The sequence below is a fragment of the Ciconia boyciana genome, chromosome 2 (assembly GCF_034638445.1).
Source record: "Ciconia boyciana chromosome 2, ASM3463844v1, whole genome shotgun sequence".
Classification (NCBI taxonomy): domain Eukaryota; kingdom Metazoa; phylum Chordata; class Aves; order Ciconiiformes; family Ciconiidae; genus Ciconia; species Ciconia boyciana.
Genome location: NC_132935.1, coordinates 162,254,735 through 162,807,163, shown reverse-complemented (window position 1 = coordinate 162,807,163; position 552,429 = coordinate 162,254,735). Strand labels below are relative to the sequence as shown.

The following is a 552,429-nucleotide window of genomic DNA, read 5'->3' as shown; positions in this document are numbered from 1 at the left end:
TTAAGGCTACAGGATCAAGGACCTTTTCAGTTCAGAGGGGATAACAAGTAAAAGGGAAAGGGATAAACAAAACATAGAGACACAAACCTGACAGACAAGGGATAACTAAGGTGACGATGAAGACCAAAAGTCTCCAGATGGTAGTTGATGGGCCGCTAAGGAACTACAGGCACAGCTTTGGAGACAGCTAACCTGGATGGTGCAACTGATAAGGAGGGAAAAAGATGAACTTGAGGACTTGGGGTATTCAAGGGGGCTGTGCAGGACAAGCAAGCTGGACTAGCTGACAAGTAGGAGATCGTATAGGAGGTAAGAGGGCCCAGCGTTCCCACTGAGGGTGCACCAGACTGGGGTCCAGCAGCTGGGCAGGAGAAAACCCGGGTCCCGGAGGCTGCTGGAGATGGCAGGTCTTATAATGTCCTTAACACATATATAATACTGTATATGACGGCCTTACTGGTTTTATTTAAAACCTTTCTGCACCATCTGGGCAGGTAAAGGATGTTTAAAATTGGTAAATCCGATTTACTGCCACTTTAGGGTTCTTTCAGTCTGAGCAAATAATATAATTGGCTGCAAGAGAGAGGGTCTGATATTCACTGTCTTTTAAATTGAATCATCTTTATGATATGATATGATATGTGTCATCTTTATGGCACAGCTATAATAAATGCAGTGTCCCCTGTTGGTGAACCAAAAGCTCTCCCTTGCTGAACACACACAGACTTCATTGTTCATGTCTGAATCATCTTATTCTTTTCTTAAACAGTTGTCTTTCCATGTGTTTCTTCTAAAAAATGAAAATTTTAATTTTGTGTTAGTTAGAAAGTCTAAAATACATATTTACTCAACATTTTTTTTATTTCTAGTGTTTACTGACATCTCTAATAGCTAAACATTCTGTATTAAGATCTTATTTTTAGGGTTTGATTGCTGCTTGTGCCTTCACTAAAATTTTTGTGAGACTTTGGATAATTTGGAGGGAGCGTCAAAACCTAGTTAAAAAAAAAAAGACAGTTAATAATAAATTAAAAACTCTTTTTCTCATGGTGTAATTCAAAGTTTTGTGAATGAGTTACATCGTGACAAACTTCTATTGCCTCCACATATCTTCGTTTGAAACCTTCAAGAGATACAGAAAAAATAGTGGTTTTGCATCTGTATAGCTTCTTGAGATTAACCTGAGATTAAAACAGCACTTTGGACCAAATATCACACCAGATTTAGAGTTAAAATAATTTTAGAGTTAAAATAATCGTTAAGATAATGAACATGTGACCTGTGGTGCAATTTTTTTCTATCTGGACATTTGACTTGGATTAATGCATATGTTGTGTTAGGAAACTCCCCAGAAAAGAGCTTCAGGGAAAGGTTTTATGCACCTTGGATGCTTATCCACTTTGCAAGTAAGGTGTGGAACACTTGGTGGGCTCACACGACCCAGGGCTGGGAAATGAGGGCTAACAGGCTCGCAGCCATTGCAGTCCCGAGAAAGGCGCCTGTCACGTCCCCACGCTTTTCAGAGCCCAGATGCTGACGTGGCTCCCGGGGACTGCAGGGTACTGCTTCGAGAGCCACTATTTCGAGAGTAAACCAGTACATAAAGATCAATGAACTGAGAGATGAGTAACAACAACTAACACCCCATTTTTTCTGACTCTTCAGCATGCGACAACATCCCGTTTACTTTTGCTAAGTGTTTTAGTTGAATTCTGGCCTTGGCAGTCTGTGTTAAGTATCATAAGGGGCTGGGACATTGCCAAAATAATCTGAATGCTTTCCTTCTAATAAAATATAAATCACATGAATTACAGCAACGTCCCCTCACATGTTAGTGATCGTATCGTGTCTTGCACTGTTGTATTACAAAAGGCTAATGCAAAACCAAACAGGTTGTTAACAGATTGTGAAATAAACCTCAGTACTTCCATTTATCGTAAACACCCAATATAGCATAAAAAACCACTGAACATATACCTGCATTTTTATCTTTTTCCTTGCAGCTGAATTCCTATAGGCAGGTTTTTAGGATCTCATAATACAGAGGAATTTATATGTGAAATCTTTAAATTAGAGCAACATATTATTGAAAAACTAGATGGAATATATGGATCAAAAGTTCTTATAATTTAAACACCTGTAAAAGCTTTTCAGCTTGTCTGAACATTGAGCACAGAAGATCCAAAAGGAAAACCATCTCCTCTGTTACAGGCAAAGATACAATTTCCAGGAATAACCTTTTACAACTGGGTGCTGTCAATGTGAGATGTTTCCTCAGTGCAGTATGAAGAATTTGGGTGATTCAACTCTTAATTATTCAAAATGCTGTTAATCACATCAAGGTCAAAGGGGTCCTTCAAGTAGCAAAACATGTTACCCACTTTAATATGTTTGATGATTGATGATTAGTTTTGAGCATTCATATAGCTCTATTAAAATCATTAAGTATTCACATTCATGAAGGGGAAGCACGTGATTAAATACTTTGCTGGATCAGGACCAGAGTGTCCAGCTAGTTGTAGTTTCACACTGCTACTTCCCACTATTGATTTGACTATACTGAAAATCTTGGGAAAGGAGCAAAATGTCAACAATTCAAATTACTCATACACATCATAGAATTCAAAGAGCAAGTCTTGAAACATAATGTCCTTTTTATTTACTTTTAACAGCAGAGTCGCTTGATCTTGCCTCCAGATTCTGCAGAACATTCAGTACATAATTCAATCTCTTGTTTCAGTTTTTTAAGTAACTGTTGTGCTAGCAAGCAGTTTACTGAAATCCACAGTTTTCATAACTCTTAAGAGTTATGGGTGTGATTTTCTACATGCAAATAAACCGTATGCTTTAGAAAAATTAGTCTATGCATCTTTATAAATACTGGTATTCCTAACTCCACTGAAATCAATGGAAATGTTTTGTATTAATGACATCAGAATCTCACCCAGTGTGTTTACTGGAGAAGCTCGCTTTGACCTTAAGTAAAGATGAAAAAGTACAAAATAAATAGCACACATACTGTCTTTTTTAGTCCTTACTCAACATGGAAAAAAGTAGTAAACACATTCATATATAAGTATTTTAGTATACTTTTTAATTTAAATTTGAAGCTTTTAGTTTAAAGTTAAGAAGAAAATGCTATTCATTGTGAAGAAAAAGCAGGTAAAAAAGCAAAGCAGGAGTCTATTAGCAATTTATAGCAGGAAGGAATGTGAATGAAAAGATCTTAAGAAGTCTTACCTCATTTTTTGCCATTTCTACAAATACACTGAGAGCATTTTCTACATAGTGTATGCCTGTAGTAGCCATTAAACAGTAGTTCTGTAATGTCTTTAGCTGATTTTGGCCCTCCTGCGAACAAGGACAAAACTCCTTTAATAATTTTTCTGCTGTTCTTATACCCTGTTGCACAGCTTCCTTCTTCTCATCTAAACTACTGTAACATCAAATTCTATGTGGCATTTCCTAGTTTATCAAATAGTCACTAATATAAAGCAATATGCCTCTTTGTCTGTAAATTCTAACTACTCCATATGTAAACAGAGTGGTTATGTATTTGTTTTTCTAAGTATCTCATAAATCACACTCTTTCCCAGACCAGAAATGCATCACCTTAAACTGCTACTATTTGTATATCTATTCTATAGCTAATGTCATCCTACTCCAGGTCTCACACGCATGGCAGTTTTCAGAAGTGCTACATTTTCCCTTAGTTTTAAAATGAAAAGACATTTAAAAAGAATGGTTATATATTAATATTCTATTTCTAGGTATGTTATCAAAAGGTACATTTGTGCTTTTGCTGTACATAAATTCACGCACTCAAGATTGATAAATTTTTATCTCAGTAGTATGCACAGGGGATACATATATGTTACTCTCCTCTATTTTCTCTCATTTCTTCTTTCTCATGTCATTCATGCTGGTGTAATAAGAAAGGCACACACCCTACAATGTCTGTTTCTCTCAACATCAGAATTTCTGGAAAAATACTTACGGTCCCAAAGCAAGACATGTAGGAAAATACATACAAAAACATATCTCAAAGAATAGAATTTCAGCCAATTTCAGGAAACTCAACATAAAGAGCAGGAAAAGGCTGAGCGCCTCCACCTGTGGATGCTGAGATGGCGGCTAACTATTCATAACTGATTGGTGGAGATGCCCATCTAGTTTAGCTTCAGTTAACCGTGTTTGCAGTGGCTAGCATTTCAGGCAAACCGATAAAAGCATCTGAGATGACAGAAGTTGACAGACGTTGTGTACTCGGATGCACAGCAGAGCAATTTTTGACTGAGGATCAGAATTTCTCTTGCTGAGAAGTTGCAGGTGTGCTCTCATCCAGAAGGACAACCAACATAAGCACTGTTGAACAGGGACAGCAGAGCCTGGGATGGCAATTCTGGCCTGAAACAACCACAAGAAGATGTGGAAGGAAGGGGAGGGCTCTTGGACTTACTGGATACCCTCAAAACAGAAGAATGTTCTTGGCCAAGAGTAGGATCAGCTGAAACTCTACTGGCAAACCCCACTTGGCAAGGGTCCTGAGTGCACCAGCAGGTGCTGCAACCCCGTCCTCACATCCCCTGCGTGTCCAGCTGCCTGTGTTCAGGGTCAGCTCTGATATAGTGGAGCTGCAACCTTGGATCAGACTTCTGTGGAAACTGCTACGTTGTGAGAAAATGCTGAATGAGAAAAAAAACCCTGAGAAGCCTCACCTGGGGCCATACCCATTGGGCCTGCTGCTCTTGGTCCTTGCTTGAGCTACGTTGCTTAGGACACAATTCCCCATCCCTTCTTCCCCTCCCCATTTCACAGTCATCAGCTTTAAACAGATTAGCACTGTCACTAATATGTCTGAAGCTCTTGGCAAGTCACTCATTGATAAACTTGACACTAAATGCTGCTTGTTGGTAAAGAAGATAGGAACCTTCCAGTACCTTATTAATTGATAGTATAGCAGTGATATTACCTGTTACTATGTGTGGTTGGTGGATCTTCTTCATGTAGAGCTTTGGGATATTCCCAAGCATGACAAACTTCGAGCTTTCAGATCACTGGGGTGAACCTTCCAACCAAGCAAGGAGGCATAACTATTAACTAGGGTAGCAAAGATAATTTGAAAGGCATTCTGATATATCCTTTCTCCATGTTTGCCATTGATAAAGAAAATCCCAGACTTTCTACAGAAGAGGCATATTAATGCTGATCAAGTGATGAAGTGATCAGGAGAGTCGGTACACTGACCAACTTCATGCTCTGCATCTTCAATATCACCCAGTCCAAGTCAAAGCCAGAACTCCAGATGTTTAGTTGGTTCAAAAGGAACTTTTCTACATTTACCTTGAGATCCAGATCTCCTTCTACGCCAAGAACTAAACAGCACCAGAGCAAAGGGCTTGGCATTTCCTTCTGTTGTCTATATTGTGAAACTGTTTGCACAGTTCCTGGTGTGGTTTTGCCCCATGTCAGCCACCACAGTCTCAGACAATTCCTGGTCACATTTTAGTGTATAATATGGACCAGGAACAATTCCAATCAGCAATTGGGATGCACACGCTCTGGTTTAGAGATGAAAGATTTTAATCCCATGGACGTGAGCTGTGTCTTGCCAGTTGGCCTCAGGAACAAAGAATGGGTGCCACCCATTTGATACACCAATAGACTCAGAATGAATTTTTTTGTCATCTGGAACTCTGTCCAGATGCCTCCTTTTAAAGCCTGCCACTGATGCAAAGTGAAGCAATTACTCTTCTCACCCTCAAGTTTCTGACAAGCAGTATCACCTTTTTGAAAAGTCTGAATGCAGAGGCAATGGTGATACGTTGTTCTCTCCCTGGAGAATAACGGGATAACTCATGGAAAGCGGTGAATCAAAATAGTCTTTTGCAGAGTGCAAGAACGTGGTTTAGGCATTGAAAAGGACTCTACAAAAGGTGCTGTACTTGACAATTAAATGAAAATGCACAGGAAAACCTCAAGACAGCAGCAAACCTAAGTTACAGACATCCCTACAGGTAGAAGTCTTGGATTTGATAGAGGCAAAGCATTGCTCAGGAGTGTAGTCTTAACCCAAACAATGGAAGGAATGGCTAAGTTCACCAGAGCAGAAAAATCACTTCCATAAGTTATAAGAAGTCTGTCAGAAAAGTTGTGGTCATGTGGCACATGAAGAGCCAAATCCAAGAGGATTCAGACAAATCTGAATCATAGCGTTGATAGCTCTCTGGCCCCAGCCACTGCTCTTTCTACCTTTGTTAAAGTATTTCAGAGCTTGATCAGATTGTCCCATGTGCCTACCTGAAAAGAACAGAGGGTGATCAATCTTCTCAATATGAAATTTCCATATTTACCTATAGAAAGCACTACAAAAAAGAGAAGTTTTTTTAGAAAAAGATAATTTCAAAATATTTGTGGTAAGCATACATCTGTATACAAACCTATAAACAAGTGTATGCATTTCTTCAGATAGATGTTTAATTTATTTTATAATATATTGATGGATATACAGATTTTCCCATACATATGCAATCCTTTCGTTTATAGCTTCACAGTTCTTACAGTTTTATACATCATGTGCTTGCCAGTTCTGATGCACAGATTAATGCAAAATCAACCATTTAAAAAAGAGACAAATCTGGCACCAACCATGTAAACTCTGCTAATGAAGGAGGAAGTTAGCCCGGGAAGAGAATGAGTTTGTTTGCTTTTCCCCAAGTACCACAACCCTTGCATTGAATCATGACTGCTTGAGTACCTAGTTTCTGCTTATATGCTTAGACAAAGAGTGCTTCTGCAATTAATGAAGTACCTTTGTTTAGGAGCTGAATGAATTTAAACTCTGTCAATGGTATGTGTTGCTGGAAACCTGCCAATTCAAATCTCTCTCTGGGGACACAGATGCTTACCTTTCTCCAAACTTCTACCTTAATGTCAAAGTTGATGCTCTCACTCTCACCCTGAAATCCAAGCAAAACCACGAGCTTTACTAAATGCACAATGTTCCCTTCATGAAACAGTGAGCAAGAGAACAGATGGGTCGTGCAAGATGTTAACTATGTTTAACACGTTTAACGCTATTCACATTCAAACTATGTTTAACACAATTCACAAAGATACACCTGTGCTACGGTGATGGTGACAAATAAAATAGTGAAGAGCAGTTTTGATAAAGAACAGCATTTCCTTTAACAACTGAGGTCTAGAAAGAAACTGGCAAGGATAATTTATAATTAGAGTAGCATACAGCATTAGGGTATCGGCTCATGTGCTCTCCAGTTACGGGTACTTATATAGCTCAAAACTCATTACTGGGCAAGCTCCATCAGCTGTGCCAAGGCTAATGTTACATACCCAGTTTAGCTGCTCTAATAGCTTGTTGCTACAAAAAAAGTGACTTGTTATCACTCTGTTCCTGGCAACAAGGTCCTTACTTGCCTTGAGCTCTGGAACTTTTCCCGTCACATGGTAAAATGATTTGATTCTCTAATGCAGGGAAAATATATTCATATTTTTGCTGGTTATTTCTCTGTCATTTTAGAAAGCTGAATCAGGCAGGTACAGAATTGGATGATTTTCAGAGCCTGTGCAAAGAAGCAGGTGAGACTATGTGGCAAGAAGCAAGGCAGGAGGAAGAGCAGGACCTTACCATTTCAGCACAGCAAGTGCCCGAATCTGTATCATAAAGTTAGACATCAATGTTCAGAAGTAAAAAAATTGCACATCTACATAATTAACATTTTATTAAGTTTTTCATTCAGTGCTGCAAAGACAGGCCAGTGTAGGCTGAAAGATCTGTCCAATATACTCTCTGTTGTGTCTTCACATATTTAATACATTCCAGTTGCTTATGCCTGTAGAGACCTACTCTGAGCAATCAAGTCATAAAGAAATCACTAAAGACCTAAGTTAAACAGATTCGAGTTACAATTTGGGTTTGTGTATTCTGCATTATAAAGTAAAAAGGAAAAAAAACCCCCGTTCTTGCTATCAGATTGATTATATAGTCCAAATTAGTTTTGTTCAATTGTATTTTGATATATCATTTACAGACAAACATTAGATGTGAAACCCTATAATTATAATCTCTCATTTTAAAGTCAAATGCCAAGAAGATCGAAAGCCAAAAAGTAGTCTAAGAACTACCTGGACTTACATATACAACTGGAAAATGGGTAAAAATGCAAATTTGTAGAATACAGAGGTCATGTATAAATGCGTAGAAAATGTTTTGAGATCCCCAAAATAAACAGATGCCTTTTACAGTATGTTACAGGACTTATTTGAATTCTCTTACTGACTACATTATAGAAAAACATCTTGGTCAGAATCCTGGCTTACTGAAATAATTTAAGCCAGGATTTGTCTTCTAATGTTTGCAGATGGAGGACTATGTACAATCAAAGCTCTTGTGTTAAGTATCTGCAGTTTATATATTCAAATCAACATACTTCTCTTCTATTTGGAGTACACTATTTCACTATACATATAGCTTTCCTCACCTTCATGCTCCAGTACTTTCCAAAAGAAGTCTTGACCTATTAAGAAGTTTGTATTTTCACCAGCTCTAACTTAAAAGCAAATCTGAAAACACTAGTTTCATTTCTGTGCACATGAAGAAATAACATTTAACAAACTGAGCCTTAAAGCAGTCACATAAACTGCACAGAGGTTCTGCAGCACTGCTCTGAAAATCCTAAATCCACAAATATTCCCTTGCATGCCTTGCCAGCAGTAGAATTCTTTGCAGTAGTTATATCCAGGTTCCAAAAATAATCATGTTTCTTCACCATTTCAAAGAGAAATGTAGTTTTATCAAGGTTACCACTTCTTCTCAGCACATCAACTAATCTTTCCAGGGCTGAAAAGTTAACTAAAAATTAGAAAGCAATAAAGTAGATTTTATCTCTACCTTACAACAATTCAGATGCTTTCAAATCTGGCAAAATTTAAATATTGACTTAAATAATGAAGAATCTTTTTGTTTTGGGGCACGTGATTAATAAGATACAGCAATACTGCTTATCTCTTGGGAAGAGGGTAAGGTCTTTAAAAGAAAAAATGGCAGAGCCACAGAGCGAAAAAGAATTGCTGAAAAAGAATAGGTGTTGCTAACATTTCCAGCTTCTTGAAGTAGAAAGCTCTTCCAGAAAACTTCAGATCTATTCATATTCTACATATGACACTACAGAAAGTCCTGAAAAATCCTGGATTTTACTCAGAAGGGGAAAATTTTGTAGGTGAAATTAAGAAAACAGAGTTTTCACATTTTCATGAGTTCGGTTTTTAAAACTTGGAGCGGAAATCTGAACACACAGTCTTCAAGCTTATTTAATGTTATATACCTGGTGATTTTTCCACAACATTCTCATAAAGGTTTATTGCTTGTTCATACTTCTGTTTCCTGAACATGAGATCTGCCATCATCTAGAGGATGAAAACTTGTAAAAATAAAAGGAGATGCACAAAGAAAAAGTCCTACATATGAACTGGCATTAAACAATATTCCAAATTTCGTTCTTTTAAATATTATCAGAATACATAATAAAAGAACTAATAACTACCATACCAAAAAGCATGTGGGACGTTTCCACTTTTTAGGAACAGAGAGGTCCAAACCCATTGTTAGGTGTCACGCTATAACCAATGGATCAATGTCACTACTTTGGCATACAACTGCCCACAAAAAGCAAACATTTCTTCTGTTTTCATACGTGTGTCTAGAGTGAACATTTTTTCTGTCCTACAAAGACTATATTTGGGGGATACAGATCTCTGATTTTCATCATTCCATTACTTCACTCCTTTTCTATGACTTTTTCTGGAAAAAAATTAGTGATGCCCACCTATCAGGCCAGCAATTTCATTATTAGTACTTTCAGGTAAAAATAGTGTGCTGGTGTGTAGACTGGGAAAACAGTTATTGGATCTTGACAATCAATCATCCAAATTAAAATAAGCCAACTTCAGTATTATCTGAGAACATAAGAAGTAATTAAAAATGAAGTATTTAGATAACAATTCTAATAAGTATCAAGAGCCTCTTATTTTCTCTCTACTGAGTTCTATCATAGAAGACAGAAACAGAGTAGATCGATTTTTTCCAATGCAATTTCAATCTACTTTTATAATTACACCAAAGATAGATTTCCCCATTAGCACAACTATTGCAGTATCCAAGTAATTATGAATAATCAGCAAAGGATATTCTTTACTGATTTTTCTTGTGCATCATTAATTATCTGAAGTAACGGGGCTAACATTACTTCTATTATGAACAAACAACTAGAAGAAACATGGAGGAAGTCAAATACAAATAAGAAGAAGATGGCTGCTCTTCAAAAATCAGTGTAATCCTGGAAAATGTTAATAGCAGTTTTATTTAAATGAAGCTGCATGGGCTTGCTAGACATTAAAGCTTGTAATATGTTGCGTATCATTAGTTCTCAGTGAAAGCGTAGATGGAATTCATACCTAATTCAATGCTATTTTCTGCCAGTTAATGACCCTGAGAATCAAGCATTCACAAATGTAAATGGGAGTTTTTCCAAACCAATACTTTATGGGCTTTAAGAACTAGCTTTTACTGCGAGTAGAAAACCATACCTGCACAATTTTCTTTGTTGTAAGTGTGACCCAATTTTTACATTTGCAATATGATGCTCTCTGATGATGATTTACTATATTACACATGAATTTTTAAATATTTTTCAATTTGATACATTTTATTTAATGGATAAATAAGTACAAAAATGGCTAACATGGCTGTATTTCCTTTTTGTGTTCGTGTTCCTTTTTGGCTCTTACTCCATTCCAATGTCAGAAACATGATTTAAGAATTCACCCATGGTAATTCAATGGTTTTGAAAAATCAATAAATATTTCCTTTTCTATATTTTTGAGGACACGACACTAACAGAAAAATTTCTCTCACTTACCTTGTATATAGATACTACGAACGAGATGTTGCTTGAGATTTTAAAAAATACTTTCTTTACTATCTGTTGAAGTATACGTTAATGTATTTTTATAGCTTTCAGTAGCTTGTACATAGTCCTTCTGACTCAGATAGTGCTGGACATTAATCAGTGCTGCCAGCTTCTTCTGAGAAGAAATTGATCCTGGCTGCTCCAGAGGGACACATTTCAGTGTTCTCTGTTGTCTTTCAAAAGCCTGTAGCAATGATGAACAGTGTAAGAGAGATTCATGAAAATGAAGTAACAATTGCAACAATTCCTGACAGTTTTTCAGAGCAGTTTCCTTTGTGGCTGTGTGTTTGGGCATCCACCTGAGGAGTGGACGTCTGCCTTTAAATCACCTTTTCCTGGTCCAAAACAGAGAACTCAATTCAACTCCTACCACTGGATTTGTGTCCTAAAAGCCAGACTGGTATTAAAAGATAGATCTCTTTCAGTCACTGCCCACTGAAGCTCTTCCATTTTGCATAAATAACATATTAACTAGACTTGTGCAAGCTGACCTGTGCCTGTGGGGAAGGCATGGCCATTGGACTATAATGTCAATATTTTTTTCTTCCAAGCATGTTTCATACATAAGTGTGGATAACTGAGAATACAGTTAAATAACCAACCATCCATTGAAATATCATGCCTCTTCCTAGTGGACAGACGGTTCTCCCCATCTCCTGGCTTGACCCTTTCCTCTCTTAAGTTCACTTCAATGAAATCCTTTCTTAAAATGCTTAACTCTTCCAGTGCAGTATATGGGGAGACTGATGGGGGCAGATGCAGCTATGAATTCCACCACTGCAGTGACTACATCCTGATTTTAGCACTGCTTTTTATCAATGGGTAATTCTCAATGTATAAAATTTACCCTTTTTCAGTATGTCACCCCAGGGATTATGGACTTTAAATGGTGTCTGGGATGGTGCTGTCTCTGCAGGCAGGTGAACTGTATTAAAAGAACTATGTTTACATTAAAATTCCTGCTCTATCTGATGGATTCACAAATGTATTTCTAATATGAAATCAGTTTCCCACTCACCGAAACACACACATATACCTGGCGCTCACACCACCTTAGAGCTCACACCGCTCTACTCACTGAGTCATCTGGCTTAATATTTGCCACACGCTGACATACATACCCTCACCCACTCCAGCTGCTGGAACTATGGACACACAAGCCCCTATGACCCATGGTCCCACCCCAGTTGCTGGCACTTAGACCTTCATATAGACGTTGCAGAGAGCCCCTCATCCAGGAGAATGGATGAGGGGCTCTCTGCCCCTCACGGAATGGAGAATGGAATCACAGACAATCAGAATGGAATCACAACCAGGAGAGATAAAAAGGCACAATATCACAACCATCTTCAACATTGAAGATCAAAGGAAGTCCAGGCTGGTCAACCTAACCTCAGTTGTTGGGAAGGTTATGGCACAAATACTCCTTGAAGTCGTTTCCAGCCACCTGAAGGATAAGAAGGTGATTGAGATCAGCCAGTATGGATTTACCAAGGGAAAATTGCACCTGACCAACCTAACTGCCTTCCATGATGAGATGGCTGGCTGTGTGGACAGGAGGACAGCGGTGGATGTTGTGCATCTTGACATTAACACAGAATCTTTATAGCCAAATTGGTGACATATGGACTGGAAGACTAAGTAATAAGGTGGACGGGTGGATTGTCAGTTCAATTGTGGCCAATTACTAGTGGTATGCCTCAGGTCAATACTGTTCAATACCTTTATTAACAATCTGGATGATGGGACAGAGTGCTCTCCCACTAAATTTGCAGATATTACCCAACCAGGGGAGTGGCTGATATGCTGGAGGACAAGATTGCTCTTCACAGAGAGGAAGACAGGCTGGAAATGGGCTGGCAGAAACCTCCTGAAGTTCAACAAAGGCAAATGCAAAGTCCTGCCTCTGGGATGGAATAACCAGGTGCAACTGTGCAGGCTGGGGAATGGCTGGCTGGAAAGCAGCTCTGCAGAAAAGGACCTGGGAGTCCTGGTGAACAACAAATTGAACATGAGTCAGCAGTGAGCCCTTGCAGCAAATAAAGCCTATCACGTGTTGGGCTGAATTAGCTAGAGAGTAGCCAGCAGGTCCAGGGAAATAATTCTCCCCCCCTATTCAGCAGCTGTTAGACTGCATCCCTGAAGTAGTGTGTCCAGTTTTGTGCTTCCCAGTGCAAGAAAGACACTCACATACTGGAACAAGTCCAGTAAAGGGCTACCAAGAAGATAAGGGGGCTGGAGCCTAGAGAGTTAATCAGCTTGCCCTAAGTATAAACCCATATTTTGTCAGCAGAATAAGTCCTTAGACTCCCTTGGGAGTGATTCAGTCACACATAGGCTTATACAGCCATTTTAAGTGCCCCAGAATATCTGACACATCCTCACTGGGCTGGCAGTCTGACATAGGACCTATGTCTAGACATGGTCCTGCGCAACTGGCTCTAGGCAGCCCTGCTTGAGCACTGGGGTTGGACAAGGTGACCCCCAGAGGTCCCTTCCAGCCTCAACCATTCCTTGATTCCATGGGAGACCCATTCACTTCTGAAGCTTTGAGGTAACTTAATCCAAACACTATTCAACTTATTTCAATTTGCTGATGTCTGCATTACTGCTTGACTGCTATCAACGCAGTTAGCCTGCTCCTTCATCAAGCAGCGCAGCTTAAACGGTGGAACATTTCCAAGAGCTCTGTTTGTACAGGAAATACCTTTGCCTACCAACCCGAGCAGTTGTGATAGCACTGGCACGCTGCTACAGTAACGGAGACAAAAGAACAAATTGCTTAGTTTCTGCAAGCCTCAGTGATAAGAAAAATAAGACTATTAAAGACGTGTTATGCTATACTGCTATACTAAATTCAGTTGCACCCTAGAGCTTTGGAAACACCACAACTTTCTTTACCAGTGAACATCAATATGTTATTTACATTACATGGGAATTCTCTCTCGTGAATACAAGAAGGAGCTTGAAATGCACTTATGACTGTTCACCAAAATCAACAAAACTGGATACAACTCACCCCCTGCCTCTGCCTGGCAACTTTTATGTGTAGAAATACCTTTATTTATGCTTCTCCAGGGTTGCAAGATTCAATTCTTCACAAGCTCTGTAGAGGTGATACTGCTAACAAGGTGATGATCATTGAAATTTTTCATGTATGATGTACATATGAAAATGCTGTTTTATCATTGTTACGGAGACAATTGCTTTCAGAATTCCTGTTCACGAGCATCCTGTGCATGTCTTCAAAGAGGTATAAACAAATATGACTGAAGATCTTAACAGATTTATTAATATTTGCCAGTGAAATAGATAATCTTGTCAGATACAAAATGATTCAGGACTAAATTCAGCTGCTCACAGGTTGGCATCTAGCATCCCTGGAGATCCCCCAAAGTACGTGAAGTGAGGGCTTACCTCCTCCTTCCCCTGCAAGCTGCTTTTAAGCTGAGGCTTTACCACCAGCTCCAGCCTGGGCTAGACTGCAGCAGCGCAGCAGCTATGTCTGTGCCCAGTCTCGAACTGTGGCCCTGATCTGGATTCGTTGGCTTAGCCAGCTGGAAGAGGAAAGTGCTCAGGCCCTAACACCCTGCCGACGTCCAACACACTAGGCTGCCACAAGTTCCAGTAGCTGTCCAGTGCAGACAGGTGAACCAAGCCCTGGCCAGTACGGTCAGTGGAGTCTACAATGCTGTTGATCTGACTTAACGTAGGCGTCTACTTTAGGTGAGCTGAACAATTCTCCACTTTCTAGACCTCCATCGACTATAATGGGAGCTTTGACACCTAAGGCTCGAGTCATTTACCTGCACGTAGCTGTCTTGTACCATCTGAGATGCCACACAGTATCTCACCTCGCTTTCAGGCACTGTTGCAGAAAGGCACTAGCATCCTGTCATTCGCGTGTAACAGCTAACAGTCTTGTTCAGATGTCTCAAGTACCCTAAGGCTTCTCAGCTGGCACTGAAAACCTGTGGTTAAGCAAATGAATTAGGACCACAGGCATTATATAGATTACAGGCATTATACAGACATCTTAACATTGACCTGAACACCACCCTAATAAGCACTGTTCCACCCAGGACAATAATACTGCCAGCAAGTAGTTTCCAACTCAATGTCAAGTTCACTTTTTTTTTTTTCTTTTTTTTTTTCAAAACAGCTCAAGCCATAAAATGTATCTTTTGAAGTAAGTTTAGCATCTTTAAGAGATGGACAAAACCACTTTTTCAGAACAATAAAGGTCCTGTAAATCATCTGCACAAGATTGAGAGGAAATTAATCTCCTCAGGAAAATGCAGTTTAAACAAGTTCGATCTACTAGATGCTCTTCCTCTTATTTTTGCATAATGAATTTCTGTAATCTGTCCTCAGTAATGCTTAGTTTCTATTCCCCATCATTTTCACCAAAATGTTACTGCTTCTTTAGGGTCAACTTCTTTGATCATCTTAAAATTTATTATAGGAATATTAATATACAAATATTTTGGATTGATAATGACCAAAGAATTAATCTTCCATGAACATTTTTCATCCTTCTTGATTTTTCTAACTAAACTCATTCACAGAATTTCCTCTGGATTGCAAGCTTGCTTCAGAAGCTTACTGAGTTTAGACAGTATAACATTTGAAAATCTTTACTCCTTTGAAATTTTGAATTTGAACGTTTACTCCTTTATAATTTCTGATGAGTTCTACAGAAAACACTTCCGAAAGAGGCCAAAGATCTTTATTCACACTACACAATTCTTCTGCCATACTTGTACAATGTATGCCATACTTGTACATTGTACAATTACTTGTACAATGGGGATGAGAAATCCTTAATTATAAGAGCTACAGCCGAGAAGTGCCTGTTTTTCTCCACTGATTGAAAAAAAGGAACCTACGACTAACTCAGCTGCAGCTTTGTATACTATATCTACATATCTAAATGTATTCTAGAACGGTCAGCACACATTTCCTGTATCAACTTTCATTTCCATAGGAACCTTTAGACAGGACTGATATTGCAAGAAGGCTGTAATTGCTAAGCATACAAAGAGCTTTGAAAAATAAGCATTTCAAGTTTACAGTACTCTGCAGAATCTGTCAGTCCTGTATTGGTTTAGTTTCATTACCATGAATGATAAATGACATTTCTTTCAAAATTCAGTATCTGCAAAAGCAAAGATATCATTATGTGAAAATGCCGTAACACTACATTATTTCTAGTGGCTTAAAGCCCTGTAACAATCAGAATATATTTCTAATGACCGGCCAATTCTTATGTTTTTAATCTTGCATTACCGATTAGCTGTTTTTTATCATGCACTGACTTTATTATAAAAGGAAAATCCTCTGTTGACAAAGTATTTTGGAGAATGCCTAAAATATAACTCTTAGTCATTTACTAACAATCCTATTTTCACTGTCTAATACACAATTAACAGAATAAAATTTAAAAAGTAAGGTTTCAAAAATTATTTACTAAGAAACTTGACAACCAGTTTCATCCACCAGTTATGGAGTAGCCAGTTTTGACGACATCAGTATGCAGGTAGGTAACCTTTGTAAAGTGTCACAGATGTGACCCGACAGTCCTCTTCGTATATTTTCAGAAACTCTTTCAAATGCAGACTGTTTCCTGTACAACAGAATTCATGAGGAAAGAAGAATCACAGAATGAAACACAGGAAGAAGAGGCTTGAAATTTTTCTTAAACTCCTTGCACCTTTTTCTCAGTAGGTCAGGATTTGCCTCTTAGTGGAGTAGTCTGTAAGACCTGTTCAGAAAGCCTTTTAATTCCAGACTCCTTGCCTCTGGCATATAATTACATCAAAGTAACTCCAGAGTTACAACCAAATGTAAGTAGAAGTGATGAAACAGTTTTACCCCCAACTATTAGTTTATTTTCCCACTGTAGAAAAAAATAATAAACATTCTTCCTCATCAGAAAAAGAGTTTTGGATTAATGCAGAAATATCCACTAAAAAAAAAAAATCAGTTAATTTCCCCAGATTTTATAGTAAACAAGAAATGTAATCTAGATAATTATAATTTTAGGTACAGTATACATTAGTTTTTGCATATTTATATTTTCTGATGTTTGGCTAAAAGTCTGATGATCTCATTTGACTTGTTAAATAGTGAGAACTTCTGTCTTGTTCTGGATGAAATACCATTCATACACTACCTCTCTAGATCCAGGAGACATTTTCAGCATTCTGTCAAGTCCTTCATAATTTTTATCCATTCGCCATAAAAACATTCCTGCATAATATAATTCATTAGTCCCTGCATTTTTCCTGTTTCTTTTGTTTTGCAGCTCTAAAGCAGCTTCACAATCTAAAAACAAATATTCAAATAAAAATGTGGTAAATGTGTTAAATTTTGAAAAGTCATGTAATGACAAAACCACTCAAATGAAACAAGCCTCCTAATCCTTGAAACACGTGTAGGTAGCTTCTCAGATTGTGTTACTGAAATCAAAATTGTTCAGCATTTGCCAGATTGGCAAGTAAATTAATAAGCTTTTCTCCTTTAGAAATTATATCTTTAAAAAATGAATTATTTTTGCACAAAGGCACACTGAAAAATAATATACAATTCTCCACTGATATAGAATGTAAATCTCCCATCACCTTGTATGGGACTTCAGCTCAGTCCTGACTGCTGTTGAACCTCGGGTCACTCCCATGTGAGCTGCAAGTGTTTTGTGTCTTTTAGGATCCTTGTGTTCCTAAAATTTATTACTTCTAATAGAAGAAATAGCTACTAGTTCGTGTTCTCCTCTAGTGCGTGAAATACTCTTGTGCTGATGTTCTAGAAACACCCATGCAACCCTTCAAAATAAATCTTTAGTGTAGTGCAGAATCATCTTCAAGGTAGTTACATGAAAATAAAACTGGACTTCTTTTCATGAAAATACCATAATGAGATGATTATGAATTCTCCTATGCAATGCTGTTGTTTAATAATTTATGGAAGTCTCGGAGCTTTGTGCAAGTTGATGAATTGAATATGCAAGCACTGCTTAAGTGTTGAACAAACATGAGCTAAATTATTTTTCTAAATAAACAAAAATGTGTTGTAAAAGAGTGGTCCAGCGCAGATTAGATTTTTTCAGTAATTCTAGTGACAGCAGCACTACTTTTGGTACTATTTTTTTTAGCTAATTAGAAAAAATATTACTTAAAACATACCTACATTTATCCTGGTTTTTTTTTTCATTCTACAACTCCTAATTTAACCTGGATAAGTGGATGAAACACTGGACTAATGTATCACCAAGTTTCTGACTGTTGAAACTTGTGACAAGTCATACGTAAAAAAAAAAAACAACAACCCCTTATCTATATTTTTACACCTTTTGTCTGCATAAATAAGTTCCAAAAGACAACACAATGACACACCAGAATGGTTCTTTCCGGCTTTTCCTCACTGTAAGACAGGAGGAGACGTTGCAGATGGATGGTTGATTCAGATGTTATTAGCAAACACTGAAAAAGTTATTTGTATAAATGAATTCCGAGCCACAGTCTAACTAGGTAGTTTGTTTCATTTGCATACTCTAGCACAATAAGCTATTCTCAGTGCACGCGTGTTTCTAGATACCTTTGCAAACGACGTGGAATAGCAAGGAGTAATGAGCTATGAGCATTAGCATTAAGAACAGCTGTGTTGGGCCAAACCAAAGCTACATCTAGCCCACTCTCAACCTGCAACAGCAGCTCTAAAGCACCTAGCAAGGACTAAGACTGGGACACATGTAAATGATACTTCCTTCGGGGAGTCTTCCAGCCTTCAGATGGCTTCAGCTCAGAAAATATCTTTTCTTGTATTGGTGTACTTATTGGTGCTCCCCAGATTTGGGGCATTTTAGGGACATGGTACAGTGGTGGTCTTGGTAGTGTTAGGTTTACGGTTGGACTCGATGATCTTAAAGGTCTTTTCCAACCTATATGATTCTGTGATTCTGTGATTTTTCTTCAGTGAAATTGTCCACTGCCTCCTTGGGTCCAAATAAACTCTTGGCATCACAATCTCCTGTGGCAGAGAGCTGCAGAACTCAATTAACTGTTACCTGAAAAATCACGTCCTTTTGCTTACTTTGAAGGTGTGCCCTCATAGTTTCAACAGTTCCTTTGTTATTCAATTGAAAGAGAGCAAACGCTCAGTTCCTGACTACCCTCTCCATACCACAAATGATTTTATAGCACATTCTCTCTTCAGTTGTCTCTCTTCAAATGAAAAAGCCTTAGTTTACTTATCATTCCCTATGCGGTAACTAGCGATACCTTTAATCATTGCTGCTGCCCTTTTTCAAGCTTTCCTATTGCTGCTATTTTTTTTTTTTTAAATGGAAGGACAAGATGTTGGAAAACTATGAGTTTATACAGTAATTCAACAATGTCCTCTTTCTTAGTCTCCATTGTTTTCCTGATCGTTCTTAATAATGCATTTGCTTTTTGGCCATTTCTGATTTCTGAAATGACACTTTGTACACTCTAGATCTCACTTCAGACTGTTGCTGAAGAGCTCAAACCCCACTATTTCACATGTGGATTTAGTCAGGATTTTTCCCCATGTGTATCATTTTATGTTTATCTACACTTCATTATACCTGTGGTTTTATTGCCCACCTAATCTTCTAAGATCCTTCTGCAGTTCTGCAATTGCTCTTTAGTTTTGCTATTCTGAATAATTCCATGCCATCAGTACATGTTGTCATCTCACTGCTTATCTCTTTTTCCAGGACTTCTGGAATATGAAGAAGAGCAGGGTCTAACCATTTTTTTTGATAACTCTTTGGATGATCTTTCCAAGCACCAGGAGTGATCATTCACTCCTATCATCTACTTCTTATCTTTTAACCATTCATCTAAATAAAGATATCTTACGGTATTGCTGCTTAGCTTCCTTGATAAGCCCTTGACAAAGCTTTGATAAGGGACTTTTTGAAATCTAAACGGCCAGATCCCTCCTTTCTGTATGTTTGTTAACGCCTTTAGGAACTCCAATACACGTGTGAGACAGGACATCCCTTTATCAGAGCCACATTGACTCTTCCCAAGAATATAATACTCGAGTACCCACTAGAACTGTTATTTATTATAGCTTCTATTACTTTGTTGACAGAGGCTTACAGACCTCTCCTTCAGATCTCAACTAGAATCCTTTTTAAAAAATAGGGTATTTGCTACTTCCTAGTCCCCCGCAGCCAATGTGCTTTTAAGCAAGAAGTTCAATAGAACTGTTTGTAGGTGTGCTGTCTCATTCCTGAGTCCCTTTGAAGAGATTGGTACCACCTATACCTGAAGAGATAAGTACCACCTATTCCTGCAAACTGTTATTGTTCATTTTCTCTGTTCCACAGTCTCTTTGACCTTCACCTTAATTTAAGACAGATGTTCTGATGAGTTCCCTACAAAGAAAGGTTTGGGGATGGGAACCTCCTCACTATCTTCCATGCTAAACACAGATGCAAATAATTCCTGCAGACTTTGTTTGCTATGGTCTTATATTTATTTCCTAGGTACTCATACTGGGATAGACTCTTCGGCATCTACTTTTTTCGGCATCTACTTTTGGTATATCTGAAGAAAGATTTCTTATTTCTATTATTTGTAGAAATATAATTACATGGGCAACATTGCAGTTCTTCATTGGCACACCTGTTATAAATGACGCTCTGAAGAAAAGGAATTTAAGAAAAAATATAATTATGTGATAAGGTTCCCAAATATGTAGCAGAAAACACAGAAAAATGACACAATTTTATTTTTTTCTGAATGCCTACGTGCACTTCTACCATGAGCTCAATGAATGCGATGCACAGATATGCAATCACAGCTTAGAGATAACACCGGAAAAAGGTTACTTAAAAAGGCTCCCGAGAATATCCTGGCCTTTCTTTGGAGAAAAAATGAGCCAGTATGTATGGCTTTTGAGCATAAATAGTTATTCAAGTGACAGGGAATTTAAGAGTCTCACTTGGAAGCAAAGGCAGAGGATGGAGAAGGCAGCTTTTTTTCTCTTCTCTCTTTATGCATCGCACTTGAATCACAGAAATTATGTGGACGGATCCTTTGGAAAAATGACATCTCAGAGGTGAGAGCAGTAACTACCAAGGAGTTTTATTAAAATGGATGCTTTTATACTGGAATGAAAGTACTCATGCAGGAAATATAACTACATTATAACACTTTAACTACATTAATATAATAATGCTTCAAATTGTTACTATTACTTTGAAAACTTTCAGAACTTTTCCATTAGTGAGTTAAAGGCAGAATCAGAATTCATCCTAAGTAAACCAGAGTGGAACAGAGATGAAATTTCAGGGGAATGGAAATATCACCACTTCTTAATAATTACTTAAACACAAGGCTCCCTGTGTCTTGAAAAACAGCAACACTGGACCATTGATTTGCTTCTTCAAAGTCTGAAAATTTCTCAGCTAGTGGAAATACTTTTCTTGAGTGTAATACATAATCTATGCCTACGGGGAAGAACAGAACAGAAACACTTGCTCTTTTGAAATGTGCAAATTAGGTATTGGTAGAAAATAATAATCTCTTTCTGGATTATACTAACAGGAGTATAATTTTTAAAAAGCTGTTAGAATGAGAACAGTAGTCAACTGGGTTTTTTACAGAGATTTGTAAGAATATACGCGGAAAAAAAAAAAGACTTTATAACTGAAAGTCTGTTTCTGCCAAAAAAAAGGCTCCGAGACCCAAACCGCCATCCGGCTGCACGCCGGCTGCTAGAGGGGCTGCCCCGGCTCGGCAGGGAGCATCCCGATCCTCATTCCACACGGAAGCAGCTCGGGGCACTCCGAGCACCGGGGGAGGCCGAGGGGAGAGCGAGGGCCCACCGCCTGCCTGCCTTCCCTCCCCGCGAGCGGCGCCTGGGTCTCTGCCTCCCTCCGAGGGGCCGGGGTGGGGAGCCGCAGCCCGGCTCGGGGCTGTGACAGACCCTCTGCGGGCCAGCCAAGCCCTGACCAGGCTCAGCGACCCCCGCACCCCCCCGCTTCTCCTCAGCGCTGCCCCCGGCCGCCGCTCGGCCCTTTCCCGCCCAGAGACCGGTAGCAGCCCCCGCCGCTCGCGCCCCGCCCTCCCGCAGCAACGCCTCGCTTCCCCCGCCCCCTCCCCGGTCGCTAAGGGCGTCAGGCGTCACGCGCTCCGCCAGCCCGGCAGGGAGTGGAGTAGAGCGCAACGCCTGCTCCCCTCCGCCGTGTGCGGGCGCTGCGCTCGGCGCTCGCTTGCTCAGGCCTGCGACGCCCTCAGCTGGGGGAGCGGCGGGAGGGCGATGCTCGTTGCTGTTGCCGCAGCCGCCGCCGCCTGAGTGTCCCGTCCCGTCCCGTCCCGTCCCGCGGCGGTGGGCATGGGGCTGGGCTCCAGCTCCGAGGTTCCTGACGGCGGCGCCGAGGGCTTCCACGTACACGGGGTGAGGCGACCGCCGCGGGGGCGGTTTCGCGGGAGGGCCGTGAGGGGCGCTGGGGGGGGCGAGGGGGTGTGTGGCGGGGCGCGGGGTCCCGCTTCCTCCCTCTGCTGTGGTGGCTCAGGCAGGCCGAGCCCGCCACGGGAGAGGGCGCTGGGCTCGGGGCGGCAGGCCTGTTGGCCTCGGGCTCGCTGGCACCCACTTTTTGGCCCCTTCCAGGGAACTGCCACGGCGGCAGGGGAGGAGCGGCCGCACCGCTCCCGGTAGGCAGCGGGTACCCGCCCGGCGCGGCCTCATAGCCGTTCCGGCAGCTTCACCGGGCTCGGAGCCTTGACCTGCGATGTCTTGGCTGCCGGAGAGCCGAGGGGAGCTTTTTGTGCTTCCTTCGAGGAATTTGAAAGAGTTGAAGAGTAGCATAGCCCTCACTCCCTCCTCGCCTGCAAATTCCCTTGACTTGAATATTTGACTGATTTCTCTGCGGATCTTTATAGCATCTTGGCTGGGGGTTAATTACTGCTCTAGCCAGTGTTTTCCTGAGGGGCTATGTCTCACGGTGCTCTATCTAGATGCAAATTTGTTGTAACTTCTCTGTCTGGCAAATTGTCTGCACGCACATTGGTTTAAATGCATGTCTTGGAGTTTAAAGCTAGGTAGAGGTATTGCTGGTAACAGTTGTTGCATAAGTTATTTCATTTCGTTGGTGGTCTTACTCCCAGAAATAAGAGTGGAAATGTTGTTGCCCCAAGCTGCTTTCCACTTCATCAGCAGTTTGTGTTTCTCAGCATCACAAGATGTGTTTAGGGTACCAGTGTTGTTATTTAATCTGCTTTTGTCAGTCTCCTTAACTGAGTTAATTCCATCAGAAATGACTGTTGGTCACGAAACGCCACCTCCTTTTATGCTAAGTGCAGGATACCACTCAGTTGTCTGTACTGGAGGATGATTTTGGTGACCTCCAGTATGCAGGAGACAGTTATTTTTATTTTTTTTTTTCTCCAGGGAATTCATGTGACTTCTGATACAGTGTCATTTTGAAAACCAAATACTGCAGGATTTTTTGCAACTTGCAGCTTCGTGTGGGAAACTGTATGGCTTTTAGACATCTGAACAACAATGTCATGAGCTCCTTAATAACTTCCATGTACTTCTTTTTGTGTGCATTTTCATCCTTGAAGTTGTGTTACGTGATAGTTTTGTTGTAAGCCTTCTTGCACGTTATTTAAAATTGGGATGTAGGGTAAACTTTTTAACCTTCAGCTTGGTTCAGTATATGCTGGCTGTTTGCTTTTGATGCAGTTTAGGGTTGTGATGAAATTCAGTGAAAGTTCAACTTCCTACTCCGGTTGTGGTTACAGTGGTCAGTCTTGACTGTTTAATAATAAAACAGGATTTTTTTTTTGCTTTAAAAGCTTTTGCTGAAGTAACTATGCTATTACTTATGTATATTTTATAATTTGCATAGACATAAAAAATAACTTGCCAGCAAAAGCCCCAATATTGATACAACTTTAAAAAAAAAAAAAAGTAGCAGTTTGGTAACACAGGCCAAATTAAGATGTAGCCATTTTAACTTTGCAAGCAACGAACTTCTTAGTTTGGATGATGCATGGGTTGTAACTTAGCACTTAAATTGTGGGGTGGCTTTCAGGGGCCAAATATATTGGGGGTTAAGGGCTGTATTGCTGAGTTCACAAACAGTAAAGTTACAAGCAGTGTGAACTGTTAGGATGCTTGCAATGGTTCCCTTAATACCATGTTGCTTTGTTAGTATACTTTGAAGTGGGTATACTCTCATATGCTCTGCATATATCGAGTTCTGTGTAATTTTTGATGGGTTTCATCCTGGTGTGAATGCATTCTAATAGCTATTCTCTATATTTCTTTATTACAACTGTTTACGATAACTTGGTTATAATGAAATTGAGATGTTGTAACTCTTATTTTTTTATGAATCTTTTGTAAGTGACGGCAGTCTTCTTGACCAGTACTTGTGGTTAGCCAACCATGCGTTTGTAGCATACTCTCTTAAGTGTTCCTGTTCTAATGTACTGTAAATTGTGGGAACCTAACTGTAAGTTGTGTTTATGTATAAAATGGCTGTGATGTAACTGGGGACTCTCAATGTGCTCAGGCTATTAGTAGCATGGAAGAAAATCCTGAAGCAGCACTTTGAAAACTAAGCCCTTCTCCAAAGTCCTCCATATTTAATAATGCCATGCTGTGCACTTTGCATCACAATACTTGTGTCTTGTATGGGGTTTGAAACCTGTTTTTTTACAGCTTAATTAGGACACCAGTTGTTCATAGTTCTGTAAAAATAAGTTCACAATTGTGGACTGCTTCCCGAGCTCTGTCATTTGGCCCCTCAGCTCTGATTCAACTCAAAAGTAAATATTGAATCAAGTGTAAAGATTAACACTGTTCCTTAGTGTAACTAGAGATCAATGTATAGTAAAAATAAAATGTATGTTTTGCAGGTTCAGGAAAATTCCCCAGCTCAACAGGGAGGACTGGAACCTTTCTTTGACTTCATCATTGCGATAGGACACACTAGGCTTGTAAGCCTCAAATTGATTTTATTTTTTCCCCCTGTATGAAATATGGGTATTGTAATCATGAAAGGTACAAGCCAAAGCTGTCACAGTAAAGAAAGCTTTTCGTATTGGACATTGTATATGGCATTAACAAGGTAAAGTAAAACTTGGTGTTCAAAGTCTCCTCTCTGGCTGGATCCAAATTTGAGGAAAGTCTTATTTATGCCTTTAGTTGCCTTAACTTCTTAACAGATTAACACAATGTTTATTATATTACTCATTCATGCATATTTTCTGCCACAAGGTGAATATTGAACTGTTGAGTGATTAGTAAGAGCTCAACATTTGTTTAAACAAACTTGTTTCAACATTTCATAAAACATGAAAAAGAATCATGGCCTGTCTGCTTATACTTAAGACTGGGAACAAAGTTCCTGTATGGTGAGTTATGAAAGAAGAGTTGAGTTTTGGTTTGGTGGTTTTTTTGGTTTAAAAGGCTCACAGCTTTGGCTGTATGCTTCATCCTAGCTACCAACAAGCTGAATTCGTGAAGTTTGTCTTGCTTTCATTAGTGGAGGTGTCTTTCTGGAAATGATTGTTCTAATGGTAGATTTTGGTGGAAGATCAATCTTTTAACATGACAGAAATAATGATAGTTCTCTAAGCTGCTCCCAAATAGTCTGTCCTTTCACAGTCAATTTGCAATGACTTTGCACGGTTATTGAGTAAGGACTGGGATCAGAGGTATGAAGTAAAATGGTGCTGCTTATTGTTACAACTATATAGTTGAGATGTAGTATTGCTGCTGTTATTTAATAGCACTTATGAAGAACAGGAAAGTAGGTGATGAAACTGAATAATAGTAATTACTTATATAAAGGGACGTGAGCTGACAGTACTGACTTCTTTCTAATAAAAGAGAATTGAACTGCTGGGACGGATCATGAGACACAAAGCCTAAACTTTGACAGTTTTGGTTCTTTGTATTCAAATTCTGCCACAGGCATGATGTCTATGTTACAGGTGCAACTAAATATAATGTTAATCATATATCTCTTTCTGTGCTCTGCAGAATAGAGAAAACAATATGTTGAAAGATCTGCTGAAGGCAAATGCTGAAAAAGCGGTGAAGCTGGAGGTGTATAATATCAAAACAATGAAAATAAGAGAGGTGGAGGTGGTCCCCAGTAACATGTGGGGAGGACAAGGTCTTCTTGGAGCCAGCGTGAGGTTCTGCAGTTTCCAGGGAGCCAATGAACACGTGTGGCACGTTTTGGTGAGACAGAATTCTTTGGTGGCTCACTAGCATTCATATAACCTTGTTTTAAAGTGTAATGTTTAGATAGTAACTTGTATGTAGTAGAAGTACAATGCTGAAATTGCACAGAAGAAGGGAACACAGTCTTGTAAGTTTGTCTGAGCTATTTGAATATGGACAACTAGCGGGTGGCTGTTGGTGTTGCCTGTCACTGTGAAGAAAAATAACTCCATCCCAACCAGGCCAAATAGTTTGTGATGGGGAGAAGGTCTTTTTGTCTTATGTTAAAGAATCAATGGCAAAAGCAAAAAAGATTCTGGCTCAATAGGTGTCTCTGTGTTGGCTGAACTTCATCACAGTAATATTAATGTTACAGAAAGCACCAAAAAAATATTTTAAAATTAAGAGGGAGAGCTGAAAGAGTAGAACAGAATAGGAAAGACTGTTATGTTTCTGGGTGTTTAAATACATGCAACTTGTCAACATCTTCAGAGTATCTCACTTTGAAATTGGTAGTATCTTGGTCTTTCTTATTCAGTATGTTTTACAAGATGTCACACCTAGATGTAGACTGTTTAAGGACTTCTTTTTTGTCCCATAAATAAAATGTTCTTTCCTTCTGTTGCTTTTGGAGTTAGATTTCCTTTCTGATCTTGGGGTAGTTTATCCTGCTGCAAGTGCAGATGACGCCTGTCATTCTTTCACAGGATGTTGAACCTGCATCTCCTGCAGCTCTAGCTGGTCTCCAGCCGTACACCGACTACATTGTTGGATCCGATCAGATCCTTCAGGAGGTAGGGCGCATGTTCCTTCAAGTAGTGATTGTCTTCATGCCTGCCAAGCATATGTTGTATGGTTTGTTTTTTCTATAAATGTAATTGCATGTACATCAAATGCATGGGGATAGTTTTTTGGGATTTTGGGAGGTTGATGTTTGACAGATGCCTTATGGTTGAGGTAAACATTGTCTTTTTTTTAATCTGACAATATAAAAAGTAGCCCCTAACGATCAAACTACACTAGTGAGTTTTAGTCTGTCTTTGGGTTTTTAATATCTCATGTTGAAGTAGATAACTGTGTAAAATGCTAACTTGCTTCCAGCTCCTTGTCTTACACATTTGAGTTTAATAACTACTACTTTTTTTTTTCTTAGTCGGAGGATTTCTTTTCACTGATTGAATCCCATGAGGGGAAGCCACTGAAGCTGATGGTTTATAACACTGAAGCAGATTCCATTCGAGAGGTAGTTGTGACTCCCAATGGAGCTTGGGGTGGAGAAGGAAGGTACTGATCTCCAGACAGTCACTGGCTGATGACAGGTTATATACTCACTGTAAATGAGCTTCTGTTAAGAGTATTATTATTATTGATTACAGCTTGTTGTTTTCAAGTTAAGCCTTGTTTTCTTACACTTGTCACAAAAAACTGTTAATCTTTCCATAAAAAAAATAGGTTAGAACTAGGGATTAGGCATGTTCTGGATCTAATCCTGTTTGAGTTGAAACCAATGGCAAAACCTGTGTTGACTTCCCCTCAGCAGATTCACTAGCTATGTTCTCACAGTCAAACATTCAGTTAAAGCAAGAACAAAATCCAAATCGGGTCAGACTATATATTTTGTAAAGGTATAAAAATAATGAGCTGAAAGCTAACCTATGTATATGTGAATGTCAGTTGCAGAGTGCTGCTTGAGTACTATAAGTGAAATGATTTTTGCAGGTAGGTGTTTCATGCTATAGATTGAAGACTCAAGCTCTTCTTGTTTTAAAGAGTCAGAATTTAAAACACTGACTAGCTTTGTTAAGAACACCTTTTTTCAAGTCTTGTTTTACTTTTCTTGTACAGTTTAGGATGTGGTATTGGATATGGCTATTTGCACAGAATTCCAACACAGTCTGTGGTATTGAAGAAAAAGCCAGAAAGCAAACCACCTTCACCCCTACCAGAAGCTGGAACTCCTGTACCATCTACTAATGGTTACACAGAGGTATGTAAGAAATCGGTTATGTTCTCTGGAGTTTCAAAATTTTCTACTTGTTGGGACATTCATAATACAGTATATTTGAGTAAAGCATACAATTTTGCGTGAACAAAATGGAGTTAGGTGAAGGGAAGGTGAGAGCTGATGATGCTGAACAGATGACAGGAAGGGTAGCATGAGCGAGAAACTCTGTTTGCTGAGCTGTACTCATTATTTTCTCAAACTTTCAGCTGGTATTCTTCCATATTCTTCATTGTATTTGGATGTAATTACATATATTACAATTACTCTTTCACCAGTGCTGGCTGATACAAATTTTTGCCAGATACTTTCTTCCTGTTTTGAAGACTTGCATACTACAGCTGTAGCAGTCAATGAAAACAACATTAGAAGAATACCTTTCTCACTAGGAAAAAAAATACACCTACCAGAATTAAGCACGGACTGTTCTTCTAAGAGCGTACTGGCTTTAAAAGGCTCCATTAGAACATGTCCTAATCAGTGGCTTGACTATCAGTTGTGGCATCATAGGTTCTCTCTGAATTGGTGTACTTGGAGACCGAGGCAGAATGCTTTCATAGGAAGGTCATCTTCAGGTGAAGCTTTCGATATAAAAAGATGCTTTTCCTTTTTACTGTGTTATTCCAGACTCCATTATTGGCACCTACTTCTCAGAATGACAACTCTGAAATAGTTATGAACTTGGATCATTCCACAGATGAAGAAACGAGTGGTTATTCTCCAGAAAGCTCACTTTCTCCTCCTCCCCCTCTCCAGAGAGTTATGGATCCAGGTATATTTTCTTAGGTGCTTTTTTCAGCAATTCTTTAGAGGACATCTAAGGTAACTAGTAAGGTCTTAAACAAGTTTGAGACTTAAATGCAGAATTATGAGCACTGGTAGTTGTTTTACCTTAAAGTTTTTGACTTCACTGGATTTCAGAGCTGTAGAATTTGGGTACTGTGAGCCTGACTGAGGTTAACATTCTGTAGAAGTCTTTCCACTGATGTCAGCTAACTTTTAGGTTACATTTATCTGCATTTAATGGGGAGGGGAATTCACTGACTTCAGTCTGGATATAAACATGTCTTTTTGAATCTAAAATTTTGTGGTTTATCTAAAACAGTACTGTAATATTTGCTTTTTCCTTCAGGATTTCTAGATATGTCTGGTATTTCGTTTCCTGAACTCACTAACTTAACAAAAGTGTCCAACATGTCTTCATCTGCCTCCTTCAACGTGCCAGCAGCAGATGCTTTAGTAGGCACTGAAAAGTTAATGTCGAACAATGACGCTTCTGCTTATTTTGGTAAGTGTATTCACAATTTCCTTTAGGCCTCTGACCTAATTTCTGGAATGGCACCAGCTCATGCCTGCTCAACAGTATCATGCTTTTTGGAAATAAGCCAATTTTAAGAAGAATCAGAACAGGAATTGGCTAAGATGAGATGGAAAAAGTGGCAGAAATCAGGTGTAGAGGTGGATAAACACAAATAGGCTTTTTTATAAGATCATAGAATGTGTGTCTTTTTCTTTAAATGAAAACCTTGATGATCCAAATTAAACTGACCTTAAAAGTAGGTATTTCTAAAATCAGTGTAAATGAATTTTTGTACTACAGGCTTGTCTTCACAGTTGTACAGGGAAAACAAAATTGCAGTCATCTTAATAGTGACTTTTCTATTTAAAAAAAATAGATCTTCATATTATGGATGCCTTTCCCTTTTAAAAAGTGGGGTGACTTAATAATTGTAACACAAAATAAAACATCTCTAGCATAAGAATACAGCAGACCAAATGGTTCGTGGTCTCTTAAACCTGCTTACACTATCATATTTTCTGGATTTGGGGAGAACTGAGTAAGCGCAGCCCACGTATTTAACAGTTGTGAATCTGGTTATGTGCCTGTATGAGGGGTCTCATTCAAGCTGACTTTCTAGACATATGGTAACCAGAGGCACTGTCTGTTAGCCTGACAGTTTTTGTTTTTTTACAAACTATTTCCATTTCTCAGAAAATGCCACAGCTTTGGACCCTGAAGATGTAACCATGTATTCTGAAGGCTCAGTCAATCAGCCTGAGTTGGACAACCTACAGCCTTCAATTCCATCTTTACCTTCTTTTGCTCTTCCTAATGAAATTTCTTCAAAAACAACACTAGGAACTGATCCTGATAACCAGGAAACAAAGCTGCTCTTAAACAGTATTGAGAGCTCATTAACCACTACTCCGGTGAAACCAGATGCTGAAGCAGCATGTGAACAGAAAGAAGAAGCAGCTGCACAAGATCATGAGTGAAGGGGATGCTGCTTTTGTTTACAGACTGCCATATGCTGTAATACTACAGCTTGGAATATTTTTCTGATCTCAAAAGAATTACAGTTGTTCTATTTTGTTAGTGTAGACAATATTCTAAAAGAAATCATATGAAATACATATTGTCTTCTCCAATCATTGTTTAATGGATCGATCTGTGTTCAAACTTTGAATGCTGTCCAAAATCACCAAATTAATGCAGAAACAGGTTCGAGGCTTGCAAAATGTCCAGTTCCTGAGCTCACATTTGCCTGCAAATGCTCCTGAATGTATTTATGAAGGTACTTTGCCTGAACAGTGACACTTGATGATTTTCTTGGTATGATTGATAGCATTAAAAAAACACAAACAAACAACTATTTATGGAAAGCTTTTCTAATGGTACACCTCAATTTGAGAGTTCTTGTGACTTTCAAGGCATTTCCTACTTGTTCTAGAGTTTCCCTTCTCTGTAGCAGTTATTCACGTTCCTTCTCTACAACTACTTTTACAGGAAAGGAGGTACCATATGGTTTGAAGTTGCAGCATATAGATAGGACAAAATCGTGTGGGTGAGTCCTGTCATTCACTTCAGCTCTTCAATGAATCATGTGGTCATCTCCCAGTTAAAAAAAAAAAGGGGGGGAATGATGATGGTTATTTGAAACAAACTGAAGTCAAAGACTATTTTAAGTCAAGCCCATGTGTTTTCAGGGGAGTTGAATATGTCTTCATTTCTGTAGTGACAGAGAAATAGCTTTTCTTTAGTTGTGTTTTTCTATTTACCCATTTCTATTTTTATACAAGTCATTAAGTTTAAGACACGGGGATGGAACACATTAGTGCAGCAGCATCTATTGCTTTTTGTAGCTTCTTTGTTTTGGTTGCACTTATCTTCAAATAGCTTCTGAATGTAATAGTAAACACAAAAGAAACATGGGTGTGTTTATACCCCTCAGGGCAGTGGTTTATCATGGAATTTTAAAGCTGCTGATTGGGAATAACTTCTCTATAGCTGGTACAGTTAGTGTGGTGAAAATCCTTCATAAATTAAGAGAAGGGGGTACAAGATTAGGTGTGTGTTTAAGCTATAAACTAGAGTGTACTTATTTAGCACAGTATTGTCTAATTTCCTTTTCTCTGCCCTGTCTCCTGATGTTTCTATGTTGTGCCCTATGGAGGTCAGTAAGCGAAATGACTGACTGGGCTGAAATCTAGTAACAATACAGGATGGGGACTCGGGGTCACATGGATTTGCCTGTGACAGCTCAGCTTCAGCAGAAGTGTGCAGATGAAGTTGCAACACCAAGAGAGGTATTCAGATGAGTACACCCTTACATAAAATCTGTCCATTATATTCCTTCATCTGTTAAATACCGTTTTCACATAAAATACAATAGCTCTGAACAGGATGGTCAAAATACCGTCTGCTTTAAAAATAAATGCATTAGGCCCTCACTGCAGGTAGTAGAATTAACAGATTTGAAATTTAGTCTGCTAAATGGTCTGTTAATAATGAACAGATTTTTTTTTTCCTATATTGCTAAAATAAATTTACTCTTTTCTTTCCCCGACTGACTGTTACAAGGGTGAACAGCCAAACACTAAAAATAAATGTGATTTAAGATACTGGTGAGTTTGTTTGGTCTCAGAGCCTGATGACTGAAGACATCTCTGATCTATTTGGTTTTTTGTTGTTTATTTAGGACTGTTTCTAGTCTTACACCTTTGTCAAAACTGTAGTAGCTCATTTAAGTGATGCTGTACCATAAGCACCCTTTAGAAATTTAAGAGCAGGGAATGTCAAAACTCCTACTAAATTTCAAGTGTCACAGTAATAAATGGCTTAACACAGAGGGCAGTCTGTGTCCAGCCTACTTGATGTTAACTGGCTCTTGGAAGGGGAGGTGGTTTGTATTTATGAAGACTCGATTCTTTTTTCACAACATCCAAATGAACAGTGGTCTAACATACCCAATTAGAAAACCAAATAGAGAGTTAAACCTCTAGCAGTAGTATGTTGTAGTCTCCTAACCTATAACTCTTCACCTCATTTAGCACTTAAATGATAAGAGTTTAACCTCATCAAATTTGTTTTCTCTTGACAATTTGGAGACTGCCTTTTGAGATGCCTGAAGCTACCTCCCTGCTGAAAGAAAGAGAAGTAGAAAGTACTCTTTCACTTGTGGGTGCAGAAGAAAACAAGCTATTAGAATTTCTTAGTTTCAAAATAAAACCTAAAAAGAGTGGTAGAAGCTCCTGAGAGTGGCTGGATTCAGAGAGAATCCAATTCTCTTGGAAACACAGGTCTCCTGCCTTGCCTTTGTGCAAGTGTAGACAGTGGGAGAGCCATCCCCTCCAATACAGACTATGTGCTGTAGACCAAGCTGGAGCATTTGTGATTACCTCATTGCTGCAGCCACCTTAATTTGAGGAAAATTCAGGAAGGGAATGACCAGGTACGTACTACTGTTGAAATAAATGTACCTCAAAAGGCCTGTGAGGATAGGCCAGTTCTGAAATAAAAAAAGGTAACAGTTCATGTTGGTCTGAAACAAGTAGAATGGCTGGGGAAGATTTGCTGTCTTTGAGTGAAATGGCTTGAAGTGCCTGCTTTGGTATTTGGGACTTGAAACAAAAGCTTAAAAACACCCCAACAATGAATCACATGCTGTCCCAAACAGCTACTGTTTCCAGGTAAGTAGGAGAGCTGTATATTACCTTGTTTGCTTCTGTAAGTGTTGAGGGCATCTATAAACCTGACAGTGATATTTCTTTTTCAGACAGAGGAGGGATTATCTCAGTAGTATCACAAGGAGGGCAAAAGAAAGGGAGGAGGATGTCACCTTAGAGTGCTTTGTACTAACTTTAGAGCTTGGATGCAGTGCGATGTGTAGCTTGACACTGCGCAGTGGTTTGGTATGGCCAGATGCAATAGGATAAGCTTCCACACCTGAGATACTCTCTAATATTAATAGTCAAGCCTGAGGCCATGAGTCTGGCAGACATTAAATCCAAGTATTTAAATCCATTAAATCCAGCTCAAGTCTTTCACCAAGGATTAGGCAAAGCTCATCTCCACTGAGCCATGCCTCTGCTAACCCTAATGAGCCAGAGCACCTGGGTGCTGGTGGTTAAACACAGGATGGGTGCTCAGAGCAGCTGTGGGACCTCCATCCACCCAGGTACTCACACCTCTACTCAACAAAGGCCAGAGCAACTTGATCAAGCCTTGCCCCAAGCAAGGCTAACATCAGCAGGCTGGGCCAAGCCCTCCCTTCTGAAGTAAATTACTTGATTCAGGGGAACTTCAGATACCATAACTCCATACTAGGAATGATCCTAACCCCCAAAACTCATAAGGAAATAACCATCCTAGAGATAAACATGCAAATCTCATTGTTAACAACAATATGGGTGCTAAACTAATTCCAGCTGAACCTGAATTTGTGAATGAATGCGTTTAGGGTCTGAGGTGAACAACTAGCGGCAAGAACTGTTGAAATACTAAATTCAGGCAGAGCTGACTTTGTTTTCTCTCTTGAACTTTTCACAGCAGGCTTGCCAATTTACTGAATCTGCACAAATCTGCTGCTGTACTACTCTAGGCTACGTTTAGAAGCTGCTCATCCAAATTGCCATACTTGCCTGAATTCCTTATAGCTGTAACAGAGAAACACTGCAGGAAGACAGGCTGCAACACTGAGTAGAGATCACACCACTCACATGTGTACTGAGGGGCTTGAATTATGCATTTCCAGCTGCCTGGGGGTTCAGAATTTAATCTCACCTAGCACTAAGGCTTACAGCAGTAAGGAGACTACTCCAGCACCCCTGTGCTCCTGCACCATGAATTTAGCAGAAATGGAAAGCAGCAGAGAGAAGCCTCCCAGGGAGAAGCCTTTAATTCAGAGTTCTCCTCAGCATCCTTACTCTTCTCCAACTTCCCCCACAACTGGGCAAATATTTTCACCTCCAAGCAATTATGAAAGAATTAGGCACCACTGCCTCTGGCTGTTAAGTGAAAGCAGCTATAGGTTACTCACTGCATTTGACTGTGCTAATCTGTTATTTCCTGGGCACTGCCACTACTGTCTGCACATCCTCCCTCTTTGCTTTTCCCTTAAGCAAACACTAATTTGCATTGGTTCTCCTGTAACAGCAATTTCAAAGCAATTGTTTGGTTTAAGTTACATTTCTAAGCTACAAAAAAAAAATTAAGCATTCACAGTCCCATGAAAAAGATGGCTACAGCACTGTCACAATATCCTCAGAAACAGATGGGGTGTGCCCCTGTCCAGTCTCTAATCAGCACCTCCAGTCTGCATGATGTTTGTACAAAGTGGCTTTTTCTGTTTGTGTCTAAAAGGATTCAAGTGCTTACAGAGAAACGTCCACCACATAGTACAGGAAACTATTTCAGTCAATCCCTTTCCTGATATTTAAGTGTGCATGGGCTTTTAACAGTTTTTATTTAGCTGGGTGGTAACTCCACCTGGCTCCATTCAGGAGCCATCAGCACATCTACAAGTGTAAGATCATGTGCTTAAAGATGGATGCTAAATGTCAAGTTCAAGAAATTTCTAGGGATAAAGTCTGAAGCAAATGGGACCTCTGTGAAAGAAAAAGTAATACCTCGGTATAACATACTGGCCAAAATTTGGAGTACTGTAACCGGATTCATACCATTAACAGTCACTCTATGCCTTCACCTTTAGCAAACGCATTCTCTCCCCCTCTCTGGCACCTCCACACTAATTCACCTCAGCAAACTGACCTCTGCAACTTCCCTCTCTCCCCTGAGTCAGCAACTCTCAGATCTACATGTTGAATAGATGCCCACACTTCAGCTTGCATGATCTGAGCCATGGGACAGCTGTTCTCTGAGCAGCTCTCCACGCTGCTCTGCTCAAGACTGACCGAGAGGTACACTGTCAGTCCCCTGGTTGCCCCTCTCCCATGGAATATGGGCAATCGAACTAATAAATCCCAAGTCACTCTTTTTCCCCACTACTTCTGGCAATGAGGTAGAACTACATTATTATCTTCTGCCTATGGCTTATTTTGAGCATTTTTTTTTTTTTCTTTTAGTGTTTCTAAAAGTTTATGCTAAATCCTTCAAGTAGTTCTCTTCCTAAAATGTTACTTGTACTTCAGTTGCAACTACTGAGCCTAGCTCTCCTGTTCTCGGCACTACCCCACCTGAAGAGAAAAAAAACAAACAAACCTACCCATCATAGATAAATTAAATGTTGTTCCAGGAGACAGGTTACACTACTAAATAATAAATTTACAATTCCTTTCCAATATGAACTTGGAAATTAAAGAAACTTCTACACATCAATGGCCTTTCCTATGGTTCTGGCAAACTGGAACTCTATCTCTGTTCATAATGCCCCAATGAGCCGCGACTCCCATGTTAACTCCTTAACACTGTGCAGGAGCCTCTCCTGTTCTCGCCTTCAGGACTCTTACAGACAGCACAGTTCCAGAAAAGGTGACAGAAATCAAAAGGGAGCAGCAAAAAAACTCCTCTCACTTGGCACTCCATCTAAGACGGATGCTGGGAGTCTCTGGGAACACATTCGGTCACTGAATTACTGTGTCCTCTCCGAGAGCAGCCCAGTTGACAGTCCCCACAGTAAAGGCTTTGAGTATTCTGTACTGGCATTTTCATCATCAGCAAGCCCTGGCTTCCCATGTGTCCCTCACAGGGCTATAACCTTTCCACATCCAGAAAACTTGGTGTCAACTGGCACGAGTCACTTGTAGCAGGGCTCTATTTTCTTATGTACTACATTGGTGTTAGCACAAAAGATTCTCATAGTACAAAAGCGCGCGCTGCCCATGCGAACAGCATTACTCGAGCACATTCTCCACCTCAACAGTATGTCAGAGCTTGTATTTGAAGGCTTGCACGCCTGCTAAATTCTTATATCCAACCATATTATAAGATCAACTTTAAGGGGTTTTGTTAAGGCACTGCCATTTCTTCAGCCATTCCATTACTTGAGGCTTCACAGGACTTTGAAGTCCGTTGTAGTACAACCATTAAGTGGCAATGGTCCAAGCTCTAAAATTGCATAATTGATCCAATACACAAAACAACTGGAAAATATTTTAACTAAAGCCTTTTATTCTATACAACTGTGAAACATCATTTACCCTTCTGGCATTGCAGACTCTTCTGTCAATCTTTCCTGAAACTGTGTTTCGAGATGGTTAGAAAGAAAAAAAGAAGAAAAATTACAACCTTGGCTGATTTCAAACAAAATTACTGGGAGCAATTCCAATGTACACAACAGGACAGCAAGACAAGCAGAAAAAAAAACCCAAAACAACCAAACCAAACAGTGCCTATTGGAAGAAGCATAGACCCTTGCTATTAATAAATACAAGTCAGGACAATTTATCAATAAAATTTACAGTTCCGTTTAACCATTTAATTCACAAATATCACTAAAAATGTGCAGTTATAGCACAACTGTGTCAAACCAAGCATACACAGAAATGGGGATTAAAAACTGAAACTGACTCTCAAAAGACAGGGAAAAAGACATGCTAGCTTAGTTCTGAACCATATTTTTTGTTTAAGCAATGAGTTTGTTTAGCTAGGTTAAGAGTGCAGAAGGTAATGATTTGACTATTTTTTCAAATAAAATACGATGAAAAATATTTTACTTTTTGTTTGACCAATACAATCCCAGTAATATAATTTATTGGGACTTTCTTTAGGCCTCAACCTAAATCTTGATAGCAAGATACAGGAAGGGCAAGAGCATATGTCTCCTGAAGAAACTCGAATAATATACTGCCCTTTGAAGGCACTTGTGCTTCTGCTTCAGACAAGAGTCATTTTTACACAATTTCTTTACGAGGAGTTGTAATTTGTTCTGGCTACAAATGGTTTTCTGGGACAGCCCCACATTTTCTCACGAAAAGCTGAAATGCCTTTACCCCCTCCCCCCCAATAAGTTAAACTCTATAAAAGACTACTATGAGTCTATGACAGTCACAGATTTTTAGAAATAACAGTGAAAAGAAGATCCGCATACAACTATAACAAAAGAACAACTGCATATAAAACTTTGGAAAAGAAGAGTAAGTACTTTTATATCATGAATATGAAATCTGATGAGAAGTTTCTAAAGTTTAACACTAAACATATGAAGTTATTTTCAGAATGGTCTGAAGTTTTAACAAAATGTCACATAGTTTTGGAGCACAGTTACCAAAAATTAGGCTAGTGTGTCTTTAAAACACTTAGGACACAGTGCAGGAAGTAGTTATACATATTTAAAAAAAAAAATCTCTTAAGTTGCTGCAAAGCATGTTCACTCTTATGATGCACAGCATCATTGGACTGACCCTGCTACAATATTGATCTAGTGTTCTCATTCTGCATGTCAACAGCTCTCTAAAGCAACAATTGCGTTGCAGTACTAAAACAATTCTAATGTTAGCCTTTCATTTCCAATTAAGTGGGCCAATTCTTTCAAGTATGCAATACCTATTTTCTGTTGTTTTTCTTTTCCAAATTTCTTTAAGTGGCAGAAATGTTGGAGTAACCTGTGAGAAATCATTGTAGGAACTTTATGAATGGAATGTACTAAAAATACCTTGTGTGCAGTTCTGAATTATACTGTGAACACAGCGACTAATATGGCCAAAACGGTTTCATATCAAGCATGAGCAGATGAGGATATTATGTTCTGGAAAAACAAAAGCAAAAAGGAGGAAGCAAAAGTCTGCACTGGATTACCATCCATTCTCTGTACACCTCACACAACACGAACCACTCAGGGACTTCCCATCTCATTGGCTGAGACTAGGACAGACTTTAGTTTAAATCATATAGATTTTTTTCCTCTATATTACAGATCTATTAGTCACTTCAATTAAATGTATACTTTCCGTCCATACTGAGTCATTAGAAGTCTCATCTACCTTAGGGGTTCAGTGGGCTTCTATAGTACTACTCTTGGAACCAGTACAGTATGGTCAAGTAAATAAGTAACCATTTGGCTCCACCACTCCCTTCACGTTGATTTCTGGCGATAATGAAGTGTCAGATCACCACCACTCTTCCAAATGAAGTGCTTTACGGTTCGAAGGTCCATATTCGGATCCAAAACCTAAACAGTAAAAATTCATCTTTTATTCCACAAATCTGCTAGATTGTCAGAAATTCAAAGATAAAACACACTGGTTGGGCAAAACAATCCTATGGGTGAACTGGCATCAAAGATGAACCATGCAAACGCTCAGATTTTTCAACTAGCAAGTAACTCTAACGCATTACTGAAAGATTTTAGCAGTGTAACATATAACTTCATATTACAACCACCTCCTCAATATTTAATCTTCATGCACTTATTACACTTACTAGACAATTCATGACGTTGGATACATTTTAAACTCTGCTAGAAATGTAGAATTTAAAACATTCCAAAATTTCTAGAAATGGAACTCTATGGAATTGTATTAAGTCCATTTGTTGAGTATGAGTAAGTAATCCTAGAAAGGCTACTAGTCAGACCAAATTGAACAGGCATACTATATCAATTCTTTGATCCGGCTATCTGCAGCTGGCTGAACTCGTGTCAGCAGTAAGTTAACGTGATGTCAAAACATTTACTTAGTTTTAAAGGTAACAGATAATCTATAGCATATTTCAAGCTCAGTATTCAGAAATTCACAACTGATTCATTGCTAGACCTTGGTTTTGTTCACAGGCTAGAACATCCAAGTAACTTACCTGGTCCTGGCACAGAAGTTCAATCTTCTCCTCTGCTAGCACAGCAATGTCCTCCTCTTTTTCTTGTTCTCCTGCTTTTTCATTATTGGAAGAGCTAGTTGTCTGAGACTCATTATCCAAGTTTATGATTTTCTCGTACACATGTTCCATCACTTTTCTCACCTGAAGCATATCACTTGCTGACAGTCGGTCTCTATACAAGGTAAGCAAAGTTTGGCAGGAAAAAACTTGAGAAACTATATTTCTTATCTTCACAATACCTCAATCTGTAGCAAACTATGCAAGTATACAGATAAGCTCTTTATAATATAAGTGGTATGTTTAATAGTCAATTATCAGGATCATCCAGAATACCATGATCACAACAGCTATTTATCCGAAGATTCACACAGCAAAAGGGACTCAGAAAAGTGGCAAGATATTCAAAAGACTGAATTCAAATCAAACTTAGAGATATTCAAAAGACCGAATTAAAAATCAAACCTTAGATGAAGAGTATTGTACACAACCCTCATTCTTTCAGTAGCAAAGGGATTAGTAAGAGAAGGACAGAGGATATGGAATAATAAAAGAGGTAAGCCAGAATATGCTGTTCACCCTACTACATTAACAGAAGGGCATTCTAAAGTAATAAGCAGCAGCAGTTTTTCCACAAAGTACACAAAAAGCCTATGAAGCTCCTCTTTCACAAATTGTCTCTGATGTGAAGAATTCAATAAGATTTAAAGAGGAACTAGGCATTTGTGGAAAATACCCAAAATTGTTGCATATAAGTGGTAGGCATACTGTCTATGACATTGACTTTGTATCTGAGGACCTGCATTGATTTCTAACCTATATAGCTCCCAGTTACAGCTAATGTGACAGGCAGACTCTCTTGCATTCCCTACTGTCAGGTTTTGTACCTTTTCTTTTTAAAAAGCTATTATTCATCACTGTTAGCAACAGGAAACATAATATAAAACTGTGGTTCTGAACAGTGTAACAATATATTAAGTTCCTCTGTTTTCTGATTAAATACCACAAAAGACAGAAGGTCTAATTTCAGTAGTTAGTTCTTGGACATTTCTTAGCATAAACTTCAGCAACTGCCCATTGAACCCAAAAAACCTACAGTTCTTTCAAATACTCTGATACAATTCAATACTTCAGAGCGATGCTGCTTAAATGACTAGAAACTTCTACAAATTAATCAAGCAGAACACAATTCTCTGGCAAACAGGGCTGGGTTTTTTGTCGGGGGGTTTTTTTTTTTTTTAGCTTACAATTCTCTTTCTGCAGTTTTGAGAGTCAAATACGCATTACTTACTTTTTTAGAGTTTTTGCCCCTGATGATGAATGAGGTTGGAGGTAGAAGGGAATCTTATTGAATTTGGGCATATTTTTCTAGAAGGAAACAAATTTGAAAGTGTTAATTTAGGATGAGCTGTTATCAGCTCCTATTTCCACCAGCTGGTATGTGAAATATATTCAGCTCCTAATTATCAAAAACCAAGAGAGATTCTTAATCAACATAACCACCACAGCTAACTTCCAAATTACTCATACTCCTGCGATGCTTCAATTTAGATGATGCATATATCATCTAGCTTTTGAATATAAATTATCATTTATTTCAAAAGAAATTAGATGGTATCAAAAGACTGCAGCAATATGAAGAGTATTATCTGTTCCTGAGCTCCACACTTGAAAAGCATACCAATTATGCACAGTACTCTGAATTCTTTTTTCTAAGACGTCCTGTCAAAAGAAAGCGAGCAAAAATACCTTAACTGGACACATCAAAAAATAATTAATCTCAGAGGGTGTTGAATACAGACCTTGAGACCACTTATTTTAAATACAAACAGGGCAAAAATTTAAAATGTCATTTCAGATCCTGTACAGTTAAAAAAAGTGCAATTCACCTTAAAGCAGACAATAAAAAAGCAAAATCTATACACGTGATACTTACATCCACAGTGATGTCAATTACCCATTGTGGCACAGTTTCGTTAAGAAGCATAGATTCAGTTTCACCACCCGAATCCCGACATAACAATCTAAGACATACAGAAATAACCTCTGTGAATGAAAACAATTATTGTAATGTGCATTAAAAAGCTTTCGGGAGAGGATCTGCCCTTTTAATGGGCAGGGAGCTTGAACTTGGTTAGCTGGCCCTTCACATCATCAAACTTACTGGGGAAGTGATCATATATTTTCTGTAAAGACCAGAAAAACTAGCTGCAGGAAGAAGACAGATGCCTAGAGCAGAAACAGGGAGAAGTATCTCAGGAGACTACAGGCTATGGCACAGAGAAATTTAAAAAACTACTTTGCTCGTGGATTGCGTATGTTTGTGTGTTGAAGTACAAAACTGTCAGGAAAGAGGAAAGGCGCCTGGCATAAAGCAGTTCTTTTCTGCTTGGGAAAAATGAGCTTTGCATGTAAAGCATCTGCTAAGCCCTCACCAAATGGAAAGAATAAGACCAATTTTAAGAAATGCACACATACAATGGTAAAACAAAGCCACATGTACTTTTATAAATTCCAATTAAGTATTTTGTCAGAGAGTCCTGTAAGCCACCTTTTAGGTCCAATAAGCATGGCTTGCTCCTTCCAATGGTGTATTTTCAGTGTTCTCTTGAGAACAAGCTGTATAAGATGTAAGATTCACCAGTACAGAATGGATGCAAATATTAAGCCCCAGCTACAATGTAAATACATTGATACTGCAGGAAAAAAAAAAAAAAATCAGTTTTCAAAGCTGAAAAAGGTTACCCTGTTTTACTGACCAATTCATGGACTGAAGGTTACATAGTTTTTGGGCCTATTCAGCCTGGGAAACAAAAACAACAAAATCAAACATCCCCCACACCTCAAATTTAAAATCCACTATGTCAGTAAATATTAAATGCTTCACGGTATTTGAAAGCTTGGCATTTGTTTTGCAGCACTATTAAACTCTCTCTGACGTATCATATATCACAGTTAGGCTTTTCAATGTAGAATTAAAAGAAATAGAAGGGTAATCAGTATATACACATTCCAACACAGAACCTGTGCTCCTACCTGTCAGGGCTTAGGACCTTCTAATGGGTCATCAACTATAATTTTGGGAGCAGAAACCAACTCTCTAGTGAGTAAGATCTCCTGAGTCATTAATGCTCAAAGACCAGCACAACAGACTGGTAAGAGAAGTTCTACAAGAATCTAAAGTAGCACAATTTCAGTGTAAAACAAAGTTCAGTGAATCAGTTTGCAGGAAGACGGCACCCAAAAAGATATCAAAGCTATGGCATACAGCTAAGAACAATATACAACTCTTACCGTTGTAAAACTCCACACCTTGTTGGTGTTCAAACTCACCTACTCAGTTGGACAATGCAAAATTATCATTAACAGCTGCTTATTTTGCCTGTCAAGGGCATGCCTTGAATGTACAGTACAGAACGGATGCAAGTATTACATTTTGATAACATCTCTGCTTGCACAAAGGAAGTGATTGTTCAGCCACTGAATTTACACTCTTGAGTTTTTATACCTGAACAAAGTGCGTCCTCCAGCCTCACCAAAAATAACTGGTGTATGTGGTGGCACTTGAAAGTATCCATTTCCTTTCTGGACTCTGTTCTCCTGCTCACCATTCACTGCTGGAAAAAAAAAAATATACACAACAGTAAGGCCTTAAAACTGGGTATACATAAACCAAAAAGTGTCTTTTCCACCTACAGCTAATTTCATAAATTAACAAAATCATAAGCTTCATAAAAAACAAGAAAATCCCCATTTCCAACACATAGCAAGTATATAAAAAGGAACACTAGAGAGTAACTACATCAATGCAGGTTTGTGGAAGGCCTATTTCAAAACCCTTTGAGAGAAGGGAAATAGAGCTCATGAGCCAAAACCTGATTATTAGTTTTCTCCAGTTCCTTAACAGAATTCTGAGGCTTTGTCAAACTGAACAAGACTAATATTAGAAATCAGCTAAAGAGATTCCACTAAGACAAGACTATCTTTCCCCTCTACACTGACAGTACAGAACTCTGAAGGATGTTAGCTTTGCTCTTCTACCTGGATTTGCCAGATGTCAAAATAGTGTGCTAGTAAAGCTCGGACTCATATTTCCTTGAAGTTACTGCATTCTAAATTCAATTTATTTTTAGCTAGTTATAGCAGCATGCTCTTCAAACACTGAAGAACCTGATTCCGCATCAGATGGGTAGGATAAGATTAAAGAAAAATCAGCATTATTTATGCACCTCTTGAACAGCGCAGCTTCTAGTCAGTCAGATAATCTTGAAACACAATATAGAAGTATTTAGATGCCTTCCTTTCACTTGAGAAAGACGATCTCGATTACACTGCAGCATCTAATTACTATATTTGAACATGATGTTGAATTCAAGCAACATAAGAAATTTAAATGGCATAGTCTCATGAGATGAAGAATTCCTTAGCTTCCTGACCAGCAACACATGTAGTGAAAGAAAGGTCAAAAATCATATCAAGCAAAGAAATGAAAAAAGAAAATCCATTCTCTATTAGAAGGGATGAATATTCTACTGAAGTTAGAGCAAGTGAAAAATCCTACAGTTTGGAAGATTTCCTCATAACACTTCTGTTAACAAATTGAGAGGAACAATACTGCACCTATATACATACATATATATATATGTATTTAAGTTCTTGTCTCTTTACACAAATTTCAGTGTCCAACAGGCACACTTTATCTTGTTAAGTCACTGTTCAGTGTCAGTTTCTTAATTGCTACTTTTGAAAGGGAAAATGAAGACTGATTCTGTAGTGAATATTCTAAACATTCCATTAATCCACAACTGTTCACAGAAATAAGTAGTGCAGCATCAGTGTTGCAATAATACAAAAGCCTGAGTTGTACTTCTCATATATTGTCTGGCTCTTAAGCTGTAGACTGCCAATACACAAAAGTAGGAGAACCAGCAACTTTATCCAGAAAAGCCTGCCAAGTGCTGTAACCCTCCACGGAGGTCATTTTTGAAAGCAGAAAGTAGCTAACTCTTGGCACAACCTTTGTCTAAGATATTGCTGAACTTACAGTTTTCTTAATTGTATTATCTGTAGAAAGTAATTCTTTAATTGCCAAATACAAGACTTTTCAGTCAACTCTGATCTGGGTTGAATTCATGTCAAAATAATCCACAAACTTAGGAGTTATACAGTCTCTTTTATTCTGCCAAATTCAGCCTCTATCTTACATTTTACATAGCTGTGCTTTTTATCTCATGCCTGATTAGACTTAGCATTATTACCTTAAAACATCACTCCAAGATGGTTTTGTATAGACCATGTATTATTCTAATGGCCATTGAATATATTTTTTTCCAATAAATCTTTCTTTCATTTTATATTGTTCATAATACCTAGAAACAAATTGGAATTATGTCAAGACAATACTAGCTAATGTTGAATGACTGAACTATTGCTCTTTACTGTCATTATCTAGGCTGTTTCTTTTCCAAGTCAAGCCTTAGTTTTGCCAGTAATTGTTTTTTTGTCAAGGCATTATGTTTCTGTAATTTCAGAATCATCTATTCACCTACTTTCTTACAGACTAGAGTCCTTAAGATTTTCGCTGATACTTTCAGAAGAAAGCTACTCAGCAAGTTTTGGTGTAAAGCAAATTTAAAAGCATTAAAAAGTATTAGTCTATAATGCATACAGAGACAGGTATAAGACAGCAAATCCAGTTGTATCTGTTAAAGAAACAGAAATATAAATGAACAGAATGTATGAACAAATCCTAAAAAAGGAAGATATTAAAACACTAACCATGATTTATTTCATTTTCTTCTTCATCCATTGGATTGATATGTGTTCTAGGCCAATATTCCAGAAGTGCTTGTAGCAGAAGCCCTCCAAGGTTTACTGTCAAGACACAGCAAGGTAGAACTTCAGTAACATAAAAACCATTGGCATCATAATATTCTACATTGGATCCACAGCTGAAAACTTTCCCAAAAGTTTGAGTAGTTCTGTTCCCCAAACAAACTATTTATGGGCACAGAAAGCTGCTTATCACAATCTCAGAGCTATATGTTACAATCTTTCAGAAAAAACTGATTTTAGAATCACTAGCGTTGGATCACTCACATGCTGTAACATTCTCTAGATTAGGTAATGGTTCCAAGTTTGGGAATATTACCTTTTCCCTTTTGCTTCTTGAAGATTTAAAACCAAGTTAAATAGAAAACTTGAACATGACTGCAATGTTTCAGAAAAGATAAAACATTCTCATTGGAGAACTCTGCAGAGTTGAGTCTCAAGAAAATAAGCCCTAAAATCCAACCAGCTACTGACATATGTGGCACTGGAATGCTTTGAAACACAAATACTGGAATTTATTCTGCTTTTTTGTCTCAATAAAACACTAATATTAGTTAAAACTTACATTTTGGATCAGAACCATCTGGACTGCTAAATCCAGCATCCTTTGCTGAAACCCAGGCTGCAAAGCAGTCACTTTCATCCAAAGTAATTGTCAACATCTGTTGGAAAAAGACCACCAGGAAGAGGAATGCAATAGTTGTTTTGTATTAAACAACTCTATAAATTTATTTTGTTCATACTTAGCTGGGAATACAAACCAAAGAATTGCTAAATGTATGACAGCACACTTTGTTTACCAAACTGTATTAATTCATAATTGGTATTGGTGGATTTAAACTAACCATACCATGAGGGGTGAGGGGGGAAATCTGTTATTCAGATTATTAAGAACTGAGGGAAAATTTGCTGGTTTGCTTCAAAATAAATCTAACCCATCAGATAAATGATGATCGTTCTTCAAAACTTATAACACACTAAAACCTTTGTGAACAAACAGTATATGAAAATATATGAAATACATGTGACATTAGAACAACAATACATGAAAATATGACATTAGAACAACAGGTTTAGGAGTTGTATCTCACCCCAGTTTTCAAGTCTACTGAGAACCAGTTTGGCACATACACCATTTTAAATCTCTTCTTAATTTCCTCCTCAAAATCTACTTTCCCAAGGTCTTCAACTTTACATGCCTGTACACCAAAAGAAATACACAAGTTTTTAAATTCTGAGTATTGAGTCATATCAACACCTCAGATCTTTTACTTGACTTTCATATACACTTGGAATGATTATGACTTATGATTTCTCCATGCGTACTGTAGTCCAGAAACACACAAGTTAAAGGTTCAAATTTTTGTCAAAAAATTGAACAATAGTTAATGTGGTAAGTAACTTTTATTTTTCATTTATCATTTATTTCTGAGGTAGTGGCATCAAGCCTGTGGAAAGGTATGGAAGTATTACTTCACATTAATAAAGAACATTTTTCCCCTATCACTGAGCAGATAGCTGTCTTCTAGCATCCTCTGTCATTCTTCTCCCCATCAGTATCAGTATTTCAGTACAACTCTCCATCAAACACCAACATTTGTTGCAAATCTAGAAACAAATTCAGCTCAACTACTGCAATGGTAATGGCAGTGAGTGAATTTGCGTGCAGATTCTTTTTTCCTGTTTTAGTTTATCTATCTGTTTTATTTTATACTTTTATTTTTAAGGTTCCTCAAGTAAGTCTGTTAACATCCGAATTCTTGTAATCCACTTGCAGACTCATTGTGAAACCTGAAACACATGCTTTAAGCAAACTCTAAGGATTGTAACCTTGCAAGACTTATTTCCTCAAAATCCAGGAAAAGTTACAGGATGCAAAGATTGAAGGGTGTAGCTACAGGTGAGAAAACCTCCCTCTTTTCTTCCAGCATCCTCAACAGTCTCATCTTTAGAGCACAGTGATCCTACACATAAGATGACACTTTGACCTGGTGAGTAACCCCATCTCTAAAGTGAGTATGTATTTAAACATATCTAAGAGATGCTTCTGAAACCCTTACTAACAAAACAGAAAAAAGAATTGCATGAAAGTACAAATTAACATTAGCATTTGACTTTGGTCCTGAGATCTAACACTGTACTTAAATATATACCAACTGTAAACGGAAAGAAAGAAAGAAAAGCTATTCACTTTTCCACAAAAGTAATCTAGATCATTTTTAGTACAAATCTACATTCTCCAACTTAATTCCCTTCTTTCTCACTTCAGTCAGCAACTCAGTAAGTTAGCTGGGGGTGCTTTACTTCACTACTGAATCTTGGCTGGAGTGCTGCATAGTTCAAGATGAAAAAAAGATTTAGAATTTCAAACAGGATTTTGCGAGAGAACAAATTGCTGACCACCTCACTGATCTGGGATTCCAGTCCTTTCTGCACTCTTTTCCCTCTCCTCTGACCAATCACTGGGTAAAGCAAGATAAAGAAATGCCATGCCAAGTCTCTCTCTTCTCACAGGAGCAAGTAGCGCTAGGCGGAAGCCATGCTTCCTTCTGCTAACTTTCCTTCCAGTCCTGCCTTCCTGCCTGCTATCTTGCCAACTAACAAGGGAAGTGGTGAGTTCACACTCTTGGACTACTCCACAGACTGCTAGTCAGCACACTCGCTTGGGATCTGTGGGTTTGTAGCAAGACCTGAAGCACAGGTTTCCCTTTTGCAAGCTAAGCTTTCTTATGCTATCCCATACTGCATTGGGCAGACATGGCCACGGGCCTCTACGAGCCCTCTTTGAAACAAAACCCAATCAAAACAAACATTACTATTTTCAGGACATAATTCAAGGGTCTGAATTTCAGATGAATGAAGATGTCAATACCTAGCATCACGTCAGGCAAAGATGCAGAAAAGCTCAGAAACGCCCCCTCCCCTTTCAAAAAGCAATCTTTGCATTATGTCTTGGGACAGAAAGATGACTTACTTTCTACCACAGGAATCTCACACACTAAAAAAATATATTAAAAAAGGTACAAACTAATTAATCATCCAACAGTAGATGTTTAATCCAAAATTATAATATACTTACCTTCAAGACATCCCAGTATGCCACATTATTATTTGTGTCTTTGGTTAATATGTGTCTCTTGTCGTTAAGAATGTGGCACTGAATAATACTAGCACCTCCTAGCAAACAAACAAGAATTAAGGTCACTACAGTGATTTTTTTTTTTCCCCCTCATATTACCTTAAACTGTATAACACGACACGTGTGATTGTTCTTTGGTTTCACTATTTTGTGTAAGACTTGGATATCACCAAAGTTTAAACACTATTTTAACTGTAACTAACACTAGATAGATGATAACCACATTGTCTTGATTTCGTTTGAAATCATAGTATCAAGTACCTAAAAACTTGAGCCAGTCTTAAAGATCTAGCATTTCTGCTAATGATAACAGATTTTAAGGTACCCAAGAAAACAGCTGTTTACCTTTTATAACTTGGTCAGGCTGTGTACACAGGGGTGGTATAGGATTGGTACAATCATTATCATAATCTCCAGATGCTCTAAAATTATGAATTCCCTTCAAAGTCTAGGGAAAGAAACAAAACAATGACACATTCATAATAATCTATAAACTTTGCATTTACCTGTGGGTAATACCTGCCAGTTCATGCTGCTATTTAGATGTTAACCATCCAGTTCCGAGTAAGATAATTTATTTCTAAAAGCAGCATAGATAGATAGCAAGGAAGTAATTCAAAGCTTAATGTCTTTTGATCAATTTCAATATTAACATTTTATGATTATTTTAAAGAAAGCTTACAGACCACAAGTCACAGTCAGATTGCAAGCAACAGTCCAACAGTTCCCAAACCAAGACTGCAAGTCCCATGACTACTTAACTGAATTCACAGAGTGTAAAATATATCACTTACCCACTTATTGACAGAGGATTTAGTTGTTGCAACCCAAAGTGCTGGAGGAGGATCAGCTGATCTATCAAGTTCCATCTAAATAATGAAACCACAGATAATTTCAGGCACGCTTAACTGAATTTTCCTTTGTTCAATTAACATTTTCTCTGTGTAGACCTGTTCCCATACTTGGATGTATCTCAGAAACAGCACTACTTTCAGCTTACTAAAGAAATACAAAGTTTAAATGAAAAATAACTAAGCTGTAATTTTTTAAACTCCAGAGAAATTGTCTCAAATATTCAACAAATAAATTCTGGACATGGACAATAGTAGATGCAATGTGTCTAAAGACCCAGTATTTAAAAGTTGCTTCTAGCATGGTGCAATCTTGTCTAATGGACAGTTTGATAAGTGCAATATTTTCTGCATTACTTTGCATTCAAATACTTCACATGGTTAAAAAGAGAATGTAAGAAGTTCTGTACTAATTAAAAAGCAGAACTTTATATGTTTGGCTCTGCTATTACATTTCTTGGACAACAACGAATCACTGTAGCTAAGATCTTAGAAGATCCCTTCTGATCTTTGTACAGCTGACCATAGCTTTCATTTTCTATTTTGAACTGAAATTTCTCAGATTCTGACTTTTTCAAAACTACATTAATACATCCAGGATTTTATCTGAACATACTAAGCCAGAGCTCACTCACAAGGAAAGCCAGATTGCTTACATACTGGTATCCGTTTCAATCGCACATTCCTTATACACCTACGTGTTCCAAAGTCATGTCATCTAGAGTTACAGACAGAAAAAAAAAAAAAAAAAAAAAAAAATCCAAAAAGCAGTCTCTTCAAAAGACTCAGACTGGTGCATGCAGTTTTCTCCAGTTAAGAAAACATCATGTATAGGTGTTCAAAAAACCCACAATAAATTTTATTCCTGGTTCCCATGAGTATGCAATATATTCTAACACAGTCCTGTGCATATATATTGCTGCTAAGAAACATCCATTTTTGTCTAAAGCCTTGGCAATGCGGGCTTAGTTTCTTAAAACCATACTAGAGTCTGGTAAAAACAACTTTTCACATTTGAAGCAAATTCAATTTCAGTAATATTTGAATTTGCCTATTTTAGGTAGCTACCAGGCATTTATCTTCTTCAGACAATTAAGTTTCAGACGTAATTTAGGAGACAAAGCCCATGTACTAAAGATGTGGTGTAGTACCAATACGTATTCTTTTATCAACTTATACCTCAAGCCGCTATTTCATTAGACAACATGCGATACAATTACACTTTTCTACCGTGAGGGTGACTGAGCACTGGCACAGGTTGCCCACGGAGGTTGCGAAGTCTCCGTCCTTGGAGATACTCAAAAGCTGTCTGGACATGGTCCTGGGCAATCAGCTCTAGGTGGCCCTGCTTGAGCACAGGGGCTGGACCAGATGACCTCCAGAGGTCATTTCCAACCTCAACCATTCTGTGATTCTCCAAATTAAACTCAATTACCTTAAGAACTGGTGCTTTTTCTTCACAGATAAGCACACGGATATCAGGATTTCGTAAATCTGTACAATAAATCTTCCTGTCTCTTCCTCCTGAATAAACATGAGTGAAGGCTTCATTGACCTGCAGAGCCCAAACACCTTCATCATGGACTCGATATGTGGCTATACATCTCTGCTGCCCAAGGGACCACAGACGGATAGTCCCATCAGAACTACCTGAAAGACACTGAGCAACAACCATCATACTTAAATCAAGCAGGTATTTAAGTCTTTTAAAATAATTTTTTCCATAAAGAGCTTTCATAATTCTTATGGTTATGTTTTTCCATTAAGACGGTGCTAAACAAAGACTGGCAGTTAAAACGTCTGGAAACTGTGACTAGAGTTGTTATGTAAGCCACCCCCTCCATACCTAGATGGACCTGTAATAAAACAGAGCTTTCGCCCACCAGCCTCCCTCCCTTAATCACTAAATATCTGTAAAATACTTGTTAAGCTACCTTCTGTAATCTATGACATAATTGAAAAAATATTCATAAAATATTGAAAAAGACTAATGACATTTCTGCATTCTGTAAAATGCCTTTGTCTCAAGTTAAAGCACATACCTGGGTGCCATCTCTGTTCAACAACAAAGCTTTTACATTGTCCGTGTGCCCTTTGAGTTTCATTAGTTTTGCACAAGTTCTCGGATCCCACACCCTTAGAACCTACGTAAACAGACATTGGATAACTATAATTAACATCATTCTTCCCACCAATGCATTTTCTCTACAGAAAATTAAGCCTTTCCGAATAAACTGACCCTTATTCTGAACACACAGACATCCATCATCAAAAACATACTTTGTTACAACAAGATAGAGATAACTAGATCTTATGCACCTCTAATAATCAGATGTGATTTTCTTCGCTTGATTTTAATTTCATTTGCTCTGGCTTTTTCTGTCTTCTTAAGAAATTAAAGAATGGAAGCAACTGGAAACAGGATAGTGTGATGTGGGTGAAAAAAAAGATTCTGAGAATCCTCTCAGGTGCTTCGCTGGTGTATTCTATTTTCATTTTTATATTGACTTGGAAATAAAATTCTCTCAAGGTTAGATTAGGTAAAAAAACAACTCGCAGGGGACTTTAGGGTGTTTTACCTTCCTTTACAACAAAGAGCATGGGCTATCTCTTGGGAACATTTGAACTTCATTAGCTCACTTCATTTCCCACCTCCTGCAGGGGTCTTACAAATTGATGGCACCATTTCTTTCTTACCTGGGGCAACTGCTTCAATTTTTATAATCATCTGAGTAACGTGCCCCCAAAATCAGAGCTCTTGTGGTGAAATGTAATGATGTCTGGTAGAGAGAGGGTTACACAAGATGATCTGATTGTGTCTTCTGTGTATATCTATATGGATATATACACATCTTCAAACTGAGGCAGGTATTTGTATCTACACTTACACTCCCGCTTACAGAAAAAAGTGTCTACCCTCACTATTAAAAACACAAAAGCTGCTACAGACATGACATTGAAAATGAATAAAATTGTCTCTTTATACTAAATTTTGAAGTGAAGTGGAATGAGCCTTACCAGATTTTTGCTTACCTTTTCAGTGGACCCCGATACAATAACTGTTCCCATTTGATTCATTGCAAGGCTGTAGATAGAGTCTTTGTTCCCACTCAGGGAAGAAGCTATTTCAAAATAAAATTTACATTTTCAATTTTAATGCTGTCATTTGAAAAACATACTTATTCACTCAAAAATTTTAATAGGTATTTTAAAAGGATGTTTAAAAGGATATTTTAATACCCTTTGACCCATGACAACAGTGCCACTCTACCCCATACAGTTGCTTTAAAAAGAATGACTGTAGACAGCATATTGCTAGGAAAACCCCATCCTGATTCTTAATCTACTGCTAGCATAAAAACTAAGTAACTCCTCAGACTTATGGTCATTACAGCCCTGGTGCTCTTTTGGCACCACAATTCAGTGCCAGGACCATCAAGGTACTCTTGCTCTTCTCAACTACTTCACCAGAGAATGATACTTCTATGTGATCTTAGAATACATAGCATTTGGATTTAAGTGCAGAGATTTTTTCCCAAGCCAAGCAGCAGTAAAACTCTACATTATATATTAAAGGCGCTTCTCTTAGTTCAGCAGAGATGCATTACTGAAGTTACACTGCAGTGTTGAAATATGTTACTTGAGCATGGATGCTGCTGGAAAAAACTGTATGGATGCATCTGGGAAAACTGTATGGCAACTCCTTAGCGTCACAACTGTCGTCAGAGTTGAAGAATTCTGCACCTTCTAGCCTAATCTACTTTTGGACAGATTAAAGTACCAGTCTCTCAACTGGGAAAAGCACAGACACAGCAAATGAAAATCTTCTATTTGGAGAGCACCATTAGGCATTTCATCAAGCCTCCAAACCATATGATCAGTATGCCAAAAAGGCTAAGAATAGCAACAAACTGTATTGCCAGCAAAAATGTGAAACTTTATATAATGATTTATGTATATTATGGAAATAAGTTTCTAACACAGTATTTGTGACCCAATATCATAAACATTTTGTCACCGTGAAAGAATTATGCAGCTTTATGTCAGGGTCCTCTTAACCACTAGCTATGGCTATCCAAATGTAAACTTTCAAATGAAATCTATTATTTGTAGCAAAAATAAAGTCATAGTCTTCCACTGTCCCCAGAGAATAGTTGAAGGCAAAAAGCAGAACTGAAAACTCTTGAAGGTTAGCACACTGCTCAACAACCATAATAATTTATGAAAGGATAATGTCCAGAGTTATCATAAGCAGGACTTCAGGTATGGAAGAGAGAATCTTAAGTGTGCAGAAGCAAAATTTATGCCAGAACAAAAGCAAAGCTCGACTCCACCCTCTTCTGGAAGGGACTACCTCTCAAAAGCAAAATCTCTCCACTTAATTTATATTATGGCTATGCTGACTGAGAGACTCATTAAAACTAGGCTTCCTTTTACTGTTGGCTTGTGTACGTTGCTTCCCTGTAATCAGACAGGAAACTAATGCATAAGAACAATCTTCATTTGGACTCTGAAAAAATCAATATTGTTTGAAAGGACTGAGGAAAACCAGATTCTTTAAGGACATATACTGTGTTCTTCCCAACAGAAACACTGTTAGTTGGGAGCACTAGAAAGAAAGAAAAACAACTCCCCTGCTTCCCCTTTCTCCCCCTTATGAAACATTACTGTTCTAACTCTAGAAATGCAAATTTATTTCTGTCATCTTAGCAGTAATGCCTCCACTTCCATTTGATCTCGGGCTCAAAACAAGCATCAGCTCCTCAGTACTCCCCGTCTCCCAATTATGATTCACTTGAATCATTTAGGTTCTGTATCAGTGTTGCAGTGCTCAAGAAATCCTTTTTTTTTTTTCCCCTCACAACCGAGTCTTCCTGTAAGCCAGCAAATAAATTCTTCCTGCAAAAACTCCCTGTTCAATCAGAAGACAGCATAACTTACAGTTATCAGCAAAGTTTGGTGATAAAATAATTCTACCTTCAGTGAAAGAAAACTTCTGGGAAATATAAGGTAAATCTACTTAGTTATGTACAGTCATGTGCCATCCCAATACCATTCTGCAGTCCAACAACACAGCTCACTAGAAGCCATCTCTCTTCTGAAGGCTACACAGACATGACAGCATAAGAGAAACATAAGAGAAACATTCCAGAAGAGAAACTTAACCAGTTCTATCTTGACTATTCTAAGAAAGCGGTGCTGGAATTGCTCTATGGGGAAAGATCTCATAATTTATTCTAATGTCTTTATTGCGATGGAGAAGCAGGACAGACCACTTCTTAAAAGATGATGATGATGAGGATTAACCCTGATAAGTAGAATCTACGGACAGTTTCCCCTTGTGTTCTAATATCTAACTAGTGAGTTCGCTCTCACTAGTATGCTATCCTTACATGTAATTAGTGCTTAGTATTACTTCGCATGCTTTTAAATCTAAATTTATCCAGTAACTTTATTCTTCCGACAGATAGATTTGATAAATGTATCAAGTTCTGCTTTAGGAGCTGTACTGCACTTTTTGCATCATCTATATAAACAAAACAAAACAACCCTCAAAACCCAACCAGATTATAATACACAGAAAATGCTCTGACAAATAACCTAAGGGAAAATTTCTATAATGGGTCAGTTGAGGAGCAAAAACCTTCTCAAGCTAAAGCTCTATCAAGTTTCAGAGAATACCAGCACATTACATTTCAGGAGAAAATGTTCAAAGAGACCTGTCCTCTATTCTAAATGCCATGACTGTGGGCTGCTCTGGATTTTCAGCTATTACAACACGAAACGGATGGACTGATTACATACTAAAACCACCTTAAACTTTCTGGCACATTTTTTATGTACACACAGAAACAGGTATCTATAGTTTTAAATTGATCTCACAGATTATGCTACTCAATAAAATGCACTGCATTTGCCTCCCCTCCCCAGGTACCTACTTGTTACGGTGTTATTTGAGGCAGTCAGTGCTGTTAGAGTATTTACATCCCAGAGGAATATCTGTCTGTCCAGCCCGGCAGATGCTACCAGTTCTTTATCTTTTGCATATGCTAAGGCTTTCACATAATCCTACAATAAAGTAAATATAACAACATGAATCAACAGCATTATCCATTTGAAGTCTACATCTTAATATTTATAAGATTGTCAGTGATAACATACAGTATTTACAGATAATGTTTTTCACCTTATGCGTCCTTAGTGTTGACATGCAAAATCCCTTATGTGCATTCCACACTTTAACAGTAGTATCTGAAGAAGCAGATATCACTAAATTGGAAAGAATAAACAGTAAACTTTAATGGCTTATATATTACTTTAGAGCATATTCATACTACTCTAATTTGCTTTTCAAAAGGATTAAAAGAATCATATACACATTAAGATTTTCATTAAAACATCTGCTTACACTATTTATCAAATTTACAATACACATCACAAATTAATTTTACATGCTAAGAAAAGATGGAAAAAAATTAAAGCAGCAGATAATATACTTTTATACACAATTTCTGAATATTGTAGGTTTCAAATATTTAAGTACTTACATGTTTTACCATTGCAGCAGAGCACAATATCATTTACCCAATCTGTGTGATGTTCCATAGATGCTATATAAGGGTCTTGCTGCAAATTAAGAAAAAAAAGTTTATAAGATCTCATCACAAACGGAAAAGACTGTGACTCTTAGATCCTGTTGCGATATTTTCTTCAACCTTCAAATGGATCAAAAGTTGCCTAATGCAGAGTTGCTTGAAGTCACTATTCCAGAATCTTTTTGTGAAAGAACTACACAGCTATATAAGATATCACAGTATGAGCAATATCAAAATGATTTTCCTATCATAATAAGTGGCAGCTGTTAAAAAACAGTATCAGATGTACACCTGTAGACGGCTTACCAGCATGATAACTTGGAAAAAAGTAGGTTTAGACATAGGAATCCTCTCATGACTTACCTTGTGCTGATTGACACTCCATATCCTTATAATAGAGTCTCGGCCTGCTGTGAAGAGTCTATTTAATGCTGGATCCAGCTGAAGTGCATTTACCCCGTTTCGGTTATACTTCTCCACTTCATCTCTAATCACATAGGAGACCTAAAATACATTTACACAAATCCAATTATGGTATTAAGATATTGACTTGGCCATAAAATCCTAACATCTAATTTCATCTTTGTGAGGCTCTCGGGTAGAAAATATTAAGAGCTTTACAAGCGTTAAATAAGTCTGTCAGTTTGAGAGTTACCAACACCACCTCAGTCATTTCCCCCATCCCAAAAATGGGGAAGAATCACAGAGAAGATATCAGCAGTGCTAGAACTGGAGCCTAAAGGATTATTTAATCATTACAACTCAAGCTTAGACCCAGAGAATCCTTCATTCAACTCCCTGCTCTACACAGATATTCTGTGTGATCTTAGACAACACACAGAGTTTGTGTCTCACTTCCTAAGTAGGTTTCATAGTGTCTGTAGCTGGGATGACAGTATTTCCCAGACTCACAAGGGAGAGGATACGGTCACTAAGGATTATGAAGCACTGAAAGACTGCAGATACAAATTCTAGCTATTTCAGGTATTGCTATTATTTTGAAACTAATTTTTTCAAAACTACCTACTTTCTAATATAATAAGAAGCACAAATATTTACTGCTCTTTCAGATAAATTATTCCTTTAGTTTCATTCCTTCTGTATTTGACAGTACTGCGCGTATAGGTTATTTCATTGTTTTGTTCAGAAACACTAAAAGGAGATTTAAGGAGACATACTGCAAAGGCTACAGCACTCTCCATTATTACAGTTCAGTAAACACAATTATAAGGCAGTGCAGTTTCTTCAGAGCTACCCCATTCACACTGTGCTGCATCTCTCCTTATCACAGGGTTTATGCATTACTATGAGGAAAGCCCTCACACTTAAAGAAAAGGAGGGGAAGCTGCCAGCTATGACTCTTCCCAGATTTTGTAAAATATAATCAGAACAACAAGGTAAAATTTTAGGCTTGGTATGATCCAGTCTGCCCACAGCAGGAATCATTTGTATACATAAGTACCAGTGTTTTGAAAATGCTTTCAAGGAGTAGTCTTGGGCTAGACATCTGAAAGCAATTTTTCACTCCAATAACTGCATTATAGCAGTATAAAGAAAATGTTTTGCAGACCAGATCTCAGTTACACAAAATAAACCCAACAAATTAAACAAAATGTTTAGTGGTCCTTATCATTGAAGAAACATTTTACAGCATCTGAGATTCTATACCACAAGAACTGACAGGTCCATTTGGTGAATGTGGGCAACACCTCAACTGAATTATCCCGTCCCAGTGCAGCACAGTAAGAGAACAGACGCTTCTAGAAAGCACACATCCAGTCCTATCCTCTGTTTCAGAAACAGCTGCAACAGCTCTATAGACCAACACTGAAGGATGAAAATTAAGAGCCTCCTGAATCTTTCCGCCCTAATACCCTCCATTACCACTCCACAAGTCCATTTACTACATATATTATGTTATGTCCCAGTGCTCTTAAAGCACTTCTTGCTCACGGTCTTTGTTAGCCACTCACAGTCCTTGTAGAGTCACAGCTCTTCCTCCAAATTTCAGACTGTGTCCTAATTTCCAACACTCTCAGCTTCTCTCACCTATTCCAGACTCATCCATAATTTTCTTGCTATCCATGCTCAAGTCTCTGCCTACACACAGCTCCAGAGATGTTACTGAGAGAAGACTGAGAGGTTACTGCGTCAACCACACATAATATTGTTATAACACTTCAAATACTTGAAGTTTGGTTTGGTTTTGGGGGTTTTTTGGTTTGTTTGTTTTGGTTTGGTTTTTGTGATGCAGGGAGCAAGATGTATGTGCAACTCCTCACCCGGGCTTGATCATATCATGTCTACATCGCTAGAAGACCCGCACAGACTACTTCAGTAAAAGAATGTTACAAAGTCAAGATTTAATGTGATACAAAACACAAGGCAAAGGAATGGCCATCGAATTCACACTGCTTTCAAACTCTTTGAATAAAGCCAATGAAAATACTCTGTTAAAAATACTAAGTGTGAGCAGGTAAGACACAAATTAAAGGAATTCAAAACCTATAGGTCAGTAGATTAAATCTGATGTTAGTGACTAGGAAGAACAATCTCTTCCTGAAATATAGTGTCAGACTCAAGATCAGCAGGGGCCTTTCAGCTCTTGCTTCTCCAAACTGCTAGGATATTTTTTTACAAATCCTCAATTTTTCCATTTGTTCCTCTTCTGTCCGTCACCTCCCATATTTGTTAATATTTTCAGGTATAATATAGAGCTCTTCATTCCACTCATAAATAAGACTCTCAAACTATGTTAGTCACCCAAGCATTTTAAGGAGCTTTTTGCTCATAATAATGTTACTTTTTTTAATTTGCAGGAGTTCAAGTAAAGAACAGCCATAAATAACTATTTTAAAAATGCAAAAAAGCAAATGGTGGCTTACTCTAGTAAATAAGGTACTTTTCATATATGACTGATACTTTCACGGGACTGTGGAAATTGAGAGTCATACTTCTACATTAATCTTGACAGAATTAAGGTAGTTGCATAATTTCTTAAAATGCAGTGGATAAAATATTTTCTTGCTAAAATAAAGAACTAAATATTGTTCTTAACAGAGAAACCAGCAGTGAAAAAAGCTCATAGAGATTAGATGTAGTAAAATAATTTTAACTTCTTTCTATAATGGAATTTGCATAACTATTAAATTTCCATCTAGAAGACCCTGAAACTGTGGCTGACGGCTCAACTGGGTCCTGTTTTTCCATTGTTCAAAGATACGACAGGGGAAGACTGACAACCGTTTCCCACTACCACCAGTGCCGAAATATTCAAACGAAAGTGAAATTTAATTTGCTCTTTATTCCTTTTAATAACTTCCACACGTGAATTTAGTCAAACATCTCTCGGCAAGTATTGTTTATATTTTACGAGAACTGAGACAAAGAGAGGAACTATATTGTTTCAGAGTTAATGAGTCTGTGGTAGATCTAAGAGCGAATGCTAGATCTCGGTACCAGTTCAGCATTAAATATAGCATCATCCTTCTTTCTTCCTGTGAGAAACTTGACAAAGTAACTCTGCTGTAACAACTGAATTTAAAAAAGATTAGAAACTTATTTCCTACTGTTCCTTTTTTTAATGTAAATACATGATAGCTTTGATGGAAGAAAAGATGGCAAAACAAAAAAAGCCTGACAAAATGTGACTGCTACTGTTCATAGAATTCAACCAGCTACTCTTGTTTCTCCTCAGACTTACAATTCTAGAAAGTTTTATTTTCCATCCACAGAAGGAACAGTATACCTTTCAGTATACCTTTCCTGATAAACTGTCTTAATTTTTTAAGATATAAGAGTAAGAAGGAAAAGAAATCCCTGTTGTGTAAGGAAAAGGTAATGATCATTTTCTGCATGTCACGGGAAGAAACTGTGACAGCCATTTTTCAATTATAAAGGTGATTCTAATCCAAATTAAGCATGTGCTCCTTAAAATTATTTTTTAATTTCTTATACTAAAAGCACACGGGGGAAAAATTAAGATGAAATAAAACGATTTTGTGGTCAGCAAGTTTATTGGATACCACACCAACATTTCAAATGAATACTGCTATTTGAGCAGTTAGGTAAGGACAAGACAAACCACTTTTCATGAAGAGAATATGAATTGAAAGCGATGACTATGGCACAACAATGCACTCTCCAGCTCTTATTGGAGGCCGAATGACATCCTAGTAACTGTCAGTTGCTTACGTTGGAAATACTTAAATTTTTTTCTCATCCAAAACAAAAAATGTTAAATGGTCCACTCTTGTAAACCAGTCACTGAGACTGAAATAAACATCTTCTATATTAAAAAAACTAGAAGAAGACACACAGAATATGTGGCTGAACTAAAAATAACCTCACAAGACATTTGCTGTACACCACATGGAACCTTTTAGAAAGAGGCACATAACACCAGAAGCATCCAGGCTTGTATTCAAATACATTAATTATATATTAACACAGAGGGCCAAGTTACAGATTCCACAAAATATGTTGAAAGGGTGTTGAAATGCCTCTCTTAACACAGGGAACTTAAAATGGATCAATAAAAGCAACAACAACTTGATTTAAAAGACCTGACACTTGTGTAAGAGTGGTGAACAGCAGGCAAGTTCACTAAACCGAAAAGTTCGCCAAGATGAACAGAGGAAGATTGCTGATAATCCACGTGTCGTTCTCCATTATATTCTTATTTTTGCGAAAAAAGGTCAGAAAGTGTTTTTTAATTTATTTTTTTAAATTTGAGCATCACTGAATAAAGAAATATAAGAACTATTAGTAAATAGAGTAACTATACAAACAAATACAAAAATATAAAGTATACGTTCAAGTACGTGTGTACACACACATATCTAAACAATGTAAAAGCAACAGGCTTTTGGCTGAGAAGAAATTGCCGTGGTAAAATTCAACTCTGACCCACAGCATACACATTTTTATCGCTCCAGATAAGGCACTGTATTCTGCCTGGAAAGGACTGCGAAGGTCACCAGGAAGTTACGACTCTGAGCACCAAATGGCATTCACTTCAAACAGAGCAGACTGAGAGCACGTTTCTGCTTTGTTCATTGCGTTGATTCACAAAGTCAGTTGCAAACCACAAAGATAATAATGACTATGATATAGACCATAGTCGTTTTATTGCCGTGATGGTCTGGGAGGGGCAAGATTTGTGGGATATGAAATATTTTAATAATGACCAAGGCCTTTTACATTTATACTGCTGTAGCTTTTATAAACTCCCATAACAAATAAGAATCTTTCACTGCAGCAGTGCACAGACATTAAGGGGTGATGGACCCTCATTATAAAGAATTTATGGGATTCAGTAGCCTAAATGGATCAGGACTAATCATTTTAATGACTATCTAAGAGCTCCAGAGATAAAGATACTGTCAACTGATACGTTTCGGCACACAAAGCCAAGTGAATTTCGTACAGGACCTACAATGTGTTTCCTTCATGGATGAGTCTATCAGCTGATCTGAAATCTTGTTACCCTTGTTACCTTACATGTCTTATAACAGATTTTGTCTTAATAGATGGGTAGAATCTGCTTTTAAAAATATCGCAACACCATCATGGTGGAGGAAATGGTGAACAGCCGAGCTCTGACAGCACCCATTCTGTTTCTAAGTAGAGAAAAATTTCAGACATAAATGCTATTGCGAGCAATTAAAAAACTGATATTTCTCAAAATCACTGGTAGGATTGCATGAGATCTGACATAAATTGAATCAAAAAATGAGAGAAGCAGCAGTCAACCACCAAAAAAACCCCCCAAACCTATTGCCTTAGTATCTTGGTAGGGCAGATGTATATCTTAAACTAAGTTTTTAAATTAAAAACATATTGATATTTGAATTTTTATCAGGCACTCCAGGCCCTAGAATAAAAGTAATGGAAGGCATTAAGTAGTTCATTTTATCCTTTTACAATGGAATCAACTTACTGGCTATTCGTTTGCTTAAGTATTATGTATAAAATAAATATAATTTATAAATATGATTTATATATTTATTATATAGAAAATATAAAAATAATTTATAGATAAAATCTAATAAGTTACAGCGTACAAAATCTAGTGCGCTTTTAATAAATGGTACTATTAAAAAAATCATGTTCTAAATGTAAAGGGTTTTTTGTTTCACCACTTTCTACTTGCTGTCATAATGCGGTATTAGTGCATAAATATGACAAAGTCAGTGCAAAAAGATCTTATTCTGTACAAGACTTAAAGACAAAAAGGACTTAAAATTAATTCAGTAATTTCATAATAAAGATGCTGATCCAGATCACTTATGGCAAAATTCCCATGTTCTGTCAATGGGTTTTGAGTGTGGGGGCGAATTCATTTTGGCCAAGCAGCAATTTGGGAGGGCAGTTACAATGCAGCCCCTCAAGGGCAGCTACTTTAAGCCACCTGCTGAGAAGTGGCTTCATCTTGACTTAATTCACAGTAACATATCTGAAAGCTACAGCATATAGCCAACTGTTTCTCATCACACAGCAGTGTCTGACACAGCTCTGCATCCCCATTCCCTTCCCAAATCAGACAACCTTACTACTGCAGCCTTCAGACATGCATAGCTAAGCTTAAGGAACACCAATAGCCTGCCGCTGGACATTTCAAATGCCTGACTTAAAATAAATTCCATGCATATAAAAAGGTAAGAAGTTTAACGATTTAAATGTGAGGCCTAAAACATCTATTCTGATTAAGCCCTTATAAACATACAATTATATGCAGAAGCACCCTAAACTGACTATTTTGGATGGTTCTGCTTACCAGTAAAACAGGTGCATCCAAGATAATAATAGTTCCCATTTCCATAAACTTCAACCAGCTCTCCTGCCATGTAAAGAATCAAGTTCCTTCATGCCCAAGAGGCATTTTTTTAAAAGGCTTCTTCCCCTAGTCTCATAGGTTTGGGAGAAATTTCTCCTCCTCTCACTCTCAAAAGCTTGATGTAGCAGTACCCTAAATGTTCAACCATTGGGAAGCAAGTAAATCATTAGTGGTTTTAACTTTCCATCAGTGGCTGGATACAACAGCCACTTAGAATTCCATTACACAAACAAAATCCTGTCTCTAACCAAGTAGGTGAAATAGTAAGAGTGCAAGAAAATACCCAGCTTCTGCTCAAGGTTTTAGATATGCTGATAATATAACCAAAGTTATTCTCTGCAGATCTAGACTTACAATGTACTGGCTGAGACACAGATCAGTGTAACAGTACATGAAGTGAAAAAAAAATCACATAACACAATAAAAGAGGAAAAGAAGAAATCATAAACCAGGACAAACCCACCTGTAAATACAAGCTTTTGAGCTAAGTAATGTTTGGAAAAGGAATGTAGTAAGAAAAAAGGAAACAACGTACTCTTTGATGCACATTGCTGTCAGGGAAATAATACTTCATAAAGAAATAGGACTACATCAAAGACATATCTAGTTATCATAAAATCCCCTTCCTTAGGAGAGCAACCTGCAAAAACTTGTTTATGGCACAGGCAACGAAGTCAATAAAGGGATATTATATTTTGGATTCTTTGTATTTTAAAGAACATCAGAGGGTTTTTTTGGAAGGGCAAGGGAATTCTTTATACACTATTGATCAAGTGCTTACCTTAACCATGAAAAACACTAAAGGCTATAAAGAAGTGCGCATTTCCTCTGTGTGATAAAACGCAAAAGATGCGTTCAAAACCAAACCCACCTCTGTTTGGAAGGATCCTAATGCTATTTCAGGCTTAATCAATATTTCTTTTGATCACAGCGGATAGATACAGCTGAAACTTGCACTTGCCACTAGAGGCAGGCAGCCTTGCACATTGATAAAGCATTAAATCTTTTCCATAGTGAAAGCTGTAAAAACGTTTGAAGTGCTGGTAGTATCACAAACACGAACAAAAAAGTTGAGGACCATAATAAACCTATTTTCATGACTTTTACTGTTAAAGAGTCTTGACTTTTTACACACATTTCAGTAATTCCAGTCTCCACCAAGGCTATAACTGTACTCATAGCTACATATGAGCCCACACCACGAAGCAGGATCGTCTCGCAGGTGAGCTGAGAAAGCTTACACCCACCAGACTGCCTAGGCCACGGTCCTCCTTGAAGAAAGGCTGACCGGAGCTGGAAAGGGCAGACGGGCGGGGTGGTTCAGCTCTGCCTCCTCCGGGCTGGGGAACCTGACCCCGCTGGGCAGCGACCGACACCCCTTCCCCCTCGGCGGCCAGGCCGCGCTGCCAAGGGCAGCCACTCGCCCCTCCACGGACGTCAGTGGAGGTGGGGGAGCGCCACTGGGGCGGGGGGAGGGGGGTGCCTCCCCTTCACCTCAGTGTTGCTGGGAAAGGGAAGGAGGGGACTGCGTTGCCATAGAAACCCCCCAGCCCTGCCCCCCAGCTGAGAGCAGCCGCTGCCACAGCCCCTCAGGCCCGCTCTCCCCGGCCCGGCGCCCTCCCGCCGCTCCCCGCCACCTGCCCGCCGCCCGCGCCCGCAGACCCCACCCCCGCCACCGCCCCTCTCCCGGGCCGCGCTCCGCCTCGCCGCCGCAAGCTGTCCTCCTCCTCCTCCTCCTGCCGGGCCGAGCCGTGCCAGACTCCCGCCACGCCGCGCCCCCCCGCAGCCTCCGCCGGGCCCTGCCTCGCCCCCACCTGCACTTTCCGCCGCCCCGCCGTGTTCTGCCGATGATGCGCCGCCATCTTGCATGTTGACACTCTGATGTCATTTCCGAGGAGGGCAAGCCGGCCCGGAAGTTCCGCCCCCTCACCTCTCCGAGCCCGCGCAGCGAGGTGGGGCGGGGGCGGTCACCGCCCGAGGCGTTGCTAGGGGAACGGCAGGAGGGGGCGGGGCTAGCGTTGCCGCCCTGCCCCCGGCTCCCGCCATGTTCTCCACAGAGTAGGATTCCCGCAGTCCTTTCCCGCAAAGGTTTGGGGCCATGTCCTCGCCCGTGCTGCTGCTCACGGGTTGTCTTCTTCTCTCCTTGCGGTGTCCCAGGGGCCATGTTTTTCCCCGGCAGGCCAGACCTGCGGGGTGAGGTCACTTGTCTCCGTCTGGAGGGCTCGGCTCAGGGCTGAGGCGTTCAGACGAGGCTGATGCTGCCCTGAGGCGCTCCAGGTCAAAGCCTGAGGCAGGGTGTGGTAAGCAGTGCTTCTGAGATGCTGGAGGCTTTACACATGCGCTTTTAGTGCCCAGGTCCACCCTCTTTTTTTTTTTTTAGGGGTCTGTGGTGGGGGACAAAAGCTTAAAAGTGAGATCCTGCCTTGCCCCTTGTTTGAGCGGATAGCACAGCTTAACTACCTTCCCCAGAAGACCAGGGAAGATTGTATTATTTTGCCTAATGAAGAAGGATTTCTGAAACTGATTGTATGATGGTATGAAATTTCATACCGTTCTCTAGACGTGCTCCCACCCAACTCCCAAATATCTCTTTGGCACTTTAACTATTAATGCAAAAAGTGTTCAGCTGCAGCAGTGAGGATCTGTATGAAGTTATGTACAGAACTGTCTTCTTGGGACACCTTTTTGTTACACTCCGTACTTCGTTATGGTAGAACAGTAAAGATGCTAACAGTTAATTAGTGAAAAAAAAATTAGTGTGAGAAAAAAATGTGTAAAGGGATAAGGAAAAAAGATACATTCAGGTATTCATATTCTTGTTCAATGCTGTTTGCAACCATAAGTAGAAGACATAATGGCCATTTACTTCTAATTTAAACTTGCTTATTTTGATACAGATTACATTTTTCTAGCATTGCCGAGTGCACAGCGTCCTCATCACAATTGCAAGTGGAGGGTATGATTCTTAAATGAGATCTGCCTTGACCAAAGTCCTTCCTTAACTGCAGTAATTCTACTATTATATCTTGTTACAGCAGTGGGAAGCATATGATTTAAGGCATCTCCTAAGACAAATGTGAAACCTGTTCATTGTTTAATAAATTTCATTTTTTTTCAAAGATAAAATTAAGGATTTTTTTGTTCAGAGTGAAGTTGTGTACTGGCTTCAGGCTATTGGTAATTGTCACAGTGTTTCAGATGCTGTCATGCATAAAGTATGTAATTTTATTGGATTCTGGACTGGAGAACAATGAGGCAGCGTGAAGTTTTCTCTGTAAGTGAATACTGAGCAAAGTGCCTTACTAGATTTCAGTACGCGTTAGTCCATTAAGAGGTTGACGAATTCATTTTATAACAATAATTTTCATGCATACTTTAATTTCTTGTTTTCTCTTAAAGATATTGAAATTCTGATATTTTTGTGTTATTCTTTGATAAAATGAAATAATAATTTCATTCATAAACCCTAATCATCCTTTTATTACCCATAATCACCAATGGATTATTCATTTAATAAAGTTAATGTGTCTTCAAGGGCAGTCATCATCTTTAGTACATTCGATTTAAAATGGATTTTTTTTTTGGACAGAGAACCTTTGTTTTTTATGTTATTATGCAATTTAGAAATTGTTTTTCCTTTTTGTGCATCAAAGAAGTTTTTGTGGATAGTCACTGCTATTAATATATATAATACAGTGTTTCTTCAACCTTTCATATCAACAATTCATTACTTGAAGGAGAAAAAAAGTACACTGATCCCTTTGTATCACAGAATCATTGCTGTTGAGAGGGACCTCTGGAGATCGCCTAGTCCAAGGAAGATCATGTTTACTGAGGGCTGCTAAAAATATGAACATTATAATAGTGATAATTTTCTGTTTTCTGTGTGTATGTTTATGAAGCCTGAACTAAAGACAATATTCTGCAAAAAATATTGTAGGTAAGATTTTCTTTGTTATGCAGTAAATATTTCAGCCTTTTATTATGTTTGTGTTGTGTTAGGAAAGCGATAAGATGATCTAGTTTATAATGTTAGTTGTTTGCTATTGGTTTTGGAAGAGAAGGAACATGATGTATCTATGAGTCCAGGGGTTATTTTTCAATTTTCTTTAAACTCTGATCATCTTTGGCTAAATTGCGAATTTCTGAGAACACTAGCATGAGCAAACAGCTGTTGAGCCAAAAAGGAAGTGGTGGAGAACCGAACGGGTCTCAGGAGTGAAGCCAGGATGTTGAGATAAGGGGAGAAGTAAGGATGGAAATGCCCGGAATGTGAGTGTTTGTTGGGTGAATAATCCTTGTAATAAGTAAGAGTATAAAGACAATATTTCCTTGATAGTGGTAGTTTCAAGAATGCTGTAGAATTTCCCAGCTTCTTCTGTCTGCTGCTCCATTCTCTCTTGGTGAGGTTTGACAGTCACAGCATTCAAAGTAAATGTTAAAAGGATTTGGAAATATGCTGTAAGAATGATTTGGAGCCTGAGAAGTATGAATTACGATGTAATGTTCAGGTAGATTTTGTCTACAGAAGAGAAGATGAAAGGAAACATGATAGCAGTTTTCAAACAATTAGGAAGAAATGTGGAATAAACTCATCTTCATGTCCGTGATGAGTGAAACAAGAAGTAACAGGCTGAGATTGCAGTTCAGGAAATTCAGATGAAGCACAAGAAAAACCTTTTTGGCAGTGAGAATAGTGAAGCACTAGAATACATTGCATGTAAAGGTTTTGGAATCACCATCTGTTGTAACGAGACTAAACAAATATCTCCAATTACATCAGTAGAGTTGATGCTGTTTTGGGCTAAAGCATGAACTAGTTGGCTTTAGGACATCACTTCCAACCCTATTTTTTTAAATATAATTATACAACTACAAGTAGAAAATGTTTTTCATAAACAAAGGCCTCTTTAATCCTCCAGGAAAAGCTGTAATAGGTTCTATAGTCGGGATAAGAGCTACATAAATTCAAGGTATGAAGATGACATGTATTTTAAGACCAGCTAATCACTGAAAAATATCCCCAAAGGACATGGTAGATTCTACATAGCTTGAAACCAAAAGTATTGTAGCCTATATATAATTTATGGGCATGACTCAGATGCAACTGTTTGAAATTACTGTATTTAGTCTGTATTTTATGGGATGTGAAACTTGGTGATCTTAAATCCTATTTAATTTTATTGTGTGACTAAATTTTCCTGGGATATTATATTCTACATGTCTGCATAAGCAAGATATTCAAGTAATACAACCCAATCGCTCTATTTTTGACTGCTGGATGAGGAGTTAGTTTCTCCACAGGCACAGAGGAGTGAGAGAGAGTTCCTTGAGTCACTAAAGCAGTTGGCATGTCTGAGCGTTTATCACAACTGGGCCACATATGAGCAAAGGGCTCTGCAGATGCCGTAGCAAAACAGTGACCACCTACACATTTTTAACGACTGCCAGTTATTGTAAGTAGGAGATATGGAACCAGTGTGATGGCAACTGGAAGCAAAGGAAGAAACTAAATTTTCAAGCCATTTTGATAAATCAGATACCCCAGCTAGGTAGAGAGGAGGAACAGACACAGCTGAAATCCAGGAGGCTTTGGAGAAAGGAGATAAATTATTATTTCAGCATTAACTTTGTTTTAAATTTGCTTTCTTGCATTAATCTAACTACTAAATGCTGTATTCTAGTTCACCAGCATGTATGGTTTGTTTGTTGGTTTTTAATTTGTAAAGCTGTTTGGTATTACATAATTTTAATGAGCTGCATTCTTGACATGTTGAAGTTTAGGCTTTAATCTTACAGGGAGCTACAGTAAGAAATAGGTTTGAAACCAAATGGCTCAATCTTTTTTAGTGCTCTTGCATTCGTCATTTCATGGTTGTGTTTGGAGCCATGCAATGAAAGGTGGGACGTCAAGAATAAACTGTGTTAGCAAGATTGCATCAGAAGTGCTGGAAATCTTTCAGGCATTGTAGTAACAATATTTTGCATGCTCTTAGCATCTTACTTTTGAGAAATATAAAATGCTTCAAAAATACTAATACTGTTTTTCAGAATACTAAGAAGAAACAGATGGAATAACTTGAACTGCAGGCACTGAGCTAATTTTCAGACTTATTCAGTGTACATTAGGTCATTAGGCGGAAAGCTACTTTGTGTAACAATGCATTTAATGTGTACTTACCATAAAAGCTATTTCCTGTTATTCTGTAAAGCCAATTAGCTATTTACCAAATACCAAATTTCATGTCCATGTGATTTCTTATTTCATAGTGCAGCATGAAAAAAGGGAAATGGCAATCATATAAATGATTATCTTGATAAATACATCATGTACATTACACTATTAGATTTTTTCTAAGAGGGATTGGGGCACACCTTTAGTTTGTCTCAGAGATACTTATTAGCCAGAGCCCCTCATGTTTTCTGTGACAGACTCATGCCTTTAGATATTTTGTATAATATAATAGTTTCTCTCTGTGTGTTGGTTTTGGTTTTATTGTATATGTAATATTTAGTTATTCTGCATTCCAAGTAAAGCGAAGAAGATGTATTTCCTCACTATTCTTTTTGCCTGCTGTCCCATATTACTCTTGTTCCGGGGATATGATATTTAGTAAGAGACATTCCTGGAATCTCATCTAGGTCTTGAAATGAAGGAGAATCCTGAAGCTTCTGGCCAGCAGCTGAATTAATTCAGCCTATGATGGATGCATTTGTGTTTGCATTGTAATAAATGTGTGTGCATTATTTAGAGATAGCTCTTAATGTGATATGTCAGAGGTTATAGTGTTTCCCAAATTGTGGGCATGCCTCTCCCTGTCTGCCACTTTAGGTTACTGACAGGAAGGAGGATTGCAAATTCTCTGAAGTTGCAGCTGTAGTAAACAGAAATCTCTGCAAATAATTTTCATTGCAAGTTTATCCAATACAAATGCTTGAATTACCAAGGAGTATAAAATTTTATTGCAGAGCAATGAACTGCCTCCATTACATGAACTTGTAAGAAATATCATTTATGAGCTGCAAGCATCAGGGTTAATAACAGTTACACTGCTCCAAATATGTGTTGCAAAGAAATATTGTCCTCTGAAAATCTGCTATCGATTCTCAAGCTGTGTATATAGAGCTAGGTAGGGATTAGAAAATGAAGGTCTAATGTAATCAAACACTGATGATTCTGAGTATTTGAGAAGGCCACAAGTGTTCACAAGTTGTTTCTATACTTATTGTCCATCCTGTTAAATATATATGCCCTTTTTTTGGTCCACATTTGATTAGTTTCAACTTCAGCTTTTGTTTGTTAGATTGAAGAGCCATCCACTATCGATGCTCTCATTCATTTGTAAATCCTTATGATGTGATCAAGTCACGTCTCCGCTTCTTATTTGAATGATTGAGTACGATGGAAGCCATCGCTGAATTGCCGTTTTATCCTGTACCACATTTTTCAAAGATATTTACCTGAAAGACATAACCAAGATGGTTTTGATAAGCTTGTCTTCCTTTTAAACACACAGGTTTGTTTCCCCAAAAGTCTCTAAAGATCTATACACAAAATAGTAAGCTTACATAGTTTTTTGTTCTATTTGGCATCAGTGTCTTGACAAATGCAGTCATCAGGGGGACCATATTTGTGCAATTACCTGTGTGTGTTCCATGTTGCTGTCATGTGGCTGTCCCGCAGAAGGTCACCTGAAGAGTCATTGCACCAAAAGCAGAACAACTTTCCCAGGCACTGAGCACCAATAATTGGGTTTCGAGCAGAGGCAAGGAACCATGTGGTTTGCACACTGAAAATTTGTATAGAGTGCTGTTGCTCCAAGGCAGTGTGCAGATTTGAGGGCTTAAGAGAAAATCAGATTCTTAACATAGAAAAGCTAGGATTTTCTGTTGAGAAATTCTATCTGTTATGATATCACTTAGGTAGGTTTACCAACTTTCACAGAGTTGCAGTAATGAGGAGGAACTGTTTATTTTTAACTCTAAAGTTACTTGGAAAACTTTTTTCATTGCATGTGGTAGGGAGGCAAAAATAAGAGCAGATTTCTGTTAATATCAGCTTTTTGCTATGATTATAATTTGTGTTTATGTTTAATGTTTTTGTGTTTATGTTTTTTGTGTTATGCCCAAAAGAGACATCCTCTATTCCTGTAGTGTTGCTATCTTTAAAGAAACTGAAAGTATACCATACTTGTGCTCCGTCTGATATGATTTCCATTCCCTGCTCTCCAGAGACTGAGATTTTGCCTTCAGGAGAGCATTTTGATGTCTGTGTTCATACCTATTTGCTGTCATGTGCACAGTTGAATTTTCTGTGTCTTGTGGGGTTTTCTGTGTGAAACAGTGGTTTGCGTTTGCTGATGCTAATGGAGGATCATCAGCATCACTGTTTGTCACAGAATCACTTGTGGTCACTGTCAACTCATGGGCAGTGAACCATAACCAGAATGTGCAATAAGGTTCTTAATTAGCAGTTGTGATTTGTCTCTGTGAGAATCTTAACCTAAATTAAGCAATCAAAAGATACTTTATATCAAATTCCATAGAGTTCTTCATCAGTGGATTCCACAATCTAGTTATGTATTGTATGACTTTGTTTTGCGCGATCCATTTCTTGAAAATATAAAGTGTCTTTCTCAGGCTCAAGTAATTTTCCTTCCAGCTATTATGGTTGAAGTTACTAGATGTTTTTAGCATGTAAGTAAAGTAATGTTGATTTTTCTGTTGAATTTTTTATGAACATGTTTGTTTTCTCTCTGTAAAACACTTTTTAACTTGAACTTTCTGTGCATGAGTGTTGTGTGAATAACAGAGAGGCTGTTGAATAGGTCAGTATACAAATTTCAGAATTAGATTTACAGATGTGTCAGTTGACAATAGTGACTTATTTGTTTGAAATTTAAGTTCCATTCCCTCTTGTATCCGTTTGGTATCTTGTGTCCATTTTGTAATTTTAGCCAATTATAGACACAGTATCTTTAAGACACAGATACATCTACAGATGTATCTTAAAGGGGGAGGTAGTGAGAAGGATTAGGTTTTCAAAGCTCTGAGTTTCAAACTTCTAACATATATTGGAGGGTCCCTGGTCAGTGAGCTGTTGAGGGAAGGTTGCAATCAGATAGGAGAAGGAGGGAAATGGTGCTGAATTTGTTAGGAACTTAAATAGCAGTCTTGTTCCTATAAATGGGAAAAATAGGAAGAGGAACCTTGTATGAACCCTCCTCCCTCTAAGACAGAGGCACGCATTGTGTGTCTATTATCCCACTGAATATAGGAGACGCAGATTTCTAGGATTATACCACAGAGTATTTCTCAGTAAGTGGAAGCTAGCAGACGAGGCAGCTGGATAGAATTTGAGGATAAGAGGGTCATGCAGTGTGCATAAACTGTCAAATGCCTTGGTATCCTTAATGACCGTATTTCTCTGATCAGTAATTTAAAGCAGCATCTAGTGTTTCGAGTTATGGCATAGTCACAAGATACATTTAATTATGCAAAAATCTGTTTTTTCAGCTCTTTACATCTGCACACTCCCAGTCGTTAGACTAATGGTGGTGTACTAATGCTACCAAGGAAAAATATTTTTCTTGTGCTCTGGCAATAAAAACAAAAAATAAGAGTGCTGTACTTTGCAGTTAATGGAAGAGACAGATCCATGTCAAGAACATGGTGACTAAATTAACAGCGTTAGTAATTTCTATAATGAACGTTATATTTTTGTTGTTAAACTTCAGCTTTTTTTTTTCTTTTTTTTCTTTGTACTGAGGAATAATAAATGAAACTGGGAAGAAAACAATGTTCTTACTATGAAGCTAGTTTTCTGTCCCCTCCCCCCTCCTTTAAGAAACTGGCTTCCTCATAGGAGAAAGTAAATTTCACATAGTAACACAAGAAAAGTTACTTGTCTATACGTTTTGCTCTTAGCTGCAAGTCCTAAGGCTTTCTTTTAACAGCTACAGATAAAAATCTAGTTGTTTTCCACGCCTTCCTTTTTTCCGATTGTAGATATTACAGTGTGCAAAAAGGGCAGAAGGAGTGCAACTCTTTTTGCTCCTTTGAGTTCTGTCTCTACTCCCTGTGCCCCGTTTTTCACAGGAACGGATTGATGAAGAAGATGCAGCAGAAAAAATACTTCCAGGTAAGAATCTTTTTTGTATTTAGTCATTCTAGCTGGAACAGCATTGTAAATGTGGCTGCTTTTGACCGTAGCAGATATAGTGTCATTATAGAATGATGCTTTACTCATCTTTAAGATTCTGCTGTCTTAATTGAACTTGCCTTGAGAACATACTATTGCTTTCTGGAAAAATAACTTACGCTGGAACTTAAAATGGCTTATTGTTATTTGCTTCACAGAACACTTAGCGTCTTTATTTCTTTAAAACCGTCTGTAGTTGTTTCCTTTGCTGATGATACCTATCAAGCAAAGTGTTTGATCACAATTGTTTTTCTGTTTGGATGCATTAGGGCTGCCTGGCTTTTAATGGCAGTGTAGGTCCTTCAGTAGAATTCTTCCAGCAAAACCGATAGTAATTCTTATCATCAGGAAAGATGATAGGAAAGATTTAAAATCTACCCAATAAAGAGTAAAAAAAAATTTTGGACAGTAATGGGTTCTGTTGATGTAACTGTAAGAGATATAACTGTGCTTAGCAATAGGGCTTACCATTAATTTATACCTGCTAGTATCCAATACCTGTTGCTAGGAGGCTTTATACATAACACTTATTTAAATAAATATAAGCGATTTCAGATATGAGGGTAAATGTGGTTTTTATTTTGCTCAAACAAGGTTTGTATATTTTAACAGAAGTTATGGCATAATGTGATACTGAATGTGTTTTAGGCTCTGATCTTGTATATATGAGATAGTATATTTGACTTTGAGATTTTGTCGTTATAAGGTACAATGAACATACATCATAGCCTGGGAACAATAAAAAATAGAAATTAAGAATGAAAACCAGTAATATGTAACTCAGATTTCTAACCAAAAGCTTTTAATGAAGGGCAAAATTTGTGCCATTATTTAATATATGCTAGAAAGTTCATCTGGTTAAAACCTCAGAATGAAAAGTGAAGCAGGACAACTTTTGCTTTCATATATATTTTATAGATATATTTCTGATTGAACACAAAAACCTCTTTGCTTTTAATAAATGTAACTGTGATTTCAGCAGAAAGAAAATAATTGATTAATATTTAGGTGGTTATTCTTCAAAAGTATCACCCATGCACTTTTTCCTTTTTTACAGTGTTTCCAGTGAGATCACAAAATTTCCTTTATTGCTGTCAGAAGAGCAACCAAGCTCCTCCCTCCATCCCTCCCCCAGGCATCCCAATACAAAAGAAAACTTTCTGCATGGGAGCTAACTAGGCAGATAGGATGTTCCTTTGAACGGCGTGGTGAAGGTGAGAAAATGAAGACTTTCTGTGTCTTTGAAAATACAAGCTGGCTGAAATTAGCTTAAGAAATCAGTGTGAGGGGTTTTTATTTTGAAAGGGATGTTGTAAGTATTTTGGTTTTGCTAAATACTTGTATACTATAAGAAATTTAAATTTCTAATTTTCTTAATTTAAATCTATGTTTCATAAAAATACTCAGGGATATATGTATACATGTATGTATATATATGCAAAAAATATGTGCACACATGCTTTTAAGTCTTAGATGTGGTTTTATTTTAGGTACAGGTAGCATGTACATGAGAAAATGTGCCTTTAATGTAGAACTACTATATTGCTGTAAACATGCAGCTCTTTCTTTAGTTCACATGTGGCAGTATAACATTTTACTAAACATTAATATATTTCTCATATTCATTACTGACTACTTTTTGTCTTGTGGTTTGTTATATTGGCTTATGCACAGTAGTCCTCAAATTGGCTTTAGTACTATCTAATCTGAGCTGTACTTATCTCGAGATAATGGAATTTCTTTACCTACACAAATCTGGAATGTTTTTCTCACAAAAATGCTGGTGAGTGATTCTTTTTTCAGGCTATTTAAGTAATGCACAACCTAGCCTGTTGCATACATTTCTGATTTTGGAGGCAGTGAGTGAATAGATTTTATTATATTATATTGATATGGTGAATAGCTTTTTATATTGCATCTGATTTAAAAAAACCCCACCGGTAGATATTTATCCAAACACAGTTGTTGGTGGCGGGGGTGGCAGGGAGTGGGGGACAAAGTGCTAGGTGGAAGAAATGGCCATGTATTTTAGAAACAGGAGTAGCCCAATAAAATTTCCAAGTTTGATTTTAGAAAGGACTAAGATAAATCTGTTAAATCTGTTGATTAATATGGGTAGTTAAATAGAATAAAATGGTGATCAGAGAGCAGAATTATCTTCTCTTTATTGAAACTGAGTAGGTGATAGCAGTAGCTTTTTATAAGGTATTGTACAACACAGAAAAGAGAGAATTCTTAGCCTATTTCATAAGGTGTTGCTGTGAGCTGCTTTCTCATTTTTTCTTTTTCCACATGAACATCTTTTTCCAGATGAACAGCGGTTCATCTGTTTCAGAAATATTTGAGCTACATATTAAAAATCGTGTTTTAATTCCTTTTTTAATCATGTTTCTGTGGAATGTAAGTTATTATTTTTAATAATGGGCATTCATTGCAGTATACATGTCTAGTGCATCCATGGTAATGATGAACTTGGAGATGCTTATAATATTCAGAGTTTTCAGATCGGTGTTTCCTGTTATATATAGTGAACTGACTGAATGTAAAGTTTGAAATGTGAAATAGCTAATACAGACTATTGGCTTTGCTAGCATCTGGTTCTGCTTTTGTGGATCTTATAGGAAGGTGACTCCAGAGTGTTAGAGGTCTCTGCTTAACAGCAAGGAAAGTTTTGGCAGCTATGGAATGATTCAGTGCAAGATTGATACCTAAATGCAGCTCTCTGTGTGTGATCTAGGTGTTTAAACTCCCATTAGTCAGTGGAGATTTAGTTAATGTTGTCACTGGAGTTTTAGATGATTTTAAAGTAGCTGTCTCCCTTTGGTCATTTGGATATCTCTAGCCTTGATTGACTATACATACCACTAGATATCTACTGACTGTCATGGGAGTTAGGATGCCTTGTTCACGTCAACGAAGATGTCTTTGTCTGCAGGCTGTATCCATCCGTAACATCTTTGTGTTTCTGTATGTCTGACCTATGTGTTAATATAAATTTGTATATTTTTAAGGTACTAGAAAGGCTACTGATTTTGTTGATATAGTTGAAAAGACCATCTTGTTCCATGACCCAAAACTGAATGTGATGTGTGCACTGAAGTGTGGTTAAGTACTCCTTCATGAACTGCTTGGAAATAACTGGTTCTGGATGTTTTGTTATTATCATTGTCTGAACTATGTATAAGATTTATTAAAATTTTATTTTGCAAATGCTCACTTAAAATGAGTTTTGACAAATACACTGATTGGTCAAAACGAGCTTTTTGGAAATACTGTGGATAAGTACTGAAAAAGGAACAGGGCTCTGACTAGAGCATAGATTTTAATAATTCCAGTCCTGTGGTGGTGAATCTCATGGTAAGTATTGCTCATGTTTTATTCTTTTATTTATTCATTTTAAGATACTTCTTGACCTATGTTAAGCAGACAGTTATTTGATTTTGTGCTTTCAAACAAAAACCTACCACAGGGACATATTTTTATTCTTTATTCCCATGTGAAAGAATCTACTAAATGCATACTAAAACCAAACTAAACAGACAGTTTACCCTTTATTTTTTCAGATCCAGGTGCTCACAGGAAATATTCAGTGGGTGGCTATTGACAAGGGAGTGAATAGAAATAATTTGAGACTCAGAATTGATTACTATACATGTAGAACTAGATTGAAACACAAATAAGGACATTTTTCTATTTATGTTCCTACTAGTTTTCCCATCTTATACTTGGGAAACTCCTCTTCAAAAAACACCCCTTACTGACTTTGATAGTGTTTTACTGAGCAGTTCTGTTAGTTTAAATTCCTCCCTTACGGACCATTGAATATCTTATGGTCAGTAGTTTGGTTGCTGTTACCTTGTTGCATATGAAAGGAACTCTAAGTGCTTTAAGGGAGCTAAAAGGAGTTCTGAAATTCACATAAATGGAACCAAATTAAGGAGTTGCATATAGGGCTTGAATTTGTATTTTGTTTTCCATTCTAAAAGTCTAAATCTGTTAATTATATCTCTAGTGATTAGTCATTACTCCAGTGAGCACTTTGTAATTTGTGTCTGTGAAACATTATATTAATAGACTCATTTTTTGGCAGTACTTTGCTATTCTAGAGAAAATTGTCCTAAAGGAGAGCTTTTCTCGTAAGAAATTTTTATAGATAATTGTACTATAGTAGTGCCCATGTGTCCGTTTCATTTAATGACTTGTTTTTCATCTCTTTTTAATACTTTGCAGATCATTTGTTCAGTAAATTTCATCAGTATACCTGGAATTCCTTGGGTTTTGACATAACAAAATTCCGTGTCATTTCCACAGTATCCAAAGTCAGCCTTAAGACAGTTAGACTAACCTAAAACTGTGGCTAGCTATATACACTGAATTCAGTTAATCTCAAGATGAGAAAAATAAGTAATTTCCATTTTAATTAGAAAACAAAAAGGTGAATTTGAAGACATATTTTTGTATCCCTGATCCTGTAGAGAGTGGTCCTTTAGTAACTGAAGGTCCCACCAGTGCATTTGTATCAGTTACTGATGGACCGTGCTCTACTATAGGACCAGAGATATCAAAACCTGTCGTAGGATTTGCAATTCTTAATTTAATTAAAATGGAAATTTCTAACATATCCTATATATAAAATTAACAGATCTGGACTCTAGCCTTGTATTTGCCTTCAGCAGCATACTTTGGGTAGTGTATTGTTAGGATTTCCGCAGGCTAACTTGTATTTACACACCCAAGTTTCTTCTCCCAGGTTCTAGAAGAAATCCCATTCAGTAGTGCTTTAGCTTACTTCTGAGAACACTTGTTCTGTAGCTTCCCTCCCAGAATCGTTTACTAGGGAGACTTTTCTATCCAGTGCAAAGACTGAAATTATTTCTAAGGGTAATACTTTACCTCAGTGTCTTGACTTAATTCAGCTAGTTCAGCAGCATATGATGAGGTGGCCTGTGTTCAGCTGAGCTTCAGGAATTTCGAGTAGTCACTCTGTCTTTTCAAATTTTTTTAGTCACCTGTATCACAAGGATTTTTTCAGTCACATCATCTTAGCTTCCTTTTCCCTAACCTACGTCACAATCTGTAAATGCTTGGCAGTTAATGAAAGGCCAAAAAGTCTGTTGTTCCACGTGAGTACAAGTACATTGCTGGTACAGGTCTTTTGAAGAAATCTCATGTTGTCCATGAATGCTTATCAATTATGACTTCTCGTCACTGCTGCTGAAGGGGATGTGCAGGGTTTTTTTGCTCTTGATCACTGCTTTTGACAGATTCAGCCTTCATTTTTTAAAAAAAATTCATCTCAGAAATCCTTAATACTAAAACAATGTTTGTATTAACTAAAGCCATTTTCTTTGTTTCATTTATTACAGTCAATGTAGTTACCTAAAAGCTCAGTGTCTCTGTTGTCCTTAAAACTGCTTTGAAGATAAAATTAATCTTCTTAGAATTATTAAAAATTGGAAAAGAAAAAAAAGAGCATGTTGATTTTCACTTTGTCTTTTGAGCTTTCCATTAGAAATGGGTCTGTGTGGTTTTGCAAAGTAACAGTTCTTTGATTATATACTTTCAATTTGTTACCATGGTAAATTTTGATCTCTGAGTCGTGGCCCTGATCAGATCTGAACTTGCTTGTAAAGTCCCAAGAGGAAAAAAAACCTCAAAATCCCCTAAACCAAAACAAAATCGTTGCACAATCATTCTGGCTCCAGACAGCTGCATATTCTTTTTAAAGAAATACATCTATGCATTTAAAGAAGAGAGCTATAATTACAAGAGAGTATTGATTCTCTGTCATGGTCCACACGTGAGCTCACAAAACTGAAGTAGCATAGCTGGACTTTGGGCAATCAAAAATGCAGAGTGTTTTAAAGACTTGTTGCTGACCAAAAGTGTTTATTAGATGGGAGCAATTGGCTTTGACATAAGTCACAAAGGGCAAGTCGTCCTGTAATGGGTCAAAATTTTCTTCATCTTTTGTGGATGAGAACTGCAGGCGTGTAAATTGCTGTCACCTACAAGTAATGTGGTAAATTCGGGCCAGAAGTCATTAGTAACTGAATACTTACGGTGATTTGCCTTAAGTCACTTCAGTGCTTCTCATTACCTTGCCACCCTTCCCCTTTGTCAGTAATTTAAACTCAAGCAGAATAATTGAAAATAAATTCTTAAGGTACTCTGCTTATCCTGAGAAGGATTGCAGTATTTGTGAATATGTCAGAACGTGAAGATGCTTCATCATATTTACCTTTTCCCAGGCTGGTATGGGAGGCAAAATTGACCCATAGCTGTCAGCATGAAGAAACAAGTCAATGACTTGGATCAAAATCCGAGTAGTTAGTAGTGATTAAATTTGTTTCTTCTGATGTGTGGAAAAGAGTAATTATTAAACAAATAGACGTAACCAAGATCTCCAGAAACAGCAGACACTCTACTGCAGAGCCACAAAGCATTAAGGCACTGTGGAATTCTAGGACAGACTAATCTTCCTATTGACCTGCAGTTGTGAGGAGGGCAATACCAGATTTACTTCATTATTTGTTTTGTAGTAGTCCTTTATGGTGTCTTTAGATTGTTTAAATTCTGCATAACAGTCAGTGGGTATGGAGCTTCATGAAGGTTGATCAGTGGTGAAATCACCTCCTAGTGAAGTTTGTTTTGAGGAAGTGCAGGTCCCTGGCTTTTCTAAGCATATAGAAGAGGGGTGGTCACAAGCAGAATTACGCACAGCAGCTATCCCAGTTCTATCACTGGTGTTACTGTAATTTTTTGAGAACTGTGTACTAAATGGTTCTTCATTATCAAGTCTTGGTGTGAAAGTATGCAGGACTCGTCAGCAAAGTTAGTGAAATAATATGAAGCAGCACGCTATGCTTTGTAGTGTGATACATCATACCGTTTGTACACTTGTGATATGTCGTGTCAAGGCAAATTAATTTCAACAGATGTCTTATAAAAACTTCAGGAAATCTGGAGGTATATTTGAAACTCAGATGTTTCCCAGACACTGCATCTTGGTTGTGGCCTCAGTTTATAAAAGTTTGTAATACAATTTGTTATTTAATGTCAATGCAAATATTATTTCATCAAACCACATATGGTAGAGCCTTAGTTGTGACCACATTCTCAGTTTGCTACTCAACAAAATTAGAAAAAAGCCTCATGAGCAGAGCTTTTCAGCCGTAACTAAATGGCACGAGGGAAAGAGTTCAGAGTCGGAACAACAGGAAGAGCAAAGCACAAACATGACTAACAAATCAGCAGAATCAGAGGAGAGCAAAGCTCAAGACTGGTAAGGTAAAACCTGCCATTTCTTGTGTTGTTTTTACTACAAGACATAAATATCTCCTTGGATGTACTCAAAACTCAACTGGACAAAGCCTTGAGCCAAATTCAATGTTGGCCTTGCTTTGAGCAGAGGATGGATCTGATGAGCTTCAGGGTCCTTTCCAATTAGACTGTTTTGTGATCCCATGTAAGCAGCAGGGGTGGTAGATATGGAACTAACTTCTGTTTGCAAGAAGTAAAGAGGTACAGTAACTGAAGTGCAAGGCTGCTGATACTATAAGCTGCTACAGAGAGAAACAATTAGGTGATTGTCAGAGTTCTGACAGAGATGTGATTTTGTCGCTTCCTAGGTAGAAAGGCAAAGGAAAAAAGTATCTATCTCTTCTGCAACCTGAATTATACAGGGGGGATCCAGAATCAGTTGTTGATCTTTGTCGGTTTTGTTTTACATTACCCTTTCTTCTAAATGAATGTGCTTCTAGTTGGTTTTGCTTTATATCCTGGGGTGCATCAAACACAGCATAACCGGCTGGTCAAAAGAGGTGATTATCCCGCTGTATTCAGCGTTGGTGCGGCCTCGCCTGGAGCACTGTGTGCAGGTCTGGGCCCCACGATTTAAGAAGGAGGTGAAGGTCCTTGAATGCGTCCAGAGGAGGGCGACAAAGCTGGTGAAAGGGCTGGAAGGAATGTCCTGTGAGGAGCGGCTAAGGACTTGGGGCTTGTGTGGTTTGGAGAAGAGGAGGCTGAGGGGCGACCTCATTGCTCTCCACAGCTTCCTGAGGAGACGTGGAGAGGGAGGCGGTGATCTCTTCTCCCTGGTATCCAGTGATAGGACGCGTGGGAATGGTTCAAAGCTGCACCAGGGGAGGGTTAGACTGGGCATGAGGAAGCATTTCTTTACCGAGAGGGTGGTCAAACACTGGAGCAGGCTTCCTAGAGAGGCGGTCGATGCCCCAAGCCTGTCAGTGTTTAAGAGGCATTTGGACAGTGCCCTTAACAACATGCTTTAACTTTCGGTCAGCCCTGAAGTGGTCAGGCAGTTGGACTAGGTGATTGTTGTAGGTCCCTTCCAACTGAAATATTCTGTTCTATTCTATTTTCAGATGGGGTTTCACAGAAGGAAGAAATAATTTATCTAATGGGTATTAGTTTTAAGTTGTGTATTATTTCTGTTATTTCTAATTGTCAATAGCTTTCTCTTTTAAGTTACTTCTAGCACTGAAAACAAACATATGGAAGGAAAAATGGATCCCATGTTTTGGCCATCAGGAGCTAACAGTTTTCGACGTTTCACCCCTGAGTCTTTGGCAGCAATCGAGGAAAGAATTGCTAAGAAAAAAAAGCAGCAAGCCAAAGTTAAGCGGGAGAATAAGGACCAAGGAGTTGCAGAAAAACTTACTCCTCAGCTTGATCTGAAAACCTGCAAAAAACTACCGTCTCTGTATGGGGATCTTCCTGTGGAGCTCATTGGGGAACCCCTGGAAGATTTGGATCCATACTACAGTGATCACAAGGTTAAAACTTTCAAAAGCATTTTTTAATTTAATTTTGTCTGCTGAACTCTTAAGAGATAGTAAAAGCTCTATTCAGGAGATGCTGGTTTTTGATTGTTCTGTAGACAGATCTTCGAACATTATTAGCGGTTTTTTGGGGCAGGAGTGCTAAGGTATGTTCCACGTTATGTAATGAAAAGGTGTTTTAAGTTCCAGTCAGCAATCAGAATTAATTATGAAAATATGATACACTTGATAGATACACTTTGATAGGAACCATATTGTGGGATAACTGATGCTTTGTTTTCCAGAGCAGTTTCTATTATGTCTGTGGGGCTGAACTCACTGTTGTATAAACAGTGCCTGTCAAACAGTAGATCACGCTGGAATTGCTGACTTACTGCAGATGTTTTTTGCTGAATTACAAGTATTAAACAAATTAGGGGAGACATGTTTGAGATATTTCCAGTACTCTGTGTCGCAAAGACATATCTTGTCATTATAATGAATTAATTTTCTGTCATTTTATGTCTCATCAGCTTTGTTTATTGTACCATATTTATATTGCATATACTCCATGCTATTGCAAAGCGTTTTGTTGCCTTTGGGAGTGTGTAAAGTAGATGCTCTAGGAATCCCTTCTAAATGAAATGTCTATTGTATGATTACTTACTATTGAGGTGGACTTGAGCTGAAGAGCAGAAGGTTCCATCCGGTCCTATGTTGCTGTCTTTTATGTATACCAGCAAGTCACTGGAATATAATAATTTAATCAGAGAACATACAGAAAGCTTTGTTCTTCCAGAGGTTTTTTTCTCAAAGTAATCAAAGTGATATTCTTGATGAAGAGAAACTAAGGCTGATTCAGTTGAAGAAATTTAGGTAAAAGTTAGTGAACTGTGTTTTTGATTTAAGAGATTTCATTTTTACTTCATGTGCCAAAAGTACTGAGCTGCGTGGACCTTAAGGTAGCTTAGAGGGAATTTACAGTGTTACTTGATAATTCAGAGATATTGAAAAATTAAAATTTTTGCTTTCACCGGACTGAATTCTGGCAGTCCTACACAATATGTATTTTGTAAATAATCTTGTAGGCTATAAAACTATCCAAGAGTAAGGTACTTTTGAGTGTGATTAACACCATTGTTGCAGTCCCACAATAGTATCCTTTAATTACTCTGACCAAGTGAATATCGTCATTTGCTCTTCAAATTCATTCCCATTACTACTTCTTCCTCACAGGCAATAATGAACTTTTATATAGGTGATGTCTTTCTTTCAAAATGTATCATCAAGTCACAGCTCCAAGTAAGAATATAGGAAAGCTTTACTCATAATTGCAGTTAGATATAGTTCTAGATGCAGATTTGAAAACCTAAACATTTAATTTTTAGGGGAAAATTTCGTTTTGTTAAAATATTTCATATGCTATGAATCTTTTTTTTTTTTTTTAATAGACTTTTATGGTGATAAATAAAAGGAGGACTATTTTCCGGTTTACTGCCATGCCTGCCTTGTGTATAGTTGGTCCTTTTAACCCAGTCAGAAAAGCAGCAATTAAAATTCTGATCCATTCATATCCTTTTATTGGTTTCCCTTATTTCAGTTTTAAAATACACTGTACCATTTTCTGTCATTCTGTTCCTCTGTTCATATTAATGTAAATGTAAGCTCATGTGGCTGTGATAGAAATTTTGAAAAAGTTATATTGAATCTTGTTTTACAACAGCTAAGATATTTACATGGTGTTGGTACAAGTAAAAATGTCAAAAAGCTCATATTTAAAGTCAGATTTGCAGATACCGTTATGAAACAACATTTAGAGGCTACTGTATGATATTTTAGCCCTTTTCCAGAACTTTTTCTAGATCTCTACTATGGTGACAAGCTTAAATTTAAAAAAAAAAAAACAAACAACCGAAACCCCAAAGAAAACAAACAGTAACTCCCTGGTTATTAAAACATGAAGGATGTGATTTATGCCAATGCTTTGCAGAAAGAGTCTGATGTTATCATAAGAAATGTATTTCGTACTCAAGTTTAGAAAGTTCTGAAGAGTGCCCATTTTATATATTTTTGCAAAAATATAAACATCGTTTGAAGAACGTAAAAATGTGAAGGATCACAGGTGCAAAACCACAAGCTGAATAGTTTCTGCTCTTTCTGCCAAACATCTGTTTTCATTTGGAATCATTAATTTGTAGAAATAGGTCCTTTTATGGGAACTTATGGCTGACTTAGAATGCGTATTCATGCTATTAGAAATTACTAAATTTGCTGTTCAGTTGCAAAGAAACCCTAAATTTAAAGCCAATGTTTGTTTTTAAAAAAAAACCACTTTTATTAGGTGACAAGTGAACTTTCATGAAAGGATATTTTTTCTTATGTATGTTTTCATCGCCTGCCACATAATATGAGAAGGTTTTCTGAACTCATGGCAGAGCATAGGTGTCTGTTGTAGGAATGCGTATATGGACTCCCAGTTTCAAAGAACACTGGTTATTGATAATTAAGCTTTTTAATCTGGTTTTCCTAGGCTTAAGAACCCTAGTTATTATGGGGTTGTGGCCCCTTTCACTTTATTCCATGCTCCTGCTGGGAAGAAATGGAGGTTTCTAAAGTTTCAAATAACAGTAGACATCAGAGGACTCAGATTTTTTTCACTTATTTATGTTCCTCATCTCTTCTGTAAAACATACTATGTCCCACTAATGTCCTAACTTCCAAAACTATCTCCACATGCAGATAATTCATTGTTATTTTTAAACCATTAAGTTTACCCAGCTGAGCAGAAGTTTGATCTGACATCAGTTTCTTTGAAAAGCACATGAAAAGTCCTGAGCATATTCAAACCCAAAGTAATTATTTGAATATATGCATGGGTTTTTTGTGTGTATCAGCAACTTTTCTGAACTTCATTGTTTTATAATATAGCACTCTTTCCTTAACTTACTATTCACATTATTTGTTGGCTTTATTACATGTACTGTGGTACTCAATTGTGCTTCCATGGCTGTAACTAAGCTTCCAGAAGCACTCAGCTGGACTGAGTAAGTATCTCAGTTGCCATTTGTTCACTCTTTTTCTAAGGCTACTAACATGCTGGACTGAAAAATTTAAATAATGTGGTGATCATTGAAAATTGAAAATTAAAAATTTTCAATTTGAAAATTCTCAGACAGACCTCTGAGGAAGATTTAGGATTATTATTATTATTATTGTATCACACAGTCTTCTGTGGAGCTTCAGTGCCTTTTCTTAGAGGCTTACACCATATGCCCTTTTCTCTACATTGGCTAATTTTGCCATCTGGTATAACACAGAAGGTTGCCCCATTTTTCCTTTTAAGGATTAAGCCTTTTAGAGAGACTGTGCAGCAGGATTCTAACTTAATATCTCTCATTCTAAGGCAGTAATCTGAATGTCTGTTATGACCGGCTCCTGCAAAAAGTATAAAGGGATAAATATTCATTCCATTCTTTCTTGCTGTTTCCTGCGGACACCCCTAGTTCAGTTGTTCACATTAGGAAGCCATCTATTTGTAATGTCTTGCTACCTTTTGTAATTGTGCACTGTATCCAGTGTAACTTGAGTTAATGTTTACAATTAAATCTTGAAAATGTGCCTGGAGCCTCAGAGGTTCTATAATTTTAATTCCTCTTATTTTGGTGATAATGATAGCTTAATTTTATGTAGGATTTCTTTCAGTTATAGAGTATTTGTCAGAATACATGTATAAAATGTGCAAACTTTACAGGCTAAAATAAGTCTTTGCTGTTATTATTCTGCCGAAAGGTTGAAGCTTTGAAATTTTCCAGCCTGCTTTAGAACACAAACACAGTCTTAAATTTTTTTAGCAAGGAAATGTAAGCTATCCTTCATCCAGAAATAGTATGGTATACTTATGTGAACATTTGTGATTATAGATTTACATGGAAACCTTACTAAAATTCAGGAAGGCATTTTCTTATACCCGTGATGTTTCTGAAAGTAATGTAACCTGTGCTTTTTTACTTCACATTTTCTACCTTCATCTCCATCCAGTAACTAAATCATAGAAAAGGTAGAAATGTGCCTGAATGCATCTCAATCTCATTAATACTTTTATTTCTATAACTTTAATATACACTTTCCTTCTCAGGTATCTTTTTACTGGCATATATACTGGTGAAATATTGATAAAAATATTAGCAAGAGGATTTGTTTGGAATGAATTTACCTTTCTTCGAGATCCGTGGAACTGTTTGGATCTTGTCGTTACTGTCGTAATGTAAGTAAAACTCAGTTGTTCTTTTACACTCGAGGGACAAACACGCAGTTAAAATGCTATTTGATATTGCTGAAGTTCTTTAGAGTGGTTGGCATCCTACCTGCTTAAGAGTTACTGTGGTTGAATCACCCTTTGCATATGTGCAAAGAGAAAAATAGTCATAGACCTTACAACAAGACCTAAATGCAAAGCTCATCTTAGAACTGTTTGATTGTTCTCAATTTAGTATGTATTTAAATTTTGTTAAGAGGCAACTGCATAGACAGCCGAAATCAAGCATGCCTCTTCATATTGTATTAGTTGTACTCTGGATCAGATGAAACTCATTTGAGAAGGATCCAAAGTGGGTCACAAGGTGTTGAAAGACATGGTGATAAACAGCAGATGAAATCCCAAGAACGTAAAGTGATGCTCAGGGTAAAACAGACCTAGTTTTACATGCACAGGTATGGGCTCTGAAATAGGTTTCACTTGTTGGGAAGACAATGTTGGAGTTAAAATAGACCATCGTGTGAAAACACCACTCCAGCATGCAATCATGGTCAGAGAAGGAAATACAAAATGAGGACATTATGGGTAAGAAATAAAGAAAGAAGCAGAACACATAGTTATTTCACTGTGTGGCCTGTATTGTCCTTCAGGACTATATGTAGTTTTGCTCCTGACATCTCAAAAGATGACAGAATTAAAAAAGATACAGAGAAGTTGTATATCTTGTATTTTCCATAATAAGAAACTAAACAGAGTAGAACTCTTTATGAAAAAAATACAGAACAGGAACATGGTTGAAGTCTGTGGCACAGAGCCAAAAAGAGAATAATTTTTTTTTTCCTCCTACAATGAGAGCTAAAGGCACCAAATGAAGTTGTAAGATGGTAGAACAAAAAAGAAGGGAGTAGTTTTTCACACTACGTGTAGGCATATTCCCGTAGGAGGTTGTGGATGCAAAAAGTTAGTTGCATTCAGAAGGCTTCTGGACAAAATCCTGGATGAAAACACATTAAGGGTTATTTTTAACACAAAGATACTATGTCTTGTTCAAGAAGTCCCTGAGCTATAAATTTGCTGGAAGAATTAAATCTGGGAAGCGTCACTGCCTTGATTCTAAACTCCCCTGTAAGCATCTGTTGTGGGTCATTCTTGAAGACAGGGTAATAGACCACATGGATCACTGCTGTGGTCAATTTTAAATTCGTATCAAACCCAACTGTCTAGGTGGACAAGAAATGAGGAAGAAACCAAGTCAGAATTTGCATCTCAAATACAGAATGTTAATCTCAAAAGCAAAATAGTCTTACTTGCAGCAGTGAACAGATTCACTCATGCCCAGTCTCAGAGCTTTCAAAGCAAATCTCTGTCATTTAGCATTTCTGAATAGTTTCCAGTTGTCTTGCTCTAATTCATTAGAGGTGTAGAGTAATTTAGATTGGAAGGGACCTCTGGAGATCATGTGGTCCAGCTCCATGCTAAAAGCAGGACTAATTTAGATTAGGTTGCTCAGGACTTCATCCAGTCAAGTTCTGAATTTCTCTAAGCGTGTAGATTCAACAACCTCTCTGAGTAACCCATCCCAACCACACTGTGGTATTTTTTTTTCCCAAGGTTCTAATTGAAATATCTCATGTAACAACTTATGTCTGCTGCCTCTCAGCCTTTCATGGTGACCTTCCAAGAACAGCTTGGCTCCATCTTCTCTAAGCCCTTACACTGGGCAGCTGAAGACAGAAATAAGATTGCTGCTCCATCACCCCATTAGACTAATCTTCTTCAGACTCAACAAATCCAATCCAGCCTAACAATTTAACCATTTAATTGTCTTATTGCCCCCCTTTGAGCCCTGGTTGGACCTGCTCCAGTATGTAAAATGTCTTTCTTGTCCTGGAGAGCCCAGAGCTGGACACAGTACTACAGATTCAGTCTCAGAAATCACTTCCTTCAATGTATGAGCTAGACTCCTCAACATATGAGCTAGACTCATGCTAATCTAGCCCAATATGTGATAGACATGCTGTGTCACGAGGGTGCCCTGCTCATTCATGTTCAATTTGTCTGCCCTGACCGCAGGTCCATTTTCTGCAAAGCTGTGCGTTATCCAATCTGCCCTCAGTTCCTACTTGTGGTCATGACGACTCAGGTGCAAGACTTTGCCTTTGCTTTTGCTGAACTTATGAGGTTTCTACAGCCCATAACTCCAGTCTGTCAAGCTCACTCTGCAGAGCAGCCTTGCTACCCAGTGTATTGACTGCTCCCCCCTCCCGCCCCCGATTTAGTATTTGTGAACTTGCTGAAGGCAAACTCTATTCCATTCTTCAGGATGTTAATGAAATTGTTAAACAATATTGGCCCCAGGACTGACCCATGAGGGATGCCACTAGTAACCAGCTGCCAGCTGAACTTTGTCCCTTTGATCACAGCACATAGATGCATGGTTGATATTTCACTTCCACAGATTTTGACACTAGACTCAGGGACCTACTCTTACCTCACTGGTAAAGACTAAATCAAGGTAGCATTGAGTAGTTTCAGCTTTTGCACGTCCCTTGTCACTAGGTTCCCTGCTTCCTTGAACAACTGGCCCACAGTTTCCTTAGTCAACTTTTCACCGCTGATGTACTTAAAGTAACCCTTCTTGTTGCCCTTCACATCCCTTGCTAGCTTCAACTTCAGCTGAACTTTGTCTTTCCTTGCTTCATCCCTGTGTGCTTGGCAATGTCTTAGTGTCCCTTCCCAGAGCTGTCTCTGCTTCAACCTTCTGCACACTTCCTTTTTGAATATGAGATTAGTCAGGAGCTCCCTGTTCAGACAAGCTGGTTTTCTGCCACATCCGCTTGACTTTCTACAGAGTAGAGTGCATCGTTCCTGTGCTTTGAAGAAAATACCCTTGAAGATCAACAAGTTGTTCTGGGGGCCACTTTTCCCTTTGGGGCAGTTTCAGATCCCTGAACACACTGAAATCTGCTGTTCTAAAGTCCAAGATTTTTATTCTGGTGTTCATCTTGCTTACTTCTCTCCAGGTCTTAAACTCCGCCATCTCATAGGCTTTGTAGCAAAGGCTGCCATCAGCTGTCATATCCCTGAATGATTTTTCCTTACTTGTAAATAATAGGTTATGTACTCAGATGTCATCACACACATCTATATGTATATGAACAAAGGTTTCTTATGGGTAATCTATAAACCAGTAAGGAGCTTACACATTGTTAATAATCAGTAACTATCAAGTAGTCCAACAGCTGTATGAACAATTTCCTTTTATGGTTCTACTTCCCTACCTGTACTCCTAATTCATTTGTGTTCAAGCAGATATAAGCACTTTGCAGTATAGTATCTCCTGGGTTTTTGGGTCCTATCATGCAACAAATAAAAGTATTTGGAAATTAACAGTTATCTCAAATGCAGTTATTACTTAAGGTACTTGAGAATTATTTAGTCTTACAGGCTAGGCAAAGCCATAGTGTTCTGATCTACTGCTGACGGAAGTCATGCTTTGAGTGGGAGGTTGCCTAGGTCACCTCCAGAGTTCCTTTCCAACCAACGTTTCTCAGATTCTGCTATTGAGACTTTTTATTTTAAGGAGTTCTGTTACCAGTTTTGACCTTGTCATAAGACGAGTCACAATTCATGTCCATTCTGACATGAAAGAAGTCTTATAAAATATGGAGTAACCTGTTGAAGTGCTGTATAGAATATGCAACTCTGAAAATCCTCATTTTCTGAAATTTTCAAATTGTTGAAATGATTAAATTGAAACTAGTTTCAATATTCAAGTTCTTAGCTGACTGTTAAATAAAAGTTAGAAAGACAGCCATGTGATACAGAATTAACATATTGTAAACCTAGTGTTGCTCAACTCCCTTCTCCTAAAGTATATGTTATGTAGTTTTGAGATAGTTGCAACATATACTTTTTTGTCATCTAAATCAGATTAGCCTCAGTAGGAGAGGGTTTTATATTTATTTGACATTTTCATGAATAAACACTTCAAAAGTTAAGCATCTAAATCCACACTAAGTAAGAACTTGCTGTGTTTCTTTTCAGAGACACTATTCAAAAGTCTCATTATTTTATATCAATACCTAGAAGCGGACTTAGATTCCTAAGTTTAGACATCTACCTTAGGACATATCTGACCTGTTTATTTTCTGTAACTTATTCATTACTGTGTGTTCCATATGCATATGCTCTGAAAAGCTAGCTCTTTGTCATTCTGTAATATGGCGGTTTAATTTTACAGGTATGTTACTATGTGTAAAAGTACGGCCAAGGTTTCAGCTCTTCGAACTTTCAGAGTACTGAGGACTTTGAAAGCTATTTCAGTAATACCAGGTAAGGAACAACATGTCTTACTAATTTTCTCTCTGCTTCAGCAGTATGCTATTTCTAATGCCTCTCCTGTTCTTGTCTTCAGTTTTCTGGTCACTTTTTGTGATGGTTAATGGGATCTCAAGGTGTGACTGTTTTGCAGTCTGTGGTAACTCTCAGCAGCATCCTGACAGAATATTTTTTATCATCTTTCCTCAAAATGATTTTGACGCAGGCAAATTTTTGTATTTTCTGCTTTTTCTATCCCATCACTAGTGTTTAATTTTACTTAGCCCAGTGCCTTTGACTTTTTACTTTTGTCTTTCCTGAGCAGCACACCCTATTCAATACGTTGCCTTAAAATAATGATGGCTATACCACCATATTTCTGGATTCATGTTATACTTCATTAGCTTAATCTTCTATGGTTTATTTCCCAGAATGCTGACTTCACAATATTTCAGAGTTTTACATGTTTGTTTACTGACCACAGCCACTATCTGGATTGAGCATAATACTTTCATCAACAGAATTTTGCATATGCTGTCCAGATATTCAATATTTTTGTAAGTCGTGCCACTAATTAGGATATCAAAGTATGGATTTCAGAATCTAATGGCAAAAACTCATTTGAAGATCTATAAATGGCTATATATCCCATTGTCATATTATATATTAACTTTACCATTTCTATGCAATTACAAATGTATTTTTGATTTTGCTATGGAATTATAACAGGAATTAAACATAGAACGTGTTTAATTTTTAATGTCAAAACCACTTGTCAATACTTTTCCTTTCCTATTCACCATGGAGAACAGAGATGAAATTTAATTTTACTTTTTTCTTATGAAAGAGTTCTAGAAGAATCCTGTATGTCACTCTCTGCCTATGCCATGTTTCAAATTCAGTTATTCTGCCAGAATATTGGTCTTCAGTTTATATATAGCCCATTTTCACAGAATCACAGAATGGTTGAGGTTGGAAGGGACCTCTGGAGGTCATCTGGTCCAGCCTCCCTGCTCAAGCAGGGCTACCTAGAGCTGGTTGCCCAGGACCATGTCCAGACAGCTTTTGAGTATCTCCAAGGAGGGAGACTCCACAACCTCCCTGGGCAACCTGTGCCAGTGCTCAGTCACCCTCACAGTAGAAAAGTGTTTCCTGATGTTCAGAGGGAACCTCCCGTGTTTCCGTTTGTGCCCATGGCCTCTGGTCCTGTCACTGGGCACCACTGAAAAGAGCCTGGCTCCATCCTCTTTGCACCCTCCCTTCAGGTATTTAGATACATTGATGAGATCCCCCTGAGCCTTCTCTTCTCCAGGCTGAGCAGTCCCAGCTCTCTCAGCCTCTCCTCATGGGAGAGGTGCTCCACTCCCGTCATCATCTTTGTGGCCCTTTGCTGGACTCTCCCCAGTACGTCCATGTCTCTCTTGTACTGGGGAGCCCAGAACTGGACACAGGACTCCAGGTGTGGCCTCACCAGTGATGAGCAGAGGGGAAGGATCACCTCCCTCGACCTGCTGGCCGTGCTTTGCCCTGTGTAGCCCAGGATACCATTCACCTTCTTTGCCGCAAGGGCACATTGCTGGCTCATGTTCAACTTGGTGTCCACCAGAACGCCCAGGTCCTTTTCTGCTAATCTTCCTTCCAGCTGGGTGGTCCCCAACATATATCTGTTCCCTTCCCAGTGTCATAAATGTTCTTTTGCTTTTAAACTGATGACATCTGTAAGGCATTATCTGCTAAGACAGAATTCCCTGAGGTCAGCAGAAGCTATCCTTTATTGTAATGTGTATTTGGCACAATCTGAAGTACTTGGTTAATGTTAATCAAGCACAGAAATCTGTCCATATTAATTAAAGCTCCTCCTGAGAGTTTGCTTACATGCCATCTTGATTTAGAATTTTCAAGTTAGCAAAATTAGTGTTAGAAGGAAGTAAAAGGCAAGTAAGTTATGATTAGGAAATTTAAGTAAAAATACTTTACTCATTCCTATGCTTTGTTTTACCTCTTTTAATACTCTGAAGTTACAAAACCATTTACACTGATCATTTTTAACATAATTGTGACTGTTGTATATTGCCATATGGGAACACTACTGCATTCCTCTTCTCATATTGCCTATTATTGAATCTTATTTTTCTAGGTCTGAAAGTCATCGTAAATTCACTTATTGAATCTGTTAAGAAACTTACTGATGTGTTGATCTTGACTGTTTTTTGCTTGAGTATATTTGCTCTAATAGGCCTCCAGCTTTTTATGGGCAATTTAAAATCCAAATGTGTCCTCAGTAATACTACATACAATGACACATTATGTAAGGATGCCAAGATATATGTACCAAATGATGAAGGTAAATTTTATTCTTTTCTCCCTTTACATAATCTGTGTATCTTCCTATGTATGTCTTGTTTTTTCACAGAGATGTTAAGACATACTTGCATGTATTTCTCACAAGAAGGTATGTCCTTCCATTTGCACAAGTAGTAATATGAATTCTCTGGGACAACTGAATGTGAGATTAGTGAATGTGGGATTTGGAGAAAGATTAGCAGTCTGTGGGATAGAAGGGACTGAGTTTTCTATAAGCATTTGCTTCTTTACCTATGCATGTTGCACGGGGATCCTAATTTTAGGGGTACTGCACAGAGAATTATTTTTTCCATCACTTAAGCTGTATCATTCAGGGATTTTGCCTACTTCTCCCAGAGATTCTTATTGTTATCGGAGATCAAATAAATTCTTACATTGTGAGTTATGCAGTGGATAATTATTTTTTTTTTTAAATTGCCATAGGGACTAATCTGCTGAGAAACAGCCCTATGTGCCCTTTGTTGTGAAAGGAGTCTTTCACAGAGATTTGGTCCATCAGGCTGTTTTTTAAAGTGCAGTAATTATGGTTTACTGTCAGAGTGCTGTAGGAACTGACAACTGATTTTATGATTCCTTGATTTTTGTTTTGTTAGATATCTGCTACAGAATTGAAAAATATGAAATATTGCTCTGTGGGTTCAGTTCAGATCCAAAGTAAGTGAACAAAACGGTTTTAGTACTTTCTTATTTTTTCCTCCAGATGTACCGTGGTTTTATTTTTGGCCTAAAGGAATGGTGATGATTTTTCAGGAGGGTGGAATGTGTGTGGGGGGGTTATTAAATTAAAACCCAGATATTTCACATCAGAAAAAAAATGCAGTAAGGTACTAGGATACAAGCAATTATATATGTGCTTTGTTGCTAGCCACTGGTAATATAATGGTAATGTAGAATGATATAAAGGAGGAGGGGAACAGATCAGTAAAGAGTTGTGAGATATTAATAAACTCTCCTCTCCTCATCTTGCTGAATTATTTAAAAGTAAACATATTTCCATTTTTTCCCCTCTCTGTGTTTGTTTGAATGCATCCTACATCAGTGGAGAGTTTCTGTCTAGTCAGAAACTAGACAGAACTAAACTTCCTATCTAGTTTCTTTGACTAGACAAATGGCTTTCTAGGATTGTCTGATATAAATCAGCCCTTCTGGCAGAATTATATAGGGGATTAATGAAAAGGACTTTCAGATAAACTGAACAAAATGTTTGATGTTGTGTACTGGATGCTTTCAGGTACAATGTAATTCTGCAAGTAAGTATTGTTTAACATTTCTTTTGTGGTTAGCAAAGAGTGCCCAGAAAACTATAGCTGCCAGAGGGTTGGGAAGAATCCTGACTTTGGTTATACAAGTTTTGATCATTTTGGCTGGGCCTTCCTTTCTTTATTCCGTCTGATGACACAGGATTACTGGGAGCGTCTCTACAGACAAGTAGGTACTTTTCTTACCCGCTAGAATGACTTTAAACATGCAGTTTAGAGTTTTATGTCCACTAGAACAATCTGCACCTGTTTTAACATTACTGATACCAAATTTCTTTTAAAATCAACATAAATATTAAGGAAGTGGCTTCAAGTGACTAAGTTGTAACACCTTCTGCAAGTGACACTGATGTGAGCAATCCTTCTGTGAACCCTCGTAGTTTTGTTGGAGAACATACTTGCGTCAGTGATTAATAGCTAAATGTTAATATGTAACTACCAAAGGATTGGGGTATATAGTAGATCTGTCTAGTGAGCTCACTGCTGCTGCAGGGGATATGAGGACTTGTTACATACTCTGTTTTTCTTCCTTTTAGGTCCTGACTCCTCACCAAACCTTTTGGGTTAAGATATACACTTACAATTCAGATCATTTTTGACAACTGGTACTAAAAAAATTGGAGCCTTTATGTTTTGATTCAGAGAGTTAAATGTAACTTCTAAATTCTGGTTTTTGACAAAAATGATACAAAAATTGCATGTAGAGAACTTTCTGGATCCCTTACATCTATGCAGTGCCTTTGCTAGAAGGGAATTATCCTCTGCCTTGTTCTATAGCTTTCATATGGTCCACTTTAACTTTTTTCCAGCAACCTTTATTAACTGAGTTGTTTTTTTTTTTAAACGGATACATCTTCTTTTTGCCATTTGTAGGTCACGTGGTTTTTAGCTTTTATTGTCTCAGAGCTTAATTTTGAGCCATCTCCTCTGCTGCCATTTAAAAAAATGTAAGAATAAGCAGTCTAAGCATTGCCTCTGATTCACTAATTATAGCATCTTTCACAATTGTTTAGATAATCCTAGCTTTCATCCTTATTACTGAGTTTTATTAATTTCTTCTGTAGTCACCTGTATATCTCTTTACAGCTGAAGTTTGTCTTCTCATAACTTAAACTCTGATGATCATTTGCCCGATTTGCTGGGAGATATTTCATTTAATTTTAAGAATGGATTTTGTTAATTCTTCTCTGCAGTACATGGCATCATTATGAATGTTTGATGGTCTGTTGCATAAAGAGAAAACATTGTATCATCACAGAGAAGTTTTTAAGAGATGAAATTTATTTACTTGAAGGCCAGGGGAACTCCTGACTAGACGTATTTCTAGATCTTCTCTATAACTTAGGCCAGAGGTATATCCTACTGTTGTTTAAAGAAAACAGTGCAGTATGTTGACCTTTTGTATTGTATAGGAAAATAAATTGTTTAAAGTTAGTTTGAAATTCTATTGTAAATCTTAGTTTGTTAAGAATTTATTACAACCTCTACTTTTCCTCACAGACTATCCGTACATCTGGAAAGAACTACATTTTATTTTTTCTGGGGGTCATCTTTTTATGCTCATTTTATCTCTTCAATCTGATCTTGGCTGTAGTAACTATGGCATATGAAGAGCAAAATAAAGCTACCCTTGCTGAAACAGAGGCAAAGGAAAAATTACTTCAGGATGCCAAACAAATTCTAGAGAAAGAACAGGTTTGCAGATTATTATATATAATACATAATATGTGGTTCCTTTTGTTTTCTTCTGTTTGTGAATTAGAGAAATAAGGTTTTTAATTAAACATGTGCTTCTTACAGTACTTTCTCACACTTCATTTCTCTTTCTCTCTGTGTCTTTATAAATACACATGTGTAGGTATATATATTTAAATATATATAAACATTTCTGTGATACAAACAAACATCATGAGTCCAAGTTAAATCGTATTAAGTTTTAGGATTTGCAGACCTGACATTGTATAGGAATGGCTTGCTGGCAAGCCATAGCTTTTATGGTATTGCATAAGTGCCTGCGCTCTGTGGTTTGTCCCATTCCTGTACACTACCACTACTGCTGCGTACAACAATTCCTTTCTCTGGATATCCCTTCTTGCTATTACTGTGTAGTTTCATGAAGGAAGTATGAGTGAATAAATTTGCATCCGTAAGAAAAGTTGTCGTTTCTACAGTTCCCTAAGAGTGGAAGTTCTGATGCTGATAGATTTCAGGATTGATTAAAAATGCAAGCTTTCTGAGAGCCACTTGTGCAGCTATGTGAGGGGTGTCATGCCTCTTTTTGAGTGATTGCATGCAGAAGGTCTACCAGTTGACAAGAGCAGGAATAGTCTTTGGCCAAGCTAACGCTATTAGTTCCATATTAACGTAGAAGGACAACCAGAGAGTGCATTAGTTTCTTTGCTGTGGGTTTGGAGAGCTAATAGACACACATCAGATTTCTACAGTGTTTCCTCTTGGCACAGTATTGCCTAGATTCATTCATTCCTTGGCCTGTAGGGGACTAGGGATCACGTTGTTGTTTTTATTTTATTCCTGAGAAGTGAAGCTCTGAGCTGAGGCAACAAGATACATTGAAAATTATTGTAAGACATATTTTATCTTCTAGCTTTTTATAAAAGATACCTTTGATTTACTGCTAACAATCAGAAAAGTCAGACTTGTAAGAGGACATACAAATATTCTCTAGCAACTCTCCAGTTTCATTGTTAAATGAGAGGCATCACCGGGTTACCAGATTCCTCCTCTACAGCTGTCAACAGGCCTGTAGTGTTTCTCTGTCTGAAATTCCAGCTTGCCAAGCTTTACTTAGGCTTTTCTTCCTTCTATTTTTCTTTCAACAGGATTAGTAGTTAAGAAAGGTTTAACACTTTAGGATTTAGTTCAAGCCTTTAGTCTTCTGTTGTCTTTGGGCTCAAGGCCCTTTCCAAAGCAAGGAAAGGAAAGTAAAAGGATACACCTTAATATTCTGTAATTCAGATAAAAAATACAGTATCTAAAGTGGCAAGGACAAAATTTAATTATAGTAGTCGATAAGTAACCCTGCTTTATCTTTCGGTATTGTGAATAGCATTTTGTACTCCTATCTTTTTATAGTAGTTTAATATTTGAAAGGTAAGAATTATTAGTGCAAAGCATTCAGATAGCATAATAATTAAACTGCATATGATCCTAGTCCATTTGCATTGTATTAATAGACCGACTTTTTGCTGTTTCTGTTAAAGATGTTGGCTGCTGGAGAGAGTAATAAGGCCTTACCTGTCGCATCTGAAATGTCAGTTGTTGACTTGAAAAATTCAAAAGAAAAAGAGATGAAGAAAGAAAAACCTATTTTAAGACAAAGCTTAATTTCAGGTGATCATGGCAAAGAGGAGCATATATTTCATTCACAGCCTGGTCACTGCCACAAGAAGCTTGTAAGTATTTGAAATAGAAGATATATTCATTAGACTTGCATGTGATATGACAATTTCATGAGCAGAAAAGCTTCCTTTATTTGCAATTTTTTTTCCCTCTTTTTCTTTTTTTTTTTTTTTTTCCTTTTTGCATGCACTGGATTAACTTGTTTTTTAAAGCAATCTGAAAGTTAGATTTTTGGGAGCAGAGGGAGACAGCACTATATGAACTTGAAAGGAAAGTTCAAGGTGGCCATCAGTGGCATTCTTACGATACGTTATAGCCCTCTGCACTTACAGCTGTGGTAAGATCTGTCGGCATCTCTATTGTGCTGCATAAACAAACATATAAAATCCTGTAGGCTTTAGAATTCGAATTTCCCTAATGACCTAGCCTTTCTTTTTTTTGTACACACTGCTGATTCTCTAGCCTAAATATTTAGGTTGGATTTAGTTCAGTATAAAGACTTCTAATGTTAGGGGCATGATTCACTTGTCTTAACTATAAGCATCTAGCGCCATTTTAGATGTTCTTGGACAGGTTGGATATCCTGGATATCTTTGGCATCTGTGGCACATCTTCCAGCACTATGTGGATATCTCAAATACATTATGACATCTCAAATGTAACTAAATTCCTAGATTTAGGCAACTGGATTGTGCTCCAGGTTTTTGTTTGCAGGTGTCTACGTGTGATGTAGGTTCTAAACTCCCAGAGTTGAATGGAGATTTAATTTTTTGAGTCACAAATTGATACCTAGTGACATTAGAGAACTTCTAGAGTGTCTTACTGGGCCTCCACGTACTCTACAGAAGGGTACAGACATGATGTGTCATGTCTGCTTAGTCTGAGACTGTTGATGTCTCAGATACCAAATGTCTCAATAGAGCATCTCAAATGGCTTCAGACACTTACGTTTAAGTGAATCAAACTTATAAAAAAAAATGTATCAATTCTAATGGGATTTTAGATGCATTGTGCACGTGGACAAATTAAATGCGGATGCTGAATATTGGGCTGAATCCCACATGTGCTATTTCACATCTTGATTACAGCAGTGACTTCTGGCTCCTCTGCTCATCACTCCTTTCTAAATCCATTAAGAAGCTGCTATTAAGACTTGTAATTCTTACTTTGCTTAATCTTGGGTTTTTTCACGGTACCTTTGACACTGGGAAAATACCGTATATCTCATGGACAGTCCTTACTATCATGCTACCAACGGTCCAGCATCTATGTAGAGAATAGATTTGTTACCTTTCCAATGCTTAATCCATGTGTGTATCTTCACTTGGCATGACCAGTGGGTGTGTGACTGTACCTGGGGTATTGTGTCAAGTTTTGAGCTCACCAGAAGAAGGATTACGTTGAGATATCACACAAAGCCAGTGAAGGCCACCAAGATGATTAAGGGGCTGTAGCACATGATGTGTGAGGAGGGGTGGAGAGGTTGGGTTTGTTCAGCCTGAAGGAGAAAAGGGAAAGGGAAGAAGCTGATTATTGCTGTCTACTAATATCTGATGGGAGTGTATAAAGAGGAAGGAGCCAAGATCATCTTACAGGTGCACAATGGAAAGTCAAGGGGAACAAGTTGCAACAAGAGAAATTTCGATTAGTTATTAAGGGGAAAAAAATCACTGTGACAGAGGATAAACATTAGAACAGGTAATCTAGAGAAATTTTTAGATCTTCATTTTTGGAGATATTCAGAATGTAGCTGGAAAAGGCCCTACAAGTGAAGTTTGCCCTGCTTTGAGCGATGGAGTGGGAGGACTTTCAGAGGACCTTCCCAACTTTAATCTTTCTCTGTCTCTGTGTAGCCATCCACATTTAGATGCCTATGTTTAGATGTTTTAATCACAGAATCACAGAATTGTATAGGGTGGAAAAGACCTTTAAGATCATCGAGTCCAACCGTAAACCTAACACTACCAAGACCACCACTACACCATGTCCCTAAGCACCTCATCCAAACATCTTTTAAATACTTCCAGGGATGGCGACTCAACCACTTCCCTGGGCAGCCTGTTCCAATGCTTGACAACCCTTTCAGTGAAGTAAAATTTCCTAATATCCAGTCTAAACCTCCCCTGGCGCAACTTGAGGCTATTTCCTTGAGCTGAATCTTCCAAAATAATTTTCAGGCAATTATCCACATTACTGAGTTATTTTCAACAATGCCTAAAAAGAAAGCTTTTAATGCCCTTACACTGATTCAATAACAGGCATTCTCCAGTACAGGCTTGTGACTTAGACCAAACAGGGTCCACCAGAAGAACAGATGGTGCAAAAGTAGATGTTTGTGTCCAAATAACACCTTGACTGAAACCCTGGTTCCCAGGCACAACTTTGATAATGTAGTCTGGAGTTTCAAACCAGTCTTCATTCACCCTCTCAGATGTATTTCTTCCTTCAATTTCTTTGCTGATCATTTACCATGACTGAGCAGGGTCTCTAGATGTGGAGAGAGCTGGAAATCATCATCAAAACATACACTGTTCATTTTGATATTATCCCTCACCCCTCTGTCTCCCAACATATTTTCTATGATCCTCCTGTGATAGTCTGTTCCATCTTGTGACAGATTCTCTTTTGCTTCTGGGAGTACATCAGAATTGTTCCCATCTCATAGAAAATGGCAACTTTACAGTAGCAGAGCTAAAGGGGTAATGGCCCAGCTTCCTTACTTTTGAAAAGTGTCCTTGTAGGGGAGTTTTTAATCAGACATGTCATGCTAGCTAAAATGGATTAGGTTTTTATTCTGGCAGTCAGCATGGTCAGAATTTCTTCTAAATTCCATGATCCTAGCTATATTAAATTATGTGTCTGAGCTGAAGGAGTCAAAATCATTCACTTGGCAGCAACTGCCATCTGTCATCTCCTTTAGTATAGTATTTGCTTCTTATAGAGTGTCATTAACGTTTCCCCTTCTGTGTTAAGAATATTATGCCGTTTTGTGACCTAATTTGGTTCTGCTGTACTTAAAGAGAACACTCTGTCACAGTCCATGGTAGTGTATTATTACACCTATTGAGGAAAAAAGTCTTTCCATAGCAGATGTCATATCTTCTATAAGTATAAAAATCACCTCTTACGGCTGATTATCCCTATTTAATTTTTTTCTTCTAAGTCTGTGACTGTGTTGCAGGAAATGACTGAGCCAGGAGATAAATTTGGTTTAGTTCCTAGACCTTACCTCTCCATGGCTGCAAAATCTGCACAGGTTGGATGCCAAATGCAATCTGTATTTTTAAATTTCAGAAATAACATTTTCAGACACTTCCCAAGGTCCCTTCCCCTCTCTATGTGCACAGAATGGCAAAATTATGAACATTGCTGTATAGGAACTCTTGGAAACAGATAGTAGATTGCATTAGCACCTGGTACAAGAAATGTTAAGTGGAACCCACTTTTCAGGAGTATATTCTGCAGAGTTTAAACTACATTACTGTGCTTGCTATCAGATGCCTCTACACTATCTACATGAAGAATTCCAAGACCCAGCTCCAGGTAACTGTCACCATGTGAGATCCTGGTTGTAGTCTTATGCTGTCCCACACATACTTACAGATGATCATTTGACAGCAGAAGCAGCTATTCATCAATCATGAGGGTTCTTCAAGATGCATAGTCCACCTGTACACTCACTTCCTATCACTCCCCTACATCACAGTTCTCACTTTGTCCTACAAATGTTGGTATTTCATATTAAAAATATTAAAAAGAAAAAAAGGAAGGCCTGGAGCATGATCCAAGCAGTGTGAGCTGCTCCAATGTAGAGTTCTACCATTAGTCAAATAAATATAATTGCAACAAACATGGCAGTTTGTTTCATGTTATGACAACTACTGGTAGTACTAGCTCTGCTGCAACTGAGGACTCTTCAAACAATGCACTCTCTACTTTAGTCACAAAAAGGGGCTAAAGATGCTAAATCAAAGAAAAAAAAGTGTACTGGATAGAAATTTTTTGGTAGGACATAATCAGTTCTATAAAAAATTGGACTATTTCTCCGGTGCGTATCCCTATTTTAAATCCCAATTTGTCAGAGGACTTTGCATCAACAGTTATTTACTTCAGCTAAAGATAGATGAGCAGCAGTAACCGGTTCAGTGTTGATGAATGCTCTTAACCTTTCTAAAAACACTAACTCTGAATGCTTCTGAACAGACGTGAATTTCAACAAGAAGACTGAGAACTTTAGTCAGGCGGGCACACAAATTTTTCTAGGTTAGTCTCTCCTCTGAGACACCAAGTATTAGGGAAAGGAATGAAAGGACAAGTTGCACTGGTAACTGGGATGTGATTAGAATAGTCTAAGTCTCTTAGATTCTGAAAAAATGCAGGTAGAAGAATGAACATTTTAGCACTGTATTATAAATTCATTTTATATGTCTTTTCTATGACAGTTCTATCAGCTAAGGTTTGCTTAGCTTTTCAAGTCATTAAAATACCAGAGAGGCAAAAAGGAATAATTATTATTAAACTCCTGAGGCCAAGGATATCAGTTTCATTCCCTGAATAACAGTTTTATAGAATATGTTCCTAAAAATCCTATTATCATAAAAGCTTGAAGTAATGATGTGACATATCTTTACTTATATACCCTCCCCGCAAAAAGAAAATGAAACAAACCAATTAGTGCTGAAAGGGAATACTAAGGTACTGTGCAATATGATGTGGTCAGTCAGTAGCTTCCTGTCAGCCTGTAGTTCTAATTATGTCCTCCCTGATACTGGAATCTTCATTCTTTCTGTTTTTCTCTACCTCAGAGTCTTACCTATTCTTTGCAGCCCGTGTTTTACAGCTGTCCACTTAGTCTTTTGTCATGGTTTAGCCCCAGTGAGCAACCAAGCACCACACAGCCGCTTGCTCACCCTCCCCCGGTGGTGGGATGGGGGGAAGAATTGGAAGGGCAAAAGTAAGAAAACTTTCAGGTTGAGATAACAACAGTTTAATGATTGAAATAAAATAATAATAATAACAACAAAAATAATAACAATAATAATAATTTGTAATGAAAAGGGAAACAACAAAAAGAGAGAGGAACAAAACCCAAGGAAAAAAAAGTGATGCACCACTTACTACCTGCCGACTGATGCCCAGCCAGTCCCCGAGCAGCAGTCCCTGCCCCCCGGCCAACTCCCCCCCCGTTTATCTACTGAGCATGACACCATATGGTATGGAATAGCCCTTTGACCAGTTTGGGTCAACTGTCCTGGCCATGCTCCCTCCCAGATTCTTGTGTACCTCCTCGCTGGCAGAGCGTGGGAAGCTGAAACGTCCTTGACTTAGTATAAGCACTGCTTAGCAACAACTAAAACATCAGTGTGTTATCCCATTATTCTCATGCTAGATCCAAAACACAGCACTATACCAGCTACTAGGAAGAAAATTAACTCTATCCCAGCCAAAACCAGGACAGTCTTTAATACCCCCCCCCCCCACACACACACTTTTTAATGTGTCATGAACTGAGTCTTTGATGATAATTCAGTGTCCCATAAGATACAGGTGTTGGCCTGTCTGTTCTTCAGTGCACATCAGGAACACTGAGTTTAGCATTCTGTAACTTCTAATGAAAACAAAAGTAGTCCCATTCATAGTTTTAGGCAGTTCGATATTAGTATAGATCTCAATAGGCTTAATAGGGCTGGGAAAACCAATAGTTTTGGTTCACTAAATAACTATTCTTAATAACTATTTATCATTTATTAATAATCAATAATTCATAGTTAAATAGCCAATAATTTATTCAAACCGATTGTCAGTGTTCTTTTTGTATGTACTTTTTATCAGTCACTGAAAAGATGGAATGATTTTTTTCCTTTGCTCCCCTGTTAATGATTCTATACTTCGTATATAATGGCATTATTATAGTTGTTAAATATTTTCAGAAGGGAACAACTTCTTGTAAAATATTACTGGTTTTGATGAAATGTCCTTTGCCTTCAAAGGCAAACACATGATATTGTTGTATTGTTTTGTTTTACATTCTTTCAGCAAGGTAAGGCTTCATTACAATGTGTATTTTTAAAGGCATATTTATCTTACACTGGACATAACTTTTGTATTGCCATTTATTCATATTCCATTTTATATTATCTTCTATTGTCTTTCTAACCAAAGAGGCAGATACTGCTGTCCTATGAATTGTCAGTGGACTCTATTAATGATCCCTTTCGAAGACAGAGGTTAATGAGTGCAGCCACTGTTATTACAGATAATTTGCGTAAGTAATTCTTTACTGTTTTTCCTATGGTGATTTTGTAACTTGACCTAAGACATCAAAATGTCACAAACAGCATTATTTTAAAAGTCATTAGGGGAAATTATGCTGCAATCAAATGTAACTTTCAGTAAAATAAATATTCTCATAGCTCACGTAACTGCAACTGTAAATTGCAATTACCAAGGGTAAATCACGCCTGACCAACTTGACTGCCCTGTACAATAAAATGACTGGGGTTCGTGGATGAGGGGAGAGCAATGTTTTCATTTACCTTGACTTTAGCAAGGCTTTCAACGCTGTCTCCCACAGTATTTTTTCATCCAACTTAGGGTGTTAGGGTCTGCATGGGTGAACAACCAGCTGGACAGAAAAATGGTTGAATGTTTGGGCTTCAAGTGTCTGGTGAACAGGTCGTATTCCGCCTGGAGACAGGTAACAAGTGGAGTACCACAGGGTGTATCCTGGGACACATCTTGTCCTAAGTGACCTGGAGGAGGCAACAGAGGACTTGCTCTTAAAAGTTGCAGATGACACCAAACTAGGGGGGGAACCACTTGATTCACTGGAGGTAAGGGCTGCCATCTAGAGGGACTTAGACAGGCTGGAGGAATGGGCCAACAGGAACCTTACAAAAATTCAACCAGAACAAATGTAAACTTCTGCATATCTGCAAGAAGCTCGTGCAACAATACAAGCTGGGAGCTGGCTGGCTGGGAAGCAGCTCTGCAGGAAAGGCCCTGTGGGTCCTTGTGGGCACTGAGCTGAGCATGAGCCAGTAACATGCCCTTGCAGCAGCAACGGCTGACAGTATCCTGGACTATATTAAAAGGAGCATAGCCAGGAGAAAAGTGATTATCACTCTTTATTAAGCACTTGCTAGGCCACATACTATGCCCACTTTGCCCCCCAACCACCCCAGTACAAGAAATACATTGAGTTCAGTAGAGGACCACCAAGTCAGGGGCTGGAGCAGTAGCCCAGTTCTGGGCTGGTTCAGCCTGGAGAGAAGGTTTTGAGGGGAGGTTAATATCAGCCTTCCAGTGTGTAGGAAGATGTTATCAAGAAGATGGAGCCAGACTCTTCACAGTGGTGCACAGCGGGAAGATAAGACAACAGACATAAATTGAAAGAAGAGAGCTTCAAACTGTGTGTAAGGAGAAGCTTTCACCATGAGGACAGTCAGACAGAGGAACAGGTTATGCAGTCTCTGACCTCATGGCTGGCCCTGCTTTGAGAAGGGGGTTGCACTAGATCTCCTGAGGTCCCTTCCAACTTGACTTATCTTATAACCCTATTCATAACTATGGACACCAAGATATGGGGGACGCCCTTCTTCATTTTATCCTGGACTTTTTTGCAACCTGTGCTGCATCTGTGATTGCACAGGTGCAACTCACAGGAAACGAGTTTTCAGTTTTTCCAGAGACAGTTATTTCTCTGTAATGCAGATCCTCTATCATCCTGCAGTAGCATAATAAACATATGAAGAGCTAGGTATTATCACCTGTTTCTGTAGTTAGGAGATTTGTTGATGGTGACCTTTGAATAGCCTGGGATTAGTTTGTGTAGAATGAGTGAAACAATTTTTTTTCAATTATGCCATTCTGCTCACAGGAGATTGATTTTTCTTTTCAATCTTTTCTATGACTGTCTGCTTTTTTTCTCCATACTATGAAATTCCACATAAGATTATTCATATGTCACTTTCCCTCTTTGTCATTTAGAACTGCAAGAGTCAAAACTGAAATGCCCTTCATTATGGAAACGTTTTGCTCAAAAGTATCTAATTTGGAATTGTTGTCCATTATGGAGAGTAATCAAAGAGAAGGTGAAGTTGGTAATTTTGGATCCATTTGTCGATCTCTTAATCACAGTTTGCATTATCGTTAATACCTTATTCATGGCTCTGGAGCACCCTGACATGCAGTGCAATTACCAACAAATGATTTTTATAAGTGACAAGGTAAGTTAGGTCTATGTTAGAGTGCATATGGAGTTATAACCCCATATTTATACCGGAACAGTCCCATAAGGACACATACTTTTTCAGTGACTTTTTGCTGAATTTCTTTTTCCTCTTTCTAGGTCTTCACCCTGATTTTTACAGGAGAAATGATCTTGAAAATCATCGCTCTAGATCCTTACAACTATTTTCAGCAAAAATGGAATATTTTTGATAGCATAGTTGTTATGATTGGCCTAATAAGCTTTAAAGAAAATCTGTCATCTTTCAGGCTGGTAATTATTTCTTTATTCTTTTTTAAAAGTACATGCGTTGTATAGTTTTGTAAAAGGTTACAGTGAAATACCCTCAAATTATTTGAGTGATGAATCTGCTAAATCAGTTCTCTTTGTTTAGTAAATAGTAAGCCAACATGAATGTTTAATTCAAGTGAATATTAAATGAATATTAAAGAATATGTTCAATATGTTTATTATACTGTGTATATTGGATACTACAAATCCTCTGGCACAGTGCACCCACTTGGGGATCTGACCTAGCAGAGAGTTCACTGGTTCCCTGTTAGGTCTGTACAGTGGCATTGCTGAACTACGTTCCAGATCTTCAATTAGGAAAAGATATTATCTGAGTGTTTTCATGAGCTTAAGGATAGCAAAGGTTTCTTCACAGCTTTTCCTTTTGAGTTGAGATTTGTAAAATAATGTAGCTTTCCTCAAGGCTTAGACTTGGCCTTTAGCTCTCCTCAAGGCTTTCCTCCCTCTTAGGGAAAAGGAGTAGCTCTGAGATGTCTATGTATAATGTTACTGTTTTGCTTACATCCTTACTGTGTATATAGAATACTCAATTTACTAATTACTTCTAACATTCTTCGTAGCTTTTCAGAGTCATCGCACCTAGAAATTCAGTTGAATTCTGTTTCATCTTGTGTATCATGACTGAGAGATTTTAACAGCCCTGAAAGCTAATTTGACAAAAAATGTCCTTTTTACTCATGAGGGTGCATAGAATAGATCCCATCTGGCTTTTCAGATCCTATTTTAAGTCCGTTGGGTGAGAGGTAGAAAAAATTCTTTTTTCAATTTTTGTCTGATTACATTTGATTTAGTCCACAATGCAGTCATTTCATAAGCCTCATCCAAGTACCTATAAGTCACTTGATTATTATTATTATTATTGTTATTGCTATTAACATTAATAGACTTACACATGCTCATATCTAACTTAGCACAAACAGTTTGAAAGCTTCCTTTGGCAGTTCTCTGTTCTCAGTAACATTAACCATCTGAGCTTAAGCACAGAGCTTTTGGATAGGCACAATTAAAAACCTTTCTTTGGGGGAAGAATTATGATGATGTTACTGAAGTAAAGACAGCATGATAAATTCAGGGTCTGGTTTTTGTGTGCGCTGTGCTATCTATGCAGTGTTCACCACTCACATTGTTCTCTTGTGTTTTACTTACAGCTCAGGATCTTCAAATTGGCAAAGTCCTGGCCAGCCTTAAATACTCTTATGAAAATAATTCTAAACTCAGTTGGTGCTCTGGGTAACCTCACTCTGGTTTTGGTTATCACTGTATTTATTTTTGCTGTAGTAGGAAAGCAGGTTCTGGGCGATTATTATGAGGAATATTACTATAAAATAAACACCAGTGAGAATTTACGCTGGCATATGAAGGATTTTTGTCATTCATTCCTGATTATATTCCGAATATTATGTGGAGAATGGATTGAAACCATGTGGGAATGTATGGAAGTGGCTGGAAAAGAGCTATGTCTTCCCATTTTCTTGCTAGTCCTGGTGATAGGAAACCTGGTGGTGAGTTTCAAGCTATTTTTCAGTCCCTACTGAATGCATCTAGTTACACTGGCATCTTTTTTTCTGAGGCAAACTTCATCATTTGAAGAGGATTCACACTATTCTATTTTCTGGATGTTACTTAATATATGTTTTTCTTCTGTCTTTTTTTCCTTTGCCCCTGTCTTTCTCTTTCTCCCACAAGAGGTAGCTGCTAAGCAAAATACACAAAATTATTCCTTCTACCCAGAGTATAGAAGTGCAGTGCTTTTGATAATTTGGTGTCTGATTTCTTCATCTTTTGTGTTGCTAGGATCAAATAACCAAACTGTTCAGTGCTTTTAATGCTTACCAACTTACCCTTATATTATCAAAAGTCTACAGTACCCAGATTTTCTGGTTTGTATGACATATACTAAATCTAATGTATATATACTGGAAGATGAAATCTTTTTCATCTGCTTGGTTTGTTGGTCTATACCAGATCCTTTTTGATGGTGGTGTTATTAAAATTCATCTTTGCCTGCTGTTTTTCAACGTATTTACCTCCTCGTACATTACGGACATCAGAGCATGTGAAAATATAATTGATATACCCATGCCTCACTTCCTTCCTTTTTCTCCTGCCTTTCCTTCCAGAAGGAGCCATATCACACTATATTGATATTTCAGTGTAATAGTAAATCATTTCATTGCAGTGGTTGATGAAAGTGAGATAGAAATTTTTTTATCTAAGGAGGGTTTTCTGAAATGTCTTTTCTGTTAGTAGTAGTAGTGTCTCCAACTTACTTTAACTATTTTAAGGTGCTCAACCTATTCATTGCCTTGCTGCTGAGTTCATTCAGTACTGACTCCTCAGTGGGACAAGAGGAAACTGGACAAATGACTAAATGTCAGATTGCCATTGCACGCATTCACAAGGGCCTGCAGTCTGTGAAAGACAGAATTTTGGATCATTGTGGCAAAATAATGAAACGAAGCCTCAAAACAACAGCCAAAAAGAAGACTTTGGTGAAAATTTCTACCAAAGACATAGAGGAAAATAACTATGCCATGACAGATGTCAGAAAGGTTATAGACAACAATTGCTTTGACATTGGGTATTACAATACTGAAGAGAGTTCCTCAATAACAAGGAAATATGAAGAATTTTTAACCAGTCGTAGTACCTGTGTTCCCATTGCAGTAGCAGAGACTTACACTGATGAAGGTGATGATGATTACAGTGTATGCACAGAAACAGAATACAGAAAACAGGTGAGGAATATTAATATTTGAAAAATTATTGTAACTTGCATCTGTAAATATAATCTCGAAGACTCAACAGTAAATGTTATCCCTTCTGTCATTTCTGCCATTTTACTTTCTTTGTTCTTCTAGTAGCTTCAAAATTTAAGAGCTACCAAATAGTCTTAGTTATTCCATAAGAGATGTTGAATATCCCCTTTTTCTTCATTCTCCTCATTGATAGCCATAATTCTGCTTCTGTCGGTTTTGTTTCCATTTATTGCTGTCAATTGCTAAATGAAATTTGATCAAGACAGACATTCTTTCTTTTTGTCTCCTTTGCCTTACAGATGGCACCAGGAATTTTTGGAAGGCAGGCCTCTTGTGTTGCTTATATGTTGCTTCTCAGTTGCATGGAAACCAAAGGGAATGCAAATAAAAGCTTTACCTTAAAAAAATAATTTCTTAATGTTTTTTTAATCCCCTATTCACCTCTATGATACTTTGGACTCCCCTTTATATCTCTTGATTTTGTTGTGTTGGGCAGGATTAAGCTCAAGTCTTAGGCACGTAAATACAGATACCTAAATACAGATTTCTGCATGTGAGTGAGGCATTTATACTGCCATGATAGTCAATAATGGTGCAATTCATTTGCCTGTACATAGGCATTTAGGGATATTTGAGATACTTCAGGTGCCAGTCCCATGTGGATGTGACAGACAGATACAGGAGCTATAGAAACCCTTTTTGGCATCTGGAGGCCAGGGGTATGTAGAAATACCTCAGATGACACTAGGTATCAGCCACAATTAGATTACTCCATTTCGATATCTGAGTCTCAAGATTCCACATACTACTCACCTCATAGATGCCACATGCCATTTGAGGTACTGGATTATCTCATATGGCTTCTAACTGCACCTCCAAAAAGGTACTTATCAGTTCCTCTAGAACCTGTGCTGTATTTAACTATGCCACGTGTATGTCTTACTACGTATCTTAACAGATACTAAGCAGTTTAGGGCAAGCAACTGAATTAAACCCTTTGTGTCCTCACTACATTCAGTAATGTCCTTGCTGCATGTCCATATTACTTGTATGTTGCCCGCTTTTGCACTTCGTGTTTTCTCCCATTTTGCTTTCTTGATTTTTTTCCCTTATTTTTGCTTTCTTTTCTTCTCTCTAATGATGTGTTATACTTTTAACAAAATGGAATTTTACCCAATTACTTTCCTTTGAGGAGGGTGATGTGTCTTAATGAAATTCTGTTTGTGACAGCACCATTACTTTTATTATATGTGATGTGATTGCTTAGAAAGGATATGAATGCTGGTTTGAGTATGATGATCTGTCTGCATGAATGCATTTTAGTTCAGAATCATTGGATCATCCTCTGAGATTCTTATTCCCGTATAAATATTTTTGCCTATAGAAGGTAAGGGTGATACCTTTTAGCCCATTGACAGTACTGCAGCTGTGTATGAAACATCCAGGAGTAGTTTCAGCTCAGCTCAGCACCCAAGGACCTCAGGTTAATTTCCTTCAGAAGCCTGCCTTATTCACAGGCAGTAGTAATAAGAAGCAGCAGATTCCAATATACCTTCCCTGCAATCTTTTGTCAGAAGGTGAACAAAAAAAATGTTAACCCTTCTCAGACCTGTACTAAGGAAGTACCAATAGAAGCTGGCTTATACAACAGAAGAATGAGCTGTTTTGCAGGTTCTTCACATAAAGCAAGACAGAAAGCCTCTTACAGAAAGTAGCTTATGATTTTCATTTAAGTCTTTTTATTCATTTCTGCTTATTTCTTGAGCTACCACATTCAAGTAGGAATGAGCTTTTCTAAGATGTTGCAACTGTGCTTTTTTTCTTCATAGGTAAAAGTGATGGTGTAAGCCTGTGGCAGTATGGGGTTTAGCTCATCTAAAAACCACATCCACATGTGTGAGCAGCAGGCTCAGGTGGAACACCAGGCTTTGATGACTCTACTGTACCTAGATTAGCTTGTGAAAGATTGTATTTTATGAATGTCAATTGTGTTATGGTTGCGATATCACCATATTTTAAATCTATCAGAACAGGTATTTGGGCTCAAAGTGCAGTTACCTAGTATTGTGCCATGGCAGAAATGTCAAAAGCAGGTGCCTTTTTTGGATGGATTATCATATGGTCAGTGTCTAGGTGGACTGGTAGAATCCATTTTCTATGTTTTTGGTCATCATCAGTGGAATATCTTTGGACAAGTTCTGAAAGAAGCAGAAATTGCTGATCACCTTAGAATCATCTGCGGCTATTTGAAATATGTTGTTCATAAGCATTTGATGACAGAAGTTATTTCCCTGCTGCAGTGGAATCTGATATTGCTTGGAATTTGTAGTGACAAAAGGACTGACAGCTGATTGGGATCACTTAGCTCTTCTGCCTGTAACTAGAAACATGAGAGTTTTGGGGTCCAGCTGCAAAGGTTGCTACTGAGCCAGTTCATCAGAACTTAGTGAACTGGATGCAGGAATCCATCAGGGGGCTAAATGTAGATGTTGAGGAATTATACGTTTCCACAGTATAACCACAGGACCACAGTATTTGAAATAGAGGAAGAAGCCATTTTTTTACTTGCCTTTTAGGGATATCATTTAATTATCTGTAAAAAGACAAACATGCTAAATTTTGTGGATGCTTGAGATTCTGTTAAAGAATTTTGACTTTTAAGAATGACTGTCAGGAAGAAAAATGTGGAAAATCAACTGTTTCGCGTTATTTCATGCAGGGAGACAGATTAAGACATAGAGAGCAGTGCCAGAGTTCAAGTGGCTTCAGTCAGATTTCTGGGACTTCTGAGACTATAAGTGGTTTTTCAGAAACACACCAAAAGAAAGAGCAAAAAGAGGTAATTATAACTTTTATTGTCTTGTGGAATATGCTAGAGATGAAAATTGCCACAGCAGTTCTCTCATTCAGCAATGACAGGACAAGCTGGGGTTTTCCGAAGAGTAGCAAGTATAATCCATGTACCTGAAGATGGTACATCTCTCTAGAGGTAATAATAGTTTAAAGCATGGAGGTTTGTCTCTCATAAACAGCCATGGCTAACAGTGTAACTGAATATATTATTTTCTACAAAATAAGTGAACAAATTAATCAAGAAACACACTTAACTTTAAACATATCTGATGCATACTATTCATTTTTATAGATAATTCTGTTTGCTGTCATCCTTCGATGTGAAAATTTATTCTCTAGAAACGGTTCCCAAAACAACCATACTTTTTCTGGTCTAGAAACTTAGCTTATTCTAATACAGTACAGTTCCACATCAAAAGGTGAAGAATCATGGCTTGCCTCCCATGACCCAGAAAATTAAATGGAAGTTCAGCAACGTTCTAGATTACTACCTCCAAAAGTCAAACCACTTTATCATTTTCTGGTTTTAGATAAAGTTGCCAGAAGTTTTGTTTGTTATGCATTATTTCATTATATTTATATTAAAAAATAATATTTAAAATATTGACATGCCCATGAATTTAAATAATTGCATTTTTGTCTATGTTGAAGATTCCCTAGGACCTTAAGTTAGTGTAGAGCAGCATGGCTGTCAACAGAGGCAGTTCTCCCTTCTTCTGCCTTCCCATTCTTATCCCTGTCCTCATACCTTCCCTTTCCATGTCATACAGGGCACTTACACTTTATGGCTGATAGATTGCTTTATTCCTTTTTCTTTATGCTTGTTTTCCTTATTGTCTTTAGTTTTATAGGTGTGTAGGTTACCTACCAATAACTACAATTCTTTGAGATGCATAGACCATATGTACATTTCTTTCCTGCTAGGCCTTCCCATCTTCAAGCCTTTTGAGACATGGTTTGTATCTCTGAAAATGAAAAGGGAATGGATTGGCATGAAGAAACCAGAGTTTTCTCTAAAGTAATGTTGTAGCATAATATAATCTCTTCTAAACATTTTCCTTCCTGCAAGTCCAGTGTAGATGACTAGAAGAAACCAAGAAACTTATTAAATTAAAGCCATGGAAACAAAGAGTAGGGATTAGCCTTTTCTGTCCTATTATTTGTAATTTTATTTTGGTAGTTCAGCAACGTTGAGATCATTTATACGCTGCAGATTTATTTTTTTTTTGGAGGGGGTAAGTTTCATTTATTTTAAATCTAGTAACCTTAGTAATGAAAAGCAAATAAATTCTCTTCTTTGCCCTTCTCCTGTGCAGAAATGTGATACTGGTAGCTATTCTGATGCCAGCACTGTGGATCCAGTTATTCTTCTGGAGATGTTTTCCCAGCCTAAAAAGGCACACCTACCTAAGGACTGTTTTGCAGAAAGTAAGAATCTTTCATGTATTGTGGTGACGCCAGATGAACCAGTATTCAAAGACATCTGTTTGGAACATTTCCAAATTGGCAGAAACTCTTTTGGCTGAGACACTTGTCTATAAAAATAAAACTCAAATAAATATACCTGAAGCCAGCACAGGACTGGAGCAGAGTTGGGATGCCAGAACCCAGGCATTTAGTACCGTATGAGGTGCCTGAGAGTATGCAAGACAACTGCATGAAGCTGGCAGAACTGTGACAGAAGCTGTAGAATATCCAGAGAGGCCTAAAATGGTTCTAAACACCTGTGTTTAGGTAGCAAAATGCCATCTTTGGAGTGTGATTCAGTCTTATATTGAGACATCAGACTGTAGGTATCTGTATATGAGCAAAGGCACTCAAAGCACTTCTGAAGGAGCAGCTGGAGGTCAGTTAGGATATGTATGTTGGTACCTGGTATCTTAAATGGCAATTCAACTGAATTTGTCTGAGCTCCCAAGTACAGTGGATGAATATCCGGTCAATACAGCTAATGGAATTCAGAGGACTGTACAGCTCATCCCAATGTGGACACCGACCCTTGATTGCCTGAATGGTTCCATTACACTCCATTGACTTTCATGGTTCAATCCTACTACCTTTACAGTTTAATGAAGAACTGTGTTTCTGGTGCAAAACAATGAACAGAGAATGTAATTGTAATGTCTCTGCAGTGCAATCAAGTGAAATAATCAGTAAAAATAATAGTTTACTAAACCACTAGTAAGATAATATCTCTTTTCAAAACAAAAAGAATAAATGCAGAAAATAAAATAAGCAACTTTCTTAGACAGAAGTAATGGTGGTTATGTGCCCACAAGCCCATCTGCAGAAAGGCTTGTGGGCACAAAAGCTTCTCTGCTTTTTCCATGTATGAGTCGCTCTAGTAAAAGAGATTATTTTGTCCTACAAATTTTGTCTTTTCTTTAGCTTTAGATCGTTTCAGCCACAGCATCACCGCATAGGTAAAACAGCACATTCTTTGTATAGTTTGTAGAAGTTCATTTTAAGATCTTACACTTTTTAGATTCCATGTCTCCACATTTTCCATGGAACCAATATGCTGTTCTTTCTTTTTTCAGGTTGTGTTGAATGTTTCCCATGTTGTGTAGTGGATATCACTAAATTTCCAGGCAGAACTTGGTGGAAATTTAGAAAAACCTGCTACAGAATTGTTAAACATAGCTGGTTTGAAAATTTTATAATTTTTATGATAATATTGAGCAGCGCAGCACTGGTAAATTCAATTTAATTTCTCAAATTTTTAATTGATTGTTGTCAGTAAAGGAAAAGAATCATGTTGTTATATTTAATTTATTTCTTCTACTCTCACATTCCTTTCCCCAGGGAGAGACAAGAGTATAAAGAACATATCCCTTAGAAGTTACAAGGCTTTCCCCCACTTGGATAAGATATTTAAATATATGGAATCATAGTCTTCTTCATAGTTCTTCATGGAACATAGTTCTTCACACGCTTGTGTGCTTAATTAGGAGGCTAAAACCAGGGTCTGAAATTACTTAGGAAAGCTTAAAAAAATACTTCTAAATTTGTAAAGCAGACTAACTTCTCAGTAAAAGTTTAGATTTAAAATCATCCAAACATTAAGATAATCAGAATCTAAAAGTGAAGATGGCTGTAAACTGGTAGGTGACTTAATGTTTCCTTGCTACTCTGGTTATATCCATTTCTACTGAAGAATAAGGGAAGTTTTACTTGATTTGAAAACATATTCACTAAGTCTACTGAAAGTAGTTTGTTAAATAAAACATTATATAGTGTAGAAGGAATATAACCAACTAGTGTGAAAGTGATCTGTATGGTAGATGTCAGAATTTTCCAAATAAAATCTGTTCTGTGTGCATTAAGTTTAGGTTGTCCACTGAACCATAGGTTTGAACTGTCCACTTTAAAATTTCCGTGGAAAAATCTCCAAGGGAACTCCCTGGGATTCCCATGAGGGCTCCTCTGTACCAAAGTAAGAGTAAACCAAAGTAAGAGTAAACCAAACCGAAGTAAGGAAGGAAACTGAGTTATTATTTAATGTACTGTAGGATCTGACTAAGTTGAACACAAAACTAGTTGGCATCCAGATGCAAAATAACAAAACAATAACAATTTATTTTCATCAAAGATGTATTGTGGTATTGAGAACTTTCACATTTCTAAGATACTGTTGTCCTCTTGCAAAAAGGGACTTACCCATTTTCTGTTTGTTTATAAAGTTGTTTGCTGATATTAATTTCCTGAACCAGCCAGAATGAAGGGATACAATACCATCAGGCATGTCCATGGCTTGAAAGTAAATTAAATGAGATGGTGACCATAGAACGAATGCATAGAAAAGTACGTGGTGAGTGCTCAGAGCAAAGGAAGAGTTAGTAGTTAGAAGTCTGAAAGAGCATCACTGCTAAGGAACAGGTGATTTGACTAGCAGATGGAAATCAAGGTAGCCAAGGTTAAACACTAAAAAGACGATGCTAATTATCAAACTTGCTCAGAAAAAAGGTAGGAAATGATAAACAGGTTTGTATAAATGAATGCTGGGAGTTCTCAATTACCCACAGTCAAATTACTAGTCCTGTGGACACAGTGACAGCTCTTCTCTGTAGACATTTCTCCTAATTGTAGCACAATTGAATGACCACTGCTTCAAAGACCACTTAGCTCCAGAAGCAGTGTTACTGTTTTCTTACACTGCAGAGCAGGAGTCCATAGGAGCATCTCTGCCCCGCATTTTTTCAGTGAGAATATAAAATGGAAACACAGCAATGATTTTCCATGTGTTTATTGTTTCAGGTCTCACTTGTTCTAAACACCTGGTTATGCTCCTGCTTCTCCTTATTGGTGACCTTTTAGACTGGGTTTAGCATGTCATAAATACAGGGGATCAAATCAGGTCTGCTATAATACTTAAATAATCATCTTCTCCCAGAGCACTGGAGACACATAGCAGAGGCACTCAGGTGTTTCTGCAAGACACATTTAATCATTTAATGTGATTGGTGATAACTTGTAACTGTTAAGGCCTGCTGTAGCTGAGCTAATCCTTGCAAAACCATTGAGGTGTCTTTGGTACCATGCTCCCCTGAACCAAAGGTCTGTGGACCATCTGGGTCAGTCTCCCATGTAACACAGCCTGCTAGTTCCTTAGAGGGTGTTGACTGTTAATGAACTTATTAAAAAATAATAGCAAAATAAGAGATTTCACAGTCAGGTAAGGAGCTGTTAAGTGAAGAGCTGACATAGATTGAAACGGGATATGGATTAAAGTTTTGACACCCTCTGTTTGGTTCCTGACCTTTGTCACAGTCTACAACCATGTGACTTGGGGCAAATGAGTTGATCTCTCTATGCTTCATTTGCTCTTCTATAAATAAAGATGTTGTGTTCCAACATCTGAAGGATGTGAGATGGTGTATTCCTCTTGAGAGGGCAGAGTCTTAAACTTCTCATTTCAATTTTTTTTCTTGTCTCATGGCAAGAAATAAGACAAAGTTAGCAGCTGCAGAGGCAACATCAGAGAAGGGGACACAGATTTGAATGAGGATAAGAGAAAGGGAAGTTGTTAAATGCCCTGATGTGCTCTAGAGACATGTTGAGCTCTTGAGACAGAGTGTGAAAGAGAAGGAGACAAGAGGAGATTGAGTAATTTATGTCTAGGAATCACAGGGTGTGGGAAGGGGTGTGGTACAGGGTGGCTTCTGATATATCTACATAAGTAAGAAAAAATTTAAGTAGGAGTAATGACAGACATGGATTTGTAAGGGCGAAATAGTGGTGGTGAAAATGGATGGATAGATCATTAGAAATGTTGGCAACAAAAGAGAAATGAAGTGAAGATGGATCTATAAGGTAGGGGAGAAATGGATGAAAGGAAGAATAAAGACATTGCCAGAGGCTTGGTGAGGAAATAATGCAAGGTGTTAAAAGGAATGAGGAATAGGTTGGCAATATCAAAAACTTAAAATAAATTAGCAAGGCAGCAAATATATTAAACACAAGCGAACAATGATGTAAACTACAGCAATCAATAAAACATTTTCCTAAAGCCTTACTGACATCGAAGTAATGTCAAGGTTTAGGTGAAAAAATGTGAAACTCCAGGAATGAACAGTTCCAGATAAAGTGTTTGTCATATTTTTTCATATCTGTATTACAACTCTGCAAGCTGACTGAAGATGACTCCTTTGGAAGGTCTAGGTCTGAAAGACAGTGGTTAATGTATCTAATTCAAGCTTTATTATGAAGAATTTTAGACCAGCTCCTTCAAAATTATCCACTAACTTGGGAAGCCAAGATTTTTGGTAGCCACAGTTGACCCTCATCAGATATTTTTTGAAGAAGTGTTGACTGTAAACAACTGAAAGGATGTGATTTTTCAACCAACCTGAAAATTAGTTTGTACTTATTTTACAATTTCGATTTTTACTTCTAAGTATAAAACTAAATGGTGGTTGCCCATAAATTATGGGCAACCATGAAATGGTTATAATAAGCCAAACTGTATATTCTTGTGCAATTTTAAAATAATTTTCCATAAAACTACTGAACTGTTTTAAAACTGAATTCTGAAATTCCAGGCATTTGAAGATATTCACCTGCAGGAGAGAAAAAAAGTGAAAATTCTCCTAGAGTATGCTGATAAAATATTTACCTACATCTTTTTAATGGAGATGCTTCTGAAATGGGTAGCTTACGGTTTGCATGGTTATTTTACAAATGCCTGGTGTTGGCTTGACTTCATCATTGTATGTGTAAGTATTATATTCAGCTTGTCTTACACTTTGAATTTTGATGTTTTCTTTATAGAGAACTACCTGTAAAATCTGATTATGAATAAACACAAGTGTTAAAGGCAGTTTCCAAAAGCTGAAAAAAATTGCAATCAAAAGAGACTTTAGGACAAATTTAAATGGAAATTATAAATAATAATCAGAAGTTGCTTAAGAAAGTTTTATTGGGTATCACTATCATTGAGGACGATGTTGGTTATAAAAATCTTTTCGAGCGTAGAGAGAGAGTGCAATTAGCAATCAGAAATAAAACTAAAATAAATTAATTAAGATGATGGAAAAATGTGAAGCTCCTGGCAGCTCTGGCATTTAGAAACAGAAAAAAGTAGAGTTGCTTCCTTAAAGGAGACGAAATGTAGAGGGTAAAGGGATTGCTTCCTTAAAGGAGACGAAATGTAGAGGGTAAAGGGAGTTGAAAAGTATTGTTGGAAAAATCATTTACCAGAGAGTTAAAGACATAGGAAAGTATGTTTTGCTTTGCAACCAGAGAAATCCTAACAATCCTTTATATAGCAATAAAGAGAAATGCTGAAGTCCTCAATAGTGAGATGGAGGAAGTGCAGTATTCAATATATGCATATTTATTCCGGATTCAGACAAAGTTAAATGATATAAACTTGCCATATAAAAATGAAATATTTTTGCTTGTCAAAAATACACAGGAAGATAGTGAAGTTAAATATTTTAAAATAAGGACATCTAAACAGCTGAATTCCAGTAACGTCAAAGTAGCTGTTTGATAGCCTCTGAATAGTTAGCATTGAAAGTTGTGAAGTACTAGGAAATTTCAACAGAAAAATATAATATTATGTGTATTTACAAAGAATATATAGCATGACTTTAGCAATTACAGTTCTGTAATATTAGTAGCAGTGCTGTCCAAAACACAGGAAAAGCATGAAAATATCCAATGGCTAGCAATGAGACAACAAATTCAAATAGGAAGGAAGAGGCAAATCATGAACAGTGAAAAAAACCCCTGATGATTGAAACAATTTTCTAATGTTTTCAGTTCATTTTCTCTCTTACAAAAAATTAAAATGAAGACTGGATATCTTATTAAAAATGATTTTTGTTTCCACATCACCATCTTAAGTTATGATAAGGAATTACTGTATACACTTCTGAGAATAACTGTGCAGAAAATGGGAGTATATTATTTGAATAATCCTTTCTGCTCTTGTAGTGTATGAAATTACCATAGTTACCAATTTGGTGGTTATATACTAGCATTCCAAGAAAATTATATGAACTGGTTTTGAAAAAAAATAAAAGGCAAAAAAAAAAGTCAAGAAGTGTTTCAAATTAGAATGAAATAATTCCATTATTTTTAAAATATTAGGAAACAATGAAGTAAAATTATATTATGATAACTTTGAATGTGTATTTTCTGCATTTGACTTACTGGTCCAAAATACTGTAACATTCAGCCTATGATTGTCTACTGACACAAATAAAATAAATTTTTGTATACCATTTAATAATCTCAGTTTCAATTCAATTAACACAGCTGTCATTTGTTTCCTGGGGACTAAATACTGTTTCCAAAGACACATCACCTTGTTCCTCTGGGAGTGCCCTGAAATCTCTCAGGACTCTTAGAGCATTGAGGCCTCTACGAGCTTTGTCAAGATTTGAAGGGATAAAGGTAAGGATATTGGGGGTGTGTGTGTGCATATTTTGTAACAGCCGCATTTGAAGTTTTTGTGAAAATTACAACTTGAATCTCTATTTTGGGACTTGATGGCATTAAGATGGTTCAGATTGCCTATTTACATCTTATGGTTGTTATTTTAAAATAACACCTAACACTTTCACAGAAATTTATAAATACAAATGAAATAAGGATATTGAATTACAATGTGCTACCACAAGGAATTATTACGTATAGTAATGTGAACATTGGAACATTTTTCCGTGTTTCCAGTTTCAGTGCAATTTGCAGAACAAACTAAACAAGAACTTTTTTAGACTTGTACTTTCCTGAAACCCATTCTTTGGTTTATCTTAGACCTGGAAAAATTTCGTCCAGTGTATTTGGCAAAATCTTCTGAAAAAAATGAATATGCTTGAAAAAATAGGAACCATTTTTAATTACTTGTCAATAGAAAAGAAGCTATATATACAGCTATTACAGAAAACAAACTGTAATGTGAGGAAGAAACCTGTACTGTGAAAGTTGTAGTTTATCAATCTTCATGGCATAAGAAATGTAGTGACCACAGTCCTTTCTTAATTTTTTCTCATTGCTTGAGGTAAGAAATTGGAACCTGGAAAGATGGATTCATTAATTCATTGCTTCAGTGGAAACTGTTCACTTTTTGTAACTCCTTTTCATATTTCCCCCTCTTTAGACTGCTGTGCTTGTATCGGCTCATCTTGACAGTTATCTAGACAGGCTGATGTGCCACATTTCAGATTCTCCAGGGTGGATATGAAAGATAACAAACAATCCTTTCAAGCTTAAATAGGGTGGGATTTTCTTAATAGGAGAGGGGATTCTTCTAACTCAATTTTAAAAGCTGCTCTGAGCAAAATATCTGGAATCTTTAAAGTCAATGGGGAGAAGTAAAAAATTGTATAATGCAAATCTGACCTATGTTAGATCACAGAATGTGATGAGACACTAACTTCAGGCCCCGGGATGGATATGGAGCAGCCTGGAAGCTGTGAAGGACAGGAAGGAATCAAAAACAGCCAGTGGGAATTTAGGAAGGGCAGTTTTTACCTCTCAAAACTGATTATCTTCTATGATGAGATGGCTGAGGGAGAGAAGAGCCATCCGTGGTCTCAGATATTGGTTATATCTGGTCTGGATAGGTGAACTATAAGCTAGGCAGAAAATTGGCTGAACTGCCAGGTTCAATGTGCAGACATCATCAGAATGAAGTTCAACTGGCAGCTAGTTACTAGTGGCTCAGAGGTCAGTCCTGGGACCAATACTGCTTAATAACTTAATTAACAACCTGAAGAATGTGGTAGAAATTGTCCTCAGCAAGTTCACAGGTGATACCAAATTGGGGTGAGCAGTTAATACACTGGGGGCAAGGCTGCTCTGCAATGAGCGCTTGACAGACTGGAGATATGGGCTGCAGAAACCTCAGAAAGTTCAGCAAAAGCAAATGCAAAGTCTTGCACCTGAGCCAGAATAACCGCATGTAGCTGTGGCACGCTGAGAAATGAGCAACTTTGCAGAAAAGGACCTGGGGTGGACAGTGTGTTAAACATGAGTCAGCAGAGCAACAAAGATGATCTACCACGTATTGGGCTGTTTTACCACACGTCTGGCCAGCACATTGAGGCAATTCACTCTTCTGGTTTTGGTATCTGTGAGACTGAATCTGGAGTATTGTGTCTAGTTTGGGGCTCCCCAGTGTAAGAAAGATATTAACATACTGGAGAGTGTCCAGCAAAGTGCCACCAAGATGGTCAGGGGACTGGAGAGGAGACGCTGAGCAAATGGAACTTGTTCTGTCTGGAGAAGAGAAGGTTAAGGGGAGGATCTGATTGGGATCTAATTAGATAAGAGATCTAATTGTTGTCTTTAACTACTTAATGGGAGGTTACACAAGAAATGAAACTAATGTTTTCTGGTAGGCCCACAGTGAGAAAATGAGAGAGAACGAGTTGGCTGTGAGGTATATTCCAGTTAGCTATCCTGGAAAAAAGACGACAGTGTGGGTGTATAGCATTGCAATAGATTTTCCAGAGAGGTTGTTGAATCTCCACCCTTGGAAAACTTCAGAACTTGACTGGACAAGATGCAGAGCAATTTGGTCTATGTTGGAACAGCTGATCTTCAGAGGCTCCTTCCAACGTGCTTCATTCTGTATACTTCTAGTATACAGATATTAGCCAAGGCCAGGATAAAAGGCTCAGAATTTTCTCATAATGATAGCAATTAAACATTTCCAGACAGATTTTTCACTATGCCCCACGACAGAGTGGTGAAGAATGGTGGTAAGAAATAGATAATAGTCCTCAAATTCCCACTGGCAACAAGCGTGGTCCTGCCTGTCAGCATCACCGTGCTGGCTTTGTGAATATGAGTTCTTATCACTGCTTGTGTCAGGTGCCTTGATGTCACCAGCACAGACACCAAAAGCTGGAATCCCATTTTCATGGGTACCATATCTGGAAGAGGCTTACTGCTTATCACCTTGTCCTCAAGCAAGCCTAAATGAAGGAAGAGTGCTGACCAAAACAACTCAGTCTTCTGGAAGCCAAACGTCTCTACTTTATGTACTGTGTGCAGTCAGTTGACAGTGATTATTGGGTGAGGTTTGTTTTGTTATGGAGAGCAAGCTGTTGTTCTCTTACAAATCTCCTCCAAGATAAGAGAGAGGGTTATTTATGATATTGTAGTAAATGCAGATCATACAACCCGTTCCCCTATACCTGATTTTTAGATCTGATAGCTACTACAGACTCATAATCTTATTTTATGTATTTCTTTTACCAAAGGATAATTCTGGTTGCCATTTGTTTTACTTCCTTCCTCAAAAAGGCAAGATAGATACCACAGAATTACATGTTAAAACAAGCTCGAAGTTGGGCTGAAGGCGGGCTTTAAATTTGTCATCTACTAGTTTTTTTATGGGTGAGAATCTGCAATAGATACAGAAGAAGAAAAAATAAGTAGTTTTCTGGGAAGGTGTTCTATTGAATGTGAATAATTCATTTCTTTCATTCATTTTATTTATTTAAGGTTGTTGTGAATGCGCTCTTGGGAGCTATCCCCTCAATCTTGAATGTTTTGCTCGTCTGTATTGTCTTCTGGCTCCTGTTTAACATTACAGGAGTAAAATTACTTGGAAAAAAATTTTCGAAATGCACACTCGAGAAAGGAGATATCAGTCTAATTGATAACAAACATAATTGTACTTCCTATAATGGAACATGGACGAATAATGATGTAAACTTTGATAATGTTGGGATGGGATACTTGGCTCTTCTCCAAGTGGTAAGTTGTATAAAAACGTGCTCAGTTTTGTTTTCTTCAGGTAAATGTGTTGAGCAGCCCAACCATGGGACACCACTATGCTTCTGTTTATCTCGCTGAAAATGGGGATTTTTTTTAGCTTCCATAAATATTTTTCTTACCTGTAAGCTGCTCAGTTCCTCCTAAAGAACACTTTAGCATATGCAACCTTGTGTTAAAATCAAGCACTGTTTTTCATGGCTTTTCAATTTTGTTTTAATTTCGATTAACATACTAAGCCTGAAATAGTCCGCACGTTTAATTTAAAGTTATTCTCATTTTCTTTAGAAAAAGTTAGTTCAGAGTGGATGAGAAAGAAAAAGCACGATGCAGTTTGTTTATATATTTTCTTCTATTATATAAGTCATGAAGTATTGGGATGCTAATTTATTGCTCTCTCTAATACCAGAACAAAGGAGAGAAAGGCATTTTTAAAAGTGGCTGTTATCCCTGTATCTTTTCTAGATTAAGGTCTTTGCCCTGTATCCTCCAAAGTGTCTTAGGATTCTGCAGAGTTGCTAAAAATTGCAGGAAGGAATCGTCTGCTGTTTTCTTAGAAATTGTTTTTATCCTTTTAGGATAGATGTGCTAGTTAAGCTGAAACTTTTACTGCTTTTTCAAAAAGCAGAGAATTTACAAAAATTTCAATTTAACAAGACTTAACATTAAAACGTATTTCACAGGATTCATGGCAATTTTTTCTTCTTTTCAGGAAATTTTTTTTTTTTGTCTTTACTGAACTCCAGTGAATCATACTTCCAAGCAGATCTTTGGAAGTGATGCACATTTTTTTATAGCACACTGTTCACTTTTCCAGAACTCTTATATTAGCTCTACCTATTTTAAAATTTATTTTTATTTTAGTGATAGTAACCTTAATAATGCATTTTTTTCAGGCAACTTTTAAAGGTTGGATGGATATTATGTATGCAGCAGTGGATTCACGTAAGGTACGTCACTAAAATGAAATTTTAGTTTTTTTCCCTTCTTTCCTTTTCTAGCCATACAATTCATTTTTCAGCTTTGTTTGCAATATCAAGTCGGAAATACAAGCGGATGAATGCTTCAAACTACGCAGAGAAACAATAATCCTTGGAGTGCAAAATATCTGGAACTTAGACAAAATAAAACTGGTCAAAATAGAGTGACACCACACAAAAACCTACTGTAGAAGGTCTTGGAGGGACTGTGCCTCTGAAGCAAATTTCCTTCTTTTTTAAATGTGTACAGTAGCATTAAAATGACATGCATGTTTAGCCATTATTTCTAGAGGTTTTCTTCCCTATATTTGACATCCTTACTATTTCTTCCCCATTTCCATGTGTTGTTTCTCTATGTTCTCTAAACTTTTCTGTTTAATTTAATTTGCATTTTCCTTATTCATTCAAGTGCTGTACTCTTGAATGTAGTGAAATAGCTGCTAATTAACAAGATCATTCCTTGTAGGCCTGATCATAGTGAGCTGGCTTTTTAAAACTGCTTCTTGTCTGGGATAGCATTCAAGGGGATGGCGGTTCACCATTATGTTTAGTCTGAGCTGTTTTTCTAGTGTAGGCATTCACAGTATCACTTCTGATTGGAACTGTTTATCTATTAGTTAAGAATTTGCTAGAGCTGGATTTGGCTATATATCTTTGTAATTACCTTTACAAACAGTAACAAGACAGGACAAGACAGTTGTTGTACTTGTACCTCTAAATAAAGTTTTAAATGTGTAGAAATAATTTATTCCTCCTGACAATAAAAAGATTTGTTATTATAAATTGGAAATGATAAAGCTGTGATTATCTGATTTTTACCAATATTATTTTTCTGTTTTGATTTTTTTTAACAGATAGATGAACAGCCAAAGTTTGAAGCATTCTTAGCCATGTATATGTATTTTGTGATTTTCATTATTTTTGGATCTTTCTTCATGCTGAACCTTTTCATTGGAGTGGTTATCAGCAATTTTAACCAACAAAGGAAAAAGATAAGTACTACATGAGCTAATTCAGGGTCTCTTGTAATCCCAGTTTGATTAAGTGAATGCTAGTTTGACATCTAGTTGTCTAACATTTTCAGATAACTATTTGACTGGAGAAATTTAAAATAATATTTAGATACCAAGTTTTGAAAATAGGAGTCCCCTTTTCCTCAAAACTTTTAGTAATTTACCTGTAAATTCTATTTTTGTGCCAAGTCCTTAATGTGTTCTAAGGAGGAGGATGAGGAGGAAGGAGTGGGTAGTTTTAGAAAAGAGAAGCCAAAAAAAGTTATATAGACTTTGCTACAGGAGAGTGGAATTCTTTTCTTCTGCTTTGAAGATTTACTTTGGAGAACAGAATAACCCTTTTTGCTGAGAGTAAACACATAACAACTGTGATAAGGGTAATCAAGAAACACTACTGCTCGTGGGAGAAGTAATCACTGCTTTCCTGGTAAAGAAACTTGAAAAGATCTTGTTAATCAGAACTTCTTCTAAAACTAGATATGTTTAAAAAATCCCGTCATCAATAAAGTAGCCCTACAGATTAATTTACTGGGGTTTTTAAAAATTTGTGCATTGAGATCCAAGCTGTGGCCCCAGGAAGAGGCTGTCTTAGAAATTTTAAGGGTTCTGAAAGCCCATGAAGCACTGACTTCTTCCACTTTTCTCCTCATAGTTGTTAGATTCCTTGTTATTTTTATTCAGTAAGAAATGGAAGGCCAAATCTTAGAATGGAAAATGCAACAACCAAAGAAAAGCAACAGTCAGCCTTCCCTGGTATACTTCAGCTTCTTTGTGCCAAGTTTATTTGTCAATTGAGTTCTCTCCCTGGTTCATTTAGGGGCTTAAAGTATCCAGAATATCAAGGGAAATTGAGTCAATTAATCCACTTGGAAGTCTTAAAACAAATAAGCATCTTGCGCATTAAAAAAATACCACAAATGCAGACCCCAACAGGAGGTTTACAATTTCAAGGTTCACATTTGGCAGACAGAATCTCTACAGGAGCCATTTATTATTTCCATAGCCTGACTTATACACCAAGTGTCGAAGAATTACTGCCTTTGGTAGAGATAGATAGCAATAAGGCCCACAAGAAATTCTTCTGCTCTCTGCATTTGAACAGAGAAAGGATATGTAGGGGTTGAGGAACAACAGTCCAACTTCACTATAATAATTTCCTTTTATAACAAAGTCCCAGTTATAATAATCCCCACAGATGGAAACAATGCTGGTTAAGTAGCTTATGAGCCTGAACACTTAGTAGAAGTTAATGTGGACATAACACTTCTTTCTTTTCTCAGCACATGCTGTAAGCGTGCATTTTTTCTTTTTCACTTTGCTGCTTCTTGGGGATTTTCATTGAGATTCCATATAGTGAAGTTAAACTGAATTTTCGGAGGTCTTGCCAGATGCCCTGCTGAACATGGTTACGTTTGTTTTACGAAATGCTATCATTCAATGCTTTTATGATGAGTGGCTTCTCCTCAATACTTGGTTCAAAGTGATTGCTAAGTAACACAGGTGGCACAGATGGTAGTAAGATGAGTACCAGAAATTCATTATCAGGAACCCCCCACAGAACTTGGTCCCAAAGTGCTTATTCATAATCCTTCATTTACTTGCTAGCCTAGCAATATACTTATGTTTCTACCTTTCCCAAAAGTATAACAAGAAAGTATATTACTTGTTGATGAGTCTTATGTAATTTTAAAAATATGAAATAGATTTTTAAAACTTCAGAAAGGCTCTCACAGTTGAGGAAACTGACTCAGGAACACTGCCTAGACTAGATTTTCAGGATCAAACCCTGGTCAGCTTTTAGCAGTACATCTTTTCAAGGAAAAAGGGGAAAAAGAGAAATGGTGAAGACACATTTTGTCTCTGTGCTCCCTTAGATCCCATTCATGACAGATGTAACTTATGTTTTTTTACATAAACTTGCTGGTGTTTATTTAGTTGACTGCTTAAACTTCAGCTGAACAACAGTATTCTTTCCCTTTACTTAGGTGGAAAAGATCTATTTTTGACTGAGGAACAGAAAAAGTACTATAATGCCCTAAAAAAACTTGGATCCAAGAAACCTCAAAAACCCATCCCAAGACCATTGGTGAGACCATCTTAAGTAGAGTATGATAGAAGATATAAAGATAGTGACCATATTTAAACTCAGTAGGCAGTCATCTGGAAATAAACTTCATGTTAGAGCCCATCATCTTCCTCATTCAATATAGTATTTTCATTTTCCCCTCTTTTTCTTAATTCCATCTAATGCAGTCTTTCTTTGTGGATGTTAGTTTAAGGAAATTTACAGCCTATTTATCACCTATTCAAATGTACAATCTATTTATAAAGGTTCATATTAAGTATTTGCTATTCATAACATGATCTTGGTTACTTAAGTTTGCATGATAGTGCTTCTGCAACTAGATTGGATTATTGCAGGTGAGAATGAATAGTGAGTAGTGCATGCCCCATGGCTGTTATTTACTTTTAAATAATCTTATGCTTTATTTCTTATAGTTTCTTAAATTTCATTCCAGGCCTGGCTTCACACAGTAACTATTCAGAGTTTTTCTTGCTTATGACATTTTAATTATCCTAAATGTCCTAAAATGCCTGCTTCGATAAGTATTTCTATTAAAAGAGCAATCACAATGTACTCTGAATGTTTTCCTGCTGTATAATTTTTTTCTAAGGAAATGTGGTTGCATGATACCTGAAAATACTTAGCCAAGTACCGAGTGTTTTCTTTGGAGATCTAAAGAAATCACCTAAAAATGCTTCTAGTACCTTATTGTTAAATTTATATTCTCTTAAATTCTCTTTCTAAGCACAAATTACTGATTAATATTTGAATGTAGCCTAGATCTTAGAAGTAGCATTAAGCAGTTCTTCTCGTTCTCTCCACAGAATGTGTTCCAAGGATTACTGTTTGATATAGTATCGCACAAAGCATTTGACATTACCGTTGTGATGTTCATCTGTCTAAATATGGTCATTATGATGGCAGAAAATAACCAGAACAGCATCAGGGATGTTCTTAATAAAATCAACTTTTTTTTTGTGGCAGTATTTACTGGAGAATGTGTCATAAAAATACTAGCCCTAAGACATTACTTCTTCACCAGTGGCTGGAACATATTTGATTTAGCTGTTGTGGTCCTTTCACTAGTTAGTAAGTATCAATCGTTATTAGATCACGTAATGCGTCTTACCAATGCCAGCCAAATTTCAGTATGAAGTAACCACTTACATATATCTCATAAATTCCAGATCCATTGTACTTTTTCAAACCGTATGCTAAGTGATTCCTTCTAAAAGTATATATTTTTGTTTTCCCTTATATTTTTGCAGAGTACTAAGAAGTAAATGGATAGTTTTCAATTTTTTTTTTAAGTATGAGTTTTATTGAGTAATTAACAGAATAGGAATTTGCAGTAACATCTTTTCTAAGCTATTGTACTTAAAGTGTTGTCTTAATGTTTTTATGCTTTCGATTTACATGTAATCACATTAACTGTTGCTTTCATAGTAAAAATAAATTCAGGTTAAAAATACATTTGTATGAAAAATGGGAAAGATTTATTTCATTTTCCAAGACTTTCTTTTAAGAAGGCGGATCCTGAGGGCTGATTTAGAAAGCTCAGGAAAGCTCAGCACCATTCTAAATCTGGGCCACTATTTGTGACTGTGAAAAGTCTTACTAAAATTGGCTTGGTTTTGTTTTGCTTTTCAAATAAGACTAGATGCTTGTCATTTCCTCTACAAAAGGTCATATATACCTTTAGTTTCTGGTATAGTTTATTTGGTCTGTGCTTCCTGCTCAGGCTCAGGATATATCACAGAATAAAGGACAGAAGAGAAAAACTGATCTGAGTCTCTGCTTCATCCCTAAGCACAGTACCCCTTTGCTATCGCATGCAACCCAGAAAAATGCTAAGTTCTTAAGTCTTCTGTTTGTAATCATTTACATTACTACTGTATTGCTGAAGGTACTCATTACTCTGGTAGTAGGATCCTAGAAAGAGGTGTGAGGGAGGACCAATACTGAAAGACAGTTTTCCTTTACTTTCTTCTTGCTCTGCTCTGATCTCATTCAAGTACCAAGCATTAATTAAAGTCTCACATTTAGCATGTGGCTTAGGCCTGTAGAAGAAGCAGCAATCAGATGGCAGCTAGGAGACAAGCCCCATAACTTCCAGCACAGGAGCTGAATGGATTTAAAAGGATTTTTTAAGTACTTGAGCAATGTGTAATTCCATCCCCTGAATTAGAGAAATCTGGGAGAATGCAGTTTCCAAACTATACATATATAATCTTGATAACTTTTTAATATTTAAAGGTATTACAATTTGTCTTTCTTTTCCTAAGCTCTTTTGTAAGCAATTACAGTATTGATGATAATGTTTTTGTTGAAAGTGATGTAATATGATCAATGTTACTTTCAACAGCTGAAGCATAGAATATAACAAAATGGACATAAATAGGGAATTTCACTGGTACGGCTTCACAACATTTTGTTTTCTTTTTAATTTCAAAGGTATTGGACTTTCTGAAGGCTTTCGAACTTCATTCTCTCCTACACTTTTGAGAATCTTTCGTTTGGCACGAATTGGACGAATCCTGAGATTAATTCGAAAAGCTAAAGGAATTCGAACTCTTCTTTTTGCATTACTGATGTCTCTTCCTGCACTGTTCAACATTGGTCTTTTGCTTTTTCTGGTTATGTTCATTTATGCCATTGTGGGCATGACAAACTTTGCCTGTCTTGGCTGGGAAGGTGGGATTGATGACCTTTTCAACTTTCAAACCTTTGATAGTAGCATTCTCTGTCTCTTCCAAATTACAACATCAGCTGGCTGGGATGGTCTTTTGGTCCCTCTGTTAAAAGGATCCGATTCATGTGCTCCCAACTTAAATTTAACAGGTGAACAGAAAAAAAATTGCACAAATAAGGAGGTTGGTATTTTATTTTTTGTAAGCTATGTCATTATATCATTTCTCATTGTTGTAAATATGTACATAGCTGTCATTTTAGAGAACTTCAGTGTTGCCACTGAAGAAAGCACAGATCCTCTTTGTGAGGATGACTTTGATATGTTTTATGAGACCTGGGGAAGATTTGATCCTCAGGCAACACAGTTTATTGAATATTCTGCTCTTTCAGACTTTGCAGATGCTCTGGCAGAACCCTTACGCATTCCAAAGCCTAATAAAATTCAGCTTATATCCATGGACCTCCCTATAGTTAGTGGAGATAAGATCCACTGCTTGGATATCTTGCTTGCTTTCACTAAAAGGGTCTTGGGAGAATCTGGGCATTTGGATGGTCTCGAATTACACATGGAAGAAAAATTTATGGCTGCCAATCCATCTAAACTTTCTTACAAGCCAATTACTACTACCCTTAAAAGAAAACAAGAGGAAGTATCGGCTCTTATTATTCAAAGGGCCTTCAGAAGGTATTTGATGCAGCGTTCTTTTAAAAATAAAGCTTTCTTATACCGTCATAAACATTGTAACAGTGCTGTCTTTGAAGAAGAAACACATGAGAAGGAAAGTCTTATTGCATCAATGCTTAATGAAAATAATGGTAGGAAGCTAGATAAATCACCGACTACATCTTCCATATCTCTCCCTTTATTTTATGATGGTATTGCTGAAACAGATAGCGATAACATGGACACATAAGGTTTCCCCAGGCTGCAGCATTTTTGATTAAACCGATATCAATTATTTTCAGATGGAGAAAGTATTTTGATTCCAGAGCACAATACTCTAAATTTAGAATAATGATGGTAGCCTTTAAGTATTGTGATTGTTCAGTTTGCAAGTGTTCCTTAAAACAATTAAGATTTGAACAACTATGTCATAAATATTAGAGGAAAATCAAACCATGGAATTTTTTTCCTCAGCTACTGGAGTAGGTGAGTTAATTTTTACAACTGTCATTTTTTGTATTACTTCATATTTCTGTATTTACAGAAGAAATCTCTAAAAAATCAGTTGTAAGTGTAATATGATTTATAAGCACACAAGGCTGTAGAACAATGTATATCTCTTTAGAGATAAAGCCTGGTTTGAAAAATTGGTTATTGTAGCAAACTTAAATGATTACTGCATTTTCTGTAAAAAAGCTCACTCAAGACACTTGAGTATAATCAGCCACTAATTTCTCTGTTGTTTGGGACCATCTTCCTCCTAGTGCCTTTGGGTGGATTTGTTTATGCTTAAGAATTTTTGAGGTGTCTTTACACATGCACCTAAATGGATGTAACATATCATCTTCAGGTGTCTGTGCTTGAAAGTTGTGTATAATTTGTTCTTTGTATCATTCAGTGTATGAAAATTGTGATAATAATAGTTACCAAAATCAAAGGATGTTATGCAAGAGGTATTGTTTCCGGAATACCTTAAGAATTATTGTACATAAAATTTCATTATTATACTTCATCCAAATGTCATAGAAAGTATCACTTAGTAATCTGAAAAGGAGTTCATGGTATATCTTATGAGACAACATTTATTAAAGTTAGAGGAAGTATTTATTTCATTGGTTCTGAAAAATAAAATGTGTATGAACAATGTGTATTAATATTACTTTTACTGTATTTTTGCAGTTTAGGTTGGTCAGGTGAAGTGTCATGGTGGCCTCAGAACTGCTAATGAAATAGGACTATTTTAGGTTCTTCAATAAAGAGTTCAGATGCTTAATGCGTTTTTGTCTGTTTTCTAAGTTTCAGTTTATTACAGTTTCAGTTTCAGTTTATTACAAGACATAATCTGTTATTAGAGGGGTAGAACCACAGTAATATAATTTTCCAAAAATAGCTACCTATTACCACAAGAAAACTGAAAATGTTTTACTTTGTACAGGGAATCAGAAAAGATTTAGCATTTTCAGGCCAAGAATATCAGGAACAATAAGGTAATTACTCAATTTTTCTGTCGTTTCCCTTCTAATACTATTAAATTATGACAGATACAGTAAAATCCAAGCTATTTGTAGGACAAATAAATGCACGTGAAAGCTGAGAGTTAAAGAGTTCAAATACAGTACAATTTCAACTAGCTTTATTCCTTCCAGAAGCAGGTTTTGTTCAGAAAAAAAGTTGACAAAGAAGGTCTGCAGACCTCTTAGGATAACTCAGAAATTTGCACTCGGTGTCAGCAGCACCGGCCAGCGGGATGCAGAGAGACTTGGTGGGTCTGCTTGAGACCTACTCCTGTCCAGCTTGGATTGCTTTTGTGCCTGCGGTGCATAGTGATGCTTTCGAGGTGAAAACTATTTATTCTGTTTGGTGTGAGCTGGAATGAGCCAACAGCTTTTGTTCAGGGATCGGATACCATTAGATGGCAGCATTCACTACGCTTTAGAATATAGCCAGTCAAGTGAAACAGATGTCGAACTCCTACACTTCAACATGGAGGCATTAAATTAATTGTAAATAACTATAGAAAATAATGTCATAACTCTCTTTTTTTCTGTTCTGGGCTCTCAAGCTAGCCACAGTTCTCAGTAGGTGCTTGTTCATTGACTGTTCTGGTTTTTATGTATTAAGGACTGACATTAAGGACTGACAGACCTTAATGATTGTGAAGTACTGCCTCCTGAAAAACAAAAACAGTCTGTCTCCTGTGTGCTTGGATCTTCCAGGAGGGTAGTTTCAGGCATAACTCTATAGCACTGTAGCAAGAAACGTTTGTTAGGAAAGAGTGCTTTGTTCTTGCGTATTGGAAAAGAAGGAAAGACTGCAAAAGCCGTATGAGAGAATTTTAAAAACTAATAATATGTAACTAATAAATGCCAATATTTTTTTAAAATTAATCTGACCTTTACAATTTAGAATTATGTTGTTTGAGTGCAACAGCAGGTGCTGTTCCTTAGTCCAGAATTAGAAATACTTCAAAGGTGAGCACTTTATTTCCATTGTATGAGCAGCAATTTTGGACAGAATCACACGTGACATAAACACATCCTTAGTGATTATTTTACCTCAGAAATATACAAAAGCATCTGAATTCACCACAGTGCAAATTTAAAAGTCTGACCAATTTTTTAGCATTGCTTAAGCATTAAAGTAGCCTTAGCACGCTATTGCGGGGTTGAAAAGATAATGGTGATATCCAGCTGTTGCAGCTTCTTCATGCTAGAATTGCCCAAAAGCCAATTCAGCTGCTGAGGCCACGTAGAGTTTCACTAAAACTGCCTGGATATATGTGAACTTCATGAGAGGTGGTCAGGCATGCTTGGAACACAGTGAAAGAATATTCCTTTCTGTTTATGAAGTCTGATACTTAAATCAGAGAACAGCAAAACCAAAGGAATATTGGATCCCTCCGGTTAGGAAACACTGTGCATGTAAAGCTACGAGTCAGTTCCTGAGAACCAGCTATATAATACATAGCAACGTTGCCTCCTTAGTGGTGGTGCAGAACTCCATTATTACATCTCCATTTATCACTTTCCTCTGTAGAAATAGTTAGCAACTCACCACCAGTAATTAAGAGTTTTCTCCTACTTTTGTGATAGCCCTGCATCCCTGAGAATAGGCTCCATAAAAATTTTGTGGAAACTGTTCTTTTACTTTCTGGAGCTCTTCAATTACTGCTAACCTTGCAGTTTTTGCACTCTCCATAGTGTATCTTCAGGACTCAAAGAGGCCTCGTATGTAGTTAAGTTATTTGAAGTGTAGCAGAAAGAGCATCTATCATGACCTTTTTTCCGTGAACCTGCCAAAGGTTGACAAGTGTGCTTGTCAAGTGTGTCCTCTGCAGTGTCACTTTCCAAAGCCATCAGTGAGGTAAACATTCTGTCTCAACTTGAGAAATCCCTGCAACTTATATGATGCAAGAAGACATGCCAAAATATGCTTTTCTAGCCCATATTTAGAATGAATGTTCCCATAAGAACAGCAAACTCGATGACTGTAGCAGCTTTAGGTAGAGGTCAGGATTATTACTAGAAATGATGGAGAAGAGGTCTATCATATTATGCTGAAACTGAGTAGAAGAACAAATTTTTCAACATTTAAGAAGGAAGTTACAAAGACGGAGGAATTGTTTTTAAATACTTTTGTTAACTACTGCCAGCTAATAGCAGGTCTGACTTAGACTTGCTTCAGCAGACTTTGCAGGCTTACTTTCTGACGTCTGTCTTTCTCACCTGCCAAGGAAAGGTTCTGCCCATTGCTTCAGAGAGATAAACAATAAAATGGGCCTGGCACATGCAGAGCTGCCCTTCTCTTTTGCTCCTCAGAACATGGACTGCCTTCCGTATGAACAACCTAGACCCTATCCCAGAGTATCTGCTGATCAGTAACGTCCATTCCAGCTATCAGTCCCTTTTCGCCTTGGAACTGCCTTGGAGATACTTTGGAGAGCTGAACAGATAAATTGTAGTTACTGAGACCTAACTCAGCAAGCGTATTGCTGTCCTGGCAGGTAAGATCACCATGTTTTGGGCACGTCTCACTCCAGTGAGCCTCCTCTGTGGTTTCCCAGCCTTCTTCCTTTTTACTGTTTAACGTTAGCTTAATGTACTGTCTGCTAAGCCTGTGTGGTGGAAGCCCATGGAAAGAATTCCCAAAACTTATGTGCATGTTAAGTAACTTGGCTCTTACATGTAGATAATGGTGTGGAAGCAAGAACTATTTGACTTTCTGCCGTCTCTCCCTTCTCCTTTCATCTCATATCTGAATGAATTGGATGGTTTCTTCAGTTATTCCTAGGTTTGGATAAGTCTTTTCAGTTTTAGCAGCTTAACAGTTGCTGAATTCACAAATTCATAGTTATTAATATTTTTAGTAGCATTATAAAAAAGTCATTGCCTAGCTTTCATTTTGTCAACACCAAGAATGATACAGAAACACAACAGGAAGTTAAGAATGGAGTATCAGTAATCCCATTAGCCAATTCACTTACCACAGGATCCATCACAGATGCAAGATAACAGTAAGAAAATGCCACAAATTGTGATGACTAACCAAGTAACAGTGTAACGGTCCTTCCCCTTTGGTATCCCTAAGTGTCATCAATTTCTAGCAAGAGGAGGATAGCCTGAAATGAGAGATTAGAAGAACAAGAAATGGTACAACCAAAATGTCAGATTGATTGGAAGCGGCTGGTAAAAAAGAAACCTTGAACAGGAAATAATAGTTCAGGAAAAGAGAATGGAAAGGGATGGGAAGAAGAGATGAACTTTGGATGAGAAAGGACTATCTGGTATGTTGAATACACACTTTGGGAATCACTGGCAATCACATATTGCCTGCTAAATCTAGGAAGGTTGAAGAATGCATCCTTTATGCTTTCCCTGCCCACATAACAAAAAGAATATTTTAGTTCCAGAAGTGAAAACTGTATCATAAAAAAAGACTCCACCAGTATCCTAGAGGTCTATGTTCCTAAGAAATACATAAACAGTTCCCAGCAAATTGTTTGATTCGATCTCCACTGGAAGTCAAAATGTCCAATATTTCTGATACTTTGAACAGAAGGAAAATTCCTACTTCAACCTCCATCTGGCAACAAAAAGTTTTGCTTTAAACGGGCACGTACTGTCCCAGTTTATCTCAGGTTTTACAAATTCAGCCACAGCTTTCCAGTGCTCTACTACCAAGTGGTAGTCATAAATGATTAAGAGTCAAATTCCACGTCTGTTGCAAATTAATGCAACTGGAGTATTGTCCGGTTTTGGGCTCCTCAAAACAAGAGACATATCGGAGCAAGTCCAGTGGAGGGCCAACAAAATGTTGGAGCATGTGACATATAAGGAAAAGCTGAAAGATTGGTTTGTTCAGTCTTAAGAAGAAAAGGTGAAAGTGTGGATCTTACTTTTCACTTCAACTACCCAAGGGGTGGTTGTAGAGAAGTGAGAGCTAAACTCAGATGTAGAGGGTGATACAGATAGGACTCAACAGCCACAAGTTCCAACAAGGGAAATTCTGATTAGACATTAGGAAAAAAATCCACAGTGAGGGTGGATAAACTTTGGAAAAAATCACCAAGAGATGTTGTGGTATCTCTGTCCTTGGAGAAATTCAAAACTTGACTGGACAAGACACTAACCAGCCTGATCTGGCTCCAAACTTGAATATACCTTTGAAGGTGTAGCTGCCTTGAGTTAGGTTAATTGAACTTCAGAGGTCCCTTCCAATCTAAATTACTCTATGATTCCATGACAGTAGCCACACGCTTTTCAAACTTAAATACTATGGCTAAACAAGACTTACTTACCCACATTAATCAACAGCCATTTGTATTATCTGGGAGTCTGAGTCTATACCAATCAGTATTATTTTGGGTATGCAGTTCTAGTGTCTCTGTATGATAGGGTGACAAATTAGTGCAAATTAACAAGAGATTTCTTATCTGTCCACCCCTGGGAACCAAATGATGAGTCCTCTGTAACTTCTACAACATCATGTCAGATTTCTTTCTGAAAGTTTCCTCAGTACCCCCATCCATTATAAATATTTGGATAAAGATATCGAGTGGTTTCAGAGCTGAATGTGGTGGCACAAGTTTAGGCTCTTTGCTCTGCCAATTCCAGAGAAAATACGTGAAGGCATCGACTTAGTAAGTGGTTTTATTGATCTACAGAGACTTTTGAAAGAGCAGAAGAGATGTTTTGGCAACCCCTCAGGAAAATATAGCTGTTTGAGCAAATCCGTTGCAGTTATCTGCTTCATGGTTTCATGGAGCTAAGGCAAGACAGGCCAAGCTGATTTTGGTAATAGTCATTACTTTAATGCAGAGCTGCTAGAGTTCTGGGCAGATTGAGGGCAATGCAGTTTCCTCTTCTCTCCAGGTTCCAGGGAAGATGGGCTTACACAGTAACATCCAAAGGTTAGCGATTCATAGGTTAGACTTAAGACAACAGCCACCCTACCTTGCTGCCCAAACATTGGGTAGAATTTGTCCCCGAAGATAAATTAAAGTAGTCACTGGAAAGACTAACTCCTATATAAATTTTCTTTTATATATTCATACCCTTCTGGAAATGAAGAGAGTAGAACTGGAGATAGTATTTTAATAGTGGTCCTGCTATGCTACCAGTCTTAGCATTCTCTGCAGAATTTATCAGCAAAGATTTCATACCACTACTTCAGTTATCTATTTTTTTGTGTGGCTATGGCTGGAGTAATAACACAGACATAATGAGGCAAATAGAAAGTCATCTTTTTGTTCTTCACTTGATATGTTGTTTGCTGCTGTTACTAGCGAAGCTTGTAACTGCTGCAGCCAAAAATCCGTGTTTGTGTAAGAAGACAGATGCTTCAATATCTGTACACAGAAATTCACTAAAATACTTCCAGCTGCTGCTTCCCTCCTGCCCTTCTGAACAGCATCTGTAGAAAATTTCTCCCCCTTTTCAATGAAACAACAGTAAGTTTTAATCCAAATAGCAGCAACAAGACCCCACCACAGCACCTTCGGAGAATGACACTCAGTTCCTCCCTACACATATGTAGCGCCCATCACTCATTTCTCAGGCTCTCTGACATCCCATTCAATATAAAACTTGTCCTTATGTCCATTACATCCACCCTACTTATCTTCAGCTTCCTCCTATAAATTGTTTTGTCTGCCAGCTGTGCAAAAAGCAGAATATCCGATGGCTGCGAGAACATCAAATATAATGGGTAACAGTTAAGGTCTTCTACTTCCCCCTGAGTAGGGGGCTCATCCCTTAACAAACAGCCAATAATCCAGGTGGTAAACACCCCAAAAAATCCAGATAGGAAAGAGAGAGTATTAATGTACAAGCATGGATAAAGTCAGTGCAAGCCACACTTTCTTATACACCTGGAAATCCACCAACAAAATACAAAGTCATAGGAAAAACTAGGGTTTTGTTAATTCTGCTGCTCATGTGACTAGCTGGTATTTATTTGAGAATGCTATATCTAAAAGTATGTTTGCACTATATGTTCTGATCAGTTTACAGCCTGGAGTTTCAGCCTGAAACATGCTTAAACTGATAAATGCTTAAAATGCTTAAACCGATATTCTGCTTCAGCTGAATAACATCTCAAATAAAATAGAAGTTGTTTTTTAAAATCAAAACTTATCTCAGTGTTATTTTGTTTTGTTATGTCATATTGTTTCATTATGTGCATGGTGACATTCATGGATATACCTGGCTGCCAAAAAAGAATCTTGTTGCTTCTTAAACTGATCTCGCTCAACATAATTTTCTACATTTAAACCATTTTCAGTCCAGGGCATTTTCTTCCCGTATGACTGCCCAATAAAGCCCTACAATAGAGGAGGGCTCAGAGGAGATGGGCAAAGGCGATGTGCCCAAGAAGCTCAGGGAATAATGTAGGATGTGACTGACCACAAACTGTTGCAAATTTATCTCAACACAAAGAGGATGGGAAGGTGGCCTTTGTTTTAGATAAACAGCTATCAACAGTTGAATGGATCAGCTGGTGGTGTAAATGTTTCTCCCTGAGTTCATGAAAAGGGAATGTCTCCTTGACTTAGCAAGAACAGCATGGGGGGAGTGTATACATGGCTCAGCCCAACAGAGAGTATAAAAACTGAACAACTAACAAAAGAATTTCGAAGAGATCAGTGGACTTGAGCTGCTTCAACCCACGTACTTCTTCCCAGTGACTCGGGGCGCCCAGCATTGTGATGGTGAACATATTATAGAGAGGATAATGGAGATCACATTGGTATTGTGATTGAGCTGTATATTGCAATTGCTATATTTTGCTAAGTGTAACCTTAAATTTGTATTGTGATTTCAACATATTATGTATCACTGCTAAATTGTCATCGAAATAGGGAATCAAACTCCTTAACACCAATGTAGTATTAAGAAGCAGGCATTCTTTATTACAGCTCCAGATGCATGGGGGATGGTTCCACCTAGCGCGCATACCGCAGGTTACATCAACCAGAACTTATATTGTCCGATTACATACATATGCATCAAATTTCCCAGAATGATCATGCATATTCATTCTATTTCCCAGAACTAATTTTCATATTTGCATGGTCATTACGCATGCGTCCTTGAACTCCAAGAGGCTTCCGTGGGGGTCTCTGGTGGTTTTTGGTGGTCGTACAGGTGTGTCCTTTAGTTGAGCCCTTCTTCTGGACGTGCGCAATATCACCTTGCTTATGTAACTCGCTTCCCTTCTTCATGGTGCATGGTCCCTAACAATGATTTGGCACCCTTATCACAAACCAATTATTCTAACCACCCTCGGCTCGTCGTCAAGGTGGGCTGGGGCTGTACTGGGAGCACAGCAGCATGTCCGTACTACTCCTCGTCCAATTGTCTTTGGGCACAGTAGCATATCCATAGCCATAGGTGTACAAACACAACATTAAAGTATTGTCTACCCCGCTCCTACCTCTATGTTGCTTAGTTACAAAAGAACGAACTAATCATTTTGGTTACATCTGGTTACAAATCAAAAATCCTATGTAACATCAAATATCTTCAGGTAAGTAAATTTGGTATTAAACATCACACCCTCCACACATGGAATATCTAAAAGAATCTGGTCAGAGACTGTTGGCCTCTGCCAGCCAGACATGGCTGTTTTTCTTTCTGCAATTATCCAGAGTCAAGAATATAAATGAGCAAACATTTAGAGAAAGGCTTTTCTGTTTGTTAAAGATGGGGCAATGGTAAAAGAAAAAAATTATGATTTTAGAACCTATTCACTCACCTTAATGATTACAGAGACAGTGACAACAGCCATCTTCATTTAAGGTTATAAATTTTGTATGTTTATCTATGTATACAGAAGCAGGTATTTTAATTGCAGTGCAATTAAATTAACTTCGTAATGTTTCATAGCATGCCATGAATAATATATAAGAAGTAAAGTGAAATCTATCTCCATATTTCCTGGTTTGATGATGCTGATTAGCGGGTTTGAATACTCATCCAGCTGTAGTAAAGGAGAAAACAATGGTCTTGATTGGCAGAGGCTTTCATTTCCAAGTGCCACGTCATTGCCCCACTCATGTCATAACAGTGCACGCTGTCCAACGAGCCATTTTTTCACTGCAAAATGCTATGGTTCAAATCTGGCTTTGTGGCCACTGCTTAAACAGTGCCCATATTTCATAGATTTAAGCAAAGAGGATCACTGTAAATGTCTGTGGAGTAATAACCATTTCTTCACAAGGCGCTTTCTCCTTTCTGAACGTGATTTAGTAAACCTGCTTCTCTACATAACCAAATGTCTTTCCGTCCTTCTTGTAAGGCTTTAGTCTCATTCCATCTTTCTATGGTGTTGAAGAGCATAAGCTTTTTACTGGGTTTATAACACTGCTGGCTTTTTGCTGGTGCCAGTCCTACTAAATGCAAAGTTGAATTCCCAAGTCTTTTACTACAGTAGAGAGAAAAGTCTCTGGCTGGCCTCAGACACCACAAAGAGAAGTAAATCCCCAGAAATCTTATAAGAAAGTCTGCCCTTCCCAAACACTTAGCAATTGGATTATATGTGATATATGTACTCCAATTAATAAACACAGACAGTCCCACGGTTGCCCAGTGTTCTAAGTGAAGAGTGGAAGCGTGCTTGCATGTTCCCATAAATACCAATAGTTTTAAGATTTTTGGATGTAATCAAACCCAACTATTAACACTATCTCTTTAGCTTTTCCTTGTTCTTTAAGCCAAAGAGTGCTTATGGGCCAAACACCTCACAAACAAAAGCTTTTAACGTACCAAAGTAATGGTTGCTTTATAGCATAGCCTTTTTTTTGTGTGAAAAATGTCGGATTTTGCTACCTTAAAAAGTAATCTCTACCCAATGCACCAGTTTTGGTATTATGAACTGATGATTCTGTTTGCAAAGGAAGAGATCCTTTATGTTAAAAGTCAGCCTCCCTCACTGAAAAAAGAAACTGAATCCAGTTTCAGTAACTGAATGAGATGCTGTATGAAACTTGTAGATAAATACAAGCACTTCCTTCCTTTTCCCTCTCGCCTTTTCTCTTCCCATCTTTTTTCCTTTTCAACTTTAATGTCTTTATATTTTATGTGTTGCAAGAAACTGCATGATAAAAACGTTGTGGTTAAGATATGAGAATTAAACCAGCCTCTAAATATCTTGTGCCCTATGTGTTTTATGTCTGGTACCTAGAAAACCTTTATATTCTTGTAAGTAAATAAGAATGAAAGTGCTTATAAAATAACATAAAAGTGTGGCCCCAGTTACAGGACATTTGATTTACTTGGGGAAAAAACCCCCAAACGTATACATTTATATGTACAAATATGCTTATGTGTTTATGATATGTTACAAGTGCCAACTGCAGTAGACAGATTGCTTGAATTTTCTCTTTTGGAGGATAATGAAGCTCACATGTTGCAAGAAATATTTGGATCACTAACACAGGTGAGACATTGATGTTATTTCAGATTATTACTTCCTCTGGCCTCTATATTATTTTGACACAATAATACTTGTGGCTGACAAAGCGCAGATGCTTAGAACATAACACATTGCAATAGCAAGAGAAAATCCCTTTGACCTTCCAATCGCGTGTTCCTATTTCCACAAATTCAAAGCTCTAGTTTTAGCTTTAAAAGACAAGGGTGAGATGAGTGATGAAACAAATCCTAGATTTTTTCCATTCTGTTTGTTGAGTTTGATAGACTTTTAAGCATGTCTTCTGAGAGGCAATTTAGACACTTCTCTTAGCATCGTCCAATTATGCATTGGCTGCAGCTCACTGTATCTATCAAAGTGTCACAGATGCTTTCATGTAGGCAAGATATTGCTTTTTCAGACCCCAGAGAGGGGAAAAATCAGGCACCCCAGCATCTTCTCCTTAAGTAGGTGTTGAGCGAATTAGCCCCATTACAACTCAGCATGCATTAGTCCATTAAAGAGCTGGAGGAAGATTCCTTTGTGTAAATGACCAAATGGTTTCACTGTATATTTGTATTAGTCATTTCCCGTTGTTCTTTAAAGAAAGTTCTTGATACCTGAAATTTAAAAGATCTTCATTTCCACATGAGCATAACTTAAAAAAAAAAGTGAAAGAAAGCATTCCCATATCTTTAAAAAGATAATTAATTATTTTTTAATGTCACCAAATTAAATTACTTTTTGGCTCAAAGAACACAACAATTTCTCAATTTGCAAATACCCATATAGTTATCCTATGATTAATGTGGCTTCTTGTATACAAAACTTTTCTTCCTTCCCCAAATCATTTCTGCTGCTGTTCCCAGGTTTAATGGTAGACCACGTAAAAGAGCAGGTATTTGGGATGGCAATCTGAGCATTTAGACATCTCACCTGGAATGAACGTGCTCAATTCAAATCAGCAGGATTAGGGCTCTTCAACTCTCTTGAGATACCAGGTTGAAAAGCCTTGTGGTAGTGAACTGGTGCCCTGGCTATGAAGTTCGCCTCTTCTCACACTCCTTCTGTTACATAAGAAGCTTAAAGATCAACTGAAAATGTACAAAAATTGGAAAAGAAAAATAGTGTATGCTCGGTTCTACCACAGACTACAAGAGCCAGCGAGACCATCATCAGACAGAAAACTGCAAAAGAAGAGGCAGAGATGCTGAAGAAAGACCTCACAGAAACACGTTATAGATGCAGAATTGCGTTACCAAGATGACAAAGGAAAAAGTGAAAATTCCTGCAGAAAACTGTTGAAGATAGTAGGCAGTGACAAACTCCTCTCTTCCAGATTAGGTGGAAAGAGTAAAGGACGTAGTTCAAAGTGCAGAGCTGGCACAACAAGCTGTTGGGGATTGTTCAGCTTAGATCATCTTTCAGCTATTTTGCACACGGAAGAGGACCTCATTTTCTCAACAGTATTTGACACTCATTTTTTTCAGCTATTCCAACCTGATGAATAATACAGTCTCTAAATCACCATCCTGTGCCAAACAGATGCTTTAGTCAGTCATCTTATTATGTATTAAATAGCTTATCCACTTGTACTCTGTGTATAGGTCCTTAAAATTGGCTGCTCCTGAAGGCAATCGTTTATTCTTACCAGCCTGGACCTTCATTCCAGGGCATAATATCTTCAACTAACTAAAGTTGCCTCTGATTTACTCAGGTAATCAGGTTTTTGTGTTTTGCTTCTTCATAAAAAATAGAAATATAATGGATAAAAAAAATTTCTCAAAGAGTAAATATCCAGTGTCTGATACAGATAGGGAAATCTCTAGACATACTTAACGAAATAATATTAGTAATATTAATTTTCTAACTTGATTTATTTCACTACCCTAATTCTCTTAGTATTATTTTGATAGACCACTGAGGAGAGAGAAAAGAGCAAGCCATATTTTTCCATTTGAGTAGATGATAAGCAAATTTTCCTGATTGAAATGTGCATCGGACCATTTAGAAAGTTGAAGATTACTGTATGTAACAGAATGATTTTAATACATACTTACAAAGAAAGCAATTTCCTGTTACTCTGTAATACCAATTATCCATTCAAAAGAGTCTGAATTTTACATCATCATGATTTTTTTTTATATAATTTCATTCTCTGATAAAAGGAAATGAGATTCCTTTATACTAGGTCTTTATTTTGACAAAGATGCCAATTAACTACTTTATACCATTTAGACTTCACTATTATGTGGATCAGAAAATGGCTTCAGCTATTCTTTTAAAATAAAGCAGCAATGTAATATATTATAAAAGCTATTCTAATCTCTGTGCAGTAAAAGGCCTTCATAAATCACTAAAAGCTCTCTGCAGCATAATTTCCTCAGTTTCAGACTGGGCTTCAAATCCCACATATGTTAATACCCATCCCATAAACAGCAATTTATGAGGGTTTCCCCTCTTGACCAGAAGCTCTCAGTCTCCATTGTATTATAAAAGTGTTATTAAAAAAAAACACTGAAAAGGTTCTGGTTTTCTAAAGTCACAGGAACATTGTACAGATGAACACAGCTCCTGAGCTGACAAACAGTTACGCATTTTGGAGGTTACTTTCCATACCATAATTTCATTGACAGAATAAAATCAACAACACATCCCAAAAAAATGGAAATGCTATGATATAAATCTCATCATGGCCATTTCTTTATAGGAAAGAGAAAGCATAAGAGGGGTGATATGTCCTTAATTTATCTGTTTAAAACCATATCAGTTAAGCAATTCTAAATTAACTGAAATTATTATACTGAAATAGTATATACACAGAAGTTGCAAAATTAATTTTTTTCCAGTCTGTGTTGGTTGGCATTAGAAATCACAATACTTGCAATCAAAAAGCTATCATTTATTATTTTAGTTATAGGTACGCTGCTCAGAGTATGTAGGATTTCTTTTGGTTAATGACTATATAATTCTGCATTGCACATCTGAAATCTGTCAAAGAATTTTAACATGAAACATTGTTAGCAACAGTGAAGAAAAGGTATCACAACACTGACATTTTTCCTTTCCCAGATGAAGAATTCAGGTCAGTTTTACACATCAGATATTAACATTTTCTATTTGGTTTTCATCTCCTTTCTTCCACATTCTACAGTTGAAATGGCTCTGATTGATGCATCTTTATGAAATGAAAAACTAGGATCGGTTACGAAATGAAAACCCACACTGTATCCTTAAAGGAAGATGATAGTGAAATGCAAAAGGAATTTACAGCTAAGATTTCCAAATCATATCTAACTTCTCAGAAAGGACCAGAAATTAATCTTTACTAAATCTGGTGGTGTTGTGAGATTCCAGAAACACATGCAAAAGTGATTGTGCTTGTGCAACTCATCTGCTTTCTCTCAATTAAAGCTCCAATTGTATTCGCTATTGTGTCCCTGTTACTATAGCAATGAAATCTATGTAAAAACCTGGATGGATACTGACTGATTGCTGCACCTGATATATAATTTTTCACAATCTACCTTCCATTCATTATTTCTTAAATTGCTATAAAATAGCATAATTTATCATAACAGATAGGTATGTACACACATACCAATTACAGCATCGTCAGGAAACATACAGAAATAAGTTGGTGGTTATTTTTAAAAGAACTAAGAAATGAAATGATTTTGTACTATTTTTAAGTAACCATTCCCTACCCCAAAGTTATTGCTACACTGTGGAGGGTAAAACTGAAGGGCAATTTGAACCTCACTTGAAGCTTACTGTTCAGCTTTATTGTAGATTAAACTACTTTACATTTAATGAATATTCTTCTTTTCAAATAGCAAACATACATCAAATAAATATGTTACATTTGTCTTTAAGTATTAATTTTTCTTAAGTTCAAATATCCATTAACTTCAAATATTTGCCCACTTGCATTAAGCCATTTCTGTATCATTTGCAAATACAGATATTGCTCAGCTTTTTAAATACCTCTCTACATTTTACCTCTAAACACCTAGATTTTTTCTAGACTATTTCCATATGTTTTCTTTACAAATAGGGAATGCTTTTTGGCTCTTCTTCATTTAGCAAGGTTAAGATTTTCTCATGGCAGCATTTACATTTCTACTTTTTCACATTTCTTTTAGCTTGAGGTTTATTTCCCTCCAGCTGCTCTTATTGACTCGAATTTGCTGAGGTTGGAGGTTCTTCACTTTTCCTACCGATGGAAGAGTGGGGACTCAGCCTTGCTGTGAGTACAATGGGGGAAATGAGGGTTTAATTTTAGACAGGGAAGGAAAAGTCACTGCCAAAGGTGCCTCACCCTTCCCTGTCCAGCGAGGAACCTCTGTTTTCTCCCCACACATTTAAAAGGAGGTGGGACACATCTAAATTCCTGTTTATACTCAGGGGAGATTTCATCAGCAGAGTTAACGGAGCCTAGACAGCTGCTCTCACCTTCAATTAAAAGTGCGTTTTGTTCTGCTACTGCAATTCAACCTTTCTGCGTTTTTCATGTATTTGCTGCCCTTTGTAGGCTACACAGGGAGTTGTGACCCAAAGCCACTTCACAGCACAGACGATGCGAGACACCTGCTTTCTCAAGCAATCATTGGGGTAAAACTGGTTGACTGCTAGAACTGATTTAGTTATCTCTTTGCCATGAGGAGTCAATGGGCTTGGATAACTCAGGACACACAAGGAATATACCTTGAATGCAACCTGTAAAAGAAAGTGCCCTTTGAAAGTGCCCTGGGATATTTTTAATTACTGAGAGCTAAGCTTATCTCTGATTCAGTCTGGGCCAGAGCTGACAAGTAACTTGCCCATCTCAAGGTTAGTGCAAGGACCTGGGAAAGTCTGAGATAAACATGAGATGCTGTTCCTGCTTTCTTCACCCACAGATGACAATAATTCCTTCTCGCCTCTAGAAACTGCAGGTTATCTTTCCCCCAAAGCAGAGGAGAATTGCTAATAGGCAGGAAGCCAAGACTAGCTGCTGTTTCAAGTCTGCTTTTCATCTATAACTCTGTGTGAAATGCAAGTAAATTAGCACTGGAGATGGATATGAAAGCTATCTATGTAACTGACGTTAGAGACACTTTACAGTGGCATTCTTAAAAGTGTTTAGAAGCTTAAGTCGCATTGATTGCAATGACATTCAGACACTGGAAATCCTATTGGACATCCATATGTTTCTTTGCAGGGCATAAATATCTTTTAACATCTACCCTTATTATTTTTCTATTCCTTCCTTGTGAATGCAAGGTGCAGATATTTATACAAAGGAGATGAACTTTACCTGTCTTCACAGATACCTAAGCAAAGCTTCAAACAGCTCAAACTTCATAAAATTAATGTCAGAAGGTTTTAAAGCTGTATAAGACCTATGACAGACAGATAGCTTACAGGGAACAAGAGATAATATGAATCGAATTTGTGTCGTGAAGTCTGAGATTCATGTGACTGATCTGAACATGCTACTTTCTGTAGGTGATGTTACTTTGAAGTGTGATAGTGGTGACAATTGTGAATCCAGATGGATTAATTAATCTTTTATCTGTTTTAACCTGCCATGAGGTTTCCTAATTTCATTTGTGGATAGTCTTCTTGATCATTACAGTTGTGCTTCTTCCCATTAAATTAAACCTTCTGTGCAGTGCCCTGTCCAAAGCATCCAAGACAGAGTTGAACTTCCTACAGCAACAGTCTTATTAAATTTAGAGCCTAATGAACCAAAGCTTTTGCCAAAAGATGGCAATGTTCCACCAACACATCAAAATTAGAGACCTGGTGTACCATCATGACTTCTTTCCCTCATTTCTCAGAGTCCTACATACTTTGAAAGAAGGTAACTTTAAAGATAGAAGGAGATTGGCAACTAACTCAAATTCAACAGAAAATAAAATAGCATTTGTCTCAGTATATTGCAAAGACCACTTTCCTTGAAAGTTTTTCTTCCACTTCAACCAAAGCTGCCAAGGACAAAATACAGATGGGGTAAAAAATTGTTTTATTGATCCTGATTGTATTTAGTGTAGGGAAGGATCCATCACCCAGATCTTCTGGGTCAAAACAGTGCTCACATTTTTAATGCATTCTCATGCTGCAGGGGTATCATCTCATATTCCACCCAGGGGTCCGTTGGCTTTCCTTCCTTTGACTCATCCCATTTTAACTAGGTGAAATATTAGACATCCTGAAAGTGAAGTATAATCTGAAACGAATGTATCAGCCTTAACTTCTCTCTTTAGTGTCTGATGATGAATTTTTTTCTTGTATGGCCAATACTTAATGCAAAGAAGATGTCTTCCTTCTCCCTTAAAATGTTCAGCAGCCTGGCTAATTCAGAAATACAGCACTCAGGACCCTTTGGATTGGACTGATTATAAGCGAGATCACACTCTCTGTCCCTAAGCAAAACCACGTGGAGGAATGAGTATGCTCAGTAAGAGAAATCCTGGTTCTCCTGCAGGAGAGGCAGGATCCCCTAAGATTGCACAGGTCCCTCCTTGGAGGGGATGACTCCTGTTTTCCCTCCCTCTTTTTGATGCATAAGAAAATTTAGTCTTATGGATAGAAATTTACTGTGCCATTTAGCTTCAGAGCCAGAGAATGAGCCCTGTCCCATTTTTCTAGTAGTGCAGACATAGCTGCAAAGATGAAGTCTCTCTCCTGGCCTATCCAGCAGTGGCTTCAGCCGTGGAGGAGTTGCAGGTTTCAGGAGTGAGTGAACTCTTCCAGGCTCCTCACCTGCTCCTTGCATATATCATCATATATACATAATTAATCTGAATCATATATATGCACCGCCATTTTATTTATATACATCTGCATACACACACACACATATATATAAACATGTATGCACACACAGATACAGAGAGGTAAGTCATCAGTTTTCCTGCCTTCTAACCAGCTTCAGTCATAGGCTTTCAGTATAATTTATAGATTCATCATCATACATTTTCTGATTTTACTGAAGCAGAGAACTCAAACTGAAATATTCAAATAAAATATAAAGCCCAATGCCTTTTATAAAAAACCTGTTATAGTACAGACAGCTCTCACTGTGAGGCTGACAAACACATTTGCCCCCATGTTTTCCGACCACTTTGTTCTGCTTCACTCCTTATTTTCTGTGAAAGACACTCAGAAATCCAGGGATGGAGCAATATCTTAAAGAGATGCTCAGTTTGGAGCCTCCCCAGCTTTGCTTACTGAGGTTATAGCCTTTCCCATGAGACCTTGTACAATCACATCAGTTACTTTGATGGCTAAATAGACGCCTCCCTCAACACCCCCCATGTACAAATAACACAGTCCCTGAAGGAAGAGTATTGCCAGAGTGGTGAGGGATTGCTGAAAGGGGAAATAGAGATGATAAAGGCAGTGAGGAGGTTTTTCCAACTATTTCTTGGGAGATAATTTGGCTGAGATATGTTTCTCTTGCATAGAAAGAAGTGACTCCTCGAACCTTCACTTAGAGCAGATGGAAAATAATGTAAGTCCTGTGGTTTACTGCACTTTCTCTTCTTAGAAAAAGGGTGGCTTGCACTCTCTATAGAGTGGTCTTCTATAGGATTCAGTGACCTTTTATTTGCCTAAAAAACATTAAAGAACCTGAGCAGAAACTTTTTTTTTTGTAGGTGAGTGGTATGTAAAAGAAAATGAAAGTGGGGAGGAGTGAATATTTAATCCCTCCAGTGCAATATGTTTGCATAGGAGTATCCTCTATGTTTTTGACTTGTTTTTTTGCTGAAATGAGTTAAGTAAGGTCAAAAATAACACATAGAAGAGTGAATAGGTATATAAGGAAGTTTTTCTTCTGTGCATAAAAATGGCAGAGATACATATTCTATATAAAAAGTTCAGATTCTTTAGTTATAATTTTTATTTCAAATTAAAGACAGAAAAATTTCAATAACCTTAAGTTTTATAACATTACTGTCTCTTACATAGGTTTATGCTTAATAATATCATTCTGATACAGACTAACATTTATTTTTTGAGACTTAAGAAGAATGGATCTTATTTTAAATTGATTTTTTTTTTTTTAAACAAAAGGTTAATTAAATCTGTTTTATTTGTGGAATGTGCTGGACTGTGGTGAATGCTTTTATCAAGATAAACTGTGGGACAGATAAACTAATCAGTGAATATTGGTGGGTAAGTAAATTAACAAGTGATGCAATCAAGAGAAGAACACAAATTTGGCTGTTTGGTAGTGAATCGGCAATAGAAAAGACAATCTTTTGAAACTCACAGAAACGGGTCTCTGCTTTGATGAAGCAGAAGAGATTAAACATTTCAGGTTTGCGTTTGAAGCAGCTGCCATAGCTTTTATCTTCTAGGAGTGGCTTACGTGTGTTCAGTTCACCACAGAAACAACAGGTAAACCTCTGGAGAAATGATTTTAAGTAAGTGGAATAGAGCTGTACTTTATACAAAGGTGTTTTATTAGGATGATAAGGATGATAAACTGTGGAGGTAACCAGTACAGAGACCTAATAGAACCAGTTGCTCACGGGGTTCTTGCCACGGTACTGGTACTGTTCCTTTACCATGTTTCATAGGTTTTGATTTTTTGTTTTACTACATTTTGATTTTCTTTGTAATTGACTTGACCAGAGACTATTTTCCTTATCGATGGAGAAAGTTCTTTGAAATTTGGATTTCTTTCTGTAGGATGAAAAGGGCAAATGTTAAAGTTAATAATGAAAAGTGAGGAACCTAATACTGACATTAGGTATGTCATTATTAAAAGACATTATTAAATGACATACCTAATGCAAATGGCTTGTTCAGAACTGACTTCTGATTAGATACATTTTAATTTATTTAAAAAAATGTTTCTGGGAAGAAAACTGTGGCAGATGAAAGACCATGTAATTTGAAAATTTCGTACAACTTGTGGAATCAACAAACTTCTGGCAATCAAAGTTAAAATTTAGATTGTATACTCGAGATAAGTTTTTTTTTTAAAACTTACATGTTAAATGTTTTCTCACTGTATTTTATTAACAGGGGGTTTTTTTCAGTTTTTATTTAATGGACTATTTGACTTTTGTTATGATCTTGGGGAAAAATGTTTCTCTTATGTTGTATCTAAGCTTTTGACCTCCAAAGCATATATTCAGTTGCTAAAAGACCTTTCTGTATCAAAATGTACATGATGAAACCAATCTTCAGAACTACAAAATGGCAAATCTGTGATACTTTTAGTGCATTCAGTACTTTCTGTTAATGGTAACAGTCCAAAATCTAATCCATGTATTTCACTGAGTTTCTATAGCTTTTGTTTGTTGTAATCAAGTCATATTAATATGAGCTAAAAGTTTATAGAACCATTAATCCTGTTAACCACATTTGAAACACTGCTTACACGTGGCAAGAAAAAAATCTGGCGTATTGGCAGTCTGGCCTTTACAGGCCTAAATCTCAAATGCAAAAACCCAAGTTACCATTTGGTAATGCCGTCTAAATACAATTACAGTAATGCTTACAAAGGTGTCCTTAGCCTCTTGCAAATTTGAGGTAGTGAGAGCTTAGTTCTCCTTCCTTAAGGGTGAAGACAATTCGAATTCGATCTGTTTGCTGCAAAGTCTGAGTATCCATAAAATCTGCAGATGGTTCAGTCCAGCACTATAGAAAATATGCGGTTAAAAATCACAACTGGTCCCTCTCCTGGCTGCTAAATGTAACCTGCAGCACATGCTCCTTCCTTCCACTGTTGTCCCTTTGGCAGGACCCAGACTGCCAAGCTTAGTGAAATGAATGAATTTCCCTTCCTCCTCCTCTTTTTCCTCTTCCTCTTCCCCACTTCACAGAGCTGAAAAATGAGCAGCTCACTCTCTTGCCATGCTTCTTAAAGCTGCCCCCAGACCAGCTGATATTTCTTTGTATGGAACTTCTAAATCAAGATATATTCCATTTCACTCAGGGTTTCTAAGCACACATAGTATTCAAGTTAGGAGAGGGCTGAGTCCTAACCTGTCTCTTCTTTTTGTGTTTTAAAACTCCACACCTAAGCTTTATTGCCCTATCATCTGTGTCCAGCAACTGGTCAATCTTCTTGGTAACAGCATAGGAAGGAGATTTTTATCTCAGGTCTCTATGCAATTGTCACCGTATGAGACCATAGTGTGGAGTGTCAACAGACTTGGATACCAACACACTTTAATCACAGATATGTGCAATTTTATGAGTTACATGGCTTTCCTGTACCACAGCTCCAGTCATGCCATGCATACTCCTGGGCTGTGGGGTGCTTTGGGGTCTTCTCCACTCCCTGGATTCCTCATAGGTTGGAGAGATGGTCCTGAATCCTGGCGTTGGGTCATGGAATTTCCCACCGGAGTCTTTCTTTGTCCTCTGGTTACCCCCATTATCCTTAGTTACAGGGCTGAGTAGGGAATCCCTTGTTGATTACTCAGTTCAAACTGCACTGTCATTGTCAGATTTGCTGTTGGCACTCACAATCTTGTTCTGGCCACTTCTGAACACTTTTGCACTTGTTGATGACCAACAGGTTGTTTCCATGGTTTGGCTATTTCCTTGGGCACACCAAAGCTACCAGTTAAAGTTCATGGGCTTATGCTAATAACTATGCTGGTTATGTCTAACTCATCCTAACTCCTACAGCAACGGACTAGTCTATGGTCATTAAAAGCTTTTCAGCTCTTTTCACTCAGATTCCTGTGCTGCCACAGCGTTTAACTTCCTCAGTGCTTGCAACTGGCCGTTTGACAACTTGTCAATTGACTGCTCAAGCACTTACAAAAAGTGATCTCTGCACAGATTTAAATTATTTATGATAGCAAAGTAGCTGAAAATTAGTCCCCCCTTACCATGCAAAAGAAAATGTGACTTAACGTTTCACTAATTGCTAAGAAGGCTTGTCCTGTAAGTAGTCATTAAGGAAGCAATGTAATACAAGGCAATCCTAGAATTGTTATATGTTCACAGTCTGCTGGTGACTAATGATGTTTGCCCAGTCCTATCACTGACTGTAGAATTACTAATCTTTGGAAGTTTAGTAGTTGTCCATTAGTTGAGGCAGCAAGAAGAGTAGGCCTAATGGATGCAAAAGGTGAATTTATCTCATCTCACTTGAGACATCTCAGGTCATCAATTGTAGTCAACTGGCACTCTGAGATGTGATTCATTTCATCCTGAAAGAAATGTGAAAAATGTGCCTAACTCTGAGATGTCTGCAGTGAGGTGAGAGCAATCCCACCCAAAGGGGCTTTCTGGATGAATGCTAACAGACTTTATCAGGTCTTTGTAAATCACTTTATGAATCTCCACACTGTTTACTACCTTCATTCCCTGGCGCTGGGAACTGTAAGCTGTAAATCCCACATTGAAAGAGTAGGATTTATCTCATGCTACGTTTTCTTTTATAGGCAATGAAAAAAATCAGTTGCATTTTTTGGCACTCTTCATGTGTCTTAACCTATATGTTTACTTATCATTAGCTGGTCTGTGTCCTCAGTTTTGTTGACTGCAAAGAGGATATAGGGTAGCTAGATCTGCTGTTGCCACCTCCTTTCATTCAGACACCATGCTGGGAGACTTAGAGGACTGGAGCTCTTGGCCAGGTTGTCTAGGGAAGGTAAACAAATTTTAGAGTTGAACCTGGCATATTGAAAGGATGGTGCCCCAGTTCCGTTCAGGTAAGGTGTGATGTTCTAATGGTGGGAAACTAATGAGCAAATATGCTGATCATTGTCTCCTTTGGCAATCTCAGTGGAGCTACACTGGATGGTGTTATTCAGACCTGTGAGATGTTTCTTGTAGACTGCTCTAAATAGGTAGACTAAATGGGCTGAAGTAGGTATAGTATTTGTTTTCCTTAAATAAAGGCATTTTTGTGGGGTTTGCCTTTTACCTGTCAAATTAATGCAATGTTTTATTTCTTTTTTATTATTACAGTGGTGCATTTTATTATTACAGTGGGAAGGCAAGAGGCAATGGGCATAAATTGAAACAATGAGTCCAAATGGATTGAGTGAGTCAAGTATTGGAACAGGTTGCTCGAAGAGGTTGTGGAGTCTCTGTCCTTGGAGATTTGCCTGGATAAAGCTCTGACCTCATGACTGACCCATTTTGAGGAGTGGGTTAAGCTAGAAACCTCCTGAGTTCCCTTCCAACCTGAATTATTCTATGACAAAAAAAATTACGTGTTAATATACAAAAGTTATTTTCATACATGTTTTAAAGATCATTGAGACAATGTCATTTTGGTTTGATTAAATCATCTGCCTCATAATATAGAAAAGTTTTTGAGGAAAGAATAGAACAGTTCTACAGAAGCTTTGAACTTCTGTTAATGAAATCTTTCCTTATTCAGTTCTAGAAAGATTTGTCTTATCTGCTGGAAATTCAGATGTCGAAAGATGCAACACAGCCCAAGTCTACCATAGTAACTTTGGGTGGTGCAGTTGGCATGTCTTTCCAAGGTTCATACTGATGTTCTTGGCTCCTGAAATAATTACTGGAGACACAAACAGCTGGATCAGTCTAAAGTCCCTAACTTTGCTCCTCCAGGCATTGGATATTATCATGGAATAAGATGCAAAAGTGTACAAAAATCAACTATACTGAAGACAATAATAACATTTCAGTTGTTCCAATAGGACAAGGCTTTTCACATACAGTCTTTAAACAACTGTTATTCCAGTTACTTAAGAGATAATTTCTGTGCATATTATGAAAGCCTTTTTAAACCAAAGGCACAGGTTTAACAGACAAGAATTGCAATCATCCGAGCTAAAGAAAAAAAAATGTGATAAGGTAAACCTGGCCGCTCTGATCATACTAATAACCTTGGTCATGCTGATCACAGTAATTGTCAACATATTTTCACCTCTTTCCATAACAGATCATGAAGCCAGGAAATCAAATAATTGAGAACAACTTGTATTCATTAACTGAGGATTAAATTGGGGTGATTGTAATAGCAAGAAAAGGAGAGAAAACATCTTTGACAACAACCTTGTTTCCTAGTCTGTCACAATGAATATTCCTAAAGAGTAAAACACATTTGGAAGAAAGCAGCCTTACTTCAGAAAGCTATCTAGCTGGACATTTTGGTATTTGAGAAGTAATTCATAGAAAATACGTTTGATAGCTAAAAGAACAAATCATAAATGCTTTTTTGGTTTTCTTCTTCTTATTTTTCAATCATGTTGATGTCATTCAGCATTCAGTCAGTCAAAGGATAAGAAAACATTTTGTTTTAAAGAGACTAAACAATATTGTTTTAAACATCACACCATTTTGTAGGTATTTCAAGTCTTGAGAAATGTCCAAAATGGTACTTTGTTGCTTCTGTGACATCAAGGACAAAAATGGTTTTCCATTAACATTTTTCACTTCTTTTGGTCAAATTGCTAAATCTAGCCCTGGCCATATAAAAAACTAAATACATCTCAGCTGTACTTTGTATGCTATCCTCCCTGAGACTATGAGTAACAGAAATTATTTTGGGGATATTTTTAAAGATGCTTGAATGAATCAGAAACATTTTTTCTGGACTACTCCATTTTTAATAATCATTAGATTTTATTCAGGACTAGGCTGAGTAGCTCAGAATTGCCCATGAATGAAAAGTGTAGTTTAGCCTTCTACCCCATGGCTTGCAGCTGCTATCAATGGAAATTTTGCTACTGATGTGTGAGACAGCAAGCATAAGACTTTATTTCTTTTCCTTAATGTTTGTTCACTTGTGGAGCAATTTATAAAACCACCTGTACCAGGAAAGGCTCCCCTGCCTGGTTTCCAGCTCTGGCCAAGTACCTGCAGACTCTACGTGCCCTCATGCTTCCTCCTATTTCCCCATCCTTGGCTTTAGCCAGCAACATCTTGTCTTCCTAGATTTTACTATGCCTTCTAATAGTCTTGAGGGAGAACGGTGCGACAATCAAAGTTTCTTCTCTGGGATTTGAAAGATGGTTTCATGCAAGAGAGTAGAGAAAACCACAAAGAAATCTGCAACAAACCCAGAATTTTAATGGTGAACTTTTGAGATCAGGTAGACTTTTACGGAAGTGCTGTGTGGAGGGATGGGTATGTCTGTATGATTTGGCACAAAGCAGAATAAAGTAATTATTGTATTCCCTCCGTGCATTGCACAGAAATTGTGTCATTTCATGCATCATTCACAGGTCTCATTACTAATACCACAACATCTAAATTACTCTGAGCATCAGCAAAACAAATACCACTTTGGCTGGCTGAAGACTTGAAAACTTGGGGGTGGATCTTATTGTTTTCATTTTTGCCATGATACTACACACAGCTTCCAGATTGTTAGCTTGATCTTGAAAAATGTAAAATAATGAGTATTCTTGCCTGAATGTCCTATTTCTCTTCCAGAAATGTTGCTGTTTTGTGCTGGAAGCAAGGGTTACTTTTCATATTTATAATTTTGTGTGCTTATTTAATGGGAGAGGCAGGCAGACTGCAAAAATGAAGAGATTTCACTGCAGCTAATTTGTCACTGGCCTCCAGCTGTTGTTCTCACAGCCATGGTTTCGTACAGTTCAGCAATGTGAGGACAACTGAAATCATGTTGTATCTGGTGAGAACTGAAATGGTGTGGCATGGTAGGGGAAGATACAGGGAGTCAGCACACAGGCAGTAAAATTTTTATTTTTAATAAAACAAAGCCTCTTGATTTTGTGTTTCCCTGGGATGTCACATATAGCGCCTGGAAAGGAAAGGTGCAAGAGCAGGTCATCTGGCTGTTGTCCAGCAAGGACAGCTTAAACTTTCCAAGATAAGCTCTGACTGCTAGTTATGGAGTCAAATTTGAAGGACACATTGAAGTGGTGGTGGCAGCTTCTGGATGGAAAGATCTGGCTGTGTGCCTGTAATGTGACCTTCCCTGCAGACTCAGCAGTGATCCATCCTGAGTAAAGTCCTCGACCAGATGGGATCATTTCACAATCTGCAGGTGGGACTGCGCTGGCTCAGTAGCTCCATGACTCTACCGAATCAACAGTGTCTTCCCAGAGGTCATAATCAAAGAAAATATTTTAGAGAAATCTCCTTATAGAGCTTTTGAGTGAGTTTAGCAGAAGGATGCAGGTCTGGATCATCTTACCCTATGTACTGTTTTCAGTTTTTTCACTGTCAGTATATGTGCACTTCATGGCTCTGCTTTGAAGCTTTTCACAGTGTTAAGGTAGAAGGTTGGATTCACTGTACTGCCAAAGTATGGACTCAGGTAGCATTTAGCTGAATGGATCCTATCCAGTACCTGACCAAAATTCTCCATTAAACAACGCAAAGTATTTTTCTAGTATAATCTCACTTTTGTTGTTCTGACAAGCAGACATAAAAGATAAATTTTGTGCTTGATACTTGTCAGATCAAGCATTTTTGTCCACCATGTCAGTCAGTACTGACTCTGTGGGTCACAAGTTAAATCTTCTGACGCTTGGACACTGCTTGTTCCTGTGCTGACACCACCAGGATGGGTTATCCATCTGAGTATTTACATCTGCACCAGTTACTTTAATACTTGGTCCTTCTGTTGCAGACACAGCTTCCACATATTTGATGTTGTTGCAGTTTGATGGGTTTTACTGTCCCATTTCCAAATACTGGGTTAAACTAGCACCTTATGTTTTTTTCTGAATAGCTCAAGAGCCTTTAGGATAACAGGGGTCTTAAATGAGGTGCTCCAAATACACTCTTAAGTTTGTAGAGGTCTGCCCACATCCTAGCAGATACACATAATTTTTAAAAAAATACTGAACAGACATCTCACTGAAAATGGTACTGATCACATCTTTTTTTCTTTTTAGAAGCTGATGGCTCAGAAAGCTTATATTATTATCCATGCATGGGCAACCAGTTGTTTAATTTTCATAACTTACATGTTTTGGAGTTACTTAACTTCCTTTCTACTTGTTTCTATTATTTGGACAGAATTAGTGACAGGAAGAGAAGAATGAAAAATGGCCGAGTTCTTACTACTTGGTACCAACAACTTCCGTAAGTTCACTTACGAATCCTTGGCTGCTATCGAAAAGAGAATTGCTGCCAAAAGGAATTGTCGAAGAAATACTATAGACCAGCAACCTGAGGAGAAACCACGTCCTCAACTTGACCTAAAAGCTTTCCAGAAGTTACCAGCTCTCTATGGAAATCCTCCTCCAGAGCTCATTGGGGAACCACTGGAGGATCTTGACCCATACTACAAAGATCATAAGGTTAGAGCCAACCAAGATGCTTGGATTTTAATTTGTTTTATTGTGTTGCTAAGAAGCGTTTATGTGAATGATCTATCAGTTTTGCTTACATCCCTTTGGAAAAACTATCATCCCTTTCTAGGTTATAATAATGCAGGTAGTTGGCACAGCTGAATGACATGCCGTAAACTTCTTTAAAAAAGCTTAATTTTTAATCATAGGAATTAAATACTATGAACTTGATTATCTTTTGAATCAGAATGGGAGCAGAAACAATAAAATGGATAAAGGAAGAAAAGGGGGTTTTGAGTCAGATCTACAAGAAATGATAATAATTTTGTAAATTTTCTTGAATTCCATGGTCTGAAACAATGTGTTCCTCTCTATCTCAATGCTTTTGCTCCACTTACATGTCCAATAAATGATCACCTAAGTATAAAAACTATTTTAAAACATTTGCTGATGAATCCTTAAAACCTAGTTATTCAAGCTCTGTATTCTAGTCATGAAGTATTGAAGAATATTATTTTCAGTAAAGAACAGAGAAATGGGAACTAATCCATTGGAAATTATGCTTATTGCTTGAGAAACGGTTAATACTTTGAAATAATTTCTACAATCTTAGAGCTAAAGGATCACTATCAACAACAGCAAATAATGATAAAGGCTGCAATTCTTCCTTCCACCTCTGTATATCTTGACTCAATGAGAGGTTCAATTTATTTTAAGAGAATAGTCATAAGCAAAATTAGTTCTGTGCACAACTCTTTGCAAGTCTTAAGGTTAAAAAAAAGAAGTTAATGCTGAGGATTTTTTTGCAGCTTGACAGTTAATAGGTATTAACTCTTTCATCAGTTTATGATGAAAGGATAGCAAAGTATTACAAAGAGTCTACCCATTTAAACAAACAGACTAAAGTTAAAATCAAGCTCTTGCTCATCACTGATGCAACAGGATATAGTACAAAAATATCTTCTATGTTCAACTTCCTGAAAACCTTACTTCATGATTCTTTATTTTTTTTAAAGATTTTCATAGTGCTAAACAAACAGAAAACAATCTTCAGATTTACTGCTACACGTGCCTTATGGATCCTCAGTCCTTTCCATCCAATCCGAAGAACAGCAATTAAAATTTTAGTACATTCATATCCTTTTGTTGGCTTCATTCGCTCTTTTTGATTATGAAACCCTACGTAATCCTGTGCGTTTGTATTTTAGAGCATTCAATGAATCTAGTCTTTTCCTCACTCCATTACTTGTAATTATGAATTACCTTAGAAATTATTATTGTCTTGGTGCTCTTGTGCTACTTAGAAATAGTTTTGTGAGTACTGGGGGTATGAAGCCTGATTTTCTACAGATTTGTGTTTTGAGAATGATCTCTGATGTTGATTTCCTCCTGTCTTGTAAACAAGTATCTCATGCTGAAGCCTTTCTCAGTGGGAAGACTAACAAGATCTCTATCTTCTTTCTCATCTTAACTGTAGGAATTAAATTCAACTCATGTGCCAAAGCTGATCAACCATTGGCCAATTTTAAGAAAAAAAGGCTGAGATAGGCAGGCACGCATATGAAAACACACAGAAAGAAAAACTATCCAAACTTAGTTTCTTTAGGAAATCAGATTAAAAATATATATCTTTGGCATATGAAAGTGAACATTTCCAGGGATGCTGTTGCAGGGAATGCCTTTGGAATATAAAAGTAATATAGATTCCACCTTATACATGAAATTTAGGGGACGAGAATCACTAGTGTATTGCTCCAGTTTGGCACTGGAGAATGAGACCAGAGCAATAACGCTGTTGCTCGGGGCTGAATCAGGCCCAGTGCAGAGTCTGTGGTATCCCTGTGTGGATTTTAGGTTTCCAGCCATCTCCTGGCTGTGTGTGCTGAGTTAGCTGCAATGGGTCCAAAGATGTCATCATAGCAGGGTACAGACATCCCTGGAGGAGCGATGCCTCTCATCTGAGGCTTCCCCCAGGTAGCAAGTAGGCTGATACTGGCATTTCAACACTAGTGGTCCAGCTCCTAGGTTTGTGACAGTTTGACCATGCCCAGAGCTAAAGCCAGGAGATTTTTTGTGGGGATGGAGAGGATGGATGACGGAAAGGCTAGATGTCTTTCCCATGGACATCTGCCTCCTGGATTGAGAAAACATGTGGTATGACTCAAGGCATGAGATTCAGCTCCAGAGCCAAGTGCTTCAGCTTAGGTGTCTACGTGTGACCTAGATGCCCTAGTTCCTGTTCACCCCCTATATTCAGCACGTCCCAGAGAGCAGCTGGGCAGCCCCAAGAGTTGGCTAAACACAGGCATCTAGAGTCCTTTGAGACACCTGCAAGTATCCTGGCAGACTTCACGCTGTCCCTTCAGAAGAGCGCAGCTCTTCCAATTTAGAGTCAGTTTTCGGCTTCATCTGTGTGACCCTGGGCAAGTTTTTAACTTTTATGCTATAAAATGAAACTAAAAATGCATCCTTCCTCCCACTCTTTGAGTGGTTGAGGATCCTTTTACCAAGTTTGCAATGCTTAGAGCAGCAGATCTCTAGCCCATACAGAAGTCCAGACGGCGTGAATAACAAAGGTAGTGTGTTGTCATCTAATATGACTCAAAATCAGCAAATACATGTGCATGCTGTTCTTACATGTGCTTTAAACTCAAAAACATACTACATCTATGACTGATAGAATATCTAGTTACATTTCTGAATCAATGTCATATTCTTTGCCTTCACTCCCGTGACTTACATTATTCACTTTGTTTATCATGTGCACTATTATAACTAATTGTGTATTCATGGCTCTGACTGAGTCCTCTAAGGGTTCTCCATCTCCTTCGTGGAACAAGTATATTGAGTAAGTATCTGTGGGTATGTATGTTTTTTGATTCTGTAGTTGTATTGAATTATTGAGACTTATCTTGCCGCCTTCACTCAAGATAGTTTATGGGGGATTTAGAAAGAAAGTTGCTTGTGTTAGGACTTCGTCGGGTTTTTTTGCTTTGAGGGAGTATTTTTGTCTTTAAACTCAATATCTACAATAATTGTGGTGTTACAGGAGAGAGTAAGTGTAGATTAAGTTCCGCTGTTAAACTAGCTTCATGTCTGTCCTACTACTCCAGTTTGTTATCCCACTTTCTGAAGTTACTCAGTAATTACTTGCTCTTTATCCAGACACATTTCCCATTGCTGCTGACGCTGATGAGGCACATCAAGAGCTGCTGTCTTTTAAAATTCTTTCTAATAATATTGAAATGCTGAGTTTTGCTCTAATAAAACGTTCTGTCAGAAGCTCCTGGCCTGCAGGACGCTGTTAGAAAGTAAAGCTCTTATCTTCAGTGTTGCCAATACTTGCAATGTTAAAGCACAAAAAATCCATGCCTTTGTAGTCACACTTAAGCTGGATAATCCCATGTTTTTATTTTTTTTTAAAGAATATTTCAGCTCTCACTTTTTCAGTTTGGCATAAAAAGGTTAGAATACGAACCCCGATAATTCTAGCACCTAACGCAAAGGAAAAGATTCTGAAATACTTAGTTTTAAAAACAGCTCTAAAATTGTTTCTGACTATGTCACGTTATATGACACTGAAACAGCTGGGAATGGCAAATCCTCATGCAAGCAGGAACAAGATTCTGCATGGTATTAATATATGTATATGTCCAGAAGATGCTGGGATACTTCCCTACTTATGAGAGCATATAGGTTAGATTATAGTTGTATCTGCTGTTGGCATCAAAACTACTGTTCAAATGCATTTCAATAATAATTTCAGAATACTTCTTTCCAAATGAAAAGGGAAGCATTACATCCATATAATTTCTTAGTGCATTTGCTGACTACCAAATGAATGCCTTTTGAATTCCATGGGGAGATCGCTCTCTTGTTGAAATTATAAGTGCACTCAATAAGTCCAGAAGAGCTTTTACTGATAATTTTCCATTAATAAGAATAATTGCCATCTTAAATCAAAAATCCTGTACTCTTGTATTACTTTAAAACACTCCAAGTGTTTTAAACATTCTGCACAGAAATAGATGCTGCGTGCCCAAAGTAAATAATTGGCAGCGTATCACACATTCACTCGGCCACTTGAAACCAGAGGAAGATACAAATTTTGATCTTTATTTTAGCAAGCAGCTAGGAGGTTTGTGTTTCTCAAATTATGGGGACTCACATGAAAGAGTTTGAAAAAAATTGTTGAATGCCAAAAAGCCGTGTCACAGGCGTGCACGTTAATAGCCATGTCCAGATTGCAGTCAACTACTGTCTCAGACTCCATATGAGTCAGATACTGATAGAACACACTGAAATCAACAGCACTTTCCATTACTTCTCTGCAGCATTGGCTTGGTTTGTTGGCCTAGACAGTAGATAGTCTGACTGTGTCTCTTCTGTTAATTGCTAATGTTGCTGTTTTGCTTTGGTGCTTTTCTCCTTTCCTTAGATTTACTTTCACTGGCATTTACACTTTTGAATCATTGATAAAAATATTGGCAAGAGGATTCTGTCTAAATGAATTCACTTTCCTTCGAGATCCCTGGAACTGGTTGGATTTCAGCGTTATCGTTATGGCGTAAGTGGGAACATATAAAATATAGATTTCCTGCGCTCGTGCTCTGTATTTGAAGTTCTTGTTGCCGTGGTGCAAAAGGCTGTCTGCAGTACAAAAAAAACCCCTGTGGGTCCTAACTGCATCTGAAACTATCTAGGACATCGACTCTTCCCCTTGTTTTATCACTCACTGTATAACAACTACGTGTGAGTCTTTCAAGGGAATAGAGCTGTGCAGAACAAGATATACTCTGTGGTGAGTGTACGTGAACGGATGCATTGCAATCATTAAAATGTAATAGCGGGGCTGTGAAATACAGACATACTGATCCTGTGAATGAAAGTGTCAGTTTGAAAATAGAGCAATGGGTATAGACACCAGGACAGTGGATTAAATTTGGTCTTTTTATCTGCAAAAATCATAGTTTGAGCTTCAGTTTTCAGTAGTTAGAAAGCTTTTATACTGGTTAGATGCAGCCACAGAGGGGAGATAGATAGAATCAAACAAGTTCAGCCAGTGTTTCAGCCTGAAATGAGTAATTTTGAGTGTTATCTTTGTTTATATTTTAAACACATGATATTTTAAGATGCTGACACAAAAGCAGCTGTGCACAAGCCAAGAGCTACCTCCTAAGGAAACTCTAATAATCAAGAAATGGGTTTCTATTTTATAAGTCTTCAGACAAATCCTTGATATGTATTTTATTAATACTTAAAATATGCTTGGAAGTATTGACAGTTAAGAATGACCACCGTAAAATAATAGCCCTGTTTACTCCGTTCAACCACTTGACATACCACATCCTGACTTTACAGGTACGTGGGAGCATTTAGTAACTTGGGGAGTGTGTCAGTCCTTCGGACTTTCAGGGTTCTGAGAGCTTTAAAAACCATTTCAGTAGTCCCAGGTAAGAAACACTATTTGCTGAATGTTTTCTGCTACTTACAACCAGTTCGTTACTCCAAACAAAATGTTTGCTTTTGCCTTTTCTTTTTTCCCTTTTTTTTTTACTCTAAATCTTTTATTGGTTGCAGACACAGCTGAATTCGTGGGCACAAATAGTGTCTCAGTCCACTGGCCCAAACCAGAATAAATCAATCATTAGAAACAACCTTGTATTTAATTTATTTTCATTATGCTTTTAAAGATTTTGTTAACACTTTATTACGTCAGTTTTACAGAATGTTCTTCTAGCTGGTCTATGTGTTATAGTTCAACAGAAACACCTCCGGTGACTGAATGGACTTTATTATTAATGGTCTTACATCATCCCTGGGAAAACACTTTCTTTTTCACTTTTCCCTTAGTTATTGGGAAAAGTCAGTGAATTTTTTCTCATGAGTAAATACAAATTAAGAACCAGTAGGTTACCCCTGTCTTCTCCTTCTGGTCTTTTTGATCATATTCATTATTGTTTCCAGTGTTTCCAGATTCTTCACCAATTGTCAGTGTTGGAAATTTCATTTGAATTATGCATATTATTCTTTCCAGATAAGAAAAACGAGACTATCTCTGGTTCCTCATCCTTGCCTAAATATCTTACAGGGATTAAAGGAACATCTGGAAATTGTAGGGTCAAACAAATGAGGAAAAAAAATATTGTTTACATAGTAATTACTCTCTCATCCAAACTGTACTTGCATTGCAAACATATTTGCCATGTATTATCCAGTAATTTGGTACTTTGATTACTATACATTGTTTTAACTCAGTTAAAATCTCAGGTTTTCACCCTATTTTTCCTTTGTATATTGTTTTCCTAGGACTCAAGATCATTGTAGGGGCACTTATCCAGTCTGTTAAGAAACTTGCCAATGTGATGATCCTGACCGTTTTCTGCCTGAGTGTCTTTGCCCTCATAGGCCTCCAGCTTTTTAAGGGCAATCTAAGACAAAAGTGTATCAGGAACTCTACAGAGTTCAGTAAAATACCTGATTTCCTTGACAAAAAGTGGGAATCCTATGAAATGTTTGTTAATGATACAGGTAATATTTCTCCTTCATTCTTTTTTAGATGATAGTATAGACACCTATGCATACATCTATAACCACTGCTGTAAATCATATTGATGTTCTGATGATTGATATTTTGATGAGTAACTACTTATTAATGGCCTTCACATTGCCGGAGCAGCTTGCAGGCATCCAGGAATGCATCCCTTCCCTTCATTATAAGAAACAGCACTCCCAAATTTTCCAGTAATGTCCATCTCTGTTTCCCAGAATGATATGACAATAACTGAAATAAGCATTAGCTCATTCTCTGCAGTAATTCCCCAAAGTTCACCTTTTACTACATGCTGAAGAGTCCGTACATCTTCATTTTGAAGCCCAGTGAAGAACTCTTCAGCTTGAAACAGAGGAATTCATTCTAAGTTCCTTTCTTCTTCACATCATATGTATCTGATATATGTGATATATATTTTATGTCTTATATAAGATATATATAATACACATCTTTCATGTATATGTCTTGCCTGAGACTGGTGATGGAAGCATAGAGCAGAGATCTGAAAACACACCAAAGTATTCTCAGAGGAACAGCAACTGTAAGATGCAATTCAGAAAGGAAAAACCTTAATATGCATGAAAAAAATACACTCAAAGTAAACAATATCTATGCCAGAAATATGAAGAAAGCTTCATCACTGAATAAAATCTCCACCAGCAAGTTCAGACATAGCAGCAGTTATACAGGGAGAAAAGCATTCTCCCAGGGGAAGTGTTGAAATACATAAAAAAGCCACACAGGATTGCTGTTTGTATACACTCCATGTGGGAGATTTGTTCAGACAGGATTTCTTAATAACTTCATAGTCCAGAGGGAGAAAGTCTTTTATATAAAAGATTTTTGAGAAAAACTTTTTGCAAGAAACTCTTGTACCTACCAAAACCCCACACATAAAACCAAAGTCATTTACATATACAGAATGTTGTAAAAATCATAATTGAAAGCAAACTTCAAAAGAAACCAGGCAGTGACTAGAGTTGCACACAAGAGACCATGGATGTGACAAACTTTGGCTAAAAATACTAATTTTTCTATGCTGAAGAAACAGGAAACAAAAACATCTTTTTTTTTTTTTTAAATGCAGAACATTGCAGGTGTATTAAGGCAGTGACCTAGAGAAAGTAGGGCTCAAGAAATTAAAAATCTGTGTTGCTTCACAAGCTTTGTCTTGTTCACATCCTATGCTGTACATCTTGTGTTCAGGGTGATTTGCAATGATGGAAAAGGAATAGGAGGGCCTGGACAGGTTTAATGAAAGCTAGATGACTTTCCTACAGGATTTAGGACTTATAGCACTTATAAGTCCTAAATAATATAGCAGTTTTCTATTAAATGATTTTTTTGTATTTTTTTAATGGGCTGCTTTGGTCCTGACTTTGTGTGAAGTTCCCATCTCCAACATGGAGAACTACATGTTATTTAGGTATCTGAAGCTCAATCACTGAATCTTCTTAAAAAAAATTTTTGTCAGTTGGCAGGAGCAGAGCTGGACAAAATTTGGGTGGAAAGTAGCCCAGATAGTGACTCATTCCTTTATGGTGTATTTACATGGTACAGTACAGCTAATATTAAAGATTCCTGCTGGCTCTGAATCCTGCTGACTTACCTGATGAGCACAGCTGAGGTTTGAGGAGCACCAGGAAGACCTCCCTTGCACCTGGGATAATAAACCCACATCTTAATGGGGCTAATTAGCTATTAGCACTAAAGCTATTACTTTCAGTCTGCTGCTAGCTCAGGTATCAAAGTAACTCATGCTAAGAGAAGTAGGGGAAGAGGTCAAAAAGGGGCACAGCTCCAACATCCTAATGGACAAATCTGTATTTCTCAACTAAGCAGGGTTAGGACCTGCTGCCTGGCCCAGCAGAGCAGTGACATGGCATGGCGTATATCCACTCTGCCAAATACTCTTTCTTCCTCCTCAAAATAGGATTCTGTTTTTATTGCTTATTGGAAACAGAGCTGGTCTATGCTACCCCAAAAGATGTTTGTATGCTGTCCTGGAGAGAGCTAATTTCTACGGGCCAAAACTGTGCCAGGGTTTGTGCTAATGATTACCAAACCAGGGACTGTGCTTGAGCCTGTGCCCTCCAATTCTTGATTTCCATTATGCAGATGTGGCCAAAATGACAATGTTTTTTAAAATTCTGCTTGAATTACTGCCTTCAGTCTGAAATTTGTGCATACACATATGTATGTTTATAAATGAGGACAGGGCATCTTGCAATCTGGTGCAGTTACTGTGAGCATGGGAAACCTGTCTATGTGTGTGCATATACACTTACCGGTCACTGATTACTACTCATCAGTACTTGTATTGAAGGATAGAGGATTCGGGCTAAAAAGTGCTTTGTTTTTAAATTTTCTTCCCCTTTTTTTATAGCATACTTTGCTAAGAAAGGGGGCACCTCAGATATTTTGCTATGTGGTCCTGGTGCTGGGTAAGTGCACTTAAGAATATTTCTTCTTTGGAAGTTTTCTCTGCCTCAGTGCTTCTGTATTCACTCAGCCATATGAGACAAAAGCAGAAATTCCAGGCTTTCCTTGAATGCAGAAACAGGAACACAGACCACAAAATGCAGTAAACAGTCAGATAATTTAATACTTGTAGAGAATGAAGCATGAACCTGCAGTTGGCTTATTCAGGTCTAAATTCCTTTGAGGCCTTCCAGAAATGCTGTCTTTCTCTTCCCCACAGATGTACAAGAGAACTGAAAACATGAAGGATCTCAGATATAGCACAGGACAGGCACACTCCTCTCCGTAAAGGCTTATGAGTGTTAAACTGGGAAAACAAAACATGGATTTTGGAGGGCAGGTTTGGGCAAGGAGGGAAGTGTGGCTGCTTTGCACTGAGGGGCAGGGGATGAGGATTGGTGATGAGGGACTTGTCCTGGGTTGGTGGTCTACTCCAGCCTGTCTTCTTCCTTTGTTGGAGGGGTTGTGGGTGCTGCTTTTTCCATCCCACTTTCCAGCCAATACTACCTGGAGTAGAAAATTGGCTTGCAATCTAATAAACCGCAGAGCTGAATAATAATCAGAACTCTCACATAAGCTGAAGTTTTGCTTGAAATCTGCACGGTTAAAAGAGCTCCACTTTTTATTATTACTTCTAGGACCTGTCCTCCAGACTATATATGCCGGAAAACTGGGCCAAATCCTGATTACGGTTTCACTAGTTTTGATACGTTTGGCTGGGCTTTTCTTTCCTTATTCCGCCTGATGACCCAGGACTACTGGGAGCGTCTGTACCAGCAGGTACCAGCTTTGTACATAGTTCAGAACCAGTCTTCCAGGGAGAGCAATAGCTGAAGCAGAAAATGTGTAGAGAGGACAAGAAACCTCAAATAAAAGCAATAGCTGCAAGCCATTGAGCCCAGATCCTCCCTTCTCCCTTCCAGCAAGCTGTGACCCCGTGAAAAGGGATGCTGAAGTGCTTCCCAGCAATAGCCCTATTACCTTACTGGTTTAGGGACTTAAAATAGAGTACTAAAAGGGTCCTGTATTGTCTTTCAAAAATACCAGCATATCTCCTCCATCATCCTCATGGGGTGTACGATCAGTGATTCATGGGCAACGGTACAGGAAGAGGGGGAAGAAGGGCCAAGGAAGATGTATTTCCCTTTAAGCTTCCTAAAGCATTGTGTCTAGGAAGCTGAGCGCTTCTAAAGATTTCAGAGACACATTGAAAGCCTATTTGGTATTTTTAATGGTAATTTTTATCTCTGGGGTGTGTTGCTTACAGACCCTCAGAGCTTCTGGGAAGGTGTATATACTCTTCTTCATGCTGGTCATCTTTCTGGGCTCATTTTATCTAGTCAACTTGATTCTGGCTGTAGTAACAATGGCATACGAGGATCAGAACAAGGCCACCATTGCTGAAACAGAGGCAAAGGAAAGGAAATTTCGGGAAGCCATGGAATTATTACAGAAGGAGCAGGAGGTATGTAAATTATTCCCTTGCAAGCATTAGTCTCAGTGCTCTGCTGTCAGTCACATAAGAAAAAGCATCACTCCTTGTATACAGCTGTATATAGTAGTCACTCATGGGAACAGGAGCAAGCGATAACTTATTGAAAGTAGCGTTTCCTAGAGCTACAAGAGCAATTCCTTGTTCAGCTGTGTATTTTTCCTGTGAAACAATGAATTTTGTTGTGGATAATGAGCATTAAAGGCTGCTGTTGCCGCAACAAAAATAGTATTTTAAAATCTGGAAAATGTAAAATTCCATCAGCTAGAAGTTTCCAAAAGAAAATGTAGTCGTTTTAAAATTTTTCTTCTATTTTATCATTGTGGACTGCTGAGCAGAGAAACATACAGTAATTCAATTCATCAACTGCATTAACAACTGAGCCAAAACCTATTGTAGTTGAATGAAAAGTCTCTTGGTAACTTAAATGGCTTAGAAGCTTCTGGAACAAAATACTCCTGTGTTTTGAAAATATTGTCCTGAATTCAGTATGGGAAGGAAAGTCAGCAACAGTGTGAATACAGTCCCAAGGATCCCTAATGAAAAGACAGAATTTTAATACTCTTTGAGCATTTATTTGTGGAAAAATATATATTCTACAGCATTGTTTTCAAACTGAGTGTTTTTATTGTAAGCAAATCTGCCACATGGAGGAATAGGAGCTATAATGTGACTATTTTGCCCCTGGCAGGCCAAATAGATGCGATCATGTAACACACTGCAAATAGCAAATTGTTCAGTGCTCCATATGTTGGGGAAATTCTCTCCTCTTTCTTTTAGCTTTATCACATATTGGAAGATTTTTAATGAGTCTTGTGAAATGCAAATTGTTCAGAGGAAATAATATAGAGCACAGAAGTGGTTCTTTCCGCTTATATTCAAAGTACCCAGCAAAAATATCCATGTTTTTGTTTTAATTTCAGTCATTGGCTATTAAAGGAATTGATATCCTGTCAATTAGCTCCTTTGAAGCCTCTTCTCTGTCTACCAAAGAAATCAAAGAAAGAAGCAATAGGAAAAAGAGAAATAAGTCCTTGGGGGTAGAAGATAATGAAGAACAACAATTCCCCAAGTCACAGTCCACAGACATTCAACGAAAGTTGGTAATCTATTGTCTGAATCTGAGATCCTTACAGCTTTTCCAATTTTAATACTAAAATAAATTGCTTGAAAGCACAAACCAAATCCTATTACAAACACTGATCACTCTTAAGTCTTTATTTTAACAACCTTTTGGGATAAGGAAGAATTATATGTAAAATTTCATTTGAAAAGGAAATATTATAAACAAAGGATGGAAGGAAAGTTATAATAACAATTAAAATACATTTTCTGTAACGCTGAGGAATAGAAAAAAGTGAATGACTATCAGAATTTAACTTCTGTGCCATCATTCTCTATTAAAAAAATCTTAATTAAAATTTAAATATAAAGCTTATTACAAAAATGGCTGCTACAGCTGGTAGGATTTTATTATCTGCCTTTTAAAATCTGAGCAAAATCCTTCCTGAAAAATCTAAATTAAATAAGAGTTTTGGACTTGGTATGGTTGATAGGAAATGTTATGAAACTCTAAATATTTATGGCTTCCCCGATTTTTCTCTATGATATTATGCCATTCTCTCTTTATTCCTTTTAGTCTTTCCTTGGCCTGGTATACGGTCCCAATGCAAATCAGGTGAAACGCAGACTTAGCCATGGCAGCGTGTTAAATTTCCAAATACCTGCTTTAGAAGTCGATTCCAGAACGGATTTTGGTGATGAGGAGACCCGCAGTGCCGGGGAACACGAAATCCAGTGTCAGTCACTGTCGGCCGCGCAGATGGGAAGACGCTTCAGCGTGCAAAGTCAAATCAGCCACAGCTCTCACCCCGCTACCCCAAATTGCGTGCAGAGCAGCAAGTGGACTAACGTGGACGACTGCAATGGGGTGATTTCGGTGATGGGAGGAGGAAGCAGCAGGGTACATAGTCTAGATCCAGTGACTTCTGAAGGAGTAATGCTTCCGCCGGTGATGGAAGACCCAGGAAAGGGTGATCTGGTAAGTCAAAGATATTATTTTAAGTATGCACTTCATATTATGGTTTCTCCATAAGGGGAAGGTTTTTCTTGTCTTAAGAGCTTCAGTGAAACGGCAAACAGTGATGTGAAATGAAGTATACCGATGTGGGAAGTTTATAAGTTGTCAGGAGAACGTGGTTTTTAATGCTCTGATGAGTTCCCAAAAAGTAGAGTTCATGGCTTCAGCATTCATGTTATAAACCCTATTTTTCTGCTACGCACAACTTGTACTAACATACTTCTGAAGGTTCCTAGTGCTGGAATTACTAGTCACCAAAGAGTCTTTTTATCTCATGCCCTGTCCAGGGAGGTCATTTTGAGCAGTACTTGTAATTTCCTTCTCCTTCACAGCACCTTTAGCATCATGCAGAAGCTTTGTCTGTAAGTTCCCCAAGTGGGTAGAGATGCTTTTCTACCAGTTTATCCCTCATATGTCTCTCATTTTCCGTGAGTATCTGGAATATTTCCTAGGCCTATTTCCCCTCATACGCTTATTTCCAAGGTTTGTGCTTGCCCTGTTGCTATTACATGCTTGCAGGATCCATTTACTGCAGCGTTATTACTGAAGAGTAGGACCTTCATTCTCAACGTCTATTACCTCTTGTAAAAAGGTACATTTATTTGGCTGTGTGTCATTGTTCCTATTAAGTTTCATAGTTACCCATCATCACATCCTACTTCATTTTATTCCTGTGGTATCTCCCTAATCATGTTTACTCCTTTAAGCAGCCAGCTGTAAATGATGAGAGCAGCACGATGCATTTGCCTTCTCATCTGTCAGTAGAGTACTTTAACGAGGCACTTCAGAGACAAAGGGCAGCAAGTGCAGTCAGCATAATTACCAGTGTCTTGGAGGGTAAGTGGTTCCTCATTATGCTTATTTCAATCCTCAGGTAATGCTAGCATGAAAGACCAAAATGTCAATACATTTCTTAAAGGTTAACAGAGATTTGTAGGTGTGTAGTTAGGAATTTTGTCGTTAATTTGGCTCTTTTTTTAAAAAAAAAGACATTATCACACAGTCTTTATGTACTGGAACACGTCCTTTGTGTATTGTAAGATCTTGTTTTGTAGGACAGACAGTGAGAGTGTATGGAGTGAGGGTGGGTGGAAGGAGTTTCTCTAACATCTGAGGTGTAGGACTGGGGCACTGTCTTCTCCTCCTGACTCTGTGATTGGTGATGTGTCACTGGCAGAGATACAGACATGCAAAATCTAACAATAAGATTATGCAAGCAAGATCAGTTGTGGCAGTTTCTGGGTTTTGAATACTTAACCTCACTATTTTATTCCTTTAGCTTACCTTTCCATGTGAACTTTTTGGGGGGTTTATTGCTGACTGTTATTATGCTGACTAATAGTTTTGTTGCAATTTCTGAAAAATTTTGGCCCAAATTATTTAGTTGTTTTCTGGACCAGGAGACCAGGATGAGGAAGACTTTTTTTTTTTAATCTTTTTTTTTTTTCATCAGCTCATCTGATCTTTGAAAAATTTTCAGGTCCCTGAAAACCAGGTTACTAATAATTCCTACTATGCTTTTATTTAACTTTAAATAAGCTCCAGTTTGTCAATGATGCAAATTCAGGACTTCAGCAGGGTGAAAAGTATTTTGGAGGATTCATTAATATTGATGGTGAAGAAAGAAAGGCTATGAGATTTATATTTGACCAACAGGATGTAAATGACAAAGCCAGAACAGCTTCTATCCCATGTTTACCTACCGAAAATGGAGAGGTGTGGCAACTTGCATCTGCTGGGAAATGGTAGGCATGGCCTCTCCAGTAGAAGTGGCCCAAGGCCAAAGTTCAGGCTCTGTGGTTTGGATTTGCCTCAACTACCATCAGAATGCCTGTGGCTGCCCTTGACTCTCTAGACTCCCTTGAGAGTCAAAGGAGACAAAGACATGTTGGGTGTAATACAGCCAATGTCCTAGACATCTACGTAAGGATAAGGTGAAAAGTGCCTTAGCTGCTGTATTGACTATCAAGAGCTTCTAGTGTGAGAGGCTGCGGCGTGGCCTCTGCATCATAAACATCCGTATTTAGGCAAAGGATTGTAGTACAAGTCTGGGTCTAAGACAAATAAAACCTGATACAAAGGTTTTTTGAAGTAAGTTCACATTAATGAATTTTGAATCCAATTTTCTCTGAATTTCATCTTCATGTTCACTAGCTGATGTAGGGACACAAATGGTAGAAAGTGCAGGGAAGCTTTGGGGCTTTGTGTGCGATGTGAGGTTTCCTTTTTCTTCTCTGGTCTTTTGAGCACTTGAAGTTGTTATTTCACCATCTTGCTCAGTGATAACTATTTAATTATAGTGGGGTTTTCTTCTGCATTTAGAACTTGAAGAATCTCAGCGGAGATGCCCGCCGTGCCTCAATGATTTTGCTTTGAAGTATCTAATTTGGGACTGTTGTCCGCTTTGGTTGAGAATCAAGAAAAAAGTGGCTGCTTTCATAAAGGATCCTTTTATTGATCTCACCATCACTGTTTGCATTGTGATGAACACTTTGTTCATGGCACTGGAGCACAATAATATGTCAGATAATTTTAAATTGATGCTTAACGTAGGCAACTTGGTAAGCAAATTCTCAGCTATGTGACATTTTATACCAAGGATTGATTGATGGGTGTTTTCACTTGAGACGTAAAGAGTAACTGTAAAAGTTAAAGATGAGTAAACTCTGCATTTATAAACTCTAAATTTCTAATACAGGCAATTCCTAGATTTTATTGATACATTTCTAACACACTCCTGAGAAGGAAGAAAACAATCCTTCCATTTTAATTGAAAGTGCATTACAAGTTCATAAAAATGGGTTTTGTTGACCTGTCCATGGATGTTATTTGTGGGAACATGATCTAAAGGTAAGATAAATTCATGGCTACTTTTAGGCTGATGCTACTGTTTCTTTGTCACAGGTTTTTACAGGAATCTTCACTGCAGAAATGATCTTAAAAATCATTGCTCTAGATCCCTATTATTATTTTCAGCAGCACTGGAATATTTTTGACAGTATAATTGTCACATTGAGTTTAATTGAGCTGAGTTTACCCAAACACAAAGGCAAGAAAGAAAGGCGAAAAGGAGGAACCCTGTCAGTTTTACGATCCTTCAGACTGGTAATGCCTCACATCTACTCAGTTGTGTAAAACATTATGTTGTGAATATAATAGAGGATACTTCTGTTATCTGCAGTTAGGATGCAGGAAATTATTATTTTTTTTAATTTTTTTTTTTTCTTCCTCTTGGCACTAGAAATAAGAAACACACTCTTAAACTCCTTCTGATGTTGGAGTCAGAGTTTAACGACATATATATTTCTTTTGAATATATTAAGAAATATTCAGAGGAAAAAATATTCCAGAGCAGACATGTTATAAAACTGTTGTCAAAAATTAAAATCTAGCACAGGAAACTTAGGAAGAAGGTGTCAGAATACAAATACAGAAAAAATAATACTTAAAAATAGACGTGAAATGATGTTAAGGTATTCATATCATATATCGTGGACTGATTGAGGCTGCTTTACCAAAACACAGACTCCTTTTATAGTAATATAGCAGCCGGTCTCCCAGCTTTGGTCCTTTGTATTGCATGTAAGTCAGGCACCATAATCTACATCAAGTGCGTTGTATGGGTACCTCCCGGTGTGGGCCAAACACTTACCAGGGACTCACGTTAGCCTGGTCCTTTACGAGACGATTAGTTTATGTTTGCAATGTTGCCCAGTTTTTAAAAAAACAAACAAAATAAACCCCCAAAACCCCAACCTGTAAATACTTTTTAAAAGGTATTAGTGTCACTGTGCCACAAATATTACATTGCTGGAGTAGTTCAGAATATCTGTAAAATGTTTTTTTGCAGGATTTGAACAGTGCAAAGACGGGTTATCTCTACCGATGTCTAACACTATGTTTCATGTTTCTACACAGCTGAGGGTCTTCAAACTGGCAAAGTCCTGGCCAACTTTAAACACTCTAATTAAAATAATTGGTAACTCCCTGGGCGCACTGAGTAATCTGACCCTCGTCCTGGCAATCATCGTTTTCATTTTTGCTATAGTTGGGGTGCAACTTTTTGGGAGAAGCTATGTGGAGAACAGCCATAAAATAACCAAAAATGGCAAGCCACGCTGGCACATGATGGACTTTTTCCACTCGTTCCTCGTCATTTTCCGAATTCTGTGTGGAGAATGGATTGAGACCATGTGGGACTGCATGGTGGTCGCTGAACAGCCACTGTGCCTTTTTGTCTTTCTGCTGGTCATGGTGATAGGAAATTTAGTGGTGAGTTTTCCAATATTTTCTTCTCTTTATCCTGGTAGATCCTTTATCCTAGAATGGTAGGATCTACTTAATTGCCATTTTGTCAACAAAAGGCAGTTTCCCTAACCACAGGTGGAAGAGTTACTTGTGTGTGTTATAGTCTGCAAAAGCCTCTTTTGCCTTTCACCTTTGAGCTGCTGTCCATATTTTCACATTTCGTGTGCTTTGCACACAGCATGACTTGACCTTTTCATGTGGCAATGTGACAAGTAATATTTTTGCAGTAAATACAACACAGGCAACTATGTTTCTTCATGTCTTGGGATTTGGAAGTAAATAACCAGTAAGGCTTATGGTTTACCTGCTTGAATTAATGGAGCTGAGTGCTTAAGTCCCTCTGTAAATCAATTTTTAATTTTTTTTTATTTTTTAAGATCTCATGCAAGTATTGAATTCTTTATCAGCAAATGACAGAATCTACACTCTTATCACTGAAATCAGGATTTTCTTTAATCATGTCTAAGTATGTTTATATGCAAGAGCTAGATCCTGCTATGGCATACCCTACACATCCTTGCACACCCGTGCTGGGGCATAAGGGGCAGGCTGCCTTGGTGGTCCTGTTCCATCACTTCTACCCGAATCACAAAAATCTTTTTTTACTAGCTTTGTTTCTCATGTCATTCTTATTATCACTCATATACCAGTCTTCCCTTAATTCTTTTCAGCGGTTTCTTAAATTAAGTTTAGGCAGTCCTTTATTGGAAATATCTGTTCTGTGGCTGAATCCCAAATCCCCGGGTTTAAAGTCCTGCCTGTTCTACACCATAATGATTGATTTCAGTGAGGAAATGCTGTGAGTGATATTCATATCGCATAATGTTAAGTGTCAAACAATTAAGTGCTTAGCCTACGCTCCTTGTTTAGGCTTTCTTATTATCAAAGGAAACAGAGAGGTATCCGAGAGTGAGATTTATTCCAACCTAAGGTCAGTAACTAAGACAGATGGGATGAATTGGTCTCTGGAGGCTTAATGTTCTCCACTAACTGTGGTCCCTGGATGACTCAGGGGTGCTATCTGCCCAGTTCTGACACAGTAAAAATCAAGATACATGGATCCCATCCCAAACTGAAACATTAGGAAAAAAATTCAATTCTCCCATTCCCTTAAAAAAGTGGGGTTTATAAATTCTTCTATTTAAACATACTCAAAAGCAGGGAGGAAACCTCACTTCGAGCTTCTCTTGATTTTGATTTTTGTGACAGTGTTGCAGATTTGATGGAATTGCTGGGCCTGAATCTGATTCTCACAGGACTTTGGACATAGCACCACAGAAGCCTGATTTAATTCTAGTTTGAAGAAGGAAGAGACATTATTAAACTGACAAGGCATAACCATAGCCTTTGTTACTACTATAACCTTTGAAAAGTTGTTTTGGCCAAATAATGCTTTTGGCATGCACAGATCTGTTTTAGCTACTATTTTAAATAACTTTTTGGGGCAAGAGGGTCATGGGAACACAGAGCTTTCTGAGAGAGAAGTTTACTCCATCATCCATAATGTGGTCAGTCATAGTCATCATTATTACCTTGTTTTGGTTTGCTCAGTAAGACTGAACTTTGATAGTATCTGTGTTCTTCAAAGTTAGAATTCAGATTTCTGAAAGCTACTCTCCTGACTTTTAATTTTATTATTATTTCAATGACCTTCAGGTTCTCAACCTTTTCATTGCACTACTGCTGAATTCCTTCAGTACCGACTGTCTTCAGACAGCAGAGGATGACGGGGAGATGAACAATCTTCGGATTGCCTTTGCTCGGATTCACAAGGGATTTCACTTTGTGAAGAGTGTTACGTGGGATATCTGTTGTGGAAAGCTCAGGCATATAAAGAAAGCACACAGGAAGAAAATTAAATTGACTGCACAGAACCCACTTGGGTTCAAGTGTGAAGAAATAAAAAATTGCAAAGAGAATTACAATAATGAATGGACTGAGAAAAATGGGGACAAATGCTCAGTTCTTGAAGATTTTATTACCAACCCCAATGTATTTGTTTGTGTCCCTATTGCTGAGGCAGAGAATACAAGTGAGGGTTTTGAAGATGATGATAAGCTGAGTACATTTACAGACATAGAATACAGCAAACAGGTAATAAATCCTTCATTTGTGTTGGAACAGTAGAATCATATATATATTGAGGGATGCATGTATGGTAGAAGACTGTCTCTAGCAGAACAGGGTGGCATATGTTGATTCATTTCCAGAGAGTTACCAAATTTTGAACTAGAACCAAAAGTATGAATGTTTAAAGCGAGGGTAAATTAACAGTTGGAGCCTTTTAAAAATCAAGATTCTTTCATGATCTTAAAATAAAGACCATAAATTGTTGGGTTTGCTGTAGGGATTCCAGCTGACACATTGTGGTACACATGGGTAATTACATAGCCCGTAGATTGTCCATAGAAAATTGTGGCAGCCCTTTGTGAACTTGGAATTTATTATGTAAAAAATTATGTAAATATCGCCAACTATTTTGGCATTATTTACATGAGAGAGGGGAAAAAAGTATGTTCTGCCTAAAGAACATTATCATGGACTCAGAATATGAATTTATAGCTCTGGTCCATTCTTTGTGTTTGTCCTTGCTGTGTGTAGTATATAGTAATTATTAGAACAATGTAGGGGTAGCTCTATTAAGGTCATGTTTCTTATATGATAGTATATATTATCCTATTCAATTGTTTTCTATGAATGTTTCAGTTCTATTTTAACCACAAGATTGCCATTCTGGTCTCAAGATTTCCCACCTTAAGTTTCCATCTCAATCCCTATGCAAAAATTCTCACTTACCTTTTGGGTCGTTCACAGAAATACTAATTCTTTAGTTTGCTGCATGTCCGTTGGGTAAAATTTCCCTTTCTCTATCCTTAGGTAAAACCAGAGACTCAAAATGATCGTATCTTATGACTTTTCTCTGGAGAGCCCCACTTAAAATGAAATGCATATCTTATCTTTCTTTCCCTTCCAATTTGTCCACTCCCTGAAAAGGGGAAAGAAACCCCCTCTAATCTGCAGATTATTTTCAGGATGAAAATCACCTGAGGCAAAGGGGAGAAAGAGGGAAAAATTCAGGCAGCTGGAGTAAAGGATCGGTATTTTCCTCTGAAGAATTCAGTGCGCTTTACCTAGGAAAGGATAGGAAGGTTGAACTGTCATCGCCAGAACAAAAAGAGGTAAACTTTTTTTTTTTCTATGGCATTGACTTTCCAATACTGGTCAAGCACAGGTACGTTTCTGTTCAAGGATTTGCTGGAGTGGAGTTTACGGGCAGCAGCAGCTCTGAGCTCGCAGTAGCTGCTCTGGCTGGTTAATGACGGAGCTGGAATTCTGTAAATGAAATCGAAGCTGTGCTGGCTTTCTAGGTATTGATTTCTAAGAAAAATGTCTGTATAGGAAAGAGAGTGTTTAGAAATGGAAAAACTACAAAATAATTTGATTCAAATAAATAATTTACAAAATTCTCTCTGCTACTTTCCATTTATTGAAATCTGAGTCCACAAAAAAAGGAGAGGAAGAAAAAAAAGAAAAGGCATTAAAAGAGAGAGATGCTTCCAAGTAGGAAATTCCAGCATGTCTGCCCGTGTCCTAAGTATTCAGTTTCAAGAAATGTAATACTTTAAATGAGCTTCTCACTATGACATTAAAGATAGTAGTTATTAATTAAAAATATTTTTAGAATAATTTTGAATAAATGATATATTAAAAAAGTAACAAAGCACTGCACAAACATAAAAGAACAAAAACATAGAGTAAGTAATTTGTAATAAACTGCTGACTCATCATACGTTATATATGGTGTGATGGGATAGCGAAAAGCTTTGTAACTGGAGAATATATGATACGATTCCAATTTCTACTTCATAAATACTGTCATGGGTGTTTCAGTTCTTGATACAATACCAGATAAATATATCTGGTTCTCCTGTCTGAATGTATTTTCCTATGATTTCATGGTTTTAACCCAAGTAGTTTATCTTGCTTTGAGGACTACATATACTGATAAGCAATTTAAAAGCTCTTCAATTTACCAGCTTATTAGGCAGTTAAATCTGGTTCATGTAGATAGATATTGTAATTATATAGCTTTGGCCCCTATTTGAATGCATCTGTTGGTACTTCTAAACTCACATACTCTTAAAATCACAAAGTTTGTTCCATCACCAACACTACTTGAAATATTAGTACATAGCCAAGTTTTAATTTTAAATGTTATTTGTTCATGGATGAACTTACTCATTTGGAGAATGTAGAAAGAATCAATACCTGATCTTATTTTGCTCGGTAGTTTGGCAGTGTCAGCTCTTCTGAAGGCAGCACAGTGGATCTGACAAATCCTGAAGATCTTTTGAGGCAAATTCCAGAGTTTGCTGAAGACTTCAAGACTCCAGAAAAATGTTTTCCAGAAGGTAAGGCTTTCATAGTTTCACTGCTGGGAAGTGAGCAGAGTCAAAACCAGACTTGTTTCTCTAGTGATGCTGAGCCAATAGGATGAGATTATTTTCAGTTAATTTTAGTTATCTGGAAATCAGATAAATAGTCCAAATCATTGCCTCTGTCTAGTCAAGAGAGAGATCATGGCACCTGAAAAATAAACCCCCTTACCTTTAAAGCCAATTGCTTCTAACGGGGACCTGGGCAATGGCATAGAACCCAACCCCAAAAGATGAGATTATTATAGTGAAGTGAGATGAATTTCACTCTGTTGGACAGCATTCAAGTCACTTTTGGGGATTAACATAAGAGAAATGTATGGAATCAGATCTCACCTGACAATGGTCACTGGAACAAGGCACTTGGCACATCAGATTTGTTAATACTTTGCAACAGTGTAAATGTTTATGCCTTGAATAGCATTTAAAGAACAATCTCTGTAACAAATAAAGGAGTGAAATAAACAGAGAGAAACTGCTAGGATGAAGCTGAATTTCTATCGGGTGATAATCTGGGAATCCCTTCTCAAATCATTGTACAACATCTAGCCTTACAAGTAGTTACAGGATGCGTTGAGTACTTTTATGAATAATTCCTACCCAAACATGTGTAACAACATGTGGTTTTCATAAGATGCAAAGAAATAGCTCTTGAGATTTTTCTCAAATAACTGTCACTACTGACAGCTGGGGTAATCACTGCACTCTCAGTATTAGTTGTGAGAGAACAAACTACATCAAATGAATTTATAGGCTCGTTTCTTCCAAGTGTGTTATGTTAAATGAATTATAACTGTGGCAAAATTCTTCCTGGTGCTCCAACTTGCTCTCTGCTTACCCAGTCAGCCTGGCTGACCACCACCACTTCTACCCATTCCCCAAGTTTTCTTTGATTCAGTTGTTTTCTGCCAATTCAACCTTCCCTGTATTGCAAAATGAACAGGAGGGACTTCTCCAGCTTGCATACGTGGAGCCGAGCAGCAGGTCCCACAGCTCTCAGCTTGCTTTCCTCCTCCTCCTCCAAAACCAGATCCTTTCTCTCATCACTGCCTTCCCATTCAAGCACCGCTTCCTGGATATTTTATCTGATGAGAACATGGATAAATCAAATCTGGCTATAATTACTTCCATCCCCTCCTTGCCTTGTTCTGCAGAGCTGGCCTTTTTCTTTTTTTTCTGTGCCCTTTTTGGGTCAATGAAATTTCTAATGCAGTTTTAGGACTGAATCAATAACAGTGAAGCATGAAGAAATTATTCGAAGCTAGAGAGGTGTTGTGCCTGAATACAAAGTATTGTCTGTGTAGTAATAATATATATTTTTACTGTTATGTTATATATCACAAGTCCTGAGAGAGATCCACTGTACCTACATTGCAGTTTGCTTTCTCCAGAACAAAACCACAATTATTACATTAATAATATAAATGTCAGATTTCTGACCTACAGGTTTTTTTCAAAACTACTTTATCAATGGCATTTTTTGCCAGTACAGCCGTTAGAACAAAAGAAATAAAGAATTTTCTTTCCCTGCTCCAGAAAAGAAATGTGAAATGTCTTGTTTTGTGCTCTGTAGTCCTAGGCTGGAGTGCGCCTGCTGTGGACAAACCATTAGAGAGCTCAACTGAAGGTGCAGCAAATCTGTGCCTAAGATTTCTGAACAAAAAAAGTTCCTATCTTGTGCAAGTGCCATTCCCTGCCGCATCGCAAATCCCAGATCCACGTTACTGGGGGCACTGGCATTACTGAAAGAAAGATGATCAGAGTTTTTTGCATATATTATATCCTATTTTATATATAAATAATATATACATGGTATTATATCACATGTGTATAAGGTATCATATATATATGACACATACATTATTTTTTTCATGCTTAGAAATGACAGAAGCCTTCTGACTGATATTTTTTGCTGTAATGAGAAGATGAATTAGCATAGAGCACAGAGCAAGGAAAATGTTAGCCAAAGTGAGTTAATTCTTGGCAAAATTAATAAGTAATCAAACCCAGGATTTTGTAATGGGGCGGTCAGGAAACGTTAGGTGGCCCTGGCGTCATTGCCTGTTATAAGAAGTAATTTGCTGAGCTTGAAAGGAGATGTCTCCTTTTATGGAGCCTAGATGTCAGCTAGAATATGATATATTCTTGCAGGTTATATGATATAAAATCAGTCACTCCATACATTCAGAAGCAAATAAATAAATGAATAGACCTTGCAAAGCAGGGTATAATGCTGCAATATTGAAGACAACTGTTTACCTTCTCTGTCTCCAAGCCTTTTCATAGAATCATAGAATTGTTTAGGTTGGAAAAGACCTTTAAGATCATCATGTCCAGCTGTTAACCTAACACTGCCAAGTCCACCACTGAACCGTGTCCCTAAGCACCACATCTACATGTCTTTACATTCCGGGGTATCTTGTCCCTGCTTTCCAAACAGTGTGCAGAAACTGAGAAAGGCTTTTGTAACATCAAAACTCTTCCCATGGCCCTGAATTTTTGTGTGCCCAAACAGCAGGTCACTGAAAGCATGTCCGGTGTCTCAGGAATATCTTGAAAAATGGAAAGATGTCTAAAGGGGCTCCACCTACTTTATATGTATATAAATAGGAGTTACAAGGGAAACAAAATGAGATGTTTCCTTTTTTTTTTTCCCATGGCAAAACATGAAAAAGACCCAACAATGATGCAGTTCAGGTGACCATGGACTTTCTCCTGCTGCAAGAATTTTCTTGAGCAACCCTTCACATGCATGTACGTTCGTTACATACATTCATTGCTGTCTCTCACTTTCAGGTTGTGTTCGATACTTTCGTTGTTATGTGGGTAGTGCCAAAAAGTTTGGAGGAGAAACATGGTGGAATCTGAGAAAAACCTGCTACCAGATTGTTGAACACTCCTGGTTTGAATCCTTTATTATATTCATGATTCTTCTGAGCAGTGGAGCCCTGGTTAGTGTAGTACAATTTCATTTATTTATTTAGAAGCATTTTTAGCTTTAATTTGCACCCAGAGAAGTTGTTTTTAGCAGAAAACAGTGAATATCTTTGAACTCATCAGGAGAAAAAAGAAGAGGCTTCACATAGCAGTCATTTATTCACTGTTGCAATTACTGCAAATTTATTATTCATATTAATAAAAATTATGAGAGAGTGAACAATGCTAAAAATATATAATACTCAGAAGCTGTTTCTATTCTGGCTGTATACTGGATTTTTCTGTCTTTCTCTGGAAGTTATTTCACAGTTGTGAAATTTTTTTTAATGTCATTAAAACAAATAAATTACTCTAGTACTTGGAAAAAATAGTACTTGGTTCTCTTGAAAATATATTTTTAGAAATTCATTTCAAGAAGTTTATACTTTCCTCCTAGGTTCCCAGCGCATATGATGTGTGTGTCCACAGGGGTGTACTAGATAGACAGAGAAAAAGAAAGAGAAGGGACAGAGAAAATTACAAGTTTATCAGCTGACATAGATTTGAGTAAAAGATGGGGTTTAGACCTGTGTAAAACACACGTTGAATGACAAAGGGGCCTTAATGATGCTAGACTTTCATTTTATAAAACTCATCTCTGACTTTTGCCATTTATCTGTACATTATGATTTCAGGCATTTGAAGACATCCATATAAATGAGAGAAAAAGCATTAAAATTATGTTGGCATTTCTTGACAAAATGTTCACTTTCATCTTTGTTCTGGAGATGCTCTTGAAATGGGTGGCTTATGGCTTCAAGAAGTATTTCACCAATGCCTGGTGTTGGCTGGACTTCCTTATTGTAGACGTAAGTTAATGCATTGGGTTTGCGTGTCAAGGTTTTGGTAGCGGGGGGGCTACAGGGGTGGCTTCTGTGAGAAGCTGCTAGAAGCTTCCCCTGTGTCCAATAGAGCCAATGCCAGCTGGCTCCAAGACAGCCCCACCGCTGGCCAAGGCCGAGCCCATCAGTGACGGTGGTAGCACCTCCGGGATAACATATTTAAGAAGCACGGGGAAAAACTGCACAACCACAGCCAGAGGGAGGAATGAGAATATGTGAGAGACACAGCTCTGCAGACACCCAGGTCAGTGAAGAAGGAGGGGGAGGAGGTGCTCCAGGCGCCGGAGCAGAGACTCCCCTGCAGCCCATGGTGAAGACCATGGTGAGGCAGGCTGTCCCCCTGCAACCCGTGGAGGTTAATGGCGGAGCAGATACCCACCTGCAGCCGTGGAGGACCCCATACCAGACCAGGTGGATGCGTGAAGGAGACTGTGACCCCGTGGGAAGCCCGTGCTGGAGCAGGCTCCTGGCAGGACATCTGGCCCTGTAGGGGACCCACGCTGGAGCAGTCTGTTCCTGAAGGACTGCACCCTGTGGAAGGGACCCATGCTGGAGCAGTTCACGAAGAACTGCAGCCCGTGGGAAGGACTCACATTGGAGAAGTTCATAGACAACTGTCTCCTATGGGAGGGACCCCACGCTGGAGCAGGGGAAGAGTGTGAGGAGTCCTCCCCTGAGGAGGAAGGAGCGGCAGAGACAACGTGTGATGAACTGACCGCAACCCCCATTCCCCATCCCCCTGTGCTGCTGGAGGGGAGGAGGTGGAGAACTTGGGAGTGAAGTTAAGCCCAGGAAGAAGGGAGGGGTGGGGGAAAGTGTTTTAAGATTTGGTGTTATTTCTCATTATCCTACTCTGATTTGATTGGTAATAAATCAAACTAATTTCCTGAAGTCAAGTCTGTTTTGCCCGTGACAGTAATTGGTGAGTGATCTCCCTGTCCTTATCTCGACCCACGAGCCTTTCGTTACATTTTCTCCCCCCTCTCCAGCTGAGGACGGGAGTGGTAGAGCAGCTTTGGTGGGCACCTGGCATCCAGCCAGGGTCAACCCACCACAGTTTTGCCTTTGGCATTTCTACGCAGGTCCTGATGCAGGATGCAGTAGCAGAATCACTGACTATTTTCTGGATGCGAAGCTAAGAGAGTACTCTTACCTCCTTTAACGATGGTTTCAGGATATTGCACTCTGGGCACTGAAAATATGGGGAGATTTTCTTTTTTTTTAAACAGAAATAAGGGAAACAGATACCAGGACATTGCTAATACTTTCTTTTGTCTTCCCATTCAGGTGTCTTTAATAAACCTCTTTGGCAGTTCATTTGGCCATGTGAAATCTCTTAGGACTCTCCGAGCTCTGAGACCCTTAAGAGCATTGTCACGATTTGAAGGGATGAGGGTAAGACTGAATACAAATTAAAGCCTGTCAGTACTAATAAGCACATAACAGGTTCATAACTCATGACTGTGTCTTTATGAAGTTCACGTGTCTACCCCAGGTTGAGTTTAGGACCTATAAAATGAATTTTTTTGTTTCCTTTAGAAGGCACCTTTGCTGCGCTCCTGGGTGCTTGGCTGCTCCTTATAGACTTTCCTTGAGTGATCGATCGTAAGTGCCATTGAAACTAAAGCTAGACTAGGCAGAACTTTGTTCCATTGCTGCTCAGTCATTCTTGTGTTCCTGTCTTGCTGAGATAGTCAAAAATAAAATAGAAAATAAGAACTGTGAGCACAATTCTCATTTTTGAAGTCTGATGGCAAGCTAATTCAGAGGAAAGAATCACCTCCGTTCTGCAAGTTTTTACTGGATTCATTTACAAAAACTTTAGACTATTAAGAGGTACTTTGCTCAAATGTTTGTTCCAAATAGACTTATTCTTTCAAAAAGCAGGAGTGTTTGTCTGTAGAATATTTGCTGCCTGTTTCCATCAAAGGAGCACCTGGTACCATGTGATGCTGCTGGACATTAATTACATTTAATTACAAATTACCATTTTGCAAATGCAGAGAAAGATTCCCTCAGCCATGTGCAAAACACATCCGTACACTGCAGTGTGAAAGTGTGATAACCACAATAGTATTTGGGCAAAAGTCTGGTCTACGGAATATACTCTGTCATGTGAAAACGGATGATAGAAATACATATAGCATCACTGTCACACCTTTACATGGGAACGCGGCTTCAATGCAGCTGAGATGATATAGATTGCTTTTGGATATCTTCTGGAAGTGAGACTGAAAGCTCTCTGATTGAAATCTTGTCACTGTGAAGGCAGAGAGAAATTGCATTAAATTAATTAACAGAATGTATCAAAATTTCCATTTCTGGAGTCAATTTTGAAACAGGTACCATCATACTTTCTGTCTTGCTATGCAGAATGTATGTGACTTGGTGTCTAAAAACCTTCACAAAGCTTTTTCATTTTTCTTCTGGTCCCTCAAGTTGTTCTTTGCTACCTGACTGCTGAGTTCATTGCCTTCACTGTCAAACTCAAAGATACAGTCTCATTGTTTCCTTACACTGCCCCATTTTATGAAGCAATCTGTTATGTCTTAGCATGTGCTTAAAACCTACATGGACATTTTCTGTGATTATACAGCACCTAGCACAGGAAAAGTGTCTAGCTCATGGTTATAGACCCCAAACGCAATCATCATCCACTAAAAATAATAGATCTAGCAAAATACTAGTGAGAGTTATTACTGGTGCTTTTAAAAACTACTTTCTACAGTCTTAATAATACAGTCCTCTGCACTAGTACTTATGGATGAATACTTCAAAAATTTTATGTTATAAAATTTTAAAACAAACAAACAAACGAAACATCCCCCACTCCAAAACCAAGGGAAAGTCATCAAAAGAGGATGGACTCACACTGTAGTATACTTATGTGGTAGTGGCTCACAGCAGCCCAAAAAGTATCAACTATTCCCTTGAAAGCCTAAGAGATACTATGGACCTTTGAATCTTTGTTCAAGGTACCCATGCCAGCTGTGACTTGTATTTACATGGAAAACATTACGTTTCTGTTTGCTGAGATGCCTAAGTGACTGCTTATTGCACTGAGCAAATACTTGAGCCCATCTTTGTTTAAGTGTATTTTTCCTCTCCCATTTCATCCAAGGTGGTGGTCAATGCCCTCGTGGGAGCCATCCCTTCCATCATGAATGTTCTGCTCGTCTGCCTCATCTTCTGGCTCATCTTTAGCATCATGGGAGTGAACCTCTTTGCTGGGAAGTTTGGGAAATGTGTCAATCTGACAGAAGAAGATTCCGAATTAAATAGTTCTATCAATGACATAACAGACTGTAGAAAGTATAATAACACAGGAAAAATATACTGGGTCAATGTTAAAGTCAACTTTGATAATGTTGGCTCTGGCTACCTGGCTCTTCTTCAGGTGGTAAGTGCTGCTTGCCTTCACTAGCCAGCACCATGCCAGATGGGCTTGCTCTCCAGTCAACTCCTAACTCATCTCTGTGGGTGATGGAAAAGAGTGGTATCATACAGCTTGCTCTTCCCTTGTAGCTGGCTGTTCAAACACCAGTTCTGTTCATACACACAAATGGGAAAAGGGGGACAAATTAGACCCTGCTGTGATTTTCCAGGTGATAAAGTAAGCATCTGGTAGACAAGTGCTGTTTCAGCTTCCAGCAGGTTCATGAGCCTGAGAACTGGAGTCAATCTCAGAAGGAAATCTGGGGCAATTGCTGACCTAATCTGCCAAAATACAGACTTGTTCAGCCATGAGGGTTGTAAGGCCTTTAGTAGACCATGCTAATGAAGGTTTGCTCTGTCAGCATCCTAGGACAACGTGCTCTGTCCCACCCTAGCAAGGTTTCACATCCTGATAAGGCTGAGAATGCCACACATACAGCAGGGGCAAGTGTCCCTAAAGCCAGAGCTTGGTGCTTTGTGTGTCACCATACCAAAGGCTCTTACTCCAGCCAGAGTCATTCAGATATTGCAAATTGTGTGAAGACTTTTACCCTGAAAGTTCAACACATTTTCCATAATCTCTCATTCTAGGCAACATTTAAAGGTTGGATGGACATCATGTATGCTGCAGTAGATTCACGAGAGGTCGGTTACTATATTCAAGCTATATTTTTTGTTAATGCTACTGCTTTCTGCAAGTGTTATGATTTTTGCACCTTTACATCTGCTGTTTGTCTGTGCTAAATCTTTCCAGTAATTATTTTTATCAGCTGATGTAAACATTTCATCTGCGAATGACTCATAGTATCCTAAAGCTAATCTGTTGTAATGGGGAGAGGGATTCAACTCCAGATCCACCCACCTAAATGCAGTTATGTGTAGTGTAAGGTCTCCATGTGAGTTTCACCTCCAAATGCCGTCTATGGCTAATGGAGATCTAGTCAATATGCTCAGAGGGATCTATGGAGCATTTCAGCTCACCCTGGATACCTATATTGTTCAGCTGAGCATCTCCTTATACTACATTGACTCTACTAATAACTGCATGTCCACCGGCTAGCAGGAGAATTGAGAGTTCCCACCCACATGGAGGCACCTACCTTCACGCATCTTCTTTAACAAAATTCAAGCTTGGAGTAAACCTGAATGTTTTACAGCAACATAGTTTAAAGTTCACTTCGAAACATAAAACCAAACGTAATCAAGAATCGAGCTATTGTGGCTAAGCAACCATTTAAAATACATTGTCAGGCATCACTAGTACTGGTTTGCCTACTGTTTATATTGCCACTCGCATTTGCTGTCTTATCAGAAGTATCATCCAATGTTATACAGAACAAAGCGGTATGTCTTTGGAGGCAAATAATTTGAAATGAAGAGGCTATCTTAATTTGATATGAAGAGGCTATCTTAATTTGATCATGAGTTCAAAGGAATCAAATAATTTTAAAATTAACCATATATGAAAATGGGTTTTTTTGTGTTTCAATGGGGTTTTTTGTGTTTCAATTTGAAAAACTATTTTTCTTGTCCTGGTTTTGTTTTTATCCATAATAACCATAGAAAAAGTTTTTTGGTAAGAAGAAAAAAACATATCTAGGCCAAGATTTTTAATGGCAAGAGCTTGGAATTAGACTTCTAAATAGTTTTCTTGATTTTTCAAGTACTGAGCAATTTACAGCTCCTATTCTTATTGCAAGAAGCTGAACTGATGCTTCTGAAATGCTTGTGAAAATCATGTCAAGAATGTCCAATTCAGTAACTGTTTCTATTGCCTTTAGTAGGGCCTCAATCAATTGCAAATGGTAGGTTTTTAAGTCAGGTTTGAAAAGAAAAAAACCCCACAACAATCAGCTTTTGTGAAAAAAAGAAATTTAAAATAAAAGTAAACCTCATTCAGCATTAGTCAAAGACTAAGTTTTGCTCTACAAGTTTTTCAGTGCAAATATATTCGATATCAGTATGAATTAAATTATCCTGTTCTGCAATGATTTAGCCAGAAACTACATAAACAAACATTGTAAAAGAAATCAAATTAACAAGCTGTCATAGTATAAACACTTTGTAGTGCTATTATTTTGAGCCCTATTTTCTGGTTAGTTATGTCTCAGGTGTTGTGCTTGGTGTATCATTTCATAGGTTCATGTTTAATTTCAAAAGGGATAGTAGTCAGCATCTGAGCGATAATGTCTCTACGAGGTCCTAGAATTCTGATGCATCTAGTAGTCACAATATGAATGCTACTTTCTTCCACCATCTTGTTCCCCTTCCAAAAGTGTTGTATACATATAATATTTTGTGTTATGCACTATTGGTAGTTTTAAGCGATACCAATTTTGTCGGAATTAGCAGTAGGGCTGTAAATCTTAGTTCCTCCTGGAATCAATTTGTGAGAGGATCTGCAACAGGAAGATTATTCTGAATTGAGCCCATGTTGTTATTGATCATTTTTCATGTTGCTTCTCATTCTTGCAGAAAAATGAGCAGCCGCAAATGGAGCACAGTCTATTTATGTATCTCTACTTTGTGAATTTCATCATCTTTGGATCTTTCTTTACCCTGAATCTCTTTGTTGGTGTTATTATTGACAACTTCAACCAACAAAAGAAAAAGATAAGTATATTGGTTGTGCTCCCAGGCACCTACTATATCTCGAGCAATGCTATCTTTAGAGAACAAGGTCCTTGCTATACATAGAATCTAAAACTTCTATTGGCATTTACAAGAACATTAGTAATTAAGTTAGCAGAAGTAGCACCCAGGCTGAGTTTCTTCCTCCTTTCTTTTCCCCTATAACCTGAACACCCAGCTCTTTCCCCACATATCAAAGGCCATGACATATTCTCTGCAGCTCCTTAAAATTTTGCTCCTTTTTGGGAACTGAGCACAACAGGAGACTCGTTATTTAGAAAGTGGTCTGGTACAGATGCTCTGAGAAGTATTTTGGATACTCAACAAGGCCAGGATGTGGGAAGCCAGGGAAAGATTTGTTCCTGTCCAGGTTTTCAGTAGGTCCTTTGTTTTCATGCTTTCTGAGCTAGCTGGGTTTCACCCCAGGACTTCTGCTCTGTGAATGTGTGGTTTGTGACACTGGATTTTTAGACACAGTTACGCAGTATGGAAAGGGCTAGTACCAGCAGGATGTGAAAAAGGAAGGAATGCTAGTTTCCAGCATTTTAGACTTTGTAACTACAATAGTGCTGCTTTATCACCAAATAACAGTGACATTTCTTTATATACTTAGGTGGGGAAGATATCTTTATGACAGAAGAACAGAAAAAATATTACAATGCAATGAAAAAGTTGGGATCCAAGAAACCTCAAAAACCCACTCCAAGACCACTGGTAAGAGTGTCTGAATTCTTCAAAAGGAAAATGCACTGCAAAAGTGCAATTTAATTCACTGAAAAGGGTGCATATTTATATATTGCGTATAAATTATTTATACTGTCTTTACATTGATACTCAGACAGTGCTCGAAAATCAATTCCATACAAAAAAGTTGTACTGAAATATTTTACAGGTTAAATATTTACTAAGTTCTCTGCATAGATATTGTTGGGGTTTACATTCACCTTGGAACTGATTAAACTTCAGGATGGGAAGGGATTTTTAATGTCATTTTTGCGTTCTGCCTTCCTCAAATTTCTCCAGCTTCACTATAGTTGAGTGACTTTGCAACATTAAAATTGGAGCTGTTGGAAACATGTACAGATGAGTATTCCCTACTTTCATAACTGATGCCAGATGTATTTTTTTCCTCCAGAACAGATACCAAGGGTTCCTTTTTGACATTGTAACATGCCAGGCCTTTGATGTTGTAATCATGGTTCTCATCTGCCTTAACATGATCACCATGATGGTGGAAACCTATGAGCAAAGTGAAACGAAGACTAACGTCCTTAACAAAATCAATATACTCTTCGTTACCATCTTTACTACAGAATGTGTACTAAAATTGGTGGCTCTGAGGCAGTACTATTTCTCAAATGCCTGGAACATATTTGATTTAGTTGTTGTGATCATGTCACTTATTGGTAAGTAAAATTGGTCTGACAAATTCTTTACTAAATCAATTATTATTCTTATCAGAAAAAAATAGTTAAAATGTATCAACTGCAAATGGATATTGAAATGGAAATCATAATACTGTTAAGTCTTGAGGAAAAATAACTAAAAAACCCACCATGATTATTTTAAAATAATATGAAATAAGATTTTTAACAATTTCTGCTATTGTCTTTTAATAAAAGTATTCTAAAAAAAAAGGCAGCTGTGTTATGTAAAATCTTTCATAATGGTTCTTTATATTGTTTTTTACTAGTTTGAAAGACAGAATGAATAACCCATCATACCAGTACAACATTATGTGATAATTTCCATCGTTACAGTTTTAATGCCAACTAAGAAATCTCTGATCAGATAAAAATTGCTGGGTTTTGTCATCTGTGTTTGTAACAGAGAATTGAAATATATAGAGAATTTGAAGCCTGGAATTAGATTATAGACTATAGAATTCAGTTTCTGGAAACTCAGGCATAGCTGATTGAAAACAAGGGTTCACACAGTGTAACAGGATAGAAAAGAACAACACAAATGTATTCGCTTTTATTTGAAGGGATTGCAATGGAAGAATGGGGTAAAGAGCTTTTCTGCCAGTTTGAGCTTTCTGTCAATTTAGCCATTCCTAGGGCCAGTACTGCTGAAATAGCAGAAGGCACTTAGGGGAAGAAAAATATTTTGTTTCTTTAGTATGGCTTCTGTTTTGGGTAAGTAAGATTCCAGTAACAATATAGCTCTTTGTTGAGAAATTAAGTTCCTGGAGTGGAAATTCAGAAAAATGTATCCAAAATGTCTAAACTTAGAAAAGCCAAACCTCTTCTAGTGCTACTAGATCTGTCATTTTTCCATGCAAACTAAAGATAAAATAACATCCATGTTGTCGTGGTTTAAACCCAGTCAGCAACTAAGCACCACACAGCCGCTCGCTCACCCTTCCGCCCACCACCCTGGTGGGATGGGGGAGAGAATTGGAAAAAAAAAAAAAGTAAAACCTGTGGGCTGAGATAAAGACAGTTTAATAGGACAGCAGAGGAAGAGAAAGTAATAATAATAATAATGATAAAAGAATGTACAAAACAAGTGATGTACAATGCAATTGCTCACCACCCGTTGACTGATGCCCAGCCCGTCCCCAAGCAGCAATCACTACCCCCGGCCAACTCCCCCCCGAGTTTATATACTGAGCATGACGTCTTATGGTATGGAATAGCCCTTTGGCCAGTTTGGATCAACTGTCTTGGCTGTGCCCCCTCCCAACTTCTTGTGCTCCTGGCAGAGCATGGGAAGCTGAAAAGTCCTTGACTGGTGTAAACATTACTTTAGCAACAACTAAAACATCCGTGTGTTACCAACATTATTCTCATATTAAATCCAAAACACAGCACGATACCAGCCACTAGGAAGAAAAATTAACTCTATCCCAGCCGAAACCAGGACACATGTGTAGCTATGTCCCTGAATGAACTAAAAGCCATTGTAGAGTGGCATGCAGAACTTCTATGTTCATCACTGGGTTTGCTTGATATACATATCTTGACTATATTATCTAAATTATGACCATGACATTGTTATTATATCTTGTTTTCTTAGTTTAGCTTTGTAGTGTCAGTATTTGAAGTAAAATTTAGAAAGTAAATACATAACCTGCACCTGCAGAAGTATTCATGCAACCAGTTTCAAAGAAAACCATCAGTCAGCGAGTGTCGATTGATATGGATATTTGAAGTTATGCATAGAAAGGTGCTTGCCATCCTTAGTGCAATGGGTACTGTCTTCTGGTGGCTGAAGAATGTAGTTCATAATTGCTGACTTCTACAGCTATTTTTTCAACTCTAACTTCTATTGAAGGTTGTTCTGCTAGGGTCTTAGCACACACACATCAGGTCTTTTTCAACTGTACAGACATTATAATTTAATCCTACTTACTAGTTAAGCAGAAATGTGATATTCTAACCAGTTGTTATCCTTTCCATTTTAGCCTTACTGCTCTCCGGCATCGGTAAAGCATTTGAACATTTCTTACCACCTACGCTCTTCAGGGTCATTCGCTTGGCTCGGGTTGGACGAATACTGAGACTCATCCGGGCTGCCAAAGGAATTCGAACTCTGCTTTTTGCATTAATGATGTCCTTACCTGCTCTTTTTAACATTGGCCTCTTGCTTTTTCTGGTCATGTTCATTTATGCTATTTTTGGCATGGCTAACTTTGCCTATGTGAAGATGGAAGATGGCATTGATGACATGTTCAACTTCCAAACCTTTGCTAACAGCATGCTCTGTCTCTTCCAAATCACCACATCAGCTGGCTGGGATGGTCTTCTCAGTCCTATTTTAAACACTGGGCCACCATACTGTGATCCAAACATAAATGGTATTATAGGTGAATGTGGTAAACCTGCCATGGGTATTATTTATTTTGTAAGTTACATCATTATATCATTTCTTATTGTTGTAAACATGTATATAGCTGTTATTCTGGAGAACTTCAATGCTGCTACTGAGGAAAGTACAGAGCCTTTAGGGGAAGATGACTTTGACATCTTTTATGAAATCTGGGAGAAGTTTGATCCTGAGGCAACTCAGTTTATAAGTTTTTCTGCACTTTCAGACTTTGCAGATGCTCTGGCTGAACCTTTACGTGTACCAAAACCAAACAAAGTTGAACTCATAGCAATGGACCTGCCTATGGTCAGTGGAGATAGGATCCACTGCTTGGATATCTTGTTTGCTTTTACCAAAAGAGTGTTAGGAGATTCTGGGGAGCTGGATACTCTTAAAGTACAAATGGAAGAGAAGTTCATGGCTGCCAATCCATCCAAAACTTCCTACGAGCCAATCTCCACTACTCTCAGACACAGACTAGAGGAAGCTTCTGCCACTGTCATCCAGCGTGCCTACAGGAGTCATTTGCTCCTGCGCTCCATAAAGCAGGCTTCTTACCTGTACCATCACAGAACTTGCAGCAGTGACGCTCTTGGAGGTGCTGCTCCAGAAAAAGAAGGACTTATTGCATCTATGATGGGTGAAAACTATGGTAGGAGTCCTGACAAGTCTGAAACTTTGTCCTCAGCATCCTTTCCTCCATCATATGGCAGCATCACGAGAGCCAGTAGTGGCAATCTCCAGTTTGAGAATGGAGAAATTACAGGTAATCAGCAATCTTCAGACATTAAATAGTTCATCAGTGACAGTGTTGTTAAGAATACTTTAAAATGTTTACAGAAGCTGTTATTGTAAATACATGTCAGCTGAGGCAGCCTCCCTATTAAACAATGTCTGTTGATCATGATCAGTTAACCATGGTTGGGTATGATCACTTAACTGTGGTAGCTGCTAAATCGTAGCCTTTGACTCTGCTATGTTCATCTTTGTTCAATATTTACATGTGCAGGGACAAAAGCTGTGAAAAGTTCTGGATCTGTTTGATCAACGGCACCCCACTGCAAAGCAGGTCCTACAGCACCTGAGTGCTGTGGCATATTCACAGTGGTGATAGGTAACGTCTGCTGACATTAACCCCGGTGCAAGAAGCAGAGAAAAACCCAAGCACCAACAGATCTACTGGAGAACAGAAAAAGAATGTCAGTGTTAAGATAAATTGCCGAAGGGAAAGGAGCTAAAATTTACCCTTAGTCTGCTCCTAATTGATACTCTCGTTATAAACCTGTTAAGCAAATGGCTGCCGATTTATTTATTTATTTTTTTAATGTTTGGGGATGGATGTACTACAAACATAGCCACTGCATGATCCACAGATATGCCACAGTGTAGTGGACTTCTTCCAATATGATCGATTTACAGAATAAGTCATGGCATGTATGCTGTTGTAGTTGTGTTACTGCAGCTTAATGAAATAATAAACACAACTCTTAGTATTACAGAAGCTGTACTGAGCTGAGTAAGACTTTGCTTTATATTTTGTCTGTGAGGATTATTTTTTTTTAACCTGGTTTCCTCTGGCAGTGAGGTAAAGGCAGCTGTGCTGTGTGTCTGTCAGTCACTCCATAACACATTGTGTTTATTACATACTTTCTTCAAACTTCACAGAATGGTTAAGTTTCATGCTCAAGTTCATTCCTGCCAATGTGGTAGAGAAGAGAGACACAAATAAGCACTTCCACTGGGGGGAACTTGGCAGCATGACTTCAACCACTCCCTTAGACATCAGAAACCCAGGCTGGGGAGCGCCACATGGGCCCAGTCTGAGCTGCCCTTGGTCGTGGTGATAAGCGTCATCTATGGCCATGGAATGAGGCCTTGACCTAAGACAGATGTGTTCCATTGGTAATAGGAGCCTTTTTCCCTTCTGCCTGTGCTTCTCTGATGGGAGGACCAGTTTTCTCTCTCCTGCAAAGATTAGAAGAAACCGAAGTACGAGTAACGTGGGCAACTAGGAAATCTGTGTTGAAGCACTGTTGCGGATGGAGTGACAGTGCACTTCACTCGTAAGAGAGAAGTAAAAATATAGTTTATTGACATAGAATAGGGAGTTAACAAAGTTCAGTGCAACAGTGTTTTAACAAGATTCGATGGCGAGGTACACTTGATTATTTACTGCATAGAGGACAGGGTCAGACAAAACTGTCAGGGAGACCCTCCCGTTGAGTCATGAGGTTCGGAAGGATCCCCTTGGTTTCTAAACTCCTTCTCAGAGAGGAGTCTAGGTGCAGCTAGATCCAGTCCTAGTCCCAGACTTGCTCAACGGTTTATGTCTAAAGGATTATATGTGTGCAATCAATCCTTTATATCACTTAGCTAAGATTTCAAAGTTTAGCATGCTACTAGTCACTTACCGAGGATCTGCTGTGGCAAGGAATCTCTCAACCTCAAGGAGTAACCTTGAGAGGCGTCCCTGCTCAAGGGGAGATCCTGGCGTGCAGCCCGCTGCCGTGCAAGGGAGCTCAAAGGGCTCTTGGGCTGCTCACTGTTTATGGGGGATAAGATGATTGACCCATAGTCATATTTGCATGCCGGCCACAGATTTTAGTTTCTTCAGTGGGTGCATTGCACAATAGCCCTAGGCTATTGTGTTGTTATTTGTCTCCTGAATCCACTTTGAGCCAGATGCAGCCATCATGACCAGATGCATCCATTGCAATCACCACTGGTGGTTATCACCTGGGCAGGGTTGCAGGACACAAAGGTGTGGGGCGGGGGAAGCACACTGTCACAAGCACTTGGGTCTGGGGTTAACATAAGACTAAGGATGTAATCCTAAATTCTACTTGTCCTGAAACGACGTGTGCCCATGGTCTCTCATGATCCTCACTGCATTTTCCTTATAAAGTCCTTTATGTTTCTTCATGTCCTTACTAACCTGGGCTTCTCAGAAAAACACATGCCCAAACAGTACTCAGTCTTTTGTCCTTTGTCATTTCCAGCTGATGCACTTTGCTGTCTGATGACTGTTGTGTTATCCTTTGTCATGCACTAGACATGGTCACAAATTACCCTTGACATTTTAATTTCTTATTTAAGCTTCAAACATGTTACACACAAGCTAGCGTAAGATGCTTTTTGTTTTTCTTGGTCACAAGGTTGTAGCTGTGTGGTGACTGTTGGGTTTGGCAGGTTCTGGCAAGGCTTGGGTGAGCTTTTCCCTCCACATTGATTTCAGCCAGAAAGGAAACCGGGTTTTGAGACTGAGTGGGACCTGCTGTACACTTTGCTTGCAACCTGCAGCAAGTTGCCTACTCTCTTCAACACCCCTTCTTTACGGTGGCAGTTATATGTCCTGTCTTGTGTCGCTTTCTTCTTCTCCTGTCTTTTTCACCTCTTCAGATTGTAAGCTTTTTGGACAGAAATTCTCTTTTACTATGAATGGTAAATTACACCTAATAATGAGACTCTGTTTGCAGTTAATACTGTCTGAACACTGATTGCAAATAAATAATATTTATAGTACCTTTTCATTTCCTCTGTGGTATTCCCTTATCTTCTCCTAGCCATTCCTGGCACCATAGCATCTTTAATTAGTTTTGACTAATAGTCCCTCAGATTTTAAGATAGGTGCACAGTGAATCTGCATTATACCAGAGAAGTCAACAGCTCTGTGCCACTGGAATCCAAGGGACTCTATTCCTTCACAATAAAAAATAAAACTAACAATTACAAAATAATTAATAAAATTAAATGGGTTTAGTTGGCTAAAATGATTTTTAACACACTTTGTGAGCCACCACAGTTCAGGAGTTGACTACATGGCACTTGTGACTACATGGCACTTGTGAGATGGTGTTTCCCAGCTCCGGCCTGTTCGATGGCTGCTTCCCATGATGTGCAGGGTCCATCGAGAAGCAGTAATGAGCCACACGTACTATTCTCATAGATTTGGATGTGCACTGAACAATCCTGACATCACATCCTCTCAGGAGATTATGTGTTTAAACACATCCGTACCCAAAGGTAGTGCAACTCATCTTTGCCAGTTTGTGTGCCAGGAAGGGGTATTTCTGATTGTAAGAATAGTTTGTTGACAGTCAGCTACATACAAACCTCACTGAAGTCCGTCTGTCTGGGAAGGCCACCCTGAAGCTGAGTTAGAGCTCCACTGTGTAGGTGATCGTATGCAAAAGATCATTTGGTACTCTAAGTGAATTGTTTATTGGTGCAAGAAATGACAAGTACCTCCTAGGGTGAACTTTACTTTCTGCAGAAACCCTTCTGAGTAAAGGTGATACCATTTTGGGGAAGGCAAGCCCCTTGCCTTATTCTTTAATCCTTCTGGTTCTCCTCTGAACTCTTTTAATTTTGGATCCTACTGATGTCCATACTAAAATCCTAGTTTCTTGTGATGTCTGCCAGATGGATTGCCATCCTTTTTGGTCATACTGAACAATATTTTATGTGCTTGCCATCTTTTAGCCACCATTCTGAGAACATTGCATTAACAGCCTGGTCTCTTCAACAGTTACCTCTTCCATAATCTATGTATCATTTACAAATTTTACCCCAAATTATTGCACTTTTAAAGAGGTTATTAATAGAGACAACACAAACATGAGGGCTGAGAGCTCTTCACTTTGACAGCCCATGAGAAACACCAGCTCAATAACATGATGTTTTTGTTTATTGCTTTGATAGTGATGTAGCACAACAAATATAGCAATGAAGGACATGAGAATACCAGAACAACTGTACCTCTCTGTAGTGGGCTTGATTTCACTACCTAAAGCACACATATTTTTCACAGGAAATCAAAGTAACAGAAAGGTCTTGAATATTTGCACTCCAGTCAAAAGAGTTAAAGGGGGGGAAAAAAGGACTATGTGGAACTAACCAATAAAAAGCTATTTTCTTCAGCAAAAATCTGGACCTGTAGCATAAGCTAGACTGACTTTACCATTGAGACAATCATTACTAATGGGACCATACTGATAATTTAGTTCAGTGTTTCTCAGCTCTTGGGCAAATCAATGGAGCTGCATGGCATGAAACTCCTATTGCACTTTAAAGAAAAGAGAAGTTTTTTCCTCCCATTTGCCAGATACCTTTGCAATTCAACACCTGTGAATTAAAACTGGGTCAAGTGCAGAGAAGCAATAGTAGAATGAATAACAAACTATGTTATGAAAATAGATTCAGGTTTAGTTTTTTCAGCCTAGAAATAACAGCTGAGAGAATGCATCATAACTCTCAGTAAATAAAGCAGGTGGGAAAATATGAGCGAGGGAGAAAAACGTTTAAAGGACAAATAGAATAGTCAGGAAAAATATTACTCTGGAAATTAGAAGTGGCTTCTGTCCTTCAGAGGATGGAATCGTGAAACTGCTTTGCAGCAGGAGCAGAGGAGCCAGTCTGACCAAAAGGTGAATAGTTATACATTTCTTGAAGGGATTATGTGCCATGGCACTTTCAAGGGGATCTGTGACCCAGCAGGCCCCTTGGTTCCTGCTCAAAACTCTCTGAATTTCATAAAATTAAGACTGGGATCTGCAACAGGACAGTGAAACTTGTTGAATGCTTCCTCCTAGTGGTTTTAGATCAAAATGACATACTCAAAGTGCAAAAAAAGTTGGGACCTCTATCCAAGTATAGAGATTGAAACCTAAACAGATAGATAACTGCCTTAAAAAGGAGTATTAGCAGCGAGCAGAGAGCTTAGAGGGAGTGAGACAAAGGGTTGTGCTAAAAGAAAGCTACAGTTTAAAGGTCTGAAAATGACATGAGTGAGAATTTCCAGTGTAAAAGAGAAATAGACCATGAATAGGAATCTGAAACAATAATAAATAACTCATTGGCTATATAAGAAAGAAGAAGAAAAAATAAAGAAGATGTGGGATTGGCTTAAAATGGGTCAGGGATGAGGTGGACAGCTTTATGGTAAAGATAATCTATCTATATATGTATATGATAAAGACCAGGTAAATATTCTCCCTCACTTTCAGTGAAGATGATATTCAATATGGGATTATATTTTCCTTGGCTAACAAGAAATGTTTGAATGGAAATGAGAGTACATCCAAGGATGAACACAGAAAGGAACTACAGGCAATGGAGCCAGGGGCCAGAATAACCCTTATTCAAAAATAGTGTTGAGAACTGGCACATGAAACTGCAAATCTGTCAGTAAGGATTTTGTGAGAATCTGTTGAATCGGGAAAGGTAGCAGAATGGAAGAAAAAATCCACAAGACCCAACCCAAATGTAATACTTGTATTTGAAAAGGAGGTTAGAAGCAATTCAAGCAATCAGAGACTTGCTAATCTGAACGGCGTGTGTTCCAGGGCTGTGGAACACATTTTGAAGGGGACATAATGAAAGACTAGGAAGAAAGTGGAAAACTGAATAAAATAGGTTTGAAATCTCTTTGCTAAGAAAGAAGGATGTGGTAGATCTTATCCGCTTGTATTCTGATAAACAAAATGCAATAGTTCAGAGCGTGAAGTCCTCTGCTGGGGGCCAAATGGGGACATTTGCTACCAGGTGGTGGAAACAGCAGAGCACTGCAAAGACCTGGATAAATTACTGAAACAGAATGGTTGTGATGCGTAACGTGATGTAATCATGAAACAGCGAAAAGTGAGTGAAGATCTACTAGCTGAGACACAGTCCGCAGAGTGCAGGATGTGTTAATGCAATGGCAAGGGACAGGTGAGGTCACATCTGCAGCTGTGCATGCATTGGTAAATGATGCTCAAGAAAGAGTCATACAAATCAAACAAGAATTAAAGGACTTCTACAATAGACAGGGGATTAGAAAGGCTTTAGAAAGAAGCCTGGAATCCTAGCTTGTTTAATCCCGCAAAGTGGAATTTTAGAGGAGAGATGTGACTGTTCCCAAGAGGGGAATAAATGTCAGTGAGGGTTAAACTAGATCACTGAGCAATGCCTATTTTGAATACAACCTGCATCAACCACCCTTCCTCCCAGGTGTATAGGAGGGGTGCAGTTTCCCTGTGGTCAGTTTTCCCTGTGGAAGCTTTCTGTGATTCCATGATCCCATGGCTATGGGTCAGACATCTGGCACAGAAGAAAGCTGGACAATGCACCTAGAACATTTGCCATCCATACCCCATTGATCTCAAAGCACAAGTTGTTCCAGAACAGCAAGATCCAGTCATCCAAAATATGTTTGCTTATCCCATCCAGTCACCTGAAATGGTCCCTAACTGAGACCTCATATGTGTTGGGACAGCAACACCAGAAGGTGGAAAGAGATTTTCCTGCAACAAGTGCAAAATAACTTTTGCAGGAGGGTATAGGGTGTAGCAGAGCAGGCTGGCATGCTCACAAGCCACGTGCAGGACAAGTGTTAAAATAATTGCAGGCAAATAGGTGCAGAAGCTTGTTGGATAGGTGCTGAACTAGGGTTTCTGCAAGCTGATACAAAGAGCAGATCCAGAAGGTCTGCTTTTGGATAGTACGAGCACAAACCAACTGTGTGACCTTAGTGCAAGTCACTATGATATAAATATGTCATATCTCTACTGAAAGGAACTGGAAACACAGGTTTAAAGGCTGCCAAATATCTTCCAGGTGAGTGTTGGGCTGCATTTAACTAAAAGAAGTTGTCCAGCTGGGGTTACAGCTCTTGACCTGAAGACATCAAGGAGAATGTCTGCTCCCTGGTAATTTGTTTCACAGTTAACTAGCCTTACACTTAAAATCACAAGCCTACCTTTTCCTTTAAATTAGCTTGGCTTCAGCTTCAAGCCATTGGTTCTTGATATACCTTTAATACTACATTAAAAAATTCTTTAGTACTCGCTATTTTCATTCAATGAAGGCTCTTATTCACTATCACCTCTCTATTTATTATTTTAATGTGAGTGGAATGACCTCTTAAAGCCTCTGACACAGGCATTTATCTCATCAATCAAACAATCTTTTGGCGCTTTTCAGCATCTTCCTATATCTGACCCACAAATGCCATAGCTACTGCCTGTCATGATCATTGTAGCCCTGATAGTATGCAACCAATTTTCCCTCTCCTGGGAGCTGAAGAGCAGGAACTAACTGTCAGGAGCTTTATTGGATGTAGCAGGGAAAGAGTTAACCCATTCAGCCATCAGAAGCCAGCTGCAAGATATAAAAGATCAGGAAAAAAAAAAAATACATAAGGGAGGAGGTGATTGCTTAGGGTAGAGGTGAATGCCTGGGGACAGGGTGTCTCAGCTCTAGTGAGTTAAGGTGTGGGAGAGCTGGGTGCTGTTTTGGTGGGAGAAGAAGTGGTCTGAGGATTAGCAGCTGGAGGAAGACTTGGATGGATTTAATGGGACTGGATAATTTTGGGTAAGCTATGAGCTTCTGTGGGTAGGAGGATCTCAAGGAGGTGAGCTGTGGAGTACCTTGATGTTTTATTCTGGTGTCAAACCTCCTGGTGGGAGGAGATGACCCTGTGCTGTGAGAGGGGTCAGGCTGAGTCTCAGCCAGCCCAGAAAATGGATGTCTGGCAGGATGTTGAGGAGAGGCAGCTGGGCTTGCTTACCAAAATAATATATGTTTTCACATGTCTAAAAGGAGAAAATTCAGTCAGTATATCTCTTCATAAGATTAGTAACCTGGAAATGTTTGGCTTGCTTCATGTTTTCTCCCCTCAAATCAATGTTTAATCTTGAAAGGAAACATCTTTCTGGACAAAGGGAGCACTCGCTTAGTGAAGTTTTAGATTGTTCTACTTGGTGATCTTCAGACACCTTCTTGCACAACTTCTATGCCCTCCCCCCCCCCCAAAAAAAAAAGAGGAAGACCTCTCAAATAGATCTGTTCCCTTGTTCTGGTTTGGCACTTCTCAATGGCTAAACCCCCTGCTGGCTGTGAGTCCCTGGGGCAGCGAGGTCTGGAGTTCATCTCTCGGTAACATGCATGATGCAGTTCACACCTCAGGCTCATGTTTTTGGCAGATCTTTTACCTCAATGAGGTTCAAGTCATATTTTCAAGTTTCTGTTCACAGTGTGAATTGCAGCTTTATTCTGAAATGAGAACCAAGAGTCTGATGCAATATTACATCACAGGGTTCAACACAGGAGCAATTCTCTGCCACAGGTATCTCGGGAATGGCAGAGGAGAGAAATGACCTTGTCAGATAGTTGGATTCAGGAAATGGTGCTAAGACACGTGTAAAGCAATGATGGTGTTTCCATTGATACCCAGCTGCAGGGTGGGGGACTGTTACTCCCCACGTATGCTACAAGCCATTGACAGTTTCAGTGTTTCACTGGACCAGGTATCATATATCGCACACTGTGTTTGGTGGCATTGATTGCAGGATCAAAATGTTTAACTAAAGTGGAGGATGCCAAAACTCTCCCTTTCGTATAACCATGTTTGTCAATCACAGGTAAGAGTGACCGCTATTATGCTCTTGAAAAATGTGGCTCACTCCTGGGCTAAAGATGTCTACACAGGTAAAACCAAATCCTATGGAAAAACCCTGTGCAGGACTGGATATGCCCATGCTACAAATTGGGAAGATGACTGAAACTACAACAACCACCAAAAAGAGCTATTTTGGGCCCTGCTGCAAAATGTATCACCAAGCAGTGCTGGAAGCCAGGGTGGCTGGTGGGGGTGAGGATGTCCTTATTTTCTTCACACTGCTCTTCTCACCAGCTTTGACCATACTGTATCACACACTTGGATTTATATGCAGACAAATCTTCTGCAAGTGCACTTGTCAGATTCTCGAGGCAGGGAGCAGGATGCTTGATGTAAACCATGTAGACCTAAACATGTAGGCTGCTCCATTGATGCTGGTGGGATGGCAGGGACACTGCAAATAGCTCCTCCTGGCTGCTCAGCACCCATTCCCATCTGCATTATGTGTAGCAGGTGCAAAATACAACTTTAATTTATCCCACCTCATTTATCTAAGGACAGAGATCTTCCTCAATTTCAGTACTTTCTTTCCAGAATACCCTTCCCCCCTGCCCCCCGTTCTTCCCTGAAGTTTTTGGAGACTTATTTTTGAGTGAGTTTTTTCAGGGAAAAGGCAGCTGGCAAATGTTCAGGTTTATATGGCAATTAGTTCCCTCTTCCATTGAGGCTACAGCACAGTAGCAAGAAAAATTGTAGTGAAACCTACCATCACCCAGAAATAAATTAACTTCAGCTGTTAATCCATTTTTAATTTGTCTAGAAACTTTTACCCACTTTTCATTTCTTTAAGCAATTCCTGAGTTAGGCCCTCAGCTGGTATAATTTGATGGTGTTGAGCCCATTTATACCAGCTGAGGACTGAGGTCTGCTAAAATCATCATGAACTAAACCGAAGTTATGGGGGTTTGGGATTTTGGGGTTTGCTGGTTTTTTTGGTTTTTTAAATTTTTTTGGTCAGTCATGAGACAAGCTAATATGAAATTGATACATTAGAAACAATCCAGAATTTCTTTTTTGCATTTTGATTAAACTGTGTTCTGAGCCAGTCTTATGTGCATTACTAAGCCTTTTAGCAAATACTATTGTATCCTCTATTACTTAAATTCTGCAAACTTCCTTAAAAAGCCATGTTTCATTTTTTTGCACAAGCCTTAGCAGCCCATTAGCTGACATCAGTCCCAACATCTCCTCCAAACAACATCTCTGGGCACCATCCCTGCTCCTGTGGTGTCTTTCTAGAGTATACCTTCAGGCATTGCTCTTTGCTCAGGAGGACATTGTCTCCACCTTTCTCTCAAGCTGAGAAAAATCTGAAGTATGGTGGCTCTTACAGACAGCCAAATGACAGAAAAATCTTTAGGAAGCAGGAACTGTTCAGGCAGTGGCTATTTCATAAGTGAGGTCTTCTGGTTATGATTATGGGAAGGACTTACCAGTTCCAGGAGAACTGGTCTCCTTAGCACCTCTACTGAAGAAATTGTCGGTGTAAGGGTTTGTTGAAGTGAAGAAAAAAAACAAAACAAAAAGCCAATGAAACCCCCCAATATATATATAAAAATACACACACACTTATCTGAAATAAATCCCAATTCAATAAAAATAATGCTGAGATTTCTGGCAGACTTACTTTCTTCAAGGTATAGAAAGCAAATGGGAGGGCTGGAACTGGATGCCTTTATATCTTACTGCTTACAAGTCAGTGAAAGCAGGAAGAACCCCATGGAAGAGGTGCATATTTATGTACTGGCTTTATGTGGCAAGGGAAACCCAATAGAATTTATCAATAATACAGTACAACCTCAGCTCCAGGCTCATGACACAGTCAATGCAGGGGAGAAAGGCATCTCCAGAGGTTGGTTGATCTTATCCACCTAGGCATGGGTAATCACATATATCCCTGCACTGACACTTAGGAGGGGAGACATGATACGACTTACTCAGATTTGGACTTGTGTAACTTTTAAACACCTTAATGGGAGCACATGAATCCCACTATAACTCTTACAAGATTGGAAAAAATGTGCAAACCTCATAACTGTAAAGCACCAACCTCTGACAGGTTTACTGGACAGTCACAATTTTGGGAGAAAGTCTTAGACTCTGCAGTGAGCCCAAATCTGCTTAGTCTAGTGAGTACCCTCCTTTGTCTCAGTCTCAGGGCTTCTTGTGCTGCATTATAGCTCTAAACCAGGCATGGCCTCTGTATCTGATGAGATAATAGGGCTGAGAGAGAGATTTTTGCTGTATTTCTCAGAGAAGTCCTTGCTGAGAATATTGTTGGAGCCAGGCATTCAAAGCATGTAGATTTGGAGAGTTCACCCTGCTTGTTTGTTTTGGAAGAAATGACTGCTTTTGTTTGCTTATAAATGATAGTTTGGGTCCATTGTACAGGCTGGGTTTCATAGCTGTGCTTGTCTTTTGTGTCAAAGATAAAACTTAGGGTGTGAATTGAGACTGCAGAGTGGTGGGATGTTCTTGGGGAGGGACTGACATGAGTGAGTTACTGGTGTCAGTGTGCTGTACAAAAATAATAAAGTGGTGACCCCATTTGTAAGAAAAATGGGGTAAACTGTCACTCAATTCAGAAGTGGGTACCTGCCTTTCACATATATTTATGCTTCAACTTTTCCTTTACTTCAAAGCATCCATTTAAACCAGCTTTTGTCTTGTTTTTCCCTTCTCTTTTGATATGAACATGACTACAGAAAAAGCAGAAGTGAAAATCCATTAGAAAAAGCAAAATATGAAAAGTGCTTCTCCAGCATCCATCTTTTCTGTCAGACACCCAAATGCCCACAAAGAGAGGCCACTCTTGAACCCATTGAACTCTTATGGAGACCAAAGTCAATTGTTAGGATTTTGTGTTATCGTCCATGGGTTGCTGTGTTTGTGTGGAAGATAGCAATCCTTTTCAAAATACCTGGCAGAAGCCCCAGTCCTGTCCCATTTAAAGTCACCCCCAAATCAATCCTTGAAAATGGATGAAAGAATAAATAAAAAAACTCTCTCTGAGAGAGCACTCAGAAACTCTGCAGAAAAAAAGTAAAATTGGACTTTGCTTGATGCTGAGGAGAGCATTCAATATCCAGCAAGGGTCTGACCCTGCACTCAGAGGGGGTCAGCTTGGAAAGCAAAATGCGGTTGTTCAGTGTGCGCATTGATGTGGTTTAATGCTAGATTTCCAGTTAAGGGCAGTACAGTTCTTAAAGGCTCCATTTGTCAGAGGTAGGATATTGCATTAAGGATGAAGTATGAAAAGCTGAGAGCCTTGAGCAATTATAGCTTTGTTTAAAATCTTCTCCAAAGAGGCAAAACAGAAGGATTCAAAGGATTCCTTGATTTTTAACAGGGCAAATTTTCGAATGTTTGGAGGACCCACTGACTTTACTGCAGTTTATCCCAGCAGGCAACTGGGCCTGTGGCATTAGCAGACAGATCCTGGCTGAATGCTGTTGTCCTCCTGCCCTTTCTTGTTATTGTGAGTGGCAGGCTGGTTTATTACATTAGGGTTACAGGTGATTTATGCTGGAGGGTCCTCTTGTAGAGGCTCTAACTTAGTCTCAATAGTTTGGTCTAAAAACTGCTTGCTGGGGAAAGGAAGATGAGGGGAAAATCTGTGGTGGGACCTGACGGACGTTTCAAGTTGGAAGTGGGACTAAGCAAGTGCAGGGTGAGATGTTTGCAGACTGTACTTGCAAACAGGTAGGCAAAGGAGAGAAGAAGAAAGCCCAAAGAGATGTGTGAGGGCTAGTGCTTCACTCTTCACTTAGGCAAAAGAGGCAGCTGGTGGATATATTTGGTAATTATTTCTGGTTGTGTAGTGTTCACTCAAAGGTGCAGCGTGGAGATCTGCACATGAAATTGTCTCCTGGTCTTTCGTCTTGTTGGTGCCCTTTGCATTCCCCAAGTAGGGAACGGGTCAGCCCAACACAACCACCAGTTTGTGAGTGCCTGTTTGTCATTGAATCCTTTTCTACTTATAACCTTCCACCCAGGCTTTTGCTGACCACCGATCCTCCTTGTGCCTTCATCCCACCAGGAGGATGAGTACCAGCACTCATGCAATCGATCCCCAAAGGCAATGGGGCTCAGACAAGTTGCCCATGCACATGCAGTATCAGGATAAGAGTTTTAGATTGAAAAAGCTTCAGGGCAGGCCCCCTGTCCACCTGGGGCTCCTTCAGCTGCTCAGGTTAAAGACACTGAAAAAGTACTAATTACAGTTCCTGAATTCAGTAGTGCCTTCCTCTTTTCAGAAGGGAAGACTGTTTTATCACATCTCTATGCTGTTGCAGTAGACTTGGGTGGAAACAGGTGGAGAAGCAGGTATGCTAGGGAAAAGTGACCAGAAAGAAGTGATCTGGTGAACTGAAGACTTTTGCAAGTTAAATAACATGGGCAATCACAGCCCTGCAGCCTACAACCCCTGGATTTGCAACTTAGTGTAAGGATGAAAACATCAGTGAGGAGCACCAGAGAAAGGGCACTGAAGGATAAAGGTGATGTAGAAACCTTACAGGAAACTCAACAAAAAAAGGAAGAGGATGATAGCTCAGTTTAATTTCCTTCAGATTTGTCAAACTTTTATCAGAAATTCTGAGTCACTTAACCACTTGTAACTACAATTTGCCCGAGACCTGGCCTATGCTATGTGAGCATCAATAGGTCTAGAGCAGTCCTAGAGAAGTCCACAGGATTATTTCTGTACTGAAAGACATTGCGGTCTTTATTGCTTAGCTACATTGGATCTTTCTAGCCCAAGCACTTCCCAGAAACTGAAATGGCAGTGTCTGAATACAAACTAATAGGCATTACAATTAATTAGAAGACTCAAATTAAAAAAAAAAAAAAAAAAGGGAAATGTTTCATGATTCATGTAAAATATTAAGTGAATGTACTGGAAGGAAGCTTGACTTTAATTAGGGTTAAAATGGAGGAAGGAAGGGAATAGTGGACTGCAATGAAAGAAAGAAGAGAGATTGGCATACTAAAAGCAGAAAATTACTTTATTATTTTGAGTTTCCCTCCAGTCCTTGTGGGGGTCTTCTCATTAGCTGTGGCTGCACGATGCACCCAAGGGCACATTTCTAACTGCAGGCTTGCAGGTAGTGTTTAACCAAAACCAACCAACCAACTTTCTCTAACTCTGTTAGAGATTTTTTTTTGTTTGGTGTCTTTAACACAATGAAATGCAAAGGACAAGCCGGTATTAGTTTCAGCCTGGAAACAGCAGTGAGATACCTTGGAGATCCCCTATATAATGCACAAGGGGGGGCTGTGGAGGCAGACGTAAGGCAAGGATTTGCTCAAAATGCCTGTGCAAGGGAAGGAAAGCATGCAGGAAATGGGATTTGCCACAAATCAAATGTGATTTTACGTCACGTACGGTTGATCTTGCAGCATCTATAAAGCACCAAGATTTCTAGATGCTTTAGACTCTATGTGGAAATTTTTTCTAGAAATGGTTAACCTTTCTTTGGTCTGCTTTGAAGACCTATGGAAATCACAGCCTATGGAAATCTGCCCTACGGAAATCACAGCCAAAACTCCCACGGAGCTTGGCAAAGTTTAGATTTCACCCCCCTAAAACTTCTCCCTGTGGCACCCGAAGTCCAGCTGTGCCTAGGAGCTCTCTTGGTTCCCTCCATGGACTAAGCCTCGCTGGTCCTTAAAGCCACTGGAGAGATGGCAGTGTCCTCTGCAAGAGAGGTTGCAGGGGTAAAGCAGCTGCAGTGTCATGAGTTGCTGCTTTTGACCCAAAAAGGAGGGAATATATTTGTATTTCTCGGTTGCTTTGCAAAGGCTCAATGTGTGACCACTCCCTCACAGGAGGCTTTACCTAATCTGGGAAAGCAGGGAGTTGGATAACTTCTTTGAGGAAGTTAGCAAAGAAAAGTTCGTGTGAGGTGAAATTTTTTCCAGTCTTCTGGGTGTCAGAAATTCATCCAGCCTGCGGTTCGTTACGATGCAAGGAACACTGGAGGAACAGAAAGCTTTGCTGGAAACCCAAGCTCTGCCTTTCTGACACCGCTAATCACTAAACCCCATGTAAATGCTTTCCCCACTTAGAGAAGCACTGTTTCTCTGCTCTCTGAACTGCCTAATCACCAAATATTTGTGCTGTCCACAGGCGGCAAGAGTGTGATAATGGGACATAATTCAGCCTAGCACAGCATAACCTTCATCCCCTTCTAAACTGAAATGCAGCTGTAGTCTAGTGTGACACAAGTGGACTAATTGGGGATGGGGGTGAGCCATTTCAGGCAGATGAAATAAATTTTACTTTAATGATGTGAGCTGTTATGTGTCTATCAGGGCACTGAACGCTTTCTTCACACTTGGACACGTTCGTTGACAGAGGCACTGCCTGCCTGTAAATTTTTTTTTCCCCGCCATTAAATTAGATTAGCTCACTTTAGGATTATATCTTTGAGTCTGATTGAACAAATGTAGCAATTTAGCCAGGCGTTACAGGATTTCCCCATGGATGCTTGATGAGAGATGCTCCATGAGGATGATACACTTAATTAAAAGACAGAAGCTGAAGACTGATACAGATGTATCCTGACACAGCAGCTGGGTTTATGTCAGGGTATCTTTGCTTATTGAAATTAAAGTGGGGGATGAGAAGAAATCAGGGCACTTATTACAGAGGAAGGAATAAGCCCAGATCCCAGACAATGTTATACAATGAAGCTTTAGCAGCATCCCTGATGCAACCCAGCGGTGGGTTCGGTCCTGATGCAAGTAGTGGCCTGACCTTGTGCTTCCCATAGCACAGAGGTGGGGATGTGGAGGGGACCCAGCCCCGCAGGTTTGCTCCGTTCGCTGGCAGTGGGGCTGGGAAGCCAGCGGGGAAGGGAGCTTGTGGGGGATCCTCATTAAAGGGGGGGCAATATGGGATGGCCAAAACCCTCTTGCCCGGTTAATAAATGAGCAACGTGTTGACACGCTGAATCTGATGCCCTTTCTTCATCCCACGCACCCCGAATCTCCTGTCATCTTTAGATAGGAAAACCCTTCTTGTCCTGCTATCTCCCGTTATTTCAAAGGGAATTATAACAAATCGCAGTATTTTTCTTTCCCGGTAGAGGGAAGTATTGGCTAAACTGATTTTTGCGTGCGACAACCTCATGGCACGTAGTGCTAAAGGAGCTTCTCACAGCACTTATCCCAGGTAGTAAAAGGCTTTATAGAAAGCCGGAGTCTCTGGAAATCAAAAGCACTCCACTGAGCACCAGCAGTGTGGGAGGGCAGGGAAAAACCTTTCAAATTTTGAAGAAAAATATTTTTTTTTCCTCTTTTGCCAAATGAAGTTTTGCAAGAAAACTATTTCTAAAGGAGCGTGCTTTTTTTTAAGAAAACACAAACGATGTGTTTTGAACTAAAACTATTCTCCAAACTCACAGTTTTGAGAACTGCACATTTTTCAATTTCTTAGTTTCCTTAAAAAAGGTGGCAAGAAATGTGTAGGGATATGGGATGAAAGAAAGGCTTTATAAACATCTTGGAAGAATAAATGGGTCTTTGCAACCAGCACTGCTGTCTATAATCCCTTTAAGAAAGCAGTGATTGCTTTGTGGGGAAAAAGGTATGTTTTTGGAGAGAAGTGAATAGAAAGATGACATCAACTGATCTCCCGCATAGTATTTATTTTGCTGCTGGTACTTACTTCCATCTGACATGCACATTTATTTGGTTTCAGCTGACTCGCCTGAACTTTTTCAGACATTCGGTAAGCCAGCATTACCTCAATGTTTCTTGCAGAAAGGAAGATTTTGGCAGGGCAGCACATGTTTAATCAATTTTCCTCTCTCTGATCAGTCTGTCTATAGGGTTCCAATTAATGTGGTTGCTTTATGATTAGTGTTTGCATTACGAGTTGCTCCTGTGCCAAGGATGCTCCCCACTTGCTGCATGAATTTGATGCTGCACAGACCCAGAACCCACACCTGAAGCACTGCCTTCAGCGTATGCTCCTGGGTTACATTTCTGTGTCTTCTGAAGCGATGCTCAAAGGGAGGCAATTTAGAAACAAGTACCCTAATAACATGTACATATTTGAACTGAAAACTGGGGGAAGGGACGGTTTTCTGGGCTGCGAGCTGAACTAGGTGGTAGGAAATCAGGGAACCATCTCAGTCCTGCTCCTAGCATGGAATAAATTTGACAGGTAGCTTTCTCCTCCTGTACTTCTTCCTACCTTTTACTCATCTTATTTCCTTTGTAAATATTGCTCGGTGTTTTCTATAAGCTGGGTTTAGACTGAGCTGATTTCATTATTACGGGAATGAGGATTTGCTGGAATTAGGAATAATTTCTCAATTTCTAAAGACAGATGAAACAGAGACAGATCTTCCTGGTGCTTCACCAGGGTTCAACAGTATTTCCTCCCTCCATAAACAAGTGGTAGAGTTGAAAATTTAGAGTAGCATTACATATTGCAGACTGCAAAAGAGAGACAAGAGATGGGACAGTGGATGGGACATTACATTGAGTGAAAGCTCATGGGTTTCTTCTCCTTTCCCTGGCTGTGACGCTAAACCTGTGCCACTGGGACACTGCTGGCTCCCCCTGTCCACTCCCACTTCATTTCTGTGATCAACCCTGAGACCATTGCTACTGAGATTACTAAGGAAGGAGGGAGGACAGAGATGAGGATCTTCATTCATGGATTGTGAGCGGAGCAAGAACTGGATGGAAGAGACTAAAATATTTACCTTTAGCTGCTGAGGCCCCTTCCACATGAAATTTCTGAATTTAAGTTAAAGCTCCAGCAATGTCTGTGTAACATCAACCTGCAGAGGCAAACTCTGGTCTGTGAAAGCACAGGTGAGGATATACCAACCCAAAAATTCCCTCCAATGCATACACACGTAAGTCAGCCCCAAAACATACGTCTTCACCTGTCATCAGCACAGAGAACGTTATGCCACAGTCAAGGCAGTCTATTAACTCCTCCTGCATAGGAAGAAGCAATAGGTTCTCCTGCTCTCTCTCTGCACCAGCCCAGCTCCCCTGTGAAGGCCTCAAGAATATTTTTTAGCTGTTTGGGTCATTAGAGGGAGGAAGTACCATTTTCAGAAGTGAGGAAGGGCATGGCTCCATGGTCGGAGTCTGTGCAGGTCTGAGCCCCCTGCAATGATGCTGGACCTGCTGCCCCAGCGCTAGGGGTGTTTCTAGGTGCTGAGAGCATCTGCATGGTGGGACCATACCATGGCCATCCCAGCGAGGAGGGTTTCTACCAGGGCTGTGCTGGGCTCAGGCCAGCAGCAATCCCTACGCAGCGTTTTTGCTCTGATGTGAATTCCTTTTTCTGGTTGAACTTAAAATGTTGTTGAAAATCCATTAAACTCCACTGAAAAAAAAGCTGTTCCTCTTGTAAGGTAGAGATGTCCTGCAGAGATGTGCCGGCACAGCGTTAGGGGTTCAACAGCAGGGACTGAGCTGCCAAGGACTCACAGTTTGCCTTTCTGGTGTTGAAGACATGACCCCCCTCTGTCCACTTTGGGTCCTCGTGAGAACATCCCTCCCTTTGCACAGCCACCATTCAGCTTCACGGTGAGTGACTAAATCCCTGAGGATTTGCCTTCCTTTATCTCCTACCTCGCACATCGTTCTGCGCCTCTGCACTGCTCTAGGCTTTCACAGGCTGTTTTCCCACCAGGGAGCTCATGTCCACCCTCCTCCGCCTTTCCTAGTCTTCATTCCCCTCCATCTCCCTTCATTTGTAGTCTTTGTTTTCCAGTCTCTGACCTCTACCCCCTCTTCTCAGCTGCCTCTCTCCTCCTCTTCCTCACCCTGCTCCTCCCTGTGAGACACTTCTTCATTTGCTGCTTTTCCAGTTCTGCACCTTTGCATACTTTGAGTCCCTCACTCGATAACTTCTTTGAGCGTGAACTTGTTCTTGAATGGAGACCTGCTCTCCATCCACCCTCCTGGGGCTACTGCTGCATTTTTGGGCTGTTTTGTAGCCGCCTCAGTTTTTTCCTACATGATCCGCTCCTTTCCCAGCACTTGCTTTCTTTCATCACTACCAAGCCCTGAGATGCTTTCACAGGAGTGTTTATTACAGCCCCAGACTCTTTCTGGAGTGGTAACAGCCACTTCACAACCTATCACTGAGCCAGCAAAGCGATGCCCGTCTCCCTCCTATTTTACCTTGCTCAGTATTTTGAGGTCTTTTTGCAGTTCTCCGGAAGTTTCTTCAAGTTTTACCACCCTGAATACTTCAATATTTCCAGCAAACTCTTGCCACCCCTCTCTCCACCTATGAGCATCCATCTACGCCCTTCCCAGACATTTCTGGGCAGCTTATTTTTGGTAAAATCCGCTGTTCCTGCTCACTGGGGTTGCTGCCCTGTAAGCGTGACCCAGGCATCTGTTCCTTAAGGCCTGAGGCACTCGGGGGCAGGAAGCTGCAGGAGGCGTTGGGTTCGGTTGTCCGTGGGGTGAACAGAGGGTCCAGCTTTGGCACTGGTCACACCTGCCTCCGTCCCCTGTGTGTTGGGGACACCTTGCCCTGTCCTGCTCCCCAGAGGCTCTCCTCTCCTCTGTGTCCCCTCGCCCTGGTCGAACTCTCCCTCCAAGCCCCCTGTGGCAACCCCCAGCTTCCACTGCAGCTCCATCCCTGCTTCTTCGCTCTCCCATCTTTCTCCCCAGACTCCTTTACCCCACCTTGCTCCCTAGCCCTCCCTCATCCCCTCTCCTGCCTTCTTTTCCACCCTTCTCTTCCGTATCCCTCCCTTCTTCCCAGCCCTCCTCGTCCCTCCTTCCTCCCCACCCCACTTCCTTTCCCATCTTTTCTCCTTCCCCACCCCTCACCCCTGCCTATCCTTCTTCCCCATCCCTCCCCCATCCTGCTTTCCTCCCCATCCTTTCTCCCTGTCTATTCTCTACCCCTCCCCACCCCTCCCTCTTCCCCATCCCTCCCTCCTTCCTCCCCACCCCTCCCATTTCCCCATCCCTCCCTCCTTCCTTCCCCTCCTCCCCCTCCCTCCCCCTCTCCCCTCCATACTCTTTACACCTCCCCACCCTTCCCTCTTCCCCATCCCTCCCTCCTTCCTCCCTCCCCCTCTCTATTCTCTACCCCTCCCCACCCTTCCCTCTTCCCCCTCCCTCCCCTCTCTCTTCTCTCCCCATCCCTCCCACTTCCCCATCCTCCTCTCTTCCTCCCCATCCCTCCCACTTCCCCATCCTCCTTTCCCGCTCCCCATTCTTCCCTTCTCCCCCCGCTCCTCCTCCCCCTCGCCCCTGCCCATCCCTCCTCCCCCTCCTCCTCCTCCCTTCCCGCTCCCCTCCCCCTCCCCGAGCCCTCCCCCACCGGCGGCAGGGGGCGCTGCGGGCCGGGCCGGGCTCGCCCGGGCCCGGCGGGGCGGGGAGGGGCGGGCGGTGCCTCCCTCCTCCCTGCCGCCCGCCCCCGCCGCCCGGCCGGGGCTGCGCTCCCGCGGCAGCCGCAGAGACGGCGCGGCGGCTCCGAGCCATGCGCCCTCCGCGGCGGGCGGGCAGCGCGCTCCGCGCCCAGCAGCCGGGCCCTTCCCGCGGGACGGTGCCGCTCGGGGACTAAAACTCTGTGGATACAATGAAGTGGCTCTGGGACTCTTGGTTTAGCAGGAAAAATTAAATAAACCAATGTAAGTTTCTCTTTTTTGTTTGCTTGTTAATAAAATAATAAAGAAAAAGGGAGAAGAAAAAACCAAACCAAACCAAAAAGACGTCCGGTGCCGAGCGTGTGGTGGAGGAGGAATTGGTAGTGCCGGGATTTTCCCTTCCCCGAACTTTCCCCTCGAGGCGGGAGGAGCGGTGGCACCGGCACCGCGGCCGTCCCGTCCGGGCAGGGTGGCGAGAGGCTACCGGGGGCTGGAGGAGAGAGAAGTTGGCTCAGCAAAGCTTGCGCCGGGGTGTAAAAGCGGAGGATATCTAGAGGGATGTATATTTTTCTGTCGAAGGGTAACTCTGGTGGGGAATTGGTCTAGTTTCCATCTCTCTTCCGCACTCAGAAGTGCCGGGAAGAAATAACAACACAGCAAATACTCTGCAAATTGTTCGGTTAATGTCATGTGGCGTCAGATGTGTTGGAGGGGAAATTTAGTGGCACGTTTTGAAAGGAAGAAATGAACTAGAATGGGTATTTTTGCGTTGGCAGGGAAAATCTATCGTTCTCCTGTATCATGACAATATTACTGGTATTACTTGTTGTAAGAACTGACATATTTTAAGTATATGTCTTAACGGCACCACTCACCTCAAAGCTGTTTGTAGAGTAGTTCTGCTTAAAACATTTGGAGTTTTTACTGGCACAAATTAAAAACTCGACTTGGCTTATGCAAATAAAAGAAAAAGGGGGAGAGCTGTGCTGCGCTCCGGCAAGGTGATCATGATGTTATCAAGGCAGCCCCGAGGGGAACAGTGGCATACTGGGAGCACTGTGAGAGAGAATGAAAGCTAAATTAAAGCAAAACTTATGCAACCAAAGTGTGGCTGCAATGGGAATAAATCAGACCTTTTTATTTTATTTTTCCTGGAGATTTGGGTGAGGAGGTGGAGATCAGCTTCTAGAAAGCAGAGAAACACACGAGCCACACACACCTACGGCAACAGGTCTCGTTTTGCCTGGAAAGGATGAGCTGAGCTTTGTGAGTGCTTGAGCCGAGCTTTTCCAGTTGCAACTGGGGCAGCCGCTGATCCTGCAGACGGGCGTCGGATCCGGAGCTGTTGGCCCCAATTTCTCCCACCGCCGGGTTGGCGAGCAGCTCTTCCCGAAATACAGGGCGGATGGTGGAATAAACGCGGCGATTCAAAGAGGATTTGTCAATACTAAAAATAAACAGGCCCGCAGATGTGTCCTAGAGGGTCACGTCCAGGCGCAGCATTTTCAGGGCCGATGGGCCGATTTCGGCGATTTTCCGTGCGTGTGTCCTGTCCAAGGTGCTGAAGTTCATTTTGCTGTGATTTCCCAGGATTTCGGGGCTTTGCAGAAGTGGTCTTGGAGGCTTCCTCTCTTTTGAAACCGGTAGTGGTGGGGGGTTCCCTCCCGGCTGGTATGAAGAGAAAGCAGGGATGTGTTTTCAGACACGTATATTTGATCCGTCCTTTTGGCGTGGGAAAGCAGGCCAGGTGGAGCTGCAGATGGATCCGGCAGATCCTATAAGCTTTTGGTGGCAGAGAATTGGAAAGGTCAGAGCTGTGAGGCAGTGAGGAGTGAAACTCCCTTGATCTAATGGACCAAGAAAGTGGTGGTTTTGAGAGTGTCGCTGCTGTTGGTTTGAGTGCATTGCCTCCGATGAGATGTCTGGTGCCGAAAAAAGTTTAGAGGAGCCCAGTGTCAGGACAGGATGGGAATGATGCAAATGGGATTGGACTGATGTCTACTTATTTGGGGAATATTTTTTTTTTCTGGTGTAGCCTTTTCAAATGGCAAACATGGCTGACAGCGAGCTTCAGAAATAGAGAAAAAAAAGCATGTCTTCTGGGGGCAAGTGTCTCAACATTTAAGCAATAGAAGCCTGTCCTGTAAGTTGTGATATTTTTAGATTAATGTGCCAATAAGTCTCAGCCTTAAGTAGTGGAGTTTATGTAACCTTTGGTATGAGGCAGATCATAGTATTGCCAGAAATAATCATAGATGAATATATTACTTAACTTGTACATGATTGGAGTTCGATGTTGTAATGTGTTTTTTCTCAGTTCTTGACACTCACTCTGAATCCATTCATAATACAGCTTTGTACTTCTGGCTGAGACTCTCCAAGTGTTTTACAAACACAAAGGGTCAGATTCTGATGCCCGTGTTTGCACGGAGAAGTAGTTTATGCTGTGAGGAGTCCTGCAGATTTAAAGCATGCAAAAACTCTGTACAGTATGGTAGAGAACTGATATTGTTTCATACCCTTAATCATTCGTCAGAGCTCATGAAGGTATTCGGTTGCATCATTGGGTATGTAGCCTAAATACCTTGACCATGAAGGGTGTATGTAGAGCGTGAGGCTTCCTGACTCTGAATGACAGCTTATGAGTACAGACTTTAAAACTGCAACAGAGTTGAAAGCATTATATTCCTGACTTGAATCAGAAACTGGCCTCGGTTCTCGCTATGACGGACTAACACCTGTGGCACCAGCTAACACCTCCAGGACTTTTACAAGCTACAGAAAAACGTTGAGTAGTTGCTGTGTTCTTGATTTAAATGTGTAGCCAAAATAATATTTTAGAATGTACTGATAGGAAATGACATCCTGATGGGCATAGGAGATTTATGAAATATAGCTAGTTTTAATTTCTTAAAAAAAATCCTATTTATTATATTAGACAGGGATTGACCCCCTTTCCTTTCCCCTTTCCTTTCCCCTTTCCTTTCCCCTTTCCTTTCCCCTTTCCTTTCCCCTTTCCTTTCCCCTTTCCTTTCCCCTTTCCTTTCCCCTTTCCTTTCCCCTTTCCTTTCCCCTTTCCTTTCCCCTTTCCTTTCCCCTTTCCTTTCCTTCTTACCATCTTCTGTTCAGTATCTTGAAGGAGTGCTCTGCACAGAACATTTTGGATTGCATATTAAATTATGCTGGGCAGTTGTTCAGAAATCCTGGTCATGCTTTTCAGAAGGAACAGGTTATTCAGATGCCTAAGTTTTTGGAAGCTCAATTTGAAAAACATAGAAGAGACCTGTTGTTTTCAGAGGGTGGGTGCTCAGTTCTTCCTGAAAATTGCTACCTTGTAAGTTGTCTCCAATCATCCTCAAGAATTACTTTGGAAAATTATAGCTCTGGTAGTTAAAGGCAACAAGTAATTTCTCAGTTCTGTTAAATAAAACTCAGGTATCACAGAAGCAGCATCACTCAAGTATATGCTTGACTTTTCTGCTTTTTGTTTACACCCTGTCTTGAGGGAGGGCCTTAATCATAGTATAAAGCAATTTATATTTGAAATTCTGACATTGCTTCTCACTTTTACTGTCTAACCTGGAGGAAAATACATAAAGTCAGTTGGGTGTATTCCTGTTTGCTTATAGTGAATATCTCTTCCACAGTGTCGTGTATGACTGCAAATGGTTCAGATAGATAAACGTGTTTGTTTATCTTTTAAATAGCATCGTCCTGATGAACATCTACTAAAAGAAAATCCTGGTTATATTTCTATTGATCTTGGTTTATTATTTACTTTGCAAACCAAACTGATGGGCCCACTTTGACCTGGCTCTGTCTCTTTGGGTTTCTCTTGCAAAGTGACAGTTTCTAAATCAGGAAGGAAATCAGGTCACATTTCTGGCTCTGCAGGTTTTATCTCATTGCTCTTCTTTCAAAGTAATTAGAGTTACTAATAATGAGGAAAAGAAAACTTTTCCAGAACTGGAATGTCCCTAACCCCTCTCTCCTTCTTGCAGTTTTTGTGTCACCAAAGAGATCCGGGTAGTTCAGAAAGTTTGTTGTGGAGGATCCTTTTGCTCCTTTATACAGTCAGTGACTTTCTTTAAGTGTAGCTGCAGGTGACTTGGTCACCCTTACTTTCTTTTCCTTAGATTAACAGCGTTTACTTATTTATTTCCCACTCATTCCGGTATGGTGTTACTGGACCAGCTGCGGGCTGCCTGGTTGCAGCGGGTGAGATCCCAGATCTCAGCCTGGGAGAAGAACGAGGAGACATTTACCAGTCCCTAAGCAGGCTGGGGACAGAGTGCACACACTGGTTTTATTAAATGCATGTAGTACCAGCTGCCATGATCGCGGTTTGTACCCCTCCTTTTTAGGTTTCTTATCAGTCCCAGTTCACAGAGGCATATTCCCAGGAAAGACAGCAAATGAACGACAAAAATTCCCTCTCTTCTAACACGCCCACCTTTGGGGAGGTGCAACTTGGCCTCCTGCAAGGAGGTCACCTTGTGAATCTTTTGTGTGCAAAATTTTCATTGATGTCAAAAGATCTCTTATCTTTCATGGCAAAAACATGCCTCCCTGCTCTTTGTAATGAACAAAGCCTTTTTTAATCACAGTTCTGCATGGCAAGAATGGCTTGTTTTTTATTTTTATCATAATATTGCAAGAGCATTTTAAAGGTAGAGATATCCCACATCAAATAATAACGTTGCACCAAAACATGCAGAAAAATTAAAAATGCTGTTAAGCTCTGAGTTTTCCCTTTGCCTTTTTAAATTTAATTTTAAAATGAGAAGATTTTCTTTTCTATCTTGGAAAAAATAAGTCCTTTTTTAAACCAGGTTATTTATTTCATCTTTCAGCTTGAATTGAACTTTCCTGGTTCACTAAACTTCTGCCAAAGAGGCTTTCTACGGCAATGCTAGAGAGCCCTACCAACAAGTTATAGATTCTTTTTAAAGCTTGCTGGATTCCTAAGGTACTAAAACTGCTTTGCATCCAATTTATCATTTCGAAGATCTCTGCAAGTTGTGCTTTATTAATTTCAATCAAACTCCAGTATTAATATGGGATATTTAAAAAGTCTTACTGACATCAGGTTCATGTTTAAGTGAATAAAAGTTAGGTAACTGAATGCAGACCATGGGCACAAGTAAGGTGTCTGGGTTAGAAGCAAGGAGTCTCTCTCCATATTCATGGCATTTGCAGGCTGATTTTGACCAGTAAACCAGGTTTTGTGATTTTGGAGGGGTCCTGGGAGGGGGGAGTTTTGTGGGGGGGTTTTGCTGTTTCTAAAGGCTTTAGAGAAAATTGAAAACTCTCTATAAAAAGAAGTTATGGAAAAACTTGCCCATGGACAAATTATTTCAAGACCCATTAGCTGGAGATAGATTGCATATTAACATTTTAGGCCAAAATCCATTCTCAAAGACTGTATTATTTATAAAGTGATTTTTCCAACATTCTTTTTCTTATCATAATGAAATGGTCACTTCATCCAAAGAAATGGATGGTTTTGTTAGTGTCTCGGTGGCTGAATACGCTACCGTTCCTCCCGGCTGGCTTACAGCATGCTGAAAAGGGGTCTAACAAGCTTTGTGTGCATCACGGCTCCAGGTGTACAGAACCTTGGTCCTGGGTAATCAAAACAGGACAGCACAGAGCGATCATTTCTAGTGATTTTATGTGAGCAAAAATTCACCCCTGTAGGAGCCAGCTCAGATTTTATGCCCTGCTGCCAGCTCATTTCAGTCCTCCGAGGAGCATCTCTGCTGCCGGGCTGTACAAGGGCAGACACTGCCCCTGGGAAATCCCAAAAAGCATGAACTTTAAAAAAAAGTCATGATTAAATTAAAAAAAACCCTCACCATCATGTAAAGCTCATAAAGAGGAGTAACTCTGTGGTGAAGTTTTTGTTTTTCCTCATGATGTAGCTACCAAAAGTGGGCATGGGGCTATGGAGAGAAATGTTAGAGGGAGGTTTTTGGTGACGGGAGGAAGCTCTGCAAGCGGCTGCCCTGCTGGAGATGCAGCCGAAGCCCCTGGAGGTGGATGGGGGTGGAAGGGGTAGGCGAAATACTGAGAGGGTTTCAGCCCAGACTGAACAGGTCTGAAACACATCATTAAAGTATTACAGCCTGACCTGTAGACAGGCATTTAGTGTTGTCTGAGGCCTGACACGTTAGTAACTGTTACATAATGCACAATTATAAAATCACACTGAAGCCTCTTTTAAATACCTGCCTGATTATAACAGGGTAATTATGCCGTGTTTGATGGAGCTGCGTGCTGTGGGGAAGGGACCCCCCTGCACCCAAGCCTGTTCCCCTCCCTGCCATGTTGGATGCAGCCAACGGTGCCATCCTCTTGGCCTGGGGAAGTCCTAAACCCTCCAAAGCCCCCCACGGTTGTGTGTCTGCTCCCCGCTTCGCACTCCTGCGCCGGCTCTCGTGTTACAAGGGTTGTCCTTTCCTTCCGGACGAGGATTTCTGGCCACCGCTGCTCCCCATATTAGTACAGCCAGCGCGACGGCGTGACGCAGCTGCCCTCTCTCCCTCCCTGGGGCCGAGCACATCGTCTCCGCTGCCTCCCAAGCCCGATTTCCAGCCTCTGACATTGAACTATGCGCGGCTCCCGTGCTGCTGGAGGGGCCGGAGGCGTTGCCAGCGGTGTCTGCAGCAAGAGGGTCTGGAAAACACTGCAAGTATCTTAAGAATTTTTTTTTTTGTCCTTTATCTCTTTTCAACAGTGTTTCACGTCGAGAGGTCTAATCTCCCTCAATGCGTGCGTGTAATTCGCATTCATGCGAGTGCAGGGGCTGCTGCCGGCGTGTGCTGTGTGTGTCTTAGGGAAAAAACCCCTTCAGAGTTGTAGTGCGTGACAAAGTTACCCTGGTTTGCTGAAGTCCTCATAGCTCTTTTCTTCCCTGCGTCCATCAAACAGAGGCATGAATCCTCCTCCTTGGCTCTGCCGGTGTAAATCCAGATTGATTCATTTGACTTTGGCGGAGGTAATCCAGATTTACACAGCCCTTTCCCTGAGGACTTCCCCATTTTTTTGCTCTAGGTGACTGTTAGTGGGCCAATGTCAAAATACATCTGATGTAGTCAGATTCCCTGTCTCCTACCATTAACTATTCCCTGGCAAAAGTTTCTGAGGAAGAGTGGTTGTATTTGAAAACAATATACAAATTCTGTTGCTAATTTTAGAAAGTAAAGGGGATTTTTTTTCCCCCTCCTGTTGAAACTAAATATAATTTGAAAGATAATGTACAAAGATTTAAATATAGCATGCAATTATACATTGCATATGAATAGTTTCTCTCGTTTTTAACGTTTAGTTTATTTTTCCGTCTTTCTCAGCAGACAGCTGTTAGATAAAGACAGAAAAGTAAATAGTTGTTATGAAACCATACGTCATAGCTAAAAGGGAAAAAAAAGGAATCAACGTATGAATATGGGAAGAAAAAGGCAGAATAAATCCTCTCTGTGTTTTTCCCCCTTGCCCCATCCTTTCTTCATACTTCTGTAGCAGTATTTAGCTAAAGAAGTACTTTAGTACTTTAGTCGAGAACAAATTTCCCGTAGGTCCATTGTGCTCCTGTTTGTTCTGGGTTCAGGCAGTTTTGAATCAAGGCTCTGAATTCTTCACAGGGGGATGAAATCGGGGTAGAAACTCTCTGAGTTCTTGGGTTCCTTTTCCCTTAGTGGAAGTTTCACTTGAGTTACATTGTGTTTGCTTTTCTATGAAGTTGCCTGAACTTGACAACCCCCAAAAGTTTTGTCATGATCACACGGTGTCTGAACAAGCACCTGCAAGGTGTACAGGTGTCCTTCTGGCTGCCCAGGATGGCTTGGAGAACGTGCTTTCTCCTGTAGCTGTGAAATGCAGCACTGCTCCCGATGTGCTCTTACATCTGTGAAAAATTGTTCTTTTCATTAAAAGATTCCTCCAGCTTTCCCCATGTTTTCCCCATTTTGTGAAACCTGAGTGGTGCTGGGCTGGCAAGTCTTGCTCTGTGTGTTGTGAGCTCAATAGTCAGGATCCAGCGAAGCTCTCTGCTTTTTAGTTGCTTCTCAGGGCAGGCCAGAAAGAACCTAGAAACACTGCACTGGGTTACACATTGCCTTTTTTAAAGAAATATGGAGAACGGCAAAAAAGACCCCCAAAATAACAGTAACAATAACAATAATTAAAAAAAAAAAAAGTCCTGGTGGTTGTAGACTCCTGGCAACAGAGCAAGTGGCTGAATATGAGGTTATGGTCTGAAAACATTGAAAGATTCTGGGCGGTGGTTTTCTTTTATTAATTAGCTAAAGTGATGTTCAGAATCTGAAACCAAGGCTTTTAGACACATCTCTGGTGCTTAATTCTGCTCGCTGTCTCATAACAGGGTGAATCAGGAGACTGTTTTTTGAAGTCAGTGATGCAGCGTCAATGTAAAAGCAACATAAGGGACATGGAGGATTTGTTTACAAGCATAAAAGTCCCCTGGACAGTTTAACACTAACAGTGAAAATTACTGAATAGCTGCAAAGCACAGAGCTTAAATGTACCTGAAATAAGTTTTCTGGAACATTTCCAGAACTATTTTAAGGGCCTGATCCAGAGCCTGGTGAAGCCAAAGGTAAAGCTCCTTTTGACTTCTTCGGATCTGGCATTACATTTTGAAACATCATTCCCTCCCTGGAATTTTCTAAAGCTGTCTTTTAGGTGTTTTTTGATTAACTATTGTTCCAGATGTAATGTCTGTTGTATCCCTTTAGTGCTTGGATTGGTTACATATAAGAAGGAAATAGCATAATTACTGTGTTGCACAGGAAATTATGATTTTCCATGTATTTAGTCATTCATTGCTCAAGCCATGGAAAATCATCTTTTGTTGCTCAGTTTCTCAGTTGGTTTACCATTGCTCTCATTATGTATCTGTCCTATCCTGTAGCTTTTGAACCCACTGGACAATTTGATTCAGAGGTTCAGGACTAACAGCTATTTAAGGATGTTCCTAGACAGAGAGTAGAGAGACTCAAAGGAGTGTCATACGTAAGAAAGTGGCTGTAGGGTGACTCAACCACAGCAATGAATCCACCAGAGATCCACAGGGAAGCAGATTACTTAGGTAACGTGTTTGTTCACAGAATTTTTATTGTGTTATACCATATTGTATTGTATTTTATGTTTAGTATCCCATTGTCAGGCCAGTGACAGCTTAACCTACATCAACCAGGCTCATGAGATCGAGTAATGCCAGGTGAAGGCTATAGTTGTGTAGTTTTAAAGGGAACTTGGAAACAAAATCCTGGGATTTCAGCCCCTTTTGAAGTCACATCTGAAAAGGCTCCATCATATGGATTTAGTGCCTGATCCAGACCTGCCAAAGATCCCCATTGGCTTCAGGAGGCTGTGGATAGGTGTGCATGTGCCGTCTGCTTCAGCGCGGGTGTCAGGAGTCAGGGACCAAAGGTGCCCCCAGCTGTGAGTGAGCCTGTGGTCCTGTTGAAAGACCAGAGGAGGTGAGAGGGACAAAGATGATGTCCCAGAGGACCATGGTCCTCCTGCTCTAATCCTGCCCCACGCACTATTACAGCTGGCTCTCCCTGCATGTCTGGGGGTGTTTGACTGTATTGGCACCTCTGCCTGCTTACGTGCATCAGGTATGGATTAATAACCATATATATGTGCATATGTATATATATATGTATAAATAAATAAATGAGGAATGGAGCAGGGATACTGAAAATGCAATTTCCAGCTCCACCAGTTCCATACTTGCCATTTTGCTGGGAACTGGCATATCTGTGGTGTCAGATGGGACATGTGTGCCCAGCTATTGCAAGAAGCTGGTCCAAACCGGGGTGAGAGGCGGCAGGGGATACACTGAGGACACCCCCTACATGTGTCCACCCTTGCAATGAGGCTGTAGCTATTTCTCCCCCAGCCCTTGCCCTGACCATCGCTGCAAGTGGTACGAGGAAGGGAAAATGGAGGGTGTCCCTGACCCCGGTAATCCCCAGCTGCCACCGAGCCTGCCGGGAGGCACCCGCGGCCAGCGCAGATTAACACAGCCCACAGCGGGGACTGGCCTGTGGCCAGCACGGCCCCGGGATCAAAGAGCACAGAGGTGGCCGAGAGCCACCTTTGGGCCCCTCCTCCTCGCCCCGCTCTGCAACAGCCTTTGCCTTCTCTGATAAATCAAACCCACCCTCTGCAGTTGGTTGCAGATCAAAATGTTTTTTTCCCCATATATTGCATAGGATGTTTACAGCCAGGCGCGCGTTCTGAGCTAATAATTGGCATATAGTCATCTTTCTTAAGCATCTTGCTAGGGGAGCGACATGCATGCGTGCTGCCTGCCTTTTTTCTTGATGAACCGAAACAGGGTCTTCTGACCCCAAATGATAAATCATGACAGTGTGAGGCTGGGAACTATCATGAGGTTCTCACAAGCAGATCCAGTGCAGAGGCGTGTCATGAGCTGTGCCCCATTCTCTGCAGTGTCCATGCTGGCCAAGCCTCCTCTAGGAGGAAAGGAGCAGGAGGGAACTGCATGCATCATTCTTTTGGAGTTTAAAAGGTCTCAAGAAGCCAGGGAAAACACAGGCATGTGCACACCCAGCACTGAAAATACTGTATATTAATGGCAAGCTAGTGCACTCGATTTGGTTTGCAGCGGGTGGCCTGGCTAAGAAGCTTTATCTCTGTTAGAGGGGTTATTTTGGAGGGCTGCTTGTCTCCAAGACCAGGAGGAAGATGTTTTAAAACATATTCTGGAGGGACCATCAGCATTGTCCCGATCAGCTCATCCCCATCAGCTCCAGCAGCCTTCGTGCCCCAAAATGCAGAGGGTATTTCCCTGTGCATGGGCGAGCCTTTTCAGGGAGGTTCCTCATCCCATGCACTCCCCTTAGGCACTTTCATTTCCAGCTTCTCATCCCTGGACTGATAGCAGCTTTGTAAAGCAGGGACTGCTGCTGACCAGCGCTGCACGGCCATAAAGCCACCAACATCCAGCCCCATCAGCCCCATGGTTAACAGGTTTATTTTCCACGGTGGGGATTGTGCCAGCTGTACTGTTTTTATGGTGAGATGGTCCCTGGGGGTGGCTACAAGGAGTAACACTGCCTCAACTTTTGTGAGTCTGTTCAGCTATCCCCAATGTTACCTGAAGTCCTGCTCAGGCAGGAAACAAGCTGAGCAGCGACACGTGGAGGAATGCTCTTACAGGGGCATTTTCTCCTCCCACTTCAGTGGACCAGATCTCACCTTGAATGCAGAGCACCATCACTTCATGCTCATTTTAAATTGTGGCAGCTGAACACACACAATGGTTTGCAGGACCATGTGGCCCAAAGCAGGACTCAAAAAGCAGCACCTTGCACATTTGGATCTGTGGGATGTAAAATATGTTGGATAGGTTTTTCCCAATACCAGTTTGAAAGCTAGTTTTATAGTCATAGCTAGCTTCACATATGTTTGAATGGGTCCCTGGCACATGATTTCTTTCAGGAGGTTCCTATAATGTTAATGAATGTGAAAATTGTGATTAGCATGGGAGATTATTGCTTATAGCAACTACACAATGTATTAGGCTACCCGTCAGTCTTGCTGTTAGAGCACTCCGCAGAATTCAATAAGTGACACTATTTACACAGTTGCCTTTACGAGCTTGGGAAACTTTGCAAAACATCTTATAATCTAGGCAACAGCTTTGCTAAAAAGTAAGTTAGCTTCATTGATTGCAGTTCTTTACTTTGGTTACTGAACTGCACGCTAAAAATAAATTTTTAAAAAAGCAGAATTGAGATCAATCTCTAATTGATTTTGACTTGTCGTATCCAGTTAAAAGCAGAACCAATGCTTTCTGAAATGTTACTGATGTTTGGAATCTTTGTAGAGCTGCGTATGTAGCATCAATAGCAGAGTATAAGATCTCTTAATTTGGGCTTCATACAGAGTTTTAGGCACTTAAATGTCAGACTAAAGTTCAAGTGTTCATCAAAGTCCTATGAAGATCTTCAATGTCAATGAAATTCCTATTAAAAACTGTCCTGTGAGGCTTTGCTGCCTGTAAATGCTGGTTCCTTGGACCAGAAATTGCACGGACTGCTGAAGCAAAGGCCTCCTCAGGATAATGGGATGGCTGGAGAGAGTTTCCAAGTGGGGAACAACAGGGGAGCTGCCGCGGGAGCTGCCACGAGAGCCAAGCTCAGCTGCTTTGCTTTGGCTGTGGGTCGGCTGGGGACAACATCTCAGAGGGCAGGGACGGGCTGTGTGGCTCCGCTCTGTCCCCGCACCTCCAGTGGGGCTGGGGGGGCTCGGGTTGCAGCTCCTGTGCTAAAGGTGGTGGAAATCACTCTTTCCCAGAAGCGGGAGGTGAGGCAGGGATCCCCCGCGCGATGCTCAGCATCACCCTGATAGCACCCCATCCTGCTCCTCCATCTCCAAAAATACCGCCCGGCTGCCTCCACCGAGGCTGCTGCTTTTCTGGATGTTTTTCCCTGGACCGCCAGCCCTGTGCCTTTGCGGGGGGATGGAGGGAGGGGAGAGCCAAAACAGAGGACAGCCTATTTTTAGGCTGACTATCTCCCACTCCCTGGAAGGCTGGGTGCCAATCAGGTGGTGTCGCGAGGCGACGCTCGCCTGTCTGTAACTCAGCCCCAGTGGCAGCCGGGCTGCGACAGGCGCTGGAGCAGAAAAGGAGCAGAGATTTGAGCCATCTTTCTGCAGCGAGGGACCCTGAGCCTGTCTAGATTTGCAGTAATGTTTGTTTTTTGCTGTTGCATCTGGTTGTTTTTAACTGGATTTCTCGTTACTCCCATCACATTCTATAACTGAGCTCCATACACACAGTGTCGTACAGTGTTTTGAAGCCCCAGTACAGGATTTCGGCTTGTGCCTTTCTGTTCATTTGGTAGTGGGATTAAAAAAAAAGGCTATAAAATTTAGGCTCAACCTCATAATTTAGAGATTATAAAACTGTAAAGTAAAACTGTGATCATCTACTCTTGTTTCCAGAACAGCAGAGGGCTTCTCATAATAAGTATTGTTTGAGCTACAGTAGATACCATCTAGAAAACAGGGATTGAGGGGAATGGATTTTCCATCCTTCAGTCTTTGGTAAATTATCAGTCTTTGGTAAACCATGGTTAAATTATTTTCTTTAAAGTGTGCACATTACACCTGATTTATTTTTCTTTTGTTCCAGTTCCTGGCCACTAGATTTCTTCTATCTTAGTCTGACAGACTGCAAAGTACTCTGTAATATGTGGAGTAGTAGTATTGTAGCTGTGTTTGTCCAAGGGTGCTGGTACGGTGATTAATTCATCCCTTCACTTTCTCTTTGGTATGACTGAGCACTCTGTAGCATTTACTAGGAGCCTGTCTTCCAGCCCGTAATTGTCCTTAGCGATACTTCCCTAAACCTTTCTAATCTGTCACCATAACCCTTGCGTTTTGGACAGCAGAACTGAAATGCTCTACAGGGGTAATGTTCCCATCAAATTATATTACTGTCCTCTGAGCCCTGATTAACCAAGCCCTGCATCAGCTCTTTTGCTCAGAAAGCAGAGAGGCTGACGGTCCCTCAGATCTTTCTGTTTATCCGTGTAAAATACTGCCACAACTGTCGTTTTCTTCTGGTGCTTTACAACACTCTCCCAATACCTAGGAAAGCAACACTGATATTCAGAGTACATCTTGGCCAAGTCTGTAGTAACTCTTGGGTGCAATTACCCTGACTTGTTGATTTTAAAAGTCTAGCTAAAGAAGCTGGTGTATATTGTACTTCTTTATCACTCTTAAATTGGAAAGAATGTCATTCTCAGCATATTATTGCTCCATCACATGGATTTTTCCCAAGTACAGAACAGAAATATGTATTGAACATTTGTGCCCTTTCCGTGGTGTTGTGCCTGACAGTACTTACAGGATATATTTTGTTCCTGATGTATTTGAAAAGTTCCTTCTTGTCTTTAAAAAGGCCAGCAATGTATCTAGCTACAGTTTTCTCAGTGTCTTTCTACTCTATCACTGGCACCTGAGTTACATGTATTATTCTTGACTTTCTTTTTTTTTTTTTTTTAAAAGCATTTTGCACTATGCAGTGTGTGCAGCATTTCTTTGCACCATGCAAGACATTTTGGTTGACGTAAGATATGAGGTAGAAACTTTTTGAGCTCTTCAGTGCCCAGGGAGAGTGACTGTACAGTCTCTGTGCTACATGGCCGACATGGGATTTGAAGGACGATGCAGCGGGTATTTGGAGAGCTGGGAAACTAGGAAAGGGAAAAGCCCCCAACATCTCATTAAGGGTGAAATCCTTTCTCTGCAGAAAGCCTCAGTAAAACAGATCTGCTTCACATCACCAAACCTTGATGCATCCCTTTTAATAAAGGAGAGACTAAGCGGGGCTACAAGCCCCCAGCCGTTAATACAGAGCAGTCTGGTACATGTTCCCACATCATATCACATGATGGCAACAGCAAATATGCTTTTTTCCCCCCATGAAATGTGGTTGCAATATCACACCACCTTCTTCTGTGTTTCTGCTGACAGCCCACACATAACTGAGACTTAGGAAAATGATACCAGGGTCAAAACCAGAGTCGTCATCCTACAGCCACTGTCTTTCTGCAGCCAAGCAGCAAATCGCTCCTCTCTCACTTTGTCTTAAGCTGGAGACTGCAACAAAACAGCATCCTTGGGATAGTCAGTGGCCTCAGCACACTTTTGCTGGGCTGAAATATCCAGGACTTCAGGAGAAGCCCTCTGCTCTATGGGAAAGCCCAGGCTGGGAGGTGAGCTACAAGCACTGGGTAAATGAGCTGAACAGCAAGGGTTTTGAGGAGGAAGGGTAACTTCCCAAATCATGGCCGAATCCTTACAAGCCAGTGAGATTTTCTTCCATTTACTGAAGGGATCAGAATTCAGTCTTTCAAACCCACTGTTACTGGGGTCCTTTAGAGAGAGATGCAAGGCCTCCTGGCTTTGACTGAGCATGAACTCTGGGCTGATGCATATTTATTTATTATTATTTTCTATTTCATGCTGCTGATTGTCCTAGATGCAGGGGAGGAAAATGACTTTCAAATTAGAAGATTTTTCATAAGCCTACAGCATAGCTGTACTTGGAATGCAAACTTTAATCAGTTATTTGCTGGAAAAATGTGTAACAAAAGTGCAGTCTCTGCTGGGTTCCCTTTCATCCTACTATCAGCTGTAGGATAGTGTCCCTTGGAAGAAACACAGGTTCTGTGTAAAGAATTTAGGCTCTTTGTAAGCACCTTGTGGCAGGGACCATCTACCTTTCTTATGTGCCCTGAGAGTAATAATAAATATTAATAATAATGATGAAGCTGACTTTGTGGGAAAGCTGTGCTTCACTGGCTTTACTGGGGAAGTATTTTTAGTTTTGAGAATTTCTAAATCTTACTCTTGGATTCAAGTGTTTCCTTCTTCAGTTCAGAAGCAGCCAGGTTCCTGTACTCTTGGTCAAAGTAGTGCCCTTAACCTCAAGGAGGCATTGCTCCTTCCAGCACCCCAAGGCCTCTTGCCCCAGGCACCTTGCAGGTAGTCACACACCAAGTGCAAGGAAGCTCTGCTGCAAGCGCAGCAGTATCTCTCTGTGGCTGATTGCATGAGCTGTTGAGCGTCCATATCATCCCTCATCCTCCCACTGTGCCCAAGGGGAAGTCCATGCCCCAAGAGCTTTTGCTGTGCACCTAAAAAATCACAGGCACTCATATAAGTGGTTGCAGTAAAGAGCTACCAGAGGAGGCTATTTTTTTTCAGGGCACAACCGGAGAGGCTACTTAGCATAGTTTTACACGCTGCTAATGTGGTTTTATTGCTTCTAGGACCTGACCTACTATCGTTGTGTGCTGCTGTATTATGTGCTATGGATGCTTTTACTCGTTTGGAGCTGGTCCAGGGATCTCTAATGGGGCTCTGCACTGCATGACCTAGGTGTGCTCAGCATGACACCAACCTCTGCGCTGGGAAAGCTGTTTTATCGCACCGCTGTGGACTGCTGTGGGGAATTAGGCCACCAGCCTGCCCTACCTTATGCTGTGGTCTGGATCCTGCAGAGTACCAGGGGATGCCAGGGAGGGGTGGAGGGAGGGACGCCTCTGTGGTCCCCATCACCGCACGAGGCCATGGGTTCCTTTTTGCTCCATTGCGGACTCAGCATGTGTGTGCAGAGCTCTTTCAGTCCAAGCACTGGTGTGCGGGGGATTCGGTGAGCAGTGAGTCATCCCTCGCTGCTGCTAATGGGAAACCTGAGAGCATCCAAATCAGAAATGACCAAAGGATGGTTTCTCGGACTCACCTTCCCCCGCACCGCTGAGCCCGGGAGTCTTGCAGCCATGGCTGCTCTACTCCATCCCATCTTCTTCCTCCGATGGGTTGAGCCTCCAGGGGGAAGAGGAAGGATGAGGCAGAGGAAGATGGAGGAAAATGCAGAGAGTGCTGGTGAGGAAAGAGCTCTCATTCATCCTGACCCATCACCAGGACCACCCCCTGTCTTATAATTGTTCCCATGGCCAAAATAACAGGTCTTAACATTATCTGTAGCCCTTTAAGCATTTACCACAATGGTATATTTAGTAATATAAATTATGTTTTGTGTGGTTTTGTGTTGCTAGTTTTGACCTTCTTTCCCATTCTACAGCCTCAAATTGCTAAAGTGAACATTTGCTGTTTATTGTGCTTTTCATAGTTTCTTGACAGTTAACAGCATTTTACATTTGGTACAGTTTTCTACTTTTTTTTTCCCCCCCATGTTTAAAATGCTGATCTAGGCAATAACATCTTGGTTGTGAGGCCAACTTCTTTCTGAGATGCTTAAATACAGATTGAGAAAACCTTCTTTTGGTAAATAGTGACTTGTATGCCTGAATAGCCTATAGGACCTTGTCCATATTTTGAAAATCTGAAGACCTCTTATTTGTTACCAAAGTAGCAATTTCATATTGGAAGTGGCAAAAATTTTGTATTATGGAGGTAAAAGCTTTGGAAGAAAATGTGATTTTACTGTTGGGTACTGTGAGCACAAGCTCTCGTGTGTAGCTTTAAGTCAAAGGAGGTATTCATACGTGTTACTTGCCATTATTTTTAAAAGTTATTTTTTAAGGGCAGGGCTTTGCTTGTCCAAACACTGTTCCTGGCTTTTACTGTCTGTGACACTTTACTTGTCTCTCCGGGTGGGGAGAATGGGTGAAGTCACAGGACAGACTGAGCATGGGGCTGGAGTGAGGGTCAGACAGAGCTTCTCAAAGGCTGATCCAGTTGGGCTGGGAAGCTCTGCAGTTACCGTCAGTTCAACCAGCCTCAAGAAAGCTTGGGCTGGGCTGATATATCCTCCAAAGGAAAGGCTGCAGCAGCTGAGGCAAAGGGAATTGTAATTTTGGAGGAGAGGGCCATCTCTCCAGGGAGGAGACCCTGTGTCTGCTGGAGAATGGGAGGTGGAGGTCACTCTGAGACTGATGTTTGCCTTGGGTGCTTTTGAGTCTCCTGAATGAGGTACCTGGGCATGTTGACAACACTGCCAAATTGGGCTGGAAAATCAAAGGACTGGATCTTAATGAAGAGAAAATGAGATAGCTGCTACCTAAATTAATTACTTGAGAAAAAAAAAGAAGATAAAAAAACCAAAACCACCAAAAAGTGACATCCCCTGCGTTCATTTAGACAGCATCTTTCCACCACAGGAAGCACTGTTTTTCTCATTTTACAGAGGTAGAGCTGAGGGCAAATTGCATGCCCGAAGTCCTGTAGAAAATGCACAGCAGAGAGTTGGCCCTGCACCCTACACTAGCAAACAAATTGTTGGACCAGCTCTTCAAGCCTCCACAGAAGTCCCCAGCACACACCTTCCAGTCCCAGGGCCCTGATGAAGGATCTTTCCACCCGAGGCTCTCCAGAGTTTCTGTCTTCACCACCATTCATTTTTTTTCTCCAAAATCTTCCCACTTCTGCCTCAAATTCTGCTTAGGAGAACATTCCCCATCACCTTGCTTTTGCTTCCTTCCAAGCAGGAGCACCTCCCACCCCAAGAGACAGCACTGGATTCAGGCTTTTCGTGAACAGGAACAGTGTGTGAGCATGCCTTATACAGTTAATCCGGTGTAGAAAGAAAACACAACTTGTATGGCAGTGCTCTTGTATGACCTCAGACATTGCCTGGAGGTGCTTCTGTCTCTGCACTGGTGCCATATGAACCTAGAGTATCTGCGCTCTCCCCATGTTCTGTGCTGAAGTAGGATGGCTAAAATGTGCTGCTTAGGTGATAAAAGTCTAAAAAGCTCTTGTCTTCAGGGTTGCTGAATTTTTCAGCCAAGGTCTATGCTGCTCTCCAGTCCCTGAAATGGACCTCTAATGGGGGCCTGCCTAGCTTGTTCTCTGCATGGAATTTGCCATGCACGTCAACATCGTGCTGTAGGAATAACATAGCATTCAAAGTGTGTTGGCATGAGTAGCTCTAACCCTGATCCTAGCCCCGTATACTCTCTGAAAATGCAGACTCAACAAAACTGCTGAAAATGTGTTGGAGAGCTTAGCCATGAGCGTACAACATCTGTAAAATATTGAAAAAGTAGTCAAAACCGGGAAAAAGTTAAGAGCAAGAGGAAAAGAAAGTCTGCTGCTAGTTCAGCAGAAAAGACAATTGTACCTGTTAGTAGCAAGAACAACTTCATCATCTGACGCATGGCCTTCTTCCAGCTTGTCACAACAAATACTGCACACCCAAGGCTATTTGTTGCATTAGCAATAAACCAGTGAGCATAGGGAGTTGCAGCTCACGTTGGCACATAAACTAAGCACCAGTTGCCGCCTGTGCAGATATACTACTGTTTAGCAAGTAGGGGAAACAGTGAAGATGTGAATTGGGGTCACACTTTGTTTCCCACCTCCTCTGAACTGGGTGTTGATCAAGCCCAAGTGCTAAGTCAAGCCTCAAGTGGTGGTATTATCTACTATTTTGCTAGGAGTACTTAAAAGACACCTATCACCCTACAGCTGAGATTCACTTTGCTGTAGTTAAGATAGGACCAATCTTTATTCTAGGACTGGGCAGGGCACAGCAGCAGCTGTCTTCAGATCCCAAATGGCAGCTCAGAGATTAATCTAAGGAGAAACCTGCATTCAGCTGAAGGACATTATTTATCTTACTCTGAACTCAACCAGGATGGAGGCGAGATGTTTTTCCCAATATGGCTGAATTCCAGGGGTAGGATCTGTCCTACAGACACAGCTTAGCTTCATCACAGAGAGCTGCATCAGGGCAGCAGTACAGCTGGGGCTTAAATCTTTATTTGAATTTGTTGCTAAGGACTTTCACACTGAATGACACACGGGAGCAGTCAGACGTGTACGTATCTCACGAGTAATGTACTCAGGTGGTCTGGTTTGTTCAGAAGACAGATAGCCTCACACTGCAGTTTCCTAGATTCTTGACAAAACAGTCTTAAAAGGTAGCCCCAAGTTGAGTCTGTTGCAATAGTGCAACCTTGAAATTGCAGAGACCCGAATGAACTTGGTGAGAACTCTGTTTTATAAAGGTATGTACAATCTTCTGGATACCTGAAACAAAAGAAACGCACTCCTCTACAGCGCAGCCAGAAATAATTCCCCATGTGGTAAATGACCCAGAGGACACATGCCAGAAAGGATAAGATGAGGAGGAAGAAAGCCCACATTACTCTTGTTAAAAGCACTTGAAGGTAGTTCTCTGCTGGACATCACTCTGATTTATCTTATTTGAGGTAAAATCACCTGGCTTTCATCAAGGTTCCTGTCTGTTCCAGGAACTGGATGAACAGGGAAATAAGTGAGCTGCACCTTCTGAAAAAGGATTGCAAAATAGAGTGTCGTTGGCTTTCATGGTGGAACTATGTAACCAAGGTGTATATAACTTTGCAACCCAGATTTTTCTCAGCATCTTGACCTGAACAAAGCTGTTCACAAGATAAAGGAATACAGAGATGAGAGTAATGGAGAAAGAGCAATTAGATGAACTCCTGTGGGAAAAAAGTTTGTAGTACCTTGCTTTCTGATGGCGGCCTTGAGGCTGCCTTCAAGACAAGACTTGCAGGACATGCCGACAGTAAATACTGAATCCCAGAGATGGGTACAGCAGATGTGGCCTTGAAAATCACAGGTTTGTTAATAATTGTGGGTTAATATATCAGAAGAGTGTCTACAGGCTGCCTGGGAAGTGCTTACGTGGGAAGGAGAGAAGGACAGAGCATGAGGTACCTAGAGACCATGGAGACTGATCTTTTAGGCCTCCACTACCAACCTACAAAAAGCAATTCCACCAAGTCCAGTTTGGCCTCCCAGGCACCTAAATTGTACCTTATCCTTCCGATTTTCAAAGCCAGCAGCTCTGGTTTGCCTGTCAGGCACTGATGTTGAGGTGAGAGCTGCCTCCAGAACCAGAGCTTGACCGATGGGAAAGCAGCTTTGCTGTTGAGCGGGAAGATGACCTCCTGTTGTGGGCATAATTGCTGCATTCCTTGACTGGGAGAGGAGCAGAGCAAGCCTGCCTGTGTAGGACTTACATGGAAATGGCATTTTTATGGGAATGTCTGAAATGCCTCTTACAGGCACCCCGTTAAACACTCCTCTCAGTTTGGCTACAGGCCAGTCTGGAGTCCTTTGAACTTCTTGCCCTCCAGGCAGAATCCAGAGTTGAGTTTTCCTGCTGACTTCCAGGATGCCTGGTCATTGCTAGCCATAGTGAAGAGAGCCCAGGTGCTTAAAGTGTTGCCTACAGCGTTACATGCACGTTGTTGGCCATGGTAGCAGTTTTACAGACACATCCAAAGGCAGGCTTTGTCTTCTGCACTTTTTGTGGCACTATGTCCACTGGCAGACCTCTGTTTTTAGCAGGGTTAGAAATCGGACCACAGCTGGTAGCCAGGCAGTCTGCCAGTGTGCTGGGCGCATCAGCCATTTCTCATGATATACAGCAGCTGAGCTAGATTTTTTTTGGTGGAAGCTTTGAAACACGTTACACTTACCATGTGGGAAAAAGTCCTGTTAGTCCTGTGCTTGTCTGCATCCATTTGTAGGAAGGGCACATGAGTTTGGGAGCATATTTCTGCTCCTGGCTTAAAACTGTCTTTCAGCACATTGTGCATGCATGCACAAGATCTCTTGTTAAGATACTAAGATCCTGTTTCTAGGTGCAGATCTACAATGTGGTGCGTGTAGTCAGGGAAATAAAGCTAAAAGTATGTGTAAATTCAGAGGCTGCTTTTGCAGCTCTCGTGTACCGTATGCTGCTCTCAGGAGAGCAGGATTTCAGCCCAACAACCAGGCTCCTATGGGAGTCTTTCACTGCTGCTTTGCTGTCCTGGTCAGAGGCTTTGCATGAAGTTACTATCCCTGAACGAAAATGAGGACTGAACACAGCCAAGGAGGCTGAATGGCTTTCGTGGTCTCACTATTCTGCATGGTGCTGCTTTAAGGGATTGATTCATGTTATCAGTGTTTGTCTCCTCTTTCTTGAGGAGCTAAGTTTTAGACTTTGCTATTTCAAGGCAGAAGAGGGTAAGAGAGGACGCCACAATATTAATCCCTGCACAGCCACACTGATTCTGCTTTTCTAAGGTTATTATCCTAAAACAGGAAAAATAAAGCTCCTGTTGCTTTGTGAGTCACAAAAGTAATTCAGCGTTGTTTCCTATGGATCTAGCTCTTTTATGTTTAACTTGCCCTTCCAAGCCCATAGTCTCTTCCTGACCACTTATGGGGGTAAGTGGAAATGTGTGCAATGGCTTATTGAGGATTCGTTTGCATCCCTAAACTGATTGACATGCTGACTGCCATCTCGCAGAACAGATAAGGGCTTGGAGCTACACTGTAGTGGGGCCACTAACTACCCTTGATTTATTTTACTTAGCTCTTCATTTCTATAGGATGAGTGGGCATTTAGTGTATCTGAAATGTCTACTTCTGTCTCAAGTGTGGATGAAATTGGCCAATGGATTCAAAAGTTATTAGAGGGGATTAAAAGACAGACAGCATGATCAGATAAGCCTGTTTCCTCAGAAAACTAGGCTAAAAAGGGAAAAAAAATCTAGTGCAAGGACTCCTGTGATGTCCTCTGTACATCCTGTTTTTTTCGGCATCTGCAGTAGTTAATACTGGAAGCTCTGACTTTTTACAAATGAGTGATGCAGCACATACAGCAATGCTGCTGCCCTTTGCTCTGACTGTTTATTTACATTACACCTGAAATATTGAATGTGGTCATCCCACTGATGTGGCATCAGTCTTCTCCATCTCGGCAGCTGAAATTTGTCATGTGTGTGTGAGAAGTGGCTCCAGGTTATCCACATCTGAACACCCCATTGCCCAAAACAGGATTTAGCTGCCAGGAGGCAAGCCCCATAGGCTAGTCACTGTTTGCTGAGGGGCTGTAAGACAAGCCAACAGGTTGGTCATTCTGTATCCTTGAGCAGCTGATGAGGACTTTGCTTCTTCTCATCAGTCTAGGTGCGAACATGGAAATATTTTAGTTGAGTAGGGATATGAGGCTGTGACCACCTCAGCCCCAAATATATATTTGACTGGCACCTTTCACAGTGGGCAACATTTTGCTGTCTAGAAGCTGCCAGTCTGATTGATAAATCAATTTTACAGACTCGGGGAGGTGGGGAAATCCTTGAGGTGCTGTCCGTGGTCTCTAGATAAGAGGTTACCACTTTGCATGTACAGCAAAACCAATGACCCTTTGATCCCCGTGCACATCTCAGAGCAAACCCTGTTAATTGTAATCTCATGATCTAGGAGGAGTGCTGGAAAGGGGCTGGGTTTAATGGAGCCTTTCATCTGAGAGAAGGGCGCTGGGATGAAAGCCAGCCTCAGTTGCAAGAAGAAAAAGTTAAAGCCTGTGAAGGTATTAAGACTTGGAATTTAATTTCAGGCTAAATAAAGGCATGTTCTGGGAGATGGATTTTGAGATGTGAAGGAAAGGTACAAGGCTAAGATTTGGGGTTCTAGATTATCTTGGCATTTCTAGCCCAATTTCCTGTGTTCCTGTTTATATAGCAGAGCTAGTACAAATTTTCAAGCAGACACACAAATCCAGAAATAAAAGGAATAGCTGGTTGTGAACCTGCCACCCACGCACACAAATCCAGCAAGCCAGCTGGGCTACAGCGCTCCTCCCTCCCTTCCTGCTCCTCTGATATCCCCGTCGTCTCAGCCGTCACGACATGCCTGAGCTCTTATGAGCGTTGCTGAGGCCCACAAGGCAGCTTTCCAGAGCAGGATGGGGAATGAGCTCCAGATGATGGCCTGGACAAACTGCCTTGTCCCCCTGCACCTGTAGTGCTGGGCACCTGTAGTTTTGAGCTCTCTCAGGGAGAAGAGGTTTTATGGCTCAAAATCAGTGCTTTGAACTCTATTTGGAGGAATTTGGATGAGCTGGTGGACAACATGTTTGTTCAAGGTGATGGTCACCAGATGAATTTCACACCTGCCAAGGAAAAGGTTTCATCTGGTGCTTTCTTGGGATTTCAGACCTTCTGAGGGTGTCTCACCCCAGCTCACGGTGCAGCTGCACTTCTTGCATGGGGAGGCAGAGGATGGGCTGCTGGGTAAAGCTGGGGAGAGCTGGGATCCCTTCATCTTGCTGGTGGGAGATGCAAGTAACTTCGCACCTTCTTGCCCTTTGTTCAGTCCACAGTGTGTTTGTCCAGCGTCTAGCACCAAAATAATTTCATTTGGGGCCTCTGGGTGCTACTGTCAATGAACAAAAAATAGCAACAGGAATTTCTGGGGCTCGGCTTCAGCTCAGAGGCTGAAAAAATTTGTGCACACAAACCCTCCCAGCCCTTCCCCCTCAGCTGGGCACTTAATATTGTGAAGGAACACTTGGTACCATGCCTAGTCTTCAGGATTAGTAATTTGCTTTGTTGTCTGTGTTAATCTAAAGCCCCTGACTATGCAGCAAAAATTCAGCTGAGTTCCTTCTTGGAGAAGTCTGGGAGGAGGGAATTAATCTGGTGTGCGTAATGAAGCACTATGCTCAAAAGGATCATTATCTGTGAGCCTGCTGTCCGGGAGGAGCCAAGCTGCCTTTACCTTGGCTACATCAAGTGTGCATCTGGGGGGAACCCCACCATCTCCCACTGCAGCCGGAAGAAAGCTCTGAAAGTGGCTCGGTGTCAGAAAGCAGTTTCCCACCTGAAGTCTGACATTTCCTCTCCTCCTGGGGATTCCAGAGCTGCTGCTTTTTGGCAATTTGCTCTCCAGAGGCAGTTGAGGATAGATAGCTTCTGCCCCTACTTTTGTTGGGTTGGTTTAAGGGAGTCTTGGTTGTGTGCTGTGTGGTCCAGGAGTGGGTCACTGCCCGTGCCTAGAGATTGCAAGATGCCTTGCAAAGTACTTTATGCCTTGACCCAGGCCTTGATCCCTTGGCAATGTATATTCTGTATGCGTTTCTACCAAATGCTTCTCCCAACCCCCACTGAAACCAGCTCAGACTCATTGTTTTCCTTTGTTGCTAATTTGTGGTGGTGTATTTTCTTCCTGTGCTGCAAGAGATATAGCCTCATATAACCTAACTCTGAAAGACTCCTGATACTAGCTCCCTCCCACCCTCCTTATTCCCGTTCATCTTGTGTCTCATTTTGCAATTGCTATTATTTCATTCCTCTGGGGCACCTACTAAGGCTACCCCGATGATGGATGCTGCCAGACCAGATGCATAAATATTAAGAAAGGCGGAAAGAGCCAGACTTGCAATTTCTTTATGCAGAACAGTGGTGGAGATGCTGTTCTTACAGCTGACCAACACAACTGCAATCTGAGCTCCAGATTTAAAAGCCTGTAGATGCAGGTTAAGCTAAAGTTTTAGCTGGGACTGTAACTGAGTAGCATCTTGTGGTCAGGCAGAGAAGCAAACATGCTAGTTATACTGATGATTTTCACTAGATCACTAAAGGGCTTGTTCAGGAGCCTGGGCTGGTCTCCAAATGTATACTGTACCTTGTCTAATTTCTGTTCCTAGTAGAGCGAGACAAATTTGTGACTAGATGTTCTTATTTATTTGCAGACTTTCCTGAATTTTGACATGCAAAATCTGATGTGAACATTGGACCCTGTGCATGGCCCTAGAAATGATTATGTTAACTGTCAATCTGGGATGTTATCCTTGCAGTGCAGTATCACAAGTCACCTGTCTACATGACCACCTTAATAAATCACTGTGTGATCGCCTGGAATTGCCAGAGGTTTGGTATTATCAGAAAGGCTGATGGCAATATTCAGATACTGGAAGAACAGAAAGTCTTGATTAACGCTGAGTTAGCTGTCTCTTCTTTAATGCTGTTTCCAGTTCAATGGACGTCTTGATAATAGTGTTTGGTCTGAAGGCCACAGACTTATTGATGGTCACAGATCAAAATACCATCACTTCTAATAAATTATGCTGTCCTATTTCTGTTAAGAAGTGCACCAAGGAACAATATCCATAAAAGCAAGGGGAAAATCTGAGCAGTCTCAACAAAGACTTATAGCGCTGCTACTCAGAGTGAGAGCGAACATGATGGAAGTGTATTTCCAGAAGTGACATTTTGGCAATGCAAATTTGATGCTGGCAGTGCATCTTTATTGTGGATCCCGCAGCACAGTAAGGATGATGTTGTTTTTAGAGGATGCCAGATTCAAACTTTTCCTGCCTACAGCTCTTTCTGTATCCCTCTTTGCCCATCTATCCCACCTTGGATCAGGTGTAGTTTTGGAAATTTGAGGATGGATAGATCAGGACTATTATTAAAAAGGCACAGAATATTTTTCTCACAGCTCAGGGTTGCAGCTAATAGTGCCAAAAGTTTTTGATGGACTAAAATCAGTTTAATGTTCACAGTCTCCAAAACATCACCTCTCTGTTATTAGCTATGAGTCTTGAGGCCAAGTGCTACTGGTGTGATCACGCAAAGATCTCAATAACCCTACACCCAATACCAACTGTGTAAACTGACACTTTGTAAGATCAGGGATTATGAATGTAAAACAATCCTTGTCTTGCTAGAGCTGATCTCTCCAGATTAGTGTGGAGTACCTCGGTGATCTTGCTGCTCTGGATCTTACCTTGTCACTTCTCATGCTCTGGAGGCAAAAGGAAGCTCATCAGATTTGTATTTTCCAGAAACATTAACTTTCACTTATAAAAAATATGCAAATTACCTTCCTCTATTTAAAACTAGCGATCAGAGTCCGTTATATTTTCTGTAGTAGGAAACAGATTGGAAGACATTTTGTGTCAGAGCATACAAAAACTGACCAAAAGTCCAGAATTACTTTTGTCCGCCTACTACAGTGAACCTGAAAAGCAGATGTTTGCAGAGTTCACATGTTTCTTTAAGATGAAAACTTTTGTTTTGTGACAACCTATGAGCATCCATTAAAACACAGGTTTTGGAGCAGAGCAGATCGTGTGATACTGCCCATCTGCACATTGGATACCCATGCTTACTTTTTAATAAAACCAAGGAGCTGGATGTAATGTCATGCAGTCATAATTCTTGGCAGTTGCTATAGTTCATATGTTTATTGGAAGCTGAAGCTTTGGAGCATTTATCAGATCTCTTTACGCTTCCTGCATTAGTGCTTGGGGTTTTTTTCAGCTGAGCTCTCAGGCTGCTGAAACCCTGTTTGGTAGGGAAAGAGCCATGTGTCCAGTGGAGTGTTTCATGGGGGGAATGACTATGCTGAAAAAAAGTGAACAAGTCCAGAAACACCTGCCTTGACCTGCATGTTTGTAAACTTAGAGGTTTTTTAGATGTTTTGAGAAGGACAGGGAGATAACTCTCCTGTAAAAAAGTTGGGTGTGAAGTGGAAGTGCTAGTCTGAGAGATGATGGACTCTCCCTTGGAGAGAAGGTGGGTTGTGGCAGAGTGATCTGGGGGAAAGCAGCACTTTCTGCCGTCTGAAAGTGGACTGCAATGAACTCACCTGTCAGCTTTGGAATGTCATTTAGGGGTCAGGCTGAGGCTCGGAGCCATGCTTTGCAATGGAGGGGGTTATATGGCAGCTGGAGCCAGGGAAGAGTTTCTAGCTGGTTCATCCAGAAAGCCTCCTCATATCACATGCTGTCTCAGCTACATGGCCACCTGAGGACAAGGCTCCAGGAGGGCCAAGGACGTACATCCACACCCAGTCTTGTTGTCCGTTCCCTGTGCTATGGCACTGTGGCACTGAGTGTTCAACATCCCCGTGCACCTAAGCTGGGCTGGCATGTGTTCCCAGCCATAAAATGAGGGTAATGCTCTTTGCTGTGCATGGCCGAGGGGGAAGAGATGCTCCCAGGGGTTCACAGCTCTTGGTGTGGGCCATGGGAGCTGCAGTGAGGATGATTTCATGGCTTTCCTGGGACAGCCCTGAAATGCAAGGGACAGGGCTTGCAAGCGTCTTTTCTTCCTTTCCCATTGCTTCCATCCTGATTTAGGAGGTAGGAGGGCAAAACCAGAGGATGATCCAAGCTCCCCCTCTCCTATGACCCTAGCCTCCCGAATAAGCCAGGTAAAGCTGGAGTTTGCCCTTAGGAAGGTAATATGGTATAAAATTTCTTCTAGGATGAAATTCCTTCTTTTAATAAAAGCCCCATTTAAATAATCAAAGTCCCAGAGATGAGATGCAACTAGCCCGTTTGCCCAAGAGAGCGTTTCAAAATACTTTTACCCAACAGTTGGTCTGAGATCAAACAGACTTGGCATTACACTGTTTCCTGGATAACACGCCATCATTATTTATTAATCTGAATCAAAGTGCTTGATGTTTTCATGCTATCAGTTAGACAGAGTCTTATCGTCTGTCTCTCTTTTTTTTTTAATTTGTTGTGTTTCAGGAAAGTTTTGAAGCTGTTGCAGTGGGAAATCCATAGCTTAAGTGGCAGCTTGCTCATCTTTTATTTATTTTTGTAATAGTCCCGTTGTTACTCATGCAAAGCTCCAAAAGTTCCTTGTGCTCAGTCAAAAGTTTTATGCTTGGATGAGATTCTAATGGTGACTTTTAGAAGAAAAGTGTGTTTTCCTGATTTTGAGTAAGTATTGTCGCATTTATTGCTTTGTGATTTAAAGAGATGTCATTTGTCTGGTCAAAACTGAGTAATTTTAAAATACCATTTTATATTTTGATCAAAATGACTATGTAAAGTTCCCAATTTTTTCATATACTTCAAAAACACAAACACAGGGATGTCAAGCCAGTGGGAGAACCAGCAATGGGATGTGGTTCGGGTGATTTCTGGCCTGTTTCCCATCATTCTTGGAGAGAAAGTATTTTTTTTTCCCAATGAAAAATTGTGATTTTCTCTGAGAAATCTGTTCCCTTTTCAGTTTGGAGGCTTCTTTGTTGTACAAAGAAATTTGTATCTCAAAGTAGATGCTCTTTACTAAAATGCTTCTCTTATTGGAAAAGCATTTTTCTATAGAAATAGAGTTTCAATAGGAAATTTGCAGTCAGCTGTTACATATGGCAGGCAACGCTGCTCCCCCTTCCTCTCGAAAGAGTGGTTTCATACAGAACCTGCACTTCTGCATATCCATGCCACTGTTGTGGTTTTATAAGCACATTTTCCTATTTTAAAATGTTTTCCTGTCTCCTGTTTTTGTGTAAAACATCCTCACAAAGAAGGAGGGTGATTAATTGGAAACTACAGAGGAAACTACAAAATCAATTGCACTCAAAGAACTGTCTAATGTAGAAACTAAACTAATAAAAAAACCCAGAGAAATAAATGTTTTTTCTCTCTCCTTATTCAGTCATAGGAGTCTTGGCTGTTACTGGGAAGATTTTTCTGAAACAGAATTGTAACCCTTTTATATATTATCTTATTGGTGCTTAGGTACACATTATCTGTGAACATAGCAAACAATATATAAAAAAAGCCAAAAACAGTCTTGATGGGCTGAAGGCTTATTCTGACCATTTACACCAAAAGAAGATCTGATCCCCAAGCTGATTGTGCTTCTTTATAAAATTAATCCATAAGATTTTTCTGCTCCTAAATAACTGTGAAATGATTGAACTTTAAAACATAAGACTTCTCATGTGCTAAACCTCACGGAAGAATAATCTCTTGATAAATTTAGTTTTAAAGTAACGGAAGCATAGATGATTGCAATTCTATTTTTAGACATGCGCAGTAAAACATTTCTGTTTGGTTTGTAGTAATGTTAGTTTAAATCAAAGCCTCCAAATGAAGACAGAGATGTGAGAATGAGCAGGAGCAGCAGGGTCAGTGTGGTGAACAGTCTTGGCTCTGGGTTTGGAGGCAGTTTTGGAAATAGGAACCCAGACTGTGTTTGCCAGGGCAGGGAGAAGGAGGCGATGAGTGAGATGTGAGATGGCCAGAGCTGATGGAATCACTAGCCACATCGGAAAGACTTGAAGACTAAGGCCTGTATCTCTGCTACCTATCTGTACCAGCCAGCAGAAAGCAAAGCACACTTAAACCGTCAGTTCTTGGGATCATTACAGTGTGTATTGGGTAAAATGGAGGCAGTGATGTCTGTGCTATCAGGCCATACCTAAATACTAGATACAACTAGACCAGACATTGAGATGGGTTTCTGCTTTGGGTGTGTAAGGAGAAGGGAGTTAAAATAAATCAGCAGAACTCTGTCCTGGACTATCTTATTCTTGTTAGCCACTGTAAGAGTAAATGTTAAGCATGTGAAGTGGGATTTCCCATTACATTCTTAATGTGAACCTTCAATTTAATTTAGATTCACCTGGGAATATTATAAATTGTAAGAATTGAGAGGATCAGTAATGCTTTTAATGGTCTGATCTTTCAAGCTAGATGTTCTTCTTGCTTGGACCTAAGGGATAGCTTACAGGCTCTCTTCTGTGTTTTGTGACAGTATTTTACATGTCTCTGTCTGCCGGCTCCATCCCTTCAGGGGGATGGAAAGGGGAGGTAAGAGAAGTCATGATGTAGCCCAAGGCTGCAGTACAAAGCTGCAATCTGGTCTGCTGTGACAATTTCTTCCAGGACATCATCTTTAACTTTTCTGCAGCTCACTGACTTGGAGATCAAGTGAGAAGCACAGTTTACACAAAGGATGGTGTAGTGGGATAACCTTGTCTGGCTGCCAGGTGCCCACCAAGCTGCTCTCTCACTCTGTCCTCCTCAGATTGGATTAACCCACCATAGGTGGTTATTAGGTAAGGGGGACCTAATATATAACCATCCTATATAAAGGACGGTTATTAGGCCTTTGGAAAGTGTGAAATGCATCCTGGAGACATGGACAAGGGAAATCTGTGAAAAGCCATCCAAATTTGCCTCTTTTCTTACCCCCACTTACATGTCTCCCTTCTCTGTCTGACAGTAGGGATCCACTGGGATCCCAGACAGCTTTTCTGGAGTTAGCACTACAAGTTTTGGGAATATTTTCGGAAGGGAAGTAGAGTCAGGGAAGCATATTTTGGAGCCAGGCTAAACACTTGTGTGGGAAGAGACAAACTCTGTCATCCCACTTGTTCTGCTTTTAAAATCTCTATATGCTTTGACATAATCTGCAAGACAAGCCCAAGACTGGAGTAGGAAATTGCCTGTGAACTAGGATGGATGTGCGTTTTCACCTCTTTTTTGGGTTGTTTCGTTATGGTTCCTAGGAGTCATGGATGCCACTAGCCTGTATGTCACTGTACTTTTAAAAATCTTAGTTCAAAACAACTTTTGCCCATGTAACTGCACAATTCAGATCCCAAACATCCCTTTAGTTCATAGAAACAAAACATAAGTCAAAATATTTTCAAGATTTCTGAGTTCGTGGTAGGTCTGAGTATCAGGATAACCTGGGTGATCATGATTCTGGGAACAACGTGGTTGTCATTGACTAATTAAAAGTATGCAGTTTGTTGAAGCTGAAGATCTATACTTAATGTTGTAAAGTAATTGTGGGCACTGGAAAGCTATTGTAGAAGTGTTGGAGTTGGCCACGCGCTGGGATGGAACACCCGTGTGCTCCGCTCCTTCACCACCGTGCATGTAGAGGTAGCTGGTCCCTTTTTTTCTGAGAAGAGTCAAGCTGAAGAAAAGCTAACACACATCACATGCCTTGCATCATATTCCATAATGATCTGAATTTTGGGGGGATGGATTTCAGTCCAAATGCCCCTGCTCTGTCAGAGAAAAGCAGACATGCAAGCATAGACATTGAGTTCACAGGTACCTACAGGTACATATCAGCACCTAAATTTAGGTGTCCTAATAAACAAATTGAATCATCAGGGCCTTCGCTAGGGTCTAAAGCATAGTTTATCTCACTGAAATAGACATTCAAAACAGGAGAGATGACTCATGTCCTAACAGTGTCTACTTCTCCCTGAATGTCTAACATCCTGCATTTCTTTGGTTTAGCTAATCTGTTCCAATGCATCAGAGAAGCTAGATTTTAGTTGATTCATTCTATCCTGTGTATGAGACTATTTCACAAGAGTTGCATATCCAATACATATTTGTTTAGCCAAAAATTTCTAGAATATATTATTTGTCCTGTCTAAGCTGAGGAACTATACTGCAGGATGGATAAAGATACAGGTGAATGTACAGAGGAGCAGGCAGTACATGAATTATTAGCCCCTTACATGGCAGATAAAAAATTAAGAGATCTGACCAAAATCTTCCATTTTCTTGTCAAATTTTTATTTTTAGTTGAAATGTCTTGAGAAAGGAAAAAAAAAATCTGAATATTCAAGCAGTACAGTCACTTCTGTATGGGAAGTTAGGAAGTTATTAGGACCCTATCAGAGTAGGTGCTATTATACCTCATAGACATAATGTCCCTTGGGGGCTCTTACCTTGCCCCCAGTATTCATATATTATTGTGGGTCTCTAGCATAGAAAGAACCCTAGCTATAGGAGGAGATTAGGGTCAAGATATTGGATGATCTCTTGGTGCAATTGCTGTTTATCGCTGCTATTAGTAATAATAAAGTTATTTTTAAGAATAGTGGTTTTTTTCTTTCAGGAAGTGCAAACAAGTTCCCAAATTATGGAGCTAGTGCATTTTTCATTTAGAAAACGTCCTGCATTGATACCATCATCAGATGTTTCTCTTTCACAGGCCACTTGATGTATTATTTTCTGGTTTACTCATTGACTGTTTGGTCCCATAAGCTAAATTAAGCAAGAAGCCACAACAGGGTTTGCAATACTAGGCCACTATTGTATGTTTCCAGTGCATTGTGCCTCAGGCCCAATTGAGTATTACCAACCACTCAAGCATGCACCGTTGACACATAAATGCCTGTTTGGATGTAGCTTGTTAGTAAATGCAATGTCCCCAGCAGTTTTATTTGGATGATTATATTATTGCTAATTAACAGAAAATGTCATGACTTTTTGGAAAATAATTGTTTGTGCAATGTGTTATTTACTCCGAAAAATTATTCCATGTAAAAAGATGAGGAAATTATACAGGGGAGAAGGGGAGGAATATTCAGGAGACCCACAGGGTTCTCAGAAGTGTGAGTCTCGTTGACATCAGTGGGACATAGCCAAAACCACTCCTGGTAATGTGACTCACTCATGTACCTCAAATCATCCACTTTCACCACTCTTTAGATGCTCCCCATCATTTGCTCAGATGCACTTTAGGTTTTGGTTAGTATCAGGAGAAATAAAGTTTAATTCAGCCAACCTGCTAGCAAAATGTAGTAGCTAGAAGAAGGTAATCTTGGTGCTAGCATTAAAGTGCTACTAGGTATTAAAAAAAAAACAATGAAAAATCCCTGACTTCTCTGCCTCTGTGCTTCCGTCCGCCTCATTTACATAATGGTTTAGAGCATTATGTAATTCAAATCAAATCGCTGTCAGTAGGCACCAGCATCCATTGCATCTTTTCCATGAAGCTACGCCAAGTCGCTGAAGTAAATGTATTTGAAAGGAATGACAGAAATGAAATAATTCTGTCTCTCTGACGCCAGGGGTCTGACCCACTGCCTATTGCAGTCACACGAAATATTCCCCTTGACTGACGTGAGCTGAGGATTGCACCCCCAGAGCCTGTGTAAGCTCTTAACTCTGATTCCTAAACTTGGCAACCAAACCCAGGCGGTTTTCAATCGCAAACAGGCAGAATATCCCTCCTCTTTGGACAGCAATAATCTCTCACTGTCTCTTGGCGGGGGGGAATCTCTTCCATCAGAGTGGAAGATCCACTAGCTTAATCCAAATAGTATTGTCAAATTTACTGTGCACTAAATAATGAATCAAATCTTCAATATAACCCAGCAAGCAGCAACCAGCTACTCCCTGACAAGGTCCATGTTCGATTTGTCCTTCGTGAGTCTCTATTTCTATTACCAGGGAAGGTAATTTTGCCAGTGCACTTCTAAATCTGTGCCTTTTCATTTTTCTCCTGTGTATTTTATTGCAAAAGCACTGAAAATGCCTACCAGTAGCTGGGGCTCCATTAGCACCTAAGGCCATCCAAAACCATAGACAAATAGAAACCCTGCATCTTTGTCCAGGGGAACCTACCATGATAGACAGAGGTGCATTGCATGGGACAAAGAGGACAATAAAGTAGCTGTGCCAAAATCACATAGGATTGGTGTGAATGTCACGTGGGGGTTATTGCTGTGGACAAGGAGAGGTTTGTAGAAAGGTTATGTTGACTTGGAATAAAGTAGGTGGGAGGATATGTTCATTTTTTTGGCTAATGAATAAGAAAGGGATAGAGTTGGAGAAGGATGGGAAGCTGGGCGTACCATAGGTGTATGGAAGGGGTGGAGTTCAATGAAGGATGGTGGTCATGGAGCAAAGTACTCCTGATACTGCAGATTTGGCAGGACCTACTGTCTCACCTCATATCTGTGGGATGGGAGGGGGACCTGCCACCTCCCACAGCTTAACTTTGTATGATTTAGGTTTGTCTCTCCCACCCTTTCACATCCAGACTTTTTTGACCCTTCACCTCAGCCTCTTTTTGTTTCTGTCACCTGAAAGAAGGAAAACGTATATTGCTCTGTTCACTATTAAAAATGAAGTTCAGTTGTTATGTCATGTTTGTCTCTTAGTTCAGTGCTAAAATTGTGAAAGAGGCCCTGGCTTCGCTTATAGAGTTTCATCCATCTTTTTCAATGTAAACATGCCAGTTCTGGTGATGGCTTTTGTAAGTCTGTTGGTTTTCCCTGCTGATGAAATGTGTCTCCATAACTTAGATGGGGGGGATCAGTGATGCCTTGCCTATAACTTTGTGGTAATACATCAGACAGCTTTCCAGCTGTGTCTCCCTCTCCTCTAGAAGCATGCAGCCAAGCCTTTGGTGGCCAGCATAAAACCTGCCTTCTTTCAGCAGCATTAGTATCCCATAATGGCTTCAGAATATATTTTAATAGCCGTTTTACAGCTTCCTATATCCGTTACAATCTCTTTACAAAACACTCTGTGAATAAAATGGACTAGATTTGATATATTTTATTCATGTGAGCATTCAAAGCACCTAATGGTGTGAGCAGTCTATATTATATTTGGCACAACATAGAGTTCTCCTGTAGATTTCTTATTTCTTGTTCAAAAGCTAGTGATTGCATCCTGAGCTGAAAACTTTCCTCTTTCTTGGTAGCTCTTTGCAAGCTCTGTTGGTTCAGAGTAGCAAAGGAGAAATCTTTCCCTGGATTTGAAGGCTGAGTAGTTTATAGTAAAATAACTCTGAGGCCAATCTCTAGTTAATTAAAATAGACAGGAAAACCTGTTGGGTGCAGAGAATTATGATTTTCAGCAAAATATAGAGGTGCACATTGGTAACTATAATGTGCTGCTTCCCTCTTGCTTATTTATGTCATTTGGTTGCAGCATAATTTGAAATAAAAACACCTGCAAAGAAAGCAGAATATTTTTAGCTCACTAAAAATATATATTTTATCATAAGAGAAGACTTAGTGCCAGCATTTAATTCTTGGCATAACATTTGTCATCCCTAAATACTGTTTCAATATTGGGATGAAATCTTCTGAATTCATTTCCTTTTAGCACATGTTAGCTTTCTGAAGACTTTATCTCATCAATAAGTCATTGGTAATGTCAGAATGCCATGATTCTGATGAGTGAGATGCCAGCAAAACTCATTAAACTGGATTTAAAAGAAGATACAGCGTAGGCAGAGCTGGTTGTGATGAAAGGCTCCTGGGTCGGTGACTCTGAGATTTCAGTTTGGATGTTTTGTGTTGTTTTTTTTCCCAACGATGTGAATGCAATGAGTTCTCACTTATTTATTTCTGCCCCTGGTCAGCATGGATGGTGAACAAACAGGGCTCGTTTTAGGAAATCTGTGTGATGCAATGTCATATCAACCTGCAGGGTTGCCTTGTGACGCGGGCAGCAAAAGGAACTCTGTCTCAGAGCTCCTCCTGCGTCAGTCTGGGGCTGATTTCAATGCTGTGCTTTTCCTAGGAGATCTCCTTCGAGAGCTAAACATTGCAGCTGTTTCCATCAGAATTTTGTGGAACACAAAACTCTTCCCCGGCAGGCCAGCCACAGGAGCCTGCCCGGTCCATGGCAGGCATTGGTGTCTCCAGCACCCCTTTTTGCACCTTCCAACTCTGAGCTCACTCAACAAGATGTCTCTGGATGAAAAAGCCTTTGCAGATTGCCTTCACACATTGCTAAAACCCCCAAGGTTTTCCAGCTCCCTGCAAGCTTGGTTACCTTCTAGGCCGTTACATTAGAACCCCAATTACACACTCTCTGGTGTTCATGCTCTGGTGTGAAGGTACGCTCTTTAAAGAAAGCATTTCTATCCAAATATTCCTGGCCCTAATAGATCACTTCCCCAGCTGCTGTGACTTCCCTGAGATGGGTAGAGCTGTGCTGATTTATGCCAGCTGGAGATGTGGCTGATTATATGTGTTATGAATGTGTACTACAAAAAAAGCATTGTTTATGGTCTTGACAAAATTATGCCTGTTGGAAGAAAGAAACAAACCAGATATCAGTTTAAGCAGAAGTAATGAGTGTGCTGTGTAAAATTTCAAGGACTGTGTTATTCCGTTCCCCTTTGTTTTGATGTGAGCACACGGACCTTCAGAGTGTGTATTAACAGCAACTGAAATTTTTCAGTTAAAAGAGAATTTCCCATGACACGTCCTAGCTGTGGAATTGAAGTGTGGTATAAATATAAGTGAATTAATTCTCCAAAGGTTGCCTGTTGATTGTCAGTAAAATTATGAAGAGTTTCTAAGTCACCTAGACTCCTTTAGCCTCCTGATCTTATGTATCTTTATGTAGAAGGTCTTTATTTGATCTTAATTAAAAACAGGAGTTCTCCATGAAGCTGTTACTTCATGGCTGGAATAAAACTTTCATGCAGTCCCATATCACCTCGCAGTCTTTTTAAACATGATAAAATGTTTGTGTGTACGTGTAAATTTATGCATGAGAATTTGCGAATCTAGACCAGCAACATTAAATTAGATGTGTCATTGTATTGTTCTTTATTTCCCTAGCCTATTATTCTCATGTTTTGCATTGCTCTGCAGGTCAAAGGAAAATGCCAAATAAATTATATGGAAAAGAGAAGGAAAAAAAAGACGGCTGTGCTCCATGTAGTCTCAAACATTTAAAAGAAACCCATCCTCATGACTGTTTTGTTACCACAGCAGTTAGGAATGCAAAGTCTATATTTAGTCACAAACATTTCTTAAACAAAAGGAGAATTTAGGACTCCTGGTTGTTATTTTGTAAGATTTAGGTTTAGCAGAATCGCAGTGGAAACATACCTGCTGCCACGGGCTATCCTCCATCCCCCCAGCCCATGGTCAGTAGTAGCTTCTTGAGTGGCATCACAGAAATCAGTAGGGTTAAATGAATACAGTCCTACTCAAGATGAGCATTTCTGATCGTATCTAACCTTTAGCCTGTGAGCACCACTTTCACACTGTTGATCTTCAAGTTTGGCTCCTTTATTATCATTGCCAAGTGTCTGAAATATATGCATGCATGTCCTTGATACCACACCAGGCAAGCAATCCTATGCCATTGTGCAAACAGGAGATGGAGGTGCAAGAAGCCGTGGCTTCTCTGAAGTCAGTGTCCAACCAGTTGTAGTGCACAGCAAGGACCTCAGCCTCTGCTTCCCCTGTTGCTTCTGGGGGATGGTGGCTCTGAGGGAGTCACCTCCCTGCTAGCTCGTGTCAGCATCTTGGGCCATCATAAGGGGTTTGTAGGCACTAGGGTTGTGGTCCGAGTCCACAAAGCCTATGCAAGTGCAGGAGGGCAGCCAGCTGGAGGTGAGCAGGACCCACTTTCCTTGTATTTATGCCCCTGCAGGCAACCTATTGCCCAAAGTGGCCTTTTGGGTGATGGTCACCCATCCACAGGGAGTCAGGGAAAGGCTTGTAGGGCATGCAGGTCATGGTGTGAAAGGTCTTTTGAGCTGGGGTGGCTGAAGCCTATGAGAATAAGGCTAAAACTGTACTGGAAAACAACATTTATCTTTCTGAATAAATACAGGTGCTAGCAATATCTTGCTTGTTTGTACTGTTCTCACTTCTTGCCATGCCATAGAAAATATGCATCTTGGGGCTTTACTTTCGTATGCACATTTTGTTTACATAACCAGTACATTTTTATCAGCAAGAACCGATGTTAACTGAATTTAACAAAGACAAAGCAAGAGGGAAATGTTCATTCTGTGCATGGTGATATCACAGAAACAATGTGTTTGAAGCCTTGTACTTCAAAAATATGCCTGATAGGAATGGAAAAATCCAGGCTTATATTGTAAAAACGTGAGTCACAACAGCTATTATCTCTTAAGAAATGGCATTCCAGCTCTTTGATTCAGTCATTGATGATTTCCCTTTTTAAGTTGTGGTGCTTTCTTACTCTTTTAAGAAACATCTGGGCTAACACTGGCTATTTGTAGAAATGTTTGCAATTCATAGATTAAAAGAAATTAGACATAGAAAGGACCCAGGAAATTATCTTGTCCATTTCCTGAAAGCATATGAAATTGAAAAAGAATTAGGCTAAATATATATATTAAAATTTGGAACTTTAACTTATATACAATATGAAGACAAAACCTGTCAAGATTTTTCAGTCATAAGGATGCTGGAAAATGTAATTTTTTTAAGGAAAAGTAAATAGAAGAGTAGCAAAAGCTCTAATGAAGTTTGTGTAGGATTTTCCAGTTGTTCCTAGGCAGCTAGGCATCTTTCTGAAATTTGTAGACAAAATTGAAAAGATCTGTTTTTGACCAGTTTGAAGTTGATTCAATTTTCTAATAAGAGAAAGCTTTAAGCAAAAATAATTCCCTTTTCAAAATAAAAGAATTAAAACTTTCTAGCTATTTTATCTCCCTCACCATCCCCCCCCCCTTTTTTTTTTTTAAATTTGACCAGTTCTGTTGCCAGAATGGCTTCTTTTGGAAGCCTTTAAGGAAGTCTGAGAAGGGTGCTGAATATTCTGGAGAAGATTCAGTTTTTGTGATCAAGCAACACCCATGAAAACTGCAGCACTTAGTAGAGACATTCCACACTTTCTCTTATCATCGCAGTAGAGTAATTTCTGTCCCTCATGCTATATGGCCATGCCTTCAGTTCGGCTATAAGGAGAAGGTGGTGCAGAGGTGCCTACCACCAGTTTTCCAGCAAAGGGAATGTCTGCGTAGGTTGGAGGCAGCCAGCCAGCCTGTGCTCCGAAGCGCTGGAAGCAGGTAGTTGGTGCGATGCGGATCTCAAGCACCTGCAGATGTACGAGAGTATTAACTTTGGTTCTCTGTGTGCTTCTGCATCTGCACAAGCTCAGGCCAGCCACAGAGTCAGCAGGCAGATTGAGCCCTTGCCCAAGGCAGCATAGGCTGTCTTGTGTTGGCATTAGTGCTACGTAAGGACAAAAGCACGTAAGATCAGATGATGGGATTCTCCAAACTGGTGGCCTAGGAAGAGTGTAAAAATAGGGCAAACATAAGCAGTCTTTCTTGCATGCACCCAGGTTCTGCAGCTAAGGGATTTTCTCAGTCAGAGACATCATCTTTGTGTTTAAAGCCATGAATGGATCTTTTGCCCTTGGATTTGTCTTGTGGCTTTGTGAATCCTTGCCATTTGCAGCCAACAAGTTTCACAGGGTAACTCTGCACCACGTGGGAAATGGCTCCAGTGGTTGTTTCAAGCCTGCTGCTCTGTGATGTCATTTGAAATTTCTCCATTCTTGTATTATGAGAAAAAATAAACAATTACTTCCCATTCACCGTCTTGACGGCGCTCATGATTATCTAGACCTCAACAAACAGCCCACAGTGATCTCCTCTCCCGTTTAGAGACCTAGTCTGTGCCCTTCCAGAAGTACTGATTGGCCACTGATTTTTGTTGTCCCCTTCAGCACTGAGACAGGCTTCACTGTGAAGAAACAAAAATTGAAATGACAAAAAAACTCTGAGAATTCTCTGGCCACCTGTACTGATGTCATTTATAGAAAGTGAAATTTTATTTGCTTGCACTGGTGCTGAGTCACAAAGCATTGAGCATAAGAAAACTCAATTTGTGGGAAAGCTTCTAATTTCCTGTTTTTCAGGAGGAAGGGGATAAAACAAATGAAGTGGGGGGAGAGGGGAAAGGAATAAAAAGAATAAATCTAAATAAAGAGGAAAGTCAGAATACCCAAACTCCAGGAAGTCTAATTCATTTTAGCCCTGCTTGTTCAAACAAGAGTAATGCAGAGTATAATGCACAGGCTCCAGTAAATCATTCCTGTATGATAGACTGTGATCAATGACAATTTAATGAATTCATTTTAAAATGAAGTCAGAATAGGAAAAACAGTAGTTATTTGAAAGAGTACTTTACTCAAATAAATTGAGTCAATAAATATGCTATTTGTCATGCAGAGTCCAGTTAAAGTCTTGTTTGCTGACAAAAATGCTGTCATCACAGAGCCTAATAGAAGCAAACTATCTGGAACTATCCACTGTAAACAGACAAATACCATCTGAAAGCAGAAAACAACAATTGTGGCTGAACAAAGAATTGTATCCTGCACACATCGACAAATGCAATAGGGTAGCCCACCTCAAAATCTACTATTTTGTTTGTCACCAGCTTATATTCTGATTTAGTATGAATGGTCTGGTGGTGGTAAAAAAACACAAGGGCTGTGTTTCTTCTGTGAAATGAGTTTTAATTGTTGCGTAGTGAGGGTTTCTCTTGCTGGAAAAACATGCCACTAAAGTCACTATTAAATTGCACAATATGGCTTCAGTGAACTTGGATGGATTTGTGCAGGCTACTAGAACAGGAATAAGCTTCATTCCTTTTCAAACAGTAGTTTTACATTAATTTTCACAGCTATCCATGTTGTTTAGTGCAGATACAAGAGGGGTTTTTGTTCTGCTGTGTTTTTCACGCTTGGCTTTATTCATGTAAGTTGAAGAGATGTGGCAATTCTCACTTGTTTTCATTCAGGTGGGAATTGGAAGTGTTAGCAGTGAAGCACCATCAACCCAAGATGGTCAGACCTCACAGGTTTGGGTTAGATGTTCAAACTGGTATTGGATGGAAGGAGCCTGGTTTTCAGATGTGATGAACATGCAGCAGTGGCTGTTCAGCATCTCAGAAGCTTGGAGTGCTCTCATGAAGGTCCCAGGGCTTTGCCAGGCACATTTGGGCTTCCAACATCCTTCAGATTGTAGGGTGTGGAGGAGAAGAAAATGCTCAAAAGTCTTGACAGATGTCTTGAAAATGGTATTCCCTATCCCAAAAACAAAATAAAAATTATGTTGCAGAAGCCTAAGACAGAGATTATGAAGAATTTCTACGTGATTTAAGAATCTCTACTTGACCCTTCACTCTTTAAATTTGGAATAGAACAGCTGGGGCATTTTTAGAGTTTGCATCATGTGGCCAGAGATCGACTGATTTAAATCTGCCTTGCAGTCATTTTAGGCACATTGTTCACCCACTCCCAGAGCTGCATTTTCAAAAATGAGTTAGGAATCCAAATACCTGTGGTTTTCAATGAAACTTAAGCTTGTATGAATCTAAGTTACTCTTTATTTTGGATTTAGGATCCCAAGTGACTGAAAAATTTAAGAATACTCCACAGCCTATCTACAAAGTCTTTTTAGCTCTGATCACGCGCGATTCCTAATTGAAATTACAGTTTCAGTCATTTCTGTTTTCCTTGATGTTCTACTAACCACATAAAAACAGATGAAGGGTTTCCTGATAATAGATAGCCTACAAGTTATTTGGGTTATTTTTTTTCATTCTGATAGCTTTGTTCTTGCTTTGCTCCTGTCACTAACCTTTGGTACTTTTTGTTTCAGCTGTTTCCACTACTAGGAGTAAAGACCAGTAAAGACAAAGCAGGATGAAAAGATGGCTGACTTCTTGTTACCACCGGGTACTAACAGCTTCCACCGGTTCACGCCTGAATCCTTGGCTGCTATTGAGAAACGAATTGCGGAGAAGCTTGCAAGGAATGCAAAGCAGGAATACAGAGAGCAGCTGGGTGAAGAAGAGAAACCTCAGCCTCAGTTTGATTTGCAAGCTTGCAAGAAGCTGCCCGATATCTATGGGACTGTTTCTCCAGAGCTCATTGGGGAGCCATTGGAGGACCTTGACCCTTTCTACAATGATCGTAAGGTGAGCACCAGCCGGCCATCCTGCTTCTCTGCTTTTGCTAAAGACTTGCATAAACACTATCTCTGTTTTGAGGGCTCTGGTTTTTATCTTTCTACAGCCAGTAAAAATATTTTTTTCCGGATTAAGGACCAGAGTTTCGGCATGAGCGCGGCTCCCAGAAAACATCTAAGCAGGAGGGAAAAGAAGGATGAAAAGCATAATTAAAACTTGGGTTTTTTTCAGATAACTCTGAGTATGAATATACAGTGTCTGAAAAGAGCAGAGCAGTAGCTGAGTTAAATTAAGCCAGAGGTTTTTATCTACCCTATCTTGCCTTCTGCATGAGCCTTGACTCTTCACAGGTCTGTTTATCACTTAAGCCCCTTAACGTTAAGGGCTTCTGGGTGACTTGAGTCTTGTGCTAGCACTCTGCATAAGAGCAGGAGGCACCTCCACAACTGTTCCTGGAGAGCAGCCGTTCTTTTCCTGCTGAGGGATAGATCAACTCCATTTAAGATGACCAAAATAGACCTGAAGGGAGATGTGAATAGCATGCACAATGCTGGCACTTTGCAGAAGGGTAAGCTTCGTCCCAAAGCGAGCATCACCTGATGAGAAATCACGTGTAGGCTGGACCAAAGCCACACCAGTGCAAACAGCTTCTGTCAAAAGGCTGTTGACAGCAGAGCTGGGCTGGTTGCTTACTACAGTTCATTCCCCTTTCCAAACATTTCGCAACACGGGGGACAAAATAAGGCTTGGAAGCACAGTATTTTTAGGCAGCTTCCAGTTCTTTCAGGTACTGATGTTCCTGACTTTGGGCTATGCTATTTCCTGTAAACAATGAATTAATATGACCACAATGCTGCTTCTATTAAAACAGTGTAGAAACAGGTGCAAGAACTACCGCATAAAAGTTAAATGGATAAAGACAAATAGATTACTTACCTGGAAGGGCCAGAATTTATTTAGCTTTTAATTTGACTGCTATCCCCAGGCAAAAGCAGCAGGATATAGATTTGCAATTTTAGTGTCATGAAGTTCTTAGACTCAAGGTGGGTGAGTTGCTTAGAGTTTATCTATTGGGTGTCCTGATCCTGTCTCTGAATGAATATTAGTTCCTCTGTGCATGGTGGGGCATCTTCAGAGCTCTGTAAATTGGGCCAGCATCCAATTCACCTTTGCTTTGGATTAAGATAACTCACAGTATTGGTTTCCTCTGCCCATATTAACCTGAGTACAATGACAGTGCCTCAGTGCCAGGGTCAGATCCTTCTGTGGAGCTGTGCCTCATGCAGCTTCTTACTTGGTGAGACAAAAAACATCGACTGAGAGCAACAAAGTGCTCAAGGTAGAGAAGATGGAGTAACAACATAGTAAGGCTCCCAGCACCTGGGAAGAAGAGCATCATAAAAGTCCCTCCACCACATTTTAGTCTCCAGTCATTTTTTTATTTTTAAAGGTGATTCCACTCTCTTCCCAGCCCTGTGATGGAGGTGATGGCACAGGACCCTGTAAGGAGTGAAGGAAGAAAAAATAATTGGGATACTGCAATAGGACAGGCAACAGTTCTGCTGGGAAGGTTTTGGACAAAACTCTTCACTGAATGAAAAGGAATTTGAGGGTCTCGAGAGGCAGTGGGGAAGAAGTATGGGATACTGGCAGGAATTTCCCAATGGGACGTGGGCTGGGAAAAGCTGAGCATAAATGCAAATACTGAATGTTCTCATTTTCTATTTTGTTTTCCAGACATTTATAGTACTGAACAAAGGGAAGACAATCTTTCGATTTAGTGCCACTCCTGCCTTGTATATACTTAGTCCTTTCCATCCAATCAGAAGAGCAGCAATTAAAATTTTGGTACATTCATATCCTTTCTGTTGATTTCCCTTCTTGTGTATTTTATATGTTTTTTAAACATAGATGGATGGAAGTCAGAAAACATTTTATTTCATTAAGCTGTTTTAAGTCTTTTGGCTGAATTTGCTTGCACAAGCAAAAACACACTTGGATTTTTGGTTTGTTTCATTTGATATTGTTAGGTGAGCTATGAAAATAACTATATTGTACTACTGGCATCAGATAACGTGAACTGCACTGGAGAGTCTGGTGAGTTTACTCAGGTTTAAAGAGTATGAAGGGCCTGATCATGTTTAGTACTGGGTGTAGTACCTTAGAAAGGAAGGGAACCAGGAGGCTGGAGCACACCTGGGGAAATCTACACTGATGGAGACCTTCGCTACTGAGCACTTAAGCAACCTCTCCCATGAGACTCTGTGACACCATATGCAGGTGCGATTTAATTTTTAATTGCCTCAGAACTGAATTTTTTTGCTCTCCTGAAACAGAACATTTAAAAAATTATTTTGTTGGGTTTTTAGTTTGTTTATTGCAATGTGTTATCCAGCTAGGAATGAAAGCACAGGCTGGCCTGCTGGACCTTTCAATGGAAGGGAGATGCCTGATTTCCCCTAGCTCTAGTTCTGAAGTCATGCAAGATATATAGATATATATATATATATATATATATGCATATATATATATGTATGCAGCAGTTGGTTTTGGCTTGTATTTTTAACGTGGCCACAGAAACATTATATTCTGACATAGTCATATCTCTCTGGAAGACCAGACTGACCCAAATGTTCAGCTTTGTGTGAACGTTACTAAAACCACACCCTTTTTCATGAGTTGCCTGCTTTCTCTACAGTGCATATGGGAGACATGGCAGTGATAATTCAGACTCCACATGCTGCTGTGATGATCATGTGATGTTTTAGTGATGGCAATCCCTCATCTGCAATGCCCATGTCCACCAGAAAGAACTAATAAATACTAAGCAGGTAGCATCTTAGAATCATTGGTTTATTATCAAATTTCAGGGAAAAAAATATGGAAAGAAACCTGATTCCCAGTGGTTGTCCATGCAGTAGGAAAAAAAAAAAGTGAGAATATAGATATTCCAGCAAGAGAAAAAATAGGTGAAGCTTCTAGTAACAATAATTCTATGCAAAATGAATATGTGGTATCAGCCAAAGCATTAGTATGGTTACTAAGAATACAGCATACAATTTTGCAGAGAGATTTGCTTAGGGATCAGGTTATACGTGCAAGCACTACAGCACATGCTGCTGCTTACCCAGAGCCCAACAGTGTTTATTAGGTACAGTTGCATCAGCACAGCCTTGCTGAAGTTAATTGAGGTCAATGAGTTTGCACGGGTATGGCTAAGAGAATTTGAAAATTTAGCTTCTTAGAAAAAAGCATGTATGTGTGAATATTGGCTCCAGCTTTGGAGGCCTGTTCTGTCTTCTGCTCACTTTCTTCTTCACTGGCTGGTGAACCCAAGAGGTCACAGGTATGTGTAATACACAGGAACTACATGCCCTTGGTAGCAGTTGACCAAAAGATAGGTATTCAATAAATCCTTATCACATTACTTCGAAGGACAAAGAACACAGAAGAGTGAATTTTAAAGATATGTCAGGAACAGAACTATGGTCAGATAAGGAGTGTAAAATTTTGGGAGTGGAAGGTCACAATGCAAATAGCATTTTAGTTCCAGAAAGACCCAAGTTATCACCTTGTGTTGGTAATGTCAGGAAATCAAACAGCTCAATCTTTGGCAAGCACAGGCAGGAGGCAACAGCTCCAGTCCCAGCGAAACAGCGGTGAAGTTCCTGCATCAGGCACTGATTTGTTTTCTGTCGATAAAGACATTTCACATCAACCTGAAACACAAAGGCCAATTGGCTGAGCAGGCAGTCAATATTCCAGGCAGAAAGGAGCCTGAATCGGCAAGTACTCAAAGCAGATAATATCACAGACATGAATGTGGGAACCAAATCTATTGTCTTGCGTGAGTGTAATCAAGCAATCTTTATTTTCCCCAGGGTAAAAGCCAAAAAAGAGCATTAACAAATGGTGCCCTGTCACATAAGTGTCTGAAGCAACTTCTTTAGTAGATGCCATATTTCCATTTCCAGTCACTGACTGTACCTTGAAGGCCAACAGTAGAACAGAATAGAGAGGACAGAGTAAACTCATCCTGTATAGAAGTGTGGGAGTCACATTTCTTGGTTAAGTAGCTGTATATGGCATTCTTCCTCTGAGACTTCAGGCAGGATAGATCCTGTATGTTCACTGCTCATCCAGCCAAGCCTGATTAGTCTAGTCATTCAAATACACAACCTTCCATGGGAAAAAAACATCCACAGCCTCCTAGTAATGTGAATTACTTCAATTAACAACATACCCCTAAACCTTTTCTAGGTATTTCTCCTCTTCTTCAGAGTCCAGGAGTCCTCATGAAAGGACCATGACCCAGACGGCTGCCCAGAACAAGGCCTTAGTCCGTTTCTGTCACAGAGGACATGGGGAGTGTAGGTCTGGATCCCATCTATATCAAATGTAAACAGAAGTATTGGATGAACCCTTTTGCCTTCTGCATCATTATTAGCTATTATTAACATATTTATTTACTATCTCCACCTATTAATAAGATTAAACCACTGCTAACATTCCCTTGATGCCTTATGCTTAAAAGACTCCTCTTAGTTCTTCTTGCCTGCAAGCCAAGGACCATTCTGACCTGTCCTTAGTTTCTCCAAGCAGTTTGCTGTCCTGTATAAAATCCACAGCAATTGCTATTCCTAGTTTTTCTAGGTGTTATACATAGTTGCTCTCAGTTTGACACTGACCCAGAATGGGATTTTGGCCAAAATTACCTTCCTTGATGCTAGAACTATGGATTCTGGCCCATTAAAAAAAAAAATCTTAAAGAATTTCCATTCTTTGTTCATATTTTCTGCTTGCAAATTTTCTCCCATCTGATTTTACACACTTTCCTCCGTAAGGGAAAATGAGACCTTGTGAAGCACCAATTATATGTACTATTGATTGGGACTAACCTTTGCTTGCACATATTATATGTAATTTGGCAATGATCACTTAAAGAGTCTCTAATATTCAGTCTGCTAATTAACAATTATCCATCATAATGAAGTCTAGAATAGAAGTATGCCATGTTTGACTCAATATCTTTGTATAGAAGATAAAATTTATTACTTTCAGAATCAGTTTGCTCAAAGCCTATTCTATAACTTCAAATTGGAAGTAATAGGTTTAATTTATTGCAGAAAGGATCCTGATGAGTAGCTTAGTATATTTGGTTTGTGGTCCGTAACAGAGTTCCAACCCATACTTCTGGATGTGTTAGCCATGTCAACTCATGGATCAGTAGGCTTTCAAAAACTGGAATTAATAGCAGTTCTAAGATAGGTAACAGACAATGGTGCTAATACAGATTATCTCAGTTTCATCTCCTTTACTTTGTTTTTCCTGAGTAGATCAAAATCACTGACTTTTTCTAATGCAAACAATTGCATTAGATTGCAGGAAGGAATGCTAATTCTCATTCTGTAGGAATTTCTGTATTCTCTTTCTTTAAACACAGATCTCTGACTTTAGTGCATAACCAGCTGAAATGTTTCTTTCTTTTGTGTTCTTTGTAGTTTTCAGCTTGGTCATGAAACTCAGTTTGAATTCATAGTGCATTTGGTGTCCCAAAGCTGACCCCTTACATTTTCAGCCTGCGTCCTCTGGTATATTCAATTTGGTGTTTCAATAAGAAGGTGATCACACCTGCCTAGAAGTGAGCATCTGGGAAAGCTGTTAGATTCAGCTTATACCACAAGGAAACAGGGATGTATAAATCAGAGCAGTGATGCTAAAATGGGTGGTTATAGAGGAATTTCCTTGCTTGGAATTCAGTTGGAGGATAGTATTTGTTTGGCCTGGCCTGAAGATAACATTCTTTTTTACAATTATTGTTTTCATAGCATTTCATAGCATTTCACTGTATTTGAAAAATTAATTGAGCGTTTTCCAGGCTAGCTGCAGCTTACAACGTAATTGTGTTAACCAGATGGACAGAACTTTTAGAAACGTATCTCAGGCTGACTTGGGAAAATGCGACTGGATATCAGATCCAGTCCTTCAGCAGGAGGTGTTGGCCCCAGAAGTGGAAAATGTTTGTGAGATGAGAAGTCTCTTTGAGTTCAATTACTGCTTTCTGCGATGGCGCTGGGGAATACACAGGTTGGTTACTACCAATTTAACCTTGTAGTTGCTTATGTGGCCTGTTGGAAAACATTCCACTCTGTATTCAGCAGAGATTTTGGCTCTGCGAAAGGACAATTTTCATGCAAACATTTCAGGACATACCTTTGAATTTATATTCTTTGATAGCTATTCTTAAACAAAAAATACAACCAAAGGGATTAGTAAAGGGGTGAAACAAAAAAAAATATTTTTTTCCTAAAGAAGGCAAAAGAAATTTACACTTGGATGCTACTGTTCTTCCTTGAGAAGGGTCCCAACCTATTGACTGAGTTGTAGGCTGTTTTCCTTTGCTTTATCTTCTCTCTGCTTAAACTCATTAGTTAAACTTTCTCCAGTAACATGGGACCTATTATTTATGCAGGAGAATCCCATCATGTTTTGTAATTTTTTTACAGAAAGTGGCATGTGCTTTTAGGAGAGCATTTCAGTGAACTATGTTTTCAATTTCAGGAATTCGATTTAGGGTGCTCCTTTTCGTATTTATGGCCTCAGCTTAGCAGCTAAGTGCATGGACTATACACTTGGGAGGTTCATTTTAGCCTCCAATTAGGGAAACTGGTGCCTCAGCTGAGGCAGTCAGCTTTGCAGACCAAGACTGTGTATTTGCCCATCGGGTTTGCAGACCAAGCCTTAAAATTAGTGCTCTGAAACTCATATTAGCTTTTGGTGAAACTTTATACTGAAAGCGAGACCTCAAGCCCATTAGAGAGATTAGAATGACCAGATTTATAAGTTGCCTTACTGCCTGAGAAATGTTTCAGGATGCAAAATAAAATGGGAATTTGCAGACACAGGTTTTTCTGTAGATGCTTAAATGAGACTAATCCCTCTTTTCATACAAAGTTGTGCACCTATGCACATTGTCATCTGACCAAGACAGCTGTAAATTTGGGGCATTGTATTTTCAGAAGACTGCAGAGTCAGTATGTTTGTTTGCTGTATAAAGTATGTGTAAAAGACGTAGGCAAAGAAAAAAAAAAGCAGGGAAGAATCCCTCGTTTTTTCTCTGTTTATATAATTATTTGTTTCCTTATGCACTTGCAAACAAATGCCTATAGTGGTTTTTAAGCATCTTGCAAATTATGAGTGAGCCGTCACATCTTCTGTGAAATGACAAAAATTTATGAAGTCTTATAACATATGCATTATTTTCCTTAATTCACTTATTTACATTGTTCAGTATGTTTATTATGTGCACTATTTTAACTAATTGTGTGTTCATGGCACAATCAGAGACTCCGTCATGGAATAAATATGTTGAGTAAGTATCCTTGCTATTTTACAGCTGCCCTGTCCTTATCTTGTCCATCCTCTTCCATTTGTTATGTTCTTCTTTTCATCTTGTTTGCTGCTGTCTAATTTCTTTCCAGTAATATTGACCATAGTATCCATCCTGACAAAATATTTTGCCAGGTGTTTGTTGCCTGTGAAAACTCCCTTAGTAAGTCAACTAACAATTTTTAGTCTACCAAGCTTATACTTACTGCTACATGCATCTGCTATGCTACCTCTGAATGAAATCACGTATGAGGAGAACTCCATTTGAAACTGTCCAGCCTTCCACAGTTTCCATGCAAGAGGTTTGATAGTTGGACACATTAGAACAGGCTGATGGAGTTTAAGTTGAATTATTTCAGAAAATACTTCCTGGACATACTTAGTTCTGTCCTTAAACTGAAACTTACTGGAAGCAAAAGTTTGGTTTGGACTGAGCACATCATGAGAAGTGTTCCACTGTAATCGCTGGTAGGCATACTTTATGAGCAAGCATAAAATTGTCTGGGAACACTTTTATGAGGATTCCTGTCTTTTTAGCTTGTCAAACCTTCAGAAAAAATAGCAAAGATATCACTTGAAGGGTTTTTGGTGGTGGTGGTGGTGGTTTTTTTAAATAATTTTAAAAGAGACTAATGGGCTTCAGAAAGCCGAGTTAATTTCTTTAAGTTGCTTTAAAATATTCCTGTTAGAAACAGTTACCAGATGCACAAGCTAATCAACCTACAGTGCATTAAACAATTATTTTGGCTCATTGAACCAATCGGAACACACTTTTTATTTTTGACTGACATATGATAAACACAGCCATCTGCTGCTCCGTAGCCTGGTGGTTGGTCTACTCATGGCTGTAAGGAAAGACAGTAAAATGCCCTTATTTTAGCTTTCATAAAATCATGCAGCGCACACCTTCTAGGCTGTAAATTACTAATTATAGATAGCACTGAACCAAATATTTCATCCGATCACAATAGCATCCTAATCCCAGGATGTTTCATGTATTTCTGCATAGTCTACTACCCTCAAGTATGTCTGTGACTTTCCTTTTCCCCTGACGTTGTCCTTTTCTTATTGAAAACTGCCACACAGTACCATAGCCATGATGTATTCAGCTGAAACATGGACATCTCATCCATGTGAGTCAAAATTTGGTCAGTGGGTCTACAGCTGGGAATTTGAACATTCTGGAGGAAAATATCAAAGTGTATGTTGTGTCTTCCATAGGCAGGAAAATGTGGATGATGTTATCAGTGTATCAAGCAGGGCATGCAAGAAACATAGAGCACAAATGCAAATGGACCCATGCAGCATGGAGTAAATCCCTTCCTTTCCATGTTTCCTCTTCTCCTGTGTCTTCTCATACCTCTCAGCTTTTCCTCCTCAAATGCATAGAATGAAATCAAAGGCAAGCACTTTTGAGGAGCAAAATAACCCGATAAACTTTAATTCAAATTGATTAATATTGGATTTGGAAAAGATACATTTAATCCATTTTGTTCTGCTGTTCCAGAGACTCACAGGGGATCCAAGAGTTACCTTGTGCAAATATTTGTCCTAGATCTTCCTTTAAAACATTTTCCTTACCATTTTGAAAAAAGAAATCAATTCAACTTACCCCCACTAAAAATTTTTAAAAAATCCTGACTCCTGTTGTTAAAGAAGCTGTTCAGTTGCTGGAGGACTTTGCTCGATCCATTTAGAATTAGATGATGATTATACAATCAATTAAACCATCTGACATGCTGAATAAATACAAGTGCTTTATCGTTTTAATGAGCTTATGTACTGTTAAGTATTTTTTTTAGTTCTTTGCATGTGTTTTCTGCATGTATTACTGAATACACATGCTTAAAGAGACTGTCACATGGATGACCTATATTTGAAATACCAGAGCAAAACTAAATAGGAGCCATGAAAAGCTGGATACAAGATAATGCTTAGGTGTATGGTCAAAGAGGAGATATGAGAAACATTTTGCACCCACTGTTGCACAAAACCAGTCCTGCTAATCTCCATTTTAAGATGAAGCGTACTGAGGTTTTATAACGTGTAACTAGCTCTATTGTGTGACATGATGGCAGGAGGGTGTGAGATTTGCCACTACCTGTATGTGTGCCCAGTTGCAGATCATCAGAATACAACTAAGAGAAGATATTTCCTTTTTATGCATAATGAAGTTCTTCCTTATATTACCACCTTTAATTATTTACACCTTTTTTTTTACCAAACAGGAATCCCAGCTGTTATAATTTTTTGTGTGTGATGGCACCATTATAGCTACTGATGTTTAGGGATTGAACAGAAAACTCAAGCTAGTGTTTCCAGTGAAAGCCCCTAACATCATGACTTATGAGATTTGTGTTTTATGGGATTTCAGGTGTTTGGTTTTTTTTTAATAGGCTTTGGTATCACCTGAGTCTTCATTTGGAGAACAGGGGTAGGGAATGCCAGTGGTGGATACTAAACATTTATTATTTTTATTAAGGTATGTCCTAGAATACCTAGTCCCATTGGGCTAGGTGTCTCAGGTAGAAACATTAAAAAAGAGGTGTTGTATGCCCTGAAGTATGTCTGATGGTAGGTAGAGCCCTGGGTGAATACAAGTCTGAATGTTATGTCAGATACGTTACTGTCCTCCACAGAGAATTTGCTAAATTTTATTACAAGCATCATCTTTATTACAAAAGGTAAGATGAATGTTCTATCCAAGATCATCACAGTCAAGAGGCTGTTGGTAATAAACAACTTATCTTACTAAGGGAAAAAACCACCCTTGTGTCTCTTTTACTGTCAAGCAGGTCAAAATTACTACATATAGTATTCGGGTGGGAGTTGTTTTCCTCTTTTTCAGGGCATTCTGTTGTTTAATTCTGAGGGCTGGTGTGATTTACCATGGATAGTGAAATGCAAGGGAAGTTGCATGAAGAATACCCTTTTTAGCTAATAAAACCTAGTGGTGACATTTTTTAACCTGCTGTCCTTCAAAATGGCATGGGCAGGAAGAGATGAGAGGTATGAATGGAACAACCACCCTCCTTCAAATCAGAGAAACAACAAGGAATGTGGCATAATCCATTCCTCTTTCACTGGCAATTGCAGGCAGAGCTTCAAAAGTCCCAATACACAGCTTAGTAGTGTAGTATTCATACTTGACTTAATGAGTGAGGATTCATCAAGGTACACCCTGTGGTGAAAATTATCTTCATCCTGTGGCTGTCCTGAGCACTTTCCCATTTCTTACATTCTCCTTGGTCCACACATGAAGCTGCTCATTCACAGCCCAGTGCTGCAGCCATGACTCACATGAGCAACCCCAAAGAGATGGGCAGGAGTATCTCATGGGAGTAGGATTGTGTTGAGTGTGCCTCTGCCATTCCTGCCATCTACTGCTTGCTAATGCTCTTGCTTATCTTGGCCACTTTATTCCCCAGGTACACTTTCACTGGCATTTACACTTTTGAGTCATTGATAAAAATATTGGCGAGAGGATTTTGCATGACAGAATTCACCTTCCTTCGAGATCCATGGAACTGGCTGGATTTCAGTGTTATTGTTATGGCGTAAGTAGCACTACTTTATATATTTCAAGACAGCGATATGCAATAGAACTTAAAAAAAAATTGTCTGGCTGTTCTCCTTTTGTCACTCAAACTGTACTGAAAATGAGAAAATGCTGAAGTATATTAGGATGGAGTTTGTTTTCCTGAGTGGTTTCAGAGGAAGAAGTCAGAGGAGTCCTCAATTCTGTTCTCTCAATTCACTAGACTATTTTGGAGAAATTATTTACTCTCTCTGTGGTCCACAGAGAGAGCTGTTTGTAAAATATCTGTAACAATACTGGCCTACCTAATGTAGTTTTGGGAAGCTTCAGACCCCTGAACAGGAAGTGTAAGAAGTGTGACTGAATACCCATGTATTTAAATCCCTATTTATAATCTATCCATCCATAACATCACCGAAGCTGTTTTCGCATTCTTCACTTCACAAACCCTCTTCATCCTGAAATTAATTACTATTTTACTGCTATAGGGAATGAATTTAAAGGCCTCTGAAACTTGTTATGTATCTTGGGAATAGAAATTTGGCCCCCCAAATGATATTCCCCTTCAGCCATGTACTTCTACCTAGATTATTAGAGTTCACTCAGGACATGTGGGTTTCTGGTGCTTTGAAGGAGCTGATGGATTTGTGGCATCTAGACAGCTAAAAATACACAGGGGTAGGGGAGCAGTCAGCCAACGCTCGCAGCGGACACAGTGTCAGCCCAAGCTCTGGCCAAAGGCAGATGTCTGACACTGTCGGTATCTCCAGCTGAGCTAGAAATCCAGATTTTCTTCATAGTCAAAGAAGAGAGAAAAGCACATGAAGAGAACATGTCATCTTGAAGTGGAAGCTAGTAGGGATTCCCCGAAAGTCCCTGTTTCCTAATCGTAGAAGGATTTCCTCTGATCTCCTTGTATTTTCTGCTTAATGTTACCTATATTATGTTCTGGTTTTAGTTTAGTTCTCGCTGCCTTCTTTAAACCTCATAATTCACAGCCTTAGGTGAGATGCAAGCCTGCTAGCACTGATATTTGAGCTGAACTCCTGGGCCCATGACATCTGAATGGAACCAAAATTGGTAAAAAATGTTCAACCAAACTTAGTTTAAACACCAGTGAGGGCCACTGAATTTAGTAGAAAAACTCTGGTAGGCTGCAGGGATCAGGACCGATGTTCTTAGTAGCATTTAGCAGAGGAACAGCACGAAGATGTGTAAAACTTATGTGGACTTCATTGGGAAGACTCCCATTTATTTTAGTAGGCTTTGGATCAAAGCCAGCCCTAGGCCAGATCCTGGTATCTGTTACTACATTCCTATGGATTTGGCTGAACTGACATCTGGCCATTGTGATAAGCTTTTAAAAAAAATGCAACGCAGATGGGGAGGAGCTTTTGGAGGTCAGCACACATTAGGTATTTTTCTCAGCTAAACTTTTCCTCAAGCAGTGCTAAGTGCAATTCTCCTGCAACATTTAGAGGCAGGACAGAACAACACAAAGCGTCACCAACCTGCTCTCCTGTCCATCAGACAGCTGGTAAAAGCATGGTACGATAGTTCATCTGTTTGTGAGTTGGGATGTGAGTTCATTTGCAGGTCTCTGAATTCAGCACAACAGAGATCTTCTGTGCATGGGTTCCCTCTATTCTACAAGGAAGGAGGCTTTTGACAGCGAGGCAGAAAGGAGCAGAGAAAAGGTCAAGATGAGTCACAGCTTGCAGCCTTGGCAATGCATCTGCTCCACCTCATCTTCTCAGCTTGGGCAGAGGTTGGGGCATCACCCCCAGCTCTGCAGAACTCCTCTGGGAGCATCTCATTTACTGTCACTGAAATTCGAGTCTGAACAGTCAGTGGGAGACAAGGTCTGGATATCCCTTAAATTCTGTCCACATTATCTCTGGCTGTTTGGGGTTTAGGGAACTGGAAAGATGTGGAGGTTTGCACAGACCTTGAGGCTGGCAGTTGCCCAGAGATGATTCGCTCCCTGCAGGTAGGAGTCAGGGTTTGATTCCCAGAAGTTGTGAGCTTACACCTCTTTTTGCCTTGCTGATTCTTGTAGACTTGAATGGCCACTTAGTGCTCCAGCCCAAGGATTCATGAAAACTTCCTTAAGCCTTATTTAAGGAGAGGCTTGGGTGTCTGTAGTTTCTTTCCTAGCTACATTTCAATTTTCTTCCCAAATGATATTTCATCTCTTAGTTAGAAGATCCCTAAAACGGGCACCTGCAACTCTGAAAAATCAAGTTTCTCAATATCAAGTTATAGCAATGGCTGTCCTCTTCAGAACTGGCATCTATTCCTATTGTTCCTTACTTCAAGGCATATTATATTAACGTTTTTAGAATAGATAAAAAAGAATTGGAATTCTAGAATAGAAAAGAGATAGAAGAGTGTTTTATTGAGCCCATAGGCAGCAGTGAGAGAGTTAAAAGTGACTGCAATATGATCTTCATATGTACAATGAAACTTCCTTCCCAAGTATGCAAGCAGCAGATAGTACAGAGCATTGGATAATGGACTCTATTCTGATATGATTTATCCTTCATATAAATCCAATTTGCAAGTAATTTAAAGTAAGACTGATTATACAGGTAACTCTGGTGTTGTCTTTGCTTGTAGCTACTGTGATGCTAGAGGTATTTCTGTATCTGGAAACAAAGATGGCATGAGGGTTTAAAATGGGAAAGCCTGATGAGGGGCCATGAGATCTAGATGGACCAATGGTTTTGAGCTAACAGAAAATCTGATTCTTTCAGTGGTGGGTGTTATAGTGGAATGACCATCACTTGCTTTACCGTTATTGCAAAATAACTTCTTACCTCCTCTTTTGGGCAGCACAGATTGGGCCACAGAAGGTAGTTTTAAATAGTACACTAGAGGGTAAGAGGTGCCACAAGTCTCCAGGGCTTTTCTCCCACCTTGTGCTGACACAGCCATGGCTTGTGACCCTCTGTGGGGCCATGGATGGGTTCAGGGGAAATTATGAAACTACCCCTGTTTAGATCATTCTTTCCCAGACAAGTAAGTACTTTCCAGAACAGGCGAGGGAGAGGCAACTGTAACTCTGGGTTGGAAAGTGCCCTACCAAAAGCTTAAAGACAATAAGCAATTCCCTGGCTAACAGGAAAATTTGGGATGGGAATTCCAGTTACTCCTCGCTCCCTGATACAGAGGAACTGGTCTGCTGCAATTTCATCCAAGAAATGGACGAAAAAAACTTAATTAACTATTGTGAACAAGTAGCAGTAGTATTTGCTTCATATGCTTGTTCACATATTAATAATGCGTTTTATACAAATCTCTGGTCAGAAGAAAAATATTCCCATGCTGTTGCTTCTCCCCAAACTACTTTTTTCCACCCTTGCATGCTGCAGAAGAGTTTGGGAGAGAAGCACTGGCTAAATCCGGGTAGGAATTACCAAACAGGTAAATCTTTGCCAGACTCCCCTATGAGATTATGAAGAGGAAAAGCAATATTGCTCTTCCAGGTTATAATCTGGATTAGTAGATATGGAGAGGATGCTTTGTCCTCCCCAGAGGCCTTTGCACAAAGCCCACTTAAGCAGGCTTTATAAAATAACCAGGTGAGTTTTTTCCTTAACATGTAAAAACAAATGCCTCAAAGAAGTAGAATATGTAAATGAAATTTAATAGAAGTTTAATAGTGAAATTAAAGGGTCCAAGAGCTGTTTTGTTCAGACGATACAGTGGTGACTATGCTTTTACTGTATACTGACTTGGAGGAAATAATTTTGTACAACACTGATAAAACCAAACGCATTCCATAACTGACCCTTCTGGGAGCATTTTGTTCAGATGTGGCATGGGTCTCCATGATGACCAAAATAGGCACAGCAGTGAAGAGCTGGGATTGGTATTTTAATCATAAATAGTTTTTAGTAGGATTGCAATTATATTCATTCAAAATCCATCTTCCTGCAGCCAAAGGGCATGGATTTGATGTACAAAACAAAATAAAATTTTAAGCATCTCTTGAAACCAACATCTGCTTTACCACAGAGAACAGCATCTTAAAATAAATAACCCAGTAGAAACATTTGCACTGATATTTTCCCATGTTGTCCTATATGTAGTTTGCAGAAGCTGTTATGTGAAAATTACTTGGGTATTTGAAGCTTTTATTTTTTTTAAGAGCAGTAAAATAACTCTTAATGTTTCCTATAACGTGAAGAATTTTCTGTTAAACTACATGATGGTAAAATCTTTTAAGTATTTATTGCTGAACAGCACGATAACAAAGTTCACTCAGTAGTTTTAAAGAATTGATGCCTATTAGATAAGCTTAATAATTCAAGAAACATTTGAAATAATGTGAAAAACCCAGGACAAATGGCATCAAAGAACAGCCTGAAAAGTGGATGCGCCTCTCATTCGGCTGCATTTGCTCCCGCTATGTATGAATGCATTCTTCATTCAGACAAGTCTCGTACTCTATTGTATAATTCCAAATAACTGTGACTTAATTCTACAGGTATGTAGGAGAATTTGTGAATGTAGGCAGTGTTTCACCTCTTCGGACTTTCAGGGTATTGAGAGCTTTAAAAACTATTTCAGTAATCCCAGGTAAGAAGCCCTGATCCTTACGTTTTGGCTCTCAGCTACAAGTGATTCTTTCTCTGTCTCTCTTTGTCCCTTTGACTGTTGTTTTTTTGCTGGTGTTTTGTCATTGTCTGTGTGTGACTTTCCCTTGTTACAGATACATAACTGAATTTGTGGACCTGGGCAATGTCTCAGCCTTACGAACGTTCAGAGTACTGCGGGCGCTGAAAACAATCTCAGTCATTTCAGGTGAAAATCAGGTTAAACACTCCGGCTGCAGTTAAAGCCTACATGCCATTTCCAGTAGTAAACACAGTAATTACAAACGACTTAACCATAGATACTGATCAGGAAATGGAGGAATGTAGGGAATGTGACCTGTCAATAGAATACATTTTTCATATGTTTTCCAATACTGTTTTTGTGGGCAGAAGGAATTAGAGTGTTTCCAAAATTACAGACCTCACTAAAACGAGTGCTGCTGTAAGAACGGTGGTATGCAGTGGCTCATGAATCACTAACGTAAAGTACTCATTCATGAACCATATGAAAATGGCAATGAAACTCTTTTAAAGTCTTCAGATATTGATTTTTAAAAATGGAAGGTTAATGACCTCAAAATGTGTATTCGTGTTTAAGAGCACATTGATAGAGGAATCTAAATCTGTGCTATGAGCTGAGGTTTCAAGACTGCAGGCATAGATAGCCTAATTTGTCATGGTGTTTATCCATTCGCATGTGATAGAACACTGTTTAAATTTCAGACCCTGAAGAGATCAGAAAACATTTCATCATTGATTTCGGTAGATTCAGCATTTCACCAACACATATTATCTCACATATTAAAGGATATGATTTCCCCCCCAAAAAAAATCAGTGTTTTACTACAGATCTGGCAGTGAAAGAAGCTCTTTTTTCATAGCTTTTTATCTCATCTATCACTATTTCTTAAAATAATAAATAATATTTACTATTAAGTAATTTATGCAGAGGTGAGTCGACTGAGGACTAACCATATGACAATACTTTCTTGCCAAGCATTATCTATGGACAGGTCTCATTCAGCCTCAGTGTTTAACGTCTCCAAGCTGCATGACAAGGTAGAGAAGATAGCAAAAGCCATGCATGGTAGATCCTATCGGTGATAATCCTGAACAGATGTTGGCAATTACATGTCAAAAATATTCAAAACATCGAGAGAACTGCTCAGATTCTCACGCACAGCTCTTTAAGGTTAGAAAGGCTTTTCCATCCATCATATTATGCACATCTACACTATAATATGAATCTAAACAAATTCTGTGGTGTAAACTTTTAGGCACAGCACTCACGGAGTATAAGCTAGAAATGGGAATTCTGGAATTCAGGTGTTAAGAAAAAATATATGTGGGTCTAGGGCTTAGTTCCTCATTCCAACATTAAAGTAATGAAAATCAGTGAAATTATTGAAAGAACAAGGTACTTTTCATTGAAAGTGTATGTCAAAATATAGCTTTTAAAGAATACTTTAAGATGATTAGGCCTGGTATTCCCTGAAATCAGTTCCTGTCTTAATTTCTGCCTTTAAGTTTAAAAAGAAAAGTCAATTAGCAGAGAGGTTTTATTATGTTTCCTCTAATTTGATTTACACTGAGAAAGGATTTTTTTTCTTGGGAAAGAGAAAGTCGAGCAGTTTTACAGATCATGTGGGATAGTAGTGGCTAATCAGAAAGCAAACTGGAGTTTCCTAGCTTCCTTCGCTAGCGATTTGAAGACTAACTTGGAAGGACAGCCATCTCCAGGGGACACCTTTCGCTTTCCATCTTGTCTCAAGCTTGTCTCAACCTCTTCAGAGCAGAGCCTGTCAATTTTGCTGAGTTATATATATAGCAATTTTCTGCTGTTCTTTCTCAGAGTTAGAGCAGAAGCTTGTTTTACATCGAATGATAAATTTGGGCTGGTTTTTTTAGTGGGGAAAAAAGGAGTATTGAGATTCAGAAAAACTTTATTTAAAAATACACTAAAGCCCTTCAGTGATATTAAAACCAGAGTTATTTCATTTGTTCGTTAACAGAAAAAAAAAGATCAGGAGTATTATTTATTAGAGTAATACATAATAACTCACATTCTCTTTTTTTCTTTCTGACTATTTGATTAGTTTTTTGATAACTGCATTTTTAGGTACAAGTAACTAAATCATTTGTTGACATAACTGCATGAAGATATGCTAATAGAATATCTGGCCTTAGAATTTATTGTCAAGATTACCTGTGCCCTGAGTATGTTTAAATTACAGATGTGGAGTGCTACAAATTGCCAAGGAACACCTAGCTGCTTGTAAAACACAGCTAGGTTTTGGTTTTTTTAATGTTAGCAGATAATTTCAGAGGAGTCGGTTCATTTTTCAGTTAGACACATATATTTTAAGAGAAATATTGGGCATGATGCTGTGTTTATTTGGAGATCACTCTTGAGTTTTTAATGATAACATAGGCTTATGCTGAGATAAAATACTTTTCCACAATAAGCTTAAAAATGAAAAGATGATGAACACTGATATCTTCCATGAGATTTTTGGGTTCAACTGCTAGAAAGGTGAGAAGAAGCTTGTTATTTTTGCTTCCTCTTTTATATCTTAGGTGAAGAACGCTGAGATGTATTCTCCTTTGCAAATGTCTAAGCTTTTCCTCAATAAAATTGATCACACTTTTCCATCAGGTAGTTATGTTTGCGAAAACATACTTGGACTCGGCATGCTCAGTGAAATTGTTACCGAAAGTAACGGGCCAAGTCCTCCGTGGTGTAAGGCTTCTGTCCAGCAAAGCACTTAGAGGCTGGTTTTCAAAGGCATTCTGCTTCACTTGAAATCAATGAGTTTCACTATTGACTCCAGAGGGAGTCAGTAAAGCTAACAATTAGTGCTTTTAAAAATCTCACCTACCTTTAATGCCTTGCTCTAAGTGCGCAAGCAAGCACAGGGACATTTAGGGGACGCAGACTTGCAGGACTCAAAAAGATCTCCCAAACTCTCAGAGTCCCTTCCCCTGGCCTAAGGCTGTGTTTAGGATAGCTCAGACCTGGCGTGATATTTATTGCTTGACTTGTTCTAACAGTCCTGCAAAGGTGGAGGTCTCATGGTCCTCCTGAGAAGTCTGTTCCAGCACCTCACTACTTAATGCCATTAGAAGATTTGCCCTGGGAGGACAGGTTCAGATTCAGATTCAGCAACCCAAATATTAGCATCTACCAGCAAGTCATGTGCTTCCCGCTCACTGGAGATCTTGGGCTCAGTTTGGTTGCCGTCATGCCCACATTTCCTGCTCCCCAGGGCCATGGATCACCTGCAGATCCTATCTCTCAATCCAGACCTCCATCCAGCCTCACTCTCTCTTGGTGCATTATCAGCTCATTATTTTTTACCCTACAGCCACTGTGTAGGACATCAGGTCAGTGCCTTACCCACTGTGGCAGCCCTTAACATGCCAGAGGACCTTCATGAATCCCCTCAATTTTCCCTTTTCTGCACTAAACACACACATTTATTTTTGTTTTCCAGTTGCCCATGATATCGAGAGAAAAAAAGCTTTGTACAGTAGCTCGTTTATCCAGAGTTATTAAAAGAAAAAAGTTTTAATTTCTTCATATATCCCTTATGTTCAGGTGCTTAGAAATAGGTAACATTTTCTCTATGAGAGCATAAAACCTTTAACTCTTAGTGATTTTATTTATTGATTAGCATCTTGCACATTGCCATGGCAACTGGATTCATTTGTTTTCAGTCTAGATAGGAACCATGGTCAGCAGCAGAACAACCCACTGAAGTCACTCATTTGTCTCCCATTACCAGCGTATCCAAGTCCCAACGTGCTCAAAAGGAACCCTTCCCGTGACAATAGAGGGTCTCAAATCATAGTTTATCTGCATGGAAATCACCAATGTTTTTTGATAACTACTAACTGACGTAACGTAAAGCCCTGAGGTACACCCTTCTATGCCTCCTCATCAAAAGCCTGCAAAATGCAGGCCATCATCATCGTCACCAGGATTTTGTAAAGTGCCTGTATGCAGAGAAGCTCCACTGCTCTTTCTGGAACAGGCGTGTACATCACGGACATCTCACATAAAATGACAGGATACCGGCGAAAGGTGACCTCATAGAAAATTGGGCCAAGGCACTTTGGGGCCTGATCCAGCTCCCATTTAAGTTAGTGTGAGTCTAAAGGCTATAAATAGTGCTGCGAATGTTATCCAGTACTTTACTGATAGCCAGAACAGAGCTCGGAGCACAAGAACTAAGGCTGTGTGGAGGAGACTGACCCCCGTTTGCTGCTTTGGTCTCACTGAAGTCCTCCTGCAGAGAGATAAATGTCATCCTTCTGGTGGGTAAATCACTTAACTCAAGAACTAACTATCCCAGAGGTGAGAAATACATGATGTATTTGCGTTTTCCTTGGAGACTAGCCTGATAGTCACATTTCCATGCAAAGACGGTCTACAGAAATGCTGACAACCATTCAATGCCAACATGCTATTAAACTCTTTGCTGCCCCACGTGTCAGTGGCTAGCGGCAAAATACATTCATCAACAGTGGACTCCTCTCCCTACATGCACATGACTCATGCAGACATTTACAAGACACATGCCTATCCTCAGGAGAAGGAGTAGGCTAGGTGAAGACAATCATGGTGCAAGTCACACTCTCTTTTTGTTTTTGCTTTTTCTCCTCTCTCGTTTCCAGACTGTGCATGAAAGCATCTGATGTTCTGTAGGTGATTGCCAACATCTGGTATGGATGTCATACTGAATTATGTTAATTCTCACATCTCGTAGGAGGAATGGATGGTGTTGTGGGATCTTGCCATTTCTCATTGTTTGGTGTTGCTTGCATTTTCTATGGTTTCTGATTTGCATTTGAATACTGATTATTTGATTAACCTCTGAATGTGTTATTTTCTACCTGCATTAACAGGAATGTTTGGGCCAAATCCTTCTTGCTTTCTGCAGATATCAGGCTGCCTATACAGCCCTCATTCCACTGATTTTGGATCTCATGGTGTTGTTCATGTCCCTCAAGCAGGATTTGGCCCAGAAGTGTGGAAAGAATTCAGTGATTCAGGAAAAGCCTGATTCGATTACACTATAGGGAGTAATCTATAGACCCATTGTCATTAACAGGTGTAGCTGTTACTCAGCTTTGGATCAGATCCTCAGTTTTTGCTGCATGCTGCCTGGTTTGATGTTTGGCTTGCAAGAATTAAGTAAATGCCTTTAATGCCCCATAAATAGTATCTTCTATTAAGCTATATTGCAGTGCTCTTCATTGGCACTATTTCAAAGGAGGATTATTTATCTAGAAGATTTAACAGTGCTCTAAATTTGAATACATCTAGCATTGCTTTTACAAAACATGGGATTGATTCAGAGAAATGCAGAGCACCTGCAAGAGGTTCTGGATGTCCTTATTTCCCCTCAGCCCTTCCATTTATCAGGCACAGAAAGTTTAAATGAATGGTGATTTAAACACTTTGTTTAGCAGTGAGTTGTGACAAGCAACTTGATGGATGCTACTTAATTTCTGGGCAAATTTTGTTTTTAAAGGGTGAGAAAAAACAATTAAGATTGTAAGTATACCACTCCCCAAATGGTTTTCCTGGAAAGTTTTAACAAAGGTCCAGGAGGCAGAGTACAAGTTATTTTTAAATGGTCTTTAATTACAGCAATTGTATTACTAAAGCATTCTCTTCTTAATCTGTTCAGAAACCTGTATGCTATTAAAACAAAAAAAGAAAAAGAAAGTAAAGCAGAAAGCCCTCTCATAAAGAAATTATTTGATACCTGCAAGGAATGAACTTGTAAAACTAATAGTATAGGATTACTACGCTATTTAAAACCCCCGTAAGTAAACTGAGAAAAACATGTTTCATGAAATGACCTTGAAATTAACAATACTGGGGCCTGATGTTGAAAACAGATAGTCTTTATTGGTGATTAGGATTTTGTAGGTCTTGCTTCCTAATATTATCCTATTCACATTAGGACTCCTGTTGTCCTTGCCCATGTGAGTAAGATTAATTAGTGTACTTAAATGATACAAATGCAGCCTCCAAGCCTGCATTTGTATTACAAACAAATAAATGTCCTGCAGGGATTCCACAGAGGGTACTGAATTAAAAGAGTTTGTGGTTTGGCTTTTTTCCCTTTTTTAAGACTTGGTTTGCATTTGGACTTCCCAAGTTTCACCAGCTTCAGTGAAGAAACATCTGTGCGCTCAAAGGACAGCCAATGACGAGAATCATCAAAAACATTTCAGAATATTAGATAAAATAAACAAATGTTCTAGTGAATTTACAAATCATATTTCTTTTTCCCCACCTCACTACTTGTTTAAGACCTGGCTGTCTTAAAGGTCTTATATTCTTAACACTGGATAAGGGTGAGACCCCAGCAAGTCATTCAGAATTGGCCTACAACTAAAACTAGTTTCACTTCAGGTATGAAGTTCACCCAAGATTAGAATATCAGATGAGCTGTGCTTTTTATTTAGGCGTCAAAACAGGTAGCCAAATCTACAGATGAACTCAAAAGTTCAAAGCTGGCCTTTTTCTAGGTACCTGAATAGAACTGACCTAATTTGTAAAATCTCTTTCTGGTGAGGAGTGCAGATAGCATGAAAATCCAGCTTTTGCCTGATGTGTGTACTGCAATATTTTTTGCTTTATTTTTGAGCAGAGCAGGGAACTGTCTAACCTCGCCCTCTTTACCATGCCACAAACTAGCTTTAAAGAGGGAAACAAAGAATTTAGTGGAGAAAGGGGGCTATCCACACCTGATGTGTCAGTCCCTTTTGGTTAAAAGGCCATTTTATAGACATTAATATCAGTCACAGGTTAACCTAATGGCAATACCCTATGCAGGACTGGAATATTTTAGGCTGCTGGATACAGGGACTGCTGTACCTGTTGGCCATTCTAGCAGCTCATCCTCCTTTGAGAAACTATGATTTCCCCTTACTTTAACTGCAGAATTTTAAGCAAGACCAAAACCCCATTTTGCCTTCCTATGAGTCCTCAAGTACGTTTTCATATTATTTTAAATTATACAGCACTAGCTCAACCTTTGTGGCTGCCAGACTCTTGGGGTGGAATTCCAGGGAACTGAGATTTAATGCGTATGATCATATTCAGTGAGCAAATCAATGTGCTTCTGAGTATTGCCCAGGAGAATTCCTCCTGTTTCCTCTTTGCATTTTCTTTTTTCCATTTAACTCAATTTCTCTTACTGCTGCCATACTGGTGACACTGATTATCAGAAACACTGATTACTACTTATCGAGTATTAATTAACTATAAATAGGAAAGAAACAACAAAATTGCTACCATTGTGCAGCTGATATTAACGTCCAACTACAGCACACAAGTTTAGAAGAAGGGTCTTTTTTTGAAAAGAGTGGGTTTTGTCATATTCATGTAATATTCAATCAGCTCAAATAGTGCTGATCTCCAGGAACAATTCAAAAGCAAGCAATATCTTTTGAGAAAACAGTATAATTATTTATATCTGTATATTTATAGAATAATAAACTGAAGCTAGTGTTACAGGGTGAAATAACACAGGAGAAGCTAATTTGTGTGACCCAAGCCTTTGGTGTTTATAATAAGATGATTTATCTGCATTGGCAGCATATTATAAAATGATTAACTTTGCCCAGGTATTGTTGGAGCCTCAGGTTCTTTTACTCAAATAGTTTCCACTGGGTTTATTTCATTGCCCATATTATTTGGCTTCTAATCCCAAATTCTTGTTGTCTTAAGCAAATGAATTGAAGGCAGAGGAATTATTCATATGAGGACAGCGAGCTGGATTTGACACTAAAATATGTATAATAATCAGGGAATAAATAACATGTCCGTACCTCTTCATCTGTTTATGTGAGGGATAAAGTTATCAGAATCACCTGAGTGATTTAAAACTAATACACATTCTCAAAATTCAATGGGATTTAGGCTTTACAGCCTTTACTGCAGCTCCGTGAAAATATAAAAGACATTCTGTATTTTCTTTACCCATGAATATTTTTGTATCTCACTGTTCCTCCATCCAGTTCTTTCCCTCCATTTTTAAATCAGTGTTTGTGTAAGAGTAATACCAAGACTTTTGTCCAGACAAAAGTAGGCCAAACTAAATGTTCATAGTGATCACTTGTCTCTCGTTTCTGCCGTCCAGTTACAAACATGTAGTAGAAACCCTTCCGATTTTCCCTTCCATGGAGATTTTCATCATGAAAAGTAGCTATCTGCGGACATGTTTCAGCCTCTCAGTCTATAAACTCTTGGCTTTTATCTCCCTAGGACTGAAGACCATTGTAGGGGCACTTATCCAGTCTGTTAAGAAACTTGCTGATGTGATGATCCTGACCGTTTTCTGCTTGAGTGTCTTTGCCCTCATAGGCCTCCAGCTCTTCATGGGCAACTTGCGACACAAGTGTGTCAGGGACTACACCAAGTTTAACTCAACCAATGGCACATTGTACTTGGATGGTAGGATGTGGAACACCTCAGAGGAATTTCTTAGTGATCCAGGTAAGCTCTTCTTTACCCTGTTGTCTGTTTTTTGGTGTTTTTTTTTTTATTTTATTTTATTGACCAAAATCTATATGTCAATCAGCAAATGCAGCATTATGTGACTACTGGCTCTTCATGATGTTGATGTGGTTTCGAAAGATCTAGGTAACTTTTTCTGATCTCTGCAGTGCCTTCACAGTTCATGCTGAAAGTATTTCTGGTGCTTTCCTATGATACAGACTAAGGTCCTAGTTTCATCACTGATGATTTTCACAGTTTTAGGGTGTCTCATGATATTTTGCTTAAAGCTCCCTTTCCTGGAATTAGGCAATCACATGAAAATTTCAACTCTGTGTGTGGTCTGGTTTGCACACTGTTTCTTTAAGACAATTTATAGCTCTTGCATTTTCTAACAAAACTTCAAAATTTGAATTCAGGGTCTTAAAAAACTGAAAAGCAAAGCAGAACAATTCAGTATTTATTAATCTGAAAAATCCCAAGAGTATTTTTTTAAGGAACTCTTATGCTATTAGGGCCCTAACTCATTATCTAGGTTGGGCCATCCTGCAGTATCCGGTGCTCTGATGTTTACTATCAAAAAGCTTGTTTTCTAGGCTAAAGCAATTTTTAATACTCTACAGTCTGCTGTACTTTGAATTACAATGAAATAGGTTCACTGAACTCATTTATTAACATTTTTTAAAAATAAGCATTTCATGTAAATAAACTTCAGAATGTAAACAAAGTGGCCCAGCTGTTGCTGCTCCAAAACCCTCTGAGTCACTGGAGGACCCACACCAATTGCAACGGACATGGACTCACATCTAAAACAATTCAGTGATGCTCTTGAGGGAAGGAAGCAGCCAGACTGATGTGCGTTGGTAGGAACTTATTTATCACCAGTGACCTTTGGTATTTTATTTATTTTGAAGAGAAGAATAAACCACATAATCAATGCATTAACTGGAAACTTGGTTGGGAGGAGGTGACATAGTGTCATGGGGTACCTCTGCTCTGACTGTATGGACCCTTCCGTCCTGTATCTCCAGCCATCTGCACTATAAAAACCCAGCGCCTGACCCCTGGAAGTTGCCTGGCTTGACCCAGGACTCTGTTGAACGCCTGGCACAAGGTTGCCTCCAACTTCTGCTGGCTTCTCAGCATTGTACAAGTCTTCAGCCAAGCTACATGGTCCAGGGATTGGGCCAAGGGCAGTCCCACCATTCCCCACTGGTGACTTCTGGCCTTTCTGCTTGATTCTTCTCCCTGGAGTTTGAGCATCCCTGGAAGTAGTGGTGTTAGAAAGGTTTCATTCAAGGAATAAAAAGCTCAACATTGGTGTCTTTAATGCATGATGTGGTTGATGCAGCATTATGGAAGGGCAGCTCATGAAGCTCTGAGGCTGAGGCTGAATGAGGGCCATCTTTGGGACTAACCCTGACCATCAGGTTATGTGTCCCCTCAGCATTGCCCTCTTGTCAGCTGAGAGGGGAAAGAGCTCTGTGCCAGAGCTAAAAAACCACACTGGACCTATGCTGGCCTGTGATGAGCCTGCTGACATGTTTTCCCACCCATGCTCTCTGTGCTTCCAGCTTGGAGATGAGTGCTCATGGAGCTAGTAAAGATATCTCTGCACCTGTGGTGGATTAAGGCACTTCATGGCTCCTCCACCCACAGATAACTGATAGCTGTGTGAGGTGCTGCTCTCCCTCTCTCATAGGGGCACTGAGAGATAAAAAAGTGATGTCTGGAAGTATAAAACCCTGCAATAAAGGTGAAGGGATGAAATAGAGCTGTGAAGATAGTCTGATTCTCTGGAAATGGAAGTAGGGTAAATGTACTACTGGATAGTCTCTATAAAAATACAGTTAATGTCAGGGCCAGCTGCAACATTGCTTTAAATGGGAGGAATTGTACAGCTGCTCCAGCATACCATGAGCAAGTTTATTTGTGTAGTCCTGATATGTGGAGGAGGGGAGATGCTCCCATAAATCCATTTAGTAAATCCAGCAATGGTTAATATGGTCATGAAAATATACTTGTTATCACTAAAGGAGACTTACTTATTAGGAAAAAAATCAACTTGGTAAGATAATGGATTAAAGTGAATTAAAGTTTGACCATGTGGTATTAATAATAAGTAATAATAATATCAATGAATGTTTTCATGTTTTCATAATATCTGAAAATAAAGACATGGTGCATTATGGCAAACAGCCATCAGTTACGGTAGATAGACAAAAATGATTTAAATAGTTGAAGTGTTGAGTCAGTGCAGCAGGCCACTGAAGAACTAGAAGAAAAGTAGATTTATAGGAAAAATGTACTGATCTCTGAATAAGAATAATGAAGTGTTCCTCGAAATGCTGGAGAAGGTGGCTTAGCTATTAGGCTAGGGAGAACAATATTAAGTAGGATTTTCATTTAATGTTGACTATTGCACTAAAGCAATTCAGAAATGGAAGGACTGGCTCATTTTGTAACTAGATGGGATAGTGCTTTATATTTCATTTTGCATAAGTATTATGGTGAAATGAAGTGACTGTTTAACAGAGTAGTACTGACCACAATTTAATAACAGTCCAAACTTCAAGTACTGCAGGGAATTAAACAATACATACGGTTAGATTAAAGTGTAGGCAGACCAAATTAGATAAAAAGAGGAATATATTAAGAAACAGAGTACTGTCAGTGTTTATTTGGAAGAAGAACTAGAGAAGAAAATTGCCCAACGTGTTGAGATAGTAGAGTTCACTCGAAGGGAGCACAGACAATTATAAAAGCTCTTTGGAGACTTCAAAACCAATGTGGCTGAGTCACTTAGTCCGGTGCAGGGATACTAATCTAAAAAACAGAAAACAGAAACCTGAAGTACTGCCAGACATTCATAATAATACTTTAAAAAAAGGGGGTAAAGAAATAAAGGAGTGAAAAACACTCAAAAGCAAAATTGGAAAAATTAATTGTTAATTCTGTTCATCAGGACACTGAAATAGAGAATCAAATCGGGGTAATATGCCAGTTCTGCTCTTCTTGGGGAGCAAAAGTTTGCTTTGGATTCTTTGAGAGAGTTTTTAATGTTTTAAAGGACAGCAGGGAGCCTCTGAAATAGTATCAGCCTCCTCTTGTGCCTTTGAATCTTTTTTGCATGAATGGAAAACCAAAAACGAGTGGAACCCCTTAAGAGGGTAATACAGTGAAGAATTGCCTGGTGCTGCAGAGGAAATAGCTGAGAGACTTAGTCATGATGTGCAAAGAAAGATAAGAACTCCATTTTCAGTCTTTCTGAGCCCTTTTTAGTTTGAGATAACTGTGTGCCACAGGCACTTGGTACAGGAGACATTTTGGTTTTGTAGAAGGCCTGGGATAGCTTCAGCTCTGCTTTTTTATTCAAAACTGACTTGGGATATGGACTAAATTGTATCCTCTCTCCTTATCTCCTTTCAGTCCCCAGGCAGGAAATGTCTTCTCATCTGTCTTCTCAATCTTCTTGTTTTAATTTTATAGATGGGGAAAAAAAGTCAGTTTATAAACTTTGTTTGCATCATCATTGGCTTAACCACAATTATGTGGTAACACTTGATTTTTGGTTGATCCTTGAGGAAATACCCACCGTTCCCCCAGAGTTCAGGAACTCTTTCCCTTCGCTACACACTCAAGACCCACATGTACTTTCCTGCTCTACCACTGTGGTCACCATGCCTATCTTGGCTGATGGTTGCAGGTGCTGCCTAGCCTCTCTGCTACCCCTGTTCCTGCCTCCACCACCAGTAAAGGCAGCATACCAGCACCAGTAGCGGTGGTGACAGGAGTTGTGGTGGCAGAAGAAAAATCTGTTTTACCTAAATCAGGAAAAAAAAAGATTCAGTCTACTTCTGTGCATGACAGGTCCATAAGCAGTCAGCCCCCACCACCTCCCCTTTCAGGCCATTGACTGTTACTTAATCTTTCTTGCATGAATTTGTCAATCCTATATTGCAAGGTTGCTAGCGTTGCTGAGAATTGTTGGCTTCTCTCCTCCTGTTGTGCATCTGCCATGAGACAATCATATAAACTAAATCCCATAAGGAATAAGGATTTCCCACCTATCCACCGAACACTTTGCTTGTTCTTTCCATCGTTTTGACAGCTTCTGCAGCTGGAGGAAGTGCTGGGTAACTTGGGAAGCAAGGGACAGAGCCCTTAAGCGTGGAGATTCAGTAGGAAAATTCACACTGAGAGATCTCTTCCGTTTAGCTTCACTAATCACTAAGTCCTAGCATACAAAAGTGACATTGAATATTCCCAGTCAGACCATCAAGAAAGGGACTTTCTTGGCATTGTCATTAAAAGCTTAATTTTGTGAAAGAAACTTCCTCTAAGCTACTGGAGGTGCCTCTGGTTCCTCAGCTTAGGTATTGGGCATGGGGTCATGGTAAGGTGAGATACCTGCTTGACTACTTCCTCAACTGATAGTGTTGATGCAGATCAAAAATCTGCTTTTTGGTGGGCACATCTATCTCATGATGAACAGGATTTTTTCTATTCTTTCCACCAATTTAAATGACTCTAGGTCTTCACAATTTACACACCAACCTCTAAGAAGAAGGCTTATCAGAAAAGTTATTCCAGTCTGGTTTTGCCTTCAGTGAGTAATGCGTACCATTGCAAACCTAGGAAGGGGAAAAAGGAAGATTAAGGCAGAAGCAGCTCATCAGGTCTCCCAGCCTCCTCTTAGGACTGTTCTTTGCCTATATGAATGGAATGCGGGGTGGGGGACAGTTAAGCATTAGATAGAATCAGGCTAAAAAATTCTTCATGTCAAGTGCCAATGGTAAAGTTAAAATGGAGACACAGCTTGTTCATCTGGGAAAACACTGGCTACTGGTAAGTAATTATTTTCCTACCTTCAATTCTAGATTTGGTAAGGGACTGCAATCAATAAGCCCAAAGAGGATTATTTTTAGACATTAATAACAACAAACCTGGGAATCTGAAGTTGTAGATACAGCAGTGCTCATGTATAAAAATGAAATAAAGAAAAAAATTACAAAATAGTGATAGTTTACATCTACAGCATTATGAAAATTATGTGATCAAGGTATCAGTATCAAAGTTATTGAGCTGTTAGTTATCTTTAGGAGAGCTAATAGTTTAGAAATACCAGCTCATTTGAAAACTGCAAACTTAATTCCAATACCTGTAAAGATTTCTAGGAAAGCAGCTGCAAATAGCATGCTTGAAAGGCTGTCTTAGGTTGTGGTGTTTACATTAAAGATGTATTTGATGAAGCGAAGCTTTATGAATGTGTGAGAGTGGATTGAAAGGTATATGATGTCAGATATGTCACTGGTTTAGGGAGAGAAAAGATGTACCAATGGACTGAGTGTAGTTGATTCACATGGCTGGTGATTGCAGAATCTTTAATGTCATTTATGTATTCCATTACTAAAATGGATTATTGACTAGTCAGTAAGTAGAAATCTGAGTTGAAATAGTGTGTTCTTTGTAGAGTAGGGCTCAATGTAAGTGCTGAACACATAAGAAAAAACACTTTAAAAAACCCCCTTAAACATATAGTAAAATTATTGTAAAATCACTTTTGAAATGATAGTCTCAAACCCCAGTATTTTCTTTTTCCTTAAACTAAATATCCTACTTAAGACACACTGAAATGGTCTTGTTTTCAAAGTGTTCAATGTATGTTTTTTCTCAAAATCAGTATCTAGTAAGTTAAAATAAAAACCTGTAATTTCTTTTAGATAATCCTGTCCAGAATGTTGAAATTAAAAAAAAAAAAAAGTTTAAGATTTATTAACCTTTTACTGGGAGGAATCAACTGCCATTTTTATAGCTTAAAAGAGGACTTTTCAAGGATGTTATTTTTTTCTTCCAGATTAGTTTCTGGCATTCATTTCGTGGCATTGATTTTTCTCTTCTGAAGTCAAACTGTGTAGTTACCAAAGGTCTGGAAAAAAAAGCTTTAATTATAAAAAAAATTCTGGATAAAGATAAGTGTAATATGTATTTTGTCATCTCCAGTTAGGCCTGGAAGGTTGCTTCAGGTTCTATGTTTAGAAAGATGTATAAATACATTAAATTTAGGTCCTTATTTTAGTTACCTAGTCTCTGCAGCTCCCAATTACATCCATCAAAGCGATATTTAAAAGACGTTTGGATGAGGTGCTTAGGGACATGGTATAGTGGTGGTCTTGGTAGTGTTAGGTTTACGGTTGGACTCGATAATCTTAAAGGTCTTTTCCAACCTATACGATTCTGTGATTCTGTGATTCTGTGATAGGAGTGATTTGGAGAAGGAACTTTCTGAGATGGCCTCTGGAGGAGCCTGTTTAATTTTATATCCCTTAATCATACTAGGCAGCCTAGGTAGATGGTCCAACTAAACCAGCCACTCTAGATGCCTAACACTGAGGAATGTGAGCACTCTTCATACATGACCTTTGGTTGCAGAGCAACTTGCTGAACATTGATGTGATACCCATCTGAATCATGGTCTTCTTGGGTACTTGAGAAGGGGTCACAGGCTTGTGGGAAGCAACTGGTCTTGCACATGATGTAAATGCAATTAGAGCCACTCTGACTGCTCAGAGCTGGTAAATCAGGAGCGGTTCCAGACCAATGTGCAATAATTCTAGAGTCTTTTCACATCCTCCTCTTTGATGTCCTAGGTGTAATGCACTGTTGAAATAAACGGGCATGGATGTTGAGGCATATATCTTTGAATATATAAAAATATGTATGCGTGTATATAGATGCGTGTATGTATTCTCTAAGCTTTGTGCTTGATTATTAACTCTGCCTGACAAATGGCTTCGTTTTTGCTTTCAGAACCACTGAAATGGAACTGTATGAACAGATATTCTGAAACTGTATGAGAACTGTATAGAAAATAATGATGTCCAAGTCAGATAATAAATGTAGCAAGTTTGGGAAGAGCTGAAGTGTTTGAGGTGTTGTCTGAGGTGGTAATAGAAGACAGTGAGTGTTTGATGAGTAATTATGGAGGTGGGAGGAAAGAGGGAAGCAATAAATCAGGTTGAGACTGGAATAGGTGTTTTATTATGTATGATTGTATGTGAACCAATGATTAAGACAAAGAACCTCTCTGGGCTTTCAGACTGTGCTTGTCAGCATGGAATCTATTCATGTTACTCCGCCATTAACTGTAAATATTGTGGCTTTGTTCGGGTGCTGTGGATCTTTTGACAAATAGCTTCATAAATGCTCAAACGTTAATGCTCTGATGTGTTATTAACATGGGTATTGTACCTGTGCACTTTAATGTTTTAAGCTAAATAGAAAAAGAAAGGCCCAGCGGAAGAAGTGCAAGGATCAGAAGAACATAGGAATTGGTATTGTGGTATCAAATACAGTCTCTTCCCGACCATTCGATAGGAATTTTTTTGGCCTTGTGGTGAAAGAGTAAGTTCTTATCTTGGAACAGTTTGTAAAACAGGAGGATTTGTCCCCCGTACACATTTTTTTTCTCTCGTTACTGCATTACTGCTCACAGAAAGGAGAGATCTACTAGAGGAAAGACCTGCCACGGAAGATTCAGACTGAACATTCTCAGAGTTTTCCTGCACCCTCCTATTGTTCATAAACTCTACCAAACTAATATACCACTTGACTCGCACAGTGATGTTCAAAGAGGCATTTGAAAGGAGTCTGTCTGTGCCCTTTGGAGCCTGTCCATGGACTTCTGCTTGCTCTGGGTTCAGCAATGACGTGCCTTGCAAAGGCAAGAGGTAGTGTTCACTTTTAACTCTGAACAGTCAGCCCAGGTGCACCTTGAGGTCACCGCTAGAGAACAGTTTGCATTGCTGCTTTCTCTTATTGCACTGGTTTTAAGGAATAAGTAAAGAAATATTTTCTCCTGATACTTTTCATCAATGATGAATTCACCCAAGTGAGGTGGAGATAGATAAAATATGGGAATTGTGAGGCTCAATCTGGCCTTGGTATACCTACAGCAGCATCTGTCTGTGGCACAGAACGGCCCCACGTGTTCCAGAAGACATTAATACAGCCTGAAGTATAGATATTTTTCTGAATTTGTATTAACATTAACTATTATAACTCTGGGTATCCTTATCTACATAAGCAACAAATCTCTCTTTGAATGTTTTGGCCACAGGGGCAGCCTGCAGCAGTAACTTCAGCAGTTGAAATGGCAAGTGTAGTGAAAAATATTTCCTTTATCTTTAGTTTTGAAAAATTTTTCTTTTTTTTTTTCTTTTTTCCCCCCTCTGTTTTCTTAGGGCAAACAACATTGTTATCATGTTCTGTGACTGGGAGCACACAAAGCTCCCTGTTCCAATTTTCCAGAATGCATGGTATTTTTGACTCTGATAGTCACCTCTTTTCTAAGATAAAAGATCTCCATTTTTTCAATTGCTGCTCTTATTAAACTTTTCCCAGTCATTCTCATTACCCACGTCTCAATACCCTCCAGTCCAGCAGTTACCCTCTTGAAAGCAATGCTGTGGTCTGTCTTCTGGATGAGACAAGCCACTGATTTATAGGTTGTTTCCTGTACAGTACTCCATCCTGTTCCTCCTGCATCTCAATATTACACTTTTCTTTGATCACAACTTCATATTACATAAAAGTGTTGGCTAAGGGTCCCTAAAAAAATCCATATCTCTTACCTGAACTGATACAGGGAATTTAAAACTTCACAAGGTTATGGATCGGTGAGATTTTCTCCTTCTCTGCTGTACTTCACATTCTGACAACATAATATCTCACTTTGCATTTCTCCACTAATTTTTTTTTTTAGTGGGATAGGCCTCTCTAGTGTTCTTCATTCAGTCATGGCCTTGAACTTGATTTACCTGGAAAATACTGTGTATAGTGGATTTTGTCACCTCTCTGCTCACCCTCTCTTTCCCTTGTATTTATAAATGTAATAAAGTGGTGCAGATACAGCCCTCTGTTAGCCTGCAGAGATACTGCACATTGATGTTTCATCTTAACCTTTGTCTTCTGTCTCTTAGTCAGTTTTTGATCCAATTCATTTGTTTTCTTTATCACAGTACAAGCAGGAGTATTTTCTTCTATTTCCTCTGGCATCTGTCTGTAATCACAAATGCATTTGACCCTTGTAGCAGCTTTTGATTTTAATTCTTTTGTGTGAAACATAAAGAAAACTCCAGAAAACACAAAACCTCTACAAAACTTCCAGAGAGCACACTTCAGCATTTTGCTGCCTATTAATGTGAAGTGTATGTCTAAACAAGTGGTACTAAATATGCTTTTAGTTACATGCTATGCAGCCTACAGCCCTAAGAGTGTGGGTCTGCGTGACTGATCAGACACAGAGACATGGAAGGAGGTTATCTGAAGATGTTTAAAAGCCAGCATGCGTATTTTTTGCTAGTCATTGTCTCCTGTCTTGTCTTCCTCGGGATGCTCATGAACTTGGCATGATCCCCAAGCCAATTTGACAGCCTTGGTGGAGCATCTAAATTCTCCTCTCCCCTCTGGTCTGCCGCTCCAAACACTCCTGTTGTGCTTTTCCTTCCCTCAGACTCTACAGGCAGCATGAATCAGGTACTCTGGATCTTTGAGGCTTTCAGAGCTTCTTCCTAGTGCACGGGAGCCATCTAGCAGAGGGCTTGATTGATATTTTCAGTGGCTTTTTCTCAAAGAGGGAAAAAGCTGTACTATTAAAATTGGACACGTTCTTTTCTGTGCTATGGTGACTGCTGAGCCCTGGGAAATTGCTTCTTTGGCTTCTCTCGAGCATGGGGGAAAGCACTGATAGGAGCCTACTAGAGACACTTGAGCTTAAGGAGACCACTTTCCTCTCAACACCTTGTTGTATGGTTTTCTACAACCCCCTCCCAGCCCCTCCATATCTCCTGCAGGATAGCTCAAGCCCCGAATTCAGGGCTGTAGTTACCCTGAAGTCATGTATAAGCCAATGTTTATACAATATCCTCAAAAAAAGTTGGCTGCTTGGACCCTGCCCCTCTACCCGCCCAACCATCCTTGCAATTAACTCGTCTTGTTCCTTTTTTAACTGAAGTTTTGAAAATGTCCTCCCAGACAGTGAAGGGGTGAGGTGGCAGGAGAGAGCTGGGCCAGAAGCGAGTGCCCAGGGGAAGAGGGAGAGAAGGACGGGAAGCAAGAAGGGAGAGGAGAGCACCTGAGAGCCTGCAAAACTCGCCAAAAAGGCTGGCAGTAGCAAATGCTAGGGGACAGCAGAGGAGACCCAGATCCCCTGTCAAGGGGCGAGCAACAGGAGAGTAACTGATTATTATAATTATTTGCAACCCCTTTTAGCAGGGAAGAACTAACTGGCAGTGCCATTTATTCCCAAGCATTCTTCCCTAATAATACCCTTAATACATCCTGTTCCATCGCTTTTGTGAGGCATGTTTTTCATCTTCAAACTCAATTTCATTTATTAGAGACTTCACCGTGTGTGACACAGTGTGCACACAGCAAGTGCAGAAAGGATTCGTTTTAATTATTATGTATTACCAGGAGGTACAGTGTGTTTGTGCCGGTGGGCGAAAGGGCGAGGAGGGGGTGTTATCTATTTTGTTTCTGTGTCACGTATCACAACTGTACAGTGATGGAGCTTTCTGAATTGCATTTTAAATTTGGAATCGGGATGTTTGGTGGCTGTCAGTGCTCTGTGCCAGCCGGAGCACAGGGAGAAAGCCTCCAACCAGCAAGCACCCGTGTGGCTGCAATAAATAGTCCGAGATAACAGACACCTCTCTGAAGTTTTTGTTAGAAAGTCAGCCAGAGGACTCTACTCTGGGCAGTGACTAATGATATTTGAATGCTGCTCTTTATGCAAGTGTGATAATATATCGGGTTTTTTTTCAAATTGGAATGAATTCGTTGTAAGACGAGTCAAAGTATAATTTCAGTTGGGTCTTTGAAGAAGGAACAGAAGCTGGACTCAGGAACCATGTTTTCTAAGCTGAATCTAACCTTTTCCATTTTTCTGAACTGGAAACTTTTCCTTTCCTTTGCATAGAAATGAGGAGGACTTCTACCCTGCAGCTCTACATACCCCACTGTAGGTGGGGAAAGTATAAGCTGGAGCATAATTTTAATTAGAATAAATTATTTTTTCGAGGAAGTTTGCTTTTTTTTTTTCCTTATCTTGACAGCTGGAGCCATTGTGAATGTTTGCTCTGTTAGAATTGCCTGGTGTGGAAGGGAGCAATGCAGAAACCTGAAAGTTATTGATAAATTGGAAAAAGTGTAGACAAATTTGTGTACTTCCTCACTACTTGCATACAGCAACTTTAAAACTAGGGTTAATGCTGTGTGCTTTAGCAGTGTAGGAGGCAGAGCGTGGACTTGCAGGAAACACAGCAACTCATGGTGTTATAGGAGGAAAAAATGGAGTGATATATTTTCATCTTTCTAATGCTGTTGCAAACTTAAGCTTTAAGAGACCACTGATTGTTAGGGCTGCTACCAAGCCTCTTGGTGTCCCTGGAAAGCCAGGAGCTCTGAGGATGTTGGAGAGATTTAATTACTCTGGGTTGATGTAAATGTAACTGAGAGCTGGATTAGTGGACATTGTTTCCTGGGCTGTGTTTAGTATAAGGTCCATTTGCTGGTGATGAAGAAGAGCAGACATTATTCCACTCCACAGTCATGGTGTTTTGCTGTCTGGGCTCCATGTCACATCTAAAGACAACCATCAGTAGTCCCTGCCAAATAATAATGTAATGTATAACAACTATGCTGAGTAATATTTGTTATTAACCCTTTCCTCAAAACAATTAAGGGAATTCATTAGAGGAGTGTTTACTCTTTGATGCTACAGGTGCGTTAATGTCAATGCCAAGGAAGATGTGATTCATAGTAGATGGAGGCAAACCTCTACTACTTTCCATCTAACTGGCACAAGTACTGATTGCAGTGCGGTTATGGTAGTGTGAGCTTCGCCATACCCTGTATACAGCAGGGGCTGTAAGTCTGGGCCAAATCTTTCCTTTTACTGGTGCTTGAGCTGCTTTGGCTGAAGGAGTTCCCATCATCTCACTGTCCTTTGCAGGCAGACAAAACTCTGTAAGAAGGTTGTAAGCTGCTTGTGAGCACTCACTTTACAGGATAATTTTACTGAACTCGGCACCTCTAAAACACAAGCCCTGGGAAGACACTAACATGGATTCATCATACATCTATTTAATGGCAACAGAATCAACCTAACACAAGTAATACTATGTCAGGAGCATTGGACATACAGGCTCTTAGTATGTATTTATAAGGCTCAGGCACAAATATGCATATGTTTTGGAGAAGATAACATCTGGTTATTAGAAAACATATTTCTGTTGAATTTTTGCCTGCTAAGTACTGACAGGAAATGGTGTGTATTATTGAAAAATAGATGAGTTTATTATGGAGTAAATAATGTGTGATCGACCAGAAACTGATAGGAAGCCAGTGTTATTCTGACCATTTAAAAAAATTCTTTTAATATGATCAAGTAGTTATCTTACTCTGGAAATTCCTGTAGAAAAGTTCCTAAAAGGCACTGTATACACCATAACTGTGACATCAACATTTTAGTAAAGATGGTAGGAAAAAAAAAAGATAATTTCCTTTGGAAAGAATGGCATATTGCATAAAGATTATGTACACACATGCACACATACAAATGTCATTGTTTTGGCTTGATTTTACTTTAAAATTTTTTTTTAAAATCTAATATGGAGGTTTTCCGTTTTGTTTTCCACTTTTGTTTTCCTATTTTGTTTCCCACTGACATGCAGAAATTTTTCAGTGAAAAAACTGACAAAACAAAACAAAAACTAATTAGAATCTTCCAAGACAAAGTCATTGTGTTTTCAGGTGGTGGCGATCAGTTTGAGCAGTCTATGTTTCACAGAGAAAATCCTACTGTAAATGAAGTTTTATGTTCTTTGTCCATGTTAGAATTAACTGATGGAAAGTTGAAGCCATGGGTTAATATGATACCAAGGTGGTTTGTTCTTAAAAGCAAGAGTGATGACTGCTTGCTTCTTAAAGACCTCCGATTGCCTGGCATGCTTGATCGAAATCCAAACCAACTTGCTTTGAGTGACAAATTGATTGTCGCGTGCATTTTTGTCGTGTGCATTTGTCTCCTTGGGTATAATACTCTAATCCCCCCTTCATTTATCAGTAGGGAATCAGCAATTCAGCTCTTCCTGAGGCTGAAGTTTGGCATGGTGGCTGTGACACCTCTGTTGCACAGTTGCCGACTCCATGGTGAAGATACCCTCTCCCAGCAGCATCTACGCACGGGTTCCTCAGCATGCATTTTATAGCACTCTTTGGCACCCACCGTATTGCTTGTTTTAGAAATGTAAATGTTTAAGTCAATAGCAGACAACAGAATTTTGTCTGTTCTTGAGATTTAAAATTTCTTGTTTGCACACAGAGTCTCCTTTTCCCCCTTACTTCTGTGCTCTGACTCTGTTCTCATCTTCTGATTTGGCTGACCAGGAGGTGTTGGTTCAGTCTTCGACCAGCACTGTGCTCCAGAGCTTCAGTCATCCCTCGAACAAAGTGGTCAACACACAGTGACGGATCTATGGTCCTCCTGGTCTTAGTATTTGCAGTATGAAAAGTGGCAATCCCCAGGGAGTAGTGCATGTTTGTGAAGTTCAGGGTACCCCATGTAGTGACCATTTCATAACAAGGTGCAGAACCTTTGCAGTTGTTTGTCTATCTCTTATCTCATGGTTATGCCCTGTTTCCTTCATACCCCAGCGTCTGATGGGTTTGTGTCACTATGTATCCCAAATAAGATGCCATCTGTCCTGAGAAAACAGAAGTCTTTCACCAGCAGAAACAGAGGGTGAAAGGAGATGGAAGACGTGACATCCTCCCCCATTTGTGGTGATTGATCACAGATCTTTAACCATATTGAATACCTGGCTGTTGCTGTCAGTCAGGATGCTTCCGTAGAAAGCCCACATGTAAGACAAAGTGGAAAAGTATACAGTCTGAGCAGGATATATGCTCTGATAACTTGTGAACACCATCACGTGCCCTCGTAACCACAAGCTCATGGACAGTAATTCCCTCCTGGCATGCAGCAGGGCAGGGCTTTTCCACTGTTCACAGCTTACTGAGAAAGCCACAGCACATCTGTTCGGTGGCTTGTGCCATTGAGCATTCTTTGCATAGCCTGCCTGGATAAGCTGTCGCTCTTGATTTTTAAAACATTTCACAACAGAGGGTTAGCCTAGAATGGAGAACCTCTTCTGAGCATCATCTGCGGAAGCCCCTCTGCTCACAAACACATGCTGTGCAAGGCTGCCACCATCATGTCTTATGTCAACAGGAGATCCCGTCCTCTCTGCTGCAGCAAAGCACACTGGTGTATCTACCCTCCATCAGTCAGCTGCTGGCCTCTGTTTTGCATTTATTATGTTTCTAGATTAATGCTTTTATCCATTCTTCCATGCTGCCATTCAGGTTTTAGAGATGCTCCTTAGAACATCTCTTTTCTTCAGACTCTCTCTGGAAAACTGATTTTGCTTATCCTTTTGAGAAGAAGTTGCCCTCCTGTTCTATTTCTCTGAATGTTAGACTTTGTTGGCTGGGCATAGAAGAGGGAATGTGTACACAAAGGCTGTCATTAGCCTGGGGATGCTAATTTCCTTAAGCCTCATTGATAGTCAACCAGGGAATGATCCAGAGCACTTAAATTTAGCTTGCTCCTCTGAGTCTCCCTCAAGAAGTGTCTCTCCATTGCCATTACAGATGACTGTGTTGATAAATATTTTTCTTTATGAATACTTCCTTGTTTGCTTGATCTTTAACAGGGTGCATTTTTCTGTTTCTTTTGCTTTATACTGTAAGTTTTCTATGCTGAGCAGAATCCACCAGATTGGGAGAGTAGGCTGCTTTGTTAGTATTATTACATTTTGACTTATAGCTGGTTGCATTTTTAACCTATGAGTCAAGAATTTCTATCACAAACTTCAATTAATATGTATCTCATCAGTGTAGAGTCTCAAAGTTATGGGCAAGCTTATGGTTTAGTTTCGCTACACAGTGCTATACTGAATTCAGTGACGATGTTCTCGGTTAGAACAGCCAGGTACATGGCTAGATGATGTTTCCTACAAACATTGCCCACAGCCCTGCTGCCACCTTATTAAACTGATCAGATTGGGAATACAAACAGCAAGTGCTTAAAGAGCTTTGAAAAAATATATTTGTTTTTACAATTTATAAAAGTTAAAATTAGCAAAACAAAGCAAAAGCATGCCATTCATCTCTCAATTCCTGTCCCAATTGAATGTGCTTGTTGGCGGATTATATTTGTGAATGTTATCATTCCCAGAATGTACTTCTTAAAAAGCCAATTCTCTATTTCTGTTGCAGTGAACTATTTCATAAAAAATGGTACAGAAGATGTGTTACTGTGTGGCAATAGCACTGATGCTGGGTAAGTGCTTTAAAAATATCTTCACTTCTGGTTTGGGGTTTTTTTGGCTTTTTTTTTTTTGCTACGTTTTCCTTCAGTTCTGTCCACTTCTCACCAGCATGAAGTAGATATTTCAGCTTCCTTGTGTCAGTCGTAATAGGCGAGGAATAATGACAGTATTTTGTATAGTAATACAATTTTCTGAACTGCAGGGAAGAGGAGTTTGTGTGTGTCACTTATTCAGGTCTGAAATCTTTAGGGGCCTTATTACAGTCCTTTTTCAATACGTTTAAATTCTCAGTAAAAAAAATAGTGAAAACTAAATAACACTTTGGCTGAGTGGAGAGTATTTTAAGGAAATGAAAGAGGAACGGAAACAGAAAAGCTGGAGGGTTTTAGACTGATGATGAATTCTGGGCTGTTGGCAAAGGAAGATAAACAAATCAACAAATGCTAGTCCCCAAAATAACATGCTTTGGAGGTGGGAGGGTACTCAGTTTTGAGTTGTGATCTACATTTGTACATGATATGTTTATAGACTACACGTGTTTCATTTTCTAGTCATTGTATAGACAGTGAAGAGATCCAGAATAATTCCTGTGGTATACTAACTTACTCTGCATAAAGGACTTTACAGATGGTAGGGATATCAATAGATGCTAACGGTTCCTCCTGCATCCAGTCCTCAGGGTCTAAGCGCATTGTCTGAGGGTGCGATTTTATTTGATAGGTTCTCATGATCTTGATGGAAATGGAAGAGTTCAGATGGAATGGAGAGGAGATTATAAACCGTGCAAAGATTGTAGGCTGTTAGGAGTTGTAGGAAAAGGGAGAAAAGACCTTAAAGTGGTGGGATGGATGAGCTTTTGTTCTAACTATGTGAGGGTATTTGAACCAGGAAGGTGGATGACCTAGGTCAAGTGAGGGGAGGAGGTGAGATGATCTACTTTTGGAGGGACACGTTTTGAGTTGGTAGAACTAAATGTGGAAGCCTGAAAAAAATTAGGGTTTAAATTAGGAAGAACTTAATGTGAAAAGAGGCATGTGTGCATAGGGAGACAGCAGGAAGATGAAGGGAAGATAAAATCTAAACTTGCTTATGGACAGGAGGACGAGAAAAGCCATGGGTTCCTGGAGAGAGATCATTTACTTTCTGCTGCCACTGTCTATATCTGTATTTACATAAAACAAAGGGAAAGCTGAAGTGTCAGCCTTCCCTCTGCATGTCTTGTGTGTCTGATCTGTATTGCCAGTCTCATTTAGACTGTAAGCTCCTTGGGCAGAGGGCCATGCTTTCCTCTTTGTTTGTTCCACAGAAGGTACAACGTCAGCATTCATTAATGAAGTGCTTTGTTGATTGTAATTTATTGCATTTATCCAGGCTCAGGCTGGACTCCAAGACTACTGGGATGTTTCCCGGGGATCCCAGGATTTGGCAATCTACCTATGCTGGTGGACTTCTGCCTTTGTTAGCCAATAGACAACAATATTGCACAAAATATGTTTGGCACAGCAACAATATTTTGCACATCATGAAATATTATTCATTGTTCTCCCTGATGACCTGAACCATGGTGGTCGCAGGCTGCTAAGGTCATGAGCAATGTCAAATGGGTTGATTAGATTATAGGCAGTTTGTGAGGCATAGTTTAGGGACTACTGCTTTGGAGTTGTCCAAATGGTGGGAAGTTAAATACTAATCCAATATCCATGGAGTATCTATATATTAGTAGCTAGTATGGATTTAAGGGTTGGGTTCTAGCAAGGCATATTAGCAAAACCACCCTTATTTCCTTCCCTAGAAAGTCAATAAATTGCAATGTGTCAGCAAAAAGCCACAACTGGAGAAAGCCTCCAATGGAGGCACTATGCCCATGAGAGAGTCACAGCCTGAAACAGCCATGGGAGAAGTTCCAGCTCTCATGCACAAGAAGGGGAAATGCCACCTCCACCCCTAGAGTCCTTGTGCTTGTTTTCAGTGTTTGTGCCATTAAGGGAAACCCACTTTCCCTTTGTGCATCAGTTCATTCTTCTTCAGCCTCTTCCTGTTTTAGTTAAGTATTTAATACCACTGGGTAAGGTTTGGTTTTAAATGACTAAAAATGGGTAATAAATATTCCTACTTACACTCTTTTTTAGCTCAGGGCTAGCAAGTATTGTCTCATCTGCTATACTTTACACAGAGTTCCTGCGAGTCATCCCGTTGTTTAAAGACACGAAGATAATTAGAAAGATGATCCTCAGGCCTCAGGGGACTTGCAAAGTCATATATTCCCACCTGTTAGGATAGAGAGACCATCATTTACAGGCTGACATATCTAACAGAGTGGGATTTTTTTCTCTTATCCTTCAACGGTCAAAGCCAAGAGCAAGTGCGTTCAATAGTAAAACACAAAATCGGAATGCGTGGGACCTTTTGGGACAGGTTGCACCACAGGATCAGGGGAGGTGAGTTAAGAGTGAGTGGATGCATCAGACTGTGGTTCCCCCATCTATTAGTGATGAAATTAATGACAAGTGAGGATGTTCAAGTTGGGAATCCATCAAGGCATCAGGAAGGGGGATAGGGAAAGACAGTTGTCAAGGCTGTGTCTGAATGTTCACAGCATTTCTGGAGCACGCTTCTGCTCCGAATTTGGAGCTTAAATTTATTAGCCTCTGGGGTACGCTGAGAACCCAAAGGAAATGCTGGGAAGGGTGGTGTCATGTGTGCACTCCTGGAGGGATTTGTTGTTACAGTGAGGGATATCTGTGTTGTGGCGAGGATATTAAATCCCGAGGTAATTGACAAAGCCATTTCAGTGCATTTTTAAAAGCATGTTAATGACACTCTGAGGTTTGGCTGGTTGCTGTTATTATAGAAGAGTAAAAAAAAAAAAATCTAAATAAATCTACTATGGCAATTATTAGGTGATGAGACTCAGATGGTCTGATGTAAGAGTGTGTAGTGATGGAGACTGCAACCTGAGCTGGAGCAGCAGGCCAAAATCAGCAGGGAAATAATCATCAGTGGATGCTATATCTCAGACAACCTAATTATCTCCAAGGTGGGGGCTTTATTACATTACTAGGAGGGACTGTTTTCTGAACAAGCACCCAAACTGCCAATAAAGCAGGAGGTAATGAATCTAGCTAATATTGATTCTAGTTCAGAAGGGATTTGAACAGATGTATGTCACTCAGCAGCAGCAAACATGTCTCTAGTACTTTAACTGGCAGCTGGAAGACAAAAACATTTATTTATGTTTTTAGGTATGCTCAAGCAACCTCAAGGAGCTACTTTAAAAATCACATTGCAGAGACATGGTAGGAATACTGGGGAGATGGCATTTTTCTTGGTTGCACAAGGACTAACCCGTCTGTGGGGTTTCCCATGTGATGCCTCAGAAACTTTCTTCACGATGCCTGAAATTTGATTTTTTTTCATTTAATCAAATAGAACTTTTGTGTTGTTTTTCATTTTGTTTATCCAACTGCATTTTCCCCCTTGATGTACTGCAAGAATTTGCTTTATATTTACAAGGAACAAGAGTCCAATGGAAACAAGTAGTAATGTTTGGAGTAGAGAGAAAATCAAATGATTGTGATCAAAGATGTTCTTTGGCTCAAAGTGAAAGCTAATGGTGTGTGCTCGGTGTTTCACATTCAGAGCACTACGTTAATGGAAAAATCCTCTGCTCTGAGATGTGTGTCACAGATTGGTCAGACACTGGATGCAATGCTACCAGCAAGGCTCTTTTAACAAAAAAAATATGTATTTGCAGAATTATTCATGTTTCTAGATGTGTTTCAGGGTTAGATTTGGTTGTTCTTTTGGATGTGGCTGCACTTGGGATTTATCCAAGTTGGATCTCTTTGCAATTGCATCTTCTTTTATTTGATTTGGTTAAAATAAATGGAGAAAGCTCAGATAGTCTGATTTTTAAAGGCATTACAAATTCTATAAATTTGCTTTTCAATTTAATTCCCAGGGTAGTAGCTTATCCAATTTTGAACACCTTGTTTTATCCCTGAGGAAGGTCCAGTAAAGATCCAGTACAATGGTCAAATTGTACCGGATCTTAGCTAGGAGCAGAAGCTGAAAACTGCTCTAGCCTATGTGAAAACCAGTCTTAGTATCAAGTGGACTATGCTTTGCAAGGGCTGTAGAAGAGCAGGTGATAGCAAGTAGCACCATACACTGCCTATAATCAGTCATCATGGGCCTTTTGAAGGCACCTACCCTACTGTGTGAAAGTGGCCCTTGAGGGCAAAATTACCACATATCCACAGGTGAATAGTTATGGTGGTAGTGCCAAAGCGAAGGCCTGTAGTTGGATGCAATGCTTTAGGGTGTGCTCAGGGACCTACAACAAGGACAAACCCAGGACCTCTGTGCCTGGTCCCAGGCAACGGGACATGGCCAACACCAGGCAAGAAGCAAGGGAGCCTCCAAGGGTACTGCTGTCAGGAGAGATGCAGTCCTGATCCCACCTTCAGATCCAACAAGGAATCCTGCTAGAGCACATCAGCAGTGCCTCTACCAGGCATTGCCCTGCTGCCATCACCAGACCAAATCTCCCAGCAAGTGGGCTGTGGGAACCATTTCATGTCAGGCTGCACCAACCTGCTTCATGCCGCCCATGCAATTATGGCTTGTTCCTTCTCCGTGACTATTAACCGTTCATTTTGATGAAATAACCAATACTGCAGAGTCCCATGCCTCCCCACAGAGTAAAGACTTACAGGGGCTGTAGCAGCTTGGAATTATCTGTCCACAAAAAAGGAAGATACATTTCAGCTCTAAAGCATTTCCACTTTTATCCTGTTGTAATTTCACAGGGACATTTTTCTACTGTGCATAGACTGCTGTTTTTTCTTCCTCTTCTGCCTGAAGGTTTGGAAGAGAAATAGAAAAAGCAAGGAAATTTGTTCATTAGGAGAAAGAGAAACAGACAAGATGCTATCAATGTACAAAGTAAACAAACAGGAAAAAAGAGAAACTTATCTTTTTTCTTTTCACTTTTTCACTTGCAACTACAACAGGGAGCTGGCTTTTCAGAAAAGTCTGCTTGTTTTAAGTCAATTGTGTCCCCTTCGGATCTCAAGGTCATACTGCTTAATTTTTTTTTTCCTTTCACATAATATGTCCTGTATATTCAGTTCATGGGCAGGAATAGTCTACGAGATCATACTGACAATGAAAGCATATTTGCATCGTGTCTGTACTGATATTACCAAAAAGACTAGTGAACAGGAAGGAAAAGCAGCCGGTAAAGCTACTTCAGGATGCAACAAGAAAGCACCTTTGGCAACAGCATCCTAGTAACTGTTGCTATAGAAACTTTACCTACCTTTATCTTCACTATGACCTTGATTTTTCTTAACAGGGTACATTAAAATAATGTACAGCATGGGGCAAGATTCTATATGGTTTGGTAAATTCTGCTGTCACTGAGCTTATTGGTTATAAAGGATGAAGGAAGGACCATGTGGCATAGTGCTCCTCAAAGTTTTTAAGTGAATCTTAACTCTTTCTAAAATATAATCAGAAAAAAACTTTGTTTCCTTTTGTGTTGTGGCATTCTACTAAGGTAATTAATACCAACTCATAAAATTGCATCAGGTACCTGTTTTCATAGTCACCATGAATACCGAAGCAACACTTTTATGGTAGGTTCTCCACGCCGCCATACTGTCAGCATACTCATTACAGCATGTACAGCGATGCAGCACTTTGATCTCTCTGAGCTATAGTAACATTTCTTTGCCTTTATGCATCCTCCACGTGGTGATTTAAAGTCCCTTGCAAAGGCTTATCTCACCCCTCAAGGGTAGAGAAGAAACAGGCACCGTACTGAGGAGCAGCGCTGCTATCAGATGCTTCCACCAACGCTATTTTGCCTTGCAGCCCAGCGCTGCAGCTCTCACCCAGCCCTTGGCAGGCAGAGAGCCTGGAACGGTGTGTATGTCTGCCAGAAGAACATGTCAAACAGCATGCTTTCCCACAGCTCTTAGTCCCCTGACTGCAAGCAAACGTGCCCAGTAACACAACCCCAGCTGCACTTCAAATTGGGGAACTGCACCAGAGAATAATGCACCCAGTTGGTTCTTTTATTCTGTTGCTGGCAATTAAGACCGCTGCAGCTCTGAGTTGCCTGAACTTAAATCATTATTATTGTTATTATTGTTGTTATTATTGTTGTTGTTGTTATTGTTACTTGTTTTCTTAATATAAGAAGGCCCCAGATTCAGGCCATGTTGTGTTGGATGCTGGACAAGTAGGGTGAGAACCCCCCTTGGCTTGAAGGGTTTGCATTTCAGAGGTGCAGTCCATGGATGGGTTGGGGTGAAGATAGTGTTCGGGTGTTTTAGTTGCATATCTGTACTCCTGGGGAGCAACAGGAATGGGTAAGGTCTGGAGAAACAACCAGTTGCAGGTGATCTCTGGACTAGCCAACTTTGTCAGGCAGGTCATGGTCTGGCAGCGTGTGTTTAACTTGCTGCATGAATGGGTCCATCACGGGGAATGGGCTCCTGGGGAGCTTTGGCATGTGCCTAGTGGGACTGGTGTGTTCGTAACAGTTGCCAAATTCAGTCTGATGGGGTACAGCTGGCTGATGGGTGGGAAAGCCTGGAAAGGCTAGTGGAGTGAGGAAGGGGATACAGTTCCCAAATGTGACTTCTTCAAACGTCACCAAAGCGAGGGTGTTTTGGAAAGAATTGTGTTGTTTAAACTACCAGAGCTAATAATGTAATTACACCTCAGATTAGTAAGCAATATTAATGAATTATTATTATTTATTCTATGAATTATAATAAATTAATGAATTATTACAAACCTTCAGGCTGTACAGCATACCTTAAATGAATTTAGCTAGATTCTGATGTAAATCGCATAACCTTTTCCATCTACTCTGTGTTGGTTACAGTGACACATGAATGAGGATGGTTTGCTCATGGTGAGAAAGCCTCTCACTTGAGTACGAGAAAAAACAGAAAGCAAGTATATCACCTGAAAGATGCTGCAGGAGCATAACTTTATGTATTATACAGGCTTAGGGGCAACAATAACAGTCCCCCACTCCTAGGGATCAGTTGTGTATTTGGAAGATCATATCTCTGGTTAAAGAGCAGCAGTAGGGATTAAATCCAAATCCACTCAATTCTTAAGGATGGGTAATATTACCTCTTAGTCAAAGCTGTAATAAACTCATCAGCCACATGAGAGAAGCAGACTGACTATGGGCTACAGTCTTCATTAAGCAATAATCTATCATTATGTTTATGATGATAAATTATTGCCCTACATTTTGTTTGATGGGTTAGGCAGAAGATCTGGTGTCTGGCCACTGGATTGAGTGCGAACAAATGAGAATTTGCTTGCCTTGCTGTAGCATGAAGTCTAAAAAAGCCACATTGCAGCAGAGGGAGTTCTTCCTCTCGTCGCTTGCATGTGTGCGTAGAGGGGTCTGAGATCTCAGGCTGAAACCAGTGGTTTTCCATCTGCCTGAACAAGCAGCCAGTGGGGGAGTGAGACTTTTTTTTTTTATGCAGGTCAGTGGCATGCACAGGTCAGTGGGTGCTCTGAGCCTGTAAGCAAGCCTGTTCATGGACACCTCCTTCCCTTTGCTCCTCCAGTTTCAGCATCTGGTCGATGTTGCTCTTTATTCTGAGCTCTTCTCTTTTTTTTTTCTTTTTTTTTCTGTGACGTTTGTTTGGATTTGCTTGCACTTCCTTCCTTTCAGACCATTAGCACCCCTTGCTTTAAAAAATGCCCTTCAAATTCTCTCTGACCCCTTAGGTGCCTGGAGTAAGAGCTGCTGGGGGCTCCTAGTCAGACCTATCCAGAGTGAAGTGTGCCTCTGCGAGTCAGATGTTGGCTCTTAGATGGTAATTAATGTGGAATTGTAAGTCAGACCCTCTAACCATGATTAGTCTTTAATATAACAAAACAAGAAAGAGGAGGGGAAGGAGAGCAACTTGTGACTTTCAGGCAGCCCGAGCACCCGCTGACAGCAACGCCTGGCTTTGGCTGGGGTGCTGCTGCCTTTCAGCCCCCTTCTCCTACATGCCCAATCACCTTTACAACATCAGCTTAAAAAAAAAAATTGCCCTGGTTCAGAATGGGTAGTTTCATCTTGTCAGGTAGGAGCAAATGTTAGTCTCAGGATCTTTATCTGTTCCCCCCCAGCCACTGCACAGCATGCACTCCTTGTTTGGCTGCTGGTGTTCTCTTTCAAAGCCAAGGGAAGTGAGAAAACATGGAAAGTGCAGAGAAGGGCACTCAGGCCTGTGGCCTAAAGGAGAGCTAACCCTCTCCTCTGTGGTCTGAGGACTTTAGCACGAAGAGGCAGGTCAGGGAGGACTCTACCGTGCACATCAACAAGCCTTGGAGGTCATGGGCACCGTCTGTCCTTTCAGCTATTACTGCCAGGGTTTGAAACCCCACTGTGCTCACCAGGGTGGTTTCCATTCCTCTGGAATTAGCCATGTGTCAAAGACATCACCTATAAACGTTTCAGCTTGATTTCTGCATTCTTGGCCTTAAGCTGTGACCTAAGCAGAAACACTAAGGGGCCCTCACCACAATACGGTTTTGTTCTTTTAATTTTTTGGTGTGTCTGTGGTATGCACTTTATCTCCCATTATTATTGCTTCTTTCATAAGCGATTTGGTGTAGCAAGCCGTAGTGTGCCTTTGCAACCTAAACCAAATGAAAGTGCAGCTTTTACCTTACAGATGTCGTAGCTAACGTTAGCAGCTGTTTGATGCTAACTCCTGGTAACACGTGGACAGCGCTCCCTGTATTTTCAGGGTCTGAATGTTACAATCCAGCACCTGGTTGTTTTACAAATCTTCTTTTATTGCACAGCCCTATTGGCCACTACAGCCTGGATCAGCAAGTTACTTGCTTCCCTAGATTAAACTCTTGAGCCAGAGCATTTTGTAATTATGCCCCTCAGCTACAACTCTCTGGCATTCCCGATCTGTGTTATTTAAAACAAAGCTGTTTCTTATGTTCTTTAATTTCCTGTACCAATGCCAGCTTACAATGGTGATTACAGCCTGATGGATAGGTGGGTAGACTGATGCTTTTAACTTTTCTGAATCAATGACACTAATTTTATTGTGATCAATTGAACAGCATCCTGTGAGGCTCCTGTGGAGGATGTTATATTTATGTAGCTTGTTGTTGTTGTCCGTCCCTGTGCATCAGAGGAGAGTGCAATCCTGTAAAATGCTTCCCTGAGGTAAAAGAAGCTAAAGAGTTTGCTAAAAAATCTGAAGGGGAAGGCTTAATATTATACATAGAAGGCGTTTCAGCAAAATCTCGAGAATCCTTAACAAAATCCTTAGAGGAAATGGTGTCAGTTGCAGAATAATATTCTCATGTGAAAGTCTTACACCTAAATTTCTGTAGAGTGTTTTTCTGGAAAGCAGCATTTTGTTTTCCTCAGTGTTTTTAACGCGTTCCCATACCCCATGGGTTATCGCTTCTGTCAGCTATGAAAGAGGGTGAGCAAGAATAAGGAGTTGAAAAGTAGGATATTTTGTCTCAAGTGTCTAGTCTCCATAAGAAGGACGTGAGCTAACATTAATAGCATTTTTGAACTGGAGTTCATGCTTTTTGTGCTGAAGACACCTCGTTTGAGTGCTCTTACACCTGAACATAATATTAGAGAACCGTGTACGCTCACTGCAGAGTCAGACAGATCTTTTCACACCAGCAATCTGCTGCTGAGTGGAAAAGGTTTGAGACACACATAGAGACAGAATGAAACATGAAAAAATACTAACTGTATTATAAACAGAATATATTCATCTGAGGTACCATTGCTCACTTTCACAGTCAGGGGAGTTGCATCTCCATGTCCTAGGGCTTTCCAAGCAGTTGTGGTAAAGTGCTTTGAGCAGTTGCTCTCATGTTCTTCTGCATCAAAACAGAGTTTCCCCAGGAAGCAACATTGGCAGGGAACCTAAGAGTGACTTTGTAGCCTCTAAACTCGTGGTGCCAAGAGGTTCCTATGAAAATACGTCGAAGTGCAATGCTCCTAATATCTCCTTTCTTTCAGACTCTCTTGTTCAAAATGGTGAAGAGATTAAGAGGGAAGTCTCTGTCTCTCATACTGAAATTAATTGCAAAATTTCCATTTTGCCTAAGATTTTAGGCAACTTATTCTAGATGAAACCTAATTTCCAACCAACTGCCCTGCCTAGGCTTAAGTGCACCATTAAAGTAATCACCATCAAGTTTCTCACAGCTGTATTCAGATGTTTTAGCCATTATTAATACATTAAAATATAAGCAATGAGACCAGCTCAATGGAGCCACTTGGGATTGGTCTTTCATGGAAGACTCAGGAAAGTTTGTCCACCTCTAGACACGATCACTCAGTTTCCAGCCAAGCACAGTGTGTGAGTGCAGTCATTTTCTCATGGCAAAAGGAATGAGCCTTGCAAAAATTTTCATGGCCTGTCTGGACATAATACTTTAGCGCAAGCGAGTGGAAAGGGTTTCCTTCTCAGGAACCCAGAGGATCCATTTCTCAGAGCTCTTGAACAGTGTCAGCAGCACATCACGGGCACTGAAGGCTGTCTGCAGCAGCAGATCATAGGCAGAAATCTCATATCCCTGTGGCAGAGAGTGACAGCAGATGCTGCCTTTGGGAGAGAGGAGATTTAGCGAAAAGGCTGCCTCAAAAAAGGACATGGATATACAAGAGAAATTCAGTGTGCATCTGCATATTTTAGGGGAAAAAAACCTGAGATTTCTGCATTTTATTCTCTTCTAACTCAGTAATGTTACTGTAATTTTTATTCAAATGTGCCTCTTACCAGGAAACAACAGGTAGTCAAAGCAGGAAAGCTCTAGAAGGAGGCACTTCTAAGCTGGCAGGGAAAAAATTAGAAGTGTCTCTCTTTTTCTTTCTTTGTTATAGTTACTGTTATCTCAGTTCTCAGCTGATATAAACTAACTTGGCTCTACCTAAGGTGACAGAATCGCCTATTATATTCTCACTTCTGTGTTACATTTAATTCATTAAATATCAACTGTTCTTTTTCAGTTTTTATTGCTTTTTCTGAACACTACTGCAAACAAGGATATGCACACATTTTGCAATGCTTCAGCACTCCTTTTTTCAGCGTTCAAAGCAGACTTACTTAAAAATTTGGTTTTGACTAATGATATTATATTAAGCTTCTTAAAGTGTTGTTGGATGTCTAATGTTGGTCCCTGACAACATAGATTTGTATAACTTCAAAACCTATAGCAATGTATTCTCATCTCGACATGCAATGCTGAGTTGCTGTCTTGTGCTGTAGAGATTTGATTTATATCAGTATAAAATTGATATTTAAAGAAACCCTATCCTTGATTTTCATACTGAGACGTACTCTGCTTTCTCAGGAGTCAATTTCTTTTATGGGTGGCATTTTAAAAATGACTTTTATTTATATTACTGCTTTGCATTTCAATTTGTGGCAATATTCTGCTTTGGTAAAAAAGAGCAGTGATTGAGACACTTTATGGGTTTTTGCTGGGAGAAAAAAAGTTAAAAGCTGTATGCATTGGACACACTCTACATGACTGGTGCCATGTCTAAAATGGCTAGATATTACAATAATCATCCTATCCAAAGGCAGTTCAGAAAACCTTGATTCCTCCATCTGACAGGCAGAACATCAAGCTCACCATCTGCCAGGACAGAGGGTATTGCTCTGTTATCAAAACACTGCCTGGAAGTTGATCTCTCTCAGCGTCTCTGATCTCTGACAAAGTGCTTTCACAATTCCTCTTGTTCCAACAATCCCTAGTTGTGTCAGCTAGACTTTGCACCAAATCGTACCAGGTTCATCTCTATCTGAAGCACAAGGAGAACAGAGAGAGCTGGCATTACTGCAAGTTCTGCTCAGATCTGCTTCTCCAGATACTTAGATGGTTCCCACCTAACAAATTCCCAAATACTGTAGGGCTCCAGGGCACTGGCAAAGTCCTTGATCTCATATTCTCTTCCTATGATACATACAGCAGTAAGCCTTTGCATATTGCTCTGTTTTCAGTTTCTGATGGGGCATATCTTATGTTTGGAAAGCAGCTTGTGATATGCAAAAGGTGTGGGATCTTTTGACTAATCATACTGCACCGTCCTGGGAGAGAGGGTGGATCCTTGACCTGGGATCTCTTCTACCTTCTTTTTCACTTGATGATGCAATTCAGTACTTGCATAGTACCACTGAGGGCATTCTTTTTCTCTTCTGGCATTTGGGGCTAGAAAATTGCTTGTAAAGAGTCTCAAAGTTTAATGAGAGCCAGTGAATTTCATGCTATCCACATGCCATTTAATACGTGAATCTGCAAGACACACAAGGAAAACATTTTCCTGGCAGAAACAGAAAAATGTCATGACCCCAGACCTCGGCAGTGAGTGGAACAAAGGGCTGGGTTTCTTAGATTAAAGATTTAGTCCTTGCAGAGGGTGAGTGAAAGGTCAGGCGTAGTAAGCAATCGGCAAGGTGCTGAGATGGCACACGCTGATGTCATCCCGCCAGTGTCAGACTATGTAACTGGAAAAGCAGGTTCACCATCACAGTATTACCCACAACTGCAACAGGGGACACCAAGTTTATGATTCTTATTTAGGAATAACTGCCAAGAGAAATCATATTTAAGCACTAAAGTTCTGCTTAGGCACCCAATTCCTGTCTATTCCAAACATCTGAAATGCTAGGCACTCATTAGCCATTATAGCTTGAGCTATGGTTACCATTTTCCAGTTTATCCTTTCAAAGGAAAAATAAGATTGCAAACATCTTTGGTGTTGTGAAGTTAGCATCCACCTGTTTCCTGTGTTTTCACCCCGTGAAGGAATTTACCATTGAGGATCTGTGTCCTTAACCAACAGCATTCAATATGTTCCTTTGGAAATCAGTTTCTCCATGCTGAGGCCATCTATGATGCATTTCATGTATTGTCTTTCATGTTTTGCAGCACGTGCCCTGAGGGATATATCTGCCTGAAGGCTGGGGAAAATCCTGACCATGGTTACACAAGCTTTGATACTTTTGGCTGGGCCTTTCTTTCTTTGTTCCGTCTTATGACTCAAGATTATTGGGAACGTCTTTATCAACAGGTATGAGACTGTCTTATTACTGTTAAAAAATATAAAATAAACACATCATCTTGTTACAGTTATATATCCAATAATTAAAGACAAGAAAAAATTGCTGGTTATTAGGTAAACTGTCCTCTGTGTGTTGTGGACAAGGACCATCATCAGTTGTTATAATTAATTTTGTTTCTTAGGAGTGACGATACCAGAACACATTAGGCTGGGTGTTTGGGGAAAGGGGGGAAAATTGGTACTGAGAGAAAGACACTTTGAATGGGTAATTCATCTGAATCTAAATGAAGTTCACCACTTAAGAAAGATCATCACGTCATGACTTAAGGATTTTTTTGGTGGCTGGTGTAACGTGAACTAGTCTTTTGAAGCCAACTCAAGAAAGGACTAGAGAAGCACATGTGTACTTGGCATATCTCTTTTTGCGAGGCATGACAATGAACAAGGCTACCTGGTAGGCTACCAAAGATGGCAAGGCTAGCTGGTACCTTTCAGTTCTCCCTGCTGCAAACTTTTCATTGTGGACAACTTACAGTCAACTTACAGTCACGTGTGCAAGGTGTTCTACTAGCAAATGCTCATTTTAGCATGCATTTCCTGAAATGTATGCGAACTCTGAAGAACTGCATGTGATAGTTTTGTACTGAATTACATACTCTGTCCATGAAGCCACTGAAGATTTACTTCTGCATCTCAAAATGGCCAAAACCGAAGCATACTCGTAAGGAAATCAAGGGAGTTAGTGCTGACAGATACTACTCTGCAGGTACTAAGGTAGACATCTTTAAAGGTACTGGGGATTTCAGCTTCACATGCAGCCAGTTATACAATTTCATTTCAGGAAAATGTAAAACAATTAAATTGAAAATTCTTTAAACAACTATATTCGCTTACTTGGCACAGAGCTGCATGTACAAGTCTACAAGGCTGAAACTGTCATGGCAAATAAGGATGAACTTTTATTATTTGACCTTATTACTTTATTATTTGACCTTTTAATATTTAGCCTTATGATTAAATAAATTATTTGACCTCTCTTTTATTATTCGACCTTATAATATCACACGGTGGTTTCTATCACTATCACTAGCATCAAGTCATTGACCATGGGACATATCTGTAATATAAGCTCAGCTTGTTACCCTAAACTCCAGTTATGCCTATAAATCTGTTGGAGAACCAGGCAATACAGTCAGTGGTGCCCAAGGTTTGGTTCTTCTTATCCTGAGGCAGATGTCTAAATAACGTTCCAATGAGTTGCACCCTAAAAGTACCTTTTTCTCCCTGCTGACTCTAAAGGACCTAGACTGTAGACATCTGAAGGGATGCAACATGAATCCCGCTTGGAAAGTTTCTTGGACTTTTTCCAAGTTTTCCAAGTTTTTCCAAGTTTCTTGGAAAGTTTCACTGGACAAAAATAAATTGAGCTATGTGGGGGAAGCTTTCACTGCACCTGATTATAAGATGTTTATCTATTCTCAAAGAAAACCAGCAGAGATATTTGGTAAAGGAGGAAAGCATTCTTCTTTTAAAAATGAATTGTACTGCAAGGCACATAATTTTTGAATAAGGTATAAAAAGTTATTGGTGAGGTTATTTCCTTGCATGTGGTTGTCATTTGTCAGCAAAAGGATTCTGTTTGGGCTAGTAACAAAGGGTGAATTCAATTATATTGTAAATCTAAGTTTAAAAAAAATATTTTTTCTTTTAAAAAACATTGTAAACAAGTGTTAGTGATTTTACTTTCATTTTTACAGACTCTCAGATCTGCTGGGAAGATCTACATGCTTTTTTTTATGCTGGTCATCTTTCTGGGCTCATTTTATCTGGTCAACCTGATTCTGGCTGTTGTGGCCATGGCGTATGAAGAGCAGAACCAAGCCACTATTGCTGAAACAGAGGAGAAGGAAAGAAAGTTTCGGGAAGCCATGGAGATGTTAAAGAAAGAGCAGGAGGTCAGTGAACTATGTGACATGATTAGCCTTGGGGAACTTGAACAGATGGTACCTTGAGATTCACATTCTCTTTATTTTACATTTATGTGATAACCGAAGTAAGAGTTTGCTTGAAAGCAGCTTAATGTTTATCGTCCTGGACAGAGTTATTACAATCCTTTCTAAAAGAAAAAGGATGGCTCTTCCTGCTAGGTTTGGGGCCATTTAGGGTTTATATATCCAGAGTTGTATTGGTTTAACTGTACCACTTATGCCGGCAGAGGAATTTATACTGGTTGGCATACAAGACATTTTAATGATGGTGTAACTACATCTACATCTGAGCACAGAACAGCTATTTTGGCAGCTCAGCCATAGCCCCAGATGAACGTTCTTCCACCATCGCTTTAGCTCATGTTCATTTCCTCACTGTCTCATTCAAACTGCCATGAATATCCAACCGTTTGATAATGAAGATAAAGATGTAGGATAACCTGTTTGAAGCACATATGACCTCATTCCTGAAAAAGTAAAGAGGCAGATCTTGAGGTTAAGCTTTGCGATTTATGCAAAGGATATGTGTTGTGGTTTAACCCCAGCTGGTAGCTAAGCACCACACAGCCACTCGCTCACCCTCCCCCCTGGTGAGATGGGAGAGAGAATCGGAAGAGTAAAAGTGAGAAAACTCGTGGGTTTAGATAAAGACAGTTTAATAGGGAAAGCAAAAGCTGGGCACACAAACAAAGCAAAACAAGGAATTCATTCACTGCTTCCCATGGGCAGGCAGGTGTTCAGCCATCTCCAGGAAAGCAGGGCTCCATCACGCGTAACGGTGACTTGGGAAGACAAACGCCATCACTCCAAATGTCTCCCCTTCCTTCTTCTTCCCCAGCTTTATATACTGAGCATGACGTCATGTGGTGTCCTGTTTTCGGCTGGGATAGAGTTAATTTTTCTTCCTAGTAGCTGGTATCGTGCTGTGTTTTGGATTTAATATGAGAATAATGTTGGTAACACACGGATGTTTTAGTTGTTGCTAAGTAATGCTTACACCAGTCAAGGACTTTTCAGCTTCCCATGCTCTGCCAGGCGCACAAGAAGCTGGGAGGGGGCACAGCCAGGACAGTTGATCCAAACTGCCCAAAGGGCTATTCCATACCATACGACGTCATGCTCAGTATATAAACTGGGGGGAGTTGGCTGGGGGCAGCGATTGCTGCTCGGGGACGGGCTGGGCATTGGTCGGCGGATGGTGAGCAGCTGCATCACTTGGTTTTTTTTCCTTGGGTTTTTTCCCCTCTCTCTCTCTCTCGTTGTTTTCATTATTATTATTATTATTATTATTATTATTCCCCAATTACTAAACTGTTCTTATCTCAGCCCACGAGTTTTCTTACTTTTGCTTTTCCGATTCTCTCCCTCATCCCACTGGGGGGGGAGTGAGCGAGCGGCTGCGTGGTGCTTAGTTGCCGACTGAAGCTAAACCACGACATGGGGTGTGGAATAGCCCTTTGGTCAGTTGGGGTCAGCTGTCCCAGCCGTGTCCCCTCCCAGCTTCTTGTGCACCCCCAGCCTCCTCGCTGGTGGGGTGGGGTGAGGAGCAGAAAAGGCCTTGACTGTGTGTAAGCACTGCTCAGCAGTAACCAAAACATCCCTGTGTGATCAACACTGTTTCCAGCACAAATCCAAAACATAGCTCCGTACTAGCTACTATGGAGAAAATCAACTCTATCCCAGCCAAAACCAGCACAATATGGATTTAATGTTAGGTCATAAGCTTAAACAAAACAGGGAGGCTGAATGGTGGTTGTAGCCATATAGCCTTAATAGCACTAGTTAATTTGCCTGTGGTTTGTGTGGGGTAGAAGGCCTTTATTAAACAACTGAAGAGAACATTTCAGGAGCTGTGAACAAGAAGACAATAAGAAAATTAATCTGAAATAACATGTAGCACTGTAGTTGAGAAAAATAAATCCTTGATACACAATATAAACTAATATACATAATTTTCTTTTGGGTACAAATGGCTTCAGGGCCTAATCCAAAACCCATTTAAATCCTTGGAAAGAAAATAGAAAATGCAATTCACCCTTGACAAAGTGCTAGTACAGGCTTATACATCGTTTAAGTCCTTTTAAAGATCCTCTTTGATGGTTTAAGTAATAGGTAAATGCAATTTTGTCCATATACAGGCACTTTGAACAGAGTAACTTTCTGCCATAACCTAAGGGAGCAAACTGAGCTCCAACTTGTACCTATTTTATACAAATTTTCATGTGTTTTGACTCCAGCTGAGCTCTTCCTAATACCAGCCAACTTTGGTAGCCCCAGCTATAATTAAAGATATTTAAGAATTTCCTTTCGAAGGCTTTGATTTCAGTTAAGCCTATATGTACACAAAAAAAGAACATTAAGTTGTGAAAGTCAGAATGTGTCAAAATGAAGGTTGCTTGTGAAAACCTAAATTGTTCCCGTTTATCTATATGTTTTATAACATAGTCTTTTCATCAGCTGACCACATCTCATTTTTCCTGTGCCCTGCTCAGTACAAAGGGTGGACAGTGCATGCCTCAAGAGCAGCTCTTCGCTTTCTCATAATTTGTTCTGTAGCCTTAGGCCAGCTCAAGCAGACTTCCCAACTAAGGCATTCAAAGCCTGCTTAAAGGCAAAATGACTAACATCCTCAGAGGTTTTTCACTGCCTCTTGTCACTGCTCAGAATCTGTGTGCTTCAAAAATACTAATTTGTATTTGCAATACTCCTGGAGAATTATCTCAATTTTATGGAAAGGAAACTTAGGAGTAGAGCAATTGGGGTCCATGGTGTTCATTAGTGAAGCTCAGTAACTCTTCAAATCAGCCCCCAATATCTCAAATTAGACATCTGCAAGAACAGGCTCAGGAAAGTGAATTGAGTGGTCTGCTACACCGTGTAGCTTTCAGATGTCCTTCTCAGGTGTCTCACCCCAATCAGAGCTACTCAGTTTTAATCTTGCTCTCCAAGCCTTTATCAAGTTCTTGGTTTTGACTTTCTCACCATACTACTAAGTTTTTGCTTTGAGGCAGGAGTCCTAGAGATAGGACTTGAGATAGGATAGTCTAGAGATAGGACTGCGTAATCTCCATGTCAGGGCTTCTGTGAGCTAAGCTTTCCTCCCATTGTCCTGGTTTTGGCTGGGATAGAGTTAATTTTCTTCCCAGTAGCTGGTACAGTGCTGTGTTTTGGATTTTAGTATGAGAATAATAGCGATAACACACTGATGTTTTGGTTGTTGCTAAGTAATGTTTACACTGGTCAAGGACTTTTCAGCTTCCCATGCTCTGCCAGGTGCACAAGAAGCTGGGAGGGGGCACAGCCAGGATAGTGGACCCAAACTGGCCAAAGGGCTATTCCATACCATACGACGTCATGCTCAGTGTATAAACTGGGGGGAGCTGGCTGAGGGGCAGTGATCACTGCTCGGGGACGGGCTGGGAGTCGATCGGCAGGTGGTGAGCAGTTGTATCACTGGTTTTTCCCCCCCTGGGTTTTCATTCCTCTCTCGCTCCCTTGTTGTTTTCCTTCTCATTACAATTTGTTATTCTTATTGTTATTATTTTTTGTTCCAATTACTAAACTGTTCTTATCTCAACCCACAAGTTTTCTTACTTGTGCTCTTCCGATTCTCTCCTCCATCCCAGTGGGGGGTGGGGGGGGAGGGTGAGCGAGCGGCTGTGTGGTGCTTAATTGCCGACTGGGGCTAAACCACAACACCCATCCTTCACCCACCACCTGTCCTTGCCAGACATGCCCAATCCCAAACTCCTTCCCTGCCCTGGGAGTTATGACAGTGGGTTATGGCTTGCAATGCCTGAGGGGCAGGACACAGTCCAGCCATGGGAACCCAACCAGAAAGGGTAGATAGACAGGACACGGGGACATCATCCATGCCCTGAGAAACAATTTGGTCTGAATCCTTTTTCAACAACTGAAAAAAGTATGCAGGGCAGAAGCATTTCAACCCAAGCAATAGGTAAGAAAATGCTAAGAAACTGAAAATTAGCTTATTTTGCAGTAAGAGTACAGCATGCTTAGTAGCACAACCTACAGTATTTTCTAGATCAATAAAATATGAAGGCAATCAGAAAGGAAAACTGAAACTCTTTAGACCAGCTTTTACACTGTGCAGTATAAAGAGAGCACAAATATAATTGATAGCCCTGCTTGGGGACTATCAGTCAATTTACACAATTGGTCTAACACATTGCTAAACCTGAACTTAACACCAAAAGACTTGCTGAATCTTTATGAAGAGAAAGCACTTCAGCATAGCAATTAAATCAATTGACTTGGGGAAAAAAAAAAAAAAAGAACAGCCTAGACCAGTGTCTGAGCCCTCCTCCTCTCTGCTCTAAGCAGCTTGCTCATGAAAGATATTTCCCACAGGAATTAAGTTTTGTTGTGCTCTCTGCTTGATAGAGCTACCGCTGCTCCTTGAAATACATGATTGATTCTTTACACGACTGTTAAGTGCCTTCACTTTCCTTGGACTGATGCCTGTGGGAGGAAGGGAGTATCTTGCTGCGGAGAGCTGATTGCCTGTTTGATTCTAGTGGCTTCCAGACAATAGCACTGAGGATTCATCCATTTCTCCTATTCTTGGGAACCTGGAGAGCTTTTTTTTTTTTTTTTTGTAATTCACTTGCTTTATGTATTTCGGCTAGGGGCTCTGAAAATGGGCTTGTCTGCAGGCCACTGATGTGGCTACCACTGAGATGCCAGCACCTCCAAACCTGACCTCGTGCTTTGTGCTCAGAGCCCCCTCGTTCCTCCCACCCACACCAGGGATGGGCACCCAGTGCGCTGGCATGGGCTGCAGCTTCCTCCCTGCACCTATCGATTCTTCCTCTTGGCTGCTCATTTGCTTCCAAGGCTGTGGCTTTGTGTGCTCAGCCTTTCTCATTTGGCTTCTGCTGGGTTTCTAGCAGTTGATCTGTTGTCAGTCAGCTCCTGCAGCGATCCCACCAGATAGCCAGCACAGCACTGAAGCACACGGCAAAGCAAAGTCCACCTTATCTCCAGTTAAGCCCACATTTTTCTCTTTGCATTTCTCATCATAGCTGCCTGCACTGTTACTTGGGATAAGTGTTTACAAAAACATGCCAGCTGAATTGCCTGCTGTTCCTAGCATCCCTCTGTGATAGGGGAGGAAAAATCCTGGCAGCCAACTTGGCTGCCCTCCTGTCCAGCCCTACTGGTTCAAGGGGCTGAAGTCCAGGGGGGGCTTAATCTGAGGTTCCCCAGCTTGAGAATTTTTTTTTACTAGCACCAGAAGTGTTACTCCAGAGATGTGTGCACAGTGTACACCTGCAAGTGTGTGCACACAGGCTGTTCCTCTCATGAAATGTCAAAGGATCTTGTGTATGAGCTCTACATAAATCACATTATTTTATGCAGCCATTCCTAATGCTCCATCATAAGATCTGGGTGGTAGACCTGCATGTGTGCATTTGTAGTAGGAACCTGTCTTGCTTGTTGTTTGTTTTCCTGTGGCTAAACGTAGAGGTTAGAAACAGGTTAAGACTGGTTCCAGCCATGTGAGAGAGTTTTATGATTAATGACCACCTGAAATTTTTAATTTATCTCCTATACAACCTTAAAACTTAAAATGAAAAATAATTGCTGAGCAGAGTAATTATGAGTTCTCACTGAGATCCTTAACTCAAATAATAAATTTTAGACCTTCTACCGTCTTCTGTTTTAGGCACTAGCTACTAAAGGAATTGATTCAATGTCACTTAGTTCATTGGAAATGTCACCTTTAGCATCCAAAAATGCCAAGGAAAGAAGAAATAGGCGAAAGAAAAAGAAATCTTTGGGGGCAGAAGAGTATGGGGAAGACCAAAGGAATCCCAAGTGTGACTACGATGATGGTCAGAGGAGAATGGTAAGCCATGGTCTGAAACGTCACTTATTTCACACTGCACTTTGCTGGATAGGCAGGCTCTGAATAGGGAATTAAAGCTGAAGCTTTCAGCTGTAAAGAAGAATAAGATATTTAATATCATAACTGACCTGCAGACAGTCTGTGTTAGAACAGTGGAAGGAAACATATTACCACTTTATTTTCAAAATGAATTAAAAATCCCCATTAAACATTCTTACGAATCTATTTTGTTTCAATTTTTTTACTTTTTTTTTGCTTCAAGATTACCCACAGTCTGGTTTATTTTCTTACTTTAATTTCATTCATCTGATTATATCTATCCTATCCCTACTAGAGATAAAAAATTCTTAGAAGAAACTTGCAAAGCTTAAAAAGAAAAGGAGGAAACTTGTCTCAGAGGGCTTTTTAAATGCTATACAAAAACGTTATTAACATTTTTATATTCCTTTGATAGTTGCCTTCAAGTCAAAACTTTGTGGCACTTGTTTCTACTTTCTATTGCAGGGAAAAAATAGTAAGACTGTTGTTAAATAGGGTTTTATATAAATGTTACTGACATGCATGAATATGAATTTGCACATGCTGTATGTATCAAATGATCATAAATAGCTTCAGCTAATTTGTCTTTGCTTAACTGAGGGCAAAGTTTAAATCAGTTTATTCTGGTTTTTTGAATAGCCATGTAATGGGCTAAGTCTTTTTATATTTTGTTGTCAGTGAATTTAGGGATATTTGGCAGCCGTAAAAAGCTCATAGAAAACATGTAAGTGATGTAAGTAAATGTGACCAATTAATGACTCCCCAGCTCACAAAATTTACAGAGAGCTGGATTTCTGTAAATGACATGCATTTTTAAATCTAATAGTTTTTGTTGTTGTCTCATTGGTTGAGTGGGTCGTGTTACAAATTACACCTTTGTTAAAGCTAGAATTGCTCTTTAGCTTCATTCTGGATGGGTTTCAAGACACCATGTACCAGAATGACCATGGATTGGAGCTGTGCATTGCCAGTTTGTTTCTTAGATGAATATTTCTTGTTTTCACTTTTCGCCCCTGGATGTCATATGCATGAGAAACATGGGAGACACATTTCAAAGCTTATAGTAAATCTTCTCTGCAAGGCTGTGTCTGGCATGGTTGGAGGGAGTAAGGCTGAGTCATCATTCAGATGCAATCTGAGCAGCTGGAGGTGTGTTGCCATCAGAAATCAGTCTCAATGGCTGTGCCATGGAAACCCAGGCATGGATTTTTGACCAGTTAAAATTTGGTAGCAATCCAAATGGGTTGTTTTTAGTTAGAAGGGGCCTGGTTTTTGTACTCTTCCTTGTACAAGTGTCACAAAATAGCATCATTACGTAACTCAGTGCTGTGAGCTCCAGTGAGAAATGAAATCAGGCTTCATTTGGTTTGTCTGGTTTGTGGATGCTGTGGAGATCTGACTTGTCTTCATATATACTTGGCTCATGAGAAAGTTCTGAAGAAGCTGAAAATTCTGTACAGGCCGTAAAATCAAAAGTATGTTCTGCCTAAATGCTCTTATTCCAATAATTTCCTCTTCAGATATGAGGAAAGGGGATAGACTTGAATTCTTTACGCATTTTCTGAACATCCTTTTTACTCTGCCAAGGTTTAGGTGTGTTTAGTGCTTGGCTACGTCTTGCTGATGCTCTGTCAGAGTTGCACTCTCACTAGCTGATGTCAGAGTGGATCGTCAAGGCTGATATTTGGGTGTGAGGGAGACTGCTGTGTATTGAGGGTACCTACCCCTAAAAGCAGCCATGTGCATTGGGATAATCATTCTACAAACTAATAAACCATATCCCTCTTCTTGCTCTTGTTTTTTTTTCCTTTATCACCTTCTTCCGTCGTATTCTGCTTCTTCTTCTTCCCTCTTCTCATTTTCCCTGCAGTTCATTTCCTGCCCTATTTCTTTATCTCTTCTTCTCCCACTACAACGTTCCTTCCCTAGCTGTTATGAAGATGTGTGATAATGCGGTAAACTGGAGCTGGATCCCCTTCCCTGCTCCTGTCTTCCACTCCTTGTGCTGCCTTTCCAAGTCCTTTGGCACTTATCAGACAGGGGGGAGTAGAAGCAAAGGAAGTATCACGCTACGAGGCGAATGCCACCTTGACCCTTCCTATTTCAGTGCATCTTTAACTGTCAAGTATTAGACAAATACCTAATGGCTAGGAATGACTATTCAACCTCTTAACTTTGCAAAGGTTGAATAGGAGTAATTAAGTCTTTCTCTGAAGCACTTGATTTAAAATGGAACTTACTGCTCTCCCCAGACCTTCCTCGCTCCTGAAAACATGTTGCAAAATGTTGTTTCTCTTTCCCCTTTTTCCTTTCTGGGGGTTTCTAGACTCTCCTTGGCATTAGTTACGGTCCCAGTGCAAACTTGGTGAAGCGCAGAACCAGCCACGGAAGCATATTCAGTTTCCGACTCCGTGGCAGAGACACTGGCTCCGAAACAGATTTTGCCGATGATGAGATCAGCACTGCTGGGGAAAATGAAAGCCACCGGGGCTCTCTCTTAATTCCAAGATCTGGGAGGCGTCCGAGCGTGCAAAGTCAAGTGAGCCATAGTTCTCACCCTACTACTCCCAACTACACCCAGACGGGCAAAAGGAACAGCTCAGTGGATTGCAATGGTGTGGTTTCCCTGATAGGAGGAGGCACCGGGGCACTCAACCCAGACCCTACTTCTCCTGCAGGGTTACTGCTCCCCCCAGTTATTATGGAAAAACCTGGGACAGGCGACCTGGTGAGTACTTTATAACTTTTGTATGTGATTCACACTCTTGTTTCCTTCTAAATGTTGTTGGAGTTTGCTGTAATTGATTTACGCGATATGCAGTCCGCAGTGAGAAACCCAGACCCAGCATCTGAGGCAGGGTGGGAAGACAACAGTCTAACTCCCACACCAACGTGTGTCTAGTGCTGCATAAGAGAGGTTCATGACTTCTGGTGAGACTTACTCTTCAGAGCTGGCTGGAAGCAAATACCTAAATCTTGGGTTTGATATGAATTTTCTTTTCTTGTAGGGACATTTTTTAAGTTGGTTTCTTTTGACATTTGAATATCTGACGTTGTCTGGTGGCTAGAAAATGATGGTTTTAAAATGATTCAGTGTGAGTCTTACCATCCTGAGACTGCGTTTTCTCCCGCTGGTTGCTCTCTATTTGCATCTAACCTCTGGTCTTCTGTATAGCTACTTGTGGAGGGCTGTTCTTACAGTCCAGTTCCCAGAAGGGTTTAGCACCCAGTTCAAATAACACCCAGGAAAGATAGGCAGAGGATCAACAGACTTCAAGCCTTTTGCAGATTGCCAGGATCTTTGTGGCAAAGCACCACTGCTGCAAAATATTTAATAAGGCTGTAAATAAAACTATTAAGACTGATACCATTAGGAACCAACCACGAATTCACTTGAAAAACCATGAGGTGGTGTTTTGGAAATAGCTGCTACACAGGCAGGACAATTTGGACAGGTTGTCAGTTTGACCTGGTGGGAATTTATCCCTTTTAATATAGATAATCTACATTGGAGCTCATCACTCTCAATAGTCTTTAAAGCAACGGAGCTCTGGTCACTACGGTCAGTGTGGGCAGGATTTATTTCATGTTAGAGTTTTAAAATGGGTCAGAATAATCTCTCTCCCTAAAAGTGCCTCTTTCTGTTCACTTTAACTACAAGGGGAGCCCAAGGTGAATAACACTGTATTGCACATGTCTTAAGTCAGGTGAGATGAAACCCACTCAGAGTAACAAGGTGCCAAAACAGGGTTACATTGGTGGGGAAATAAGCAAATGTGATTCTAACACATATTAGGCAAGGTATTTCCTGAAGAGAAAGGTGAGTGAGATGGATCCCAGCCGAGGTGTCAGATTATCAGTAAATTAAGAAGTAGCTTTTTTTTCTCTAGAGCCAGGCAGAGTCTTCCCTTTCAAGCTTGGGATTGAATTTTTTTCCTCACCTAGCCAGGCATTCGCTGTAGTCCTGCAAATAGACTCTCACACTGTACGAGAGAGGAGGGGCTGTGCTGCACGTGGGAAACTGCGTGGCGTGAAAATTATCTGTTTGGTTGACAGTTTTGAGGCTGTTGCTGCTTTTTCAGATGTTCACACCTTCGTTCATTTAGGACTTTGGTACTCCCATTTTTACTCTCTGCAGACAAGGAAGACCAGTGCTGAGAGCAGTCTCTGGACAGCTGAGCAACAGAAAAGCACTATTTGTAGACAGTGGTGTTTTATTGCACTGAGCTTGGTGCAAAAAAAGATGTACATTAAAGGAACTGTGGAAGAAGGAGTTTGTGCATCTATTTAAAAAAAAAAAAATCTGAACCAAAGTAGAAAGGCTTCAGTAGATGAGCAGTGGATGTCCCCCTTTTCTCTGTAAGGAAAGCAGCTCTGCGGGCTGCTGAGGCTCTCCCAGCTGTCAGAAAAAGCTTAACAAAGCATGAGAGCACTCAGCCTTTCACAGGAAATATTGGTATTTTACAGGATTGGGCCCTGAGGTGACAGGGAGGCTTTGAGCTCTGCTGGCATTTCTTTTCATTTGCCAGCTTCCTGCCTTCTAAAAAAATGGATGTTGAAAATTAAATGGCCTGGGTGGGTGAGCTCACTTGGCAGTTCCCTGGTCATCTAGGAAATAACACCAGGCACTATAGTAACAGATGCTCATTCAGTGATGCAATGTGAAGGATGTTGTGTCTTCTGCAAAACAGGTTTGGTATCTAATCTATCCAGAAAATGTGAGCTGGAGTTAAAAGCTAATTGGCAAGAAGCCCATTGCTGTACAGATGTATTTGCTACAGGAACCATACGCGCCGGGCACAAACATGCAGCCTCAGCTGTGGAGCACAGGCAAAAGGAAATAGCAAATCCAACACCTCAGTGCGCTCGGAGATAAATCAACACGCTTCTGGGCTTTGTGTTTGAATATTTTTGCCTCTTTTTTGTTAAAATTTGAAGTTGAGATTGTTCTTTGTTGGCAGCTCTGGCTTCTTTTTACAGTCTCTTCATATGTTTGGGGGAGGCAAAAGAAAGACGTTGCAGGGTGAAGTTGAAGTTACCTCATTAACCCCACTGATCCTGCTGTTGTTATTTATTTTGTGTGAGTGTAAGTCCATGGTGAAAAAGGAACCACTTGTGCTATCTGTTGTGCCTTCCCTGAGCGAGAAACAAAGGACCAGTCCATGAAAAGGCATCACTGTAATACGCATTAAGCCCTGACTTGCAGCTTCCTGAGGTGTAAGTGAGGCTTCACTGATGTAAATGCAACGTCTTAGGTGATGGAGCTGGCAAAACATGTTTTACAGAATTAGGTTTTGAAGACTCATTTGTTTAGGTCCCCCTGTGATGCTCAGTAGTATCCGATGAGCATAACATAGACCTGTCTGATTGCTACTGAGGGGGGGGAGACCGCTGAATTCTGGTTTGGGGAAAGATTGGAAAAGCCCTTCTGATTTAAAAGGCAGAGTAAACATCAAATAAGATCTTACTGTCTCTGGTTTTGAGTTTCCAACCTGCAACCCTTAAACAGACTATAGTTTCAGCAGATGATTTCAAACTGGGCCCTCCTAGGGTTTCTCAGGGAAAGCACAAAAAGTCAGTAGCCACTTTTGAGAATTTTAGCCTGATCAGTTTTATCAACATTCAGCCTGAAGATTTTACCCCAGGCAAAGTAGTTGGGACCACGATGAACAACTTCCATGCCTTTATGTCATTACAACTGCTACCCCCTGTCCCAGCCAAGGGCTGTTTGCCCGTGGGAATGGCTGCGGGTGGCAGCTGAGCTGACATGAAAGTACCGGTGCTGCTTGTTCCCTTTCCCATGAGAGAGGCAGCTGCAGCAGATTATCCCACTATTCAGGCTGGTGACTCAGAAGAGTGGTCTCCTGACATTTGGCTGAAGAAGAGCATGTAAGCTACAAAAGCCAGTTTCAAATGCTCTTCCAATGGCCCTGGCTGCTTGGCATGGACGGTTGTGAGTGTGCTTCTGTGAGAAATGAAGTGTGCTTCCACTTTCCACCTCCTCTCCCTAATCCCTAAATACAGCTAGCGAAACAGGAGAGATTTCAAATAGTCTCAATGGGTGGTGCTTAGGCCGATCAGTCTTGTCAGCTAGGGTAGTCTAACTGGTCAGCAGGCTTGCTGGCCATGGACGGCATGGTCCATGCAGAATGGCATCTGTCCATGCAGTCACCAGGGGCTTCAGTGCACAGCCTGAGCAAGAGGAGGGACATCCTCTCCTCTGCAGGAATCCCACGTGTGTCTGCACACTTTGCTACATCCGTTGATGTTCCCATGCCACATAAGAGTACCTGCAAGGAGTGGTGGCAGCGCGGTTGGGGAGCTGCCCTTGGCAGCACAGAGGGTTACACTGCAGTGCTCAAGCTAGGAAGCCCACTGAGGTCTTATGAAGAGCAAAGCAGTGAAATATGAAAGTACGATCTGCAAACACCCCCCACAAAGGTGGCTCTGGGTCAGGCAGTCTTCACCTGGATGTGAAGAGCAACAGGCATTCGAGTCTGAGAGGTGCAGGGAGCTTGTCCCAGGAAACCCATGGTAAGTCCTAGTCACTCTCCTGGAAATCTCCAGTGTATCCTGCAGAGGACTGAATCAGGGCTGGTTCTCCTACCAGCTTTCTTCAAGTGGTGCAGCTGCTGATTTCATCAAACTTACCCCAGTGTAAATAAGACACAAGCAGGACCTGGTGACTATGTTTAAAGTCCTAATGTTTTTTGGCTTGTCCTGAGACTGAGGGGTTTGAAAAATGATACGTTTTTATGCTCCTGCTGATTGCTGGGCTGGGAGTTTGGGCTTTCGCCTTTTTTAGAGAAAGTCTATACATCATGTAAGTAACTTCAGGGCACAGTACAAACTAAAGATTCTGCACATTCTTGTAGTATTTACTTGTAGCTATGTATTGCTCTGCTGTCTCTTCGTGTTTCTTAGTCATTTAAGAGGTTAGAATAACATCTCACTTCAACAAGGTATTGATCTGTTTGAACAGAATTGGATTAAGTTAATGAGCTGTTATCTGGAGCTCAATTTATCCATGGGATCTGATGAGGATGCGTATGATGTCGCCTGTGGTTTTCAAGAATTTCTTGAGGGTTACAAAATACACATGGCAGCATCCCCTCTTTCCTCCCAAAGCCAACTGGAGCTCTTTCTGTAACTCTGCAGGGATATCACAGGGTTTTTTTGGTTTAGCCTGATATTCCAATTATTTTGGAGATTAGAAGTGGCAGAGAAACAGACTGAGGAGGTGGTTGTTTGCAAGTGGGCTGTTAGCTGGTGGTCTCTATTGCTTTGTTCTCACCTGCTCACCAGAGCTTCCCATCAGCCCAGCAGCAGAGCAGGGCCACCCATGACACGGCTTTGGGATGAGCAGCGAGGTGGAGGTTGGAGCTACCTGGGGTCTCCCTCTTGCACATACAACCTTTCCTGAATTTCCACTTGGTTGCACGTATTTTTTTTCTTTTAGGAAACTAGAAATGCTGAGTATTGCTAGCTTGACAGGAGTAAAAACTACTGGGGAATGAGCCCTTAAGAAAGGCCGGGCTGCTTATCGAGGTGCCAAACTAAGGATTTAGAAGCTTATCTTTAGATAAACTTTTTTTTGTCTTTTTTATAAAAAAAAAAAACAACCAAACTTGGCTTTTGTTCTTGCTAAGCATAAAACTGTTTTGCTGATCACATTGGTTTGAGGTTTTCTTGTTGACCCTAAAACCGCCTCGAGGTAAAATTTCTTTTTTCCCCTTCTTGCTTTGCCATGGGACTGGTGAAAAGGCAAAGTGTTAGCACTTTCCATGTTCAGAAAAAGGTCAACAAAATAAGTCATCAAAAAATCACCGTCAATAAGTCATTTGGACGAAAGCTAGCTAGCCCTCTGCCGCTGTCACACAGAGAGCTGTCACTGCGTCTCTAGTTTCTGCTCATTTCAAACTTTGCTTTAGCACATCCTAAGCGTAAATCATTCAGATGTGACAAATATTGCAAGCTGCTCCAGTTTACAGTGCATGTCTTTAAATTATCAAGTCTCCACAAAATTAAATGCCTTCTTTTTAATGCTGTGTGCTATTATGGTCACCTTGAATCTCATTAAATATTTGTGCTAGTGCCTTACTGGGTCCATTGTTCATGGTGTGGCCTGTGCACCTCTTTTTATGCTTGAAAAGATTTTTACTGTGCAACGAAAATTAAACCTGTCCCAGTTCCCAAATGTGGTCTTTAAAATGCTGCCATGTATAGCCCATCTTCACATAACAGTTTTGACATAACTCAGAACTGTAGGCACTCAGAAGAAAATAATTCTGCAATGTTATGCATCCTCATTTACATGTAAATTACTGAATAGTATATTTGTCCCTATAGAATTTAGCTAATCCAAAGGAGAAACATTTGCAGTCAGGGAGCAACACAAATAATCTTGTCCTGCTGGAGGTGCTTGTGTTTAACTCCATTGTGATTTCTCATCTAGATCCTAAGGAGACTCCTTGCATAACTGTAGGGACTGTTGTTATTTTTGCTTGATTTCTATAGAAATATAAGTACGATGAACAACTGTGCCTGTGTATATTCTCTCTGTAATGATAATAGCCTTTATGCTGCCTTGTTTGTCCAGTTCCTGGAACTGCTCTCTATCTCAGAATGCAAAACCTGCCAGTTCCTTGCGTGACTATTAGCTAACTCTGTTCTAAAATAAATAACAAAAACAACCCTCACATATCTATTCTTTACAGAGAACAAAAGCTCTTACACTTCCCTAAGTAACTTGAATAATTTTAAGCAATTCACCTGGATGGAAACTTTCTTTCCTGGAAAAATACTTTATAGTAAATTGCAAGCTGACTATGCGATAGATTTACTGCTCTATTGGTAAGGAGACCACGTCCTCCTGCAAGAGCACAGGAGTATTCCTTACACCCCGACGCTGCCTGCCAGACGCTGTGTCCTGGCTCTGGGGATGAACGTCTGCTGTGTGCCTGCTGCTGAGCGGCTGACAGGGAGCAGCGGGCTTTGGGCTCTGAATTCCGGTGGGCGCACATGCAGCTGGGCCGGTGGGTGGCTGTCACGCGTGGTAGCATTTGCTCTGAACGCAGGCCAGCAGCAAATTGCACCACCTCGGCCCTCAAGAGATGAAGGGAAGAAGGAGCCATGCACATGTCTCCTTCAGAGAATACCCCTTTGCACGTGGAGGACGGCACACTGCAAATGGTCCCCTTGACTCCAGCAGGATTCCTGAAGTCTTGGGGACCACTTCTCGTGACACACGTGGCAGGATTGAAGACGCTGGGCTGGAAAGAAAAATAGAGTGACTTAAAAAACTTGTTGGGTTTGGAATATCGCATCAAACCTGGGGGAAAAAGTCAGTTCCCTGCTATTTTTTTTATGAAGGATATGCCAAACCTGTTTAACTTGGACTTTTCATTTACCCTGGTTTAGCTGAATCAAAAAATAGGAAGATGAATCTCTGAATGTTTTTCCTTTGACTTTTTACCTCTCCAGTGAATTCTCTTTGCACCTGTGAGTAAAAGGTGGCTTTCAGATAAAGGCCACCAACCCATAACTTCTGCAAGCACTTCTGCATGCATGAATAGGAATATAGTTATCTTTCTTGACAGTCAGAAAACTGGTACTTCTGAGGATGTGGTGGTCTAAAGACATGCTACTGGTATGTCCTAAGCTTTGGTCAGATGGGATGGGAAGATGGTACCGTTTAAAAAGAGTTAGATGATCCAGAGGAATTTGAAATTTGAGGTTTCCTTATGGTTCATTCTACAGACAGAGAGAAATGGAAGAGTTGGGTTTTTATTTGGCTTTTTTTTTCCTTTCTTTGCTATTACTTTTTTAATTTATTCTACTTAGAAATTTGTCTCCCTCATGTTTTTTATCTCCTTGTCTAGTTATTTCTTTTCAGTCCCATGTATTTGTTACGTACTCCAAACTGGTGCAAATGATTATGCAATTTTGTAGATGCTTTCTTCATTAATAAAACATTTGTTATTTCTTTGGTTTTTACTGGATGTTTTTGAGGTGAAAGGAATCAAGCAAACTAATGCATCTGAAATACTGTTCCTGGTTTCCCCAGCTCCTAAGCCAAGGATTGAGTGTTTTCTTGTTACGTTGTGCACAAGTAGGAGTCTCTTTGAATGGGTACTGATTACACCTCTCCTTTTGAGATGACTGCATCAGTAACTCAATGGACAATGAGCCAATTGTTTTAACAAAAGAGAACGTTTTATAAAAAAAAAAAAAGCCATTTTGAAGCATTGCTGCTTTCCTGGCTTAGCTAATGCTTTAAGTGCTTGCTTTAAAAATCCTTGCTCTTCTCTGGTCTTGCAGTGATTGGTATTTTTAACTGCAGTAATTTGAAGTGACCTGGGACCAGTATCCTGCCTATTTTCAGTGTCAACTAGTGGCCAAATGTCTTTGTCCTTTGAAACCACCTGACAAGGGGACGTCCACTGCCCTGAAGAGGTCACACTCCAGAAAGACAGCTTATAGAGCTTCAGTGCTTTTCTCCTACTGTTCTCATGGAATTGCCTTTCCTGAAGACCAGTTTTGATAGAGAAATGGTCAAAAGGAGGGATCCTGAGTCCCTCTGGGTGCATGTCCCAGGCACAGACAGCAGAGCTGTGAAGCTGCTGCCCATGGCACGTCTTGGTTGGCATCCTGGGTGCTGCTCAGAGTGGTTAGGGCCATTTCAGACCCAAGCGATGAGAGAAGATCCAGAAGAATGAATCCAATTCCTGTACCTCATTTGACTATGTAGAAGCGAAAGCAGCTACTCTGACGTCTTTATAAACCAGAGGTTTCCATCTTCATGGAATCTCTTCTCCTTTCACATTTCCTTGAGGTATATTTCAAGAGCCATCAGGACCCGTTTATCTACAGTGCATCTCTCTTGCTTACATAGTGTCTCGGAGCTCACAGTCTGTATGCTTGGAGGAGCGGGACAGGGGCTGTTAAAACATTTATTTTGGGAGACTGAGTGTCTCAACCAGGAGGTCTGAGACAGAGAATAGCGTTGAACTTGGCTTTCCCAGATCCTTACACCTTAACCACCATGTTTTCTTCTACCTGTGAGAGAGCTGGAGGAGTAAAGCAGGCAGGATTTGTCTCCGTATGAAGCAGGAGCTTGTAATGATAAAAGTCTTAACATCTTGCTCCTGTGAGCTGACAATATAAAGTATTTAATACAGTGTGTTTCTGCAGCTATACTGTGTTTCTGGCTGACTTCAGAAACCCAAGCCTTCAAAAACCATAAAACTAATTTTAAATGAAACATTAAATAAAGGCAGTCTGAGAGTTCTGTTTTTCTGGTATTTTATTTCTTTGGGTTGTTTTTTTAAGCTTTTACTTGAGAAACATAAGAACTAGATAGTTTGAGTTATTTTTTATTTTTCCTGAGAAAAAAGAAGCTGAGATTCTCCACTAATTATGGAGCTTCAGAATCTGTGACACCAAAGATCAACAGAATGACAATATGTTCCTGAGATTTGGCAGTGTTTCAGAACAAGAAAAAACATGTGTTGAGGAGTCAGTTTGCTTGGTATGATATCAGAGGCCTGTAATGGAGCTGTTACCTACGCCCCTTTTCTTCTTCTAGCAGTATAATTAAACAGTTAACACATTTCAGAAATAATGGAATAATTAATGTAATTAAGCAGGGCTTCTTTCACAAGCAAAAAGCATGGTAAAGCAGCACTGCTGTTTCTCCAGCATCAGAAGCGTCCCTTTATTTTCACCTGCATCTTTCACCTATTTACATGAAGGTAAAGGGCTGGGCAAAGTTTCCAAAATTGCTCAAAGTGCCATTTCCAAAAGCAGTACCCCATCAGCATGTGTCTAATTGGGAAATCAGTGAGCTTTGGACTTCTCAGATGGGAAAAACAGTGCTTAGGCAATTTTGAAAATGCTACCCCATATCTGCCTTGGTTTTATTCTGCTGATCCAATGTGTTCATTTAAGCAGACCTCTCCCTCGGATGAGGCAAGCAAGAAGCAGCTTCTAATGCCCCACCGCCCATCGGTGGACCACTCGGATGAACCTTTTCAGAGGCAGAGGGCAGTGAGCGCTGTCAGCATCATCACCAGTGCCCTGGAAGGTAAGACACGTCTTTAGCTCCCCAACTCAAAGCCATATGCATGTTGACTGGCAGGAACAAAGTGACACAAAAGACCCTAATATTAAACTCTTGTTGTTTTGCAAGAAGGCATTATAGATAGTTATTGCAACCCCTACCATACAGGTGAAGCTGTAACAGAAGGCAATATAATCACTATCTTACCCAGGGACTTGTAAAAACTGTGATGAAATGCTGGCCATCAGAGTCAGATGTGGCAACATTTTGTGCCCCTATGGCATTTGATTTACACAGGGCTAACCAAGATGCAGGGTAGTGGAGCACCAGACTGTTTGTGTGATGGGTGACTGTACATACTTTTATATCTCATCTCTCTGGAGCTGATGCAAAGCCTGGCATGTGCAGTCACCAGCTATGTACAGAACTTCCAAGCAGTGGAGGAGGAAAGTCTCCTCCTTGCAGAGCAGCTAGTGGGACACAACAGTTTGGTGGGTGTTTGAATCCCACCGTGAAATTTAAGGATGCTCAAAGGACCCATTTATCCATGCAGATATTTCTCAGCAAATTTTTCCATTGCTCATTAGGCTTCTCGTTAGGTGCAGGAGGATTTCCCTTCCCTGTCTTTCCATACACAGGAACTTTGCGTTTCCCTTTCACAAATTTATTGATAGCTTATCTGGGAGATGCCTTACAGAAAGGGACTGGACCTAGCTCTTTGGAAACAGCCCAGCGTGAAACCACAAAGCCCTTCTTCTTCCCCAGCTTTTTACCATCCCCTGTGGTTATAATCAGCAGTATTGTGGCCAGAACAGCCATATATATGTTTAAATAAATAAAGAGTTGTAGTCTTAATAGGTAAATAATCACTTCAATGCATTCCAGTGTTTAGTGTAATCTGCAAAGGTTTTATTTGTTTTCTGTGGGGTTTTTAGCAATTAGCTTTGTGATTGATTTGCTTCTTTGTAATGTGTTAAGAATGCCTAAAAGGCCTGAGCTGGACTTCTGCTTATTTATTTAATGGTACTTTCTATTACTTTTTACCACAGAAACAGAGACCATCAAGTCTAGAATAACTCAGAGGATGTACATTTTTAGCCTCATTCAGAAGAAAGCTGTTTCAATCCTTATCAAAGGTTTTCTAACTCCCAGACTTTGATTAGTCATTGAAATTGAACAGTTGTTAACAAGAGGAATATCAAATCAGAATAAAATGTATCACAGGCTTTAACTATAATAATAGCTGTATGATTTGTGCCAAACTGTGTGAAACAGCCAGACTAGAAATCCCTTCTCATTTAGTTACCTGGTTTCTGCTCTCGGCTCTTGGGTAGTCATCATCTGCCTGTTTTTCCCAGACATTGCAAAGCCTTGCAGACAAGGAAGAACCTAGGTTTTTTTCATTTAAATCTAAGAGGAAAAATACCTCCAACACAAACTTTGACTTTGTTTTTCTGACCTTTTTTTAAAAAACAATATAAAGTAGCAGAAAAAAAGCAGTTGAGTCTAATTTTTCTTTTCCTTTTGCAGATGTCTTTCAAAAACTATTAAATCTGTTGTGATTTCTAAAGGTCACCCATTGTGGGGAAAGGATGTGGGTTCTTGATTGATTTAAACCATTTTAATGCCACATCACTGCCAAAAGAGGACAGTCACACCTTTCTCCTCCCCTTGCTGTGTTCCTGCAGTTTGATTTGACCGTACAAGCAATTGGTTTTCAGCTGGATGAGCGAGCAGAACCAGCTCACCCAGAAGGTCCAGGAGCACAAAAGCTGGCAAAAAGACAGAGAAATAACATGTGGCTGAGAGGGATGAAACTACCCCTTTCAGCAGCAACCTGGACTTAAAGGGGCTTGTGTCGAGTGTGGAGCCTCAGAGAAAAGAGTCACACATCTGATGTGTGTCCATCATGAAGGTCCCAAAATTAATAACAGTGGAATAAGCAAGGTTGGTTAGAAGTGATTATGAGGAGTATGGATATAGACAGATGTGTTCTTCTGGATTTACCTGGAAAATTAGGTCCTTTAGGAAGTGACTGCCCCAAGGTCTTTACTACTTTTAGGTGGGTTTCCAAAAAAAAGCAAAATTAGGATTTTTGCATTGAAATTGTTTGGGGTACAGATGGTTCTCACATAATTTTAGGCATTTTTATTTGGAGGCTGGAAAGACATAGTTATTTCTCGGGAGCAGTTTGGTTTCCCAGAGATCTCAGAGCAGTGTAGATGTTTGTGCAAAACCTGTGCATGGAGGACTTCATCTGATATTTTGAAAGCTTGCTAGCAGACACCTAATACCACAGTTCTGTTGTCCAGTGAAGGAAAATGCACAGAGAATGCATCCTGGCTTGAGAGAGGAGGCTGTTTATAAACTGATTGAAATAACAGCCTGGGCTGAAGTTTTCCTGTTGTCAGTGCAGGCTCTAATTATATAGACTAAAACCGTTATGCAGCATTCCATGCCCATAAAGGAATCAGAAAGGAAAGCATAAAGCAATTCTGCTAATCATTATCATTCAGCCATTAACTGTCTTTTTTGGCTTTTCTTTTTCACCATTTAACACAAATTATACTTATGAAGCTTTTTCACTTCTTTTGTGCTCAAATAAAATGAACATATAAAAGTTGTATTTTTAGGTAATTTTTTAAAAGCACCTTTAAAAAGCACACTGGAACTTTAGCAGCATTTTCAAACTGACTTATCCACTCCCCTGATTTTGTATGTGGGCCTTTCGGAAGAAAACAGATGCTTAATGCCTTTTTGGATTGAACATCAAGAACAGAAACCCTATTAACCAGTGATACTTTGGCTCTCAAGCACTTAAATCAGCTCTAAATATTGGATTTAAGCTCTTTCATCTCTTAACTGCTTTAAAAGGTATTACTTAAGATACTTCTAAAATATATTCCAACCTAAGTTAAATGAAGATAGTGTATTCTTATTCATTTGAACTTGCCAAAATGGAAAACAGACTAAAAATCTGAGCCTATATATAATACTAGACTTTACATACTTAGTGTGATTCTTCATTTTTTCTTGTGACACTTTTAAAAGGTTATTACTTTCAGAATAGGTCACTGTCTGCTAAGTGCAGGTCAACTGGCAAAAATCCCAAAGTGTGTAATTTGCCAGCCTGTTAGGAGAGAAATATTTTTATCCTAAAAAAAAGTTTGGGGTAATTCAGGGGCCTTCCTCTGTGTTATGAGTCATTTTAAGTGTTCTCTTGTCATATAACTCAGTGTGAATTGACTGTTACTTTACTGCTTGTGACTTAGAGCTTGAGGAATCACACCAGAAATGTCCTCCCTGCTGGAACCACTTTGCTGTTAAATTTCTCATTTGGGATTGCTGCCCACTTTGGCTTTTAATCAAGAAATTTGTCAAGTTTGTGGTAATGGACCCATTTACCGACCTCACCATCACCCTTTGCATTGTGCTGAACACGCTCTTCATGGCCTTGGAGCACTATAAGATGACAAAGGAGTTTGACCACATGCTTTACATAGGCAATTTGGTAAGTCAACACGAACTTGAAGTGCTACCTGAGGAGTCTGTTTCCTGCTTTTTAAAGTTTTGGCTGTGGCTTGGGAAGACCCCGTTTTGATATGCTGTCAGCATCGCTTTGCCTATGGCATGTCAAGAGGGTCCACATAGTCACCTCTTTCTGGGGGTGAAGAGAAATGAATGAAGGACAAGGGTCTATTTTTATTAAACTAACATATTCTAATGTTATTAGAAACCATTAAAGCCATGTTTCTGGGCTGTTCCAGGTAGGTTTCTAGTTTGTATCAGTTTAAGAAAATGAGATAAGAGAAAGGTTAATGAGGTTTATTTGGGACTTCTTTTAAAGCAATGATAAGGCATCAGTTCTTGGTGACTAATAGTGACTTTTAAGTTAAAAGAAATCTACAGAAAAAAACAAGGCAAGATCTTGGAGGGAAATAACATGGTGTTTGAGTGTATCTAGATATGGATGCGGGAAGGTGCCTATGGTACATTTGCTGTATGTCCCTCTATGTCCTGCTGTGCCTCCCTGCCTTGTCCAGCTCTGTGTGCTGGGTCCCATGCAAACCCCAGGACAGAGGGGACATGGAGCAAAGCAAGGCTGATGCTTTGAGCAGAAACTCTTAATGAGCAAGCTGGAGCAGCCAGAGCGAGAGCTGCAAAGTAAGCAGAGACAGCACTTCTCCGAGGAAAAGCAGAGTGACAGATCTACAGCCAAGCTGCAGGGACAGCAGAAAAGCCTTTCCAGAGGCAAATATAGTACAATTTGTTAACCCAGGGGGCCTCTAGAATTCTGCATTTACTACATAAGGGAAGCTTTTTCTTTAATCATCTTTCTCTGTGTTTATGTTTAAAAGTTACTGTGTTTTACTGCTTTAAAACTTAATGTTTAAAACCCTTTTAATTTTAGAACAGTCTGTATTGGAAAAGGCACATGCCATCTAGCTATGACGTGGTGGAATTGCCCCTAAAATTAGTGGTAGAAGCAGAGATATCCTATAGGATACCATAAGTAAGTCTGGAGTACCGTGGGACATGGATATCGCTAAGTTTGAATTTGAGAAGCACATAGCAGAGATGAGATAGCCTTTCCAAGCTAAGCAAGTTACCTTTTATTTCTCTAAAACCAAAGGCTGCAGTATCTCAAAGTGGGATTCACCTTGCCTAACTTTAGGTATTTACAATGTAGGAGTCTCTGTTGGAGCTCATTGCTTTTGTCTCCCTTTAAAGTCAATAGAGAGTAATGGACAATTTTAAGGCACAATTAATGTGATGTTTTAAAGACATTTACTTTTGGGTAAGGTGAACTATGTTCTGGAAGCCTGTGACTATCGTGACCATCGACTATACTGGGAGTACGCAGAGACACTACAGATGTGATGTCTGACTTTAGTGAGAAGCATCCTACACTGGCAGGTTTAGGTGGGTAGTAGCAGTAGTCAGACTTTTTGTATCAGGCCTAGAATATGTGGTACATCACATATGGATTTTTTTCTTTACCCTGGTCTTTGTTGTTCTTAGCTCTGGGCCTCCTTGGGCAGGCTGAGGTTCTTCTAGGCTGTGGGACCAGTCTCCAGTTTTTCAGCTGCTGTGTCGTGGCAAATCTCCCTCTGCTGTTGTGCTAAGCAAAAATCTCTTTGGGTCTCTCTTGCTTCAAACCCATGCTCTTGCCCTCTGTGAAAAGCAGTAGATAAGGGTAGCTTGAAAAGTCATCTCACAGGACTATATCCAGCTCCACTTTGCAGCCAGCCTTCCTTGTTGTTGCTCAACAATTTGTGGCCCTCTGAGATGACTTAAAAAAACCTCCTTCGGACCCAGTATCCATCAGAGCAGGTGGAAATGCTGCTGTTTCCCACTCTGGCACTCCGAAAAGTAAATGTGTCTGCTCCTTGCTCTGCTTTTGGCAGATCAGCTTCTCCCTTTGTAGACCACAGGGGGTGAAACCTTAGACCTTGGCATCCCTCCTGCCAACACAGCTCCTGCAGACCTGCTGGGGATGAGCAGGGCTGTGCCGGGTGCCAACAAGGAAATAGAGACAACAAGCAGGGGGAGGAATTGCAAAGCAAATTTTGCAAAATTTTGCAAAAAAATATAATTACCTCACTGTGAGTTTCTCAGCATTGCCTAGAGCTATTTCTCCTCTTTGTGCTAAAGTGTAAAATAAGCAAAACCGCCTGCTATTATTTTGTGTAGCGGGCTGATGGCACGGGGCTCCCCTTCCCCTGAAATCCCAGGATGGGTTGGTGAGACGCCAGACAGTCCCAGCTCCCCCTCACCAGCTTTACTAAATCCCTGCATAACTGGATTGATTGGGAGTAGAGCAGGTCAGAGAAAGGTAATTCCATTTTGCGGAGGATTTTGCAAAGTCATTTGTAATGAAAATTGACATTTTTTGCAATCCCCTGTGAAAGTGAAGGGAGTCCCAGCTCCAGGGCAGGCTGCCAGGTGACTGCATCCCCTAAGCCACAGGCTGCCAGACCGCTCCTCTGCCCCCATGCTGGCTGGCTGTCGTCTTCCCATTGCATCTAACCCTCTTTGAGTGATTATACTAGCATTAAATGGGGGAAAATATTAAAAAGGGCAGATCTTTGACATTTTTTCCTCAAAACAAATGTTTCTAAGAGAAATGAAAGAATGAAAGTGGAATAAGGATTCGCTTTCCCCGAGAGTGATTCTTCGTCTGATGCCAGTCATTGGAGATCTCCCGCACTGATTGTCCATCTACTTCCTGCAGCACCTGCTACCTTCAGACTCCTTTAGTTCATCCCTTACAGGAATCAACATTTTCAAATGTAATCAGAAGTCCAGCCAAGCACATGTACATCTTTACATGGTTCACCTGCCTGTGCAGTGCCACCACTTAAAAAATAGGTAGATAGAGCAAGATTCTCCCAATTTTTGTTTTGCTTTAGAAACTGAGATACTGTTATGCAATATTAGAGCTTAAATAGCTGAAACGATAGATAAAAGAATTTTTTTTAAGACGAAGTCCTCCAAATCAGCAGTGGCATATTTAGCACCAATGGGATGTTACGTGACTTGTTTTCTTTCCAGCCTTTACTGTATTGAGTATCCAGCTTCTTGTACAAGCGCAGTCGCTGAGTACCAGGTGCTGGTGATTTGACAACTGCCGTTTGAAATTCGTAGCTGGTACACGTACACAATTCCTGATGCCTTTAGGAAGGCTCAGACATTTTACTATCTTCCTGTGACATTTCCTTCTCAGAAGGCTATTGATTAAAATGATTCAGGCAAAGAAAGTGATCCTCCTGAGTCATTTCTCAGCAAGATGGTTGCATAATGTACGCAGCATGGTATCGTGGTTTTTAAGGCAGTCCCCTGGATACAATTTCACAGACATCCAGTATTGTCTTGTTCTCTGTCCTAAGGGAAATTGGAGCATTCTGGTGGGAATCTTTGGTATCTCTGACCACCATGACTCAGAAATTGTTGGCTAGTTAGAAATATGAGACAGGTCATTTTGTTGGGTATTTGGAATGAGACAGTGATGGGATGACAGTCCAAATTGTTGCAGCGGAAGGTTTTATTCCTGATGAGAAAGAGAAGGTGTTTTACATAAGGAATTGTGTAAAATGGCTGCTTGGAAGAATGCATTCCTAAAGCATTACAAAGTAAAGCCAAGCCTTGCTTAAATGCAGGCTATGATAATTTATTTTTATTCCTTAATATCTCAATTATATAATCTTAACTTTTCCCTTCCACATCTTGATGGGTTTCTCATCTTTGTTGACCAGAGTTGATCAGTTTTGCTGGGATACTGCCGTGAATATTCAGCTTATCGGAAGGAAAACATTTCTCCTTGACTGTATATTACTAATATGTGAGCTCTGGATTCCTCCCTTTGTTTTGACCTACACAGTGCACTGATATTGGCTGTTTTGTGGAAAACCATGTGCTTTAATATATAAGTGCAACAGAATTTTTCAGAAACACAAAGTTCTGTGCACCTTGTATTGGGACTTGGAATGAACATAGAACAGTATATGAAGAACTTGATGCCCTCATTTTGTCATTTTAAGTTGACTGTAGCCTTGCGTTGTGCATTTAAACTGGTACTTAAGCAGGGCATATGAAAGGACAAGATCTGATTCTCTGAGATATTTTGCAGGAATGTGTTAAAACTGAATTTGCTGCCAGCAGCCTTCCCTTTCCCTCTCCCTCTGCCTCATAGGTAATATTTATATGTTGTTTTAAAGAAAAATGTTCCAATTAGAACTTCCACCATATGACATTTGAACTGGGTCATAAATAAGCAATGTGTTCCCAAGATGCTGTGAAAAGAAAACTGCTGTGACTATTTGTAAAAAAAGACTAGGACTCAAATTAGAGTTTCTAATCGCCTTCGCTGCCAGCAGTAACCTCAGAATGACTGGAGGCTTGCGTTGCCCTTGTATTGATAATAATAACAAAATAAAAAGGGATAATACAGCAGGTACACTACAACCCAAATACCCCTTTAACACTCCCACTCCATTCATTCGGGTTTCTCCACTGAAATGAGTAGATTTAACCTTTATAAAAGGCACCTTTACACTTTCTTTTTTACCACTGGGATTATTCGGATGACAGAAGGAGATGGAAATGTATGTTCCAATCCAGAGCTTGAACTCAGATGTCATTGTAAGTTTACAGCAGTATCAAATATTATTGTGAAAAGACTAGACAAAGTTATAATAATGATAAAAAATCAGCCATGAAAAATAAAGTATTTGCTTGTAAAATGTTTTTGGCTTTCTGCTGTGTTCACCTGTATCAGTGGAAAGTCTGCAAGCAAGGAGGTGAGTTTAAGAGGTTACTTTGACTTCATATTTTCTTTCTTCAGGTCTTCACTGGGATTTTTACCGCAGAAATGATCTTCAAAGTAATTGCCCTTGACCCCTACTACTATTTTCAGCAGGGCTGGAATATTTTTGACAGCATAATTGTTATACTAAGCCTAATGGAACTGGGTTTGTCCAGCATGGGAAACCTGTCTGTTTTACGCTCCTTTCGACTGGTAATGGCCTTATTCTGTTTTTACCCCTCTTCTTTTATTATGTATAAACTCTGACATGAATGCAACATATTTTCTTAAAAACGCATCTACTGATAAAGACTTCAATTGCTGCAAACTCCTGAACAGTATGTGACACTAATTATAGGCTGCGGGATAAATGGAATTGTTCCAGATTTACATCAGGGTAAATGAGAACATAATTTGATTCCTTCTAGCTGTGCCAGGTACTTGCAGCACACTTAAAATGTTTCAATTCCAATTTGTAATAAAAATCTGCCATTTTATACCTGTACACCTGTTAGCATAGTCAGCAGATAATTGATAGCCCAAGAAATGCAAGAGCCAGTAACTTGTCGTTTTAGAAGTTGTTATTCCTAAATTATATTATAAACATGCCACCATTCTTTTAAATGTTGTCAAAAGAAAATGTCTTTGAATTATTCACGAAGTGATTTTTTTTTTCTAGAACTCATCAGCATAATATAGCATCTGTCTTTCACGGGAACTCCTTAGCTGTCAGCTCCTTTGTTATGCACGGGATAGTGGTATTCTATTAATGAGAGACTGTCGACATATTGGAAGAGAAAAGTAGTTTCCTTGCCAGCCTGACATTTGTGTTGCACTTCATGTACCAGGATGTCCATGCTAATCATTCTGGCCATGATATGGCTTCACAGCTTGGAAAGACCAGGAAAATAAGCCCTTATGGTTACATTTAGTGGAAGACTTTTTTCCAAAATTCTCTGTGCTGCTCAAAAAATGCAAATTTTTCACCACTGCTGCTACGTCCTGAGAGTCTCCTATCAGTTTTTGAGCAATCCCTCTTCAATAGGGCTCAAATTAAACCTTCAGTTGAAAACACAGCACAAGGGCTAGGAACCATTTACATCCTTAAAATAGGTCTTAAGTGGGATGTGGGTTGTGCATAGACTGCGTGATCCTCAGCACAGAGGTGATTTTCACCCTGGGAGCTAACAGCTAATAGCATCTGGCTGAGGCTTGCTCTGAAACACAGAGGAATTGCTTCTCTGTGTGGGATTGAACCCTAAACCCCTTCCCCAAGATGCCTGCCAGGCTGTTTAATTTGAGGAGGAAAAGCAATGTAAAAGAAAATATTAAAACCTGAGATTTCCTCCTTCCATCTTCTCCCCCCATGCTATTGAGGGAATGAGCCTCTAAAAGCACGTCTATCTAACAAGGCAGAGCATAGCTCTGGAAAGGTTAATTCTCATCCAAGAAGCCCAACTGATATTTTATTAATAGATTAAGTGAGGTTAACAGGAAGTATGGCTAAAATCACCTTGTACTGCACACACTGTGGCATTTAACGTCTTTCACGTGTTACCTGCTTTAATAATTCATCGGCTGAAATGTCTGTTGCTTCTGTGAACTGACACTGTTGTTTATGTTTTGTTCACAGCTGCGAGTCTTCAAATTGGCAAAGTCCTGGCCGACCTTAAATACGCTCATTAAAATCATTGGTAATTCAGTGGGTGCCCTCGGTAACCTCACTCTTGTGCTGGCAATCATCGTCTTTATTTTTGCCGTGGTAGGAATGCAGCTTTTTGGGAAAAGCTACATGGACAATGTGAAGAAGATAAGCACGACCGGCAATTTGCCACGGTGGCACATGAACGATTTCTTCCACTCATTCCTCATCATCTTCCGAATTTTGTGCGGGGAGTGGATTGAGACCATGTGGGACTGCATGGAAGTAGCTGGGCAGCCACTGTGCCTTCTTGTCTTCTTGTTGGTCATGGTGATAGGAAACCTGGTGGTGAGTTCTTGAGATGTTTTTTTCTCCCTTTCCTGGTGGATGTGTGCAAATGTACCATTTTTTTAATCCAGAAATGGCAAATATCACATTGCTCCATGGCTTTAATTCGATGAACCAAGCTGTCACCCAGACAAAATTGTTCGTATCCCAAGTACAAAATTGATAGCATTGCATTACCAATTAGGAATGAAGGCTTACTGTTTTTTGCAGAAGAACAGATAATGTTTTACTAGAAGAAAGGCACATGGGCTGGTTATAATGATTTTATTCCTTAAGCCATTCATGGGGCTGAAGGGATTCCAGATCTCTTTTCTATACAGGAGTGAATATCACCTCAATGGTCACTATGTTGATAGATATTTTTATTTCCCTTCATTTTTGGTCCAGAACACATGAACCTTACAGCTAGAACAGTGTCTTTGAGTGAAGTTTTGAATGTCTTTAGCCTGCATGTTCTAGGAAGCTGCAGGTTGTGTTTACAGTAATGTCACTTGCTCGCTTGCTTTTTTAATATACTATCCCATAAGCATGGCTTACATAAGCTCCGAACCTATTAAGACTGAATTGTATTTCCCTGTTGACATCTTATGGAGCGCTTTGCTGGCTTGCAGTCATTGTGGAAATGTTTTGCCTATTCAGCTTACAGAGCGTCTTTGACATTGCGGCTCTAATGGGCTTACTGTTTATGTAGTGAGTTGTTTAATAGTAGATGCTGCTATAAAAAATGTCGGGGTTTGCTACCAATTGCTTTTAGTGGTTGTTTTGCTTTTAAGTACCCAATGTTTTGGTTCTCAGCTGCTGGGATAGAAAAGTTCTAGAAACAGCTTGTAGAAAAACAGAACGCATTGTTTTGTTTACATTCATTTATATTTTAATAGTTAGTTTTGCACTAAAAATGTTGACTGCAAGAGCAAATTATATTTTATATGGGTTTTTTTTATAGAATTCAAAAGATTAAACTATGATTACTCAGAAAGTGGCAGATTACTTATGTTTTTTTCCCTAACTTCCCGTTTCTATAGATTTTTCTTGGAACTAAATGTGATTAGGGGAGTTGGGGCAAATTATTACTTTCTGCATATCTTTTGGGGGAGTTTAGCCTGAGATCCAGAAAGTTAATCTCCCCCTGCCATTAAGCAATGGATTCTGTGTATGATAATGAAACCTGAAAATAATATGTGGTAAATTTTCAGGATAATGAAACCTGAAAATATGGGGAAAATGTTAACATTTGAAACATTCATGGGTTATTGAAAGATGTGAATTTGCAACATCTGATACCCTTGGATATTAACACCCATCCGTATGCATAAGTTCCATTAAATATAAAATCTGATTCAGCAGAGATTGCACTAACATTATCTACATATGCTTAACCTTCAGTGCGCAAAAAAGACTTTCCCAGATGTAAAACCAGGTATTGAAAACCTCTGTCAAACTGGATAAGCTGAAGTTACTGCTCAGCTGAAAGCAAAAATGCTATCCTTTTCAGCCAACAATTTTGTAAGCATGCGGCAATGACTGGTAAATAGGAATGATTATTGTCTGTAGATCACTCAAAAAAAAAAAAAAGAGGAAATGATTCATAGATGTGAAAAGAACAACAGATTCTGAATCGTGAGACTCATCCAGTGCTGACTGCGTTACACGGAGATTTCATGATGTTGATTAGCAGGTAGAGAGAAGGTCATCTTATTCCTCTGGCATCAGCAAAACTCTTGTTTTCTTTAGTGAGAGTCGATTGAATTCACAAACTCACTTGTTTGCTGAGCATCATCAGACCCAAAAATTCTGGTAGCCAAAAAGCACCACAAACCCTTTAAAATAAGAAGACTCGAGCGTTAAATCTTTTGCCTGTAACTGGGTTGCAATCTGTGCCAGCAGAGTTTTTCTTTTAATTTACTGAGATTGTCGTTCCTCCTCTGCATTTCAAGAGTCAGTTCTGATAAGAAAAATATTATCCTGAGGTTGTATCTCATTTGGACTCTGAATGCTTTCTTAGTCTCTGAAGGCATGGAGGAAATCCTGTCTTGTTTTTCCCTATGAAGCAGACCTGCACGCTCATCTAGATTAAATACTTTTATCTGTCACATAAGCCAGTACTTATGGTAGTGTCTGTGGTCACTTTCCCAACTGCAAGGCTAAGCGTTACAGAGCAGACCTGCTCTTTAACTACTGTAAAGTAATGGCTGCAGACTTGTGTCAGAAAAGTTACAACTGCTGCGATTCTGTGGTATGTTCAGTGATTTGGTTTGCAGGTCTTACTGAGCTTCACTACATAATTCAAAGGAATGGCAGAAGAAAAACAAGGAAAGTTAATAAGTGTCGTGGGCAACTTCATGTTATAGAGCAGTCCAGCTGTTGAAAGGAATTTTAGTAAATCTTGTATCTCTGGTTTGTATTCATATATCCTGAAAATGTCTTGGACCAGTGCAGTGCCATATGAAACTATGTTTACTGCTGGTCAGCTGGTATTTGTGTCATCTTCAAAGAACTAAACTTCACAGCATAGTTGGAAATTCAGTGCCATGTAACTGCCTTTTGCATGATAGTACCGTGCTACTATTGTCAGAAGGCATTTTTAGAGTCATTGAAGCTGCTTTGGAAGGTAAAGCCAAACCAGACAGATAATAAAATAGTTTCTGCCTCATTTGTAAGAAAGAGCTTCTGAAATTACTAACTGAATAATTATGCTTACTGTTAAGGTTAATAAAGGGCTTAACATATTTCCTACATACGTTTATGCTACTGAGGTTAATAAGGAAAATCACCAAGACAGGAATTATTAAGAAGATGTAGGGGAATTTGAGTAGCAAGGCAGTCCCTGGTGCCCCCTACTCTGGCGGGTCAGCTGATGTGAGAGTCGAGCGTGACACCAGCCACTTCTCAGGGGACAATTGCATGTAATGGGCGCTAACAACGTGCATAAATAAAACTGACACTTCAATCACAGAAGGAACAACCTTCCAACCTCTTTGTGTGTGCATGACGTACGCTGGCCAAGCCACCCTTTTATTCTTCTCCCAGCCACTTGGATGAAGCCTGGTTTTTACCAGCTTTTCCTGAAATGCCATCAAGTGAAGGGCAACTTGACGCACAGCAGAAATGCACTCACTGTCTTTGCTCATGCTCCGATTTGGCTGTGTATGACATAGCACCCAAAAAGCACCGATTAGTGTTAACCCAAGCTAACAGCCACAGTGCATTAACTCACCCTCAGGGCTGAGTTTCTGGACTGCCGTTGTCTCACCTCTGCCTGATTTACATATATCCCCTAGTACTTCCATGGCACATACACCACTGTTCCCCAATCCACCACAAGCTGGTAATTCACTGCTGAATTTCCATGGTGGATTTTGTCTTCCTGGAGTCACAAGCATGCCAAGATGTAGAGTCTGTAACCAGGGAAGTGACATTTTCAGAATTTTCCTGAAAGGTGAAATATAAGGCTGGAAGTGCTCTTTTAGGATCAGTCCTAGGCTTTTTTTTTTTTTTTTTTTTTGTCTACTGCCCATGGAAATGCTATTCACTCAGGAAAATATTAATGACATTTTCTGAGAACACAAAGGTAGAAAGTACCACCAATTTCTAAGGTATCAGGCTACCCTGTAGGAAGAATTGTATAACCATTATCATTGAACTAATGCGTGATGCATGGAATTATGCAATACAAAGTGTAAGGTCATGCACTCAGCCCTCTTTAAGAATTTATATTATGATCAAGTAGCTTACCAACAGAAAATATTTGACAGGATAATAAAAGTATATGCATCAGTCACTGTGGACATCTACATCTGAAATAATTGCATGGAGATGCTTTTGTAGTCAGATGTGGTTAATGGAGTCTGTGAAGTCATAAAATATCTTACCCAAAAAGACATCTAAAATACATCAGATTAAAAGACCCTAAAAGTACCTGTTTCTGTCCCTGAAGTGTTGAGAGGCAAACTCTTCTGTAGATATCCCCATATACATATCACTCTGGCTGACTGAGCCAGTATGATGTACCAAAGTACCAATACATTGCACCCATTAAAAAAGTAAATGAGATTCTAATACGTATCACGAAAGGTAATTACAGAGGAGAAAGGAGAGTATCAATGCTGTTGCACAGTGATCTGCAATACTGGATATGCAATACATGCCATTAATGACTGATGCTCAAGAAAGATTAAGTACTGCTGGGAAAAGCACAGTATGGGAATATGAAGTTGATGAGGGGAATGCAGACCTATGGATGGAGGGAGAACAGTTTAAGTAACAGGATACTGCTCATCCCAAAACAAAGGAGTATAAATCACTGCAGGTACCTTTAGGCTGGGATTGGAAAGGAGGCTTCTGACTGTCAGTGCAGTGAGGTTGTTTAGGAGGACTTTCCAGCAAGACTGACTAGCCCCAAACCAGCAGTGTGTGAGATGGAGCTTGATTAGTTTGTGAAGGAAACAACCCATGTTAACAGGGGGCTTGAATTGGTGACCCAAGAGGACCTTCCAGACCTGTCTTCCTATGGTAATTTGAGCGCCTGGCAGCCGAGCTGCTCAGCATGGTTTGGATGAGATTTGAAGTGGCCTGCTTTGGTTAAACCCAATGGAAACTTCTCTCTGAAAAAGTCAGACACCTGGAGCCCGTCCTTTTATTCTGCTTCCACATCTCAGGAAACCTTAATGAATATTTTTTCTGTTTTAACATGGCCCATGACCGTACACACAGAAATCTGGAAATGTCACATTCTTGGAAAAAAAAGGTTTGTCCCTCCCTACAAATCAGTGTAGGACAGTTCCTTGAAGAGGTGTTCTGGGAAAGTGCTGCTAAACCTCCATCAGGTTAAAATCTATGAATTCTCAAGCTGGTCAGACACCAAGAAAAACTCATTAGGCTTCATTCACCATCATTTTGATCTTTAACAGCCACAATCTGTTGATACAATGGCATATTACCAGAGCTGTTCTGACAGAGACATGTCTCTGCAACAGGGCACGAGAGAAAGAAATCAAGTTACAGGAAATGTGAGCAATGCATAACTTCTTAGTAATTCCACTTCAGCATGTACTTCCACAAGATTCTTCCTTCCTGCCACTAAAAGGTTGTCCTTTTAGCATTAGCTAAATGTCCATTAGCACCACCAATGCAACCTGGATGGGAATAAATGTCCTAGAAAGGGGAGAAGGGTGTGAGGGATGAAGGGCCATTTAGCACAGATCTTGGCCTGATGGATGTGCAAGAGAGACATTTGGGATGGGGAGGATTGTTTGGGTGGGGAAGAGAAGTGACTACAGGCATATGGAGTCACCAGCCCTAGAGGTATTTAAAAGGCGTGTAGATGTGGCGCTTAGGGACATGGTTTAGTGGTGGACTAGGCAGCGTTAGGTTAACGGTTGGATTCAGTGATCTGAAAGGTCTTTTCCAACCTAAATGATTCTGTGATTCTCTATGTGAAGCTTAGTCTATGAGAAGAAATTCATAGCAATTTCCTATCCTGAATCACTTTCCTAAGTGACAGACCCTAAGTAATGTAAGGAGTCATTGGGTCCCATGTGGCTATCTAATACTTAGCAGCTATGGCTGTAATCCTACGGTTAGGCAAAGTCACTTTCTATGTGTGCCTGCAAATTTTTGTCTATTCAGACTGATTGTTTTCTTTCCTGCCTGTTTTTTTTAACATTAAGAACAAAGTAAAGGCATGTGATAAATGTTTAATTCTGATTAGCTTTGTTTGCCTTTTTTTTTTTTTCTTTGTTTGCTAATGTTGCCTTTAGTTTGGCGTTTGCAGTCAAGCAAACAACAAAAACCTCAAAAAGGAGGTAGCTGTGGTGTACAGTGTATAAATATGTAAGATGGGGCTACTATTTGGATTGTATGGTCTTCAGCACGGGGGATTTGGTTATGTATAAAACCATTTCCTAGAGTTAATTACTGAGTGTTACCACCTGAGCACCACAATCTCTAATTGAGGAACATAAGAGGGACTGTATATGGCCACTGTGTAGGCAGATTGGTAGCCTGTCCTGGGGGTATCCATCAGCTAGCCAACTGTATGGATGTAACAAGCGTTTCACAGGCAAGGGACTATCCCAGCTGGAAGTTTGTGGTCAGCACAGGGTATAGAGAAGTTTAATAATATGGAGCAAGATGACCTTTTCCATTTGTCCTCAGCGCCACAAAATGTTCCTGGGCACATTTAATTTAGTAGGGTAGAAGTAGCCATAAAGTCCTGTCTCACCCAATACTGATACATCTCCATCACTGCAAATTTCTCTGCAGATCACAGCCGGGCTTGAAAGAGGTTTATGGTAATGTGTCAGATTTTCTCTTCGTTTAAATGAAATGGATATAGAGAACTATCACTGTCCCTTGTGGTAAAATCACAAGTAATAGCAAAATAGCTAGGCATCTAACAGGCCTAGGAAAAAGTGGATTACAATTTTACATTTCAAGAGCTCAGACAGCAAAAGCATATTATAATGGTCAAAGAAGGTCTTCAGATGAGACTTGTATTTCTGCCTGACATGAAGGGACTGTCACTGAGGAAGCTACATCGAGACTGGTGTTTTTAAAAGACATGAAGCATTACACCAGGAGTTTTCAAGACCATGAAACTTTTTAGAGGGTGATTAAGGGTTGCTTTACCCCAAAGGAACGAGGCCTCATTCATTAAGATTTCTTGTGCCAATATACAAATGAAAATGGAACACTAATGACATATGATAGCACATTTCCAGCTACCTCCTTATTTTCTTTTCATATTATATACAAATCTAGAACTACTGAAGCTCCGTTTTCATAGTTTTTACTGTCTATCCCTAGAGAAATGTACAACTCAAGAGTTGCAGCCAGACTTGCTGCCCTGAATCAAGTTAATTATTTTTGCATTTAATGACAAACATGTTCTTATTCATGGGGGCCACTGAAGACATCCACTCTGTGAATAAAGGTTAATCTCCTTGGAGGGAAACGTAGTATTTATATTGCATCTGATGATTAATATAAATGAACTGGAATTTTAAAATATTGTGTGCCTTCTAATTGCAAATACTGGGTTAGATCTGCTTGCTGGAAATTAAAGCAAGTTTGGGGAGAAGGTATTACAAGCCCGAGTTACAACATTTTAGGGTTTATTTTTTTAATTTTCATATGACAGTAGAGGTCTGCGTCCTCAAGCTTTGTACATTGTACTTCTACCACCAAGCAGGTGCTCTCCTTGGGGCCCACCAGTTCCACTTCTTTCCAAATGGAAGGAAGAGGGGATAAGATGCAACTATATAAAGCTGGGGAGGAACAGTGTTTTTCAAGGAAATGTGCATCCACAGGAGGTTCAAAGAGAAGCTCAGGTTGTCCCAAGTCTTGCATGAGCACTGCCTTCCCTCTGCTCTCTCTGCACCCCCATGTTCGTGTCCTGGATGCCATTGTTCACCTTATCTGCTCTTTCAGCAGCTCTCAACATTCTGGAAATGTGCATTTGTGTTTTGGTTGCATCAGCTGAGAAGGCCACTAGACAAACAGGCAAGAATAGGCATGTCAGTAATAGTCATTGTCAGGACACACAAAATCTGCAAAGCGGCAAGCGGAGTGTGTGTGGGGTGCTGTGGAGGAGCAGGACTCATCAGAAAGCTGCAGGAGCCGTAATGAGAGCTGAGGTAATACTGTAGATGGGGGCTGGAGAATTAGAGGGTCCAGAAGAAGCCAGGGAGCCCAACGGATCATTAGTGAGAAGTGGAAGTGTCATTTGAGTCTGTCTCATCAACTCGGACACTTACATAAGGGAGGCGAATTTTCTTTCTCGAGTCACATGCATCTTTGCAGAAGGGCAGCCCAGAATACATGAATAAGCACATTTGGGGACACAAGCAAAATAGAGTCAAAACAACTGTCAGCATGTTACCATCCTTTTTGCTTCCACTGATGTATGCTTATGGCTGGCAGCAGGTACATTTAGCATGATACTGGAGAATTCAAACCTCAGAGGAAAGTAGATAAACCCCAGCACATTTCCCAGCTTCTCCCTTCATATTTTTCATGCCAGCTACCTGCATAGTCCATGTGTCCCAAAGCAATTTTTGTTATTTGTATTCCCCATTATCCATCCTTGCTTGAGCAGTGTCTGGGAAGCAGAGCACTCAGATAGCTGATGCTTTTGAGCAAACATCTGGCTATATCCAGTTAAGTATTAAACATCCTCAAGAGTAATGAAAGGTCCACCAGAAACATATAGCATCATGTGATGAATCAAAAAGATAAATCCTGACACCAATCGTCAATCAGTCCAGTTGCCTCTGATGACTCCTAGCAGAGATGGAAAGCTTGCATCCTCGTATGCGTTACTTTAAAGACAAACCTTTTGCCTAAGACTCCAGACTTTAAAAATTGTGTGATTTATCAGTGCCCACATAAATAATTTATTTTGTTAGGTAGATATATCCCACCCTCATGTGTAACACCAGATGCTGGTGCTAAAAAGTCTGGGGAAATTAACCTCAAGGTATTTATGATGGACTATCAAAGACTGCTGGGTTTCAAAAATGCCATTGTATGGTAGATTAAGTAGAGTCCATTCAAAGCTGGGAGGTATCGGGCTGCTTTGCCCAAAAGATGTGAGGGAAATGCACCTGAGAACAGATGGGAGGAGAAGCTACTTTCAAAATGTACTCCTAAAAAATAATCTGCTTCCTTCTGTCACTCCAGATTTATGAGTTTCTGTATCCTGCCACAGGCTCAGTTGTTTCTTCTGAAGAGTTGAATCTTGGCACTTGGTGACTAAATGCGAGCATGAATCTTGTATTAGGGGACAAGTGTGTTCCGTTCCTGTTTTCAAGGTACTATGTGGTGCCCGTGTTAAATATATACTAAAATCTGCCAATTTTTTCCCTGCAACATCCATCCACAGGAAGGTAGATCTTTTTAAATACAAATAGCCAAATTTCTAATAAAAGTTGGCGTACAGAAGAGGAGTGAGCTTTTGCTTGTGGTGCAGCTCAAAGGAGGCTGAAAACAAAAACTGGACTAAGGCTCTTTTTTCATCTGTGAAATAAAGAATTCCTAAAAGCAATAATTCAAACCAGATTCATTGGTGGGCTGTGACAGATTTTGGCATTTGGTGCAGATTTTCATTGGTAGAATTGTAAGTATTGCTTCTTGATCTATAAATGAGTCACTGGGATGTATCAGAGAGGAATAAAATCTAATAATGCTAGTGCTCTTCCTTAGGTATGTATATAAGGGAATATGAAACTATCTCTCATTAACCTTCATGGGTGTGAGACTTATTAGAAATACGGAGGAAGAAAAATGCTAATACATTAGTTCAGTCAACCTGCCCCTTGGAAACCATCCTTATGCCTTTTGTTCTAATTGTGTTTCCAAGTCAGAGATATTTCTCTAAAAATATTGCTTAAGCAATGACTCTGTTATATGAACTTCTGACAAGATGAAATATTTTTAATAGGATCCACCATATATATATATATATATATATATATATATGTACATATATATATATTATTTGTGAAGATGATACTAGTGGATTGTTTGTTGAGATTTGGTTGTAGTCTGGGGATTGAAGAGGAGCTGAGTTTTCAAAATAAAAACTGCAGCCCTGTTAATATAGTAGGCATCAGTAGGGTAAAATACTGCCCATTTTTTGTCCTACATCTGTCCTTGGTTACTAGTGTAAGTAGGGTTTTGTCAGTGGTTAAGTTCTTGCTATTAGATGGGTAGTTATTAAAAATCTAGAAGACGCTGAGTCAAATTTAATTGGACAAGAGTGTGCAAAGGTAAGTACAACTAAATGTGTCTCTTTTTATTAATGTCACTGTGCGAGTTGCCTGGATGTCATTGAAAGGGTAATGACAACAGAATTCTTCCTAACATGTATTGAGGGAAGGACAAGGTTTTAATATTAAAATAGACCAGGTGGTGCAAATTTAATACATTATTCATTACTCCTAGACATCTTATACTTTTGTTTAAAAAAAAAAAATCAGTTAAAAATATTATTTTTTCCCACCAAAACTAAGCAGTGAGCAGTTCATTCTAACAGTTGCCTCTAGAAATAGCTTGTTAAAAGGGATATGTGAAACAATCAGCTAGTTGTGACAGCCTTAACCTTCTTAGGAGCTGTATGATATTTAAAAGAGACTGTAATTTATCCCATGTATCCCATTTATTCCATGTAGAGCGCATATTCATATCTGCATTTCTCCACCTAGCACACATGTGGCAACATGGTCTGTGGCTTCCCAAGGAAATATGCTGAAGAATACATCTGGAAACTCAATGTAGTACACAGGATTAGATGCCAGTTTCCTGCCTTTTTGGGTCTTATTGAACAGTAAGAAGTTCCTGTGGTCAAAGAGGTCCTGCCTTTGGTCTCCTGCTACCGTCCCACATTTCCTCCTGTTCGCAAAAGTCAGCTTGGCTGGCTCTTACTCTGTTACACTCCTCTAAATCCAATAAAGCCACTGTCTCACATTTGCCAAGGAGAATCTGCAACAGATACGGATCTAGTCCATCAATTTTGTATCACTGCAAACGGTGCAAAGGAAAGGAGAATCAGACCTGTTGGGTTTTTTTATCCCTGTTAACATTTTTATTTCTTTGCTGCTATTTAAGTCTCTTTTGTTCTATTTCCTTCTCTCTAGATTTCATGTGTTATCTTTTCTTTTTCCTGTTTTGTTTGGGTTGTCCCTAGCCAGATTCTTGTTTAAATTAGTTCTCATTGAATATGACCCAAATCTGCCCTTTTGTCTACCTAAAATGTATTTTCTTTCTTTTTGGTCAGCTCTGGCCTTGATTATAGTAATCCTCTCTTTGACATTGCCACATATCTCTGCTGTAGTCTTCCTGGTCTCATGCTTTGAGCAAATCTCCTCCTCTTTAAACATTGCTTTGGCTTTCTGCCTTTCGTGACATCTTCTGCAAGCTCCATCTCATCGTGTATCTTGACTTTACCCTTCCCAATCCATGAGCAAATTCAAAGTCTCTGTTCTGAAGCCATTTGAAATTCCTGTAATTATTTCAATGCAAAAATGGTTTTATTTTTTGACCAAGCCAATTTTTGTACAGAAGCTCTGCCTTCTGTGGGTCATAGTGGGTCATATTTTCTCAGGAAAAGAATACATGCTAACTGAACTTACGGTTTGGATTGAAGTATACTTTATATTTTCCATGCTGAATGTTCATGGAGATGAAAAGAGGCATTTACATTTGTCTTTGGGGATGGACATTTTTCAAGCAGCTCTATTCTCAGTTCGTCCTCCTTCCCCTCTGTTTGCTGCCTCCTCCCCACCACCAGTTCCCTTCTCTTTCTGGCCCCCCTCACGTATACTCATTTGTTGCAACCGCACAACTAAGAGCACTCTTATGCTCCTTGTGCTACAAACTCCTTTGTATGGGTGTTTCTTCCAGGAGGTCTTCCATGTCCCTTCTCCTCTCCTGTAATTCTCTTGTCTCCCACATTTAGATGTCATGCCATCCCATTTCTGAGAGATTCAGCAAGTGCAAAATGCTTCCTGATGTCTCTCTGCTTGAAAACACAGGCAGGTGGCTGCAACTATAAACTGGCCAGGGCATGAACTCAAATATTATAAGTGTCCCTCCTCTGTTTTGGTAGGACATTCCCTGGCCACCCCGTCCCAGCTGGTGCCTGGGCATTCAGGGGACAGCCCTGGCTGGGGACAGCAGCCACGAAGCAATCCTGCCTGGGGAAAGAGCAGGGAAGAGAGGTCAGCAGCATACCCTCAGGGATGGAGAACAGGCCTTGGCTTGTCTTTGTTTACTACTGCAGAAGCAATTTTTAGATCATAAAATGGACTAGCTGCCTAGCTCTTGGTTCCTTTCTTCTCTCTAGCAGACTGGCAGTGAGCATAAACTCATAAAAATACTCTTATGGACAACTTACATCACCTACTTTCTCCTTTGCTTCCCCAATTGTATGTCCATCCTGCACTAAAGAAGATTTTGAGTAACCCCAGGTGCTGGGATTTCAGTCAGGCACACAGAATACAATTAATAAATAAAATAATTTTCAAATTTCCACATCAGCAAAATAACTTTGTATTTCCTGATATAAGAAGGTAGTCAAAGATGAGGTCATCATGCCTGGAAAGAAGAGTTTGCTTTGATCATGAAGTTGAGCACAGACTTGATTTGAAGGCTGCTGGTAGCCAGTCCTCCATGAAGTGCTTTTCTTATGTTTTTAGTAATGCTTCTCTGCAAGACACAGTTCAGAGCCAGCTTTATCCTGTAGACATACACTGCAGGAAGAAAGGACATCTACTGCCTTCCCTTCCTTGCAAAAGAACAAGTATATCACCCTGGGGCTTTAGGAAGCACTAAGAAACCTGCAGAAGTAGCCACAGCTAAGCCAGAGACCAAAGGGGATGGGCTGCTGACTGGGGACACCATAGGAGCCAGGAGCAGATGATGGCAGAGGAAATGGGTCAGTTTTTAGGACAGCAGTGAGGCACGTGTGTCACCACCTCCTGCCTTGCAAATACAGGGTGGCTCTCATTTTGGAGATGTAACCGGCATCACTGCTGGTAAACCCTCCTGCCCTGTTTCTTTCATTAAAGACAGGGGTTTGTCCTGCTTTTGAGTCATCGGTCTTCTCCAGCAGAGGTATGTGAAAGCTGCAAGCCCAGCTATGTGCTGTGACGACAGGAGATTTTGTACTGTGCAAAATTACTAGCAGAAATCTATTTTGTAGCTTTCCTGAAAGATGCCCACCTGGCTGGCAGACAGCTCTGTCACTCTGTTCTGCCCTCCCAGGACTCTGCACTTGCAAAATGTAAAAAATCAGAACCTCCTTACACCCCCCAAATTCACTAAATAGGCATCCTTTTCACATTTCACTTAATAGGAAAGTGCAATTCCATGATGGAGCCCAAGTTATAATTTCAAACCTGGGAAATAGCTTAGAAAATAACTTTTAAAGGAAATAGTGTTCCCCTCCCTATTAAAAAAACTAAAAAGAAGAAAGAAAGCTAGTATTAATTATTTCTTGACTCTCTGATTTAATTTTTGAGTCTCTGAGCCTACCCTCATATTGATTTTGCTTTGGTGTAATATATTCAATGCAGGGAAGTCATTCCTTACTGTGGCCACTTTCACTGGTATTCTTTCTCTGCTATTCTGTTTCCAGGGGTTTTTTTTATCCTTTCGGTTCTCTGGGGCTTACCTTTCCGCAGATGTTTTCTGCCATGTGTGAATGGGAATTAACTCTTTCTCTTGATCTCCAGTCCTGACTGCCCAAGGGACATGATAGCCTGTAGATGACTGAGTGCAAATCTTAGCACAGTCTTTGGTCATGGCTGGGTGTCCCCCTCCCCGGGGAGGTGTAGGATCTGAATTTTAAAGGGATGACTCCAGGGATCCCACTCTGCCTTGACAGGGCAGTGTCCTCCACATAAGCCCAGCCATGCAGGGTTAGGCCTGGTGTGGTCTCTGGGTAAAAACCACAGAGCTTAAACTTCCAAAATTAGGGGGTTTTTCTTGTGTCTAGTCATTGTATAATAATTGGTAGAGCAGCTGATGAGGTGGTGTTTGCATACGAGTAGTGAAAATATTCCAGGGATAATATGTGTGTTTCTCCCCTATCATCACTCCTTGCTAGGAGCAGCAATAGCAAAGACTCTCAAGTGTGTACAGTCAGTCCAAGCCTGCGCAGTCTGTCTTGCTCTCTAGTTGTCTTGACATTCTCATTATCATGACAGCTAAACACTTTTGTTGACTGAGCACAAAGGTTATTGTTCTTGGTTTGTAATCAATAAACTTTCCATAGTTTTCCTAATGCTTTTGGGGTATGTTGAGCCTTTAAACACCACAAACACAGCTGTCTTGCTGGGAGAGGTTTGCAACTGGACTTGTCTGATAGCACTGCTTGTCCGTCTGGACAGTGGTTTGAGAAGTCCACAGCAGCTCTGATGGAGCTCTTGCTATGCTGGTGAATTAGTGTTGTTCCAACATCTGATGAAAAACCTGTGGGAATATGTCTGCTTTTAGGCTGTGGCTTTAGTAGTGGAAAGAATATATCTGCCTCCACTCACCATCCCACCCTCCTCTCTCAAATTAGCCTTGGAGAATAAGATTTTCAGATCAGGAAGCACTTGTTTTCCAGAGACTAGTCTTCTGATACTTCTAAGGGACTTACTTTCAAAAAACACTGAAAGTCATCAGCTAAAATAGAAAAAATCTAAATTCAGTTCAGTAGTTCTTGACCAGCACTTGGAGTGGTACGGTCTGTGTGCACATTTATACCCACATAGGTGGATAACAAATGAAAAAGACTTGGTAACATGAGGGATCCACCAGGCTGTGGTAAGAAGTGTTATGGGTTGCCTCAGATCTGTGTTTCAGGGTGACAAGGACATAGGTCCCCTCATTCTGCCTGCTTTCAGGGTGCTGTAAAGGCTGGCTGCGGGAAAGGAGAGGGAGAGGCTGGAGGCTGGTCCTTGCAAGACTGGAGCTGGAGAAGCGTCAGCCTCCCCTCTCAGTTCAGCCTCCCTCTCTGAAAAGGCATTTTCATCATGTGGTCCAGCGTGTCAGACTGGCAGCAAGAGCAATGTTGACGTGGTGCCCTTTGCCTGCCTCCTCCTCTCAATAGGATGTACCCATGCCAGGTCTGACATACCCCCTGCTAGTGCAGCTTTATAGCTCCACTGAAAGCAGGGAGGGATGAACGGCAGCTTAAAATGACCTCAAAAAACTCCTATGTGGCACAAAGGTGCTGTGAAGTGTAATTAATGGGCTTAATCTACCCTTCCATTACTCAAGGAGATTTACTTTTATGTAAAGTGGCGAGAACAGCACCGAGGAATCTGTCCCATTAATTATACATACCCCTTTAAACTCTGAAGTGAGAAATAGGGTGACCGTTCCCCCCACCCATGGACACACCATCAAACATGGGCGAGCACGGCTGCCATCCAGCATCACTTCTCTGCCTTGTACTGCTTAATGACAACCGGCTGCACAAGAGACCACTGAAACTGTGGGGAAATGTAATGTCAATACCTGAAGTGGAGAATGGTCAGCAAAACCCCTAGCCTTATGGTAAATACCACAGAAACACTAATGGAATGGGGGGGACATTCATCTCACCCCATTTCTAGAGTCTGCCGTGCAGGTAGTTACGGCTGTATCAGCCACCCTACCTATTCTTCACAGTCAACGGAGAGAAAAGGCTCTTTCACTCCTTCATTTTGTCTCATCTGGTGCAGCCATCAGTTTTAGGATGGGGCACACTGGGGCCAGGCTCCTCTGACCGTATGGATTGGATCTAGTCTGTCTATAAAGGGAAGTCTAGATGCCTTCGACTCCCCTAAAGGGAATGTGAGTGCCAGCCATGCCCCAAGGCTGCACTTTTCAAGCACGCTGTCTGCGAACGCTGTTCTGCACAGGCAGGGGAAATGCACACGATAGCTGTGAGGCTAGGGGAAAAATCAGGCCTTGTTCTCTTCTTTCTCCAGGAAAACGGAAATCATTCACATGAAATCACTTTTGTATTTGCATATCAGAGAATTATACCTACCATATTACTCCAATTTTTCTTTCCTGTGGAGAACATGCACTCTCATTACCATCATAAAGGAGTTTAGGGATCTTACATGGAAAATGAGCTGGATTTGGCACATTGTTTTAATAAATGTTCTTTTTATATTATTATATTTATTTATATTATCATTTATATTTAAATAGATAAACTAGTTATTTCACCAAACAGGTTATCATGGAGTTGATAAGAAAAAAGTCCTGTTGCAATGAACAGGTCTTACTATAGTGCTCCACAAACCTCTCATCTACAACTGCTAGCCTGTCTTGTAGGATCAAACTACGTCCACTTGGGAATTTGTATGGCTGCAAGGCAGGAAATCCATATTCCCATTTCTATGTGTTTTCCTAGCTGATCTTGGGCAAGAAACGTGAAGGACATCAATTCTGCTCCAACCTGTATTCTCTCCCACCTGCCCCTGGCCACAAAGATCTCATGCCATATTTGTGGTATCATGATCATTTTGACAGCAAGAAACTAAGATATCACGAGAATGGGATTATGAGATTGACTACAGGATAAAGAGAAGCTGGACTGGGAGTATATAAGCCTCTTATCCAAGCACAAATAGCTGAAATAATAGAAAAGGGACTATAGAAAAGAACTGATCATGTAAATTGCTTTTTGCAGGAGTACTCTCTCTTGGTAAACTTTGCCCTGGGATGAAAATGTACAAAGAATGGGAAAATACACTTCCAAGGAAAGAAATAATCCTCCAGTAGTGGAGAGATGGACTAGATGACCTATTACTGCAGGTCTCTGGCTTAAACTTAGATCTCACACTTCCTTGATGTAGTGAAAGCCCCTTTATGAACAGTTTTTCTTTGCAGCTTCATGGATTTTGCTACAATAAACAAAATAAAATAATTGGTACATATTGTATTAGGCTTGCTAGAAGTCATCAAGGTCTCCAAAGAAAAAAATGCATCTTTCCCATCTGTGCCAGCCAAAGAACAGTGCAGATTTCCACCACCATCAGAAAACAAACAGGAACAAACAGAAAACAAACACTGGTCAGAGAGTGCTTGAAGAGCTTCTTGCTGGTCTAACAGGCACTGCCAGAGAAGTGAGTTTGAATAGGTTGAGGTGTATGGGTCCTGTTGTATCCACAAAAAAAGTATTAGATGAGTAGTTGATGATCCTGGCAGGTACCTCACCATGCTGCTCTTTCTGGGCTTTTCCATGCAGCTGAGTGACAGCAGTGACAATGTGCTGCCACAGGGATAACATTTGTTTTAACTGCTTTCTTTTTTTGCACGACAGAATTCACTGGTGGGGCATGGTTTTTGCTCTGGACCCTGTTGTTATAGAAAAACCTGCTTAGCTGGCTCCTAGGAGATTCCTCTTCCACAGGGAAGCACCCTCAGGTGATGCAGGGCACTCATAGGTGCCCTCAACTGTCCTTCCTATCCTCCATCTCCTGCAGTAGAGATGATGGTATGCATCTGCAGTTTGAATATCTTTAGTTGTTTGAAGGGTCCTGTGGGCTTACAAGCAAACAAGTGCTCATGAGAGCAGCTCCTGAGCTGCTCTTGCTTTATGAACCTCCCACCTGAGAAGGTGATCCCATCTCTGACTCCAGCCTACTGGCATTTGTCCTGTGTGGCCCAGGCAGATGAGAACATCTGGCCTTAGTTGCTGCTCAGTGTGAAGTTCATTAAACTTCATGCACAGGAAAGGACCAGGGGTTTGAAAATCAAACTCCCGTGTTTTGTTGGCAGTGTGCCGTCAAGACAGATCCCTCTACAGGAAAAGCCACATGGGTGAACTCATATTAGATCTTCTGCAATCAAACAAGACCAGTAGCTGAGGACCTCACTTTGGAGGTGGCTTAACCCTGCCATTGAACTTGCATAGGTCCAACATCATTCTTGCTCCTAGCTAAATGAAATACAGAATTATTTTCAATCTGCTAAGAAATGACCTTAGACTTTCCAATGGGTTTTCAGCCTATATTCAGTGCAGTGCGTGACCCCAGGGAGAGTGCAGGGCAGCAAACATATTGCTGAATCAATTCACAGGAGTGCAGGAGGATTGCAGGGGCTGGACACTGTTTGACTGAACAACAGGTGGAAGGTTAAATATGTAAAGATTTATATCCCTCTATTTCTACCAAATCAAGGCAAATACAAGAATGGAAGGGAAATGAGGGAGCAGTCACATGCTTTTGCTCCAAAAGTATTTTAACTTCAGCAACAGACTTTGCAGACAGATATTTTCAAAGAGGGTTTGATCAGAAGGTGTCATCTGAAATTACGCTGTCTGTTTTTGTACTGTGATGGCCAAAACAAAAGGAGGCAATGGAGCTGAAGTGTTCAGACTGCAACCCACCCTGACAGTGTATGTGGCTCCCAGCCTCCACCAGCAGCCCATGCCTAGGGCTCCTTGGGAAGGAGGGGTCCTTCCAGCAGCCTGCTTTCTCCCCGTGGCTGGGGAAGCTAAGAATTAGCTTCACGGCTTCCAGCCTCTATGCTCTTCACTTGCTGTGACCGCAGAATTGGTGCAGCACTTTGTGCAACACCAGGCTTGCTACCTGTGTGCTGCAGGTCTGCTCAGGATGGGGCTGAAGCATTCTGTGCTCTCCTCTCACCTGGTGAAGGTTGCCTCGTTATAAAGGTTGGTCACCACTGGTCTGGAGCATGGAGTACCAGACTGAGACACCAAGAAGGACTTTCTGGACACCTGGCTGGGTTTGACAAGTCATGGACGATGCTCTTAGTCATATGATTTAGTTTTACGTAGTCCTGCAAGGACCAGGGAGTTGGACTCGATGATCCTTATAGGTCCCTTCCAACTTGAGGTATTCTATGATACTATGACTCTGTGTTAGTTATTTGGCCTGCATTGGTAGGTGCCCTAACTTTAATCTAGCTGTGAGATACTAAACCCAAGCTAGCCTAGGCTGCAATAGGCACCGCCACAGATGGTTCAGCTCTTCAGCATCTCCTGGGATGCCAGACTGTCTCCATCATCTACAGACATCCTAGGAAAACTCCTCCAGCTTAAGCACCTCAGGGAGGCACCTGACATTAGGCTGGATGAATCTGATCCTCTGTGCCTTATAATGGCATAACCAGAGTCAGTAGCTTTGGAAAGGCATTAAAAGTGAGAAAGCCCGTGAAAGCATGCTGTACTGTCATTAGGGTAAATGCGTAACATCATTATGCTAAAGGAGTTGGGGTTTCTTTGAGTGCATCTGTCATTTGATTCCTAACCTCAAAGACCAAAAACGTGACCTGCTTTCAGAGACTGGCTGCTTGGTGTCACTGGAAAACAGATTTCTTTTTAAGGGGATCCATATGGAGATACAAATCTGCCATTGCTTTTGGAAACTGAATTAGTCTTTAGTTTGGTTTTACTTAAACTGGAAGCATTGCGTTAGCAACCAGGACTGGATATTATTAGTAACCTTTTACAGGAAACGTGGTGTGTCATGGGTTGAGCATAATTTTTTTGTGGAAAATGCAGTGTACAGTGAAATGGGGGGAATAAGTAAACATAAAGTGCTTATACAGCAGTTCATTCTATTTGAATGGCCAGCAATACACCTCTGAGGTTACCTGCTCATAAAGGAAGGAGGGAATGATATTTTAGATTTATTTTTGGCTAAAAGCATGAAGTGCAAATAGCTCTTTGTGCAAAATGTCAGCTGCATTTCTGGGAAGCAAACAACATTGCCTTAAAATCCATGGTAAATAACACTACTAAGAATGTTACCACCTGTTATATACACCTGCAGGTGTATCTGAATAAACTTACGTAACTGTAGGTTGACATACAAAATAAATACAGAAAAGTAAAACAAGGCATTTCAAACAAGTTATTCTGTGAACAGCAGAATTAATGAACTATAGGATGAAATGCAGCTTCAGATAACAAAATTTGGGCGCCTGCGTGGAAGTATTCGTGTATGGAGAAGACGTCTGAGCTACCACTAGAGTCTGCAGTGATCTAGGGCTTGACTCAGTTTTGTCTAATGCCACTGGGAATACTGTAAGGTATCCATCCCGGCCTCCAGCTAGACAAAGATCTCCCATAATAGTGTGGCGTGTCGGCCAGTTGCCTCAGGATGACTTGGGCATGCCAGGGCCAGTTGACACTAGATGACTACATATTGTCAGCTGCACGCAGCCCTAATGTGGTCACCTGTATTTGGTCAGGCTCCGTTGTCTACAGGATGAACCTCTTTTGATTGAAATGGGGCTTAGATGCCCCATTAGACTCTCAAGCTTTGGTGTCTGAGTCTGGAGGCAGCTGCCATCCTTGAAGCATGATTCAGTTCCCTAAGCACCGCCAGGCTGGTGCCTGCAACGACACCCTGTCATGTCCTGGTTAGATGAAACCTGCAGCTTTAGGAGGACACAAATCTCCTGCAGGTCTGGTTCAGATGTCTCAGATAACCTCAAACAACAGTAGACACCTCTGTTAAGGTAACTGAATTGAACCTATAAAGTCAGAAGATTTTTATTCTGGATTTCTTTATCCCCTCCCTTCCTCCAGCTCCTTCCCATGTCCCTAGGTTGCCACTGGGAAGGAGACACATGCCGTGGCTTGTTCCAAGCTTTGTCTGCACTGGTGGCCTGGGCAGTGTCTCTTCTTTACCCACATGCTTATTTTCAGGATGCTTGTAGCAATGTGGTTATCTCTGAGACATCATCCCTCTATCAAATTTGGTTGAAAATGGCTAAAGTGATTCTGCCAGTGACTCCTTTGCTGATGGACTCCCACTTGCTTAGCAATATACCCAGTACTCTGGTTTTCAGCTACCTATCAGACAACATCACTTGCAATACCCCCGAGTGGGATATGTAATGAAAGATTGATTCATGCCAGACTGCCACAGTGATTAAGAGGAGACCCACACAAGCTGTCAGTGACACTCCAGTATGATGGACCAGCTAAGAAACAATTAGCTTTAATCTCACTTTACTTTAGAGCAGGGTAGTGCTCGATGCAGCAATAGTTTATTCAGCAGTTCATAATGGACATGGGCATCTGCTGTGCTACCAACTGCTTTCATTTATAATCACGGTGATTGAAAAGAGTACTTTACAAAACAGTATTGACAGGACACTTCAAATGCAGTGTCACCAGAGTGATTAAGACCAGGCTAGTTTTCAAAATTCCAGCTCATATATTCTGAATATTTGAAATAAGGGGAAACAGGGTGAGAGGATGATGGCAAAATCTTGTGGCTCTCTGGTAAGTCCCAGTACTGTTTATAATGTTTATTTTGGTCTAGTAGACTTTATCAATTTAAAATACTATCAGAAAGACAGAAGCCAGCGGACTTACAAGTATTTCTGGTAGCATTAAGAGATCACAGAGAAAATTTCTTCACAAAGTCCATTTTATTGCTAAAACAGCAGAAGTGCTGCAGCACTGATCTCTCCCTTGCAGTGCCACAGAGTTGGCACCCACCCACCTTGTACAGGCAGCAGATGAGTTGATACCAGGCAATTTGGTCCTAGTTTATTTTGGGTAAATATATTTTAGCTGATATTGGTTTGAGTCACCTTTGCTCCATTCCCGTCATCCCAGGCATCTACCTCCGGTGTGAGCTTCTTGCCCTTGTCAATCTGGCACAAAAGCTGTAATTCGTTCCTTTTCGGACCACAAGCAGGTGTAATGTCCCATATGCAGCAGCTGGTGATCAGCCTGCAAGATGTATTACTGGGAATACCCTTCTAGAAGAATCTGGTTTTATTTATTGGATATAATTGTATATATTGGGGGGAAAAAACCAAACCAAACCAAACCAAAAAAACCCAAAACCAAAACATAGAAGGTAAAAAGAGGTTTAAATCATCAAATATGTCACCCAAATGTGTAGTTGTGTCTAATCTTGCAGTGCACTACCAGCAAAGGTTGACAGTTCTGAAGTTGCAGGAACAAGAGGAAGCCAACTTACGGTCTCCAGTTCCGTTTGTATCTTCCCATACATCTGTGAAACCCTTCAAACCCTTCAAACCCTTCAAACCCTTCAGTTTTTTCCTGACTAGTAGCTTCATTTCCAGGCCCAAGCCTGCTTTGGAGGTGAGCCCTGCTCAGATTTAGCCACATTAATCCTGAGTGTGATGGCTTGTTTTTGCCTGGAGAGCAAAGGTTTTGAAACTCTGTGACCTCTTAGGTGTTTATTCACAGTCACAATAGATTTTATTCATGGCCCAGAGGATATTTATATAAACATACAAACGTTTAGAAATGTTTCCTAATATACTATTTGGTTTAAGTGCCATGCATATGTATATCATTATATACTATGAAATATAAATAACAGTATTCACACTGAGTAAAAACCAAAAAGGTCCTGAAAACATTCTTCCTATAGTCTTTTTCTACATGTAAGCAGTACCTTTCTGGATGTCGATAACTGTTGTAATTAGTGATTTGCTCCAAGACGGAATACTGGCAATTACAGGAAATTCATTATACCACCACTTATGAGAATATTTACACTATGTAGCTTCCAATGAAAATTTTACCCCATATTCTGTTTCTGAGCTTTGTCTTTTCTTTTTCAAGTTTTGGGGTGTTGGAGGGGGAAAGGGAATGTCAGAGTGTGTTATTGTCCATGCTAAACTTCTGCACCTGAAATTAGAGTGTTCGGAAATGTCTGCACTCCTCCTTTTTCTGCTGAAATCACCTATAATTAGAGGTAGTTCCATGAACACTGGTGGTGTTATGGTGGCACAGATTAGATGAGACTCAGACCCTCCTGCTTCCAAGACCAAACATTTGTCCTCCACAATTAATCATTGATTTCCTTTTTACTTTATTGGTTTCAGGTGCTCAACCTGTTCCTTGCCTTGCTGCTAAGCTCTTTCAGTGCTGACAACCTCTCGGCACCAGACGAGGATGGGGAGATGAACAACCTGCAGCTTGCTTTTGCTCGGATCAACAGAGGTCTTCAGTACGTGAAACACACGACGTGGGATTTTTGCTGCAGTGTCCTCCGGCACCCCAAGACGACGGCTGAAAAGAAGGCAATGATGAAGCTTGCTGCCCAGAATACGGGTGCCCTTAACAATTGTGTGAACAGCCATACAACCACTGAGCTTGGCAAAGACATGGAGAATCACAAAGAGAACCACGCTGAGGATGGGATGCATAAAAATGGGGAGAAACACCTAGGAATTACAGACAATGATGATTTTATGACCAATCCTGACCTGTCCATTTGTGTTCCTATTGCTGTGGGAGAGTCAGATATCGAGGAAGAAGACGAGGAGCAGAGCACCTTTACGGAAATGGAGCAGGTAGGCAACTAAAATGTTTTCTGGTTGCAGCTTATTAAGATAGCTTTTGTTCCTACCCTTGATCTGGATCCATGGCTTGTGATGCAAATGTCCTATGGCCTAATCCTGCCTTTGTTATGTTGTTAACTTCAGAAGAAGTTACACATCCATATCTAAGAGCAAAATTCAGTCTCCAACAAGAGGCATTCCCTTTGTATTCTTCGTGCTTCTCTAGATTAATTCTTCTAACCAGAGCAATTAAACCCTTTCTCATACAGAAGCCTGTTTTTTTTTTTCTTTCAGCTGAATCATGGGAATGTTACAGAACAAATCTTAGGTTCTCTGACTATGGCAGGGGATTTATCAGTGTGCAAAAATGGGCAACGGCTTGGTTTGATTTGTGCAGCAAGAATCGAGGGCCAGGTAGTTCTCCTAGAAATACAACAAGGCAGAGGCTGATATGACACGGCACCAGAGAAAGAGAGAAGATAGGTAATTGTATGTATTCAGACAGGAAAAATAGTTTTTTGCCTGTTCTTTGGCGTGACATTGAAGATTTTCACATTCCCCAGAGCACTCAGTAGCAAAGGATGAAAAATTCTGTGTGGTTCCAAATGTTGGTGTAAAATACAGAAGAAAAATCTTTATGGGAACGCTTTTCTTTTTCTTCTCCCCCTCTCCAGTTTCTACCAGCTTTATCTCTTGGCTCCACACACCATATCTAGTTAATGTTTTCCAGACCCTCCAGCCTTGATCCAGCATCCTCTGACGCCGGCTGAGACCTGCGGAGTTCAGCAGGCGCTGGATCAAAGCTCCTGTTTCAGATCCAGCTGTCAGGAGGGATCCCCAATCTCTGTGTTGAGGGGAAGAAGGTTTTGAAGCAAAACTGTCCTTAGAGAAGGGCTGCCCTAAAGCAGCCCCTAGGAAAGACTCTGTGTCAGGAGGTGGGCACAAATTGGCTGCTAAATGTTAATTTCTCCTGCTTCATTGAGGAAATCTTTACAGTGTTAGTGCATCCGCTCACCAGCAAGTCTTACACATTGACCATCCCCTTGGGGAGCTGAAGGGCAAGGGGTCAGAAAACTTTGTCGTCAAGCCCCACTGTCCAAATAGACACCTAGGAAACAAAAAAAGAAGTCTGAAATTTTTGGTAAACACTTTTAGGGACTTTTTTGTATCTTTTTTAAGATACTTTTTTAAGGTACTTTTTAAATACTTTTATTGAAATGACCTGTGGATAAGTGTGGGTAGCATGGATAATATCTATTTTTTTCTTTGAAGTCCTTTTCTCTTCCCAGTGTTGTATTAGTTAAACCTACAAGCAGAGTACACTTGAAAAGTGAAATATGAATATAGTAGATGGTTTCTTAGTATTAGCCGATCTGCAAATACTGACTAGTATAAATGCATTTAATAGTGTATAAATGTGTTTAATTCTGGAGCTTTGGTTTGGTTTTGTTTTTGTTTTTTTTCCTTTTGGCCTTTAAAGATATCCACACCTTTCTGCTACATCTGACAGAGTGTCACAATTTAAAAACTCTCAGATTTTTCCTTCACAGTGCAAAGCAAAAGTTTGTTGAAACTTTGCACGTAAGTGTCCATGAGATCTGGAAGCGTGTGTGTGTGTGTGCGCACACATATGTATGTTGTGTCACTGTATTCCACCTTCCTCAAAATAAATAGCAACGTTCACAATTGCAAGCTAAACTGCAGCATAGAGCATGAGGGTTTGGGATTTTTACATCTTACTGTACCTTAAAAGTATAGAAATGTGATTTGTATTTAGCTGCACAATATGTCCATGTAGGTGCTGGTGTGTACATTAGTAGACGGAACAGGTAGCTTTCCATTTTATGCTGTCCAGCAAGTAAATGTGGAATTAGACCGGTAGTGAGATCCATTAGAATCATGAGAAGAGAACTGATGCAGAAAAATAGGCATTTTAGTGAAGCGGAACATTATGAATAAAAGCTGATCTGAAAATACTAAGAAAACTTCTTCAAATAGTTTCAATAATATTGAAACATTATCATACGTAATATAAACATCGAGGATTTGGAGTGAAACAAAATAAGAGGAAGCAAAACCCAGTAGGAGAAGCAAACCAAAATACTGTTTTCACACTGTATCTTTTCATGACATTTTCAATAAACATTAGAGTAACATTGTCACATTACCACAACATATTTGGATTGCAGTGAAATAATATAGTTCACTGCTAGCGTGTGCATTAAATAGAAGGCACAGAGCACTGCTAGCGTGTGCATTAAATAGAAGGCACAGAGTTGAGAAATGTATTAATGAGCTTTGTCACTAGTGTTTTCCAGGCTTTGACAAACAGCTGCTGCAGGTCACTGCTGTTTCCCTGTGCATAGCCCTGATCAATGGTTTTCAACCTTTGTCCACAGGCCTGAGGGGTCTACTGCTGAAAAGGTCCAAACAAGAAACGAGTTCATATATCCAGCAAACAGTTTTATCAAATTTCTAGAGAGGGAAATGTGTGCATGCGAGAGGGTTCCAACTCAAATACTCAAAATACATTGGCATAATGAATAAACAAAAATAGGAAGAAGCTCAATGGCAGAAATTATAATTGTGTAATGAGCTCTGCATTTGCTTTCCTGCAAAACCCTAATAAATTTGCGCAGCTGTAAATGTCTCCATAAGGAGCAGAGCCGTGAGAAAGCAGATCCCAAATGATTCAAAGATCTGTCATTTTTAATGGTGCCCATTCCAAAGATGTATGATCTCTGGACCCACAAAAAACTCTCTTGATCAACACGTAGGTTACTGCAGAAGATATTATTGCACCTGGACATCGGTATGAAAACCCAATTCCCTGGATATAGAGTTGTGAGCATTACAGCTTGCTGACCTTTGTATCAAGGGCAGCCCTGTGGGACTCTGGGGAATAAACTTCCCCACTCACTCCCAGAAGCTTTAATCCTGCGAGCCCCAACTCCGTGGGGGTCTTTACCTCCTTCCCTCCAGGATGGCCACAATAACCACAGCAGAGCTCGCAAAGGAAGAACAACGTGCACAAGAGCAAAATTTACATGATTGCACTGAAAGGGCACAATTACAGTGAAGTATCTTTTTGTGTGGAGGGCATCATACAGAAACGAAACAAGAACTACCAAGGGTACGCTAAACATTCAAATCTATTCTAAATTTTCCCTAATTATATTCCATATTTTTACATATTTAAATATTTTAGCATGTACAAAGAGAATGTGTATGTATATTTACTTCTCAGGAGAAGACAATGTACCCTACTTCGCTTTAAAATTGTTGGCTGACCTGGAATTTAGCAGCCCTTTGGCAACATTGCCAGAACCTGCCTTCCTCCTCATACATGTAGGTTTTGGTGCAGTAGCATGGGAGAAGAGGCAAAAGGAGATGCATAAACAGGGAGTGTACGTATGCATGCCTCTCAAGCGCATGGCTAGGTAAATCTACACAATCCTTACACACCCTGTACACTTTCTCTGTCAGCTGAAGATCCTGGACCATATTCTGTTCATCGTGTGGTCACATCAGTCCAGACCCATCCGTCATGACGGAGGGGCTGAAGGGAGGCTGATCTCAAGCAGAACCACAAGGTTGTTGATCCTGATGGGGTATTTTAGGGTAATGATCAGCTCAGCTTACAGCTCCTGCACCAATGCCGGGCTCTTCCTGGAAAGTCACAAAACTGCTCTAAAGTAAGCCGTTGTGGCTATGAGGAATGGGCCCCATAGTGTTACACACAGCAGTTTGAAATTTCAGATGATGAGAAACCCTTCTGTGACTGCACATTTTCCTCTGAGTAATAGAAATGTCTCAGTTTAAATGTCAGCTGCCATTTCTATTATCAAAGCTTACACTGGCAGCCGTCTTCCTGAAAGCTACCGATTTGTGGCACTGTCATTGAGAGGGTTTCGAAGGAGTGAGACCACCTGATAGCTTCTAAATCTCCTTTGATTACTGAGATGCAAGTGAGATACTCTGCCAGCTCAGAGAGCCAGAAGAAACATGCCTGTAGCCCACGCATATAGTGAAAGGATCAGAAAAAAAAGCTGAACTATAAAAGTCAGCACAGGTGCAAAAAGCTGGCAGAAAAGGAGTGGGGCTGAGAAAGGTCCACCTTGAACTTAATTAATTCATCTTTATTGTGTGATATGTGTGTTGGTGCCAATCAGTGAAACATTTTCGCTAAGGGCTTTACCTAACCCCCTTCCTTCTGCTCATCGTGCTGGGGAAGTCTATCCTTGTCAGTCAACAAGATTTCTTCGGGTTTTCAACATGAGAAGTTTAACCTAATAATGAGAACAAGAATAATCACAACAAAAATATCACCCATCCAGTCATACTTCAGACATGGTATCCAAATAACCTTCTATTACATTAGAACTGTCTTCCATTTTTCCTCTTTGAGACGTATAATTAAAATATGGGTTGTCCTAGCAGGAAAACAGCTCCCAAAAGCTCAGCAGCAACCACAGCAACATGCTGGTTACATCTTCTCAAGGTTCTTTTGGGTTCTCATTTTGGCTTTCTAAATGATTAAAATGTGGAAATTATTTTCTTGAACCTCTGTAGAGTGTCTTGTGATTGCTTATAAAGACCATCTTTTCATATGTGACATCAACTTTCAGTCTCTTGAAGGAGTAAGAACCAGATTATGGGGACAGTAAGGTGATGGAACAATTCAGTGTGCACAGTCCAGTCCACCTGACACAGAGGATCCTACCAGAACTTACCCACAATTTAGCTACACTGAAAGTTTCATACTTCAGAGGGGTTCATACCATTTACATTCGATATATTAGTCCAAAGCTTAAATCTTCAAAATTCCTATTTTAATATTTCTTAACCTTCAAGGTGCCCACAGCTGTAGCCCAGAAAGGTGTGTGCCTTTTTCAGTGACATCACTTTGTGGTTCAGAGGAATCCTGCGATAGACTAAAAGGAGGTTCCAGATGAGTGTCGTGGTTTAGCCCCAGCCGGGAACTAAGCACCACGCAGCCGCTCACTCACTCCCCCCTGGTGGGATGGGGGACAGAATCGGAAGAGTAAAAATGAGAAAACCCATGGGTTGAGATAAAGACAGTTTAATAGGTAAAGCAAAAGCTGTGCGCACCAGCAAAGAAAAGCAAGGAATTCATTCACTGCTTGCCATGGGCAGGCAGGTGTTCAGCCATCTCCAGGAAAGCAGGGCTCCATCACGTGTAACGGTTACTTGGGAAGACAAACGCCATCACTCTGAATGTCCCCCCTTCCTTCTTCTTCCCCGGCTTTATATACTGAGCATGACGTCGTATGGTATGGAATAGCCCTTTGGTCGGTTGGGGTCAGCTGTCCTGGCTGTGTCCCCTCCCAGCTTCTTCTGCACCTGGCAGAGCATGGGAAGCTGAAAAGTCCTTGACTGGTGCAGCAACAACTAAAACATCTCTGTATTATCAACACTGTTTTCAACACAAATCCAAAACATAGCCCCATACCAGCCACTATAAGGAAAATTAACTCTATCTCAGCTGAAACCAGGACAATGAGTAATGCTGGGTGTCCTGAATCAGTCCCCAAAGTATGGTGTTCGGCACTTATACCATTGAACTCTGTCTTGTTTCTATTACCCCAGGCCCTCAACAATGTCTAGGTCTTTCTGCATGGTGTCTGGATCCTTTTCTGCATTGATGAGTTCCTACAGTTGGCAAAATTCATTAGTACAACCTCAGAAAATGGCTTTACTCTTTCCTTGTTTTTTTAGTCAGCCCAACAAGGCTGTTATTGCTTTCTCCCCCTTCTTAAATTTAATTACTTCATGTCCTGCCTTACTCAAACTACTGCCCTCGACTTGATCTGTCTATAGCATGCCACTGAGAAGAAAATCCAGGCTGGGGTGGCTAGTGGCTCATGGCCACATCTCACATTCGCCTCCTCTGCAGTGACAGAGCCAGGCATGGATGCTGCTTTCTGCAGAGATAACACCTTTGTATTTTCACATGCAACGCAGTGCCGAGCCAGCAGCACTTGCCTGCTTGTCTTCAGAAAATGCCATTATTGATTTTTTCCGACGGAGTGGCTAATTGGGTCATATGGAAAGTGCTGGCTGCCTGCTGCCGGGACGGAGCGCTTTGAAGCTTCTTACACCTTCTTTGACACCAGGCACGCACGCCACGGCGGCCAGGTCCCAGCTCCCACCATGGCTGATTTCTGCCATCCTGAGACTGCAAAGCCGGTGGAGGGCTGGCCTGTCCTCTTGCCCAAGGCTTACCGCTGGCTGCGGAAATCCTTAAATAGCAGAGAGTTGTTGCTGTGCCTGCTAGGGCTCACCTTCCCATGACCTGGCAGGGAATATTGCCTGCGGGAAGGGGACAGTGTCTTTCATTGCCTCTCAGGGTTTCCCAGTTTCCCACCTGCACAGCTGCACTTCTCTGTACTCTTCCTAGACCCCTCTAAGGCAGAGCAGCACCTTTGCTGTGATTTCCAAGATGTTTGGGTCTGGGTCTGCACTGAGGACCTGAAGGGTGTACATTGCCTGGATTTTGCACACAGGGCGAGTATTCATTGCTCCAGAGCATGCCTTGCTTTCTCAGTCATATTCACATTTTTTTCTCAATTGGAAGTTCTCCCCTTGTGTATACCCTTGCCTGGGCTCCACCAAACACATCTGCCAGGAAAACCAGTTTTCCAGACTTTAGATGAGTAACTGCCTCTGTACATGTCAATGACACAGCTGGCTGCCACCAGAGTCTCTATTCAACGGTACAGTTTCTATATTGCTCTGAACTGGATCAACCCCCCAAGCTTTTATTCTCTTCTTCCCCATACTTATTTCAGAATTACTGACTCATTTTATTTCATTTCAAAAGGTGAAACTATTTCTGATAGCTTTTTTTTGCATGTTTCTACCAGTAAGAGATTCATAATTTTGAGATCAGAGAGGACCATTAGGATCATCATGGTTTAGCTTTCTCATAACACTGAGTCAAAGACTTCAACCAATAATTTCTGCACAGAGCCTGTAAGTTTATTTTAGCTATGATACATCATTTGTAAGACAGAGAAAAGAATGAAATCTCTCAGGTAACAGAGAGTTCACCATCTGCATCTGGACCCACATATGTTTGCTTTGTATACAGTAGAAATTTTACTGTACAATTTCTGTGCATTACAGACCTGCTCCTAAACCTGAAGTGATTCTGTAAAAGTCAATAGAATTATTCCAGGTTGACATAAGTGTAGCTGAAATTATTGAAAATTGCCATAAAAGTGCCAGCGCATAAAGATTTTGATATAAAATTGTTTGTGACAATGTCTTATGTTCCTAATAATTCTCACGTCTATAAATCAGAGATACCATGAAATTGTGTGTTTATTTGACAGGGTACATTAATTTCAGCCTTTTACTGCTGGAAATATACTTTATTGTCAGGAACAGTAATGCCCTTTCAAACAGTATTTATATTGTCTGTTTTCAGTTCCAGTCTGTGGGACACATTCTCTTTTAGTGCAACTGGATAAAATACCTTTGAAGTCAGTTGATGACTCCCTAGTTCTTACTGGCAGGAGAGTGAGCCTACGTGTATACATGCATGCAGCACACAATAAATCTTACAGCATTCTTCTTGTCAGCTTTATTTGGGCAAATATTTTTCTGATCATTAAGTAAGATAGCAGGGCTTTTGCATTATTGTTACATACATAGTTTGCCTGGATTTCTCCCTTTTGTATGTTTTGCTTTGCATTTCTTGAAAACTGCATAGATTTGCTAATTATTTTGAGCAAGGATATAGAATATTTCTGTATTTATTGTCTGCAGAAGAATAGCAGCAAGGCTATTAGAAAAAGAAAAAGGACTGTAAATCACAGCAGCAGATTTAAAGCACCTATGTCTGCATCTTTGCTTTTACATATAGAAAGACATTTGTGTTTATTTTGTTTCAGTACGATGGGGCAGAAGGAGAAGACTCCATGTCAGATCTCTGCTGACGTGATTAGAGCAGTCACACTGTGAACAAAGGTTTTAGGGTGCTTATTCAGTGCGCGGTGGCAGGGAAATATATTTGTCCACAGCATAATGCCTAAGGTGCAGGAAATGCAGGGAGCTGATGGAGGAGAGAAAGAGGCAGGAGAAAAAAATAAAAAAGCTTGGCATTGAAAGAACCGATATCAGGCATAGCGGACTTGACAACATGCATTTGGACAAGTGCCCAGACTGTGGACTACGCGTCAGTCACAGCCTACTGGGTGCCATTTCCCAGTATCCATATCCCTCCCTGGAGCAAAACGCTGCCCAGAAATGAGCATTTCTCACTGTTTCTCCCTTTGGTAAAGAAAACGCCGACATTTAACATTTTGGACAAAATGAACAGCAGCCAGTTCCCCAACAGCTCCTGTGCCAAGTGAGACAGTGCGTGCATGCGTGTGTCGGGGGGTTGAAATTACTCCCATTAATTATGGTCCAAAATAACAAAATTGAAAATAATGGTTATTTTGTTTCTATTGCCTGTAATAATATGAGAATTCCTTAATGATTAAAATATTAATGCCTTATTTGGGTGAAAGGTTCCAGGTTATTTCAGGCACTCTCACTCACTGCACTTTGAGGCAAACTTCCAAACTTCCATCAGAGGAGCCCGTTAGTTTGAGTTCCTCATATTATACTGTGGAGAGATCCCAATTACGAAAAGAAATATGAAGTAGATTGTGATTAAACTTCCAAATGCAATTTAGCAGAAGGTATTAGCTTGAACTCTGAACAATGAACACTTACGAAACACTTTCACTGCCTATTTTAGCCTATTGAATTGATAACAGGCTAAATTAACTTTGGCAGTCCATCTTTTTGCCAAGTTCTCCCGCTTAGACTAATTTTAAGAGTCAACCCTGGGAATAATGAATCTATGTTTTATTATGGGCAGTATGTTGCCCAGTGTGGGAAAAGATCTTAGGCCAGCAAGGCAGAAGCCATTAGAAATAACGTGCCTTGCTCCTCCGCGGCCAGAGTTCAAATGCTTAAAATGTTCTGGATTAATCTGAGAAGGAGCACTGCAAAACTGATGTTTCCCTCTTGAGGGAAGACATTTGGCAAAGCATCCCGTGCTTGTGCAGAGACCAGCAGTTAGTGGCTATGATGATGTTTGTCTGGTGAAGTTTTAGTTCACCTTTATTTAAAATGAAAGAAAATACTAGGGCAGGCTGGTTCCAGGGGAGGTTTTGCTGGTTTAAGGGCCAGATTCTGGTGTTTTTATCCAGCTAAGCACTCACAGGTGCATTATATTTTAGAACAAGTACTGCACTTTGCTTCCCAATACCCTACAACTTTCAGGGGAAAAAAGATGTGTTTCTGAGGTCCACTAGGAGGACAAGTTCTGTGTTTAGCTACATAGGTGTAAGTTCAAACTACAATGGCATAACTCTGACAGATGATAGCTCAATTGGAAACTCCCTCAGGACCTGTGGACCTCCAAGTAGAGGGGCATAATTTCATCTACTGGTACATTCACCGGGAGGTGGGCAGCAGGCCTGTGCTGTTTCTGAACTCAGAGACTATTGTGTTTAACCTGTTTTGCCCACGTTGCTCTTCTGCATGCATGTGTTAGTGATTTGGGTTTTAATAAATGGGGTCCCTATAAAGGCTGGGTCACCAAGAAAAAGAAAAAAAATCCAGATGGATTCACATGGCAAATACGAGCAGCACCTTCTAATTCTGATGTTTGACTGCTCCCTTTGCACCAGCTTTTTTCTGACTTTTGCATAGATGAATGGCAAAAGAAAAGACTGGGAGGGGTAGATACGGGCTGAAAACCTGAACAAAAATCAGTCTACTAAGCTAGCCTGATGTCTAGTTGTTTCTGCTGAAGTGGCTTGATGGATCAAGTGGTGTAGGATGGCGAGTGGGGATGATTAGTCTCAAATAATCAAGTTTAGACTTTCCTTTTTCTGTTTTCATAGCCTCTGTGAGGTATTTGCAGCTCTTAAATTATGTACATGTGTTGCAAACTTAAAGTAGGACTTCACACACTTTACATCAGTATTGCAAACACCATAGTCTGCTAATAAACTGCACTGGTAAAAGAACGTAGAGTAGCACGAGTCCTCTCTGTGTCTTAGCTACAATACCAGTGCTGTGGTGTGGTATCACTCCAGGTTTTCCTCTGATTTCTCATTAAACTGAGTAGTAGCAACTCTGCTTTACAGAAGCAATTCTTCAAACCGGGGTAGAGAGATTCTCAAATGCGCATGCTTAAAATTGACAGCTGCACACCAGCCTTCTTTTATTCCAAGCAGAATAAGCGATATTAATCTTCCCCTTCTCGTATTAAGGAAGCAAGGGGATTTTCCTGATGTATTTGGTGATTTTTCTTCTCATGCTAAACATGCAGAAAGATAAATCCAGATTTTATTGGTGCTACAAGGTTTTACATTTATTTGTGAAAGAGGAGAACCAAGATCATGAACGATCTGTTCTGGTAATAAGAACCTACGATTCGTTTCCCCAGTTTCTGGTTATTTATTTCTCTCCCATTTTAGCTCCTATTTTTCAAGGCTTTTCAGAAAGACTTGAATTCAGCATATCTGAGAGTTGTCAGCCCAACAGCTCTGCAGACTGTAGTCTCCTGTTTACTTTACACACGAAACAGGTGCCACCCAGGCAGTAATGCAAGCTCGCTGTATTTCGGCAGCATTGCAATCTGCTTGCTTCTCCACTTATGTAGAGGTAGGATATAAACAGTTCGGTTTTTGCGATCATTTACTTCTTGGCTTCTTTGCAGAGGAAGGGTGCCAGTTACAAGACGCAAACTGTTGCTGAGAAAGGATGCCAATTGCTACCAGGCATGGTAATTTTATGAAATCCATAGCTGTCTGCAAGGAGGAACACAAATATCAACAATTACTTTACAGAGTAAACAGTCCTCTCTTAACTATGTGTGTCACACTGCTGAACTGGGTTCCCTATACATGAAAAGCTCCTCAGAGTCCTATTATGGTATCTGAAAACTGGCTATAGGAAGCTTTGCAGGTTAAAATATGTTGTCATCCATTAAATTACTAATTGCTGCTCTATTGAGCTGCATTTCTTGAGGAGGCTCAATTTCATAGTGTCAGTCCTCTATGAATGGCTAAAGCAGCAATATTTCTGTTGCCAGCATCCTTGTCTGCTGCTGATGCTTCCTCTGACGGGCAGTGTCCCTTGGTAAAGTAGGGTCTCGTGTATGGCCAAGTATGTGCAGACTTGTATGTGGGGGGATCAGGACAAGCCTCCACCACTCTGAGTCTGCACCTAGAAATGTCCTGACCATCTAATTCCTGGAAAGTGACACGGAACCTGGACATCCATGAAATCCCATTAGTGTCTCAAACATGGCTTTCAAAGAGACAGAGGGACGCATGAGCCTGGTGGGGAGCAGAGAAGATACATAGGGTTGAAGCTTTCCATTGCACTACAGACTGAGCAAAGGGCAGTTTGCATTTGCACTGTCCCATCAGAGACAGGGAATACCCTGTACACTTCATAAAATAACTTAGATCAACTTTATCCTGCCACATCCTTCATCCTTGCTTGCTGGCTCTGCAGTGACAGTTGCAAGGGGGAAAGGCTCCAGAGCCAATTCTCATTTCTTCCTTCCCCACCTGCTTGGGAGAGGAAGCTTCCTGCTATCAAAGGCTTTGCACGTCTTCTTTGCCACAACAGCCGTGGCCAGGGATTCAGGCAACAAATGTTACAAGCCAGGGTCATGATCTAAGGAGTGAATGAAGCATCAGGAGAACCCATTTGAGCTGATCACCATCTGAAAGGCAGGTCCTGGGATCCTCTTTCTAAATTTGTTTGCACAGGATGGAAAAAATGATATTTCCGTGGGGAAGGAATAAAGTGAATCCGTGCTGATGACAGGTATTTGTCTTGTTTTGCCAACAGCAAGTCCTCTTTCCAAAGGAGCGGCATTTGCACTAATCCCCATTTGAGCCTGAAACAATTAGCCGATCTGTGCTTTTCAGAGGCAGAACACAGTGTGGAGCCTTTGTATTTATTTGTGTCAGCAAAAAAGTATGTGGGTCCGTGCACAAACACACTTGAGATGTCACCCAGATTATGTTCTATTTTCAATCTGGTTGCTGTTTTTCTGGTGCTACAGCTGGCCTGCAGCATGCAAGGGGACAACACTGGGTCCATCTTCCTCCGTGTGCTAATTACTGGTATGGTGTTGGCAGATCACCTCTTTTTAGGGCCCAGGTCAGAGCAGAGGTGAGCAAACTTTTGGTTTATGCTCTAAAGGAGCTGAGGTCTGTCATGGGCTCCCAACCCTCCATTTGCACTCACAAAGTTTTTATATTGCTGAATGGTTTTACTTTATAAATTATGAAAACAACTGAATCAATAAATATTAACATAATGTGTATTGCCTTGGCAACATGGCACTTGATACAAAAATTAAAAACAAATTATATAAACCACCCACAGTGGGGAGCTTTACAGCAGATAAACCTGCTGCCATGGCTGCCAGAAGAACGAATCATCTGGAATCAGAACAAAAGCAAACAGTCCAAAGTTAAACAACATAAAGCAAAGGCACCTTTCCCCAGACAGGTCTGTGCTGATCTTCAGGTGCTGTGTGCTGGAAATGAGACTGTTGCATCCCACGAGAGTAGCTTACCAGGGCTGCCATCAGTTGCTTGCAAAAACTCAGCTGATTCCCTAACACTCCTTTTGGGATCAGTCTATACAACCAGATTGTTTTGAAGAGTCTATTTCTCTTAGAGATTTTCTTCCACCTTATAAATTTGCCGGACAAGTCTGAAAACACATGATGATGATCCAAATCATTGTCCGAGCACATGCGTGTCTTGTCCCCATTGGATAATTTGCCAGGATATATTTAATCAGTTTTAATTAATGTTAACTCGTTGGATACTTGGTACAAGTGTGATTTCTGGGAAGTAGCTAGGTCCACGTTTCCTGGAGTTTAGTCTCTAGGAAAGTGTTGCTCAGTCTTGGTACCACACAGAGGGGTTAGTAAGTAAAGAATTGGTGTAAGTTTAGCATTTGACTCTAGCTTAGTGCAATAATTTGCTTAACAACTTGAGTATTCGTCAGATCAACTGAATTACACAGTCTGTTCTCATACACTGCATAGTTTCTAATGAATCTGAGTGCACAACCTTTCTGCATAAATGAACTTGAGATGTCACCTCAGATTGCGTTGCACTTTTAACATGAAACAATTGTTTCTGTTGTTTTAGTGCTATAACCAATATCATGCCATTAAGATTACTTGGTACTAAGTTGTATGCACATTGCATTAAAACAAACCCTTTTTATGGCTGAGAGCCTTACTTGTGCATACTGTGCCTTCCAGGTTAGCTACTCCCCCGAATATTACACTATTTCCAAAGATGCGCCTTAAAGACTGTTACTTTTTGACAGGGACGGAACTGTAACTCAATAATTATGGAGCAATCTCTGGCCTGTGAAGATCAGTGCTAAACTGCCAAGAAATTGTATGTAATACATTCTTATGCAGAGGGTACAGGCTTGGACATGTATAATTTAATTTATTAAAGTTAGAATATATTTTAGACCACATGCCCTCTGAAGCAGGAAACAAGTAATTTGATTTTAAATTAATTTGCTAGAAACACAGAACGACATTTGAAAGGACTGATACAAACCTGACAGTTCGAAAGTATTTATACGGAGAGCAATTTGCTTAACCAACTGCTTCCTTTGTGTCATCTGTTCTTTCAGATAGTTATATTTGGAATAAAGTGTTTTTCTGCTCCTGGTACCTCTTGAGGGACTTCCTGTGGTGATGTGGCTTTAGAACGGAGGCAGGTAGGCTGCGACTCCCTGAGGAAGGGAAGCTCATTTAATACATGAATAACGTCGAATGTCAGTCAAGCCAAGGAAAAAAAAAGGTGGACAAGTGAAAGATAAATAGGTTTAAACAATTACTGTTGAAATCCTGTTATGCTTGTAATTTTTTTCTCAGCATGGAAGTCCTTCTGTAAGCAATTCAGCACAACCCTTTGAAACTGGCTAGAGTTTTATTAATATTTTAGTAGCAGCATTAGTAATGGCATGAACGATGGTAGTGCTGTGATGAGCTATGGAGTTTTCAGAGAAATCCCTGTCTTAGGTGAATCAATAAAGCCACACTGATTTACACCAGCAGAGAACCTGGGCCTCCAGATGTAGGAACCAACCCTGCAAACATACTCTCCTCTGCCATTAGTCCTGGGAGTACTTCTAGAGAGCTCAGCAGCAATAATCATCACCCCAGGAAGAAGGAGCTGGATTTAATGGCACCACTCGCCTAGCAAGCACTGGGTCTAGTCAGACGTGTTTGCAGAAATAAAATTATTGCTGTGATTTCAGAGTCCATCCCTTTTTAGTGAAGTACTTAAGGATGTGCTCTCCTTTCAACCTGTGGTTAAGTCCTGTTGGCATCAGTGGGTGCGAAGTAGTCTTAAGAGTTTTGCTGAATAGGACCTGCTTACGTTTACGTGTTTACCTGCAGTTTTTCCACATCTACTTTTAGGTACCTTTTATCTCTTCCTGTGAACTTTGCATTTTTCTCCCCTTCAATGTGTATTTTGTCTCTTCTGGGTGTGTTTTTTTCCACACTGTTTCAAGCAGACTCTTAGCACAGCGTTGGGTATTGCACTCATGCCTTTCTCCAGCAGTAACACTGAGTATTGCCGCGACTTCAGAGTACACCCCTCGGTTATTCGACTGAACTGCGAGCACCTTTCTGTGCGCCTTGGGTCACTGGAGGAAACTTGTGTCTCAAAACCAGACTCAAAATGGAGATTGCAAGGGTATTTCCTCCTGCCCTAGCAACAATAGCTCAAAAAAAGTTGGCCTACTTATATTTCCGTTTTCTACAGACAGATATCTTGACATATCCAGTTGCTAAAGCTCAAAAGTTACAGCATAAGCTTGTGTTATCTTGTTCCTTGCCATTTTTCCTTAAGATGTCATCCTCTGACAAGTATAGTCCAGGCTATTTTCTCTTCTAGCTGGGGAGTTCTCCTTAAGAAATAAGCATGCTATCAAAGAAAAAGAAAATAAACCCATCTAGGATTATTTCCAGCAGGAAAAACAGCTGCAGCTGAGGGGGCAGCGATGCCAAAGCCCAGGCGTCCGGAGTCAGAACTCTGAGATTTGTGAAGAGTTAAGTGAGTTGCACGTGGATAAGCAGTTGAAGGCTCAGCCACCACCTCCAGTAGGGCAAAAAGAGGTAACAGAAACAACTTTCCTACCTGATACTGCATGCAATTCATTGCACCAGCTTCATAGTGCATGTCACCGATTTATGTGGGGTTTATGACTTGTAAAAATACATTTGCCAAGTGGTAGGAAAGCAATAGAACGTAGTAGGTATTACAGTCTTAGTAAAGAAGAGAGAGGATTTTGTTGTCATAAAAATAATTGGAAAGCTTGTAAAATGTGCATTATAAATTAAGATGGGATTCCAAGAGGCTTTGAAAAAACACAAAATCATCTATAATGGTACTGTCATTTTAGGAGCAAATATGTGTGTGTTTTCCTGCTGAAAAGTAGTTCTAAGAATGGCATCTGCTGACTTGGCAGATCTGTACCTTGAGTTCACTGGAGGGTATTTGCTATCTGTCACAGATTACCATTTCTTTTTCTGTTAGCACATAGACCCAAGGAAGGTGCAACAATTTAAGTAGTTGACATGAAGATACTAACTAGATAGTAAGCCTTGGTATCATTCAGCTGATGTTTGTCCAAGTGTAGCTCACTCATTGCTTCTCAATGTGCACCCATTGACATTTATTTTCAATTTGTAGGATTATGTTGTCCTTATAAACATGAATACCAAAAATACATGTTTTTGTACTGTACACTGAGTGACTCCAAGCTTTAAATTCCCTGTATCCTACTTGCTGACTTGTTGGGGTTTTTTCCCATTCATTTTTCCCATTCACATTTAGCATTTTATTGACATAACATTGCCTTTATTATTAAAGAGTGATGGATTCCTCTCTTTGAAATCAGAAACTGGAGGTTTGGGGTGATGTCCTGGGAGTCTGGGGAACTCCACAGCTCCTTGAGATTGGAACCAGTGGGGGTTTTGGGGGACTGAATTAATGAAAGGGAAAGGATGACATAGTATCAACATGCATCACACCTCTCCCAGTTCTGCTATAAAACTGCTGGCAAATTTGTGCCCAGCAGGAGCAATCTCATGGAGAAATCTTGTCAGGACAACAGGAAACAGCCATCACAGAGCCAGAGCTCATCTCCCCCAGACCTGCTGATTTATATTGTCATATGGGGTGGAATTTACTGAACTAAATGTAGACATCTGCATCTGAACTTCTCATCTGAGGCCCCTTTATAGTCAATGAGGATTTGGCGCCAATGTAGTTAGGTAAATGTGTCTCATCTCTGACTGAAATCAACATTTAAATTAGGTCAGATGAATCATCTTCTAAAAGTACCTGTTTCTCTCCATTGACTGTAAAGGGAGCCCAGGGTAACCAGATGAGTTGTACACTTAGGTGAGCTAAATTCCACTCACAGTAACCAGAAATCCTCTAGCCATTAAGTGTTTCTGTAAGGAGCAATCCTCCTTGCCAGAATACTTCTTGGCATATTGAACTTCATCTTCAGAAAGAAAAGATCCTGAACTTTAGAGGAAGGAGACTTGAATATTTGATATCTCAGTCTCAGGAAAAAATGTATATATATTTACCAAAGAAACCCAAAACTTTAAAATAATGAGGTAAAGCTTTATAACTAGGAGGAATTAGAAGACTGTTTCAGGAATTTTTCTCTCAGGGGATTAGGTATCCTTCCTGTTTAAATGTCTTTTTGAGATAAATAAACCCTGTGATCCTAACGTGGAGGCTGGAAAACTATGTCCTTTTTTAGTGCTGTAACGAAATGTCATGATAAAACAGGAACATTCTAGCCCTGATATATTCAGCAACATCGTGATAAAGAAATAATCCCCATTTCCTCCCTCAACTTTCAAAGGGTCCTGGGACACAAATGTCACCTTTCTATAGTAGAGTATAATTGATTCTATTTACAGCTGCTTAGAAAGAGGTGGAGGAATATGGCAATAATCCAGGGATGACTTGAAATCAAACGGAAGTTCACATGAGGCTATGAATACCAACATGAAAGAGCAAAGCCCAAAGGATGCTATTTTTGAAGGGCAGATCTTGCGTGGACATTGCATACTTACAGTCCTCCTATGCAGAAGTAATCTTTGTGCCGGCACACAAGGACATGCTAATCATCTTTCTGATGAATGTCCCAAGAACTTGCAACTAGCCAAATAAAGCCAGCAACTGCAAGGAAGTAACTTAACAGATTTGGTATGCCCAAGAGGCAGGGCTTTGAGTGATTCAGTCAATAACAGGAAGCATTGAATGTGTTCTGAATAAAACACTGTTGATGTCAGTAAAGGATACATTATATGATTAAAAATTCATCCTATATAAATCATCAGAAAGACCATAGAAATAAAATCATTGATGTCACAGGTGGATAAGACCTCAGAGAACAAACTGGTTGATTTCTCTGCCAAAACACTGCCCCATGAAATATTTTGTACAGCTTTGTGGAATCTGCCTTTAAATGTATCAGGCAACTTGGATTTCTTCATTTACCAAAGGGAACAATTCACTTCCTTTGAAAAAATCTCATGGCTGGGTATATTGCCTTAATAAGCAGCCCTTTTTTTTTTCTTTTTTCCCTTTCAAAGCACCATTTCATTTCTCTCTTTTACCAATTTTATCCATATTTCTCTTTTTATGAATTAATATCACTGAATTTAATAGGCTGTTGTTTGCTTCCTTTTGTCTTTGGCTTAACCCCTAAAGTCACATGCCATTGTTCTGTCATTTCATTATTTCTTGTCAATTACTATCACTGTGCCCTTTATCTGTCTTTTTTTACCTCTTTCTTTGCAACTCCCTCAGTTGTTCCTTTTTGGAGTTGTTTTGCCAAGAAGTAAGCACAATATTCCAAATACAACTTCCACAGAACTGTAAAGAAAGGAAACTATCTCATTATCTAGACATGATGCTTTCATGTAGGTTTTCTGCATTGTTAGATCCCATTGCAAAATCACGTCTAATTTTTTAATATTACTCCAGGTGACTTGGGGTTACAGGTTTACAGGATTTCCACTGGAATTTTCCCTGAACTCTCTCATTGGTACTGTTTTGAGTCAAGTCTCATTTTGCTATATTCTATCCATATTTCACTTCTCTCTTCATTTCTGCTTGCTTGGTTTCAATACTCTCTCCAATTTAATGTTATCGGCTAACATGAGGATTATATCAGTCCGTACCTCTTCCATATCTTTAGTGAAGATAATGCTGACTGTAATCCCTACAGATCTCCTCCTCTGAAGGCAAAGTTTGTGTTATATTTAGGTCCTTAGGATGTCTTTTCTCCAGGTAGCAATGGGTGAATCCAAACCAATTACAATTTATTTTAAAAGTAGACTTTTCTATAATAGAAATCCAGATATTTTCTTAAGGTTTATATATCATATGTCAATTTGATAGATTAAGGCTGTGATCTTCAGAGGTGAGGGAGAGAGGAAGGGAGATAAGAGAGTTAAGCCTTGAGCAAACATCAACTTTCAATGAGATTTCAGCATCTCACTGCTAAAGGCTTTTTGAAAAACCCATTCAGATCAATTTGCCACTATTACAGACACAAGCGGTGGGTGTGGAAGCCCTGTCAGGGCACTTAAAACAGCCACTTCACCCAGAAACACAGTAAAAACTACCCTCTGCAGCATGAATTTATGCAATAGTGGGAGGTCTCCCAAAGGGGCTTCTGACAGATCCCATTGTCTCTGCCTGGTACACCTCCTCCACTCACTTATTCCAAGAAAGAAAGAGGAGATGCTGTATTTGTCCTTTTTGCCTTCTTTTGACCTCTTTGCACCCTGTTTGTGCACTGTATCCTTAGCATACAGGAGAACCACCTCACTGCCTTTAGGGCTCTATCACATTTCACTCCAAGAAAGCACTCTCATTTTCTCCTCTGAGTCTTTATTAAATTTGCTTTCATCACAGGCTACAGCAAGTGTTTAGTGATCTGTGATTCCCATGATTATTCCCTTTTCCTCTTCTCTAAGCTCAGTATTGTGTTTACTTACTGCTGCTCTCCTGGGCTGTTTCCAGTTTTCCATGAGGGTTCACTATTGATTGCTAATGGTGTGTTAACGTGGTGTATCAGATCCCTTTATGCCCTACAATGTGCCTTGTCTGGATCTGCTGATTTGCATATGTTTTAGGCTCTCTAGATATTTCTCTACTTACATTTTTATTAATTCTAACAGGCTCTCCCCCCTCTTTTTATTGATCCCCTTGTTGGATTCTCTTAAAAAGAGTATTTTCTTAGGCAACTGAATTTTGATTAGTTACATCTTCCTCATCAATTGTTATTATGTCTCTAGCTCTTTTCTTTCCATTACTGAGTTCATGAAAACCTTCTTAATCCCTTTAACCTTTCTGGCAAAGAGTAACCTTTGCTTCTTTCCTACAAGCTTTCCTAATCTTTCCCTCCTCTCTCGTATGTATGGTTCCTTCTTTTTCCAGTCCCAGTTCGGACCCTTAAACCTTTGTCTAATGTTTTCTGAATCCATGTTCGCTGCATCTTCTTTGAAGGCTTTGCAGAAGAAATCCTGTCTGTTTTGTCTTGCATGTTCCCCACCTCCCTTTGATGCTGATGAATTCTAATATTTTCTGAAAACTCCTCCTGATAAATAACTCTTGAGAATTCTTGATTCTTTAAGATGTTTTCCTTGTAGTCTATTATAATTGCACCGAATTGGGTTCTGTGAATTTCCTAACCTGTCTCTGCTAAATCCAGCTCTCTCATTGACAATGCTATCGAGCTGACATTGTACTCACAGTTTTCTTTGATTTCTGTCTGTTGGTAAGAATTATATCCAACCAGGCTTCTTTTCTCATTGGAACCCCTATTTTCTACATTCTACAACTGTATATGATTTAGGACTATTTCAGTGATCTGTGTTTTGACATCTTTGTAACAGAACAGATAATGACTAAATGCATTCCCTAATGAACTGTATCAGAAAGTTCTGACTGTGCTAAAACTTGGTATGACATTTTTTCCACCATCATATACCGTTGGTAGTCTGTAGAAAATGGGCCCTGTACGACAGCTGCATTTTGAATATGGATTTTTTTAGAAGCTATATCCATGTCTTTGACCTGTGCTTTCTGTTCTGACTCTCTTTTTAAAAGGTCTCTTCTCAATTGTTTGCAGTCCTTTTGAGTAGAGCATTAAAAACCCTAGCCAAGACTATGACCTTCTGGATGCTGCAGCTAATTGCAAGCAAGTAGCTTCCATCCCCGCTTGCAAGCATTGCTGGAATGTTCAATCTTGCCCATTTTACCCCAGGTTCAGCATTTTTCTGAATTCAGCTATAAATTTTGCATTGACTGTGTATACTGGAAAACAGAGGGCCCATTTTCACATTAATAATAAATATATAAAGCTGTACCTATTCTCTAACTCCATCAACATCATCCTCGTGAAAATAATATTTTATGTGTACGTGCCATCTCTCATATAACTATCTCATAGGTTGTTTAAAAGCATGGGTAAGTATTCTTGTCCTCATTTTTTTAAATGGAGACAATAGTATTGCAAGATAAAGCACAAAAAAATTTCAGTAAGTACTCAGAGAACAGAATAAGACAGTTAACAAATAACCCACCCCTCCTGACTCCTCCTTATAGCTATTTTGCATTGACGTGACCCATAGAAGATACCAGCTTTGGTGTTGCCCACTTACGCCAGATAGTGCTCTAATATAATCAGAAACAAACTGGGAGCAGGGCTGGGCAAATATTAGATCTTTCACTTTAGTGGCCAAGCTGAGTAATCAAGTAAAATATCATTTTGGATTAACACAAAACAGAAACATTTTATTTTGACTAGTAAAATAAAATATGGAAAAAAAAATCCTGTTTTCTTCTAAAGAAAATGTTTTGATTCTGTTAAAAGAAAGTTTTGACCTGAAATGAAATTTCTATTTCATATTTGGGTGACTTATTTAATCATGTGTCATTTCTCTTTTAATAGCAAATTCAGCCTCTAAAACAATTTTTAAAAATAATATATTCCCCAGAAATTTTTACCCAGATCTACTTGAGAGTTCCTGCTCTAAATAGGTAAGACAACCAATGCTTCAGGGAGCAGGAATATTCTTGTCCCCATTTTGCAGAGGAAGATTTGAGAAACACTAAATTTAAACAACATGCCTAAGATGGTGGTGTCAAATATTTCAGGCAAGCAATAGAGCCTCTGAAAGGCTTTCAAAAGCCAAAAGTGTCCCTCCTCCTACATCACCTTGAGATCAGAAATGTGTGACCAAAAGGTGGGGGGCCACATCAAGTGGTGGGAACAAGTTAGGCCTGGGATGAGGCAGGTGGAAGAGCCCTCTCACACATGTGTGCCTATAGCATCGTGTGACCAGACCCTGGTGACAGAGGGACTTCTGCTCATCTCGGAGGAGAAGCAGGGAGCAGAGCATGGTCCTGACTGACAAGGTGCAGATTTCACCCATCAGCTGTGGGTGAAGAGCGTCAGGAATGAGGCCCCAGAAACAGGAACCCAACACAGGTCATCAGATTCATCCTTCAGCATTTCTGGAGCTAGGTCCCACTTTTGGTGTCCCCCGTCTGAAGGTATGAACCTTCAGGTTGTACAAGCCTTAAAATCATGAGTGGTTCCGTCATTCCAAGCTTCTACGTACCATTAATATTCAATGGCTGTTCACTGCCTTTCTACGGTTTACTTCTCTTTTGTTTTAAAAAGTAAGTTTTACGTGTTAACTTTTTGTTGTTGTTCTTGTTGATGGGTCAACTGTTAGCTCAGTGCAGTGTAGGCAGAGCTGTCACTCAAGGAGTGGGCACCATGTGAAGTGCATGGTGATGTCTCTGTTGTGGTGGCTTTAGCTGGGATATTGGTTAGTGGAATAAAAACTCAGCTACTTCCTTCAGGGCGATTGATCAATTTGTTTTCCTCGTCTTTGCTCTTGTTGACAACAAGCTTGATGAAATCAGTCTTTCTGAAGGCAGCACAGTGGATTTGACAAATCCTGCAGAACTGCTGGAGCAGATCCCTGAGTTTGCTGAGGAGCTGATGGAGCCTGAAGATTGCTTCCCCGAAGGTAAGGGCCTGCATATTTCACTGCAATTGAGACAAGAAACCTCCTCTTCTCTTAGTGGACATCTCTCCACCTTCACACCACGTTGCTCTGGCTGCTTGCAGTAGTATTTCACTGGATGCACTTCATTCCTTAGATACCATAATGCTCCAAACACACACTCAAAATCACTTGTTATCATTAGTCTTTGGATTTCCAAGGTGAGATAAGCCAAAAGCATGCTCTAAAAGGCTATGCAGCTTCTGAAGTGCTAGGCTTTTTTTCATCATAATTTGTGCAACAAAGGGTTTTTCTTTTAAACTGTTGATTTTTCTACATTGGCCAATGAAGATTTTTACTTTCCAATATGTGTGCATGATCAAGTTTGGTAGAGAACTGACTGGATCAGGATGTTTCTGTTGCTTAAATGTGTATAGGCAGTTAACAGAAACTGTCTGGAGAGTTCATGAGTCGTAGCGACTCTTTTGCATTTATTTTAAAGGGTGTTATGATTAGCATGTCCAGTAACTTTCATCTGGCCAGGGATGTGCTATGTAGAGGGTATTTTACTTAATTATTTTAGATACCAGCATATCACGTTTACATAACTCTTTTAAAACCAAAATATGCCGTCATTTTATTATTTTTTTAACACCAGCCTGCTCCAAAACACAGGTTTAAAACCCAGCTACATCAGAAGATCTATTTTAAAGTAAATCTATAAGGTAAATAACATCCTAAGTTGTTTCTTCTTGGAGTGAGTTCTATTCCAAACATTATCTCAGTCAGATTCTTCATTTTCCTTTAAATCTAGGTTAGGAAAAATAGGGTTAGCTGAATGTTAGTATATTCCCTTGAAAATTCAAGGATTATTATAAATAAAAACAGAGCTGCTCAGATGGGATCAGACAGAGATGATTTGCTGGGTATATGAATGCCCCTGAAGTCAGCAAAAATGTGCATCTCTGTATCTGTGAGAAAGATGATTGAATGAGGTAAGGGATCACTGCAGGGCTTACAAATGTCCCTAGGATCTAAACATTTTTTTGGCAGCTCTACTTAAAAGCAGTAGCCAAAAATTAATGCAGTTGATGGAAGAAAGCATGGTGTAACTGTTCTGGACCATACAATAGCATTTAGAAATTAGATCTGGTGTTTTCATTCTTTCACAATATATTTCTTAATGAGGCTAGTGAGAAGCAATCTATGTTGTGCACTGCAAAGTGAGAAATTATATTATAATTGGTTAAACAAGCCAGTGCTGTAAGACTGGTGCTAGTCAGATGCCAGTTTACACATTCTGAAACTGTGGTTGGCCATGATCGCCTTCCAGTTTTTAAAAGAAATAAGGCAAACATCACACAACCCATCACTTCATTCAGTGCACAGCCCTGATTCATTCCCAGAGCGGTAGCGCTCTGTAATTTGCTCTGTCTTAAAATGACCAGAACTGCCTGAAACTCCATTGTGCAGGACCACATCAGTACCAACCCAATTTGTCAGATCTTCTCCACTGCTGTCAATGGGACACGGCGTACCAAGCAGTGTTCTTCTAGATGGGTCACTGGAAGCATTAAGCCAGTTTTGAAGCCTATTTGTCATCCTGGCAGCAAAGAAATGTAGGAATGAAGGCGTTGAAGGGGCTGAACCCCGAGCTTACCCTGGGTTACATCCACCCTGCTGGCTCCTGCTCCCTTCCCCCTGAGCATCCCTGCTCCTGCCTTTTGCCTTTTATTCCTCATGTCTCCTAGTTCCTCACCAGTCCCTGTTCAAGTCAGGGTGTTTTCCTCTTCGCCCAGGGTACAGCCAGCTGAGCCTTGAGCTCTCAATGGGAATTGAAGGAGAACCTGCTCCCAGCCCTTGGCCTGGTGCAGGGTATCCGTGGGCACTGGCGATGCCGTTGCAGGTGATGTCCTCCCTAACATGTCTGCTCTGCTTTCCTGCACAGCAGATATCCATACAGATTTTTCAGAGGCTACTGTGTAGGCCAAATATGATCACATTCCTCATGGATTTGGCAAAAATGCATAAACCTGACGTGAATGTTCGCTCATAAAATTTCAAGTCAAAGTGCCATAAACTTAAAGTCCAAATGATTCTTACTGCAATGACATTAACATTTGTTTTTATTTATGCAGGGAAACAAAGTGTTTTCCTATCATCTTCTTCTATTAAATGCCTTCCAATATTTTTACCCAAACTTACCATTGCAATTAAACCTCATGCAGTTATCATTTCTGTGTAGTTAAAAAACAAGCAAGCCAACAAACAACAGTCTAGTTAGCTAAGATATGACAAGTTTATAAAGTACTAAAATGGAAGTATCGAAGGGCATGCACTGGGCAAGTTTATCTAGTGTTGTCTTTGCTGGCTTGTAATAAAGAGATACAACAATATTTTCTATATTTGGAAGAATGACCAGCTAATATTTGTGAAAGACGGAGATGAGGTGACATGAAGAGGAAGAGCCAGAGGGGAAGGGTTAAGTTCTTACCTTGTTAGCTCACCAGCCATCTAAATTCAAACTATGACATTTCTAAATACATCCAGCATAGGTTATGTCCTGAACAAATATGTTCCGGATTCAGCCCCCTTTTTCAGATAACAAAGGCAATGAAGATAATGCATGTTCTTGAAATAGTTGCTGAAAGTTTGCTGAGGTCACAGTTTTCCGGGAGTTGGGTGACCCAGATAAGCCATAGGTCATTTTTCTTGGGGAGACTTGTTAATTTGTTATCATCTCAAAATAGCTTTGATTAGGGTCAACGGGGAATATTCTTGGGTCAGGAAATGTGAAGCCAAGGTAGGGTCACAGCTCTGTCAGCTAGCAAGTATTGCTGGGAAAAACCTGATAGAAATGGAGAGATCATTCTTGTTGCCAGTTGATGGGAAAGCAACATCTAGGCAACGCCAGCTATTTGGGTATTTTTTCCTCCAGATGCCTTGCAACACTCCAGTCCTGTTACCTCCATTGGTATGCATTCTCTGCATCAAAAATTGTTATCTGTTTGCACATTCTCTTCTGTGTCTCACAGAAGGTCATCCAAAGAGAGCCCCCTGGCCCCAGCACGCTTCTCTCTTCCAGACCCTAATAGGAGAAAGTTTTCACCAAGTCCTCAAACGTAATTCCCCGGACACAGCCCACTGGCAAAGGTTTGAAACGAGTATCATCAGATGGTCGTGCGAGAATGAGCTACCTTGCTCAACGCGCGGCTGATCGCAACTCGTGACACTGAGGACACCCACAACCAGTTTTTCATGTGACCATGTAGGAGCAATTATCACAGCTGGAAATGCCATGTGCTACAGTGAAGTTACTCTGATTAATGGTGGGATCTGTGTCACGCCCTCCCCAACTGCAGTTAGCGGTCATTTAGAAATAAAAAAGCAAAGAAGAGCTCAAACAGACCGTTAAACTGAACAAATCTCAGCTAAGCTACTGGGACTGCCACCAGATGATGTTTAAAAGCTAAGTAAAACCAAACCAAGCCCAACAAAACATGTTAACTGTCATCCTAGGGAAAAATCACAGAACAAAAACAAGTTTCAAGGTATCTTTTTCCTCTAGTCGTAATATCTGAGATACAGCGTTTTTTTCCATCAGGAAGGGCATGCTAGTATTTTGTTGTATACAGTTTTCAGATGTCATAAAACTTTTACAGTTGTATTGCATGTACAGAATTAAATTAATTCAGGTTGGACAGGACCTCTAGATTTCAACTTATCCACCCCCTCACTCAAAGCGGGGCTGACATCAGTGGTGGACCAGGCTGCCCACTGGCTTTGCTTCAAGGCGTCACATCGTTATTTGTAGTGACCTCCGAGACAATATGTTTTGAGAAGAGTAGCAGCAGATAAACAAGAAATGTACCCTTGTAAAGCCCTTGGAAGAGTAAAAACACCTGGCAGACTGTGGCTTTGTCAGATGCTCTCTTGGCAGCACCCAGTTGTAATACGTGAGAAAAGACTCAAATGTCCATGTGCGTCTCAGGTACCCAAATGCTGGAGACAGTGATGGCAAATCCATGTTAGCCCTAGAGCTAAAAATCCAGCCATGCATGCCAGTGGGTTAGGGGGGGCCAGAAGACCAGAAGATGAGAAATGGGTTAAATAAGGAGGGTCTGCAGAGATCATGTTCCCTCCACGCATGGGGAGACAGCTGGAGGCTTACGAAGGGATGGTACAACCAGACTCGCTTTCTTGCTTGAGCATACCCAGCTAGCCAGACTGGTCATTAGAAACCCAGGTTGGCAGGTATATATATATTTTAAAACCATGTTATGAATACCTGCCTGCTTGAGTTTATGCTGAGGAAGTTGTATTTTCTTTGTGTCAAACCAAGCAATGCAGTAACCAGCGTTCAAAGCTAAGCAAAATATTGTTTTGTTCTAAAAATTAACGTCCCAGTAATTGGGAACTCCTGTGTCAAAATAGCTATAAGATTACTACAGTTTGAACACAAGGTACACAAGACTTACTGGACCACAGTATAGAAGAAATTAATTAGTCTTCCTGGTTTATTGAAGAGAATCAACAGCCAAATCCATCCAAAACATATCTGATAATTTTATGTAAATTTAAATGTATATATTGGTGTGAACAAGCAGTGGATTTGTAAAGTCTTTACTCATAAGCCTGAAATCAATAGGCTTGGCTGTCATGCATGCAGGAGGAACTTCTTGCAGTATAGCTCCCCCACAAAGAAATTTTTTTCCCAATGTACCAAGGTAATGCCATCAAGTCTAACAGCTCCAAGATTTTAATGGACCAGGCTAGGAAACGTGAACGTGGAACCAAACGAATATTTACACAAAATGCATTGTATATTAAATTCTTCCTGCCCTTTTTTTTTTTTTTTTTGGTAACTTTTTTACCATTGTGGCAGATGCTTAGGTAAGAGCTTTCTCTGTCACACCTGCAGTGGAGACTGTGGTTTAGGACGTTTTAATCTGCAGTTTGCGATTGTGCCATAAGAAACCTCAGTGACTGAAGGGAACAATTCCTTTGTTATGAAAAACAAACAAAAAAGTAATAATATGGTATACCAATGCATTTGGAAAGGTTTCTTGGTAAATAGGTCTCTGTTTCGAGAGAAATGGTATGTAATGTTCAAATATGAATTGAAAACAGACATTGTCCTTGGACAAGTTGACCACTAATGCAGCTCAGTACAGCTTCACTGGTTTACCAGCAAATAACTCGACCTTTTGTCTGCTTGACTTTTTCTGCTGTTCCGTGTTTCTGTTGAGCAGTAACCTACTACCCAAAAGGCCACGATGGAAGTGAGTCACTTTGCTTTTAGAAAAGATATAGCCCAACATGAGTTGGGGTGGAAAAACTAGGTCCTGATTAAATCACAAGGTGGTCAGCTTCTTCTGCACAACCCATTCCCCACTAGCATTCATTCCAGGGGGATAGCACAACTCTATTAGACAAGGCAGTATGAGAAATGCTGTTATAAGAAATGCCAAAAGGTTGATTCCTGCCTTGACACTTGCTGTGCTAAAAGGTGTTAATGAATAGTCTTCTTCACGTGGATAAAGTAGCTTTCAAAACCTGAAGCTGGGCTATGCTGACCACCTGCCTTGTTGTAGAAGCCAGCTGGAGTTATGATTGCTCATACCCTCACCAGGTCATGCCTTAGACACACTGGAATGTTTTTGATATTTTGATTTCACAGAAATGGGAAAAAAAAAACCCTACTAGAATGCTGACCAAGGTCAGGTAAACTTTTTTGTTGGGTTATATGAAGCTTCTAATTCAGCATTTAAGCTTGGGTCAAGGTCACCAGAACAGTAGGCTACCAGCATTACGAGAGTCCAGAAAAGCGCAGGCATTAAATAACAGTCAGTGAGGGAAATCAGAAAATTTGAAATGGAAATAGAACTTTACTAATTCATTAAAAAGCCTATTTGTGGTCAGTTTTCTTTTTCTCTTTCAGTTTTCTTTTTTTTTCTCTTTGATTTATGAATAGTTAAAAATAGGATTTCATCTGAATTGCAGCAAGCATGATTATTCATGGAAGTGCTACTTGACATTAGTAATTGTATCAGAATCTGGCCTAAACATTTCTGAATTGGGCCCGGTCAAAAGCATGGGATTTAATAGCACAGTGATTTTGGGCTGACTCATCTGAGAAGCTATTTTGGATTTTTCAAGGTATTACTGTCAGTAACTAGGACTTTTTTTCAGATCGGAATTGCATGAAAGCCATCAAAGAGCGTAAAAAAAAAAATAGTGGTCCTAGCTGGCTTTCTGTCTTTAAAAATACCTCTCTGTATCTGTAGAGTATCAGATGGAAGCTGACTGAATCAGCAATAGCCTGTTTTTACCATTTTGTAAGTATTTTCCATCACAAATGAAGTGACTTTGGAACTCATGGTGCCCTGCTCGTTAGTATTTAATTTGAAGGTGATCCCCTAATTTTAGCTGTGCCTGGGCTCAGGTAATCATGTAGTCTCCCTGTGTAGTGGAAAGCCAGGGGCAGACTCCTCCAGGGAATGATTCATCCAACTGTTTTACAGTGGGGGAAACCACTTCCTGGAAGGTCCTAACCTTTTCCAATGGTACTTTCAAAGCATTTCTACTCTCTAAGAGCATGACAGAGCATCTCATGCCTGTTACTAGCTGAGCCTAGGCATTCGTCTAAGACATTAAAAAGCCAAGTATCCATCTAGGAAGTAACTTAGGAGAAAAGAGGGGAAAGTTTCTGGACAAATGTTTTAAGTCAGAAAAAAGCTGATTTTTTTCCAAATTGAAACTGTTTATGGGAACAAGGTAGGCTTGTGGAAAGTTTATTCTGCTAGAAGCAATGGTTACTTCCAGTACAAAGGGAGATTTCTGCTTGACATGAGAAATCCACAATTACATAGTGAACAACCTGGTCATTAGGCTGTTCACTTGACAAATGAGGGATCTGAGCCCAAGTCTTTGGTCTTCCTGATCCAAAGCTGAGTTGACAGTGGGGTGGCCAGTGTACCTGCATAACAGCACAGAGTGTGGACCAGACACCTGAAAGATGGTGATGACCATACAGGTTGTGGGGTGAGAAGTAGTGTAAGAGTTTTCTGGCAGCACTGCTAAGAGATGCAATGAACAGCCCCCTCTGTCATGACATGCTGGTGGGATTATACTACACGGGCATCTTTAAGCAGAGCTGCCCTATGAATTTGTTAGCTCAGGGATCCTGGTACCGTGCAGTATTGCATGCCTGAAGTCTGTTCCATGTACCTACTTCCTAAAATATACCCAAATCACACACATTACTACCTATCGGTGTACTGGTTTTAGCAAAAAGTAGTGACTAATATGATATCCTTTTATCCCTTGACATGATTGATTGGTGTTTAGGATTGAAGTGCTTAGAAGGATAAAACTTGCCTTTGCTGGAGTTTTACCAGCAAAACCTGACCTACAAAGAGGCAGAGAGCTGGTTCTTCACATTTCTATCTTCTCCTAGCATTATGTCTTTCTCAAATAGTTTGATTAATTTAGTGTATTTCAACGGAGTCCAGAATTTCTCTGAATTCCAGAATGCAGTGATAAACTGGGAACTTGTGTGGGTCTGTGTGACGCAGGCATTTAGACAGCAGGTAGTTACTTGCATCGCTGTCCCATTACCTTTGCATAAATGGTTTACTGTCCTGTTAGTCCCGTACCAAAACCTCATACAGCCAAGAGCCTACACCTAACCAAAATCTCAGAAATGTGAGGGAAAGGGGACCTCTGGGAGTGGTTCACGTATGAAACATCCTACAGTTCTGCTGCTCCATAGCAGGGATCTAGGATAATAAAAACTTACAGAAAATGCCAGGAGGACCACAGCAGACTTAGCAGCTCTCTTCCTCCTGGCAGAACCTGCTGCCAGCACAGCCCCACTTCCAGCTGCTTGGGAATCCTGGCATCCCAGGAGTTGCACTTGATCTCCTTGCATATCACATGCAGTTCAAGCGCCTCAGTTATGCCACCTTGAATTAGCAGCATCTGCTTTCTGTGTAACCTTGGCACTCACCCTCTTTCCTTCCCAAGCTTCCTTGCCTAAATATTATTTCTACTTGCAATAACATTGCATTACATCACCATAGTGAGCTGTCCTCCCTTCTCACTTCTGAGCAGTTGTTGTATGCTCCAAGACATGTTAGTGACCTTGGCCACCTTTCAGCTATGGAAGCAGTTGGTCTGTGTTTTTTTTTCTCATGATGGGACTGAAAAAGCTCCATAGCTAAGTCTCTTTCTATACAACACATGGATTAAATGTAGGGTAAAAACCTTGCTTTTTGAAAACAAAGTAGTTTCTGAGGGTCATTCTCATCAGCAAATGTTGTGAAATTTGAGTCAAATTATCTGACATAACGCTGAATGGCCAGCCTGGAAAAAGACAAGTCGTGGCTACCAGGGTGTCCTCTCACACAATTTTAAGTTCATACCCAGCACATAGTGTTTTTTAAAATGGGAGAGAGGGATCTGTCCATTACCAATGACAATATCTTTTTGCTATAACAAATGAATGTTGCTAAGGAAACTAAAAATGGCTGTGGTTTTGCCTATCAGAAATCCTTGTGTGATCCCCATTACGACTACAGCATTTAACTATCACACAGTATTTGTCACTAAGGTCAGAAAGTGCTATGAAGCATCAGTGGGGAACCTGCTGTGGACTGGATATCTAAATTTCTGCTGACATCAAAGGGGATTTAACCACCTAAATATATTTCCAAAGTTGTTCTAATGCCTTGTTTAAGCTCATGGGAGTCCAAGAGATCAAAATCTGCTCCTGCTTTTGCTGCCTGAGTCTCTTTAGCATGTTGGTCCCATCTGCACTGTAGCACCTCCTTCCCTCATCTCCCTTTCATCAGATTGCCACTTTTAATCAGTAATTCTAGTGGTATCATAGTACCAAGAAAATATCCTTCCTCCATTCAAAAGGATGTGGAAACTATTGGTAATACCCTACTAGAGTCATTAGTCCTGATCAGGGGTGCTGCCTGAGCTCAGCTAATGCAATGTGATTGAGCTAGGGCACTGGTGACTCATGGCCCATATATTCTGTGTCATAAAAATCATTGGGAGAAATCACTGGGGCACATTTTAAGTGATTTTGAATGTTTTTTAATAGAGGAGTGAGAGGGGGAAACAGAAGACAGAGCAGAAGAGGTTGGTGAGAAAAACAAGGGAGGAAAGACTCCATGCAGCAGCTTATTGCTAGAACAAATCTTGTTTAGCAGCTCCTTATTGCAGCTTTAAGAATTAAATGGGCTTTTTTAACAATTGCTTTGTTTTCATTTTGCTCCTTTTCAGTTTGTGTGCGATTCTTCCCATGCTGTTCAGTGGACATCACAAAATTTCCAGGCAAAATTTGGTGGAGGCTGCGGAAAACCTGCTACAGAATTGTCGAACACAACTGGTTTGAAACTTTCATCATATTCATGATCCTGCTGAGCAGTGGAGCCCTGGTAAATGTAACACGATTTCCTAGCTGGTTGGAAGTGGACATGGGTCTCAGAGAAGGTGTTCTCCAGTTAGCTGTCTCTAAGATCTTATGAGCCCTTACTGCTCACTTCTCAAAGCAAAGCATGTTTGGGGCTAAAACAGGTCTTCTGCTTTTCTGATTTCACCTGCCTTTACCATATGGGGGGAACTTTCTTCTGTTATAAGATAAAATTATGATGTGCACACGTTTTGAAAAGCAAATCCTTAAGGAAGTTTGTGTGAGAAAGTATCCCAGAGTTACTACTTCAGCATCCCATAACTGCTCCATGGTAGTTCCCATCTGGAGGCTTGTATTTTGCTCCAGGGAAGGCTTTTTATCTTTTCTTTCTTTTTTAGTGCATTTTATAACCAGCAAAGCAAAATCATAAAAGGCACAGGGGGCACTGAATCAGTGCTACACATGGAGCTAGTGTATTCATGTTTTGAATACACCTTAGCTTAAACCACTGTACCTTTCCTGCACAGATAGTTCCTGCTTGCATCCAAATGAATCACAGAATCACAGAATCACAGAATCGTATAGGTTGGAAAAGACCTTTAAGATCATCAAGTCCAACCGTAAACCTAACACTGCCAAGACCACCACTACCCCATGTCCGTAAGCACCTCATCCAAATGTCTTTTAAATACCTCCAGGGATGGTGACTCAACCACTTCCCTGGGCAGCCTGTTCCAATGCTTGAATGTGTATGTATGGAGGCTGGTCATTGCCCATGACTCTGAAAAGGGATCCTCTCCTCCTGAGATCCCACTGTGTACTGGGATTATCGTCTCTGTATTATCAACCCTGCGCTCTTCATAGAGATGGCAGCATATATTTATGTTGCTCATGTACATGTCAGGAATGTCACTGAAGTTGGTGGGCTTTCTCTCAGGTTTTTATCTGGGCATAGACCAAAGGGGTGTATCAAGAGTTCTCCAGGCTTTGGTCAGGTGGTCACTGATCTTCTCCTCCATGATAGCGTGAGAAATACACCTACTAAATTTGCAGGCAATGCCATGTTTGGACAGGTTACCAGTGTTTTTCTGGAGGTCAGGATTAACTGCAGCCAAACAGATGAATCTGCCTTAAATAGTAAGAGGAACATCATCTTAGAAAGGTGCCTGCTTCGCCTCATCAGGAATAATCACGGGCAGAAAGGCATGATGCAGGATGACTGGTAAGGTAGCAGATTTACTAAAAAGACCTGGAGAGAGAACAGGCAACAAACAGGATAAACTACATCACAGCACCGCACAAAAGCCGAACACCCCACTGGGTTGTATAAATAAGCATGTTCTTCCACTCCAGTTGGCATCAAGGAGGCCTCAGCTGGAGCACTGGCTCCAGCTCTGGGCATTGCACTTTGGCAAAGACATGGGCTAATTGAAGAAACTCCAGAGGAGAGCAACACAAATTATCAGTGGCCTAAAAAAAGAGGAAAACATAGAGGTACTGGGTTTATGTAGTTTAAAGAAAGTCTCTGCAGGGAGACAAGAAGGTAGAAATACATAAATGTTGATGCAAAAAGGAAAGGAATGGACTGTTCTCCAGGTCCACCAGGGATGGGCTGAAATTTCACCCAGGGGATTTTATTTTATCATGAAAAGTAAGCAGCTGAAAAACTTGGGTAAATAGTAGGCTGCTGAAAATTGTCATAGCTTTGCTGAAATCAATGGAGTCTGACAGTTTTTGCACCAGCTTGAGAATCAGCATGTTAATTTTTTAACACATTTTAAAGGGGGCATGTCGCTTGCTATAATACACTTTAGATGAATACACTTCCTTACATATGTAATTAAGAGTGCCTTACATACTGAACACTGCAATATAAATCTCATTTAATTTTCATTGCATGCATTCATTTACTTTTTGCGATTTTCAATTTAGCCAGTGCAATTCTGTATAAGGGCAAATTATACTGCATTTTCTCACATATCAGCACTGTGCTTCAGTAATTGGACTGGAGATGTTGGAGGCAACACACAACTTTTTTCTTCTGTTATTCTAGGGTGAGCTCTTCCGAAAACTGAGCTTATCTGGGTACTTCCCTGGGACGTGCTAAGTTCTTAACGGAGTTTAAAAGCCAGTATATATTTGTGTGTGGTAGTTAAACCATCAGAATATATCTATAGCTTACTGCGAAAGGTCCAAACCCCCTTCTTTTTGGTACTACATTTTTAGCAAAAAGGTTGAAAAAACCCTGCATTTAAGCCATAAGCACCCAAACTGGGAGCCTATGTTTTAATAGTAATTGTGGATAACACTGCAGGTATCCTGTTTAACTCTTTTTTAATGCACAAAGCAAAGCAGAAGAAATAACCCTTAATGATGTTTTATATCGCAAAGATTTCACACGTTGTCACCATGAAAAAATGCAAAACACCAGAGTTTTGTCATTTGGGTAATATCCATAGCTCGTGCAGAAGTACAGTGCACCTGAGGCATTCAGGTAGCATATTTTTCATCCCTTATTAAGCTGCTTCCTGACTCACAGTGTGCTTTTAGTACACAAAACACAATGTACTTTTTGACAAGTTAGTAGAAAATAGAGAGAGCAAAGGAGGGAGAGGAAGAAATAACTTTAAATAGTTTGTTGTTATTTTTGCAGTAATTGCAAAGTACAGCAAGTCATCTGACAAAGTGAGTGAGCCCCTTCAAGAAGTGATAAACCCCAGTCTCTCTGTGTATTGTTTTCTGTGGCTTTCTCCAACAGCTCTTTCACACCCTTGAAATATCATTTTTGAAGGCAAGATAGGAGACTGAGTTGCAGTGAAAACGTCACCCCAAAGTGTGGAGACAAATGGACAAGCTTTGGCACAGGCTGCCAAAGCTTTCTTGTCGGTTTAATTACTGTTCCCTGGCAGGCAGAAGAGCAGTGTGACTGCTTGAGTGACAACACACTTCTTCTATCTCCAGGCACTGGGTGTTTGCTAACTTTTTGAAGTTCCTCAGAAAGTAGCCACAGATCTTGAAATATGTAAATGCAGATAATTAAGATGATTAGCACAGACCCTCTCAAATAACGTTGCTTCTTGCTGCCAAGCGCTCTGGGTCACACGATGGGACAAGAGTAATATATCAAAGCATGGGTTATCCAGGTTACAGGGACATGGAGCAGCTTGTGTAGTGACGGTTGCTGGAGTAGCTGGGGAAGCAGACCGTAACCACTGGTCGACTTAGAAGCCCCAAAACGGGCGGTATATATGCAACCCTGACATTAGGATCCTGCATTTTATTTAATGCATTATAAAGTGAAAGCTAAATTATGAGACAACTTCATTTTTTTTATTTTAGTAAGCATATTGTTTTATATCTTAAATATTTTAAATGGGTTATTAAGTTGCTTGTATTTGATACAGACACTGAAAGTCCTTTGATGATGCCCTGCATAAGATTGGTTAGAGAGACAGATGAGATGGGTAGATAGATACCTTGACCTTTAAAACATAATTGTTCCGTTAAGTGAATAATAATGAGCATTTCTTGAGGCAGATAGCTGTAGCTACCTGAAATGTGGTGGCTGAACAGAAGCCAGGGAACTCCGGTACTCTATAACACAGGCAAGTTAATAACCCAATTTGTCATCATTAGCAATAAGATGTATTTGACTAAATGTAAGGGTCAGGTTCTGCCTCCTAAAGACAGGTGTCTTATGCCCTGGGACATCTGAGGTGCCCCGATAGCAGTGGCACAGCCAACAGGAGCTGAGGCAGGATGCCCTCGGGCAGCTTGGGGCGGCACCCTGCTCACAGGTTCATGTTTTCAGAGTTAGGGTGCTTAAGCTCCTCTTACACTCAAAGGATGTCTAGTCAGTAGTCAGTAGAGGCTGGAGAGAGCTAGCTAAGCATGTGTCCATTATAAGGGAAAGCTGAACAGATCTCTATTAGGTTAGGGCCAGTCCTATTTGTGCCTGAGCATTCTTTCTGATGGTAACATTAAAATATATCAGAAATCACAGACAGAACATGGTATCCCATCAAATAATACTACAGACTTGCAGTGCAGCACTGATGCTTTCCAACACAGCTTAGGAGAAGTTTTTAATCAATCTTTTGTACTTCCAGGCTTTTGAAGATATTTACCTTGAAGATCGAAAAAACATAAAAACCATGCTGGAATATGCTGACAAAATATTCACTTACATCTTTGTCTTGGAAATGCTCCTGAAATGGGTGGCTTATGGCTTCAAGAAGTATTTCACCAATGCCTGGTGCTGGCTTGACTTCCTTATTGTAGATGTAAGTATCATTTTGGAACGACGATGCTTCTTGTGTTGGCTTTTATAATGCATAAGAATGGGCTGTTAAGTCTGGCAGCTTTGTGTTTGCAAAATGACAGCTGTCACTCTGATTCTGAGTAGCGACCTTAGGCAAAGCTCAAAGGAGGTCTTGATATGTAACCATGCATCCCCAGAAATCAGCATGCCAGAGCAGACCACTTTGTGTCATTACGTAGAGGTGTCACCCTGCTAATTTGAATCACATTCCCCTCTCATCCCCAGGAACTCGCTCTTTCTTTTAGCATTTAACATCTCGTTCCACACTCCCAGCTAGCACAAGGTCCGGTTACCTCCGACTGCTCCGCACATGACCTCGACACACAAGTCTTTCAGCAGATTAGAGAAGCTGTTCTTGGCGTAGTTTCCCAGCGAGGCTGCCAGCAGCACGTAACAGTATGTTCAGTACCGTCTCCCAAGTATTTACCAGTGAAGGAGTCCAGAAGGTGGTGTGAATAGTCCTCTTGTCAAAGTGATTTCACTGTTACAGAGCCTTACAAAATACTCTAAATCCTTGAAATATCACAATGCTTAGTTCTCCTATGAGGATAGTCCTTGAAAGTGAGTAGTAGTTGAACCAAGTGAGCTCATGCCCCAGGAGTGTTGCTAGTACCAGGCATGCCCCCTCCGAAGTTTCACATTGCCTGGATGTGGGATCTGCCAAATTCAGGAAAAGCCAGCAACACCGCATCCTCCAGATGAGGTTTAACATTTCATCACGGCATATCAATAAGGAGGCAATTATCTCCCTGAGGCCATTTCTTATTAGCTTGAGGTATTAATGTGGAAGGCTGGCAGAGCTCTGACATGACTGTGTAACTTATTAAACTTTTGATAAATTATTTTTCCCCATTTTACATCTGAACCTTGACTCAGGGAAGAATTGCACTTTCTTTGGCCCCGGTCCAGGAAAGCACTTCAATGGGACAATTTACTTGTTTGAAGTTATGGACATGTCTAAGTGCACCGCTGGATCAGAGCCTTTGGAAGCTTCTCCAGAGCTTTAATAAATTGATTTATGAAAAGGAAGTTCTTTACATAAATTGTAGGTCATAAATTCCTCTTTGCATACATGCTTGGAAACCTCTTAAAGGGAAGGCATTCATTTTTCACAGATTAGCTTCAATAGAAGAGGAAGGCCTGGTTTAATTATCTAACCACAAAATTGGAAACCACCAGTTCCTAAGTTATAGCCCAACCCTGAAACTGTGCTCACTGTGGTTTAGGTTGAGTGACATAGCTTTTCTTTCCTTGTTTCTCCATCTGTAAAATGGGACTAATAGGACTCACCTAAAGTGTTATATGGCCTTCCAGGAATTTGTTATTGGAGTTATTATTTTAATGAGCTTCTGAAGACTAGAAGGGCTGGATGAGGGCTGAATATTATCACAACTATAAGTAGGGGTCTTCCTGATAGGAACAATTTCAAGATGAATTCACTGAAACAGTTTGGAGCTCTGCTGCATCATTAACAGTTTGAAATCAGTTCCACACTTGTTAGAAATACATACTTTATAGCATTACATCTAATTAATACCAAAAAGAGTAAAACAGAAACTAAGCTAAATCCTGTCCTCCATGCGAAAAGCCCCTTTGGAACAGGAGCTACACGAGAATGCAAAGTCAGCATGTAAGCAAAAAATTTAGGCACATGTTTTTTTTCTAAGTGTGGTGTTTGTGAGTATAATGACATAGTGTAGAGGCAGCCACATGTGGGCTGGGGAAAGGGGCTTCAGCTCCCCTGCCCTGCATCCAGAGCACATATGGCATAAAACAGCGCTATGGGGGAAAGGGGACCATGGGCCCCTGAGACTTCCCTTATCCCCAGCAAATCCACCCCAGAGCGTTCTTACTGACCTAGAGGTTTTTGTTTTCTTAACCCACATTTAAATGTTGTTTTTGGAGGCTGCCAATCTAGCCAAAAAGTTGCCCCACCCTTGAGTTGTTTTAGTTATTAATTGACTCTAGGAAATCGCTTGTCCTTTAGTGTTCTCAATGAATAAAGCTTTCCCCCATGCTCCATTCTTTTCTTCAAAGTCATTTCCCAATGCGGATTATGAGAACCTGGTACTGTATTTTTAGCGGGTTTAACAGATGCTCTTCTCCTACCCTATTTCTCACACACCCTGTCACTCTGAATTGGCAGAGTAACATGCTATCATCTTTCCAGCACACTTTTAACTTCAATTTACATTTTCTTTTTGGTCCTTTGAGAATCAAATCTCTGCAACTGAGCTGCAGAAGGGAGTGAATGGGTGAATTAGCTGCTCCAAAAGAAGCAGATGAACCACTTGTCTGATTTTCTCAAATTTATTTGTTTAAAATTATTCACTTAAAAATTCCTGATCTGCAAATTATTCCTTAGCAGTTTGGTATCGGTATTCAAAATTCAAGCTGCGATGGTTGATTTTTCATTGGACATGTGAAACCATCTATCATCTGTGTTTTCTCATTGTACAAATGCAACTCAGAATCCTTTTTCTGTTGTGAATGATTCATAACACCAGCTCAAAATTTGCAAGTATCCACTCTTTCTAAATGGGAAGTGAACCCAGAGGGGGTATAAGCATATTGCTGCTGAACTTTTTTAAAAATTTTTTTTTGTACTTACCCTGCCTTGTGAAAGACCTTTGACACTGATTTGGGCCTGTGGAACAGCAAAGGCTCCATCTCACAATTGTGGATTACTAAAGAGAATTCTGTCTTGCAAAGCCTGAACATCAAAACACACAGTAATCCACAAACTGAGAGCTATTTTTGCTGGATGTAGAATCCCTAAAGGATCATCGCTGATAATGGGCTTCTCTGCATCTCAAAGAAGTGTGCTAGCGTAACAAAACTGTAAGAGAGTGCTTTTAAATACGTTGCAATACAATAAAGTCCTATCAACAATTCTGCAACAGATTTCTTTGGGAGGAAGGGAGAAAGGAGTAATCGAACCACAAAATACAGGCTCATTTCACCTTAGAGCACCTGGGAAAGATGCCTTAGATGTCTGCTGAAATTTGGATATACTGAACAAAAAGCATTAATGTATATCTATACGTTACCTCCCTGCAAATAGCAAGTACACCGCTAAAAGTAACCTTCTTCTACACTGCAAATACAGCTTCTCTGTGCACATGAATTGGAGTGGTGGCCACTCAGTCCACAGCTCTTTTCAAATGAGGGAAAAGCAGAGACCGTAGTATATCTGAAGTGTAGACAGAGATCAGTATCTCCACCAGGAATGGAGTTTATGCACAATCCTCTTTGCTAGGACGCACAGGCAAATATTTTCACAAAGAATAGATATTTTCCAAGCATTCATGCAATCAAAACCTCTTCATACAAAGCAGATTAAACAAAGAGTCTGAACTTGGCCAGAGACGGACGCGCATGGCATTCAAAAGGAATGTTTATGAAAACTGCTCTCAACCAGGCGTGTCCTGCGAAAGGCAGACAGTTGGGTTTTGAAACAAGGGGCAGATAAACTCCACCGGTTGTGCATGCTGGTGTCATGTTTGATGTTCCTTTCAATTGTTTCCTCTGACCTATAAATATTATCTTGAGCTTATCTAGTTTGAGCTTCAGCCAATTAATTCTGAGCTATGTCCCAGTCTCTGCTGACAGGGGATGGATTATTGCATTGCAGTGGTCAGTTTGGAAAAGGCATCAGTCTGGAGCTTAGCATCATTCAAAGACGGGAGGTGTTGCAGTCAACAGCTTCTTCGCTCACTGATCATGCATTGAAGGCAGAGAGGAGAGACCAGTACTCTACAGAAGCTGTCACAAGAAAGCTCTCGGGAAAGGGATGTAAAGTCCCTAACTCGTTAGTAAGAATGCTCGGGAAAAAAAGTCACAGCCAAGTTTCATTGCCTGTGGCATACACTGAAAAATCCTCTTAAACAGGCAGTAAAGTCATCTCTCTACTAAAGTCCATTATCACAAACCCATCATCTCCATTGCAGCTTTTGGGTTCAATTTGATTGACCAAAAGTTAGTCCCAATCCAGGCTTAAAAAAACCCTCATTGTCATTTACTGATTTCAGAAATGAGGGGACGTGAGGGTTTCTCCAACAATTCTTTCTAAGGTTATCACATCTTTCAAGATTTGATACTTGGGAAAAGCTAATTTTTTAAGCAATTGCTTTTTTAAAGATGCTGGCAGCCTCCTTCCCCTTCAGTCGCCTCCAGCAATGGACCTTAATGCGACATCCTGCAGCAGGGAGTGGAAGACCATCTCTGGTTCTCAATTTTTGCCCTGATGCCCCACCATTTTCTCTCCAGCTCAGTCACCACAGAGAGAGATTGCACCTTCCATCCCTTTTCCCAGAGAGCCTGCTCTGCCGCCATGGAGGCAGGGGCTCACAACAGTTTTAAGCACTATGTCTGTCTGCAAAATAGTTCAAGCAAGGCTCAGCAATGGATTTTGAGGCCAGACATCTCAAGTGAGTTATTGAACAAGTCCACTAGGCAGGACTTTGTAGATGCTTTTATGAAAGTAAAATAATATGTAGGTTTCCCCCCCGCATTTTGTGAACGGTTATAACACAACATGTTTCTGGTGTTGCCCGGAGCTGCTGAGTTTGTACCTAGAGATCTGTATTCCCCATTGAGCAGCTTTCCAAATTTCCTGTTTGCTGCCAGATTTCCTGTTTGCTTGTTTGAGAACTGCTCATGGATGCTTAGTCATTAAATGCACCATTATTTTCACTGAATGCTTAAAAAAATACAGATATTACATTTTCCAAGATAGTTTCCTGGAAAGCACATGCTCTAAGATTTCTAGTTAGGATGCTTCACTGCCAGTTAAAAAGTTAAAAAGCAGCTAATAATCTTTGAGTTTGAGATGAAGTATTTAAAACAGTCTTTCTATCCCTAGTTAAAAATTGAATTGAAATAAATTATGCCCTTGCGTTGGATTGTCTTTAAGTGACAATTAAAAACTTGCTGTGTGAAGTAAATATTGATGGCTTTTGATTACTTTAATTGTTTTTTCCATCTGTATTCCCTGTTGATTAGCAAGGTGATTTCTGTTTGCGTTACCAGTAATTACACAATCTGCTGTAATGAGTTGTTCCCAAACAGCACTGAAATCCAATTTGTATTCTTGGGAAATTATCCTAAAAGCATGCGAATTTTGTCTAGTTTCTGTTCAGAAAAGCACACAGGAACCGAATGACAAAAATACAGCCGAGGCAAAGTAAAAGTAATATAGCTTGTCACTTGGAGAAGTGTCTTAAGAGTGAACTTATTACTGCAAAATCCACAGGTTACAACAGAGTACTACTACTTCAGAGTTCTTTTTTGACTAGTTTTCTTCCAGTTCCTCAAAGCAAATGCTCATGTGGGATTTTTGAAGATGTCTCAGTGCACATTCTTCTGGGCCTCTGCTGATGGCAGATAACTAATAGGAAATAGAATACCTCTCCAGAAGCCAGGGACCCTGGTATTGAAGAAGAAAAAAAAAAAAAAAATGCTGATTTACTACATATTGGCTAATTCAGGATAAGTGAAAAGAAAATATTCTACATGAAGATGAGATAAGTGGTTTTAATGTGTGTTAGCAGGTCAGCAGACGCTGTAAATCTCCCTTCTGCCTCCCCACACTTTATCTCAACATAACACATGCAAAAACATCCAAATGTCTTGTCTTATCTTGGTTTGCACCTCATGTTAGTTACCACATAGATGCTAAAAGGAGAGCAACCGGGCTTTGCCAAGTGGAAGTGCAAGCTTGGTTTCAGACAAAGCACAGCAGGACAAATGCTGCAGCTGGAGGAAAAGGGACAGTAAGTGATGGTGAGGAGAAAAGTCCGGCAGTAAGCGTAGCTCACTGCCTGCTACACCTTGCGAAACAGTTGCAATATGAAGAATTACTGCAATTACTGAAGAATTTCAATTACTGAGGGAGAATTTCAACTTTTAAAACTGGTGTAAAAAACCCGTCTCAACTTAGATTGTGCTGAACTAGGTTTACCAAACATTTTTATTTCTTGAAGTTACTTGAAGGTGGAGCACTTTTCAATGTCCTTTTTTAGAAGAATATGCTTAAAAACAAAATAATGAATAAAATCCTTGAGCTCTTTCATGAAGCTTGCTTGGCCCTTTCCATTGCTGTGAGTATAGCAGCCAAATTCCTTACACAGAGATGTTCTCCCTTGCACCGAGGATCAGAGGTGGGACAGAGATATAGACTGTATTTAACAGTCCAGACACAGTCCCACACGCTCGGCAAGGACAGAGGAAGATTGTCCTACAGTTCCTCTCCCTGATGACCAGCACCTTTACAACCCCAACTGTTGCAGACTGCAAAATGTCCCACCACCCTTCTGGCTCCATCCAGGATGGCCAGGGGCTGCTCAAGAGACTGGTAGCAGGAGGGGGAAGGAAGAAGTGAAGGGAGAGATGCAGCCTGCAGCCTGCAGGGGGGTCAGGGATTCTTTATTAGAGGGGTGAGAGATCAAAGGAATTGGAATGAAACTTGAAAGCTGTATCCCAGTGGTGTAGAGACTTTGTGCTGGCCTCCTACCCTGATATGACTGGCTAAGGCAAATGAAGATGAGGACTCATCCTCGTAGTATGTACTCCTACTTGTACCGTTGTCCTTTCTGGCAGAAATCAGGGAACCTATAATTCTTCAGAGTCCCTCTCCATCCTAGCATATTCAATACAATATCAGGATCAACTCAGGTTCAAGAATCCAACTAAACAGATTATTTTCAAGCTAAGACCTGAAAGGAGGTTGTAGAGAGGTGGGGGTCAGTCTCTTCTCCCAGGTAACAAGCGACAGGACGAGAGGAAATGGCCTCAAGTTGTGCCAGGGGAGGTTTAGACTGGATATTAGGAAATTTTACTTCACTGAAAGGGTTATCAAGCCTTGGAACAGGCTGCCCAGGGAAGTGGTTGAGTCACCATCCCTGCAGGTATTTAAAAGACGTTTGAATGAGGTGCTTATGGACATGGTGTAGTGGTGGACTTGGCAGTGTTAGGTTTACGGTTGGACTTGATGATCTTAAAGGTCTTTTCCAACCTATACGATTCTGTGATTCTGTGATTCTGTGACTGTCATATTTCCCACATCAACTTGGTATTTTTCATATTGATTTGGAACATTTGATTGAATAAATGCTCTAGGGAATTGAGCAAATCCAGAACAACACCTTGTGGAACCAGCCCAAACAGATTTTTCTCTTCTTTTTTTTTTTTTTGCATCGTGTCTTATGTAAGTAAGGTTGATCCTAATCCTCCCCAGAAATAAGCATCCCTTCAGCTCAGCTCAGCACCTAAACTCCCACCGGCTGTGATGGAAATTGAATGATGGGGCTGAGCCCCCAGGGAAATGTTCTCTCAGTAATCACTATGCACACCCCTGGCATTATAACGCTATCTTCAAATAATAAATAATAATCAAGCATATTCCCGTCTACTCCTGACAACAGCATTCAGCATCAAGAAGGTACTCTGGGATGAATTGTGCGGTGGTTTTGGAGATCTTTTTAAGGGGAGAATATCTTTCCTCTTCAGCTGCCCTAAATAAAGGCTGTCTCTGCATGGTGTCTGGATGAGAAGCAGAACGTAGCTGATGATGAAGAAATTATTTTGCTCTAAATCCTGGTAGAAATGCCAGACCTTTCAAGGCAGCTGCACCCGCACAGCCACCGCAGCTGCAACAAGGAGAAAGACTTTGGGTCTTGGCCAAGGTTTGGCTGATCCAAGGAGTGTCACGTGGTCCCCAAAAGTCACAGTGATCCCTCATCCATCCCTACCCAGTGCTGGTAAATGGGACTCAGAGGTCTGGCAAAGTTGTCTGTTTGCAGTGAAAAGGTGAATTGGGACAGGCTGAAGATCCATTTGGAAAGGGTGGGGTGGGAAAACTGCAAATCAGTAAGTCAGTTTGCTGTCTCACTGGACGTAAGCTCGCAGCAGCAGGTCGTTCGACTCGCCCTCAGAAATTAGCTGAGTTTTAATTCTTGATTCGCAGCCATCTGCCTTGGGAGTTGTTAGAAAAGCCTGAGCAGGTGTAAAGGAGGTGACAGATTAAGAGAACAGCAAGACATAAAGAGGTTCTTCTGGAAACCGCCAAGAAACAATTAGGATGCAGGAATGATTTATTTAAAAGCATTTAAGCCAACAGGAGTGGCACATGCTGTTTGCAACAAGGCTGCCCTCTGAAAAGGAAACATTGCCTTGAAAAGCGTGGACATGAGGACCAGGAAACAAGCTGAGAAGATGGAATATTAACAGAGTTTCACAGCCTTTGTTTGAGTAGTAGATGGGGAAACGAAAAATTAAAAAAAGATTTAAAAAAGAAGAGGAAATATCCTGGATAAAAAACATGAGTAGATAATGTAAAAGCCTTTTTTAACCTGAATTATAAGAAGTAGCGTCAGGCTTTCCAGGAGATAATTTTTGTTTATAATCAATCTAGACACTTGTGTAGCCCATCATATTATAATACACGAGAGTGCTCCACAAGCAGTAACGAACTCCGCTGCTGGTGAGGGAAGCTGTTCATTAACTCGTTTGCAGACATGCTTTCATCTCCATGCCATGGACTAACTCCAGAGCAGCCCTAAGGAGTTCGTCGTCTTTACCTGAACGTGAGGGTTGTGATTCAAAGAAACAAGTAGCAGAGGTGGGAATTTGGTTTAGGTCAGCTTAGTCTCTCTCTAGTGCCCTAATTTTAAGACTTTCCTTTAACTTTATGCCCTTCATTCATAACATGCCATTTCTGGATTGGCAGGTGCAATCATACAGTTAGGCATCTATATGGCAGAAAATCCAATGTCAGAGTGAAAGGGTACAGAGATATTTCAAAAAAATAAGGCGATAATAAACATCTGCTCAGAAATGGTAGATGCTAAAGGGAATACCAACCTCATTACAAGTCCTTTTGTCCCAACAGTATTTCAGAGTGGCAATAAGAAGTTCCATGTATTTCAATTTATGTGCAAATTCCCCTTTCCCTGTAGTTTTTCCAGTTTGCATTTGGGGTACAGGCCTAATTTTTTTCCTTTTCAAATCAAGGGGAGTGACTTGGGACTGCACGCCTGACTCTTAAAGACACTGGGCTGTTGCTCGGGCTGTGAAGATTTCTTTGGGTAATCCTATCCTTGGCAGCAATGGACAGGAGAAACCAGACTGGATTGAAAAGAGGCACCCAAAGTAATCCAAGCTCTCTTTCTTCTACTTGTTTTTTTTTTAAAAAGCACAACTGGAGACGGAAAGACAGATGTTCCTGGGGCACACAAAAAGCTATTGGAAAGCACTGGGGGCCTGCATTAGCTGAAACTGCTTATTTAAATAAGTGGCCAGAGCTTTCAACTCAGCTTCTGTGTTCCCTTTCAGATGTCCTTTTTTTCCCTGCTCCCTCCCCTCTAATTTGAACAAGCAGGTTAATTTGATGAAATCCCTGACTGCATAAAACATATGCTGTGGCCCAAACCAGGAACGAGGTCTCCTCTTCTCTCCGAGACAGCAGCTTGCAGGGTATTGCTCACAGCTGTGTGCTGCAACAGGCAGACATTTAGTAGAGGTTCTCGTTGTTCTCATGGGTTTTAGGATTTATATGACCAGCCAAGGAGGATTTTTATCGTTGCACAGGCAGAACTCCTTGTTCCCTGGGCTCTGCTGTTAATTCATGTCGGTGGTGATGTGGGGTTAATTCAAAAATGCAGTCTATGCTGAGTGGCATCTGCCTTTGAATGGTGCTGCTCAGGTCTGCTTCCAGCTCAGTCCAGAGGATGCTCGCTGGTTATCTGAAATGATGTGCTTTTAGGCTGGTGGGAAGGAATGCGAAAAAGAGAGGAGCGGCCCCTATTCCAGTTCAAACCAACTTCCTCACTATAGGAAAGACAGTCAGCCTCGGGTGAAACACTGCTCCCAAAGACTGTGCCCTTCGGATTACTGCCGCCAGCAAGACTGCATGGCTAGGGAGTCTGTGCATGCTACTAATATGCTATTAAAATGTATGTATATAGGAAGGAACCCCACTACTGTTATAAATGCAATAGCTCCTTGGGAAAAGAGTCTGTGATCTTTTCATTAAAGACCGTTTCTGCTGTGTGTGCTGAAAGGAAGCTGCATTATTGCACTTCCTACTTTATAATTGTTTTTCTGCAGCCTTAAAATTCTCTTCTGACAGTTTTACTGGGGTTTACATTGGTTTACAACATTGATTTCTTAAGCCACTGTCAGATAGTGAACACATATATACCTACTGTATAACTTTATCTCTGTGCGTTCATAGTGAACAATTTTAATTGTCCAAAAATGCTGCATGTCTGTTAACTGCTGAATTGCTGTGAGCACCAATGTGAGCACACTGGGAACCGAACACCACATGGGTGCCACCTGGGTACAAATACATAAGTCATATTTCTCATCTCAAGAAAGATGAGAAATACACTATTTTATTCCATTAAAATAGTGGAAAAAAAAGTGGCAGTTACTGATTCCATGACTTTTTTTTGTCAAATATAATCTAGTAGTGGATTGTCAAAAATAATTAAGAACTTCAGACATTAATCTCATCAGAACACATTAGCAATAACTTTGAACAGTTATCGGTGAGGCTAGTCTCTTTTTAGAGATTGTCGTGGTTTAACTCCAGTCAGCAACTAAGCCCCACGCAGCCGCTCGCTCACTCCCCCCCGGTGGGATGGGGGAGAGAATCGGAAGAGTAAAAGTGAGAAAACCCATGGGTTGAGATAAAGACAGTTTAATAGGGAAAGCAAAAGCCATGCATGCAAGCAAAGCAAAACAAGGAATTCATTCACTCCTTCCCATGGGCAGGCAGGTGTTCAGCCATCTCCAGGAAAGCAGGGCTCCATCACGCGTAGTGGTTACTTGGGAAGACAAATGCCATCACTCCAAATGTCCCCCCTTCTTTCTTCTTCCCCAGCTTTATATGCTGAGCATGACGCCATATGGTGTGGAATAGCCCTTTGGTCAGTTGGGGTCAGCTGTCCCAGCCGTGTCCCCTCCCAGCTTCTTGTGCACCCCCAGCCTCCTCGCTGGTGGGGTGGGGTGAGGAGCAGAAAAGGCCTTGACTGTGTGTCAGCACTGCTCAGCAGTAACCAAAACATCCCTGTGTTATCAACACTGTTTCCAGCACAAATCGAAAACATAGCTCCGTACTAGCTACTATGAAGAAAATCAACTCTATCCCAGCCAAAACCAGCACAGAGATCATTGCCTGTGTTGTAGCATCTAAATTCATTGATTCTTCTTGATTTTGCCCTGGAAACACATGTGAATGTCTAGCACTCTAGACCCGAGCTGCTAATGCCACTAAGCCACATAGATGACAGGAGGTTGGCTTTTAAAACACCAGCTACATGCCCGGTAATCCCCATGGACAGTATTTCTAGTGTTCAATGCAGTCACAAGGTTTAAAAGCTCTCATTTTTTTCCTTGAGCATAACACTGAAAATGGCAAAAGTGAAAGCTGTAGGGTTCATTTATCTCTCCCTTTACCCAGCTCTAGGAGGCTGCCATACAAACCACTGTGAAATCTATATAGATAAACTTGCATGTAGGAATATGTAGGACTATAGAAATACAGAAATAGAAGTATATAGGTACTATATATTTATATACTAGGTATATACTAGATTATATACTATAGATATCCATATAGATCTACAGATATATAGATAAAACTATCTTTGGGCAAAGAAAGTAAAGAACAGGAGCAACCAACTTCCTTAAATGCCAGAATAAGAGAGAGCTCAACACCACCTGCCTGTCTACAATGGCAAGAAGAAGCCAAGGTGTGCAGGCAGCATCAATATGGCTTTGCCTGGAGCCTTGGCTTCACTGGGAAACCCTTCCATTAAGCCAGGCAGTAAATGCTGACTCTTTCAGGGTTTCCACTCTTTCAGGATGGAATAAATTTTGGGAAGTCACTGACAGCACCAAGGCTGGGATCTTGTTGGGCTGTGCTGAGATGACCTGAAGAAAGCAAAAGGGAAGAGCTGCCACGTGATTGAAAACCTAGCCCATGTGGTTGGTGAGACTTTTGCCGCTAATGTCTGTGGAGGCAGGATTGCATATACTGAATTATGAGAACCACTCCCCACCTTAGGCACCCTAATTGCTGGCCAGATTGTACACTGGGGCTCATGCTAGATAGCAGATTCCAGTGAGGGCATCATCCAGAGGACTTCAGAGGAGCCAAATAAACAGCAAATCAAGGGGATAAGGAACAGTCTAGAGCTAACGTGGAGGATATTATTGCTTGATTAAGTTAAGGAAAGGAAGGTTTAGACAGAAAGCTGTGAAAGCTTTAGTAAGGTCTAGCAGGTTGTGGAAGGACCCTCAAGGGAGATGCTAGAAGCAAAGCATCTGCAAATAAGAACAATAATAAGGCTTCTTGGGTCAGAAGAAGTGCACAGGAGGATGAGAGGAGGTAAGCTACTCTGTAGCTTACCTGTTAGCACACGTGCCATGTGAAAGGTGAAGGTGAGGTGAAAGCTTAAGCCCAATAACAGGTTGTGCATGTAATGGGAAATGGTTCCAGGCAATAGTGACTTCTTAGGATTCGCCTGCTCTCCACAATGTTACAGTGCTGCCTGGTCTTCAGAGGTATTTTTTTCCTGAAACACCTACAAAACTATTTGCAAGGAGAAAAGATTAGAAATGTGTGCCATGTTGTGAATCTGGAGGTTATGTTGACCCTGGGGGTGTTTTCTGGGTGCCAGCAAGTTTCTGATACCAAGCGGAGCACAAAGCAGAACCTTAGAGCAAGTTAGGGGTGCACAGCCTTGTAACAGGAAAAAAAAGTAACAGAAACAGCTGACTTCACCTTTTGCTGTGATTATGTGGGGCAGTCAGCACCAATTTTGAAAACGGCTTGATTTTTTTCCTAAAAATAGCTTTCCGGGTCACTTTTAATCGAGTCCAAATGGCTAAGTCTCTGTGTCAGTAATTCTCCTATAAATAAAATTTGACGGAGATACCTTCAAAACCAATAGCTGAGCATTTAAACAAGTTGTCTAAAACTCAGTTCTGACTCCAGCCTTGTAAATCATTGCCAAATACCAAAATATCACTCAGCTTCATGGCCTAATCCTCTGAAGAGATATCTAATGCTGTGTAAATCTGTGTCAGGAGGACAACAGCACCTGTGATGTGTTTCAGGGTGACATTTACAGCACTCTAAAGAAAATGGTAACCCGTTCAGATCCGAAGTCTGGTCTTGCAGGATTTGAACAGAATATCTTCTGCCTTGAGAGAAAGGAGAGTTACAGGATATGACGGAGGAAGCATGCAGATGCATGAACCAAGGCAGTTTGAAGGCCTTGAGAAGGTCTGACTTTCAGACATTGTGGGTGAAGCTAGCAAAGAAGGGTGTTGGGTGCTCTGTATTTGATTAATTTTCTTTTAAATCTCTACATTCATTTTACAAATGAATGAGCTTCCCTTGGTATGTGAGTGTATGGCTCTTGGTTTCTATCACTGAGCATGCTATCATTGAGCTGTTTATCTTATACCTCCAGCCTTTCTGGATAGGGAGCTCCAAGGCTTTGTGGGGTTAAGACAATTTTCTGCACTAAACTTTCCACCAAAGACAGAAATATGTGCCACAGTGTTACTCCTATCATGATATCTCAATAATGCCAATTATATTACAGTTTTAAGATGCCTTAGTTGAATAGCTTTCGTATATAAGTATGCTGTGTGTTTGCTTACTGGTATTAAACAAATCCTTCAGCCCTTTCTCCTTATTTAGGCAACATTAAGTCAATGGGGAGAGTGAGTGAAAGGAGAAGGCTTTGGACCATATGTTAATGCATCTTCAGAGTACAGGATGTATTCAAGGCTGGTAAGAAACAGGGAAGACAGAAAATGGGTGCTGCTCCAGTTTGGAAGTGTTGGAGAGTTTAAGATGGTTTTGAAGTCAAACCCAGATTTTCATCTTTAACTGTGAGCATTGATTGAGTAGGATTTAGGTGAAAGAAGCATTACTAGTGAATATATGTCAAACCTATAGCATTACTTACTCTAAAATAACTTCTTAGGCATGCTCATGTCATGGGTTCAGATCTGCTTTGAGGAAGATGGAAGCAAAGGCTTCACTGGCAATTTTTACCTCCCCAATGTCTAAGGGTCCTAAGACATCAGACCTTGAATCCAGTCTGCCTGTCTACTGTGATGTTCTTGTAGCACACTCACCACTAAAATGCAGAAGTGTTTATTAGGACCTTCCTTCCATGTCAGCCGCTGGGTCTGTACATGAGAGGTGAGTTTGTGTCACACCTTGTGGAAGACTGAAGTGTTAAAGAGTGACAGTCAGCCTCTGTGCCACTTAATCATCTGCAGATCTAGGCTGTCTTATCCCAGCACATATGCAGCCCGCTGCATCCAGCCCAGGCTTGGTGTCTCTAAGACCTGCTGCCCTTAGGCTTGCTGTCACCCACATGCCACAATAAAGCCATCAATACATAAATAATTTAACAAATCGAGCAAATTTTACAAAGATGCTTAGCTGTGCAGACAGCACTGGTACATAAATGAATGCATATTCAAGAGAAAGGTTGCTCTGTAGAGGACACTAGCTCATGACTTAGGGAACCAGGCTTGTCTTATCCTGCTTTATCACAAACCTTATGGGTGATGCTGGGCTGGTCAGCCAGCAGTGGGGTTCAGAGGAAAAATGAAAATGAAGGTTTCCCACCAGACCTTTCTGTCTTCACTGGGGAGCCTAAAGTTTCCTTTTACATTAAGCACCTATTTTTTTATATAGTGTAGAGGAATCCCTGGTGTTAGACTTTGCTTCTATCTTTAAAATGGCAATAAAGCACACTCCTTCCAGGTAAGCTTTGCACACTCACATTGGTGAGTGTGAGACAATCCGATACCACAATAACTGGGGCTGTGAAAACAGCTAAAGATGAGAGTAAGGGAACTGCGATGAGCAATATGCATAGGTCTCTCTCTTCTAATAAAAGAATATTTTATAATATCTGAGGATTAATTTTGATTCCTTTTTTAATCCATGCAAATTGGCAGGATACCTATGGTGTTGGAGAGCTGTTTGTTTCTCACTCCCTAAATTTTGGAAATACATAGTTTATTTCAAAGAAAAAGTCTTTGAGAGGTATGAACCTCAACGCTGAGCACCTGTCAAGTTTCCTTCTCCCTTAGAGGCTGTGTAGAAACCAGAAAAAGTGAAAAAGTGCAAAATCAAAGACTCATGCACATCATTCTTTTAGAGTCCATGGTATAAAGTCATGTCTATCAGCAATCTAGAAGACTTGTTTCTAATTAGTAAGTTTAAGATTGGTAATTGAATGGTAATGCTAAAATCTTTTCTCTCTGCTGGAAATGGTTAGATCTTACAGGTGCTTTCATCCAGAAAGCACTAAATTAGAAGACTTATGTGACTCATCATATTTTCAATAGTGGAAGAGACACACACCTTGAGGAGTGTACAGGAAACCTACAGCATGGGTGGCACAGACCGGTGGTTTTGTAACAGTGATCTCTTTTCTCATCAGCTTTTTGCAAGATGACATTAAGAGGACCTCTGTGTGCTTAGTTAAAATAAAGCTGACATCTTTGAAAGTCTGTATTTCTAGAAATTTTGCATTAAACTGGAAACAAAGGTTTTGTGAGTTGGTAAGAATTCTGTACATGTGTGGATGTAAAAACCTCCTTTTTTCTGTGTTGGTCTAATTTAAGGGCTTCCATTTAAGGTGGGTTTTAGTTTGTTTGTTGTGTTTTGGGTTTTTTTTCCCCGCTGTTCCAGCATTTCCAAGTAACCAGCTGTTTCCTTTCAGGAAGGAAAGTCAGAAGAGAAGGAAAATGGCAGGAGTGTACTAACAGATTGGATTTTTGCTTTGTGTCTCCATTCAGGTCTCTTTAATAAGCCTCATCGCCAATACACTTGGATACTCCGAGATGGGTCCCATTAAATCCCTCAGGACCCTCCGAGCCCTGCGACCATTAAGAGCATTGTCACGATTTGAAGGGATGAGGGTAAGAGTATATAAAGCATCAATCAAAGCTCAAATGTGTGACATCAAGCATGTAACAGGGAACAGTTGCACGTGGTTTTGTCTTCATTTGGTCTGCAAAAGGAAATGAATGATAATACTGTATCAAAGCAACAAAATCAGAAATCCCTCCTTTGTCTTGATTGCAATTTTATCATTACAGCTTTATCCTCTGGTGGATTTAATGATAAACTAATCTTGCTGCCTGACTTGTCATATTGCATTTTAAAAAACAGCTTTTTGGCCGGGGAAGCATCTGGCTAACAATTACCTCTCAATTATAAGGCGTATCAGGGGAATAACCAAGCTACAAGTTTGCTCCCTGCTTTTGACATGTATTAAAATGAGACTGACTGGGAAAGTTCTTAAGGACTTTTTCACTAATAATTAAGCAAAAATTAGAAATGCTAAAGATAGGGAAAGCAAACGAATTATTATAAAAAATCTTTCCTCTGAACAGATTGCAGTTTTAATATGGAATGTCAGGATTAAAATTAAAACCATGTAGCTTGTGTTTGGTGCTCCATCTTGTGCATCCATCTCTTTCCCTTCTGCATTCCTTTGCCGGCATGGCTATATCCGCACAGCATACCTGTTTATTTGTTAAGCCTACCTGCTACACTAGTCAATTATTGTCTAGATAAGCACTTTATTTAACTCCTTGCACTATGCATGACTTGCAGATGATAACAACTCTGCTCTGTATGAGCTGAGGTTACTGTTAATCTTGCAGATTGCATAGTAAAATAAAGCAAATTTGTGACAAAATTACATGTAGAACAACTCACCTTGTCTGATGATGCCAAATCTCTCTACTAACCCAAAGAAAATGATACAGCTTTCATGCTGAGGTATATTCAGCATAAAAGTTTCCTATAGACAAAAATTTGGTCTGAATTATCAGTGACTAAAATGTGTAGTTCATGCACTGAGCTCCTAGCAATCAACTGTTCTCATTGCAATATCCTTGCAGTAAGACAGACTGAAGGCTAGAGAGCCTAACGACCAAGATAACCCAGGAAAGATGGTGATAGAGCAATTTATGAAAACCCTATACCCACACTTTGACTGTTCTGTGGATGACCAGAATTGGGGATCTATGGCTTTGTCCCACAGACCTTGTGATTATCTAAATCACATTATTTTTGTGGATGAAGATCCTCTGTGTTAGTACTAAGACAAAAAGATTCAAGAGGCTCTATTCATCTGGGTACCCAAACCTGAATTGCTTTGTTCACCGTGATCTTTTCAGAAAACACAGGCAATATTTTAAAGGTTATTCACAAAATAAAACAAAAGCAATCTGCAGATCCTCAGCTGGCACAAAGTGATGTTGCACTACTGATGTTAATTAAAGCTCTCACTTCTACGTCATCTGATGACCTCACTCCAAGTCTTTATTAAACATACGCAAATTGAGCAAACGTTGATACCAGCAAAAGCTGCACTAGTTTAACTACCAGAGTGATTTGTGCATGGACTCTCTCAAATCAATTTAAATCTGGCTTATGAAGGCTTACTTTTACGGGTGGATTTGCAAGTTCAAGCGAAACCCCTTTAACATAGTCTAAGTTGACGTAAGAATGTTCAGTCATGACTTTGCATCAGTTTAACTAAATTGGATTCAAACCTGAAAAGCAGTGGGAAGACTAGCCCAAAGCATTGGAAAAGTGAGACTGAAATAGGAAAGAAATAACATGAAAAAGTTCACATCTCTATCAAGAAGCTTTCTGAGAATAACAAGAGTTTGGCTTGGTGGAGATCCTACGTAGCGTAGACACACAGATCAGCCCAGCAAGTTTTCTTCTTAACATGGTCATACTTGTAGGTTCCCCTGGTCTCTGACTCAACATCCCTTTTCTTCCTTGTACTATTGCTGCAGCTGAAATATATTCAGTCTTTCTGAGCTATCGGAGGTAGTGAATTAGCTTGTAAACTATGATAAAGTGTAATTGAGAATACGTGCTATTGGAAAATCAAATCATTTTATTCTTAGTTTGTCTAACCACACTTAACATGACTAGGGACAGTTAGACCTTTCATTATTAGGAGTTCATATGCTCCAGAATGCACAGGAAAATTGCCAGCACAGTGATGGATTAAATAATGATAATGTTGAGAAGCAAACACTGACAGTAAGAAAATAATAATAGTTTTCTCTATTGTAAGGTCTTTTTCTTGAATAACTGAAAGATTTCTGCGTGGCTAGAAAAGGAACAAGAAGGTTCTCATTTATACTGCAGTAAGAAAGAGACTTATTTCATTGACGCTGTACCTAAGTTTTGGAAACAATTGGTCCTGAGGCAAAGGCACAGAGTAGCACTTGGATGCCCAAGAGGACCTGTTACCATCAGACTTCAGTCCTTTCTCTGTCTTCAAACAGGCTGGGACCTGTCTGAGTTTGCACAAGTCTCAGCAGCTCCCATCTCATGAGAGGTCTGCAAAATAAGGCTGAAGTGTTGCCATCTTGCACCTCTGTCCCCAAAAAAGACCCCAGTAAGACCAGTATCCCACCTGACAGTTACTGCAGACCCTGGGGGTGTCGTGCACATGCCACCACCTTGCGTCACCCACTGCTTTCCAGGCCATATTAGAGCCCAGCAGAAATTAACTTAGGTCTGCCTGTCCCAAATCATGAAGTCTCCCATGTTTCCTCATTTGTTGTCCACCAGGGAATTATTTCAGAGATGCCAGTTTCCTGCAAATTTCTTCCCAGCAAGGGAGGTTATTGCAGTATTTTAAAAGGATGAGTGGGATGATGATAGACGATTTAATGTGAAAATGATACCAGGCAAAGTCATGGTGAGGCTGCTACAAGATACATGCAGGAAAGAAATAGTATAATTAATGCTAGTTAGCATGATTTCATGGGAATAGTTCTTGTAAAACTGATATGGTCCTTTGATTTGATTACAAATTATGCTGATGACGGTAACTGCACTGATATAATATCCTTAGATTTCAGAGAGGAATCTGATACCACGGGACATTGTGATGAAAACAAGAGCTTTGCACCAAGCCAAGTAAACATATTTTAAATTAATTTAAAGTGGGTGATGGATCTCAAAAAGTAATTGTAAACAGTGATGACACTGTAACTCATTCAGTGATGAGTGTCTCAGGGTAAGGGATCCTTCAGAATAAGAACTGTCCTTAATCTGGACGGTAACAGCATCTGGAAGAAAATATAAAATATTTGCTGACAACACACAAAATGAGTGGAGTAGTAAGTGATATTACAGATAAGGGACTTATACTGACTGATCTGGATCACAGTGAAAAACAGATCAATGGTACAACAAGCATTTTAATAAAGCCACATACATCATACACCTCGGGAGGAGGAAAGTAGGTCACTCCGGGGGATGTTTCTTGGAAAACAGCAGCTGAGAAGGACTTAGGGATTGGGATGACTGTTCAACAGGACACAAGCTTTTGGGCAGGTCTGATAAATGAGACGACTAATACAATCCCTCAATACGCAGGGAAATAACCCAGCAACCAGAGGGAGAGGGCAGTGCTTCAATAGTGGAATTCCACCAAACTGCTGGAAATGGGGTGTTAAAAATGGGAAAGTCTCTGCAGCATGATTAGAAATCTGAAGGAATGATGACAGTTAGAAAGAAGCTCTGTGTTTTTAATTACCCAAAGCAATGTTCAGTGGCAACTCACCCACAGTGATGACTGGGATGATAGGAGCAGATGTCTAGTGTCTCAAGTTCAACAAATTCAACCTAAAAAAACCAGCACCTGTTTCTAACAGTGAGGGCAAAGGACACCAGGAATAGATTATCTAATGATAAACTTTTTGTCCGTTATTTGAAATCGTGACACTGTAAATTAGACATCTTTGCAAAAGCTATGCCCAAGCTTGGGTAGGAGTTAAAGCCTGGGCCTGAAATTACTGTGGAAAGTCTGGTGGGCTCTGCTGTGGCAAAGGGAGGATTAACGCATTGTGCAAGTCTATTTCTGGATTTAAAATCTGAATCAGCTTTGCCTGAAAAGGTGGCCCATGAGATCAGGAGAGCTTGGCCACCAAATCTATAGCCAGACCACAAGCTATAGATTTGCACCGCTGTGGTTTAGGGCAGAGGGTGGCTCAGTTTCCAGGCTATCGCTAAAGAAGTCACCTGGAAGGTGGTTTCTCCTATAAAGGTATCAGTGGAAATCAAGAGGTATGAACCTTTTCTTCTACATCGCTGTATATGTTGCTGTTCCTAGATGCAACAGAAATTCAGCTCTTTCCATGGCAAGGTTTGCAGCTGAACTTTTAACATGAATTTATGATAATCATTTGCCTTTATATATTCAGGTCTTTAAGTCCTCTCACTTGCCTCAGTGCAAATCAGGAGTGCTTCCAGCAGACCAAATGGCATCTCACTGGTGTAAGAGCAGAAGCAGTGAGAGAAGAATGACCCCCCCGTTAATAATTCATTCAGAGAGGTGTTACAGGATTTGCTCCAGCCTCATGTCGTGTTCTGTTATCTACAAGCCATTGAACATAATTCAGCAGAATGAAAAAAGCAGGATGCAGGCATGGCCATCGCTTGCACTGCTGAAACCTGGATGTCTGTGTCCTGTCACAGGGCTTGTGGGTGGGAGCTGGGTTCAGCAGCATATGTAACATAAGTGCAGTGGCTTTGTGCTGCATGGATTAAAATTGAGCAAAACTATTGTCCCGCATAGCAGCAAATGAAAGCTACTTTGACAAGGGCCAAGGCTATATCCAAATAAGCCCTTGATTTGGAAATTATTTGGCATTTCGGTTAACACAGTAAATTTGGTCTTAAAACAATGAAGTTAGAAATTGATTAATGTCCAAAACTAAAAAATAAAATTAGCAAAAAAAAAAAAAAAGAAAGAAATTGAAAAATCATCAGGAATGGGCCTATACAGAAAAAAAAAAAGGTCAAGCAGCTTTTCCTGTGTGAAAATTAGCTTCATTCATAAATACACAAAATCTAAATCTGGGTTTTGAAAGATCTACATAATTTTGTGTTGTATATTGTATATGAAGCTGCTGCTATACATGCATGAAAACCATTTCAGTCTTCTGGGCATTTTTCTTCCTCAGCAATGCAAAAATGATGGTGAAACGAATGTTACATTATTAGCTTGTCAGAAAATTGGCCACTAATATGAAAGAAAACAAGAGCTGACATTTTCCATAATCAGCTTCACAATTGAATAAAATTTCATTTTTATGGATCAATATCACCTTGTCTCAGTTTCAGAAATGTAGATGGAGAATAAGACCTTAGTGTCTGCCTACTAGATTTTAATCTCCAAAGCATGAGACAGAGATGGAGACAAATTCATGTAGTGGGGCTAGTGTCTGCAGCAATGCTGTCAGCCAGCTTTGTCTGGACTGTGCAATGGCAGCATCTCCAAAAGCTGTGAATATGGAGAAACCTTGCTGACACAGGAAGGGGACAACTACATTTTGTGACAGTGTGCTTCCCTCAGAAAATGTATGGCTTTACACGGGGGTTTACAGCCCTGCCTGGGTTGGTGTGTAGGAACTTTACAGCACGTCACAGGAAAAAATAATACATTTTTTGTTAAATTAGAATGGTTTCACCGTCCTAATCATGCATACTGATCAGACAGGGGAAGTTGGCTTAGTACAGTATGTCTCAATCAGTTATTATTTAAATAAGCAAAATTTATCACAGCTAGAGTTCACATCCCAAGGACTATGGAGGCTTGAGTTCAGTCAAAGATTTCAGAAATCTTTATTGGTCTGTTTTGAGAAACTGTGATGTACCCCAGCTATTTCCAATTAATCGTATGATTATTAGAGATGGTTTGGCTGAAGTGTATTATCCAGTGGATCTGAGAGGTCATGATGACTTTGCAGATTGCTCCTGAATTAAAAGATTCCTCTTGAAAAAACATCATCCCATGGGTAGGATACCAACAGATTAGCTCTTCACTTACAAAAGGAAAAAAAATAATCGTGTGTGAAGCCTTTAATGGTGGTCTGGCTCCTTAGGTAGTGTTAGTAGTTATCCACCTGTCACCATGTGAGGGTTCAGCCTAGTTAATCAGGGGTGCACAACAGCTTGTTAGCAAAGTGTCTATATAAGTGCTGACATTAATTCTGTTTTCTCTCTCCTGTTTCACCCAAGGTGGTGGTCAATGCCCTCGTGGGAGCCATCCCTTCCATCATGAATGTTCTGCTCGTCTGCCTCATCTTCTGGCTTATCTTTAGCATCATGGGAGTGAACCTGTTTGCTGGGAAATTTGGGAAGTGCATTAATAAGACAGAAGGAGATATGCCTTTAGACTCTAAAATTATTAACAACATGAGTGACTGTATACTCTATAACGTGTCAGGCACGTTTTACTGGACAAAAGTTAAAGTTAACTTCGATAACGTTGGTGCTGGGTACCTGGCTCTGCTACAAGTGGTAAGTGTGACCACCAGAAACTAAACTAACGGGCAAATGTTGCTTGTTCCCATTGAAATCATCAGCCTCAGGTTAACCTCTATGCTTTTCTGGGTTTTTCAGCCTTACCTGTCAGGGGAATGCCTCTCCTCAAGAGTAAATGAGTCATATTTGGCGTATTAATTTGGCCTAGAGATATTTATGGCAGCTTCTGGTTTTAATTTGAGTTTCTGGTGCATCACTAAGGTAGTCGTCTGGGAGGTGATTGGACTATTGAGGTGAATTAAAGACCATTTTGTCCATACTGTAATCCAGTGCAAAGTTCAGTTCCAGAAACAAAAAGTAGTGGTCCAGAAGGAACTGTTCATGCAGACAGAGTGCACTGGCCTTCCTGAACTTACTGGGACTTCACTATACCCTGCTGTGAAAAAATGAAGTTACAGTACCTTCAGTTACTCAGCTGAAGTTATTGCATAAAGCTGGAGTCACAGAGGAATCTTAATTTACAGTCCTCTGCTCACCTTCCATGGAGATGTTCGAGAAGGACACTGGTGCCTCTCATTCTGGTTACTCACCTCATTTCCACCTGCTAAACATAATGAGTGAGATTGAACCTAACTGTGAAACGTGGTGGTGATCAGATTGCTGTAACTCCACACAGCCTGGTCTCTCTGGAAAGGTGGCGAGAGCATACCAGAGAAGAGACTGTTGAGGTTCAAAGATGTTGGCAATATTTGATCTATAAAGAAAGAAGTAAGCCACTTTTACAACCTTTTTCAGCAGCAAATGTAAAACATGGATAAACGGGTTGTATGCACAGAGATTTACTGTGCTGTGACGTAGCACAACCTAATGGATAGAGTGACAGGAGACTCCATCTTCTTGTCCAGACTCTGCCACTGAATTGCTGAGTGCTTTTAGACAAATTGCTTTGTGTTTCAGTTCCATGGGGCCCTCATGTGAAATTGTGGTAATGATACTTATTTCCGTTGTTCCTAATTTGCTCTGAAGCCTAGTAATGAAAAGGGCTGGATATGCACTAGGAGTGTTTGTTGTGTTGCATTTTATGTACACAGAGTGAAACAAGTCACTCGCTACATCCTTGGACAGAGAAGTTACTGTCTTGAATCACCTGTGATGGCATTCCTTGCTTCTGGGATGAAAACTTGTATGCTGGGAGCTCAATTCAGTTGTCACATATAGACATCCATCCTTTGCAATGTGGCAGGGTACTGCCCTGGGTCCCAACCTGCCCTTACAAGAGGGCATGAGCCTACCACAGGTCCCCCGTCAGATCTACCAGTCCTTCTCCTTCCTGTGGTGCAAATTTGCTTTCTCCCAGATCTTTTTTTCTCTGTCACAGACACATGAAATATCTCCATGAAGTAGCTTTCCTTTCTTGTAGAAATGTGTATCCTTATGTACTCTGTTCCTGGTACACATACACTTGAGTTTGGATCTTCTGAGCACTGTCCATCGAGTCTTTGCTTTTGTACCCTCTGGAAAGCAGAAAGGTTAGAATGGGCACAACCACTTTTGGTTCTTTCAATGACATAAAGCTGAACTTGCTGAGAGCAAGACTGTTTATCTTTTGCATGTAATTATGATATTCAGCTCACCCATGCAGGGTAGATTAATTCATTTTGAACGTCTTTAATTAGATTTTCCATTCTATATAGTGCTTTCTTTGTCTTTTATTTAAACATCCAATCTAGCTGAGCAAAAATTTCCAGGTTTAAAATATTATGCCTCACCTGAAGCTTATCATCTCCTCCATGACTGCCTAACAGATGCCTAGTTTGTTTGGTGAAAAAAACTCCATCAGAGTAGTAGCTATTCCTTCACCTTTTCTTTTATAAGACTCAAGCTCCAGCTTTCTGAAAATCTGCAACTTTTCATAAATTGGCATTGCCTAAGGAGTATCTTGAAGCAGTCTCTTCTACTGTTCTGCAGTATCAGTTCCTGGGCACTTTGATACAGGCTGCATTCAGCAGGTAGGACTGCCTTCTGTTGGGATCAGGGATGGCAGCAAAAACATAACTGGTCGTAAGGTGGATCTCAACATATTTATGAAGGGACGCTCTAGTACTGCTGTTTTCCAGCTGAAAATGGACTTGATGACCCTGCAAGTTTCTTTCAAAACTGTGATCATGTATTGGGTAGCAGAGAAGTGGGTTTTCCAGTTACAGAAGTACAAAAGAAGTGCCATAAATGTACAGCCTGTGCAGCCTGGACAAACTGATTATGGCAGGAAATGAGGGAGTCCTAAAACCTTGCTCAGCTTCTATGGCAGGTGCTGGCTCCTTCCAGGAGGAAGGGCAGGAGCCAGGTGCCATTAGGGGATTGATTTTAACTTTCATCCTGCACCTGGAGCTCTTATGTCTGCTGCTAACGACAGTCTTAGACAATAAAGTGTAAAGATGACACCCACAGAGAAGGGGCCCAAACATCTGGATATCTTTTGCCAGACTCCAGCTGAGGAGTGTTGGTTACAGGTGTTCCTTGCCAAATATCCTCCATATGGAGTCACATTTCATGAGCAAACTACCATAGGAACTGCAGGGGATCATTTAACAGCTCAGCCCTCCTAAAGAGACAGACACATCGATGCATCTTTGTGCATGCTGAGACAGTGCGTAGCAATGATGAGATAAGCATTTTGGTTACAACCCTCCAGGATCCAAAATATGAGCTTTTAAGTGGGACTTATCTTTTGACTGTTGACAATTTCAGCTGCTGCAACACACCCCTTAAATGACTCTGAAGTTACCTTTGGATGCCTGAATGTGTCTGAAAATCCAAATGGAAATATATAAAACAAATCTGTCTGCCTAATGTTCTGTTTTCACTTCTACAGCATCCTTGAAAGAAATGAGAAGTTCCTACTATGGAAACTTCAAGGCTTACTACTACCCAGAAGCAAACTTTCTGACAATGTAGTTGAGAACTGCATGAAACTTTCCCTAAATATCCTTTGCTCTTTCTCTTTTCCTACCTTGTTTAGGATCCATCATGTTGTTCTGAAGATGCCACTTTGAATTAATGAGTCTCAGAAAATATTCATGTGAAGTGGTATCAAGTTTCAAGCTTCTCCAACTAACAAATGTGCTGTCTCACAACAGATTACTAAAATTGGAGGTAGTCTCTGCTCACTCTACAAGCAAGAGAAATGCCTCATTCACGAGGAGGAAAAGATCTTTATTATAATGACTTTTTAATTTGCGAGAAGGATGATTCACTCTTCTGGGGATTTAACATCCTTAACACCCTAATCTATTAGGAAAAAATTATTGCTACAACCCAGTGGTTCAGTAATGCTTTTTCTATATTCCCAGAATTGCTTTGCAGATCACAGCACCTATGTTCTATAAATCTGTATTTGAGCTGAACAAAGAAATACCTTAAATTTCCAGTAGGGGTTTTGCATTTCCCTTGCAGAATCCTTCCCTTCATGTTATGATCACCTCCACATATTTTTTTGCAATGTATCTTGAAATTTCAGCAATCTGTTGAAGAACACCAAGAAAACAAGTGGTCCCTCACACAGCATCTGGCTTGCTTGGAAAAGTTCTCCTTAGACAAGAACAGTCTTACATCTAATATGTCCTACAACTCTTTGTCACTCTGGGACTCCAGATGAGGAATAGGAAGATAACAGAAGCACTCCTAGACCAGTACAGCAATCAGGAACTGTAGAGTTAAATCAACCCCTCATGCCAGGTTCAAAGTCATGACTGAGCTCATAAATCAGCTACAAAATGGTCGTGAGACAGCAGCGTATGTCTAAAGTTACTGAGTTACATGATCTCTTGCACTTCTGTAAACTGTAATGCTAGACTTTACTTTCACTGTGGATGCAAAATGTACAAAAAATCTGTTCTTCTGAACAAACCATAAGTTGGTGAGCCAGGGCAGATTTCTCCATGTGTCCAAAGATCAGGAGTAAGCAGTATTTCCATGAGGAATTACTGGTGGAAATTGAAGGGGAGCAGAGGCAGTGCCCTTGGAACCCGCGTAGCCCAGCGCAGTGCAGACCTCTGGGGTGCTCTGGTGGGTCCAATGCTCGGTGGCGCCCTCCCCAGAAAATCGTCTTAACACAAAATAAACATAAATCAAATGTTCAGTATAAAATTGCTGCTATGATGAAATTGAATAAACTGAAAAATTCAACAGAAAAGCCAGAAGATAATGGAGCTGGCATAGCCAGCTTAAGTGTGTATATAGTGTGTATTTTGGCTGTACTGTTGGTGGCTCTGTTTTAGCTTTAAGAAGTTTCTCTCACCAATAGTAATGCTTAAAGAAACATTTCAGAAATGCGAAGACCAGTATTTCTGCCATCAAAAGCAGCCATTTTTATTGCACTATTGCAGTCCTTTTCTAGAAAAAAAATCCCCCTCACAGATTTAAAGGCTTGTTTTATTTTAAGGCACCATTTGGTTATACAATAAATGGTTTGAGGGCAGCTAGTGCCATCCTACCTATCCTCCTCCCCAGTAATTTACTGCATTGCAGCTCTAACCACCAGTCAAATAACAAAATGTAATCCCATCCCAAGATGAGTTTATCGGTAGATAATCTCATCACATGACAGTTTCAGTAGAAAATGGTGTTTCTCTGGATAGCTTCCAGGCAGGATAATATCACAAACACTCCCATGAAGATTTTGTCACTTCCTTATCCAGAGTGTAAGTGGTTACTAATTCCAGATAAATAATTTCTTTTCCCAGTGTTATATTTCTTTCATTCTCAGTATCTTTTACCCTCTGCAGATGAAGTGTCTAGGGAAGCTTTCCAGAAGCCCCGTGGATTTTTAATTCTCTTACTTCTGGACAACTGGGAAAAACAGAAAAAACACAGTACTTCATTCTCTTTTTTATCTGACATTTATTTTTGTCAGATCACTTCATCATCTGTTATCACTATAAACCACTGTGCCTTGCAGTAGAGTCTCTTGTTTCTGTGGTCCATATCAAGGGGTAAAATAGCTACTCAAGAGAAAATATTTCCTCCCAAGTGGGAGAAAAGTACAGGCTAAGATCATATCATTTTGTTGCACAGGGAAAAGGATTTCTTGTTCCATCCCGTCCACCCTTCCTGAACAGCATTTTGAGCTGGAAGCAGCAAGCGACTGTAATGACACCAGAAAATCTTTCATCAGATTAGAAAGAGAACAGCAAAAAAGGAAAATATTAGAACAGTTAAGGAGGATCAGTGTGACAGGTTCAAATAATTATTTGATTCAATAAAACTACTCATCATTCCTATAAACACTTTACATCTGAAGTGTTTTCTAACATACAGTACCATGAAACAGATTTTCCAAAGGGTTCTGATTTTGGGGGCTTAATCTCTTTTAACCAGTAGATAAAAATGAATGCAACCTTTCAAACATTATTTTATCTATACTTTCATGAGAAAGATGGTTGACCTCTTGTACAACGTTTTCCTTTGGCTCAGTAGCGTTCAGAGGGAAATGGGAATGCAGCATTACCTCCAGGATTTAATTTAATAATAGAGAGTGTATAATGGAGCATTTCTAAAACCGCTGGATGTGCCAAGCTCAACATAAATGCCTGTGTTTCTCCTGGGAACCACTGCCCAAATTCCTATTGGCATTATCTGGAATTGCATGCCTGCACATCACGGAGAAAATTCAGCCTAAGTGTCAGTAGTACTCAAAAAAATATTGGGTGTGGATCTTTCATGCATGCTAGTGTAAATCCAATTAAATCAATAGATCTAAAAATGCCTCATTATCTGCTCACACTGATTTTAAATCCAGGGTAAGTCTAAATGGGTCAGAAGTCAAATAAGAAACAACCCCGGAGGACTAATATAAAGGTAATGTGGCTTAGGCCAGAGTCAGACCTAATGCCAGGTATGTTTGGCATCAGGCTGTGTCTAATGAGAGGCATATATTAAGAGCAAAGAGTCATGTTTTTGCTACAGAATAATAAAAATAACTTCTGCATGTTTCTCCTAGGAGTATTGTCACTGCCCTTTCTCCACTGCAGGTTCCAGTAACAGGCACTGATTTCTGTGCACTCCCTCCTTGTTCAAACAGTTAAAAAAATAATAATTAGAAACTCTGATTTAAAGAAAGAAAATCTGAACAGTAAAGCAGATGGAGTTTCCAGGGCCAGGCTCACAGCAGGTGTTGATTGCCTTTGCTCCTTTCAAGTCAGCTGTGATTTATGCCTCTCCCTGGACTTTGACATTGCCATTTTAAAAGAGGGCAGAATCCAAGCTTCAGTGGGATCCTACAATGTAGTCACTGCCCATCAGTCTGAACAAGCAATATGGATGGGACCCATCTCACCTGGTCCGAGACTTGTGCAGGACAGCACTCTGAGTTGTCCCATGTAGCTGTATCTCTTCATTACTTGAAGGTCAAAACTTCCAAAGATTTAATTGCCATGTTTTCTCTCCTTTTTAAAATCTCTTTTAAAAACCTCTGTTTTATCCCTACAACTGCAGAAAATCAGAAAACATGTATGAGAGAATCCAGGAGAAAACCATTCTGGAATAACTTTAAATGTCTAAATGAACATAAACTCGTGGATACATACTGCTTTAAAGGAGAGGCAATTCATTAACTGTGAAGAACATGCTCAACATCACAGAGGTGATATCATCATTTCAAGATATGCTTATTTAATATGCTTAATTATGTATTTTGTGGGGTTTTTTTCAGGCCACATTTAAAGGTTGGATGGACATTATGTATGCAGCAGTGGATTCACGAGAGGTAGGTCTCTACAAGGAAATTAATAATTTCCTTTTCCATTGACTTTCGCAGCATTCATGGTGTTTAACAACAACAACAATAAAATACATGCAGGTTGCCAGTCCCTGTCTTACTCTGGTTGAGACAGTTGCAGACCTTCATTTTTAGCAGCTGGTACTGAAGCATCATGACCCTGAGATTAAACCAAATGCAGCCCTCGGTTCTACACAACTGATTTATCTATTCGTGCTGCAAAAATCCCAGCACAGAGAGGAACTTCCAGAGTGAGACTGAGCACAAAAACGTAAATTACCCTCTCTGTTTCTTCCACTCTCCTTGCTGACTGCCATATTTTCCACAGATCTAACTTTTGATAACTGGAACCTCTTTAAAAGCATTGGGTTTAAATTACATTCCCTTGTAATCCCCCTCCTCAACCCCTCCGCTGCCTTCACCTTTGGCAAGTTTCTTCTCTGTAACCAGCAGCTCCGCTCAAGGAGGGTGGAGGAGCTCCTAGCAGGGAAAGCGGCTGGTGTGAACTTCCAGCGCTGGTTTGAGACATGCTGGAGCTCTGGGTGCTGGTGACTGCCCTGTGCTGGCAACCAATTCCTACCTACATCCCATTCAGCTTTCAGGTTTCCTTAAAAAAAGAAAAAAAAAAAAATATATATATATATAAAGGGCTTTTCCCTTGCTATATCTTGCATGGTTTGGTTTGGTTTTTTTTTTTCTTTATTGAAGGAGATGTTGTAGTTCTTTTAATAATATTAAAGGAACAAGATTACACTGGGAACTGGGAATTTGGCAGTCTGAATTGAGTAACAGGGAGTCGAGCCCTAAATGGAGGAATAAAGGGTGAAAAAACCTCACGATATCAAAGGAGCGGAGAAGTACCTTTGCATAACACAGCTCGTGATGTTGATTTATTCTTGTACTACATGTACACGTGTGTGTATCCTCCCTGCTACTGAATGAAACACATGGGTTACACATGAGAAAATACGGCATTTAGGGAAATGTGAGCTTCTGGCATCTTGGTTAGATACGTGGAGCTGGTGGGGCAAATCTGAGCATTTTTGCCAGATGTGCTACATGTGATTTGAGGCTATTGGACTGCGCTGCTCAGTCCTTCATCAAGAGATCTTCTTCATTTCCACCCTTCATAAAAGAAAAATCGTACTTCTAAATACACTGACTCTCAATACAGTGTTTTTAAGTAGGATTTAATTATACTGCTATCATACTTCTGCTTTTTATAAGTACCATCAGTTTATATAAGATTCAGGATAATCAGAAAATTGGTTCTTTTCCCCTTCTGGGTTCAGACTGAGAATATTTTATAGGATTTATTCTGAAGTTGCACTTTCTGAAGCAGTGTGATCGCTGTGACAGTGTTGTGAAATGTAGCTGAAATGACCATGGCATTGCAGATGCCAGTAGTAAACTTCAAACAGAGACCGTGGAGTGCTGATTCTGTTAGTGGGAGTTACACTATTTTTCCTGTTTCATAATCTTTATTGCTGATAGAGAGTTTTCTTTTAACTGTATTAGTATTGTGATACGTGCAGAGATGGTGTCATTTTTGCGTTTTCCCTTTTCCCATTGCAGTGTGAGGAGCAGCCTGAATGGGAATGTAATTTATACATGTACCTGTACTTTGTGATTTTCATCATCTTCGGGTCTTTCTTCACATTGAACCTCTTCATTGGTGTCATCATTGACAATTTTAACCAACAAAAGAAAAAGATAAGTAGTGCATATGCTACACATCACCTTGTGATTGCTGCAGAGACCGGGGCAAGGGATAGATTTATAGGCAATGGCTTTGCCACATTAGCATCAAGATTAGCATTGACAGAACAGCTGCAGAAACCGCCTTGCAGGACTTCTACAAAAGCACAGTTGTAGCAGCCCCTAATGTCCCCATAGGATGAACATCCTGAAAATACAGGCTGGGGGATTATATTCCCCATAGAAAGCAGTGAAGCAGCTCCATGCAGACGGGATCTCTGCCATAAACTCTGCCACAGCGGCACAGACCGCCCTGGTGTCCCCCATGCACAAACAGCACCGTCCCTCAGAGCAGTGCAACCTGTTCTCCTCAACCCATCACCTCCCTGCTCCAAGATGCAGCCAGGGTCAGGGAGGAGCAGCCTGGCCTGAGAACTCTGTTTCTCTCTGCTTTGTAGGCTCTAAACAAAGGGCTGAGGTTCTTCTATTTTCCCCTCTCACCCTGGGCCTACCTCGAGTGCAGACAGAATCTGAGTCTTGCTCCTCCTTGGTTGCCTGCACTGCTCTGTCTCTCCTGCCCTTCGTCTCCATGCGATAAGCAGCTCCCAGGACTGCATCTCATCAAGCCCTTCTTAGATATTTTGATGAAAGCTACATGAAAAGGGAAATAAGAAAATAGAAAAGGATGCAGCCCTGAACTTTGGATGGAGGCAGTGGACCTCTTTTCATCAAAAGTAATAGCTTTGTTCTCACCCTATACTTAGGTGGCCAGGATATCTTTATGACAGAAGAACAGAAAAAGTATTATAATGCAATGAAAAAGCTGGGATCTAAGAAACCTCAAAAGCCAATCCCAAGGCCACTGGTAAGAATGGCATAATTCAGTTGAACTATTTGTAATAGCTGAATATTTATTTAATAGAATGAATGCTTCCCAGTGTAGGAAGAGTGATTGCTTCCAGATGAAAGCCACTTAGTATTTACATGTTTTGATTTTGGACAGTATTTGCAAGTCCAGTGACCTGTGTGGTACAAAATACCCATTGTTCCACAATATTGACTAGAAGTCCAATTTACATATGCAGTCATGGCAGTGGCCACATGCCTGCATTGAATGAATTCATGGCCCCAGTCCAAGGTGGTTTTTTCAGTAGTTTAAAGAAGCATTAGGAGTAAATGGGTTTGAAAACTCTATCATCCAACCATTCGTCATCATCTTTATGTTTATGAAGTTCTAATCAGAAGCACTACATTCTCTATTTTCCTCTACTTTCTGATCAATCAGGAGACAATCATCATTTTGACACAGTTCAAATTTCCTAACTAAATCTCCTTTCCTTCAGAACAAATACCAAGGTTTTATTTTTGATGTCGTCTCAAAACAAGCCTTTGATGTCTCCATCATGATTCTCATCTGCCTTAACATGGTTACCATGATGGTGGAAACAGATGACCAAAGTCAAGAAAAAGTGAACATCCTCCATAAAATCAACATGCTTTTTGTTGCCATCTTCACTGGGGAGTGCATCATCAAAATGCTGGCTCTGCGACACTACTACTTCACCAATGGCTGGAACATATTTGATTTTGTCGTCGTTATTCTGTCTATTGTAGGTAGGTGAATCTGGATTTTCACCCAAACTCCGAAGTTGAAAAGGCAGACATAAATTTAATTAGACAAAGTTGAAGGCTTCATGCAATAAAATACACTTTCAACTCAGATAATTAGATCCTAAATGTATTTTTAAATATTTAAATAATACAACAAAATACTGCCTAGCAATAACTTGTGTGATCAGCGAAATGATGAGGTTTATCACACCACAATATTGGTTTCAATGTACATTTAATGGTTCTTGGAGATAAAACATGGTCCAGAACCGGCACCATACACTTAACCCCAGTTCTGCATAACAGCCAAAGACAGAGAATTAAAAAAGCCACATGAAAAGGGCACATGCAGACTGCTATTCTTTTGCTATTTACTTTTTATTACATCAGTGTGAAATCGCCCTTCAGGGCAGGTTTGGGCAGGTTTGAGTCTGGCTGTTTTCAGCCCTGTTGTCTCTGGAGCTTTGAATCCTCATCTACCCAAGGGATGAAACAGAGAGACACGGTTTTATTGTTAATGTGTGCCTTTTGCTGTCCTGCAGCCCCAGCCATAGACCATATGTTAGGGGCTACAGAAGTGCAGGTCAAATGTGAATCTGAAATCCTGCCAAAAGAGTTTTCATTGAAGTTGGAAATAGAGTAGCAACTGGAAGATGATCAACTGATACAGTAAGCAGAAGGAACTCGGAAATTTGGCTCTTCCAATACAGTTTTCATTTTGAAGGAGGCAATAGGTGAATGAAAAACTGTCATGTTAGGAAAACAGCCATCTTCTTATTGACTGATGCTTCTATTGCTCTAAGCTCTCTCTGGTGGACTGGGGGGACTGCAAGGTCCCAATGCAGGAGATCCCTAGGGCCCAGAGAGCAGCCTGTGCTTTGGGGTCCTTGGATCAGCCAAGACCACCTGGATTTCAGAGATTTGGGTCACCCAGGGAACATCACTACCATACAGCTGTCATCAGAGCCTTGATACTGGATGCTCAGGATATGCCCATAGCAGCTGGTTAACCAGAGCTGTCATGGTCATAGTGCTGCCCCATGATCAACCAGGTCGTTTCAGTGTCAGAGGGCTTGGGCCTTGCCAGTGAGCCTTCTCCCAGGCTGGGCTGGGAGACATGAGCTCAGCACAGCTCAGTGCAGCCAGGGACCTTTGGCATTAGACAGTCTGGACCAAGCTGTTCTGTTTCTGCAGGAAGAGTTTAGCTACAGGGATGCAAGCTCATTTCCTTGCTAGGACAATCTTAGCCTTTAGTTCCCTCCCAGCCCATCAGGGAAAGTGGAAAAATTAATAAGCAAACAAACAACCAAGCGGATTTCCAGTAGAAATCTGCACTGTTCTGGTGGTGGCTCAGAAAAACCGGACCAGCTCACCAGCTTTTCAGTGCTGACTCACAAACACTTTACAGACAAAAATATTGTCAAATCAGAAAAATTCTCACCAGCTACACTCAGGATAAATGGCTCAGGTGACCAAAAGTCATAACCAAAAGTCATGACCAAAAGCGGCAGACAGGTATGTCCCATCTGAGTTGATCCTGGTTTCTCATTCCCGATAGACCAGCTTTCCCTTAATAAAACTACTGCTACCATTGACACCTTTGCTCATAGTCTCAAAAGTTTGCATGGATTAAATGGGCATGAAAACATTAATGACAATGCCATTCCCTTTATCATAGGTCTTCCAGTTTGGGGAACTTTTCATTGATTTTGTCCATAATCCTGACTGATTGCTTTAAAGGGAAGCCTCGAGTTATTTCCCATGTACTAACTCACTGGTTTTCTCTTTTCTTTTCAAGGCACCGTACTTTCTGACATCATCCAGAAATATTTCTTCTCTCCCACACTCTTCAGAGTCATTCGCTTGGCTCGGATTGGCCGGATCCTAAGACTCATCCGGGGAGCCAAAGGAATTCGAACTCTCCTGTTTGCCTTAATGATGTCCCTACCTGCTCTGTTCAACATTGGCCTCTTGCTTTTTCTGGTCATGTTCATTTATGCCATTTTTGGCATGGCTAACTTTGCCTATGTGAAGAAGGAGTATGGCATTGATGACATGTTCAACTTCCAAACCTTTGCTAACAGCATGCTCTGCCTCTTCCAAATCACAACATCAGCTGGCTGGGATGGTCTTCTCAACCCTATTTTAAACACCGGACCACCATATTGTGACCCAAACCTTCTGAATGCAAATGGTTCAAAGGGAGACTGTGGAAGCCCTGCCGTAGGGATTTTATTCTTTGTTACTTATATCATTATATCATTTCTCATTGTTGTAAACATGTATATAGCCATTATTTTAGAGAACTTCAGTGTAGCCACTGAGGAAAGTACAGAGCCTCTAAGCGAGGATGATTTTGATATGTTCTATGAAATCTGGGAGAAGTTTGACCCTGAAGCCACTCAGTTTATTGAGTATTCTGCACTTTCAGACTTTGCAGACGCGCTGTCAGAACCTTTGCGCATAGCGAAACCAAACAAAATCAAACTCATAGCAATGGACCTGCCCATGGTCAGTGGAGATAGGATCCATTGCTTGGATATTTTGTTTGCTTTTACAAAAAGGGTGCTAGGAGAATCCGGAGAGATGGATGCCCTTAAAATACAGATGGAAGAAAAGTTCATGGCAGCGAATCCGTCTAAGATCTCTTATGAACCAATTACAACAACTCTCAGACGGAAACAAGAAGAGGTCTCCGCCATCGTCATCCAGCGGGCCTACAGGAGACATTTGTTTCGGCGCTCCATGAAGCAGGCATCTTACTTGTACCGGCACAGAACTTTTGACAGCAGCAACCTCGAGGATGATGCACCCGAGAAGGAGGGACTTATTGCGTTCATGATGAACGAAAATTACGGCAGGCCAATAGACAAATCAGAAACTCTGTCCTCCACATCTTTCCCTCCATCCTACGACAGCGTCACCAGAGGTACGAGTGATAATCTCCAGCTGAAGATGACGGACTCAAGCAAAAGTGATGAGGCTATAGATTGTCTTCTCTCACCAGACATGGATAAAGAATCAATTGTTTAAATGTTTGTTTAGAATGCTTTAAAACATTGTTTACAGAATGTAATGCTGTAACTACACAACAATTGAAGCAGCCTTCTTATTAAAAATTAGTTGCAAAAGAAACAATGGAGTTTTTACCCTTAACTACAGGAGTCTAATAAGTCATATAACCTTTGACCCTGCTCTTTTTGACTTGGCTCAATATTTATATTTATATATGCACAGGAAGAATCTTTGCAGGGTCATAGCTGTTATATCAATGGTGTGAATAAGAATATGCTAGACTGTAAAACAGTAAACACAGTGTATATCTATCCACAGATAAAGCCTGGCTGTATACATTCATTTAAGGTCTTACTCATATTAGTGTGTTTACTTATGGCGATGTATGACCTTGCATTCTAAAAAGAAAAAAAAAATATCACAGCTGCTGTAGCAAAATGTAACACTTACTGTATATGTTGTGAATGGTCTTTCATAAATTTATTATATTTGATATTTTTTTACTTAAAAAAAAAGTCTCTTTTTCCATGGAGATTAATGATCCTTACACTCTTCATGACGAACTCTGAGTCAAGGTAATAGGAATTTGCGGGATCCCCATCGTTTCAAGAGGAAAGTTGTTGCAAAGTAAACTATCAAATTAGCAACATTTTAACTGTTTATTAAACTAAGCCCTCCCTCTTGGGACTTGCAACTGCTCATCAGCAGAAATAAAAAAAAAAAACAGAGAAGGAAATAATGTCAAAATAATGAGAGAAATGACTTGTTCTATCCTTCAGGAAACTAGACAGTAATGGATTCTGTTTGTAAAACTGTTAATAAAAGCACTAATTTTTTAGTATGTTTCAAGAATCTGCTTTGAATACCGCAATCAAACTCACCATAGAAGTAGTGCATCACGTTTGTGTGTAGTGCTCCAAAGCACCATCTACGCTGGCAAAGTTTCTGTTAAGGTAGTGGGATAGGTTACGTTTTCCCGAGGAACACTGAGCTAAGCAGCCTTATTGGAAACTCTGTGCATTAATATTACTCCAAAAATACTACTACTACTACTACTACTACTACTACTACTACTACTACTACTACTACTAAAAACGTCAATTGGACCGTGCAGAACGGCTGCGACAGTGTGATCAAGAAGGTGGGAGGGGAATTGCCTCTGGATCTGTATGTAAATTTTGAGATTCTGAATCCTTTCTACTCAGTGTCCATCTTTCATTTTCTCAGACGGTACAGTTAGATTACTGGGGAAGGACAAGAAATACAGGAACCAATAAAAAGAATCTACTAGAAAATAGATACATTCTCATTCCTGTAGGCAAAGTAATATTTACAGCTGATGTGTCCATCAGCTTCAGGCCAAAGAAATGACAATGGGGTGAAAGGTGGATGTGTGGCTGTAGAAAAGTATTAGAGGTTTTACATGCTAACATAGATTATTATTTATTATCAAACTTTCAGCCTTGATAGAATGTGAAACAGTATTTATAGAATATAGAGACTAGTCCATCATTACAGACAAGTTCTTTCTTTTTCACCTTCAGATTGATTGTATTTGGGTTTGGTTGGACTTTATGGAAAATCTTGAGATTTCTGTAATGAGCCATTGCACTTTAAGGAAGAGTAATTGTGCTTTTCACCTTGGAGAAGCAAAGATATCAAGAATGTATTTAAGGTGTATTGTCATTAACATTTAGTTACATCCCAGGTTGTAAAGGAGTCAAAATCCACATGGGGTGGCAACAAGAATTAAAGCGACATGTTACAGTCAAGTTTATCTATGGCCATTGTTATCTGTCCTCTAAACAAGTCAGAATATGTAAAGACAACATGTCAAAAGGATGACGATGTATCTGTGTAAATATGGGCTAATATATTCTCTCCATTCATTGAGAGGTGTCTCAGGCATTCACTTGAGAGTGGTCTATCAGTTAATTCAGAGGATTTGCCATCAGGATTCCTGGGGTCTATTCCTGATTCTTACTACATGATTTTTAGGCAAATAATTTAACCTATCTGTGCCTCAGTTTACCCATCTGTAAAATGGGGATAATAATACTTACCTACCTCACAGGGGTGTTGTAAGACTTTCTGGTTGCAAAGTGCTATAAGGGAATGAAACGTACTATATAAGTATTATTATAGTCATGCTCTCTTGCCCTTTTAACCCCATGTCTATGGTGTATAACACAGGGCTGTTCCTCTGGGGATTTTGTTGCCTTTAAATCTTGTATGTAATTAGATTCTAACTTAAGGGAACTACTCTTCGTTCCTTAAAGTGAAAACACTCTTTATTCTTTTCTCCCTCCCCACCCCTAACCCCCCCAAAAAAACAAAATTGCTCAAGGCTTCTCAAATTAGAGAAGCTTTATACAGATTCCCTGTGTATTTATGCTGTAATGTTATTCTGACTGTACATATCACCCAGAAAGAGTATGCGATTTTTATATTTATATGCATATATATATATACAATCATACGTATATCTATACATATATATGTATCTTGTGAGTTTATAGAGTGGCTGACACTCAGAGGACATGACTTACTGATCAAAATGTTTTCTTCTCAATGGGATTTAATGATCATTAGCAATGAGCTGCTGCCTATAATGAAACTGTTTAATTAGAAAATAGTACATTCATTACTTGCTGAACAAGCATTTATTGGCTGACAACTGGCAAAATTATTTTCCTGTCAAAGATTTAGAATAAAAAAAGAGGGACAAATACTAATAAAAAGGAGCATTTCTTATGTGATTTTTTCGCATACAATATAAACTGTTCAAAACCCAAGGAAAAAGCCAGCGTGCACTCAGCAGTGCAGTGTTGGTCATGCTGTTTTAAAAATATTTTAATCACTTGTAACTTATATTAGAAAATATTCAGCTGATATTCTTATTAAGAGTCAGGCCCAGTGATGAACGGGATGTAATAGGATGATTAGCTGGTCAGTGATTATATTAGAGAAGAGCTCTTCCTCTGGTCATTTCACCCTTGCGTTAAGCATTTTATTGTCATTGCTGTGAGACCCTATAGTACTGATGCAATTACAAATGGTTCTGTCTTCTACCCAAAACCTGTAAAAAAAAAAAAATCATAATGCAAAAAAATCTGAAAGAGGGTCTTAACTATAGATGTTTACAGTGCAACTTTCTAAAACTGAGTTGTAAATTACTTTCAAAACCTTTGTAACTGGAAGGTTGGTTTTCTATTGGGTTTTCTATTGTTTTGTGGCACATTTCTTTAGACCTGAAGAGGGCATGGTATCTTTGTATGGTATGCAGAACTCCCCTCAAAAACTTCAAATAACCTCACTTGCAGATCTTTATTAATGGAGATGCCGATCCGAATCTAGCAATGATACAACCTCCCGGTGCAGTGATTTAGTTAAAGACACTAACTCAATAGTTGGCCCACACTGTCTATAAGCATGGTGAGTGCTACCATTTTTTCTGTTGATTTGTTCAATAAAGGCTACCACATGAATCACTCAAGCTACAAAAAGAGCGAGGAAAATATCAGCCAATATCATAGGACATATTAAGCTGTTTGTACCTGGAAAAATTCAAGTTTATTATGTTTCTTTATTAAATAAATAAGGATAACAAATATTTCCTGTGGCTTTTTTTTTTTGGTTGTTATTTTATCAACATTTATGTTATTATGTCTCTGACTCTTTTTCAGCACATTTGTTTGGGAAAGGCATGGTGACTTTTGTTAGAAGGCTTGTCAGTGAGAACCCCTCCAGTTCATCTTGCATTGTAAGGCTAACTACAGGGCATTAAAGGCTTGAGCCAAAGCTTGTTGAAATCGATGGAGAATTTCTGGGTACTTCAGATGAATTTGAAGCAGACCTGAAAGCTTGTCTTCAAAGAGAGTAATTTATAGGAGGAACCCAGCATTGATATTTCAACCCATCCTGCCCAGTAGAATTAGCTGGAGGAAGAAGGGTTTTACTGGAAACATGGGATCCCACCTAGAGATTAAAAATATATATATAAACAAGATTTTCTTAATGGTAATATGGATGTCTTTCCAGTTTAATTATATTGATTTGCATTTTGGTTATTATTATTTTAGTTATATGTTACAATTCATACTAAACAAAGAGTAACATCCTTCCCAACGCATTCATGCCTTAATCCTGAAAGGAGCTTCAGAAGGGACACAGATGACCCTTAGCTGTTATCAGCATGATTGAATCAGCCTTATCTTCACCCAGGCTAGCACCAATTTGGTTACCCTGTTTCAGTGCTCTGATTTCTATTTAAACGTGGCAGGTTCCTAATCATATTAAAACAGAACAAAATTGAGCTGGTTTAAACTGCAATGGAAAAGTCCACTCAGTCCTTTGAATTAGTTTAATAAAATCAGTTTATAATCATGTTTTACATTAACCTGGGGCAGTCTGACTTGTGGAAAAGACTTTTTTTTTAAATAAGCATTTGCTAAAATGTGCCATATAATAATATAACTTCTGAGTAATCGTGTGTATAGAATAAATCTGAAAAATTTTCAGCAAGATGTTTTTGGTTGGAAGGAGCCATTTGCTGAAATGAGAACTCTCTGTGGAGACATGTCAGGTCAGTTAAGGAAATTCCTGGTTAGACTTTGTGGTCAAAATTCCCATGGGAAGGAAATTCAGGGTCATAATCCCTACTGTGAAAATTTCCACGCTTAGATTTTTACCAGAATCGCCTAACTCCTATACATGTGTTCCCATCACTGTGCTAGGGGCTGCTCTGGGTTACAGGAGTCTCCTTATTTTCATGCAGATCGTGGGGAAGTTTCTAAAGGCTTTCAGATTTTCCATTTTTCAGGATGAAATTTTTAAAAAAATTTGTCAAATGGATTTCTTGTTTTCCAGCCCTAGCAAGGAACCTGGAGGACTGGCTCCTCAGTAAATGCGAATTTTTATAGGGTCTGTGGGGTTTTTTTTAATCAGTCAAATTATGTTGATTTTACAAAGCTGCAGATCTATTAAATCAAGCCTGTGTGAAATCCATGAGATCAGAGTCAGGACCTGCAATTTCCAGTTTCATCTTGAGATTTTTTAGTGGTTTCAGTTCCTTCTTACTTTTGATGCAAATTGTCTTACTAAATACCAGGATCATTTTTGAAACAAGTCTGCATTAAGACAGACAGTTACAGCAGTGCAGGCAAACTCAGGCAGTTTTCTTAGAAAAAGCCACACATTAGCAGCTTGCTTTAGATTTAGAGAACTTTTATAATCATCAAAAGGAATGTAGGAAGAGGAGAAATAAAAAATAAATGCTTTGCAGCGCAAAGCCTCCACTGGGCTCTAGTATTAAAGGACACCCATGTAGGATGACAGTAAGTGTCGTGTTTCTGACAACGGCAATGCATTTTTCTGCTGTGTGCCGGGGTGCTGAGACAAGACCAGAACTGGATTTAAAACAAGAGAAAACAGACAGGAGCACAGCACTAAAAAAAAATACCAAACGCCTGCGAAACGGCTGCTTCTTCATGTCAATTCTCCCAGCGAGCTGTGAAAGACTGGCCGTGCCGGGTGAAGAACAAACATGGAAATCCTTCTGAGTGTTTACATATTGCAAAGAAATAGCAGCCGTGTCAAAGGGAAAGCATGTGAAAGCAAATAGTCTAAGGGGAATAGCTACTGGCAGCAAGCAAAAAAATGTTTCAGAGTCAAACGTCACCGATAACCCCACGAGGGCTGGAGGTGTTGGGCTGCAGTGTGGGTACGGGTTTGTCAGCACCTCTGCCCGAGCTATTTTAGCCAGCTGACAAACAGGACTCTGAGCGGCTCCTGGCCCACGTGCTTGTGCCACGGCAAAGTTTCTGAGACCGCTGCCACGGCTGCTGTCCCGGCAGTCTCGTTGCTTTACGTTGGGTAGTGAGTCCCAGCCAGGCCAGGGCATCAGGGGGTCTTTTTCCCCTAGAAAATAACTATATCGAATATTGCACAGTCCCAGAAACCACGATCCAGTGCTCAAACATCACCTGAGTGGCTTAAAATGTGAGATTTTTTTAATTCAAAAGGCATGTCTCTTGTTTTGGTTTTTTTAAATTATTATTATTGTATTTTTATTTCCCCAAAACTTCAAGGATATGTCCTGATGATATTTTCAAGCTTTCTGTTTTTCTAACAATTATGTTAGGAAAAAACCTGGGGCTTTAAGAGAAAAAGACCAAAGACTGAGACAGTTATGATAAAAACATGCAAAATGCTCCTAAAAGGAGTTAAAATGCTGTTCTCTGCTAAAAGGTTACTTGAACTATGTACCTGTACTTTAAAACATCTGTGTTTTGTGTGCAATCCCAGTTACTCTAAAGCCAAAGGGAATTTAGCAATTGCCTTTAGGGAAGCCAGGTTTCCAACCCTTTTTTTTTTTTTTCATATAGACTGTCCCAGTTGCTCAGATTTGTCTTAATTTTTAATCCTCCCAAACCTGCAGACCAAGCACAAATAAAATAATTTTCATTTTTAGCTCAGGGACAAGCTGTGCAGGTGATAAGGATTTCTGCAGAGGATACAAACCTGGAGTCATGGGGCCCAAATACAACACAGGACAATTCAGCCCTTGGGGGCCTCGGTGACATCTTGGACTGCAAAGGAATTTTTGGCTTTTTTGAGGACAAGCTAAGTCCTACCAGGAGGAACTCAGGAGCATGGTTTGTCTTGGTGATGTCCGAGAAGGAGAAAAGCTCATTGCATCATGCAGGGATGACTTTTTAGAAAATATTTGTGCACGTGCAACTCAGGCACAAGGAAAAGTTGACCCTAAGCCCAATGCTGTCTTCTTTATACAGGCCCTTTTCTAGACAAAGCCACGTGCCCACTGCAGAGCTGTTCACACTCTTTCTTTGCAGGATCTGCAGACCTGCTGTGTGACTGTAGGTTCTGCCCTGAACCCACTCCCAGCAGACGTGGAAATGCTGCAGGCTGAGCTAAAGAGCTTCAGGTTAGGCAAAGCTTGCATGTGCACTTTGGGGTCTAGAGCAGGTACTCTCCCAAGAAGCCCTATACCCTCCCACACATCCCCATATCTGTTCTGCACCTTTATATCACAGAGGATGCTCTCCATCCTGCAGCTGTTTCCCAGTTTCCACCTGAGTGGGGCAAGGTCTGCGGGGAAGGATAAATCCCCAGTGCACCTCTGGAGCTGCTTTCCTTCACAGACTGGTGCAAAGGGCTGCATTTTCTCACAACAGAGCATGGCAATGCTTGGAAGGTGCACCTACTATTTCTGGAAGGTGTTTTATTGATCTTGAAAGAATTTAATATTTTTTTTTTACTAGACTGCAGACCATAGCTTGTGGTCACACCCACATTAAATCTTAAAGAGGAGTGGACATCACTTCCACCTGTGCTTGCCTTACCCCACAGGCCAAGCAAGGCAGAGAAAGAGCTAGGCAACTTTAAACAAGCTCCTTTCTCTTATTATGGGAGTGGGGAGCGAAGGGATGCTCTGGGGCTTAGCTGGGTTTGTTGTGGGGTCTGGAGTTGGTGTGAGGTTTGCTGGAAAGACTTTGAGGGAAGCAGAAGAGAAGAAGGTCCTCCTGAGCCTGTGACAAAGTGGGGGGCTGTGGTTCAAAGGTGAGTTGCTCTGGATGTTGCAGGAGGAGGTTTGTAGCTGTGACAAGTGCTTCAGCAGCACTGTGCTGAGGTGCTGCAGATGTGCAGGGTCTTCTCCAAAGCCTGTGATTGAAATGGGGTGAAGGTAGCTGTTTCCCTTGTAGGAGAAGGGAGTAGGAGAAGGGAGCCCCTTACCCAGAAGGGGAAGTTTGATGGTTATGTCAGCTCTCAAAGGAGGGTAAGTGCCTCTGAGGACCTGTCTGGCTTTCCGTGGAGACAAGCTACATGCTCACAGGGTCCATGTCCCTCTGCCTGCGTCTCTCTGCCCAGCCTGTTTCAGTCTGGTTTGATGGAGGGGTGGGACTCTCAAAGATAAGTGAATTCCTATGAGTTTTGTGAAAATAAGCAGCTGGGGAGATATCCACTGTGAGGCTTCAGCAAGCAGGAAAGGTTATAAAAGAGCTCAGGTCTTAAAAAAAAAACAGAGCATTTCCACAGAGAAGTCAGATCTTATAATTGCCTCAGTTTGTAAGGGGAACAATTAATTTGCACTTGTTAACCACCAGGCACTATCAGTTCCATGGCCTGAAACACAGGAAATCAGATGCTGCTACTTCTACTTCGAGATTCGTTTGGATTGCCTTCGCTATCAAATGGGAAGACGCTCGAGACAGAACCTACAGAACCTATTGTACTTTTTGCTTTCCATGAGGAGCTGGCAGGATGGCTATGCACCTTAGGAGTAAGATCAGGCTGTGTACCCCTCTCCCTTCCGCACTTCTGTGAAGTGCTTCTCATCAAAAGTTTGAAGAGTTGAGAAAATATGGGGAGAAGGAAGGTGGGGGGTAGGAGCATACAAATACCTTGATTTGCTTTGGTACAAGCAGTTATTGAATAGTGTAGGTGGTGGGTGAGGAGGTAAGCTAAGTGGTACCTCAGTGATGATGACACTGGCATAAATCACTTGCAATAGGTGATGCTCATCTCAATAGCATCAGCAGTGATGCAGACTTGTAAGCAGCTCAGGGTTGCATGCAGAGCTGCGACGGATGCCTCCATGTGTGCGCAGCCCAGATAACTGCTTATCTGCATGGCTGGTGCTCCAGCATTCATTTATCCCCATAGAAATGTTGGAGGGTTTAGCTGGGCAGGCTCTCCAGCCTCAGGGTTTCACTGCACAAAAGGCTGCCCTGACTATCCTCTCCAGGCAGTGGGGAGGTGCAGAGAGCAGCAATCTGGATGTGCTCCTGCATGTGAGGCTCCAATAGTTAGATTCAGCTCCCAAAAAGTGTGTCAGAAAGTATTGTGATACAGTAAGTCAAAAGAGAAGGTGAGGTGGGCTAGAAAATGTCCACAGGAAATAAGGTCCCCTTTCGTTTTTTTTTTTTTTAACTCAAGGCTGTGTTGGGATACTTGGATTCAAATCTTCCTTCTCCTCATCATCAGAGGAAAGCCCCTCTGAAACCCTGTAATATTCAACTCCAGTGCTGCTACCCATGTTAGTTATAAGCCAAGCTGTTTCTCTCCTTTCCATATAACAGGGCACACTGCACAGCTGGATGTTGGTATAAGGTAAGAAAGAAAAACAACAATTAAAATGCCCTGTTTAAAGGCCTAAGTTGTTTGCGATTCAAGTCATAGTGAAATTTCTGTTGCCAGGAGTGGTGTGCCTGGCAAAATGCAGCTCCCTGCAATAACATTTGCAATAGAGCCAGGCTAAATGAGTGATACCACTTTCTCCACTGAGAAGACAACAGAAGCCAGCAGAGAAACCATCCAACTTCTCTCACATGGAGGCTTGCTAGACTCCAGGGAGGTCGTCTTCATTTTGCTGCAAGCTTTTAGCGGTAAACCAGAAAAAGAAATGTTCAGCTGGGTGAAGTGGGGTTTCTGGTCCTATTCTGAGCCTGATGTTGGGCTGCCTTAGTGTAGCTGAAGAGAAGTTGTCCCCTGTGAAAATAGGAGTGCACGGTGCAAGGGGAAGCCTGTCAGGTGTGACCACCAAGCATAAAGCCCCAGTTTGTCACCCCGCTGTTGACCCATGCTCTTGCGCTCCATCATGAGAAGGTTTTGCGTTTCACATATGGTGTGCATATGCTGGGAACCGTAATCCACAAAGGCTGCAGAGCTTATTTTTGGGTAGGGTCTCAAGGACTTAACAGCTTCAGGGGCCAGAGCATGAACCTGCTACCCAGCAGCTGCGATCTCCTCACACCTCAGCCTCCCTGGGAAGGGTGGGAAGATCAGCCTGAAGATTAGTCGGCCTTCACATTCTTGGAGTGTTTGGCATAGAAACACTCCTGGACACTGACAGGGGGAAGGTGAAGGGCTACCCAGGCTCTGGAAGGTGGTAAACGTGGCCCCTGTCCAAATCTAACAGGGGTAGTAGGGCTGTTGCTTTATAAGGTTGTACGGGACATGGGGAGCGGTGGGTGACTTGCTGGCTTACACCTCTCAAGTCATTTCAGTGTCACAACATGTATTGGGAAGGGTGGACAAAGCACACCCCTTCATGCTTGAAGTGGGCCATCCTCCTTAGTTTCCTCTGAAAGGAATTTAGTTCACCTGCTCAGAACTTGTGTGGGGCAAAACAGGGGATTTTCAGTAAAACCATATTATCACCTCCATGAAGGCAACCAGGGTGTGTCTTCCTTAGCAATCTGTCTTGGAGCAAACTCCAAATAAAGTTAAAGGGAGCTTCCCAGAGTAAAGAATGAGATAAACCATGATCCTGTAGGAATCTTTTTATCTGATAATGTTTGCAATTAGCAATCTGAGCTTTTGTAATCCACTCTGTTCTTGGTGTAGGTAGTTGATGGTTGCAAGTATCATGGTTCTGGTCACAGAGCTGTGTCCAGATCCCTGAAGCCTGAAACTTAAGGTCCTTACCCAGCTCTAATTTGAGAGCTTTGACTCTCACACCAGCTGACTACATGGATTAAATGCACGTAAATACCTTCATAGCGACTGGCAAAACATACTCGTGACGCTATCCTAAATTGGGATGCTCTCTCTCCAGGGGTGTCAGTTTGATGTTATCACCTACTCAGCAAATAAATCCCTTTATTGAAGGAGGTAGACTTCATGCTCTCCAGTCAGGCCCACAACCAGCTTCTTTACCCTCTAAGTCTGCTTTCTACTCTGCTTTGCCATCACTAAAGCTGGTTTTCTAAAGGCTGCGGTGCAAAGATGCTGTTATTAATGCTTCAATATCATCTCTGTTTCAGCTCAGCTTGCTATGAGTCACTCTGATGTTTGCACCTTGGTGGTCTGTCTTATTGGTCTATAAAAGAGTCGGGATGAGAGTTTCCATTCCAAACACTCATCTCCCTCCCAAGCTAATGGGGTCAGACAGGTCTGCCTGCAAGATGTGGATTTTCTTAAGGGCGTCATGTCACTGACAAAAGCTATGAGAAGGTGGTCCCTTCAATACAAATCAAGCGTTCCTTGGCTTACAGCACTTGCTATACAACTGTGCACAAGGCAATGCCACACATCCAGCGTGAGACACACTTCATTCCCCCACCCCTCCAAAATGGTTGAGATTCCCTACAATGGTTCCAAGTGCTAGTTTTCTGCTGATTTCCCTGTTTGTAAGGATACATGATAATTTCTTTTTTTTTTTTTTTCTTTACTTTGGCTATAAGATTTAGGTGAGCACAATGAAAACATGCTCCCTGTTAACCTCAGACATCAGTAGTTTTGGAGCAGTAAGCCACGCAGGTCTGTTCACATGAATGAACCACATCTTGGGCTGTATTTCCAACTCATAGAGGTTACATCCATGCTGGTAACCAAAATAACTCACAGGTTGTTCTTCTTTCCCAGAGGCTAAATAGCATGGCAGGACTAAACTCTGATCTCCCTGAGCAGGGTCTCACGTTCCAACCTGCTTAGCTGGAGCAGTCCTTGGCCAGTCTGAACCCTGAAAAACATGTTTGGGAGGTGCAGGTTTACCTGGATCAGAACAGTTCCAGGGATCTTCCACTGCTCACCTATCAGGGCTTGCTGCCAGACCAGCCTCCACCAAAGCTTCAAGACCTCCCAAGAGGGGAAAAGAAATGTAGGTAGAACAGGCAGCTGATGATGGGAGACAATCAATGAGAAAAGGGAAGGGGTGTGAGGGTACAGGGGGATTAAATATGCATGGCACAGGATGACCTGGCAGCATGGGATGACCTGGGAACACCACCAAGCTGCTACTACTAGCAGAAAGCACACAGGGAGCAAGTGGTGCAGTGCTCAGAGCAATTTTGTAGTTCAGATGATAGTGTGCCAGCACTGAGGTCTGCGCCTAGCCATGTGTCATTTAGTGGTATAGGAATAATCACTCTGACAAAGGGCTCACACACCTGGGGAGCAACCCGGGAAGTTCCCAAGACAGGCTGCTTCTCCATCTGCTCAATCCCGATGAGAAACCTGGCTGATTTGTCAAGTCACCAAGAAGTGTGGTATATTCTGGTTTGAGAGTTCTCCTTGGCAGGCCTCTAGGAATTGGGGACTTTGGGGAATGGATGTCTGATGACTTTTCTTTCCACAAGTCTGACCAATCTCATCATATTGTAAAAAATAAAACCAGAAACGCAAAGCTCTACATGCACGTGTGTGTACACATAGAAATACACGGCTGCAGGAGGAATTTCTGAGAGCAATTTACCTGGAGAGGACTCCACGTCTCCATCCTGGGCTTCCTAGGATATTTGTCTGAGCCAAAGTATGCTCTTCATTTTTAGAGGATGGAGAAGGTAGGCTATTTTATACTCTAAAAATTAGTGCAACATTAATGAAGCCAAAACCACAAAAGGGCTCAATTAAACTTGCATTACAAAGTGACCACAAAATCTGATATTGGTGGAGTTCAAATGTCTGCTGGCTTGCAAGAAGATGACCACAAAGAATGCAAAGCATGGTCTGGCTACTGCTGTTGCCACTCTTGGGGAAAACCTGCTGGGCTAGAAACCTGCCCCAGGCAGCTGGCGACCCAAGATGTAAGTGCAGTTTGCTGTTATCTTTGCTTCCTGCTTGCTAAATCTCTTTCCTTTTTGTTTATAGGGGATCAGAGAGGGAGGCAGGAGGCTCCTTGTGTTAGAGAGAACTCATCTTCATCTCGCTAGTGACAGCAACATCATCACAAGACCCAAGGCCAGAGTGAGACAAATGCATCTGACTCAGCAGTAAATCAGCTTTCCTCCTCTCCACGCGTGCAGCATGACTACTGCTGATCCATAAAGGATGCTCTGGGCATCTCTCGTAACAGCAGCTGTCCCTCTGTTCAGAGCAAAGAGGCATCTAAGAAATCTTGGTATGTCTCCTGCCACACTCAGCAGGAAAACTCAAACTGCACTGCAGGCTAAAAGTGATCTTGCAGCAGGGCCAAAAGATTCAAGACCCAGCCGTCCTTGTCATAGCACATTAAAAATGGGTAATCATTCAGCTGTGCACAAGCAAAGGCTTTTATGTAGAGCAAATGTAATCTTCTGCCACAAATCAGTGTGAGAAGCAATGGGCAAGCTCCAGGAGTTAGCTTTCTGCTGACGCTTGGAGTCTCTATAAAGATTGCATGCTCGGCAAGAGCCAGGTCTCTGAGAGGGGGAAATAAGTCAAGGATTCCTCTTTTCTCTGCAAGATGCCTTCCAAAGAGTACTGACAACTGATGTCCTCTAGCCACGGGGCAGATGCAGTCTGTCCTGCATTGCTCATGGCCAATGTTTGAGGCTCAGAGCCCCACGGGATGCTTCCCAGGAGGCCACGTGGCAGTCCAGGCATATCAGCCATGCTGATGTGCTCTCCAGAAACACCATAGCTCCTCTTCTTTTTCCGTCCCCCCCAGGCTCTCAGCATGGAGGTCTCCAGCTCATTGCTGGTTAATAATGATTCTCTGCCAAGACTTTCCGTGACTTTCAGTGAGAGAAGTGCAGCCAGCAAATGTTTTTCTTTCAATAGTTGAACAAAGTCCCAAATTCAAATGTTTTGGTCAACTTTATATTAGACATTTTGACTGGACCAAAACTACATGTATATTTATTAAGGGCAGCTTTGGATGAAGACATCATATTGAAATATAATGCTCAAATATTTGGACTCCGAAGTTTTCTCTCAGAAGATGCTGTTTCCTTATCTGCCTTTTGTTTCAGTAAGATTCAGGCTAAAAGAATTTCAAGCCTTGGTCGGGCTTGGGCACCCAGCTCACGTCACATGTCTCTGACGCTACTCTCAGTGCTACAGGCCAAAAAATTTAATTCCTCTCTAGCAACACTCCAGCCTGAAGCTGTACCATGTCCTGGAGGTGAAAGTCTCCATTGCCCGTTGGGGTTTTTGTAGCACCTGAGAGCAACCCTACATTGCTTAATGCAGCAGTGAGCAGAGAGCTGTGAGCTGCTGCAGCATAGCACTGCGCAGACTTGCTTGCAGAGACACGTGAGCTGCCCCAGCTCTGCCCAGATCCAGCCTGCTCCTCTGCAAATGCACTGCTGGACTCCATATGTCAAGCCCAGCCCTGGCCATGAATAAAGACAGTCTTTGCCCTAGGTGGCTGATGCTATAAAGAACCAAGGCCATCTAATATCTCTTCCAGTGACTGGAGGTATTCTTTATATGCTATTAACAACTGAACTATGTCCAATTTCATGCAAATTTGAAAAAGGGGGTTAAGAAGTACCCTGCTGTGAAGCAGCAACTGAAAGCTGTCACCTGAAGACTGGTTGATCTACCATAACATTTTTTGGTCCCTCTGTCATGTTTGCTTTCCCCAGAACAGCCTAAGAAAATGACCACAGTCCTAGAGGATTTTGGTGGTAATGGTCACGTTAATAATCTCTTCCATAGCCTCCTTCCAGCTACACAGTGAAATATTGCCTCTCTGGATATTGCTGTGTCTGTGGGACTGTCAGAGCCTATGCAGTCACGATGACTTGCAATCCCACCTCTTGTTGCTTTCCAAATGAAGCACAAGAGCTGGGGTGCAGACACGTGTCATGGGCTCCCCAGTGCTGGCGTTGCTCTGCGCACATGGCACCATGGAGCTGCCACTCTTCTGCTACAGTTAGGTTCATGAAAGGATCACTGCTCTTCCTCCTGTGGTTCAATGCTTCTAATGTTCTTGCGTAAGTAACTGCCTGAACTGTTTGTAGTTGGATTCACCTGACAGCACTGCTCTTAAACAGCAAATACGTGATCTTGCACGCCCTATGGACAAATAAACCCAGTAAGACCATCCAGCTCCACGCTTGCATTTCTCACTTTAAGAACGCAAACCGTTAAGTACAGTCTGCCCACGTGCTTCTAGTGGGTTAGAAAATATTTACATTGCGACAGCCATTGCTGAAATGTGGTCACTTCTGGGAAGAGAAGCAGCTGCTGTTTACTGAGGGAAGGGAGGCTTTGTGGTTTGGACAGTGGCTGGAGACCAAGATTTTATTCTGGTAACACCATGCTGGGAGCTGCAGCATCGTGTAGACATGCCGTTGTAAGATGGGCATTACACAGCTCAGGTTCTGGTGGCAATGTAACCACAGACATGAGCACAGAGCCCTCTACAAACTGATTCATCTGCTTTCTTGGGTAAATTATACAGCCCATTCTGACCTCTGTGCTGTTTTAACTAGATTGCTGCAAGCTCAGGTACCGCTGTTACCTAGCCCTAGAAGATCTTGAAGTGCAACCAAAGGGTTACATTGCAGATTAACCCCTTGAGGAATCTGTCTGCTTTCTCTGCCCTCTGTGAAATGGATGGACGGAATGTGTGTACGTGGAGGTGTTGGAAGGGCAAAAAAAGGAATAACTGAAGTGTTAATTAGAAGTTAATACATATGTCTGCAGCCCAGCAAGGTCCAATCCTCCCTTGGTTGAGGCTCCAACACATCTGACTTCTGAAAGGAGAGGTGGCTACCCAGCTGAGACGGGAAGGTAGGAAGAATCTCCTAGGTAGACCTTTTCAAGGGACATTATTAGGCAAATTTAAGGCACTTGCATGCCTTCCGATCCCCTTTTACTTTTCTTCTCAGAAATACCTTTTCTCAGTGGGGATTTAGGAAATGGCTGAGGTGAATTGGAAGTTCTCCCACAGCTCCGGATGGACAGATGGGATGTCCCATGGTGTAAGCCCCCGTATCACCCCCTCTCCTCTCCCTGCTTGACTCAGATGCAGGTGGCGATAGCAAAAGGCCTGTTTTGCCAGACATCAGAAAACAACAGAAGAGGTGAAGCTGGAAATGGCCAAATGGGGATAAGTAGGAGGTGGCCTGTTGATTATTTTATTTCATGAGGAAAAGGATCCAGTTGGATCCTACCCCTACTATGGCTTAGCTTTTTCTGCAAAAGGAGCATAAGGGCATCAGTGGTGGCACATATCTCAAACCAGACAATACCGGTCTTACTAGAAATGCTTGTTCATTTAGCCTTATGCCTGGATGGGTTTTATTTGGTAACCAAAGTGGATAGGGGTTTTTTAATGGGATCCAGATGTGAAGCAACCTTTAAGCACTAACAAGGAGTGGTTTGAATCCACTGGGTACAGCTCTTCCTCGTCCATCACTTTAACGCGATGTAGCAGCCCAAGGTTTTGGAGGGATGTGCTGGGAATCAGCAGAGGGCAATGGCTGTGTCTGTCAACCTGCAGGACGCTTGGGAGGCTGCGTTTGCAGCTCCTCAGGGATAGCAGGGATCGGCATTGATCAGTCACAGAAAGTCTCTCAAGGGTGGGGACGGGAGCACCGCTGTTGTGAACAGCAGCTGGAGATTTTGCTTCTGCTTCCCTCCGGTCTGCTACCTGCCTGGAAAAAGCCCGTGCCACCAAAAGATGATGTGTGAGATTTTCTGAAGCAGAGTCAGAGCAGATTTGGGATTGTTAAGATAGCCTTTTGATACCTAAGTGTTAAAGTCTATCTCGGAGCTGTACCCAGCACACTGTGATAAGGGCCTGTTCCATTTTCGTGGTGGCATTATGCTGCACATGCCACAAAGCCAAGTCACGGTGCTGAAAAAGGTAATGAGACACTTGATACACCAAACATGTGGCGAATCACAAAGGAACATGAAGAAATATTCAATCAGATACTCAACCACAGGAACACACCAACCATCCTGGACGCAGTATATCATCTTCCTCCAAACGAGACACCCGTGCCTGACAACTGTTACAGTCCATCAGTTACAGCCCCTAGTACACCTCCAGCCATACACGGGTCAAGCAGGAGAGTATTTGCTGAATTTATTGGGGTTTTTTTGTTGTTGCTTTGGAAGGCTGCCTGCTCCCAACAGAGCACCGTGTCCCATTGCAGCCTCCGCCCCGGCCACGCTGGCTCCGGTCCCCGTCTCCATCCCAGCTGCACAGGATCATGGGGAAGAGCCGCCGAGCGAGAGGCTGGAGAGCGGCTGCCTCGCTGCGATCCCCCGCCTGGCAGGGATGGCTGCATTTGTCAGAAAGCTTCCATTAGTCGTGCATGCCAGCTATAATCTCCCGGCCCGAACACGGCAGCATCTGCTCCGGAGCCAGTATTATATAACCACAATTGGCCTGCACAGGGCACGTTAAAACCGTGGGCAGGAGAGAGCCATTGACTCCACCGCAGAGCTTGTCTTGAGTAAGAGCTTTCCTGTGACTCTACAAACCTATGTTGTTTTTTTTTTTCCCTGGTGCGATTTGGGGGCTGTGTCTCTTGCAAGTATTATAAATGCACATGTATCCATAGGCACTAGCTGCTTGAACTACTGATCCTAAATTCCCAGTCCTGGACTAAATGAAGTTAAGAAGAGTTATAAAAAAAATACTTAGAAATGGTGAGAGTGGGATTACACGCAAGGGAAACTCCAATGTGTCAGATCTGTTGAGAGGCTAAAAAAATGTGCCTTTTTTAGAGAGAGGGGAAAGCGACTGGCAAATAGTATTAATCTGAGACAGCCTGAAGCAGATAGAAGGATTATAAAGCAGCTCATTTAGGACTGCAGAATTCATTTTCAGGCACTCCTTTGCAAAATGCTCGGTGACTCCTGCGTGCCCGACAGAAGCTCTCCAAAAGCAGCGTGAAGAACGCAGGGAGGGACTTTAGCCCCATTATGTGCAACTGCAAATCTCTGAGTAGAACATCATTAACTGTACTCGAGTGACAGCCAGGATTAACTTGGCTGAAACCAAACAGTATAGAAAGATGTAAGACTAAATTCAAGGATGCCTCTGAAACTGCTAGGATAATCTGTCTCAACAGCAGCTTTAGGCACGAGAAGCCAAAAGGTCCAGACGGACTTCCCTGCTGCTCCATGAAACTAATGCGTTGGCTTTTACTGGCTTTAAGTGATTCTGTGTGTGCTTGTGCACAGCACACGTGCACAGATACACACACATCGTCTCCTTTCCTCTCTGGGGTGATGGAAGACCCTCTTAATGTGTAACCGTGGTCAACCACTCAGCCTTACAGACCCTCCTGCTCCTCCTGCACCAAGGGGCTGCCAGATGACTTTTTGAATGAGCATGAGCAAAATCTCAGGAGAGCACACACAGTCTCTCTCCAGGATGCTGCAACCCTCAGATTGCAAAGAAAGGCGGTTTTACACAGCCTACCTTCACAGGACTGGGGAGTGCACAGGAGAAAAGGCCAGCCTGCCTGAAAATACATGGGTCACTGCACAGAAAAAAAGGAGCAGGGGCAGAAGAGCACCTTTATTTTACTTTCAGTCTGCCAGGCTGGCTCTTGGAGGGCCCCAGCAGCACCCTCTGGTGACCTGAGCTGTCCCAAACAGTCAGCAGTTGATGAGGAGAAGGGGTTTGGCTCTGCAGGGCTTTTGCCATTACTGGAATAAATCATTCAAAACTCTGACAGTCCCCAGGGGGAGTTTGAGGTCATGGAAAAGTGATGGGGGAGGAGAAGAAAGAAATGCATTGCGAGGCTCCTAGGAGATGGGTGAAGGTTACCTTCTGTGCACACTCATCCTGTACCGGAGCTGGCTCTAAATGCAGAGGCAGCTGCTTAAGCAGGTTACAGAGGTGTGGCCAGGAGAGATGTTAGTAGCTGCTGCCTGCCCCAATTTCTGCCTGCAAGGAGGTGCTAAGGGGTTTTCCATGTTACAGCTTCTTGCAGGGGCAATTCAGTCGCTACCTTGAAGGCTCCTCAGGCACAGTGTCCTCCTACTGCGAGCACCACCTGCTAAACCCACAACGAACGCACCCAGAAATTTAGTCTTTCTGTTGTCTCCTGCCCAAATATCCTTTTCTACTGACCAGTGACCTGGATTGTCTGCTAATGCTTCTTGTTACCTCTCAGCTATCACAGTGCAATATGCCTGGCACACAGGCTTCAGCGCATGGGAAATCCCAGACCGCAGTGTGCTGCGTGTCTCCCTGGTGATACCGGCTCCTGCACACACGTTAGGTCTCCTCTGCTTCCCGCGCTGCCCAGGGAATATCAGATCAGATTCATGGTCTCTAGTCCCTACCTCACAAGCATTTAAAAGCATGGACTAAAGGGATCTGAAAGATTGCCTGGAGCTCTTAGATTAAAATCCGTGCTTTATAAGTTTGATTTCTGCAGTAGAAGTCAGTAATATGCCATAAAATCATAGGATAATTTAGGCTGGAAAGGACCTCTGGAGGTCCAATGCCCTGCTCAAAGCAGGGTCTGCTTCAAGCGTTTGATGTTAAATAAGATTGTTCAGAGCCCTGTCTACTCAGGTTTTGAATATCAGCAAGGACGGAGATGGCACAGCCTCCCTGGGTCCCTGTTCCAGGCTGCATCACTCTTTTGGGGATTTTTCCCCCCCTATATATATAATTTAAATTTCCATTGCCGCAAATTGTGTCATTGCCTCTTGTTTTGCTGTGCTCCTTGGGGAAAAATAGGGCTCTATTTTCTCATTGATCCCACGTCAAGTAGATAAAAACAGCAGCGTGGTCCCCTCTTAGTCTTTTCTTCGCTCCTGGCTGAGGGAAATCTGCTTTCTCCCCCTCTTCTTACACACTGTGCCCTCCAGCACCCTAACCATCAAGCTGGCCCTCCACTGGACAAGCTCCAGTTTGTCATATCCCCCTTGAACTGGGAAGCCTGAAACTGGACACAGTAATCCAGATAATCTTATGAAGCTCGAGAGAAGGAAACAATTACATCCCTGGGCATGTTGGCTCTACTCATGCTCATACAGCCCAATATGTGGTAGACCTTCACTGTTGCAAGGGACCCCTGTAGACTCCTGTTCAACTCGTTCCCCACCAGGACCCTTTCTGTGAAGCTTCCCCGAGCTGGTCAGTCCCCAGCTGGTCTGATTGTGTGGAGTTATTCTGCCCCAGATGTAGGACTGGGGCACGTGCTCTTGCTGCAATCTGTGAGGTTCCTGTCTGCCGGTTTCTCTGGCTGAATGGCAGCCTTAACCTCCAGCATGTTGTCTGCTCCCCTCGGTTTCCAGGGAAAGTAATAGCTGGCACATGAGCAGGCTTTTAAATGTCACTTGATGCCTGGTATGTATAGCTTCTGAGACTGGAAAGCAAGAAATTCAAAAAGGTCATTGATTGACTGGTAGGATAGTGCCACTTCTTTTTGAGGTGACAACACCAGGCTCTGAGTAAGCACATTAACTGGGGGATGAGGAAAAAATATGTCTTAAGACACTGTTAAGGAAAATACCCTGCTACACATTGTCTGGTAAAGTAAAACTCAGTCCCAGCCTCCTATGTCTCAGGACAAGTCCAACCAAGATTTTAAGGAGCACTTCAGCTTTTCATTGCCATGTGTAGTCTGGGAGATGGAGGAGAGCTGCACTGGTGGTCCAGGTGACTTTAATCTCCCCTAAAGGAGCAGGGGAGTTATACTTAGGTGCAGGAGCTGATTTGGGACTAAGGCTTCAATGTGCTACCTCCCCCTGGTCAACCCAGGAGGTCATTAGACCAGTGGTTATCAGGTGTTAAATGAGGACAGTTACTTTTGACTGACAGATCTGAGAGTGGGTTTAAGTTGCACCATGGGGAATGGCACAATGAAGTAGTCTGAGGAGATCCTGAGCAAGGTTATTTCCCTTGAGCAGGTGGTCATGTTGGTTCTGCATTCTTCTGATGTTAAAATTCTGTTCCTTAGCCTTGCTCCACTTGTTTACTTTGGGAAAAGGACAAGAAAAGGAGTCAATTTTACACTTTCTTGCCTGCATTCAAAGTAGCATGTCTAGCCTTCAATTTTTTGTGTCACTGGCTCGTAAGTATTTGTAATGTATTGACTCCTATGCAGAAAAGTGTGTTCAGTTATCTTCTCTAACCAATTCATTTTATTGTGCCTCATTGTTTTATTTAGTCTCTTCTTAAAAAGACAACCAAACTCCTTTCATTTTCCACCATCATGTAGGCCTGAGATAAACAGAAACTAGGGAAAATACCTGAGCTGCTTTGCCCAGAAGAAGCTGGGGTACGACATGGCCCAACAAGTCATCCTGGGTCTGGAATGATTTCTGCAGACCCTCTTGAGTCTTCATTCTACACCACATGGTATGCAGCACCAGGCCCAGGGGAGAACAGCACTTTGGGGACACAGAGACATGTGTAGCTTTGTATCTGAGTGCTGCACCTGATCAAATCAGCTCTGGAAATAGCTAGACAACAGGGTGGTGAGACGTGCTGACTATGCACAGGGATGCATGGACCCTTTCTCATGACACTCGTGCACTTGCATAGACTTGTGCACATAGACTTGTACATATATGCCTGCATACGCTTGTAGACAAGACTGCTCCCCCTGTGCTCATCCCCAAATGCAAACCAGTACACGAACCAGGGGTATGGTGCAGAGAGGCTTGACTGGCCCCGCAGAAGTTGGTCAACATTTGGTGGAGCTCATTCATTTCTTGATGTCCATTAGAAGGCATCCTATGGGAGTTCTGTACTCAAGATGTGTGAAGTCTGAGCATCAGGCTGCTTTAGAAAATGCACTAGCTGTTCCCTCTGAGATAAGACAAGTAACTTCAGAGTCCAAATAACAGGTCACCCATTTTCATATCGTCATTACCTGATCTCATCAGTAGTTCTTGACATGCTCATGAGGTAGGCTGATCAGCTCTGAGTACACTCTTCCTAACGAAGCTGTGCAGAAGGGATGGTTCAGGGGTTATGGCCAGAGTAGTCATAATTTCAGGATGCTCAGAGACTGGGACTGAAACAACGTGGTTGCTTTGCTCTCCAAGTTTGGCTGTCCATGGAGGAGAGGCTTTCACTGAGCTGAAGCAAGATCTTTTGTTCCAATGAGTATAGAGTTGACTACTGTGTGAGGAACTCAAATCATCCTTTCAAGTATGAATTACCTTACATCTGCAGAGGGATGTAATCTGCCACTGTGCTGCCAGGTCACCTACCTCTGGTAGATTAGCTGTGGGGGAGGTTTGTGTGTGAGTCAATGCTGGATCAGCATCACAGTGATTGGAGTACTTCAGTGGAAATGCTTCCTAGAAAAATGTAGTCTTCCTGGATGGATATCTTCCTTTCTTCTGATGAGGAATCTTAAAAAAAAAATGTTTTGAAAGGGGATTCTTTTTTTAGAGGAAGGAGGAACTTTTTAAAATAAAATAGGAAAATTTCCCAACACTAAGTAAATAAGAAGACAAAGACTGTGATGTGGACATTACTCTCCTCCTCAAAGGGTAAAGTTAAAACTTGCTTCCAAGTTCTAGCATTGGAAACATGACTTGTTGGAACTGAGAATTTTATTCAGAGGCTGAAAAATCCCATTGAAACTCCCTGTTTTTTTAAATAATATCTCTCCTGAAATAGCAAATCTTTTCTTCTAAATTCTCTATTTTGGGTTTCCTGGGAGTTAACACAACTTTTGTTTTCATGCAGGTGGAACAATCCAAGTAGAGATGAGGGTCACATAACTACATTATTTCTGCTCCAGCATAAATGTGGAAACCTGAACACACATTGCTGAGATCAGCAGCCTACTTCTGCAGCTGAGGATGGAAAATATTATTATTTTGAGTATGCCATTATTATTTGTAGTTCATGCTCCCTACCACCTTCCTCACCTGCTTAACCTAATTTCCAACTGCTTGTATAAATGGGGTGATATATACAGTCCCAGAACTAAACCAAGAGCAAGCTTTACACCATTTTATTTACAATCCCTTCTGATTGTTGAGCTGTCTATTTGGCCATCTGCTTTGCTTGACCTACACAACAGAACTACCAGCATTGCCGTTGGTACAAACCTTCTCTTTCCATCCGTGGAGTATTTCAGTGCTGGCTTGACCAGCCTGGGACACAGCTTGCCCAGTTCCCAGCAGAAGGGTTTTGGAGGATGGCAGACCTCCTGGCCAGGTGTATCAGGATGCTACAGAGACTGGTAGATGTTCTCCGTGGGTAGTGCAAGGTAACCTGCAAAGGTAGGGTGATCTTAACGCTTGTAACCTAGAGCCTGTCTCAATGAAAGCAGTTCTCTTCTGAGCTGTGAGTATGAATCAAGAAGAAGAGAAGAAAGGAAAATATTTCCCGTGGGTTTTTGGGTAGAGGACAAAATAAAGCACTGCTGGAGGCAAAGTGCAGGGCCTGAGGCTGGCTTCCTGTCCAGAGCCGAGTGATTTCCTACTTAAAAGCTGATTAATCCAAATGCTTTTCAATTTAGAAGGCAGAGATCAATCAATAATTATCCCATTTAATCCCAACATAAATCCTTTAATTTTTTTTTAATTAAAAGCAGCCAAGCACCACCGGCTGGGATACACCAAATTGCATTAAACCCTGGAGTCCCAGGGGAGAGGCACAGGCAGCAAATTGTGCATGTGATTTTTCTCTTTCACTGCTGGCTTTAATGGCTGTTCTCTCTGCCTCTTGGTAGAAAATTATGAGCTTGGGGATGTGTCTGGCAATGAGCAGGAAAATTAGACATTACTTCCAAGCATGCAATGACTCACAAATCAGACAAGTGTCCCCTTTCTGGAAAGACAACCAGGAAGGGGGAACTTCACCAATTCCTCCTTTTCTGCAACAAGGCCCTCCAACAGAGATAGTGGACCTTGGTCATGGTAGGATCCGTGAGGTTTAAATTTCCCAGCTCCATTTGAGCAAGATTTGGGTAACTCCTAAATCTGGCTCTTGGTTTGAGAATTTCAAGGGAACCTAATATTACAGTACGTCCTATTACCTGCCTGCTTAGAGAAGAATTCTCTCTTCCTGGGTAGCAATTATCACAGCATAACTGTGGGTCTAATCAATTGTTTAATGTAAACAGTAAAAATGTCCCAGGAGCTGTATCTCAGCTGTCATCAAATTGCACAGCCACCATGCCAGTAAATGCTTCAGGACACCCATGGGGTGTATAGCAAATGCCTTTGTTTGCAGCCTTAATTTGGTGGTTGAATTATGAACACTGCTTGCAACCAATTCTCAGATACATCCACGTTCTACCTCTGTTGGCCTAAGTAATTAAGCTAAAGTCACACCTTTCTTCTTTGATGCCAAGGAAATCTTCATTAAATGGTTTTTATATAAGTGTGCTCCTGCTACAACTTTAATGGTAAAGTTTAATTAAAAATACCACTAATTAAATCAAGCTGGACTGTGTTACTGAACATCTATCTATTCCATGCTGTTCACCTGCAGTAATGAGTCAGTTGTGGGACACAACTATGGAAAAGGTCAGAGGCTCATGAGGTTGGAGGGTCCTTTCTACAAACAAAAGCCTGTGTCTAATCCACCTCCTCCTCCTCCAGCTTGATGTGAACACCATCAGAGTTTAAAAAATGCAGGAATTAGCTGAAAATGGTGATGTTGCATTTTACATAGCAAGATGGCAAGGTATCCTTAGGGCACTGTGCTGGAGGGGAAGCCCTTCCCATTTGTTTCTTCTCAGCAGATGCATCTGGTAGGAAGAGCATCCCAGCATGACTAACTGTAAGCCAGAAATGAAGAGTAAGGATTGTAGAAGCAAATACAGCCAAAAACAGGAGACATTCCCCTTGGCTTGTAGAGCAGCTTTCAATGTAATGTAGTTACAATTTTTCTCTTACCCTAATTTGAAGGCCTTTTAAAGACTTCTTTGGATTTTAAAAGGCTGTTTATATTGAGCTAAAAAAGGGCTTTGCAGCACTGTCCAGTAACAGTAATGTCTTTGTTGGCAACCACAGAACAAGGGACCTTTATTTAAATGCCTCCTTTTTGCTGGTTCCAGGTCTCTGTTTTTGAAGTGTGTGTAATTTAGATGTCTCTGTAAAAGTAACCCTTCCTTCATTTCTTGGAGTTTGAGGGTTTATTTTCTGCCAGCTGTTCTTTGAAAGGCTTTGAATAAAGCAAAGTTTAATTATCCATAGAAAAGAAAAAAGAAAAAAACCCACCTAGTTATTTTCTGCAGCACCCTAGGATTTGAAATGATTGAGGCTTTTCAGAAAATAAATTGTCAAATAGATGTCACACCTGGTGAAAGTGAAAGCTGTGGTAGAGCCACGCCATGCAGGTATCCCTAAAGCATTAAGCTTTACCTAAGAAGTACCCTGGGAATATTTTGGATTACAGCAGAGGCTACAGCATCTTTGAAGCATGCATCGCACAGCATTGCTCCATGGGCTATTAGGAGTGTCCTGAAGATCAAATCCATTAACTTGACTGTTATGTGCTGGCCTGGCCCTTATCTGTCTCTGCTGAGGAACACGATACTACTTAACATGGCAAGTCACCTGCTGGGGTGACTCAGGGATGAGGATGTTTCAGCGATGCTCATTAACATGACCTGTGGGAAAAGCCTGTTCTGACATTTCCACATGTATCAGCTTCCTGAAAGGAAAATGTGTTTAAGAAGAAGAATTCAAAACTTACGGTGGTGTCTAAGGCAGTAATTGACATGCAAAAACAGAGCCCTGCATGTTAGAGGAGAGGCTGAGAATTGCAATGTTGGTATTTTAGTTGCTTTTGAGACTGCAGATGATGTCTGGGAACAGCAGAAGGTATCCCAACACCTGTGGCTAAGACCTCAACCATGATCAACATCTGCATCCACCTTCCCTAGACTTTGGGTCTGGGCATTCCCTGGACAACCCACCACCCTGGAGCAGTCCTTTGCCTCACAAAACCCTGTCTTAAATCTGCCAGAAGCTTGAGAAACCAAGACAAAGCAGCAAGTGTAGTGTTTGCAGTCAATCCTCCCAAGCTTGCCACATGCAGAGCCTCTAAGGTTCCTGTATTTGACTTTTATGTTGAGGGTGGGAGATGCAGGAGACACCCGCCATAATTCTGACCAAGCAGCAGCCTGTGTCTCTTCCATCGTTTCCTCCTCAGATCACTAATGCCCCAGGATTAACAATTCTGCCGACTCACTGAGTGGCTGGGGAATGTCCCTGGGATCGGCTGCAGCTGCTGCTATCATGCTGGAGATACTCTGTAAACTCATTAGCTGTTATCAGCATGGTAGCTCTCACCCACACAGAGCCGCTCTGACAGAACCAGCATCAGGTTTTCTCAAGTGTGTTTTGAGGACACCAAACGTGCGGTTTGGGTACCTGTAGCTATGGAAAAGGCAAGGTGAAGGATGCATGCCCCGCTCTGAGCAGAAGGCATTGAGGTTTGAGGTGGCCATCAGCTCCTGGCTTATATCCTTGCTGAACTTGGGCTTGGCCTCCACTGCAGCTCTTCCTCATGCACGTGTGAACATCACCCTTATCACAGACAGCTCTGCAATGCCTCGAGAGCACAGCTGTCGACGTCCGACCCTTGGACCTCTGTGAGGAAAGGGACCTGCTGGCACCTTGGAGATAAGGTCTGAGAGCTTGGTGTGATTTGGTGCTCCCTGGGAATCCTGTGGAAGAGGCATTTTTCCCTGTGCAGGAGCAATCCTTGCAAAGAAGGTGTGCTATAACCTACTGTCAGCTGAAGTTTCCTGTTGAAATTCACCAAAGAGAAAGCAAGGCCAAATTTTAGTCCTTTTATACCAACACCTGTTAATTGCAGCAGGAATGGGTTTTGGCATGCAACCGATTCAAGCAATAAATCCGCAGTGCTAGGGAAACTCATCCATGCTCTGGCTGGAGTCCACATGTTCAAGCAACAGTCACTTGAGTAAGATGCAAGAAGGACAGCCCTCAGAGGAGAGGAGCGGTCGGTGAGAGCCTCGCCGTGCAGTGTGAGAGACTTGGAGGTTTGTCCTCCAAAGCGACGTGGCAGCAGGGCGTTGCAAGAGGGGTTTGGCAATACCTGTAGACAGTGGAGGTCGTGCAAACTGCTGCTCCAGTGCCACAAATGCTCTGGGAAGTTTCTCTGGGGTCCATCAGAGGAACACCTGCCGAATAAATGTCTATTATCCAGCCTGGCTGGCAGCCAGGGAGCTGGGTTATGCTGCTGCACACCACCACTGACAGCTTCTCCCTGCCCCTCCGGCCCAGCAGATTAGGAATGACTGGGAAGAGCTACTGCACAACACATGCCATAATTACAATATCAGCCCCGTCAGAGAACCCATTTAACAAGGTATGCCCAAATGCAATTTAAGAAAGGTCTGCAATATGTGTTTTTCCTATTTGGAAAAAAAAACCCTAACAATATTGGGAAAGCTGTTTCAGGGAAGATGCTGTGTGAGGCTGATTTACACCCTGGCACAGACATAAATCATAGCTGGGGCAGCTCACAGTGCATCTTTTTTACTTATGCCCTAGTAAGAAGCCCATGTCTATGGCTTCCAAGTGAGTCCTTTCTCCATGTTTGTTATCCATAAATGCTTTTTCCTGCTATTTATCTGGTAAGACAGACACATGCTCTCATGAGGATAGAAAGCAACCTGCCTGTTTCACAAACACGAGTATCTCTAGGATGTATCACAATGTGAGGCAGCCTCGAGTTACCATTGTCTTGGCACTTCCAGCATCTCTTCATTTTTTAGTATCTGCTCCCTTAATGAAAGAAATCTCTTCTACAGTGTATGTGACCTGCTCTGCAAGGACATCAGTGGGATACACTGTTGGTGGATAATGATGTTAATGAGTTACAGTTTCACTGCTTCTGGCTTTGTACCCCTTTTATTGCATCTCCTTGACATTTAACTTGTGTGGAGCTGAATGAACATCCCTGGTATCTGAATAGTAAATTCCATTTTAATTTTGTCTCTTGCCCCAGCATGGATTGTAAACTTCAGAAATGGACTTTAAAGGTGTAGAAAATCATCATTTTTCTTGCTGCTAGGATCATACCTGCCTTCAGTTGATGCTTAGTGACTGACACCATGACTGCATAGAAAATGAGGACAGGAGCTGACGTATTCCAGGAACCTGCCTTATTCCTTTGTAAACCTCATATTTTTCTGTTATTTGGGGAAACTAGGAGTAAGTCGAGTTCAGGGCAAAACAGTATTTCTAAACCTGTGTTGAAGTACAGGGATTATATTCTTCTGGCATATAATTGGCACCTAGCTAGTGAAATCCCTCTCATTTCTCCTCCCTCAATAAAATTTGACAAAGTCCATCAGGTTGCTTCTCCCAAGGCTCTGCCAGTTTTTTATGTAAAGGATTCAGATCAACGGGTAGAAACTCAGGGAAATGTCCTGCATTTGGATTTCTACGCATGCAACTGAGGGCAGAGCTTATTCTGCCTCTGACTCCAAGGGTCGTCTCCATTCCAGTCAAAAGTCGGCTGCAGTGAGAGTGCTTCAAGATGCAGACTTGACCCCTGTGGGATAATAGCCGGAGGTGACTTAGAAATTAAACTTATATTCACACTTTTAGGTAAGGTACAGCATTGAAGAAGATTCCCGGGTGGAATGCAGCTGACACGCAAGGCCATTCCATGGAAGTTCCCTAGGCCTGTAACCTTAGACGTCGGTGACGCCAGGGGAGCTTGGTGTACTGACTCTAAGAAGGTACTGTTCGGAGGGTGGAGCGGTGCGGAGACGCCGCGGCCAGGCTCTGCAATTAAATGGGAACTCAAAGGTATTGTGTGTGACCAGTAAGCCGCACATTTGCTATCCTGGGCCAACAGTCGGTCACGTTTCTGACAAAATGCTGTCCTTTGATGAACTTTGCTCATTATAACATCATTATAATACCAAAACACACCTCCATCCCAAAAGCTACCCGCCTCCAAGGTGCGACCACCCTTCACTGAGCTTGCGCTTTGAATTTTTCCTAGCCTATACCTTTAAAAGCAAAGTGAGAAAACTTTACACCAATCCTAAACAAAGATGTATGACTACAGTCACTCAAGCTCCACCCGAAAGGTGAAAGATAGTATAAAATGGCTTAAGAGAAAGCGAATGTTAGGGAAGACACCATCGCGTACCACTCTGACCTCTGGGATCAGTCGACGGGCTGAGCCTCTCTTCCCCCCCATCGGGACGCCTTTGGGTAAGAGTTGAACACTTGGTTATTCCAAGTGCCTCCCTGGGAAACTTAGAAATCTCTCTAGAGTTGCTTTATCATCTTTAACGCATTTATAGCCGGCCGTGTCACTCATACTCTTGGTATTTGCACGTGCTTTGCAGACAGTAAATTTATCACCGGTAATCCAAAGAATCTGTGTATCTGTTGCTCTAATAAACTGCACTCTTTATTAATGTGGCCGTGATAGTTCACGCAACACGACTAGACTGGGGGTGCAGCGTGTTTAAATTAACGCTGTCGCCTTTACTCTGATGAATGCCTGCATATATAGTCCTTAGAAAATAACTGTTGACCAAGTCTGAGACTAGGACTGGACTTAGCCACACCTAGACTCTTCTCTGAGAAGGAGTTTAGAAAGCAAGGGGGTCCTGTCTGAACCTCGTGACTCAATGGGAGGGTTCCCCCCCCTCAGCCACTCCTCAGACTCCTACACGACAGTAACTCTTAACGCAACAACCCCACATGCTGCCCCAACCCTGTTTAAGCAAATGCCTTCTGTGGGATGCAGATGTGGAGATGGTCCTAGGTGTGATCTATTGCCAGGCCTCCCAAGTATGGGCTCAGTCCAGACAGGACTTTTGGATGCTAATGCTGCATGCACCTAATTCAAGAGCCATTGGCAATAGGGTTGTGGAAAGGTCTTGACAGTGATATATTGCTCAGCTGACAGGACAAGTGGCTTCCGGACAGGGTCTTGGCTCTTGTAAACCTTCATACTTGCTGCAGGGTTTGCTTTCTGTAGCAGATTTGGTGGGAGGAAACAGACTTTCTTCTCTCTTCCCACTCTTTTCCCTAGCACAGACTTGACAGGAGAAGGTTGGAGCCCTCAGTCTCTCGTGGAAGACTCAACCTTGATATTGTGCACCAGGCTGACACAAATAGAAGCAAATAAGGCAAATGGCTTTCCATGAGGAAGCTGGTGATCAATGGCCCTCCTTCTGCAATTGAAGATGTAGATTGCTGCAAGCAGGCTCGAAGGAAGGCTCATGGAGACGTTGCCTGGCAAGGACTGGTTACGGGTCCTGGTGGACACCCTACAGCACAGCACCCCTAAAAGCACTGACAGCCTAAAGCATGGGGATTAATTTTACTGTACTTACTTTCACTGGGCTCCAAGGCAGGTTTGCCTTGGGGTGTGGCTCACGTGGCTGACACATTTCTGACCACGTAGCCCTAGTGCAAGTGCTCCTGTGCAAAAGAGGGAGATCGGAGGAAAGGAAAGCTGAGCACTGTTCCTCTGTCAAAATCCCTTTTTACCAAGAAATTGACTCTGCGGTGAAGCCATCTGTTGTGAGAAGTGTTTGCTTGTGATTAACAAATCTCAATCTTGCAAGAAAACCAAATCTTTTTATTTAAAAAAAAACCCCACACACACAAAAACCCCCCGAACTTTTTGAAAGGAAAACAAAGCAATAAATATCCCCTGGAAAAAAATTATTCTTAAACTCTGTGTAATATATATGTGCAGGAATGCCCTTCTGCCCAGCAGTGACTCCAGTCTGAGGGAGCATCCATCTCCGTGGGGGCACAATCCCCTTGCTACTGCGATCACTAACATATATGTTCCCAAATCGTGACTGCTTACCCCTTTTTTCTCCCTTCCTGCCTCCAACAGCAGGGTGGGAGAAGGAAACGGTGTTTAAAACATCAAGGAAAAGTTCAACCTCCCTCTTTTTTTTTCTTTTTGCTTCTGACTTTTCAGCATCTGCAGGTCACATTTTCAGGCTGCAACACAACGGGTATTTTCTCCACTGTAAGACAAAAAACTTGCTTTTTAAAAATCCTTCCTAAAAAAATGTTTAAAACCCCTAATCACTAGACTCCCAAAGCCAGGGCTTTAGGGAAAGCACAGACTACTGTGAAATAGGTAATTTGAAGAGCAAGCACTAACAGAGCGTGCTCCTTCATCTGTGCCTCTCAGCAGACCTAAAGGCTTCTGTTACTTCTCCCCAGATTAAGAGGCTCCATTTTGCCCACTGAAATAGTTTTATCCCTTTATTTGGCAGCTGAAATGATTACTTTGTTTAGTAAGCAGTGCTCATACTGAATTACCACACCCGCGGGCACTCTCTGCCCTTGGGCTGCCTGCATTTTCACAGGATGCAGAGAGAATTTTTCCCATTTAAACACTTGATACCTTACTCCCGGTTTTACAAACATGTCAGATGTCAGTGCCAATGCAAATATGATTTGCATTTGGTAACCTTTGTGCCTGTGGCTCCTGAGAATACATTTCCCAACTTTGTATCACCTTGTAAAATACTTACAGTGAATGGGCAATAATACACAGATATTACTCCATGTAGCAACCATCTGATATGTAAAGTCAGGAGTTCAAAGAGGATTAAGGATCACTGGCAACAGGCAAGCCGCATTGCTTGTGGATGTGGAAGCAGCCACAGCTGCTCTCACTTTTCATGCACTAGAATTATTTCAGTGTCAGTACGGGATTGCTCTGGAGTTTTACCTCTCCAAAAGCCACTGACCCATATTTGTCATATTTAGCAGAATCAAAGGTCGTGGGGTTAGGAAAGGTGCTCTGCCTAGCAGACACAAAGGAGTTGTTAGCCACTCAGTGTGAGAAAATTCACTGCATGCATGCAAGATGGAAGTCAGGCTCTCTTCATCTATAAACCTACCATCTACCTCAAAAAAAGATGAAGGACTTCCCACCCTATTCACGTCATTCCTCTCAGGGCCAGTGGCTCCTTAGTCTAGTATTTGGACTACTGTTTCAGAGAGGGTGTTCTGGCTGTCTCATTTCAACTGTATGACTATTTTCCTGCTAAAAATAAAGTGATTCTCAAGAGAACAGAGGTGATAGCACAGGAAAGAGGTACTATAGAATAATATTACTTGGACAGTTGTGTGTACTTGAAGGACCTGCTGTTTGGGAATATTATAACAGCCTTTTTCATGCTGGTAATAGAAAATAGAAAAGTAGACACAGGCAGTAACCTCTTGGGTCCCTCTCTCTATATCGAGTCTCCAGAACACTGTTTAAATACTTGTGTATAAGATAGGGCGTCCAGAATTTGGGCAACCTCACAAGAGGTGAGAATTGCCTCTTGCAGAATCCGTGATTACGGAAACAGTGATTTATATCCTAATTAGCATGAGCAAGCACTGCAAGCTCCCACTGGCTACCAAGATGATGGGGGCACGGTACCTCTCGGTGCCATTTTGTCTGATGGAGCCCCGCTAGATGACAGTTGCCAAGGGAGCGTTATCCGGTGCTGCAGGCCTTCCTGCGTGGGCTGGCAGCTCTTCCTGTCCTCCCTGCTCCATCCTTGGGGACGTGGCCCCCAGCTCCCAGCTGCACTGCACTGCCCATCCATGAGTGGGGGAGAACAAGCCCTTCTGACCCCAAAAACACTCTCGGCACCTGGGTGCTCTGCTCTCTGCAAGGTGTGAGTGCTGCAGGCTGACCCAGCAGCTCATCTTCAGTTGTCCCTGTGATCTCTCACTTGCAGGAAGATCCAGCCAAGAGCTAGTGCTCTTCACAGCAGCTGCACACAGCTGTCTCCCAAGCTTTGACTGTGTTTGTGATACACAGGACTACTGGACGGGGAGGGGAGTGAACTAAGTTCTGCAAATCCCACATATAATGCTCTTTCTTGGACACCAAACAGGGAGTTGAACTACGCTGATGAAGTCTAGGACTTCTTTTTTATTTAGTCCTACAATGAATGTATGTGCCAGTGTTTGTAAGCTGGAAGTTTTTGCCTCCTCGTCACAACTCCTGCTGGAAAGCGCTTAACTGTCTTCATGAAATTAAATTATGGAGAATCTAAACTTTAAGGGAAATAGAAAATTCAGACGTGGATCATGTTTCTATTTACTGCTGTTTTTAAGGCTGAATAGCTGAGTGCTTGCCTTCAGGGATGCTCACTGTTATTCTGCCCATGGATTATGTCACTGCAATGTAGTCTCTTCTCTTTCTGTGGTTTATTCATGACTGAGATTCTTGTAAATGTAAGTCCAGAATATTTTATACAGGGCAGTTTTCCCTCTAACTCTGCCAGCTTGCTTGGCAACAAGGTCTAACGGTTGGAGCAAACCCTCTAGAAGGCAGGTAAACCCTTTGTGGATCTGTTTGGTGTCTCCCCTGTGGACTATAATTTGGTTTAGCCACAAAGGTGGGTTTTAGAGCACTCAAAGTTTACCAGCTGCTTTGAGATATGGGGGCGATGTGCCCTGGGCAATGCAAATCCATAGGAAAGGTTGCTCCAGGGGTTAGGTGGCACTGGGCAGAATCCGGTTCAATTCCTTGCTCTGAGCTTCTCACCTAAAACTGCGTGTCTCAGTCTGAGATAGAAACCCTCAGCTCCAGTGGGAGTCAATAGAAACAGGCAATTTCAGAGAGCAATTCCCCGTAGACAGCCATATTAGAAGAAGATGAATCACTCTGCAGAGGCACCTATTTCTCTCCATTAACTTAAAGACAGCCTGGAGCAATAGTTCAGCTGAGGTCCCTTGGCTGAAGAGTCTCACCCTGGCTCTGTCCACCTTGTTGTGCTCTTAGAGCAGCCACAGATACAGTCACAGACTCGACATCTGTGCTGTGTCCTTACGTGATAATTCACCATGGCCACCCTATGGACAGCTTGTCCATATGTTCATGTCCAAAGACATGAGGGTCTGCACCTGTGTACTCCATGCCTGGACTTATGCCTGCAGGTTGTTATCTGCCCAGCTAAACTGCTCCATAGTGTCTTCAAAATTCCAGATTTATTCTTCTAGGTCTTGGTTCCCAACAGGTAAAATAGGAATGATTGCATCTCTGCTCCCTTCAGGGTTTTTTTAAGGATAAATACAGCCAGGCCTTGAGAAAAGCAGCTCCTATAGGAGCTGTGGGGAGAGATGGCATAAACACACCTAACTGCCATTTTCGAGAGTGCCTCTGACAGAAGCCACTGGCATTTTGTTATTTGGGAAAAGGTCGGCTCATACCCCAGGAAGAAATTTTTTAAACAACTTCATGGAATGTTGAATTAAGTTTGTCATTCTGCTTTTTCAGATTATTTAAAGTTTAAACTAATTTTTAACAGAAGGAAAAGTTTTAAATTCCTGTATTTTTCACTTGCTCTCTGTGAACATAATCTTCCCCCAGATAAGCATCAGACAGATGTTTATCTTAAGTGCGTTCTCATACCAGATAATACTGGAAACTTGGGATGAAGATGTCAAGTGACCTTATAAAAAAAGCCTCAGTGTGGGTACTTAGGTCTCTGCTCCTGGTGCAAGATCCTTGGTATGATAAAGATCAAAAATAAGCAATAGAAAATGCTGTGAAGAGCCCACTGCAAGAGCATACCCATCTCTCTGATGATGAAAGGAAATGGGGAACCCTTGAGCCACCCAAGGTCTGACAGCAACATCCCATATCCCTTCCACGCCGGGCAGGGGACCATGAGACCCCCGGAGGTGGCCTTGGCCATAGCAAAGCAACTCCTTGTGACCTTGGAGACATCCTGGCATGTACTGATTTCTGCAAACAGTTAATAGGAAGGGAGGAGAGAGGGTAGATGATGGAGAGAGAAGTATGAAAAAGTAGGAGACAGAAAGGTTAGAAATAAATCAGGATTAGACTGACTTATGTAAGATGACAATATAGGCTTATAGGCTGGGCTTACATAGGTACGTTGTGAAGAGAACAGGCAAGTGCAGGGAAAAGTGAGTTATGTTATGTCCTTTTCTACCCACATCTGTCCTTATGTTAGGTAATGAGGAACAGGTTTTAGCAGAATCTGATTCTTAGCTTGTAAAGGCTGGTAGGCAAGGGGACTGCTTTGGTTAGGATAAAAGGACCTGGAAATTTTAGAATGCCTTAATATAAGTAATAAAGGAAAAACATAAGAAAATCATGCCTAATCAAGAACTGCCAATAAAAGTCAGTGGAGTTTTATGCTTGGTTTCCTGGTTACAAAGATGCATCCCCAGCAGTGCCTTTAATACCCAGAAACAGTACAGCACTGCTGGAGGGACTGTGGTGTCATGCCTACATCCAACTCAAAATAGAATAACACAAACATCTCCTTAAAATGCAATGTTTTACCTCTTTTTATGACTCTTTATTTGACTCTCAGCTTTCACTCAGCAGCTGGCCTATTCCCATGTCACACAGATGCTCCAAGAAGAGCAAGATCATGGAAAGTGTTTGCAGCACTAAAGTTACAACCATGCACCAAACATTACATTCGCCTTTAGGGGGAACAATGCAGGGAAGAAGGTTTGAGGAGCAATGGGAAGATGCAGCCTTTACCCTTGCAATCTTGTCTCTTTTGCTTGCAGAACAAGTAGGCTTTGACTATACTGTTGCCCCTTTGCATGTCTAATGTTGGTTGCTGGCAATCTGTCTAAAGCCCATCATGTTCCTTGCTCATCCTGATCTTGACCACAACTCCATCCTGAAGCAGCAGGGAAGAGGAGGTGGGGGCATGGTTAAACAGACCTGGCTGTGACAGCGCCCTGTCCAAACTGCAGAAGACATAGTGGAGAAGAGGAGTCTGGGATCTCTCTCACCATATGTGGGACTTCACCTGAAGTTCACATCTGACTTCAACGTGAAGTTGGAGCTGATGTGTGGGCTCATATCCATCACATCCTCTGGCTGTAATGAATTTAGCAGGGGAACTCATTTTGATGGAGGAAGATCACAGAGATCCGCTAGCAGGAACTGAGCAGCAGGGAAGTCTCCAGGCAGAGACAGGAAGGAGGAGGTGTTTTAGTTAACACCATACACGTAGGTGTGAAACATTGATTTTTCCAACCCCAAATTGCAATGCACATATTTTTGTTTTAACTCCCTAACCTTACCCAAACAAAAGCCATGAAAAGAGACTTGTTCTTGTTGAAATGTTGTGGTTTTTTTTTTTAATAAGAGCTTATTTCTGGTTTTTGTGTTTTTGAGCTCTCATAGTCACAGCAGTGGGATGAGTTTTGACAAACTACACAAACAACCACTTGTGAATGCAAAGTGAGGACTGAGGATAAGTTTATAATATACATTGCAGACAGATTTGAGCTTGCTTTGACTAAGCTGAGCCAAACAGTAACAGAAGCCCCATGGCCACACTCACACTGCCAGCCTGGCTTACTGTGCAGGGTGAACGGGGGCTGCACACCAGCAATGCAGCAAGCTTCTTCCCCAAATGCTGTGCAATGCTCCCTTTAAGCTGTGTGCAGGGAACACAGGACCCAAAACTGTCTCACATTCCCTCCTCACATCTGAATAGATGACCTGAGTTGCTTTTCTCTACCACCATCCCCACCGGACAACATGGTGAGCCTCTTAGCTGTGAAGGCACTCAGTGCTATTAGGTTTTGCATCCATCTCTGCAAAGCCGGCTTTAATCAGCACTCTCCTGCCAGCCCTGTGGACCATTCCCTGTTATATCAGGATGGCAAAAAAAGAAAGAAAGAAGCAAGCAAAACCTGCAGCCATCAACATGGTCTTCATAGCTGTTTGTGCGCTCTGGCTGTCTGGCCTGAAACGTGTATACAGACTGCGTCCTAAGTGCCCTGATAAGATTGGGGCTCCAGAATGTGTTGTCCTGAGAACGCTTGCTGCTGTTTATCTGCGAGCTAAAAAACTTTCCAAAGTTTCCCGGCCATCAGCCCTGACACCCTGATTCAGACCAGATGACAGGCAGATGCGATACTGAACAGCTTTCGTGCCTCGGGGCGATACTGAAGTGGCTGAGAACCCAAAAGCTTCGAGCGAGCTGTTGAGTCGGGTCTGGTGACATGGTGGTGGCTGTTGATACCCGCCACCACTGCTCTTGTGGCATTCTGTGAAAAGCGTGGGATTTGTCCCCTCCCGAGACCCAGGGTGCACCTCGTCCTCCTGCAGCGGGTGGTCGGGAGCTCACAACCCCATCCTCCCTTCTCTTCTCTTCCAGGCTCTCAGATGCAACTTATGTGTGAATATATGCAGCATCAGCTTATGAGCATATATATTGCTCCAGCACAGATGTGTTTAATGTGATGGATGTGGGAAAGATGCCAGAGGCCTTCAGTGTGGGCATCTGTGTTCTTCAAAGCACAGGCACTTTGAAATGCCAGTGTGTAGGGGCTATTTTAAAGCTGAGGGGATTGACATCGAGCTGTGCCTACTTTCCATCAATGTACAGGATGGGGAAAATGCTGAGCAACCTCCCGGCAGGGTGCTCGCTGCTATGCTCCCAAGACCATCTACCCACAGCCTGCCTGTCTCTGATTTGCTGACATTATCCTGATTTATTCAATGTTTAAGTCATTTATACAGAAAAATAATTTCTGGATTTATTTTTCCATTTTTCAGCCAAAAAAATCTACTAAGAGTAAAACTTAATCTTCTTACTGTATACACTCCTATAAATCCTTACACACTCAGTGGGGTGTTGTGTGGTTTAATGACTTAATTAATTAATGTTTATAAAGCACTTCTGATATCCTTGTGTGCAAGATGCTGTAGAAGCACAAACTTACAACATTTTCACTACCCAGTTAAGATCAAGCAACCTATAGGAAAGAGATTTATTTACATAACTTAAGAATTTTATAACCCTTCCAGAGCTTGTGAAAACTCAAAGAAGAAATCAGACTGGCTGCTGCTCCAGCTACCAACTGCTGACAGTTTTGGAGGTTTCTGGTAACCTGTGTCCTACAGGAAGGGAAAGTATTTTCTACAAGGAGCCGGTGTTTTTCAATCCCGTGCAGTCTGCAGGGTGGTGAAATGTGCTTGGCACCGGGGCTGCCCACAGAGCCCTGCAGTTTGAATTCCAGACACTAGCAGCACTAGAGAAACTGCATGGAGACTCTGGAGTTAGGCACTATTTCTGGAAGTCCTCCTCATCAAACAAGCTAAAAATAGCAATAAATGCCCCAAGTCCTTTGCTAGAGGGGTAGCAACCAGGGCCCATCAGATCTAGTTCTCACGTACGCAGATCCAACTCTGCAAAAAAGGTCTACAGGGACTTATTTGCTTTCTTTTCATTCATGTCTCTGATGTCCATTAGTACCAGTGGTTTTAATCGGTGATTTATGTACTTTTTGGATCTAGAGCAAACACAGAGACATCGATTTCCTCCCATGTATGTAGCTTTGCACTTACTGCTGAAGTCTTTAACTCTCTTCCCAGCTGAGCTGGGAATCTGGTTTGTGCCACCACCACGCAGCCAATTTCAGACAGAGGTGGGTAAAAAGCCTCTATTTTGGAGAAATAGCTGCCACTCCTCAGGAAAGTATTCCTGGAGCTGGAACGGGTATTCTAAGAAAATGTCAGCTCAAAGGGCGGTCACAGGCAGAAAAACAAACTCTTAGACATTATTGGGAGAGATATCAATTTGCTGCTCCATAAATGTAGGGGGAGTCTTCATCATGCCTGGTTCCTGTCTCCACCTTGCCCAAAGGATGGTGCAGAGTTGGGGCAGAGAATGGTGACAGGCAGGATCAAAGGTATGAAACAGCTCCCATGTGGGGAAGGATTTAATAGACTGGGAGTCTTCTGCCTGCAGGACAGATAAACTGAAGGAGGATGTGATAGAGGAGTATAAAATCATGACTGGCCTGGAAAAAATGAATAGGGAAGGAGACTCTGACTCCTTTGATCCAAGGACTAGGGAGGTGTCAAATAAGCCAGCAAGCAGCAGGTGGGAAAGAAATAAAATGAGATATTCTGCACCCTCCATGCACTTTGGCTTTGGAGCTTGGACCGCAGGACGCTGTAGTTATTGTGATTTTACATGGGTTCAAAAAGCGACGATGCAAACTGATGGATGAAAAGTCCTCCAAGGATTGCTAAGTGCAGGGAGTTTGCTGGGGTGACACAGGACTCTTCTCCTATCTGCTCACCCTGCTCTTGCTCACAGGTGAAGGTGGGACACTGAGCAAGACAGATCTCTGGTTTGGCACAGTATAGGGATTTTTATGTTTCTGTTATGCGACATTTATTTGCCAAAAACGAGCAGTTTCCTGTTAGTATCTCAAGACGGCAGCTTGTTTTTATACATCAGGAGTGAGCCCAATTGCACATTAGGAGCAATCTCTGCCTGCTTGAGCAGCTCCTCTGTGATGGTGGTCACCCAGCCATGTAATGGGCCTCCTTCACATGGGCAAGAAGCGTAACTCCAACTATGCTTTTAGTGCTTCTTCCATTTTTTCTCTGTAAGGCTTTCTGCAAAGGGGTTCAGCCACAAAATATTATTTAAGCATTTTTCAGACAGCGTTGATTTAGCTCTGCAGCCCTGGGAGATGCTGTTCCCTCCATGCTATGGGCACGGGTGCAGAAATGAGACCTCTTCCACTTGCAGGGAGAGCCCCAAATTCAGCGCCAGCCCATGTTAAGATTTCTCCCATTCAGACTCTGTAGATGACTAGACAATTTAACCACAAGGACAGTCTTAAAATACATTTGCAATACTGTCCTGGTTTCGGCTGAGATAGATAGAGTGAATTTTCTTTATAGTAGCTAGTGTGGGGCTATGTTTTGGATTTGTGCTGAAAACAGTTTTGATAACACAGGGATGTTTTAGTTGTTGCTAAGTAGTGCTTATACTAAATCAAGGACTTTTCAGCTTCCCATGCTCTGCCAGGCGCACAAGAAGCTGAGAGGGGACACGGCTGGGACAGCTGACCCCAACCGACCAAAGGGCTATTCCATACCATACGACATCATGCTCAGTATATAGGCTGGGGAAGAAGAAGGAAGGGGGGACATTTGGAGTGATGGCGTTTGTCTTCCCAAGTAACCACTACGCGTGATGGAGCCCTGCTTTCCTGGAGATGGCTGAACACCTGCCTGCCCATGGGAAGCAGTGAATGAATTCCTTGCTTTGCTTTGCTTGCGTGCACGGCTTTTGCTTTCCCTATTAAACTGTCTTTATCTCAACCCACGAGTTTTCTCACTTTTACCCTTCTGATTCTCTCCCCATCCCACTGGGGTGGAGTGAGCAAGTGGCTGTGTGGGGCTTAGTTGCAGGCTGGGGTTAAACCACAACAAATACAAAACCTTTGTGACTTTCTCAAGAGCACCCATTGAGACCTGGCCAAAGGCGGGAGCTGAATGATGATTTTCTGCATCCTATTTCCTTACCTAAATACTAAAGCATCTTCCTGCTTTTGATTTTATGATTAAATCAAGGCTCATCCTTCATCCTTGATATGAGTACATTAAAAAATCCTTACTGATCTACTGCCTGACTCTATTCCTTCTAAAATTGCTTCAAAACTTGGGGTCATCATTCCCCTTAACAGTGACCAGTTACCATTTCCTTCTCTCTTCCTTCAGCTACAGTTCCATTTTGCTGGACTTCTAAAATGTAGTCACAAGATGACTCTGATCTTGCTCTCAGCTAAGTCTACAAATTTGAAACGTCACCTCTACCTTTGATCCAGGTTGCCAGCATGAAGAATCTGGATCTGAACTATGGATAGGGGATATAGCCAAAAAATGAAAAGCTGATATAGCTCTAAATCCAAAGTTATCCACAGGGCTGTCTTAGTCTTCTGGCTCACTAGAGAGATACCTGATCATGTGCAGGTCCACATGTATCTTCAGCGTCTATGAAACTGGGAGCAATCTAATGCTCTGCTTTTAAAGTAGGCAAAATGCAACAACAAAACAAATTCATTCAATCTCATATATATAATAATAATAATTGTTATTATATATATTCTGTTCTCTCTCCTTCACTGGCTGTATTTTCACTCTTTCATAGAATAGGCCTTTCAAACATTGCCGTGCCAGCATTGCTTCTCATCCGATATTGTTTCAGCCCTATATATCCCTGTATACACTGGGATAGCACAGGGCTTGGATAACAAAACAAATCCTTGGGTCTTGAAGACACTTTTTAGTTCATCGTTTTATTTGGAGATCGTTTAGGGTTCTCCCTCAGCTTTGAAATTACAGCCTATATATTTGCAGCTATTTTGTCCCTCAAAACACCTTGTCACTGAATTATTTCATGCAGGAACTTTCTTATAACTTATCTTCTCCTCTGACTTGTTCACACTTAAAGGTCACAGTCCTTTGCCTCTGATATCACCAGCTCTCGCTGTGGAAAGAGTTGGAATCCCAAACTGCAGCAGGAATTTGAGGAGGAGGAGACAAAGAACTCCAGGACAAAAGCACCTTTTTTTTCAGATAAATTATGGGCCATTGGAGAGCACAGAACAGGGGGTAGGATGAAGGGGATGAGAGTGTCAGGTTGCAGCTTCAAGCGGGCAGCCAGGCAGCATGGATATTGCCAACCAGAGCTCACGACTGAAGCCCACCTCTCACTTGCACCCTACACGGTCTTTGCTGCCCATCTCGTGTTTCTGAGCACTATGTTATTCAGAAAACACTCTACCTGGGTGGCAGCCCCTATCCTGCCTACCCAACAGCAAGATACTCCGTAATAGGCCTTTTAAATGCAGCCTGCGAAATGTTCGACTGAGTATCTGTACTTGTGATGGGAGCCCAAGACAGGGTGAAGTCAAAATGCCTGCATCTTGTCATTAAACTGAATACGCCCCCAAAATAACCTAAAAGAGTTTCAAATCTCTGAGCTGGATTTTATTAGGATACAAACTAGAACAGGAAGATCTCTTGGACAAAAGAAACAGGGACTTGCTGGGTGAGATAAAGGGAAGTAAAAGAGGTTGGGGGTGGACCTGGTTAACACTTTTGTTCCTGAAGGTCTTTCAGCTGCTCAGATCCTACAGCTAGGTGTGCTCAGCTACACCCACATGTCCTGTTTCAAGGTCAAAATCAACTAGAAAAGCTCCCAGTATCCAGATTTAGATTGGAATCCAAAACACATGAGGGACAAGTTAATTTTGCCTCTGATAAAAGGGGAGGCCTGGCCAGCAGATTTTGCTGTCATTTCAGTAGCAAGTGGAAAGGAAAGGCAAGGACTATTCTCAGAGGAGACCTATACAGGTTACACAGTCCAGGTTTCCATTTGGTTGGAAATACGTTAAAGCTAATTTAATTTCCTTTGGAAAAACAGAAGCTTAAGTGAGAGGATGCAGTGTTTTACCACACTTTTAAAGTAATAAAAACTGTTGTAGAGGCTCTGCAAAAAGCCAAAGCAGCAAGTTCTCCCAAACCAAGTCATATTCCAACACAACATATTATGCAAGGAGGCAGACAGGTAGACGATGCTAGAGTGATGGAGAAAGAGATGGGAGGGCATTTATAGATAAATAGGGATTTGTAAATATTAAATGTGAGTCTTAATGGACTTGCATTCTCTGCCAATACATTTACAGGGGAAGAGGATTAGCGAGCAGTTTGGCACAAAGACCTCTGTCTACAGAGCAGATATTCTGCAATTAGAAGGACCTGTTCTTTGACAAGAACATTTATTTGGGTAATCTAAAAACTACTGTTGAAAATCTACCTCTCACACACACGTGCTGACTTGCAAAATATTTGCTTTTTTGCTTTCCACAATGAGCAGAGACTGAGATCTGCCCCACTGGTCTGAAATAGATTTGACCTCTGTAAGGACTGTTTAAGTGCTGCTATTGTGAAATGATATGGATGTGCTAGGCTTTACTGTTGATTTCCAATAGATCTGTGTCAATAATTGATTTTACTCTGTTATTGCCAAAGGAGGAAACTTCGATGAGGAAGCAGAATATTAAATAAAAACTAATTTTCTGGTTTTTTTCTAACTCAAAGCTACACTGTGCTTTGTTTTGTTCTGTTTTTCCCATCAGTGTAAGTTCACAGCAAATCCATTGGAAAAAGGAACATCTGTGTTAATAATTCTGCAATGCTACGGGGGGAGTCACTCTGATGCACGACATCTTGTTTGTGTCCAGATTGTGTCACCGGTGCCTGGGTGTAGGTTTTGGCTGCGATAGAGCTAATTTTCTTCATAGTAGCTCGTATGGGGCTGTGCTTTGGATTTGTGCTGAAAACACTGTTGATAACACAGGGATGTTTTAATTATTGCTGAGCAGTTCTTACACAGCATCAAGGCCTTTTCTACTTCTCCCACTGCCCCACCAGCGAGGAGGCTGGGGGTGCCCAAGAAGTTGGGAGGGGACACGGCTGGGACAGCTGACCCCAACTGACCAAAGGGCTATTCCACACCATATGGCGTCATGCTCAGCATAGAAAGCTGGGGAAGAAGAAGGAAGGGGGGGACATTTGGAGTGATGGTGTTTGTCTTCCCAAGTCACCGTTATGCGTGATGGAGCCCTGCTTTCCTGGAGATGGCTGAACACCTGCCTGCCCATGCGAAGGAGTGAATGAATTCCTTGCTTTGCTTTGCTTGTGTGTGCAGCTTTTGCTTTCCCTATTAAACTGTCTTTATCTCAACCCACGAGTTTTCTCACTCTTACCCTTCCGAGTCCCTCCCCCATCCCACTGCAGGGACTGAGCCAGTGGCTGTGTGGGGCTGAGCCGCCCACTGGGGTTAAACCATGACACTGGGAAATGGCATTTCCCCAGCAGCACTCCTGGTTCTCCACATCTCTGAAACAATTTCGCTGCTACAGGACCACACAGTAGCCATCTCAGGTTGCTGTAGCAACTTCATTAAGTTCAAGCTGAATTGAGCCGATTATGTCCCAAGATAGCAGCCACCTAAGTTTGCATTCCTCGCTGCCTGGCACAACTGTGACCTCCAAGCAAATTACTGCGCTTCTCAGTGGGAGCAGAAGCAACCACCCACGAGCCTCACAAGCTGGGAATTTGCTATCTTCATCATATATGTATTATAGAAAAGCTCAGTCTTGACTCCTTGCTTGCACCGTCTGAACTGTCATTTTAGTCAGCGTTACTAAACTATCTAGGAGCATGAAATGCTCATGGACCACAGTGGGTTTAGTTTTTCTATATCATTTTCATACATTCCTGCCCCTCATCTCTACCTGGCAGATTCTATTCCTACCAGGTAGGACACTGCAACATAAACACCTTCTGTGCAGAAACAAGGCTGGATTTTATACCTTTTTTTCCCCCAAACTCAATTTTTATTTTGCTTACAAGATAAAATTAACAATCTGAAATTGACTGTTTAACAAGTTGAAGCCAAATATTTGAAGTAAGATTTGCTGCTTTGGTAAGCAGCAATTTCAGGTCTGCCAAACTTAAAAATTTGGAGGTATTTAGGTAGATGTACATCATGAAGCCCTAGATGACACACCTAGAGTCTGTGCAGTGATCTGATTACTACTTTATCTGTCCATCTTCACCTAGGCAAAACTCATAAAACAGTTCACTCATTTTAGTAGATACATGTTCTTAAGAAACATCTCAAACTGCAGTTTCAAAAATGCCAAATATCAGTTTGTTCCATTATATTAGGACATCATCACCATTACACCAATGCTGTGTTTTGCTGCTGCTGTTATTAAGCCCTCTGATGTTTGCGTAAAATAAATTCACTGCACTTCAGATTATTTAACACCTAAATGAAATAGAGTTTGTTCATCCCACCAAGTTGCTAGGCAGCCATTACAGAGCATCATGCATTCCTGATGCATCTGTTAGGAGGTGAAACTATTGAAGAAAGTGTAAATAAAAAGAACAAAACTGAGCAGATATACATTTTTAAGTCAGGCACCTGCTTAACACTCATGCTTTTGTACTCGTGTAAATAGGCAACTACATGTGCTTCAAACATGTAATTGTTCACAAGGGGTACCTCAGCGTCCATTGCATGGACAAGCGAGTGTTGTCTGTGTCTGATTTCCATGCACGTTTATTCAGCTGCAAGCACATATAATCCTTAAGCTTTTAAAAACTAATGCAGAGTTTGGAGGAATGCAGTATTTTGTGGTACAGTGGGTCTCCTACCCTGGCATGCAGGACACTTCCTGGGACGTTACTTAGGACCAGTCCCAATAAAGGATTAAGAATCTAAATGTGATTTAGGTAGGTTTAGGCACTGAAAATGCTAGAAGGGAGGAGGTCGGAGAACCATCCATCTCTTCTGTGCAAAATGGGCCACTGTGCTCCTCAGATTAACTCAGGTTTAGTCTACTGGCTGCTTAATGCAATAATGAATAAACAGCTTGAAGAACAGGAGCTGCAGCAGAGGAGATCCTACTCCTACAAGAGTGTGCAAACCACGCAATTTCTGAGCAGTAAATTATGCAATTAGCAAGCAATAAAATACACCAGTTACAATGCTGTTCTGAAACTTTTCAGCATTTTTTTGCCTTTCGGAAATCTCAGATGAAGACAAGTCGTTACCCAGTTCCCTCCCACTCTCCCCTAAGGAGCAGAGCCACAAGAGATTGGCTCCTTTTCTATTACATGACACTCTCCAGAAGAAGAATTTCAGTCTGGGAATTTTAGAAGTTTCAGAACAGCTCAGGTTTTTCATCTGACAATGTGCACCATACTGGTAATTATCAATTAAATGGAAAAAAATGTAAAATCTTTTGTACTGGCATAAGTTTTGCAAAGGCTCAAGAGCAGAGTACTGTCAGAGGAGACTGGGATTTAGCAATATGCCAGGCTGATATTACTTCTGATATCTTTTTTTGCAAAATGTGTGGCTGACCATACAAGTCATGAACCTGCCCAAAAATTACCAGTTGTTAAGATATCCCTGCACAGCATACTCTGACATACTTTATGTCGATGTGTGAGAAACAAGGTAGAGGTTATATTGATGAAGGAATGGGGATTGTGGAGAAAGGTGCATTGCTCTCCTGCGAAAAGGAGAATTTCCCTGCTGGGAGGTGACTTAGCACTGGACCCTCTGGGTCTGGCTTGTGAACAGCATGCTTTGCTGGAGCACCATGGGCTTTATGAAGTCAGATTTATTCAGAATTGTTCTTCAGCTGCACAGTGATTATAATAAGGTTCAAAAAGAGACGTATGTCAGAAAATGTAGCAACCAGTCACTTCGTATTTTTTTGTTTTGAAATGTAAAATAGCTGTGTTGAGCTGAGTCTGACAGGACTGGAATTTTGTCATAAATTTACAAGTTCTGGACTTGGAAGGAATACTTCATATTTATTAAAAAAATTAAAAATCTTTCAAGAAACAGAGTGTTGTAGAAATGAACAACGTTCTGAAAATGCCTTAACAACATGTCATTTTGTTCTGGTAGTACCTACACTAAGTGCTTTTCATCAATTTATTTGAAGATGAAAGAATACACTTCAAAAAAAAAAGCTGGGTAATTGTTTTGGAATTGGGGGTGGGAAAAAAGTATCTAAAGATGTGCCAGGTTTCACATGCAAATGACGGGTTTGTTTCACTAAGTGCAAATGCCTGTGTCTGGTTGGTGCACGTCCCGGCACAGCCAGCAAGGAGCGAAGCACTTCATGGTGTCCATGGCCTGGCTCCATCCTAATGCCTAAACCAGGGCAGAAAAACAGTGCTAGAAGTGCCTGTGTCTCCCCAGTGACTTCAAAGGGAGTTTAGGGTGAATAGCTCTTCTGCAGATGCCTGCACGGTTTGCAGATGCAGCTGCATTTTGGAGGGGGTTCATCGCATTTCACTTTAGGTGCTGCCCCGTAGCAAAAGTATGCGATGCATTTAGCACTCAGAGCACCACAGTGGTCATCCAACCACCCGTGCAGGGTGCAGGGACAGCCGCCTTCGGTGCATGGGGAACCGGCGGGGGAGAGAGGCTACGCTGCTCTGGGGTCTGGCTTTAAAGAGAGTGGCTGGAAGATGTGCTCAGTCACTGCACGGTGGCTTTCCGTCTGCTGTATGACCTCATGCAGTGTTGTCTTATGTATCAGATATTTGGGAGATCTGAGTCTATTCAGCTATGCCATATAAGGGGATTTCAGCAGACCATGCCTCCATCATGCCTGTTGGGTATTATCTGTATAACCCCTTCGGGCTGGATTATCTCCTTTACTGAAATCTGCTCCATATAAGGGGCTGGGAAAAGGCTGTGCTTTTCAATCTGCTCGTGCCTTGGAGTGGCGAAAGGGCCATGTGCCTGTGAGGAGTTGGCTCCAGCCCCAAACCATCCCCATGCCGAGGTGGCTGGAGCAGTTGGCATGGGAGCTCATTCCCTCTGTGATTTGCCATCCTCCAGTCCTTCCCCATGAAAGTTCTTCAGAAAATGGGTAGTTTGGTCAGATAATGGTCTTTTGTGCCAGGTAGGTGATGCCAAAAGGCTGGACACGGGGTATGAAATCAGCTCTGGAGTATGTTATAACTGGGAGAAGTCAACACTCAAACCTCGTGTCAGCATCCAGGAAAGGGTATGGTCAGTTTTGTTGTCACGGAAATGCTACAATTAAATTTTACATATGGTAAATGCACTGTCTAATCTCCTTTGTACATACTACAGTTCAGTAACTATGGGTAAGATTGCTGTACTGCAGCAAAGGAGAGACTTTGCAAAGCAAAGGAGTTTTCCACTCATTTCTGGGATGCATAATAGTAAGTTAATGGCACAAAACAACCCATGGTCAAAGCAACTTTCTCATTGCCCCCATTACTATGTGGTCTGGTTTGGATATAAGTGATTCATTATAGAATTTTACTCCCATAAAAGCTCTTATATCCTCCTTTTGTACATATGCCAAATGGCAAGGAATGCCAGAGGCAATTAAAACAAATATGGCTTGAATTACAGGCCTGTTCCCACAAGACCATGTGATAAGAAAATGGGTTAAGATGTGCAATAAGGCAAAGTAGATGCTGTAGAGAGGTCAGCTTCTCAAAATTGGCGTTGCTCCTGGCTTCCTTGTGCTCACCTCCCTCCCTGTGAGACAGGGTCTCTCCAGCCTTGCTCCACCACTCCATGCAAAGTGGGTACAAAGGACTGCACCTACATTCAGCTCCTGGTCCCCATCACCCTGCCCTGTGGAGCCATGTCTGCTCAAAGGCCAGGTTTTACCTCCCCAGCCCAAGTGCCAGCACCTAATTCCAAAGCGTTTTTTTCTGTGGGTGCTGGTGGGAGAAAGCAAGTAAAGAAAGAGCTTCATGCTTGCAAAGCAGAGAAGAGAATAAGAACATCAAAATAGCGAAGGATGAGGGAAAATGAAAAAGGTTTTACGTCTTAGACCTCTCCTGTCACATCAGATCAGGGAAGTCAGAAAAGGTCAGCATATTTATTATTTCAATAATGCATTTCCTCTGGTGAACTTTTGGTAGTGTCACCTTCTCCACAGTGATTAGATAAACGGAACAGGATTTGGGAGCACACTGCATCCTACACTAGCACTGAGATAGGAATGACCCAAATGCAAGTTCATTCCTATTCAAAGCTTCAGGGTGTACCAAGCTTTCCATTCTTTTTGGCACAGAACTGAGACGGAAATTTAAGACATGCTGTATGTAGAATGACCCCAACACAGAGGCTGATCAAAAAAGAATTAATGTATGTAGTCTGGTCTGTACGGTAGGGCATGAGACTCCTTCAGAAGGTCAAGGAGAAAGAAATCATCCGGACATCACCGTTGTGCTTCTCTATCTTATGATAAATTTCTGTTGCACACAATCACAGTTCTTTACACTGTAGTAACTAATACATTAAAGCTTGTACTCAGCCCTTTTCCAGGAAATCCTGGGCTAAACTCTGGACTTGAACTACACTTCTGATAACTGGGTTGGACATGAGTGGAGCTTGACATCATCGTGGGTCTGAGTCACCAGGAACCCCGTTAATCACCAGTGGAACTGATGCCATGGCAGCCTGCTTTAAATGAGGTCACACTTCTGTGTTTTCAGGGCTGTTTAATGTCCTCAGAAGCCAAGGCTTGGTCCACATCCCCTATGCTGGTTGCTCTGGCACAGAACCGTTTGAATGGATGAACTGGTAATTCCCCTCTGGCTTTTGGCCAAAACTATCCATATGAAATTTTAATTTAGCTGACAATTCTTTTTTTACAAAATGCTAAAAACCACAGTTTTTGAAAACTGGAAAAAATGGTGCCTTTGGAATGGTGTTTGTGCTTCTCTGGGCTGGGGGATACTGGGAGAAGGAGAAATCTACTTTTTTGTTTAGCTGTCAATGAAAGTTAACCAGGCAGTTTAATTTGCAAATTCCATCTAAAGGGATGATATATTAACATCTTTTGTCCTTTTTTCCTTAAAAAGTGCTTACCAGAATTTTTTCTTAACTGCCCTCTGGCTTACAGCCCTGCACTCCATAGAGGAATGAGGCTCTGGGTAGGACATGTTGAGAAACCTGTTGCAAGGTAGAGGGGAGAGGCAGCAGGAGGAACAAGCTTACTTCTTTTGCTCTGTGTTTTACACTGCAGCAAAGACCATCCCATACTTTGATCACTACCTCCACATTGGGTCAAAGTAGAAAAGTGACCTTAAAAATAGTGCAACTTGAGATTGCAAGGCTTCGGTTCAGGGATTTTTACCTTTTTTGTTTCCATTGCACTCCCATTTAACACTCTTCCTTCTGCAGGTCAACTGTTTTCATGCATGCTTTCAAACCAACGTTTGCTCATGTTAAACACTTACAAAGCAGGAGCTGCCAACACCAGTCTAGATGATGTATTGCAAGGATCCAGCTGAAGCGAGGAGGAAGGAGGGAGCATACGAGTACCTGAGTTAGAGCTGTCTCAGGTCTCATCACAGGCCATAAGGTTGGACAGCTAGGAAGGGGTGAGTAGGGCCAAAAAATGGTGAGAGTTATAGCTTAAATAGACAAATAAATAAAACAACATTGCTGACCTCTTTTCCCTTGCCAGATCTCATTGCTCATTGAAAACAGTCAGTAATGTTAAGTATTCACTATATGTACGTCAATTTATGTGCCTTCCTCCACCCAGGCCACTGTGCCAGAGATGTTTTTAAAACTTTTGCTTACAGGGGAAATTTGTCCTGCAAGCTAAATTGTAAGCTGGTTGACAGATGCTCTAGGTCTGACCTCCCATAACTTGTTTGCAGTATTATTGCAGGGGTATAGTGCAATAATGCAACTCCTCTTCTCCCAGTGTAAAAAATAGTGCAATATTGTGCTGGCACAAGAGGTCAGACTGTCCTTGTCTGGCTCCTTGCTTTGGCAAAATGGTCCAGCTCAGCCCTGTACCAAGCATGGGTGATGGCTCAGGTTATCGTGGTCTGCTCTTTAGGGACCCACCGCATCTTGACACTCTCTCTACCCACTCTTCTTCTAATTCAGCAAGAGGAAAGTAATAATCCCCAGGAGCAGAGGTTTGTCTAGGGCACAAACAGTGTGATCTTGTTGTCAATACAGCCCTGTATAATCTATGACAAAAAAAAAAAAAAAATTGAACCTGGCAAGTCAAGGGATGTGCACTAGCGATGTTCCTGCGATTAGTACTCTATTTTACCTTATTTGCCCTTTTCAATGATTATGTTATGCTGAGCCCCACAATGCTGCTTTAGTCAGTCTCTAGTTCAGTTGTGGGTCATGTGTGGGTCAATACAGATTGCCCCAAGCCTCAGCCAAGCATCCTCCATCAGAGGTAAAATTGGGGGAAGATGGGCACCAAGTGGAATTGTCATTATCGTAACCGAATGAGCAGGCACAGCTCTCTGAAGAGGTTGGAAAGCATTGATTTTTACCTGATTTATTGTTATTTATGCACATGCCTAGCCTGTCTCCTGGAAATGGATGCACAGGCTTCAGCTGATCTACTCATGTGAGTAGAGTTAAGTACTTCAGAGCTTGCAGGCTTTGGGCCTAAATCCATAAGAGCAAAGCATCTTGCCGCATTCTCTGAATTTATCTAGACCAGAAACCCTTATTTCAGCTTGAAGCTTCCCAGACCCTCTGCCTGTGCTTTCATAAGAGGATGACCTTAAGCCCTCGACATATTCTGTTGAAATGTGATTTAAAGTTCTGGCAGAAAGGCAAAACTATTTTTTTTTCGCAAAGAAAAACACAATAAACAAACATAAGCTGCTGCCTTTCCCTGGCTCTTCACTTCTTCTAGTAGATGGATTCCTCGAGCAGACAGGTAAGACACAATTGAATTTGTGAGCCTAATGCACATCAGTTCATGCACCCCAGACTAGCTCCCAAAACTGCATATCGCACCATCTGTCATGCATAGGTGGAGGGTAAATGGTAAAAAAAATCTGCCTTGGTACACTGAAGAAAATCATCAGCACTGGAAAGGGTGCTGTTACCTGAAAAAAAGGCAACATGTGCCTCAGGGAACGAAAGCTCATTAGAGTGCTAGTCTCGTTTCCTTTATTGTTAACCATCGTGGGTAAACATAAGCCAAAATGTCTATTTAAAGGATTGCAATGCTCAGTCACACAATTTTCAAGCATTTTCTAGAAGTCTGTTCTTGCCAAGAGCTGTTCTTTCTTTCCGTCACAGCATTTGGGCTTTCCCGCCATATTTCTCCACGTCTCAGCCCGTGGAACTCTGTAACAACGTCTCTATCTTTCATACTTCAGTTTCTCAGTCCACCTCCTCAGAAACCATCACCAAAAGCCGTCAGCTTCCTCCCAGAGCCGGTCTTCACTGTGGCACAGCCGGACCCTGCACTGCCGATGCGGTGCAAGGAACAGCGCAGGCTTTACCACGCAGGTTTCGGGGCAGTCGATATTACTGAAGGTCCAAATTATGTCAGTCATGCATTTGTTAGAGATCACCTTGTTCCACAAATATTTCCACCGATTCCAGCTTGACTCAAACAGTTGAGTGATGGGTTGTGCATCCAGATACTCAGTGAGGTTAGGACTATGCTTCTTCCATACGGGACAGGGGTGCTGCTGTACCAAAATCTCCAGCTGCCTTCCAAATGAGACATCTCCAATGGATACTGTGGTTTTTTGCATTTTGGTTTCACTCATCAGACTAGAGGATGACAGCATCCTCTTTTCATTTAAATGATTTATTTACGAACTTCTCCAGCACTCACTCCGTAATGAATGCACTGATCAGAAATACTTGAGACCTTGCTAGTCCTAGATATAATTGAATCTTTGTTCTATAACTTGAAACTGCTATCAATACTAATTGAAGCACGGAACATACACTTGTCTGGTGAGTGCTTAAAAGTGACTTAGGTTATTCTGTTGTGGTTGATTTACAACAAAACCATCTGAATTATGAACTGCGTGAAGAAGAGGTAATTAAATTTCAGACGTTAAGCTGCCAGTGCTTCAGATTGTGACACATGCAAAGTCAAAAAACTCTTCCCCAGTATCAAGAGATACTCAACTGCTCCATAGGCATATGCTTTATAGTGGGACAAGTCTTTTATTGGCAAAATGGGATTTATCTTTTTAGGGATGGTTATTCCACAAGTTAAACCAGTATGAGCTGCTACACGTTACAATGGGAAGGTTGCTGAATGGTGAGAGAATTAACAAAACAATCAAATCCTGCATCAGATTGATTTTCTTTCCTTACATTTTAGCTCTCAGATTTATGGAGGCAGTTTTAACAAAGTGCCTACCAGCAACTTAACTCAAAACCTTAGATGCCAAGCGCTCTTTCATAGTAAGTTTGCTGCCATTGTTACTGCTCAGCAAAGGCTAAACTTTCAAACTGCATTATTAATTGAAACTAATAAATAGTTACTGCAAAGGGATAAATTCCTCTAGAGTCTGATTCATCCCACTTATCTGAGATATCTAATTTAAGAGGGGATGAATTGTCCTTTGCAAGGCATCTGTCTCTCACCACAGACTGCAAAAGGACCTTTCAGCACCTAATTTTGCGAGAAATAATATTAAAGGAAATCCCACGTGTAAAGACTAACTGACACAAGAGATAACCTCTTGTTCAATTTGTGTGACTGGTCATTGCTCCTATCTTCAATGCTGCACACGTATATCTTTCTCCTAGTGATAAGACCTGGGTGTATATTGCCTGGTCCGTCAATATAGATAGAGGAAAAAATACAGAGGCACACGATGTGCAAGATTAATATCCTTCCAACTTCAGACATCTGCCATGCAGGCTCCTACATCTCAGCTGGCATAGCTTTCCTTATAGTCAGTGCAGAGAAATAGGCACTTTGAGGACATGATTCATCTGACCTGCTTTAGAGGACAAGGTGAATTGTGCCTCCAATACCATGGATTCTTCCAACTCCCAAACACCATGGTCTATAAAAAAAGCAGGTGAATAGTTCAGAAATGCATGTTTTCAGCAGTGTAAGATGTTTAATCGCATGTAAGCCACTTTTATAGTCATTGCAACTGGTGATTAGAATAGATCCAAATCACAGACCAGAGCAGGAAAGCTTTGGGCTGCTGATCCTTGAACAAGAGAGCTACTGAAATATCCAGAATGAGGAAGCATAACTGTTTGCATTAGATTAATGCACTTGATGTCACATATTTATTTTAAAGGTCCACATTACAGTACATGCCTTCTGAAAACATCCTCATGAGGTTGCTTCAGAGTCAGTACACTTCTTGAAAAGGTGATGGATGAGATTCTTTCTTTCACTCATTTATTCTGTGTCTCTTACCCTGAAAACAAGACAGCTTTTAGGGGAAGGGAGGCTTTTGCCCTGATTCTGGCTCTCAGAAGCCCTACGATTGGTAAAGATGGATTTTCAAGGTTTCTTTCAGCTCCATTTTTTTTATAAATAGCTGATTTCTAATTTCTATGAAAAGGCACATTTGTCATAGACCTATCACGCACGCACAGTTGTCAAGATTACAAGATCTGTTCCTACTGCTTTTGGTGTTAGCAAAAATAATTCTTAACTCCAGAAGAGTCATTGTTATTTGTGGACAGCTTTAAAGGATGCTTTTGTATTTCTTACTGAATTAAAAGCTGCAGACATGGAATCACAGCAAAATTTGAGTCCTTAAAAAACTTCCTGCTGCAAATACATAAACCAGATGTTCTTGTGATTTCTAAGCTGACATATATTCACTTCAGCAGAGTTAAAGGGATTTCCTGGATGGATAAGGATTTAAGCCATTAACCCTGGCCATTCCCTCCTCCCAGCTTCCCAAAGTATCAGTTGTCCTCAGTGCCTGTCTCCTCGAACCCCTCTGTATTGCACCCTCTTCACCTCTGATCTGGTGATCAGTTTTTCCAGCTAGATATTTTGATGACTCTTACTGAAATACTTGTGCAGATGATAAAATATATCATAAATAATTTATTCTCCAAGAACCCCATCATAAGAGTATTATTGTGCCTGGGGATGGGTTTGTCATGCAGTGTTTCTGCCTTGCCTGGCAATATAAAAAAAACTGCTGAGCTTGCTGCACATGGGATGACAGATGCCTTTTTCTTTTGAAAAACCAATACTGTACTTCTGACTCAGGGTCCCCTTCGACTGTGAACCAACTCAGGGGCATGTGGCCATGTCTGCAGCCTGCACCAGCATCAAAAGTGGAATTTCCCTCACTCTTATTAATCAGAATGGGATATTGGCATTAAAATCTGGTGATGGGACAACATTAACCATTTCATGCGTGATCCCACTGGTGAATAGAAAAAGGTTCAGACTGAGAAAGAAGTCCAGGATATAGAAATTTGGGGTCTGCTGCAGGAAAGCAAATATAAACGAAAGAGCAGGATCAGATGAGGAAAAAAGTGAGAAGAAAGGGAAGGGAGAATAAAAAGGGGAAGAAATGGAAGCATCCTAAAATAAAGCAGCATTAAAGCATTGAACACATATCTCATCACACAACTTCTGCTGAAGGAAATATTGTCCCACTGCTACAAACCGCCTACTGGTACTGGTGGTCATTCTCTCTGCACTGTGGGATGAAGAGACCTGCCTTTATACTTGGCCTACAGGCAGTTAAATATAAAATCTGATCTTCCTTCACAGGCAAATGTGATGGTCCTTGACCAGACAATATTAGAAATAGTTTACCTTGGTTTTTTAGCCTAAAACGCATTTATACTCTTTGGATATTCCTGCAAATGCAACCCCATCCCATGCTCCCCCCAAGTTTCTAGTTCCTGTTTAAATCAACTGCACAAATGGAGGTTTCTCTCTACTGTGTGCCCATGTGCAGCTCGGAGCCGAGTTTTGCAATAAGGCTGACAGGAGAGTAGACCTCTATTAAGAAAGGTGGCAGCAAAGAACAACACAGTGATTAAATGCAAAATTGAAATCATAATGAAAATTGGGGCACTGAAAAGACATTTTAATTAAGTAAGCAACTGCAAATCAAACAAATGTATTCATTATTTAATCAACTAGTGAGTGCAAAAATCTCAACTAATCAGGAAAGTCTCAGGGAGCAGATAAAGAAACAAATCAAGGAACCAATTTAAAAGCCATAAGAAAATAGCACACATCCGCACTATAAAAGAGCATTTGTCTGAGAAAGAGAAGGTGAGCTTTTTTTCCACAAACATCATCTTTCTTATCTTTGTAAGGCTGTATGTTTTTTTGTAAAAAACAAAAAAATCTTATGCTGGGATTTGGGATGCTGTGTCTTCTTGCATATTTGCTTTTAATCTGTTCAGTCACAGAAAGAGTGACTGCAAAGTGATGTTTTTCTTTGCTTACTTCCACCCATTTTTCACCTGCTGCACAGACCCCCTTGAGGTATCATGATAACCTATTTTTATAGGGAGGTGAAACTTTGGGTGCCCCCAGCTACTGCTCAGCTCCGTGCACAAAGCGTTTGAGAAAGGTGGCTGAGTCCACCTGGGCTGTTTCACACACATGAGTAGGGCCAGCAGAGGAATACGATTCCTTATTAACTGGAGCTTTGCCACAAATCTGCCAACTTGCTCCTGCTTAAGGGAAAGATGGGAACTGAGCACCTCATCTGTATGATGAAGACCTGCATAAGACTGTGCTCTTAGGCATGTTTTAACCCCAAATTTTTTCTGCCCGTGTGAGTACGGGAGTGGGTATACACTGTTCACTTCAATGAACTCCTTGCAAAGTCAGCAAACAGCTCAGCACGAGCACAGAGAGCCCTTTCAAGCCTCAGAGCTACTTCAGGGTAACCAAATGAGTCACAAGCAGCCAAGTAATTACTTTTCCAGGCTTCCTTACTTATGAATTTGGATCTGCGTACAAAAGCATGAATCCAGAGAGAATTGGCCGTCATACCTTCCGAGCGTAGACTTGTTTGTACTCGAAGCAGTTGGATCGGGGCAGGAGATAAGTTAAAGAACAGTACAAACAAGCCATTTACTGCACAGTCTTGTAAGTATAGCCTGTCTAGAGCCTAATAAAAATCACATATTTAATTAGTGGCTTCATTCAGCATTGTGTGAACAGTGATTCACTATGCCAAGCAAGAGGACATGGGCAGCAAATAGACCTTGTATGAGGTATTTGAGAAAAAATATATATTTCATGCAAAGAGTAAAGATCAGCTGCATAATCAAGACCTGTGTGAAAACACGGTGGTGCTTTTAAAACACAAGTGTAGCAAACTCTTCTGTAGAATAAGTGGAAATTGAGTACATCTTTGCACCAAAGGGAAAGGACTCTGATTTTATATCCAGAGTAGGGAACTGGGACACCAGATATCTGGTTTTTATTCTTTCTCTGTCACTGGAACACAGCGCAAACACTTTTCCTTTTCTATTTCTGCTTGTCTACATTATTTGGTTGCTCCTACTGCCACAACAGCAAAGCACTTCATGCTTGTAGGGTTTTTCACCTCATCACACCTATTTTGCAGATGTAAGTACACAGCCCTACCTCCACACAGGGGTCCCGATTGCCTAAACACAGCTTAGGGCTCCAAGGTGAAAAACTATTCTTCTGCACAGGCAGGGCTCAGGAGGCCCTTGAAGTTCAGAGCTGCTAATGTCTTTGTACGTAACATTTCCAGGCAGTTAAAGGTCTGCCGATTAAAGCACTCCCTACCATGCCCCAGCCTTTGGAGGACCAAGTTTCCCAGCACCTAGCTCATTCCTCAGGCTTATCATATTGCACAATTAGGAGCTACGTGGTGGAGCTTGGGCTGCAGACATGCTCTGAGCATGCTTGCGAGACTAGGCTTTGCCCCCTCCAAAATTAAACGGTCCCCTGCTCTTCTCCTGTAGGTCCACAGCTGAGGAAGCTGGTTCATTTGTGGAAGGCCAAAATATGGTTCTGTCTCCACCCATGGGGAGTTGAACCCATTTTCTGGGCATCATGGCCACAAAAGCATAGGGGATGCTGGAGCAGTGATGTATGGTTCGTTCCCTGATGTAGATGTTATTGTGGTCTCTTGAAATAATTAAATGGTAATTGGGCTGGGCTGGAAAGAAGGGAGAAGTGTGACTATATAGTTTCATGATTGGGGTGCTCCCCTAGGAGGAGTGTAGCTGGCTTCCAGTCCACTTAATATTTTACTGCTTAATATTAAAGAAAAGGCTTTGCTCTGTGCTATTCCCTGAGTGCTTCCAGAGATACACAGATCTTCCACCTCAACCCTTTTGCCCAGCTTTGCTGTCAGTTTGGTGTTCCAAGAGCAGAAGCGTTGCAAGCCCAGCTGGGTGCTGACTTGCACAGTGCCAACCATTCCTGTCCCTGGGGGTTGCATGGAAGCATCTGCCCACCATGAGCCCATGGGCAGTCCCAGGAAAGCCCAGTTCAAGTTTCATGTGTATTTTGCTGCATCAGGGTTGACTTGTCTTAAACTGCGGAAACCGCAACACAAAGGTAAGTTTAGATGGGCGTCCTGCTGCTGACTACTGCTGCTCAAAGCACTCTCAATGTAAGATGTTTTATGCTTCAGTGATCCAATTCGAACATTGTTCCAATTTTATGATCGGGATATAGCATCCCTCTGCCTTGCAAGTAGCAATTGCACCCAAAGCCCACGGTTCACACACGTGCTCTGGCGCTGGCTTCACTACCACCAGTCAACATCCCAGAACACCTCCTGCTCCCTCCTAACCACATTAGCAGGAGGTAATGACGTTGTTCAGATCGAAAGGAAACAGTAAATTCGATTGTGACTTACTAGCAGGATTGGCGTGCTGTCAGCAAGCACACGCACACGTATACATACACATGTCCACAGAGTGACCTATCCTTACATACACACCAGAGTTTGTCTCTGGAAACACACTTTCTATTAATTAGCAGAGATCAGAAACAAGCCTCTTAGTCTACTATGGGAGATAATGTCATTCTGGGCTAGGAATAAATCTATCAGCTGGAAACTGGATGTATAAGACTGATTTTAAGGAGGATGAGGTAATTTTTAGATTACATCATGCAGCCATGTCGCATCCCAATTTATATACTACAAGAGCATATAACAATTTCAGCTTTGCTACAAGAGCATATTTGAGTGAGCAATCTCAGGACAGAGGCTAGAAATCTTTCTATGCACAGAAAGTTGCTTTATGAACTTCTCCATCCTATAGCAAAGGAAGCATTATTATCTCCAGAAAATCCATCTCCCCAAAATCCCTAGTTATATCTGTAGCTGGAGGTCAGAGTAGTGCTTGCTAAAGGGAAATCCCACTCAGCACACATCTAATTATGTTTCTGTCTTCCAGATCCCACATAGCAGTCCCTGATAAAAGAATAGACAGGAAAGAGGAATCAGTTGCAGTCCAGTTTATGATTTTACATTATTAAGCCATTGGGGACTGCCAGACAATCTGAGAGCTTAGTGAACTGAACTCTCTAAGATCTGTTAAATACTCAGGAGGCACTATGCAAACCCACAAAATAGGAGCATTAATCGTCAGGCAGACTTGTCAGGATACTCAATACATGAGTGACAGATGAGAACGGAGTGGAAAAGAGAATAGGGAAGGGCAGAAAATAAGAATTAGGAGGTTTCCACAAACCTCTCCTCAAAGTCTCACAATCATTCTTCAAAACTTTTTTCCTTTTTTTTGAGTGAGACTTTGCTTTTTGTTTCATAGGGGCAAACCCATGCTTTAGCACTGATTTCACTGGAATTACTCCAGATTTACTGCAGTGTAGCTGCACAGCATTGGCTCTTTATAATAATATGCCTCATTAGTGGCTACTTACGGTGTAACTGAATTATAAGATGTCTAGTTCTGGGCAGTTGCTGCAAAATGGAGCACTGATGTGACACCTAATAAAGTACTTGTAAATGTCTTCTGGGAGCTATAATGCTATATTATTTATGAAGTGCCATTGTGTTTTAAAGACAGAAGACCAGATGTTACAATCTGTTTTATTTACACAATGTCACCAAGGATTAAATCTATTGTCTTTACTGAGCACATCCCAATATATACAATGCAGATGTTGTCATGGAGCATCCCTGGAGGCACGAAGATCAGACGCGCCAGGGCGCACCAACACCATCTACGGAGACAGAATGGTTCAAAGTAGATGTGTCCTGGTTCAAGCACAGAGCCAGATGTTAAAAACTTGTGCAAAAATAAGTAAGGAATGATATTCTTCCCAGATCTGACTTGCCACGAAGCTAGAAGCGGTAGGCTTTTCTGTGATAACTTATGCAGCACTTCTGCTACGTGAAGAGTGCTCAGGGAGAGCGGGACATCTCCTAAACAAACAATAGTCCCTCATTGTGACTTTTTTGGGAACAAGTGGATTCCAACCAGGAGTTTTTTCCTAAGAAGCAAATCTTTGTATACAAGCTCTGAATGTGTATTAAAGAGACTTCTGATGTGAGAAAAGAAATGCAGCATAAACTTGAACCCCTACAGCACTAACACGCCATAACCCCACTTGCTGCATTTGCTGTTTGGTGCCTGAGGGGCAAGCACGTTGCTCGAGTCCTGGAGCACGTAGGCAGAGGTGTCTCCTGCCACGTAGGAAGTTTAGTCTGGTCCTACCCTGAGGCGCTCCAAACCAGCTGTCACATCAGCAGTGTTCACTGGGGTCTGTGTGCTGCTTTGCAGTGCTGTAAGGACCTCTCTCTGTCCAGTGTCCCATGAAGGAGAGGCATGCAGAGCTTACATCGGTGCCCTGACAGTGGAGCAGAAGCCTCTCTTGGAGAAAAATAAAATAAATTTTTTAAAAAAATAGATTTGGGAGCATTGAGGACATTATTCTTCTTGAACCGAAGGGGAACCAGTTTTTCTCTGAAACCCACACATTGCCTAACCAACTCTCTTGCCAGGCTGATGCCCAAAGTGCTGCTGAGGCACTGATGGGCAGGCAGCTCTTGCAAGCTCCCACGCACTCGGCAGCAAAGGGGCCCATTACTCCCTTAGGCTTCTCTCCAGCTCTGAATATCAGATCAGGTGAAGTCATTCTCGTGAAGATCTTTTCCCCATTTTTTCACCTATAGATAGGAGCAAAAAACATCTTACCCCTAAAATGATGCGTTCCTCAAAGCACTTCGGTGATTTGAGCATTCATGGCCCCCTCCCAACAGGTAGTTCCAGTTATTGCAAACATAGTGAGATGCTGTAAGCAACCACGGCAGCCCCAGCACCACTGACACTATGCAAGGATGTCGCGTTACAAACCTTAGGGCTTTAGTCCCCTGGCATTACCCTGTCTGAAACTTTAGTGAAGTTTTGAAGAACACCTACAACGGAAAGCATGACTGACCACAAATGTTGACCTACTTTAAGTAAGCACTTCCCTAGGGACATAAACTGCTTGTTTTGGGTATATCAGAGGAGCCTGGGGTGAGTGGTTTTGTTTTTTGCTTGTCTCCTGCCTGAACGGTCCTCTATGGGTGTCAAGAGACAGGAAAGGGGTGTAAAGCAGCATGGGCAACCCTGTTCACCACCATTAGCTTCTGTCCTCTTCTCTCCTACTTATCTTCAGGGGGAACCTATACTACCAGTGGAGAGGGACCAATCAGTCCCTGTCTGCTCTCAAGTCCCCCAAAGCCTCCAAGATCTCCAGTCTCCGTTCCCACCTCCCTTCTTCCCACACCAATCTCAAGCCTCCCACTGGCGTGGTGCTTTCCCAAATGCTGCTTTTGCCCCATGAAAGTACCACTCATCCCTTCACCAACCTGCAGCAAAGCCCCACAAGAAGCTCTCCCAGCCGCCATCGCTCTCTGAATTCCCTCTGAGGTCTCCAGAGATTTTAAAAGCTGGAAGTTTCGCTAAAATAATTCTATAGGTAGAAGATTTTATTTCATTTTCTATAGGGAGCTAGTTTAAATTGTGAAATGTTTAAAACCCAAGACTGCTTTTGCTTCCATAACCCTGGAAGAAGGAAAACTAGAAATCCTAAGATGGATAAACTGTGGGGGGAGAGACTGCCCAGGGCTGTATGAAAAAGTTAATTTCTGTACAGGGGGTCGCTGGACTCCAGTCTGCCTTCCAAGTTATGCCTACGGATCACCCAAAGAGGTGTGAAGGGGACAGAGTTTTGGACAGGATTTCATAGTGGAAACCTCCAAAACTGAGAATACAATTATGATAGCAAAGACTGGGGCAGGTGTGAGGGCAATGAGGTTCCTCTCCAACAAAAAGGCCAGAGGTCCAGGCAGCCATTACCCTGCAAGAGGCAGCAGTGGGGTTGTGCAGAGAGGCCTCCTGGCCAGCTGGGAGGGACATGGAGTGGCACAGGAGCTCTGAGGACCTTTGGATAGGAATAAAATCAGCCTATGTTGTCAAAATGTCCCAACAGAAACGCATTATGAAAAAAAAGTTTTTCTATATTTTTTAAAATCTTTAACAAAACAAATCCCATTTAGGGTGAATCTAAGAGTGCATTGCCCTCCCACCGCGGAGACCTCTGGGGGTTTAATAGGTTTGGGACCTGGTCACACCTAAGTTCCATGTAGGTGGGACGGTCATTCTTTATTCAGGATAGATGGAGGTGGTAAATAAGCTTTTTGCAGTGAAACTAGCTGAAGTTGCAAGACTGATCAGAAGAACGTGTGAGGCTGATCAGAATTAAACTGTGTAAGAAGAGCCTGGCCTTGGGACTGGATGTCAGAGCAGAAACCTGTGCACTGGTGCTGACAAAGTGCTGTGTGTGTGTGTTTGGCTAGATGTGGCTGGCGGAAAAGAGGCAAGCAGGTTGCTAAGCAGAGTGACAAGGCATTTACAGGATGTCCCTTAGAAAAAATAATAGAGAAAGGTTGAGGTGCCGACTGGAGGACAGAGCCTGGAAGAGGAGATATGTGCTCTTGTTTGGCTCCAGCAGCACTGAGGGACCAAACAGGTGCATCAGAGACTGCATCAAAGAAATACTTGATGATAGCCAGTTCCCATCCCTACTGGAAACAACCTGGGGATCCCTCAGCATTCAATAGCTGCTTGGCTCAAAATGGGGAACAGTAATTCTCACGCTTCAGTCAGAGCAGTGCCACGTCTCTGATAGGTATGAAATGCTGTCTCAGAGCTAACTTTGCATTTCTCAGGCATACAGTTTAGTGACTAGTTAGACATGGCTGTGTTATACATCTCTTTAAATACCACCTGCTGCAGCAGTCTCCTTCTAGAGCCTGCTCAGGTCAGAGCCGGGACTTTCAAAGAGCTGTTTGGGTGTATCACTGGCACGTAGTGTATTTCTTTTCCACCATAAACTCATGAGGACCTCGTAAAATATGTGGGATAAATTAATCTTTGACTCAGCTCCAGTGGTACAATGAAGCTAAAGCAGGGATTAATTTAATCACGGGACGGTTGGTATCGAGTGGCAGAAGAATCTCCCTTCGTCATCTTTACCATGATGTGAAATGCAGCTGCTGCTGGAGAGGGGAAGCTGCCTCTTGCAATGCAGGTTGCAGGTGACGTCAAAGAGATGCTAAGGAAAATGTTATGTACTCCCTGTTCAAATGAATACAAACTACAATGGGCTCCATAGGCACACACTAACTGTTTCTGTAGGAACAGGGCTTCAGAGCTGCAATATTTTTCCCCTGAGGCTACCGGCAGGAAAGTGTGAAATTTATTAGTTTTCTAAAGCAGCCCCGTTTGTAAACACAAACTAAGTTTGGCTTGGAAAAAGTTTTCATTCCATTTTTCAATGTGTTTACCTTTAGAGACTGTTTTGCCATGGGGGCATCCGGATGAGGCAGATCTTTTCCGAGCTGGGCTATGACCCTGGGAAAGCTCATCCCTGGAGGGGACGAGCAGGAGCAGGGGCGCATGGGAAGCGGAGAGGATATTGATTTCAGACCTACGGACTCCTGCCAAAGGGTCGGCTCCAAGGCTGCGAGCGCCCTGTGCCGTGGTATTAGCCGGTGTCATTTCCCAGAAGCGAGACTCTCCCGAGGTCTCCCCTTGCTAATCTGCAAGGCACATTGCAGCCCTGCAGGTTTGTTTTGAGGTGGTGTGGGGGGAGGCAGGGAGGAGATCAAATTAGCCTCCTTGGCATGTACACAGGGAGGAGGTGCACATGGGGACATTGCCCCTCTCCTGCCTATCAGGGAGGGGTGTAAAACCAGCTACCCCCATACAGCTAATATGAAGAGAGCCATACTACATGCAACAAGCAGGATAGGGTAGTGGGCACCTTTTCCCTCTCTCCAGACCCATGGGTGCTCCAGGGATAGGACCGAAGAGCTGAACCTGTGAGCAGCTGCCTCCTGTGAAGCCTATAACATTTGTGACCCGGCTTCTGACCTTGCTTGGTGCAGGGCAGTTCCTCCAGCTGAGGAAAAAAACCACCGGGGCTCCCTGCTGCAGGTCCCCCAAAGGGAGGAGCAGTGCTCCCCATGTCTCAGGGGGCTCACATGGGGACTTGTGGCAGTTTTTCAGAAGAGGTGAGCACCGCAACCATTCCCACGATGTTCTCCAAACACATCTGAGCCTAAACACGTCCAGGCATAAATGTGTCTCTCATCCCTCCGAAACCCAGTGGGCCACCACTGTAACCCCAAAGAGGACAGCAGGAAGAACATCAGGGATGAACTTGACCCGCTTGCGCTCATAATTAACTATGCGTGTGCAAACACTGCCCTCTGCCTCCTGCAGAAAGGCTTTGTTGTTGTGTTGGGAATCTGTTGGGGTTTTTATTTTCCTCTCCTATGAAGCAGGATGATAAAATAGCATTCTCCAGCCTGGCTGCACACCAGCACATAAGGGACTGAGAGCGAAACGCTGGCACACCCGGCTCGGCACTGGTAGTGCCAGCCCAAATATTCAGAGCCATGGGGTGAGTGGGCTGTAGAAGTCTTCAGCCCTACAATAAGTAAAACTTGGGGATTTTCTTATATGTCTAATGAAAAGGAGGAGTTTGGGCTTGTTTTGCCCTGTAGGCTCATATTTTCAAGCATTTTTATCCCAGGGTAAGGGTTAGGATATTTTTTGTTGGTTTTAACTGTGTTGAAACTCTCAAGGGAAGGGGAAGATAAAATGGCATCAGACTTTATACCCAACCTGAGACACCTGGCCAGGCTGCTTCAGCAAGGCTGATTCCCAGCATGTCCCTGGAGGGCTGGCAGTGCAGATGATATGCAGAGCAAAGCCAAAGTCAAAGATGAGCAAGGAGACGTAGAAGCAGAGCAATGAAATGACCTTTCCCAAAGTGGCAGCCAGCCTGGGGCATGGCCAGAAGTAAAATCTGTGTCTCTACCCAGACAGAACAGCAGGATGAAGTCCCAAAGCCGGTGGGGTCTCCCCAGCCCAGCCCCAGGAGGGTACACCTCAGCTGTGCCCAATTGCTGGTGCCCCTGGACAACTGTCTTGTGGGGTGTCCATCACCCAAACGCCAGCGCTTCCCTTTGCCCCATGGCTCCCAAAGGGCAGCACGGACGCCGGCTCCCAGGGACTTTCAACAGATGAGAGGCGCCTAGCTCCTGTTCACACCTTGGAAAATCCCCTTGGCCTTTTATCTGCATCGGGCCATATATGGTCCCCGATGGCTGCAGTGTCAGGGTCAAAGAGGCATGGAGGGCAGGGAGGCAGCGAGCCAAATTGTGGGAAGAGAAGAAAGGGCATGAATGTTGCATGCAAGCTACAAATGAGCCCGTAGGAACGAGCTGGGTCTCCCAGGCATGGCCTGCCCTTCTCCAGACTTCGGTTTCCTCATTGAGGTGGCAGCTCTGCTCCTGTTTCGTGCTGTTTTGTCATGGGGATATCACAGGGAACACTATTCTAAAGAAATGCATCCTTTTTTTTTTTTTTTCCTTCTGGTCAATAAAGCTGCAGTTTGACTTTAGGGTGAAGATTTGGATCAATTCTCATTTTCTACAAAATGATTCTCTCTTATACACCAAGGGATAGAATTGAAAATGTAATCTATCTTGTTGAGAGGTAGAGTCAGGGTCATGAAAATTAACCCCCAAGTGCTATTTAGTGTGCCTTTTCACATGTCAGCAAATAGCAGGGAACGTCTTTGGATTTCTAAACAGTAATTTAGAAAAAAATAAAATCAGTTTTGTCCAAGCATCTGAAGGGATCCTGCCACCAAGTCACTTTTTCTCCACAATGTAAAATAACTGAGAAGAACAACCATTTTCAGCAATGATTCACTATCAAATACTATTGCCAGATGAAAATTGGGATCTGGGTGACTTTGTCTCACAGCATTATATTTTAATATTTGGCTATAAAAACTGAATCATAACCGAGGCCTTTATATTAAACAATTTCACTTCTGAATCCACAGGATAAAAGGAAAAATAAGGAATAAAATGTAATGAGCTCTCTCATGTAAGGTCAGGAAAATATGACACTTTAAAATGACCTGAACTGATGAAGAGAACAATCAAGTGTAGCTGGCCCAACGCAGAAAGCTTTGTGGAGGTACTACCCAGATGTTGCCTTTATCCTTATACTTTAGACTTCATACTGCAGACCTTTAATCCAGCATGCCACCTGTACAGTTGTTACTGGTGATCTGTAGAGAAGATGCCTGTAAAGGAGGCCCAGGCTGGATAAATGTGATCCACCAAGGTCTGCAAGAACCGCTGTGGTTTGTGGGTTTTTCCTCTAAAACTCATGGGAGTTAAAGGAGACGCTGGGAGGAGAGCGCAGTGGGTGACATGGAAAGAGTACCAAAAAACACAGTGTGAGGAAGGAGGACATTGAAATGGGTCAGAGACCTGGGAAGACCTCCTCCTGGTAAAAAGGGTTTGTGTCAGTACTGGGAATAACCACTGGAACAGTTCTGCAAAGAGCAGCTTGAATATTGCCTGTGAGTGAGGCTGATCAGGTACTTTCTGTGGAATTCATTCAGCAACTGAGTGTTGGGGTTTTGACCAAATGCTTGTTTTTTTAAACCAAAGAGGGTCTGCTTTCCATTGCTATATCCTTTCTGTTTGGATTGATTATTTAAAGCAAGAAAAAAAAGGTCATTCTGAAGTTTTCTGGGGGTGGATGGCAGGAGTTGATACCTTGTGAATCAGGCTCGGTCACACCATGACATACTGGTTCCAGGATCTGCTTTTATTCTGCATGATAACACAGGGAGAGGGAAAACTGTGATGCACCACAGAGGTATTTTGGGGTGGGCAGGGAAATGTTTTCAGTTAAAAACTCCAGGCTTTAACCCTTTGCCAAAAGAGAAAAAAAGAAAAAAAAAGAAAAGAAAAATTTCACAGTGGTACTGCAAACAAACTAGCTGAGCTGATGAAGAACCGCCTTCGGTGAGGAAGAACAAGAGTCTTCAGATTTCATTCATCTGATGCATAAAACAGAGAGTTTTGAAAGAAACTCAACCGATTTTTATCCTCAGCACTGAACTAGATAGAAGTGGTCAACTCTAAATTACTATTCTTTTCTTCATCACCTGAGTTCCTACAGCACTTGAGAGAGTCCAAGCTGTGGACCAGGATATCTTTGCTCTGGGGACTGTAATAATGCCGAATAAAAAGCTCTCCTAGGAGTTTCCAACCTAAAGAAAAGGCAACATTTAATAGCAGGTGCAATAGACTACTGGGAAATGATGAAGTGGTAACTGTCAGCATGATGGCCGTGATACTCGTCCATCAGCGAATTAATCACTACTGAGGGCTCTCCTGCAGCAAAGGAAAGTTCAAAGGAGGGCAATGGGGACATTTTGTAGGTAGTTTCTAGGTGTCCACAGGAAAAAACAAAGGAGCTTGTTCGAAAATCATATGAGTGAGAAGCAGAGGCTGATGTGGGGCCGGTTAGAGCTGGGAATTAGAGACAAGAAGCGACAGGCCACAGAGGTCTTGAAAATACATTCCGATTGCTGTGCCTGATGCAAAAGGCAAGGTAAACCAGTGGAAAGAAAAAAGCAGAGATGTGTGCCAGCCAGAGAAAAGGGATGGGGAAATGCTGTGAACAGGTATGTGCCCAGTAGGGCTGTGCTTGCCAAGGCTAGGGAAAAGGTTGCTGCAAATTTGGGTAATGTAAACTTGGAGCAAACTTTTGGCTTTTAGGTCTGTGGGAGCATAGGAAAGATTGTATCTTGTGGATGGTAGGAAGAACAAACCAGACAGAACAAGAAATAACCTGTGTGGGGAGAGGTTGGAGAGGTAGAAGACGACTCTCATTAAGGGCATTGATAGGAACCCAGTTCATTTTGTCCACAGAGACTTGCCAGGGATGGAGTCAGCAGCTCAGTTTGGATACCCAAAATGCCAGTGAGATATCTAAGCCCCACGAAACAGAAGAACGTGTTTGAACACCTCCCTGCATTTTGCTGCTGTCTTCCTGCTCGGCAAGTGCATCTCTGTTAAAGCAAAAGCTGTCAGAGCTATAAACGCACCCAGGGCAGAGGCATACATGGATGGGAGATGTATGCACAAAGCCACCCACTGACAGTCACAGACATGACACCCATGGGTGACAAGGAAAGATGCCATTCAGCACAAACCCATCATCCTCCTTGCGTCTCTGGTGGCCTTTTCCCAAAGCGGCGTTGGTGTCAGCTTTTCCGCTCTCACAACAGCCACTAAAGTGCTGCTCTAGTACTTCAAAAGGGTCTGTTAAAGTATTGCTACAGCTGTCACCAAACAAGCCATTGCTATCTATCTTCAGGGATAAGACAAGACATCAAAGTGATTGATTCCTGGCTCTCCACGTCAGAGCCGAATGTGGGGGCCAGCGGCAGCCCACGCATCCCCCCATCCCGCAGGACTGTGGCTGCATGCGGGAAGGACTGTCAGATTCCCGGTGGCTTTTTTTTTTCTTTCAGTCAACTTTATCTCCTTCCTGTTGGCAACCAAGCTTAATTCGTGCTTTTGAAATTATTTCCTTACCTTTAAACAACAATAAGAAACACCCACGGAAAAATGTCTTGGTGCCCTGACAAGCAGATTTACAATGGGAAATGGTGACCACCCAGCAGCAAAAAATGATAATTATAGGCATATAATCCATTCTATCAGTCCACCAATAACCACAGCATGAAATGACCCCATTAACACCCCCAAGACCTAATCATTCACCTTCGTCCAATGCCCTGTCAAATAAACAGCTCATGGAAATGCTTGTTATTTTGTTGGATGAAAAGCCTGCCTGCTAGACAGTGGAAAAATGAGGGAAAGTTGTAAATGAGAACTCTTCCCTGATTTATTTTAAATTTGCTAGCAGATAGTTGTCAATGGTCTACTTGAGAAGCAGCTGTCAAGCTGTTTTGCACTCCCTCTCCACTCTCCTCGTTGCCTAATACACATGATATCATCCCTCCTCAGCAGGACTGGGAGGAATACATATGTCACACTGCAAACCCAAAGAAAATAAGAACATCTCTTATCTGAGCTGAGCTACCCTGAGAAGGTGCTGGCTGATGGGAGATAGGAAGAGGCTTGCTTGGGGGACCTCTGAAAGCTCCTTATGGCTTGTTGTGAGGTATCCAGATATGGGCTGCAACAGGATGACCCAAGGGCTAGCTTAGTACGTGACATGCAAAGTTTTTAACAGCAGAAGGAAAGGTAAATGCATTGTCTCTGCTTCCCCCCCAGAGTGTGTCCTGGGCTGCCACAAGGGCCCAGGCTGATGGTTCTCCTGCTTGATGGTTATTCCCACCAGGAAGGACCCGGCTTGCTGTGTTGATATGGCATTTTGAGGGACTCTTGCAGTCTGTGCTGCTTGAGTGAAGGTCCCCAGCCAACATTTCTTTCATATCCTTTCATTCTGAAGCCCTCGTTTCTGGGGCCCACCCACAGACACATAGGAAACCACGCAATTAGGAAAAAACTTTGGAAAATGCAAGCCTTTGTGCAAAGCAGAGGACAGAGGTGAACAGAGCTGTCCTGGAAAGCCAGAGCTGCATAAAACCCACTTGTTTTTCATTGAAGAAAGACATTGTGCTGGGACAATATCAAACTCCCTAATGCACAGTCTGGAAGAACAAGTGTGTGCTGCCTACCATCCTAAAATCAGCTCCTGCGGCACAATAGCAACCAAATAAAAGTGAGAAATAAAGTCCTGAGGCTGATGGACTGGTAGAGGAAAGGAAAAAAAAAAGAAGAAAGAAATGTTACAATCAATTAAGCAAGAGAATTATTTTCCAAGGAGGCAGTCAATAAGGCAGAAACGCCAGCGATACAAATAGCCTGGAGGAACACGCTGGCGGCTTTAGTGCAGCCGGCTCTTTTCCATTAGCAGAGGGGGATTGCTTAGCCGGACACGCGGGGTCACTTTCCGCTTCGGTTCCTCCCAATCACCAGCTAAACTAACAGGTGCAACCTGGTGTTTAAACTTGAATACGGATAATGGAGAGCTGCCAGCACAGCAACGAGAAAAATGGCGTGTCGGGTGCCGACTGAGATGAAAGTGGGGATACCGGCACAGGGGCTCTGGGGCTGAGCGGCGAGGAGGAGAGGTTCAGCCTGTCCCCAGAGCCACGGTTGCTGGATATCCTGTGTAACCTGAGCGGGGAATCTGAACACAATTACAAGAGGTCAAGTGTCCGCATCAGAAAGCTATGAAAATCACGGGAAGTTATTATTAATAGCCATAGCAGAGAGGCTGAGGACTTAGCAGGTGGTCCTTTCATAAGAGGGATGTACCTGTTTTGTAGGGGAAGGCAAGCTCTCACCCCTTGGTGCTGTCAATCAGACCCTTGCTCTCTGACAGCAAAAGTCTCGGTCGCAGGAAAAATAGGTCGGGAGTGAGTAAGAGGGGTGGGTTGGATGGGTTTCCTGCTCTGCCCCAGCCTTCCTGTGTAATCGTGGGCAAAACCACCCTGCACCCTACCATTTCCCATCCCTGATAAGCAAATAATAATTGTCTCTCTTTATCTGGTGGCCAAGCGCTGGACTGGGGAGGCATGTGGGAATCATGAGCTGAGATGGTTATCGAGGACCCAAGGAGCACTGGGTCGTGCTTAATGCATCTGATGACTTGTCATTTGTCGTGGTTTAGCCCCAGCTGGCGACTAAGCACCACGCAGCCGCTTGCTCACTCCCCCCCAGTGGGATGGGGAAGAGAATCGAAAGAGTAAAAGTAAGAAAACTCAAGGGTTGAGATAAAGACAGTTTAATAGGTAAAGCAAAAGCCGTGCACGCAAGCGAAGCAAAGCAAGGAATTCATTCACTGCTTCCCATGGGCAGGCAGGTGTTCAGCCATCTCCAGGAAAGCAGGGCTCCATCATGCATAACGGTGACTTGGGAAGACAAACGCCATCACTCTGAATGTCCCCCCCTTCCTGCTTCTTCCCCGGCTTTATATACTGAGCATGACGTCGTATGGTATGGAATAGCCCTTTGGTCAGTTTGGATCAACTGTCCTGGCTGTGCCCCCTCACAGCTTCTTGTGCACCTGGCAGAGCATGGGAAGCTGAAAAGTCCTTGACTGGTGCAGCAACAACTAAAACATCTCTGCATTATCAACACTGTTTTCAGCACAAATCCAAAGCATAGCCCCACACCAGCCACTATAAAGAAAATTAACTCTATCTCAGCTGAAACCAGGACATCATTACAATATAATGACTTGTCAGCTGTGTGGGCAAAAATCCAATTTTCTTACCCACAAAAATGCAGGGCTGGGACCTGCTATGGGGTAGAGTTGGTCTGCCCTGAAGAACTGAACTGCCACTGTCCCCAGCAGGCATAAGATCCAGCAGCAACTCCTACTTTGGACTGGGTCTCCCATATCACGGGAGCTACCATCCCATAAGCCAGCATTTTGGTCACTAGTATCAGCAGGTTTCAGAGCTTTTACCCAGACAAAGTAGGCAGGAGCATGGTGATTTTCTCTCTTCTGGTGGGTGTCTGCCCTGTGCAACAGCCTTGTTTCTGCAAATCCTGTCCTTGGTTTGCTCCTCTAACTTGGGCTCCTGTATTTAACCTAGAATACAGATACCTAAAATACTCAATTTTACAATAACTAACTCTCCTGGAAGCCAACAGAATGTAATAAAGACTTGAGCACGGTCCTTCTCAGTAAAACCCAATTAATTTTCAAAATGGTTTAGCTTTTTGGGGAAAGTAGACATGGAGATAGACTCCATTCAGGAGCAACGCCAAGGATGATGCCAGATGTGGGGTAGGTTGGTTCTCTAGTTAGAAAAATTCTCTCTCTTTGGGTGGAAGGGGGAGAAGATGTGGTACGTGCTTTTTCGGGGGGGGGTGGATAGCAGATGCAACCCCTGAATGCTTTGTTTGAAATAACTCTTACTCCTTTGTGGAAGAAGAAGAGCTCACAATACTTGCATTTCCAGTGCACCTTATTTCTCTTGTAATCTGCAGCCCATAACTGTTAACTTCATGCACAATAAAAAATGTAGACATAAAATGGTCAGAAAATTCCCCTTTTCCTAAGCAACAAGTATGATTAGTGCTTCTTTGTTCACTCTGAGAGTCTGTAAAAAAAGATCTAAAAATTTGAAAATGTAGATTACTAGCAAACCTTAAAGGTCATCTTGACACATAAGGCATTTAATGAATTCCTGGATTGATCTTTGTCTTAGTTCTTCTGGAATTGGATTATAATGATCGTATTTGCAGAGTCTCATTTTTTTGAAACAAAGTGTTTGGTTTCATTAAATAAACTAGGGACTTTGCTTCAGAAAGAGTGACTTGCTTTATGAAACTAGCTTAACTGCAACTAAAATATGGGCATATGTACTGCACTAATCATCCAGCTCCATGATTGTTTCAGTAATTCAAATAGTCTGACATACAAGAAAGGAAAGTAAATTTAGCTTCAAATTGAAGGCTATGTTTGGTTGGCATATTTGACTTCAGGGGATATATATAAGCAGATTATTCTTGGGGAACTTCAGCAGGTATGACTAGGACTGCATTTTTTAAAGAGATTCTGTACAGGCACCAAAATAAACAGTCAGTGCTTATGATAGCCCAGCCTGGAGATCCTCTGATAACGTAGGGCCAAACACTTGAAAACAGTCTGATCCAGGTTTTCCTTATGCAGAGGGCATGACATTTTTATAAATGGTTAAATCTGCACAAGAATTACCGCTAATTTCAACTTCAGAGCGCTACATTGAAAATGTGGTTATTTAAAATTGCTATTCAGCAGTTCCTTAATTATAGTTTACAAAGCCTGAGGGCGTGGAAACATCCACTGAAAGACCCGTAATTCTTGGCAAAGGGCAGAACTGAAGACATGAGAGCCAGCCTAGGGAGCTCTCTGCCCATCAGCTTTCTTGGTTCCACACTAAGGCATCAAACCTCTCCAGTGCCTGCACGCAGCTCCCTAGTGCCCAGCTCAAGGCTGTGGGGTCCATGAGATGTTAGGGAAATCAGAGTCAGGCCAAGAGTCAGGCTGAATATTGTAGCGTTTAAGTCAACTAAGCCAGATTTCCAAGAGGATTTATGCCCTAGCACAAACTTCAGCAGTTAGTCCCATAACACATGTGAAGCTTCTGAAGCCTTATCTTCTCTATCAGTTGAATAATACAGGATCCTTCTTAGCCAGACTAAATGGGATTTTAATTGACTGTTTCCTTTAAAAAATCAATGGCAGGAAAATGATGGGGTCAATATTGCATGAGCATGTGCTCCATCCCCCCAAATGATGACACACACCCCCCCAAGCATGTGGCAATACAGCTCTAGTGTGATAATTGTAATTATAGTATTATTCTTCTGAAATCTGCTTTCAGCTCTTGTTTGCTTTGGCTATGGGTAGACACACACTTGGGGAGGGGGCACATAATCATAAAGGTTGTTGCTGGTGCCCATCACCTCACCCCAAAATCCTGGGATGGATGCAGGAATTGCTGGGCACGTTCTCATGACTTTCCTTCACTGTGCAGAAAGGCGAATCAGCTGATCACCGTGGTCTCTTCTTGTCCCTGTCCTTGCTAAAAGTCACCCGCTCCTCACCCTGCAATTGGTTCCCAAAGGCAAGCGCCTGCTCTCACGTGGCATCTTAAAAAGCCCATGCATCACAGTTTGGATGCGGGCTTTTACCTGTCCTGATCTGATTGCAGAAGACAGCCGTCTGTGGAGCTGCATGGGATAGGGTTGTTTTTAAGGGCTGGCCTGGCCTTTGGTCTAAACAGAGAAAAAAACATCCCTCAAATGAGGCTGAGGAGATGGGACTCATTGTAAGCCCTTGGCTGAGTTGGTGCAAGTTTCACCCATGCACACACACAACTGTGCCTCAGTCTTGGCTTTGGGCACCCTTTCTCTGCCAGTGACAGCCCTCCCCTAATGGGAGAGCATTAGTTATGGTGACCTGAACAGTAGTTTCAGGACGGTGTGCTCCCAGGGCAACTCAGATGACCCACCAGGATTTCTTCTGCTCCATCTTATCTCCGTGGACGGGACAGGTATTTCCAGCTCAGCTTCTGCAGGTGCTTCACAGCAGGTATCTTCGACCACGGGTCTTTGCTGCTGCATCTCTGGGCCCCCTCTCATGCCCACATCCCCACTCGCCCCTCTCAGTAATTCCCTGTGCGCTGCCTTGGGCCACGGGGCTGATTCTGAGCCCACTGATGCTCGCCGAAAGCTGAGCTCAGAAAAACATGCTGCAGGCTGTAATCCCTGCTGGTGTTCCTTCCTGTGCCCCAAAAGGCATACATCATGTGTTGTTCCCCCAGCCACACTGAATTTGGCATGCTCTCAGCCCTTCACTGGGTTTCCTCGTCCCTCTACTGTGCACTCTTGTCTCTGCAAATCTGTCCCCTTTCCTACATGTCCCCTCTGCATTTCCCACATCATTCCCTTCACTGTGTCCAGTTTTACCAGATTTTGAAGCTCTGGCTCAAACAGGGACATTTTTTAGCTGTATGATCCCTCTAGAGTTAAATCCCTCTGCAGACTTTTCTTTCCTTTTTTATTTTTCACCCAAAATAAGGATGCCTTTTTCTGGTTTAGCTTATACTGCTTGCAGCCTGCTTTGCTCCCGGCTACATCTGAGCCACTTCTCAGTAGTAAGAGAGAAAGAAGTATGCTGAGCAGTATGAGCAGAAGAGACAAAGGCTGCTGTGCAGCAGCATCTGCTTCTGGGACCACTCCATGTCTCTCTTGCCCCTTCTTACCTGAGCAAAGCTCAGGTATGACTGAGCATGGATGACTGAGAGCAAAAAAAGATGTGTGCCCAGTACAGTCTGCACACCAGGAATCTAACCCTGCGGTTGTGGAGCTGGAAATCTAAAGAATTTGTACTACAATCAAGATGCAGTTATCGCTTTCAGATTTACTGCCAATTCAGTGAGGATGAATATCAGTCATCTTCCAGGTCATTAGTAGCCTTCTCCAAGCTTTGCTTTCAAAGCCTGAGGCCCCAGGTATTTTCAAAATATTGCAGCAAGACAGATGCAACTTCTGGGACACGGGTCACAGTTTTAACCTACGTAAAGAAGGAAACCTTTAAAAAGTCAGTGTTTTGGTTGAAAACTCTGCTTTTCCCTTTAAAAGAGCAGTAACTATTAAAATCAGGTATTCTGTAGCCCTCATCACTCTAGGATAGGCTATTGCCCTATCCATGTTACAATGCATCCATGTCAGCAGCATCAAGGCATATTCTCTCCCTTTCACCCCCAGGATTATTTTACCTATGAGCCGATGGAAGGAAATGCAAAAGCTGGTGTTTGATTTTGGGGTGAGCTTTTTGGGGGACCACATGCTATCTGCTTTGCCACTGAGCAAGGCAAAGCTGCCGCTCTACATCCCCTCCGGTGTATTTGGCTCACTTGGTACCCGTGATAACCTCGACAGCTGCCCAGGCTTCTTTAAACGGCGCCTTGGCTGCAGCATCCATCCCCTCGGCTCTCCAGGGGAAAGGGCTATTAGAGAGAACACGCTTCCCTTCAGCTTCACCCAGCTCACTCAGGCTTGGAAAGCCTCCATTCACAGCTGGTTGTAGCAAAGGTTGGGGTTTTCTGTCAGGCTTTTTTCTTCTCGCTCTCTGGCCTGGAAGAAAGCAGCAGAACCACAGGTGATGCAATTTGATTAGAAGCTCCCGAGGCTTAAATTAAACAGAATTATTTATCAAATCTCTGGGCTATTAGCCCCGTCTCTAACAACAGCCGTGCCATAACCTCCCCCTCGTTCCTCCCACGTACGTTTCCCTTCTCTTACAAAGGCTCAGCGAGATCCAATAAAATAAATAAAAAAACCCCTTCAGTTAAAAACAAGAAAGTGGCAACGACAATAACAAACAAACAAGCGACCGCGGCGCTGGATGCCGGATGCTTTGCCTGTTGCTATGTGACTCAGGCTGTGCTGCATCCCTGAGGGGCAGTGGTGGGGTCCCCCAACTCGTGGGCCATGTGGGTGTTGCGAGGACAGCGGTGCTGCCTGCTGCCGTTGACCTTTCCCTCATCCTCATCCTCAGCCTGCACAAGCCAGCTAAGCCTTCATCTGTGTGAATAAATCAGAGTCCCAGGGGGGAGGTGCGCCCGCTGCCAGATAAATTTGGGATGATGCATACTGCACCTAGCACTTGTGCATTCCCCTGATGCTGTTCCCAGGGCTGATGCTCCCAACCCCACCGCCAACACCAGCCTCCCCATCCCACCCCTCCAAACCTCACCAAGGATGACCCTGAAGAACCAAGATCTCATTGCTGAGACTGCATGCATTTCATTTTTTTCTTTTCTAATTAATTTTTAGTTCTTTGTTCCTTAGTTGATGAGAATTTAGGTTTCAGGAGAGCTGGACTTTCTCATGCTTTCACCTCAGCCACAGCAGCTGGGCTTTTTCTGGGGTGAGACCTTGTAGTGAAAGTCAAACTCTGCTCTGTCCTGTCGCTGGCACGGGGAGCACCAAGTCAAACATCAAGTTCTTTTGCAACGTACATTAAATCTGTAGTAGCTGGCAATGTGGCAAATGAGCTACATGTTGCTGAAAGGAAATCAATAGAGTGGTTGAGCCTGGAAAATTTTACTTCTCTGGTTTTGATCTTTTATCCCATAGGTTCTGTTTGTCTGATTGGTTTTTTGTCTGGGACAAAATCAACCTGATGGACATGAAATCTCTGTTTATGCTGAGAAACTTTGTTCTTTCCTGTTTTCCTGCTTAAGCAAATCAAACATTTTAAATTTTAGTCATCTCCAGCATGCCTGCCCTGCAGAAATGTTACTGGTGCTATTTGCAGAGAGATGATGCTGAATAAAAGAGCAGAACTCGTCCCTCGATATTTTACACTTCCCCTACCCTTGGCTGATTATCAAAGATTTCAGTTCTGTCTCAGTACTTCCTTCCAGCTTTGTCCAAATCATTTGTCTTGAACATCTATTGGCTTGAAAGTATGTCGAGTTCAGTCTCCCCCATGGGAATCCCAAGACTTCTACTCCAGCCAGAAAATACTGCGAGCACAGCCTGCTCCGGAGCAAGTAAATCAGCTTCCACAAGGAAAACAGGCAGGACAGACTCCAGAAATATTGTTCACCTCCTGGGCCAAAGTTTAGAACTACTTGTGTTTAACTTGCACCACTTTATCAGTTCCCAAATGAAATAATAACACAGTTAGATATAATCTAGATCAGTCAGAAAACGTAGAAAATGAGGAGGTAAGAAATCTATAGAGCTTTGATGAAGCCCTCTATTGTGATTCATATGTATAAAGACAAACTTTACATATATAAAGAAGACATGGTTTTATCACCTTTAAGGAAGCTGGGGTTGTGTTTCATTTAATATTTAATTACAAATGTTAGCCATTAAAGTTCTTCTAAACTCTTGATTACTAATTGGAGGCCTATCATGATGCCCAGAAATGGTATTCAAAGTGAACCAGTGTTGAAATAAACAAAGTAATATACGTGATTAAGAAAAGTATAGCAATTGCCTAATTAGGTATACAAGTAATATAATAAATCTTATTTGAAAGTATTTTCTGACTGCTTCCTGATCTGTGAGACACTTAAGAAAATAAAAAAGAATGAAAAATCCACCCAAAACATAGCAGGCCAGAACTTCCCTTTGACAAAGGGCAAACAAAGCTCCCAAGGTTTAGCGGTCACTTCTAAAGATAGAAAGAATTCAGGCTTTCCAAGTGGACTCTACTTTTGACAAAGCAAGTCATCCTATTTCTGCATTAAATCAAAATCTGAAAATAAAGGGCATTTCATATGTCACTTGATGTAGCGCTCTGACATGGCTATATTTTGGTAAGAAATCTATCTTTAGCTAGATTTCTCGTAAAAGTTTGTGCAGGACTCAGCATCCATTTGACGGTCTGCTGCAAGCACCACAGAGACAACCTTAATTCTGGCATTTCCACACTTGTGTGAGCTTGGCTGCATAACCTTAAGACCTTTGTCTGTATGTGGCAAATACAGATCCTCTCTCTCCTTTTCCTTACATTTGCTCTAGTCATTCACGTCCATGCAAAGCAGGTGCAAAACATCATGACTGTGCTCACGCAAACAATGCGAAGGTCGGTCAATGCCAGTAATGATGCCTGAAAGTTCATTACCTCCTACTTTGAGTGGGGGGGGAGGGTAAAATTATGAATATACCCCTGAATTTAACAAACATAAAAGACCATTTAATTATTCTAGTTATATTGTTATCCCCAGACACTTTCTCGTTTTCGACAGAATCTGCTCCTCTAGGGCAGGAGGTAATTGCTTATTTCCTTGTACACTTCAGTGATCGTTCTGGTTTTCAGTGATCGTTAATGATTTATTAGCAGAGCTGGAAGTGTTCAGCTGCTCTGCAAGTCAGCCAGCAGCGCTGTGTCCAGCACCTTTGATGCTGATAACAAAAAATTCAACAGCCCAGAATCAGGGCCACTCATCAGGAGTGCTGCCAGATGGTGACACGGTGATGATACAGGCTCTTTGCAGAGATTCCCCTCCTGCGAGATACCTGCGATGAGTCAGACTCTGGGAAGAAAAGATAATTCTGGCGTAGCGACGTCTCTCCCACCCCGTGTTTACCTGCTGCAAAACCTCCTCCAGGCCAGCAGAAGCACAGCTGCATTAGCACAAAGCCTGTGGTCTGGCTGGAACTCTCTCCAGACTTTCAGGTTGTCAAATTAACATTTGCATCAATTTAATTTTCACATGACTCATCATTAAGTGATTCAGTCTCTCTCTGAACAGCCTTCAAATAGAACTGACCTTTCTTTCAAAGCTTGACCTCAGGTGGGGATTTAGAAGAGGAACAGGAGAGTGATTCAAATGCAGGTGCCAGGGTCAGGCAGCTTCGGCTTTTCAGGGTGTAGCTCACAAAGGAAGAGAGCTGTCACAGCACAGGAGACGCTCACAATACATGCTTTCCTGCCGCCTTGTATCGGTTTGCAAAAAGGACAGCCTGCATAGAGATAGGGCAGGAAAGCAATTGCAAGACAGCAAAAAGCATGTACGAGATAGGGCAGGAAAGCAATTGCAAGACAGCAAAAAGCATCTACATAGGATCCTAATGCTGAGATTGAAATGTATCTTTGAAGTAAGACCTATCAGTTGTGCGAAGCTCACCCAAGCCCTGTGTAATTTCTTTGCACCAGGGTCTCGTTTTTGCCTGGAGCAAGTTGGACCCACCAGTGTTAAATATCAGTAGATGAGACCTTGGAGAAGTATTTGTGGGGGGGACACTTATTTTTCGGAAAGCATAAAGGCCCATCCCTTTTCAGCCTGTCTGTTAGCTTCTCCACCTACATGTTTTGCCTCCAGACACCTCTCTAGTGCACAAAAATTGTGATTTAGCAATCACCCGAGCAGGAGCAGTCAGGCAAGTGAGTTTGAAGACCGGTCCCTGTTAAGGTTGCTCGTAAAAGCACTGTGTGCCCACCATTCCTAGGGAAGCACGAGGGGCTGCAGCGCATGGTTTGATGAGGAACACAGAAGCCAAACATGGTGCTAATATTTGTGCTTTGATAGAGGGGGAAGGCAAAGCTCTGAAGGGAGACAAACTCCAGAGCAGGAACCTGCCTACACCTGGGTAAGAAGTGCCAAACCACCCCTCTGGAGGCACCTACTGCTCTTCCAAAACTTGGAAGGGAGCAAATGTCTAAAGTAGGTGGTTGGTCTGAACTCCCTCTATTGTCCATACCTGTCCCAAAGTGCCTAAATCTGTCTGGACAAAGTTGGGCTCAGCCTGGCAGTTACCTCCTGAGTGCAGCGTGCCAGACTTACCCCACCAGCATCAGCTAATGGGCCACCAAGCCACAGCTTCTTAAGGATCACCTGGCAAAAGACCTGTGTACAGGTCTACATTCAAAGGTGGCCCACGGTGATGATCCCCCCCTTCTTCCTTCCTTGTCCTTGTCATATATTCTGTATCTGCAAAGGTGCAGTATTAATGGTTGCTCCTAAGCACCTACTTCTTTATACCATCCCTATAGGTTCAGAGGAAAACTGAGGTGGGAAGGGAACTCAGGAGGTCATCTGCTCCAGTTCTCCTGTGCTCTCCCTCTCTGCTTCTTGGAGGGGACTGAAAGGCTTGCAAGGAGTAAGGAGGACCTGCTGGTTTTAGGAAGCTCCCAGAAAAAATGACTACCTTGGGCCCACCTCACCAAGCAAAGTGAGGTCTCCTTTGCTCCAAAGGTGGGGTTCCAGTCCCCATTCTCAACACAGCACCTTCCTCTCCTTCTTTTTGTGTACCCCCACTCTTCAGCGTCTCCTCCCACCAAGAAATCCTGCTTGCCTGTTTCTTGTGTCACCCAAAACACTTGTTCATCTCAGGTCTTTGGCTTATGCCAGTTTTGGGAGCCACCAGCAGCTGCCCAAGCTCCCTGCTCTGCTAGTCAAGAGGGGCACAAGCCTGATGTGGAACATCCTGGTTTCTCCTGAAGGCTTGTTTTTTTAGTAACTCCATTTTCAGAGGTTATTGGCTTGCTCTTATCATGAAAGCTGCCCCTGGCAATACTTGTCCTTCCTTTGTAAGAAAAACATCCCAGGCCTGAAGTTATATAAGTGTCACATGGGTTTAAGGCATTTTTTCCCCACTCACTCATAAGTGTCAGTTAGAGTTTCTTATCCACAGGCTGGGAGTCCAGGAGCAGTTTGTGTGTCTTTGGCTCCAGTATCTCATCACAGGGCACTTTTCACTTCAGAAATCTCTCTTCCCTTCTCAGGCTACTCCTCAAGTCAGGAGAAAGATTGTCAACTGATGTCTGAAGGCGGGGTCAGCCCAGCAAGTAGCTTGTTTTGTCTCTCTCCACAAAGCTGGAAGTCAGGGGGGTATTAACGGAAAGACACAGGGTGCTGACCCTTTCATCTCACATTTCATTGTGAGGGATTTGAACCGTTAATTTTCCAGTGCACCATCAAGAAGGCTGCCAAGAAAAGTCCCAGTTGTTAAAAACCTCATAGCAAGCCACAAGAGTCCCTTTGCTTGTAAAATGACAGAACTGTATTCAAAGGCATATAGATAAGCACGAAAAATGTTGGGAAAGAGATAGGTAAAGCAGGAGAAAGGAAAAGAGTAGCAGGGTGCCTCCATGCTAGAGCGTTGAGTCAGCCATCAGCAGCACATGCAGACCCAAGCTGGAAAAGCCCAGCGAGTCTTTGTCCTTCTCTCTGTTGTGGGCACCTTTCTCAAACACGTTGCCAGAATTTCCTAGAGGCCATGGCCAAAGCCACGGGTAACAGCAGATAAAGATGTTCCCTTTCTCCTCCAGACATGTCCTCTGCACCAAAATCGAGGATACCTGCTTTGGTTTGGACCAGAGCCATGCGAGACTCTCACAGAGCTGGAGGAAACCTCTCCATCCCAACCACTTCTCCTGGACAGCTTTGTGGGAAGAGACCACAGTGAAATGTCCATGGCTGGAGCCCTGACTATTTCAAGCTTTGTGAATCTGCTAATGTATTAGCTTCCTCCATTAACGGCTCTTGATTTATAACATGAATGTTGAAACTACTCCGCTCCACTGTTTGCCTGAACACATCAGATCCTGAAACCCTAAGATCTCTTAAGCAGACACCATATGAGGGACTTCATCATTTACCTTGCTGCTAAGATCTCTTTTTTAATACTCCATCAATGTTAAAAATCCTTAAATTGGTCATAAATGAAACTTAGGTGTAGAAACAAGAAAAGGGTTGTAAAGTCATGTTGATTCCCCACAAGCAGCACAGGACAACTACAAACAAGAGTTAGGCTCAAATTTCTCACAAATTTACAAAATAAATAAGATGGGAAGATGTCCTCCCATTTTTTCCTGATCAGAAATAATTCCGTTTATAATGGTTGCAAGTGAGACACTTTTAGAGGGAAGCACAGTATTTGGATGAATGTCTCTCGTACCCCTGAAATTTGTCTTGCTGATCTATAAACTGTTGCCGTGACTCAGCCACAAATTCCAGCTATGGTTTAATGTAGCTCTCTTTTTCCTCATGTTACATATGCCTGATTCATCCCTTTTCCACCCATAAAATTCAGCTAAATACATGCAATATCACAGAAACACAGTTGCTGCCATACAAGAAAATACTTTCCAGAGCTGAGGTTTGTGCTCTTGTTCTCCTTTTCTCTGACATACTTATGGTGTATGGTTGGCAGAAAAGTCTAATATCTAAAATAAGGGTCCCACTGTGGACACTGTGATGACAATGATCCAGCCAGCACACTTCATCCTTACAGCAGGGTGTCATGCATTACCTGGGTTTAGTTGAAAGAAATTTGGGGTTTTTTTTCTGATTCTTGGATCTTTTACAACAGCTTTACAGCCCACCACCAGGCTCCTTTGATGTGAACTGTCACTGATCAGCACTGATAATACAGCAAAAGAGGGACTTGATGGGCTTCTTCACATCTCATTTATCCGTATGCTGATGAGGACAGTTCCAGATCAATTGTGTTGCTGTGCATGAAACATTCTAAAATACAATATTTTGCTATATAGATTTTTTTTTTTGTAGGCTAGAGCATTATATCTTGTTCTATATAAACTCAAAATGAGGAGATAAATGTAGACCAAAAGAAACTTAGACCCTTGGGGCATCTACAGATTAGACAGCAGCTGAGTTATGGCTTTGAGAACTTTGGTTATGTTGAAATTTGTGTCTTTAAGGTTTTGCTTTTAGGTTTTTGGTTAAAGTTTCAAGAGATTGAAATTCCCCGTTCATTTTATTTCTCTGTAAGTTGTTCATGTATCATTAATATGTGCAGTTTATTAAGCAGGCAATAATAGCATTACAACAGGAAAAGAAGGAAAAAAAATCAGTGCAATAATTTAATGAAGTGGCTAAGCCTGCACAATGGGGCCAGGACTTCTGGGTTTCATTGACTCCACATTTGACCTTGAGACAGTTGTGTCTATTTGTTCATTTGCCTTCAAAATTTAACCTGCATTACAGGTGTGCTGCAAACTTGAAGCCCTGCCTAGGAAGTCCACAAAGAGCATCTGATGAGTGATACTGCCTGCACATCACACATAGAGTTTGTAGCATTGCTTACAGGGAAATCTTGCCACCACAGACAGTAGAGCATAAAATGTTACTCATCCCACCCTAAAATGGGTGCATAAAGGACTAAACTCACACACATCTCTCCATTGATTGTAAGCTGATTTCAGTGTGGCTCACTCAGTAGAGGTCAGGGTTTCTTCCCTCCCTGGAAGAGCTTGCAGAGAACCCAGGCTAGGTGATAGCCCACCAGGACATCCTCACGCTGTGATATGCAACCCTGCTCTCTCCCACGTGGTCCCTGCACCCAGCAGGTTCCGGTGAGGCAGCTCTGCAGCAGAGGTGGGGTAAGCAGGTAACCAGAAAGCTAAGCTCGAGCTTTGATTTTCTCTCTCGCAGGGCTTCATTAGCACACAGCAACGCCTGTTAAACCCAACGAGCTGTTCCTTCATTTCCATTTCTTTTAGTAAACTTGTATCATCGCCATTGATCATTCTATTAATATGGGGCCGTAGCTGACGAGCACTTGACCAGGAATTGATCCACTTGACTGTGTACCTGAATTCCTGCCTCTCCTGGAGCTTGGATCACCCACCGGACATCTTCAGCCACTTTGCACTCTCTTGTGTCATCAAAGTAGAGCTCCTGCTCTCCAAAACACCACCAGTGAGTGAGCCACCACCCAGCCTGTGCAGGATGGGTATATTTTGGCACTGGGTGCCCTGGGGGGTTGACAGATGGGAGACTGAGTTTCGAAGCAGCAAGAACAGGCTCCAACCTACTGCTCCTCTATTCTTGCCCTCCCACAGGCTGTGGGTATGCCAAGAGATAGACTTTCTCCGTGTCCAGCTCTGGAGTTGGAGCTGGGATGCCCAAGATGCACCACACCTAGGTCAGAGAGATGGAAAATTAGACCATCACCCTGTAGTGCTGGCCACACAGAGGAGGACAGACCTGCTCTCTGGTCTCTCCTCTCAGGACCATTCCTGAGTTTTTCAGTCAATGACTGTCTCCTGTAAAGGGAATAAGCCATGCTGGAAGCAGGGATCAACACCCAGGAAGGCCATGAGAGAAGACTCAGCGGCACCCCGGGGTCACCTGGACCAGGGGATCACTCATTGCTTCATAGTTAGGATGGCTTTCCCTGAAGCCTAACTTTGATTTTATTTGATGGCAAAATACGGCAATTTCTTCCTGTTCTTCCCCCACAGACATTCCCCACCCTCACAGATTAGAAATTCATAGCGCACACAATAGGACCATGATTGCTATTTTCCACATTCTGCTCATCATTTTCTTTAGTCACACCTCTGTGATGTTTAATAAGTCCTTATTGAATTTGAAAGCAGTCGTATGCCAGAAGCACAGACATAGCATTAGTCATATTTCCTCTACTCTGGAGTAATGCAATAATGGCTAGGTAATTAAAGCCTGCCCCTTACTAACATGTTGGGCTTCATGCTTTTTCTTTTGTATATTCAACATCTAGTCATTTTTCCCTGCAGATCAGCACTGTCTGAAGTGGACAAAACCTTGTGAACTGCACGGTGAAGGCAGCGCCGGAACACCAAGGAATGAGGGAAGAACAAGCGAAATGAGAGCAAAGGAGGAAAAAGTACATGAAAGACGGTAAGGTAGAGGGAAAAGTGGGAGGGGGATCACCTGCAAGCCACAAGCATCCTGGGCCATTGCCCGGTGCCTTGTTTGAGACCTGTGCAAAGTCACCCCAAAAGTGAAATGGCAACACACACCCCCATGGGGCGAGGAAACATGCAGTAGGACACACAGAACATATGTAGTAGGCCACATGTCAGGTAACGTGGAATAACAGTGCTTTAGAAAAGATGTTAATCTGTAAATCTTTTCTTTTGAGTTTTCATCCTGTCCTCTGAAGTGAAGTGGCTATAAGGCAAGAGAGTTACGATTGCTAGTAGACCCATGATACCTGCAGCCTTTGTTGTGAGTCCTCTTCATGAATTTCCTTTCTTATTATGTTCTTCCTCATCCTCTTTGACTTTCTTCTGAAAACCAAGGGCAGGATTTTCATATGTCAATGCTTAAAATTAGGTTGTAAGCACATTTTAAAATAAATATCAGGTCAATAGCAAACCCACTTCAGTCTCCATTATCACGAAGACCGATGACAAACCAATGCAGTCCACATAAGGTGGCTTCTAATTATTTTGCATCTGAGGTAGGAGCGTGAGGACCTGATCTCCCAGAGTGCCTCCTGAAAGTCAGATTGGGGTATTTATCTCAGTGCACCAGGTGGCTTTTAAGACTCCTGTTGGGAGGCTTCAGATTTTGGCTTTTACTGAGCTGGGGATCACCGAGTGGAGGATGCAGCACCATCCTCAGGCCATGTGTGCAGCAACACCACGGACACTCCTACAGCAAGTGCACCTCTTCCCTGCTAGCCCAACAACATCTAACCCAAACACAGAATAGGTTTTCTCTGTACAAGGTTTCTGACCTTCATGATGCAGCTAATGCTATGGAAAGGCCACAGATGAGCAGGAGTAATTACCAAATTATTCACAAAAAACAGGCTTTTCAGGCAACCCTGAGACATACGACACAACAGAAGAAGACGACGATGTCTCGTCAGCGAGACATCATTTTGACATTAGACATTTGATGATGAGAGCTCTGGGGACTCAAACATCAAGACAACATCCCGAGCTGGGGCTCCACGTGCTGATACTGCTCTGTCCCTTCACTCCTGTTTTGTAGTGCCTGCTAAAGCCAGCACTAACAGGGGCCAAATCTAGGATGGTGCCAGCAGCTGAAAACCAGCTTGGGAGAGATGTAGCACCATTGGCCAGGGATGGAGGCAAAAACCATGAAGCAGGTAAGGTAGGCCAAGGAGCCAGCACAATTGACCATGCGTGCAGATCTACTTTACCCTGTAAAAAGTGGTTAAATGTGCAAATGCCCAAAGAAGAGCACCAGCCTGGAGTACTGTAATTGTAAAAACAAGAGCACTTTCTCAGACCTCCCTTTCACAGAATACTGAACCTTCACCCCAAATAATGTTCTGAAGGTCAAAAACCCCTTCATATACCTAAAGTTAGGTATCTCCTTCTGCATCCTGATGCCTCAGGGCTTTTTGCATCCCAAATATAGCTGAAGATATCTAATATTACGGCTCTAATTTTGGAAGTCTTGGCTGCCAAGCCCAATATATTAGTGCTTATATTGTTAAATGTATACCCTAAATTATATAGGTGGTGCACCGTGACTGACCCAATGTTTTCATTTTCTACCTTTTCAACTCTAAAGAGGCAAATTGCCTTTTTATGAAGAGCTCCCTTTGAAGTAACTGAGACTACTTGTGTGAATAAGGGTTTGTAGGATCATAGCTGAAAACTCTTAAGTCATTTGGGTAGGAACCTCGTCTTCTCATGTATACACAAGATGCAGGAAGCAAATACATCTTGTTAAATTATACATCATAGTCAAGACCTCTGTTTTCCTGTGTTGTCTCATTTGGAGCTATACTGTGCACCATTAAAAAGAGTGGGTCTACTTGATAGATGATAGAACTGAAAATTTAATCCTGTTTGCAGATACATTGTCAAATCAGAATCAGAGGGACTTCATATTTAGGATTAAATCCTCGAGTAGGACTGTTCTTTCATGATCTTCAAGGCATGTTTAGATATGTCTGTAGTAGTAAATTAAATAGCATGAGGCCTGGTTATTACAAACAATACAGAGCGGCTTGCAGTAATGTGTCTCTTCCCCCCTCCAGAACTGGCTGCTTTTATCCAGATTTCTCAAGGAGAAATGACCTGGGCCCATGTCATCACCCTACCCATGTCCAGGCATCGTCCAGAAGAGTGCTAGATGGCATGGGCCAAGTCTGTGATAGAAACTGTGCCAAACATTGCACAGCCTGGATGCTGCCAGCCCCCTACCCAAGCCCCATCCTTGGATTGTGCATTTTCCTAGCATGCTTTCTGCTGCCTTGGGGTCCCCAGAAGCAGGTTGTCCAGCCCCCTGCCCAGTTCAGGCAGCCCCACTGCCTGGGCTCAACCCCTTCCAGCAAAGGGATGCTCAGCACCCTCAGAGCAGGGCACAGAGCTGGTGTATTACCATAGAGTATTTATTTCACCTGCAGCATGTGCCTTTTAGCATCTCTTGCCCTATCTCCACCAAAAAGCGGTGGACCTTTGCTGCCAGCCGCCTGGAGGTGGTCTCAGGAGGGACTGAGCAACCGCTGCTGCTGCGTCCCAGCGGGCTGGCGTTGGCAAGCCCTGCAAGGGCAAGAGCAGCTCCTTTTGGGAACTGAGCACGCTGAAACCACCTCTCTCCTGTGCCCCAGCTTAAAAACAAGATCACAATTCCTTTTATAAGCCCACTCCTTCTTTCAAGTTCCCAGGGATCTCTGAAAGGTTATGAAAGCTGCAATAACAGTCTTTAGTAATAGTAAAGTGTTTCTTTTCAAGTATTTGTGTTATGTGTTGGACGTTGCTTACTAAAACATTCACCTGGAGGGAATGAAAACACCCCCTCAGACACACACACATACATCCCGCGGATAAAAGCTCCTTCTAATTGCAGCAGGAAATGTGACATTTCAAACTGGATGGATGAAGGCACTAATCACCCCCAGTGAGGAACAATCCTGCGGGGACCGGGAGAGGGAATGGGCAACCGAGCTGCTCCTTTCCAGCTCAGTGCCAATATGCTGTGAAACATATTTTATTAATTTAATAAACAGCCCTTCCCTCCCCCACACTACCCACTTCTCACAGAGCAAATACGAAGTGGAGAGAGCTTGTGTCGCAGCAAAGGTGGGAAGTTGATATCGGCTGTGACAAAGATTCTCCATTTGTTTGCACCACGTGCAAATTTTCTTCTGCTTCCAGAGTTGTTAGAGTCAGGTGGTTCATTGCCATTGACAGACTTCTAGTTAGCTTTTAATTTTTTTTTTCTCAAAAGGAAGGAAATCAGTTTTACATTTATTTGAACGCAAACATACATCTGAAATATAGCGTACATAAAGCTGCTTTACTGCCAGTTGTTGTCCACTCCCCCAGGCTGTCACAGTCCCTCCAGGAAAACATATACAGTTATGGTAAATTCAGACCTTCAACTCAGTGTATGACCACCTGTAAGCAATGCCATACCACTTGTTGACATTGTGACATTACCCAGCTCTAATTAAAAAAATCCCATCTCCCTTTTCCCCACCACCAACCACTCCTTCTCAGGCACACACTTGCTGCAGCATTTACATGGATTATTTTTTAAAATTACTATTATTATTCCTTATCCTACCTTCTTACACAGACATGGCCCCCTGCCATGGGATGGCAGCTGCTTACACAGAGGCTCAGTCCAGATGTGCCCACTGCTGGGTGCCCAATCCCTGGAGACCCAGCCCAGCACCTAGTGTGCAGGATGGGCACCAATTAGGTGGGCACAAAGTCCATGAAATGCCACCAGGAAGGGCCGATTGCTGTGTGCTTAAATCTCACTCCTCCCTGAGGCTTGAACACGCTGAAATTGGGAGAGTACTGCCACCACTGGAGTCACAAACAAAGACACCTTCCTGCAGGCAGATGCTTAAGATGTTTTAGAAACTCTGGCAGGGTGGTGCACCTCTTGACCCTCCTGTGGGCAACCCAAGAAATGGGAGATTCATCTTGGACTCATCTTGGAAGATGCATCCTTCCCTGCCAAGCCCTCGACACAGGACAGAAGGGAGCGGGCAGCTCTCCCCGTGCAGAAGAGCATCAGTAGTGTTTTGGATGAGCGAGCTAGCGCAGGATCAGGCATTAGGGACAAATGGGTCTCCAAGTGTCATTGGGATGCTCATGTGGAAAACAGGAAACCCCGTCCCACGGATTGAGGAAAAATTGTGCATTTCCTTCAGTGACTGATCAGCGTGAAGTGGTTTTAACATCCAGGACTAGAAAACACTGCATGGCTAGCACCGGCGGGCACATAGCTCTGGGGCTTTCCTTGCCCCAGAGGCATCAGTGGCCATGGGGGTGGAGGGGAGGGTGGCAGGAAGGATGCACACTCTCCTCTTGCCACCCACCTCCCCAAGAGGTGTGGTGACAGGCACAGACAAGGCACATTGGGAAGGGGACATCCCACACGGGAGTACAGAGGTGGATACCGGAGTATTTGGCCACAGCCGATGCTTCTCACCTTACCCATGGCACCGGCAAACCTTGCCAGGGACCTGACTCGGTGGGAAAAGGGATCTGGGTGTTAAGTGGGCAGTATCACCGTGGGGGTGGATGCCAGGCTTTGGGCTCGTGGGAGATGCAGGTCTGCGCACCGGGGATGGCTCATGGCAGGGTGTCACAGCTGCCGGGTGCTCCCCTGACCCCTCTCCCTCTTCGCCTTGCTGGCATCTTGCTTTTCTTGAGTTTCTCGTTTCAGTGTCCAGCTGTACTTGAGGTAAAAATTTGTTGTCTTGGGGAAAAAAAAAAAAGTAATTTACTGTGAAGCACTGGCTGAAAATCATTTTCTGAACCACTGCACAATTTTAATCAGACAACCATACTGTATCCAATCAAGGGAGGATTTGTGAGGGGGGTGGGGGGGTGTTTCGCTGTGGCCTTCCCCAGAGGACAGTAAATCCAAGCTCTGCTCAGGAAGACGAGATGTCTCGGGCTTCGCAGCCTGCCCAAACCTAATTTGCACTAGAATTACATGGCCATTACTAATGTATACAGTGACTCAAATTGATTACTTTGCTATTAGTAAGAGCAATGCACTCGCTTTGGTGATGGCAGCTTCCGACAGAGGAGGAGTACAAAGGGATGAGAACAAAGCGAAGTTGCTGTTTTGAGAGAGTACGTGGGGATGAGAAGGGCCGTGGGGGTGAGGAGGACCATGGCGGTGAGGAAGGTCATGCTCAGCGGAGAGTTCGGCACGCAAAAGAGCATGGGAATGGCTGGACTCAATATTTTACGTGCTTAGCACATCTTGCATTAAAAAAAAAATCACCTGGCTTAATCTTTGAGTCCCTGAAGTCTTATCACATGTAAAGGGACTGTCTCTGGTTTTAATTCAGGACTCCTAAGGCCATGGGAAATCCCAGACCTCCCTGGGGCTCCCGTTCTTGCTTGCAGTCCCGGGGGTGCTGCTCTGTGGGCCCCCAACCACGCTCCTGCACAGTCTCACCCACTTCTTCATGGCACTTACAGCCTCCGCAGAGCAGAGACTCGCACCTTGCACCACCAATAAGCTCTGCAGTGAGGACTGCATCCTCCCTCGTTGGCCCAATGACAGCCAAAGCTTCTGAGCAATTTAGAGACAGTAGAAATGCTTTAGCAGGAGAGTTCACGTCCCACTTCTTCCTACACTCCCATGGCAAATATGTCTTACTCTGATATTAGGAACATCGATTTCTTTCCTGAAATCTCCTACTCGCTACCCCACAAATCTCATGTAATGAAATCATAACCCTGGAGCCAAAACTCCTCTCCCGCACAGCCACACGCCGATCCTAACTCCACGTGAACGTACATGCTGCATTCCCACTCACGGGAATCTCCCCACACATTAAAACATCTGAAGACTGGAGCTGCGAAAAGGGAGGATGGGGAAATTTTGCTGCAACTTTTCGCTGCTCCTGCACAGCTTCTCCCTGCAGCTTTTCCCTGTTACACTTGCTTGACATTACAAGATGCCTGTGACGAAGGTAAAAAGGAAAGGTTAAGACGTTGTCATGCAGGCTAAGACACACTAAGCAATCACTCTATTTGTTCTTTAACCCTGGCAGGTATTTGCAGGGCTCCAAAGTCCCCCCGGGTGGGGGGTGGCAGTGGGGAAAGGCAGCCCTGCCACCGGCATGTCTCTTGCCGTGAGGTCCTGAGCTCTAAGTGAGCACTACTGGATCCTCTGATTAGACTTCCCTCAACTGAAAAGGACAGTCAGTCTGATGTATTAATAATATAACAATACAGTTAGTAACAGTACAGCAATAGGAAGAGCAGTACAGATGCAGCTAAATCAAGATGCAGCTAAATCAAGTTAGGTGAATCCCAGCACCTTTTTCTGGAGCTCCAGCTGCTCCACATCACAGCTGGAGGTAAGCTCAGTGAGGTGCAACGTTATGTCCCAAATAAATAAGCAGGATAGTGGTTATGTTCTCTCCCCTTCCCTCCTCCACAGGAATGGGAGAGGCGTGGTGTCTCCTTGCAGATGATGAAATTCAGCCTGTGGAGGTGTAGGCAAAGATAAAGTCAGGCAAAGGCTGAAGCCTCAGTACCCAGAGCTGGAGGAGACTGAAAAATGAAGTCACATGTGACGAAAGGAAACAGACTGTGTGTATCACAGATGCAGTGCTTGCAGCAAGCCTTACATTTCTTGCCCATCTCCTTTTGGGACCGGCATATGCATATACATGCACAGGCGTAGTGTGATAACCCTACTCATCCACCTCACGGAGCAGTATCACAGGGCTGATGTTCTGCAGAAGGTCCTTCAGCTGCCACTAAAGCAGCTCAGGTTCAACCCAAGGGACCCGCTGATGGCTGAGGGACATGATTTGGCATCCTCCCCTCTAGCACCGCCATCGGTTAGGTCAGCTTTCTCGCCTGGCTTTCGCACCCTTTAGTTCTACCTTACCTTGCATCTTGCAACGCTCTGGTAATCAAATCCAAGCTCAAGCCCACTTTCATAGCCAGGCTGTCCAATCCAGCTATGGTTTCATTTCACGCTTTGTGTCCCGTTGAGGCTCCCCAGGGGCTCGGGCATGGCCACCCTGCTTTTGGAGGCACTGCAGCACCAAAGAGCATCGGCTGGGTCACAAAACAGCTGTGGGGGGAGGAACACATATTTTTGGTAAAGCATGGGACTAAAATGAGGTTGGCAGGGAGACAGGCTGGTCTTCCTCCAGATGGACGCATCCACACAATGATGGGACAGGACTTACGGCTGTTGAGCACTGGCAGCTCGGCGGGTGCTCCCATTCCCTCCCTGGCTCCATCCTCCCTCCATGCCAAGCCCTGCCCCCAGCAGCTGCTGAGAGCTGCTAGGGAAAGCTTGCACGGGTCTTTATTTGTTGTCTTGGGAAATATTTATTCTTGACTCAAACCAAATTTACTTCTGTGATCTGTTAAATACCTCCGCACTGTTTCTTAAGCAGAGTTGGAAGCACTTCGTTCCAGACCTGTTTTCTGCATCTCTCCCCACCCACCGAATGCGCTGGCGGGGAAGCTGGGATGCCAGCCATCGTACCTCTCAAACCAACATCAAAAGCCTCGCGTTCAGCTCTTGGAAGTGAGTATTTTGGGAATATTATGTTGCCACAGCTGTTAATTTTTCACACGGCAGGTGGGAAACCTGCCCTGTTTGAAGGGCACGACGGAAAAGGCCAGTTGCTCTGTAATATTTTACAACGTGGGTAAGTGGGGGTTGTTTGTAGCCAGCGCTGAGTATCCATCCCGGAGCATCCACACAGACACTTCAGATATTTTAAGCAAATACTCAAAGCTCTTGTTTGGTCTTCTCCTCCAAGATATGGCAAAAGCACGCAAGCCATTAACTGCACAGGCAGATGGCTATTAGGAAGTGTGTGAGAACTGGCTACACCACCACTGTGTAGGTGGAGCCGATTAGATGGACCTGAATCAAAAAAAAAAAAAAGAAAAAGGAACATTTTCTCCATTTCCTTTGCTGCATGGTGAGAAAAGCTTTTCCCGTGTGACTGCAGGAGAAGACAATTCAAAAATAACAGCAAAATTGCTCCTCACTTTCCCACTGAGCCAGGTAACTAGCAAGAGCACTTTGGGGTTTATATATAATTCCTCCACAGCTTCACTGCCGGGCAACAAACACACGGGACCAGGACGGGCGCAGGAGGGTTTAGGGTTTTCTTCACGCAGGCTAGCATGGGTTAAACACATAAAGAGACCCAGGCATTACAGTACCAGAGGAACCCACTTCTCTGCAAGTTGCCACCAAAAATCCCTCTCCCTGTTCCTCTGCCATCCCATCTTTAAGCAGCTCTGGTTTACCCACCTGCCTGGCCCTACCTGGGACGCATCTTTGGAGCTCCTTCACCGTGGAGACCTCCCACCAAAACCAGCCAAAGCAAGGCTGCCCTATTTCAACAGCCCATTCCACCCACTGGCACAGATGATGAGGGTGCCTTCTTCACATCCTCCAGGGCTGACGTGGCTGCTTCTCTGGTGAGCAGTGCCAGGGACAGCAGGGCCCTAGCTGGCCACTTTGGTAGGGTTTGTACAAACTGGAAGTTTCCACTAGAAAGATCAGTGGCTTCAAGTCCATGAACTAAATCAAAGCAGGCTGTGAAAGCACGTCTGCTTGGACACCTGGCTAAACCAGGTGGTGTACTGGCAGAAGGATCTCTATTGAATGGTTTTCCATGGCAGAGGTTTAGCTCGCCAAGCCAGTTCCAAAAAAAGGCTCATGACTGAAAACCCCCAGAGAAATCCAATGCCCATGTCCTCCAGCAATCACTGCTGGCCAGATTAATGGCTTCTGCAAATCCTGGGTTTTGTTACCTACTTGCCTCCATTTATTTTACAGGACACCCAAGTGTCTCTGTCAGGGAGATGATTCCAGTGATGGAAAGGACACTCAAAGTTGGGGGTGTTGCAGCACCTCTGAAGCCCTTTGATGAAAGAAATCCTCAAATTTCTGGGTGCGTCACTTCTCCCCTTCCAGTTGTTGCCTGCCATATCTAATACGTGTTACTTTTCCAGGACGGGAACTGTTTCTCCACAGATCAGTGCAGCACTTCGCACAACGAGCCAATGAGACCCATCTTTACTACAACAGGCCAACCTGAAAATTGCAAAACGGTGCTCTAAAGTGAACCAACCACACAAAAATAAAAAGCAGAACTTCACATCCCTCCCACCCCTCCAAGTCGTGTTTACAGATGGAAACAACAGCATTGCAAGACGTCAGTACAGGGTTAAATCCTCACCTAGAATGAGACTCATGGAGAAGCTGGAGTCAAAATTGTCTTTGGAGAAGATACACAACTTGGGTGGTCAATCTAAAGGCACTGTCAAACATTGGTGTCAAAACCCTTATCTAGGAAAAATCATTAGCTTCATTCTGCACCGCTGTCAATATAACACTCGAAACAACAATTCATTTTAAATGGGTATCTTAGTATCACAAGCAGAAAGACAGTTATTACGGGCCAGAGACATTTGATTCATATCCCCCATCATTTTTGACCACTGAGGCCGACACTGCGGAAACAGTCTGCCCTCAAAAGGCCAACTACCAAAAGTGCACCGAGCAGAGCCGGTGGGCTGCAGCCAGAAGCAGCACCCAGCCCGAAGCGGGGTGAAGGCAGCTGCAGAGAGCCCTTGAGCACAGCGGCAGCTCTCCCCTTGCATTCCCGTCTGCCTCCTATTTACCATCACTTCCACCCTGATTCAAGACTATAACAATCAAGAGTAGACAGTCAAGGGAACAGCAGAAAATCACTGTATCAAACTGTGGACAGCCTAGTTGTCAACTCCCCTCGCAATTCGGTTATTTCACTTTAAAAACAAACATTAAAACAGTGGAGGAACAAAGGATAGACTTCTCCATTTCCAGGACTCCTGCTGCTTAGCTGCATCACAGAGGTTCGTACTGTCACTACAGATGCATGCAGGGAAGCAATTAAGTGTGCAACAGGAATGACAGATGGACACGGACACGAGCACAGTTCTCAAGAAGGATCTTGAAGCAACTACTTACGGAGGTGGCTCAAACAAGTATGTAAAGCCTCACCCCCTTGCTTTCCTTTACATCTCCTATTGTAAAGAAAGCACTTTTTTTTTGCTATCTGCTAGACTCCACAGTTACTTCAGATGAGGAAACCAGCAGAAGACAAGCAGGTCAATGTACTGTTCGGCACAGACCAGTGCTGGAAGTGGTTTCACCGTTCACTACCTGCTGCCACCCTCCAACGGGAGCTGAGGAACACCGACCATGCTCAAACAGAGCTGAAAATTATATAGGGAGTCTAGTCTATGCAGTAAGCCACGAGGCATGAAAATCATGGCAATTGGGGCTTGCAGGAACTCAAGGGGGTACATAAGGTCCGAGGAGGTACCGAGTTAGGGAGCAGCTGGTCTCCATAGCAGGCATCCGCAGGAGAGTCACACTCGGCACTTCTGCTGTCATTGTAATGGCAAGCTGTCAGCAGAAAGGGAAGATACCTGGAGTTCCTTGCATACGACTGGTGCTGTCCCAGCACAGGGTTTTTGCTAGACGGATACGTATCTGTAGCCCTGAGATGTGTTGCAGCTGTCCACAGAAGGTGTGTGTGAGTGCTGCAGGAGAGATCTGTAACCTCTCAGCTGAAAGGCTCAAGAGGAAAAAGAAGGTGGAAGGCTGAACTAAAAACCATAAATAATTCAAATAATGGGGGAAAGAGAAAGACAATGCAAAGAGCAGTGACCAGGTACCTTTTCTAAAGGGTGACACCATCGCAGTGCCAAAAGGCTGCTTGGACTCCAGCGAAGCACACACAAGACCATCAAGAGGCACATGAAGTATCTGGCACTTTGTTATTCCAGGCAACACACGCTGACATCTCCCACGTTCTGCAAAGGGAGAGGTGGCTTGTTGTTTTGCAATTTACTGTTTTTGTTACATTTGATAGGATTAACAACCAAAATTCTGGGCTAAAATTGGAATAAGCAAACGTTTTGTCAGGATTTCACCCAAATTCTCTCTAATTTATGTGGGCAGTAAGCTTTCATGATGTCTTTAGCTAGTCACATTTCTCTGGTTTTAAATGTCTGGATCTTGTAAATACGTTCTTGGCAAACACAAAAGTGTCATGGGAACCATAACTGCTTTATGAAGTGATCTGCTTTTGGATACTGCAGCTGAACTGAGATGAAGGAACCTACACAGTTTTTAGAACACCCATCCGATGATTCACAACATCCAAATAATGCTCCTGATCCATCCTTTATGAAAACAGCCCAATTCAGCCTGGCACTACATGACCTTTCTCGGAAACTATTAACTCCCACGTTAAAACTACTGAAGGTAGTTTTATGGCAAAACTCCAAATTTATATAGATTCTTACCATTAAAAAAAAAAATCTAAATATTTACAGTTTTTACTCTTTCTTTCCAGATGAAAAATCTCAGAGGATACAAGTCACACTAACATGTCTGAAATTCAAGATGTATACACAAATAAAGTACAAAACTAATGAAAAAAAAAATTCATTAAATCTCCCAAGCAGATGCAAATCTGAGCAACTTCAGTTGCTGCTGAAACAGAACTGGAAATGCATTTTTAGTCAATCTTCTGCTTTCACGTAGAAGTTTTGTTGCGAAGTTTATAGACCAAAGACTGATGCTGGGAAAAAAGCCAGTGAGTAACTACCACAAAAAACCAGCAAGCAGTGCTCACCTCTCAAATCAAACAATATGCAAGAAAACACGTTTATCCAAACTTAGTGGTGAAAGTGAAATATTAAGCTTACATTAATTTATGAAGCCCCCATCTACACTGGTAGCAACTTGTGTAAACTCTGCTTCTATAATTTTTTTTAAGAAATTGCAGAATTATACATGAATGGAAGAATTCCACTGCAAATGACAACAGTTGACAGCTACTGACATGCTGAAGTATCCAAAGCACACAAGGTCAGGAGAGGTAAGAGATAATCTGGTTTGGTTAACACAACTAAGTAAAGACTGTAAGGGATTCAGATTATGTTTTACAGGTCTCTAATAAAAGAGTGTTAAATGAAATATTTCTAAATTAATTTAATTTTTAAAAAATCCCAGAAAGTACCATTGCTTCTACAGCATCATACTGAAAGACACTTGCAGGCGGAATTACATTTAAACATGTTCCAGTTATACTCCCAAGGTGTCTACTGTCTATTTTTATAATATTCCTAGAAGGGATTCCATACAAACCCCAAGTCTGACGTCTCGCTTGGAAAATAGCACAAAGCCTTTTCTGGAGGTCCAGTAATCTATTCATGTCAGAAAGGGGTCATCTTCATTGCCCACATCTAAGTACTGCAGCAAACCATGTGCGTGCATCATGTTACACGAGAATGAGCGTTATTCCAAACCCACCAGCTTCCAAATGTTTCTTTATTGTTTTCACAATTCAAAATAGGATAATTCATAGAGTCCTTGTCTTTGTGTTTGCCTTCAGCTCCCCTTTCGAAGTACAAAACCCCAAACATCTTCCCGAACAAGTACTCAGCCAGCTTTCCCCTCTCTAGCTGCTACTTGTTTTTCCTGCAGTAGTTCTTCTTCCTTCTTCTTGTGAAGCTTTAGAAGATATTCATCAGGCTCAATTCCTGCCTCCCTTAACTCTGACATAGCTTTCTCCAACCGGTGCAATGTACGGGCACTCTGCACTTTTCGAGCAGTGATGTACAATGTAAATTCCTTGAAGCCCATCAGTTTACAGGTATCCACCTCACAGATATTTTTAACATCTTTGCTTTTATCCACCTGGGGGAAGAAAACTAAGCCCGACATTTTTTCCAGATCTTCAATATTTACTTGGAACTCAGTCAGCTGGTGACTGAAGCCTATGGGATCGTTTGGCACCACAAAAGCCCCCAGTACCAAGGGCTCTGTAGATGTGCTGCTCCGTCTGGCAAGGATCACCTTGTATAGGTGGGATGGCACAGCTACATCATCCTTTCCGATTACCTGTCAAAAGGAAAGTTATGTTACAGACACAGATCTTATCAGTTGAGGAGAAAAAAAGAAAAAAAAAAGATGTGAGACTACCCTACTACCTCTAAAAAGGACAGCTGCTCGCTCACCCTTCCCCCCGGTGGGATGGAGGAGAGAAAAATCGGAAGACCAAAAGTAAGAAAACTTGTGGCTTGAGGTAAGAACAGTTTAACAATTGGGAAAAAATATAATAGTAATGATAATAATAGTAGTAGTAGTAGTAGTAGTAATAATAATAATAATAATGTAATGAAAAGGAAAACAATGAGAAAGAGGAACAAAACCCAGGCAAAAAAACCAAGTGATGCAATCGCTCACCACCCGCCAACCGATGCCCAGCCCGTCCCCGAGCAGTGATCACTGCCCCCGGCCAACTCCTCCCAGTTTATATACTGAGCATGACGTCATATGGTATGGAATAGCCCTTTGGGCAGTTGGGGTCAGCTGTCCTGGCTATGCCCCCTCCCAGCTTCTTGTGCACCTGGCAGAGCATGGGAAGCTGAAAAGTCCTTGGCCAGTGTATACATTACTTAGCAACAACTAAAACATCCGTGTGTTATCAACATTATCTCATCCTAAATCCAAAACACAGCACTATAGCAGCTACTAAGAAGAAAATTAACTCTATCCCAGCTGAAACCAGGACAAGGAGCTACAGCACGTAACTACACATCAAAATAATGTGCGATGTTATCAGACTAGAAGCTGAGGTGGAAAAAGCACCTGTATTGCGTTTTGCTGCGATGGAGTTAATTTTCCCTAGAGCAGCCCTCAGTGCTGTGCTTTGCGTTGGTAGCTAGAAAGGCACTGATAACACACTAGTGTTTTGGCTATCGCTGAGCAGCGCTCCCACAGCATCAAGGCTCTCTCTTCCAACATTCCTCCCTCACCAGTAGGCTGGGGGTGGGCAAGATCTTGGGAAGGGACATAGCCAGGACAGCTGACCCAAACTGACCAAAGGGATACTCCATACCACATGATGTCTGCTCAGCAATAAAAGCTAAGGGAAAGGAGGAGGAGGGATGACATTCGTTATTATGATGCTTGTCTTCCAGAGCAACCGCTATGGGTACTGAAGCCCTACTTCCCAGGAAGTGGCTGGACATCGCCTGCTAACGGGAAGTAGAGAATAAATAATTTTCCTTTGCTTCCACGTGCAGCCTTTGCTTTTGCTTTATTAAACTGCTTTTATCTTGAGCCACGAGTTTTTTCCATCTTATTTTCTCCCTGCCCCCCGTCCTGCTGAGGATGGGAGTGACAGAGCAGCTTGGTGGGCGCCCGGCATCCAGCCAAGGTCAACCCACCACAGCCCATTTCATTGCAGCTCCTTATATAGCTGGTCAGGAATGAGGTAGTTATTTGACACCTGAACCTCTCTCTCAAACAGGAAAAGCAGGGCAAAGAACACTTCACTGCAGGGTTGTTTGGCCACAGTTGGTAGGAGACTTTCCCAGAAGCTTGCCTGCCTTTCTCCTATAACACCACTGACTTTATATTATACTGTTAAGAACAATGATGCAGACAAAAGGTTAAAAGATTAGTCAGTAATTGCCTAAATATTTGTAAAGATCTGCAACAAGGAGTTCTGGTAGAAGAATGAACTCAAATCTCCCAAGCAGATGCAACTTCAGTTATGGCTGAAACTGAACTGGAACCAAATCTGAAAGACACATTTGGAAACAGGGAGTCAGCCAAGACCGCAGCTCCCTAATGCTGGTGCAGATCTGTAAGTGTAGCTGACCTGAAGGGACGGTAGAGCTCCTTTCTCATACTGCATCACAGCGTTAATGCTTGGAAAGCTGTTTCAGTAACAGTGGCTCTATACTAAGTTCCTGACCTGACAGTTCCAAATCATGTGTTTTTTAATACGTATTTCAAATCAGCTCTAACTTACCTTCTGTCAGTTATTTTTTGTATCTCTATTACCCATACACAGGCTGTATTTAAAAGCTACATTACCTAAGTAAGCATTTTTTTGAGGGGACCTGGATATAAAGAAGTACATTCAGTGACTCAATACCTTGGCAGAGAAATCTATCCAAAGAAAATGCACCTATTTGTTCCATAAATTCACTATGACTCAACTTAAGAGCTTGCGCATGTTAGATTTCCTGCCGTGTCACTCAGACCGGGATCCAGGAATTCAACTGAAACACCAGGAGGGGAAGATCAGGACTCAGAATTCACATGAAATCTGTTAAAAACTCACACACACATGTATACAGTAGACACCCCACTCTGTGTCAGGAATAAGTCCAAGGGAATATACCTATTGATGATAAATGTAATCTCTCTAGTTTTCAAAAAGTAATGCTCATGCATGCACTGTATTAGGCTTTTTTTTCCTCAATATTGCTGAACTGAACCTGCCACGCCAACAAAGTATAGCAGGCTCACACATGGAAAATCTGAGTTTTGCATAACGCTTCTGTATAACTACCCTTCGAAAATTTGTACTTTTATTCTACTGGCAAAAGAAGAAAAAGATGCAGACACCCTACAAAAACTACAAAGGCATCTTGTTTTATACATAAAATCCAGTAATTTGGTACTATTTCCAGTATTTGCAATACCTGCAAAAGCAAAGACTGCTTGTTTTGATTTTTGACAGCTTTTGCTAGATACAGTTAAAATACAATTTCAGAGAAAGCAGGTATTTATTTCACTGCCACAAATGATCACATTAATTGAAAGTATTTTACGAACTAACCCAGTATATCAGTTCAGACATGCTTTATCCATTCTTATATTCAGTAGAACTCAAGCACAAAAGAAACACTTCCTATGTATGCTTTATTCTGAGAGTATTCAGCACTTTGTGAAAGAAAATACGTTTTTAAAACTAAACTTTGCCTGAACCTAAAACTAAACTACTGAACCAAGGTTCACATAAGTCTATTCCAATAGTTAACTAATTTCAGTTATGAATTCTTTCAGTGCTTGAAGTGTGTCTTCTACCTCTGTTGCCAGTTCTTTTAAGTGACCAGTATTTAAGTCTTACTGGTTAGACCAAAACCAGAGAAAGTACCTTTAGGAGAAAGGGAAAACTCTGATAAAGAAAGTTTTTTCATGTTTTGTACAATAGCATAGTAGTAACATTACTACTGTCTCTGGCAAACATGTGCTCTTAGATTTCTTTACTCTGTTACAGAGTATTTTCCTCCCCTTCCCTATACTAGGCTATTTAACGGCTTTGTTGCAGTTTAAACTTTTTTTGTTGTTTTTTTTGTTTGGTGTTTTTGGCTTGGGTTTTTTTTTTGTTTTTTTTTTTTTTTCAAAAATGATCTTGCTTATGCCACCAACCTTCTCCTAAATAAAGCTCTGCCTAGGCATCTAACAGTCATTGAAACTGGTAAGCAATAAATGAATGCCTTATTCCAAATCTACTTTCCCTTTCAACGATGACAGATGTCTTGATAGGGAAATTAGAGCTCCTGAATGTCAAAGTACTTTGCATTTAGCATTCAGTGTGGGTGAAACCAGAGTTACAGCTCCTCAGGATCAACTGCATAAATAATCAAAACCAACTGATGCACAGGTAATTTTAAAATATACTAAAAACTACTCATCAACACACTGTTATATCCCGTGGGTTAAAACTGAATTACAAAATGAATGGTGTTGGGACTTCAACCAAATTGAGATAGGTGGCACTTAAACCAGGGAGTACATGCAATGTATTGGTGGTGAGAGTGAGGAAGCCAAGAAGCATGAAAAGCCCTGAGCGGGAGAGGAGGGGGTTCACATTTCCACGTTCACCCAAGCGCAGGCAGTGACTGACTGTTGAAGGCAGAAGGCTGGAGTTTCTTTTCCCCCCTGGAGCAGGGAGCTTGCAGGGCCTGCACTGCAATCCCACCTCCTGCACACCCCTAGGACAGGGCGGAAGAGAAGGCAGAGGCTGTGCACAGCTGCGCTGCACCCTGAAACTTCTGCAGCCTCCTGAGAGAAGGCAGTAATGAGACTGAACCATGTTCCCCAGATTCCCTCTGGGACAGCGATCTCCTGACCTGCAGCACTCCTGTGCAGTATGGCCTGCACTGCCTTTCCCAGGATTCTTCACATACATTTTTCCACATGTATACGGACTAGGTCCTCCTTAGCTCGGCTCCCTCCCCTTCTCAACACCTCCCACACACATACACATACCAGCATCCTCTGCCTGTTGTGTAAAAGACTAGAGGAAGGGTGAACACGCAGATGGAGCTGCTACAAGTATCTCCAATTAGGGGGTATTTGGCATATGTAAAACAAACAGGTGAATGCGTGTTGAGTGAGCCAGCAGAGGGAACAGGGGATTGAGTCTGAGGACTGAGTGGGTGGATAGAAGGGCTGGGGAATGAATAGAACTGCACATAGAATAGTTAGGTATGAAATGGAAATGCTAAATGCCTAAAGTAGGTGTTAAGGAAAACAGACACTGTGCTTATGTAATATTATGCAAATATATATTCTATGCAAAATAATGCACATTTATGCATAGTATATGCCCCTGTGAAGGAGGGAAGGAAAGAAGGAAAGAGAGGACTAGTTCAAAATTAAAGAAGGGTTGGCCTTTTGAGAAATGCAGTTCTAAATACAACTCAACTCTATACAGGCAATGGCCATACATGTAATTTATGTACCACTTCAGTTCCACGTAAGCTCTCTTTTGAGGATTTAAATAAAATTTAAGTAGTGCTCAGGCTTTATACGAGTCCTCTGAATAGCAGTAAACTACTTCTGTAATTACTTCACTCAGTTCTAATATTGTTAAAGTGATTAAAACAAACTTCAGCCTGCCAAACGACCAGAGTCCACAAGTGTCCTTTCCTTACACAAAATGTTGCATAAAAGTTCTATCCCCAGCTCATTCCGCTGGAGGAGAATACCATCAAAGGAGGGTGCCTGATTTCTCTGACAAAGTAAATATGCATGACAAAGAACATACATGTTTTTTTCTGCAGTTTAATGCTTATCTGAACCATACACATGATGCATCACCAATAATTTATGCAGCCAGTGTGACCCAATGATTTCTGTTAAAAAAGGAAATGCGGTTCTGGAGCACGCCATAGTATTTCCATCATTATGCTCTGTAATATACCACAATTTGCCTTTTTTATGGGAGTAGATACAGAAGCTGCAGGTGAATGTTTCCGTAGAGTTGCTCCCCCGCCCCAGCTCAACAGCCAGGTAAAGAAGTAAAGCATGATTCTGCAGAAGTGAAGTTTGCAACAGAAGCAATAGGTAGGAAAACCAAACTCAACAATTCATTTCCTATTGCCACCTAGAGGATTTTCTTACCTAACTACAGCAATCTGAATCACTACTCTGATCTGCACCAACCCATTTATCTCAATGCATGCCTAACAGAGGCAGATAGCATATGCTCCTATTGTAACAGAATAGCAAATGCGTTAAGATTAACTGTGCACAGATGTTGACTTTGATTTGTGCTAGTCTATCCACAGGCAGCAGATGATCTTTCAACAATCAATGCCTGAAACAGCTATCTGTCCCAGCTGGAAAAGAGCAACCGTTTTTAACAATATCTGTGATTCAAAAAAAATCTCATGAGCTAATACAAGCAAGAAAATACAGCAATGGCCTGTTGAAAATCACTGCTGTCCCACATGCTTTCACACCATGTTGATAACAGACCACAAGGTAAATTTTTGTGTCACGCTTTGAAAGTTTCCATTTTGCTATTCCTATAAAATTTTGCTTAATCTTTCAAATTTTCAACAGCCTCGTAACAGAAAAAAAAAAACCCCACTCAAGCTAAAAGCCTTCTTTTTATAGCATTAAAAATACTCCTTTCCCATCATCATTTGGGAAACCAATGTGAAATTTCAGGTACTATTTCTCTTTGCTGTCTGTATCAGTTCAACATTAAAATGTTCATTGCCCTGACTTTTTGCAGCTGCTTATTCCTTTCACTTTTGCTTTGCTCTTGTTTTCTTTGGTGATGTGGTGCTGGCTGAAGCCCTATGACTGAACTGGTGTCGTCTAATAATGCAATATTATGATAATGTCATTTTCAGCATAGTGTTTATTGTTTTTTATTATTATTGACATTGTTATTGACATTCCACAAGTGTGTATAAATTTGTTACACTCCTCCATGCCCAGTTAAACGTGGACAGCTGTCATGAGGACAGGCCATTAAAATGTGTGCAATTCCTGACATTTAGAGATGTTTACGTATTGCTAAAACAACAAATGTGTTGGTAAGCAGTTATACAAACTTAAAAAGCTCACAGGGACAGATAAAGATAAGGGCAGAAGCAATATGATTTCTTAAAACAGAGAGAACTCAGTGGGCTTTGATAAATTCGGTCTCATAGCTAAGTCACTGGAGGGGGATTCGTCTTACACTTGGCTTTCCTCACGATTTTGGCCAAATCATTAAATTGTTCTTGGTCGTAGTTTTTAAAATTGGAGGAAGGACAAATTTGATAATATTTGTGAAGTGCTTAAGTATCACAATAAATAATGAAGACAGTTGCTAATGGCATCTAGGATGTTTTAGCATATGGCATTAACTAATGTCACCTTCACGGTAACATTAGATAAATGTCACCATCAGATAAATATGGAGCAAAGCCGTCCCTGAAAATGACAGTTTGGGGTTTATGAGAAAGAGAAGTCCATTCTTACATAAACAGGAGAAAAGGAATACCTAAGGTGTAATGGCAGAACACTTGAGAGATTATATTAGAAGAAAACGGAAGTGTTCTTCTTACTAGAAATTTTTAAAACATTCACAAATGTTATCCTATTTTCCTTTTATACTGAACTTGTTACAGCTTCTCAGAGTGGTAAGAAAATTATCTTCTTCTGAAAGGGTAGGAATAATTTTTAAAATAAAGGACTCATGAATCTAAAAGTAGTCTTTTGCCACCTAGTGACTAGAAAATGAAAATCAACCGTGAAGAGAATTAGCAGAAGGGACTAGCCTTTCATCAGTGAGAGCCAGCTCTGGATTGGCAATTATCTGAAATTCTCTTAAAACCTGGTAAACAGAAATCACATTCAATCATGACTTAACTGCCAGCATACACTGAAGAGTCCTGGCATCAGAGGATACCATCATCAAATACGTTAAAATGATAGCTCCAGAAATTCCCTCTACACTCCAGTAACCATTTCTTCCCTGTCTTTCTTTGTATAATAACCAGAGTTTAGAACAAAGCCATACTGCAAACCAGAACTGACTGAAAACAAGCATACACACAATTCTCTATGTAACAAGACTTCCATCTATGTCTGGCAATAATAAACTTAAGACTTCTGTCACATTTCTTGATGGACAGAATTCAAGGACATCATTGATTGCCGTCACCCAAAATAAGACTGTAGCTTTCTCTGAATAGGCATTTGTTTTGTTTTAGCTGTAACTTGAGGCATGATACTGACCAGGCCCATCAGATGCTTTACTGTAGACAGTACCATTCCTGCTGATATGACCCCAGGTTTGACAATCCAGAGCTTTATTATAATTTCATACTAAATTATGTATATAAACAGACTTTCTGGCAGTATAAAAAATTCCCTTTGTTATCAGTATAATTTTATTTACTTGATCATTGTGACAGTATTAACTGCCTTCACTCCAGTTCCTTACGGATTTGTGTTAGGCAGCACTGATTCTGTTGATAGTGTTTTTTCCCCCAATATTTGAGAGAATTCTGTCAGATGGCATTGAGAAGAATGGAGGGGTGTGAAGGCAGACGCAGCAATACAGAAAACAGAAAATACTACAGGTAAAAATCATAGTAACAATCTGCAACAACACTGCACAGCCAAGCGCTCCAAAATGCAAATGTATGTGCTTCAGGAAAATTTCATTTGTTATGACTGGTCTGATTGCTACTGCCAAATCATTTGGCAACCCTAAAAAAGAAAGAAAGGAAAAAAAAAAAAAAAAAGAAGAGATGGTAAACCCCACCCCATGCCTAAATACACAGTTATAGCATTAAAAGACAGACACCCGAACCCCCTTTTTTTTTTAAATAAAGAGGGTGTGTATACGCATTATGATACTGTATTTACAGGATGACAGGCTACTACTTCCACAGAATCCATTTAGGTTACTTAACACTGAATCCACTACAGTCCCTATCACCGCTCTTCCTATAATAAAAGAACCTTTGGGATGGGTACAGTGCTAAATAAAAGCAACCCCATAAATCTATCCTGCACCTTTGGTGTCTCTTCTCCTCCAATCTTAAACCAGTGCCTATTATTTTCATTTGTACATCATGTCTAAATTTAGGGCTGACAGAGCTCTAGTTGTTTACACCAGCTGATCTAAGATCTAGCCCTTTGAACATAAGTTTTATGGGACATGTATAATGGACCTAGATCCATTAGTTGCCTGTGTAGCCTTGAGACCATTTGGAGCAGCCAACAAATAGTAATAGAACCCAGGTTTATTTCCTCCTTTAACAAGGATTCCTTTCCCTATAATAGCTTGGCTAGGAGAAAACCTCTACTACTTCTGAAAGTTGACTGGGAAAAACCATAAAGCACCATCTTATATTTGAGAGGTGCAATTTGTTTCCCAGGGACTTATTTGCCACAGAACTAGATGACAAGTAAGTATATCTTCTGGTACAGTTATTGTGCATGTCTGGCCCAGCCTAGTCATTCATTTTTGAAAATTAAACAGCAGACATGATTCCAGGATGAACCCAGTGTATCATTAAGAAGTACAGAAAAATGTCTTCTTCAAACAACAAAATGTTATCTAAACTGTACTTTTGTTTGCCAACCATAGCCAATTCTTCTTACATTAGTATTTACTACGATGGCATTGGGAATAAGAAGGGTGGAGCGTTGAGCATGACGCAGTAGAATTATTGCAAAATTTGTATTTCAAACTCCAAATCTGCTGACAGAGGAAAGTCATTGAAGTGACAGTCACTGGAGAACAGTAATGTATAAAACAAGACAATGTCATTTTGATTTGATCTGGACAAAGATGAAAAAACCTGCATCTGCCTCTCCAATGACACAGAACAGATTTTTCCTGTTGGCAGTCTATTTTACATATATTCTCAAAATATGTTTTTCAGATACCAAGCACAGTCTTCAATCTACTCTTTGCAATAAAAGCCTCCGCTGGAGACAGATGAAATGACAGAACGTATCTGAGGATACAACAAGTTCAGCCAATAGATAGAACAACACTGGCATCTAAGGAGTTCAAGGTTAATTCCCTTTCTGGAATTAAACAGCAAATGGTACCAGAGTCCAAGCAGGAACTGGGAACAATGCCATGACCGATGCTCTGTTTTTCCTCTATAGTGATCTAAAAATAACCTTTTTGGACGTCTGATGAGAAAAACACCAGCCTGTAAAGCCATGGATACATATTTCACCACTCCTTTAGCCAAAAACAAGGAAACTAAGATTGAAGAGAGGATCTGAAAAAAATCAATGCAGACACATTCACTGTAGTACTTCTGTGTTTTCTTTTTTCCACAGTTCTAGTCTCAGAGGAGAAGAAAAACATTAGAAAGGAGCTCAGCCTTAACAGTCACATTGCCAGATTACAGGTTGCAAGTTTCAGCACTATTGTGTATACTACAGCGCTTTTCCTTAAACAGCACATACAAAGAAAAAAGACACCTTCTCACATCAGCTTCGTAAGCCCAACAATGAGAACTGAAAGCCTTTCATTTCTAAGTCACTTGTTTGAACCTAGCAGAGTTCACTCGGAAAGACAGCAAAGGGGTACCTTTCCTTCTCAATCAGCTGCCAGCTCTTAGTGTTTTGGTTTAGGGGCAGAATCCCAGACTGCCAAAATCAATGGCAATGACTGCAATTATATGCAAGGTATCAGTTTGAAAAGAACTTCTCTCCAGTGCCTTGACAGGTTGTGTTCCCTCTTCTAAGTGTACGTGTTGATGTAAGGAAAAAAAAAAATAACCGCACCAACATACCACTCCACTCTGAAGTCTCTCTCCCCAAAGGACAACTTCAATGCCAAGCACAGGAACTTATGCCATAAAGAGATTTCAAAATAACAAAAAAATTCTCAGCCTGTGTTTATTTACACTTAGGAGTGTACCCAAAGAGGACCCAAATCAAATAATTTAATATTTAAAACAAAAAAAAAACCCAAATCAACATTTTACTTTTCTCACCTGTAGACAGCATTATCTGTACTTAAATACAGCTTAAATACAAATCAATTTACATAATGAATCTCACCCTAGGAAGCTAAGCAAAGGATTTATGAATGTGGCCAAATGGTGAAATGAAAACATGAATACCATCATTCCACCGTTTTCTATCTCACACTGAACTTCACTTCATAGTTTATATGAAGACCAAAACTAATAAAACATTCATAAAAGACCGGAGTTGTCATCAAACCCAAAGATTATGAAGACATCTTGGCAACAGACAAGAACATAAGGATATGAAAATCAAAGCAGCACGGACATTTTGTGCCACTATTATTCCATCACCGTATCCTGGTATCAAGTTACCTTGAATAAAAGCAGTAAAATGCAGTGCCTGCTCCTATTTTTACCTGTGGAAGACTAAAATTTACATTTCAAAACCAAAATGGAGAGCAAAAATCATTTTTCAGAAAATGTAATCTTTCTCTTCTAAGTAAACACTTTCTCTACAGAAAAAATAGAAAAAGATGACCAAGATTACAGTGAAGCAGTTGATAGATGCAGTTGATAGATGATTCAACTGCTTCCTGGAAAATCATTTTCAGTTATAGAATGTTCAAGTCAGCTCAGGATTTTTAATTCTTTGCAATGCAAGACGAATACATGTTTTTAGGGATAAAAAATAAATGCAATATCCTGACAGCTACAAGGAGGCAAATTCCAGGAAGCTATGTGCAAGCCTGGTGAACTCTTACGCTACCATTTTGCATGACAGTAAGCCAAACGCTCAGCTCGACGCTGTTGAAAGGGAACATTTCCCTCCTGCTCCCAGCTATGTGCTTTTGGACATATCTCATGCTGTCACCAGTAAGCGCTGGACTCCTCTGTGCGCTGCTGAATCTTTCTACAGCAGTAGAAAACAAGCCCAGTAAGCAAATAAAGAGTCTGTTATGGATGGTTTTCTATTGCATTGGGTAATTGCATCTTGTGGAAGGATCTGATGGTCATCAGCGCTGGCAGACAAGGTAAAGGACTGGAAACTATAATGGGCAATAGCTAAGTCAGCACTCTCCCTTTGGGTGGCAAGGAACCATTGCCAGTCTAAAGCTGGCTTTGCCACTAACTTATCATGTGGTATTGGTCATATCCCTTAACCATGGCTTATTTATCCACTTGAAAACGAGCACAGCTGTCACCTTCCTCATAAAGATGGGGTGAGAGCTGGAGTCCGGAGTTTCATGTCCAGTGAACATGAAAAAGATAAATTATTATTACTGCATTTTCATATGCATAACATATGACTGGAAAAAAATAACAACAAACTCAAAACCAAAGCTGTGATTTCATCACAGTCAAGGTTATAGACATGTGCAGGTGGGGACATAAGAGACAGTTTTTAAAGAAGTAAAAAGTTAAAAGTGAACAGGAAAAATTACATTCTGTCATGACTGAGTTCCAAGTTCAATCAAATGGAAATCAGCTGTGTAATTATAGTGGAGAAATAGTGCCTAAATCTTACCGCTAAACAAGCCAGTGTTGAAAGCTGAACATCTCTCTCTTTTGACTCTCTCATATCCCTCTGAAACAGGGGCTTGTTTATAGCAAGCTCATTCATTGCTCCTTAGAGAACTAGCTGGACAGCTGAATCACTCATGAGCTGAAGCTGCAGTTGATCCAAGTACTTATTTTCAAGGAAAAGTGTTTTTTCAAGAGGTGCAAAATACAGCATTTGTTATTTGCATTACACTAGCTTTCATCTAGCAACTGAAAACAGCAATAATATCTCATTACAGTAAGGGCAGAAGGTAATACTCTCTCCCTCAAACACCTTACCATGCTCAGATCCTACAGATGTCTAAACACGTATTTACAAAGATAAGTCAGGATAAGCAATAATAAATTCACCTCTCAACATGATAGCCTTTCCTATCTGTCTATCAGTGACGGGTTCTAGAGACTGTGCATGATCAATTCTAAATTTTCAGAGTATTTTAAGCAGGTAATAAAAATGAGGGACCAAAAGAAGAAAGGGGGTACCAGTACCATGAACCAGTGATTACACTGCATTTACCTAAAACCTACTGAACTTGAACAAAGTCTGTCAATTTACTTTGGTACACTCAGAATCTCAGTTGCAAGGCCTCATCTAAGTGATGCATATGGGATATCAGCAAATAACTGCTTTTGAAATTAATGGCGCACAGACATTCCAATACCCTATATAGTTTTGAGAAACCCACATTACCGTTGTATTGCACTGTTTCTAAAATATATCAATAAATGATTGAATAGATGCCTACACATCAGCAAAACCCACTAACTCTCTGCTTAGATACTGTCATGTATTATAGAAGTCAGAAAACAGTTTTACTGCAGACTGTGAACAGACATTTAAAAGATCTCTCTTTGTAAATAAAACAAATTATTTTAAAATTATACTTTTTCATGTGTAGGCAAGATATAACATCTCTACTGAACTTGTCCCAACTAATATTGAACATTTTGTAATTTTGCATGTACTAGGTTGTTTAACTTTGTTTTATCAAGCTACAATATCAATTTTAAATAAATAAATGACGTATGACCTCTGCACTGTTAACCCAGCAACATATATACATACCTGATAAGTAACACTCCTCTTTCCATCATCATTTGTCTGAGGCAAGGTCAGAGGTCCAGAAACTACCCAAACATCCTCAAATCTCTCGGTCAATTCCCGACAATACATTTCCATTCTGGAACATATTTGTCAGATAGCATAAAGTCAGGCGGGAAAACTTAACATAATAATCTTTGAAACATAGTGTGAAGGGCAAGATGAACTACTGACAGCTTTGGGAGCATTTTTCCAAACTCACATGACTGACTCACAAGCCAAAGCAGGTAAAACGCAGGCCCAAGTCACTGGCCCCAGGTTCACTTAGTTACAGATAGGTATGTGTTATCGCACACATTTGAAAACAGTTTCTGTAGCCTTACTACCTGTCCTGAAGATCTGAATTTCCTGAAAATCTGAGTTCTCTACTTACTCCCACACTTGACACTAGAAAGATACTGTTGATGGTCACTTGGGATTCGTAAGAGACTTGTTTTAAACAGCAGGTTGTGGCATTCTTTGAAAGGTTCTACCATATTACTGGATTTGTACGTTCCTCCCCAAGGAATCAATGTCCTGTAACAGACAGCTCTTTCCATAGCTCAAAGTACTTAGGAAACTTCTACATGCCATTCCCACTAAGCCTACTTATTGGGTTTTTTTATATAAAACTGTTTAAAAATGAAGTAGTAACTCCAGAAACACTAACATTATTTTTGCTTTTTAAACTAATTGATTCAGTTTATAGCACAAAATATTTCTCCAAATAAGGAGGTTTCTGGATCATGCCTATTTTACATAAAACAAAAGATTATAGCCAGTCTTTGATCTAACACCCCAAGTGTTACAGAAATCACACACAGTGAGCACCCATTGGTCCTTTACTAAAGATAGAGTTGTACTTCACTCAAATGGACAAACAGACCAGAACATGAGACAGATGAGCCCAGCTAATCTGGCTGCCTCTGAAAGGGGGAGATTTCACCCCCTTCTCTGTCTCATCCCTGCTCCTCATACCTCTCACCTGGGCCACCTTTAGCACTCTTCATCTGTCAATAACCCTGAACAAAACCGGTCCTTTTTTTGTGCTGGGTTAGTGAGTTAAATCAGCTCACGCAAATCAGAATGAGCAGGAATGAGCCCCGCGAATCAGAATTAGCAGGAACGAGCCCTTTCTTCTTTGGTAATAGTGAACTGCCATATGATACGCCAAAGCATTGACCACACACTAATTTTTTTCCTGCTGTCATCAGCTTTGCTTCCAAGCAGCTCAGCTCCTCAGGCTGTCTCATGGCAAGCAATACAAACACCACCTGGCACAAGGAAAGAATGGGAATAAATGCAGCTAGGGAGCAAACTGCTTTTGGTGGCAGCAGGGACAGAGATCAGATTACACTGACCATGAAATCGCACTAAAAACAAGACAGAAAATTACAGTTAAACATCAGGAAAGAAAAAAGCATGCATGTTGGTGGGAAAAGAATGAGGAATAAATACTAAGGTGCAGTTAGAGCACACCACTGAACCAATCTAATAGCTTACTATCTAATAGCTTGCTGAAAGACGCAAGTCCTGCTCTCCCCTTTCCTACTGCTCCCCTTGACTGCTCCAGCTGAACAGTCCTACTCCATCTTCCGTGTTGGCTTTGTCACTCATCTCACCAGTTGATCCAATTTTCTAATCTGGCAGAAACATAACCAAGCAAAACAAAATGCGTATCAGTTTAACTGGGTTAGCAAATGGAACTGACTCGCTGCAGTCAGGCTAGTATCAGAGCTGGAACTGGGAAAGCAGCAAAAACACATGGCTGGAGGGTGAATTACCACTTTAAAAAGCAACAGACTGTTAAACTGACTAAACTGTATTGTCTACCTGCACCTCAGAAGACAATTCAAGAAGCAAGCAATTAAAAAAAGAGAAAGGAAAAGAGTACTGAAGCCAGGAAGGAATACAACACATGTGAAACATGGTATCCTTAAAACAATTTATCATTAAACAAGTGACTGACAAAACAACTGGCACAAATACCTTGTTTGTGTATTTAAACTGTGAGGATAGGGTGCTGGGGTTGGGAGAAAGTGATAATAGCTGCTTAAACTGTGGGGCTGATAGTGCCAGGGGAAATTTTCAAACACTCCCCATGATTTCCTGATTAGGCAGAGATCCCACTCAAGGGAAATAAAGAGGGTTTCCAACCTTTAATTGGTACAAATGCCTAGCTTTAGTATAAGGAAATTTTATACTCAAATACTTGAGGTATTAAAACAATACAAAAACCCCCTCTTAAAATGTTATCGCATTTTATTTGTCTATAAAACAGTATAACCTTACTGTATGCCTCATATGATTTGATATGCATTCTTGTAAAACTGGAAAGCAGTGTGCAGGTGAATGATGATGCATTTTTGACAGACTTTTAGTACAATACTGTACATAATTTTGCTAACCTTCCCTTGAGCGAAGCTTGCGAAATTCATCATTTTCCCCTCCTGTTTCTGAGTCTTAACATTCTGTAAGTCCTATGCAAGAAGCACTGGATGAATGCTACTTTTATTAATGTTCTTCCCTGCTCAAAGGAAGGAAAGAATAAAAATCCTACGTGAAGAAAGTTTAAATTTATCAACCACTCACTTCACCTCAAAGCCGATCCAGCTGGCGTTCACAAGTGACAGAGAACCTGCCTGACTGCTACTTGGAAGCCAGCACTCGAAGAAATACCTAAGACTTGAAGTAGTCACGACTCAGAGGGAGCACTCAGTTCTCCGATCCAAAGTGAATCCATGTCCACATACAGAGATGTGAACACTCTCACACTGGAAGCGCTTTTTTGAGGAAGAGATGTTAAAGCAAGATCTAAACCCTTTCCTTGTTTCTACTGAATTTCCCTTAAGGACAGAGATGTTAGGCCTGGTACCTTTACCAACATCAGCCAGAAGAAGTAATTTTATCTATTCTAAATAAACGTCCTCTACAGCTTGACTGAATACAGAACTAAAGTAGTCATTATGCTGTTCTTGCACTGTGAGGACTGAGCTGCCTTTCACTTCAGAGGAAGCTGCTATGATCTCTACAGATAGCCTATAAAGTGCTCTAAAATACTTCGATGTGAAGAAGCTTTAATAATATAGCATTTTTTATTTGTGTCACTGCCTGATATTTTTCACTTAGTTTACTTACAAGTCATTTCTCACCTGTTCCAAAATCCAGCATTATTTTCGTAATTCTGAGGCACGATGTTAGACAGATAAAACGTTTCAGCCATAGCTCTCTGCATAGAGAAAGAAAAGAATATAATTCCATTGAAACATTTACGAGCTGAAAACATATTTTAGAAGTTTTTGGATCAGAATCCACTTCCAGTTTAGTCTTAACATTATCAACACAAAAGGTCAGATAAAACCTAAGTCAGAATATCTACAAAATTATTTTGGATTAAGAGGTGCGTAACTGAGGTGCAAACCTTGCAAAATGTATCTACTTTTTTTTTTTTTTTTTTTTAACAGAAACATAGTACAAGAATGTCCAATTCTAGAGGCACAGGAATTACTATGTCACCCAGTGTCAGTTTTATAACACCTTTCGAAGCAACTAGCTACTCTTCTTTTTGAATGGGAAGGATGCTTTCACCCATACTTTTCAATTATTTGACTGCCTAGTGGCTAGCTTTTTCTTCCCCTTACAAGAAAAGGCTTTATTAAAAATATTCATCAATATTTTACAAATAGATAACATGCAGGTGATTAAATGATTTATGAGACCATAATGGTCAAACACCTACATATCTGCTTAATTTTATCTTTAAAAAGTGTCATAAATCTCTCTGAACTGAAGCCCACATGTCTCCAGATGCAAAGGACCTGGCACTAAAAAGCACGCATATACAAGCAAATATGGGAGAAAAAATTTCCAAGATCTTAACCCAGGAACTTCGCAGGTCCTGCACTTGTCAATATTTTTCACATACTACTTCTTCAAAGTGAAGGGGCTGACAGAACTCCTTAGGATAATAAGAAAACACTACCTGCACTAATTAAACTGTGAAATTAAATTTTTATAACCCTGTATTGGAAAGATTGTATCATCTCACCGCATTTCAAGCCAGGTCCAGGATCTCTCTGCACAGGTAGCTCACCAGCAAAAACTCCCCAGATATCACAAATAAATAACCACAAAGACACTTCCAGTAGAAATAAAATGACTGGTTCTTTCATCCACCACATGCCACTGCGCTGTCACTCTGCCCCACTGCATACTATTCTGCCTGGCAGAAATACAAATTCAAACTGCTTCTTAATTGACAAATTGCTGCATTAGGCACATTTCACAGGAGGATCCAATAAATCCAAGGCTGCTTTGTTAGTCAGCCAAGGCATTAGGGCATGCTTTTCTTACAGATCAAATAAATGGCAGGTGAAGACATTTTATAGACTGAAAGAACTATGGCAAAAGAAGGTTCTAATTTACCTCATACACATTGCCAGAAAGAAAAAAGCCTTTTAAATCATCCAGGCAATCCCCTTGCCAATACAGAGCAGTACTTAACAGCATCTTTGCTTTGCCCAGTCTAGCTTTAAACATCTCAGCACCTGTTGGCCAGAATGAAGTCATCGTTCCCTGTCTCCCTTTAACTGAGCTTCAGAAGACACTTTTGAGGTTTGTTTGGTGAAGGTTATCATCTTCATTTTACAGGTAGAAAATGTGACATGCAAGAGGTTGAAAAGACTTGCTTAACACTATACTGTACAAGATATACTCACATCATCTCTGCCAAACAAGCTAACCTAGGTGTGATTTAATGAAGAGAGGTATGTCACTAGAGGATGCACCTGATTTAGATGACTGAAGTAGACTGTGAGAGCATCCTACAGTGCTCAGTCAGGAACAGACCTTGTAACTCCAAGTCCAGGTCTGTGCATTAATAATGAGATCATGTTCCATCTCAAAACAAACTGCAAAAGGAACATTACACATTACTTTTAAGGTCTTTTGACCCTTTCCAACTGATAAACACAAATTAAAAAGAAAGAAAAAGAAATCCTACTGTTGAAAATTTGTTATCTCCCGCTGGTGCCATGTGTCCTCGTGACCATCCGCTCCCAAGGTAGTCTTCATTGACAGCACTAAACATTAGAGGGATGTTAGGATCTGGTCTGAATTTACAGTGCCTTCGGTCTGCATTGCCTGAGGAGTAACACACTGAATTGTTAGGTTATCATTAAACCATCATAACAAGACAAAAATAACTGGTTCTGTCATATCTTGCCAAATGACCCCTGCTTAAGCATTCAACACATTAATCTAAAATTGGGTATTTTTCTCCTCAACCACAAGAAAGAATAATTCTGCTTAAATATCTGTGCTCCAGTTCTAAATTCTTCCCCACTATATGCTAGAAATTCTAACATGCTTACTGTTTTATAGAGAAAAACAAAACCAAAATACTTTTGCCTTGTCATAAATGCAGATTAATATTAAAGGCAAGATTGGTAAAGATATAAACCAGTATAGAATCCCTTTTTAGGACAATGAAGATATACAGATCTTTACCAGCTGCAATTCCATTTTTATGTTTGAGCCACTACAAGTATTTCTCCTTTTCCCAAGACTACCCTGGAAGTGGAATGGGTGTATCTTGATGAAGTTACACTTGCTAAAATAAAACTTTCTCTTGAATGGGTTTATTAAGTAATTTGTTCTTCATGGGCACAGAAATAAGTGTAGAGCTTTCCTGTTCCTTTCCAAGATTCCCCTTCTGCCTTTCCAGACATTTGGGAATTGTGCACAAAAATAACTAGGCCTAAAGTCTTCTGGTAGACAAAAACATTTTGGGGGGAGGGTTGTGGGGGGAGCTAACTTAACTGTTGCAGAGATGGCAGCCCATTCTAAGCTGCTGTCTTTGCTGGGGAGCTTGTGCCTTCTTCCCAGGTTTACTGACCATACACCTGCATTTGTGTCCTTGCACTGTGCAAAGTCCCAGTCAACTCTGTGGAAAAGAAATTACTCTGAGTGGGTTGCAACTTTGAGACCACTTCATCCCAAACACTGACTGCTTCCTTGGAAAAGCAATGGCCAGAAGAGACTTGCATGAATTAATCTGGCACTGACAACCTCCAACAAGACACCATCTTTCTTAAGAGAATGGCCGGAGACCCAAGAACATCCATAGTTAAGGAAGGTACTCCAGAGAAGCACTGGAGGCATGCGCAAGGGTTGACGCAGCTGTGCCTGTGCAATGGCTCCACACAGGCAGCGGCACAGTGTGCAGCTGGAAAATAACTGGCTTAGAGCACCATCACTGCTGTCCACAACTTTTTTTCCCAAATGCCAATATAATTCAAAGTATCTACAGCATACTGATTTTTTTCTTTATAAAATTCAGGGGGTCATCTTAGGCATAATTTGACAGATGCAATATACAGGACCATTATATAGTCTCTTTTCATTTAAGCATGAATCAGGGCCTGCACACACCAGAGAGAATTATCCTCAAACTTGGTACTTTATAAAGCAGTTCCTGTTGCAATACAACATGAGGGGCAATTTTCAATAGTGATCACTGCTAGTTGTTAAAATTATTCTTTCTTCTGTAGCTGACTGTGCATACACACACAAACTGCATACACTCTGCCTTTTTTGTCATGTCAACGTTATCACTGAGCACATATGCACCCTGCCCTTCCTTGAGCTCCGTACTGAGAACAAAGTGTGGTACACACTCTCCACTTGGGAGCTCTCTGAAGAACCCAAGAATATGCAAGGACCACAAAGAAGAAGGGAAGGGGTGGAAAATGAGCATGCATATGGATAATGTATCTCTTGGAAACCAGTGCCTGTAAGCAATTTCCTCTTCTTTGCTGACCATCTGTGCATAGGTCCATGGAGATGATGTCAAAACAGAGTTGGTCAGAGCATCTTTATGCAGTGCAGGTAGAAGGAAGGAGCTTCACTTTTCTTTTCTTTTTTGGTAAAGCATGTGACATACTTTAACACAGGATTGATGCTTAGGAAGCAACACTGACAAGTTTATCAGCATGCAAAACAACAGAATTCTTATTTTTTAAAAAATCATATTTAATCTCAGTATTTAAGACAATGTGGAATTTATCAGTTAAACTTGAAAAATGGAAAATATACCCTCATTTATTCTCTGTTCACTGCTTTGATAAAATCAGATAATTTCTTCTGTAATCAGATTTGTACATCTCATTTACATGTAAAGCTAATTTCTTTCCACCACGTTTTTTAAGCATTTAAGTTATTACTTATCAATAAACTAAATTTTTTTTACATCACATGGTTTCAAAACTCCAGTATATGAAAGGTTTTTGTGACTTTCCCTGAACAACACAGTTCCACCTCAAATCTCAATTAGAGTAGCTATCAGACATAAATCAGAGCTGAATGCCTCAAGATGCTTAATTTCAACTTGCAGGTTAGTTCTATCTGATCATTTGGAACACATTTTAACAATTCAGCTGTTAAGGCCCACTTGAAAGTAAGCCTGGAATTACTGCTTTCTTCTCAGAAAGAAGTGGAATCAACGATGCTACTTAGGGTTGGTTATAAATATTTTCAGGATCACGCTTTTAATTTTGAAAGGTAATTTGAAGACAGTGATTAAGATATATTTAGAGGGCTACTGCGCTCATAAAACACTTTACAATTATTCAGTTACCTCCATTACTAATAATTTGCCTTATAAAAGCTGAACTAATGCTATAAACTTAATTTACAATGACTGTATACCACTTATATTTCATTCACCATTGACAGCAAAATATCACTGAGCATCTGCCTTGCATAAAGAACAGGCGAGAGAGTATTAGATAATGCGCATCAGAAAATACAACAGAACTGCATCAAAGTAAATAATGGCTGCAGTGAGTAAGTATGCCCTATCTAGCTTTGAACAATTACAACTGTTGATGCCCTTTGCTCCGTTTTCATCTCAGAAATGGACATTCATCTTTTCCTTCCAATTCTGAGCAAGATCTGTAGATGAAACAGTCTGGCCACTAAAGGCGCTGACTCCACAAGCATTCACACATATGGGGCAGTACCTAAACTGACATAAATTGGCCCACAGAACTAGCTACACAAGCGAAGGAAGCACAAGCAATTTTTATGCACTTGAGCAATAACACTGAACTTTGCAGGTCTGAATCGGGTTAAGAAAAGTTTAATTTTCAGTTTTTCATCTTCTCTCCATTCATATTTAAAAGAGGTAAGTCAAGCTTCCCTCCTGCAACATGAGCTACAGTGGTTACACTGACACAGCTATATTGATCTGGTGCCTACAGACTGTTTCATAAATTCATAACAGAAATTTCTCACAGAAGATAGCTCTAGTTCTTCTTTGTTCTTCCCTTTCATACTCAGCCCTTGGTCCAAGTGTGTCTTGCAGGCCTCAGGATGTTGTACGTTCAATACCAGACTAGTCCCAACAAGAGAAAAAGTACTGAAGAGGCCTGCCAACCTGCAGTGACATCTCTTAAATCACTGGCAACATCAGCCTTAATACTGTCATGAAACTGACATCCACCCAGAGGCCTGCTGCCTCCAGTGGGATTGTGAATGGGTGGAAAAATCCATACCTAGAGACCACTATAGGATTTTTCTCCCTGCCTGCTCCTGGGTTCACCTTCTGTGAACTGTAAAGCCCATTCTGGGTGCCATAAATGTAAGAAAATAAACAGCTACATACCCAGTGTCTTCTGTTTCGAAATATGTTCAATCACCCATCTAGGCACCCGTTTTGCCTGGTCATAAGACAGTGCATGATTTGTGTAATGTTTGGTCTCTGTTCCAGCTTCAGGGAATCCATATTTTTCCAGCAGAGATTCTTCTACTGGTTCTAAGGAGAAAAATAAACAGAAAGCCATCCAAAGATGAAATGTGATCAGAAACAAGACAGTAAGAAAAGCATCTCCATGGATGTAAACGTACTGTATAGAGACCTACTTGACGTTACTGCCACAATTAAGACCTAAAAAAATATTAAAAGAGAGCTATCCAGTGAAACTCCCTTCTATCAAAAAAGTTGTGCTTTTCATCATGTCCTCACATGAGGATCTCAGCTCTGGGACTAACTCATCCACTCCAATGCCTACACACATCTACCTAGCAATCACTCTGGGCTGGCCTTCAGAAGCAAAGCTATCAGATATTTAGGGACAAATCAGGCAACAAGGAATTATGTACACAGGAGATCAACACACACATTTCACCCTTCAGAGCTGGAAATCGCACTCCTCCTCACAAACTGAGATGTACGAGTTGAGCACAAGTGTGAGTCCTGCCCTCACTGGGAACTCTTACACTCTGCTGAATGAATGAAAGCTTCACTTTGAGATTGGTTTTTTTTGCAAGGAACATTTTTCTCTCATGGAGGAATATTTACAGCCGTCTTACTGACTTCCTCATCCTCCAGCCATTTGTTCAACAGCAACTCGTGTTTTTAGAGCCCCTCTTCCTGTGCTTTCCAACACTTTGATACTTTTAAAGCCTTCAGGCTGCAGAGAAAACCATTCATTCCCACCAGGCCCTGGTGCCCCCCAACAGCCCCCTCCCCACACCTCACACCCCTGCCAGCCCCCACGGCGAGCGGGCCAGGGCCTTCCCAAGCAAACAGCCAGGGAAGCAAGAGCTGAAATTTAGCTATGGCCTGACCTGAACTGTGTGTTTAAAAGTAAACATATATATACATATGCGTGTATATATTATGCAGACATTAGCAGATCACACAGGGCAACTGCTCTCTGCTCCCCACTGTGACACGGGACATTTGCAGCCATCGTGGCAGCCACACGAAACCACTCTCCTCGCATGTCACCAACATTTCCGTGTGAGCAGGTGCAGCAAGGGGAAGCTGCGTTTTTAATGCAAGTTACAGCCCAGCATCCCCAAATAACCTCTTCCCCCCTCAGCCCAGCGCAGGTACTCGGGGAACTCCCCGCCCTCCCGGCCCCCTTTGAGCACCCCGATATGGAGGCAGCGGGGAGAAGGCTGCTCTGAGGGGAGGGAGCGGGTTTAGGGGCTGGGGGGGCGTCTGTGGGGGATCGGAGCCACGCTGAAGCACCGCCGTCCCCGCCTCGCTGAGGCACCGCCGCTCCCGCCCCGCGGAGCCACAGGGCCGCCGCGCCCGGCCGCCGCTGTGCCCGCGGCTCTTACCCTCCGGCAAGGCTCGCCCAGGCACCAGCTCCGGCTGGTTCTGGCTGCGGAGGAGCCGCCACGCAGTCCAACACGACACGGCGGCGACCGTCGCGGCCCCGCAGACGAAGCCGCCCAGAAACCGGCGGTGGCGGGGAAAGGCCGCCATGGCGGCGGGCCGGCGCGGGGGGGTGACGCGGCGCCACGCTGCGCCGCAGCGCCCCCTGCTGGCCCGCCCGCGGCGGCGCGGGCGCCTGGCTGCCATGGCGGCATCGCCTCAGCGCAGCGGCCTCGCCGCGGGGAAACGAGACGCGGGGAACGAGCGAAGCGGGATTTGCCCGAGCGCTGTGAGAGAGGGAGAGCGAAGGCGTGGGGCTCGGCCTCACGGGGACTACAGGGACCGCCCGGAGAGGGGTGGCTAAACTAGTCCCCAGCCTGTGAGGCTGGGGGCCATGGCCCTGGGCCCCAGCCCCAGAGGAAGGTGCGGGGTTGGGTTTAGTCACCATTTGGTGATTTGACATCAGGCTTTTTGTCAGGAAAACCACCAGCCCGATTATTACTATTTTTCCCTCACAGGTGCCTGCTAATGTTCATATTGGCTCATATTGGCCATTGGTCCACTTGTAAGCACTTCCAACCCAGCACCAAGTGAGAGGCATTTTTGCTGAAAAAAAGGACCAGTTTAGCAACGGAATACACCAAAACGTAAGGGCTGCATTGCCATGCCATCACTTCACTGCAGGCAGCTTGCCTGGAGAGGTCCGGCCATGCTTCCATTTGTGGCTGAGGCCATCTTCTTGCCTCATGTTGTGAGGATTACAGAGTTCACTGTCCGGCTACACGTACAAGGAGCTCAAGCTTTTTATTTTTTTTAACCTTTTTCCAGGTCCAGTTCCCCTGCCTCACTGAATCTTGTTCGGTACTCAGCTGAAGCAGGGAAAAAAGAAACCCAAAACCCATGGTGGATGGAAGCTGCATCTCAGCCCCAGGTCCGATGCTCGCCCTTACGGCAGGTACCTCACGCTGAAGCTACTTCCCTGACTGGGAACCCCACAGCACTTGTGCATGGTGCGGGCTCACTAACAGCCTCTTTTGCCTGAGGAAATAACCAGCCGTCCTCGCCAAGGACCTGGCTGTGCAGTTGCAGCGGGCACACCATGAACAGGGCGTGCTGCTTCATACTGTTCATGGCTCCCGACAGCAGCTGTACATTGAGCGCAACTTCTGACTTCCTGCAACTGTTAAGGTATTAGCGGGCAAGTTTTTGTAAATCCGGTTGGAACCATTTAGGCAATCACTGTCCCTTGCTGCCTGCTCTGCTCCTCTGCTAGAGC

At 40.9% G+C, this 552,429-nt stretch overlaps 6 protein-coding genes and 1 long non-coding RNA gene across 18 annotated transcripts; 5 read left to right on the top strand and 2 right to left on the bottom strand.

Moving 5' to 3' along the window:
- The first annotated feature begins 22,229 nt into the window (after window positions 1–22,229).
- On the top strand, window positions 22,230–51,165 carry GORASP1 (golgi reassembly stacking protein 1). 6 transcript variants are annotated; one of them, XM_072854783.1, is made up of 11 exons: window positions 22,230–22,421; window positions 24,893–24,973; window positions 26,022–26,225; window positions 26,915–27,001; window positions 27,361–27,491; window positions 28,053–28,194; window positions 28,837–28,981; window positions 29,342–29,497; window positions 30,998–31,055; window positions 47,020–47,082; window positions 50,545–51,165. In XM_072854783.1, exons 1-10 carry the CDS (start codon window positions 22,359–22,361, stop codon window positions 47,051–47,053), a joined length of 1,101 nt encoding a protein of 366 aa, XP_072710884.1. In that variant the 5' UTR covers window positions 22,230–22,358; the 3' UTR covers window positions 47,054–47,082; window positions 50,545–51,165. The 6 variants fall into 6 exon arrangements, 5 of the variants coding, with proteins under 5 accessions (XP_072710884.1, XP_072710885.1, XP_072710880.1 ...); XR_012041281.1 differs by having other exon boundaries at window positions 22,232–22,421; window positions 30,203–31,797; XM_072854784.1 differs by lacking the exons at window positions 47,020–47,082; window positions 50,545–51,165 and adding an exon at window positions 31,670–32,318.
- WDR48 (WD repeat domain 48) lies at window positions 36,600–64,397 on the bottom strand. Its single transcript, XM_072854778.1, has 19 exons — window positions 64,330–64,397; window positions 56,041–56,181; window positions 55,630–55,708; window positions 55,269–55,351; window positions 55,021–55,150; window positions 52,115–52,203; window positions 51,124–51,225; window positions 50,517–50,741; window positions 49,025–49,099; window positions 48,576–48,678; window positions 48,171–48,268; window positions 46,183–46,290; window positions 45,657–45,753; window positions 45,038–45,133; window positions 42,768–42,876; window positions 41,196–41,283; window positions 40,551–40,627; window positions 39,242–39,434; window positions 36,600–38,618 (listed from the first exon to the last, which is right to left on the bottom strand). The coding sequence occupies exons 1-19, from the start codon at window positions 64,375–64,377 to the stop codon at window positions 38,523–38,525; spliced, it is 2,037 nt and encodes a 678-aa protein (XP_072710879.1). The 5' UTR covers window positions 64,378–64,397; the 3' UTR covers window positions 36,600–38,522.
- A 1,340-nt stretch (window positions 64,398–65,737) lies between these two features.
- LOC140648562 (sodium channel protein type 5 subunit alpha-like) lies at window positions 65,738–130,310 on the top strand. Its single transcript, XM_072854777.1, has 29 exons — window positions 65,738–65,789; window positions 72,524–72,656; window positions 73,774–73,930; window positions 81,204–81,511; window positions 82,948–83,066; window positions 84,451–84,540; window positions 85,632–85,760; window positions 89,995–90,086; window positions 92,209–92,415; window positions 93,029–93,089; window positions 93,719–93,863; window positions 95,195–95,389; window positions 96,916–97,107; window positions 103,217–103,319; window positions 105,044–105,282; window positions 105,405–105,557; window positions 106,745–107,098; window positions 107,882–108,334; window positions 111,075–111,194; window positions 112,525–112,636; window positions 113,749–113,903; window positions 117,250–117,423; window positions 118,973–119,110; window positions 122,171–122,425; window positions 123,340–123,393; window positions 124,278–124,419; window positions 126,422–126,522; window positions 127,326–127,590; window positions 128,956–130,310. Exons 4-29 carry the CDS (start codon window positions 81,230–81,232, stop codon window positions 130,104–130,106), a joined length of 5,481 nt encoding a protein of 1,826 aa, XP_072710878.1. The 5' UTR covers window positions 65,738–65,789; window positions 72,524–72,656; window positions 73,774–73,930; window positions 81,204–81,229; the 3' UTR covers window positions 130,107–130,310.
- Window positions 130,311–156,735: 26,425 nt separating this feature from the next.
- On the top strand, window positions 156,736–192,823 carry LOC140647272 (sodium channel protein type 5 subunit alpha-like). Its single transcript, XM_072851631.1, has 26 exons — window positions 156,736–156,990; window positions 157,998–158,116; window positions 159,722–159,829; window positions 161,420–161,548; window positions 162,343–162,434; window positions 163,291–163,512; window positions 165,921–165,978; window positions 166,654–166,795; window positions 167,283–167,480; window positions 168,431–168,610; window positions 169,147–169,552; window positions 170,302–170,424; window positions 171,910–172,148; window positions 172,492–172,692; window positions 173,506–173,859; window positions 175,552–175,989; window positions 178,187–178,307; window positions 181,128–181,282; window positions 181,943–182,116; window positions 183,437–183,544; window positions 185,271–185,549; window positions 186,176–186,229; window positions 188,060–188,201; window positions 188,829–188,929; window positions 189,351–189,621; window positions 191,625–192,823. Exons 1-26 carry the CDS (start codon window positions 156,736–156,738, stop codon window positions 192,821–192,823), a joined length of 5,868 nt encoding a protein of 1,955 aa, XP_072707732.1.
- Window positions 192,824–212,973: 20,150 nt separating this feature from the next.
- SCN5A (sodium voltage-gated channel alpha subunit 5) lies at window positions 212,974–431,660 on the top strand. The gene is made up of 28 exons (XM_072851539.1): window positions 212,974–213,100; window positions 254,125–254,443; window positions 256,172–256,290; window positions 261,717–261,806; window positions 265,252–265,380; window positions 270,079–270,170; window positions 278,250–278,480; window positions 293,826–293,889; window positions 306,842–306,983; window positions 308,732–308,929; window positions 314,652–314,834; window positions 317,200–317,601; window positions 326,826–326,958; window positions 330,207–330,445; window positions 335,279–335,452; window positions 336,873–337,229; window positions 359,562–360,032; window positions 375,091–375,237; window positions 382,083–382,203; window positions 391,477–391,631; window positions 395,716–395,889; window positions 411,774–411,896; window positions 418,045–418,326; window positions 425,000–425,053; window positions 426,641–426,778; window positions 427,524–427,628; window positions 428,107–428,377; window positions 430,173–431,660. Exons 2-28 carry the CDS (start codon window positions 254,177–254,179, stop codon window positions 431,405–431,407), a joined length of 6,096 nt encoding a protein of 2,031 aa, XP_072707640.1. The 5' UTR covers window positions 212,974–213,100; window positions 254,125–254,176; the 3' UTR covers window positions 431,408–431,660.
- Window positions 431,661–518,441: 86,781 nt separating this feature from the next.
- EXOG (exo/endonuclease G) lies at window positions 518,442–551,288 on the bottom strand. Of its 7 annotated transcripts, none has more exons than XR_012041278.1 (10): window positions 551,117–551,288; window positions 549,651–549,800; window positions 545,988–546,127; window positions 544,138–544,214; window positions 540,971–541,085; window positions 527,453–528,208; window positions 525,973–526,110; window positions 524,487–525,872; window positions 522,465–524,341; window positions 518,443–522,346 (listed from the first exon to the last, which is right to left on the bottom strand). XR_012041278.1 is itself a non-coding variant. In XM_072854776.1 (6 exons), the coding sequence occupies exons 1-6, from the start codon at window positions 551,262–551,264 to the stop codon at window positions 527,747–527,749; spliced, it is 1,092 nt and encodes a 363-aa protein (XP_072710877.1). In that variant the 5' UTR covers window positions 551,265–551,288; the 3' UTR covers window positions 526,954–527,746. The 7 variants fall into 7 exon arrangements, 1 of the variants encoding a protein (XP_072710877.1); XR_012041280.1 differs by having other exon boundaries at window positions 518,445–521,746; window positions 522,158–524,341; XR_012041276.1 differs by having other exon boundaries at window positions 518,445–523,156; window positions 523,567–524,341.
- A 121-nt stretch (window positions 551,289–551,409) lies between these two features.
- Window positions 551,410–552,078, top strand: LOC140647218 (uncharacterized). The gene is made up of 3 exons (XR_012040702.1): window positions 551,410–551,576; window positions 551,672–551,800; window positions 551,982–552,078. It is a non-coding gene; the product is annotated as an uncharacterized lncRNA (long non-coding RNA).
- The last annotated feature ends 351 nt before the right edge of the window (window positions 552,079–552,429 follow it).

What these genes read in the sequence shown, in the direction of transcription:
- GORASP1 (XM_072854779.1), top strand. Translation starts at nt 22,359, where the DNA reads ATGGGGCTGGGCTCCAGCTCCGAGGTTCCTGACGGCGGCGCCGAGGGC. An exon ending in GCTTGGGGTGGAGAAGGAAG is followed by an intron (nt 27,492 to 28,052) that starts GTACTGATCTCC and finishes TTTCTTGTACAG; the next exon opens with TTTAGGATGTGGTATTGGAT. An exon ending in CCAGAGAGTTATGGATCCAG is followed by an intron (nt 28,982 to 29,341) that starts GTATATTTTCTT and finishes TTTTTCCTTCAG; the next exon opens with GATTTCTAGATATGTCTGGT.
- WDR48 (XM_072854778.1), bottom strand. Translation starts at nt 64,377, where the DNA reads ATGGCGGCGCATCATCGGCAGAACACGGCGGGGCGGCGGAAAGTGCAG. An exon ending in TATCGGGGTCCACTGAAAAG is followed by an intron (nt 51,226 to 52,114) that starts GTAAGCAAAAAT and finishes CTGTTTACGTAG; the next exon opens with GTTCTAAGGGTGTGGGATCC. An exon ending in TGAACAGAGATGGCACCCAG is followed by an intron (nt 50,742 to 51,123) that starts GTATGTGCTTTA and finishes GTTGTTGCTCAG; the next exon opens with TGTCTTTCAGGTAGTTCTGA.
- LOC140648562 (XM_072854777.1), top strand. Translation starts at nt 81,230, where the DNA reads ATGGAAGGAAAAATGGATCCCATGTTTTGGCCATCAGGAGCTAACAGT. An exon ending in TGATTTTTATAAGTGACAAG is followed by an intron (nt 105,283 to 105,404) that starts GTAAGTTAGGTC and finishes TCCTCTTTCTAG; the next exon opens with GTCTTCACCCTGATTTTTAC. An exon ending in TGGTGATAGGAAACCTGGTG is followed by an intron (nt 107,099 to 107,881) that starts GTGAGTTTCAAG and finishes AACTATTTTAAG; the next exon opens with GTGCTCAACCTATTCATTGC.
- LOC140647272 (XM_072851631.1), top strand. Translation starts at nt 156,736, where the DNA reads ATGGCCGAGTTCTTACTACTTGGTACCAACAACTTCCGTAAGTTCACT. An exon ending in CTGCAGTAGATTCACGAGAG is followed by an intron (nt 186,230 to 188,059) that starts GTCGGTTACTAT and finishes TCATTCTTGCAG; the next exon opens with AAAAATGAGCAGCCGCAAAT. An exon ending in AACCCACTCCAAGACCACTG is followed by an intron (nt 188,930 to 189,350) that starts GTAAGAGTGTCT and finishes TTTTTCCTCCAG; the next exon opens with AACAGATACCAAGGGTTCCT.
- SCN5A (XM_072851539.1), top strand. Translation starts at nt 254,177, where the DNA reads ATGGCTGACTTCTTGTTACCACCGGGTACTAACAGCTTCCACCGGTTC. An exon ending in TGGTGATAGGAAACCTGGTG is followed by an intron (nt 337,230 to 359,561) that starts GTGAGTTCTTGA and finishes TATTGGTTTCAG; the next exon opens with GTGCTCAACCTGTTCCTTGC. An exon ending in CGTTATTCTGTCTATTGTAG is followed by an intron (nt 428,378 to 430,172) that starts GTAGGTGAATCT and finishes TTTCTTTTCAAG; the next exon opens with GCACCGTACTTTCTGACATC.
- EXOG (XM_072854776.1), bottom strand. Translation starts at nt 551,264, where the DNA reads ATGGCGGCCTTTCCCCGCCACCGCCGGTTTCTGGGCGGCTTCGTCTGC. An exon ending in TGGGCGAGCCTTGCCGGAGG is followed by an intron (nt 549,801 to 551,116) that starts GTAAGAGCCGCG and finishes TTTTCTCCTTAG; the next exon opens with AACCAGTAGAAGAATCTCTG. An exon ending in AATGCTGGATTTTGGAACAG is followed by an intron (nt 541,086 to 544,137) that starts GTGAGAAATGAC and finishes AATATGTTCCAG; the next exon opens with AATGGAAATGTATTGTCGGG.